Source organism: Apodemus sylvaticus, chromosome 7, assembly GCF_947179515.1.
Source record: "Apodemus sylvaticus chromosome 7, mApoSyl1.1, whole genome shotgun sequence".
Classification (NCBI taxonomy): domain Eukaryota; kingdom Metazoa; phylum Chordata; class Mammalia; order Rodentia; family Muridae; genus Apodemus; species Apodemus sylvaticus.
Genome location: NC_067478.1, coordinates 18,107,887 through 18,684,602, shown reverse-complemented (window position 1 = coordinate 18,684,602; position 576,716 = coordinate 18,107,887). Strand labels below are relative to the sequence as shown.

General features: G+C 42.5%; 7 protein-coding genes and 2 long non-coding RNA genes across 20 annotated transcripts in view; 4 read left to right on the top strand and 5 right to left on the bottom strand.

Annotated features, from left to right (window-relative positions):
* Cpne4 (copine 4) overlaps window positions 1–87,597 on the top strand; it is a 370,602-nt gene extending 283,005 nt beyond the window's left edge. The window contains exons 7-15 of the mRNA XM_052189283.1: window positions 38,034–38,132; window positions 41,719–41,805; window positions 42,415–42,474; window positions 60,148–60,281; window positions 71,649–71,703; window positions 72,935–72,986; window positions 75,337–75,470; window positions 79,558–79,794; window positions 87,463–87,597. Of these exons, the coding sequence (XP_052045243.1) occupies window positions 38,034–38,132; window positions 41,719–41,805; window positions 42,415–42,474; window positions 60,148–60,281; window positions 71,649–71,703; window positions 72,935–72,986; window positions 75,337–75,470; window positions 79,558–79,794; window positions 87,463–87,597 (993 nt within the window). The remainder of the gene's footprint in view (window positions 1–38,033; window positions 38,133–41,718; window positions 41,806–42,414; window positions 42,475–60,147; window positions 60,282–71,648; window positions 71,704–72,934; window positions 72,987–75,336; window positions 75,471–79,557; window positions 79,795–87,462) is intronic.
* Window positions 87,598–103,754: 16,157 nt separating this feature from the next.
* Mrpl3 (mitochondrial ribosomal protein L3) lies at window positions 103,755–125,406 on the top strand. The gene is made up of 10 exons (XM_052187465.1): window positions 103,755–104,011; window positions 104,947–105,131; window positions 106,118–106,209; window positions 107,660–107,758; window positions 113,441–113,540; window positions 115,421–115,481; window positions 120,693–120,801; window positions 121,745–121,822; window positions 123,203–123,280; window positions 124,926–125,406. Exons 1-10 carry the CDS (start codon window positions 103,920–103,922, stop codon window positions 125,076–125,078), a joined length of 1,047 nt encoding a protein of 348 aa, XP_052043425.1. The 5' UTR covers window positions 103,755–103,919; the 3' UTR covers window positions 125,079–125,406.
* Window positions 125,407–137,537: 12,131 nt separating this feature from the next.
* Window positions 137,538–167,362, bottom strand: LOC127688626 (uncharacterized). Its single transcript, XR_007978724.1, has 3 exons — window positions 167,239–167,362; window positions 141,565–141,679; window positions 137,538–138,064 (listed from the first exon to the last, which is right to left on the bottom strand). It is a non-coding gene; the product is annotated as an uncharacterized LOC127688626 (long non-coding RNA).
* On the top strand, window positions 163,249–170,190 carry LOC127688625 (uncharacterized). Its single transcript, XR_007978723.1, has 3 exons — window positions 163,249–163,349; window positions 164,261–164,387; window positions 170,119–170,190. It is a non-coding gene; the product is annotated as an uncharacterized LOC127688625 (long non-coding RNA).
* A 56-nt stretch (window positions 170,191–170,246) lies between these two features.
* On the bottom strand, window positions 170,247–172,724 carry LOC127688624 (U8 snoRNA-decapping enzyme). Its single transcript, XM_052187463.1, has 3 exons — window positions 172,553–172,724; window positions 172,204–172,473; window positions 170,247–171,393 (listed from the first exon to the last, which is right to left on the bottom strand). Exons 1-3 carry the CDS (start codon window positions 172,688–172,690, stop codon window positions 171,214–171,216), a joined length of 588 nt encoding a protein of 195 aa, XP_052043423.1. The 5' UTR covers window positions 172,691–172,724; the 3' UTR covers window positions 170,247–171,213.
* A 12,208-nt stretch (window positions 172,725–184,932) lies between these two features.
* Window positions 184,933–187,228, bottom strand: LOC127688623 (U8 snoRNA-decapping enzyme-like). The gene is made up of 3 exons (XM_052187462.1): window positions 186,944–187,228; window positions 186,587–186,856; window positions 184,933–185,777 (listed from the first exon to the last, which is right to left on the bottom strand). Exons 1-3 carry the CDS (start codon window positions 187,082–187,084, stop codon window positions 185,568–185,570), a joined length of 621 nt encoding a protein of 206 aa, XP_052043422.1. The 5' UTR covers window positions 187,085–187,228; the 3' UTR covers window positions 184,933–185,567.
* An 8,862-nt stretch (window positions 187,229–196,090) lies between these two features.
* Nek11 (NIMA related kinase 11) lies at window positions 196,091–442,982 on the bottom strand. Its single transcript, XM_052187461.1, has 16 exons — window positions 442,919–442,982; window positions 440,623–440,852; window positions 389,592–389,757; window positions 375,577–375,695; window positions 365,358–365,422; window positions 364,078–364,204; window positions 346,568–346,717; window positions 346,380–346,458; window positions 344,431–344,516; window positions 342,009–342,128; window positions 340,280–340,373; window positions 334,579–334,693; window positions 288,245–288,405; window positions 253,633–253,693; window positions 237,838–237,934; window positions 196,091–196,841 (listed from the first exon to the last, which is right to left on the bottom strand). Exons 2-16 carry the CDS (start codon window positions 440,790–440,792, stop codon window positions 196,568–196,570), a joined length of 1,884 nt encoding a protein of 627 aa, XP_052043421.1. The 5' UTR covers window positions 440,793–440,852; window positions 442,919–442,982; the 3' UTR covers window positions 196,091–196,567.
* A 50-nt stretch (window positions 442,983–443,032) lies between these two features.
* On the top strand, window positions 443,033–454,993 carry Aste1 (asteroid homolog 1). 7 transcript variants are annotated; one of them, XM_052187456.1, is made up of 6 exons: window positions 443,036–443,344; window positions 444,257–444,417; window positions 444,805–445,570; window positions 449,309–449,519; window positions 451,154–451,349; window positions 452,797–454,993. In XM_052187456.1, the coding sequence occupies exons 2-6, from the start codon at window positions 444,275–444,277 to the stop codon at window positions 453,110–453,112; spliced, it is 1,632 nt and encodes a 543-aa protein (XP_052043416.1). In that variant the 5' UTR covers window positions 443,036–443,344; window positions 444,257–444,274; the 3' UTR covers window positions 453,113–454,993. The 7 variants fall into 7 exon arrangements, with proteins under 7 accessions (XP_052043413.1, XP_052043416.1, XP_052043414.1 ...); XM_052187453.1 differs by having other exon boundaries at window positions 443,033–443,344; window positions 444,257–445,570; XM_052187454.1 differs by lacking the exon at window positions 443,036–443,344 and adding an exon at window positions 443,360–443,803 and having other exon boundaries at window positions 444,257–445,570.
* Window positions 454,994–459,521: 4,528 nt separating this feature from the next.
* On the bottom strand, window positions 459,522–564,697 carry Atp2c1 (ATPase secretory pathway Ca2+ transporting 1). 6 transcript variants are annotated; one of them, XM_052187448.1, is made up of 28 exons: window positions 540,152–540,420; window positions 539,678–539,863; window positions 514,697–514,807; window positions 512,393–512,509; window positions 511,373–511,462; window positions 509,452–509,487; window positions 505,537–505,598; window positions 504,171–504,279; window positions 498,677–498,832; window positions 497,901–497,969; window positions 496,931–497,006; window positions 493,974–494,040; window positions 491,303–491,427; window positions 490,146–490,243; window positions 487,937–488,032; window positions 487,755–487,844; window positions 485,394–485,498; window positions 482,451–482,607; window positions 479,826–479,996; window positions 478,540–478,637; window positions 473,114–473,164; window positions 471,856–472,022; window positions 470,504–470,572; window positions 469,138–469,254; window positions 467,258–467,405; window positions 466,789–466,884; window positions 462,714–462,855; window positions 459,522–461,320 (listed from the first exon to the last, which is right to left on the bottom strand). In XM_052187448.1, the coding sequence occupies exons 2-28, from the start codon at window positions 539,681–539,683 to the stop codon at window positions 461,190–461,192; spliced, it is 2,760 nt and encodes a 919-aa protein (XP_052043408.1). In that variant the 5' UTR covers window positions 539,684–539,863; window positions 540,152–540,420; the 3' UTR covers window positions 459,522–461,189. The 6 variants fall into 6 exon arrangements, with proteins under 6 accessions (XP_052043408.1, XP_052043409.1, XP_052043410.1 ...); XM_052187449.1 differs by having other exon boundaries at window positions 539,678–539,745; XM_052187450.1 differs by having other exon boundaries at window positions 539,678–539,745; window positions 540,095–540,158.
* Between the last annotated feature and the right edge of the window lie 12,019 nt (window positions 564,698–576,716).

The window sequence follows — 576,716 nt, the reverse complement described above, 5'->3', positions numbered from 1 at the left end:
AGCCTTTTACTCTAAGGTAGTTTTTGTCTTTGACATTGAGGTGTGTTTCCTGTATGCAGCAAAATGTAAGGTCCTGTTTACGTAACCAGTCTGTTAGTCTATGTCTTTTTATTGGGGAGTTGAGTCCACTGATGTTAAGAGATATTAAGGAGTAGTGGTTATTGCTTCCTATCATTTTTTATTTTAATTTTATGTGTGTGGTTATCTTCTTTGGGTTTGATGAAAAAAGCTTAATATCCTGCTTTTCCAGGGTATAGTTTCCCTCGTTGTAATGGTGTTTTCCCCCTATTATCCTTTGTAGGGCTGAGTTTGTGGAAAGATTGTGTAAATTTGGTTTTGTCATGGAATATCTTGGTTTCTCCATCTATAGTAATTGAGAGTTTCTCTGGGTATAGTAGTCTCGGCTGGCATTTGTGTTCTCTTAGAGTCTGCATGAGCTCTGCCCAGGATCTTCTAGCTTTCATGGTCTCTGGTGAGAAATCTGGTGTAATTCTGATAGGTCTTCCTTTATATGTTACTTGCTCTTTGTCTCTTACTGCCCTAAGTATTCTTTCTTTGTTTAGTACATTTGGGGTTTTGATTATTATGTGACGGGAGGTATTTCTGTTCTGGTCCATTCTGTTTGGAGTTCTGTAAACTTCTTGTATATTCATGGGCATCTGTCTCTTTAGGTTAGGGAAGTTTTCTTCCATAATTTTGTTGAAGATATTTGTTGGCCCTTTAAGTTGTAAATCTTCACTCTCATCAATGCCTATAATCCTTAGATTTGGCTTTCTCATTGTGTCCTGGATTTCCTGGATGTTTTGGGTTACAAGCTTTTTGCATTTTGCATTTTCTTTAACTGTTGAGTCCATGGTTTCTATGGTATCTTCGGCATCTGAGATTCTTTCTTCTATCTCTTGTATTCTGTTGTTGATATTTGCGTCTATGGTCCCTGATTTCTTCCCAAGGTTTTCTATCTCCAAAATTGTCTCCCTTTGTGCTTTCTTAGTTGTTTCTACTTCTGTTTTTAGATCCTGGAAGTTTTTGCTCAGTTCCGTCATTTGCTTGTTTGTGTTTTCCTCTAATACTTTAAGAGATTTTTGTGTTTCCTCTTTCATGACTTCTGCCTGATGATCAAACTTCTCCTGTATTTTTTTAAGTGATTTTTGCATTTCCTCCTTATTGGCTACTAACTTCTAACCCATATTCTCCTGAATTTCTTTAAATGATTTTTTGTGTTTCCCTTGTAAGGGCTTCTAGTTTTTGATTATTTTTCTCCTGAATTTCTTTAAGAGATTTATTTATGTCCTTCATGTGTTCCTCTAACATCATCCTTACCAGTGCTTTTACATCCAACTCTTGTTTTTCTGGTGTGTTGGGGTATCCAGGACTTGCTATTGTTGGAGAATTGGGTTCAGATGCTGCCATAATGCCTTGGTTTCTGTTAGTAACGTTCCTACGTTTACCTTTAGCCATCTAGTTCTCCCTGGTGTTAGATGGTCATATTGTCACTGGCTGGCGCTTCAACCTACTGTGGATCTTTAAGGTTATTTCTGCAACACTGGATGACTGTGTTTCCTCTGGCACAGATTACTGATATGCTGTCTTCCTCTTTTATGCCTTTGGAGCCCTGCTCAGTCTTGCCTTAAGCAATGTTATACTTAGGTTGTCAAGGTGAACCAGGTGTTCTCTGACTGCTCTGTTATGGAGTGATGATGGTGTGGTGGGGGTCACTCCCTCTGTTGATTCTCACGTAGGACACAGGTCCTGCGACCAACCAGCTTGCAGATGAACCGCCTATGTTCTCAGTTCCTGAGTGCAAGCAGACCCCTGGAGATTTGTACCCCCAGAGATTTAAAGCTCAGGGTGATCCAGTACCTAGTGACACTTTTCTGTCCTGGCAGGGAGTGAATATGGCCACTGGGAATCTCTTCCTCTACTGCTCTCTGGGCAGGGCACAGATCCCATGCCTGGCAGGCTGGCAGACAAACCACCTATGTGCTCAGTTCCTTGGCACAGGCAGACCCCTGGTGGTTTGGACCACCAAAGATCTAAAATTCAGGGTGATACAGTACCTAGTGACCCTTTTCTGTCCCAGCAGGCAGCGAATATGGCCGCGGGGCTTCTCTCCTTCTGCAGCTCTCTGGGCAGGACCCCCACATTTCTTTAGACAGGAAACATTCTGGGTCAAAAAACTTGAAGATAGATTGGTGACACCCATTCCTCTACTAGGGGCCCTGTCTATCTACTGGAGGTGGACTTTTCAAGTTCCACTGCCTCTTTGTTGGGCATTTGGGCTAAGGTCATCCCCAATGATTTCTGAGAGCCTCTCACATCCCAGATCTCTGGGACTTTCTAGAGGGTCCACTTATCCCCTACCCTAAGAAGCTGCATATTTCCATTCATTCTCTTGCCTCTCTGGGCTTCTCTCTTGTCTCCCCCACACCTCTTCCTCCCCCCCTTTATCCCTCCCCCTCTCCTCTCCCACCCAGGTGCCTCCCTCCCTCTGCCTCCCATGATTATTTTGTTCCCCCTTCTATGTGAGATTGAAGCATTCTCACTTGGGCCTTCCTTCTTGTTAAACTTCTTATGGTTTGTGGGTTGTATCATGGGTATTCTGTAAATTTTGGCTAATATCTACTTATCAGTTAAGTACATACCATGCATGTCCTTTTGGGTCTAGGTTACCTCACACAGGATGATATTTTCTAGTTACAAGATTCATGGTGTCCTTGTTTTTAATAGCTGAATATTATTCCATTGTATAAATGGCCATTTGAGATTCCTCAGTTGAGAATTCTCTGTTTAACTCTATACCCCAATTTATAATTTGATTATCTGAGGGTTTTTTTTTTAGTCTAACTTCTTGAGTTCTTTATATATTTTGAATATTAGCCCTCTATTGGATATAGGGTTACTGAAGATCTTTTCCTAATCTGTAGGCTGCCATTTTGTTCTATTGACAGTGTTCTTTGCCTTGCAGAAGCTTTTCAGTTTCATGAGGTCCCATTTATCAATTGTTGAAATTAAAGCCTGAGCCATAGACAGATTTTTTTAATTCTCACTACCGAAAACTGTTACACATATGCATCTCCCATACTCTGATCTCACTTCTCAACTCATGCTGGATAAAAGTTCTATGACAAATTATTTAGCACCATACCTGACAATAGTAGTTCCATGGGAAATGGTACATGTCTATATGAAAACATAAATGAGTAACTGAATGGTTTCATAGTTAGGAGCAATTGTTGGTGTCAAAGAGAAGTCTTTGGACATAGTCTGGTGGTCCATACCATTTATTTCAGCACTGAAGCAAAAGCAGGTGGATCTCTGTAAGTTTGATGCCAGATCAGTCTTCATAATGAGTTCTATGCCAGCCAGAGTTATATACATTTCTCTACAAAAAAGGAGGAGGAGGAGGAGGAGGAGGAGGAGGAGGAGGAGGAGGAGGAGGAGGAGGAAGAGATGGGGAGGGGAGAGGGGAGGGGGAGGTGGAAGAGGAAGAAGAGAAAGAGGAAGAGGAAGAAGAGAAGGAGGAAGAGGAAGAAGAGAAGGAGAAGGAGAAGAAGAAAGTAGTTCTGCCACCAGAATCTACTTCAAGGAAAGTAGCTACTGGATGCTGATAGCAGAGTTCAGGAGACAGACAGATGTGCAAATAAGTAAGAGTCAAACAGAGTGCAAATGTCCAAAATAGAAGGTTGTACCAAAGATTGTCTGGGAGTGCTCACTACAGACAGTCAGAGAAGGCATCATTCAAGAGCAAATAAGAAAATAGCACCTGGTCAGTGGCATATGCAAGTAAAGCACTTCTTTACTTTATTTACACAGAAGAGCAAATGACTAATATCAGACCCTCTCCTGAGTATAATGTGAGAACAGAGCAGGGAAGCTTCCACTATCTGGAGGTGAAGGCTAGATTATGCAAACATCCTTTCTCCTTGGTTTTATTTACATGCCATCCTGCAAAGAACTGGAATGTAATTTGTGCAGCTGAGTCCTTTGTCTTCAGATCTTGTACCTCAGAGATAGCTCATGGCCTTGAATCAGTCTCATCAGGACCCTGTGCTGTGCCACAGTGAATGTCTCAAAAGAAGAGGATGAAGATGCTGGGAATCAAAAGCAGACCTTGGGAATAGCAGACGCAGGTCCCTATGTGCATCAATGTTAGCTGGACAGGAGGCATTGATGAGGCAGGACCTCCCATCTCTCTTGGCCTCAGCCTTCATCTGCAACATGATAGATTTGCATTACAGGAAAAAAATTAAAATTTCTTCATCCTTAGATATTTAGAATGCCCAAAGAAGAGCTTGTGAAATTTCATATTTCTAGTCCCTGTCTCCAAAGACTTTTTTTAAGATTTATTTATTTATTATATGTAAGTACACTGTAGCTGTCTTCAGACACACCAGAAGAGGGCATCAGATTTCATTTACAGATGGTTGTGAGCCACCATGTGGTTGCTGGGATTTGAACTCAGGACCTTAGGAAGAACAGTCAGTGTTCTTAACCACTGAGCCATCTCACCAGCCCCTCCAAAGACTTTTATTCAGTGGAGTAAAGCACAAGAGTCACACTTGAAGTAAGCACATTGACAGTTTGGATACATGTGTTTCCTAGATGGAAGATGAAGGAGTTTATGGTATAAGATATGAAGAATAGAGTTATCATTATATTCTGGCTCACATTCACTAAGTTTTCTTCAATTTAATAAGAACACCAATCTTTGAGTCATGAGTGATCATTCAGTGGAACTGGGCAAATGATGTCCTAAAATATTTTAGCCATCAAAGCTAAACTAAGAGGTATCCAAGACCGAAGGGCTGTGGAGATATTGACTTTGTCAGGCTAGGTCATACACATGGTTTTGGGGGAGGGGGTTACAGGCATGTTCGGTGATATTTCACAATGAAGTGTGTCATGCTCAGAAGCTTTCTTGGAGATTTATGACCCTGGGAGGGTTAGCTAGTTCAGATACCAAGGGTCCAGAATGCGTGTTTAAACCTTTGCAACTTCATACATCAGTGCTCTTTGGGAAGATTGACACTCCTACAGCTTCATGGGCAGCGTGAGGAGGCAAGCTCTGTAGATCTTCATTACCAGTCACAACGCCTCAGACTGTGCCACTGTCTTCCACCAAGTTTATAGGAATAAGGCCTATCTGAGAACCTGGAATTTGATCTGCGACCTGACAGGTGGTTGGACTGAGAGAATGTCCCCATGTACATGTGACTCACTAGAGAACATGGGACAATCCAGTTGGTTGCTGGAGTGGAAGACAGACCATTTTCAGAATAAATACTGTTATTTTTCTCTATGCCACATGGCTTGTTGATTCACCACTGAGTATGTTTTGTTGAGGATCTGCTATGTTTTAGGCAACGTTGGGAGGCATGCCTGCGTGATAATTAAGGCAGTTTCTGGGAGCTGAACACCAGTCCTTGGTAAAAGCATAAAGCACTCTTAGTTGCTGAGACAGATCTTCATGCATTTTGCTTATATTTTTATTAAGTCAATCCAGCCAAGTATTTATCAAGTACCAGAGAATTCTGCAGAACCCTTGTTGGATTATCTATGTATAAACAATTTAGAGAGGAAAAGCATTAGAACTAGAGGAGTGCTATATTCAGATAACAAATTTAGAAATTTTATTCTTGCTAGTAAATGCAAAATGAAGAAGTGGTACAGGGAATAGAAGCCCAATGAGGACTTGAGGTAAATATATGACCCTGAAAAGATTATGAAAGGACCAAGGAGGTGAAATCAGGAGGTCTCAATCTCTGAGTAAATGCTGGGACAGAAGGAGAAGAAAAGAAGGAGGAAGAAATTGAAGATTTTCCTCAAACAACTAGGCTTGGATAACTGCGGGTACCACTCACAAAATGAGATTTCCACAGAGAGCAGTCTGAGGACCAAAGGGTAGTTTAGCATTTGGCCACAAAGAGCCAGCACTCTTGACCTCTAGTAAACACAATGATTTTCGGATCCCATGGCAGGTAATCATTGTTTCTTCTAGCAAAATGCCTGTGTCTCTGACACTAAGTGAGCCATGCTGTGGAAGGGTTATTGATTACTATAATTTGATGCCTGGAGACAACCTCCTGTTTGGTCTCTGAGGTGGAGGGGAAGGCACTTGAAGACCTGAGAAAGAACAGATGACTTCATTTGTATGGTTTAGAAACCATATAAACTATTTGTATGGTTTAGAAACCAGTATAGAAACCACAAGCTGGTGGTGTGGCATTAAAGTCTTGACATAGTCAGGCAACATGATGACTGTGTCCTTCTAAGATAAGCCCACTTATTCACTTCCCTTGTTTACTTATTTCCGATGCAACTACCATTGGTCTTTGAGAATTGGAGGATTTCAATAAAGGGAAAAATAATACTAAAAGCATGGGATTCAATCACAGAAAATAACCCACACAGACAAGTTGTACAAGGATCATATTCAAGTCAATAGTGAATGCCTAAGTAAGACTGATCACCTATCCATCAGAGGATACAAAGGAAACTCAGGCATTCCACTTAAATTCATAAAAATTGTTGTAGGCCTTATTTTATCAGTTATTGATTTTGATTCCTGACCAGGTCTAGTGTTTGTAATACTTCACTGACTTGATTGGAATACACATCTCTTTTATCATTGAAAACAATAGCATTAAACCCTTGTTGTTCAATAATTTGGGGAGCCCAGTCAACCTTTGTGCTTTGGGGGAGTAGCAATAATATCTAATCAAATCTGAATCCCTGGGTCTAATTGAGAACAACTGACTGGATCTTTGTATAGAGTTACTCCAGCAACTCTATAAATACTAGAAAACAAAGTCTAGAGTAATCTAGTAATACATTTCCAGAAGGACAGGTGCACATAGTATATGGATGAACTTGTGTACATGTATATGTGTGGAGGCCAAAAGTCAACCCCGGCTGCTGTTTCTCAGAAAGTGTCCATCAGAGTTTTATGTAGGGCTGCGGCGGCGGCGGCAGCGGCGGCGGCAGTGCAGCAGTGGCTGGTCCAGCTGAAGGGCCATCAGCAGTGGAACCAAGGCGACACAGGGTCCAGTTAGGCCCTGCGCCCACGACCACTGACCTTCGCTGACCAGCCGGGCGGTAAGCAGCTGCGGTTGTGCGGCGCCTTTCGCTGCACGGAAACCACTTCAGAACTCGGCCTCCCGCCAGTCAGGAGAGGCTCATCTCCATCTTGGTTTCGGACTCCAGAGACATTGGACAGACTGAGGTACATAAACATAATCCAAGGCCAACACCACGGGGGTCTGAGCCCGATGGGCGTTGGCCTGCACCCAGGCCCTGGGATGTTCGGGGGGCCATCGGGGTGCCAACCCAGCCAGGAGGTTTTTTGCCCGGGCTTGCACGCGCGCCGCCATTTTGCCTGCAGGACGACAGAGAGCTCTGGCGGACAGAGCTGTAACAGGCATAGCCTGAGGCTAACAAAGCGGGGGTCTAGGCCCCAAAAGGCACAGGACTGACCCCAAGAACTGGGCGGCTTGGTGGGCCATCTGTGAGTCAACCCGCCCAGGAGGTTGTTAGCACAGCAGACTCTCCCGGCGCTTTCAGGGAGCGCGGGCGTGCACGCCCGCCATCCTGGTCACCTGGCGGACCCAATTAACAGTCATAGCCCTAGGGGAACTTTGCTCGGACCTTGGCCTCCCAGGCTTTTGCCTGGACTCAGGGCCTGGGCGGCCAGGCTAACCTTGTGTGCGCCAGCCCGGTTGGGGGATCGACTGCCCAGCAGAGTGAGCAGAACACAGGGGAGGTCACAGCAGCATACACCTTCGGCGCTCCCTGGGGGTGCACACGGGCTCCATCTGGTCCACAGACACAATCTGGGGCAAGGCTTCAGGCGGAAGACCTCAGCTCAACTCTCTCCGCTTCCTGATTCTGGTTCAGCCTGGGCGGCTGCACCACATCTCCAGATCCTGCAAGAGGCTAGCGGGGCTTCAGGACGGCCAGCTGGGAGAAGTCGGTGTGCTCCAGTGAATCCAGCGGGCCCCAGCGGGAGCATTCGGGTGCCTGCTTCGGGATATGAACAGCCTGGGCAGCAGCACCCTGTCTACAGGCAGTGCAGGGGGTAAGCTGTGCACCAGAGGCCAACGGGGAAGGGGCAGCTTGCACTGGTGAGTCCAGCACTGACAAGACCAAGTAACACCAGTGAGAACTAGATGGCAAAAGGCAAACGCAGGAACGTCACTAACAGAAATCAAGGCAATATGGCAACATCTGAACCCAATTCTCCTCTACCAGCATGTCCTGGATACCCCATCACACCAGTAAAACAAGATTTGGATTTAAAATCATTGGTCATGATGCTGGTACAGGAACACATGAAGGACATACTTAAAGAAATTCAGGAGAAAATGGATCAAAAGTTAGAAGCCCTTGCAAGGGAAACACAAAAATCATTGAAAGAAATCCAGGAGAATACAAAAGCCAACAAGGAGGAAATGCAAAAAACACTTAAAGAAATACAGGAGAACTTTGGTCAACAGGCTGAGGTCATGAAAGAGGAAACACAAAAATCTCTTAAAGAATTACAGGAAAGCACAAACAAGCAAGTGAAGGAGCTAAGCAAAACCATCCAGGATCTAAAATCAGAAGTAGAAACAACTAAGAAAACTCAAAGGGAGACAACTTTGGAGATAGAAAGCCTTGGGAAGAAATCAGGGGACAGAGATGCAAATATCAACAACAGAATACAAGAGATAGAAGAAAGAATCTCAGATGCTGAAGATTCCATAGAAACCATGGACTCAACAGTTAAAGAAAATGCAAAATGCAAAAAGCTTGTAACCCAAAATATCCAGGAAATCCAGGACACAATGAGAAGACCAAACCTAAGGATTATAGGCATAGATGAGAGTGAAGATTTACAACTTAAAGGGCCAGCAAATATCTTCAATAAAATTATGGAAGAAAACTTCCCTAACCTAAAGAGAGAGATGCCCATGAGTATACAAGAAGCCTACAGAACTCCAAACAGACTGGACCAGAACAGAAATACTTCCCGCCACATAATAATCAAAACACAAAATGTTCTAAACAAAGAAAGAATATTAAAGGCAGTAAGAGAAAAAGGCCAAGTAACATATAAAGGAAGACCTATCAGAATCACAGCAGACTTTTCACCTGAGACTATGAAGGCTAGAAGGTCCTGGGCAGATCTCATGCAGACTCTACGAGAACACAAATGCCAACCAAAACTACTATATCCAGCAAAACTCTCAATCACCATAGATGGAGAAACTAAGATATTTCATGACAAAACCAAGTTTACCCAATATCTATCCACAAACCCGGCCCTAAAAAGGATAATAGGAGGACAACACCAATGCAAGGAGGGAAACTTCACCCTGGAAAAAGCAAGATAGTAACCTTTCATCAAACCCAAAAGAAGATAACCAATCAAATTTAAAAAATAACGTCAAAAATGATAGGAAGTAACAATCACTATTCCTTAATATCTCTTAACATCAATGGACTTAATGCCCCAATAAAAAGACACAGACTAACTGACTGGATACGTAAACAGGACCCTACATTTTGCTGCATACAGGAAACACACCTCAGGGTCAAAGACAAACACTACCTTAGAGTAAAAGGCTGGAAGACAATTTTACAAGCAAATGGTCTCAGGAAACAAGCTGGAGTAGCCATTTTAATATCAGATAAAATTGACTTTCAACCCAAAGTCATCAAAAGAGACTCTGAGGGACACTTCTTGCTGGTCAAAGGAAAAACACAACAAGAAGAACTCTCAATCCTGAACATCTATGCTCCAAATGCAAGGGCACCCTCTTTCGTAAAAGAAACTTTATTAAACTCAAAGCACACATTGCACCTAACACAATAATTGTGGGTGACTTCAACACTGCACTTTCCTCAATGGACCGATCAGGAAAACAGAAACTAAACAGGGACACAATGAAACTAATTGAAGCTTTGGACCAATTAGATTTAACAGATATATATAGAACATTCTATCCTAAAACAAAAGAATATACCTTTTTCTCAGCACCTCATGGTACCTTCTCCAAAATCGACTATATAATTGGTCACAAGACAGACCTCAACAAATATAAGAAGATCGAACTAATCCCATGCCTCCTATCTGATCACTATGGAGTAAAAGTGGTCTTCAATGGCAACAGAAACAACAGAAAACCCACATACATGTGGAAACTGAACAATACTCTACTCAATAATACCTTGGTCAAGGAAGAAATAAAGAAAGAAATTAAAGACTTTTTAGAACACAATGAAAATGAAAACACAACATACCCAAATCTATGGGACACAATGAAAGCAGTGCTAAGAGGAAAACTCATAGCGCTGAGTGCCTCCAAAAAGAAAATGGAGAGAGCATACATTACCAGCTTAATGACACACCTGAAAGCCCTAGAACAAAAAGAAGCTATTTCACCCAGGAGGAGTACAAGGCAGGAAATCATCAAACTCAGGGCCGAAATCAATCAAGTAGAAACAAGAAGAACCTTACAAAAAATCAACAAAAACAGGAGCTGGTTCTTTGAGAAAATCAACAAGATAGATAAACCCTTAGCCAGACTGACCAAAGGGCACAGAGAAAGTATCCAAATTAACAAACATAGAAATGAAAAGGGAGACATAACAACGGAAACTGAGGAAATCCAAAAAATCATCAGATCCTACTACAAGAGCCTGTACTCAACACAACTGGAGAATCTGGAGGAAATGGACAATTTCCTTGACAGATACCAAATACCAAAATTAAATCAGGACCAACGAGACCATCTAAACAGTCCCATAATGCCTAAAGAAATAAAAGGAGTCATAGAAAGTCTTCCAACCAAAAAAAGCACAGGACCAGATGGTTTCAGTGCAGAATTCTACCAGACCTTCAAAGAAGAGTTAACACCAATACTCTTCAAACTGTTCCACAAAATAGAAACAGAAGGAACACTACCCAATTCCTTCTACGAAGCCACAATTACGCTGATACCAAAGCCACACAAAGATCCAACAAAGAAAGAGAACTTCAGACCAATTTCCCTTATGAACATCGATGCAAAAATACTCAATAAAATTCTTGCCAACCGAATCCAAGAACACATCAAAACAATCATCCTCCATGATCAAGTAGGCTTTATCCCGGGAATGCAGGGTTGGTTCAATATACGGAAATCCATCAATACAATCCACTACATAAACAAACTCAAAGAACAAAACCACATGGTCATTTCATTGGATGCTGAAAAAGCATTTGACAAAATTCAGTATCCTTTCATGCTTAAAGTCTTGGAGAGAACAGGAATTCAAGGCCCATACCTAAACATAGTAAAAGCAATATACAGCAAACCGGTAGCCAGCATCAAACTAAATGGAGAGAAACTTGAAGCAATCCCACTGAAATCAGGGACCAGACAAGGCTGCCCCCTTTCTCCTTATCTTTTCAATATTGTACTTGAGGTACTAGCTCAGGCAATTCGACAACATAAGGAGGTCAAAGGGATACAAATTGGAAAGGAAGAAGTCAAACTATCATTATTTGCATACGACATGATAGTCTACCTAAGTGACCCAAACAAACTCCACTAGAGAGCTCCTACAGCTGATAAACAACTTCAGCAAAGTGGCAGGTTATAAAATCAACTCAAGCAAATCAGTGGCCTTCCTATACTCAAAGGATAAGCAGCCTGAGAAAGAAATTAGGGAAATGACCCCCTTCACAATAGCCACAAACAGTATAAAGTATCTTGGGGTGACTCTTACCAAACATGTGAAAGATCTTTATGACAAGAACTTCAAGGCTCTGAAGAAGGAAATGGAAGAAGACCTCAAAAAATGGGAAAACCTCCCATGCTCATGGATCGGTAGAATCAATATAGTTAAAATGGCCATTTTGCCTAAAGCACTATACAGATTCAATGCAATACCCATCAAAATCCCAACTCAATTCTTCACAGAGTTAGAAAGAGCAATTATCAAATTCATCTGGAACAACAAAAAACCCAGGATAGCTAAAACTATTCTCAGCAACAAAAGAAAATCTGGGGGAATCAGTATCCCTGACCTCAAGCAATACTACAGAGCAATAGTGTTAAAAACTGCATGGTATTGGTACAGTGACAGGCAGGAGGATCAATGGAACAGGATTGAAGATCCAGAAATGAACCCACACACCTATGTCCACTTGATCCTCGACAAAGAGGCTGAAAACATCCAATGGAAAAAAGATAGCCTTTTCAACAAATGGTGCTAGTTCAACTGGAGGTCAGCATGCAGAAGAATGCGAATTGATTCATCCTTGTCTCCTTGTACTAAGCTCAAATTCAAATGGATCAAGGACCTCCACATAAATCCAGACACTCTGAAGCTAATAGAAAAGAAACTGGGGAAGACCCTTGAGGACATCGGTACAGGGAGAAAGTTTCTGAACAGAACACCAATAGCGTATGCTCTAAGAGCAAGAATTGACAAATGGGACCTCATAAAATTACAAAGTTTCTGTAAGGCAAAGGACACCATCAAGAGGACAAATCGGCAACCAACAAATTGGGAAAATTTGATCTTCACCAACCCTACATCAGATAGAGGGCTAATATCCAATATATATAAAGAACTCAAGAAGTTAGACTCCAGAAAACCGAACAACCCTATTAAAAAATGGGGTACAGAGTTAAACAAAGAATTCTCACCTGAAGAACTTCGGATGGCAGAGAAGCATCTTAAAAAATGCTCAACTTCATTAGTCATTAGGGAAATGCAAATCAAAACAACCCTAAGATTTCATCTTACACCAGTCAGAATGGCTAAGATTAAAAATTCAGGAGACAGCAGGTGTTGGAGAGGGTGTGGAGAAAGAGGAACACTCCTCCACTGCTGGTGGGGTTGCAAATTGGTACAACCACTCTGGAAATCAGTCTGGCGGTTCCTCCGCAAACTGGGCACCTCACTTCCAGAAGATCCTGCTATACCACTGCTGGGCATATACCCAGAGGATTCCCCACCATGTAATAAGGATACATGCTCTACTATGTTCATAGCAGCCTTATTTATAATTGCCAGATGCTGGAAAGAACCCAGGTATCCCTTCAACAGAAGAGTGGATGCAAAAAATATGGTATATCTACACAATGGAGTACTATTCAGCCATTAGAAACAATGAATTCATGAAATTCTTAGGCAAATGGATAGAGCTAGAGAACATCATACTAAGTGAGGTAACCCAGACTCAAAAGGTGAATCATGGTATGCACTCACTAATAAGTGGTTATTAACCTAGAAAACTGGAATACCCAAAACATAATCCACACATCAAATGAGGTACAAGAAGAAAGGAGGAGTGGCCCCTGGTTCTGGAAAGACTCAAGTGAAACAGTATTTGGCAAAACCAGAACGGGGAAGTGGGAAGGAGTGGGTGGGAGGACAGGGGAAGAGAAGGGGGCTTACGGGACTTTCGGGGAGTGGGGGGGCTAGAAAAGGGGAAATCATTTGAATGTAAATAAAGTATATCAAATAAAAAAAATTAAAAAAAAAAAGAAAGTGTCCATCCTATGTTTTGGTCATAAGGAATATCAAGACAATGACTACAGTTCATTTGAGGGAGAAAAATTATTTCCTTATTAGTTTGAGATTCTTCTGTGAGGCCATTATGTAATATTCTCACATATCAGGTCCCTCTGTTTAGCAATGTGTGTGTGTGTGTGTGTGTGTGTGTGTGTGTGTATGTATGTACATGTATATACATGAATGTGTGGTATGCATTTGTATGTCTGTATATGAGTGTGTGTGCATATGCATGAAGCTCACCACGTAGGCTTGGCTGGGTGGTCATCAAGCCCCAGGGACCCACCTGTGTTGGTCTCCCCATTGCTAAGAGGAGTGCACAATGCCTCACTTGGCAGTTTTGTTTTGTTTTGTTTTGTTTCTCTTCAATGTGGATTCTGGAGGTCAAGCTCATGTTTTCACAATTGCCATGCAAGTACTTTTACCAACTTAACTATCTCCCTAGCCCCTACTAGTCTTTTTAAAGAATATTTATTTATGTATTGATTTAACTGACTGATGTGGGGTTGTTTAATCTCATAGCCTTCCTGTCTTAATTCAGCATTCATGGGCAACTTCACTGGATTTTCATGCTTCCTTTCTAGTGTGTGTAAGTTTTGAAAGTCCTAGATGACATGAGAAAACCAAAACTTTACACTCAATTGTTAAGCCTTAAATTTCTACCAGATGTTCTTTGTCAAAAAGAATCAATTCTCCTCTTATTATAGGCAGACTCCAAAGAATCCTTCCCTGTGAGATAGAAGGGTTTGATTCCATGAACAAGTCAGGAAGGCATCCCATCCCTTCCATACAGATAAAGTCAGACACATGTTTGTAAGATGGACACGTGGAGACCAAGCTTTTGACAGTGTTAAGTAGGGTCACAGACCTATCTCATCAGGCTATTACCCCAGTAATTGAACTTTTCTTCTCATTCCATTCCTATTACTGGACATGTGGATAGCTTTATTTGTCTTTGAGGGTATGGAACATATCTTGTTTGCCCAGAGGTGAAAACCCATCTGTTCACCAATGGAAATGGCCCTCCCTGTAACTGGTCCTCTGATAACGAGTTTGAGAAGCCACCAAAAAATATGGGAACCCAATTAGACAGTTCCCTGGCTGCCATGACATTCGGTATGTTCTCAAAGATAGTTTTGAGAAATGGACCGACATTTTCATCAAAATTTCACTCTCTGCATCAAGGCTACCATTTGCAAAGGAAAACCAAATCAAAACCTATTCACATATCCCGGCAATGCATTTTGAAAACTTTATTTCAATTCTATGGGAGGTTAATAAGTATTAACAATAACAACAACCAAAGGACTGTATCTTCAGCTCATTTGGGTTGCCTTGGGACAGAAGTCAAAACATTTGGATTTTGCAGGAACTCCGAGCTTTTGGCATGTTGATGCACAAAGCATTTTAATGGGATGAGAAATACCAGCTGCCAGATTAAGTAGCCAAGAATGTTCAGGGATGTAAGTATAGGAATGGCATCGCATGAAGCTGAGGGTGACTGTGTCCTCCAGGTCCTCATGCTGTCCATTGTCTACTTCCTTTACTCTGACCACGTCCCACTGACGCACACTGTGAATAATTTTCAAGTTTAGGGCATAATAATACAATAAACTTCCCCCCACATTATTAGGAACTTGTATGTGAATATTTGCATTTGGATACAACTGGCCATAAAACTGTCTTGTGAAAAGGATTTCGAGGAAGAACTTTTTTGTTTCCTTATTAAATCAATACTATTGAGTGTCTGCCATGTTGAAAAAATAATGACAGAGTATTGGGATATGAAAGTGAAGTGATCTCTTTCAACCAGATCAAATAAATCAAGGATACAATCTAGTACATGCTGTGCTGGAAGGTACATTTAATATGGGGTACTGTGGGGTTGAAATAGTTTGAGGAAAGATCCTGAGGTGTTTGTAAAAGAGCTGATTAGGAAATCTCAGTTTGGGATAAAGTTACAGGAAAGCCTGGCCTGAGAAAGGAAGATAAACCTTCAGGCACAGGGAACAATAAGTGTGTGCTTTATGCAAGAAGGTGTGGGATCCACGTGTCTGAGGACCTACATGGTATTGATCATGACTCCTGAGACAGTCAGAAGACACAAATATAAGCATCCCTGAGACCAACTATTAAACAGATCACGATTGAGGTTCAAAATAAAGGGGAACAGAGGCTGTGAATTGTATCAAGTTAGTACATGTTTGTCAATACCCTTGACAGATCAATAAGCACCCAATGGATACAGGATACAATAAGATATCTCTAGAGCTGCTTCAAGATTTCCTGATGAATTTTTATCTCCTTCAAAAATGTTAGCCACACGAGGCAGCAACTGTGTCCATTTCACCTACCATTTTACATATAGAAGCTAATTCAGAATTTTATGAATTTTTAGGTGCTAAATAATTTAAATTTTTTGTTTTAAGATATGGTCTCCTGTAGATCAGACTTGCCTTTAACTCACTGTATAGCTGAAAATACTTTTAACTCTTATTCTTTTCTCTACTTCCTGATAGATAATAAACACTTGTTGAATAGTAGAGTTGTTAGCTAGTCACTGACATATACTGTTCTTGTGAAGCAGACCTCAAATTCAATCATAGAACAGTTGGTTACCCCTATAAGAGCCAGGCTACTGTTGCCACGAGAGGCACATTTTTCCTGCTATATTAATATTATGGTTCATAGAGGTCATAGCTTAATAAAACCATTGATTGGTTTACTACCTCAGCAGCCTGAATGGCATCATCGAGCACTATGAAAATCAACCAGCAAAGCAGAACCTTTCAGCTGAGTACCAATTTCATTTCTCTATATATTTTGTATCCAAAGTGTAAGGAGTCTTCAGAATTAGGGTCTTATCAGCTAGTTCTTGCGGGCAACCAAGAAAAGACAGGAGCCTGTATTGTTCTCAAGTGTCTCCATAATCATCAGTTCCTACAGAGGTACCCCACATCTGGCACTAAGGTAACTTATTTTGTGTTTTCTTGTGACCCATTACTTTTAAGACTGGCATTGTCTAGTCTTGTAGAGAATCTGCCTTTGAACTCTCTATTCTGTTATTTTATTTTTTATTATTTTACTGAACAGTGGATTTTCAAGAGTTTATTTATATCCTGATCATTTGAATTAACTCCCCTGCCCCATCACACATACCCTTCACACACAAGCCCCATTCCTCTCCCTATTTGAATTTTCACAGATATTTTTGAAGACTGTGGAGACTAACCATGGGTCAGGTACTAGGTTTATCATTGACGATAAATGATGAACAAACCATGGCTTTCTGCCATGATGAGGCTTAAAATCCAGAAGAAAGAGACATAGTTCGCTTAGCAATTATAAAACAGCATGATAAATTCTCTCATAGAGCATCTTCAAATGTTATAGGACATTTTTCAGATTCAGTGAAGCAAACACTATCAATGCACACCACCCACATCACACTGGATTTCTTTAGTGTTTGCTGACACACCTGCCCCTACATTCTTTCTCCTTTAATGGTCAGTACCTGGATCTTAATGGGAGGACTCACCTAAGGCTGCCAAGACAGCTTCAGTGCATGGGTTGACCAGAAATGCTTGGAGCAGCTCTTTATCAGTGACTGTCAGACCAGGGTCTCAAGTGTCCAATCCTAAGTTAGAACTAGTGGCTCATACCTATAATCCTAGCATTTGAGTGGCTGAGCCAGGAGGATTGTGGTAAGTTTATGGCCATCCTGTGCTAAAGCGTAAGATCGTGTTTTGTTCTCTCCACAAAACATCAGTTCCAAGGGGTGAGTTCACAGTTTGCAGGCATACCTGAGAGATGGAGTCAAAATTCCGTTCATGGGGCACTACAATTGGGATATAAAGTTAGTTAGTTAGTTAGTTAGTTAGTTAGTTAGTTAGTTAGTTAGTTAGTCAGTTAGTTAATTAATTGATTAATGAAAATAAAAATGACACTCAAAAATAGAAAGGGTTGTCTGTGTCCTCTTCTGCTCTGACCTAGTTCTCTGTTCTCAAGTAAGTTGTTTTCAGAAATACCTTTACACATATCATTTTCTTGGGCTGTTTTCTGGAGGACACCAGCACAAGACAGGAACCTCACCAAGTCCAGTATTCAGGGAAGACTCCTCAGAAGTCACACTTTGACAGACGAACACTTACTTGGGTGCATTGAGGTGGTGGGAATGAGAGTCTTTTAGACTCTGGTATTAATTCTCTGGTATTCCTTTTGATAGACCACAGCTGGGTACACGTGACCTCCAACCTCCATCTTATCTTTCCATTTTTGGCAAATTTTATAGCGATCCCATGTTTCTTTTAGGCTGTATCTTAGTGCTACAAAATCCATATTGCTTCATGTTCAGCACTTATCAAGATTAAAGAAAAACAAATTCCATTTATTTCTCCTTTATGGACAGATTCATGGCCCTCACCCATGTGAATAATGAGATGGCAAGAAGGGGGATGGACAGGCAGTATGCTCAGTGACATAAATTACCCTTGATAGGGAAGGCCCATGCCCATCACTGCTGATGTGGGCATGTCATCAAATTAACAGCTGAATGCTAAGGACCATTACACTTGGCACTTTTTGCCATACCATTCTATATAATAATTCCAAAGAATAATGTATAATTAACTCTGTGGCTGACTGACAAGGCCAAATCAGGGTAATCAATCATATTGTATAAACACAAGTCCCTGGATACATGTGGGAGACAAAGGGTGACTTGAAATGTTTTGGTACTTTCTGCCTAGATCGTGGCTCTGAGCTTTTGTGAGGCCGGCAGTCATAGAGACTCTTATCTATAGATCTAAGCTGCCTATAGCATCTTGGTATCCAGTCTTCCTTGTTCTTTATCTTGATCTTTTACTTATGCTTTTTGTGGGGGTGATAAGGAAGAGATCCCCAGCTCCTCTTTGTCTTGAGCCGCTTTCTCTGTAGGTTTTTACAATTCATAAGCTTTTTCCTTCAGCCACCGGCCCCTGCTGTCACTTACTCTTCTTTCTGCAGATTGCTTTGAGCATTAGCCGTTTATAATCTCTGTGACAGCTTCCGCTCCTCTGACGATGTGTATTATTCTTCTCTTGTAGCTGATAAGGAATGATAAATGCTTCTTAATGATTTTCACCATGAGCAAGGGTAGATGGGACCGATTCAGACCTTTCCTCTTATGGGCTGTTTGGTAAAATTTACAGTGGCTTAGAAGGATCATCTGCTCTGCCCAGGAGAGCTATTTATATCTTCAAAATCTTCCAAGTTCTATGTGGTCACAAGGAAGATCAAAACAATGGCTTCAGTTCATTTGAGAGAGAAAAAATCATTTCCTTATTAGTTTGAGACTCTTCTGTGAGGCCATTATGCAATTCTCATATATCAGACCCCTTTGTTTAGGAGTGTGTGTGTGTGTGTGTGTGTATGCATTTGTATGTCTGTATATGAGTGTGTGTGCATATGTGTGCACACATGTGAATGCATGTGTGTGTGAGTTTGAATGTCAATGTATGTGTGTCTGTGTATGTGTATGTGTACAAATGTGCATGCATGTGTATGTAATATATTTGTATGTCTGTGTATAAGTGTATATGCATGTGTATGTGTGTTCTTTGAAGTGAAGAGGAATTATTTTATTTATCCATCATAGAAAAGAAGCCAAGTCCTCAGAACTGTGACAATGGCTGCACATTCTCTCTCTCTCTCTCTCTCTCTCTCTCTCTCTCTCTCTCTCTCTTAACATCGCAGAACTAGGTTTAGCTACAGTGTAAAATACCTTGTAAACGTATTGCCACCCTCTCCTTCCACACACTTCTTCCTGCCTATTCTCTTACCTTCTGCCCTGAAGATCCTGCCAATTAAGCACACCCTTCCCTCAATAATAAATGAACTATCCACCTCCTCGATTCAGAGTCCTAGTCAGACGTTATCTGTCAATCAGAATTGTAGTAAAAGATAAGGCAGCAAATAAGGATATGTGCATGCCACAGACACACTGCCAGTAGGATGGGTGTTGGGAAGGAGAGAGCCACCTGCGTGGCTTCACCTTATACACTGGTGCAGGACTGTAAGGATGGAGAATGAACCTCTCTTGAAAATCAGATCATTTTAGCTTTGTACTACTCTTGGGTTGATTTCGTCCTTGTTCTCTCTGATGGTTTAGTGGTTTGATTTTCCATGTCCAGCCTTGTTATAGCCATGTCACAAAGTACCAGCCGAGTCAACACTTGGGTCAGCTGGGTTGCTATGGAAATGAAACACCTGAGGCTGCTAATTAACAAGTCTATGTCCCACAGTTCAGCATCTTTCTCTCATTCTTAGATCCTTCCTCCTACTGACAGGTTAGTCACCATGAGTGTTCTTTTCTCAAGATGGCAGCTTTCCTTCTAATTGCCTTTCCAAGACTATCAAGAACATATAATGGAACATTAAGAAACTACTTTCTTTACAAAGTTGCCCTGTTGACTCTCTTCCTCTAGCCTCATGCCTCCTTTTTTCAAAGCCATGCATTTTCTATACCAAGTCCTTCTAGTTTTATATATTACTAAAGCCAGATGATTAGGAAGCAAATACCAAGGTGATGTAAGATCCTCAGACTCCACATCTCAGTTGCCTCAGTGTAAGTTCCTAAAAAGGCTTAGAGATCTTCCTGCCTTCCAGTTCTGTCTTTAACTAGAAGCATAGCTTTAAATTTTTTTTTTGATCTATGGGCTTCCTAAGTAGACCAAGCTGGCCTTGAACTCAAAATTCTCCTGCTTAAATTCCCAAATACTGGATTATAAGTCATATACCATCCTGCCTAGCTAGAAGTGTCACTGCTTTTAGGGTGTTCTCAGGGTCTGAGTGAGATGGCTTATTTCTGCATTTATAGCTCTTGGAAGCCTGAGGTAGGAGGATCATAATTTTGAGGCCACCCAGACTACATGGTAAATTCCACACTAGTCCAGGCTACAAAAAGGGAGAAAATGTTCTCTGACTCTTTGATCTATGGAAGGGAGAAAATTGAAAAGCATGGACTTTTCATAGTGTTGTGCATATTTGCAAAGTCACCTCTATGGGCAGAGATGTGCTCTGAGTATTGCTTTGATTGCTTTGACATGTGACTCACAAAGGAATTTGTAAGTAACTCTGGGTAGCTGCACTGGGAGAATGTATTATAATTTGGAATGTAACCTCGTTCAGCTGAAAGATTTGAAAACACAATCATTGCTCAACTGATTAGCACTTTCCTCTGGGTCTCTCTTGTCATGGACAAATCATTGGCTTGGCAGGTTCTTAGTAACCCAGTGAATTGAGGTTCTGAGTCAGCATTCCGGGAAATGTTTCTTAAAGGTCCAAACATCATCACAACCAAAGGCACTAAGATTTATCTTTAACTAGAAATCTAACTACCTGTAAATCTTCTCTGGACAACTAAAGAAAACCAATTTCAGTTGTTAAAGAGATACTTGCACCCATTTGTGGTTTTATTTATACATAAATTTTTGTTGCAGCACTGCCTACAGTCAACAAGATATGGAAGCAACCTAGGAGTCCATCAAAGATAGATGATAAAAAAACACACTACACACTATTCTAGGTTAGATCCTAGGTATATCCCCCTTCCAAAGATCATGTGTGTGTTGAAAACGCTTGGTACTCAGATGCTTGTGTCTTTGGGCGTCGGTACGTGAGACCCAGTTGAAGGAAGGAAGGAAGGAAGGAGGGCTTGCTTGTGAAGGGGATGTTAGGACCCCAGCTCCTTCCTCTTTTTCTTTCCTTTCTTTGCTTCCTGGGTGGCTTTTGACAAGCCGCTTCATTACCCCTTCCTGTATGCTTCTGCTGCAATGTCCTGCCTTCCCACAGCCAAGAAACCATGGACCGAAGCCATGCATCCAAATCAATCTTCCCTGGTTGTATGCTCATTTCCTGAAGTCTTTGCCATGATGTCAGATGTCATCAAAGATACTGATGCCAGGTAAAAAAACGAACCGTGCAATAAATATTTACTTATTCTCAATTTGTAAATGACAGCACTCTAGGTATTCCTCTTGTTAACAGTTACTTATACTCAGAATATTCTTTTTTCTTGATGCAATAATATTATGGTGAATAAAGTTTAAATCTCCAGTTTATTATACAAGCTCAGGCCCCTTGAAATATGCTCAAAGTTCTCAGTGCTGTAATCCATATTCACAGAAACATAATAGTACAGCAGTACTACTAGCTAAACAAAATACAATCTTGAAATGTTTTTATTCTGTCCAACTGACGATTCTTAGAATTGATGTAGCTTCTAAACTTTGGAAGATTTTGTTGTTAATTTGGTGAGCCATATTTTCCTGGTATCCTTCATCTCTTCTGATTCCTACAGTCTTTCCTCCCAGCATGGGCCACAAAAACGGAAAAAGCAAGCTCAAGGTGTGTGTCAGTCTGCTTCAGGTCCTCTGCATGTATGTTACAACTATTAGCTGGATGTTTCTGCGGGACTCCTAACAGTGGGAGCTGGTGTTTCTCTGAGTCAGGCTGGCTCTTGAGATTCTTTGCCCCTTATTGGGTTGCCTTGTCCAGCCTTAATGGTCATGGTGGGGTTGCCTTGTCTTGTTGCATCTTGCTTTTGTCCTGTTTGGCTATTGTCCCTTGGAGGCCTGCTCTTTTCTGAAGAGGAAATGAAGGGAGAGCAGATCTGGGGGAGAGGGAATGTGGAGAGCGCTGGGAGGGAAAATTGTGGTTGGGATGTAATATATGAAAGAAGAAATTATTATTAGTAAAAGTTAAAATTTTAATAAAGAAATATGTTTCTATCTTTTAACACATTAGAAACTCTAACAACTAAAACCCCTTCACCAAAGAACAGTAAAATAATATAGGATGAATTATGTAAGAAGAAATGGTCTATAAAGGAGCTCTTGAAACCTTAAGGATTTTGAAAATAGAATTTGTTTTCATTGATTGTAGGTTTTCTGATTCTGGTTTGATTTGTACTGGCCCCTCGGGCGCTGCTAAGCCATTAGCTCTACATCTTTTCCTGGACAGCTGGCACTTCCAAGTGTCCGTGACACAGCTCCCTTTCAAAGGGCTCTCTATTTGAAAGTTGCCATTAGCATCTCATACCCATGCTTCCTTGAGAACAGATAAAAGGACATGGCATGGCTACGTTTGCCCACACAAGACCTCCATTTAGATCAAGCCTATCAGAATCTCAGCATGTACAGAAGTTGGGGCTTCTGAGGCCCCACTTCGAGTAGAGAATCTATTGGCAGTTGATGGCTACTGAGGGAAAGAGAGTAAATTTTCTTTTTCTTTGCAGGTGCTGTCCCTGGTAGGGTACACATGCTGTAATGGATAAGCCCATATCCATGCACATGTCATCAGCACTAATTGTATTTAGGGATTAATAATAATAATAATTATTATAACAGCTATTATTTTTTGAACCTCATGAACTTGAAATGGTGATAGGCTAGAAGCTCTTGGGAAAAGTTATAGAGAAATACTAGGTAGTGCATATGATCAAAATACATTTCATACATGTATGGAAATTTCAAGGAATAAATATATATTGAATTTAATTTAAAAAATAAGAAGTTGATAACTTACATTAGGAGAACCAAGCTGAAGGTTGGCCAAGAGACTATGGAGTGACTTGGTATATAACATCAATCATCATAGATAATAGAGGATATCTGGGAAAATCAGAAATTGATGCAGGAGAAACAGACTAACCAGAGGGCACCAGAGATAGTATCCAAATTAACAAAATCAGAATTTTGGTTATCTTAAGCTAGGGAAAAATCACCTAGGGGAAAAATTGAAGATGGGAACTTTGACACACTGCCTGGGTTCCAGGAACAGTTGAATAAGTCAAGCATTAGTGGAACTTAAGTACTTAAGACTGCGAACCATTGGGTCACCTGGTGAATCTCCCATGCAGGAAGGACTCACAATCATTCTCCTGTTTTGGTATTATGCTAACTCAGCTAGTTACCCAGTGCTCAGTAGTTCTGACAATTATAACTAATTTATTTGTTTTTTATTACTTTATTTGTATATAAATTCATCACAATCTCAACAAAAATGGCTGATCTATTGTGGAAATAAAAAAAAAGATAGCCCAAATTCATTGGAATCAAAAATAACAGAACCAATATAATGCCCAAGAAGAGGCCCCAGCAGCAGATTAGCAGATCTAGCAGGTGATGGGCAGAGCTCAGAATCTTTCTTGTCCCATCCTCATGTCAGAACTCTATGCTTGGGTTTCTGATAGGCAGAAATGAGAGTGTTACTGCTGGCCCTTCTTTTTTTAATTCCATATATTCTTTATTTACATTTCAAATGATTTCCCCTTTCCTGTCTCCCCCTCTCAAAAGTCCCATAAGTCCTCTTCCCTCCCCCTGTTTCCCAATCCACCCCTTCCCGCTTCCCTGTCCCAGTATTCCCCGACACTGCTGCACTGAGCCTTTCTAGGACCAGGGGACTCTCCTTCCTTCTTCTTGGGAATCATTTGATATGTGCATTGTATCTTGAGTATTCCAAGCTTCTAGGCTAATAACCACTTCTCAGTGAGTACATAGCATGAGTGTTCTTTTGTGATTGGGTTACCTCACTTAGGATGATATTCTCCAGTTCCAGCCATTTGTCTAAGAATTTCATGAATTCATTGTTTTTAATGGCTGAATAATCCTCCATTGTGTAAATATACCACATTTTCTGTATCCATTCCTCCGTTGAGGGATATCTGTGCTCTTTCCAGCTTCTGGTTATTATAAATAAGGCTGCTATGACATAGTGGAGCATGTGTCCTTATTACATGCTGGGGAATCCTCTGGGTATATGCCCAGGAGTGATTTAGCCGGGTCTTCTGGTAGTATCATGCCCAGTTTTCTGAGGAATTGCCAGACTGATTTCCAGAGTGGTTGTACCAGCATACAACCACAGCAGCAGTGGAGGAGTGATTCTCTTTCTCCACATCCTCACCAGCACATGTTTTCTCCTGAGTTTTTGATCTTATCCATTCTGACTGGTGTGAGGTGAAATCTCAGGGTTGTTTTGATTTGCATTTCCCTGATGACTAAGGATGTTGGACATTTCTTTAGGTGCTTCTCCGCCATTCGATATTCCTCAAGTGAAAATTCTTTGTACCCCATTTTAATGGGGTTATTTGGCTCTCTGGAGTCTGCCTTCTTGGGTTCGTTGTATATCTTGGATATAAGCCCTCTGTCAGATGTAGGGTTGGTAAAGATCTTTGCCCAATTTATTGGTTGTCATTTTGTCCTTTTGATAATTTCCTTTGACTTACAGAAACTCAGTAATTTTATGAGGTCCCATTTGTCAATTCTTGATCTTAGAGCATAAGATATTGGTGTTCTGTTCAGGAACTTTTTCCCTGTGCTCATGTCCTCAAGGGTCTTCCCCAGTTTCTTTTCTATTAGTTTCATATCTGGTTTTATGTGGAAGTCCTTGATCCACTTGGACTTGATCTTAGTACAAGGAGATAAGAATGGATCAATTTGCAGTCTTCTACATGCTGACCTCCAGTTGAACCAGCACCATTTCTTGAAAAGGCTATCTTTTTTTCCACAGGATGGTTGTAGCTCCTTTGCCAAAGATCAAGTGACCATAGGTATGTGGGTTCATTTCCCGGTCTTCAATTCTATTCCGTTGATCTACTGTCACTGTACCAATACCATGCAGTTTTTAACACAATTGCTCTGTAGGACTGCTTGAGGTCTGGGATACTGATTGCCCCAGAAGTTCTTTTACTGTTGAGGATAGTTTTAGCTATCGTGGGTTTTTTGTTATTCCATATGAATTTGAGAATTGCTCTTTCTAACTCTATGAAGAATTGAGTTGAAATTTTGGTGGGGATTGCATTGAATCTGTATATTGCTTTTGGCCAGATGGCCATTTTTACTATATTAATCTTGCCAATCCAAGAGCATGGAAGATTTTTCCATCCTCTGAGGTCTTCTTCAATTTCTTTCTTCAAAGACTTGAAGTTCCTGTCATACAGATCTTTCACTTGTTTGGTTAGAGTCACGCCAAGATACTTTATATTGTTTGTAGCTATTGTGAAGGGTGTCATTTCCCTAATTTCTTTCTCATCCTGCTTATTCTTTGAGTATAGGAAGGCTACTGATTTGCTTGAGTTAATTTTATATCCAGCCACTTTGCTGAACTTGTTTATTGGCTGCAGGAGTTCTCTGGTGGAGTTTTTTGGGTCGCTTAAATATACCATCATATCATCTGCAAATAGTGATAATTTGACTTCTTCCTTTCCGATTTCTATCCCTACAACCTGCTCATGTTGTCTAATTGCTCTAACTAGAACTTCAAGAACTATATTGAATAAATATGGATAGAGACGGCTGCCTTGTATAGTCCCTGATTTTAGTGGAATTGCTTCAAGTGTCTCTCCATTTAATTTGATGTTGGCTACTGGTTTGCCCTATATTGATTTTACTATGTTTAGGTATGGGTCTTGAATTCCTGTTCTTTCCAAGACCTTTAATATGAAAAGATGTTAAATTTTGTCAACTGCTTTTTCAGCATCTAATGAAATGACCATGTGTTTTTTTTTCTTTCTTTGAGTTTGTTTATGTAGTAGATTACATTGATGGGTTTCCATATTTTGACCCATCCCTGTATCCCTGGGATGAAGCCTACTAGATCATGGTGAATGATCGTTTTGATGTGTTCTGGATTCGGTTGGCAAGAATTTTATTGGGTGTTTTTCCACCGATATTCATAAGGGAAATTAGTCTAATGTTCTCTTTTTTGTTGGATCTTTGTGTGGTTTTGGAATCAGTGAAGTTGTGGCTTCATAGCACGAGTTGGGTAATGCTCCTTCTATTTCTATTTTGTAGAATAGTTTGAAGAGTATTGGTATTAGGTCTCCTTTGAAGGTCTGATAGAATTCTGCAATAAAACCATCTGGTCCTGTAGGTTTTTTGCTTTGTTTTCTTTTGTTGTTGTTGTTTTGTTTTGTTTTTGTTTTTTTTTTATTGGGAGACTGTCAATGACCACTTCTATTTCTTTAGAGGTTGTGGGACCATTTAGATGGTCTATTTGATCATGATTAAATTTTGGTAGTTGGTATCTGTCTAGGAAATTATCCATTTCATCCAGATTTTCCAGTTGTGTTGAGTATAGGCTTTTGTAGTCGGATATGATAATTTTTTTAACTTTCCTCAGTTTCTGTTATTATTTCTCCCTTTTCATTTCTGATTTTGTTAATTTGGATACTGTCTATGTGCCCTATGGTTAGTCTGGCTAAAGGTTTATCTATCTTGTTGATTTTCTCAAAGAACCAGCTCTTGGTTTCGTTGATTCTTTGTATAGTTCTTTTTGTTTCAACTTGGTTGATTTCAGTCCTGAGTTTGATGATTTCCTGCCTTCTACTCCTCTTGGGTGTATTAACTTCTTTCTGTTCTAAAGCTTTCAGGTGTGCTGTTAAACTGCTAGTGTATGCTCTCTCCAGCTTCTTTTTGGAGGCACTCAGAGCTATGAGTTTTCCTCTTAGCACTGCTTTCATTGTGTCCCATAAATTTGGGTATGTTGTGCCTTCATTTTCATTTAAATTCTAAAAACGTTTTGATTTCTTTCCTTATTTCTTCCTTGTCCGAGGTATCATTGAGTAGAGCATTGTTCAGCTTCCATGTGTATGTGGGCTTTCTGTTGATTTTGTTGCTATTGCAGACCACCCTTACTCCATAGTGATCTGATTAGAAGGCATGGAATTAGTTTGATCTTCTTATATCTGTTGAGGTCTGTTTTGTGGCCAATTATATGGTCAATTTTGAAGAAGGCACCATGAGGTGCTGAGAAGAAGGTATATTCTTTTGATTTAGGATGAAATGTTCTATAGATATCTATTAAATCCATTTGGTCCAAAACTTTTGTTAGTTTCACTGTCTCTCTGTTTAGTTTGCATTTCCCTGATCTGTTCATTGAGGAGAGTGGGGTGTTGAAGTCACCCACAATTATTGTGTGGGATGTGATGTGTGCTTTAAGCTTTAGTAAAGTTTCCTTTACAAAAGAGGGCGCCCTTGTATTTGGGGCATAAATGTTCAAAATTAAGAGTTCTTCCTGGTAGATTTTTCCTTTGATGAGTATGAAGTGTCCTTCTGCGTCTTTTTTGATGACTTTTGGTTGAACGTCTATTTTATTGGATATTAGAATGGCTACTCCAGCTTTTTTCCTGGGACCATTTGCTTGGAAACTGTTTTCTAGCCTTTTACTCTGAGGTAGTGTTTGTCTTTTACACTGAGATGGGTTTCCTGTATGCAGCAAAATGTTAGATCTTGTTTACAGTCTGTTATTCTATGTCTTTTTATTGGGGAATTGAGACGATTGATGTTAAGAGATATTAAGGAATAATGATTGTTGCCCCCCTGCTATTTTTGATGTACTTTTTATGTTTGTGTGGTTATCTTCTTTTGGGTTTGTTGAAAGAAGATTAATTTCTTGCTTTTTCTAGTGTGTCGTTTCCCTCCTTTTGTTGGTGTTTTCCATTCATTATCCTTCGAAGGGCTGAATTTGTGGAAAGATAATGTGTAAATTTGTTTTTGTCATGAAATACCTTGGTTTCTCCATCTATGGTAATTGAGAGATTTGCTGGATATAGCAGTCTGGGTTGGCATTTGTGTTCCCTTAGGGTCTGTATGGCATCTGCCCAGGCTCTTCTGGCTTTCATAGTCTCTGGTGAGAAATCCGGTGTAATTCTGATAGGTCTACCTTTATATGTTACTTGACTTTTTTCCCTTACTGCTTTTAATATGCTTTCTTTGTTTAGTACATTTAGTGTTTTAATTATTATGTGATGGGAGGAATTTCTTTTCTGGTAAAATCTATTAGGAGATCTGTAGGCATCTTGTGTGTTCATGGGCATCTATTTCTTTAGGTTAGGGAAGTTTTCTTCTATAATCTTGTTGAAGACATTTACTGGTCCTTTAAGTTGGAAATCTTCACTCTCTTCTATACCTATAATCCTTAGGTTTGGTCTTCTCAATTTGTCCTGGATTTACTGGATGTTTGGGGTCAGGAGTTTTTTGCATTTTTCATTTTCTTTGACTATTGTTTTAATGCTTTCTATGATATCTTCTGCATCTGAGAGTCTCTCTTCTATCTCTTGTATTCTGTTGTTGATGCTTGGATCCATGACTCCTGACTACTTTCCTAGGTTTTCTATGTCTCGAGTTGTTTCCCTTTGTGATTTCATTATTGTTTCTACTTCTTTCTTTAGACCCTGGATGACTTTGTTTAATTCCTTTACCTGTTTTGTTGTGTTTTCCCTTAGTTCTTCAAGGGCTTCTCCCTGTTTACTTGTGTTCTCCTGTATTTCTTTAAGGGAGTTATTTATGTCCTTCTTGAAGCCCTCCATGAAGTCCTCCATCAGCATCATGACCTGTGATTTTTAAATCCAAATCTTGTTTTCCTGGTGTGTTGGGGTATCCATGACTTGCTGTTGTGGGAGAATTGGGTTTGGATGGTGCCATATTGCCTTCATTTCTGTTAGCAATGTTCCTATGCTTGCCTTTTGCCACCTGGTTATCTCTGGTGTTAGTTGGTCCTGTTGTCACTGGCTGGTGGTTGCCCCTCCTCTGTGCCTACAGACCTATCTCAGCAACTCTGGGTGACCTGCTTTCCCCTGGCACAAATTGCTGTGGTGCTGCTGAGTTCCTGGGTGCAGGGGGAGTCCTGGAGTGGTGTTTCCCAAGTGTTCTTCTATTCTGGTGATCCCTGCCTACCAATCTGTTACACAGTCACAGGAGCAAAGATGGTGGACGAGACCCACTCTCTTGTAGTTGTATTGGGGTATGTAGCTCTGTGGCCCCAATCAACTCTGGATGCAGGCTATGCTGTCTGTCTCCTCCATGCTGGCTGCTGGGTGGATATCTGGCTTCCTGCACCACTTGGAGATGGTGCACTATGGCAGGGGATATTCCCGATCCAGAGGCTAAATCAGAAGGCTCCCGACAGAGGCCTCCAGACAGGATCCTCTGATCTGCAGAGCAGTTGTCACCTGTGCAAACTGCCTCCTCTGCGCTGGCTGCTGGGTGGATATCTGTCTTCCTGCACCACTTGGAGATGGCACGCTGTGGCAGGGGATGTTCCTAATCACACTGCTGGCCCTCCTACCACCTCACTACTAATGGATCAGTCAAGTAAATTCTGTACAACTTTGAATTCATCAGAACTAAAATGCAAGGAATGAAGGAACAATGGGAGCATAAAAATGAAAGGAGAGAGGGAGTCTAAAAGATTAGCCCTAACCACGAAGCCTTTGATGAGCTATATCAATAAATAATTAGCCTGGCCAAGGTCTGCCAGACTGGCCAATTGTTTGGGCCTACCAGGCATAGGGAAGGCTCCTGAGATGCTGCCAACACACCCAGCTGTAACATAGGCCAGAGGTGACAGCTCCTGTTCTCGTAGGAACTGGGCCCTATTCATACAAGTGCCCTAAAGATTCTGGTATTCTTTGATTTATTAAGTGGCAACCATGCCTTACCCGACATTGGTCATAAAAATCTTAATATCTTAGGCTCAGTCACAATATGTGATTCATTTCACTCTGAATTTCTAATTTAAAAATAAGAGAATTAAAAATGTGTGAGGCAAACCACTTAGGCCAACATGACAAAAGAGAAGCATTGTTTCTTCACTGAGCTCTGACACATCTTACCGACCTATCCAGTAACTTCTTTCGTGGGTCATTTATAATCATTCCAGTGCTGCCACATATCCCATCTCGTTTTGATGAGACAATGATTCTGTCTGAACTGTCCAGGTAGATGGGCAGAAGCATTTGCTTTCCATGAAGAAGCTAAAGCCCAGAGAGGTGAAGCCACTGTTTGCAAAACCCCAGCTCTTCTTGAACGTTTTCCGATTTGTTGCTGTTTCATTTATTTCTTTGTCTATTGATGTGGATGAGTTCCTCTCTGAGGAAATGAACACTTAAGCGAGAAGTGGCTGGCGAGTGCTTGCTCCTATTCCAGAGGCCACTTTGTTCAGTTTATCCATCCCTTTGCCATACATTTCTTTACTTTGCTGTATTTCTGTCTGTCCACCTTGGCTTACCTTGCCGTACTCCTGGTGTCATACCTGAGAAGTCCTTGCCAGGACCAAGGTCATGTACTGTTTTCTTCCTGGAGTGCACAGTTTCAGGTGTCATGTTTAAGTCCTTGATCCAAAACTTGGCTTCTGTTCTTGCATAAAATAAGGGTCCAGCTTCATTCTTCAACACAGAGGTATAAGCCTAATAAGTATGATGTGCTCACAACAATGAATGACATGTAGTAACTGTTTCATGCTTTTTAAAAAACCTTTTTATTGGTTATTTGTGAATTTTACCTCATACACCCAGTCCTACTCCTCTCCCCATCCCTTTATAGTTACCCTCTGCTCTTGCAACCCCCTTCCAAAAGGAAAAAAATTCTCATTGAGCTAGCTGTAGTGTGTCACAGTGTGTCACACAGTATACCCCTTTGTCCAAACGCCATTACTTGCTAATGCTCATTGCAAGGTGCCATTGGTCTTCTTGGAGGCCTTGGCCTTCTGCTGCACTATCAATACTGGATCCTTACCAGGACTCTTCTTGGTTTTTTTTATTGTTGTTTTGTTGTTGTTGTTGTTTGTTTGTTTGTTTGTTTTTGTTTTGGATTTGGGTTTTTGAGATAGGGTTTCTCTGTGTAGCCCTGGGTGTCTTGGAACTCACTCTGTAGACCAGGCTGGCCTCAAACTCAGAAATCCACCTGCCTCTGCCTCCCAGAGCGCTGGGATTACAGGTGTGTGCCACCACCGCACAGCCCAGGACTCTTCTTGGATATCCTGTTGCTCTGAGTTGTCCTACCCCAACATCCATCCCATCCATTAACCGATGGAGGATGTGACGGGCCCTGACCTGCATAAGCTCCATGGTGCTGTGCCCTGAAAGGATATCCAGTCTATATTTTTTTAATCATGAAAATTTTGTGATTTGTGCAGTATTAATGAAATTAACGAGGTTCTAGAAAGAACCTGAGTTTGGATCCCTGACGTACTGAATAGATTTATTGATGCCATGTCTAGACCATTAGAATTGTTAGCTTTGTCAACTTGACACAAAACCTAGATTCACTCGAGGACTAGACTTCTGGGCATGCCTGTGGGCGTTATTATGATTGTGTTAACTGGGATGGGAAGACCCACTTCTCCAGTCCCTGCCTGGGGTCCTGGTCTGTACACATGAAGAAAGGGACCCAAGAAGCAGCATGTATCCTCTGCACTCCATTTCCTGATCATGGATGTGATGTGACTGATTATTTCAGATAGTTCCTCCCCTAGGACTTCTCACCTTGAATTATGAGCCAGAAGAAACCTTTTCTCCCATAAGTTGCTTTTCTCAGAGTATTTTATCACAGCAACAGGAAAAGAAACTAATCCAATCATCAATTTCCCTGCTGTAAGAATATCGACCGATCAAACCATCTGCAAAAGCTTACGGTTTCAGATTCTAGCCCCAAGTCCTTTGGGAGCTGTGAGAACATTCCAGCCTGCAGAAGGTTTTGCAAAGCTGAGCTCTCCCAGATGTGTCAAGGCTTCCTCACAGTCACACCAAGGCATACCACCGCTCTCAGGTTTGTTTTTCCTGAGGAGGGTTGATTTCTTTGCTTTTCACCAAGATGTACTTCTTTCTCAGCTGCATCAGAGCTCTGAGGTAGAGGGATGGACTACTTTATCTGTGTGCCTCGGTGCCTTTGATCCTTTCAGACCCCTTCTGAGAATGATTAAGACAATTCACAACTGCCACAAATAAGAGAAGCTTGCTACCTTAAGAAGCAGGGCTGAGCCAGTGATGGTGACGCACACTTTTGATTGTAACACTCAGGAGGCAGAGGCTGGCGGATTTCTGAGTTCCAGGCCAGTCTGTTTTATAATGAGTTCCAGAACAGCCAGGGTTACTCAGAGAAACACCACCTCAAAAAACCCAAACCAAATAAACAAAGAGGGTCCCACGAAAGTCTGAGGCTGTGTGCCTGCTCCTGGAAATCCTCACAGGAGGTCTCTCAAGCTCCACTCATCCTTCCTATGAGGCGCCAGGGGTCCTCACTTTTTTCACTAGATAGAGAGCTCTTTGCAGACATTTGGGATGTTGTGATTAGCAGATGAAGGAGGGGGAACATAACCTAAGTATGATGGGGAACCAGAGTAACATGTTTGTGCCACTTCTTCAAAAGAAGGGCACTCTGGTTCTCTTTGCCTGTGCAAGGCGAGGTTTAAAAGTCCATCTCCCCTTTCTTTCTCTTGTCTGTATCTGTCTTCTGTGCCTGTTGATAAAGACAGAGAGCAGATCTCCAAGTGTCAGTTACAGGCATTAGATAGAACACAGTTGTTATATAGACCTTGAGCAGGAGTCTCAGGGGCCTTTCTTCTTTTAGGTCTAGGTCCAGTAAGCTTTCTTCTGGTTCTTGCTTCATATAATAAGTGACTGTCACTAAGGAGGAACTAACATAGACAGACAGACAGACAGACAGACAGACAGATGGAAGAGGTTTAAAGGGAGTAAATAGGCTTCATATCCTAACAGATCAATCCACATTATTGTACAATATGATAATCCCAGTCCTTATCCTAAGCAATCTTTGTGAATGGCTGAATCATTGAGCTGTTCCCCACTGTCCATTGGAAGAACAAAAAGGAACTCTCACAATTCTTTTCAAAGTTGCATCACATTCCTTTGTGTCCTAGTTTGCTGTGATAAACACCATGACCAAAAGCAAACTGGAGAAAAAAAAGGTTTGTTTGACATACATGTCTGATCACAGTCTCTCAGGAAGGAAACTAGAACTCTGGCAGGCCTGGAAGCAGAGGCTATGGAGGAATGCTGCTTCCTGGCTTGCTCCCCAAGGCACACAGCCTGCTTTCCTATACAACTCATGGCCTCCTGTCCAGAAACCCATAGTGGCTGGGCTTCCTCACATCAATCATTAATCAAAAATGCCTCATAGACTTTGCTAGAGACCAATCTTATGTCACAAACTGTCCAGCACACTTAGCCTTTCAACCAAAAAAGAAAAGCTGTCCCTTGAGTTTCTTTTGCACCCTGCCACTAGAACTAACCTTGTCATGCCCAAGCTAGATGATAGCTCAAAGACATCCCACAGGTCCCTCATTGCTTCCCCCATTAGGCTTCTCCTACTGGGTTTTGTATGTGGAAGCACACACACACACACACACACACACACACACTTCTGTTTGGAAATGTATAGCAATAAAACAGAATCCCTCTGAACATATCATTTAGGTTTTGAAACAATTTCATTTTTAGTAAGTTATTTTTTATTTCCTTTTTTCAATCTTCTGGGTTTATATATATATATATATATATATATGGAGATACAATCAACAACAAGTCCACAAGTCCTTGTCCAATGGCCATGCCATAAGTGATTCTCAGCAGGACTGTACAGTAATCTTAGAGGTGCAGAGTGGTGGAGCTTTGTTTCCTATGTGCATGTGTTTGTGTCAATCATATATCATCAGGGAGCTATGCTATGATGCCTTCAGTTAGAACCTCAGATCAACACAAGAGCTACCATGTTGTTGGGCTCCAAGGCACAGGCGCGGGTAGGGGGGGTGGGGGGGGGTGGGGGGGGGAAGGGAGGGATTTTAACTATGAAAGCCCATCCTGGTCCTTCTGACAGTGCTCAGAGCATTTCCTTTCACTTCATCACCTAGAGCAGGTCCTACAGGCACGCCCAAACTTGATAAATGGGTCGTGGGATTTTTTTCTTTAATTAAGATGATTTTCAAGCCTCCCTGGGATCACAATTTACTTTAAGCATTTGTCAGTCGAGAAAACTGAAAGACCATCACATTGGTTGTGGTGGAGGTTTTTGTTGTGAAGCAAAATTGGGGTTTATTTAAAACTAGAGAGGAAACATACTTAAAGAAAGAATAAAGCACACAGCGTGAGTGTTTCTAATAGTTATGGATAGAATTCAGATGATTTTGAAATGTTATTTTATTAGCATTACTAATTATTAATAATTATGGGTCTTATTATAATATTTTTCATGCTCATAATATGTTTCAGCAATAAGGTCTAAGTAAAAGAAACAGAGGGTCTGGGAAAAAGACCGAGCCAATAAAGTGCTTGTCTGCCATGCAAGCCTGAAGACCCAAGGTTGATTCCCCGGCGCTAGGTGCGACAATGTGTGTTTATAATCCCAGTACTGGTGAGACTGAGACAGAAGGATTCCTGGGGCAAGTTGAACCAGATTGGCAATCCCCAAGTTCAGTTAAAGATCCTCCCTCAATTAAGGTAGAAAGTGAAAGGAAGACACCCAGTATTGATCTCTGGCCTACATACTTGCATGTACACCCCACCACATCTATGTAAAATATACATAAACATGTATACTCACAAACAAACACAGGATGTTGCACACAAAGAACTAGAATCCTCATCACTACAAAATTTAGTGACCGCTACAGTGCTCGTGTGGTGCCCACTCCTCAAACTCACCTGCCAGCCCCACCTCCCAATGCCTGCATGCCCCTCAGCTCTCCGTCACAGCTGTAGGCCATCTCATTCTGCTCTCTGGTCTGTTTCTAGAACAAGAGTATGATGCTCTTTATTCTACATGTAACCATCAGCACAATGCTGCCATGGGTACCATGCTGACAGCAGTGACAGGGTTAACAGGAGACAGACATTATGAGGGACACCAGGGAATCACACATCACTGCTTCCAGTGGTTTTTGTTTGTTTTGGTTTTGGTTTGGTTTGCTTACCTCCTCCTACCTCGTTTGCTGAATCTATATGTTAGTCAATAATCTGTCGCGATAACAAAAGTACCTGAGATAATCAACTAAGTTAAGAGCAAAGATTTGTTTGGGCTTACAGTTTTGGAATCTAGAGTACATGGTCAATAGGCCCATAGCATTTGAACCCAGGGCAAAGCAGAATAGCCTGGTGACAGCATATGACCAAAGAGACCTACTCATCTCAACATGCTGGGAAACAAAGAAAAAAAGAGGGGCTGAGGTTTTGTGCTTGTTCAAATGAAAAATGTCTCCTGTAGGCTCCCATATTTAAATTTTTGATCCCTGGTTTGGTGACACTGTTTGGGAAGGTTGTGTATGTTTTAGAAAGTGGAGTCTTGTCAGAGGAAGTGTGTCACTAGGGGAAGGCTTTAATAGGGTAAAGTCTTGTCACCGTTCCAGTTTGCTCAGTTTCTTGTGATCTCTCAGCTCCCTGCTCCAACAACCATGCCTATCTGCGGCCACATCTCTCCTCCATTAGAGATTCACCCTCTGGAACTATGAGCCAAGATAAAGTCTTTCACAGGTCACTTTGGTAATACTATTTCATCAAAGCCAAAAAAAAAAAAAAAAAAAAAAAACTCGCTAATACAGATCCAACAATCTACTTCCAGAGCACGCATTAATCACCTAACTTTCTTCTTTTCCTCATCTACTGAAAGTCTCACCATGTTCTAATATTGACACCGGATGGAGACCAAGCTTGGGTCTTCAATACATGGGTCTCTGAAGAACATTCAAGAGCTAATGTACAGCAATTCATCCTCTGCCTTTTGATGGAAACTGTCCAAATTGTTCTCAATCCTCTCCCCTGGGTCTCTGGTTATCAACTAGTGTTTTCCTTATTGTTTCAGCAAAGCACTTCCCTTTGTCCTCACCTCTTCTATTCTGGTGTGTGCTGATGCATTCTTTCTTCACAGAAAGTATTATTACTGTTTTCTAAGCAAAAGGATTATCTAACAAATCCTCCATGCTTAAGGTGAGCAAAGCTAAGAAATTCATTTATTTCCACGATGCCTTAGCAAAAAATAAGTCTTAGCAAAACAAATGTTTTACAATCCCAAAAACTCACTCTTTATTAGTAAAGAAATGTTTTTAAAATATTGTAGGCATGGATTATAAGGTGTAAATTTGGGGAAACTGATGGTGATCAAATTGTGAAAGATCTATTATTACTGTGAAGAACTATTATTACTCACTTTTATTCAAAGCAAGTAATTAGCATAATTAATGGATCATAAAGGTTGGGAAATACAAGGGAGGTCAGGAGCCCAACTGAGTGGCTATTGTAGTTACTGGTTAAGAAGAAGTAGAGAAGAGAAGAGGAGAGGAGAGGAGAGGAGAGGAGAGGAGAGGAGAGGAGAGGAGAGGAGAGGGAGGGGAGGGGAGGGGAGGGGAGGGGAGGGGAGGGGGGGAGGGGAGGGGAGGGGAATGGAGGAGAGGGAGAAGGGAGAGGAGGAAAAATAAGGGGAAGAGAGAGGAGGGAAGGAGAGGGGAGGAGAGGAGAAGGGAGGGAGGGGAGAAGGAACAGAGTTAAGCCATGTAGAGTAGACAGCATGGAAATGACCCATGTGACATGCGATGGTAAACGCAAACATTGGGAATGAATGGTTCCCGTTTCCATTTTGCAGTAACTACATGGATATAGGTACAATTTATTGTAACAAAAATTCAATGAGTAAGGGTTGGGAGTGAGACACATTTCTTTCTACATGTGTGGGGTGCTCCACCTAAGCCAGGAATAGGTCTGCAATTGAGCTTCTTGGGCAGACTGGACAGTAGGAATCTGAAGTCTAAAGGAAGACAGAGATACCTTTAAGACACTGCTTTCTAGAAATAAAAGTCTTTCTTGTTCTCTGACCTTTGTGGTGCTCCACTGCTTAAAATATGAATATGATGCTACTTTTAAAGACCATAGTCTAACATTCACTCTTAAAAAACACTCAGAACCTTCCTCTTCACCTAGTTATGTACCCAATCAGAGGGTTTGTTGCTGATTTAATCTAGTCACTGTAGGAATTGTTGCCAGGACACCCAGAATCTCATCTTAACAGCAGTAGATGAATCTCTCTGCTTAGACATAGACAACCCCAGCAGAGTGATGGATGTGGAATATTTTTCGCCATCATCCATCCATTTCTCCTGCAAGTACCATGAAAGCTTTCACTTTTTAGTGCTTTAATTTGCTTTTGTTGGTATTGTACTTTTATCATGAAGGAAACAGAAAAAATATGAGAATAATATCATTCAATTAGAATCACTAACAGGCTACTGTTCTGGAAGCTACAAATTCTTGAACTCAGACACATTCCCCAGCTGTAAACAAGAGCCAGTCTGTGAATTTTTTTTTATCAAAACTGAGGAGAAAAAGGCATTTGAATCACAGTAGGACAACTACCTTCATGACTCAGGCTATTATTCACTAGGTGGCCCTTCCAGAAAGTCATGCCTTTCTCCTCTGGGACCTACTGGTTTCTTCTGAGAACATGGATAAGCTGTCACAGTGACTGATGTGTCACAGGGATGTCTGGAGGTTGTGTCCAATATAGCCAAGGAAAGAGCTCTGGACACCAAAGGGATATTACATCATCACATCAAGCTTTTGTTTCAGACCAAGTGTCTGTCATATACTCTTGCTCATAAAGTCCTCATTGCCTGAAGCTGCTGGGATAAGAGCCTTGGGGGAAAACAACCATCCTTTTGTCTTGCAGTGCATAGTGTGGGACTGGGACTCCAACGGCAAGCATGACTTTATTGGAGAGTTCACTTCCACCTTCAAGGAGATGAGAGGAGCCATGGAAGGGAAACAGGTAGGTGATGTTGCCCCAGACATTGTCTAGGAGTCTAGGAATGTTAACAGCAAATCTTCCATATATGAATGAGTCTGATGAAAAGGGAGGATGGTGGGATTCGATTCTAGAACCTTCCCAACCCCAAGCCATTCTGTGATCCTGAAATAGCAATTTCTCCATGGGGAAAGCAGAATGATTCAATGGGTGCAGGTCTAATTTCCTTTAGCTAGGCAATCTTGGAAAAGTGGCATTACTTTTCCAAGGGCCACAATTAAAGTCAACTCTAAATTATAAGCCATCACTCCTTGGATAATAAGGAACACAGCTAGAGGAACTGCTGCCCCATTAAATGTACAGAACCAGGCCCTATCGAGCTAATAAGTCAATGCCAGATTACCAATACCACCCTCTGCAATTCTAAAGTGTCTCATAAAGTTGTATCTTGCCCTTCTCTGTAAACAGAAATAGGCAAATCAATAAATATGGGAAACATTGCATCTTGGGATTCCCAAGAGGCCATTAAAAGTAAGATTATAACATCTATCATAGCTGAAGACTACCATGGCTAGATGCTTCCAGATAAACAGAGATAAATCTGTAATTCCCATTGAGGCCATGAAGTGCAGGCCACTGGACTTTCTGTATCTCTAAGGTGCTAGTAAAATTGAGTTCCCCATCAGGTCCCTATGCACACTCATATATTTGGTGGGAACAATACTCTTCTTCAGTGATTTTACAACATCCAGTGTGCATGGCTCAAGATGTGCAATGGGCAATCCTGCCAATATTGTCTCTGTTCTCCTAAAGCTAACAGGCTGATGGAAGTCAAAGTAATTTCTAAGCATGAATGAAGTAAACAAAAAATCAAGAGGCAATTACAACCTGTGACAAATGTTATTTAAAAAGGGAAGATAAGACTGCAAAGATGGCTCTTCTGAGAAAGGTACCTGGTGCCAAGCGTGGTGGCTTGAGTTTGATCCCTGAGATCCAAAAAAAGTAGAAAGATAAAAACAACTGAAAGCTGTCTTCTTACTTCTACACATATGCATAGATCATTTACTCATGCACGCGCACACACACACATACACATATACACACACACATATACACACATGCACATACACCACCCACACATGCACTCACAAATGCATGCATTCATGTATACATACAAACATGCATGCACTCACACATGCACACACATATACTCAGATAAATAAATGCAAGTTTCTAAAATATAAGATAGAGACCAACTAATTACAAAGTGGGTTGCAGGTTATTAGCTAAAAAGGTCACATTTAACTTCAGACCCTTTAAGGTTGAAAGAAAGCAAGTCTGGCAATGAGTAAGGGAAAAACATTTCAGGTAGAGAGAGCATCCTCAGGTACGGATGCAGGAAGAAGCTTAGAGTGTTGGAGTACTTGGAAAGGGACCGGTATATTGAGTACAGAGAGTGTGGGGGTGACCTTGCATGGGAGGCAATCAAAGACAGAGCAGTGGGCAAGAAGAACTGACTCTAATACAGTCCTCTGAATAGTATGAGGATACAATTAAACTGTGCTCTCCAATAATATGGTGGCCACCAGCCACATGTGACTGTATCTTGATTAATTAAAATTAAATTAGAAAACACAATTACATCCATCTATCAGTAAAATCAGCTACATTCCAAGTGCTCAGTATCCTTAAGCAGCTGGTGGCTGTATTGGATGACGAGGACACAGAGTATCCCAACCACTGTAGAAAGCTTCACTAGGTGATGCTAAAGAGGATCAAACTGATTCAGATTTGCTAAAATATTGTGTCATCAGCTTGGGGCAATAGCTCAGTTGATAAAGTGCTTGCTGTATAAGCATAAAGATCTGTGTTTGATCCCCAGAGCCCATGTTAAAAAGCCAGGCCTGGTGGCATGCTCCTACCCTGGGGAGAAAAAGATAGGAGGGTAGCTGGGGATTATGGGCTAGCCAGCCTGGCCTATCTAGAAAGATCCATTAGGGTAGATCACTCCTGAGGATCAATACCTGAGGTGGATCTATGGCCAGCACATACACGTACACGTGTGTTCATGTAAAAGTACACACACATAAGTATGCACACATGTGTATTCAGAAAATGCTTTGGCTACTGTTTAAGTATCATTTAAAGAGAGAAGAGGAAAAGGCAGGTCAGTCTGATAGGGGAGAGGATGGGAACTTTGAACCTAAGGACCCCAGTATACTGTGTCGGGGGGGGGGGGGGAAGAGGAGACCCATCACTCCAGCTCCCTTTCCCTGCCTGGGTCTTGATGCTGACAGTATACCATGATTTCCTAACTAATTATTAATTCTTGGCCACCCCCATAAGTAGCTTTAGTTTGAGATGATCAGGGGGAAATTTTTGCAATACTAAATAGAAGGGCCGTCTCCAAGTCCTTTCTGGAAGGAGTCATTGTGTTTGGAAAGCCTGGATCTGCAGTGGTCCTGACTGTGTGAGGCTTAGAGTGACCAAGGAAGTGGTTCAGAGTCAATGATAGAGCCTCCTGGGTAGTGAGACACTACTGTTTCTGTAGCTGAATAATGAGTTGTCCACTAACTTCCTGCCCCTGGACGACCATCATTATTTGGCATTTTCTTGATTGGCAGTTTCATCTGGCCCACCCAGGATAGCTCCTCTCTGCCCGTAATGGAGCCATGGAGCACTCACACTTTTGTTCCCTAATCAGCAGAGATAGCTAGTGCATCTATGTGTGCATGTTTTGTTAGTGGTGGTGATGGTAGAGGTGGTGATAGTGTTGATGGTGGTAGTGTCTATGGTGATGGTGATGGTGGTGTTTGTGGTGATGATGATGGTTGTGGTGGTTTTATCCTCAGATGTATAATTTTTTTACAAGGTAGTAAAATAAAACTTAAAAGCAGGAAAAGGCAGCTTCAGAACACTTGTTTTTTCATCTTCCATTCTCACCACATGTTTAATGTCACATAACTAATACCTGGGCACCAAGGTCATTGGAGGTCATTGTGTCAGTCTATCCTGCCCACATCTGCCTCCAAATCTGCTTCTTCAGGCATCTTTGATAGTCAGGAATAAACCTTTGTCTCCTGAATGTAAGCCTGAGGTTCCAGCTCCTTCAGGATCAGCAAAAGAAATGTCCAGTGACTGTTGGGTTTTTGACCCACAGTTGCTTTTAGCTCAAAATTGTCTGTAGTCTGGAAGAGATGAAAATTGTTTTATCTAGCTACCAGTTAATCCATTGGTTCTCAATGTTTCTCAAGGCTTTTATTTTGTCCTTCAAAGAATATCCTCTGAAATGGGTGCCAAGGTAAGGATGGAGAACTAAGGAATCATAAGGTCAGCTTTGGAGAGGAGAAATCCAAGGCCTAGAGGAGTCAAGTAATCCATCAGAAAGCCCAAAGCTTGGAAATGAAGGCATAAGAATATCCACTGATATTGAGTCCATTGTCTGTTAATTGCTTCCCCTTGCCATTTTCATGGGTGCCAAAGGTACCACCTAGAGATCATTTTCCAGCCATCTAGGTCTGTGTATGTCCCAGAAGCATCTAGGAACTTGGACTCATTCAATGACTTGACTTCCTTTTGAAGATGCTCACGATTGACCCTTTTGGTGTAGGTACAGTGGGAATGCATCAACCCCAAGTACAAGGCCAAGAAGAAGAATTACAAAAACTCGGGCATGGTGATTCTGAATCTGTGCAAGGTAGGTACGATGCCCTCTCCACCAGGAGCAAAATGCTATACTTGCCTTGTGGGAGGAGTTCAAGTCATGCGATCAAAGGGGAAGTGTTTCTACAAGGGATGACCTTCTCATAGGAAAGAAAATTCATAAAATCAATATAGCACTGGAACAAAGGAAATCAAATATAATCATGAGTGGCCTAAAAGCTGTGACAGCCCAATGTCACCTTCCCTTTCCCAGGGACAGTCTTGCCCCAAAGGACAGGAAAGTGCAGGTCAAGCTCTTCTGTGCACAGGGCAGGCACATCTAGAGGAAGATACCCAGTGGTGTGGGAGATGTGACTGAGATATTCCTTATTCTAAAGTAGTAGTGACTCTTGAAAATAAGGTTTGGGTCTTGTCCCAAGTGCAGATGTCAATTAAAGCAATATATAAACTCAAGTATAGTGGAGCAAGGGGTGAGAATGTGCAGGTGCCCTGGGCCCATCTGAACTGTACTGACACTGAAAAGTGAACATAGATCTCTTCCTGCCCTTTGCCTTGGCTTAGCAGCCTATCCCTGCAGTTTAGGCCTTCAGTTTGCAGGAAAAGCAGATCATATTGTTACTAATCCAGGCTCTCTCTCGTGCAGATCCACAAGATGCATTCCTTCTTGGACTACATCATGGGTGGCTGCCAAATCCAGTTTACAGTAAGCTGTTTCTGTGTTTTTCCTTTTTTCAGAAATGAGGGGTGGGAATGGTGTTGGATTTGTGGGCATGCAGATACAAGAGATCTTAAAAATCTTGAACAAGCTTTTAAGTACTATTGCTGAAGTATAGTGTGGGGCCCTGTTTCTTAAATAAGTCCATATTCCATCTTCTTCTGAAGAGTATGATCCTTGCTCCTCAGCCTCAGAGGGTTTAAAAAGCCCTCCTAGGATTTCTCCCTTTTATAAAGTAACTATTGCATGTAACATGAGGTGCAGCACAGGCTATAGATTTCCAGACCCCATGACTGGGCAAAAAGGATGAAAAGAAAGTGAGCCACAATTCTCTATTACACTGAGCTCAGACAGATGCCTTAGTTGTCCTCATATAACCAGAACACAGGCATCAATGTCATACCCAATGATCAGTACCAAGGGAAAGCTATCCAAATGCTTTCTCAGGCAATGAATGAGAAGGGAATCTCAAAGACTGGAGGACCATGTTAAATCAGGATGAGAGAGAGAGAGAGAGAGAGAGAGAGAGAGAGAGAGAGAGAGAGAGAGAGAGAGAGAGAGAGAGAGAGTATCTAGTCTCAGCATGTGAGCCGAGGATCATCTCAACTCTCAGCACCTCATGGACTTGTGGGATTTGGACACTACTAATGTGTGTTTGGGTGAGATGGCTTGTTTTTCTTTCTTTTTTTTTTTTTTTTTGAAGTTTTTTTTTTTAATTTATTGATATATTTATTTACATTTCAAATGATTTCCCCTTTTCTGGACCCCCACTCCCCAAAAGTCCCATCAATCCCCTTCCCTCCCCCTGTTTTCCCACTCAACCCTTCCCACTTCCCCATTCTGGTTTTGCCAAATACTGCTTCGCTGAGTCTTTCCAGAACAAAGGGCCACTCCTCCGTTCTTCTTGTACCTCATTTGATGTGTGGATTATGTTTTGGGTATTCCAGTTTTCTAGGTTAATATCCACTTATTAGTGAGTGCATACCATGATTCATCTTTTGAGTCTGGGTTACCTCACTTAGTATGATGTTCTCCAGCTCCATCCATTTGCCTAAGAATTTCATGAATTCATTGTTTCTAATGGCTGAATAGTACTCTATTGTGTAGATATACCACATTTTTTGCATCCACTCTTCTGCTGAGGGATACTTGGGTTCTTTCCAGCTTCTAGCAATTATAAATATGGCTGCTACGAACATAGTAGAACATGTATCCTTGTTACATGCTGGGGAATCTTTTGGGTATATGCCCAGGAGTGGTATAGCAGGATCTTCTGGAAGTGAGGTGCCCAGTTTTCGGAGGAACCGCCAGACTGATTTCCAGAGTGGTTGTACCAATTTGCAACCCCACCAGCAGTGGAGCTTGTTTTTCTAAGTACCAATGAAGGAGACTGTTAGATGACTCTGTAGGTAAAGTAACTTGCCACCAAGACTGACAACTTGTTTGATCCCAAGGGACTCACACTGTGGAAAAAAGGAAACTGACTTAGACAAGTGGGCCTCTAACTTCTACATGATTGCCATGGAATACACATGTGCACACACACAAAATTGTATCCATCCCCCTTGGGGAAACTTGTGTTCATCCAATCAGTATTCAATGTTCTGAGATATAGGCCGATTTAACATTCAGAAAGAACATACTCAGATAACAAAATGTAGGTGTGCCGAAAACACAGGGAAGAGCTATGATTCTAATACAGAAGAGATGGAGTTTGTACAGTGCTCACCTCTCATCTTGCAGAACTGTACTTGTGAAGCTTGGCTCTCTTTAGTTCTCTCTGCCAAATCAGCCATGTAAGAAAGGCATGGAAAATGAGTTTAGATTTTGTATATGTGTGACATTTGTATATGTTTGTTAATTGTCCAACCCAATTGACAAAATCCATGTGTTCCCAGAACCAGGGATAATGCTGGTCTCAGTGCTAGAAAGGGTAACCAAGATAAATGGACATTTAATGGGCCAGTGTCTCCTTAGCAAAAGACTTGAGTGGTGATGTGAATGAAAATGGTCCCCATAGACTCATAGAAAGTGGTGTTATTAGAAAAGGTTAGGACATGAGTCCTGGTTGGAGTGTGTGTGACTTGGTGGAAGTGTGTCACTGGGATGAGGTTTGAGATTTCAGAAGTTCAAGCGAGGCCCAGAGAGTATCTCTTCCTTATGTCTGCTGATCCAGATGTAGAACTCCAGACTCCTTCTCCAGCACCATATCTGTTTCATGTTGCCATGATTCCCACCATGATACTAATGGACTAACTCTCTGAACTGTAAGCCATCCCCAATTAAATGAGGATGGCTTTATAAGAGGCGTGTGGCTGTGGTGTCTCTTCACAGCTATAGAACACTAAGATAACTCATTTCTGTTCTAATGTCAGAAAAGATAACCCATGTTTTGCCTAGACTCAGCATTGCTCACTTACTTTTGAATACGGGCAGGAGCCCATCACTGCTCTACAGTCTAAGACTCTACAGTGATGGAGCCACCTTCCCTCCTACATACACACTGGTACGTAAAGAAGATGTCTAGAACATATCCTATGGGCAAACCTATCAAACACTACCCAGGTAGCACACTTACTGCTGATCCAGGTCTATCTACAGGGCAGTAGTGAAGCAAGAAGTTTCCCAAGGAGAGCTACTGAAATAGTTTCCCAAGATATTAGGCAAAGGAGTGATGTCAGGATGCTATTTATAGGTTTTCAAGGGAAAGCTCTATTGATTTCAGTTTGTTTTGGATTCTGTAGATCCTAGGCTCTTGAACAACTCCTTATTCAACCTTCACAGACTTGCTTTGCCCTTGGGGCTGTGCTGAAGAACATTGGCCACCCCCACAGCATTCCTAGACCACATCCTGACTGATTTTGCTAGTTCTTTGAGAATTTCATACAATGTATTTTGATTATATTTACCCTCCTTCCTCAGTTCCTCCCTGATTCAACCCATTTCTCTTCCCATTCATCTTTGAGTGTCCCCATGAAGTCCCCCATAAAAGCCAATTTGTGCTACCAAGTTCTTCTGAACTGCTCTTTTCCTGCTCTGTTTTTCTCAATTTTCTCTTCTTATTAACCCTCCCTGAGGGTTAGCTGAGTAGAGACTACCTCACTGTCTGTCACAGCAGCACCCCAAGTCCTAACTCCCTCCATACTCATCCCCCACCCTCATCTCCTCCAGTGCCAACTGATAATAGACCTATCTCAGGCATGAGTAGGGATCATGGCAGTCAGGAGCAACAAATGAGAAGGAGAATGTAAAATAATCCCGATAAGGGGCATGGCCACTGAGGGTTCCATCCCATGGCCCTTCCTCCTAGAGATCTCAGGTTAGATGCTCAAAGGATAATAAGAGTTCTAGATGCTCTGTCCAAGAGAATGCACCAGTCACTCAGACCAATGGCATTTGCTTCCAAAATGAAGCTTTCTCATTACAATGTTCTTACTGCTTAAATAGTACAATGTAATGCAAATTTTAAGCTGTAGTGCAGTTAATTAAAAATAGTATGTGATTTAATTCTGCCTACTAGTGCTTTGTACTACCCAGTCACTTTATTGCAGCATGAAAATGAGTGGCAGAGAGCAAAGACATGGGGGGAGGGGCTTCCCTGTCATGGAGATGGCAGGGAAGAGAGAAGGAGGAGGGAAGTAATTGGACCTGTTCACCACCTAGAGGCAGAGTCTCTGCTTCATGATATGGCACATGGCTGCTGCACAAGACAGGTAGCTTTAGGCATAAGAAACTTGAATTCTAAAGAGTGATATTCAGGGGTCAGAAGTGACACCAAGTTCTGGATGTTCTCCATTTCATCCCACAGGCCTATACTTCCTTCCTCACCCCTGCCTGTGCCTCCAGAACCTGCACTAGCCAGGTCCTCCTGCTTTGAGCTGTTGCTTGGGCATGTCCATTGATGGGAATTAATCAGAGATCAAACAGGAAACCCAGTGCAGAAGACTTGTTCTTCTAGATTTCTGCTTGCAGGCTCCAACCATGATAACCTTGTTGCTCCATAGAAGGTCACCATTCCTACCAAATGCCCTGTTCTTTATATACTCTTGCTGAGTTCTAGAAATAGTTCTTTCTACCCTCTGTGATTGACTTCATATAATTTTTTCCAAACATTTGTGGTCTGTCCCTTTATTAGACACTCCACAGTCACCTCTTCTGAGTCTCTCCTAGAGAGAGACTGAGTATCTCACATGGCATTCAAGGATAGAGAGAAGCCTTTGTGTCCTCCATGGGGATTCTGGTTCAAAATAAGAGGGTTAAAGCTGGGGAGACCACTCTGCACACCAGACTACTTAAAATACTTTTATTTAGCCCCAAACTGTCTAGGAAAAACAGTTCAGATGGATTTTTAGATGGATTGACAGCATTCTAGAGATTTGGTTTGCAAAATATGCCCATGGGCTATGTATTTATGTACATAAATTCAAATGATAATAGCTGGAAGCTTACTTGTGTTAATATGAATAGCAGGTGTCTTTAGGGGTGTGTTGAGAGGTGTCTTTGGGTCAGAGGTTGAGATGACTTGAGTATTGAGATAATGTACATAGCAGACCAAGAACAGGATGGGAAGCAACAAGGGTGTGCTTTACAGGAGGAGATCTCTACTACCAAGCACTATTTATCAAAATCAAATGATGGCAGTGAAGGAGTGTGAAAACTGAAGCATGGGTGAAAGCAGAGGCAACAGGCCCAACAGTAAGAGCCACTACAACAGACCCAGTGGATGATGACAAGAAGGGAACCTAATGTGGTAGCAAGAGAAGGGGCATGGGAAAGGAAAGCAATGAGCCTGGGGCTGAGATACAAAAAAGAGATTTTGAGCGCAAATGAGTCTAGGATGACTTAGACCTGCTGTCTGTCTGGCAAAGCATAGCAGTGTTGTTCATAGAGAAATGCAAGTCAGGAGGGTTATAAACAAAAGAATTGGTTCCTGTCGTGGAGTGTTGGTGTATGTTTGAGTATCCTAGTGGATACCAAACCTTGGTTCTAAGAAACTTGTAGAACTGAATGTATCTCCCTCTGGAAGAGATGGAGAAAGAAAAGAATACAGAAAGACAAGGTTCCCAAAGACAAGAAATCATAGAAGACCCCCATAGGCAAGAGAAGAGATAGCAAGGAGGTCCAGAATCCCAAATGGCCAGATGGCCAGTGAGGGATCAGGAGGAGAAAGGTACAAGGCGACATCCTGATGTTTAAGGGAGCCTTCATCAATGATTTCTTTTTGGTCACCAGAACATCTGAGAGCCTGATACATGCCTCAGATTATCCCAGTAGAAAATGTGCACTTGATTTTGCACATAACCATAGAAACTTCAGAGCATCCCTACACATGAGCTTTGTATATACCTCATGAGAATCCTGGAGGGACAAGAACAAAGATCAACTGTGGTGTTTCAGCCTCAGAGGAGGTGACTAGAGGTGAAACAGATGACAGAGAGAGGCACATGGCTTGGCACATGGCTCTGCAGCTAAAAATAAAACCAGATACTAGAACTTCATAGACAAAATGTAATTATAGGCAATGCGGAAGAGGCAGATGCTGTAAGATGTCTGGAAGGGAGATGGTGGAAGAATTAAAGGCTTCCTTTGAAAGCTATGACTTTTATAGATGCAAGAAATGTTAATTGTGGCATGGATTTTTCACAGATAGGAACTTCTACAGCTTAAATGTCCAACAGTAAAACAACTGTGTAAATTACAGTACTTCATCTAAATGGGCTAAGATGAAGCCATTTTAAATTATAATTTCAAGGGCAAGGTCTATCATGTCTATGATAACACTGAGGATGAAGAAAAACAGAATGACTCTGTAAGTACAACTATGTACTAGATTTCACTATCATATGCCTCCATGTGTGGTATATTATATATATTATAGCTTGAGTGTGTCCCCATGAAGCATGTGTTGAATCCCCAAAACAACAGAATTGGGAAGTGAGAGATAGGATCTTTCTGGAGGTTTATAGGTCATGAGAGTTTTACTCTCTTGATGAATTATTTTATAATATGAATTATAAAAGGGAGTACATCTGTGTTCTCACACATTCTTTTCTGTCTTCCACAATGAAAGGCAACAATAGAATACTCCTAGAGAAATTCTAGGAGTGAGCCTGTTTTTCAGTGAGTATTCTAGTCTCCTTAACAGGCAACAGAGGCAGGCTTGAGTACTCTAGCCTCTACAGCTATGAACCAGTTCTATCTCTATTATCTGTAAATGACCCAGTCTATAGGATTCTGCTATAGCAGTGCAAAATGGATGGGGAAAATATAATATAAAACAGCTAGAAAGTAAAATAAGATTATTTACTAAGATATAGAATCCTGAGCAGTAATTTTATTAATATTTTTTGCATGGCTACTCATGATTTGTTGTTGTAAAATTTTAAAGGAGATGTTTTCTGCTTCCCTCTGATTTTATGTTTAGTAATATGGTATTATATACATGAATCTGAATATGGGTTCTGTCACCCTGACCATCAAATCTAAAATCTGGGTTATCTATTCAAGATCCTCCCAGAAAATATTTTCTCATTCTAGCACATTTAGCATGATTATAGCTACTGCATTTCCTAGCTTAAGTTTCTAAATCTCTATTTTAGCCACCTGATGAACTCTGAGACAGAAGAGTGATCTCTGCGTGCTGAACACCTACACATAGCCAGGGTACAGTGGGCTGAGGAGGCAAATGTTTTACCATTTCCAGGAAATTGAGTAAGCCGTTTCAGGGAAGTAGGAATTTATTTTTTATTTCATGACTACCCTGGGATTCTGTGGAAATTGAGTACAAGAGTTAAGCTTGTCACTTAAAGAAATGTGCAAAGTTTACATGTCTTACCAGGCTTATTACTTAAGTTCAAATTGTGTGGCTGCCTCAGGATGTGACAGTATCCGTGTGAGCTCCAGGTAACAAGAGATCCAGCAACTTGCTAGATTCTGCTTTGCAGTGGTTTGTGTCCAACAGAGTCCCTCTAATGGCCAGTTGGGATTGTTTGGTGTAAAAACTGAAAGTGTCGAAGACACATTCATTCTTCACAACTAGCCCTTTCCCAGAAGCACCTCCATGCACCAGAGACAGCATCCCTTGGCCTGCTTTCTTTAGGACACATGCCTGGCCTGCTTTCTATGCCTGGTTTTGCGGAGCCACTCCACACATCCTCAAAACATAAGCTGTTTCCCAGGAGCCTGCTCTCTGTTGCCCTCTGAGGAGGCTGGAACACTCACCAAAAGACCAGGTTTTCATAAAGGTTTCCCATCAGAAAACAAAAACTTGGTGATTCTGCTAGCTTGCTGGCACTTAGGAATCTGGGTGTCTGCAGCCACTACAAGGACTAGCATTTTCACTCCTTTTTTTCTTCTTTTTTATCACAACTTAATCCCATCATTCACTGCCCCTGCCCTTGTTGCTTTCTAAAATAAATCTAACCTTTTATTGCATTCTCTTCCCACCATGGCTAACTTTAAAGAGCACAGAACTCCTGGTAGAAGGCCACCTCCTGAAGGTGGGTATTTCATCTCCAGCTTCCAGAGGGATAGTTGGGAAACCATTTCACCATATAGCCCAGATTAGCCTATAGAATTCACAGTCCTTCTGCATCAGTCTTCCAAGCACCGAAATTATGAGCACATGTACCAATATATCATCACACCAAGATTTGAGTTCCCTACAGTTTTAAAATGATTTTCTCAGCAGAAAGGAAAGGAGTGATATCGTATTGGCCATCCTAGCTCTGATTTACCTTCCAAACACAACTGTATATGCAAGGCTTGGTCCTAGGATTTCCATTGCTGTGAAGAGACTCCATGGCCAAGGCAACTCTTATAAAAGACAACATTTAGTTGGGGCAGTTAAGTGCACCAAAGGACAGGGGTTCAATTCCCAGCACCCACAGTGGCATACTTCCTCCAACAAGGTAACACCTACTCCAACAAGGCCGCATCTCCTAATTGTGCCACTCCCTGGGCCAAGAGTATTCAAACCACCGCAGGTGTTATTATTTCTAAAATTCATCTGTTTAAAAGAAAATGGCTGAGAATGGTGGTCCTCTGAACTAAATTTAGTTAGTCCAGGGGTCTATCATAGTATGATAAATGCTATCTCCTGCCCTGTAGCCCAGGCTGACCTTACCTTGCAACCCTCACATATCTGCTTGCTTTCCCAAGTGCTGGAGTTAACAGCATGTACTAACACATGCAGAGTCTGAGCACCTCTTGGATGTTCCTCTTAGAAACATTTTTCTATAATTGCCTGCACATAGAGCCTTGTGAGTGGATCCAAGGGTGCTTCCTATCTCTTGATCAGAATTCATGGAGGTTTTAAGTATCACCACCTTGCATCTCAGTGCTCAACTGGAGGGAGCTCTATGCATTGCCTTCTCTTTCTTTGTGAAGATTGGCTCTCACTTTCAGGATGAACCCCATCTCAAAAGATAGCGGCATTAGAGTTCCTTTGGAGTCACCTCCATCCATCTCCAGTAAAACCTCTCCCCACTCCTACCCATCAGCCACATACATTTTTCTTGTCCGGAAAATGTCTCCGTTCTTCAACTGGTTAGTCACAGAGGAATAATTAGTTCAAGACCACTGCCCCTGAATTGTCACAGCTACATCCTACCTCCGGCCTCACAGTCTCTCTGCCTCCTGACCAGGCCCCTCCATTTTTTAATGGGAACTGCTACATTAGAGATTGGAGATTTGGAGATTGCTTATTATTGTCATGTATTTATTGAACCTAGTGGTAGGGTTCATAAAGACCTTTTCATTCACACATAGCATGAATTTGACAGAATCACTGCCAGACTTCCTCGCTCTCCTCCCTCAGTAATCATTTTCCTTTACAGAGTCAGACAATCTTACTTTAATTTCTATATCATGTGTGAATTTATCAATCCATCTAAAGTCTAGGATCCACAGAACAGAGAAAACATGCAATATGTTGCTTTCTGTGTCTGAGTTATTTTGCTTAATATGATGAACGGGATCCCAGTTCCATCCATTTTTTTTTTTTTTTTTGCAGGCAATGTAATTTCATTCTTCTTCATGGCTGGAAAAGACTCCATTGTATACATGTATACATATGCCATATTTTCTTTATCCATTCATCTACTGAAGGATTTTAAACAGAGACTTACATGTTTACAGTATAATAATGAAGCATTATCCTTGAAAGCATGTAGATGTACTCAACCCCACTATATAGTACTTCTGTGTCCTTCAATACCTTTGGTCATCATGGTTATTAATAAAAAGGAACAATAATTTCTACTTTACAGTTTCATGCAAGGTAATAATGCTAATATATCAGTCTGCATAAGGAAAAGTTTTTTTCTTTTTATTAAAATTTATTTGATATATTCTTTATTTACATTTTGAATGAGTTCCCCTTTCCAGAATCCCCCCTCCCTGAACGACGTCCCATAAGCCCTCTACCCTCCCCATGTTCCCCAATCCACCCCTTCCTGCTTCCCTGTCCTGGTATTCCCCTACGCTGCTGCACTGAGCCTTTCCAGGACCGGGGGCCTCTCCTTCCTTCTTCTTGGGCTTTATTTGATATGTGAATTGTGTCTAAGCTAATATCCACTTATCAGTGAGTGCATACCATGAGTGTTCTTTTGTGATTGGATTACCTCACTTAAAATGCTATTCTCCAGTTCCATCAATTTGTCTAAGAATTTTGTGAATTCTTTGTTTTAATGGCTGAATAGTAGTCCATTGTGTTTATATACCACATTTTCTGTATCAATTCTTCCGTTGAGGGACATTTGGGTTCCTACCAGCTTCTGGCTATTATAAATAGGGCTGCAATGACCATAGTGGAGCATGTATCCTTATTGCTTGCCAGGGAATCCTATGGGTATATGCCCAGAAGTAGTTTATCATGCTCAGTTTTCTGAGGAATCACCAGACTGATTTCCAGAGTGGTTGTACCAGCTTGCAACCCCACCAGCAGTGGAGGAATGTTCCTCCTTCTCCACATCCTCACCAGCACCCGTTTTCTCATAAGTTTTTGATCTTGGCCATTCTGACTGGTGTGAGGTGAAATCTCAGGGCTGTTTTGATTTGCACTTCCCTGATGACTAAGGATGTTGAACATTTCTTTGGGTGCTTCTCCGCCATTCGATATTCCTCAAGTGAAAATTCTTTGTGTAGTTCTGTACCCCATTTTTAATGAGGTTATTTGGCTCTCTGGAGTCTGCCTTCTTGAGTTCTTTGTATATTTTGGATATAAGCCCTCGGTCGGATGTAGTGTTGGTAAAGATCTCTTCCCAATTTGTTAGTTGTCATTTTGTTCTTTTGACAATGTCCTTTGCCTTACAGAAACTCAGTAATTTTATGAGGTCCCAATTGTTAATTCTTGATCTTAAAACATAAGCTATTGGTGTTTTGTTCAGGAAATTTTCCCCTGTGCCCATGTCCTCAAAGGTCTTCCCCAGTTTCTTTTCTATTAATTTCAGTGTGTCTGGTTTTATCTGGAAGTCCTTGATCCACTTGGAGTTGAGCTTAGAACAAAGAGATAAGAATGGATCAATTCTGCATGCTGATCTCCAGTTGAACCAGCATCATCTCTTGAAAAGACTATCTATATTTCCACTGGATCGTTGTAGCTCCTTTGTCAAAGATCAAGTGACTATGGGTGTGTGGGCTCATTTCTGGGTCTTCATTTCTATTCCATTGATCTACTTGACTGTCACTGTACCAATACCATGCAGTTTTTAACACAATTGCTCTGTAGTACTGCTTGAAGTCCAGGATACTGATTCCCCCAGAAATTCTTTTACTTTTGAGGATAGGTTTAGCTATCCTGGGTTTTTCTGTTGTTGTTGTTATTCCAGATGAACTTGAAAATTGTTCTTTCTAACTCTATGAAAAATTGAGTTGGGATTTTGATGGGGATTGCATTGAATCTGTATATTGCTTTTGGCAAGATGGCCATTTTTCTTTCTTTCTTTCTTTCTTTTTTTTTTTTTTTTTTTTTGAGCATGGAAGATTTTTTTCCATCTTCTAAGTTCTTCTTGGATTTCTTTCTTCAAAGACTTGAAGTGCCTGTCATACAGATCTTTCACTTGTTTGGTTAGAGTCACACCAAGATACTTTATATTGTTTGTGACTATTGTAAAGGGTGTCATTTCCCTAATTTCTTTCTCAGCCTGTTTATCCTTTGAGTATAGGAAGGCCACTGATTTTCTTGAGTTAATTTTATAACCTGCCACTTTGCTGAACTTGTTTATCAGCTGTAGGAGTTCTCTGGTGGAGTTTTTTGGGTCACTTAAGAATACTATCATATCATCTGCAAAAAGTGATAATTTGACTTCTTCCTTTCCAATTTGTATCCCTTCAACCCCTTATGTTGTCTGATTGCTCTATCTAGAACTTCAAGTACTATATTGAGTAAATTTGGATAGAGAGGGTAGCCTTGTCTAGTCCCTGATTTTAGTGGGATTGCTTCAAGTTTCTCTCCATTTAGTTTGTTGTTGGCTACTGCTTTTCTGTATATTGCTTTTATTATGTTTATGTATGGGCCTTGAATTCCTGTTCTTTCCAAGACCTTTAACATGGAAGGATGCTGAATTTTTTCAAATGCTTTTTCAGCATCTAATGAAATGACCATGTGGATTTTTTCTTTGAGTTTGTTTATGTAGTGGATTACATTGACGTAGTTCCTTATATTGAACCATTCCTTGCATCCCTGGGATGAAGCCTATTTGATCATGGCAAATGATCATTTTGATGTGTTCTTGGATTCGGTTGGCAAGAATTTTATTGAATATGTTTGCATCAATATTCATAAGTGAAATTGATCTAAGGTTCTCCTTTTTTTTGATCTTTGTATGGTTTTGGTATCAGCGAAATTGTGGCTGTATAGAATGAGTTGGGTAATGTTCCCTCTGTTTTTATTTTGTGCAATGGTTTGAAGAGTATTGGTATTAGGTCTCCTTTGAAGGTCTGATAGAATTCTGCACTAAAACCATCAGGTCCTGTGCTTTTTTGGGTTGGGATACTGTCAATGACCACTTCTATTTCTTTAGGGGTTATGGGACCATTTAGATGATCTATCTGATCCTGATTAAATTTTGGAAGATGGTATCTATCTAGGAAATTGTCCATTTCAACCAGATTTTCCAGTTGTGTTGAGTATAGGCTTTTGTAGTAGGATATGATAATTTTTTGAGTTTCCTCAGTTTCTGTTGTTATTTCTCCCTTTTCATTCTGATTTTGTTAATTTGGATACTGTCTCTGTGCCCTCTGGTTAGTTTGGCTAAAGGTTTATCTATCTTGTTGATTTTCTCAAAGAACCAGCTACTGGTTTTGTTGATTCTTTGTATAATTCTTTTTGTTTCAACTTGATTGATTTCACCCCTGAGTTTGATGATTTCCTGCCTTCTAAGCTGAGACCCACTTGCTTGTAGTTGATTTTGAGCATGTAGCTCTGTGGCCCCAATCAATTCTGTATGCAGGCTGTGCTGGGTATCTCCTCCGCTGTGGCAGAGGATGTTCCCAGTCTGGAGGTGGAAACTGGAAGGCTCCTGCCAGAGGCCTCCGGACAGGATACTCCTTTCTGCAGGGTTGGTCTCACCTGTGCATTCTGCCTCCTCTGTGCTTGCTGCTGTGTTGATATCTGTCCGAGAAAAGTTTTAACATAAGTTGTTCCTCTCTGTTCTTGACCATTCAGAGTCAGGATGCTTTTAAGTTTCCTTACAATGATTTTCCTTATCACATATTTTTATACTTTGTACTTTCTTTTTATCAGTAGATATTCCTTGTCAAAAATTAAGAGTTGAATCCTTCCTGAAATAATTTTTAACTAAGTCCTGTAAAGAGGTAAGGAAGAAGGAGGGTAACTTCGTGAAAAGAAGCAAAAGAATTTGTAAATAAGTTACAATTGGTTTATTTTTTCATTTTGATTGATTAGAGGACTACAGCCTCAGACAAAGACATATCTATATTTCCTCCACCAACATTCTCTTTAATTATAGCGCTTTTTTCCACTTCTTTGAAAGTCTGGGTTATAATAGAGTTTTCTAAATATAACACAAACAATGATTCCCATCTCATAATCCCCAAGATTATATGAGGAAAATAAAGATTTCTTGCTGTCAGGGAACCAATGGGCACATTCTAGTAGAGTGTGAACAGAAGGAAAATATGATGCAACATGAATATGTTACTTTCCCCCATGACTTCACGTTGTATCCTTCCCCACCCTAAGCTGTACAATTTTTGAGATGTCTTTGCCAGGTTGACTTTTCTTTCAGTGGTGGTGCTGTTATAAATCTGAGGCATTTCCTCTCATTTTAATATCTTTGACTTTAAGCAAATTTTGCCATCATTTGTTGTTAAGAAGTATTAGATAAAGAGCAGTATATAGCCTCCATCAAAATGTAGGCCCTCTCTTTTGGGGTTAAAGAGATGACTCAATGGTTAAGAGCCCTAGTTCTCCCAAAAGACCTAGGTTCAATTCCTAGCACCTACATGATGGCTCTCAACCACATGTAACTCCAGTTGTAGTAAATCCACAACAAGATGGAAGCATTAATGGAAAGATCTCTCAACAAAGAAAAGACCAGTGCCAGATTCTACCAAATTTTTAATATCATTACTTCTCAAATGGTTCTATGAAATAGGAAGGCAAAGGTCATTACCAACCTCAATCTAAAAAGCCAGTACTACCCTGATGACAAACTGGAAATGTTTACAAGTCAACTACAGTTAACTATCCTGATGACCATGCCTGTTAAAATTCTCAATAAATTGTTTGCAAATTGAACTCAAGAGCACATGGCCAAGTTGCTATTATCCCAGAGAGACCGTGTTGGTTCAATACTCACAAACCAGTAAGTATGATCAGCAAATGAATAAATAGACTTGTAGGATTCAAACCACATATTAACTCAAGTAATACCAAAAGCCCTGACAAACCCAGCATTTCTTTATGATAAAAGTACCAAGAAACTAAGAATAGAAAAAATACAAATCAACATAAGGAAGATTTATAAAACAAACCTATAACTAACATTATAGTAAATGGAAAAAACTAAGACCATTTCTTCTAACATGTAGAACAAGACAGGTGCCCACTCTTTTTTACCACAGTACTCAAAAACTTTAGCTAGAACAATAAGAGAAAACAAATCAAGGAAGTGAAGAAGTCAAATTTTTCTAATTTTAGATGAGATGATCCTGTACTTAGCTTTAGAGATCCTAAGTACTTTGCTAGAAAACTTAGACCTAATGAATACTTTCAGCAAGATAACAGGATAAAATATCAACACACAAAAATCAGTGGATATATATACATACATACATATATACATATGTATATATAACTTGACAACAGAGAATCAGAAGGTGGGTTGTGTGGGAAATGGATACCATTCACAGTAGGTTAAAATAACTAAAGAAAAATACTAACAAAAGATGTGTAATCATTCTCAGAAAAAAAAAATTGAAGAAGACAGTAGAATTTGGATAGACCTCCCATGCGAAGGGCTTGTCAGAATTAATGTTGTTAATTAGAAGGCGGCAGTAGGAAAAGGTCTGCATGCAGAATGTAATAAAAATCCCAATGGCCTTTTTTGAAAACTCTTAAAAATAATCTTTTTCTATATAGAAAAATACTTGCTTTAAATTCTGAGCAAGCCAGGAAGCCTTAGCTCGCTCATCCAGGGCGTCTCACACAGTAGGCAAGCACCCCCAATGCCACAATGCTCCCTAACTTATTAAGATACAGGATTCAGATCCCAGAATGTTAAATAGCCATGACTGTTTCTCCAAGACTGCAATGAATTTGGGGGGGGGGGGACCCACATTCTTAACCAATGTTTGCCTTGAGCTTTCGTGGCACCTTGGCTTCATGGAGTCCTTCAAAGCATCTTTGTGACACTGAGTCAGATATCTGACAGTGCCAACGCAGGCATAGTGATGCTCACCTTTAGTTACAGCACCTACAGAGGCAGAGGTGGGTGGATCTCTGAGTTCAGTGCCACCTTGGACTACTTAACGGCCCCAGAACATGCCAATTACAAAGTTAATGATTCCAGAGAAAAACCGCATGAGATCAGTGTTAACTATGATGGAGCTTTGGGAAATGGGATGACCAATGGCTTTTTCCTCACAGAAGTAGGAAAACAACATAAAGTTCATAAGGAAGTACAAAGCATCCCAAATGGTGATGCCCTTAACACAGAAAACAACTCTAGAAGTACTGTAACCACTGCCTTCAAATTACATTATAGAGCTATAGTAGGGAAACAGCAGCAACAGCATGATGCTGGCACAAAAACAAACAAGTAGGGAAGAGGATAGAGGACCCAGAAATAAGCCCCCTCTGTTACGGACACCAGAGTTTGACAATACTGGCAAAAGCACCCATCGGAAAGAGGACAGCCTCCCCAACAATGGCCGGAGATGATTTGATTTCCACATGCAGATGAATGAGACGTTCCCTACTCAAAAATGAATTCCAAATGAGCCAAAGACCTTAATTTGAGACCCTCAAACTTTGAAAGTGCTAGAGGAAACCACAGAGGAAACATTTCAAGATGATGTAGCCACAGCAGAAAACTTGCTAAAAAAAGACATCAGAGGCACAGGAAATATACTCAAGAACTGACAAATTCAGTAACATGAAATTAAAAGGCTTCTGCACAGCAGAGGAACCAATAACCAGAGGGAAGAGAAAACATAGAGAATGGGAAGACAGTCTTTCCCAACTATACATCAGAGAAGGGATTAATATCTAGAATATATAAAGAACTGCAAAGATAAAATGTCAAAGATCATATCATGTGATAGGTAAATAGGCTGATGTGTGACTTGATAGTTCTCAAAAGAAAAACTGCAAGAGCTGAAGGAATAGCTCTGAAGATCCTCACACCTGTGAGGACAAAGTTCAGATCCCCAAATCCATGGAAAAGTCAAATGAGTATAGCTGCAATTCTAGTGCATAGGACACAGATAGGGAATCCCTGGAATAGCAAGACAACAGCAACAAGCAAGACAACAGCAAGCTCTGGGTTTAGCAAAAGACACAGTGCCTCAATATATAAGGTGTAGAGTGATCAAGAAAGGCATCCAGCATTGACCTTGGGCCAACACATCCATACACACACACACACACACATCAAAAAAATTATAAATAGCCAATATTAAATACTTAAAAAGCTACCCAACATCTTTAGCCATCAAGAAAATGGAGATTTAAACTGCTCTGAGATTTCATCCCATCCCAGTCAGAATGGCCATCATCAAGAAAACAAGTAGCAAATATAGATGAGGGTGTGGGAGAGAGGGACCCTTATTCACTCCTGGTGGGGAATGTAGACTCATACAGTCACTATGGAAATCAGTATGGAGGTTCTTCGTACAACTGAAAACAGAACCGCCATGCAGCCAAGCTATACTGCTCTTGGCAATATACCTGAAGGACTCCAAGTCAACACCCCACAGAGGTGTCTTACCCCTGAGCTTATGGTTGTACCATTTACAATAACTGGGCAATAGAGTCAGATGCCCCCAACCAATAAAAAACATTGGGTACATATGGAGTTTGATTCAGCCAAAATGAAAAGTTGAATCATAACCCTAGCCGGATACAAGGTGGAAATGAGTATATGAAGTGAAATAACCAAACTCAGAGAGGCAAATATCATGTTTTCTTTTACACTTGGAACTAAGATTTAAAAGTCTCTCTCTGTGCGTGCGTGCGTGTGTGCGTGCGTGCGTGCGTGCGTGCGCGCATATGTGTGTGTGTGTGTGTGTGTATGTGTGTTACGAAACTCAAAAATGCACTAAGATAGGAGGAAGAAATCTTAAGAAATACAGGGAACAGAGGGTAATGGAATAAACGTGATAGGCAAGCAGAGGGGGTTGTCTGGTCAGGGCTGGGAATCGGCCAGAAGGGGCCGCAAAGCACAGAGAACAAAGAAGGCTAATTAAGATAAACCATGATGGTGTTTATGTATAAAACATCAGTAAAGAAACTCATTGCTTTTTATAACTTAAAATATAAATTCTTAAAAAATGAGTTGGGTGTCTGAATAATCTCAGAAAGCTAAAGGAGAAAGACGGTTTGATGGGCAGACAAAGGCTGTTCTTCTCTAGTTCCCACTTGCAATGACAGTCTACCCTCATGTGCTCTGTGTTACAGACAGGAGTCCTCACATGAATGGGCGAGTGCTTTACTGTGCTGCTTCTGGGAGACATTTTGTAACAACCCCAATGCACAGCTCTGCAACTGACTGCATAGAACTTAGACAGTGGCTTTCACGGGGAGTTGGGATTCACTAGATAGAATTTGGCCATAAAGGTTCTTGACTGTCCTCCACAGACAGAGCTTTTCTGCCCATGGAGCACAGCAGTCTTGTGAAATTGGAGATGGGTGCCCCGTCCTTACCCTTGATGCCCGGTGACATGAACCAATAGTGACTGGATTTTCTGAACTACCATCTTAGGTCCCATTTGGACAGGAAGAAGCAGGGGCTATGAAAGACAGCAAAACTGACTTCAGTCAAATTAATAACTAGGTTTTCAGGGAACCAGCTTCTCTTACTTTTCCTATCAGCCAGATATGTCATGGAATCTTATTTTTCTCTCTCTGAGGCTGTCTCTCTCTAGGCAGGTCATGGGTCCTAACAGTGCATTTATTCTTATGTTTTCCTCTTCCAGGTAGCTATAGATTTCACTGCCTCTAACGGAGACCCCAGGAACAGCTGCTCCCTGCACTATATCCACCCTTACCAGCCCAATGAGTACCTAAAGGCCTTGGTGGCTGTGGGAGAGATTTGCCAAGACTATGACAGGTAAAAGACTTCAAGCATCAGATGTGGTCTTCTCTCTGAGGTGAGGGTCCCATGGCCCTTGGCCGACTCATGGCCAAAGAGTAGCAATCAGGTCCAGCATCTCCTCATGCAGAAGCTCTTGAAAGAACGGGGTAAACCCTTGTGCCAAACATCTCATCCTCTGCACCTAGAGAAACTGAGTTGGTGCCCCACTCGCTCCAGTGAGCCAACAAATCTCTCTCTGCTTTTTGCTCTTATCAGGTTGGTGCAGTCAATAGAACACAAATATAAGTTCATTGCGTGGACTTAGTATGAAGGTCTCCTTGCTCCTCACTGTCTGTTCATAAACCAGCAGCACCCTGACCTGCTGAATTGGATTTCACAACATGAAGAGATTCTCAGATGTCTGGTGTACACGCCTGAGTTTTAGATGCACAGTTTTATTGGATGTTCCTGCGTCCATCCTCTATAGTCTATGCATCTTATATAATAGCCATCATTTTTCAAAGAATACGACTACAGGAAATATAAGTCATTTGTATACTGCCGCACAAACAGATGGAATTTGAACCACAATCTTTCAGGTTCAACATATGGAGTACAGAATCTGTGTTTTACTGATCTTGGAAGCTACTGATAACATTAATAGACAGATATGTCTGCCCAGATGCACATCTATGTGGACAGGAAAGTGTGTGTGTGTGTGTGTGTGTGTGTGTGTGTGTGTGTGTACTCACATGTATGCAGAGAAGATCTTAAGATTCAACCACTATTAATTATTTCTGTAATGATAGATATTGGCCTTTCCCACCATACTATTGTATTTTCTTTTAAGATGGAGGCCAGTCCCAAGATGGAGTAGGTTTGGCCTCTCAATATTTCCCCAGAGAAGTGATCAACATAAACTACAGTAAGCTGGATTTGATGTCACTCCTGTGTCACCAGATAAATGGAAGGAGCACAGATGTTTGCCTAAGACTTTTGGAGGTGGAACCAATGTAAACACAAACATAGACCTCTCAGAGGACTCCCCGGTGTGATTGTGAAGCAAGCTTAGTTAGTAATGAGCTGTGAGCAGCTGACCTTTTAATCCAAGAAGATAAACAAAGCATCTCTGTGCTCTAGTCATAGAGAAACTTGAGCACATATCATGATTTCTGTTCTTCCTGAGTTCATTACTGGTAACAACCACTCTAAAAACCTGTTCCTGCCATAGCACAGTAAAGGGCACACCCTTGTGAAACCTCCAGCATGGGTTATAAGAATGGTCTCATCAGTCTCCTTCCTGCTGAGATCTCTGTATTCAGTCTGGTCAGCAAAATATCCCAGTGAGGCATAGAGACCCTTAGAGATTGGATTGCCAGACCCTATGCAATCAATGGGCAATAAGCGCCTACAGACCTCGCCTGTGGCTCTTTCTGAACACCTAAAGCATACTTCAATAACCATTTTAAATCATTGAAATCTATGATGGCCATTCTTGGTCGTCAACTTGACTATATCTGTAATTAACTAAAACACAAGCAGCTGAGGATACCTGTGAGGGGAGTTTCTTCTTAATTTAAGTCATTTGAAGTAGGAAGACTGACCTTCAATCTGAATCTTTTGAAGTAGAAAAAATATATACCTTTATTTTGGCCCACATCCTCTGGTGGCAGCCTATATAAAGGTCATGGAAGAAGGAAGCTTTTTCCCTTTACCTGCTTGCTCTCACTAGCAACTCTATTCCTTCACTGACATTAGAGCCTACTTCTTCAGAATTCCAGTAGATACTGACAACTAGCTGAGTCATTCAGCCTCAAAAACTGAGCAACTAGTGGATTCTTGATCCTTATGCTGGTAGACAGTGATTAGATGGACAGCAGCCTGTAAGTCATTCTAATAAATCCCTATATAGAGAGAATTAGATACAGAGATAGACATAAAAATAAATATATAGATAGATACAGACAGAGATGATAGGTAATAGATACATAGATAGATAGTTGATATATCGATAATAGATACATGGATAGATGATAGACAGATAGATAGATAGGTAGATAGATAGATAGATAGATAGATAGATAGATGCATACATACATACATAGATGATAGGTAGGTATTCATTTTATAAGTTCTGTTACTCTAGACCATGACTAATACAAAGTAACACCTGGAATACTTGACCTTGAGGTACTGACTGTGACAATCTGTGACAATAATGAGTTTCAGCTTTGACTTCTTCAAGCTCTAATTCAGGGACAATTTCTAGAAAGGTTTGAAGCAGATGGGGTTTTTGCTAGGGAGGGCAGAGTTTGATACACTACATCTACAATGTGTCAGAGACTTCAAGACCCAAGAGTGGGAATCCTCTCTTTAATTCACTCACACAGGAGCATGTTAGCTAGTGATCTAGTGTAATCTTGTGTGTACATGTTTGGAGATAAGAAGGGATAGAGGAAATGTTTGCAGGATCCCCTAATATTTGGACCTTAAGATGCATAAAGTAGAAGGTACCTTGCCCAGTGCAATGCTATGTGCTGTGCTCAAGCCCGATTTAAGCAACATAGTAAGGCTCCCATGTAAAACAGAAGATAAATAAATAGATAAAAGAACTGAATGCACATGGAGTATATGATAAGAACCAAGGACCTGCAGAGAAGAAGGTGTCCAATATTGAATTCCACAGAGCAGAGACACCAGATTTCTAAAAACTGAGATGTTCAGAGTCTGCACCATGGCCCTGCATCACCTTCACTTGCTAGTCTGGACAATGATCCATTATCAGAAAGTATTTATTGGCTAATCCCTGAAGAGAGGTCCATTCCCTGGTGGCTTCACATGTAGAATACAGACACCTTGGTCAGAACCATTGGTCATCTCTTAAAGGTTTCATCCCTTTCAAATGCAAACCAGACAAAAGTTGGCAGATCTGTTGTATTCCCTCAAAAACACATATTGAAACATAGTTGATATGTCACCCTGGGAGTTATATGAGGTCATCAGAAATTATTCCTTTTAAAATTTTGATAGTGTAATTCTGAAGTCATCATTCCTAGATGAACAAGAAAATCAACTTTGGGCTGTTCAGCAGAGCCACATTTTATTTCTGTTTTAAAAGGCAGCTCAACATTAAAATGGGCAAATTCTAAAGAAGAAAGGGAGATTTGAAAAAACCCTCCATGCTCTTTTAAGAGACTCCCTGGGAGAGCTTGGAATGCAAGTCGCTCTGTGAAAGCTGACAAGGTTCAACTGTTTCTGTTTTGTGTGGGTGGACAGACAGGAGACAGGCAGAGTCAGAAAATTTCAAGTCAAGGTTCTGGAATTAATTTATTCTTGCATCAAAGTCAGGGAGGTTGGTGCTTAAAAAGAAACACTCGCATAAAAACTGACAGAAGCCACCATCCCCCTCCCGCAACCACACAGAGGTTTGCAGTCCCCATGAGCCTTAGCAATTTCTCTCTGCCTCTGACAGCCAAGCGTTTTTCTCTCTGCTGTGTACACTCATGAAACTAGGTCATTAGCAGGTGACCCATTGAGCAGAACAGCTTGAGGGTACATAAAGCTCTTCTCCTGATGGCCTTAAAGGGAGGCTCCCCCAACCACAAGATAACAGTTCCTAAATCCAGTGTTGCTGTCCCACACTATACTGCACCATCTGCAAAGGCATTACAGGCCTTTTGTGCGAATACACATAAACAAAGACATACATGCATGTAAGCACATGGTCACACACACACACACACACACACTTTTCTCTGCTGCAGCAGGCTTCCAGTAAGTGCTGTCAAAATTAAAACCACAGCTCTCATCTTAAAGGGAATAAGAGCTCACTCTGAGGCCCTTTTGAAGGACCATGACCTGGTCACACAGATTTAAGTTACCCTAAATGACTGGTTCCAATGTGAAAGCAGTTTCATAAAGCTTTATAGTTTTACAGAATGAAGAAAATTATAAATCAAGTCAAGATTAAAATACAGCGATGGGTACATCAGCAAGGTGGATATAGTAAGATGGTAAGGCTTTTCTGTAGGCCCTGGGGGCTATCTGATAACATTCTTAGCTTTGGGGTTGGTAAAAGCCTGCGGTTCTGCTAAGCCAATAGATTCCAAGTGTTTTTCTCTATTAGCCACAGAATGTTTGTTTCAGCTTAGAGGTAGGTAAAAAATGGCTATCATGGAAGCTAAAGACCTGAGATATGGCAATCAGCCTCTAGTTCTGAGCTTTCTAATATTTCCACAGTATTGAAATTCTGGCCAGTTAGTGTCTATGGAGACAGCTTCTTTTCAAGAGTTTTCATTCACAGCTCCCACAATCCTTGTACACTTCATTGTCAAAGCAGTAGCATGCTTTTCTTGGGTCCAATATGGTTACAGGTCTCTGACAACCTTAACTATCCTCTAATGGAAAGCCTGCTCTGGTCATGTTGGCACAGGCCTGCAATCTTTGTGACTTTGGCATGTGAGAAAGGAAGACAAGTTCAAAGTCAGCCTGGGCAGCTTAGTGATACCCTGTCTCATATTTTCTAAAAATAAAAACAGGGCTGGAGTTAGTTTGGTGGTAGAACACTTGCTTAGCTTTCGTGAGATCCTGAGTTCAGTCCCTAAAACCCTGAAGGAAAAGGGGAAAGAGGGAAGAGAAGGCAGCCTGTCTGTGATCTAATGAACAGAGACCAAATGCATTGCTCTGCAAATACAGAGTGTCGATTTAAAGAAGTGGCCACCCCAGAATGAATTTGGGACACCAGAAAGCAAGGCAGGAGTGAGCTAGGTCCTTTACTGGGAGACAACTTAGAGCTGAAATTCAAGCTGAGTTTAGATGTGTAGGGCACTGGGTTGGTCAGCAGATGATGTGTGCTTTCCCAATACAGCTCTGCCACACCCCACCTTATCCCATCAGGACTGTTACCTTGTCTGCATGCCAAAACCACTTGGGAAGTTTCAAAAATGTTGATTCTTGGGCCTCATTCCCATAGGCTGATTTCATTGTCATCTATGTACCTAGAAATCTGTTTTTGTATAATTGTTGTTGTTGTTATTGTTGTTGTTGTCGTCATTGTTGTCATTGTCATTGTTGTTGTTTTAGTGGTGGTGGTGATAGGTATAGAGAGTTGAAATCCACCATTAACTCATGAGTGCTGGGTCAGTTAAAATGCCTAGGTTCTGGAGCCTGGATACCACTCCTCTATATGGGAAAGCAAAGATTTAATGTGGCAGAATTTCCCCATGTTACTTGAAGTCTACTGGAACACAGAGGCATATCAATAAATCATGGTGATTCAGGTGTTTTGGCTCATTCCTGGACGCATAGCAAGACTGAGGCCAGAGGACCCCAGGAGTCCAAGGCCAGCCTGGGATACATGGAGAGACTATCTCTCAGAACAACAAAGCATGGCCTCAGCTCGGCATGGCCCAGAAACCTTTCCTGTGTGAGGATAAGAATGAAAAGTGTGTAGGGGAAGGAAGAGCTCCCTGCTGAAAAAAGGGTTGGAAAGAAGAAAATCTTGACAGTGGTCAATCAGAATTCTCTCTCTCTCTCTCTCTCTCTCTCTCTCTCTCTCTCTCTCTCACACACACACACACACACACACACACACACACACTATTAGAACATAAATGTGTTTGTTATTGGGGATCCTTAGACCAGAAAAGCCTCCTGCGGTTAAAGGAGTCTACCAGGGTGATTGAAAGAGTATGAGGTCCCAATGACAGGTGGATCTGGGTTCACATCCCAGCTCTACACCCCTAGTCTCATGAGATTTACTTCTTTGATTGCAAATCAGAGGCACATCTAATTTCCGTTGCAGAGCCCAGGCAGTTCTGCCTGTGGTAAATAATCAGTGGTTGAAGGTGTTATCTTTAAGATTCAAAATCCAATCTTTAAAAATAAACTGAACACCAAAAGAGAAAGGAATATAGTGTCAGATCTAAAGGTCATGTTGGACAAATGGCATCTGGGGGTCTTGTTCCTTTGTCTGTTTTGTTCATTTACCTTTAAAGGGATTCTGTAAAAATGCACAGCCCTCACACACTCTTCCATTGATAACATTTAACTTTCTTCATCATGAGTTTAAATAGTGATAAGGATTGAAAACACTGGAGTGTTATAAGTACTTAAATACACTTAAAAGTAAACTCTAATGTGACTCTCATAGCTGCCCATTAGAATCTCTATGTTAGGCTATGTAGACTAGCTTATTGGCCATCATCTTGTTTTGTTTTGTTTTTCTCACACACACACACAAAAAAATACCTGAACTAGCTCTTCAGTTTCAAATGAGAATTTTGTTTCTTCACCAACTCAGTTTCTGTTTCCCTCCTTCATAGAATTAGGTCCCAATATATTATTTTTAAAACCATTTGATATATTTTTGATGTAGTATCAGAGAGAATCAAACCCAAAGCCTTGTGCGTGTCAGACATTCTACCCTCTAAGTTCCTTCTCTAGCCTTTGATATATCTTTGTAAATTAATCTGGAAGTCATTTTTCTGGTTACTATATCATACATATCTATAAGGAAAACAAGAAGATTCTGTCATTTAATTTTTAATATCTAAAATGATTCATTATGAAGAGATTCAAACTACTTTAAAAAGATTTCTGGATTGAATTTTTATTATGGTTGTCAGTTAAATATTATTGATCTAAGAAGCATTCATAGGTTAAGAATTTCAGTGCTTAATTATTGTATGTAGGAAGTATAAAGATTTTGGAAATCAACTCTCAGTGAAACAGTTTGTGTGGAAGTGGGGGGAGAGGGTCTGGTTTGTATATGTATCTATGGATGAGGTCTACCTATTGCTCACAATGAAGACTTTAGCATCAATACTGACCTATTTGTGTCTTTGTCAATATAAATTATACATATACATATAAACAAATATGTGAACATAGATTTTTAACCTACAGTACTGCTCAATTCTTTCAATGATATAACCCACCCAACACCCCCAAAAATTACAGTCAATAATAAGAAAAACTACTTATAATATGAAGTCTAGAGAGATGGTTCAGCAATTAAGAGATAGATACCTCAGCAGTTAAGAGCACATGCTGCTCTTGCAGAGGACCTACGTTCAGTTCCCAGAACCCACAGCAGAAGGCTCACAGCACCTGTAACTCTAGCTCCAGGAGAGTGCCCTCTTCTGGCCTCCATGAGAACTGTACTCACATGCACATACTCACAGACAGAAACACACATATATTATTAAAAAGGGAAAACTCTTTTAAATTATTTTATTATGGATGTGGAGGTTGGAGGACAGCTGTCAGGAGTTGCTTATCTGCTTCTACCATGTGTGTCTCAAGAATAGATCAAATTCAGCTGGTCAAACTCAATGTCAAGCACATTTATCCACTGACCTATCTTACCAGTCCCCCAAAACATATTTTTAATAACTTACCAGCTGACAGTAATACATCCTAAGTTCTTTCTCTTATACAGTACTAGAGATTTAACCCAAAGTCTTCTACATGGTGGGTAGATGTTCTAGGACTGAGCTACACCACCAAGAAACTTTTAAAAGTGAAAATGGGCAATAATCTGGGTTGCAGAAGATTTGGTTGCTACTGAATTTTGTAGAATTTTTCTTTTATCCAATGTTTGAGTCTTGTGCTTGAGAGCTGGTTGTTGGTACTTGAATCCTGCAGAATAGTTACTTTACTTGATATTCAGTTTTTATTCTCTGAAGCAATACAGCATAGCAGCACAATGGCTAAAGCGCAGAAGAAGTAAAGAAAAAAGTAGTTGTGAAAGAGATGCGTGAATGAGACCAGGCACCACCAACACAGATGCTCCCAGAAGATCTGGGATGTGTTCAGCATATGATGTAGAAGTAGAAGAACTGAATACTGATTTCCCTTCTCCAGAAGAAAACAACACTCTCATATTCCCAGAAGAGTGTTACATTTCTATCCATGGAATTGTTTTAAGATGACTGTTAGGAAAAATATTTTCATCCAACACCCAGGTCCTATGAAAGTTGAGTTGACCTCCATTGACATATAGATTGGGAATTTCCCTTGATGTGTACTCACCCCTTGCTTTAGCTCAGTGTTTTCCTTAATGAGCGATTGGAAAATGTGCTTAAAATCAATTTCTCACATGGAGATATTTGGACATGGCCGCTTCCTGTGAAGCTAAGGGCAGCTGGCATGTCACTCTGGAAGGACGTGAGACCTTTTATTATGTTTACCGTGTTTTATTCTGACAATAAGAAATGTGACCTTGCCCAGTGAGGAAATATGCTTCTGAAATTTCCCAGTGTTTGCCCGTCTTTGTCTCCCAACAGGTGCTAATGGCTCTTTTGCTCGATGGCCCACAAATCCAGTTCTGACATCTTTGAAGTGATCTCATATTAAAGTTTTCTTTTGTTCAACTTCCTTCCATTAGTCCTTGCATAAGACTCCTCTCTGGCTCATTTTATTTTTAAACAAGAGGAAAGGACTTTAAATCTATTGTGCTAGGCTTGGAATTTTTGTCTTCAGTATATTTAATAGGTAGAAGCTTTCTAGTGGCTGACTTCAGAGAATTCAGCCTTCTGGCGCATTAATTATTCTCCTTGTAGGTGAGGAGGTTTTCCCTACCCTTACTCTGGAAACTCAATTACATAACAGTGCGTGAAGCTCGGCAAACTTCAAACCCCCAAGGGTGCTTTAGCAGGTTTAAAAAGAATATCATTAAAGCACAGGGTTGGTGATTGGAAGGAGATGCACCATTAGATCTACCCTCCCTGAGAGAGACAGAGAGAGAGAGACAGAGACAGAGACACACAGAGAGACAGAGAGACAGCGAGACAGAGAGACAGGGAGACAGGGAAGAGGAGGAGAGGAGGAGGAGGAGGAGGAGGAGGAGGAGGAGGAGAAGAAGAAGAAGAAGAAGAAGAAGAAGAAGAAGAAGAAGAAGAAGAAGAAGAAGAAGAAGAAGAAGAAGAAGAAGAAGAAGAAGCTATCAGAGGAAAGCAGAGGATGTGACTTCTCCCAGGCTCTTGGTCCTCACTCCTGAAGCATCCCTGCAGTGGAAGACCCATGACTCATGTTCCATCCTGGAAAGTCTTCTCACTCAGCCAGCAAGATCCTCCCTGGTCTACCATTCATTTTAGGCTAAGGAGGAAGTGCTGAGGCAGACTTCCAACATTTCCAAGGACCAGAATGTTTTGTGTCTCTTATTTATGAGCAGTAATACTTTCTCTAATAGGTGCTAGATACGAGCTACAACAGAGCCTGGCTTGACACAGCAATGGGGAGACGAGGGAGCGGGAGCGTGTGGTTTTATACAGGATTTAAACCTTTACTTTAGAGAACTCTAAATCTGTAAGCCCATCTGCATGGACCTGCCTGTGTTGGAAGGTTTTGTCAAGACTGTTATCAGTTGCTAAGGACTTGTAAGCCAATTAGGAAGGGCAGGGTGAGAACCTGGCTTTGTTGCTTTGATTTTCTCAAATTTGCTTGAGTTGGTACAGAAAGAGGGGTTAATGTCGTCCTATTTTCCTACAGAAGATATTCAGTGGTAAACCCTAACCAGACTTTTTTTTTTTTTGACTCTTGAGTAATTCTGTAAAGAACTGAAAATTGTAGAAACTGTTCCAAGAACAAACTTCAGTTGTGTTCTTAATAGGGGAGAGAAAAAACAAACAAACAAACAAACAAACAAACCAAATGTAAGTGACTCAAGAAGAGGATGGCATCTGGCAAGGTTCAACATTCCAGAGCACCACAGGAGCACATACGTTACTTAAAAATGGTCTTATTTGTTGCCCACTCAGGGACCTAGATTCTGCCATTGCCAGTAGATGTTTAATACTACATGTAGCTATTAAAGTATAATGGTAATTAGAAAAGCATGGGCTTGGGACTCCTATAATCCTCTCTGGTGATCACTTTTCCTCAGACTTTCTAAGAACAGAATAAGTAGAGCTCCCGGGATTGCGGATAGGTCTATCTAACACCTGGGGCAGTGGTATCAGCAATGGTTCTCTCCCCCATCCTCTTAACAACAGTGCAGTTTAGTTAGGGTTAAGGTACAGTACACATGACCACACAAATCAGGAGGTAAATTCTAAGGATCATCCAAGAGACCAAGATTAAATAAAGGGCAAGTGTGAGTCTCATGGCTCGTTGTCGGAGTTAAGTTGTGCATAGGCATTACGTATTGAGTCAAATGCATGGATTATCTGTCATTGGCTCCTTATTCCACAAAATGAAAAGTCCAAAGGTTAAGGTGAGGAGGGTACAGGGCGGTCAGGTCCGGGGACAGTGGGATGTGAGATGGTGACACAGCTAGGTCCTAGAGCGCCTGCCTGCAATGCTAAAGGACTGTCGAGTGTTAGGAGCTAGTCTAGTTTAAGGTGCAATTTCCAAACCAGTCTGGGCTACAGAGTGAGGCCCAGCCTAAGAAACCTAAGGACGACCACAACAAAAAATTAACACAAAAGACAGTGTTCCTTTGAGTTCAGGAAGTAAGACATGCAAATAATTTATTGTTACTTGTGTATAAGCTTAACATAGAGGATACAACGAGTCCTATAAAGGAGGCCATGCTTTGTTGGGTAGCAGCTATCAATGTTCCCTTGTCCCCTCTGCCTTCTGATGGCCTCTTAGATTCTGGACTATCTGTGTTTGAACCCTGACTTTAATCAGCAGCACGATCTTACATGATACTTCTCCTCAAGGCGTCTGCCTACACCAAGAAAGAGAGAGAGAGAGAGAGAGAGAGAGAGAGAGAGAGAGAGAGAGAGAGAGACAAGGAATACTAAGCTCTTTCTTTAGTTTTAAAAAATTATAAAAATGGGTGAATCATGGTATGCACTCACTAATAAGTGGTTATTAACCTAGAAAACTGGAATACCCAAAACATAATCCACACATCAAATGAGGTACAAGGAGAAAGGAGGAGTGGCCCCTGGTTCTGGAAAGACTCAGTGAAACAGTATTCGGCAAAACCAGAACAGGGAAGTGGGAAGGGGTGGGTGGGAGGACAGGGGAAGAGAAGGGGACTTACGGGACTTTCGGGGAGTGAGGGGCTAGAAAAGGGGAAATCATTTGAAATGTAAATAAATTATATCGAATAAAAAAAATGGAATATCCTAATTCATCCAATGATTACCAAATTCCTCATCACTATTTCAAGAAAACGGAAAATCAGAATTGCGGGGGCAGGGGGTGGAATCTGTGCAAATCTGGGGTGCATTTACTCTTGGCTATCAAGCTTAGTAAAAACCTTAAGGGAAGAGACTGTATATTAATCAGTAGTGAGCATTAATGATTGTTTCTTAATTTTGATTATCCTTGCTATTGCATGACTCAGCACTTGGCTTGGAGACATGCCCTGGTGAGGTTATGCAGGCTCCTATTTCTCTTCCTTCTTAGATGAATAAATGAAGCAACTTCTTTTTTATTTAATTCCAGTGACAAAATGTTCCCGGCTTTTGGGTTTGGTGCCAGGATACCCCCAGAATACACGGTGAGTGAGTGGACATAAGATCTTGTAACAGAACACGTTCTCATTCTCTATGCCTAGCCCAGAGTGCAGAGTGTTCTGGGTATGTTGTTCAAAGGCCCAATTACAGGGTCTCTTGGTTTAACTCACTATCAATATGATAAGAGACAGAGGAAACACCCCTAAAACGTTTAACTCTGGGAACTCAATATCTATTCAGATCTCCCTAGAGATTGTCAGTACCAGTGTGTTTAGTCTATAGCTTGGATAGGCAAGGGAAAACCTTACAAGCGCAAGAAAAACTTGAGGTAAATAAATCAAGTAGAGCAGCTGGAAGTCAGCTCACTGTCTGGAATCTGCAGAGGATAAAGGGACAGTGGGCACACAGCAGCTGCTCCACCTGTGGCCTCCCACTAAGAAGGGAGGTGTCTGCCTTTTAATGAGGTGACCTACATTTTTAGCACCCAAGAGACCCAACAATCAGAAATAGCCTTTGAAATGGAATTTTCCATGAAATTCCAAGTGATTTAATAAAACTGCCCAGATGCCAAAATATCCCATTTCTTTTATCAGATTTTAGGGGAACACACAAGCCGCTTGTCACCTAACCTTCCTCTTAGGCACGGCCAGGCAGGGAAGTCTGTGGTGGAAGATTACAGGGCATATGATTTTATACACTTACTTTTCAGAAGCAGAAGGCACTCTATTTCACCTGTGTGTACATGAATATCCCCAGGCACTGTAATTCTGTAGATCAGAACGATTCTTAAATGTCAACAGCTCAGCCAGGTCTCTGTAAGCAGCACTGTGTCTATCAGGCAGCTTGAATGGAGCTCTTCTTATTTTTTTTTTAATTTAATGGGTGCAAGTAAGCACCCATTCAACTTTAACCCTCCAGTCTGTATCCAGTTGAATCTAGAAACCATTTAAGGTTACTTTTCCTGAAACCTTTTCTTTTTTTTTCTTTCCTTTTTCTCCTTTCTTTTTTTTTCAATGTCTTCCTCCTCCCCCACCCTCCTGTGAACATTTATCTGATCCTAGAAAATCTTCCTGTCACCCCAGCTCCACGGGGAGCTGAGAATTCACCCTCCATCTCCAAATTGATTGTATAATGGCTTAAAATGGTACCCGCTGCTTAACTCATAATGAATGTAACAGCAATTTGTTTGCAAACCCTAAGCCCCTAGTGCCTCCTTAATGGATTCAAGTTGTAACTCTCCTTTCTTCCTCTTTTAAAATTTTCATCGCTCTCTAGGTCTCTCATGACTTTGCAATCAACTTTAACGAAGACAACCCCGAGTGTGCAGGTAAAGCCAGTGTCTGGAGCCTGTGACTCTGTGCACCTTCCACAACCACTTTCTCTCTACTAACGCAACAGATGGGTTGTTAATGCCAAAGCACAGAAATCAGCTCTGAACACCCAAATAAGCCACACCGCCCCACAGGGAACTGAGAAACGCATTGTAAAGTTGGCCCGTGCACCCTGGAAGAGACAGGAGGCTAGGAGAAATTGAGCTTTCAACAAGACCATGGATTCCTCTGACCAAAACAAAGTTAATCTACTAACTAACTAAAGTTAAATAATTCATTGATTAAAAATTCATTTTAGCTTTGTTGTTGTTGTTGTTGTTTGAATGGGAGAACGGCCCATGACGGACCAAGATGAGACCTTCCTCCTTCTGCTTCTCTGCTTTTTACCTGTGTGTCCCACAGTTTCCTCTCTGGGCAGGTTTAAGGAGGGGGGAAACATGGAAATTACTTGACACTTCCAGCACATTAACATTGCTAACTTTGAACAAAATACCTTCAAGGTTTTGTGTAAGAAAGAGAGCAAAGACTCAACATCTTGGTCTAGACCATTTGACTTTGTTTTCTCCTGGCTAGAAATTCCTGAACTTGACCTCACCAGGAGAACAATGATAATGATGATCCCGTCTGCTTTGAAGAAGTAACAAACTGAGCTAAGAGCCTTTTCTTCGGCTGCAACTTTGACATTTATAGGGTGCCAATGTCCATACTCCTCTCCTCCTCCTCCTGATTGAGGAAGAAGTGAGTTGCACTGTAGTTAGTTGAGATGTAGTGAAGGGTGCAGAACATTCTGCAGTTTCTTTCATGAACTTGGCACTTATTGTCTAAGACTATGACATCAGTGTCTTTGGCTCTGAACACAGTACCCTCAAAGCCAGAATCTGCACTATCCTAGTATTTCGTTCCCCATCACTCAAGCCCAGTTTATTCTGGCTTAGGTTCCTCTATTCTCCTGACATCCTCGCTCTAGCTGAAGCCCTGAGCTTCCAGATCAGGGAAAGACTCTGCCAAAGACACTAAGGTGATTTCCCACCAAAGAAGACTTTGGTACATACCCTAGTATTTACCATCTCACACTCTCAGAGTTCAATTCCCCGATAGTTTTGAAAAGGAAATCAAACTTTCTTCTCTTAGCCAAAAATTTGTGTGTGCCCCTCGCCCCCCCCCCAAATAAAACCCAGCTTCACTTTGCTTCTCTTCCACGTCGTAAAATAATTTGGTGTCTTCCTTTGGAATGACAGGCATCTGTGTTTCAGGCCGGCCTAGGTGGGTGGAGTGTTTTCAATAAGGTTAGAAACACTTATAAGGCAGAGCAGAAGAGAACTTGCTCATCAATGTTGTTCACAGGCTGGTTTGCCGTGTGTGATGGCTATGGAGAGCAATTTCAACAGTGACCCCGTGACTCCCTACAGTCAAAATCAAGAGTGGTGTGCTGCTTTGGTTCCCAGAAGGATAGAAGGAGGAGCTAAAGCAGGGGAAAGCAGAAGTATCAGGGCAAGAACAGCAACCACGTGAATAGAATGGATATATAACGGTAGTTTATTTATAATGCTCTTCCATGGGGCCAAACTGTAACAGCACAGGCAGATGTACCTCTCCCAGGCAGAATCCCGGGCTTTTCTGTTTCCTGAGCTCATGTGACCTCAGGGCGAACACCCTTCCTTAAATGAGCAATTGACATCACTCATCTTCTAACACCCAGCCTCTGAGCGTGCAGGCTGTGTGCAGGTTCATGGCACACGCATGTGTTCTTGGCACTGTCGCCAGCCCTTTGGCAGGAACACAGAAATGAATGAGTCATGATCCTTGCCCTTACTGGGTGTGATGTCTGGAGAGAGGGTCACCGGAGTCTGTGACAGTTGCAGGAGCAGTGTTTACTCTAAAATCAACAACAGGATAAACAAACAAACAAACAGACCACGAAAGCCAACTGGCTTAGTGGTTCTTTCAGCTCAAACACCTGTATTTAAACGCTGAGTCTTCAACTCACTTTCTCTGAGACCTGGGGCACTTTCTCTTTAACCTCTGCTTCTCCATCCATAAAATGGGAGCAGCTTCTGCCTCCTCAAACCATAGTGAGCTAATGAAAGCTTCTGTGGGGTGGAGTTTGTGGAAACAGTCGCTTTTGATGACCCATTGTGATCTGATTTCAGTGGGGAAGGGGAGGTAGAAAATACTGACCCAGTATTTCCTTTTGTCTTGAGATCCTACATGTGGTATGAATAAAGACTATCTGGAGAAAGTTAATGTGTTGCTTTTGTGTGTATACAAATATATTTGAAGGGGACCATGGAACTGTTTTTTGTTTGTTTTGTTATTTTTGTTTTCTTTTTTCAAATCTCACCTTAGGAATTCAAGGAGTCGTGGAAGCCTATCAGAGCTGTCTTCCCAAGCTCCAGCTTTATGGACCCACCAACATTGCGCCCATCATTCAGAAGGTTGCCAAGTCAGCCTCAGAAGAGACAAACACCAAGGAGGCATCGGTAAGGAGAGGGACAGGGGTTCACCCTGCCACTTTTGATTATTGGTCATAATGCCCATTTTAGTGAATTCTAGTTTTCCTAAATGGTTTAACTTCTCTATCTTCAGTATCTTCATCTGAAGAAAGATAAAGTTGATTCGACCCACATCTGCTGGGTTGGGAAGCTTGGGGTGGACACAAATATCTACCTCTTTGCCTGACCAGACACTCAATAGTGCAATCTACAACGTTCACTGTATTGTGTCATGCTCAACTCCTGGTCTCCCTGGTCTCTTCACTATCATCACACAACTAGCTGCTTAGGCTACAGCCCTGAACAAATCCAAGTTCCTTGACTTGTGTTGCATTTTCTCTTCATTTCTTCTTGCTGAATGACACACAGCCTTAAGCAACTTAAAACCACAATAAACATTCATTATCTCTAATTTTCTGTGGACCAGATACTCAAGTCCAGCCAGCATGTGTGACCTGGGCTTAGGTTTCCCAAGGTTTCAGCTGAGATCCTGGCCAGGGATGAGGGCCATTGAAGAGTGGCCCGAAGTTGAATGATCTGCTAATAGATGGCTTAGTCATATACCTACCAGGTAGTTGCTGCTTCCTGGTCAGAGACCTCATTTCCTCATGGCTTGGGAGAACGCCTAAAGAAAGTTTCCCATGGCATAGCAGCTGGCCCCGCCCAGGCAAGCCAAGAGAAGACAAAAGAGGAGAAACTGTGTCTCATAACATACCACAGAAGACTCACTCCATCATCTCATGATATCCCACTGATCCACACGGACTTCTCCAACTCAGTGTGAGAAAAGAACACACAAGGACATTAACTAGGAAGTAAGAGTGGCTGGCTGCCATCTTGAAATTCTGTTAACATCCCCTCCCCATCCAATTGATCAGCAAGTTATGATGCTAGTCTATCTTCAAACTGTATCCCATGCTTTACCTCCTCCTAATACCTTCTTGGCCACTGTTTGTTCAGGGCCAACAACTGTTTCATTTACATCAAAGCAAGGTCTTAGTAGAATCTGTACTTCATCCTTCTCCATGAAGTGTATCATGTTTCATGCAGAAGCCAGATCTTTTGGAAGCATAACTAAAGGGTTGGCAGTGTAACCCAGTGAGCAGAGTACTTACCTAGCATACACAAAACCCCGGACTTAATCCCTAGTACCACATAATGTAGATATGGTGGTGGACATGCATAATCTCAGCATTCAGGAAGTGAAGACAGGAGAATTAGAAACGTATACTCATCCTTGGCTATATAATCTGTTCAAGGCCATCATGAAATAGATATAGCTAAAACAGATTTAAAAATGAAACTAAAACCACATTCTTTAAAAAACCAGGCAAGGGGAAACTGAGAAAGCCTGTCCCTTTTCCTTTGTTCACAAGAGTATCTGCAATATCTTTGGACTTTCCTGCAGCTTAATTTTAAAAATAGATGCTTTCAATCTTTCTAGGATATCAGGGCTTATACAGGTATGGATTCTGTGCTAGCGCAAGCCAACATGAGGTGACAGCCATCACTAGCAACTCCAGGACCAGATAGATGAGTCTGCTCTTGAAGAGATTGCAATAGTCAAAAGGCAGAACCACGTGCAATAAACCAACTATAAACAAAATGCCAGATAAATAAGACCTCCTGGCAATGTGGGAAATTTACCTTTTCTCTAGCAGTTTCTCCCATTGTTGGACACTGTGAGCTAGGGTCCGTTGTGATCACTAGTAAGAGGCATGAGCCCCGTAGTCAAGCTATGTCAGAGGATCTTGCAATAGAATTTTTCTCTTGGATATTATAGAATTCTTCTAGGGGTATAAATGCCCCCATAGACCTGATCACACATGAGCACTTTCCTGAGCTGACTTTGGAATGAGCTGTTATTACTGCATTATTTGGAAATTTCCATCTGGTTTGATATAGACATCTTGGTCTATAGCTTATTAAAGTTAGTACACTAACCCTGGAAGAAACAGATCCTAGAATATTCACACTTCCTTGACTCCAAAGAGTTCTTAACCTTTGTTGTTGTTGTGAGTTAGCACGTTTATGTTCATTCTTACTCATGTTCTAGTCTCTGTAATGCTGAGTACCAAACCCAGGACTGCATGTGTGTGACAAGTGCTCCACCAGAGCAGTAATACCCAGAATGTCTTGGGCACCCACACTTACTTCCTGCATCGACCAGGCATATTTCTGGGACTGTGTGGAGAGTCCTCATGGGTTTGACCTGTGTTTACTCTCATGCCTATCTCAGCCCTGTGGCAGCCTCTCCACACACAGAGGGAACAGGAAGGCTGAAAACCAAGAGCCAAGATACTTTTCACATCCGTGCTAGAAAAACCATCATAATGGCCCTTAACCTGTCATCTCTAAGCAGGGATTTCCACCATCATAATCCAGAGAGAATACAGGAAAAGTCCTAGATACAATTTTAAATTCTGAGGTAATCAGATTTACAAAGTAAAAAGACACAAGAGACTCATTTTAATACCTTTTACTAACAATAAAATTCCAACTAGCAAACATATTGGCTTATTAGCATCTGATTCGTATAAAAATTATGAATGAGATATTTTGGGGACTTTTGCACTAAGACTTTAAAATATTTGTGTATTTTACATTTAACAGCATTTCAGTTTGGGTGCTGAGTTATGACAAACATTTGATCTTTATTTAGATATTATAACTGGATAGATGCAAATATCATATATTACTTTGATTTGTTCTAAATTTACTTTTAAAATGTTCAGTAACTGAATTGGGTCTATTTTTTTTTAATTTAAAATTCAGCTCCTCTTTTACTCCGGTTGCATTTAAAATGTTCAATATTTTCATGAGGTTACTATTACACAGAACAGCAGAGTTCCAGATTTTCAAAGGTCTGCAAACTGAAGGAGACCATATAATGATCTTATCCCTCTCAGCTTTTGAGAAATAAAGTATCTGAGACCAAGGCATAAAAGGATATTTCAGGTATCACAGAACAGAGCTTGGATTCCATTTCACCTGACTCCCAGTCTCCTGCTTTCTACCTATCTTGAGCTTTGTAATAGTGCGTAAGATTACTATTATAATTAAACTACAATTGTTGTGGCTCCATTCATCATGACCTTAAGGCTTTAGCGCCACCCTACATAGGCTTAACATGTGTCTGTTGTTGACATGAAGCCCAGATCAGACAGGGCAGAGCTGAGAACCCAAAAAGATACAGAGGCAACACAGATCTTGAAGTAGGTATTTCTAAAGTTAATGGAAAGACAGAGGGCAAACAAATAAGCTGGAAGGATGGGAGATTGTCTAGAAGGTAAATGCTGAAAGGCATAATGTACTAAGTGTACTAGTGATTATGACCAGCTTTGGTGAGGCTGTGAGCTACATAAAGCTGAGGTGAGGATTAGCAGAACTGGAGACGGATGGGCAGTGATGGTCTAGGGGTAGAGATACAGCAGTCATCCAGAGCGAAAGCCAACAGCCCATGGAGATAGCAACCAAATCAGGAGATAAGAATAAAGAAGCACTAAAGGAGCCAGAACTTTTGGGATTCGTGGAGTGTATCTACTTGGAGTCTACTTTGGAGACCATTTGTGGAAAACACCCTGTACTGTGGAATGTGAGTGTCCAGAGAATGTTTCTTGAGGACCATAGGTTTTAGTTTAAGGCAGAAATTGAAATCATATGGGGAAGCTTTGTATACAGCAAAGCACAAATGCCCCGTGGCTTTGTTTAGTGGGTTATAAAGTTTAGTTTCACATATAGAATATTGTTTATTAGTAAAATTTTCATCTTTGTGCATATTGCTTATGGAAATGCTGTGATACATGGAATGTGCTTCAAAAATAATACAAAGTAGGTAAGGTGAATAAATAAAGCAATATTGACCATATGTTGGTAATTGCTGATACACAGTAATGACCCCCACGGAGGTGCCTGGGCTATTTTGGTTTTGCACAGGAATTTTCTTAATAAAAAGTTGAAGAAATAAGCAAAAACATCCCTGGCCACTCTGCAAGGAGGCCACCTAGATATAGACATCTAACTGATACTGTATTGTCATGTTCTCTCCCACCTCTCATCTGACTCCTGACTCCAGCAATACTTCATCCTGCTGATCCTGACAGATGGTGTCATCACAGACATGGCTGACACCCGGGAGGCCATCGTCCATGCCTCCCACCTCCCCATGTCAGTCATCATCGTGGGAGTGGGGAATGCCGACTTCAGTGACATGCAGATGCTGGATGGTGATGATGGAATCCTAAGGTCACCCAAGGGAGAGCCTGTCCTTCGAGACATCGTCCAGTTTGTGCCCTTCCGGAACTTCAAACATGTATGTGTAGACTTCATGGGGGCATCCTCACGTCTCCCACATGTCCATTAGTGTTGATCGTGACCTGTTGTTCTTAAAGCAGCATCAGCAGACCCTATCTAGGCTGAACAAATCCTAGAGTAAGGATATACAAATCATAACATAACTATTTTGGGAAGAATGCATATATTGAGTTACCATGAATATAGTCACGGTAAATATAGTTACCAACATTTTTTAAATGTTTGCCTTTGCTCATGAAGTTTAGGATTTTTGTTTCTTTGGGGGTGTCATAAAGAGTTGGGGAGCTTACTGACTATGCAAGGATACTTGAGAAAGGAGCAAGGGTGAGCTGAAATTCAGCCCAGTCCTGCCAGCAGAAGATTATCTCTGCTTGGCAAACGTTGTGAGTAAAATGATAGACACTTAACCCATCTCAGTATCCTAAACAGCATTGGCAATTTAGTCTGCTCTCTCAGGAGCAAGATGATTGAGTTAGTGCGAATGAATATGAAAGTAGTTCAGTGTGGTCAGTGATGGGAGAAAACGCTAGAATAAGCTCATCAAAGCAAACCGGTCCATGACCAAGAACATACAAACCCATAATCCTCAAATCACTTCTCTGGTGGACAAGTCACCTGTGTTCTGTTGGTTGGCACAGTGGTGAGCCATTATCCAGAGTAAACAGTGAAGCAGAGTTGTGCTTCCCGGCTGGCTGTAGCAAACACTTTAGAGATAAATCCCTAGTATGATGTTGAGAAGGATCTCTTAACACTCTACCCATACTTCCAATTTGAGGATAACTACTAAGTCCATAAGTCAGAAGTAGATTGAAATTTCCACAAATCCCACCCCAAAATAAGTTGTGATAGCCTACATTAAGGCATTCTTGGGTTCATTCAAGGCCCCTTCAGAGATGCCCAGGATATGTCTGGGAGACCATTGAAGTACAGTAGGTAGGCACATAGAGGCTCCTGTAGCCTTTAGTTTGCATGCCCTTGTAAGTATCATCGAACAACAGAGCATAACTATAGCCCTTGCTCTCCATTAAAGCCCGGGATTCTCTGCTGCTGCTGCTGCTGCTGCTGCCACCACCGGGGGTAGGGAGGGGTGTCTAAACATGAGCTCCTAGTAGAAGGAAATACGCAAGCCCTCAGTGTCCTTTGCTGTGTCTCCTCAGTACAGGTTACCATGAATGTACATATACATGTGTCCCTTCTGGAAACAGCCCTGTTAGCTTCTATGGCAGCCCCTCCCTATGTGGGACTCCATTGCTCTTGAGATACAAGAGGGGGGGGGCATGGTACCATGCAATCCAATGCAGGCTTTCCCACCATGCTATGTAATCTGATGCAGGCTCTCTCCACTAGATACTTAGTTGGAAAAGTCATTCTGCTCCAAAGATTCTCCCGCCAATGAATTTCCAACATTCTTCACAGCCAACTTATCGGCTGTGTCCAAGCACATCAAATCCAATTTGGGCTTGCCTTGGGACCCCAGCCACACTAGTAATGGAAATCTCAGCACCAGAGCTATTCTCTGTTGTCCTATTTTCTGTATGTGCTCTCCAGGCATGGCTGCCTCCACCTCTGCCTTTCCATGACAGGCTTTGCAGTGTTATTCAGACCTAGCATCAGCCAAACAGCCGCAGCTGAACCCGAGATTCTATGACCTGTCCAACCTCTAAGGGAAGGGACCGAACACTCCAGGGCTCCCCAAATCTCTTCCTCACCATACTGCCATGTAATCACTATTCTCTTTTTAAAGAGGGTCTTGGTGTAATTAAAATCACTAAGCAAGCAGGAAATCAATCCCCTGCTGCAGCGCTGAGTGCAGAGGGCATTTTCAATTGGGAGAGGAAGCTGATCTCACCACGAGATCTAAGGTCAGTGCTGTAAGAAAAAATAACTGCCCAGCATCCCATCTTCCACTTTCCCATGGAGCAGGTTTCTAAAGAAAGGTATCTGAGGCTCATCCAAGGTTTCAAGTTTTCTGCTACGGACAGCCAAGTATGGCATCATAAAGGCCTAGCATTGTCCACAGGGAAGGGTCTCCTGGGGCTGGCTCAATCTGCTGCAGCTGTGTCACATGACATTCTGCTTCCTAACACCCCTGGGGAGAAGGAAGGCTATTCTCGCAGAATTACTGGTCTTCCGTCAACCAGGCCAAATAATAGTAGATGCATCACCACCAAGTTGACATTTAAAATTAGCTATCACACTCCCCAACATATACACACGTGAGAGCAATGCCATCGGGCCATGAAAGGTGCTAACCTCTGCTAAAACACCTTCTAAGCCTCAAATTCATGGAGTATTTACTGTGCAAGGCACGCACCACACACACTGGTTCCTCATCCAGAGTAGCTTCCAAAGACAGACACAAGAGAAGTTGTGGCGGGTTGGACTTGGCTTCTCTGGTGGAAACTACAGCACCCTGGGAGCGGCTGAACTAAGGAGACAGGTTTAGCTAATGGAGGTAGGAGCAGCCTATGTAGAGAGGCAGGTGTTTAGGCTATTAACATGGTGTCGGGAACTATGGCGGGCATTTTCTGTGCACACTATCAACATCTTCATTCACACCTGAGGAAGGCATTGGCGTCCCTCTGAGCCTTACTTGGGAAGGCTGTGCCAATCCCACGGGGCTGAAGCATCGGGATTCTTACATGGCCACACCCATGTCAACAATACACATTGACTCAGGACTTCACACACTCAGGTTCCTCCATTCCACACCCACTGGGACCCCAGTGAGCTAAGAAAGCATGAGTCTAGGCTTTGGAGAATTTTCTGGAGACTTACCAAAAATCCATATGCTGAGCAGACCATGGATGAATAATAACCTACATTTATTCCCAGCATGTGTGTGTGTGTGTGTGTGTGTGTGTGTGTGTGCATGTGTGTGCGTAGGTAGGTAGGTATGCATCTATAGAGGCCAGGCATTGACATTAGGAATCTTCCTCTCTCATTTTCCACCTTAATTTTTGAGAGAGTCTCTGACTGAACCCAAGCTCACTCACCAAGCTAGCCAGTGAGCCCCAAGGATCAGCATATCTCACTCCCTCCCACCACACCACAGCCCAGCATCACAATTACAAGGGCATAGGAATACACACCCCGCTGTTTACATGAGGGCGTGTGTGTGTGTGTGTGTGTGTGTGTGTGTGTGTGTGTGTGTCCAGATTCAGGTCCCCATGCTTGCCTGACAAGCACGTTGTTGACTGAGCCATTGGACTCTGTCCAACGTTCTGACATTCCAACATGTTATGGTGATCTATAGAGTTTATGTCTGAGAAGCCTGCAATGGAATTCCAAAACCTGCAAAGGAAACCCTCATGATTTGAAGTTTATTATTTTAGCTGGATCGCCTTCATCCCAGTCCTCAACGACATGCAGCTGCATGTAGCTGCTGTGGCCTGCAGCTCAGAGGCTCTTCACTCCTGAAATGACTTCAGAGTAGAGACAGACCCCCAGCCAATGCCTTCCAGTTTAACCTAGGCACTGACAAAATAATAATAATTAATAATAATAATAATAATAATTTTTTTAAAAAGGAAGATTGTTGACAGGAACTGAAGGGGGGACTGGAAACGAAAGAATTGTCACAAGGGAGAACTGTCCCAAACAGGACAAGGACGTGGTGTCCATCTCGGGCTGTTTTGTGCCTTTGCAGTCTCCCTGGGGTGGCACGGGCAGAGTGACAGGCGGATTCTCACCTACCTTCTCTTCACGGGTTTCAAATTAGATTTTGAAAAACATTTCATTATCCAAACTAATCTACTCAGAATTCAATAAGCCATAAATAAAAGGGAGGCGATGAGCTGATATTTCATACACGCCAGTAAGCCCTGAGTTGCCTTTCCTTTGTTGCTCGCTGTGGGAACACGGTGCATTAAAGTACACAGGGACAGGCTCTGAACTATGTGGCTCTGGCAGATTGCTTAACCTCTCAGTGACACAGACTTTTAGTAAGATGAGACAGATGCTACTGCATCTGCGTTGGATGGTGGAAGGTGGAGTTTCTGTACAATGTCCAGTCTGTGGGCGTGGTTAGTGTAAACTGCCCATAGTAATGCTATTACCAACTGATTTTGTGGTTTTGCCTTTTTTTTTCTATCAAACTCATGTTCCTGCACCAGCACAGATATGCAAGGGGCTCCCTTCTGACCGGAGATTTCCAATAAGCTAGCCACTAACCACGAGTGGATATTTGCATTCAGATTCATTCAAATTGGAGCTGGAGAAACGACAGTCTCTAAAGTGCTTGCTGTGTAAACATTAGGACCTGAGGTCAATCTCTAGCACTTACATACGTGTATTTTAGGGCAGGGCACACAGGATTGGGGAACTCATCCCTGGAGAAAACTGTCCCTCTCAACAGCCACTAATGTCCAGGAGTTCTCCATCTAGGGACAGGGCCTTCTGAGACTCCACCTGTCTGCATTGCCATGCCAACTGGTGTTGTTCCTCAGCTCTTGTTTAGGCGACCATATTGTTGAGATTTAATGAGTACAGCGCCCCCTCGCGTATATGAAAGATGCTATCTCAGCCGGACCCCTGGTCCTCGGGTTCTTATCATCCGTCCAACTCCTCTTCTGAGACATCTCCTGAGAGCTGGGTATAGGGATTGTGTTGTGATTACATCAACTGGGGCTGTCCATTGACTGTTCTTTGCATTTTGACCAGTTATGACTAGAAAGCAACTGTCACTGAAGGTTACAGGGGAAAAATGTCTTTGATGAGGAGTGAGCACACTTGTTCTTATGTAACTAAATGTTAGCAATGAGGGTGCAGACCATTCCTTTCTTGGTTGATTTCCGTGGTGTGGAAATCAGTACTCTATGGTCTCCTTTGATGGTTCTTCATGATGATAATAGGGTTGTCTGTTTCCAAGAATTATCATTCTCATTGAAGGGAAAAAACAAAAAGGAAGAGGAAAACAGAGACAAATAGCTCTGTTCCCTTTAAGCAGGAAGTAAGAAGTCCTAAAATTCATCTAGGAAATTTCCTCTTATATCTCATAGGGCAAATTAGATCATGTGGTGATCCCTAGATGTAGAAAAAGCTGGGAAACCAACTTGGCTTTTGGCCTTCTAACCTTTCTAGCCAAGGAGTGGTTGGAGATGAATTCTCTTCCTGCCTACATGCATACATGACCATTAGAAACCAACACTCTTCACGATGCTTCTGGGCTTCTTAGCCTCTGGGTTTATTTTTTCATACTCCATTAGACAAGCATGGCTTCTGTTTCCTCATTTTGCTTCTGCAATCAGGCTAGGTGTTGAAAAGTTTAAGAAAGAAGATTAGAAGCACAGTCCTTAGGCAAGCTCTCCTTTCCTGACAATCTCAAATATATGTTAAATGGTCACTCTGCCAACTTTCCAATTCCTTCAATAGCTAACATGCAGGCTCAGATGACTGAAGCAGATTGCCCAGGGGTTCTGAAGTCAACACTAAGAGTCAGACCCAAGAGTCAGGTCAGCTCTCTATGACCCCAGAGTCCACTCTGCACTTGACCCCAGCCATTCTCTGCTGCAGAATCAGTATTCCAGGGGCATTCAAGATCCTCACCCCGATCTCATTTTCTTTTTTTTTTTAATATATATTTTTATTTTCTATATTCTTTGTTTACAATTCAAAAGCTTTCCTCTTTCCCAGTCCCCCCCCCATATGTCCCATAAGTCCTCTTCTCTCCATCCATTCTCCTATCTTTCCCCCTCCCTTTTCTCTGTCCTGGTACTCCCCTACAATGCTGGATCAAACCTTTCCAGGATTAGGGCCCTCTTCTTCCTTCTTCATGGGAATTATTTGATATGCTAATTGTATCCTCAGTATTCACAGTTTCAGGGCTAATTAATATCCACTTATCAATGATTGCATTCCAGGTGTATTCTTTTGTGATTGTGTTACCTTGCTTAGGACGATATTTTCCAGTTCCATCCATTTGCCTAAAAAATTCATGAATTCATTGTTTTTAATTGCTGAATAGTACTCCATTGTGTACATATACCACATTTGCTGTATCCATTCCTCCATTGAGGGATAGCTGGGTTCTTTCCAGCTTCTGGCTATTATAAATAAGGCTGCTATGAACATAGTGGAGCATGTGTCCTTATTGCATGCTGGGGAATCCTCTGGGTATATGCCCAAGAGAGGTATAGCAGGGTCCTCTGGAAGTGTCATGTCCAGTTTTCTTAGGAACCGCCAGACTGATTTCCATAGTGGTTGTACCATCTTACAATCCCACCAGCAGTGAAGGAGTGTTCCTCTTTCTCCACATCCTCGCCAATACCTGCTGTCTCCTGAGTTTTTAACCTTCACCATTCTGACTGGTGGGAGGTGAAATCTCAGGGTTGTTTTGATTTGCATTTCCCTAATGGCTAATGATGTTGAGCATTTCTTAAGGTGCTTCTCAGCCATCCGAATTTCTTTAGGTGAAAATTCTTTGTTTAGGTCTGTACCCCATTTTTAATAGGGTTATTTGGTTCCCTGGGGTCTAACTTCTTGAGTTCTTTGTATATATTGGATATTAGCCCTCTACGGATGTAGAATTGGTAAAGATCTTTTCCCAATTTGTTGGTTGCCGTTTTGTCCTTTTGAAGGTGTCCTTTGCCTTACAGAAACTTTGTAATTTTATGAGATCCCATTTGTCAATTCTTGATCTTAGAGCATAAGCTATTGGTGTTCTGTTCAGGAACTTGTCCCCTGTGCCCATGTCCTCAAGGGTTTTCCCCATTTTCTTTTCTATTAGTTTCAATGTGACTGGTTTTATGTGGAGGTCCTTGATCCACTTGGAGTTGAGCTTAGTACAGGGAGATAAGAATGGATCAATTCGCATTCTCCTGCATGCTGACCTCCAGTTGAACCAGCACTATTGTTGAAAAGGCTATCTTTTTTCCACTGGATGTTTTCAGCTCCTTTGTCAAAGATCAAGTGACCATAGGTGTGTGGATTCATTTCTGAGTCTTCAATTCTATCTCATTTTCTAACTGAATGACTACCCAAGCCTACTACCACTACCACAACCAACAACCACCACCACCACAATCACCACCACAATCCACCCCACCTCCCACCATCACCCCTGACACAGGAACGTGCACTCTTTCTTCAGATGCATTTCTTCATCAGTTGCCTTGCTGTCTCTAGAATCCTCAAATCCCACTCCCCCTCCCCCAAATTTTAAATATGTGCCCAAGTTAAATATTGGAGGTGTGCTGTCATTTCTTCTGCGATGACTTGGTCTCATGGTGTTTGTGACTTTCTATAACAGCACATCTCAGATTTCAATAGGAATCACCAGCGCATCATGTTAGAAATACAGATTCCCATTCTGGAGCATGATATCGCTGGTGGGCAGCGTTTACAGCCTGGTACCTCATAGACTGGTTGAACTTGGCCAAGCTGAGTCGCCTTCACATGACTCTTACTCTTTCCAGAGTTCCACCACTCCTGGCATAGCGACCAGAACAAAAGTATCTAAAACTGAATGCAAATTTTAAAACAAAGCAAAACCCTGCAGGGCAGTTCATCCTCAGATGTGAGTTTACATTTGCAGACACAGAGCGAGAACTCTGAGTGGGCGATGACTAGATGACTGAGGGAATGAGGCTCGCCGCTCAGGGCAGGGCTCCGATCTTTGTCTGTGTCCAGTCCGCTTCAAGTGACAGTTCTTTCTTCTTCCCTGCAGGCATCGCCAGCTGCCCTCGCAAAGAGTGTGTTGGCTGAAGTCCCAAATCAAGTCGTGGACTATTACAATGGTAAAGGGATTAAACCAAAGTGTTCATCGGAAGTGTATGAATCGTCCCGGACACTGGCACCGTGAACTCCACACTTTTACACAATTCTGAAGCACTGTTTATTCTATTCCTGTACTTTAAAAAAACAACAAAACAAAAACAATAATATACATTTAAAGATAGCACGTTTTGGTGATTTTTAACTAACTGACATTTATTTATTTATTTATTTATTTATTTATTTATTTATTTATTTATTTTTGCATGTGTAGCTCCAAGGCCTGGATCTGTTAAGCCCTTGTATTGTTAAAGACTTTTTACAATGAAATACAGTTATAACATACTCTTTACAGCATGTCGCCTTGAAATTAAAATGGTATATGTATCCATTTTTATACCAGTTTGTTGAAATTTTGCTAAATTTCTTATTATCTTTACACTGTAAAGCATTTTGAAACATTTCGTGAATGTCGATAGCCAAAACGTATATTTGGCTTAATCTCCTATAGGATGAGAGACTTTTCAAAATGGCAGATGCATGGACTGTATTTTGCATGTTTAAAATAATTATAATAAAAATAACCTTACACTGTTTTTTTTTGCAGTTGTTATCTATAATCTCTCCCTGCTGAGAATGGTCTCTCTCTACTAAATAAATTTATGTACCTAGAGGTAGTCTTTTTTGAAGCAGGGCCTGGGTCATTTATCCCAGTGCCCATCTTTACATATTCCCATTGACACAAATTCCCAGACAATCTTGTTCTAATGAAGCTTTCTAATGCAGGACCTGTGGTTCTGCATGGCTCACAAGGTCCTCAGTGATGCTATTGCGTTCCTTGCATGGCATGAGGTCTAATGAGGTTCTGAACTTGAGGCTTTCGCCACAGAGATCATGCCAAACAGAACAGCCCCTAGCCTGCCTGCCCATGGCACCTCTTCTGCCCCTAGTAGCTTAGAGGGCTGGCCCTTCTCTGAGATGAGACTAGAAAGGAAGGAGACTGATTCCAGAAGCTGTCCACCCCACATCCCAGCCTCTCGCTGCTTTATAGCCCTGTCTCTTCCTCATCAGGACTGAGGAGCACTCCTTCTGGCTTGCTCCTGCTTGGCTAAAAGAGGCGCCACATCTCCCTGCATGGATGGTTCCATTTTTATGTCAATTCCTAGAAATTATTTCCCAAGATTCCTCCCTTGGATTTTGAGTGGAATCTCGTTCATGCCAAATAGCTGCCCGGGTTTCTGTTCTAATCGCATGGTCTTTGAGCTCACTGTGGGGGGTGGGGCAGCATCTTTTGGCCTCTTTTGTATCACTCCTGAGGACAATTTCCTTAAGCAAAAATGCCCTGGAATTGTGTAGAGTGGAGTTATTTCATCTGAATCTAAGGAAGTCTTAAACCAAAACAATGACTTCTCTTATGATCACTCATCTCTCAGAGAAATGGACAAATGTTTTATAAGGTATAAAAGGCACAAAATGTAACTTATTTTTGGTCAGAAAAATAGTGAAGTACATCCAAAGCAAATGAAATCTGTTTTTGGTTCTTTTTTTTTTAAGGGAAAAAATAAGAATTAATTAAGCAAATCAAATGTCTTGTATAACTCCCAGAGTTATAATTATAGATTACCTTGCAAATACATGTCAACCAAATGCATAACATTTTGGGAATGATGGTTTAAAAAATGTATGACAGAAAAAAAGCCACAAATGTTTAAATTGTATTGTTTTCTGAATAAATTGGGTACTTACAGAATCTTTTTCTAAGAGTTGTGGTCTTGTTCATTTTTTGAAGCAATTTCCTGCCAGTGAGGTGTGTATATCACATGCCTGAGGGAACATCATGGGACTTGTGATTCATCATTGCTTCTAACTTGAAATAATTAAGCTCTACATTACAGAAATATCTAATGATTGTTCCTAACCCTACGCCAGTGTATGAACATCTGTGTTTATGGACCTGTCATGTAGGAAGTACTCAGTAGATGTTTAGGCAATACAGAGGTGACCGATAGAATGAGTGAATAAACAATTAGACTTGTCAATGTGGCCTCTGATTTTTATCTGACCTGTGATAGATTTAATAGGTGGGATGAGTGTTTGTGACTGTCCTTAAATTTCATGACATGGTGTCCCATGCCATCCTCCAATATCTACTGAGATGTCTTCACTCAGTGTAGACTCCCTGGGATGTCGAATTAGTAAGGACAGAGTCCATTTTGCTAGGTAGACATTTAGGCAGATTATTTCCCTTTTCCTAGTCAGATTCAAGTTCAACTCTGGAAATAGTAAAAATAGTACCCAATGATCATTTAAGGGTATCTTATCTCAGATTTCTATAACAAAATAACACAGTAGCTTGAACAGCAGACTTTTATTCTTCATGGTTTAGGGGTCTAGGAAGATGAAACCCAAGGTGCCAGCCATTTGGATCCTAATGGGACCTCTCTTTCTAACTCACAATTAGACCTCTTTATCTAACTTTGCCTTAGCCTCCATGATACAGAAAAAAAGAGTTCTCTGTTTTTACAAGAACACTAATACCCCACAAGAATGTCTTCCTCATTACCCAGCCGTCTCACAGAGTGCACATCTGTTGACAGCGTCATAGTGAGCACAAGGTCCTCCATATGTGAACTGTGGAAGGGCACAAACGTCGTCAGTAACAAGAGGTGACGACAGAACAGACATCATTCTAAGTTCTTGTTGTGTATGATCTGACTTAATTTCTCCAGAGTCCCTGGGATCATAGTATCAAGCTCTCTATGATACTATGAAATTATATCTCTATGAAATTGGATTTTACCCACTCTGTCACCCAGGACAGGCTTCTCAGTACAAACCTAACTAGCGAACTCACAGGCACACACTCTATTGAAACTGGGTGGGACAGAGTCAGCTCTTCAGGCCCTTTTAGCAATTTGGCTAAATCTTGTCTTCTGGAGTGAGTAAACAGAGGAGTCTGGGGAGCTGAGCCCTCTGTCTTTTAAGCCAACTACAGTTCTCTTCCGTAAAAGAGCTCCAAAATCAGATATAAAAGCCGAACACCATTAATGTCTTTGGTTCTCTTCTTAAACCTTAAGTTATTGAAGGCTGTCTCCTTTTTTTATGACCAGTGGTAGTAGGCAAAAAGAAACCAAAAAATACATACATGTGTAGTTCATACAAGAAACATATGAACATATTTTATACACACATGTACATGCAAACGCACGAGTACTTGGGGATGGGGGGGAAGAGGGTATGCAAATCTAAAGAGTCATCACATGACCCCAAAGAAAGGTGGCATCCACAACATGTGTTCAGCCAGAATAATAAAGGCACCAATTTAATATTTGAATATTCCTTACTAATTTGTTTGGCAGGGGGGGAAGCTAGCCCCAGGTCTCTGCCCTTGTCAGATAAACAAGCTGACACCAATTAAAACAGTTTTTACTCTAAGTTGAGCCCCTCCCCCCTTTTAACTGAAACCACCTGGCTTCTGACTACCCAGAATAGAAGCTTCGGCTTTAAGGCAAATGTGGAAATAAAGGATTTCCATCAACAGTGTGAAATACATAGAGTCAAAAGGAAGAAAGATGGGAAAGATGTACTGCAGGCAAAACTGAGGCAGAACAGCTCCCTCTGAATTCAGTGCCCACGAGGTTTTCAGAAGAGCCTGCTCTAAAACAGTAAAACAAGGCAAAACCGTTCCCTTGATTGTCAGGCAGCAGCACATTGACCAAAAATTTTAGTAAAATGAGATAGATCAAAAAATAAGCAAGAACTCAGGAAAACAAGGTTTTGGGAAGAAATAGCTTAAATGGAGGAATGCTGTCACCAGACTGGAAATGGTCATGGCTTCCTTAGCCAAGCCAGAGTAAAAGTGCTCCAAAATCAGATTTAAAGCCAAACACCATTGATGTCTTTGGTTCTCTTCTTAAACCTTAAGTTATTGAAGGCTGTCTCCTTTTTTATGACCAGTTGTAGTAGGCAAAAAGAAACCAAAAAATACATATTTTTTTAATTTGAATGGATACTCTCGATCCTCAACCCAAATTCATATAGAAATCTCCACCTCTACCCTCTTGGCACTGTACTCATTCATGGTTATATTAGTAGCAGATCCTTAGGAAATCTGTAAAAAAAAAGTGGGTTAAATTGATCATTATGCATCAAAGCCCTGAGTTCAAATCCATACAACCTAATTAAAGTCAGACATGACAGCTTGTGTCTGTAATCAAGACACTTCTACTGTGATGTGGAGGTGCAGATGAGAGAATCCTGGGAGTTCACAGTCACCTATCATGTTGTACCATCAGCAAACCCTGGAAGACTGCCTCTGAGTAGAAGATGAAGAATAGCATCCAAAATTGTCACTGATGTTATGTGCACACACCTGCGTTCATAGATACAACCATACAAACATGCACACGCATACATCAAACATACACATAAAGACCTTGGCTCACAATTTTGGAACATCTCTCATCTGAGGATGCCATCTTCCTCTCATGGGCTCTTCTCTCTCCCCCAGCATGGGAGCAGTAGATCCTCAGGACACTCCCTGCTCTCCCACCATCTAGGCGCCAAGGATACCATCTAGACCAGGACCATCTCTCCAGGGGTGGCACTGTCCCCATGCTTGCTCATATCAGTCATCAACCAAGAAAATGCTCCCCAAAGATTGCCCAAAAGATAGGCCAACCTGGTGGAGGCAATTTTTCAGCTGATGCTTCTATTTTAATCTTTTGGTTGTAATCAATCACGTTATTTTTCCATCTCATTCAAAGTCAACCCAGCGAAGGGTTGTAAAAATGAAGAACATGAGATCATAGCAATAAAATTTACCTGGCATTTGTCAATAGCTTCTTTGCTTATAAAGGATTTTGTAATGTCATGCATTGGTTATTTAGAAAACTTTAGTTCGCTCAGATATAATCAGATAGTCTAAATGCTTACACAGTTGATTTAACAACATCAAAACATCGCATGACCCACTGCTGTAAATATCGCTTCATCTCATCAAGACAGTATTGAGAATCTGTCAAATATTGGCAGCACATTTAATTTTTTAAAATCCTAATCCTTGCTAGAAAGCTCAAATGCTATCGTTGGCAATGAACCCTGTCAGATGTTCTTCTTGGAATGACAAGCTCACTTCACTCAACTTCAAGAAAAATATCTTCAAACATTCATGTCTGGATAATTCTGTCAATCGTTTTTTTTTTTTTAAAAAAAATGTTTTTGAAGAATGATGTTCTGTAGGGGAAATCCACTATCCAAATCCCATTGTATCCAAATACAATGGTGGGTTTGCTTTTCCTTTGGAGACCATTTTAGGTAGAAATAAAATCCAAGTACTTATGGGTGTTTTGCAATTTATCACCAAGCATATGAAAAGGACATGGAGTTGGGAACATCAATACTTAGTGAAATTGTTGTGTGACAAGACATTCCCTGGGTAAATGCTTCACAAAACCCCTCATACCAGATAGAGAGCCTATGAGAGACCAAAGTGTAGATACCACACAAGTCCAACTTGGTGAACTATGAGTTTTACTGGAGTTACTTATGGGAATATGAGTAAGAGATTGCTTGCAGGAGCAGAAATGACTCAAAGACATCCATGCCATCAAAACCCACCCGAGCATGGGTCACAGACGCTGGGGACGTGGAGCACACTGCAAAACCTGCAGGCAGCTCAATAGGTTGGAAAGTGTCCTTTCCAAGCGACTCTTGAAACCTCTTCCAGGCAGCTCTTAGGCGTATGCCCCACCTACCCCTTGTGTGTGGTGGTCACCGCAAAGCATCACAGTCTGTAGGGAAACGATACACACAAGGTAAGTTGAAAACTAGGAAAATCTTAGTTGGGCTGGCTCAAGGTGCCACCAGATGGTTCATTTTAGACATATTAAAGTACATTATTACTTTGGGGGGGAAGTTTCCTGGTAATAATCGTCAATCTTATCTATGCAATAAAGCTTAAGTTCTGTGACCACATTGAAACTCTTACAAAATATTCGAGACCGTGAAGATGTGTTCTACAGTTTTACGGCCTAGGATCCGATGTGCTCTCTTACAGAGATAGTGTCATAGGAAGCAGGCTATGAAGTACACATGACATCTCCCCTAAGGATGCGTTATATTGACTATGAAACAAAGGTCTAGGGAGGGAGAGAGTCTGGGATACACATTCTGGGGCGTTTGGGCGACATCTGGTCCTACAGATTGCAAAGGTCACCAGGTTATTAAAAACATCCACTTCCACTTTCTGGGTGGAAAACAGCTATACATTTCCTCCATTGAGGAGATAGCCCTGATGATTAATGAACCGGTTTCTCCAGAACTTATCTGTGAACATCCTCTAAATTTGGGTGCTTGCCCCACCTACCCCTTGGGTATGTGGTGCTGTCATTTTCTTAGCAAACCCCAACTATGTAACCCTCCTGAAATTCTTTCCTATAGTACACTGTCCTTGCTACCCCTAAGTAAAGTCTCTGGGAGGGGGGATGTCTCCTCAGGATGTTTAATGATTAATGATAGAACCAAGTTCTGCTTCTCTAGCTGTCTGCGACAGATGCTTAACTGAATTTCCTTGAAAACCTGGGATAAATGAAGAAAATTAGGATACATCAATTAAACTTAAAAGTGGACACTGTGCCTATTGTAAAGAATTATGGTTCATCGAATGCACTGTCAATAAATCCTGGGAGAAAAGTAAAATCTTCACGAAACATTTACTCATTTATCTTATATTTTCTGATAACATACATTTATCCCCAAAATTCTATTCTCCTGTGTCAGTGTCAAAATGAACTGTATTAGTCAGGGTTCTCTAGAGTCACAGAACTTATGGAATGTCTCTGTATGTTAAGGGAATTTATTGTGATGACTTACAGTCTGTAGTCTAACTAACCTAACAATGGGCATTGTGGATGGGAAGTCCAAGAATCTAGCAATTGCTCAGTCCCACAAGGCTAGTAGTTTCAGCTGGTCTTCTGTAGAAATAGGTTCCAACAGATGTGCTGGCTCGTAAGTGCGAGCAGTCGAAGAAGAGTGAATCTCCCTTCTTCCAATGTCCTTATGTAGGTCTCCAGAATAAGACCTAATCAGGTGGCCCAGATTAATGTGTGTGCCAGCACACCTGAATCAGGGACTTGCTTTGTCCCAGGCTGACCTTGAACTCAGAGATCTCCTTGCCTCAGTCTCCTGGGATTAAAGGCATGTACTACCTTGCCTGGGCCTAAGCTTTTCATAGCCACTATACCTCAAGATCTCCATGTCAAGATCTAGGTCAGAAACTTGTGTCTTCCAGCCTCAAGATCTGGATCACAGGACAGCCCTCCAATTCTGGATTGTAATCCATTCTAGATATAGTCAAGTTGACAACCAGGAATAGCCACCACATGAACCAAAGTGGGTTTTGTAAAGAATATTTTCTCTTTCTTTCTTTCTTTCTTTCTTTCTTTCTTTCTTTCTTTCTTTCTTTCTTTCTTTCTTTCTTCCTTTTTTCTTTCTTTCTTTCTTTCTTTCTTTTGTTTCTTTTCTCTTCTTTTTTCTTTGTTTTTGCATAAGAGTATTTTGTTTGCATGTTTGTAAGTGTGTCATGTACCATGGTTTGTGCTTGCAGAATTCAGAAGAATGTGTTGGATCCCATGAAATTGGAGTTAGGGGTGGTTGTGAGCTGGGAATTGAACCTGCATCCTCTGAAAGAACGAGTGTTCTTAAATGCTGAGCCATCTCTCCACACCCCCTCCCAACCTCATAAGTATTCTTCCTACAGTCAATTTAAAGGTTCTGACGCAGAGGCACTTTTGGGATTCTTTTGGGATTCTTAGCCTCATAAATAAAAGCATTTAAACAGGGGCACGAATACAAACTCAAGGACAATTTTATTAGTGTTTAAAATAAATACCCCAGGGCAGGCAAGCTGTAAAACTCAGCAGCTACCTGGAGGAAAAGTAAAAAAGAGAGGTTCGAATACCCACCATTTTAACATGGAGTGGAGATGAGACACCAACACAGCTCAGTATCTCACTGAAGGACTGGTTATTCTGTCCACCTCTTGAGCGTGGTAAGTCCTCCCTCGGCCAAGTGAATGACCTAGCACAGCTGGAATGCTAGGTCTCCACTCAGCCCAGAGTCTGCTCTCTTGACCAGGAGATTTTTATTCATATTCTATAGCCTTCTGTCGCTAAACAGATCACCACGCAAAAAAAGGTTGAAATGTAGAACTATATTCCAAACCCTTTACTTGGGGGTGGGGATAGGGTGGTCTTTAGAATGGGCAATGTAATTCTGAACCTCACCCGGGTTCACTGAGATTTTGTGAGTGCAAGCTATTCAGATAAAACTATGGTGCTTTCTGATTTATTTTCTCTTTACTTGTATGTATATGTCTGTATGAACATATACTGTGTAGGTGAGGGTGGTGTCTTCAGAGGCCACTTGGGGTCACAGGCAGCTGTGAGCTACCTAAAGGAGATGCTGAGAACTGAACCCAGTTCCTCTGGAAAGGCAATAAACATGTTTACCCACTAAGCCATCTCCAGACCCCTTATAGATGGTTTGTAACTTTAAAATGACAGTATAAATTCATAGGCAAACAAGAGGCTATTTGATATCTGAGACCAGAGAAGAAAGCTTAAACTGTAACCTGTCTGGTGGAACAAAAGACAACATTTTTCCCAGAAAGGTGATATGGCTTCAAGTTCTGGAATCATCCCTAAAATCTTTCCTGGAATTTATGAAGGGAGGGAGACAGATGTTAAAAATACATTCATATGCAAGTTTCATCTAGTACATAATGTCCTTTTCTTATGTATACATGCACATATATTCATTGGTCTTCTCTTTTGTGAAGTTGAAAGCCAAATTGAATTTGAAATGGCTCCCCCTTAGATGGGCAGACACCAGCTCCCTAATACCCCTCCCCTCTAATGCTCAGGGTAAGGTTTCCAAAAAGGGGAATTTATCTCCCTGATGATTAAAAGACTTGGTACATTTCAAAGGGAAGATATTTTCTCCCCTCTCCTGTATTAAATGGCCCCCACCTCAAGTAACATAAAAATGCTAAAAAAAAAAAGGACTTCCTGCATTTATTAACAACACAAAGGTAGATCCTTGGCAACCCCAGGACCCCCGGGACCTCAAACCTTCCATCATGGAAAGCAATCAGAATGTCAAATGTCAAACGCAGGTGGACTGGAGTGTGGAGTATTAAAATTATGTATGCCCACAGGGACTGAATTAGGTTGAGAAAATAATTTCATAATCGCTCAGATTAGTTTATAATTAATTTACAGTTTAACATGAAGCAAATGAATTGAAAATGACTAAAAATATCATTAAATATAGCTGCAGCTCTGTCGGTCTCTTTGTTTAATATCTTTGGATCAACGTGAGCTTAGCTGAGCTGGCATATTGCAGATTCTATTTCATTCTCAGAAGTGTGTTGACTCATTCTAGAAGAATGGATAACAAGGAGGCTTGACCTTCCAAAAGAGCAGCATCTTTATGGTTACCAATGAGAGTTTTGAGGTCAGACAAACACCACCTCTACCACCACCACCACTACCTCCATCACCACCACCATCACCACGTCCACTTCTACCACCACCTCCACCACTTCACCTCCACCTCCACCACCTCCACCTCCACCACTCCACCTCCACCACTCCACCTCCACCTCCACCACCTCTACCACCTCCACCTCTACCACCACCACTTCCACCACCTCCACCACCTCTACCACCACCTCTGCCTTTACCACCACTATCTCCTATTTCCACCTCCACCACCTATACCACCACCTCTGCCTTTACCACCACCACCATCTCTACCACCATCACCACCACCATTACCACCTCCACTTCCACCACCACCTCTACCACCTCCACTTCCACCACCTCCACCACCTCTACAACCATCTCTGCCTTCACCACCTCCACTTCCTCCACCTCCATCTCCACCTCCACCTCCACCATCACCTCCACCACCTCCACCACCTCTGCCACCTCCACCACCACCTCCACCTACCTCCACTGCCACCACTACCTCCACCTCCACCTCTACCACCATCTCTACCCACTTCTACCACCACCACCACCACCACCACCACCACCACCACTCATCCTCACATTCCTCATCTGTGAAGTAGAGATATAACAGTAGGGCATTATAAATCATTATTTATAGCAACAGTATAGTTATAGAGATTAAAGGGCTTAGAGACCATTGAGGATAGATGGTCTTGTGGTCAACCTTGGATCCCACCTCATATTTCCCTGGAGAGATGTCTCAGTGGTTAAGAGAGCTTATTATTTTTACAAAGAACCCAGGTTCAGTTCCCAGGCCCCTGCTTGGGGGCTTACAATCATTTATAGCTCCAGTTCCAGGAAATATGATGCCCTCTTCTGACCACCTTGGGCACAGGCATGTGGATGATACACATACATGAAAGCAAAACACTCACACACATGAAAAAAATAAAACTGTAAAGAGGAGTTCATGTTTCCGTTACCAGGCATGGTCTCCCTCCTGCTGGGTGGGGCTTGTGTCCACCATTGCTCGCTACGGCTATGTCTGTGCCATTTCTTGCCCCTTTATGGGGCAAGGTGGTTGCCATGGGCACCTGGTGTTGCAGCAGGCCTGGGAACTTTAACTGCATTCTTTCTTTGAAAACTTAATTAGTATTTTCTGACCAAGAATGCTGAACTTCAGGAGAGAGGTTGTCAGTTCAGATCTAACTTGAGTCATGAGAGTTCTGTGTCCTATGTGTGTGGTGTCTTCAGCAACATGGGCATAGGCTCAACCCGCTGAGGCAGTTAAGGGCTACATCCATAATGTGTGTCATGTGGGGAGTCGCTTGGACGTCTGCTGAAAAATAGCTTCCTCTAGAGACTAGAAGTGGAGACTTAAGCAAAACTACAACAGCAAAATTAGTGAACACCACACGAACCTGGAAAGGGGGAGAATTTCCCAGTCTCCCATCCCCAGGCAAAGGACTTCAGGCAACTGCTAACTGCTAGAAGAACAGCCTCTTTAATGGATAAGCCCTCTTATTGGTTGTTAAGTGCTTTCTTAGTTAGGGTTTTCCTGCTGTGAACAGACACCATGACCAAGGCAACTCTTATAAGGACGACATATAATTGGGGCTGACTTACAGGTTCAGAGGTTCAGTCCTTTATCATCAAGTTGGGAGCATGGCAGCACTGGGCAGGCATGGTGCAGGCATGGTGCAGGCATGGTGCAGGCAGAGCTGGGAGTTCTACATATTCATCTGAAGGCTGCTAGGAGAATACTGACTTCCAGGCAGCTAGAATGAGAAACTTATAACCCACACCCACCGTGACACACATACTCCAACAGGGCCACACCTTCTAATCCTGCCACTCCCTGGGCCGAGCATATGCAAACCATCACAAGTGCAGAATGGTAAGCTATGATACTAAATACACATAAGCAAAAATGGACTCAGCAAGTTGCATTTGTACATATTTGAGCATACACGTGTGTGTGTGTGTGTGTGTAACACATATAATAAAAGAAAATGAGATTATCATCGAGAGAGACAGAGAGAGAGAGAGAGAGAGAGAGAGAGAGAGAGAGAGAGAGAGAGAGAGAGAGAGAGAGAGATGGACAGGCTCAAGTGAGGGTAACCAAGGGGGCTTGGAGGAGGAGAGGGAAGGAAGAAGTGTTGTAATTCTATTTCAATTTACACATTGTTTTTTAAGAAGGAAATAAAATACATTCTCCTCAATGGTGGACACCTGTATGGTAGTCCAGACCCCAGGACTTTTAACACATCAACTGTAACAGGTGTGTGCATATGGCAGGGAAAAATGACGGTGGAGGGTGAAGAGGCTGGGAACGCTGGCGGCCTTCCCAGTGAACTACAGTCTCTGTTTCTCTGGGGCCTGAGCCCGGTGCTGGATGCAGGCTAAGTGAGCATTAGCCTCTGAGCTACTGGTCACACCAGAAGCGTCTACAGTTTTATCAAGGAGAGATGGTTAGGAACATGCGTCTTCTCACTCGAGTGAGAAGATGATACAGCAATGGAAGGACATGCTTGTGAGCATGGTAGGCACTGAGAGGAGAAGAACCAATAACCAGGGTTGTCAGTCACGAGGAATGGCTCAGGCAGGAGACAGAGCCACAGCTGAGAGAAAATTGGAGGGGAGGCCTGAGCAAGGAAGGCCATCAGATGCAAGGAACTGTCTAGCAAAATGACCTAAGTGTTAAACTCTTGTTTGGCATAACTATTTCCCCTACAGAGAGACTGCTGGGACTTCAGCGGGATATAGAAAAGAGATTAGATGAAGCCCAGTGATTTCAGATGGAGACTGCCTGATCCATTTGGAGGCAATTTATGTAATAGTGACCAGAAACTCTAGGTGTGATATTCATTGGCTTCAGTGGAATGTATGCCTTGTGCAGTGGAGACAGCAAAATTCTTGCTTTAAAAGGCCATTTTGTTCCATTTTGATATAAAGTGAGAGTGAAAGCCAGGCCCCATGGTGCTTCATGGCTAATAAAACTGCAAAGGCATTTCTTTCTGGGCATAAAAGATTATTTTAAGCATCATCTCCCGGTTCCTCCGTTACTAAGGGAATCCTGTCTCAGCTCAGCAGTGCAGATGGGCAAGTTGCCATGACGATGCTTCTAGGCCTGATTGGAGTCTAAATGCCACAGACCGGAGAAACCACTGTCACCACATGACTCCGGAGCAGCCTGGCAGCCCTCTTCCCAACCTTTGTCATTGGCTCACTCCCCCGGGACCACCTCAGGTGCTTGCTACCGGAGCATGCAGGCACAGCTGGAAATGATCACGAGGTCACAGCCTGCCCTGTCTGATTGTTGTCCCAGTCAGTTGCTCACTCTTATGCCCATGGTCATTGTCCTCGTGCCCCTCAGACACATGTACCCTTTGTCCTTTCCTTTGCTTCTCTAAATGTAAGAGGTACTATACGTATATCTAGAAACTTCTCCAGTGAACAAAGAAAAACATGATACAAATCCCATTGTCTGGCTTGTAAACCATCCAGACTTAGTCTGAAACTTTCCACACGATCACTCTGTCATGGCAGTCAGCCCTCTGTCTGTCCCTACAACCTGAAGCCAATCCTCCTCATCTATCTGGACATGTGGTATCCGTGGCTCTGAAGATGCTCACAATGTCTTCCAGCCCGCGTGCTCTTTTTATAGCGTCGCTTTTCCATGTTCCCATTCGAGGTGACTCTTCCCCCTATAAGGACCAGCTTGTGGCAGAAGTCAAATCACACCACGTGTCTCACACAGCTAGGTCAGAATGAATTACACAACCTATGCATGTTCACTCACAAGGCTTGCACTTAGAAGCTAACCACCGTATTGTGAGGAAGCATAGCTGAGACTAAACATGGGTTTTAGCCACAAAGGCAACATCTGCCTGTCTACCATCACACACAGAGTAAATAACAAGCCTGAAAGTGGCCCCAAGCTGACATCAGCCGCCATCTTTGTTCCAACCAATGCCTGGAAACTACAGAAGATGCAAGCTGTCCTTACCATGTCCTTTCTATGACTCTGGCAAAGAGAATCCTTACAGCTAGTACAGCAATGGCCGTTCTGTGCCCAGAGTTTCAGGGCAGTGCCTTGTTTTTCAGTAGTTGTGTTCCTTTCTTTTATAATGTCTGTTCTCTACTCCACAAAAACCTTCCTCTTCCCTGGAGGGATAATTCCCATTTCCTCCTCTGTGAGAATCCTTTTCAAGTAGTTTGTACATCTCCCCTTGGACACACGCTGTTTTGTCTGTTTGCTTCTCGCGCCTTTCCTGCCATGAGCCCCTTGAGTGCTGATGGATGTCAGGGTAGGAGCCAAGTGGTAAAGCTACAATGGTTTGTTTGGTTTTGCTTGTTTGTTTTCTGCTAAGGGGGAAAGTTACCTATTCTTTGAGTCGCATGCAATTACAAACGTAAATGGCAAGCATTGCAATAATGGCCTGGCACCGGGAGGGAAGCCAGCCAGATGGCCTCGACTGGAGCCATGTGTTCCCCTGGTATGTGGTATTCTGGTTTCTGCTAACATTTTTATAACAATAAAAAATTAAAGAAATGCACATTGGTGTCATATTAAATCTCAACAACCACACTAAAAATAACAGAAGAGGACAAGATTCTGGAATGCTTTTTTAAATGTCAGACATAGTCACACTGGTGGTGGCTTCCTCTAGTTGTGCTATTCCTCTCCTCGGTCCCTCCTTCTCCTCCTCTGTCCTCCCCTTTTGGGTCCTTCTCCTGCTCCTCCCCCACTCCAATTCCTCTCACTCCCTCCTCCCTCACTTCTTCCTTTGATTTCTTCAAATTAAATAAATTTCCATTTGATAGTTTCCTGAAACCCTGAAGTCTGGGCCTGATCTAGGAAAACTGAAAGTCTATGGCAAAGCTCAAATGTGTCTTGATCTTGCATTGAAATGAAAATCATTTCCTTGTTGAATGAGCACCTGGGGCTTTTACACCACAACCTTTTAGGCTTTGGGTTCTAGTCAGCAATGTAATCTCCACATCCAAAATCTCTTATACTGCATTTTATTTCTCCCACCACAAGAGGCGTCCAGCTGCTTAAGGCATCTAACAATTTGTAAGTGTTGCAATTCTCCTCCACTGACATCCCCAGACACATAGCCCTTCCTGGGGCATTAAGCTGCTTAAATTTGCCTTTCTAGATTTAGTGTCTGTACTGGCTAGTTTTGTGTGTCAACTTGACACATGCTGGAGTTATCACAGAGAAAAGAACTTCAGTTGGGGAAGTGCCTCCATGAGATCCAGCTGTGGGGCACTTTCAGAATTAGTAATCAAGTAGGGAGGGCCCCTTGTGGGTGGTACCACCTTTGGTATCACCTTGGGTTCTATAAGAGAGCAGGCTGAGCAAGCCAGGGGAAGCAAGCCAGTAAGGAACATCTCTCCATGGCCTCTGCATCAGCTCCTGCTTCCTGACCTGCTTGAGTTCCAGTCCTGACTTCCTTTTGTGATGAACAGCAATGCAGAAGTGTAAGCTGAATAAACCCTTTCCTCCCCAACTTGCTTCTTGGTCATGATGTTTGTGCAGGATTAGAAACCCTGACTAAGACAGTGTCCTCCTGGATATCATTGATGATGGACAGATACAATACTGAACACAGATTAGCGTATACTATAGACGTACAAAATACTAGCTATTGGTGATAGTAGTTTTTTTTTCCTTATTCTCATTCATAGTAGATGTCAAGACTCAGTGAAAGTGCCGTCTTACGTATCTGTGAAGTCAGGTAGGGAGGACAGAGTGATGCATTCTTTTCTCCAAGTCTCGACATATTACTGAGAAGCTGCCAAGGCACCCACAACTGTGCCTAGTGGAAGATTTTGAGTCTACAAGTCCAACCAGTGACTGGATCCCTACCTGAACTTTCTAAAGCAGGTTACCCAGGTCTTTAACTGTTTTTTTTTTTTTTTTTTTTTTTTAAAGAGGAAGCTGAAAGGTCAAATTGTTGTTTCTGCTTTTCCAAAAACACTCATGTGACTGGGAAGGGATTTTTGGAGTACAGAAATGAACGTCTAGCACATACAAGATAAGGTAACTATTGTAGCTGTATCACGATCATTCTGAAACTTTGTGGTAACACTCATTCCTGCAGCCATTGCACCTAATCTCAACTCCATGAGCTGCCTCTCTAGACGATCGGGCTTAAAGACTTTTATGAGTTGAAAAACGGTCTGGGACTGTTTGTGCCCTAGCTCTGAAAGTTGCGTACTGTCAGGTTTTGCTTTTAGTTTTTACCCCACTCTTTTGTTAGCATACATCAGTCCTATTTCAGTGTTAACTCTGTTCATCTAGTTTTGGCATGTACATAAATTTTAAGTACTTGATCATATATATATATATATATATATATATATATATATATATATATATATATATATATGAATATATAATATATATTTATAATATAGAAATAACTTCTTTAAAGGGCTGCTCTTAGGATTACCCAATACAAAATTGCCAAAGTGCTACTTAGCATGGTGAGTTTTCCCACAGCGGGTATTATTGCAGGTGACTTCTCTTTCTTTAGTTTCCAAAGAAAGTTTCACTTTTTTCTTGTCTCGTTCTTCTAAAGTTTAAAGCCTAAAACTGTCTTTGCCACCGCTAGAATCAATTGGCCAATCCATTGGCAAAGCAGGGCCATCTGAAGACGGAACCGTAGTTACAGGTATTGAGTCTTTACCCGGAAGGCATTGAGAAACGGACCGGAAGTGGCTCGGCTGTGCTTTTCCTCCGCGGAGGGCATTGGCGGACATACGGTGTGACTGCTGTCCCAGGGCTACTAAGAACTCCTGGTGTTTGTGTCTGGGACTTGCTGAAAGCTCCGCGGCGGCGCGGCGGGAGGTGTCGCGAGCCAAGCCCTGCCCGGCCACTTCCATGCCGGGTTGGAGGCTGCTGGCGCAGGCTGGCGCCCCGGTGCTGCGCTATGGCGCCGGAGGCCTAGGTGCTGCCCCAGGCTTAGGGAGTCGGTGGGTATGGGTGAGAGAACGGGTGGCGGGGTGCGCCGGCCCCTTAACTGTGTCCTTGAGCAGAGACTTGGTTTAGCGTAGAGGGTTAGAAGTGGGGGTCGTGTGTTCAAGGGTGTAGCATAGAAGATTAAGAAAGCATCTTTTAAAGCATTGAAGGGTAGTGTTTTTTTTTTATGTTTTCATGTTCAAGGAATTAGGGGTTAGCTACGACTATTATCAGCAGGAAGAATGTCTTTCGACCAGCGAGTACTGTAGTAGACGTTGTGTTTGTATTGTGTCCTATTAGGCCTTGTGTCCTGTGAGCAGACCCATCACTGTTGTAACAGTTTTTTCAGATAAAACTGAAACTAAAGGGGCATAGGTTGTCCAAAGCCACGCCGCTAATAACCAGAAAATCACTTGCGATTCAAAGCTGGAACTTCCTGACTACCAACCAAAGTAGACTACGCAAAGGTTTATTTAGGTTCTGACCCACCCTGTGCAGAAATTAAACACACTTCCTTCCTTGCCTCACGCCTGCTAAGCTCGTTCTTTGTGCGTTAGCTGGACAGAGGTCGTGTGTTTTGTGCGTTTTGTTTTGGTTTTAAAGCTGCTTATTTAGTAGTTTCGTACTTAACATTGGTGATGCCATTGCTGGCAGGGGGTAGACTTAGAGAAAATTCAGTTGCCACTCCATTAGTTATAAAACTGTCAAATACAGATTCATTTGGGTTAGTAGCCTCTCATGTGTTTTTGTAGGCATGTTTATTGTAGATGAAAAGAGAAATTGAGCCTTCAGGGTAGCCACTCTTGGTTAAAGCAGAAGCCCCAGTGTTATTATAAGAAGTGTTAGGGATAATGGTCAATCCATACTATTCCCTGAGGCCTTGAGTGCATTATCTAACTATGGCCTCGCCTACATTAAATGGAAATAATGACTTTATTTTATTTTTCAGAAAGAACATCTTGTTCTTTGTTAGAAATCTCCACAGCAAGAGTAGCACTTGGTGGGATGAGCACCTTTCTGAAGAAAACGTCTCGTTCGTTAAGCAACTGGTCTCCGACGAAAATAAAGCCCAGCTGACGAGTAAACTAAATCCCTTGAAAGATGAGCCCTGGCCTTTACATCCTTGGGAACCAGGTGATGGGTAGGATTTGAGATGTGACCCCTTAATTACAGTATGGCTGGATGTATGAAAGTGGCGAAGGCTTTAGACATATGACATCTTGAATTTTCATTTCTTGATTGTGTCTGTTCCATTCTGCTTGGGGTCCACCAGCTTATTTGTTTCCAACCTGCTGCTAGTAAAAGACCTCAGGAAGGTGCTTTGTAAGTGAGAGGAGAAGCACTCTGCATATGTTGTCTTCCTTTAGATACAAAGAATATAAAATGAGAGGTAGAAACCAGGGAGAAGAGGCTGGAGGATACAGTGTAAAATGTGCAGCGTTAATACAGCTCCTTCCAGTTAGGATGCTTGTGTGCCGTTAGGGCAAGCGCAGTTCCAGCATCAGTTGTCTGTGGCGGGATGCTAAACCCATTTGTGGCCAGACCAAGCAGGATGGGGCTTTTCCTATAAACGCATGTTCTCTGGAGTTATTGAGACACCGTCTACTGACAGAAGTTCAAGTCTCGCCTGGCTTGAGCTCCTGAGTTTCCAGCTTCTGACTCCTGAGTGCTGATTGTAGGCATACACCCTCAGACCTGGCTTATGCGGTGCATGAGATCAGATTCAGGGCCTTGTCCATTCAAGGCAGGCACCCTGCCAACTGGACTACATTGCCAGCCCCAAAAGTTGTTATAGAGGACAGCTTAATAGAAGAGAACTTGTGGCATGTATGTAGTATAATACCATTTAATACCTTAGAATTTGAGTAGATGTTTTTTCATTGATAATGCTGGACAGGAATTGAAACTACAAAAGAATAATAATGGAATTATATATGTATAATAATACTATTATTATATTAATGCTGTTATTAATGCTGTTATTTTAAAACTGAAATGTTAGAATTATCTTACATTTGCTAATTTTACAAACATTTATTAACCACCAGTGTACTGTAGCTGATATAGTTGAAGATATTTCCATCTGTAAGTAGTCTTGAATGTATTGTATCTGTTGGCAGGTTCTTCCAGGGTTGGCCTTATTGCCCTGAAGCTAGGCATGATGCCTTTATGGACCAAGGATGGTCAAAAGCATGCAGTCACATTACTTCAGGTAAGAACACACATGTATAAGGGATTTGTGTGTCTTAGGATCTGTGTACATAACCTGTAATTGTTGAGATGTGTATCCCAGACAGAAAACTGTGTGGTAAAGAAGAACTGAACAGGTAATAGTAAAGAGCTTTGCTTCTGATGGTTCCAGGAACGTTGACTCTAGCCTAAACCAGTTTCTCATCCTGGGATTAGAATACATGGAGTTATATCTAGGCAGGGTAGGGTGGCACAGATCCTCACAGATTGTCCACTTAATTCATTCTTAATACCTCAAGCCCATCATGTTCACAATAATTCATCCAGGCCCTGACTGACATTGGGATCTCCTTGCTGACTATCATAATGCTTCCTCTGGGGAACCACATTTTATTCACCTAGATCAGTTATTCTGAGATGCTTAAGGGCTCAGGCTCTGAGTTTAAATCCTGGCTCTGCCACTTGCTATATTTCTGAGCGCTCTAGCCTCTTCTCTAAGTGATATAATCCTATAGGAAGAACAGTTAGGCTTCACTGCACACTGTTACTGTGAGGACCACAAGAGATGACAAATGTCAGCTCCTAGAGACAGTGCACAGCGTCTCGAAACTGTCAACTGCTTTCATTGTAGAAAGCGCAGATGACCTTAGACTACCCTAGATGACTCTAGATCATTCTGGACAGCTCAGTGTCCTGGGTCTAATCTCAGAGGTGTGATGCTTGCTAAGGTGCAGGCTGTGCACGCTTAGAGTGCTAACAAGGTGCAGCGCCTGTAACCCCTTCATGAACTATTATGGTCTGACTGTGGGTCAGTAATGGCAGACTGGTACAACCACACAGGAAGCAATTTATTATTGTATGTCACGTTTAGCCCTATGAACCATGTAGTCACTGTCTTGATGGGTTCTCTGGGAAGTCCCGGAAGGTGTACACCATGGTTGTTCTTCAACACTCTCAGGCAGCATCAGGTTTAATACCTAGAACTATAATTTCCTACACGCTCATCAGTGTGGAAATGAAGTAAGTCGTGACCCATTCATCCACACAGTGTAGGCAGTGGACAGAGTCACACATAGCAGCAAAGTGAGCTTCGCAAATACAGTGGTGAGTGAAGGGAGCTAGCTCTCCTTCCTTAGCCAGAGGCTAATGTCTGGGTGCGTCTGGACTGGGGCCTAGGTTCACTGTTACCTATCTCCAAGGGATGCTCGGGCTGACAGGTCACAGTTTGAGAAGCAAAGATTAGGGAGAGGCAGATAAAGGGATTATATCCCTTCTTTAAAAGGTCTTATTTTTGTTGTATACTTAAGTTTTTGTGTGTGCTATAGTTGACATTTCAAAGGTTTATGTACTTTAGGATTGCATCTGGTGTTAGAGGGATAATAAGTTAGTGACTCTGGAAATTCTAACTGTCCTGGGCACTCATTATGCCTGATGGACCATGATACAAGCTCAGGTTTTGTGTTTGTTTTCAGGTACAAGACTGTCATGTGTTAAAATACACTCCCAAGGAAGAACATAATGGAAAAACCGCGGCCCTGACAGTGGGCGGGAAAACTGTGTCACGCCTCTATGTAAGTCTACATTTTCATTCCTAAAATACTGCATGTTATTAGTTTCAACTCTGCATGCATTCATGTTCGCAGAATGTTCTGCAGTCACAGACTGACACTTACCCTGAGGACTGTGTCTGGGGAGAAGCAGGCTAGCAGAGATTTTGAGTTAAGTAGAATTCACTAAGCTGTAGTGTTTATACATCTGTGAAGAGGAGATTACTGGTACTGCCTTCCTATTGGGCTTATCACAGGGACTAAACAAGCTTCCTAGAATTGCCTGGACTGCTGTACAGGCTCAGTACATCGTGGGTTCATTTGTTTGATTTTGGTTTCTTAATTTGATGCAGGGTTTTCCTGTATAGAAAAACAGATGTTTTACCCTTTTCATAAATTATTGTAATGTATTTTAGAATTAACTTTCTGTGCTTGGCATACATATGAACCCACATCAGAGTTTCTTAACAGAGCATTGTTTCCAGCGTGCAGTGTTAACAGAATGCTGCCTCTGTGGCTTGTTAGAAAAATGCTCCCAATTATTATCTTCTGCCCAGTCGAGGGTGAGTGAACGCAGCACTCATCTCAGACAGAATTTAGTTTTTTGTTGTCATTTATGAAGTAAACATGGGCAAAAATTGAGATGTAACCATACTGTGTGTCACTGTAGCACGTATTTCTTGCTCACTCTTGTGTGACTTTTCCTATGGAGACAGGAGTGACCTCACCTCAGATAGGGAACCCACACAGAGCAAAGAAGCTAAGCAAAGGCCCAGTCTGTTAGCCCGTGAGGTATTGGGGTCGCGTGGAGCAATATGGGTGAGAGTTGCACACAGGAGCATGGACAGTTCAGCCCAGCCCAGGCTGGCTAACAGCTAAGCATCAGCGGGCCTGGAACTCTCTACATGAGGTGTGGACAGCTCCTGCAGGCAGCTGGGCTAACCAGGTGCCATAGTTGTCTGCTTTCTCCACCGCCTTCAAGAGGGCCTCGTGAGTCCTCATGAGTACAGTTCTGCTCTGAGGAAACTGGGAGGTTCATTCACTCCCGAATCTCATGGAAAGAATGTGTCACTCAGAGGAGCTTGGTCCATGGCATGTGTGCTTGTTACAGTTAACTTATTCATGCTTACTACATGCCAGGAGCATGGTGTGAAGGCTTTTGCATTCATTATCACATGTAATCACTTCAGCCTCTGGGCCAGAGGATGCTGTTCTGGTCAGGACTGACGGACCACTCACTGACAAGAGCAGACAGACTCCACGACCTTACATACCTAGTGTTTCTGGGTACTACCCCCTGGGAACCCTCAAGCTGTTGACAGGGATGGATGAAGTAGCCAGCCCATAAATCAGCATAAATCCAGCAGAACTGGGGGCAGCCAGTTTTGGGGAGAACCTGTGCAATACACAGGAGGAGACCAAAAAGGACAGTAGGTGTTAAAGGGACGCTGTGGGAGTCACTTCTTTTTTATACAAGTCATGTCGTTACCATTATCAATGTTGTAAATCCCTTATGGTCTTGACATCTATAAATTAACCATCGTATTTGGATAATTTATTCCAATCTAAAAGATCTATCAGTAAGTGATTCTTCAGACATAGAAGAAAATAGGACTGGAGAGACGGCCCAGTGGTTAAAATCACTAGCTGCTCTTGCAGAGGATCCGGGTTCAGTTCCCAGCCCTCCATGGCGGTTCAGTCATCTGAACCTCCAGCTCCAGGACATTCTAACATACTCTTCTGTCCTTTGCAAGCACTAGGCATGCACATGGTGCACATACATACATGCATGTGAGACATACATATATAAAAACGAATCTACATTATTTTTTAAAACTAAATAGGAGGTGATGGGGACATGGTGCGCGGTGGAGCTCTGACCCTGGGTTCCTCCCTTCCCTCCTCTTCACACCCTCTTTCAGCATCCTTCTTTTACTCATAAAGATAGGATTTGGAGAGCTCAATTTTCTTCCAGTTCTGAAATTTATATCAGTTCTGAATCCTTTAGCTCTTAAAGAAAATGTGCTTGGGAGCACAATTTAATATAGTCTCTTTTATGTAATGATGAAAATGTGTTATTGATTAAATACTAACAGTATTTACAAAATAGCATAGTGCTTACTAATAAATTTTTTTCAGAAGGGTTAGTATTCTACTTTTATATTCAAGATTGCTATCCCCCTCCCCTCTGTATATAACCATTACGTGATATCTGCAGTGAATGTGCAGCACAGTGGGGTTTTGGAGAGTCAAGGGCTTTGTCTTATGTTGTAGTAGATGCTAACCATTCAGCTACATAAACCTTAATAGCTTTCACTTCTCAAAGGTCTGTTAGAGAGAAGGGGGTTAGAGAGGGTAGCAAAGCGTAAGAGGTGGGTGTGAAGGGAGATATCAAAATGTGTGAAGTTGTCACGGTGAGACCTACTATGTGTCATTAACGTGTACTAATAAGAAAAAGAAAAAGTTACTTTGCCAGTGTGGGAAGCACTCATCATTTACAATTAAAGTGTTTTGTTTAAAAATAAGAAATTTTCCAAACTAAAAATGTACCAGCCACTACATGTTTCTCCCTCAAGGAAACTGCAACGAGACTGACTCTATAGAGGGTTTGTTTTTATCTTTTAGTTTGCTTTTTTTTTTCAAGACCTATGAATATCAAATATTGAATAGTTGGGTACTCAAAATAAGTTGATTAAAACAGTTTTATTTATAATAAGGCTAGAACTGTTTTTTTTAAATCTACAAGGAATTTACACCTCTAAAAAAGCTTGCACTTTGTTTTTGCTATTTTTGTATCTTATAAATAAAAATTGATGTGGTACATAGTGTCTCTTTGTAAGAACATTAAATAGCCCTAAAAGTTGATTAAATCAATTCATCTTGGGAGCAGAGCAGTACTTCCATTGTAGGAAGGATAATTGCTGAGGAATTCTGCAGGAGACTCAGCTTCATGGACGGGGCTACCCACGTGTGACAGTGCTGTCAGCCTCTAAATTGCTTTTTTGAATCATTTATTTAGAAGTTTAGAAAGGAAGGGGGCAGGGCCCAGCAGACTGTTGGAGCACCTCTGCTGTCAGCTGCAGTTGAGCATTGGCTTTGCTCATGACTAAGGCTTAGTTTTAGAATATTGTCATTTTAGTTGAAACAGTTATTCAATTTTCAGTGAAACTGAAAAGAAATTAAGATATATATGTTGTCTTAATTTTTTTTATGCTGGAGTCTAGTGTTAATGTAGGCTATGATGTTCATTTTATGTTATTTTTTTCCAAAACATAGGGTTTCTTCTCAGAAGTTTCTTGGAATACTCTGAGTCTAATGTTAACAAAATAACATTGTGCTTGATAAATCAAATGAACTACGTGAATGTTGAAAGCAAATTTGAAAAGCTGTAAATAAATTACATTTGAAATTGAAACACAAGGAAAGTAATTTCAGTGAACAGACTTGTATGGAAAGCCTGCTTACTCTTTTAGAAGTGAGTGGAAGGAAGGTGAGAAGGGGCATAGGAGTTTTCAGCAAGCTAGAAGGAGAAGGGCAAAGAATGATAGGATCAGTCTTTTGGAGGGAAGAGAGGGAACAATAGCTTGAGAGAAAAGTATTCACTGTGCAGGCCCCTCAGAGCAGTGGTGTTCACTACACAGGCCCCTCAGAGCAACGATGTTCACTGCACAGCCCCCTCAGAGCAGCAGTGTTCATTGCACAGCCCCCTCAGCGCAGCAGTGTTCACTGCACAGGCTCCTCAGAGCAGCAGTGTTCACTGCACAGGCCCCTCAGAGCAGTGGTGTTCACTGCACAGGCCCCTCAGAGCAGCGGTGTTCACTGCACAGCCCCTCAGAGCAGCGGTGTTCACTGCACAGGCCCCTCAGAACAGCAGTGTTCACTGTGCAGCCCCCCTCAGAGAAGCAATGTTCACTGCACAGGCCCCTCAGAACAGCAGTGTTCACTGTGCAGCCCCCTCAGAGCAGCAGTGTTCACTGTGCAGTCCCCTCAGAGCAGCAGTGTTCACTGCACAGGCCCCTCAGCGCAGCAATGTTCACTGCACAGGCCCCTCAGAACAGCAGTGTTCACTGTGCAGCCCCCCTCAGAGCAGCAATGTTCACTGCACAGGCCCCTCAGAACAGCAGTGTTCACTGTGCAGCCCCCTCAGAGCAGCAATGTTCACTGCACAGGCCCCTCAGAACAGCAGTGTTCACTGTGCAGCCCCCTCAGAGCAGCAGTGTTCACTGTGCAGTCCCCTCAGAGCAGCAGTGTTCACTGTGCAGTCCCCTCAGAGCAGCAGTGTTCACTGTGCAGTCCCCTCAGAGCAGCAGTGTTCACTGTGCAGCCCCCCTCAGAGCAGCAGTGTTCACTGTGCAGCCCCCCTCAGAGCAGCAGTGTTCACTGCACAGGCCCCTCAGCGCAGCAGTGTTCACTGTACAGGCCCCTCAGAGCAAGCGGTATTCACTGCACAGCCCCTCAGCGCAGCGGTGTTCACTGTGCAGCCCCCTCAGCGCAGCAGTGTTCACTGTGCAGCCCCCCTCAGAGCAGCAGTGTTCACTGCACAGGCCTCTCAGTGTAGCAGTGTTCACTGCACAGGCCCCTTAGAGCAGCAGTGTTCACTGCACAGGCCCCTCAGAGCAGCAGTGTTCACTGTGCAGCCCCCCTCAGAGCAGCAGTGTTCACTGTGCAGCCCCCTCAGAGCAGCAGTGTTCACTGTGCAGCCCCCCTCAGAGCAGCAGTGTTCACTGTGCAGCCCCCCTCAGAGCAGCAGTGTTCACTGCACAGGCCCCTCAGAGCAGCAGTGTTCACTGCACAGGCCCCTTAGAGCAGCAGTGTTCACTGCACAGCCCCCTCAGAGCAGCAGTGTTCACTGCACAGGCCCCTCAGAGCAGCAGTGGTGTTCACTGCACAGGCCCCTCAGAGCAGCAGTGTTCACTGCACAGGCCCCTCAGAGCAGCGGTGTTCACTGCACAGCCCCCTCAGAGCAGCGGTGTTCACTGCACAGGCCCCTCAGAGCAGCAGTGTTCACTGTGCAGTCCCCCTCAGAGCAGTGGTGTTCACTGCACAGCCCCCTCAGAGCAGTGGTATTCACTGCACAGCCCCATTAAAGCAGCAGTGTTCACTGCACAGGCCCCTCAGAGTAGTGGTGTTCACTGCGCAGCCCCCTCAGAACAACAATGGTCTCAGCATTCAGGATACAGTCCACTAAGCTGCAGGTATAGATGATTTAGCGATCAAGAAGACTGTGTAATGTGTATCACAATGGATGTAGATAAATGTTCTAAGGAATAAGACAAATAGGCTGACAAAATGGTTCTTTTGGACAGTAAATCAGGAGTCCTTAGTAGTTAGAGAGCGGGTCATCAAAAAATGTATTGGAAAAGCCCTGTGAAGAAGGTGACTAGTGTAGACAAAGGACTTGAGGCCAAAAGGACCTGAGGCCAGTGTGGATGTGCTTTCAAACCAGTAAGGGCAAGAGCGTACATGCCGAGACTTGTGCACTGGGTTGGATCTAAGCAAGAAGATGATTTGCTCTTAGATGTATAATTAGTTTAGATATAATCTCACCTCCCTTAAGCAGTGGGAATTAGATGTTGTTGGTTCAGTAGGGAACAGAGCTTGCTTTGATTTTTATTTTTCTGTATGTTTATAACTTGATTTGGGCTCTGCACTCAGGTCACATGTGCTGTTTTGTGCATTACTTACATGTGCTGCTTTTCCCTCTAGAAACCTGACTCTGTGTTGGAATTTTACCGAGATCTTGGATTGCCACCAAAACAGACAATTAAAATCTTTCATGTAACAGATAATGCTGTAATTAAGCCAGGTAATCTGAGGTCGGGAGAGGAGGGAGGTAAAAATACCCAATATGTGGTTTGTTTAATGTCAGCCCTTTTGATAAAGCTAAACAAAACACGAAGTCCCAAACATGTATTTTTAAATATAAAACCTATCTGATTTAATGACTAGGAACAAACAATCTTTGTCTCTGGTAAGTGGGGAAAGCTGTAGGATCCTCTTTGTTTTCCCCAGAGGGAGGAACTCTGGGGCAAGTGTGGGGAGGGACGCATTCATACAGAGCCTCTCCAAGTGAGCTCAGGCTGCAAAGTGCGTCCATGGCTGCAGGCTCGGCCTCTGCTGGAAACAGCCACACTCCTGAAGAGACAAGTGCAGCCTCAAAAAGAGCAGCACACAGCCCCGGGAGGGTCATCCCCGTCCCTGGAATGTCAAGTTAAGGATTGATGTGATTATACTGATTCCTGTGGTTAACATAGTATGACATTTTGATGTTTGACCTTCAAGAGAGCTCCATGCTATTTGAACTTGCATTGCAACAAAAAGACAGTGAAATTTTTTTTAAGTTTAAATTTCTAACTTGAAGGCAAAATAATTTTGAATTATAAAATTAGTATAAGTCTTGCATCATTTATTGGTGTGACTTGTAACAGTATTCCACTTTAAATATAATGGAATTGTTCTGAAATTCTTTGTTCTGAAGAAAAGTTAAGCATCCACTTTGATATTAGCAGATTTAATTTGTCCAAGCCCTCTGTTCATGTTTAGGATAGTATAAAAGTCAATTCCATTAATTTTTGCTGTAGTTTTAACCATATTAAATTACATTTCTCAGTCAGTGATGGTCACATTGCAGTTTGAGTTGTTCAGCCTTACAAAAATGAGGTTTCTGTAATCCCTTAATTTTTCTTTTTTTAATTAATCTTTTTGATGGACAAATTTATTTGTGTTTATTTTATAGAGTACAATGTGATATTTTGGCATACGTACAATAAAGTCCCTATTTAAGTCCACTTCCTTTACAAACCTAGATTAATCTTACCTTAAAGAATCTGCTCTCTTCAACACCACTGAACCCCATTCTTTGTACTAATTAAACAAACTGAAACTCGCTTTCCATTTCGGTCTCAGCTACATTGGTCCCTCAGTTTCTTCACCTTTTTTTTTTAAAGACTCTTAATTGGTGTTATAGTGTTGACTCTTGCCCAATATGACAATTTTTTGAGGTCAGGGCTAAGCCTTACACGAGTTGAGTATCTATAAGGACAGGTTTTATCTAATCCAAATACCTAAGCCTATGCTAAGTGAAAGAGACTTTATCAGTATTGTGTTTAGAGCAGAAGTAATCTGACAGGAGCAGGCACTTTATGAATATATACACCATAATCAATCCGTTCCCAGCAGAGGAGAGACCCAGTCAGGTTAGTGCATTTCCTCGTCCACTGATGATGAAAGACTGCATAAAGCCCCACCCAGCAGCACAGTTCTTTTCATGCTCTTTCTTTTCTCCTTATGTAAGTGGACGATACATTTTGATTCAGCATATGTATTCTCTGCAACAACCAGGAATCATTATACTTCGCTTGCCAGCAAGGGGACTGTCATTGCCATGGGACCCAACATCTAGACTAGCACCTCATAAGCCCCATGAAGGGGCTGGCCTGGCAGGAGTGACCAGTCTGGTGGCTCACTGGACCCGGGTTCCCTTGTTCTTCCTCCTTCTCATCATTAAGTGGAACCAAATAGCGGATGGCTTCGGTGTTTGGGTGTCTCTGATGTTCCTAATTGCTAAAGAAGATCTGTGAGCATTTGAAAGCACCGCTGGGAGCTCTGTGGGCCAAGTATCTGTGGATAAAAGTCCTTTCTGTTGCTGACAGATAACATCGATTTCTCATTCTCTTCTTCATACAGGGACCCCGCTTTATGCAGCTCACTTTCGCCCTGGACAGTTTGTGGATGTCACAGCCAAAACGTAGGTCCTTAGCTGTTCTCCTTTGCTTCGCTTTTCTCTACATGTTAAAGGACAGAGTGGGTGAAAGTGCAGTCTCTGAAGTCAGTTAATAAAGACAAACTGCTCTCGTAGGTCTGCCTGTAAAGTCACCGACTACTAGTTTCACATAAAGAGTGTACATTAGATGATCTGAGACGTATGCTTCCAGGTAATGGGGCTCAGAGGAAGATCACATGACTTGAGTGCTTTCCCAGTTGGGTCTGCTTTAAAGACCAGGATTTGACTGTGAACACATCTAAGTTGTGGTGGAGGACAGCTCGATGATTACTAGAGTTTGGTTCCAGGTTCTGTTTCTAATCACTGGGAGTTGTAAGATTTTATACTGTTTGTAAAAGTGGTTGTTGTGTTTAAATGTCTCTTAGTGTAACTGTAAAACATGTTTGCAGTTGCTTTATCTGAAACTAAGTGATCCTACACCGCAGGTCTCCTTAGGAGCATGGGGTCAGACTCTGTGTGAGGTAGTGAGACTGCTGCAAAGGGAGCCTCGTGTATTCAAGGGTCTGATACACAGGTGGTCGTTGACTGCACTGGCAGAATGCTGAGTGTGGTTCATGGTCTAGACTAGGATCCCGGATACTCTAACCACTTCTGCCACGAGGGGTAGCCGTGTCTCTGTGACTCAGGAGTTCTTTGGTCTTAGAAGTTACTGCTCCGTAGTGCGGAGTACTGGGTTCTGCCGGCTGTGGGAACTCACACAGTCTAGACCAGCCAGAAGTAAAGTGCCACCTGCTGTGTGCCGTTCTGTTCTCTCACAGTGGATCCTGACTTCAGTCCTCTGTGTTTGTTTTCTCCTGTAGTACATGACAGTGCCTACAAAGATAGGCTCTACTGAGAGCCTTTGACAAATAAAGGTGTCGACACGTGGACTCTGGAGGAGGGCAGTTTGTTTGCATTTACTTTGCCATGGTGACCAAACAGCAGCTTTCTTCCCAAGAACCTGATGAGTGTGGCCTCAGGTTCCTAACAAAGAACCTGATGGCAGTTGGGTTCCACACGTGACCACCTTGTGTCAGACACAGGCCACTGCCAAGGCTGCTAGCTGCCTTTCTCTTTGTCCCGCACTCTAGACATGAAGTGCGATAGACTGGCGGGCGGTCAGAAGAATCTTGAGGAGATTCTCAACCTGTCCTTTTGTTCTCCCCTGGTTACTGAAGCCAGTAAAATCGTGCTCATCTCTTAGATGTTCTTCGGCTTTTCTGAGCTTTGTTGGTTAGCAAGTGAAAACTGGGTTACATACATTATTTTATTTTTAAATTTATGAGTTATTACAAATCATAAGATGCCATGCATTAATCCTGTGAATTTATATACAGTGCTATGTGAATTCCATTCCATACCTTGCAGGACATCTGGGACGCTCTGAGAAGGCATGCAGAGCCGATGGATGCCTCAGGCGGCAATGCCTTGTGGCCGGGCTAGTGACTGGCTTGCTGTAGAGCTTAATTTTCCCAAGCCTGGGCTCAGCCAGTGCTTTCAGTTCACATGCTACCTGTGTGCTGGGGATAATTCCAATCTTGGATATAGAGTAATGGTGGGGGTGTTGTTTGTGTGTTTATTTTTTGTTTCATTTTGTTTTTGTAAGGTTCTACTTTTAGAAAACAATGATTTGAAGTTATATGACAACCTCCTGGATCAATAGCAAATAAGTACTCAGGGAACAGGTGCCCTTAGGAATTAAAGCAGTGATGGTCAGTCCAGAAGAAAGCAGGCCGCACTGAGAAAGTCCTTGCTGCATGGCTGCAGCACAGCGATTGGTTAACTTCGGTCTGAGAGGTGGGTTCCCCTGTGGAAGCTCACTGTGTGCTGGACTGTGTCTTCATGTAGGCTGACTTCCCTGACACCAGCTTAAATTGTATTTCATGTAATTTTGTGTTGAGTATTTCCAGGGACCATACCGCTTCTAGCTGCCGCGCGCACGCGCCGTCCCCCCTTTCCCCCCCAGGTTTTAAAGGCCTGTGGACTGATAGCTGTGCCCATGGAACTTGGTTGGAACTCCTGAGTGCCATGTTGGCTCCTTAGCTGTGCAGCTTTTTCCCTGCCGCTGACTTCCTGGGCTGTGGAGTGTCTGGACAAACCACATGCATTTGCTTGTTTTTCACGTTTCCTTGGAGTTCTTTAGTGTTTGTGCCTCGATGCTTCTCTTTTGGAGGGCACTTCCTGTTTTGCATTTAAGCTCTTTGGAGCCTATGAGAGAATTGTTTTCCCCATTAACTATGAATGGAGACATCGCCTTCTGGGTACAGGTTCTGTGTCCCTTCATTTTCTTTCTCCTATGACTGATGTGGGGACAGACTTTTCTACTTTGTCCTCCATTTCTAATCCTTTTAAAATTTAATTTACTTTCTATTCAGAGCAGTAAATTATGTAATAAAACAAGGAGTGGTTAGATTACAAAGAGATAATATCTCAAAATAATCCTTAAAGTGAATGGTTGTTTCTAGATGAAGGCTCTGGACTCACAGGGTGGAAACCACTGCTCTAAACCTTTCTTTCCCTTTTCCTTTTTCCAATAACATAGCAGTTGCAGTGACGGGCATTAGGCTCACTTCTTTAGGCCTGGCAGTGGGCTAAATAAGGTGTGGACTCTGCCCTGTATGTAGCCCATATGGAGAACATGCGCCAAGGAACAGCTGCAGAGGTCTCCTAAGTTAAGTGAGACCTTTAAACAGTCTAAACATTCTACATAAATTCATTTTTGTTGTCCCCGTTTTCAGATAAGCCTTGCTAATGTTGGAATGTCCAAATTGCATTCTCCCTGGCTTGAATTTTCATTTGATTTCTTACTACAGCCATTAGTTAAGCTACACTGTGTAGCTAGGAGGAGTGGCGCACACCTGCAAAGCCAGTTCTGTGGGAGACAGGAGGACTGTGTGGGTTCTAAGCCAGCCTGAGTAAGGCAGTACGCTGTAGGCCAGCCAGGGCAATCCCCTGTCTCAAACAGACAAGCAGGCAAGCAAAGCCCCACAGTGGGTGAAGGGTGAGGCCAGGCATCTGCACTGGGTGCAGTTTTGCTAAGTTCTCAAGTTGGAGAGCAGCTGGGAGAAGTGAGACACTGGCTACCTGTGCCTCCCGCGATCAACAGGTGCACCCTGGCCTCCGCATCCAGAATTAAGCGTATAATTGTCGTGTCTCTTGTGTTTTTGCCTTTTGTTTAAAGGTTATTTACTGAAGAGGTTCCTGTTGTACACAGTGGGACTCATGAAATGTTCCAGACCCAGACTAAAAAACAATCTGCAATTAGCTGACACATAATTAGCACTTTCAGGGTACCGCTTTCATCTTGTAATCATTTACTCTGAAATGAGCTCAATTATCTTCTGTAATTTACCTGCTTGCGATTTTTCTAGTGCATGCACTCACACTGACTTTTTAAGGCAGATGATCAGTTTGAGAACTCTGAAGGCAGCAGTGAACCTCTACAAAGACAGCCAGTGGGCGAAGGTGGTATCTTAAAGCATGTTCCTTCGAGATGGCAGTGCTGGGCCCTCCCTTCTGCCCTTAGGTGCCACTTGCTAATTGATGGAAAACTTTCAAATTACACTTCACTTATTTCTCTTCATTTTTAAATTGCTAAGCTTTTTACATTACTTTGCAGGTATGCCCTAAAATGCATTGTTAAGTGTAAATATTAACAATTTCTGAAGCATAGTTTTAGTATTTGATTCTTATAGCTTCTCTTTGGTATTCAACTCTCTATAGAATTATGCAGTGATTTTTTTCCATTGAATATATGTTACATTTCTATTTTAGCATTGTGATAAGAATGCTCAATGTTCTTAAGTTATTGAGGGATGAGAAGGTTTATGCCGGCAGGAAGGTGTGTGCTCCCTTTAACTTACTAACAAGTCAGTGTGTCATTTGGGAGGGCGTGCCTGATGGGTGCTGTTTATAACTTATGGTTGTTTTCATGTTAAGTTCTTGGTTTATCTAAAACTGTTATTCAGGGGCTTTCTCTGTCTATCCTGTCTGATAATTCTTTCCTAATAAACACATAGCAAAGTTCTGGGGGGATAGCATGGTTTTCATGCTATGCTGTAATTGATCTGAACAGTGCACATCTAATCATAACTAGCTTTGTTGAAACTACACAACATTACATTAGATTATATTGCTATTATCTAGTGAAAAATAAGAGAATCTGCACTTGTAGGGATGCACTTGACATTCAGAGATAGCCTTTAGTAATGTTTGAACTTGGTGGTATTAGTTTGTTTCTCTAGCTAACAGACTCTGCAGTAAAGTATATTCGTTTAAAAATAGTATTTAGGTTATTAAGAAACTGCCTTTTTTTACTTTTGCTTTTCCACTAGCTTCCTATTGAACACAGGTCAGGATCCATCTGGTACCATCAAGCTACTTGTCCAGCATCTAGAGGTTTATTTGTTCCGTGTTCTGATCTGTGCACTAGCTGTGGCTTTCTGACTGGTTGCCCTCACACGGTCCTGCAACCTCAGTGTCCGTGGTCAGAAACTGAGCACGCTTGCCTGACTGCATCTGGCTCAGGGTCTCTCCCAGGCCGTAATCACATTGGGTCCTGACTAGAGAAAAATCACCTCTAAGCTTACCAGCAGTTATTGGCAGCAGTGGGCCGTCAGCTGTTGACTGGAACGCCTCGTTACTTTGTGCTCCATAGGAGTGCTTGTCTACTAAAAGCTGCTTCTTGTGCTCTCAGGAAGCAAGGAAAGAAAGTGCCAGAGGCGGGTCTCTGATAAGCAGGCCTCACACTGGCATTGTCGCTTAGCATAGTGTATCCATGAAACCGAATCAGTCCCAGGCTTTGGAAAGAGGATTGAACACAGCATACATACGAGGGGATGGAGTCTTTAGGGTCCGTCCCAATGGCTGCCTGCCATGGTTGTTATGACACTAAAACTTCTAGAGCTTTGCTATTATATCACTAGATTATGAGGGTGAGCTTCTTAGGTAAATTCCCCAAACTTAGCTTACTGTTGTCTTACAGTCTTGACATAACATTTTATTCAGAGCTAGGCTCCAGCGGGAGGTACAAACCAAGACAGATAAAGAAACGTTCATTTGCAGTTTGACTGGTATGGCCTTTTCTGGTTATTTAGATAAGAAGTCTTGTTAGAACTCCAAGGTGCTGTCAAAAAAGTAGAGTCAAAAATATGTTATACTCCATTCATTATGTAAATTCTAACTTTTTTCCCCCAGTATTGGTAAAGGTTTTCAGGGCGTCATGAAAAGATGGGGATTTAAAGGCCAACCTGCTTCTCACGGTCAAACAAAGACCCACAGGAGACCTGGCGCCATCTCAACTGGGGTGAGTATAAATAGTGGTGCTCTCCGAGGGAGGTCGGAGTTGGGCTGGGTCTCGTTCTGTAGCCAGGTTAGCCCAGGTCTTGCAGGACTCATGCCTCAGCCTCTGGGCCTGGTAGCCGTCGGTCTTCTGTGGGCCTGGCCCCACCCACTTTTCTGGTGCACGTGTACTTGTGAGCAGCACTCTCTGCTCCTTCCTTCCCTGGCGTCCCATCTAAATCACTACGGCAACTGCGGGTGGCTGCATTTGCCACCTCACGTACTAGTTTTGCTCTAAAGGAAACAGTTGCTCCAGATTGTTAAGGACAGCATATAGGACAGGGGGAAAGCCATTGAGAAATAAGCAGTAGTGCATACGAAAGCCTTTGGGGCCTTAGGAAATGCAGAGTCAGCCTCTAATGGTTGGTGAGGTCACATGCTTCTTTCCTCTTACAAGAAAACACATCACAGCTTCCCCCAGGTGCTAAGTTCTCACCCACCAGATTGTGTTCCAAGTTGCTAAATTTTTGTCACACTATCTTCTAAGAGCTGAACAGGATCAAGGCTGACTGTCTATATAGCCTTCTCTCAGGAAGAAGCAATGACAACCCCCCCCCCCCCGCCTCCCGAGAAAGGGGTTCCTGCTGATATAAATGAATTGTATTCATGGGTATATAAGAAAGAGAAGAAAATGGAATGTCCTTCCTGACAGCACGCTAGTCCTTATAGACAGAGTGATGGTGTCCTGCTGCTTGGTGACCGTCACAGATGATGAGTTCCGCCAGCATTTTCAGTGGATACAAATCCAATGGTGGACGCTTGAGAGGAGCTGGATTTACATCTCTTTTCAAGTCAGATTACAAATTAACCACCAAGAGAGAGTACTAGCAGTAGAGTGGACTAATGTGCTTTATGCATCCTTGGAATCAAAAATAATGTAAATGTGAACTTTGTCTTTTGTTATTCAGGATATTGCCAGAGTCTGGCCTGGAACTAAAATGCCGGGACAAATGGGAAACCAAAACAGGACAGTGTATGGACTGAAAGTAAGTCTGTAAAGTGCTAATGTAAGTTTACATGCAAAGGCCAGCGTATGCACTGTGTGTGTGTGTGTCTGTGTGTGCGTCTGTGTGTGTCTGTGTGTGTCTGTGTCTGTCCTGAACAAGGGTGCTTTTTAACTGTTAAAGATGTAGGGTGTGGGCTTGACTTGTAGATGTGGAATTAGGATCATTCAAAAGAAATGAAATGAGTTGTACTATATGGGCATTCTATATGCTTATACTTTCATTAAAACAACAAATATGTATATATTTGTATGTATATAGCTCAAAGCATAGAAGAACAAAATAAGATACCATAGCAACTACACCTAGAAATGGTCCCTGATATTGTATGTGGTTTTTTTCCATTTTTATTCATATATTTTATATGTAGATTCTGTATAATGTTTTTTATAATTATATCAAGGTTCTGATGGGGGAACACTATTTAGATGAGTGGGTGGATGCTTGACTGAGTGGACATTCTGATGGATACACGGAAGGATAGTTCTAGGATTCCTTCTGTGGTTGTTATATGAAGGCTGAGAGATCCCACTGTGGGCTGCCTCCAGGCTGGAGTCCTGGAATGCCTGGAGCCCTGCCTCACTCCAAAACCTCAACCAGGAAGCCCAGCGATGGGAGCTCTCAGTCTGAAGCAAAATTCCTAAGACTGAAGTGACGCACGGACAGGCACTGGGTCCAAGGCGCAGGGAGCCCGGAGTTGAGATGGCTGGGACAGGTTTCCAGGGCAGAGAGGAAATACTTCTCTCAGCCACTTTCATTTATGCTGGGCTCCTGATGGGATGGGAGTCACTGAGTAAAGTCCACACTGAGGCTTCCTCACAGACACACGTACCAGCTCAGTACTCCTCAACCCAGGCAGTCAGCCTTGAAGTCAGTTGTCAGATAAATCGAAGTCTGTTTCCCACCATTTCTATTTTACCTTAGGAAAGTCCATCTGCTTATCACAGTGTTCTGTGTGGCATCTATTTTCTTACTGTATTTTATTTTATTTTTGACTATTACTTTCCAGTTCTGTGTTTATTTTGCTCCATATTAAGATGTTTTTAAAGGCAGTCTGCTTAGCCTGATTAATCTAGAGACTAGATCCAGTGAGTTACGGATTCCCAGTGGCTAGTTGTGGAAAAGTAATAGTAACCACAGTAGAGCTGACCATGCACATCTTCTCAGTCAGCAGGCTCCATGGAGCTGAGGGAGTTGGTAGCAGGCAGGCTCCTGAAGTAACACAGTAAGGCCCTTACAAGTCACCGCTGCAGGGCTGAGAGCTCGTCAGCCCTGCTTGGCCTTCTGTGCTGACACAGAGCGCTTCCATCACACAGGCTCCTGGTGCCGTCATCTCTCACAAGTTGTACACTTCTGTTACAGGTGTGGAGAGTGAACACCAAGCACAACATAATCTACGTCAACGGCTCTGTGCCTGGACATAAAAATTGCTTAGTAAAGGTATGTGCAGCTGTCTACTAAAGGTGTGCCCGGTTTCTACTCCTTGTTACTCTGAGACTTTTCCATAAACTCTGTTTGCTCTGTTATGTAGCTTCTAGGGAAGGGTCTTCTCCTGCCACGTGTTCTCTACACTGGCTTCCTTTGTAGTAGCATCTCAGTAAAAGCAAAAGATGCACCATAAATAATGAGCTGCACGATGGAGATCCAAGAGTCTGTAGGAAGGAAGGCACTGTCAAGTGTCACTCCTCCTCTGTCCTTCCAGAACTGTGGGCGAAGGAACAAGTGCTAAAGTAGGGGCCGGGGTCTCACAGACACACCACTCAGTCACACCTGCCTCCCCAACACCTACTGTCTTTGTCAAAACTAAAGGAAAAGGAAAAAGGAAATAGAACTAACTCGTGGGCCGGATAGACTGAGGTAAAGCCGGAGCGTCCGAGGATGCACTGTGTAAGCGTGCTCATGGCCGGAGTGAGCCATCGCTGATGCGCCAGCAAAGCCGAAAAGATTTCACAGTTTCAACTGCATGTTGCATTAGCTGTGCTCATTTACACCGGAACCGCCATCCGCAGCGTTGTTATGGGAACCCTCGGGTACAGTAGACACATAAAAGTGAGCAGACCGAGAACGCACTGCTTGGCTCCCTCCTGACAGTTTTTATCAAATTAACATGTAGTTTTCTTATAGGGTGCATTCCTAATTCAAGTTGAGCCTAAGGTTGGTGCATTGCAGAAAACTAAACATGGTGGCTTCCTTCTGGGCAACGCCCTGGTCACTTCCTGAAACAATCGTAATGAGGGGCCTTAAAATAGAACTCTTGTTATATACTTGTTGTTCCTAGCAGCTGCTAACTAATTTTGACTAAATTATTTATTTCTCATTGTTAAAATGTTCCTGACCTATTTTGTTGTGTATATAAGTATATTTTTCTGTCTGAATGAGTCTACAGAAGCTTTGAGGATCCCAATAATATTATCCAAAACTGAAGTACAGCTTCTTGGATCTTATCAGCACCTCTGCTCAGGGACATCTGCTGTGAATCCAGACATAAATCTAAATGTTTTCAGGCCATAAAATGTTCTCAGAGCTTCTGTAAACACTTGTGGGTTTCTTTCTCTTGTTTTTGCTGAATGTCATTCTGTCTTTTAACTTCTCAGAATGTTCCTTGCCAAATATAAGCTAATTTCTTTAATAAAAATGCTATTTCCCTTTTTGTGTTGGTAGACTTAAAACTAACAGAAATCCAGTAACTTCCGTGTTTTTAAGCCTCAACCTCCAAAAGTTTGTTCTAAATATAGAAAACAAAGTAACAAAGCAGGCAAGAAGAGTAAATAATAGAACGGAAAATTAAGTATTAATTGTATTTAGTATCAGACTTTTACATTTGAAAAATAAATATGCATATAAAGGATATTTGAGATGTAATTTTAAAATAACCATCCTATTGGACAGTTAAAGAATGCACACTTAGAAATCACAGTGAAATACACAGTATAATCAGTGGCTTTATTCTCGTATCTGGGAGAGCCCGTTCTCGCCTCCGTGTGGAACGACTACATGGTCAGCCGTGTAGAGCAGAGACTGTCGGTGGTCCCTTTACCAAGATTGGTAGCACATACGAGTGAGATTTCTTTCCTTATTCTCTCAGATCAAAGACTCTACGCTGCCCGCATACAGGGATTTCTGTAAGAGCCTGCCGTTCCCTACCTACTTTCCTGATGGAGACGATGAAGAACTTCCAGAAGATCTGTACGATGAGAGTGTGTGGCAGCCCAGCGAACCTTCCATTGCCTTCGCCTGATGCCCTGGTGCGCAGGACTCTGTGCTTCCTGCACTTTGAGGAACCAGATCAACAGTGGCCCCAGGGTTGGGAATCGGATTCCCTGTGCTGAGTCAGGAGAGTGTGCTCTTGTTTTTGTCAAAGGACACAAGTGAGTCACTTAGCCCTCACTTCAGTCTGGTGAGCAAGGTCACCGCATCGAACAGTCACACAGACTGTGTTTGTTAAAGTTGGCGGTTTGTGAAGAACAAGATGCCTGCCCTTTGTAGGTGCCACTCTGTAGACACACGTCCCAGTCTTGTTTCGCTTTTGTTTTTATAAACTTTTATTAAAGATTTATCTCTTTTAATGTCTGGTTGTGAAACAGAACCTGGTGGAACTACATTGCCGCCTGTTGGATAAAAGAAACTATTTCTTTAAAAACATAACATTCTTTTAGAGGTTAGAAACTTGATGGGAGGAAGAATTACTTTTTTACTCTAAATTACAGAAACCTGCATGTTAAAGTGAGGCCTGTGTGGATAGAGAGCCCCAGCACAGCCTGCGTCTGGGAGCAGCCATGGCTCTGCTCTGCCGCGAGCAGAGGGCGTGCTGCCAGGTCACTTCTCAGAGCTTGGCTCCTGACCCGAGCGTCAACCTGACACGCCGTTTCAGTTTTGTCTTGAAATCAGGGATCATATTGGTGACCAAACTGCATTCCAATTAGCCATTTGTACCGACACTTGTGCCGGTTATGGACTGTAAAATGGGGCTAATACCAAGCCTTGAGTGATCACGTAAGCCTCAGGAAGGCCAGCGAGTAGTCAGCATGGTGCACACCTTATCCCAGCTCTAGAGAAGCTGAGGAAGGCAGTGGATTCGAATTCAAGACAAGCTGGAGCTACACAACCAGACTGTCTAGTAATAAAACAGAAGGGACAACTGGTCTAGGACACTACTAGCTTAGTTAGACCAAGTATGAGCCACCACCTTTTAGATTTATAGGACCTCTTTCCTCCCTGTTAGGGCAGCCAAACCTGGGATCTAAGGTGGATCGGCCTGTCTCCATGATGGCTCTGGCTTGGGTGACTGGATGGTACCAGTTGTCATGGCCTGAACTATTTGAGAACATTTCTCACTGGACAGGGAAGGGGACTTAGATGTCAGTAGTAGTTGACTGTAAGACCTTTAAATACTGAGGTGCAGAGGAGGGGTAGGTTAGGTTGAGTGGACCATGTCACAGTATGTGGTGGGGATACAGATGCAGCTGTGGCCAGATGTTCTCTTTGGTGTCAGGAATGTTAAGATTTACAGTCTCACACAGAAACCAAGTCAGCACTGAGGGTCTCATCATCACAAACTCCACCAGTCTGGATGATCACAAGAGCCCCTCCGTGAAAAGGAATGTCAGTCACAGTGAGATCTCTTGATTCCACGATGTGCCTTCCTCTACAGCCCTGGTTGCAGAGGGAGGCACTGTCAGCAGAAGCCAGTGTGGGAGGAAAGGCTGAGCTGTACTGGGGTTACTGACTGCAGCATTGTCTGAGCCTCTGAAAGAATACTATGGAAGCAATCTTGGCACATGGCTCCCCACTGTCACAGTAGAAACCATCAGCCCAGTGTCATTGTCTCCTTGTCTGAAGCGTGATGCTCTTGTGCCACCTAATCAGCTTTCCCTCGGGAGGAGGATGTTAAAAATGTGTTTTGTCATCTGTTTTGCTGAAGTGTCCCTGCTTTAGAAGACTGCAGGGACAGGAAATGCATCAGCAAGAGTGGACTTGCGTTGCCTATCCTGTTTTGGTAATAGATCTATGGGAAAATATGTCTGTGAGGAGGTGGCTGTGTTGCTGATACCTGCTGAGCTAAACTTCTGAACTAAGAATTTGGAGATGCAAAAGTAGGCCCCACACTGTGAGGCTGAAATAAGCAGGCCATCTTGAGGGGCCCCATACTCATTTGTCTTCATTGCGACCTGTTCTCTATATAAGTCTCCCTCGTGAGAGAGCCTGACTAATAGTGGATTAGTTGCTTCTGCTCCGGGGAATCTCCACTCACTTTCCATCTGCCACAACCAACAAATGACAGTGGTCACTCGGTGTGTGCTGCCCCAGACAGCTGGCACATGCCATCCACAGTCTGCCTCATGTTTCTCGTTCTTTGTAGGTTAATGAGGGGGTCAGTTCAAGTTAGATAAGTCACTTTAATCATAATAAGTCTATACCATCATAAAAGGTAAGAAATGAACTCAGCTGGCTGGCCACAGTGCCCTGGCATGGGATGGCCATCTTGGCACCTGAAGAAGAGGATGAATTTGACGGTCGGAATCTCGATTTCTCTAGCTAAAGCAGACTTCCTCTGGGCATGAGGTATGTTTCAGCATTTAGACGGTTTGTTTTTTAAAGAAAAAAAGAGAGAATGCCATTCATCAGTTCTGCTATGACAATAACAAATCCATCAGTTCCGAGTGGCAGTCACTTTGCTTTGTCTGCAAGAGTCAACTAAACACTACGTCATAATCCTGGTAGAAACATGTGGTGGCTGTGTCAGAAATTGCCTTATCAAAGATAGTGTCCTGTTTACATGATGAAGCTAAGATGACATCAGGAGTTCTCGGTGACTGTTCATCAATTCTGCCAGCTGCAGAAGCGTTGAATCTGATGTGCTCCCAGCCCAGCTTGCTCACCTGCCTTAGTCAGGGTTTCTCATGACCAAGAAGCAAGTTGTGGAGGAAAGGGTTTATTGAGCTTACACTTCCACACTGCTGTTCATCACCAAAGGAAGTCAGGACTGGAACTCAAGCAGGTCAGGAAGCAGGAGCTGATGCAGAGGCCATGGAGGGGTGTTCCTTACTGGATTGCTTCCCCTGGCTTGCTCAGCCTGCTCTCTTATAGAACCCAGGAGCACCAGCCCAGGGATGGCACCACCCACAAGGGGCCCTCCCCACTTGATCACTAATTGAGAAAATGCCCCACAGCTGGATCTCATGGAGGCACTTCCCCAACTGAAGCTCCTTTCTCTGTGATAACTCCAGCCTGTGTCAAGTTGACACACAAAAGCAGCCAGTACATCACCCCCTCAGGAAGTGTGACAAGGTAGTAACAGCAGCCAGCCTGCTGCTAAAATACCATCTCCACCATCAGGCACAGGGCAAAGGTGGGCATACGAGCAGACAAAGGGATGTTTAGGAAATCAAACCAAAACTGAAGAAGTGGGCAAAGAAAAGATTCTATTCCAGAAAAGGAAAAGAGCTGTTGTTTAAGAACTTAAGACTTGCCACATGTAAGGTGGGCAGCACCTCCCTGCTTGTGTGGTTCATTTCACTAACTAGCCAACTATGGAGGGAGGGCGCCTCAGCCAGTACACCTTCTTTATATCTTTGCTTCCTGGTTCCCTGAGACACGAAGAAAAGTCTCATAGCAGCTTGTACCAAGTATGACAAGTTGGGGGCGGGGGGGACACTTACAAAAAATGGAATATAGACTTTTTTTTAATCTGTTATAATTTAGCTTTTTCTGCAAACTGGAATGGAGCATGGCTGCTGCTTCCTTTTTGTGGCCAAATACTCGAGAAGAGCTGTACAGGGGAGAATCACAGTGTGGACTGAAAATGGAGACTGAAGATGGAGTTGCAGTGTGGACTGAAAATGGACAGTCAATGGGCTGTCCCGCTCCCAATGCCAAAGAAACAAAGAGCTTGGTTTTCATTGAGCAGTCACTTCGTCAGATGATGTCCACAGTCTCATGCAGTCTTCCTCCATGCTGCCAAGCAGGTTTGAAGTAGAGTCTTGCTATACGTGGATCCCAGGTTCGCCTCAAACTCCCGGCAGTCCTTCCCTCTCACCATCTACAGTGCTGGGGGGTGGGGGAGGGGGGACGGGTCCCAGCCACGCATGCGCAGTCATCTCGGCTTCACAGGTAAGCACACTGAAGTGGTGGCTATGTAATGAGCGGCTACTCCACGAACTGCCTTGGAAACTACCCTCTACTCCAACTCATTCATCCTGCGCAGAGCCTGGCTTCTAGTCGCCGAACCACTGAAGACCTTCCTCTGGAGGAGATAGATGTTCTCTTCCCATTGCTGATCCTGTAAACACGGCTAAGCACCATTATCTGGGAGACAGGCTTTCCCAGAAGGAGGAAGGTGTGTGTGTGTCGGGTGAGTTTAACTCTAACCTCCTCTCAGCAAAGAGAGGGAAGGGACTCCTTTGCCAGATTCTGTTCACCAGCCAGAAGGGCGCAGGAGGGGCAGGTCCAGCATAGTTCATTCCCACAGTCACCACAAAGGCAGCTTATCCAACCATGAGGGGACTCTGCTCTAGCCACGGGTTAGACCCTCACAAAGAGCTGGAAAATCTCTAGTCTAATACTTCCAGAACCTTGCCAGGTAGGAAGGGCTCACACACACTCCAGGTGAGGCTGGGGGGAAGAACGGGAATTTCTGGGAGGTCAGTTCACCACTGGAATGTGAACTCTGGCTGACATGAAACCCTTGAGGATTCATTTGAGGAGTTGAGTACTGTGGATGGAAAATAGAAAAAAAAGATGAAAACATCTTGCTGGATGAAAGCACAGCAGATGAAGGTGGGCCTCTTGCCCTCTTAGCCAACCCCATCCTAGATGTTCCAGGGGCCTGTGTCTGACTAATAGAAATCGATTATACATATAAGCAATCCCAGGCAGTAAAACACTGTGTAATTTTCTTTAAGAAAACACATCCTGAGGTCCAAGAATATCAAAACAGTCCTAACAGCTAAAATTGCTAAGCCATCTTTCCTAAAGGTAAGGACTAAGTCATGACTACTTCAGTAGAGAACTCTTGAAGCTTTGTAGAAACAATGTCCCAATTTTATGTCCACCCAGTGAGGAACACTGGACAGGCAGACCCAGGAAGAACGGAATGGTCCTTTCTCCCATTTAGTTGGTGGACTGACCGAAACAGACTGAGCAGGGTTATGCGCTGGCATCAAATTCAAGTCTTCTGCCTCTCTCACCACCAGGCAACAAAGTGTCTTCACTTTTCAGGCACTCAGTGCTGAAGATAACTCCATTTCTTCACCACTGCTTTCTGTGGAACTATTGTCAGGCCAAAGCATACGTCATGTCTGTTATACCGTGGGCTTTTGAGTTACTTAGTCTATGCTGAAGCGAGGGTGTGTTGTCTCAGGGAACCCACTGAAGGAATAAAGAATCTTGAAAATAGCCAGGTGTGGTGGCACACGCCTCTCATCCAAGCCAATGGAAGGCAGAGGCAGGTGGATCTCTGAGTTTGAGATCAGCCTGGTCTACAGAGTGAGTTCTAGAACAGGACATGCTATGTAGAGAGATTCTGTCTAAAATAAAAATAAGAATTAAAAAAATGTTTAAAAAATCTTGAAAAAGTTATTATGGAGCAAGTATTCATTTTGATTTTTAAACATATTTTTTATTTTTAAAATTGATCAAAAACCCCCAGGTTGGAGAAAATAGTTCTCAACAATAATAATAAAAAAAAAAAAACACATCTGAGGGAAATCACCATCCCTAACCTCAAGCTGTACTACAGAGCAATAGATTAAAAATCACATTGTATTGGTATAGAGACAGACAGTCGCTCAGTGGAATTGAGCTGAAGACCCAGAGATGAAACTCACACACCTATGGACACTTGGTCCTTGACAAACAAGCCAAAATCATACAGTGGAACAAAAGAAAGCATCTTCAACAAATCGTGCTGGTTCAATTGGTAGTCTGCATGCAGAAGAATGCAAATTGATTCATTTTTGTCTCCTTGTACAAAGCTCAAGTCCAAGGGGGTTAAGGCCCTCAATATAAAACAAGAAACACTGAATCAAATAGAAGAGAAAGCGGGAAAGAGCCTTAAACACATTGGCATAGGGGAAATTTTCCTGAACAGAACAGGCTCAAAGATCAACAGTTGTCAAAGGGACCCCATGAAACTGAAAAGCTTCTGTAAGGCAAAGAACACTGTCAATAGGACAAAATGGCAACCTATAGATTGTGAAAAGATCTTCACTAACCCTACATCCAATAGAAGGCTAATATCCAAAATATGTAAAGAATTCAAGAAGTTAAACTCCAAAAAAATCCCAAATAGCCCAATTAAAAATGGGATACAGAGCTAAACAGAGAGTTCTCAACAGAGGAATCTCAAATGACTAAGAAACACTTAAAGAAATGTTCAACATTCTTAGACATCAGGGAAATGCAAATTAAAATGGCCCTGAGATTTCACCTTACACCAATAAGAATAGCTAAGATCAAAAACTCAAGTGACAGCATATGCTGGTGAGAATGTGGAGAAAGAGGAACACTCCTCCATTGCTGATAGGATTGCAAACTGGTACAACCACTCTGGAAATCAATCTAGTTTCCTCAGAAAATTGGAAATAGTTCTACCTGAAGACCCAGTTATACCACTCTTGGACATATACCCAAAATATGTTCCACCATACCACAGGGGCATGTGTGCTAATGTGTTTTAGTAGCTCTATTCTTAGTAGCCAGAATCTAGAAGCAACACAGATGTCTCTCTACTGAAGAATGGATACAGAAAATGTGGTACATTTACACAATGAAATATTATTCATCTATTAAAAGTGAGGACATCATGAATTTTGCAGGAAAATGGATATAACTAGAAAATATCATCCTGAGTGAAGTAGCCCAGACCCAAAAGGACATGCATGGTATGTACTCACTGATAAGAGGATATTAGCCAAAAAGTAAAGAATACTTAGAATAAAACCCACAGAGCATAAGAAGATCAAGAAGGAAGGCCCAAGTGAGGATGCTTCAATCCCACTTAGAAAAGGGAACAAAATAATCATGGGAAGCAGAAGAAGAGAGTCACTCAGGTAGAAGAGGGGAGGGGAAGTGTAAAAGGGTGGCAAGATCAGGTATGGGGGAGACAGGAGAGCAGCCCAGAGGCCCAGGAGAATGAATGGAAATATGCAGCTGCTGGGGAGGGGAAACCTCTAGAAAGTCCCAGAGACCTGGGATGTGAGAGTCTCCCAGGACTCAATGGGGATGACCTTAGCCAAAATGCCTAATAGTGGAAAGATGGAACCTGAAGAGATCAGCTCCAGTAGATAGATAGGGCTCTCAATGGAGGGATGGGGTCGCCGATTCAGCTTCAGAATTTCTGCCACAGAATTTTTACTGTCTAAAATAATACAGGGACAAAAATGTAACAGAGATTGAAGGAAAGGTCATGCAGTCACCAGTCCAACTTGGGATCCATCCCATATGCAAGCACTAAACTCTGACACTATTACTGATACGATGTTGTGTTTGCAGACAGGAGCCTTGCATGGTTGTCCTCTGAGAGGCTCTACCAGCAGCAGACTGAGACAGATGCAGATACTTACAGCCAACCATTGGACTGAGATTGGGGGTCCCTGTGGAAGAGTTAGGGGAAGGATTGAAGAAACTGAAGGGATGGCATCCTCATAGGAAGAACAACAGTGTCAGCTATCCTGGACCCGTGGGAGCTCCCAGAGGCTAAGCCACTATCCAAAGAGCATGCATGGGCTGGTCTGTAGCTCCTCTACTACATTTGTAATAGAGGGCGGCCTTGTCTGACTTCAGTGGGAGAGGATGTCCTGTAGAGACTTGATGCCCCAGGGAAGATGGCAGGAGGTTAGGGGAGGTGGTGTGTGTGTGGGGGGAGGGGGGAGGGACCACCATCTCAGAAGCAAACGTCTCAGGAGGGGGAAGGGGGTGAAAAACTCTTGGAGGGGTAGCTTCAAGGGGGACAATATTCGAAATGTAAATTTAAAAAGTTATCAAGAAAAGAATGCAAAATTGTGCCATGGGAAAATTAAACTCATGTTTTTATCGTGACACAAAGAAATACAATTGTTTTAGATTGAAAACGTTTATGAATACAATACTACAGACAATTAGAACATACAAGTTAAAAAGATAAACTTCATGATCACTTTTTACAGAGTGGCTAAGACTACTTACATCTCTTCAAACTTTTAAGACACCTGACATGGCCAAGTCATCACATTCTGTCCCTAACTACCACAGTGAATAAATGAAGAATGAATGAATGAATAAATGAATGAGTGAATGAATGAATGAAGAAATGAACACATGAATGAACTATGAGTACTAAGGTTGAAAAGTCCAGCTCTGTTACTGTGCTACTGCTTTGCAGCTATCATGGTAACAAACCATCCAGACCAAGAATTATCAATGGATATCAAATTAAGAGGAAGATCAATTTTGTTAGTGATTAGAGATTTTATTGTCTTAAAGATTCTCTTTACTGATTACTTATTAGTGGTAAATTCGAAAGACTTAAAGTAATACACCCTGCGAGGGGCAGATGGCCACCATACCTCACAGAATATAATACACTGAAGAAGACAGACCATGATTACTCATGTCCTAGCCCACCCTGGGAATCCCTAACTCAAATCTGGTTGCTAAGAAATGCAGTCCCCCAAGAGGAAAAGAAATATGACCTTCAAATATTTCAATTGACAAAAGGCATAAAAGTTTATGGCCTCTAGAAAAACAGACTAGCAGATGCTGAGAGAGATAAATAAAACTACGAATTTCATGCATCATGATGAGAAATTGCAAAATAAAACCAGCCAGAAAGGAAATGGAAATTGATTATTATAAGGAACTAAGGTAAATACTAGAAAAGTTAAATATCTACTTCAAACTTTCTATGACCATCTTAGTTTCTGTTTCTGCTGCTGTGATAAAATGCCTGGCTTTTGGCTCACCCTCCGTCATGACAGGGAAGTCATAGCAGCAGAAAATTGAGAGAACTGATCACCTTACATCGTAGACAAGAGCAGAGAGCAATGGATGAGCGTGTGCCGGCACGCAGCTTGTTCTAGTCACGTTCTACAGTCCAGAGCCCAAGATGGGTCTTCCCACCTCAGGTAAAGCAATCAAGTCAGTCCCTCGTGTTGAGGCTCAGGAATCACCACACAAACCACTCAGACTCTAATCTCAGTTAAACAGGGCTGATTTATTGAACACACACGCCAAGACTGACCTATCAGCGACACAGCCTAGACTCAGGAGTTAAGACTGGACCTCAAATATTTCTCAGGGCCAGTTCATAAAGGAAAAAAACCCCACAATGAGCTCATACACAGTATGGTAGGGTGGTTAGCCCTGGATCAAGCTATAGTCCTAAATGACCTTTATTCTGATTGGTCCTAAGTGAAGCTTATTGTTGTGAAATCTCTTAAGATTAAAAAACCTCAGAACCTAACAGGGTATGTGGTCAGCTTGACCTTGTTCTGAGTCAAGTTAACTTTCTGTCAGCAATATAAAATGTCAGGTAGGCATATTACAGCAACAATATGAAATAGCTGGCAGGCATGGAACAAATAGTTAAAATTATACTAGCAGGGTAGACCTCAACATCTCACACATTCTCAAAGATTAACTTTAATCTAAATAGTGTACCCAGAGGCTTGCCTACTAAGTGTTTCATTAATACTAACCTTCACAGTGACTGAAAGAATTAACAAAGCAGAAGACAGTGCTGAAAACACCATTCAGATTACATCAACTGGAGGTGGATTAGAATTACCTATAATATACAGAGATTGTGACATTAGATAAGAATCTAGTTACATGCTGTTGATGACAGATCTCTCAAACTTATAAAGGTTTGAAGTCTTTTGAACAGAAAAAAATATATACCAACAAAAAACTGTAACAAAAGAAAGCTATGTCAGGTGTGGTGGGCCATGCCTTTAATCTCTTGGGAGGCAGCACTTGGGAAGCAGAGGCAGGTGGATCTCTGTGAGTTTGAGGCCAGCCTGGTTTATAGAGCTAGTTTCAGGACAACCAGGGCTACACACACACACACACACACACACACACACACACACACAGAGAGAGAGAGAGAGAGAGAGAGAGAGAGAGAGAGAGAGAGAGAGAGAGAGAGAAACCCTGTCTCAAAAACTAAAAAAGAAAGGGGAAAAAGCTATACAACACCATCTATATTAGACAAATTAGAACTCAAAGAAATAAAACTGTTATTGAGATAAAAATAATCAGTAAGCAATGATAAAAGGAAAATCCATCACAAAGTGTTATGCGCAACAACACAACAACACAACTTTGAAACACATAAGGTGTACATACAGAATCACAGGAGAAAAAGCACAAGCCCATGAGAATGGTAAGAAAATTTAAAATTTTCATCACACTGGTTAAGCCAATGGAGGACTCAGCAGTCAATAAAAGAATTAATGAACACAATTAAAAGGTTGGATGGAGATTTATCGTTCAGCTATTTCCTTACAGCTCCACACTCCCGCTGGACTCCTCCAGAAATTAATTAGTATTGGACTCTGTTCTGGAAGATTCATTCCAATACCAACCTGGACGAGACTATTATCATTTCTTTCTTTATTGTACCAGTGACAGTAACAGTAGCTAAGATTTATTGAACCAGGACAACAGATAATTAACTATTGCCCAATTCAATCCCCAAAACACTTCTCTATGGTTGTTTTCCAATATGGCAGCTACTAGTCACGTGTTCTGCCTTGGTCTGATGGGTTTCTGCCCTTTTTCCTTTGCCAACTTGTTTGTTTCCAATGCTGATTCTCTAAGAATTGCACAAGGCCACTAGAAGATCTCTGTTTCTCTGTCTCTGTCTGTCTCTGACTCTGTCTCTGTCTCTCTCTTTCTATCTCTCTCTTCCCTATTGTCCTGCCTTGGTCTTGAGGGCACATGGTCCTGGATTGCCCGGGACCTTACATGCAATCCTGCTATAAGGAAGGCAGAAGGAAACACAAGCATGGCAGCAGAGGAAGATTGGAAGCTGGGGGAGGCAAGAGATAGATCACTCCCTCCTCAGCAACTGACAGAGGGAATTATCCTCTGCTAATACCTTGCTTAGGTTAGGCCTTCTGTGCCCCTGAAACTGAGAGAACAGATTTTTATTATTGATCCACCAAGTGTATCTATCATTTGTTGCTGCAGCCCTAAAAAAAATCAAGTTGGGGTAGGGGCAGGCAGCGATCCGATCTTTCTTTCCTCCCTAATGTCTACTTGATGGATCAAAAGGTTGAAGGGATCTGGTGAGCAGCCCCCTGGGAGTCCTGACACAGAAACACACACAAGGGTGTGGTGTGGGAAGACCCTGCAGCTACCCTGCTGCCCTTCCTGAACCGCCTAACCTTGGTGTTGAGGGTTTTCGACAGAAAGCAGAAAGTTTGGGGGACCTGGGATGGGCTCAGATCTTCAGCTACAAAGTAGCATCTCCTAGGAAGGGGGCGGGGCTCGCTCTCGAAGTCTGACAAGTTTCACAGGAATGCCTTGGGGTAACAACCTTTCCTGAAATGTCATGGCCTACTGCAAACTTCCTCAAGCAAACACCACAGCCTGGGACTGGAGAAGAAGGAGGAGGACAGGGTATTTAGCTCTGGAAGGATTGTTTGTTGAGGGCTCCTGGAACCACCAGGGCCTAAAACTTTTTCAGAAGCCATTTTTTTCTGAGATGATCTCTGGGTTCCCCCTAACTCCTAGTAGCCAGAAACCAAAGCTTTCAGTTGAATAAACACATAACTGGTCATTGAGAGTGGAAAAGAAACAATGAAACCAAACTAAAACCTTTCCTGAGTGTGGGAGCCACAATCTCAGCCAAGAAAGGTAACATTGGAGAAGATTAAACAAAGCGGTGCTGAAGGGGGCCGGAGCCTTGCCCTCTTCCCAGTGTGGCCACACTCAATAACCTCCCTTTCCTGCTTTTCACTTAAAAAAAAAAAGACTCATTACTTTTCTTTTAAGAACATATGAAAAATCATTTCAGACTATTGTTAAGTTTTTTTAAAGCAAAAGTTTAATATGAAAACATGACCTGATTCTAGCATCACCGTGAAGTGAACCTTCTATGGAGGGATGCATGTTCCCGGCTGAGAAGCTATTATTTAAACTCAGCACAGGGCCCCGAGTGTCACATGGTATTCGCTGCTGTGGCCAGCATTCCGACGCTATTCCGCTGCCCCAAGCTGACATTACACTCATCCATCAGTCATATGATTCATTAACCAATCAAGTCACCATTGGACGGATTGGCCATATCTGCCACCACTTAATCCCAGTGATAACTTCTTGTCCACCATTTCTTCTTCTACACAGGGCGGGCCTTGGTCATGTCATCTCGGTGGACTTTGATTCTAAGCCATTACTCCTAATTAAAATATATAAGAACATTATAGGGACCGGAGGCATGTTCAGTGGTTAAGAGCACTTGATGCTCTTGCAGAGGACCCGGATTCAGTTCCCAGTCCACACATAGCAGCTCACAGCTCTCAGGAACTCAAGTTCCAAGGGATCTAATGGAATTTTGGGGCTTCTGCTGACCACAAACACACACACAAACACACACACACACACACACACACACACACACAATGCATATATATATATATATATATATATATATATATATATATATACATCAGGCAAACAATCATATACATAAAACAAAATAATAGAGACTTTAATAGTAAGGAGAAAGTTATGGAGTCATCGCTTTAATGTAACTTCCCACTGTTAGGCCTTCAGTCTTGCTGTCACGCTGTCTCTTCTTGTTAGAAAGCTATGGTCAGAGAAGGCTGTGGCTCGTAGCCATCCCTCCCAAGGGCCTCCCACTCTAAGAGGACCCTCCTTTGTAGCTGCGTATTGCTGCAGCCGGTTTCCATTTTCACCGGCTTGCTTCTCACGTATGTGTTTGGATAATCTTTCCTTGTGAATGAAATGTCTCTTCACATCAGCTCCTGGAGAGATCCTGTGAAAGTCCTACTATGTGCTTTCAAGTTGGCAAGGCTACATCTCCTGCTGACAGCAAAATTTGGCAGCAGCATCCATAGTATTGGCTTAGATTTGGGAGAGATGCGAGAGTGAGGGCATCATGAAGACTCGATTCCTGCAGAGAGCCCCTAAAGACATATTTGTGAAGCTGTAAAGGTGAAGTCCAGTTGCAATGCAGATCCCAGGATGTTGCAGATGTCAGAGCCATAGGGCATTGATCCACTAAGGAAAACAACAGACAAGGAGTGTGACGTTGGAGCTAGAGAGTGTGAGGCTAACCCTAGTGCTTTGGAACCCAGATGATTCTGTCAGGAATCTCTCAGAAAGAGGGAGGATCAAACTCAGGAAAATGAGAGGGGTGAGCGAGGCATCACAACAGACACTGAGCAAATTCAGAGAAGCGTGAGGCTTACGGGGCAATTCGTGACCCTGAGGATAAGGAGATTTTGTTGAGACACTTGGAAGTGTGTGTGTGTGTGTGTGTGTGTGTGTGTGTGTGTGTGTGTAATAGGAAACTCTAAAACTTAATATGTTTAAGGACTAGAAAGAGTAGTGTCCCCTGGCATTTATTTTAAAACAGCCTAATCCCAGGGTGTAATCTTAAGTAAACTGTGTGAGTCTTTGATTTTACTTTTTTGACATATTTTTGTTCCTAACTCAGATCAACATTTTCCAGATTCAACTTCCTGAGTGATTTACATCTCTGATAGATAATAATCTCCCCTTTAGAAAATTACTGTGTGGAGCCGGGTGGTGGTGGTGCATGCCTGTAATCCCAGCACTCTGGGAGGATTCTGAGTTCGAGGCCAGCCTGGTCTACAGAGTGAGTTCCAGGACAGCCAGGGCTATACAGAGAAACCCTGTTTCGAAAAAAAAAAGACCACCCCCCCCAAAAAAAAGAAAGAAAGAAAGAAAGAAAAAAGGAAAAAAGAAAAGAAAAAGAAAATGACTGTGTGGATTAAAGTGAGAGGCACATGACTATACAATGCTATATGCTAATAATGCAATGACCATTCCTTTAGCAAAATATCTCATTGCCTGCTCTGTCTCACAATGTGAGCCACATAAAAGAACTACAACTATCTATCAAATGCGTATAAGCATCAAAAACTGGGAATTATGTATATTTTCCTATTCAATCTCCATGGGAGCCTGTAAGGAGGTTATCACTTCACATGGTGGCTGGGGTTCAAACCCAGGTCTCCTGCTTCGCAGCAAGCACTCTCTCACCCCACCCATCTCCCAGGTCCCGGTCTGCATTTTTCAAGTGTGAAAGTGAAAACTCAAAGGTTGAAGTCCAGGTCTCAGTGTCTGGGAGGCAAAGGCTTGACCGTGTTTCTGGGTAGCCTTCAGTGCTCTTTCCACAAAATTGGAGAAAGCAGGAGTGGAGAAACAAGAGTAACCTTCCTAACCCAAACTCCCAAATGTGGGCGGCCAGAGCCGGAGACAAATGCTGAGGCTAGAGCAGAGAGAATGGGTGGCCTCAGCTTTGTGCCCACCATCGCTGCACTGGCAGGACCAGGGCCCAAGACCCACAGGATCTGGGCTTCCTCTCACCCAGTCCTGCAAAGAATCTTATTGGAGGGAGAGCCCTGCCCCACGCTCGTTACTTAAATGGATGTGCATGCATGGGTGTGTGCATATGCGCATGTGTGTGTGCATGTGTGCATGGATGTGTGCATGGGTGTATGCATGTGTGCATGGATGTGTGCATGTGCGCATGTGTGTGTGCATGTGTGCATGGATGTGTGCATGTGCGCATGGGTGTATGCATGTGTGCATGGATGTGTGCATGTGCGCATGTGTGTGTGCATGTGTGCATGGATGTGTGCATGTGTGTGCATGTGTGCATGGATGTGTGCATGTGCGCATGTGTGTGCATGTGCCCATGGATGTGTGCATGTGTGCATGTGTGTGTGCATGTGCGCATGGGTGTGTGCATGTGCGCATGTGTGTGTGTGCATGTGCGCATGTGTGTGCATGCATGTGTTCTCTATGTGTCTCCAGGTGTCACATGACTGTCACAATCATCAAACAGAGCAATTGTAATGACCTCCAAGAGACCTTGTCTGGTAGTCATGGCAACAAAACAAACAAAACTAGACAGCAGGTACCAGGTCTGTGTTTTGGAGGTTGTTAGAATCCCCTTCTAAAGAAAGGGAGGGAGGTTCCTCTACCCTCTCCTAAGAGTCTACTGGCTTTTCTCTCCTGCCCTAGATGTAGAGAATCTTAGAAATGTGGAGTGAAAGGTCAGTTTTCTATTGAGGACAGAACTTTTCAGTGAACACCATGCTCCTGTAAGCAAACCCCAGGAAGTGCATTACTTCACCAGGGTGGGGATAACAGAATCTTTGTTTGGTGGGTCAGACCCTCTCCTGATTAAGTGTGGATAGATGTTTGACTTCATCCTCCCAAGAGTCATAAGTGTGTGTGTGTGTGTGTGTGTGTGTGTGGTGTGTGTGTGTGTGTGTAGGTGTGTATGTAGTATGTGTGTGAGTACTGTGAGGGTGTGTATAGTATGTGAGTATGTGTGTATATGTAGTACAAGTGTGGATATGAATAGCATATGTGTGTATGTGTGTGTGAGTGTATTGTGTGTATGTGGTGTGTATATGTGGCATAAGTATGTGTGTGTAATGTGAGTGTCTGTGTGTGTAGCATATGTGTGAGTACTGTGTGTATTTAGTGTGTATAAGTGTGTAGTATATGTGTATGTGTGTGTGAGTGATGTGACTGTGTGTGCATGTATGCTGTGAGTTTGTGAAGTGTGTAGTGTGTGTGAATGTATAATGTGTGTGAGTATGTGTGAGCGTGTGTATGTGAGTAGTGTGACTAAGTGTGTATGTGTATGCTGTGTGTGAGTGTATAGAATATGTGAGTGTATGTGTGTGTGTGAATGGTGTGACTGAGTGTGTATGTGGTGTGAGTAGAAGGCAGGAGACCACTGTTTAGGTAGGGGCTGCTCAGGCCCTTCTTCACTCCCCCTGAAGCCCCACCTCCCCCAGGACTGGAAAAGCCTCAGGAAGCCTTTCTGGGGCTGGGGAGTCATGTATATGAATGGCTCTGCAAGGAGCTAACCTTTTCCTTCCTCCAACTGCGGTAAAAATAAATTCTGCCAACATCAATTCTTAATGAGATTAGACCCTGCATGCTAATGAAAACCATCCGCTAAGGAGCCACCTGGAGGGAGAGAACTGTCAACTAGTGAGACATATCCCACCCCCCAAAGGCTTGTCAGCTGGAAAAGACCCTCACAGGAATGTGTGGAGGCAGGAGCATGACCAAACCAGAGCTGCTCTCCATCTCTTTCCCAGCAACCCTGTTGTTGGGAGAAAAGCGTCTTCTTCGAGGTCCCTTTCCTTTTGCCTCAGCTTCTCACACTGCACACTAGCCTAAGCCACCTTCTAATTAGTCCACTGAGGGGAAGGACGCGGCATCATGGAACCAGGCTGCAAGACAATGGAGCTCCAACCAAGTCCCCCCCCCGCCCCCGCCCTGGGCATTTACCTGCCCAGGGAGAGGGTCTGTGCGCATGCCTGCGTGTGCGCATGCGTGCATGCCTGGCTCTGCCTCCACGTGCAGGGATTAAAGGTGTGTGCCACCATGCCCGGCTAAGAGAGGCCTTTGACAGTTTCCTGATGCCTCTGTTTTCCCTAGTCCCATGCTCATTGGAGATTTTTCTAGAAGATCAGAAATGAATGTGTCTCAGACACAGTGGGTACTTAGCAGGTGAGCACGGCCAGGTGCTGTCCACAGCTCACAGCCAGTCCTGTCCGGAGTTCATCGCAGAAGCAGGGGAGGCTTTAAGTCACTCCTTTCCCAAAGCCATCGGTGGACCTTGAAGACAGGAAGTGTCATAGTGAAGGGTCAGCATCTATTACCAGGGTTGATTCTGTTCACCAAGATCTAGTAGAAGGAACTGATGTTTAAAGACTGATTTATTCAGCCCACTGCGATAGTCCTAAGTGAAGGGGGAATAAATGTGGCTTCCCAGGTTGGTTATGCACAGAGAGTTGAAATGAATAATGATCGAAGTCACTCCTTACCATTATCCTGAACCTAGGAAATGATGGGTTGACATTTTGAGGGCCTTGTTTTTCTAATGTGCTTTTTTTTTTTTAAATAGCAAGTTTAAAGCTCATCAATCCATTAGCTGAAAGTGCTGCTGTCCCAAACATGGCAATTTCCTAAATACCAAATCAATGATTTCCAGCATACACGAAGCAATCAGTGTGACAGAAATAGAAGGCTCCCAGCGAAATTCACATCGAAGGGACAAGGAAAGCATCCCAGCCTGAAAATGTGACTCAAAACAAGCTGCGAACAACCGGGAATGAGCGCCTCTCTCTGAGACGTCAGGTTTACTCGGCCGTTTCTCCTCGAGGTTGTAATGTGTGCTGCTGGGTAAATGAGAAACCCAGCCAAGAGAGCTGGAGCAGGGGTTTCTTGGATGGACTGAGGCTGGGCTAGGTGTGCAGAATGTGCCCATTTCATAACAATTGTAAAACTGCTACAAAATGGCCCACAAACAGCCTGTTCCTTTATGTATATACGCATGTGTATGTGCCTTTATGTATATATGCATATATATATATATATATATATATATATATATATATATATATATATATATATATATATGCCTTTTGTGTATGTATGCATGATGTATGTATGACTACCGAGCCTCTCTGCTCTTTAAATGTAAGCACCTACAGCTCACATAAACTTCAGTCTTCAAAATGCCCAGGTTGCTTCCAGAGGGTTTCACGTGCTTTGCGAATCCAGTCTCACTCTTTCGATTCTGGAAAGTTTTACATTTTCTGCTTGCTTTCTTCAGTCCCATCCAAGAATACACTTTTTTCGACCTCCAAGTATCTGCTGTCTCTGGAGTTTCTGATTTTGCTCTGCTGTGATCTGCTGAGATACAAGGAATCAGGCACATCCTCCTTCACCTGTTAAGGCCTGTTTGAGTCATGTAAAGCAATTCTTGTTAGAGAGACCCGCCACAGGCTGCTGAGAAGAATGTGTATTCCTTATCTGCTGCACAGAACATTACACGTCAAGTCACTGAAGTTTCCTCATTGATTTTCCCTTCAGGTGAACTATCTGTAGAGGAGAGTGGAGTATCAAAGACATTCACTGTAATGCCTGATCCTGTTTGTCAACTTGACTTCTCTTGGAAGCAACACAACACAAGCAACTGGACTTGCCTGTGAGGGATTTTCTTGATTGGGTCATTTGAGGTGAAAGACCCACCCTAAATCCAGGCCACACCGTCTGGTGGCAGCCCTTCTAGAAGGACATGGAAGAAGGAAGCTTTTGCAGTTTGGCTGCTTGTCCCAAGTCTTGTTGGCAAGGTCACCTATCCTGTTGTTAAGACAGATACTCCTTCACTGGTCTTAAAGTTTACTTCTTCAGGATTCCAAGATAGACTGAAGGCTGGCCTCTCTCTAGGAATCCTCCAGGACTCTAGCACTGGGAATGCTGAGGCACCCAGTCTCATGATCTGAACAAATACTGGATTCTTGGCCTTTTCACCAGAAGACAGCATTATTGACTACTTGGACCACAGCATAGAAACCACTTTAACCAATATATAAATATGTTATATATGTACATATTAAGATTATGCATACATATACATACACATACATATAAACATTCACATGCATATGTATATAAACACTGTAGCACAACTAATTCCATGATGAAATTGCCATTTAGGCTGTAAAACTCTGCCCATAGACAGTACCACCCACCTGCCAAAACTAAAACAAAGATCTAATCCATCAAAGTCTATACAGTTCTGGGAAAGTCTCAAAATGTGCTAACCTTGCTTTTTAACTCCTGAAGTTCTGCTTCTGGCTAACTTGTTAACTGAAGTATGTCAATCCAGAACATACACAGTATCTGAGCTTTAAAAGCTTATCCCAAGAAAGACTCTGGGTTGCACTGGGATTCCTAAAACCCAGTCTAGTTCCCAGCCAGCTAATAAAGACTTTATTGGCTTAAACCTGTGTCTGAGAAGTCTTCTCTACTGAACACTCCAATTTAAATTCTATATAAGTTATATATAATATATATGTGAATTAGAAACATGACATATATGAATTATATATATGAATATTATATATCTTTTAGGTATATGCATGTATGTATATACCTGTGTGTATATATATCACATACCTACTTCTATGAGTTCTGTTCCTTTCTCTGACAGACTCACTTTTTAAATCACAACTTGCCCAAATTTTCATTTTCTTTAGCATTTATTTATGAAACTAGAAGCCTGCAGTTTGACTGTTATAATACACTTACAGTGAGAAGTCACACAATAGTTACTTTTGAACATATCTCCCAAAGCTCCTAGCCCACTGTGTACCAAGTACATGGGCCGAGCACACCTCATGCTCTGACAAAACTCAAAGCCAAGGACAATGGAACTCACAGTAAGCAGCTAGCTGTAAGTTTGCCTCGGGAATGTGGGAAAGGCGCCTACAGCCTGTGCTACCATGGGCTGAAAAACTCCCAACCCAGTATCTCTTTGTATTCCCTCCCAAGAGAGAGATGTGCTCCCTCTTGTGCAGCCTCTGTAGGTGTCTGAAGCTGACTTTTTCCTGATCATCTTCTAAAGCCACAGGGTTCCATTATAATCTTGGATTTAATATTGTGATTTTGGAATATATTAAAGGGTTTCATGAGTCTGGGCTCAGTAATATTTAGCCATAAAGGAAACTAGATGTCTGCAAACTCTTAATAGGATTGTATAACATCTCAATTACAAGCAATAGGAGGCTGGCTGGGACTCCTGCCTGCTCTGACTCTGCTATTTCTCCATGCATTTAATGTGCTCCTTCAGGTTCTGTTTAGCATGAAGGTTAGTGTTCTAGAGAGCAGAGTCAGGGGGAAGGCGATTGATGGAAATCAGAAACGTTCTTGATATGATATCCTATAGATATCCTATATGCAAATGAGGGAGAAGCCCAAACTCCTCAGGACAGTGTGCTTGAACAGAGAGCAGAGTGGGATACAGTCTTGGGAGCCCAGTGAGTCATGACAAATTATAACCACTGGCAGACAGTAACCACCAGTGTGTTGAAATTGCTTCAGCCTAGTGTGCTGTATTATGAATTTCTCGGGACTGATGACACAGCCCTGGAAATAGAGAGCTGGGAAGCAGTAGAGCGAGAAGAATCTAGATTCTGCAGCCAGGCGACATTGGTCAAAACCCTGCCTCTGCCACAAGCTTGCTGGATGACTTTGGGAGGACGGGCACCAGCGATGTGTTGCAGCTGGCTTCTCTGGCTCCTGAGAGCCAGCATGCCTGGCTATTCCCTCTTTACTCAGCTACAGTTCCGTGAAAACCAGCTGAGATCTGGACTCTGGGCTCGCTCCACTCCACCCTTGCCTCAACCGCACCCCTCGGGATGCTCAATAAACACTTACTCGCGTGCTCCAGTTCTCCAGTAACATGTACAGTGCTCAGAGTAAGAATATAAACACCGACTCCTAATTTTAAAGTATTTAGATATGCATTACATAAAGTTACTGTCACATGAAGTGTTTCTTTCATAATGTCCTGGAATGCCACACTTGGACTCAGAATTCTGATGCTCTTCGGAGCTTCACACTAGGTGGTGGTGACAGAAGATTTTCTCTTTGTTCCCTTTCCACAAGGACTCCCTGTCTGCACAGTCAAGGTTCTCCACACTATATGGTTGAGAAGAGTAGCTTCTTGCCTGTGCTTCCGGCATACAGAAAATACCATGCTGGAGGCAATCCACCATGTGGAACTGACCCTAGAGAGGATGTCTCCACCAGACCTGGGCATAGTCTGGGGCTTAGGGGAGGCCTAGCTATCTGGCTGTGGTATAAAAGGTAGATCAGGAAGACAGGGCCTCAAAAGGCAGCCTGATACCACCAATTCCTCATCCTATAGAGGACAGGTCTAAAGAGATACAGAATGGGACCCAGACTCTAGGGACTCTCTCACCCTGACTGGCTTCAAGGTAGATAGGTGGCCAGTGAACAGGAAAAGCCAGCCTCTAACACAGGGAAATTCCAAGGAAAGCAAGACACTTGTCTTAAAGATGAAACTACCGTAGCTCAGTGGGGACATAGGATCTGCCAAGGGCTCATAAAAATCAGTTTTTGTTCCTCAGTCTTCTTACATGGATAACAGTGGTGTTCTGCAGCTAATCCATGTCCATGTGTGCCCACCAGAGCTTCACTCTTTGCATTCAGACCTTCAAGGAGGAGGAGGAGTTGTGGTTGTTTGGAGAGTTGGTCCAGTGGGTTGCAGATCTGACCAACTGGTTTCAGCTCTTTGGGTACACATAATAGTAACCCGTGATTATCTTACAAGGGGATGAGCAGCAAAGTCAGAGACTGTCTAGGAGGCCCACACAGCACCAGATAGCCCCACTGTAAGCTATACAGTGTCAGGTACAGGAAAGACACCTGCTTCAAACAAGGTGGAAAGTGAGAACAAAATCCTGAAAGGTGTACTTTGACCTCCACATGCGAACCACGACACATGTGCAAGCACATTTTACACACACATTATAAACATGTATAATGCATGCACATACACAATTAAAAATAAATTTAAAAGTGGTAAAAGTTAAGACACACAAGCCAGCTAATCCCAGATATAACCAGATGGTGAGAGGCAAGCACAAGATCATAAGCAAAAGAAGCCAATATATTTGACACCATCAGAACCCAGCTCCCCCACCAGAGCAAGCTGTGGATACCCTGACACACCTGAAAAGCATGTTGCATCTCATGAAGATAATAGATATCTTTAAGGAGGATATAAATAACTCATTTAAAGTAATACAGAAAATCACAGTTAAGAAGGTAGAAGCCCTTGAAGAGGAAACAAATAAATCCCTCAAAGATATACAGGAAAACACAATCAAACAGGTGAAAGAATTGAACAACATGGTTTAACAACTAAAACTGGAAATAAAAACAATATAGAAATCACAAATAGAAGCAACCCTGGAAATGGAAAACCTAGGAAAGAGGTCAGGAACTGCAAACACGAGCATCACCAATAGAATACAAGGGATAGAAGAGAGGATCTCAGGAGTAGAAGATACTGACACAATGGTCAAAGAAAATACAAAGTATAAAAAACTCCTGACCCAAAATATCTAAGAGATCCAGGATAGCATTGAAAGACCAAACCTAAGAATAATAGGAATAGAAGAGAGCAAAGATTCCCAGCTCAAAGGGCCAGAAAACATCTTCAACAAAAATCATAGAAAAAAACCTTTCCCAACCTAAAGAAATAGATGACCATAAAAGTACAAGAAGTCTACAGATCACCAAATAGATTGTACCAGAAAAGAAAACTCCTCCAATCACAAAATAATCAAAACACTAAAATGCACAGAACAAAGAAAGAATATTAAAAGCAGTAAAGAAAAAAGGCAAAGTAACATATATAGGCAGACCTATCAGGATTACACCATACTTCTCAACAGAGACTCTAAAAGCCAGAAAATCCTAGAAAGATGCAGACCTTAAGAGAACACAAATGCCATCCCAGCTAGCAAAACTGTCAATCCTCATAAATGAAGAAACCAAAATATTCCATGACAAAACCAAATTTAAAATATATATATATGTATATATATATTATATTATATATATATAAGTTACCTTCTAGAATCCTCTGTAGGGCTAGATTAATATATATACTAATCTATATACTATATATTATATACATATATATCTAATCTATATACTATATACTATTATATATATATATATATATATATATATATATATATATATATATATATATTAATCTAACCCTACAGAGGATTCTAGAAGGAAAACTCCAACACAAAAAGAGTATATACACCAAAGAAAAAAACAAGAAATTAATAATCTCACAAAAAAAAACCAAAAGGAGAGAATCACACACATATAATACCACCTCCAACAAACATGACAGGAACTAACAATCATCTATCTTTAATATCTCTCAATATCAAAGGACTCAATTCCCCAATAAAAAGACATAAACTAACAGACTGGATATTCAAGCAGGATCCAACATTTTGCTGCATGCAAGAAACACACCTCAGTGACAAAGACAGACACTACCTCAGAGAAAAAGACTGGAAAAAAGTTTTCCAAGCAAGTGGACCCAAGAAACAAGTGGGAACTGCTATTCTAATATCCAATAAAATAAATTTTCAACCAAAAGTTCTCAAATGAGATGGGGAAGGACACTTCATATTCATCAAAGGCATCACTCACCAAGATGAAATCTCAATTCTGAACATCTATGCCCCAAATGCAAGGACACCTATATTTATAAAAGAAACTTTACTAAAGCTCAAAACATACATTGATCCTCACACAATAATAGTGGGAGACTTCAACACCCCACTCTCATCAATGGACAGAACATAGAAACAGAAACTAAACAGAGACATAGTGAAACTAATAGAAGTTATGAACTAAATTTATTTAACAGAATATACAGATCATTTTTACCTTAAAACAGAAGAATATACCTTCTCAGCACCTCATGGAATCTTCTCCAATATTAATGATATAAATGGTCACAAAACAGGCCTCAACAGACAAGAAGACTGAAATAATCTCATGCCTCCTATCAGATCTCCATGAACTAAGGCTGGATTTCAATAACAACAAAAACAACAGAAAGCCCACATACTCATGGAAACAGAATAACTCTCTACTCCTTGATAACTTGTACAGGGAAGAAATAAAGAAAGAAATTAAGGACTTCCTAGAATTCAATGAAGAAGAAGACATAACATAACCCAAACTTATGGGACACAATGAAAGCAGTGCTAAGAGGAAAACTCATAGCATTAAGTGCCCTCATAAAGAAACTGGAGATATTCTACACTAGCAACTTAACAGTACACCTGAAAACCCTAGAACAAAAAGAAGCAAACACACCCAAGAGGAATAGAAGGCAGGAAATAACCAAACTCAGGACTGAAATCAACCAATTAGAAACAAAGAGAATAATACAAAGAATCAACAAAACTAAAAGCTGGTTGGTTCTTTGAAAAAGTCAACAAGATAGACAAACTCTTAGCCAAAATAACTGAAGAACACAGAGACAGCATCCAAATTAACAAAATCAGAAATGAAAAGGGAGACATAACAACAAAAACAGGAAATTTTAAAAAAATCATCAGATCTTACTACAAAAGCCTTTACTCAACAAAACTGGAAAATCTAGATGAAATGGATGACCTTTTAGAAAGATACCACATACCAAAGTCAAATCCAGAGCAGATAAACTATCTAAACAGTTTCATATCCCCTAAGGAAATATAAGTAATTAAATACCTCCCAACCAAAACCTCCCCAGGGCCAGATGGCTTTAGCGCAGAATTCTACCAGACCTTCAAACAAGAGCTAATACCAACACTCCTCAAACAATTCCACACAAACAGAATAAACAGTACCTAATTCGTTCTATGAAGCCACAATTACTCTGATACCTAAAACACAAAAATCCAAAAATGAGAAAGAACTTCAGACCAATTTCACTTATGAATATCAATGCAAAAATACTCAAAAATTCTCACAAACTGAATTGAAGAACACATCAAAACCATCATTCATCACAATCAAGTAGGCTTCATCCCAGGGATAAGGAATGATTCAATATATGAAAATCCATTAACATAATCCACTATATAATCAAATGCAAAGAAGAAAAACACATGAGCATCTCAGATGCCAAAAAATATATTTGATAAAATACAACACCCATTCATGTTAAAATCTCTCTTGTTGGAGAGATAAGGAATTCAATGTCATTACTTAAACATAATAAAGGCAATATATGGCAAACTATCAGGCAATATCAAATTAAATAGAGAGATACCTGAAGCAATCCACTAAAATCAGGGACAACACAAGGCTGCCCACTCCCTCTGTCTTTTTTCAATATAGTTCTTGAAGTTCTAGCTAGAACAATAAGGCAACAAAAGGAGATCAAGGGGATATGAATTGAAAAAGAGGAAGTCAAAGTATCCCTATTTGCAGCTGATGTGATAGTATACATATGTGAGCGCCCCAAAAAACTACCAGAGAACTTCTACAGATAATAAACAACTTCAGCAAAGTGGCTGAATATAAAATTAACTCAAACAAATTAACAGCCTTCCTTTATATAAATGATAAACAGACTAAGAAAGAAATTAGGGAAACAACACCTTTAACAATGGCCACAAACAGTGTAAAATATCTTGGTATAACCTTTACTAAGCAAGTGAAAGATCTGCAAAGAACTTCAAATCCCTAATAAAAGAAAAAAGACCTCAGAAGTTGGAACAATCTCCCGTGTTCATGGATTGGTAGGATTAACATAAAATCCTAAAATGGATTGTGGTGGTAAAAATGGCCACACTTCCAAAAGAAATCTACAGATTCAGTGCAATCCCCATCAAGATTCTAACACAGTCTTCAAAGACATGGAAAGAGCAACTCTCAATTTCATATGGGAAAAAAAAAACTCAGGATAGTAAAAATGATTTTTTACAATAAAAGAACTTCTGGAAGAGTCACATCCCTGACCACAAGCTGCACTACAGAGCAATAGTGACAAAAGCCATTGACAAGTTGATCAATGGAATAGAGTCGTAGACCTAGAAATAAGCCCATACACATATGGACACTTGATCTTTGACAAAAAAGTCAGAAATACACAATGAAAAAATAAAAGAAAGCATCTTAAATAAATGGTGCTGGTCTAACTGGTGGTCTGTATGTAGGAGAATGAAAACAGACCCATACTTATCACTCTGCACAAAGCTCCAGTCCAAGTGGATCAAAGACCTCAGCATAAATCAAGATACACTGAATGGAACAGAAAGTGGGAAAGAGCCTCGAACTCATTGGCAGAAATTTCCTAAACGGAACTCCAATGGCTCAGATTCTTAAGATCAACAATTGATAAATGGGACCTCATCAAACTGAAAAGCTTCTGCAAGGCAAAGGACATTGTCAATAGGACAAATTGGCAACCTACAGAATGGAAAAAAAAAACAAACTTCACTAACCCCACATCCAATAGAGGGCTAATTAAAGAAAAGAACTCCAGAAGCTAGCCTTCAAAAATCCAAATAACCCAATTAAAAAAATGGAGTATACAGCAAACAGAGAATTTACAACAGAGGAATCTTAAATGTTCAAGAAGCACTTAAAGAAATGTTCAAAGTCCTTAGTCATCAGGGAAATGCAAATCAAAATGACCCTGAGATTCCACTTTATACCAGTCAGGGTGGCTAAGATAAAAAACTCAGGTGATAGCAGATGCTGTCAAGGATGTGGAGAAAGATGAACACTCCTCCATTGCTGGTGGGAACGTGGAGATCTGGTAGTGGGGGAGCATCCTCTCAGAGACAGTGAGGAGGAATGGGATGAGGAACTGTGGGACAGGGCACAGAGAAGGGGGACAATGGCTGTATTGTAAATAAATAAAAATAAATAAAAACATATTTGAGTCTTTTCTATGGTTTTTATAATACTCTGCAAAATAAATTTATTTTTCTCACAGCAAAAGAATCAGTAATAATTATGAAATGAAAATAAAGCTAACTGGGGTCAGAAAAGAATTATAAATGCTGAATGCTTCTATTATTGTATTAGATGTAAAATTATGTGCAAATCATGGTAATACAATAAAGTTTGAAAACTAAACAAATGTTATCCCCCAATAAAAGGAAAGTAATATTTTAAAATTATACTAATACAAGTTCTAAAATAAGAGACAAAATGGCCTCATCTGGTCCTGGCGATGAAACATTATAGTCATTGTTTTGAACCTTAGTTTCTGCAAATGTTAACCATTTGCCAAAAATTTCAGTCATATTTAACAGAACAATTTGATTTGTCTTTGTATCTTTACCCACTATTCATTAAGGAATTGATTTTTGTTGGTTGCAATATTGAAAAGTATCCTTCACATGTTGTAGAGTCACTAAGAAAAGTCATAACAGGGTTAGTTTGCCAGAGATTTAAAGAAATGAATTTCTCAACAAGTCCCAAAAGTCGAACCACTTTTTATCTTGGTCTCCTTGGGATAAATCTCAATACTTTTCCACAAAATGCATCACATTACATTTGGTAAAGTTTCCAAAGGTTGTTTTATGCAAAAATGTCAGTGACTGTGTGTAGAAGTTTAACATACTTGGTTAATCAGAGAGAAGACAGAAAGGGAGTTAAAACAATGGGGGGGGGAGCTGCAGATAAAAACATAAAGAGTCCTACATGTGGCATATAAAATATTGTTCCACCTATACAAAAATAGATGTATGTGTTTATACATGGCCATGGTGTTATAGTAAAGGCCAGGTTGCCCAGTGGTTAGAGCTCTAGCTGTTCTTCCAGTAAACCTGAATTTGATTCTCAGCACTCACATGGTGGCTCACAAACATTTTTAACTCATTCCAGAGTACCTGCCTCCTTCTGCTGGCCTCCACAGGCACTGCACACATATGTTTACAGATATACATGTAAACAAAACACTGATGCACATAACATAAGAACAAATCTTAACATTTCAGAAAACAGTTAGACCCACATTCAGACAGCTTAGTTCAAATCCCATCTGTGATGGTTTGTATATGTCGTTCCAGGGAGTGGCACTATTAGGAGGTGTGGCCTTGTTGGAGGAAGTCACTGTGGCGGGTGAGCTTGGAGATCTTCTACCTAGATGCCTGAGCATGCCCAGTCTGCTCCTGGCTTCCTTTGGATAAAGATGTAGAACCCAGCTCCACCCGCACCATGCCTGCCTGGATGCTGCCATGCTCCTGCCTTGACAATGGACTGAACCTCTGAACCTGTGAGCCAGCCCCAATTAAATGTTGTCTTTTATAAGACTTGCCTTGATCATGGTGTCTGTTCACAGCAGTAAAACCCAAAGTAAGACAGCATCGTTACTACATCCTTGGTTATTTTAGAGTATATTCCTCCAGCTCAGATGTCTTTCCTCACCGGGCTGCAATTCTCTGACCTGAGGAGTGGTGTGAAGCCTATCTCATGGTATTATTGTGAAAATTAAATGAATTCTCGTATGTAACCTATTTAGTACAATTCCTAGCATGGAGTTCTTAGAGTGTTCAGTAAGAGTAGAAATATAAATATTATTAATTATATTTGTCAAGGGTTTGATTCAGAAGTAAGAGAAGAGTCTGGCTATGAAATAGACACTGATGCACTTACAAAAGTGATATCAGCCTTGAAGGAGACTCCAACCGACAGCTCATTGCTAAATCTGGAGAGGAACCTACTGGTGCTACATGTGCTATATGGGAACAATTATTTCTTTTCTGGGATAAAACCTGCCTAGGTCCATCAGAGTGGGAGAGTCTTGATCACGTTGGTGAACTAGCTGCAAGGGAGTCTGGATAAACACATCATCTCTGCCTAGCACTTTTAGCTTCTGAGGGGAAGGTGGGTATAAGTTGAGAGCCCCCCCCCCATTGTAAATGACTTCATGTACTATACAGCAATAATAATAATAAGCTGGAGTTGCAGGGAGTTGTGAGCTGGATGCTGGAAATTGAACTTGTGTCCTCTTCAAGAACAGTACTCACTCCTAACCACCGATATACTCTCCAGCCCATACCTATACATGTTTCTAGTTTACATACATACATATATATATATACATATATATATGTATATATATATGTGTGTGTGTGTGTGTGTGTGTGTGTGTATACATATGTGTGTGAGTGTGCTACCAACACTATTTAAACCAGGAGAAGGCAGAAGAGAGCAAGGGATGTTAAATAGACCTGTGTTCTTACTGGATACCATCCAGTGGTCACCAGAGCTCTCCAGATTCTGGTCTTCTTACTTGTGAAACAGAGTGAACTCAAGCTACGGAGATCTGGGAAATGCCACACTATCAGAGCATCTCTGTGGTTGGCATTGTTTGAAATGAAACTTCAGGAAGTAAAGACTCCCACCAGTTCCATACAATGACCATCCTAAAAATGAAATTTAGGACTAGGGGATGTATGGCAGTAGTGGTATGCTTGCCTAATCTGTGCCTATGTATTGAAGAGGGAAGGAAGAAGAGAAGAAGGAAGAGGAGGGAGGGAGATAGGGAGAGAGGGAAGAAGAGAGACACTATAAGTTTACTTCTGATCCTGAGATGACAGAAAGACATTCAGTCTTAGATTCTTTAATGCCAAGAACCAGAAGCACACTGAGTGGAAGTCAGTCATGAAGGTAACATTTATCTTTACAATTTGTAGAGTTTTGGAGGACCCCAAATCATCTTTAGTGATGGGGCCTGGTGGAAGAAGGAGGGGTTGACTAGAGAGGGCATGATGGAACTTTCTGGGGTGATTGCAACACTCGTTATCTTGATTGGGGTTTATCTTGTACTCATGTATGCAGTTCTTACTTTGGGAGTTTAGTGTGTTTCTCAGTACATAGCTTTATTTTTAAAAACAAATGAAGTCATAAGCTATTGATGAACTTCAGGTGCTCCATGCTGAAGTAATTAGAGATGATTGATTCTGGTATATGTGACTTACTTTGAAAATTATCAAAATACCACGGGATGAAGGAGGGGTGCAGGGATGGAGGGGTGGATATAACAGGTGGCAGGAAACAGACGTAAACCAATAGTACAACCTAGGAGAGGTATATAAAGAATATATAGACAGTATATAACCAGTATATAGACAGCATATAAACTATGTAAACATTATATAAACAACATATAAATGGTATATAGACATTATGTAATTTATATAAACAGTATAGAGACAGTATGTAATCTATATAAACAGTATAGAGACAGCATATAAATGGTAGATAGTATATAGACAGTCACTCAGAGAAGGTAAGTAAGGCACACACAGAGAAGCAGCTTGGCTGAGCTCACACAGCCAGGTTCAGAGAGGCAGGTGGAGAACACTCTCCGTTCTGTCATGGAGGAAAGGGTTTGGCATCTGGCAATCCTGAATATCAAATGCATTTAGAATCTTGGAATTTTCTATGCAACAATACATTTCTGCAAATTATAAACTCTGAGCTCTACCCAAGCAATTAGTTTAAGAACTAGTTTATAAGGTTCGTAGACACTGAGTTCAGAAAAGGGAACGAAACAGTACTTTATTTTAAGAAGCTTAATTAAAGTCTTTAGCTATTCATCTGCTTATTGCTGTATTCTAAAGTGGTTTTGTAATACCCAACCTCTTTGGCAGGGCATAGAGAAACGCAGTTATTAAGTACTATTAGAACCATCTCACCAAGCAGACTCTGCACAGATCTTCACCCATACTTCCTGGGAGCCAAAGTTTCACACCGACACTCTTCAAAGGAGAGTGACTTCAGAATAAGATATTCAAACGAATCATTAAGAGCTATTATTAAATCCTTCTCAGGGCATCTGAGTCATCTAAAAGAAGATTTAGATTTGGCTTAATTAGAGGAGAAAATAAAGGACTATGTAACATTAAATACATATATATTAACTTTCTACTGATGCTTTGTGAGTTTTACATCATGTACCCCAGTCCTGCTCATCTCCCTGTCCCCTCACATCCACCCTTCGCTCTTTCAACCTCCCCTCCAAAACACACACACACACACACACACACCAAAACAAAAACAAAGCATAAAAAAACATCTCATCATGGAAGCTGTTGTATGTCATGATGTGTCCTACAGTATATCCTGTCCACACATCTTCATTTGCAAATGTTCATTACAACAAGTCATTGGTCTGGTTCAAGGTCTCTGACTTCTGTGACCCCATCAATATTGATCCTCATCGGAACTCCACCCAGTTATCTTGCCACGTGTGACATAGAGATCCTGCAGCTTTTTAACAGCAGGACTGGTCCTTCCACATATCCCAAGCATCCACAGATGATATAGATTTTGGGTGAGTCAATGCAGATCCCTGGATCTGGGCCTGGATTGTAGCTGAACTGGTCAACACATCATCTCCCCCTTGTCAACACTACCAGCCCTGTTCCAGCTAGGCCACCCAATGCCAGCTTCTCCACCAGCAGGAGGCAGGGTCAACTCTCCTGCTCTCATACCTTGGGGGCAGTTCACCCACACCCATGCCTCAAGAGCCAGCTCCACTGTGAGACCCATTCAAGACACAGGGCCCTGCAGCTGTGAGGGGCTGGGCCAGCTCTCCTGTTCTCACAACGTGGTGACCTGTGGTTTCACCCTCAGGGTCAGCTCCACTGCGTTGCTCAGGCCAGGTGAAGGGCCTGCTTTCCTGAGTGCATCATCCAGTGAGGGTGCAGGGATAGCTCTCTCACCTACTGCAGGTGGTGAGAGGGGAGGAGACAGCACTCTTGCACCCCGTCTTTAATAGAGAGAGCCATGCATAGTGCTACATGCCTGTAAGCCTACTTGGAAAGTAGAAATAGAAGCAGGCGGATTAGGAATTTAAAGGTTATAATGAGTTTGAAGCTATCCTAGGCTGAAAAAAAAAAGAAGCCTGCATGAAGTCCTGGACTCTATTTCCATCACAAACAAAACAAAACAAAACAATCCAAAGAAATAAAAGGGAAGGGGTTAAAAAAAAAAGGCAAAAGTGTTATGGTGAAATTGAATAATACCAAGTAAAAGAAAGATTCTAAATACTTTGAAGAGTCAGAAAGAAATTTCACAAGGGACTAACAATCAATAAGAAACCAGATGTCCTAACAGCACTATTGGATTCCACAGACTCTTAATTATACAGAGAAGTACTTTGCAATCTAGATTTTTTTATAGCTGATTAAAATGTCTTTTAAGTGTGAGAATGCAATAAAAGTGTTCTTAGATAAACAGCTGCTCATATTTGCCATCCAAACGGGGGCTGTTTAAAATAAAAATCCAAAAGGTGCTGTGAGGATAAAGGAGCTAGCAACAGCTCAGATGCTGTAGTTAGCTCTACTGTGAAATCAATAAGGTAGATGGAGAGAGAGAGAGAGAGAGAGAATAAAACCAAGTTAATGTATTTGTCTCATTAGAAGAAGAATGATAATATGACAGAATCAAAATATATAGATACATTGATATAGATCAATAGATAATAAATAAGTAGATAGGTTGATAGAGGATAGGTAGGTAGACAGATTAATGTATAGGTGAAAAGAATATATAGACATACTATACATATATATGTGTGTGTATATATACATAATATATTTATATATTTATACACACAATATATATAAAATGGAATTTATTCCCATGCAGGCTTATGAATGTGAATGTGGCTTTAGCTTAATAACTGGAAATTAAGGTGAATAATATTTAACAAACACAATATAGATCATTCAATCATACACAAGCAAGAAAGTGAGATATGAGAAGAAAATAGAGTAGATGGGGAAAATTGTAAAATATAAGTATTTACAAATATAGTTATTCAAGATAGCTATCTGTACAGAGTAGACATTTGTCTCTTCATAGTGAGCACATATGTTAAGTGTGGCCAGACATACACATATGCACATATGTACATACATAGATATGTATGCACACACACACATATATATATATACACACACATTCTCATAGATATACACTCACACACACATGTACACATAAACATACACATTCATACATGCACATATATACACACATGCATAAAATATATAGATGTGCACACATATACATACATATACAGTGTCTTTGGATTCTAAAGTAAATGTGTTCATAAACATGCCTCCAGACCCCCAGGAGGAAGTGAAGCTTTCTCAGGTGTAGAAGTCTTGATGACTAGCTGTTTTTAAAGATGTTGCCAGTTGGTGCAAAAATGTCCAAGCCAAGCGTAACCAAGAGATAAATTCAAAGATCACACCAGACCGTTAATTTGATGCTAACCACATTACTAGTTTTATAGCCACTTAAGCAAATAAATGCTTCAAAACATCCTTGGAAAGTGGCCTAATCTGGTTTTTCAGCTGACCCTTTTAGATCTGGATTTGAAAGCTTGGATGCTGATCTCTGGCACAGAGCAAACACTGCAGGGTCAACAAAGAGGAGGCCATTTGTGGTTTGCAAAACAGCAATGGACGTGCTGTTAGCTGTGTGATCAGTTACCATGGTAGGCAACCGGGGAGTCCTTTCTGATTTCAGGCTCTTATTAAATACAGAAGTGGGAGGGGGCTGCCAAGGAGGACAGCAATTTTGAATAAATCCATTAATTCCGGGAAATCGTTTGAAATCAGGCAGAACAAGACAAGTTTCATTTTGTGATTTTTTTTACACTTCAATTGACAAGAAATAATCACCTTTAATTTCTGGGACAGTCTCTTGCTTTTCATGGTGCTGTTGCTGATAATTCGAATGCTGTAGTTTTCTGCCTCTCTCGGAACAGTGACCGTGAGAAACACACAGAATGACCCAGCCCAGCCCAGCTGACCCAGGGAGGCTGCAGGCTGCAGACACAGGCTTGAAATATACATTTCACGCCCACTGCTGTTCATACATGAAAATCCAGCTTTCACCTCAAAGAGGTGAAAACCAAGAGACAGTTCGTTCTGGAGGTAACAGTCTCGTGAAGTTGTACAGCAACAGCATAAAAGAAAGTCATAGGCCAAAGCGCCTTTCAAATACATTGGTGGGTTCCTCAGTTACAGCCTCTACTCCAGGCTTTGCATGTTGTATAACTACACATATGTAGAAGCCAGTTGTCTGTTGCACATTCCAGAAGAGTTTACCTGGTCCTCACCAAGATGTGAAGTCACAAATAGAGGTAGGCAGCAAGTGCTATTTAACAAGTAAAGTTAGCTGAAGATAGATTCTAATTAGGCTCTGGCCCTGCAACATTCCAGCTGTCCACAGTCACTGAAATTCTAATCCATCCACCGGCTTTGTAGAATGTTAATGTAAGCATTGCTTCTTTTGGGAGACTTGAGTACACGCTGCTGAGATAGCGAGTTTGTTACATAGTGTTATGTGATACTTCTTAATTAATTTGGAATTAGTGATACTTAATGCTGAGTCAATCTGCCCAGAGCCTTCCTCCCACTTTAGGGACTGGTCCAAAGATGACCTAATGATATCAGAGCAAAGGATACAATACGATGGGGAAATGCATTTGCAGCTCCAAAATGGTATCTGCCTGCCAACAATTCCTGAGATGAGGGAGGCCCACAGTGCTCCACTGAGGCGTGGATAGTAAGGGGAAATAACCTTAAATAAGCAAAATGGTTTTCCCTTCCTATTTGAAGCACAAACGCAACTCCCGCATTTGCAGCTAGGACATTTGAACTAAGATTTCAGTCATTGTGGCTGCTGGGAGCAAGAGAGGAGAGGGGAAAGAGGCAGTGGGAAAGCGAGGGGACCAGGAGAAAGGGGAGGAGGAGCAGTCAGCACCCCCGCATTGAGGCAGCAGCTGCAGTCCTGAGAGTCATGCAGAGTAAGGCATTGGGTTCGAGTCCCAGATCCGATGCAAGGTGAAACACGGTAGCATTTGCCTGTAATCCCAGGGCTTTTATTGAAAGATGGGAGGCAGCAACTGAAGAAATCCTGAAGCCAGTGCCCCTGCCAGCTTCAGGTCCGTAGCCATGAACAGGAGACCCTATCCTGAACTGCTCAGTCCAAGTGGGCTTCAGGGATGCAGATGTGTGAACTAAATAAATGTGTATGCTAAGAATCCAGTCCGTTTAAGTGCTAATGGAATCCAGGCTACCACTGTGCCTACTTGTAGGTAACTAAATGCGTTTCCTCTTCCCATCTTCCCTCTTCCTCCTCCTCGGTTTGTTCTAGCTCACTCCAGCTCCCGCTCCTGCTCCCGCCCCGCCCCGCCCCATCCCTTCCCCCTCCCTCTCCCTTTCCTGGATCTACTAATTTCAAAGTGGATACTGTGTTTTCCTTTCTCATAATTCCGACCCCTCGTGCAGTCTCTAGGAGCTGCCATGAGGAGCAGTCAGATGGGCCTGGGTCTAGTTCTTTTCTTCACTTCTTTTTCATTGAGGTGCTGGACAGAGCCTAAGTATGTTTTAAAGTCCTTGACCAAGACTTTGGACTCCCTTACTCTTTTTCTGATCTTTCCTCGGTACTGTGAGGTCACCTGTGCCAGGAGTCTGGCAGCTAGCCTCTCCCTGGGCAGAAGGACTTTTGTTTTTCTCCATTCTCCTCTCTTCCTGGCAACTTTTAACCTCTAATACTTTGTCCTTAAACTTCTATTTGAGTCCTGTTCTTGGTCCTGGAGTTTCTGTTTGTGACTATTCTTAAATTTGTAAATCATCAGAGAAAACAAAGCCATTCCCACATTGCTGATGGAATCAAGCAGCCTTATATAGAATGCGTTCTATCAGGCTCCACCTAGCTCCCATAAACAGAGTAAGATGAACTGCCTATGGCTGTCAGGATTAGGGGTCAGACCAGTGAACAACTGAGTCGATTATCTTAAAGTGATACCACCAAATGGAAGCAACCTGATCCTCTCAACTATAGGCAATGCAGAAAGATATTTAATGTTGGCATTAAGCATAATTGGAAATAAAAACACAGAGGCATTATTTTGTTAAGGGACATAAGGTTTTCATACCAAAAAATAAATGAATGATAGATTCTCAAGGACCAGCCACGCAGGGAGTCACCTCTGGGACCATTCGGAGAAAATCAAGTAAATGTTAGCCTGGTCTCCAGTTCAGAGCTCAGCATTCAGCATGTTCCTGTGTGCTGTGCCAGTCACGTGAGGATTAGGAAATGCCATGGTAACCAATTGCTAGGAAACCTCCAGGCAGCCTAGTGAGTTTATGTAAGATGTGTCCTGTAGATTTGAAAATGGTCAGAGTTGTGGTTGAATGATTTAGGGGGAAGTGGAGTCGGCTTTTGTGTTTTTGTTTTATCTCCATTAGAATCTTTGAGATGGTTTAGCTTCATTTCACTTTCAGATCGTATTTCAGACATGCACTTATGGAGAGAGTCCTAGGTTCCAGGCTGCTGTTGTTTGAGTGTAGAATATCCTGCCTAAGGCTTTCTTCCCACATGCTGATGCTGTTTGAGAAAGTTGTGGACCCTTAGGAGGCTGAGCCTCACTGGTGGAAGTGGATTCCTGAGGGTGGGTCTGGAGCTTTTAAAGCCCCATTGTCTCTCCACTGTCTGCTTCCTGACTGTGGATGCAATGTGACCAGCCACCGCTCATGCCTTCCACCAAACCTACCATGCTGCTGCATCCTGTGGTGATTTCAGGATATATGATAGTGGCACTATTAGGAGGTGTGGCCTCATTAGAGGACGTGTATCACTGTGGAGGTGGGGCTTTCAGGTCTCATATATATGCTCGAGTCTGGCCAGTGTGGTCCAGATCCTCCTCTTGGCTGCCCACAGGAGACAGTTTCCTCCTGTACTCAGCCTCTGCTCAGGGTGGATGATGGTCTCCTCCAGGCTGCTTACAGAGGTCAGTCCCCTTCAGATGCCTCCAGATCAAGATCAGAAGTCTCAGCTCTTCCAGCACCAAGTCTGCCTGTGTGCCGCCATGCTGCCTACCATGAGGATAACAACTAAACCCCTGACACTGTAAGCCAGCTCCAGTTCAATGTTTGCCTTAATAAGGGTTGCCTTGGTCATGGTGTCTCCTTACAGCAATAAAACTGTAGGTGCAAGATCTCTACGTTTAGGAAGTTTTGTTTGTTTCTTTGTTTGTTCTCCCTAAAATACTGTGAGAATCCCCATGTTTCCTGTCTGGATAATCAAAAATCAGCGGTTTTTACCGTGTTCTATGGACACTTGCCTCATTTTTATGCCTTTCCCTAGTATTCCAGGGCATTTGCCCTCCTATTTCATTGGAGGAAATTATTCCTGGCTTGAGGTGACTCTTTGTTCTTCTGGGGGCTCTGTGAAGCTTTAAAAAACAAACAAGCAAACAAATAAAAAGCATCAATTTCCCTTACCTCTTCCCTTGGAGTTGCCCATACAGTCACCTCTCCACCTCTGCCCAAACCCCATGCTTTCCTTAAATCCCCTGAGTAATTTCTGTGATGAGATAACCCAGTTCTTCGCCCTATCTGTGGCTCACAACCTTTTCCATGTTTCAGCATGGAACAGACATGATGTTGGCACATCCTGACCCCTGAACCTGACGGGAGGCAATTCTTCCTTCCACTCCATAGCTCTCAAACATGAGATCGCTCAGCAGTCCTTCTCCCCCAGGTCAATAGACCTGTGCCTCAGCCACACCCTGGAACTAGCGCTGGGAGTCAGGATGCTGTAAATTGATAAGGTGTGACCTTCAGGGGCCCAAGAGGGTAGAGACTGTGAGGATGGGAAGAGCAATCATGCCTGGGACCTCCCACTCCAGGAGAACCATATTGTGCAGAGTGAAGGGTTACATAGCCACACATGCCTGCAACATGCATCTTCCATATCCACCCTGCTGTTACTCTTCTACATGCCTCACCTCCTTCCCTCTTGCTTTGTCTTCTCTGGTATGCTCTGCTTTTACATCCAGGTCCCACCTCCCATTTCTACAAATGAGAGGAATTTGCTGTTATGGGTCTACAGATTTGCTGTTATGGGTCTGCAGGGTTTCACTTAATGGGTATGCTCTGGTGAAGATAACCAGTGGTTATGGCCAAGGAGAGGAAGAGAGCCAAGATGGAGTCCTCAGAGTCTGGATTTTCCAGTGTACTTGCTTCAGGGAGACCCAAGAACTTTGGAAAGGGGTCTAGAATGCAGTTCCCTCCAGCCAGGAGAAGTCATCAGTGAGGAGGCTCCTTGTGCCTTTCATGTTCACTGTTGTCACTTCGTTAGCATGACAGCAAGGAAGAGCTGAGAGGCTGTGCATGGTTCCTCTATGACTCTGGTGGTTTTTGCCAGTGTCCACTACACCAGAGGGATTGCCTCACTCAGTTGGGATGATGGGGCCCAGGGCCACTTCGAGGAAGGACACACACTGTCTCCTTCGGGGAGATGAGGTGTGAAGGGGTGAGGGTTGCCTCTTTTCCACCCCACTTCTTGTTTTCCTTCCTCTGGAGTGTCTTCTACATGACACCCACTCTAATGTCCCCTGCACATTTTATCACAGGTGACCTGTTCTCACACATCTCTTCTTTCCTATCCTCTAATTCCTGTGCGTTGGGGTACAGAATACTCTCTGTGCAATAAAACTCTCTTCCCACTAGCCATGTCTGTTTCACTTAGCCTCTCTCAGAGCTCAAGATCGCTGGCAGGAGACCATCCCCCTTCCCACCACGGTCCTAACAGGAAACCACAGCTTCCCCTCAAACCCTGCAACTCACAGGACCTGAGCTCAGGAGAGAATGGAATCCGAAAGTAATTTCTGTGAAGAGGGAACATGCAAGGTTGAGAAGCAGACACTTCTTGCTGATTCTGCTGAGAGAGGCATCAATGTGGGGGTGAGGGAGGGGGTGACGTGTCCCCTCTCCTCCCCAGGAAGGAGCAGCAGCAGCCTGTGCTGACACAGGGCTGGCTCACCTGCTCATAGTTAATGCCAAGTGCTCCCTCCATTAACCTTCTCCCCAGGACTCACAGCCCCAAGCCTGAGGTAAGGAAGGCAGAGCTCAGCTGGAGGTCCTGGCTGCTGGGAGCAGGGCTGCAGGTCAGATGGGCTTCAGCCTTCTTCCCTCCCCAGAGCACTGTGCTTATGGGGACACGGGGAGTCCTGTGCGGTTGTCATCCCAGCAGACCATCCCCCAGCAGGGTGGGAGTGGGTGAGAAGAGACATGCACAGTCTAGCCTGCCTCTCCCTCCTGTGAGGGAGGCACCATCAGGACCAGGCCAGGAAACTAAACCCAGAACACCCAGGAGCCCATTGCTTACAAGGGATGTTTCTTAAATAAAGCAGGGAGTTGTCTTAGTGCCCCCCCCCATAAAAGCAACTTAAGTGGGGCACAGTTTATTTTGGCTTATAGTTTTAGGCTACAGTTCATCAAGCTGTGGAAGTCAAGGCGCGAGGACCCTGAAGCAGCTGGCCACACTATTATCTGCAGTCAGAAGAGAGAAATGGTTGCATGCTAGTGTTCATCTAGCTTTCTGTTATTCAGTCCAAGACCCAGGACCCAGGAACTGGCACCGCCCACACAGGATGAGGGACAGGGATCTTCCACCATCAGTTAACCTGTTTCAGATAATCCCTCACAGACAGGTTCGGAAGCCCTTCTCCCAGGTGACTCTCGATTGTGTCAAGTTGACCGCTAAATCCGACTCTCAAACAGAAACTAGAGATGCAAAGGTGAGGGGTCAGGTCAGTAGAAAAGGCAGGGGTGGAATCCCGCCATGGACTATCATGTTGCCTAATGCAGGGATCACTATTTTAATAATAATTGCAGTAAATGACAGGAGATCCTCAACAAGTCCTGGCCTGCTGACTGATACTCCCTTACAGGAGGGAGAAGAAAGGGTCATTATATGCTCACTTGAGACTCCACTCACTTGTTCCCTCCAATGTACCCATAGCAACTGCATACGGTTCTGCCCTGGCTGTATGTGATCTCCGGAAGTCCTAGAGTATATAGGAGAGGAAAGATTGACTGACAGAGAGATTCCATCTATCCAGCTATGGAGAGGCAATCGCTTGTGCCAGGTAGGATATCTTTAAAAATTATAATAAATGTAGCTATTGGGTGGGCCAGATACTTGTCTCATTGTTTGATCTGACAAAGGAAATTTAAGGGGAGGGCATTTATCTGGGTTCACAGTTTGAGAGTGCAGTTCCTTATGTCATGAATGTCTCGGCATCAGGAACTTGCGTCGGCTGGTCACATTGAATTCATAATCAATGTTTATTCATAATAAAACCAACTAGCTTTATTCAGGCCAGGATTCAGCCCACTGAATGCTGGCACCCACAGTAAAGGTGAGTCTTCAGAACCTAATCTAAAAAATCCTTCATGGGTATTCCATAGGCTTGTATACAAAGTGATTCTATATTCAGTAAAGTTTACAGTACACACACACACACACACACACACACACACACACACACACACACACGCGAGAGCGCACACATATATGCACAATGCTGGTTCTCTCTCTCTCTCCCTTCCTCCCCCTCCCTCTTTCTCTCTCCCCTCCAAGTAATCCCATATATAGATATAGAGATAGAGATGATAGAGATAGAGATAGAGATAGAGATAGAGATAGAGATAGAGATAGAGATAGAGATAGAGATAGAGATAGATAGATACACACACACACACACACACTCCTATAGGTAAACACAATAAGTCTACTGGTTTGCTTAGCTAGACTCGGGTATAATTGGTACTTGGTTGGTGCCCAGTCTACAGTGAGCAGATGCTTGTTCATTTAGAATAGTATGATCTCTATGCCTCTACCTTCATCCCTTCCTGGCTGCTGGCATCCATGTGGCCTTGAATTGCTTTCCTCAGGGCTCTATCCAGCATCTCCATTTTAAGTGCCATTGACCTGGGAAACCATGTTTTGACATGTCCACTCTGTTCTTCTGTCATCTCTGGTCATATCTTTGTCACCAAGGCTGTTGGCTCCTGATTTCCACCCCTCTCTAACGTGTGTCCCCTCTGGCTCCATAACTTACTTGGCTGCTCACCCAGCTCTCTGCCTCACTAGCCCAGGATTTCATCCCCTTATAGCTCGACTCCCACCTCTGGCCAGCCATCCTGTGTCCTCACTTGGTCCTTAACTTTCCCTGAGATCACTTCAGCTCCCCAAATACAAGTGCTTCTCTCTGCCTGAGATCCACTTCCTGGTTCCTCCCTCCTTCAGAGGATGTGATGATTACTACCAAGTCCATTCTTCATATCTATTTCATGGAGTCTGTAGACCTTAGGCCTTGTAATCTGTCACTTCAACCTCTCCTGTGACTCTCTCCTGAAATGACCCCAGCTCTGTGGTGGGCATCTCCAGCTGAGTTTCTGAACACTGGTATGGCAACCAGCCTTTTGTCACCATTTGGAAACTTATACAAGAGCAAGGGTTAATCTCAACACAACTTTTCATACTTCATGTCGGGCTTCCTGCATTGAGTTGAGGCCTATCAAAAGGTAGAGACATTGTGGAAGCTGGGTACAGGAAACAAAGGGTGGTTGCCTCATAGCAACCAGGAAGCAAAAAATAATAATAAGATCAGGACAGGTCCAGGCTATATAACAACTCCAAAGACCCACTTCTCACAACTAGGCCACCCCTTTGTTGTGCCACTAACTTTCAATAGCCTATTCCAGTTTTGAATCCATCAACAAATCATTCCACTGAGTAGGTCAGAGCTATCACAATCTCTCTGGAGACAATCTCAGCGCTATACCTAGGCATACTTTACTAATGCTCAAGGCATCTCACAATCTAATCAAACTGGCAGTCAGAGACTCTTCATCACAAGAGAGAGGGGAAGGGGATGCATGTACAGCTCTCCCCCTCCCCAAAGAATGCCCAGCTTCCTGCCCTAGCACCCAACCATGGGAAGGAATTCTGAACCGAGTCTTTGGTTTCTCCTTGAAATTTCACCTCACAGCTCAACCCTGCCTTGGCAGACTGCTGTCCACCAGTCTTTTTGCCCTCCACCCTCATATTCCTGACACTGCTCCAAACAAAGCCAACAAAATGGCTGATGCTTAATCCAATGGACTTTTCTGACCTAACTCACCAAAGCTCTTAGAAGGATCTAGAATTGTTTGGTTTGTTAAAGCAGCTTTTCCCCAGGTTCCTGATCTGTTTTACTGTGTTCTGCCCATCTTCCCAAGTCTTGGGACTTGGATCTGATCATCTCCTCTCTATGGAGAATCTCCAAAAAGAACTTTCATGCTGTCTACTTATTAACTCACAGATTCATGTCTCTGTGTCTTCAAATCTTCTTACCTTATCCATTGAGTTTTGTCTTCATCCACAACACAAACACCTTGTAATTCAAATTAAAAGTCACTCTTGACTTCCCCACCTCCCTTCTCCACCAACCACCCTGTCAGATAACACCATAACCCCCCCCCCATGTCTGTCTCTATTCACTTTCACTACCCAACCCTTTTCTGGGTCACCACCCTCTCCCATAGAAACTAATGTGGCAGGTTCCTTCGCATTCCTCTGATTTCTGATCCACACCAGAAGTAACTTGCCTGAAATATGCACTGGGCCATCCCCATGGCCTGTAAAGATCTTGTTCCAAAAGAACTGCCACTTCCCGATCACAGCCTCCCATTGCTTACTGATGTCTTATTGGCCTTACTCTGCGTACTGGCTGGTTTTGTGTGTCAATGTGACACAGGCTAGAGTTTATCACAGAAAAAGGAACTTCAGTTGGGGAAGTGCCTCCATGAGATCCAACTGTAAGGCATTTTCTCAATTAGTGATCGAGGGAGGAGGGCCCATTATGGGTGGTATGATCTCTGGGCTGGTGGTCTTGGGTTCTATATGAAAGCAAGCTGAGCAAGCCAGGGGAAGCAAGCCAGTAAGTAACATACCTCTGTGGCCTCTGAATCAGCTCCTGCTTCCTGACCTGCTTGAGTTCCAGTCCAGATTTCCTTTGGTGATCAACAGCAATGTGGAAGGTGTGAGCTGAATAAACCCTTTCCTCCCCAACTTGCTTCTTGGTCACGATGTTTGTGCAGGAATAGAAACCCTGACTAAGACACTCTGTTCTATGAAAGGCTCTTGTCAATGTTGGTGGCAAGTCCTTTATTACTTCTCCCATTACACCACTAGCAAGCTAATCCCCACCCATTGAATACAGCATTAAATGACTTGGTTGGCTAATGGGGTATGGAAGTTACACTGTGTATTTACAGGGCCTGGATCAGTCATCTTGTAGCTTCTACCCTGACCTTTTGGTACCCTTCCCTGGGTACTGAGTCATGATGGAATCCCATCCAACTAAATCACAGACACAGGTGCTTTGCTCCCACCTGAGCCTAGCCGTTTATCCCTCTCTTTTAAGGTAATGAAGCTTCCTTGAATTCTTCTGACAGGCCCTATCTGCCAACTCAATACTATCTACACTTATGCTGTTTAAAAGGTGGAGATGGGGGGGGGGGGTTCTGGGGTGGCTCTCATGAATCCTAGGCTGGCCTTCAGCTATGTAGCCAAGGATGATCTTGAACTTCTGATTCTCCTGCCTGAGCACTGGGATTACAGATGTTTGTCACCATGCCATTTATGTAATGCCAGGGGTTAGACTCAGGCTCCCATTCATGCTAGACAAAGCTACATGAACTACATCCCCGGAATATGAAAATTTGATAATCTTCAAAAGATCCAACCAGTCACAGGGGCAGACTTTAAATAAAAAGTTACTTGACTATGAAATACATGCCAAGATTCTGACTAAGAAGTATGTCCTGTGAACCCATACACCTATGGCCACTTAATATTTGACAAAGGAGCTAAAAACATCCAGTGGGAAAAAGACAGCATTTTTAACAAATGGTACTGGATCAACAGGAGGTCAGCATGCAGAAAAATGCAAATCAACCCATTCTTATCTTCTTGTACAAAGCTCAAGTCCAAGTGGATCAAGAACCTACACATCAAACCAGACACACTGAAGCTTATAGAGGAGAAAGTGGGGAAGATCCTTGAACACATGGGCACAGGGGAAATTTTTCTGAATAGAACACCAATGGCTTATGCTTTAAGAACAAGAATCTACAAATGGGACCTCATAAAACTGCAAAGCTTCTGTAAGGCAAAGGACCCTGTCAATGGAACAAAACGGCAATCAATAGATTGGGAAAAGATCTTTACCAATCCTACATCCGATAGTTAATATCCAATGTATACTAAGAACTCAAGAAGTTAGACTCCAGAGAGTCAAATAACCCTATTAAAAATGGGGTACAGAGCTAAACAGGGAATTCTCAACTGAGGAAACTCAAATGGCTCTGAAGCACCTAAAGAAATGTTCAGCATCCTTAGTTATCAGAGAAATGCAAATCAAAACAACCCTGAGATTCCACTTCACACCAGTCATAATGGCTAAGATGAAAAACTCAGGGGACAGCAGATGCTGGAGAAGATATGGAGAAAGAGGAACACTTCTCCATTGCTGGTGGGATTGCAAGCTGGTAAAACCACTCTAGTAATCAGTTTGGCTGTTCCTCAGAAAATTAGACATAGTACTACCTGAGGACCCAGCTATACCATTCCCAGGCATATACCTAGAAGATGATCCTACATGTAACAAGGACACATGCTCCACTATATTCATAGCAGCCCTATTTATAATAGCCAGAAGCTGGAAAGAACCCAGATGTCCTTCAACAAAGGAATGGATACAGAAAATGTGGTATGTATACACAATGGAGTATTATTCAGCTATTAAAAACAATGAATTCATGAAATTCTTAGGCAAATGGGTAAAACTAGAAAGTGTCATCCTGAGTGAGGTATCCCATTCACAAAAGAACACAGATGGTATGCACTCACTGATAAGTGAATATTAGCCCCAAAGCTCAAAATAAACAAGTTACAATTCACAGACCACAGGAAGATCAAGAAGAAGGAAGAGCAAAGTGAGGGTGCTTTGGTTTTTCTGAGAAAGGGAACAAAATACTCACAGGAGCAATAAGGAAGACAATGTGTGGAGCAGAGACTGAAGCAAAGGCCACCCAGAGACTGCCCTACCTGGGGATTCATCCTATAAACAGTCATCAAACTCTGACACTATTATGGATGACAAGAAGTGTGTGCTGAAAGGAGTCTGTTATGGTTGTCTCTGGAGGGGCCCTGCCAGAGCCTTACACATACAGAGGCAGATGCTAGCAGCCAACCATTGGATTGAGTGCAGGGTCTCCAGTGGAGGAGTTGAAGGCTGGTCCGGAGGAGCTGAAGGGGGTTACATCCTCATGGGAAGAACAATGATGTCGGCCACCCAGACGCCCCAGGACTCCCAGGGACTAGACCATCAACCAAGGGGTACATATGGTTCCAGCAAAAAGTGTGGCAGAGGAATGCCTTGTCGGGCATCAGTGGGAGGAGAGGTCCTTGGTCCTGTGAAGGCTCAATAGATGCCCCAGCATGGGGAAATGTGGGGTGGGGGGAGGGCGGTGAGAGTGGGTTGGGTGGACAGGCATATTCTTGAAGGTGGGGGTAGGAGGATGGGTTGGGGGTTTTCTGGGAGGGGGCAAACTGGAAAGGGTATAACATTTGAAATGTAAATGAAGAATATATTCAATAAAAAATTTATTGAACCAACCTTACCTCTTAAAAAAAAAAAAAAAGAAGTATGTCCTAAGATGTTCTGACAAGATCCTTCCCTCCTTCGGGCCTTCTCAATGCCTTGTTAGAAAATTCTTTCCAAATCCCTGAGATTACTCCCTTCCTTTCCCTTCTTCTCTTTTTTCTAGGGCCTGTCCAGATGAACCCAAGTGAAAGATTGCCAGCAAAATACTTACAAACACAGGCATTGCAAACCTTAGCTTATCTTTCCCAGCTGAGCAGTCACTGATAAACAACAGTCCAGAAGCCAGACAGCTGCTTTTCCACTGGTGTTTTATTGGGACACAACAACCACAAATTTATACATTATGCAGGTAAGTGTCGTCATGGCAGAGTTAAAGGGTACCCAGGGACACCATGTGACTGATGAAGCTTATACTTTTTTACTGTGCAGTGCTGTTTATGATGCTGTGTGACTGCTCCCCACTCTGAAGTCTTAAAGACACGAGCAGTGGGTCTCTTATTTCTGTCACCATACCTACCACTGAGCAAGTATTAACCCGTACCTTTGGAAAGAGCTCAGGAACTTGCAGGCCTAGATACCAGCCTACTCTTCCAGATGCCTCTTATTTTGGCAGAGCAGGCTAGACAGAGACAAAGAAAGCTCAAAGATAAGTACTGGGAAAAACAGGCATCAGGACTGAGGTCTCAGGCCAAGAAGCCCTTGACACGTTCCAACCTTCAGTTGGAAAGCAGGGCTGGGTAGACTCTTAGGTCACTTTTTGAAACCCACTGCTTTGCTCAAGCCCCAGGTAACACAGGTTGATTCTCAGAGAGAAGCAACCTCCTTTGCTTCCCTAACAGGCCTGGGCTGGGTTGGACATTGGGCAGCAGCCTTACAGCAGATGGGGTTGAAACCCTCCCGTTTACCAGGATGGGGTGGGATATGCCAAATGCCACCTCATGGTTAAAGTGGGCAGATGACAGTGTGCCAGGCTGTGTGTGACCACACGCCACACACATACATACCTGGAGCTTCCAGGCTGCTTGCCCATGTATAAGGAAGGACTCTGGGATACTACAAAGGCCGTCATCCCTACCTAATGCCACCAGACAAGGTCCTCCGTTGAAAACACGCACATCCACCTCTATTGTTACTCTGGTATCGTCTACAACCCCTCAGACCCCAAAGAGAAAGCATTTGCTCTCCCCCCCCCCTTTTTCTCTCCCTCCCTCAAACCAAGGCCCTCAACTTGGGCTCCAGGAGTCCATCCTGGCCGATTCTACTTAGAATCTGGGATCTTGAGTTTTGCAATAGTGCCAGGATCCAGAAGTTCCAAGTCCCGAAGGGCTTCTAGTAGCTGCTCCCGGGCAGCACCAATGAAGGAATTCTCCAGAAAGGCGGGCAAGCCTCCCCCGCCATCACGCAGGATGTAGAGGGGTACCCGCACCAGGCCCAGCACCTACGAAAAGCAGACAGGGGACAAGTGGGACTTCAAGTACCTCAACACGTTACCTGATCTACCTTGGAACAGAACTCTCCAGAGCACAGCCAAGCAGAACCAGGCCCAATAATCACACCTCAGGAGAGCTTAGAGAGCCAAACCCTGTGGGTAAATGACCCACACTGAGTACCAAGCTCTGTCTTTGCTAATTCTCCATCCTTCTCCTCACCTTCGCCGGCTATTGCCACCTCGAGGAGGCATGCGTGGCTGTAGCAGTATTTCAAAACTCAGAATTTACACCACTGTAAAAGTATCACTTGGGTGCTCAAGAAAAAAATGCAAAGACCCAAGTATTCCTCTGACGGCCTTACCCAACTCAACTGATTCCAATAGACTGTTCAGTCTACACACTGCCAAAGTGCATGCACTAATCAGTTTGAATAGCGCCCTCACCCTCAGGTTCAGAGCCACCTCTACTACACACAGGCCTCTCTAGCATTAGACTCACTGTCATACTTTCTGCTTAAGGGAAATATGAACCCCAAATCAAGAGCTTAGGGTATCATGTACACTAGCATAGAGCAGCAGAGACCCTTGGATGTGTGTTCTAGAAAGCTCTCTGTAGAGGCCACTAAAGATGATGGAGTAGGTGGTTTTATCCAGCCTGGAGATGACCAAGATCCCAACCAGTTCGTGCCACTTCAAAGAATCCAAAGTTGGAGGGTCAAAATCTCCTCCACCCAGTGGTTTTTCTCAGTGAGGGACATGGGGGTTAGGGGATGGACAAAGGGAGATGGACAAAGGGGGTGGGTCCCAGGCTGGTCCCACCTCCAGCCCGTGGTCCTTGGCTTGGGGTGCCCTGGCTTCCACAGCCTGCAGCTGTTCCAGAGTCAGGCGTTTGGCATAGAAGTGGGCCACCACGCGCGGTCTGGCCGCGATGTGCGAGCTGCGGTAGTCGGAGCGTTCCACGCGGAAGGCAGACATCGCGTCGCCCAGCTCCTCGCGCAGTTCACGGTTTAGCCCGTCCTCCAGGCAGCTGTCCTGCGCGTCCACGAAGCCTCCAGGGAAGCCCAGGCGCCCGTCGAAGCGCATCTGCATCTGGGGGAGGAGGGTATGAAGGTTGGCCGGGACATGCAGGGCCCGGAGCGGGGAGCGGCCGCGCACGTCGCGTCCTCACCAGCACGGCGAAGCGCATCGGGATACGGCCGAACAGCTTGCGGGGGTCGGGCGCGTAGAGCAGTGCATGGCAGGCGTGGCGCCAGCCTGGCCCGAGCGCCAGCGCTTCGCTGAGCTCCACTTTCTGATCCCCCTCCATCTCGAGGCTCGCCCTTCCGGGTTCCTGCAGAGGACAACGCCTCAGGGCGGAGCTTCGCGAGACTGGGCATCAGCCAATCAGGATGGGTCAATCAGGAAGGCACACTGGATTAGCTCTTAGGCTAGGGCGGGGCCGAAGGTTGCAGCTGCTGTCTGGAAGGCTAGGCGTTTGGGAGCTTGAGTAGAATTTACTTACTTAGGAGTCCTGACAGAGCAAAGGACAATGCAATACTTGGGAAACTGTGTTGGGTTGCTCCATCAATAGCAAGGAGCCTAGGGATGGGAGGAAGATAGTCTGGCTTCAGAGCCCATGCCTATCGTAGGGGGAGAGGTGAATGTAAAAAGTCTTGAGTGGTGGAAATATGGGCATTGACTAAATATAGGGGGGCGCAGGGACCAGCGCCAGGACAGAGCTAACACTTTGGGGGAAGGGGAGTGGCCAATGGGTGTGGTTACAACAAGCAAATGCATTGGCTGTGGGCTCTGGGTAGAAAAGTGGAGCCTGGTACATGGAAAATGACATGGAAATGTTTCAGGTCACACCTAAAGGTTGGGGAGGAGTGGCTGGCTGAGGATGTTACTAAAGCACAGAAAAGAGTGGGGAGGAGTCAGATAGGGCACCCCCCACTCTCCACCACCACCACACTAGCAGTAAATTAAAATATTCTCATTCCAGCTAGGCGGGCCCCACCCGAAGTTGAGTCCGTCTATCAAGAACCTGTAGTATTTAAGGAAGGGAAGAGGTGACTCTCAAAGACAGTCAGACTTCAAGTCACAGCCTGGACTTGACAGTTATAGAGCTCAGAACTCACCCAGACACCGGCTTGTGACTTTAGTAGAAGCCACTCAACCTTCTCTGGTTCCCAGTTACGGACCTGTTAGTGGAGGTGGAACCAGCCTAGGGTGGGGGTAAAATTCTCCTCAGAGCCAGACACACATTCTTGGATTAGAGGGCAGAGGCTCCATGCTGTGTCTTATGTCAATGATTGAGGTCAGCATCCTAAGAGTAAGGGCACAATTGGGGATATCTTTCCTCAGTCCCCTGAGTAGCTGGGCAGAGATGCCATTGGTTGAGACAGTCACATCATGGTGAGGCCATAGGTGTGATACAATTGCCATTACCTGGCATCATCCAAGGGATGGGCAAATCGTCCTGGTCAAACATTAGTATCACATGGGGAAAAAAAAAAAAAAAAACCTATGATATCTTCCAATTCCAGAACCCCACCCCAGGCCAATTGCAAGAAAAATTTCCTGGTGGTAGTAAGAGGACATGGTGGTTCCTTGTTTTTGTTTTGTTTTGTGGATGTGTGTAGTGTATGTACGTGTACAAATGTATGTGTGTACGTAAGACATGCAGGTACATGTTCACATGCTCATGGAGGCCAGAGGTCAATTCTGGGTGTCTCTGGGTGCCTTCCTCTACTGCGGCCTCCCTTATTTTTTGAGAAAGTGACTAATGTTGAGTTCACTAACTATCTAGAATATCTGATCAGTAAACTCTGGGGATCCCCCAGCCTCCACTTCTCCCACACCAGTGCTGGAGTTACAGGCATGTCCATGACTCGGCTTCTTGGTGGGCGCTAGGGATCCAGACTCAGACTATCATGTTTGTAAGGTGGAGAGTTATAGACTAGGACACCTTCCCAACCTGGCTTTTAAAAACGCACCACCAAGGCTAAGAACCAACATTGTCACCCGTCACAGTGTCTTCTTGAGTTCCTGCCCTGACTTCTCTCAGCGATTCTCTCACTTCCGGTGGAACAAACTCTTCCCTGTCCTCCAGTCGGTTTTGACAAGGGTGTCTGTCACAGCAACAGAAAAGCACACTAGGATGCCATGTCTTTCAAACAACTCTTTGCATCTGCCCCGCCCTGCATTCTCATCCCCTACCCTGCCACACAGAAGCAGAGTCTGGAGTCAGGGCTGGAGGCAGACACAAGCCCAGAGCTGTCCTTTGCTGATAATGGTCCATAGAGACAGAAGGCAACTCCATGGCTGTCTTTGGGAGATGTTAGAGAGCCTAAATGATTTTTTTTTCTATTTTAGAAAACAAATTACACATTTCCCCCTTCATTTAAAAAGAAATCAGGCTTATCTCTGGGCTACAATACAGTACTGTAGAGTTAGTGTAGAGTCTCATGCAAGCAGAGTGCTAAGAATTATGGTGTTCAAGATTGCCCGTACATCGGGCCTATGATTATTACCACTCTTATAAAATAAACTGAATCTTGGTCCAATCTATAATAACTACCAAAAGCCACCTCCAAACGAAGAGACTATAATTCTTATACTTTCTGTAGTAACAAGTTACAGCTTAATATGACTTGATGAGTTCGTGTTTGGCCTATATAGACCTACAAGCATCTACATACAGAAGCTTTTGTAGGAATGCCTACATACCAGGATTCATACAAGGATTAATAAGCCCCTCATTTTTTTGTTCTTGTTGCTCTGTCAGTTGAGAGGACCACAGGGCCGATGATTCCAGATGTTAACAAGTCAGTTAGGGCCCAGAACTTGCTTATAACATCACATCCCAACAAAAGAAACCAAAGCTCCTTCAAAAACTTCCACTGAAAGGCCAGAGAAGATTCCCAGTGAGTATATAGTGAACATCGACCATCTTGCGATGTCAGGATGGAAGCTCAACCCCACTCGTACTTCCCCCCCCCCAAAAAAAAGCCTAAAAATGTAAAGAGAACCCCTGTGCTGTTGTTCTATCTGAGAGAGAAAGTCAGAGGCCACTGTTGAGTTTTCAAAATAGAAACAGTTTGAGTAAAATAAAATGGTTTTACTTTTGGTTACTTTTTATTATTTATTTATAGTAGAAAATAAATGTCCTTATACCTGTACTGATATGGAATGCAGATACATGTGGAATGAGCTGAGGATAGGCAGAGTCCTCCACGTGGAAGAATTAGAGATCAGTTCTGCAGCTACTCTGTCCTCCAGCAGAGCATAGCTCAATAGTGACTTCCTTCCATGAGTGGACAGTATGAAAAAAGAAAACCACGATGCAACTTTGTAGTTTTGGGGAGAAATTGACAAGCACTACCTTACCAGGATGAACACTGGTGTGTCACACTGACAGAGGGGACTAGATATGATACTAAGGAAAGCATCTGGTATTGGGTGTCACATTGGCAAAGGGTAATTGATAAGATGTGATGAAAACGCTTCCTTTGCCCGAGGCCTCCCTCCCCAAAGGAGAGAGTTCTGGTCTAAACTGTGAGGAAAGCAACAGGCCAGCTTCAGCCAAGGGACACATCATCGGGCAGTTGACAAGCAACCCTCAAAACTGCCCAGGCATTGTCTTAGTTCCTTGGGAGTTACCAGAACAAAATGCCTTAGACCTGAGGACTTACAGACAACTGAAGTTTATTTCACACAGTTCTGGAGACTTGGAAGTCTGATGAAGGGGCTGACACACTTGGTGTCTGCTGAGGTCCCAGTTCTTGATTCATAGGCTGCCTTGTAGCTGAAATCTCAGAAGGTTCTGGAGCGTTCTCTAGGTCTCCTGTAAGGTCACTGAAGGCTCTGTTATTGTGGTATAGTCCCCTCGCCAAAGGCCCCCATAACCAAATATCAATGCAGGATTAGGATTTCAGGATGTAAACTCAAGCACAGGTACAGAGGGCATAAATATTCAATCTATAGCAATCAAGGTAAAAAATGGAAATTTCCACAGGTACTGATGGAATGAAGGAGAGCCTCAAAAGAGGACGTACCTCACCTAAAATCTGAGCAAAGATGAAGACATTAGGTAACAACCAAGAGAATCTGAATAATACTTTGGTTAATATTAATCCTTTAAAACTGGCTCATTATTTTAAGAACTACACCATACTAAATTAAGATGTTAATGGGGAAATTAAATTGCATTCGTGGGACTTCCTTGCACTAGTCTCTCAATTTTATTATGAATATAAACTGCCTAAAATTATGTTTACTTTAGAAAACCCAGGCGGGCCCTTGCTAAAGGAAGTTTACAAGACAATTGACCTAGTTTTGGCCATAATTGAATTACAAGGAGGAATGAGACTGAGACTTGGCAGCAGATCTTACCATGAAAAGAGATTGGGTAGACATATCAGCTGAAGCCAGAATGGGGGAAATTATGGGATGCCCAAAATTTAATGACAATGCCTGAGGATAGACAGAGGTAGAGGTGAAAGGAACTAGACAGCGCACAGTCTTGGGCCAATACACAAATAGACTCTTTATTCCTAAACTTATGTTGAAATCCGTGACTCAGGCCTAGAATGATGATGATGATGATGAAGGCACCATAACTGTCTGCTTACACCCAAACTACCCGAGGAGCAGCAGGCGCCCTGCCAGAGAACCTGCTGTCCCCAAGCTTTCCTGGTGTCACAGGATCCTGCCTCCCTCAGTGGAGGCTTGGTGCAAACAGAGCTTTCTTTGTTGCTGTCCAATGACCCAAGTCCCGTGGCTTTGTTAAATCCAACCGCTCAGGACCAGGGAGTGTCTTGATAAAAGTGCTAGAAATTCTTTACAGCACACAAAAGCACAGGACTCGAGACTTCCCAGTCTCCAGGATGAGGGAAATAATTTTTATTTGTTCAGTTGTTGGGTGGGTTTGGGGGGGTGGTTAACTCATCTTCATCCTCAAGAGTCTCCTGCCAGGAGTTTTAGGTCTAGTTTGCCTTTCCAGCTGTTACCTGGTAGCCCTGCTGTTGGAAGTTCCGAGAACCCCTTCCAGGACCTGGTCTTTCTATGATTCATATTTATATGTCATACATCCAGTCCTTACTTATATGGACAAAATGCCAAAACCAACATTTCCAATTTTAACAACTGAACTGCGATCATTTGGAACCTTACCCTCAATGACCTATGAAACCTCACACAGATCTCTGAGGACTAACCACTAACAGATTCATGGAACCTTCCAGAAATGACTGGACTCAAGGAAAAAAAAAAAACATCTAACACAACTCGTTACCCGACAAGACAAGGAGAAGTCCCTTTGCCCACTGGGGACATAGGGTCCTGGCAGGAGGCCCTTGAGGATGAGGCTTAGTTAACTACTCCCAGCCCCTCAGAAACTGAACAAGTGAAAATCATTTCCCTCATTCTGGAGACTGGGAAGTCTCCAGTGCTGTGCTTTTGTGTGCTGTGAAGAATTTCTAGCCCTTTTATCAAGACACCCCCTGGTCCTGAGCGTTTGGATTTAATAAAGCCACGGAACTTAGACCAAGTTTGAGTTCAAACCTGAAAAAGCAAATAATTGGAGTCATGTGACTGCTACTTCTAGGAACAGCAGGTGGTCGGCTGGGGACATGGGTGGTAAGAATTCACCAAGACACTAACGGACAAAGTGAGAGATTATTGACGTACACTGTTAAAAAAAGGAAAAGCTGCGGGTGAGTACTTGGAAGGACCTGGGTTGCTGAGGGGAAGCAAGAGGTTTTTGGTTGTGTTTTTTAACAACAGTTGAGATAGTGTGTGTGTGTGTGTGTGTGTGTGTGTGTGTATGTGTGTGTGTGTGTATGGGGGAGGGGTACTCTGCCTTGTCCTCATGGGCCTTTGTGATGCCTGAAGTTATGTTTTAAGTTTAAATTGCTATGCTTAGGAGATCTATAAAACAAAATTGCCCCTAACATACTGCCTCTAACACTTCTTGCCTAAGATAACTTCCTGGGGTGCCAGGGGCAGTTCAGGGAAGATAACAAGCCATTTTTGCTTTAGCAAGTTTGGTTGCTCCAACTGCACAGGATGTGTGCTTGATCACACAAAGGCAGGAAGTACGTCAGGATGTATGCTTGCCTTGATTGGATGAAGATAGGAAGTATGTAGTTTGTGGCTTTTGCCTATAATTTGGTGCCATACTCTGGAAATCCTGGGTATGGAACTGGTCAGTATCTTTGGTCTTGGCCGGTATTTAATAAAGCTTGCTTCAATTTTGACTCAAAAATTGTGATAGTGGTCTCATTTTCACCCAGTTGGGAGTAACACCCTTCAGCCTAGAGCCATATTCCAAATGGGCAGGTGGATTTCCCATTAATCTTGTTGAGAAACAAAGTTTACATTATTAGTTGATTTTTCTTAAGACCAACTAATATACATGTGCATACTTCCGTGAGTTAGTAGGGGTTAGGCTCTAGATACCTGAGTGAGGCATCATAGGTCACTGGAAGTCAGGCTCAAAATGGCCATGGCCTGGTTGTTAAAATTACAAAATACTTCCTTTTGTGTCTATAAATGGGGATTGGATGCTTGAGGTATAAGAATAATGTAATTGAGGTAGGATAGTAATATGGTTACAGTTTTAAATGTTCTTTGCTCTTTACAGCTAAATACTAAAATATGTATAAAGCACACACTAAAAATAATCTTCCAAGAGACAGAGGCTGAGGGTGTGAATACAGCTTTAGAAGCTGGGTTTCTGGGGACCATTCAGGCTTGTTTTTTTTTTTTTTTTTTTTTTTTTTTTAATTTATATAGTTTGACGTTTCCTGTAGTAAAAAGTTAAAAGTAGGAAGATCTTTGGCTTCTCCTGAAGTTGAAGGTAAAGGTTATAATTTACATTTGAATGAGGCGTTTGCATTTCACAAAACCCTTTAGCCAACAAATGGCTCCTGTCTGGACAAGGAGCTGGAAGGGGAGATGAGGTTCCAGTCTCACCTCACAAGCTCCAAAACCAAGTCTAAGAAGATTGATGTTGCCTAAGTTGGCCAATGTCTGCCACCTGCCTTCGAATGCCAAACATGGTCCTCCCTGGATTTTCCATGTGATTTAAATGAAGAGTCAGTGTTGAGAACCACTGACTTACAAAACCTTGTGGTGACAGGACACAGGGATGCTGTCAAGAGAGTTACTAGAGGCTTATCAATAAGACTTCCTATAATGACAGTTCACCATGGACATTGTGAGTATGTGTGTGTGTGTGTGTGTGTGTGTGTGTGTGTGTGTGTGCATGCGTGCGCGCGCAGACATACATGCACATTTGTGTGTGTGAGAAGCCAGAGGACGTTCTTGGGTGTTATTCCTTAATCACTGCCCATTGTTTTTTATTCCTTAAGCACCGCCCATTGGTCTGAAACTTGCCAACTAGGTTGGTTATCCTGGTGGCCCCAGGGAGCCACCTGTCTCCATTGCCCCAAAGTTGTGATGACAGATATGTATCCAAGTTTTTTCACCCACCTTTTAGGGATGGAACTCAAGCCCTTTTGCCTACAAGGCAAGCACTACAACTGAACTAGCCCTCGACATTGAAAGGACACTGTGATTGTTTCTAGCTTGGCCATGGTGGCAGAGATGAAGGTTATTACTGGATGCAACAATGTGGACTTCCATTCACCAGGGCTGACCTGGCTACGGCTGCTACCGAGTGCCAGATTCAACCCTGAACTCCAGATAGAGCATTATTCCCCAGGGTGACCAGCCACCAACCTGATGGCAGGTTGACTACATTGGTTCACTTCCTTCACAGAAAGGGCAATGCTTTATTCTTCCTGTAATAGATATGTATTCTGATTATAGATTTGCCTTTCCTGCATGTAATGATTCTGCCAACATTACCATCCATGGTCTTACAAAATGTCTTATTCACCATCGTGGTATTCCACATGGCATTGCCTCTGACCAAGGAACTCACTTCATAGCTGAAGAAGTACAATGGTAGGCCCATAGTCGCGGAATCTTCTGAACTTATAATGTTCTTCAATTTCTGCCTTAGGTTTCTATTGCTGTGATGATGACACCATGTCAAAAACCCAACTTGGGAGGAAGGGTTTATTTGCCTTACATACCCTGAATCACAATTTATTGAGTAAAACCTGCACAGGAACTCAAATTGGGTAGGAACCTGGGGGCAGTGCTGCCTACTGCCTTGCTCCTCATGGCTTGATCAGCTTAACTTCTTACAGAGTCCATGACCACCAGCCCAGGGGTGGTACCACCCACAGCGTGCGTGCTGGTCCCTCCCACACCCATCAGTCGTTTGAAACCACACTACAGGCTTGCCTGCCGCCCAGTTTTACAAGGCAGTTTCTCAGCTCAGGTTCTCTCCTCTCAGATGATTCTACCTGGGTCAAGCTGACATAAAACTAGCCAGTGCAGGTCTGTTACAGAGGATACAAATGACCCAAGTCTCTCATGAACGCTAAAAGCAAGCAGATATTCCCTCTTTGTCCCTTTATGCCAGAATGAAGGCTAATGATGCGGGCATAGCTAATCGGAGCCTCCTACCATGGACATTTGTGGGCAGAAGTGGAATACATGCATGATGGAATTAGCAGCACATCTGCACCGGAGTGAGTTTCCCGTGGTTGGGATGCACTCCTTCTCTGACATCAGTCAGCTGGCCTTCTCTCCTGGTCTTTAGACCTTTGCCTCCATCCATACCCTGGATCTATTCCTGGGTGCCTGAAGGTTGTAAATCTACAAGGTGGGGCCTTCAGAAACCCCAGAGGGCCTTGAGGGTGGGAACAGCAAGCCAACCCGGAACTTCCCGTTTACCGCTATTTCCTACTTACATTTGGTCAGCTACCTGAAGAGCTTGCCATGCTGAGGCAAAGACAGGATCCTTGGCAGCTGTCCCTGCAGAGGGCTGAGGTTGGGTCTGGTGGCCCTGGCTTTGCTTGTGTGATCAAGGTGAACTGGACAGGTCATGGGAGAGTCTGGAATGTAGAGTTTCCCAGCAGAGGAGCTGGCAGTAGAGGGGCCTTCTAGCACCTTCCAAGGCCCCTGTGACTGGCACAGTACTGCTACCTTCCAATTCCAAAAGTGAGGCCATCCAGACCAGCATGGGCACAGTGGCATTTTAACCCTCCAGTGGTGTCTCTGACAGACTGTGCCCACTACTTGGGGGGTGGGGAGTGAATTGCTATATGAATTCAGTCAGAGAAATGGGACCTAGAAGTCATGGGGGGCAAGGGGAGACAGCTGGTATACTTCCTGTGGCCTGAAGGCCATCTTAGTCTCAGTTACCCTGCATGGCCCACACCCTTCTACCGCAGAGTGCTAAACAGAATAGCCCACCTTTTCTTCTCCTCTGAAGGAATGAGCCACACCCAGCATCTTCCACACAGCTCAAACTCTGATGCTCTTCCCAAATGTTATCAAGAGTGAAATGTTCATATTAAGTTTTGCTTTTCTACTTATCAGGTAACTAGAATATTTGGGGTTCAGATTTAAATATTTTCTGTGCAATACCCGCCCCCCCCATTCCCCTCTCACTAAATGCCTTAGTTAGGGTTTTATTGCTGTGAACAGACACCATGACCAAGGCAAGTCTTATAAATGACAACCTTTAATTGGGGCTGGCTTACTGGTTCAGAGGTTCAGTCCATTGTCATCAAGGTGAGAACATAGCAGCATCCAGGCAGGCATGGTGCAGGAGGAGCTGAGAGGTCTACATCTTCATCCGAAGGCTGCTAGCAGAATATTCACTTCCAGGCAGCTAGGACAAGGCCCACCTACTCCAACAAGGCCACACCTCCTAAGAGTGCCACTCCTTGGGCCGAGCACATACAAACCATCACACTACCCCTGTCTGTTTCACTTAGCTTTCCTCAGAGCCCAAGTTCAGTAGCAGGACACATTCCTCCTTTTCCAACATGGTCCTGCCAGGAGAAGGTATCTTTGCCTCAATCCCAGCAACTGACAAGGACTTGGGCTCAGGATAGGATGAAGTCTGAGAGTGATTTCTGTGAAGAGGGAACGTACAAGGTTGAGAAGCAGACACTTCTTGCTGATTCTGCTGAGAGAGGCATCAATGTGGGGGTGAGGGAGGGGTGATGTGTCCCCTCTCCTCCTCAGGAAGAAGCAGCAGCAGCCTGTGCTGACACATGGCTGGCTCACCTGCTCATAGTTAATGCCAAGCGCTCCCTCCATTAACCCTCTCCCCAGGACTCACAGCCCCAAACCTGAGGTAAGGAGGGCAGAGCTCAGCTGGAGGTCCTGGCTGCTGGGAGCAGGGCTGCAGGTCAGATGGGCTTCAGCCTTCTTCCCGTCCCAGAGCACTGTGCTTACGGGGACACAGACACGGGGAGTCCTGTGCAGTTGTCATCCCAGCAGACCATGCCCCAGCAGGGTGGGAGTAGGGGAGAAGAGACAAGCACAGTCTAGCCTGCCTCTCCCTCCTGTGAGGGAGGCACCATCAGGACCAGGCCAGGGAACTAAACCTAGAACATAGTAAATGCAATATACAGCAAACCGGTAGCCAGCATCAAACTAAATGGAGAGAAACTTGAAGCAATCCCACTAAAATCAGGGACTAGACAGGGCTGCCCCCTTTCTCCTTATCTTTTCAATATTGTACTTGAGGTACTAGCTCGGGCAATTAGACAACATAAGGACATCAAAGGGATACAAATTGGAAAGGAAGAAGTCAAACTATCATTATTTGCAGATGACATGATAGTCTACCTAAGTGACTCAAAAAACTGCACTAGAGAACTCCTACAGCTGATAAACAACTTCAGCAAAGTGGCAGGTTATAAAATCAACTCAAGCAAATCAGTGGCCTTCCTATACTCAAAGGATAAGCAGGCTGAGAAAGAAATTAGGGAAATGACCCCCTTCACAATAGCCACAAATAGTATAAAGTATCTTGGGGTGACTCTTACGAAACATGTGAAAGATCTATATGACAAGAACTTCAAGACTCTGAAGAAGGAAATGGAAGAAGACCTCAAAAAATGGGAAAACCTAAACCCAGAACAGCCAACCAGTGTGTGACGGCTGAACCCACTGCCTGGGAGGGATGCTTTTTAGGTAAGGCAGGGGAAGTAAAAAGTAAAAATGGAACCTTCCAAGGAGATTGGGAGGCATGGGCACTAGAACACTTGAGCCTACCTAAGTGGAGCAGTGTGGAAACTGAAAAAGTAATCACAGGCAGCATCAAGGGTGAGCTGCAGATGCTGTGTTCCTTGTAGAGTCAGTGCCAGGTGCACGCGCACGTGCACACGCACGAACACACACACACACACGCACACATGCACACGAGCGTGCAACCCTTAGATTCAGGTTAGATCAGGAGAAAAGACACAGCAATGAAACCTTCCCGGCATGGCCTCCAGAGCTGCTTCTGACCCATCTACTCCATATTTGAAAGGCCAAGAGCTGAGGCCGGCTGGAATCCACAGGGCCCCGCACTACTTTCCCAGCCTCCTTCCTTCGTGGGATCCTGTCCTGGGAGGGCACATGCTGACCTGGCCACTCTGCCCTTCTGCTGCTGTGTTGGCCCTGTGCCTCCTCCTCATCAGTGAGGCTCCTGGTTCACCTCTCAAGCATGTGTCAGTTTCTGGCCTGGTTCACTTCCCCTTCTGCCTCCCCATCCTGAAGCTTGCTTTCCCTTTTACAGCAATCCCCCATCCCTGGCTCAGCCACCCCATCTCCCCAGTTTTCCTTAACCAATCACCTCTCTCTGTTTCAGACCCACTTCCCACCACACACTCTCCACGCCCAACTGTCGTCAGCATCAAGATCTCTGATTTTCAAATTACTTCACATAGTTACCTGCTCTCTCCATCCCTATGTGAGTGACATTAGACTGGTGTCTCTGTTAGCCATCATTATAACCTCTCCATTCTTCAGCTGAGGGACATCTGGGTTGTTTTAGGTTGTTTTCAGTTTCTGGCTATTATAAATAAAGCTACATATATATGGTATATATGCATATGTATGTATGAATTTTATATATGTATATATGTGTGTATATATACATCTATATCTCTATATATCTATATGGTATTTAAAAAAAAAAGCATGCTAGCTAAAAACAAAGTTGGAGAAATGTGTCCTTTCAAAGCCTAAAAGTGTCATTGTTTGGCCCTTTAGGGAAAGTTTTCTGTCTACATTGTGGAGTCTACAGCAGCAAGGCCGAGTCTGCCTAAGGACATCAGGTCTCCAGCATCAGCTGAGAAAGCTAAAGAGCCTGAAGGCCCTGCTGACAGCATCTCCCCCTAGAAGGCTCTTTTTGCAGGGCAGACTAGACAGGCTGGGTTAACTCCCTTCTGAATCCTCCAGAGAGGACACACTCAGAGGTCTTGAGTCCAACCAAGGGCAGCCCAAGAGACCAGCACCCCCTTCTGACCCTTTATGTTCAGTTGTGGGTGAAGAAAGGGAGGCTGTGGAGCTGGTTAAGGTTTCCCCCAGCTTTCTGGAATCAGTGGATCTGGTTGAGTCTCAGGTGAGAGGCCATTTTCAAAGGGAAATCCCCTGCCGTCTTACAGTTTTCCTGCTGTGAAGAGACACCATGACCAATGCAAGTCTTATAAGGACAATATTTAATTGGGGCTGGCTTACAGGTCCAGAGGTTCAGTCCATTGTTATCAAGGCCAGAGCATGGCAGCATCCAGGCAGGCATGGTGCAGGAGGAGCTGAGAGTTCTACCTCTTCATCTGAAGGCTGCTAGGGGAAGACTGACTTCTAGGCAGCTAGGATGAGGGTCTTAAAGACCACCTCCACAGTGACACACCTACTCCAACAAGGCCACACCTCCAAATAGTGCCACTCCTTGGGCCAAGTATTTTCAGACTGCAACACCTGCCTCTGGCTCTCCAGCCAGCTGCGCACTAAAACGTGGCTTTACAAGAGAGGGGAAGACTCTCCCCTGCTTAGGAAGGAGCAGAGGGGATTACAGTTCCCAGTTAGAGTGACCATGAGGGGAAGTGTGCTAGACCACGTGTGGCACAGAGCGCACGTGTGCATGCCTGACAGGTACAGGGAGGGACCTTACATGTCGAAGACCCTGCAAAGGGCTATGGATTTCTGTCGCTGGTGCCATAGGGTGATGGGGTCATTTTGCATTACATTTCTACCTTTAATCTGGTATCAGCTGTCCTCTCCAAGGCCCAGAAAGCATTTCCCATCTCCCAGCCCTCCCCCTACCGAGTTCTCTCTGCTCAGGTCCCAATCAACCTTAAGGTCTGCTTAAGTTGAACAATTCGTCCCTTGAGGTCTGAGGCAGTTTCAGGAGCCAGAATTCCCAAGTCCTGGAGGGCATCCAGTAGCTGCTCCCTGGCGACACCAATGAAGGAATTCTCCAGGAATGCAGGCAGGCCTCCCCTACCATCCCGCAAGGTATACAGGGGTACCCGCACCAGGCCCAAGACCTTTGAAGGGAAGGAGAGAGAGGACAAGACACAGTTCTCACTACAAGCTATTTTGAGAGTAGATATCCATCCCCGCAGAGCAATTCCTAAGGCTTCATACTTCAGTGGGGCCCAGTGAGCCTAACCCTGGACAGGAGGTGGCCCCAAAGGCATTGTGGATTCACTTCCATGTTAATCCTTCCAACAGGCAGCCTGAATGCGGGCACAGCCCTATCCGCCAGCAGTTCTACACCAGGGAACCTACACCTGGTTCTACCCTACAGCCTTACAGCGGAACTCAAAAAAACTCCGAAGTTGCAGGCCTTCTTCCTACTCCTCCCTTATCGAGAGCTGTCCGAGGGAAGTCTAAAAGTTGCTTGCTCACTAGAAGTTGCCAGTGTGAATGTGGAAGTCACTTTTCTCCATCTTCCCCAACCCCATGAGTTTAGTACTTGGCAAAATTGGAGAATCCCTTCCATGCCTCCCTAAGTCAGGGGTCCAAAGGCAAAGCACTAGCAAGCTGTTGTGGTGTCATGCCTGACCATTACCACACTTGGCTGACTGTGTTCTAGAAAAATCACTGCAGAGACCAGTCAAGTGTATGTGTGTGTGTGTATGTGTGTGTGTGTGTGTGTGGTGTAAAACCTTCATAGGAGACCACACTGGCAGTATTATCCAGCATGGAGATAGATGTGCAGGGTTTCGACTAGTCCTGGACACTGCGGTGGGCGCAAGGTCTGATGACCAGGAATTCCTAAGGGGGCTTTCTTCGGAAAAGGGCCACAGAGAAGGGAGGCAGATAGAGGTAAGAGGTCCCAGGCTGGTCCCACCTCTAGCCCATAGTCCTTGGCTCGTGGTGCGCTGGCTTCCACGGTCTGGAGCTGCTCTAGCGTTAGGCACTTGACATAGAAATGGGCCACCACTTTGGATTTGGAGTCGGCGAGGGAGCTTCGGTAGTCGGTGGATAGTACGTTGAAAGTGGATACTCCCTCGCCCAGCTTTTTCAACAGTTCCTTATTCAGCCCTTCCTCCAGGCTGGGGCTCCGATCATCCACAAAACCACCAGGGAAGCCCAGTCGCCCATCAAAGCGCATGGACATCTGAGGACAGAAGGAGGGAAGGAGGATTAGCTAGGAGACAGAAAGATAGTCCCAGAAGGGCACAGGGCTAGGACAGCCCTTCCTCACCAGCACAGAATAGCTCAGCAAGACGCGGCCACCGAAGAGCGTCCCTGGATTGGGCGCATACAGCATCGCGTAACAAAGGTGCCGCCAGCTGGGTCCCAGGGCCAGGGCGTCCTCCAGTTCTATCTTACTGGTCGTGGCCATGAATCTTTCCTTTTGTCCGCTCACGTAGTTCACAGATTATCATTTCAGACCACCGATGCCTTCAGGGTCCATGAGCAGAACAGAGACGCCAGAGCAGGCTTTGCTAAAGGAACAGCATCCAGTCCAGCTGGGGCCTTTGGCCAGGCAGTGGGGAGGGCCGGGAAGCTGAAAGCTAACTCAGGATTGGGCCCCCAGTATCAGGGCGTGGCTAAAGGTGTGGCTAGTGTCCTAAGTCATAGTTAGGAGGCCTGTAAAGCTAAGAGGTTTTCTATCTTGGATAAGATCAGATTACCAAAAAGTCCTGAAAGTCCAAGGAATAGGGTATTGAGAGGGCCATTGGGACTCTCATTGATTTGGATAGAACCAGAAAACGTCGGTTGGAGTTGGATGTAGGAAAAGTGAGTAGGAATGTAAACTTTTTGTTTTATTTTTCCCATTCATTAATTTATTTATTCATTTTAAATCCCGAATGCAGCCCTCCTCCTCCTCCTATTTCCCCCTTACCTGACTCCTTCTCCATCCTCCTTCCCTTCACCTCTGAGAAGGGGGAGGTCCCGTACCTCAAGTCACTGAAGTACTAGGTACATCTTCTCCCACTGAGGCCAGACAAGGCTGCACAGTTAGGGGAACGCGATCCAAAGGGAGGCAACAGAGTCAGGGTAAGTTCCCGCTCCAGTTGGGATAACCGTGTGTGTGTGGGGGGGGGGGGGGGGAGGTGGTAGGTCCAGCCCTTGTATACTCTTTGCTTGGTGGCTCAGCCTCTAGGATTCCCCAAAGGTCCAACTTAGTTGAATTTGTTGAGTCTTCTTCTGGAGTCCCTTTGACCCCAGAGTTTCTCAATACTTCCCCAACTCTTCCACAAGACTTCTCCAGCTCCAGGTAATGTTTGGCTGTAGATCTCTGCATCTGTTTCCACTGGCTGCTGGGTGGAGCCTCTCAGAAGACAGTTATGCTGGATGTTATGCTAGATGCCTGTCTGCAAGCATAACTACCATTAATAATGTCAGGGATTGATGCTTGCCCGTGGGATGGGTCTCAAGTTGGGCCAGCCATTGGCTGGCCATTCCCTCAGTCTCTGTGACATCATTGTCCCTGAACTTCTTGTAGGCAGGAAAGACATTGGGTCAAAGGTTTTGTGGGTGGGTTGGTGTCCTTAATCCCTCCACTTGGAGTCCTGTCTGGCTACAGGAGGTGGCCACTTTAGGAACCATGTCCCCCATTGCTAGGAGTCTCAGCTAGAGTCACCCTCTCACTCTTGTAGACTGCTTGGAGCCTTCCTATCCCAGGTCTCTAGAGCTTACTATCTCCAACCTGTCACTCACTACACCAATTTCCATTCACTCTCCTGGCCCAGGAAATTGTCTCCTGAGCCAAGGTGTTCAAGGCTATTCCCCACTTTCTCTTCTATCAGATTTAGTGAATCTGCTTTTATGTTTAGGTCTTTGATCCACTTGGATTTGAGTTATGTGTAGGGTGATAAATATGGATCTACTTGAATTCTTTTACTTGCAGACATCCAGTTAGACCAACACTCTTTGTTGAAGATGCTTTCTTTTTTCCATTGTATGATTTTGGCTTCTTTGTACAAAACCAAGTGTTGCCAATTCCATTGATCAACCTGTCTGTTTCTATACCAATGCCACGCAATTTTTATTACTATTCCTCTGTGACTTAGATTAGGGATGGTGATAATACCCCCCAGAAGTTCTTTTGTTATACAGGATTGTTTTAGCTATCCTGAGTTTTTATTTTTCCACATGAAGTTGAGAATTGTCCTCTCAGGATCTATAAAGAATTGTGTTGGAATTTTGATGGGAATTTCATTGAATCCGTAGGCTATTTTTGGTAAGATGTCCATTTTTACTTTGTTACTCTTACTGATCCATGCATAGTTTTTCATCTTTGGATATCTTTGCCAATTTATTTCTTCCGGAACTTGAAATTCTTGTCACACATGTCTTTTACTTGCTTGGTGAAAGTTACACCAAGATATTTTATATTGTTTGTGACTATTGTTAAGGGTGTTCTTTCCCTGGTTTCTTTTCCCTGGTTTCAGCCCATTTATTGTTTGTATAAAGGCGAGCTATTGACTTTTTAAGTTAATTTTGTATTTAGCCACTTTGCTTAATGTGTTTATCATCTGTAGGAGTCCTCTGGTGTGATTTTTGTGGTCACTTATGTATACTATTATATTATCTACAAATAGCCATTTTGTATCCCCTTGATCTTTAGTTGTCTTATTTCTTTGGTTAGAATTTCAAGTACCATATTGAAGAGATAAGTAGAGAGTGAACAGCCTTGTTTTGTCCCTGATTTTAGTGGAATTGCTTTTTCTCTCCACTTAATTTGATGTTTATTGGCTTGTTGTATATTGCCTTTATTGTGTTTAGAAATGTGCATTGTATCCCTGAACTCTCCAAAACTTTTATCATGAAGAGGTGTTGGATTTTGTCAAAGGCTTTTTCAACATTTAATGTGATGATCATGTGAGTTTTTCCTTTCAGTTTGTTTATATAGTGGATTCTGATAGAATTTTGTATATTGAACCACCCCTGTATCCGTGAAATAAAGCTTACTTTGACCATGGTGGATGATGTCTTTGATGTGTTTTTGGATTTGGATTGTGAGTATTTTCTTGAGTATTTTTACATGAATATTTATAAAGGAAATTGGTCTAAAATTCTTTCTTTGTTGGATCTTTGTTGTGTGGTTTAGGGTGACTGTGGCCTCATAGCATGAGTTTGGCAATGTTTCCTCTCTTTTTCTTTTATGGAATAGTTTGAGGAGTATTGGTATTAGCTATTCTTTGACTGTCTGGTAGAATTCTGTGCTAAAATCATTTTGCTCTGTGCTTTTTTTTTTTTTTTTTTTTTTTTTTTTTGGTTGGGAGACCTTTAATGACTGCTTCTATTTCCTTAGAGATTATCAAACTGTTTAGATTGTTTACTTGATCTCCATTTAACTTTGGTAAGTGAAATCTATCAAGAAAATATTCTATTTCATTTAGATTTTCCAATTTTGTGAACTACAGGCTTTTGAAGTAAGACCTAATGATTCTTTGAATTTCCTCAGTGTTTACTCTAATATCTCCCTTTTCATTTCTGATTTTGTTACTTTGGATGATTTCTTTCTTCCTTTTAATTAGTTTGGCTAAGAGTTTATCTATCTTGCTGAAGCCTCTCACTGTTAATGTGTGGGGTTTGATGTATGATTTAAGCTTTAGCAATGTTTCTTTTACAAATGTGGGTGCCCTTGCATTTGAGGCATAGATGTCCAGAATAGAAATATGCTCTTGGTGTATTTTTCCTCTGATGGGTATGAAATGTGCTTTCTTATCTCTTTTTATTACTTTTTGTCATTGATAAGGTTTAAGGAGTTACAACAGAATTTTTACCTATCTTTCTATCTAGTCAGACTAGTATCTGACTAAACATTCATTATCTTCTAAATCCATGCTTGCTATAAGTTGAAAATAATAATTTTTGTGTCACAAGTTAGCATGATTTTGTTGAGAGACAAATCATCTGCCTTGTATCTTATTATTTTGAAGTTTTATATAGATAAACTAGTCAATATTTTATTTTCTGTCCTTGCACCTACAATAAATTGTCCATTCCAAGTTTATGACCTTTAGTTGCCAGATAATGGTCTCACATCTAATCCAGAATGAATGTTTGATTGTTAATTTGTTCCAAGCCTGCTTTCTTTTCCTAAAGCAGTTAGTCTGCAACACATGAAGGTTTCCAGAGCTCTAGTTGCAGCCTTTTATTCTATAGAGGGCTTGGAAATTATTTGTATCTATTTAGGAATTCTATAAAATCATGATCAGAAATGGTGTAATCATCAATTTGTCTACACAGCATTACTACATGAGAGTACATCTTCATATTGATCTGCAGGAAATCTGCCCAACAGGGTGGGCTAATGCCCAGGAATCATTGGGCTATGTAAGAGTGACAGGAAAGGCATAGCAGCAAGAAGCAATTCTGGGATGGAGCCTCTAAGGACTCTGCATCTTAGAGCTCATCCATTGCTGCCATGCAAAATGGCGGACCATCTCTCGAAAACTCGCTTGCTTGCCTTAACCTTTCCTAGATGGCTTCTGTCCAAAACACAGGGCTCATGCTTTGCCTCAGCTATTTTGAAAAAGTCTATTTTTTTCTAAAAATCCACAGTCTATTTGAGATGACGCCCCCCCATCCCAATTTGTAAAAATCAATGCCCCTGGTCCAAATGAATTCTGGGGATTTGAGTGTCAGGGAAAGGACAGAATGCCACATTAGTTTATCATTGTGATCAAGCACAAACCATAGATAACATATGAATCAGGTGAAACTCAAAATCAGAGCATTGAGAAACAGCCTTAAAGTGACAAGGCCACAGGGAGGATGTATAGCAAGTGGTGAAATGAGCCAGACATTTCCATTTATCAGAGCAATAAAAAAAATCACATTTTGGATCAACAAAAACCATTTCTAGCTGTTGAAGGATTACCACCCAGATTAATGTGGAGTCAAGTTGTCCATTCTGGATTGCTTGTCTGTCACCTGTTGCTATAACAGACATTAGTACCCACAGACTAGGTATAGTTGTTTGAAGGAAAATGGTCTCCCATAGGCCCACAGGGAGTGGCACTATTAGAAAGTGTGGTCCAGTTGGAATGGGTGTGGTCTTGTTGAAGCAGGTGTGACATTGTTGGAGATGGTGCATCGATAGGGGTAGGCTTTGAGGTTTTAGAAGTTCAAGATACTTCCTACTACCTGCTGATCTGTAGGTAGAACCCTAGGCTCCGTCTCCAGCACCATGTCTGCCCGTAAGCTGCCATGCTTCCCGCCATGATGATAACCTCTGAAATGGTTAGCCAGTCCTAATTAAATGCTTTCCTTTATAAGAGTTGCTGTGGTCATAGTGTCTCTTCACAACAATAGAAAGCCTAACTAAGACATAAGGTAACTTATAAAGAACAAAGAACCACTCCCATTATAGTTTTAGAGGCTAAAAATCAAAGATTAAGAGGCCACATCTATTGAAAACCCTCTTGCCGACAGAGACTCTTTGAAGAATTCTCAGGTTGCCCAGGTCACCACATGGCCAGAGGAGCCATGAACAGTTTTATAAGAGACAGACCTAGTTTCAAGATGCTCCCTGAATCATTGGCTCCATCATCCAGGCAGGCAGAGCCCCCTGACCCAATCACCTCTCAAAGGTCCCACCTAGTCTCACTTTTACTGTCTCACAACAAGGATTACATTTCAACAGGTTTGGCTGGGATAGTACTACATAAAATCTAATGTCCATTGTATTCCTAGTACTTATTTTTCCATATACTTGGTATTTGCAGAGCCATACTGATGAACTGTTTTCTGAAATTAGGGAAGAACTGAGGACCCCAGCGGTGGCTATTCTGAGGCTCTACTGGCAGCTTAGCAAGGTGAAATGGGTGGACACTTCTGGAAGGCAAAGCTGGTCCTACCAGCCTGCCACTCATTTGTATCTTTGGAGCAGCCATCAAGGGCTATTCAACATGTTCTGAAAGTGATTATCTTTTGGGATGTGTTTGCAACGGTGACGATAGAACCTTTGTGAGGGAAGTCCTCTGGGATGAAGATTTGATGACAGAGATTCAAGTAGCCTAACCATGAAGGGAATTATTCCTCCAACACCAAGAGTGTTTACAGCTATCTAAAGCACTGCTAAAATGAAGCTACACCACAATTGCAATTTCCCATGATTCCATCCTTTACCTTTACCTTTATCTGGCCTTAGCGATAGCCAGAAGAGGCACAGAACAGATTCAGAAAAATCAACTGTTGTAACCATGATGATGGCAGGAGGAGTAAATCTAGGAGCACACCGTTGGGGTTCAACCTCTTCTACATACAGATTATGGCAGAACTACTGTCAAACATTGCTTCTTTACTATTTATCTATTCCTGTTTTTACACACACACACACACACACACACACAGCACTCCTGTTCCTTTTCTTTGCTTCATTTCTGTCTTACTCTCCCCGTTGCTGAATCCTACTTTCCTTTAACATGTTAGTTGATGTCTCATCTTAAGAAGATTGCAGTGTTTTTGCCTGTGGGCGATAGTTGAACATGTCAGCCCCAGGGTGATGGCTTGACTCAGACCCAGAGCCTTTGCTCCAGCCAGAGCCTCAGAGCCATTACTTAACTTCCATAGCTCTCCCTGGTGAGCTTTAGCTCTGCAGCACCCAAAGTAGCTGGTGGCATTTCTTCTTTACAAATTGAAGGTAGAATATGTGCATGTATGTGTGTATGTATGTGTGTGTGTGAGAGAGAGAGCGACAGAGAGAGACAGAGAGAGACAGAGACAGAGAAACAGAGAGGCAGAGACACACAACCTCACACACAAATAGAGTATATGTGTGTGAGACACACACACACATACAGAGAGAGAGACAGAGAGAGACAGAGACAGAGACAGAGAGACACACAAACTCACAGAGTGTGTGTGTGTGTATATGAGAGAAAGGCAGACACACACACACTCACACACATAGGGAGACAGAGACAGAGAGAGATCAGCAAAGCACAAAGTCCCTTCATCTTCCATCTCTGTGAAGGTCTCATAATTGTCATCTTCTATTGGTAATATCCACGCAGAAATAGCTCCAAATTAAGACTGCATTGCTGAAGGAGAAAGATGTAATAGTAGATACTCCTTTTCACGTCAGGTCATTTCTTGCTCCTCACCAATGAACTCAATTCCAGTGAGCTTCTCTAAGAGGCTGTGTTCCCAAAAGCCATTCCTCCAGCTCTCCTTTCTTATGAGGCTGGGGTGGCACACAACACAAATCTCTGGAGGATAGACTACTACTCCTCTGCATCTATCTTCTTAAAAAACATAATAAATGCAAGCCATTGTTCTCTGGGCACATTATGAATTCTTCTACAGACACAGCAGCTCACACAAGCATTATTCTGTTCTATTATAAAAAAACCACCACCAAAGAGACTTGACACATTAACTTGACTTTTTCTAGCAACCCCCTCTTCTGACCAGTTTGCTATCTGGTTGGTCATCAAAGGGCCTGGGGTATCCAAAGGACTTTTCCTGATGTGAGGTCTCTTCCTTGCTACCTCCTCTGTATAAAAATTATCATCATCAACAATGACAAAGGAAGAAAGGCATGAAGTTGGGAGGGGGATGGGGTGGGACATACAAGGTTGGAAGAGTGGGGGATGGGTGCTGTCTTAGCTAACGTAAAACCAAAACCAACTTGGGGAGAGAATGAGTTTATTTCAGTGTATACTTCCATAGCACAGTCTGTCACCAATGGACACCAGAACAGGAACTCAGGAAGGGTAGGAACCTGATGGCAGGGGTTGATGCAGAGGCCATGGGAGAGTTCCTTACTGGCTTTGTCTTCCTGGATGTCTCACTTTAGTTTCTTATACATCCCAGGACTACCTGCCTAGAAACAGCATTGCCGGAAATGGGCTGGACCCTCTCAATAGTCAGGAAAATGCCCTATGGACTTGCCTACAGGCCAATCCTGTGGAGCTTTTCTTTCTTTTTTTTAAATTAAGTTTCCTTCCCTCCCACTGATCATCCTACTTTCTGTCAAGTTGACATAAAAATAGATTTTATAAATCCATGAAATTTTCAAAGAATAATTTTTTTTTAAAAAAAGAAATAATTGATGCCTGAGGGGATAGCATGTATGACTTAAGTATAATACAGGTACACACATATACACACACACACATTGCGCGGGTCCCAGGCTTATATACTGTACTAGCTAATTTTATGTTAACTTGACACAAACTAGATTCAACAGAGGAGGAAACCTCTATTGAGAAAATGAGTTCATAAGATTGGACTATAGGCAAGTCTGTATTTTCTTAATTAGTGATTGACAGTGTAGGGGCTCGGCCCACTGTGGGTGGTGCCACCCCTGACTTTGTGCTCCTGGGTTCTATAAGGCAGGCAGGCTGTGCAAGACACCATGAAGTGCAGGCCAGTAAGCAGCACTCTCTGTCCCATGGCCTGGATCAGCTCCTGCTTCCCAGTTCCAGTCTTGTTTGAGTTCCTACTGTGGCTTCCTTCAATGACGGACTACAATGTAGAAGTATAAGCTAAATAAACCCTTTCCTCTCCAACTTGTTCTTGGCAATGGTATTTTATCACAACAATAGAAACCCTAACTCAGACACACATGGTACACATTCATACATGCAGATAAAACACTCAAATATATAAAATAAATCTTTAAAACACTGATACCTCATTTGTGTACAATTTTTTTTGGTTTAGTAGTAACAAACAGCAAACAAAACAAAGCAGAAATTACCATTATATGGATGTGTTACAATTAACAATATATGATTATATAACAGTGATATTCAACTTTCCTAATGCTGTGACCCTTTAATACAGTTCCTATGTCATGGAGACCTCCAACCATAAAGTTATTTTATTGCTACTTCATAACTGTCATTTTGCTACTGTTATGAAAATATTTGATATAAATGATATCTGATATGCAACCCCAAGGGGGGTCATGACCCACATGTTGAGAAACACTGTAAGATAAGAAAAAGATAAAATTTGTCTTAAAACAATAAAATCTTTATTTATTCTTTTTTATTTTATTTATTTATTTATTTATTTATTTATTTATTTATTTATTTATTTATTTGCTTTTTGAGATAGAGTTTCTCTGTGGCTCTGGCAGTCCTGGAACTCACTTTGTAGACCAGGCTGGCCTTGAACTCAGAAATCCGCCTGCCTCTACCTCCCAAGTGCTGGGATTAAAGGCGTGGGACCACCGCCAGGCTATTTATTCTTTTTTTTTTCTATTGAAAGTAAAGTCTTTTTTTTAAAATTCGATATATTTTTTATTTACATTTCAAATGATTTCCCCTTTTCTGGTCCCCCACTCCCCGTAAGTCACATAAGCCCCCTTCCCTCCCCCTGTTCTCCCACCCACACCTTCCCACTTCCCTGTTCTGGTTTTGCCCAATACTGCTACTGCTACACTGAGTCTTTCCAGAACCGGGGGCCACTCCTCCATTCTTCTTGGGGATTTTCCATCCTGGTCCTTAGATTTGTGCACTGCTTGCATGTTAGACATAGAAAGAAAAAAAATGTTGATCAAAATTACATCATTGGAGCTGAACAGGCCATTGTCCAGGCTGGTGTCCAGCAGCCATCACTAGCATGCTGGCCATGGTTCCTGGAGCTCACACCGGTCAGGCACGGGGCTTGCCCCATGGACTTATAGCATAGAGCACCTAAGACTTCAGAGTGCTCCCTCCTTATCCTGAGGGCCATACACCCGAGGTAAAGCCTTTCAGGACACCAGACTTTGGTACCTTGACCTGTGACATCAAGCCCTGGCAGTCAGCTGAGAGCTTTCCTCTCCATAGATATCCTTACTGATCAGGAGCCGAAGGGAAGGGTGGTGGCTCCTACCGACAAGTTTCTCTTGCTACTGTCTAGAGTGTAAACTTCATGGATTTTCACAGAAATGTGTGTCCCTGGCAGGCTTCCCCGGGGTATCTTCCCGGTGCAGGCTCTGGAGAGTGGGCTCTTTGCCTTCTGTGGTCAGCAGCAACTCCTCAAAGTAGAGGAGCTGGTCAATTTCGAAGCAGTCACTGGCCCGGGGAGCTAGCGTCTCCAGATGCTCCCAGATCTCTGCTTCTCCGGCATTCTGATGCCTTGCTCTCCTCAGGTAATCGTAGACCTCCTCAAATGTTTCCATTCCTAGCTTCTGTACAGCTGATCTGCCAAGAAAGGGAGGAAAGATTACAAGCCTTACATACAGATCCCCTGTAAGGGAATGTATTTTAAAGTTGGCGGTTAAACAAATAACACTGTGACCCTGGCCTTTAGGAGGGAAAAGAGGAACCTAAGGTACAGACTCTCACCCAGCATTCACCAGTGGTCAGCAGGCAATGCGTGAGTGCTGTTGATCGCGTCCCAGACACTCTTTCAAATGCCGCGAACACAGCGGAAAATCCATGAGGTATATTCTTGCCTTCAACCATATTCTTGATCTGTTGGTGTTTCATTATGAAAATAACCCAAAAAAGAATACTTACAATGAAAAGAAAAAGACATCCAGCAAAAATACCCAGACACAACATTAAAATAAAAATTGAAAGCTAAATATTAGCAATGGCAGAGAAGGCCTGGAGAGCACATGCTCGAAACTCACAGCCCAGCTCTCGGTGTCACAGGGGACACAATTCTTCTCTGACATTGACAGGAACAAGTTATCTGGTAAACAACTCGGGTCTCAACAGCACTCAAGCAGGTAAGCACATTTAAATCATCTTCTAAATTATAGGTCAAAGAAATACATCAGCCATGCCGCAAACTCGAGAGGCCAAGAGGAAGTGGGCGGGCAGGCACTCCCACGCTGCAAGGCTGGTTGGTGGTCATGTGTGCTCAGACTCGGAGAACACATTGATCTTTCTAGTGTGGTGTACTGGAACACCCAAGAGTCTCACAATAGGAGCTCCCGCCTAGAGGGATTCTCTTGCTGCTCTCTGTGGCTTCAGAAAGCATCCTTGTACTTACAAGGATGTTAGAAATGACGGTGTCTCTTTGTAAGGGGGAGAAGTAAGGCACTGATGGAGGGGCCTATCCCTGCTGTTAGAGCCCTCAAATACAAAGACATTCTATTTTGATTTTCCCGCCCCTTCTTATATCCCGCTTCCCATTCCACTTATATCCCATTCCTTTCTAATACATGGAGTCAAAAGACTTCAAAGCTGCTTTAGGGACTCTTCGATATCAGTTTTACACCCCATCCTTCATTTACAGGTTGAAATGAACTACACTGAAGTGAACAGTTGACAGGTGCAGTTTACATCACAAGGCTGGGCAGGCAACGGGGACAACCGAGGACTAGATGCCCAGTTACCAGGCTTCTCAGGCAAGAATGCTGTGGGCCAGATAATGGCACCTGAACACGGCATCCAGTGCAAAGCTGCCCAGTGTCCAGAGCCTAAGCCGGGGCCACCCCCATGTGTGTGTGTGTGTGTGTGTGTGTGTGTGTGTGTGTTTGGCTGACTCGGACAGGAAGCTCCATCTCCCAGGGAGCTTCCTCTCTCCTTGCCCATCTTCTACATCTCGCCTCCCTTCCGCAGACCTCTTGGCTTTTGTTCTGCTTTTCTGACCCTCTTAAATATTAGCTATTATTTTTTATTCTTTATTTTTGTTTTGAAACAGAATCATATGTAGCCCAGGGTGACACTCTATGTAGTTGAGGGTGGCCTTGAACTCCTAATCCTCCTGCCTCTCTCCTGAGTCCTGTGATGACACGGCAACCCTGACTATCCCTTCTGTCCTTTCTCTCTCTCTGTCTCTCTCTGTCTCTGTCTCTCTGTCTCTTTCTCTCTCTCAGGGGCTATAAAGAAAAAGACCACAGGTGGATTTGGCTCCATAAGGGTAACATGAAATAGTCTTCCATTTTAAATCTTAGTTTAGGTTTGAAACAATCTCATAGTAGTGCAGACACCTCTTTTGCACTCTCAGCTTTTGAGAATGACTTGCTAACTCCATGCTTCCCCACAAATAACTTGGCGTTTCGTACATAAAACCTCACTCACAGAGGACACCAGAGCCCCAGTCAGGAAGCTGTCAAGTGTCACTTTCCACGGACCGTCCAAGGCATCACGGTATAACCCAGGCTGCAGAATGACCTTCATTTAGTCACAGTGATCACAACTCTCCAGAATGGCAGAAGCCAGTTAGTGAGGAGATTCCCTTAGCCAGGTCACCGGCACCCACAGGTCTGCCCTCTCTCTCTCTCTCTCTCTCTCTCTCTCTCTCTCTCTCTCTCTCTCTCTCTCTCTCTTATGGTCTCCTGCACATAACTTCAGGAGTCTAGCCTGCCATCATCTTGGGGTTTTCTTAAAGATCCCGGAATATGTTGTTTATTTACTTACTCTTTTTAGACTGTTTTTATTTTCTATTGTATATTGTCATCTTCAGTTTACAATGGGTTCTATCAATTCTCCAGCTCTCACCTTCCTCAGACCCATTCTTCCCTTGTGGGTTTCCCAGGCTCTGTCTTTTTCATGTCCCATGCGTCATCCACTCCCACCCATCCTTGTCACCTTTGGATGACATCTTTATCGTCCTTCTTTGGTCTCTTCTTCACTCATACTTACACCTGCTCACTCATTCCTCTCTCTATCTGTATATATCACTATATTTATGTATATGTGTGTATATGTATTTATAACTAGGGTTTGCATATGAGAGAGAATAGTTTTTATTTCTGAGCTTGGGCTATTTTGTTTAATATTATACGTTCCAGATCCTTGTATTTCACTGCAAATTTAATGATTCCATTTTTTACAGACATGGATAAAATTCCGTATATATATATATATATATATCATATTTCATTATCCACTCATCTCTTGATACGTATTCTGGCTCCATTTCCTCGAGATTGTAAAGAAGACAGCAATGAACACAGCCATGCAGGAATCTCTGTGCTGTATGGAGTCTTGTGTGTAGTTCAGGAGTTGCCTGTCTATCAGCTAGGCCATGTGATAATTTTTATTTCTAACTTTCTGAGGAACTTCTGCACTGATTTCCAGAATGGCAGTATTACTTTGCACTCTGAGCAGGAGTGAATAAGGGCCCCTCGTCCCCCACATGTCACCACCACTGATCGCTGACAGCCACTTTCATCTGGATGAGGTGCTATCTTGAGGTAGCCTTAGTGTGCATTTTCCAATTGACTAGGAATGTTGAACACTTTCTTAAATATTTATTTTTTCAGTCACTTCTCTTTCTTCCTTTGAGAACTGTATGTTCATTTCATTAGACCATTTATTAACTGGAAGGCATTTGGCGTTTAATTTACAGTTCTTTCTAAATTGTACCACAGACTATAATGACAAAGATACCGTGATACTGGCCAGTTAACAGAATAGAGGACCCAGAAATAATCTGGCATAGCTAAGGTTACCTAATTTTTTTACAAAGGTGCCAAAAAGCATGCAGCAGGAAAATGACAGTCTCTTCAACAAGCAGTGCTGGCAAAACTGCGTATCCACCTGCAGAGGGACAAAACTGGAGCTCCATCTTTTTTTTTTTTTAACCTTGTACAAAATTCAACTTGACATGTATAAAATACTTTGGATTTAAGACCTGAAATGCTGAAACTGCTAGAGGAAAACACGGGGAGATGTGCTTCAAGACGCAGGCACGGCAGGATCTTTCTGAACAGAACTCCAACTGCGTAGGCATTTGCCTCCGGGAGCAGCATATGGGCCGACATAAATTTCAAAAGTTTCTGTACAGCAAAAGGAACCATCAACAGAGCAAACAGACATCCCACAGAATGAGGCAGCATCTTTACCAGCTGCACATCAGACAGGGCAAATATACAGGATTTATAACGTTTGTGGCAGAGGTGCAGCTTGGTCTGCATGCGGGTCCCCTAACTACTCCGACTCTGTTGCTTCCATTGGATCTCCTCCCCCTAACTGGACTGCTTGAAGTGTGGGGGTCAGTAAGAGAGGAACCGCTGAGACTTGATATAGGAGGTGTGGTACCCAAGGGGGGCCTCCTCTTCTCCTCAGAGGAGGAGGGGAGGTAATGGGAGGAGGGACTTGTGAGGGTGGGACCCGTAGGAGAGGAGAAGGGGAGGTTGTGACTGGAATGAAAGTGAATAAATAAATAAATTAAAGAAAAGAACTGAAAAAATTAAACTCATATACCTTTTCAATAATGTTCTCCCTTGGGATGAAAACTAAAACAGGACTTGCCAGTGACAAGAGGAACACCCTGTATCTAGGTACCGCATTAGCGATGCTACCACACAGCTCTCCTGCTGCTGCACTGGGAAAAATAAGACTTCCCCTTAGAGAAAGGAAGCCTTTTCTCACACGAATCCCATCATTGGAGGGCATACCCAGAGCTGAGGGACAACTCCTCGAAGCAGCTATTAGCTTCCGAAGACAAGGCGGGGCTGTGGTCCTGAGCACCATGCAGGCACTGACACCCTTCCCAAAGCCCCGTGTGCTGGCTGATGGGCCCTGCCACCAGCCTCTTGCATGTCTCTGTGCACGACTCTCCACTCAGAGACTCAGTGACCTCATCTGCAATCATGATGCCTGGGGCGCTCCCTCTGACTGCGATGGTCAGACACTCAGAAAGACATTCTTTGCTTATTGGTGGCCAGTATACATTAGTTGAAAGAATAAAGAAATAAAGGATTCAAAGACCAGTAGAAAACTAGGTAGCAAGTCATGAATTTTAAACTTTATTACAACAGCTGAAGATGGAAAATATTAAGAGCCTTTGGTCAGATGAGTGGTTATTCCTTGGGAGGACGCGGAAAGGGAAGCCTGCAGGACGTGTGCTTGAGGTTTCTAGTACCAGGGACTGTCTCTTTCGCGTTCGCAATGGAGTTCTCAGTAAATACTTTATATACTTTTAGGAAACAACTACAGATGGTAAAATTTACCCTCTTCGGAGCATAGTTCTTAGTCCGATAAGCCACAGTGTATAATCAGCTGCTGAGACAGAGAATGTTTCTATAACTCCTGCACTCCAAATGCATCTCCTTGAATCCTTTTGTGACTTTTTGAATCCGTTCTTTACTTGTGGTGACCGGTGGTCTGTCTTTTCCAGGATGTCATATATGGAATCATTTGGAATACAGTTGTGTTATCTTTCTGTTACTATAAGACAGTGCCCAAGCCAAGTTACTTTTGAAGTAAAGGCAGGTTCTGGAGGTTCAAATCTAAGGTTAAGTTGGCCATATTGGTTGGGGCCTCAGGTGAGAGGGGCAGGGCATGTGGAGTGAGGGAGAGAGGATGCTGGGACCAGAGTTGTACAGTTTCCTTTATAGGCATTGTCTTAAATACTCAAAGACTTCCCTTAAGGCTACTTCTTAAAGGGCCACTACATTTCCCAATAACACTACACTGGTGACCTGGCCTTACACACAAATCACTGAGGACGCAGAGGAAAAGCTTCTTTCACCTGGCACGGTGCCCTGGATGTTGTCTAAGCTGTCGGATGCATCACGATTCCTCCCTCTGTATCACTGATCAGCACTTCTCTACTGTGCCCCATTTGTGCATCCATTCACTGCTGACCAACAATTGGATTCTTTCTAGATTTTGAACATTATAAATTAAACTACTATATGTATTTATATGTTTCAGGTGAGCATATAGTTTTATGTCTTTAGATAAATGCCTAAGGGTAGAGTTGATGAACTGTATGGTAATTGTATATTTAATGTTGTAAGAAATCATCGTCTTCCAATGGGGCTGTCCACTCTGCATCTCTACCCCTAGAGCTCCTGCTGGTCTATGTCCTTGCCAGTATTTACACCGTCTTTAATGCTTTGGTGCCAGGGCTGCACATCTCTATTTTCTATCATTTATGAGAGGGTAAGTATGCGGAAGGAGCCCTAGTTTACATGTGAAGAAACTGGTACACAGACGTCAGGGTTACGTGACGGTGAGTGAACATTGGTTCCCCCATGCTTTTCCTGCAGCTGGCTGTACACATAGCCAGGTCATGCTTCTCTCGGCCAGGCAGCACCTCCATTCATAAAGCAAGGCCACTCGTGTATGAAGCAGTCTCCAAGTCCATTGCTACTAGAGATATTGCTAATAACTTGTATACATATAGGTGACTTTTTAACTTAGTATCCCCTAATGGAGTCTCTAGTTTTCTAAGATCCTATAAGATAAATGAACAAGAAGATGGTTGTGGATTAGAGTATTCCACTCTAAAATGTGTTTTTCTGCTGAATGCCAGCTTCTCTTTCTCCCTAAGACACCAGGAATTCTACTTCTTGCCAGTCCTGTGAAGGGGTGAACACCATGCAGGTGCCGTGTGATTACTGTGATTACTTCATTATTAATAGTGGAACTTCATTTCCCCACAGTTCTGAAAGTCAGAAAGTCTAGGATGAAGGTGTAGGAAGGCTCGGTGGCTGTGGAGAGCTACTTTTCTGACCCTCCAGAGGGGGAGAATTTTGTCCTCATATGGTGAAGAAGTGCAAAACTCCAAACTCTCCTTGCAATTCTTCCTAAGGGCATTAGCTCATTCAGGAGTTAGTCATTCTCCTAAATGGTTTCACTCCCTCGTTTCTTTCTTCCTTCTCTGTATCCTCCCATCCCTTTTAACACTATCACATGAGTATCAAGTGTCAGTGTGGATTTTGGAGAGGTTACTGCCTGGCTACCCTAGGGGTACGGCTCAGAAGATGAGACCCAGGCTCCTGGATATGTGAGTCCTGCTGGCTCCATGCACCCCTTGCTCCAGGGGAAGGAAGGTATCTATAGCTGCTTACACACCACAGGGCCTGAAGCTTAGGGTCCTGATGCCTGGGGTAGGTGTCAGAGGTGGGCGGGTGCTTTCATGAGTTTAAGGGTGGAGGTGGGGGATGGTATCTGGAATGGAGACATGAATCTTGAGCATGAATTATCCTTGCTAGACTCTGAGAAGAGCAGCCGTGTGGGGGACAGGAAGGCTCTGAGTATGTATGTTCTGGAAGGACAAAGAGGGCCTGGGGAAGTATTAGTCAGGGTTCTTTAGAGACACAGAACATATGGGCAGTCTCTATATAGTTAGGGAATCTGTCGATGACTTACAGCCTGTGGTCCAACTCCCCAATAATGGTCAGTAGCAGTTGCTCAGTCCGAGGCAAGCAGACAAGAAAGAGTGAGTCAGTCTTCTTCCAATGTCCTTATATAGGTCTCCAGCAGAGGGTGTGGCCCAGATTAAAGGCTCCTGGGCCCAGATTAAAGGCACGTGCCAGGAGCCTTTAATCCCAGATGACCTTGAATTTGAGATCTCCTTGTCTTAATCTTCTGGAATTCATAGCCACTATACTCCAAGATCCAGGTCAGAAACTTGTATCTCTGAATCTCCAGATTAGGATATAGGTGAGCCTTCCAATTCTTGATTGTAGGTCATTTCCGATATAGTCAAGTTGACAACCAAGAAGAGCCACTACAGAAGTTAGGAAGTAAGTGGAGAAGAATGACAAGAGATGGGGTGAAGGGGCAAAACAAAGAACAGGGGCATCTCAATCGACACGGAAGGAAAAGGTGCTTGAAAGAGTTCAACGTCCCCTAATAAGATTATTCCTGGAGGAACTAGGAATATAAAGGACATGTCTCAACACAATTAAGGCATATTATAGCAAACCTCATTTGCTGTATAAAAATGGGGCGGAGGAGGCATTCTCTCTAAAATACAGGTGAGACAGGGGTGCCTAGCCTCTCTTGTACTAGACTCTTGTCTAGTACAGCACTTGAAGTCTTGGCTAGTGTTAGAAAACAGCAGAAAGAAATAAAAGAATATAAATAGGAAAAGAAGATGTGAAATTATCCATATTTGTAGATAATATGCTCCTATAGTTAGAACAGAAATTCTTCACCAGAAAATTCAGAGATGTAATAACTCACAACAAAGTAGCAGGATAGAAAAATCAATATACCAATAACAAATTTGGTGAGAGAGAAATTAGAAAAAAATCCCATTCAGAATAGATTCATATAAACAAACACCAAACAAAAATGTAGGACTACACCTAACCCAGGAGCTGCAAGGCCTCTGCGGGGGAAACCTCATGGGTTACACAGTCACATTTGTGTGCATGTTTGAGGGAAGGAGGCTGTGGGTGTGGGTGCTGAGTTCAGGGACAGCATGAAGAATGGGAGAGAACCTCTGTCTACTATAAATGTTTGACAGGGGACTAACACCTATAACTGCTAAAGAACTAACACTCCCCAATTCCCCTAAATCAAGGCATTCAGTCAACAGGTAAGGAGGTGAACTGAACAGATAATCGTGAAAAGAAGAACTATAAGTGGCCGATAAATACATTAGGAAATGTTCAGCCTCCTTAAGCATCAGGGAAATGCCCACCAGAGCTCCGCTGAGATTCCATCTCACTCCAGACCGAATGACCCCATCAAGAAAGCGCTGGTAAAACACAGGGGAAGGGCAGCATCCACACTCTGCTCCTGAGAGCAGAGCCAACTGCACCTGGGAATTAAGGTGGGGCTTCTTTAGAAACCTAAAGCAAAGCAAACCCTCCCAGTGGTCCATATACCTAAGTCAACATGCCACAAGGAATCTGCACATGTGCATTTGTGACAGCTCTATTTGGAACAGCTAAGAAAAAGAGCCAGCCCAGGTGCCCTCCAACAGTGGCTGGGTAGCGAAAATGTGACACATCTACAGGACAAGACTCTATTCAATTGTAAAGGATGAAGCCAGGCTGGGGAGATGATTGGTTCAGTTAATACAGTGCCTGCTGAGCAAACATGACCTGGGTTCATGTCCCCAGCACCCATGTAAAAGCCAGGCATAGATGGATGTGTGTGCCTGCAACTCCAGTGTTGGGGGCAGTAGGCGAGCACAGACAGACGGACCTTTGGAGCTCACTGGCCAGCAGGCCTAGAAAATCAACAAGCTCCAGGTTCTCCAGGTTTGAGACATTGTCTCAAGACAGGGTTGTAGGCTGGTGTGATGGTTAAGCGTGTAAACGTCCCCACCACACAACCTCAGTGACTGCGTTGGATCCTCTGAGCTTCATGGTGGAAATGGAGAACTCTCTCCTAAAGGCTGTCCTCTGAGCACCACATGTGTGTCCAGGGGCATGCAAATATTTTACACGATAACAATAAGAAAAGGAGGGAAGTGACCAAGGGAGACACCGGCTTCGATTTCTGGCCTCCGTTTGCAGTCATACATGCATGCACTAATCCACATGGAAGAGCCCAGACATCACACTACTTACACAGACACACACAACAGATTTGAAAAAAAAAACAGTGAAGTTATGACACTTGCAGAGAAAATGAATAGAACTGGAGACCATCATGTAAAGCAAAAGAAGCCAGTTTCATAAACATAAATGTGTGTTTTATTTGTGTACAGAATATAGATGGCCAAAAAAAAATTGTCCAGAGAGGAACACAAAGGACAAGAGAAGAGACTGAGGGGAGAGAAAGGCAAAGCAGTGCATGTTTCTGGCACGTGTGGGATTCACATATAGAATTATACACATTCATATGCACATAAATGCAGAAAGCGGAACTATTCTGCAGAAGTGGACCAGTGAGAGAGAGGGGGCAGGGGGGCATGGGACATAGCTGGCAGATAAATGTTAACAATGTAAAATTACACACACACACACACACACACACACACACACACACACACACGACAATGTCCTAATAAAATAACATTCCTAAAGAACCACAAAACATAGACATGAGGGGAATCAGCCAGGTAGGCTGGGGACCTTGGAGCCTCTGTGAGGGATGGTAACAATGCCAGGTGCATCGGAAGCCTCTGGCTGGCTACCATAGTCTGAGCAGTGTCCCAGCAAGACTCTGTTGTGTAGAATGGCCAGACAAGGAGCCACTGCCTATAAACGACCACAAATGCCTCAGTACAGACCCAATGACTACTTCCCCACCTGACTCTCACCCTGGGCTGGCGCCATTCTCCTGCTGGGCTGGGCTGGCCCCCGAACCTCAGAGCTGAGTCTGTGCTGACTTCTCGACCTGGCATCCAACCACAAGTGCACATCTAACGACCCATATGTTTTCATAAACTTTTCCCAAATTGTACAGGCTATTAAGAGCAATTCCGTGTCATACATCTGACACCTGAGTGGCAGCTCTTTAGGTAACTGCATGGTGGAAGCGTTCTTCCTTGCTGTGCTCTGAGGATTGGTGTTAGTGTAAGTCTGCTAAAGCTAGCCAGAGTTTAAGTCAACATTAGCCTTTGTCACTACAAGATTATGACACTTCATGGAGCCGGTGCTTCTAACTCGGCAGACCAAGGTGTGCACAATCTTTCCATGGCTATCCTGACTGTAGCACGAGGATGTCATATTTTAAGACATACGATAAAGTGTGGAGTATGACACAATGCATGCATATCTAAATCCCTTCAGAGACGAAGAAGCACTTTTAATAGAAGAGGCACAAGGACCATCCTTGGATGCAATTATCCTAAAACAAGAAAAATAAACACTCAGAAAAATCTCGCTTTTCAGACACAAGTTCCACATTAACTCATTATTTTTCCTATTGATTTGCTGTCATGGTCATCCGACTCTTCCTAATGATGTCCAGATGGACGTTTACAACAGCATGATTCAGAGTGGAACAGAGTGACTTTAAAACTCAGAATTATACACTTGGGATTTAGCTCAGTAGTAAAGCACATACCTAGTGAGGCCCTGGTCAATCCTCAGTACCCCAGAAGAAAATCAGGGCCTGGAAAGATGGCTTGGTGGGCAGTGTCTGTTGCACAAGCAGGAAGACCTGAGTTTGGCTCACCAATGCCCACATGAAAGCTGAGCACGGTGCTGTAGGTCTGTAATCCCAGACTTGGGGAGGCAGCAGAGATGGAAGGATTCCTTGAGCTCGGTGCCATCACCCTAGCTCAGTGGTTAGCTCCAGGTTCAGTGAGAGGGCCTGTCTCAAAAAATAAGTTGGAGAGTGACCGAAGAGAGTCTTTGACATCAACCTCTGGTCTCTGTACTCACCTACATGGGAAAGCAGCTCTCCACATGCCCACATTACAGCACACACACACATGCACACACATATACACACTTGCACATACAGATACACACACTTGCATACACACACACACACACACACACACACACAATTTTTTGAAAAGCCCAATAAAGTAAAGAACAATACCACCTAATGGAATACCTTCATTTATAGGTTACATGGACAAGCTATAGCCACGGGGTTGCTTAACATAGGCAAGGTGGTTCCCGGAAGAAAGCATCAAGGGTCAGAGGTCAGGGGATATTTCACAGTCGCCATGATGATGGGTGGCCACATGAACTATACTGACGGTCCCTATATCTCCTAGGCTCTAAAACTCACTAAGCAGTGAGCCAAGAATCAAGGGATACATGAAGTCCTTCTTGGTTGGATTATAATTATGCTTCCTTTTATCAATCAAACCTGTCAGCTTTCATTTTCTAAAACCAGTGCCATCCAGCTTTCCAGAACCAGAAACAAGTATCGGAAGATAAAACAAATTTCCTAATCAAACAAAATGAGGCTAATTGAGTTTGCAAAGCAAAGCTTAAAGAAACAAATCATACAAAGGTAAAAAAAAGTGGGACATGCTAGGTTTGGAAGACTTGTGGATTTGTTTGATTTGGGTTCTCTGCCTCCCTCCCTCCCTCTCTCCCTCTCTCTGTCCTTCTGTCCGTCCACCCGTCCGTCCGTCAGTCCGTGTGTGTGTGTGTGTGTCTCTCTCTCTCTCTCTCTCTCTCTCTCTCTCTCTCTCTCTCTCTCTCTCCTCCCAGGTGGGGCAGTCTCTGGATGGCCTTTCCTTCAGTCTCCATTCTTTGTCTCTATATTTCCTCCCATGAGCAGTTTGTTCCCCTTCTAAGAAAGGCCAAAGCATCCACACTTTGATCTTCCTTCTTCTTGAGCTTCATGTGGTCTGTGAATTGTGTCTTGGGTATTCCAAGCTTTTGGGCTAATATCCACTCATCAGTGAGTGCATACCATTTGTGTTCTTTTGTAATTGGGTTACCACACTCGGGATATTTTCTAGTTCCTTCCATTTGCCTAAGAATTTAATGAAGTCATTGTTTTTAATAGCTGAGTAGTATTCCATTGTGTAAATGTACCACATTTTCTGTATTCATTCCTCTGTTGAAGGACATCTGGGTTCTTTCCAGCTTCTGTGAACATAGTGGAGCATGTGTGATATATATCTTTTGGGTATAAGCCCAGGAGTGGTATAGCTGGGTCCTCAGGTAATACTATGCCCAATTATCTGAGGAACCACCAGACTGATTTCCAGAGTGGTTGTGCCAGCTTGCAATCCCACCAGCAATGAAAGAGTGTTCCTCTTTCTCCACATCCTCGCCAGCATCTGCTGTTACCTGTGCTTTTGATCTTCGCCATTCTGACAGGTGTGAGGTGAAATCTTGGGGTTGTTTTGATTTGCATTTCCCTGATGACTAAGGATGTTGAACATTCCTTCAGGTGCTTCTGAGTCATTCAGTATTCCTCAGTTGAGAATTCTTTGTTTAGCTCTGTACCTCCTTCTTAACAGGGCTATTTGATTATTTGGAATCTAACTTCTTGAGTTCTTTGTGTATATTGGATATTAGCCCCCCTATGGAAGATCTCAGAAGATGTAAAGATCTCCCAAGATCATGGATTGGCTGAATTAATATAGTAAAAATGACCATATTGCCAAAAGCAATCTACAGATTCAATGCGATCCTCATCAAACTTATAACTCAATTCTTCATAGAGTTAGAAAGAGCAATTTGCAAATTCATTTGGAATAACAAAAAACCCAGGATAGCAAAAACTATTCTCAACAATAAAATAACTTCTGATGGAATCACCATCCCTGACCTCAAGCTGTATTACAGAGAACTAGTGATAAAAACCACATGGTATTGGTACAGAGACAGGCAGGTAGATAAGTGGAATAGAATTGAAGACCCAGAAGTGAACCCATATACCTATGGTCACTTGATCTTTGACAAAGGAGCTAGAACTATCCAGTGGAAAAAAGACAGCATTTTCAACAAATGGTGCTGGTTCAACTGGTGGTCAGCATGTAGAAGAAAGCGAATTGATCTATTCTTATCTCCTTATACAAGACTCAAGTCCAAGTGGATCAAGGACCTCCACATAAAACCAGATACACTGAAACTAATAGAAAAGAAAGTAGGGAAGAGCTGTGAATGCATGGACATGGGAAAATTTCCTGAACAGAACACCAATGACTTATGCTCTAAGATCAACAACAGACAAATGGGACCTCATAAAATTCAAAGCTTCTGTAAGGCAAAGGACACTGTCAATAGGACAAAATGGCAACCAACAGTTTGGGAAAAGATCTGCACTGTGCTTTAAACCAATGATGGAAAGGGGACCACATGGGAGGACCCCTGCTACTTCACCTAAAGATGCCAGTTCTCTGATTCTCTTCTGCAGACAAAGGAGAGAGCTTTCTTGAAGGTGGGTTTTCCAGAGTGAATCTGAGAAACAGGATTTGTAGCTACTGTGGTGTATTGGTTCGCCACCCAACATTGACCTCTGGCTTCCAAACGTACTCTCTAGCATGTGCACGAGAACCCAGACATACTTGTATACACATGCATGCATGTACACATTCATGCTGTGGTTATGAATGAATGACAGCAAAGAAGGCTTTTATAGAGTTGTCGGGTTATAGGGCTTAGAGGCGCGGCTGCATGCCACCAGGTTCCTTGGCTGAGATGCTCAGCCACATTTTTATAACTACCAGATTCAGGCTGGTTCAATTGTCTCCACTGACTCCTCCTCCCCCTCCCCTTTCTCTGCTGTGTACACAGATTTATTTCACTAATAAGTTTAGGAAATGGGTCTGCCGATGGCCCAGATCAGGTCATTACACGTGTGCACATGTACTGAAATGACCAGGATCTGGTCATTACACATGTGCACAGGTACTGAAATGTCACCTTGTACTCTATAAGTATGCACTGTTACTAAGTACCAGGTATAAATAAAACAACAAAAAAAGGTAAAAAAAAATTAATGTTATTCGATCTATAACACATCAGGATCAATCAGGCTCCAGGCTGGTGTCTGGAGAGGAATGCAGCCTGGCCTGAGGTGGAGTAGGTTACAGCTTGTTTGATAGCTTTCCGGGTCTGCTAGCCACATGAGTTCCAGCATGTTAATGCTGTGTGGAGTAGACTCTCTGCACTGCTGACTGAGCAGGAAACCTTTCTCACATCAGGTCTGGAAATACTGCATTCTGATTTCATTTTCCAGCAGACCTGACTTGGAAGTGTCAGACAAATACAAGGCTGTGATAATGATGGGTTTCTTTTTCTGTTCAGGTCTGGGGCAAGCATTGCAGAAATCCTTTAGTGGGAAACAAAGTTTTGATTAAATATGTCATACAGACAGTCCTGGAAAGAGATAGGAAGAATGAAATCATGGGTTTTATACTGAGCCATATGGAATCTACTTTACAGGTTCAAAGAAGTAAAATATTGGAAGCTGAATGTAGTTTATGGGGTAGTATTTCCTGGAATATATATTTCACACACACACACACACACACACACACACACACACACACACACACACACACTATGGGAGTCAGGGTCGAGAAGGTAGTTCGGTAAAGTGCTTTCTTTGCAAGCAGGAGAACCTGAGGTCTATCCCAGAAACTGTGGGGTTTTGTTTGTTTTGCTTTGTTTTGTTTTGTTTTGTTTTGTTTTGTTTTGTTTTTAAAGCTACTCATGGTGGCTCATGCTTGTCATTTCAGTGGGAGGCAGAGATGGGAGGATGCCTGAGGCTCATTGGTCAGCTGGATACTGATGATCTTCAGGCTAGGGGGAGACTCTGTCCCAAAGGGCAGAATAGAGAGGGTATCCTGAGGTTAACCTCTGTGCTCCTCCTGCACACATACACATGCACACGCACATGTATACACACACACATGCACATATAAACACATGCATACATATACATACACACATATACACACATACACACATATATACACATACATACATATACACACATACACACATATATACACATACACACATACACACACATATACACACACGTATACACACATACACACATACACACACACACATACACACACACACACACACACACACACACACACATACACACACACAAAATGGGAGAGAGAGAGAGTGCCCAGAGAATGGGAAGGGAAAAGAAAGACAATATCTGTGGATGCTGTTTGTACTTTTCCTTGGAGATTTGCATTTCCAAGCTGGAGAAAATGCATTCAGCATCTTAGTGCCCACCTTCTAGTCTCGGCAGTGAAGGAGACAGGGGTGTGGGAAAGCCAGGTCTAGTTACAGATTCAGGATAAATGCATGTGTCCCTGGAAGGAAGCTTATTTTGGGGTCTGTGAAAGGAATACAGAAATGGTGCCAGGCCTTGACAACACACTAGGCAAATGGCTTCATTTATTTTCCTGTCACTGTATTAAAATATGCCGACAAAGGCAATTTAAGGGGAAAATGTTTCATTCTGGTTCATGGTTCAAAACTGCAGTCCACCATGGCAGGAAGTCAAAGAGGCATGGTCTTGAAGCAGCAGCTCACACTGCACCCTGAGTCAGGCAGAGGGGGATGAACCCATGCTGCTGGCCTCCTCTCCTCTGTCCCACCCCGGGAGCCACACTGCCAGCACTGGGCCAGTCTTCTCACCTCAAGGAATATAGGAAAGGGAATCCCCCCCAGGCACAGGCCCCTCGCATTCTAAAGAGCATCAAATCCATAGTTAATGGTAACCACTCTAGCCATTTCACATCTTTGTCTCTACGGGGACAGTTCATCCTTGGACACTGACTGACAAGATAAGAGGGAGCAGGCCCTTCCTCTGCAGACCTGCCCCAGGTTAACAGGACTGTCTGGAGGTGAGGACGAGTCAGGGAAGAGGTAACACGTTGCCTCTCTTTAATCACAATCATGCTGTCAGTGTGCTCAAGTCCCACGATGCTCTGTCAAACCCCTACCAGCTCACACTGTACTGCAGTCTGTCTGTAAATGCCTCTTTCTCCCATGTCAGTCTGAGATGTCACATTGGGCAGCAAGGTAGGAATCATGTCTCCCTGTAATGGCATGCTTGGAGCCTTTAAGGAGGCTGGGCATTAGTACCAGCAAGCATTAGTAACTTTTATTTTGAATCTAAAAGTTTGTTGAATAAATGATAATTTAGCAAAATCTGAAGGATCACATTATAAATCTTTGTGGATTATGGAAACCAATTTGGTAGAAGATATCAAGGGTTGTGCCCTATGAATCAGTAATTATAATAAAAGGTCACCTTTTATAAACCAGTAATTGTAAGACATTTATCAAAGGAAAAAGTCTGAAATCTGAAAATAATGCTAGGCTAAAAAAAAAAAGTTTATGTCAACATTATAGATGAGTTGAAAAAGCTGAAAACAACCCAGAAGGATATTATATTATAGAGAAATTAATTATATTTTTGAAACATTTAATAACTTTGGAAAATGCTCAAGAAAGGTAGGCAAGAAAACAATATCCTACTGTTTTTTAAAGTTCCCATTACATCGTAAGAATGCTTCATGCTACTCAAAGTACAACCACAATATCTTCACGAGGGCTATAGACTATTCCACTGGCTGTGTTGTAAATTACCACAGGTTTGAAAATACCATGGAAGGGGTCACACCTCAGCTGCCCTTCTGAAGCTTTGTTCTGTCAATGAGTAGCCTACAGAGCTCACCGGAGAAGCACACACAGGCTTCCCTCCCTCTCCTTGCCAGAGCATGCGTCTTTGCAGAGATCTATACTGCTTTTTTAAAAAAAAACAAAAAACAAAAAACTTATAGCATACTCAGAGCTTCTTGCTGTTGAAACGGTCCTATAGTTTGGGTGCAATGGTGTGTGCCTCTACTCGAGAGGCAGAGGCAGGGGAATCCTCTGAGCCCAGAAAAGAGTTCAAGGCCAGCCTGGGAGATAGTGAGACAATGCCTCAAACACCAAAATTAACAAACGGAATTGAGAGCTAGTCCCAATACTGTGGAGTCACTGCTGCCATGAGCTCACTGTATCACGGCAGTTAGCTGTGTAAGACATTTCCTCGCAGGCAGCGCAGTAAAAATGACACCCCTCCCTGAGCGTCTCTCAGCAGTTAATAGGTGCTGGGGGAGAGGGAGGGGAGCCATTTTAAGGGAGAGCAGCGGTGCAGCTGTGGACAAACTGCCATGCTCCCGAGAATAACCTTATCCACACCCATGTAAGCCACTCTAATTAAACTCAGGTGGTCACACATGATAAGAAAATATGAAGAAGTCAGATATCAGAGAGGAAGAGGAGAGGAGAGAGAAGAATGGGGGTGAAGATAACTAAAAGTTATCATATACATGGAAGAAACTGTCAGATAACAAAAATAAGCCTTAAAAAAAAAAGAAGGAGGAGGAAAGGAGGAGGAGGAGGAGGAAAGGAGGAGGAGGAGGAGGAGGAGGAGGAACCGGAGGTCAGCTCTCCAATGCAGGTGTAAATGAGGTCTCCTCACTTTCTTTTGCCCCTCCTCATCTATTCGTCCTTTCCACCTTCCTTTTCTCTTTCTTATTTTCTTTCCCTTTGTTCCTCTCTTCTCCTCTATTATTTTATTCAGTGGGAGAAGAAATCTATAGAGAGTGACTACTGCAGAAGCTCCACGGCCTCACTAGATGAGCTCATGCTGCCAAGCCTTAGCCTAAGCCTGGAGAACATGAGCATCACTCGTCAGGACCAAGGATGCAGTTTGCAAATGTAAGGATAAAAACATGGGCTAGTGCATCTTATGAGACTGCTCTTTCAGGGGTCCTGAGTTCAAGTCTCGGCAACCACATGGTGGCTCACCAACATCTGTAATAGGATTCGATGCCCTCTTCTGGTGTGTCTGAAGACAGCAACAGTGTACTCATAAATAAAATAAACCTTAAAAAAAAAAGAAAGAAAAAGAAAAAAGAAGTTTCTCAGCCAACGAAGATATTGAAGGTACCTTCTGACTATACCTAGAAAGGGTGTGCATTTGAGTGAACTGTGTCCAGTGTGAATGAGCTGATGTGATTCTCTGGAATCAAGGAGAAGGTGTGGGCCTGGCTTTGTGTGTGATACTGACAAATGAAGTATACATGCAAAAAAGATTTTAATATGCTTGTATTTGCGTTAAATTTTACTCTAATTAGGGAATCACTTGAAAATATGATGATTAGCAATTAGGTTGTTTTTAATGTTTGATTTGGGCTTTCATTTGCAGTAAGAAGTTTTATTAGAGTAGAAAATCAGAGGGGCATAATATTTCTTTTCCTTTTCAGGAAACCAGGCTGTCTGACTCATCTGTTTATAACAATCCTAGAATGGCTGTCTACGTGATTATGGGTCAAAGGACTGGGCCTTTTGAGAACTTCCTTTGTATATGAACACCCAGGTCCAAAGTCACCAATGTCTTCACACCTTTGTGTTGAAAACTAAAACAATTATAAGTATGACAAGCTACGGGACAAGCCAAGTGTTTATCATCATACATGTGAATAAAGAAACGGCAGTATATGCACATGTGTGTGTACAGACAGACTTAATAGAGGAGATCCTCCCATTTGCAGTGACAGATATCTAGAAGAATTATGCTAGGTGAAAGAAGCTCTCATTTACATAAACAAACAATATATGGAAATAGAGTGGCTGAGGGTGATAGGAAATTCAAAGAAAAGCCTGAATTACAGTTCTATAAAGAGATTAAGTCTTCTCTCAGATACAGGTCATAGCCCAGCCCAGGGAATGCACCACCTATACTGGGCTAGGTCAACTAACCATTAAGAACATCTCCCTCCCATGGCCATGCCCACAAGCCAAGCTGATCTAGTTACTTCCTCAGCTGAAGCTGCCTTCTCAGGTGACGCTAGGGTGTGATACATTGACACTTAAAATTAACCCACAGAATTCTAAAGCCTTCCTATGACTTGTCTGCCTCCTCTACTTCTACATCTTGGCTTTCTGGTTTTAATTACGCATATACTTATGGGCATGGCAGAGGTCCTGAGAGTTTGTTGAATTGTCCTTGTTCACTCCAGATTAGGAGGGCTCAACTTGAGTCTTTGCTGCTTGCTACAGGTAAACACAATGGTAATAAAAAGAGTTGGCCAAATGCTCACTCAATAAAAAATGTGTCTTCTCAAAACAAAAAACAAAAAACCAAACAAAAACCAAACAAAACAAAAAAAAAAACCAAGCCTGGTGGTGGTGGTGCACACCTGTAATCCCAGCACTCTGGAAGGCAGAGGCAGGCGGATTTCTGAGTTCGAGGCCAGCCTGGTCTACAGAGTGAGTTCCAGGACAGCCAGGGCTATACAGAGAAACCCTGTCTCGAAAAACCAAAAATAAAAACAAACAAACAAACAAACAAACAAAAAAGGTATCTTCTAATAAATATACACCACTGCTTATACACCAGCAGATACTTAGAAGGCTCTTTGGATTCTTGGCACCTTGCTATGTGACTTCCTGAGACTATAAAACAAACATATATTCACCCTAGATAGAGCAACAATGTCAGACCAGAGAAACCACTCCATGAAAATCTAGATTGGCGAGCCAGCAAATTTCCTGGGATTACTTACAGAGGCAGAGGTGAGGGACCACTTACGGGAGCACGGGCCACCCAAAAGCCTCCTGGAAACTGCATTCCGAGACACCCTTGTATACGTCAATCTCCTCCTGCTTCTATGATGTTGGAGAAGGTCCTGTGGATCTCATAACTTCCTGAGCTTCAGCTTCCCTAGTCTTGAGCCTCCTCCTTCCTCATGCTAGGAGAAAATGTTTCCATTTTAAGGAAATAGTCACACCTGAGACCCACTTAAACCTCACAAACTGCTAGGATTTATACTCAGGAGACTTGGCTTCTAAATGAGCTCTGTGCACGGTAAATGTCACACATCACCTATAACATGCACTCATATTCACACTGTGTGTACCCAGTGCCACAGGATCGGGGGCTAGGAAGATACGGCAGCATCTCCAAAGCCAAAGAACTATTACAGTGTGGGGGCACTGTATACTCACAGCCTGTCTATTTTGGTCAGATACTAGGGTTACAAATAATCAGTTGGGCCCAGTAAGCAGCCTATCAGCCAGTGACTCTGACCCACAGGAGGAAGATACCCTTGAGGGGTGTGGTAACAAAGTCATGGATGGTGACAGCTTTCTCCATGCTCCAGGCACTGTGTGCTCAATTGACCAATTGACACATGGGGATACTACAACCCTGGGAAATTGGCTCACTACCCAGAATTCCCAAACAAAATCCCAATGAGGAAAGGAAAACTTGTTCAAGACCACAGGGTTAACACACACACACACATGCACACGCACACGCGCACGCGCACACGCGCGCGCGCGCGCGCACACACACACACACACACACATCAGTACTGAAGTCAGGTCTCCATGACTCCAGGCTCCTGACATCTTGGTTGTCACACACCAACAGACCCCACCCTGCCTGCTTGGGTTTTGGGTGCTTTCTCTGTGGTGATTAAAATTTATTTAAGCAAAATCTGTGGCTTTCTGGCTATCACTCAGTTACCTTCTGAGATGTCTAATATCTAACTGGTTCTGCTATTTCTCTAAGGTATGTTCAATAGGCCAGTTCCTTTAAAACACTCAGGAGAAGAGATGTGGCCCAGTTGAGGTCACATACTTATCAATGTCCTTAGTTCTAATTCCCAGCACCAACAGAAAACAATCAGTGCCAATATCTGCAGCCTTTGTTGGCTTTGTTGGCTATTGTTCCCTGAAACAATAGCCAATGGCTTAAACTTCCACTTACTCTTCATACTCTCTGGGATGTTTTTCTCCAGATCTTAATGGATTTGTATCTACCCAGTCTTTACCAGGACTATACCCTCAGTGCTGGTCAGAAGGCTCACATTTGAGTGGCCAACATCGGGTGTCTCAGCAGGTCTGTCATATATTTCTGCTCCTCCACGGGCATCCACACTCCCACAATTTACCAACCAATCCTCAGTCACCACCATGGAATACGACAACGTGTATCTTCAATTGATACATTTTGCCATTTGACAGTTTTATGCATGTATATAATGTATTCTGAGTACTGTTCCATCCCACCCTCTCTCACATCCCCCACCCCTACCAGCCCACCCTCATCCCCACTTTATCCCTCCCAGATACCTTCCTGAACTCATACCTTTTGGTTTGGTTTTGTGATCCAGTTGGTTTGATCAATGTGTCTGACAATGGGTTTGTTAGATTTTGTAATTCAGCACCCATAACAAGCAGATGGGACAAGGAAACATCACTCCCAATTTATGGGGCAGATAAAGGGGGACTCAGAAAGTGTCCCCACCACCCTTCACCCCTGCTTCTCACCAAACTGACAAAGTCCTGGATGTGTGTAATTAAAGTGTGAGAGATTCTACAGAAGAGTTTGCAGCCAACAGGCCAAACATTATACTCCACACACATTCTAGCCTGTGATGTTGGTGCTAGAAGCCAGCAAGATCCTGTCCATGCCCACTGCTCCCATCCTGGGTGTGGCCAAAATGGAACATCTTCAATTTAGAGCCGAGTCTGGGGTCTGCAAACTATGGGAAGATAAAACAGTGTGCTGCTACACAGTGCCTGCCTGTCCCTGTGCTTGTCTTTCTTTTGCACAGATAGAGCCCGCACTTCTTCCTCCAGATGTTCAGAGACACTCCCAAGCACACCCACTGCAGCTGGCATTCAGGAAGTATGAATCCTAGCACCTCTGAAACCCAGAGTTTCACTTTTCACTTCGAGATATGTGCTATGTGCAAAGTAAGAGGAAATAGGGGAAAGGGAGAAATTGAGATTCAAGACTTTTAAAAATAAGGCCATCTGAAGATAATAGGCTGTCTACTGCTGAGGTTGTCTACAACTCTCTCCCTGTCTAGTTGAGAACTAGTCTAGCCCTTATTTAGAATCTATTTGGGATAGCCAAAGATCTGTCCCACTGTTACAGATAGCTGATCGACCTTTTGGAAAGCCACACACAAGTGCAGTAAAGAAGATAACTTGTTTTTATGGGATCCTAGTACTTCACACACACCTGTGCACTCACACATGGACCATTTACTAAGCATCTCCACTTTGTGCTGAAGAGTTGGTGAAAAACCAGAAGAGAAGTTTGCCTAAACTATACTAAGCATGTCTCTTGTCTCTTTGGAGAAATGCAACAAAGAAATTGTGTCATGTATGCCTTTCAAAATGCATTTCTGGACGAAAGGGGTGCTTTGTCTGTGCCATTCTTCAAGCCATCTGGTAACACTTAGTCTCTAACTTAACACCCACACCAGCTATCCTTCCGTGTAGACAATGGCGTAGGTGGTCTCCAGGCCCCGCCCCTTACTGAGGAGATAGTGACAGTGAGTAATTGCTAGTGCAGGGAAAATCATTTTTTGAGAATGTGGCCACTGGTAGGTTTCTCAGTCCCAGCACATGGCTCTATATCCATGCATATACACACATAGAACACTAACTGGAAAAAGAGTGTGTTGGGGGAATATGAGACATTAAGGTGGGGAATGGGGAGTAGACTTGATCTTATTTCAAGTCTACATGCAGGGGATTCTCAAAAATAAAGAAAGGGTTTTTAACAAAATTGGAAACCTTTTTTTTTCTTTTTGCCTTTTATGAGCATGTCTCAGACTATGAATATCTTGGTGTGATCTGGAAGCAGAGGGATCCAGACCTCACTGTCTGGAGGTTATAGTCCACAAGGGCACCCTCCTGAGCCCTTCAGACAGTGAGAGGAAGCTGCTTTACAAATCCTGGCTTCCGACAGTGAGCAACCCTTCTAAGCTCACACCATCCAACACATTATTTTTATGTCAATTATTTTTTAACAATCCAAATAATAACTTGGGAGTCAAACTGGTATAGAGTAGCATTTCCTCCCAAAGAATCAGTTAAGAAAGAATATATATGCCAATGAATTTCTCAGTATCTCGGTGGTCCAAATACTCACAGGGAGAACAGTCATTCTAACATTAGAGAAAACTACAGGCCAAGCAAAGACCAAGAACAATTCTCAAATTCATCTGGAATAACAAAAGACCCAGGATAGCTAAAACTATTCTCAATAGTAAAAGAACTTCTAGGGGAATCAGTATCCCCGCTTCAAGCAGTACTACAGAGCAATAGTGATAAAAACTGCATGGTTTTGGTACAGTGACAGGCAGGTAGATCAATAGAATAGAATTGAAGACCCAGAAATGAACTCAAACACCTATGGGCACTTGATCCTCGTCAAAGGAGCTGAAAACATCCAATGGAAAAAAGATAGCCTCTTCAACAAATGGTGCTGGCTCAACTGGCAGCTAGCATGAAGAAGAATGCAAATCAATCCATTCTTATCCTCTTGTACTAAGCTCAAGTCTAAGTGGAACAAGAACCTCCACATAAAACAAGACACACTGAAACTAATAGAAAAAAAACTGGGGAAGAGCCTTGAACACATAGGCACAGGGGAAAATTTCCTGAACAGAACCCCCAGTAGCCTATACCCTAACATCAAGAACTGACAAATGGGACCTCACAAAATTTCAAAGTTTCTGTAAAGCAAAGGTTACAGTCAATAGGACAAAATGGCAACCAATAAACTGGGAAAAGTTCTTAACCAATCCTACATCTGACAGAAGGCTAATATCTAGTATATACAAAGAACTCAAGAAGGTAGACTCCAGAAAACCAAATAATCCTATTAAAAATGGGGCACAAAGCTAAACAAAGAATTTTCACCTGAGGAATATCGAATGGCTGAGAAGCACCTAAAGAAATGTTCAAATCCTTAATCATCAGGGAAATGCATATCAAAACAACCCCGAGATTTCACCTCACACCAGTCAGATTGGCTAAGATAAAGAACTCAGGAGACAGCAAGTACTGGAGAGGTTGTAGAGAGAGAGGAACACTCCTCCACTGCTGGTCAAAGCTGATAAAATCACTCTGGAAATCAGTCTAGCAGTTCCTCAGAAAACTGGGCATAATACTATTGGAGGACTCTGCTATACCACTCCTGGGCATATACTCACAGGATTCTCTAGCATGCAATAAGGACACATGCATTCATAGCAGCCCTATTTATAATATCCAGAAGCTGGAAAGAACCCAGATGTCCCTCAAGGGGAGGAATGGATACCGAAAATGTGGTATATACACACAATGGAGTATTATAAAGCCATTAAAAACAATGAATTCATGAAATGCTTAGGCAAATGGATGGAACTGGAGAATATCATCCTGAGTGAGGTAACCCAATCACAAGAGAACACTCATGGTATAGTGGATATTAGCCTAGAAGCTTGGAATACCCAAGACACAATTCACATATCAAATGATGCCCAAGAAGGAGGAAGAACAAAGTATGGATACTCTAGTCCTCCTTAGAAGGAAGAACAAAATACCCACAGAAGGAGATACAGAGACAAAGTGTGGAGCAGAGTCTGAAAGCAAGACCACCCAGAGACTACCCTACCTAGGAATCTATCCCATACACAATTACAAAACCCAGACACTATTGTGGATGCCCACAAGTGCTTGCTGACAGGAGCCAGATATGGCTGTCACCTGGGAGGCTCTGCTAGTGCATGACAAATACAGGGGGAATTTATCAACCAGTCATTGAACTGAGCACAGGGTTCCCAATGGATGAGATAGAAAAAGGACCAAAGGAGTTGAAGGCGTTTGCAGCACAATAGGATGAATAACAATATGAGTCACCCAGTATTCCCAGAGCTCCCAGGGACAAAACCATCAACCAAAGAGTATACTTGGAGTTACCAATGGCCCCAGACACATCAGCAGCAGAGGATGATCTTGTTGGACACCAAATTGGGGAGAGGCCCTTGGTCCTGGAAAGATTTGATACTGTAGTGTAGAGGAATACCAGCACAGGGAAGCAGGGGTGGATTGGTTGGGGAAGGGGAGATGGCTTACTGGATTTTCAGGGGAGGGGGACCAGGAAAGGGGACAACATTTGAAGTGTAAATAAAGAATATACCTAATAAAAATAAAAAGAGAACATGAACTATATATAATTCATGCATGTTAACTGTCCCTTGAGACAGATCTCATCTTGGAGAAGCCCACAGTTTTCTGGGATCTAGTGCAAGCAATACTTTAGGGGAAATTTCATAGCATTGAACACACAAAAGAGCTAAACTCAGGTGGGTAGCTGTTTGGTATCAGTTGAAAGATTTACAGTGAGCAGATCCAATCCACAGGCCTCTATAGCTTGGTGGAAGAAACAGCACTCATTGGTTATTCTTTGTGTGCAAGACTCTCTCTCTCTCTCTCTCTCTCTCTCTCTCTCTCTCTCTCTCTCTGTGTGTGTGTGTGTGTGTGTGTGTGTGTTTGTGCACGTCCATGTGTTCATTTTCTTTTAGAATCCAAATGTCACCTTTAGCATCCTTCTTCAGGACCTGCCCACCTTGTTTTTAGATAGGGTCTCTCACTGGCTTTGAACCTGCCAAAGAGGCTATACTGCCTTGTATGGGAGCCTTAGTAAAATCTCACACCAGGATCACCAGTATTTAACCACACCCAACTGCTTTTGATAGGTTCAGGGGATGCAGCTCAAGTCCTCATCTTACATATCAAATATTTTACCAATTGAGCTATCTTTATCAACCCAGTCCATTTGATACTCTTGTGATTAAGGTATTGCTTAGGACTTTGCTTATTCATTTATTTTCATTTACTTTATGCTTGTGTGTATGTGCTTTCATGTGTATGGGTACATACATGTACAGACGTGCGTGCACATGTGTAGCTCAGAGCACAACTTTGGGTGGCATCCTCAGGAAATCTGTCCACATCTTTTGAAACACAGTCTCCACTAGTCTGGAGCTCACCAAGCAGGCTAGACTAGCTGTAGAGTTCCAGGGCTCCTCCCTTTCCCACCTCTGCAGCACTGGGATTACAAGTATTGGCCACCACATCTGGCATGTGTGTGCATGTGTCCAGTGTACGCGTGAGCGTGCGCGCGCGCGCGTGTGTGTGTGTGCATGTGTCCAGTGTGTGTGTGTCTGAGCCAGTCTCTTCCATCTAGCTTTCTCAGCATCTCAGCTGCATCCTCCTTCCACATCAGCAGACCCACATTTCACAAATCAAACTACCCATGGGCTGCCAGTTCTTATGGTCCCCAAATTACAGGGTAGAACAGACTCTTAACACTCAATTAATTTGCCAATTAGATTTATGAATATTTAAAACACAAATTCAATATGTCAATACAGTAATAACAGAGCCAATCAAGTATAGTAAAAGTTTTATCCTAATTTCTAACCTTTAGGCAAATTTACATCTGATTCCATTTCAGTACATGCATTCCTGTCCTCTCCTGTCTCCTCCTCTCTCTTTGGGCCTCTCCTCTGACCTCCCAACCCTTAGCTCCACCTCTTCTTTCCTATCCAATCACTGGCCTTGAAAGGATAGAAAATAATACAGCCTAACTCTAATGACCCCAAGAAGTCAGAAGTTTAAAATGCTATCTCGCTTTGTTAGAAACTAGGTAAAAGGTCACATTCCAGAGCCCACCCTTTGTTTAGACCTAGCAGAAAGGCCTTGAATAGGTGATCCTGGCCCCACAAGGTAACTGTAAATGGGCTAAGCTTATCTTGCTTCTGTAAACTGCTTACACCATTACCCCTATGCAGGAGTTCACGCAGCTATAGACATTCAAGAAAATAGGAAACTAATTGGTCCACTGAGTGTGGGCTCTGATAATTTAAACTGATTGGCCTAAAAACTATGGAGTGGTACAAATCAATTGGCTTGCATGTCGTGGGCTCTCCATGCTAAGAAATGATTGGTTTGTGATTCACAGGCTTTGTCATAAACTTATAAAAGCTGTTGCAATTCGGCACCCCATGGTCCACAGTCCTCTAGCCCTGTGTGGTGTATGGCTGTGGAACCCAGAATTCTGGAATAAAGAAACCCTCAAGTTATTGCATCGAGACTGTTTTTCTCGAGTGATTTGGGTGTCGCCTTCTGGAGCGTGGGATGCTGGGGCACCCTTGGGTTTTTGGGGTCTTACAGCCTCTCACTGCATCAATGTCATGGGATAGGAAACGTCTTGGAACAGAACAAGCCAGGGGGACACTTGGATGGCAGGCAGCCTCTGTCTATTAGCCATACACTCCCCATCTCTGTACCTCTGTCTTGAAGTTGACCATGACTAGATGGCCTTCTTGGGGATTTTCTGCTTGACTTCAAACTTAAATAGTTACTGAAAATTAATGAAAGAAGTATTTTTATAATCAGTTAGGGATCAACTTACGTAGAATGGCCACTGGAAAGGGCAAGCAGCAGGTGAGAGAAGAGGGCCTCCAGCCCTCTTTCTATTACACAGGGTACAGTTTAACAAGTGTTCCACAGTATCAAAGGAGAACACAATGCACCCAGGAATCTGTCTATGTCCACAGAGGGAAGAACCAGGCTGCAAACACCCACATTCTTCTCCAGCTATTTCTGTGAGGCTTCTTAGCACACACACACACACACACACACACACACACACACACACATACACAGTCTTGTTTCAAGCTGTTCAAAGCAACAACTGGCTGGCAGCCTTCAGGCCTCGCTTGCACTGGACTCACTCCTAACCTGTATGCTCCAGTCAGGGACTGGTACCTACTGTGTTCTAAACTCAGTCACATGTGCCAATGTGGGGCAACCCTACGCCTATATTCAGATATACCCTACACCAAGACTCAACATGATAATGGGAAGCCATGGAGAAGACGTGAGGATCTGAGCTGGGCAGAGATAGACCACCTTGCTTTTTGAGACACCCCAGATTCAGTGGCTTTTCTGCTAGGGACCAGGCCTTCTTGAGATTATACCACAGCCTAGCCATTCCTACTTCCTCCCTGCACCTATGAGTAAATCCAGAGAGACAGCATTCCCAGGAATGGATCTTTGTGTGAGCTATCTCAGCCCTTGCACTCCCTACTCCTGCCTACTACAGAGCTAGAAAATTATCCATTAAACAAGAGAGATCAGTCTGAACTAGCTTACACACAAGGCCATTGTCAGCAGCTTCCAGTCTAAAAAGATAACTGGCCTTACAAAGATTTGGGTGAACTGTAGTGGGGAAAATCGATATAGAGGTTAGATTTTCAACTTGTTCATTCCATAACAAGTCAATGTGCTATAGAATGGAAGCAAAACAGACAGAAGCCAGAGGATGAGATCTTCATAACACCCAGGAATCTAAGCTTTGAATGACCACAGGCATGGGCTAAGGGTCGGACTGAAGTTGCTTACACATGAAATAGTAGGGATCAGCTGTATGTGCAAAACCTTGCCTTCATAGGAAAGGTTGCCATTCCTGAGCAGGGGAAATAGACACAGCATGTATGTCAGGCAGCAGGGCATTAATGTGCCCATCCCCTTGGAATAGAGGGGCCTATGCTCTGAATTTCAGGGGTACTGGTACCACTCACAGGCATATGGCACCCATTTCTGATCTCTGCATGTGTGTGTGTGTGTGTGTGTGTTCACACTTGTGTTGTCCTTGGCTGCCATCTCTCAGGTGCATTCACCATTCTGTCAAAGACCATCTCTCCTGTAACTCATCAAATCTTCTTGGCTTGTTGGCCAATAAGCCCTGTGGATCCTCCCATGTTGGCTTCTCCAGCTCAGGGATTACAAGAATATGATACCATGCTCACCTTTTAAAGCAAAATAAAACAAGCAAACAAACAAAACAAAAAACCAAAACTGTGGGTTCCCTACCAAGTTGAACTCTCCAGCCTCCATTTTTTCCAGCCTTTTTAACCACATTTGCAATTGTTTAAGTTGTCTGTGGTATATCTATAACACACCGGCTCACACTCAACAAACTCAAGAAAATATTAATTAATCCATTCCAGCCCTTAATATAATGGACAAGGAGAGCTGAGAGGCTCTTGGAAGGGTCTCTTAAGCCACACATACATACTTTAACACTGCCTCTCTTTGAAGAAGGAGCCCTGGTTTGTCAGTTACCACGCCTTATATATACACTTTGCTGTTTCAATATTGAGGTGCTAGTTTCAATCACTTGTCTTCCTTCAGAGCTGCACCATGACACCTACCTGCCTTTTATTAAAGAACAGGAATGCTGAGGTGTATCTACCATCTTTCAAATCAGATTTGAAAACTCAATGAAAAGAACCACAGCTTCATCTGTTTCTCAACTGAAGTGTGATTTTAGCCAGGAAGACAGAATTGGTTCTACTCCTAAGGAAATGCTGAAATACCAAGTTCTTTACAGGGGGGCAGGGGGGGGGGCAAGAGAACGAGTACTTGGGGCCTGAACAAATGAGATATTACCAAAATCTGTACTGACACAGAGAAAGAAGCAGGTAGACAGGATGGAATTTAAGAGCAGAACAGTCAGTCCTAGCTGCCTATTTCACAATGACATAGTTCCACTAGCACTCTCCTGTATAGAGCCATTGGAGTGTCATGCCACCTGGTACGAACTTGACTTTGATCAAGGTGAACTTCCTCTCCCAGTCTTTGTTGAGTGGGGGAATTCCTGTTGCTGCCATGATCCTGCTCCACCTAGGGTAGAGCGCTCAGAGTGAAGGTGAAGTTCATTGTTCCTCTAGGTCTAAGAATTCCTGAATTAAGAATTCCTACCCAGATGCCTGAGTAGTGGAGCCAATGCCCAACGAACAGCCAGACCAATTTCCCGGAACACCTCCTGGAATTTGGGGAAGGGTCTTGCCCTGCTTATATATATATTGAGACCTCCATTAAACTTGGGGCCTTGATCAGCAATTGGGTTGTCCTGGCCTCCGTTCTTTTTGCCACCCCCCCCCCCATCTTCCCCAGCTTCTCTTCCAGGGACCCAGCTCACTGTAGCTTCGGGCAGTTACACTCTCTGTCCACCAGTTAAGTGGGGTTGCCATGCATCAATGATGACCAGGTTGGTGTGAACAGACTCTAGAAGGGGCTTCCAGGTACATAAAATTCCTGTGGAAATAACAAGGCTCCCTGGAATTCCTGAAGGACCTGGACTTCTGCCCCACCTAGCCTTGCTCCCATCTCCCCTTGGGCATGCTTACCAGCACTGGGTTTTAACCAGATTTAACCAGATTTTCAGGACATCTTACTATGTAGCCTGGCCACTCCTGAGACAGTGGGAAAGTTTTAGAATTTTTGAAAATACCACCTCATTATTGTCAAAACAAGGTGGCCTGCCCACTTCATATGTATGAGGCAAGAGCAGCATGAGATAGCAGGTGTCTGGCTTAGCGCACTCCCTGCACAGAGGAAAGTGTCCAGAGCTAGCCCTGCACAGAGGAAAGTGTCCAGAGCTAGTCCTGCACAGAGGAAAGTGTCCAGAGTTAGCCCTGCACAGAGGAAAGTGTCCAGAGCTAGCCCTCCTTCGCCTCCCGGTGCAGCAGCAGCCTTGGTATAGCTCAGAGCCTGAACTGACACCAGTACAAACCTCGTGTCCTTCTTGGGGAAAACATTCTCTTAACAAGTGTACTGCTCAACCATGATGCGTATAAGCTGTTGCCACTGTGCCACGAGCTATGCATCAAGCTACTGAGAAGGACAGTGAAGGCCATGGGCTTCTCACCTACAGTGCAACCTTCTTCTGTTAAGGTCTTCTTAAGATTGAAAGTGAAGGAACAATTTTTACCACACGCAAGTCAGCTACTGAAGACTGAGCCAATTACTGCATTTGACCTCAGTGTTGCTTCTGGAACCTTCTCGTGCCTTCTGCAGCCTCTAAAGAGTTGACTTCAGCCCTCTCTGCCAAAGCTGTTTCTGACCTTGGTAAGATATCTCAAATGGTTGACAGGCAAATTCAACAATGAAACATGCTGAAATTTATTCATAGTCTCTCCCTACCTCTCTCTCCTTTCTTCTCTCACAGGTGCACCCCCACCCATACAGCACTCAGCAGACATAAGACCTGCTGCCATCTGGCGACGACTCACAAGAGGAAGAGGGCCCAGCATGGGGCACTGGAAAGTGCACACATTATACCAGCTATGCTTGCATCCAGTCAACACACCAGAGCACCAGGCAGCCTCTCATCTTCAACAGAGATTATGTATGAGGGGCTGCGGAGATGGCCCAATCAGGGAAGTGCTTGCTCTGTAAACATGAAGAACTGGATTCCAATCCCAAGCTACTTGCAAACCCACTGTTGGGGGGGGGGTCAGAGACAAGATGATCCCCAGAGCTTGCTGGCCATCCAGTCAAGCCATACTGGTGAGCTCCAGATTCAGGAAGAGACCTTGTCTCAAAAAAAAAAAAAAAAAAAAAAAAAAAAAAGCAAGGAAGGTGGTCTGTCTCTGCCCAGCTCAGATCCTTCGGTCTTCCATGGCTTCCTATTATCAGGTTGAGTCTTGGTAGGGCAGATCTAATCCCCAGAAATCTCACTTGATTATGACAGTGGAAACTGCTTCTTTCATGCCTAGGCACTAAGCCCTCTTGGTGGTTTGAATAAGAACGGCCCCCATAGACTCAAGTGTTTGAATGCTTGGCCCACTGGGAATGGCTCTGTTAGGAGGTGTGCTCTTGTTAGAGGAAGTGTGTCACTATGGGAATGGGCTTTGAGGTCTTCTTATATGCTCAAGCTATGCCCAGTGTGGCACACAAGTCTCCTGCTGCCTGTGAATGGAGATGTAGAACTCACAACTCCTTTCCTAGAACCATGTCTGTCTGTGTGCCACCATGCTTCTCACCATGACAACAGTGGACTAAACCTCCAAAACTATAAGCCAGTACAAATGAAATGTTTTCCTTTGTAAGAGTTGCCATGGTGATGGTATCTCTTCACAACAATGAAACCCTAATGAAGATAGTTCTCTCAACAACCATAAGAATCTGGCAAATATCTAGCAGTAAAACCAGAAGTTTAGCCTCAGAATTCTCTAGGTGGCAAGTCCCTTCGACAGAACACTCTCGGGACTAGACACTTTAGTCATGAATGCTATCGAGAAGCCAGGGACTAATTCAAAACCTGCCTCTCCTTATGATTATTTAAAGGGGGGTGTGATAAAGGAACTCAGAAACACAGGATCTAACACAGCCAAATTCTTCAACTAGGTCCACATTCACAATCCTAGTCACACTCACAGTCTATGGTGTAATGGTACTTCTAGCTATGTGACATTTTAGAAAAGGAAATACAGACACAGAAGACAGATGGGGGCTTCCAGGCACAAGGTATGATGAGTGTAACCTGCACAGAGGCACCGTTAGAGAATTTAGGAGAAGGCCGAACTGTTTCGTAATCTTGATTGTGCTGTCAAAACTGATGAAGCCATGTACTTAGAAGTGTGAACGGCGCAGGGCATGGTGGCACACGCCTGTCCCAGCACTTGGGGGGCAGAAGCAGGCGGATTTCTGAGTTTGAGGCCAGCCTGGTCTACAGAGTGAGTTCCAGGACAGCCAGGACCACACAGAGAAACCCTGTCTCGAAAAACCAAAAAAAAAAAAAAAAAAAAAAAAAAGAAGTGTGAATGGCAATGAGATTCTATACTTCACATAAATAAAAGTGATGCTATTGCCAAACCTCAGAACCATATGTTAAAGGGGCGGTAGGTTTCACTGTATATCAATTATACATTTTTCGTATTAGAATAAATGCAAAACAAGTATACTTTTAAGTCCTAAATTTTCATATCACCATGAACATAATTTATGTGTCATTTGGCTTTTATTATGACTTGTCATTAGTGGTAAATGCCTCCTCAGGGTGAAGGTCTCAGGTCAATGTTTCTTCAACTTCGATGTGGCATGATTTTCCAGTTTGATACAAGGCAAGTTTTGATTCAGGAGTGGCAATGCCAGACGGCCTGAATTTGTCACAAGCTTCCAGCTGATTCTGCCTCTGTTATAAGGTCTGAGACACTAATGAGACTATTAGATGCGGAAGCTGCGTCTATGAGAACTGTCTGTTCAGATGGAATGGGTCTCACTTCTTGCCTTAGCCTGTGTGAGTCAAAGGAGCCTTCTGTTGGTGACAGTGACACTCTTCTTAGAGATGATCACTGACCAGCTGTCAATCTATAGGGTACACTTTCTCACTTCCAAACATAGCCTAGACCCAGGCTGGGACTGATACTAGCTTATGGCGATAAAAAGGGTCTTCTCAACAAACATTTAGAAACCTGCCTCTAGTACAGAGGGCTTAGGAGGCTCCTGAAGACCCAGAGGATCTCCCTCACCCATCCATCTAACCATCCACAGATGCATGCATCCATCCATAAATAGCAATATCCTTGGATATACTTGTTCAGCAAAATGACATCCATACTGGCTTCTTGTTATTCTCGAAACATTCCAATGTCTTTGTGGATATCAGTTAACAAATGTGGAAATCTAAGTACTGCCTATCCCAACACAGAACACTCATTTTGGATTGGTCTCTCCTACAGGAATAAGAAGTGCTCATGGTAGGAAGTGAGGTGTTGGAGGATGAAAAATGGTTGGGTTATATAGCCAATAACTTCCTGATTATATAATCAGGAATATATATCAGAATATATTTTATATATACATGCATATATATATATATCAGAACTAGCATTGATGCTTTTTTTAAGCTAAAGAAATAATAAAGCTATATGTGCCTTTACAAATAGCTTCTTCACCAACAGATACCCTCAGGTTAAAAACATCTCTCATCAGACTAAACCCTGACAACACTTCATGTACTGAGCTTGAGGTTTTCCAATAGGAAGCAAATGCACGTGTATCAGGAGCATAGAGGAAGCCAGGGTGAATAACACCCTGAGACAGTGTGCTGCTGATAGGGCACAGCCGTGCCAAGGACCCTATCTGACCGGTGGGCGGATGGCAAAGCTTCACTCTGAGGGTGAGGATCATGAAATGGCAGAACCTTCCTTGGAGACCCAGGATGGGTGTTTACAGTGTGTCTAGAAAATGTCCATTATAGCGGTCTCCTCTAGGATGTCTGTGGCCTGAAGACTGTTCCCTACTGTGACTGCTTCTACCTACATTACCTAAACCCATCTACTTGATCCAACTGTATACCATAAGCACTGACTCTTTTTTTTTTTTTAAATCTGAGTGTAAACCCAAGCCTTCTTGTTCAGCTCTATGCAGTAATCTGCCTCTCTGTTCAAAATTATATAAGAAACATGCCGGGCAGCTAAGGCACTGCAGTTTCTCCATCAGAGAGCCTGGACAACCAGATCATTATCATGTCTGTGTGTCTGTGTGTCTGTCTTTTCTTTATTCCCTTGGGCTTCTAGTCAGGTCCATCCCTGGAGCTGGGCCGAACATGGCAATAAGTGATGTTTAATGCATTTTCATCTTATTCTGAGGTACCTTAAAGACAAGTCTATGGAGAAATGGTCCTTTGCAGATGAGAAGTCTAAATCACAAAGATGTTGTGCAACTTTTCCAAGGAAAGGGGCTAGTCATTGCTGTTATAGTTTGATTTTGCTGTTGTGATTTAACACTCTGACCTAAGGCAGCTTAGGAGAGTAAATGGTTTATTTGGCTTAAATATCTAAGCCAAAGTCCATTATGGAGAAAGTCGGGATAGGAACTCAATATGAACTTGAAATAGAAACCATGGACAATGCTGCCTGCTGCTTTGCCCTGGCACTCCCCGCTCATGCTTAGCCAACTTTCTTAGACACTCCAGTTCTACCTGCTCTGGGAATGGCGCCGCCCATAGTGGGATGGGACTTCTTACTACATCAAATAACAAGGCAATGTCCTGCAGGCTAATCTGGTCCAGCCATCCTCAACTGGGACTCAAATAGACAACAAATCTAACTAGAAGAGGAGGTAAACAAGATTAGCAATCCAATCCACAGGTCCCCTCGCCTTTCCTGGACTACAGTGCTAGCGCTGACTCTGTGCTGAACGCTGAATATGCTGACTCACTCAGACCCAGGATCCCACTTCTGAGAAGACTTAAATGTTGACAGTGTCATCCTGTGTGTTCTGCTCCTCAGCTTCCTCAGAGAGCTTTGCATTCTCACAATAGATGATGACATCACCATGGGCCTTTAGAGGGACCAGTGATCCAGCGGGAAGCATGCTGTCTAGGTGTGAGCCTGGATCTTGCCTAGGACAGTGGCAGGGAAAGTCAGTTGAGTTTTGAACATCTAGAATTTGAGGTGTTTAATGAGCATAAAACAGAAAATGTTGAGGACCATGTTAGTTCATATAAATTCACTGAAAATGTTAATGGATAAATTTATAATAAATAAATAGAAGTTACAATAAATCTTCAAGGCAACAAGGAAGAATTGATGAAATGCAGAAAAAACAAAATTGGCCATGAGTTGATGATCACTGAGGTTGATAAGTCTTGGTAAAGGGATTATTTATACTGGATGCCTTTTATACAGTCTTCAATTTTCCAGAATTAAAATGTTTACATTTCACATGGGCACATGGAATTGAGTATATAGGATGCTGCCAAAATGTCTAGCCTGGGTCAAATAATAAGGAAACAAAAGACAAATGAGAAACATCTTACAAAACTGTCATATATTTTCAAAATAGCAGGGTCACAAGGACAAAGAATGACTGAAGAACAGCTCCGTCATAAATGTCAGGCATGACAGCTAAATGCCATGTGTGATCCTGGCCTGTGTCCAGATCAACAGCAAGCCATGAGCTGGAGGACAACGGCTCAGTGGATAAAGGCACTCGCTGTGTAGCCTGGTGGCCGGAGTTTGACTCCCCAGTACCAGGAATAAAGCTGGATGTGGTGGCACATCTGTAACCCCAGCACCCTATAGAGAGATAGGACGCAGAGATAGGAGAAACATCTGGAAGCTAGCAGGACAAAGCTTGAGTACAAAGCTTGGCAGAAACAAAAAGCTCCTATCTCAACAATGTGGAAGACAAGGACTGAATTCTGAACGTTGTCCCCTGACCTTCACAGACAAAGGTGGCACCTGTAGACCCGTGCTCACAAAGAATTTTTGTATGCACATGTGCACACGTGCACGTGCACACACCATATTTATATTACATATACTATATACATAATATATATACACACATGCATACACACACACACACATATATATATATATTTATGTATTTTTCCATTAACAGCCTACTTCTTTCTTTTAAGGAACATGTGTCTATCTCAAGAGCATACCCTCTGTCTTAGTCAGGGTTTCTATTCCTGTACAAACATCATGACCAAGAAGCAAGTTGGAGAGGAAAGGGTTTATTGAGCTTACACTTCCACATTGCAGTTCATCACTAAAGGAAGTCAGGACTGGAACTCAAGCAGGTCAGGAAGCAGGAGCTGATGCAGAGGTCATGGAGGGATGTTTCTTACTGGCTTGCTTCCCCTGGCTTGCTCAGCCTGCTCTCTTATAGAACCCAAGAATACCAGCCCAGAGGTAGTACCACCCACAAGGGGCCCTCCCCACTTGATCACTAATTGAGAAAATGCCCCACAGCTGGATCATGGAGGCACTTCCCCAACTGAAGCTCCTTTCTCTGTGATAACTCCAGCCTGTGTCAAGTTGACACACACAACCAGCCAGTATACCCTCCAAACCCTTCTGCACATTAATCTCCATCCTGAGTCAAGGGTTCAGTTTTGACTCTTAAAATAACTTCCTAGAGCCAGTATGGTGGCCCATGTCTATAATCTCATCACTAAGGAGATGGAAACAGGGGGATAGTGAGTTTCAGGCCAACCTGGGATATGAAGCGAGACCATGCCTCAACAACGATGATGATGATGATGATGACGATGACGATGACGACGACAACAACAACAACAACAAAAGCAAAGAAAGAAACCCACTCAGCAAAGGTCTTAGAAAACTCCCTATTTTAGTAAAACCAAGAACTTGACTGGATTGGCTGATGGCAGCCTCTCCTTGGTTCGCTTCACTTCTCCAAATCCCACTCCTCCGTGAAAGTCAGGGCACAGTTCCACTCCTCTCAGCCGCCTGCCTCCTTTCACCTTGGCCACTGAGGTATGGCTTTTACCCATTGCCTTGTGTCACATGACCCCCGTGTTGCCATCCAGCCTTTTACTTGCAGCCTGGAACTTTATAAACACTGTCTTCTCTCTGGGGACAGGTGACATTGCTTGCTCTTCTCTGAGTTCTCATAACTGACACCTGCACAGTGAGCGTGCACATCACTGTGCAGAGGACAGCAGGGCCCCCTCACAGCATCTGCAGAAGACACACAGCTCTGCAGCATCAGCTCTGTCTGTCTCTGTTTGTCTGTTTCTCTCTTTCCTTCCCTCCTTTTTTCTAGAATGGTATAGGGCTTTTTGGCATGGATTATAAGGGGACCATAGTTCTTTTTTCCTTATCCCAAAAGATCAACCCCATCTAAGAAAGAGAAAACTGACGTGTACTGGTTCTCATTAAAAAGCAAAAAAATTTGTCATATTTAGTCAAGAAATAAAGAAGACAAGGTCCCAGCACAGAGAAGGCAAAGTGTACACAAAGTCCCACCTTTAACCAAGAAGCTGTTTGCAATCAGTATCTGCTGGGAAAGGGAAAATCAGTGTCTCCAATGGATGTCACTGGGCATATGAACCACAATCCAGGGCAGGCCCCATGCCCAGGAGTAGCTGACCACCACAAAACAGATTCTCTCTATGTCTCTCTCTCTCCTTTTGATTTTATTTTGGTATTTTAGTTCCTTTTGACTTATTTTTATGTTTTCTGACAGAGAGAAAGAGAGAGAGAGAGAGAGAGAAAGAGAGAGAGAGAGCACTTGAAGTTGGGAGAAAAAAAGGACATAATCAAAATACACTGTAAACAACAACAGAAACTAAAGAAAAACAACTCACCAGTAATAAAATAACTAGAATGTTCTTAGGTCAGATCAATTTGGAAAAGCCTCTTTGACTTCAATAATTTAAAGCATTTTATATTGTTCTAGGTAATAGGATGTTGTGCACACTGCAAAAGTAATGAAGTCTTAAATAGAAACAAACAAACAAAAAAAAAAAAACCCCTCATGGCCACACCAATGTTCAGGAGGAAAACAAGCCAGTCACTGTTCTTCTCTTTAGAGCTCTTCAACTGAGAGATTATCAATCTTTCTGCTACTTCTTCCTCATCAGGAGAGATGGAGGAAGGAAGAGATGTGAAAATGAGCCCTGTGTCTTCCTCCTCCACTTCCAGGGACTCACCTGTTGTCATAGTAACTGTGTTACCCTGTGAGCATCCTGACATAGGCAGAACTCACAATGAGCATCTAAGCATTCCCACAGTGTTCCTTCTGGAAATAATCTTCAGTGATGTGTTTCTTTCAAACAATGGCCAGTGTATTGCAAGGACAATTCATAAGCAGTCCAACTGGGACACAATTCTCCCTCTCCTTCTCTAACTATCCATTTAGATGATAGGAACTGTCTGAGATGGAGTCAGAAGAACAGTCCACAGGCAACCTCTATAGCCTCTCACGTTTGTGCATCCTGTGAGTTAGGAATTGTCTTTATAATTTAGTGGTTGAAAAAAATAAACTCACTGGCAGAGCTCTTGCCCTAACATGCTCAGGCCCTGGATTTAATCATCAGTACCATAAAAAGGAAAAAGAAATCAAACAAAGAAAAGAATCTCTGAGGGGCCTGAAAATTATACAAAATTAACATTTCAGCCTCAAAATGATATTGTTTGGAATTACAGCCATGTATGGTTATTAACACACTGCCCATGTTGCTTTTGTGTTATACTACAAGGGCTGATGAATTGTAACAGAAACTGTAGGCATACAAAACCTCAAACATTTCCTACATGGCCCATGGGCTCTGACCACAGACATGGATATATTGGGGCAGCTAGACCAGGAGGTGGAACATTTCTTCCTTGTCACAGAATCTGTCCCAGATGCTTAGGATGGAGACCCAGGCCTTTCTGGTCAGCATTCTTGGCCCCATCTAAGACTATGTATACTTGTGCTGTGGAGGCCATTGAAATAGCATCTGTTTGAGTGCTGTGTTCCCCCAAAATACACAGTGAAAATTATTTCCAATGCCACCATTTGAAGAACTAGGGCTGTTTGGGATCCTATCAGGTTATAGAATTCAACTGTCATGCGGGCTGATAAAATGGTTGGAGGGAGCTGGCTAGGACCCCTCCCCCCTTTTCCCCATTCTGTCCCTTCTGCCACGTGAGTACACTGCCCTTGAGGGGCCACCTGGAAAGCAGAAGTGGACTCTTCACCAAACACTAAACATGCTAGTATCTATCCTTCATAATAAGTGATATGTTTATAAATTACTCAGTTTCAGGTACTTTTCTATAGAAACACCAAAAAAAAAAAAAAAAAAAAAAAAAAAAAAAAAAAGAGGTCTACAATAAAATTTGTTTCCTCGAAGTGTCTTGTAGCAAATACCTAAACATGTAGATGTGGCTTAGGGACCGCACAACAGGTAGAGGCTAGACTGTAAAGTGCTATTCTGATGAAGGACAAGAAGAATTAAGCCGGAGAGCGCCTCGGGCTGCTCAGAGCTTGTCTAAGTGGTCATGAACAAGAATACCAACCAATCCAGAAGGAAGCCAGCACTAGGATCTGGAGGAAAAGCTGTCCTCGCCATAAAATGGCAAAACGCTTGGCTGGATCCTGCCCATGTCCAAGCTCATTAGAAGGAAGAAATTTTGCTGATGATGAACAGACATATTTGGAAGAAGAAATCTCTAGACAAAGCGCACAGACGGTGGCATGCTTCCTCATGACTGCTTACAGGAAAATGTAAGAAAAGAAAAGTGAGTTTATAATGACATTTCTCAGCGTGATCGTGTAAACAACACAAAAGCATGTTTGGGAAAGAATACAAATTGTATATTCAAACAAGTGGTAAGGTTTGTTTGAATACAACAAAGCTGACTATTACTCACGACATGGAAGGTTAGTCCCCAAGGCACCATAGAGTTCCTCCAAGGTATGTCCCCACCACAGAGTCCAGGGCCTCGAGGGCCTAACAGTTTCCTAGGAGAAGCCCCAGAACTCATGCAACTTCAGGCTCACTGCCTAGTACTAACTCAAGTTTCTGATTCACGTATTTGGACACAGTGTTTCTTGACTCAGAAACCTAGCTGTAGCTTAGACCACTGCTCTGGTAGGAACACGGTGTAACCTCTGGCAGGGACTGTACAATGCTAACTCTTCAGGAAAACAGAGTATATAAGATCTGTGGAGAAGAGACATGGCTACCCCTACCTCGATTCAGCATGTACTGGAGAGCCTAGAAGCCCAGGCAGAGAATTGTCTCAGGGGTAGGATTACTATAGATGGCTCCTGATAAAGCAGTAGGTCATAGAACCGTGGGACTAAGGCTACTCCCATAGAGTTACCAGCATGTGAAGCCAGCCTGGGAAAGACGGACATGAGACCCAGCTTCTGAGAGTAGCATGGGGCTTGCCATCCCGCTGTGCCTTAAAGATGGGATATGGAGCTATAGATTATTCTTAAACCTCGAGACTTACTTTTATGGGACTGAGAAAACAGTTCAACTAGCGAGTAAGATTACCTTTGGAGCATGAAGACCTTAAAGCCCAGCACTGGGGAGGTGGAAACAGGGAGATTCTGGGACTCACTGACCAAGGAGCTTAACCCAAACAGTGAGCTGCAGGCCAGTGATACCCACCTCAAAAAAAAAAAAAATACAGTAGATGGGGCTTGAGGAACACACATATATATACACACACACACTATTACTTTTTAGTTTGTTGGGTATGAGGTTTACTTGGGGCCGGTCACCCTATGTTCTTTGGTGTTCCTTCTTTTGGGAAAGTCTATCCCAGGCCTGTTGCTCACTGCTTTGCAAGCACTTAACACCTCTGCTTTCCCAGTGCCACAGCTGGAGGGGATTGTGCCTTAGGAGTCCCTCCTGGTAAGTGAGATTAATAAGGTCTTTATAACGGTGTTCCTCATAGTGCCTCTGCCTTTCTGCCAATCACCGTGAGAGAATGAAGTGACCAGGTATCCTCTTGGAAGTAGAGATGTCCAGTTATCACCAGACAAGGAACTTCTGCCACCATGATCTTTGTCTTCCCAATCCCCACAGTTAGGAGAAACGGCTTTCTACTGTTTATAAATCACCCAGTTATCAGGCACTTAGTTATAACACCTAAGGGGACTAAGACAAGGTCTCGTGATCCATCAAAGGGCTGGTTGGTGCTCTAGCACCGCCTCGAGGCAGGCAGCAGGCTACTCACTCCTTCATGTGCTTCATCTTGGTCCTAGCCACTGCACTGTTGAAAACCGTTGGTCCATGAGACATATCCGCCACGGCATTGGTAATGGTCTTTGTGTCTGAAAAAAAAAAATCAATGCATATCCCTTATTGACTTCATCAGCCTTCCTATACACCCAAGGTGACATTCAAGGGCATCAGAGAAGAAAAGCTAATCCAACCTTGCCAAGGTGATGCTACATTAATTAGAGATGAATTCAATTATCACATGCACATTAACAAGATTTATTCCAAATGACATGCGTTGTTTTATGGTTTTGAGATGCACAAAGATTTCAACCATGAAACCTCTCTCAGAAAAGACTGTTTAAAACAGTATTGGTATTTTAAAGAGGAGTCTTTACATTAGAAAACCATACTGATCTATAGAATCAAAATTCTGGGGAGCTCTGGGCCAGTTTCTCCTGACAGGTGTGATATCCCATTAACTAACAGGGATATCTGCTGAGGAGAGCACCTCTCCCAGCATCTCAGGCCCACACTTGGTCCTTAGCTCATGTAAAGAAAAGCTGCGCGCTGGCGGGTGTGTCCAGCAGCATGGAGGAGAAGGTCAGAGCTGAGGTGACAAGCTACTGAGGAAAGGAGACCTAGCATGGACTCTGCTGGGACACTTCTTCCTCAGAGACCCCAGAGGCCCTTACAGAACACTTTGGAATTGGGAGACCCTGGGACAGTATGACTTCCCATTAAGAAACTGAACCCAGGAACTGGAGGGATGGCTTTGGGGTTAAAGATCACTAGCTGCTCTTACAGAGAACTAAGCTCAATTCCCAGCACCCACATGGCGACCTACAACAGTGTGTAACTCCAGTTCCAGGGAATCAAACACCCTCTTTTGGCTTCTGTGGGCACACAGGCATGAAAGTGGTGTACAAACATCCATGTAGGCAAAATGACCAGACACATTAATACATACATACATACATACATACATACATATATACATACAAGTTAAGAAGCTGAACCAGGGTCACTGGTGAGGGCTCTGTGCCTCCTCGGAGTGGGGCGCCACAGTCAGCGCCCCCCTTTCCCTTCATGGAGCTGGGGGAGAAGCACTTTCCTTGGGACCATCTCCATGATGCTGCTTACCCATTGGTAAAGCTATGTGTGTGCATACTCAGTTATCAGCTACATCCATGTAAAGACCCAAGCTGTGAGATTCCTGCACTTTCCTCGGAGAATCACATAAATATGGCTGATTCAGGGGCCACTAAAGGAAGCAAGAAACAACTGCTGCCTTATACAGTAGCAAAACTATTCTCCTTCATATTTTAAAATGTAAAAAGAAAATTAAATGCAAATTCTAGTTTCTTTCCACATACATCTTCTTTTTGGGGAGACCCTGGGGCATGGGCTCTGCTCTGAACGTCTTGTTTTTATAGATTTTTGTTGAGATGACATTTATCTAGCATAACTTCTTGAGGCTCTGCTCTTTCCTCAGGGTAGATCCTGGGTACGGAATTACTGGATCTCTAGGCATGAACTTTCGAAGGGGGCACATCCAAAGTAGTGAACCAGCCTCTCTGTCCTCCTGGTACCTGACCTTGTGGCTTCCTGTTACAGACACAAGTGATGACAGCTGACTGTTGCCCCTCTCTTCTTCCTATGCCCCAGCAGCTTCCTGTCTCCTCCCATCTTCCCACTAGCCCTAGACAGGACAGACTCTCCTCCCTAGGCAAAGCTTGGAATAAGAAAGACGAAGACTTGCGGGTGGGGTTCACTTCACACATGTACGTCTTACGTGAACCTGAAAAGTCAAACGTATCACAAGTATGTTCCAGGTGAGATTAAAAAAAATCACTTCTGCCAAGACTGAGAGGTAAGCCGCTTTCCCTCTCTGGGAGAAGGCTGGCAAGTCCTGAAGGCTTATGTAGCTAAAGGTCAAAGCAATCTCCAGCAGTGCTAGGGGTTATTTCAAGCTGACCACTCCTGGCATTGCTGGGAAAGATGTTAGCCCTCAAGTCCGGAGGGAGAGAAGAAGGTAAAGAGACTTCAGGCTACAGGGCTGGCAAAGCCTGTGCCCATGAATAACTCCTTCTCCGTGCTTCTCACTGGGCAGCCTTTCCAGCCTCTCCAAACCACTGACAGGAACAGTGGTGGCTTTATGTCAAATAGAAAGATGACACATTTAACAATCATGGCAGAAAGAATCTTCCAAGTAGTTACTGAATCCCAAATGCTAATTTGATGTGACTTGCCCCAGTGCTCCTGTTTAGAATTCAGATTTATATAAAAAATAGGTCTGGAAGAGGTTTGGGGGATTCATGTTTCTAGTAAGGATATTCTGGTCACAAGAGTGCAGTGAATAATAGCAAGGTTCTCAGACCAAGCTACAAGGTGTAGGTCTGGTGTGATGGGCAACAAAGACTCCATCAGAAAGCCAGCTAGAACAGATTTCTTCCTTCTCCAGCCCCCTCCCCTGGGCTGATTGTGGTACCCAACTTATTATGTTTCCTATTAAATTTTAATTCCTCTACTCCCTGACTTTGCCCTACCCATACCCAAGCCCTCTGAAGATGGTGACAGTGACCACAGGGCTGGGTTCAGGGAGTGGGTGGTGGCAGACCTATCTTCCTAGACGGTGAAATAGGAAGAGACGGCGCCTAAGCAAGACTTTGAAGACTCTGCCATGTTTCATGGCCCCATCATTTCTCACACACAAAACACACATCTCAAGAGAAAATGTCATTAAACCCTAAATATGTGACTCCCATGTAAACCTGGGATCCCATGTAGCTACATGATACACTAGGACACATGAGTGTATGGGCATATGTGCATACACACAGTCACACACACAGACACACAGACATACACAGACACACACACATACAGACACACACGAGAAAGAGAGAGAGAGAGAGAGAGAGAGAGAGAGAGAACCCCTAATCCTGAAGTTCTTTCTTAAAGGTTTTAAAAACTGGGTGAAACTTTATTTCTATGCTGTTAAATTAATTTTCACCTGACAGATTTCAAGAACAGTTTCGTGCATATAGAAAATAGCGCATGTGAAGGCATACACAAGTGTCAGATGCAGATGCAATGTCAATAACCTCTTAGGAGAGCTCTAACCTGAACCTCCTCCTTCCTTCAGACTTCCTTTGCTTTGGTTTTCCCTGCATCATTTTCCTGAAGTGTAAGGTTTGTGTAGGATACATATGATGCTGTGCGGCACCGGGGATGTGGAACAGCATAATGAAGGTCCTGGCAAACACCCCCACAGGGACGGCCCCTGCCCTTCCGGCTCCACCCACCAGTCACTTAGCCTCAGGTTACCTCCACATCCTCAGTTTCCTAATTTCAGATTTAAGTGACTCCACTAGCTGAGCGCCTCCCCTCAAGTCTGTGAACAGGTGTAGGACTTCAGTACCGGACACACGGAGATTATTACAGAAGGGACTGCATTAGGGCAGATAATGAGCTGTAGCTGGAACCAGGTGAATAGGGACAAATGGCCAGAGCTAACGAGTGCCCTGAGCATTACCTGATTGTAGGGGAAAGCACCAAGGAGACTCAATGCTTTCCTCTGGAAATACAAAATGTTGAGGCTTGTGACACCTGACACACCCTGTGGAGCTGTTTTGACAGTTAGCTGCAAACACAAAGATAGGGTGAGGCTGGAGCCTGCAGAGGCTGTGCTTGCAAAGCTCTGCTCCTAACAAGATTATCAGGATTCCTCCCACCCTGGAGTGGCTCTCCCACTGGGGCTATCTTCCCTGTAGAGGTGACAGCTTGCTGGCACTCATGGTTTACAGAAGAGAGATACTCCCTTCTTCCTTCTGAGATTTTTCCTTTACCCATTTGGGATCGAGGTACCAAAACAGAAGCCTGAGCTTGGAGGACTAAACATCTTGCCATGTGGGCAGCGAAGAGCTGATGTGGGCACTGCAGGCATGGGTATTTTGGAGGAGACCTTACGCAGGAATCCTTGCAGACACTGCCTTTGGTGTTCGGGTCTCTTAGGACACTTGCACAGACATTCCCTTAACCCTTTCTGATTTCTCTTAAGTTCCCAAGGCATATCTAGAAATTAGCAGTTGCTTGACAGGCATCAGCTCTGTCGAGATGACTGTAAATCCATGTCCTCCTCATGACCCTTATTTCTTTTTCTCTTTGGAATGGGAAATGATGGAATATTCATAGACTTTTTCCCCCTGGAGACAGGCAACCACCATTTCAGAATTTGTAGGCCGTACAATCTCTGTCATACTGATCCAACTCTCCTGTCCTCAGTCATAGGTACAGGCACTAGCTTAAACATGGCTATGTTCTAGGGAAATTTTACTTGCAAGAACAGGCAGTGAGCTCGGTTTGGCCTGCTGGCTACAGTGTGCTGACCCCTGACCACTGACCCCAGTGATAGAAGAATCACCATGGCTGTGTGCTGGTGGTGGCTGTAGAATGCTTCAGGACAAACTCTTCATGTTCCCAATGGGGAGACTGAGGTAAGGAGAAACTGTGAGACTTGCCCAAGTTGCAGAGTCAGAAGTGCAAAGAATCTGAGCTTGAACCACAACTGTCTGGTGTCTCAAGAGAGAACTCCTTCTAATACACCATATAAGAGATATGACAAATTAAACAAAATCAGATTATCTGACAAGGACCCACCTCCGAAGGCTGAAATGTGGGTGATATGTTTTTATCTCCCACCTCACTTCTGCCCTCCCTGGTCACAAGCCAATAACTTATTTCAAGACAGCCCATGTATCAGCAGGGGGCCCCACAAAAGCTGTTTCCCTCTGCTGAGAGGATTAGCTGACTCAACCTTTGGGAGTATTTTTTTTCCTTGAGCTTTTCCTTTGCTGGTGGTGAATTTAGGGAAGCAATCGAATTGCCTAAAGTTGGCAAAGTAGGCTACTGCCCGACTTTGCTATGTCACTCCAACACCCCAATGAGGGAATGCATTATTCAGATCTACGTTCAAGTAGAGAAGGATGTGCTACCTCAGTTGTAGACAGCACCCAATGGTGGTCCTTTCTAGAACAGCACAGAGCTGCCTCACTCACGCTGTGCCCTCCCAGGTGGCCCACGGTTAATGACTGGTCATGGTAGAAGCTGAGAGCTGGTCCTGAAGTTTTTGAGGACAAGTGGGGTTCTGGAGCTCCCCCTGAGTTTGGAGATGGCTTGTCAGGGTTGCAGCACTGCTAAGCTTCCCCTCTGCCTAATCCTGTGTCCCTTGCTCTTGCGGCACCAAGGATCAAGGACACTTACATAGAAATATCCATCCTAGTCCACCTTGTATAGAAGCCAGCCCCCTAAGCAATGCACGTTGGGTGAGGCAGGGGAGTCTCGGGGGATGGAGATGGCTGTCTTGGAACTCCTTGAATACATGGTAAAAGCAAGAGTGGGAAGGGTGGTGTGTCCATGCCCAGCGTCCTGCACCCATCCCAGCTCTCACGGAGATGATGCGGACTGACACAGAATAGATGTCATCTCATAAGGAAGTCAGGGGCAGCCCTGGGGCAGTAACTGTGTCAAAGCCAAGCCACAGTAGGAGCCTGGGAACAGAGCCAACAGAGGGGGAAGGGAAACGATGACCCAGGTGACAACCTCTGGTGCCTTCTACAAGCAGCACCTGGGATACGATGGATGAGTGTGTGAGTGGGGTCCTGACTCTGTGACTCGGTTTCTACATCTATGCAAATAAAGCTATCTATTAGAATTGAGCAGAGGTCTCTCTGTGTGCATACATGTGTGTACATCATTGTTGGTAAAGGCCAAAGAAAAATTTACACTGCCTCCCTCATCCCTAGGGCACCTGCACCTGGGATCGTCTCAAAAACAAATAGCACCCCTGTGTCTATAGCAACATCAAGTTGCTGGGAGGGAAAGTAGGTCAGCCTGGAAAAGTAAACTCCTCTCTTACCTCAGAGGGGTGATGGGAAGAACCAGAAGGCAGAAAATGGGTAAGCTGTCTAGTCCTTACGTAGCTGCTTCCCACTTCAAACTTTCAACTGAATCTTATAGAAGAGTACAGGACTAGGTTAGGGCTTTGGAAGTCTCCATTTCCCTTTCAATATGCTAGAAGTGACTTCTATGAGCAGCCTGCATCAATAAAAAGAGAAGGGGAGATATGTGGTTTTGGATGAATGCGCTGTAATCACCTGTGGGTAATACTCAGGGGGAGATGGGAGGAAGCCTACCGGTGACCTCTCCACCAGACAACGGCTAGTGGGGGGGGGGCTCAGTTTTCTATTCTGCCAACGTGGAGACACTTAGCCTTGGAAACAAACCCTGGTTTTTACTAAGCATTAAGTTTGGGTTAGACTGAAGACTAATACAAAAGCCATGACACTATCTCCCCCTCTGTCAGCTGAAAGGAATCACTCAAGTCCTTCATGTTCACTGAAGACGCAAGACGCAGAGGCAGCGAGAGGTTCAGAGAGAGAAATGAATGCTTGAATATTTTTATGGTGAGCATGTGCACCTGTATCAAAGACAGCATCACATACTTCACTGTTTTTATGACACACCTTTCTTTTTTTTTTTTGAATATTTTTTTTATTCGATATAATTTATTTACATTTCAAATGATTTCCCCTTTTCTAGCCCCCCCCCCACTCCCCGAAAGTCCCGTAAGCCCCCTTCTCTTCCCCTGTCCTCCCTCCCACCCCTTCCCAGTTCCCCGTTCTGGTTTTGCCAAATACTGTTTCACTGAGTCTTTCCAGAACCAGGGACCACTCCTGCTTTCTTCTTGTATCTCATTTGATGTGTGGATTATGTTTTGGGTATTCCAGTTTTCTAGGTTAATAACCACTTATTAGTGAGTGCATACCATGATTCACCTTTTGAGTCTGGGTTACCTCACTTAGTATGATGTTCTCTAGCTCCATCCATTTGCCTAAGAATTTCATGAATTCATTGTTTCTAATGGCTGAATAGTACTCCATTGTGTAGATATACCACATTTTTTGTATCCACTCTTCTGTTGAGGGATACCTGGGTTCTTTCCAGCATCTGGCAATTATAAATAGGGCTGCTATGAACATAGTAGAGCATGTATCCTTATTACATGGTGGGGAATCCTCTGGGTATATGCCCAGGAGTGGTATAGCAGGATCTTCTGGAAGTGAGGTGCCCAGTTTTCGGAGGAACCGCCAGACTGCTTTCCAGAGTGGTTGTACCAATTTGCAACCCCACCAGCAGTGGAGGAGTGTTCCTCTTTCTCCGCACCCTCTCCAACACCTGCTGTCTCCTGAATTTTTAATCTTAGCCATTCTGACTGGTGTAAGATGAAATCTTAGGGTTGTTTTGATTTGCATTTCCCTAATGACTAATGAAGTTGAGCATTTTTTAAGATGCTTCTCCGCCATCCGAAGTTCTTCAGGTGAGAATTCTTTGTTTAACTCTGTACCCCATTTTTTAATAGGGTTGTTCGGTTTTCTGGAGTCTAACTTCTTGAGTTCTTTATATATATTGGATATTAGCCCTCTATCTGATGTAGGATTGGTGAAGATCTTTTCCCAATTTGTTGGTTGCCGAACTGTCCTCTTGATGGTGTCCTTTGCCTTACAGAAACTCTGTAACCTTATGAGGTCCCATTTGTCAATTCTTGCTCTTAGAGCATACGCTATTGGTGTTCTGTTCAGAAACTTTCTCCCTGTAACGATGTCCTCAAGGGTCTTCCCCAGTTTCTTTTCTATTAGCTTCAGAGTGTCTGGCTTTATGTGGAGGTCCTTGATCCATTTGGATTTGAGCTTAGTACAAGGAGACAAGGATGGATCAATTCGCATTCTTCTGCATGCTGACCTCCAGTTGAACCAGCACCATTTGTTGAAAAGGCTATCTTTTTTCCATTGGATGTTTTCAGCCTCTTTGTCGAGGATCAAGTGGCCATAGGTGTGTGGGTTCATTTCTGGATCTTCAATCCTGTTCCATTGATCCTCCTGCCTGTCACTGTACCAATACCATGCAGTTTTTAACACTATTGCTCTGTAGTATTGCTTGAGGTCAGGGATACTGATTCCCCCAGATTTTCTTTTGTTGCTGAGAATAGTTTTAGCTATCCTGGGTTTTTTGTTGTTCCAGATGAATTTGATAATTGCTCTTTCTAACTCTGTGAAGAATTGAGTTGGGATTTTGATGGGTATTGCATTGAATCTGTATAGTGCTTTAGGCAAAATGGCCATTTTAACTATATTGATTCTACCGATCCATGAGCATGGGAGGTTTTCCCATTTTTTGAGGTCTTCTTCCATTTCCTTCTTCAGAGTCTTGAAGTTCTTGTCATACAGATCTTTCGCATGTTTGGTAAGAGTCACCCCAAGATACTTTATACTGTTTGTGGCTATTGTGAAGGAGGTCATTTCCCTAATTTCTTTCTCAGCCTGCTCATCCTTTGAGTATAGGAAGGCCACTGATTTGCTTGAGTTGATTTTATAACCTGCCACTTTGCTGAAGTTGTTTATCAGCTGTAGGAGCTCTCTAGTGGAGTTTTTTGGGTCACTTAGGTAGACTATCATGTCGTCTGCAAATAATGATAGTTTGACTTCCTCCTTTCCAATTTGTATCCCTTTGACCTCTTTATGTTGTCGAATTGCCCGAGCTAGTACCTCAAGTACAATATTGAAAAGATAAGGAGAAAGGGGGCAGCCCTGTCTGGTCCCTGATTTCAGTGGGATTGCTTCAAGTTTCTCTCCGTTTAGTTTGATGCTGGCTACCGGTTTGCTGTATATTGCTTTTACTATGTTTAGGTATGGGCCTTGAATTCCTGTTCTCTCCAAGACTTTAAGCATGAAAGGATGCTGAATTTTGTCAAATGCTTTTTCAGCATCCAATGAAATGACCATGTGGTTTTGTTCTTTGAGTTTGTTTATGTAGTGGATTGTATTGATGGATTTCCGTATATTGAACCAACCCTGCATTCCCGGGATAAAGCCTACTTGATCATGGTGGATGATCGTTTTGATGTGTTCTTGGATTCGGTTGGCAAGAATTTTATTGAGTATTTTTGCATCGATGTTCATAAGGGAAATTGGTCTGAAGTTCTCTTTCTTTGTTGGATCTTTGTGTGGCTTTGGTATCAGCGTAATTGTGGCTTCGTAGAAGGAATTGGGTAGTGTTCCTTCTGTTTCTATTTTGTGGAATAGTTTGAAGAGTATTGGTGTTAACTTTTCTTTGAAGGTCTGGTAGAATTCTGCACTGAAACCATCTGGTCCTGTGCTTTTTTTTGGTTGGAAGACTTTCTATGACTCCTTCTATTTCTTTAGGCTTTATGGGACTGTTCAGATGGTCTAGTTGGTCCTGATTTAATTTTGGTATTTGGTATCTGTCAAGGAAATTGTCCATTTCCTCCAGATTCTCCAGTTGTGTTGAGTACAGGCTCTTGTAGTAGGATCTGATGATTTTTTGGATTTCCTCAGTTTCCGTTGTTATGTCTCCCTTTTCATTTCTAAGTTTGTTAATTTGGATACTTTCTCTGTGCCCTTTGGTCAGTCTGGCTAAGGGTTTATCTATCTTGTTGATTTTCTCAAAGAACCAGCTCCTGGTTTTGTTGACTTTTTGTATGGTTCTCTTTGTTTCTACTTGATTGATTTCGGCCCTGAGTTTGATGATTTCCTGCCTTCTACTCCTCCTGGGTGAAATAGCTTCTTTTTGTTCTAGGGCTTTCAGGTGATGACACACCTTTCTTGCTGACGAAAATGCAGCTATAGCATCATTCTTCATAGAACTTTTGATTGGCCACTGTTAATAAACATTTATTGAACCTAGTTCTCCACTATTATATGTAACTCTGTAAGGGTACTGGTATGTGTTCATTTTTTAACATAACTCTGAGATAAATTTCTAAACAGAAGTTTCTGGGTCTAAGTATTTAATTCTTTTAATTTAGTATAATGTGTATATGAAATGAAAAATACCTTTCTAGGTTGTAAATATTAAAATTTGAATGTGTGTGGCACTTTAATAAAAAAACTGTGCTCAATTTACCAAAATATATCCAATATAAGCGTGTTTGAAGGTCTTACTAGCCATGACAGCATGTCTGTGCCTGGTTTTGAATTCTGGGGGGGTTCCCAAAGTGTGGTTCCTGGGCTAGAACCACCAAGACTAGTTAATAATATAGTCTCCTGGGCTCCCACTGACCTAGAACTTCTGGGGTGGGGATGGAATGTCTATCTAAAGGGTCTGCCACCCTCAGCAGTGTGAGAAGCACACTGGTACTTCCCACCACCCTCTCACTGTGCGTTCACAGCATCCTGTCTGGATGCACCAAATATCTACCCATCTGGAAGCTCCCTGAGAACATGGACATCAGCATACCTGACGCTCCCGTATATACCCTGGTGTTGGGTTATGGGGTGTCCTGTGTCTGCTGGGGGTTTCAGGCCACTGGTGGAAGCAGGACACGGGAGTTTTGACTGCTTACCCCACGCCAGCGCTAGGTGGGCATCGAGCTGTGGGAAGCCGCAGGAACCTGCTCCAGGGGTGAGGAGCGCAGTCTGAGGTCCCAGGGACTGCTGGAGTTAGCTTAGGGGTCCCCAGACCTGCATGGAGGCCGGGGACACCTAAGGTTCTTGACTCTTGGGCACTCAGACACCCCTGGAAATGGAGTGGGGGCCTGTGGGCTAGATTGAGCCCTGGGCCAAAGGGGAAAAGAGGGGAGCTCTGACTGGGTCCCACAGAGAGGAGAGTCCTTGGCTTGTCTGGCAGGTGGGTTGGCTTGGTGGAGGCCATGGCTGGGAGTGCTGAGAGGCCTTCTGTGACAGATTAGCGGCCCACTCTTTAGACGAAGGCCTGTTCCATGGCTCCCCACGGTGGATCGAGATAAAGACAGTCCATGGTTTAAGGCATTTATTGTCACGGCAGAGAGTGGTGATGAACAAACTGTACCCCACTTTCTCAGGGCAGGCCTGGGGTTCAATGCCTTTTGCAGTGTCTGGGAAGTGGAGTTTATTGGCTAAGCTTCCAGGCTTTTAGGTATCTCATTAAAATGGAGATCAATCTTGAGGCTACCTTGGTCCTGTCTACTCCCTGTGGAGGGGCTTTGGGCATTGCTGTTACATGACTCATGGCCACAGAATTATGGAGAGCTGAGGCTTCGTGTCAGGAACCTGGTGTCCATGAACATGGCAAAATGTCTACCATTCCTTGCAGGGTTATCTCCTGCCTGGTTACCGGGGATTCCAACCTAACTCAACCGAAACCGGGCTGCCTTTCCGGGTTCTACACCCTGGAATGGCTCTGTGCCAACAGATAGTCCAAACATGCTTCAAAATGATTTTTTAGTTGAGTGGAACTTTATGCACATTTCTAACTTTTCACACTAAATAACCCAACACTGTGATGCTTAATCTGAGTAGTCGATATGACTGAATCAAAAGAAGCTAAGAGCATACTTCTAGGTGTTGCCTGGCATCCCCAGAAAGGACCTATATCTGAGAGAACAAGGGGATGCAGGGAAAGGGACACCTCATCAGGGACACTCACTTCATTGTGTGAAAATCTGCTATTACTGTATGAAGCACCTGCTCCCTCTACAGCCCGAAGCACAGAAGGTAAATCAGAAGCAGCCTGTCATCATCTAACCCAGAGTTTCTGCAAAAGCAAGAAGAGGACAGTTGCCTCACAACACTGCAAGGTGTCTCAGAGTTTTCCTTCCCGAGTTCTTTGGTATTTTTAAGTTTTCTCTTGGCAATAACAGAAGTCTTTACTATAGCAAATGTTTGACATTTTGGCTTCACCGGGGAAAGAAACCATTATTTCTTAAGGGAAATAAAAAGAATTTAAGCCAGTAAGATGGCTCAAAGGATGAGGGCACTCACCTGCCTCACAAGCCTGGAGATTCAAGTTTGATCCCCAGAACTCACTCAATGGTGCAAAGAAAAAAAAATGTCACCACAAAATTGTCCTCAGACCTCCAAGTGTGCTTTGTGGCATATGCCTCAATGTCCAACACACACACACACACACACACACACATACACACTCAGTAGCAATAAATAGATTTTTTTGTTTTGTTTTGTTTTTTTTTGAGACAGGGTTTCTCTGTGTAGCCCTGGCTGTCCTGGAACTCACTCTGTAGACCAGGCTGGCCTCGAACTCAGAAATCCACCTACCTCTGCCTCCCAAGTGCTGGGATTACAGGCATGTGCTACCCCTGCCCGGCAAATTTTTTTTAAAAAGAGTAACAATTATCTACCTAGACATTTCCCATCATAACTGCAGGCTTGGTGATTCTCTCAAGAGAATCATTAGGTCCACAGTCTTTGGGACATGTGTGTTCAGCCCTGAAGCCCTCCAGCCTAGCTCAGTCTGCATGGATTGTTCTCCAGGCCCATTGCTTAGCTGCCACCCAGCCCCCATCCCTTCCTATCAGTCCCTGAAACCCGGTCTTCTTCTGCATTGGGCCCCCATCACCCGTAGATCTGTATTATTGCTTCCTGATCAACTGCTATATTTTCATATAATGTAATTTCTTGGAACTTCTTTTTTTTCATACAAACAAAAACTTTATTAAAATGCTCAAGCTAATTTTGTGTATTAACATATTTATACATAGTTCATGTAGCTTAATAGCTAAAGCAAAGCACTGAAAATGCCTAGGTAGATTCTTTCATTCCAAATACAAAAGGTGTGGTCTTGGCCTTATAATTAACTCAAAGTAAATTAATACATGCAAAACTCACTAAGCCAGTATCAGATCCCTTAACATTTGCATAATGAATTAAAAGGAGAGTGTGAGAGTACATCTCACATAGCTCAAGACACCCTGCCTAGCCACAGCCCCAGCAGTGATAAAAATTAAGCAACTATTAGTCTGACTAAATTATGCCTTTAAGGGTTGGTTAATATCATGCCAGCTACCAAGACTATACGACTAACCCAAACTAATTAATCTCGGCGTAAAATGTGTTATATGAATGACTCTTAAATAGAACTAAAATCCAACTTAAATGGGAAAATTCATTGTTAAACCTAAATTCAATATCCAAAGTAATTCTAGACTGGCCTTGAGCTCCCAGCGATCCACCTGCCTCCCAAAAGGTGGGATTTAAGGAGGGCATTGCTAACAAGTCATGAGGCTGCCCAAAGCTAAAACTCCAGAGTCGGCTTTCTTCTTCTTGGAACTTCTTAAGAAAAGCCATGAGACATAGATATTTCTGAGACATTATTTTCGAAGTCGTATGTTTGAGGGTTGCTCTGTTTCTCTTTTATGCATGGTGATAGTAGTTTAGAAAGATTTTTTTTTTTAAAAAAATCTATACTTGGTTATGGTTGAGAAGATAAAAATTCTAGGTTCAAGTTTTATTATCTTCTAGCTTCTGATATTATTGTAAAAATAAGGGACCATTATTTTTCCTAATATTTTATACATGATGTCTTATTCTTTCTACACCTATCAATTTCTTCCTTCCTGTTCTTCCCAAAATTTCTTTAATTAGATCTTAAATCACCTTGATTTTTTTTCTTATTGCTTATTTTATTCTGGAGATTATTCTTAATTCTACGGAATCTTCCTTCCTACTTTTGAATTATAATTTTAAGCATAAAGTCCCCATTACTGCAGAAAGAGAAGAGAAATAATAAATGGTATGCTGATGGGTATGTTTTTGCTTACTTGGTTTAATGGGTAATTTTCCTTTCTTCCTTGCATTGTTTGTTTCCTGAGGCTTTTGTATGTCTTTGTCTTGACTTTTCTCCTGTATGTTAGAGTTCTTTATATATAATGGCACCATCTGGCTATGTGTTCACATCTAAGTGTTAAACATCCCAAGCCATCTTAAGCTCTTTCCACAAATTTCCTATTATCAACTGGTAGGCCTGCTCTTAGTCATTCTGTTGGGGGGATAACCGCATTCACAGGAACTGTAGTCTGCTAAGTGTTCTCAGAGCAGCGTGGTCTAAATGGATCCACACTGTCCTTCCAGTATTTGGAAGTACTGGAGGTAGTTGAGGTAGCTCAAGTGGCCTATGGGTTTTTAGCGATCAACATTGAAGCCCACTTCTTTCTGTTTTTATCACATCAGTAATGTGGGTAAAATGATGAGTGTCTTTGGTATCCCCAAATCCAGAGCCTCTGCCACTTAATGACCTATCCAATAAAATCTAGTGGTTTGTGTCTTACCATCGGAAGGGTTTCATGGCGCTGTTAATTAGGGAGAGAAGGAGCTGAAGTCCACTGTTATTTATTCACAGAGTCAACCAACCCTTCCCTCTCACACCCTGCTCTCCGAGTAACAGAGTCTAAAATCCTGAGTCTTTCTGGAGTTCAGTGGGACCAGCGGGCTTTCTCCTCCACACTGAATGTGTGATCCCACTTCCTCCCCATGCACATCTTAGAAACGCAGCTTTCAGAGTTGGGTCCCCATCCATCCGTTCGATCTCCAACGTCTCCACTTCCTGATCAGCTGCTGTATGTACCCCTGAACCTTCCTCGCGCTTCCTTCTCCTGTAGGTTTCCTCAGCTTCATCTCTCGACTGTCATTTTAGCAGGGCTCCAGGCAGACATCAGTGTGCGCTTACACACATCTCATGTTCATTTTTATAAAAGTATACAACCTGGAATGGAGCATAGATGCCACCGACACACTCTATTTTTTTGCAGAGGAGTCTGACTTTTTCAAGATGCAATTTTAGGTAGAAAAGCCAATTTGTAAAACAGGCAAGAGGGCAACTATTTTAGTTGCACCTAGTAAATTAAAAAGATTTACATCTGATTGCTCCTAAGATAATTTAAAATGCTTGCTAGGGGTCTCTTCTTCACCAGGCACAGAACGCAGCTTCTGACCCATGCTACTCAGTGTAGACCTCTATCCCAAAACCTGCCTGAGAAGCTTTCTTTGAAATTTTCTCATCTAACTGAGATACAGAGAGGAAAATTGGCTTGGCCAAAGGAAGCCTTCCTTGACCTCTAGACCATCCCTAGGAGTGAGATGCCCTTAACAACTATTGCTGATATGCAGGAAGTTGGTTCCCAGGGTGATGGCCAGGAGGGAAAAGTCAAAGAGCTTTGCTGTAACCATGGCTTTGTGCAAACGCTAGAAAAAGGCACATTATGCAGAAAGCTCCTGACAGAGAGTAAGGACTGTTTCCCCCACATAAAAATGCCATCATTGATCTCTATATTCTTGCCATCTCTTTTGAAGATATCTTTTGTTTCCATAATTAAAATTTGTAAAACAGTCACTCAGAGTTTAAAAGAAAAAAAAACCAGTCATTTTCATCTCTGCTTTTTAAGAACTCTGTGTGAAAAATCTATTGTCTAATGCTGAAAGTTATCACAGCTGGGCTTTTTGGATTAGGAAAAAAAAAATAGTAGAAGCCAAAAAAATCGGGTTTTATCCTTGAAGCACAACAATCCCATTTATTGAGGCTGACAACGCTAAAGACATTTCAAGCTTTGTTTTTCAGACCAAATCTCTTCCAATAACTGACTGACCTTCAGAGTGACAGTCGTTTCGGCCTCACTGAATGCAATCTGCTTTGTGGGACCAGCTGGCAGGGAGAGTCCTCTTCCGGGGACTTTACATGTACTATGCACTGCCAGGCTACCACTTGGCCAAAGAAGACTACAAAATGTCATTCACTTCGTCCTTCAAGGCTGGGAGCCACTGGTAATAATAACAAGGGTTTCTTCCTTGAGTATCTTAGCTGTTTCCCCAGACCCTTCGATCTCCGTTGGCCTCAGCCTCCTCCTCTGTAGGATGCAGAATTTGATCAGAATATCTGTGAAGTTCCTCAAAAGCTTCCCACTTCTTAGATACTCTAACAGAATCAGCAAAGATCACCACAAAGGCTGAAGAAGCTGACTTACCCAGAGAGGTGTAACCCAGGACATGTTCCAAACACCCAACCAGCGCGTCAGTATCACTGTCCTGTCAACGCAAGAAGAGTATTTAGTGACAGGAACATATTTATGCTACATTTAGACACCCCACAGCCATAGAATTGTTTGCAAAGTTATTTTACAATGTGACTGTTTTTTTTTTTAAAGAAAGCCATGAATGTTTATATGTATACCTACATCTCTGTATCTGCATAAATGTGTGTGTACCCATCTATAGATCCCCTGATCTTTCTCCCTGATGGAAAAGGCAGAGGCTAACACTGTTAACAGTAGGTCTCAATGAATTTGGTTTTGGGGGTGTAAGGCTCTACACTGAGCAGTGGGTCTCAGTGACTTTGGTTTTGGGGGTTCACAGCTCTATACTGAGCTCACCCCAAGCCCTTTCAGGTGCTTCCAACCAAAAAGCAAGTGTGCATGAGAACTTTCATTTCATCTTTTGTTTTGAGCTTTCCAAAGTTTCCATAATAAACAAATATCATTTTAATCTTCAAATATAATGAATGCTATAATATTTTTTAAACCAAGATTTTATTACTTAATCGTACAGCAGGAATCAAGGAAAGAATTTTTTCTACATGTTTGGAAGTCTGTGACCTTGAAGGAGTTCTATATCACATAATTATGCTCCTCATTTACCTCAGGCCTCAAGGAAAGCCAGCCATCTCCCATGAGGCTTGGGAGGATTTCAGAGCCATCCTGGATAACAAATATTATCTTTGATGCAAAATAAATATCTGCTCTCCCACCCAGCGGGCTGCAAATAATCCAAAATAGCATCCTAATGATCTGGGGAAACGGAACCTCTTCATTATTCTCAGGTTCATGGCTGCACTGGGGGGGGGGGGGGTGGGGATTAACCGCTCATGGATTGCCGGCTCCATGTCCAGCCAAGCAAACATTTCACATTGCAACAACTGTCTGTGAGTCCCAGGGAATGCCCACAGGAGTGAGATGGGCTTCTCTAGTGCATTCCGTAAACACGCTGGATTTCCTTCTATAAACACAGTTCTCTGAACTGTGGGCAGCTGCTTTTCCGGTTTTACTTTGTAAAACTCAGCAGTATCTCATGCTGAGAAGATATAGAAAAGGCAGTGAGGAGGAGGAGGGCTCGCCTGGTTAATAGTGGTCAAATACCAAACAAAGACCCTCGGTGACTGTTCTAGGAATAGGGAGGTAGGTACCAGGCATAGAAATCAAAGAAGGCCAAACTGATGCTTCCTTCTTTACCCTTAAGGGACAACATTCCGTCACAGACTCCAGAGAGGCATCCTCTGCTAGAGGGAACACCATCTGCATATGCTGCTGCTGACACCAAGAGGGAGTGCAGGTTCTAAGCCTGGCCCCTCTACTAGGAACACTAGCCCTGGCCAGGGGCTTGACTTCCCAGTTCTTAGCTTATTTGTTTTAAATGTGTTTGAGTGGTTTGCATATATGATGCATATATGTCCGTGCACCACAGGTGTGCCTGGTACCTGTAGCGGCCAGAAGAGGGCATTTGATCCTGAAACTGGAGTTACCCATGGTTGTGAGCCACCACGTGGGTGTTGGGCTTGGGTCCTCTGAAAGAGTAACTAGTGCTCTTAACCACTGAGCCATCTCTCCAGAGCCACAGTTCTTAGTTTCTAACACCTGTGGAAATTAGAGGTTTCTACCTGGGATGCTATTAAAAATACATGGGAATGAAAACTTATGGATTTGGAAACCAGGAATCTCAAGATCATGACACTAGTGGATGTGGTTGCTACAGTACTCCCATATTCTGGTTCACAGACCAACACCTTGTATGTTTACATGAAGAGAGAATGCTTGCCTTAGGACGACTTTATAAGGCCATAATCCATTTATAAAGAATTGTGTCATGAGAGAATCCCCATGACATCATCAACCCCTAAGGCTAATTTCTAAGCCCTTCTCCTTGGTGACTATATCTGTGGGAGACTGAAACATGCAGACCACAGCCTGACTCAGATGACAGTAAAGGAGCCCCCAGCTCTAAACCCCTGCTCTTCTGACCAAAGATGGACGGTGAGAGTGATAGGCCACTTTATAAACGTGGCTACAACAGTCCTTCTGCCTCTGTGTTCCTACACCTTTCCTCATACCAACAGATGGGATCTGCCTCTTTCCCTGTCTCCGGATCTGAATTGGCCCTGTAACTTGCTTTTCCTCAGGGTACACAACAGAGGTTATGGCTGGCTTAGGTAGGACTAACCTTGAGAAACCATACTGCCTTCATTTTTTACTCCCTAGGAAGCAAGCAACCGTGCTCTCCTGCTGGAGAGACTTCATGGAAGAGGCTCTGGGCCATGAGAAGTCATGAGAGGAAACCATGGCCTCAGTCAGCAGCTATAACCAATAGCAAGGCGTGTTAAGTCATGCCGTCTTGGACAGCTAAATTCATAGCTGGCAGCAAGAACCTGGATGATCGAACAATAGCACAGGGAGCAGAACTATTCGGTGAGCACAGAAGAGTCAAAAATCATCTGCAGAGATACCTCTTGCTTGCTGTATAACTATGAAGACCTGAATTTTGAGCCCCAGTATCCACATAGAAAAGCCGGTTGCAGGAGTATTCACTGTTACTTCAGCGTTGGGGAGGCAGACAGAAGAGGAGACCTAGAGCTGCCATCCAAACATCTAATCTAGCTGAATTGGTGAGCTCCAGGTTCAGGGAGAAAGTCGGTCTCAAAAAAACAAGGTGGAGGTTGTGAAGAAGACATCCAATGTCAGTATCTGGCCTCCACAATTATGGGCTCTCTTTTCTCTTCTCTCCCCTCCTGTCCCCTCTCCTCTCTTCTCCCTTCCCTTCCCATCCCTTCCATTCCCTTCCTATCCCTTTCCCTCCCCATCCTTTTCCCTCCCTTCCCCTCCCCTCCCCTCCCTTCTCTCCCAAAAGAATGAATCATTGTTTTAATCTACTAACTTTTTGTTGCTGTTTTACACAGAAAAGGGTCGTTGATATGCTAAACAATTGAGGTTAGTTGACCAAGGGTTTTACATTTTTCAATCCTGGAACCTGATCACAAGCCCTGGCTCTGGAGAGCTCCTGACTGCACATCTGTGCACTTCTCTTCTAGCTTCTGTGATGCATAAGCAAGTGGACAGCACAAACTCCTTGGGTAGCTATCTATTTCCAGTTAGACAGCAAGGCTCCCCTGCCACTCAAACTCTACTGCTGCTGAGTAACAACAGACTGAGCCCACTGAATGTAGCTCTGTGTACATGCGTTTAGGACTTATTACTTGGGCTCAGACAACGTCTCAGGATGCTCATCCCTGGAGAAGACCGAGTCCTCTTCTCTCAGCAACCACTGATTGTATTTAAGACTTACAGAAGTCTGCATGAAAACATGCATGTACCCTTCATCTCAGAGTCAACATTTTCTTATGTGTACTTGATCATTCTCCCATCTATGTATTTACTATGACATTTTTCAACCTTAGCACTGTTGATATTTAGGACCAGATAATTCTAGTACAATGTATGCCATTCAGCAATACCTGTGGCCTCAAACCAATAGATGTCAGCAGGACTTTGTCATACTACCTCCCCAACCCAAGTTGTGAAGACCCAAAATAGTGTGAGACACTGTCAAACTTTCCCCATAGGGGACAAAAATCTGTCCTAGTTGAAGGCTACCAGCCAACCAAATAACCAACCAATCACTCATTCAATAGATCTACCTACCTATCATCTATATATTGACATACATACTTGGTTTTGTTTTGTTTTTTTCCTGCTGGACAAATCTTAAGTAATTTGAGGATCAGCAAAAACACAGCACTATCCTCCAAGCCAAGCTATCACCTTCTTCCCCAGTTCATCTGCACTAACTTGCAAAAAAGAGCATCATGGCTGGATTTCTCAACTGTTGACATCCCTCACAGGGGAGGGTCAGGAAGGAGATCCTCACCAGAGTAAACATCACAGGTAGGGTTCTGGTGCTGTTATAAACACCATGGACAAAAGCAGCTTAGGGAGAAAAAGAGTTTATTTCCGCTTACAATTTATAGACCACCACTGAAGCCAGGGCAGAAACCTGGAGGCAAGAGCAAAGGCAGAACCACTGAAGCACTGTTTATTGGCTTGCTCCCCGGGCCGGCTTGGCTGGCTTTATTGCACTACCCTAGACCACTTAGGGCCATCACTGTCTTCAGTGGGCTGGGCCTTCCCACATCAATTAATAAATAACAACCACAATAACAACAACAACAACAAATGACCTACTTGACTTGAGTATAGGCAATCTGGTGGAAGCACACCCCCAATTAAGTTCCCGTCTTTCCAAATGACTCTAGGTTGTGTCAACTTGACAAAAAAGCTAAGCAGCACACCACCCACTCCTCCCAATCAGCTGCATGCAATTCTGCCCTGACTGAACGTGGCTGCAGGATCTTGAGGCCGAGCTGGAGTGTATAGGCTGGGGATTACTAGGGGACAAAGGCTCTGTTATGCAACCATGAGGGCGTCATCATCTATGCCAGGTGTCTACCTTTGAGTGTGGCTGCTTTAGGGACAGACACCCATGCCCCTGCCCCAAATAACTCCTCACCCATGCTCCTTAAGTAAGCCCAGTAAGCTCAGTGGTTCCCTAGGGGTGGCTTTGGTGGAACCAAACTTCTGTTTGTTCTTTATACCTTAGGAGAGGGCTGACATTACCTTGTTTCCCTCTAAGTGAAAAAATCTCGCAATAGATGGCAAGTGTACTTTTTATAGTTAAGTCAAACCTTCTCTATTATGAAAAGAGACAATTCACAATATCAGCACCTATATTTTGTGATGAGTAAGAATCATGGGAAGGCAAACAGCTCCTCTGTGCAGTTCCATATTGCTTATTTGAGCCTGGTGTTAGTGAAGAAGTACACAGAAGTGGATGGCAAGGCGTTCCGTGACTGCTTCCTGACGTTCAGGGCCTTGTGGGCCCATAGCAGAGACGGGGTCACAGGAACCACCTGCCAGGCTCACGCCATGTGGAGATGCTGCTGAGGGAGATGCTTACATTTCCTTCCTGTTTCACAATGTATTGAACGTTGGTGGATTTCACTGGCCCGTGAAAACAACTGCATCTCAATAGATGACACATCAGACGGCCACTGTGTCATGTCGGTCAAGAGCTTGGAACCAATCGGCATTGTAAAATCATGTCACATGAATTTATTCATACCCTCTACCATTGGGCGCCTAAGGTGTTACCATTCACTTACTGTGTGATAAGCAGTAGTGTGGTGTCTATCACGGCCATCTTCACTTCATGTTTATTATTTATTTGGGTTAGCTACATGGGAATACCAGGTCAATGAGAATGAATGGTTGCCACAGCCCTCGCTTCACTCTGACCCTGTCCACATGCTCACATACCCCAATGGTGTGCTTTCTCACAGTGAACTGCAATGCAGCCATCCTTTACTTGTCCTGCTTTCTACTACATCCTACATCCTCTTAAGATGCAAGACGACCATTGTCTCCACCCACCTATGGTCCTGCCTGGTTTGTTTGTTTGTTTAATATACCAAGACTCCTCCTGTGGGAGCACCCCATCATTGACTGGGGATGTTCTTGTCTCAGTGTTGTGATCATCTTTCTAATCCTTTAGATCTGTCATGTTGCCTGCTCAGAGGTCCTCTGATCACTCGTCCTCATTAGACTTGTTACTGCTGAGGTCATGCTCCATCATGCATGTGGTTTGTTTCCCCACAGATGATGGCCATGCTTTGTTCTAATGAGTAGTGTGGATGGGTGCTTGACGATGCTTATTCTATGCACAGGAGCTCAGAGCTGGGCACATGGAGGTAATTGATACATTTTTAAGAAGCCAACAAAAAGAAAGCACACACAGCTGGGCAGTGGTGGTGCATGCCTTAAATCCCAGCACTTGGGAGGCAGAGACAGGCAGATTTGTGAGTTCGAGGCCAGCCTGGTCTACAGAGTGAGTTCCAGAACAGCCAGGACTATACAGAGAAACCCTGTTTTGAAAAAAAAAAAAGAAAGGAAGGAAGGAAGGAAGAACACAGAAATTCAAGGAACGGCTAACTTACCAGATGTATTTTATTAAGCATATAGTTTTGTCAACCTCTGAAAACTTAAGTGTTTTCTGGATTCCTTCAGAAGCTTTGATTGGTAGAGTACAGTCAGCTGATTATGCATCCATCTCTGCTCTGCCTGTCCCTCTTGGATGACAAGTATTATATCATGAGAGTATTTTCCAAGATTACCCCAGAAACACATATGGTATAACATGGTTACCCCAAGTCAATCTTCTTTTAATAGAACTGTTGTCATAAACCATCTGGGAAGTCTTTAGAGATACTCCTCTCTTCAAAAGCTGGCCCTCACATATGAGGTTTACATGTGAGCTTTAAGCTTCCATAGCAACAGTGGATTATAATGACTGTCAACCATGCAACTGTGGGAAGGAAGGTCAAACCTTGTGTTTTATATTGTAGTAGCAAATATAGTTTCTTACTTCAAGAAACCTGTGCTCTTTGTCCTTAACTTGCCCTGGTGATGACTTGCTGTTCTCAAGTTGAGCAGCACCTGAGGTTATTCCCTTAGATCCTGTGACCCTTCAGAACTTGGACCCTTTGCTGCATCAGCCATAGGTTTTGCTGTGGCCTCAAATAAAAATAATTTATCATTAATTCAATCTGCAAAACCCTCCCAACCACTACTTCCTGTTCAACAACATGATCCAGAATTTGCTGAGATCTTAAAAGAGAATATATCTAAGGGATTTTCTTTAAAGGATGTGTGAGAATGCCCTGGAGGTGCTGCATGCTATATCCAGAGCTGCATAAGGCTGACAGGTGTATTGGAAGCACCTAGACTTCTAGAAACTTAACTCTTTCCTGAATCTGTCTGGGAACCTCAACCACCACGTGGAAGTCCTGGAACACTGAGAAACTCTTGCATGGATAAACATATCAACAGAGCTTAGCTCATACTCTGTAGAATTCCCAGTTAACCCTCAATCGAAATAACTCGTCCTAAGAATTCTACAAGCTGTCAGGCTGCATTATGTACAAAGAGGGGAAGAAAGATCTTAGGAGATGATGGTAAGTCCCAAGATCCTTAAGGTGAGTCTAATATTAGAGACTAAATTGTGGACTTTGAGTGTGATACAGGAAAAAAAAAACTAGTTTAAAGGCAAAATTATTCTTTGTTATTCAATTTCATCTCTCAGCTAATTGTATAAGGTCTACCTTAGCTAGAGAGGGCAACAGGGTTGTTCAGACTGCTCAATTAAACACTAATCTCATCCAAAATACCTCTACAGAAACACCCACACTAATATTTGACCAACTAGCTGGATACTGTGTGGGTCAGTCAGGTTGACACATAAAATTAACATTCAGATATTTTTCTTTTTTATTAAATATAATTTAGGTGTATTTCAAAATTCTAATTATATTCACAGAGAATTTAATGTGGATCCTCACAAATGGTTTTTAATGATCAAGACTTGAGCATTGCATCTTCTCTGAGTCTGTAAGAACAAGCTTCCTTTGCTAAGCTTTACATTTAGAATAGTGGGGTGGGGGTGGGGGTTGGGGAGATGGCGAACTGGATAAATAGTTTGCCACACAACTGTAAGACCCTGTGTTGGGGGATGCTTTTGTGGACTGTATTCAGATGCTGTTTAGTGTGCCTAGAGATCTGACTGCAACCCATTGTCAAGCATCCTCTGTCTCAATGTTGTGTAAAAATGGTTTTCTATTTGGTTGGTTAATAAGGTGTGGATCAGCCAATACCTGGGCAAAAGAAGATATAGTGAGACTTCTGATCTCAGTGTGTGTGTGTGTGTGTGTGTGTGTGTGTGTGTGTGTGTGTGTGTGTGTGGCGGGGGTCTGGGGGCAGATCTCTAATGAGGACTACAGAGTGAGAGATTTGCCATAAGGTATTTGCCATTAGCAAGTGGCCAGGGAGTCACCATGAGGGCACAGATTAAGGAGGATGTCAGGACCAGACCAAGCTGCCAGGTAGCAAGACATGTGGCTGGAAAGTAGGCCAGGCCAGCACAGTCAGGTTAGAAAAACTCAGAACCTCCCCCAGTTAAAGTACTGAAGCTTGTATTAAATATACCAGGTTTCCATGTCAAGTATTTGGGAGACAAAGGGGGCAACAGAAAATCCCCCTGAATTATTTTACACTTGGTGCCCATCACAGTAGGCATGTAATCCATACCTAGACAGAAGACCAAGCTTAAAAAGAACCAGGCATAGTCTGAAAAGTCCTGGGTGGAAGGAGGGCTCTCTGATGGCAGACAGGCTGCTTTGTGAGCAGAGGGGCTGAAGTCTGGCTGGCCACCAGGGCCGAGGAAACAGCCACTGCCTGAGAAACACAAGGATGGGTTCCAGCAGAGGTCAGGAGCAGAGGCTTCTCCCAAGCACTTCCTGGTTCAGGAGAAGGGGTGGAGGCGCATGGGGGTAGAGAGTTGGTTGGGCCATGTACAAACTTAGGATGCATGCTTGGGGAGTGGATATGGGGAAGGCGTACTGGGTTCCTGCATGAGGTGCAACTACACACTTAAGCCAACTCAAGCCAACCCTCTCATAGGGGAGACTGTGCTTCTTCTTGTCACTGGGTTAAAAACACGTGGTGCTGGACTGCACATTAGTGGGGGCACAGCACCAAAAGTTGCCTGCTAGCATGAGGATCGGCGCTCACTAGAGGGCACAGTGTACCTAGCCTGATGCAGCCACTGGTACCACCTTGCCAGTCAGTGATCAGCTTACAGTGAGGGAGAACTGCCTCTTCTCTATGAGCAAAAGGGCAGGGACTGGATGAGGCTCGTCACAGCAGAGCTCTGAGCTGAACTGCAGAGGAAGGTAGAGCACATAGAAGAAATCTAAACATAGACAAACTTCTGATCAGGTGAAAATAAATGTCTGGAATTATGCTTAAGTGATAAAAAGAGAGAGATACTGGATATGAAAAAGCATAGACAGGTATGAATACTTTAAAAATACATTTAAAATAAAATTAAAGGGAATAAGACATGTAAATATGAAAAATCAATAACACAGAGCCTTTGGACCCTACCTAATGCCATCCTAGATGGTTTAAAGATGGAAACAGAAGGAGAAGCAAAAGATGACTTAACTGAAACTGACAAATACTAATTATTAGCATGCTGGTAATTCTTATTCTAGTCTCCATAGCCACAATGGCTTTTTGTGTCTTCTCAAAGAAAGGCGCTTTAGAGATACAAGAAAAGAAAAAAAATGGCAAATGGAAACAAGCTTAGAAGGAAAGTTAGAAAAACATAAGTAAGAATCAGAAAGATACTCAGAGATAGAGGAATAATAAACCCTGAGCCTACTATTATATAGCACCGCTATACAATGAAAACCAAGAACGTCATCCAAAGGTTGTTAGAAAACTAACCTTAGCCCATCCAGTTACTGTATAACAAACGCCAGCAAATGCTGAAAAACCCCAAGGTTATGAATAATTTAGGTGGCACTCATAGATATGCTAGATTTGAAAAAATGTAAAGAAAGTATCACCTCTCATGGTATGCATTCACCATTCATGAAGCAGATATTAACTCCTTGGGCAATTCAAAACAGAGTAATCCCCCCAGAACTAGAAAGATAGGACAAAAGCAGCATTAGAACCTGGTCCTCAGTTACCATGGTGACCATGATGGAAAGAAGACGCTAAAAAGATGGAGCTGAGCAACAGGGCCAGAAGTAGCAATAATTCCAAAGATCAGTTGCTAGGTGAGGTCTATATGCTGAGACAGAGATGGAGGCTGTAAATGACAAGACAACCTTGGCCTCATGTCACATGGCAGCTTTACATGCTTCGGACAAGGTTGAAGAACAGGAAAAAGACTTGAACCGTTTACTCAGATTATGTAAGGTTCAAAGGAAGCATTCACTGCCCTTTTACAAAGATTGCCTTTAGCTGTAGATAGAAGGGTGTCGGATCCACAAGCCAGGCAAGCACTGGGTGAATATTTACCTTCTAAAAATTCTAAAGTTAAATGCAAAAAGGTGATCCGGCCTCTAATGGCAAGATCATCACCAATAGATGGATGGATTAGAAATATGGTTGATATTGGATCTCATTCGTATGATGATGTGATCTCTAAAGGTTTTGAAAAAATCCAAAATGTCAATTGTCTTAATTGTGGTGAACAAGGTGATTTCAAAGAGAGTTGTAGACAGAGCCAAGCTAATTCTGAAAGAAGGCGTGGACTTTCTGGAATACTCAGAGGATGTGTGGCAAAGGCTTGCACTGGACTAATGAATGTAAATTGACCAGAGTGAGACAAGGTAACCCCTTGTTGGGAAACTCCCAGAGGGCCTCTAATAGGTCCCAATATTAAATTCAAAACAGCCATTTTAGGTCAGCAGCAGAGAAACTCAACTGCAGAACAATTAAGCAACACTGCTCTGAAGACAGACATTAAAAAACCCAGATATCAGAGTCAGAGCAGTTTCAACAGATCAAACAAAAAACCCAAAGGAACAAGTATTCTGGCAGACTTCTATAGAAACATAATCAGACGCCAAAACTAAAGGTTTTTATAAAGTGAAGACCTAGTAGACACTGAGATGGAATAATAATCTCATCAAAACCTTGGTCTGCAAACCTGATTTCAAATCCCAGGATCCACATAAGTCTGGACACAGAGTATGTGTCCATAATCCAAGTAGTTCAACAGTGAGGTGGCAGGCAGAGACATGAAAGTCCGTAGAAATTTGCAGGCCAGCTACCCTTCCATGTACAGCAGCAAACAACAAAAAAAGAGTTCCTGTCTCAAAAGAGTTGGGAGGTAAAGAGCAACACCCAGGTTAACTCTGACCTCCATATTGGAATTCTGGCACAAGTATACCTGCACTCACGCACACAAACATCCAAGTACACACACACACATTAATATATACATATATGTATGTGTGTGTGTGTCTGTGTGTGTGTGAGAGAGAGAGAGAGAGTGAGTTTTATATATAGTAGGTGTTTATGACTATATAATGTATATTGGCACCCTGTAAGTTAATATAGTATATAAATAATTTAAACATATTTTATATAATAGCAAAGCCCCCTCCCATAGTCCTGTAGTTATTCAAGAAGTATTTGAAATATTTGGCTTTATAGAAGGTGGTGTTAGAGGCATGTGGCAAATTAAAAAGTGACAAAATTCAGGAAAACAGACTATTTTTCCCTTGAAGCCCTCTGGGTCAATCACTGTGCCACCGTGACTCTTGTATACACAGGAGATGAGAAGTTCAGTTGGGACACTAGCTTTGAATCTTACTTCGCTAGTTCTCTGAATCCTCTCTTCAGGGATTTAAACCATGTGCCTTGCTGAGCACTTGATTATTTTCCTCATCGGCTTATTGTTAATACAATTAAAGAACTCAGAATCTGAAAAGCAGACTCCTCCTCAGTAGGGCTATCTTGCTGATGCACAAAGCCGTTTCTAAATCAGGAAGATCTCTCTCTGAGCATTACTTTTGGAAAACAGCCCTGTGGCAGACATGATAGGCCAACTCCAAGAATATTCACATGCGGATGCCAAAGAGCACGTGTGGGAATTAAGATGTAGTTACCAAACCAAATGCAGCTGTGTTCGGAGGGCTGCAGGTATCCTATAGTCCATCTTTTGCCCTGTTCATCCTCTTTGCTTGTCTGTTTGAAGCAGGGTCTCACTCTGCTGCCCAGGCTGCCCACACCTCACCAGGAAGACCAGACAAGTGCTCCGGTTACAGGGATAAGCCCAGAGCTTAGAGGCAAGCCACAAATGAGCACGTGTGTGTTTTCATGTGTTGTTTTAGTCAAATTTAGCACTGAACGCAGACAGGATGCTGCTCTGAAATGATGGTCTAAGAACCATGGCATCATACTCCACATCAGCATCCCTCCCAGAATACGTAACTTTTAGTTTGCTGGTCATATTAGATGCTTCTAGATACACATAGCCAGCAATCCACATACCAAGCTTGAGTGGGCATTTTTACCACATCACTTTCCAAGCATTCCCATAGTCTGTTCTTTCTCAAGAAATCAAGTCCTGTCACTTTCCGGCTAGTACTGGACATTATTCTTAAACCAACTCCTGGGAGGTGGGACGTGAGGGCCAGGCTGTAGAGAACAAATTTGTTTTCCTCCAAACCATAAGGGAAAGGTGCCACTGGCACAAAGCAGGGATTCAGATGAATCACATCAAGACTAGGGAGAGCACAGTCTGGGAAGCCAGCCTGCTTGAGGTTAAATCCCACCTTGTGTTCTGAGCACATTATTTCACATATTCATGCCTCCATCCCACATCAATAAAACAGGATATGAGAAGACTCAGATATAGTAGCAGTTATGAAGCCTACAGGCCATTGCTAGTATATATGGACTGTAACATGTGTTTGTTTAAAAATGTTCTCAAAAATGTCTGCTGGGTATACGATCACCATTACACATCTGGAAGAGAACCCAGTCAGGTATCCTGTTCAAACTGGTGGGATAGATAAGGGCAACTAAAGAAATGTCATTCCAAGGTAGCTTGCTTGCCAAGGGACTGTTGTTCACCTAAGAGACTCCAATCATGGTTGACTCATTCGAGCTACAACTGAGTCTCAGTGAAAAGGGAGAGATGATGAGGAAGCCTTACCACAGCTGCGTTAGAACAACCCAACAGGAAACGCAGGAGAACCCAGGACCAAAAGGTCTGTCTGCTCATGCCTAACACGGCCAGTGTGTCCATGAAGACGCAGAGGAAGGAACAAAGGAAGGTGGTGTGTGAGCCTTGATGTTCCGCCTCCCCTCCCATCTTCCCAAAAGATCTTCCTCCTCTTGATGAGTGAATAGAAAACTTGCCTGTAGACTGGCCAAAAGGCAGTGTGTGGTTAAGAAGAATGTTGAGCAAGTTTGAAACTTGAGAGTCAGAAATAACAGATTAAGGGAAGAGGCTTTGCTTTAAAAGTTAGGTAAATACATGCAATTAATCCATTTTTTAAAATATAAATATATGTGTGAATATAGGATGAGATCCAGACATTGCTTTCAGAAAAATAAAAACTATACACAACATTGCATCTTGTTCCAACTAAAAGGAAGATATTTGGGTGAATGAACGAGCAGAACCAGCTGCCATAAGAATTTAGCTTAGGATGTGGGTTGTGTGGGCAGACACCAGCAGTCCCTTAGAGGTTGTGTATCTATCTTTAGATGCTCTCAAGAGCCTCCTGGTGGGAGGGGATTACTGTGCTCACGGATCCTTTACCTGGAGGCAGTGAACACTCAACCATCTGTCTATGTGCAGCATCCTCTACGCTCATAGCTGGCGGGCTATGCCAGCTCCCAAAGGCACGCGTGAGCGTGCACACACACACACACACACACACACACACAGAGTTTCACAGTTATACAAGTGTCTTATGTCTTATATATTCCAGTGGCTAAAGGCTGCTCAGGGCTCTCCCAGAGTTGAAGCCATCCTGGAGGGTATATCTTCTTCATGCATAGATCTACAGGTAAGAGCTTACCAAGGGTTGTTCATCGAATGAAGGGCATGGTGCCATGCCTGGTGTCATACAGTCCTGGCATGGTGTTAGTGGGTATGAGGGATGTGAGGAGATGCTTTCTTTTTGCCTCTTGTCTGTCCCCACCAAGCCATCTCACCCAGAGTAACCAACATACAGGACCCGCTCCTACTAAGCCAAGGGCATTCTGGACCAACCTTTTCTGAAGAATCCATATCTGCCTAACTCTGCAACACTCTGACTGGGCAGCTGGAGCCGGGAAGCAGCAGAGGACAGATGTGGCTTATGTTTATGAACACTGCATAAACTGTTCCATTTCTAGATCCTCTCTTAAGGGCAGTACTGATTCAGAGCCGCTTTCAGGAGACAAGCTTGGCAGAGGTGGAGGCACATGGATCACAAGCTTGAGATACTATTTTAAAATGGAGCTCCCTGAACAGACACCAGCCGGCCAGAGCGCAGACGCCACTCGCCTCCACAGTCCTCCTGGCATCCTTTCGGCTCCTCCCCACACTCATGGTTTTTATCACCACAGCTTTGTCTCTGTCCCTCTCCCTCACCCTGCCTCTCTTTTCCCCCTTTCCTTCTTTTCCCCTTTCCCGTTTTACCTGCCACTTTTGTAGTGCCCAGACTCTAACACAGGGTCTCGAACATGCTAGGCAAGTGTTCTAACCCCAAGTTCGGTTCTGACTCACCTCTGGGCTTTCAGTCCCTCTTCCCTGAATTAGCCTCTCATGCAAACTCCGCTCTCCTCCCAGACGTCAGGAGCCCTTCATGATACAAGCTACAGTTGGTCTGGCATCTCTAGCTGCACATAGTTCCTCTTCCTCACTCTGTGTCCACTTAAAATTCCCCGGCCTCCTCATCACCTGGGGCTTCTCATATATGGGTTTCTCTCTCTGAAAACTCTCCCTCATCCTAAGGGGCAGCCATATTGCCATGTCTTGAAAGTTCTCGAAGACTCTTCTTAGCAGCCCTCTGTACAACCCCCAGTGTTCATTTTCCCTACAAGATGATTCTTTAAGTCACTTATTTTATTTATGTTTGTGTGTGTTGACTTTATGGCTACTTGCCTGATTATATTGTACTCTGCAGGTATTCATTCATTCATTCACCCACTCACTCATTCCTACATGTTTTCTTTTTTCATTTTTTATTGGTTACTTAATTTATTTACATTTCAAATGTTATCCCCCTTCCCAGTTTCTCCTCCATAAGCCCCCTATCTTCTCCCCCTCCCCTGCCTCTATGAAGATGCTTACCCACTTACCCACCCTCTCCTGCCTCACTGCCCTAGCATTCCCCTATGCTGGGGCATCAAACCTCCACATGACCAAGGGACTTCCCTCCCAGTGATGCCCAATAAGGCCATCCTCTGCTACATATCCAAGCTGGAGCCATGAGTCCTTCCATGTGTACTCTTTGGTTGGAGGTTAAGTCCCTGGGAGCTTTTGCAGGAGGGGGGGGGGGGATCTGCAAATATCTACTAAGAATTTACTCTGTAACAAATGTTAAAAGTCTTGTGGGTATGATGCTACATATGGGGACCCAAGCATCTTACTTCCTGTTTCCTTCTAGTATGGATGCAGACCTTACATAAAGAAATAGTAATAGAACTAGTAAATCGTACTAACTAGCACACTAAACAGAGTATTGAGAGAAATAAAGCAGGAAGGTCAAAGCACAAATTCTTTGGCTAGTGAGGAATATTTTATTTGATGTAGCAAAGTCCACTCCAGTAAGATGAAACCTAGAAAAGACTTGAAGACAGATGGACAGAATATTACTAGTGCATCTCATGTGAAGAGCATTCTCAGCTTCTAAAGACAGACAACATGTCTGGTGTTCTTCCAAAACAAGGAGGAGGCAAGTGTGACTGGGGCTTCTCATATATGGGTTTCTCTCTGGCAACTCTCCCTCATCCTAAGGGGCAGCCACATTACCATGTCTTGAAAGTTCTCGAAGACTCTTTGGACTGAGAGTGAGGATCTTCATGAAGGAAGAGGTTGGGGGACCTCAGTGAAGTGATGGTGACAGGGATAGAGGAGGTGACGGGCGCCTGTGCACAGACTTGAAATGAAATGTAAAGACAGAGTGTGTGCATGCGTGTGTGTGTGTGTGTGTGTGTGTGTGTGTGTGTGTACAGTTGGAAGCTCTTGTGAACTTCTCTAGATGAAGTGCTGGAGGCTTGGTTGCAACGGTGGAAACCCTAAGATACAATCATAGGTAGTATGATGAAAGAAAAGCCAGTGGATTTTGCTGATGGGCTGGATGTGAACACTAGCAAAAGGAGGGGAGTGAGACTGAACTCAGGAGGAGTCCTGAATGGGGCAAGGAGTTCACCTTCAGACACGCTGATTTCAGGATGTCTATGAGAGGGTACGTGACTCCGACCTTTATTTTTAGATATATGGCTAGGTACAGGAGTCCAGGCTTCTGGGAAGACAGAAGCGGTGAGTAGTGGACAAACCAAGGTACTACCCATCCCAGACAGTATCCAAATACAAGACTGAAATGCACACAAGGCAGGGCCATTTCTGTAGGTTCTCTACCGTCTATCAAGTACTTGTGCTACAGAGCATATATGTACATGGATGTACAGCTAATAAGTCACTACGTTTCTTTTCTGTCAGCTGCATTACTAAGCAATTATCTACCTTTCTGCAAACCATATCTACAATAGCCCTAAGTCACAGACACCTAAATGACATGGCGGCCCGCCCCCTCTTTCTGTGTATTCAGATGTGCCTTTTGTATCCTGGTTTGGTCTCGCTAGTGGCCAGGTCCTTGCTCGTGTACATTCATAACTCACAGGAAGGCAGAGGATGCTGCTACCCAGAGCCATAGGACAGAGCTGATGGTCCCTTCTGTGGGGCTTCCATGAAATTAGGAGGCTGAGACCTCAGTTCCCAGCTCCCGGTTGAGGTTGCTGAGCCAGGACAGTGCAGGAGGGGAAAGTGGGGGCATCCCTCCACTAAACAACACTCACTGAGGCTGTAGAGGGTGGTTAGCCTGCATGAAAGGCACATGCCTCTGGAAATACACGTCATGCTTTGGAGGGTATGGCCACTTCATAGCCTAAGACACACTGGTGGGGTTACTAGGTAAGAAATAGTTCAACCACTAGCAATAGCAGGACAGGCCACTTCTTAGAAACGGTGATGAATTAATTCTAAGATCAATGCAGGGAAAAAAGTGTTTCCTCCTGAGTGTGCAGTTGACTAAATTAGGTCATTATTGGCATGATTTTAAACTATAAGATAAAGCAGTAACACTATTGATGTTCAAAAGTTCTAGCATCTTCCATTTTAAAAGCACACTAGAAGATAATTGCAAATTCCTCAGCAGGAGAGAGTTGGGCTTCATTTACCTTACATAACTCTGCATTTCTCCCAGAAGGGGCATTATTGCATTTGCCTTGTATATAGCTCGGTAATTCTATATAATAAGCGGGTCTTGCCTGCCTTTGAATTCTCTTCTGCTTCCTGCCATTTCCTCCAGCCTGAGTGACAGACCAGGGGCGGCCACTCCTGTGTAGAGCACAGCCTGTGGAAACAGTGCCTACTTGCAGTAGGGCATCTTAGATGTCGCTCTTCAATACTGTTTCTTCACATGAAAAGCTGAAATATCACAATAGTCTCACCTTTCAAGGACCTGGGTGTTAAATGCAACACACACTGAAAAACTAGCATCCTTCACTGCTTTCTATTCAGAGCCATGAACAATGATTGACCTGCACTGGGAGACTACACCATGACAAAAATTGTATCTCTGAACACGCTATTCAGTGGCAGAAATTCGGTCAGTGAGAGATTTAGAATCAGAGAGATGCACAGGAACTAGAATGGAACAGAGAAATCTGGGTTCAGAGTCACAGCCCATTTTTATTCCAGGGTGCTAACCCTTTCATTGAAATCTGAGGGAGACTTGCCCCCTTCCTCTCCCCCACTGTCATGGTCTCCCTCACCTTTGTCTGCTCCCTTACTAAATCCAGCCAGCTGGATCTTAGTCTGATGCAGTTCTCACACGAGAGAGTGTTCCTACAAGAGTGAATAATTGACCTGTGGTGAGCACTGTGAGTTCACACCCTAGTTACAGGATTCATCATAGCCATCAGGATTCATCCCAGGAGTCAAAAGGCATGGAACTCTGAGCTTCTAGCCAATGAAGGCACAGATGGGGTGCCGGGGCCTGGCCATTCCCCTCCAGCACAGGACTCTTGCAACCATGCAAAAGCAGCCTTTGCCCTGTGTGCCCTGCCAGCCCGGCCGAGCCTTTCAAGCCTTTCCCAAAACTGTACAAATCAATGAATGCTTCCCGCCTTCTCTCTCTCTCTCTCTCTCTCTCTCTCTCTCTCTCTCTCTCTCCCTCCCTTCCCCCCTCTCCCTCCCCCTCTCTCTCCCTCCTTTCTTTCCTTTTCTATCTCTTCCCTCAGAGATGTCCCATATTCTGAGGCCCTTCTAACCTATTCCACAGGCATCTTTTTTGAATCACCGTAGTATTAATATTTTTATTGGATATTTTCTTTATTTACATTTCAAATGTTTCCCCCTTTCCAGACAGGGTCCCCAATGGAGGAGTTATAGAAGGGACTGAAGGAGTTGAGGGGGTTTGCAGCCCCATGGAGGGAGCAACAGTGTCAACAGGCCAGACCCCCGGAGCTCCCGGGGACTGGACCACCAACCAAAGGCATCTTTCTTCTTATCCCATCCTACCCTACCATCTTTCCCAGAAGGCTTGCATTAGCCCAGAATATAAAGTACTGACCGTAAAATCAGGATTCCAAGAACATTAGCGTAATCACTGTAATACGTATGAACTGATTAAACCACTTGGCTCTCCTTAGAGCGAAAGCCTGTAGTAGCAACCTTCATGACAGCCTGGACCCAGTGTCCCCAGAGGAGCTGCAGGCCTGCACCATTTGCACCAGGCACATGAGCTTGTCCTAGTGCTGTGCCATGCTGGGAGAATGCCAACTCCCCACCTCCAAACTGGGGAACTTCCGTATTAGCTAGGAAAAGCAGGCCCTATAACCCTTCATCTCAGGAAGAGAGAACATGAGTGTCCCAAGGAGACTTTTAAAGGAAGTCTTAGTGAATGAAAGCCTTCATTACACAGGACCTTTCCTGAGAGAGTTGGGGGCCAAGTCATTATCTTCCATCTAGTGTATGTCTACCAGTGTCCTGGGACATTTATTAGTCTTGGAGAAGAGATGATAGTCCAGGCAGTAAGGGGCAGGCAGAATTAATAACTCCTTGCATCAGCCTGCAGCCCTTGGGCATGTCTGTGAGAGCACATGGACCACCCCTCAGTGACAGGTCTCACAGCTGCCACAGAGAACCTATTGTAGTGACAGCTGTAAACTCCACTCTCCTGAGATCTAAGAGGACGTTCCAATTTGGTAACCACAGACTTCACAGAGGTGTCATCAGCAGGATAATGGCTTGTGATAGAGGCGTTATCAATGCCTTGCTTAGCACAGTAGAGAAACGACAGTAATTAGGTGTTTCGTAAAACTGCTTTGGAGGCAGTGCTGCTTAAAGAACAGCAGGGTTGACTCAAAGAACCCAGCAATAAATCACAAAAGAAGCCTGTGGCTGATTTTCTTTCAGAGAGCACTTCTTACATCAAAATATGAAAGAAGAATCAGCTTAGATCTGGCTATGCACACAGAGTCCATAGGTACGTTGCTACTTTAGCATGCTTAGAGTTCACTGTCTTAGGGTTTCATTGTGGTGAAGACACCATGACCAAGGCAACTCTTACCAAAAAAAAGCACTTAACTGGGGCTGGCTTACAGTATCAGAGGTTCAGTCCATTATCATCATGGCTGGAAACATGACAGTGTATAGACAGACATGGTGTTAGAGAAGGAGCTGAGCATTCTACATCTCAATCTGCAGGCAGCATAAGGAGACTGTGTGCCACACTGGGAGTGTCTTGATCGTATATGACTTCAAAGTCTCCCTCCAGTGACATACTTCCTTCAACAAGGCCATACCTCCTAATAATGCCACTCCCTATGGGCCAAACATTCAAACACATGAGTCTTTGAGGGCCATACCTATTCAAAGGACCATATTCCATTCCCTGGCCCCCATAGGCTTGTAGCCATAACATAATTCAAAACACATTTAGTCCAATTTCAAATTTTCCCAGTTTATCCGTCTCAACGATGTTTAAAAGTCCAGATGTCAAAGTCTCTTCTGAGATTTATATCCCTGTTCCAAAATATAAGGAAGAGAGCATAGAAAGGAGATACTGGACCAAAGCAAGTCTGAAAACCAGCTGCACAAACTCCAAACTCTGCATCTCCTGTCTGATGTCAAAAAGATCTTTGCATCTTCCACACATTTCAGCTTTGTTGGCTTTAACACACTTCTTTCTCTTGGGCTGGGTCCACTTCCTGTTAGCAGCTTCCTTGGCAAGCATCTCACAGCCTGGAATTTCTAGCCAGAACCACATGGCTGAAGCTACCAAGCTCTGCTTCTTGCTGGGGTTGTAACATGGCCCCTTTGTTCAATTCCATCTTCACCAGCTTTCTGTCTTTGATGGTTTCTTTTGCTACTTAAACTTGGCTGTCCTGGAACTTGCTCTGTAAACTAGGCTGGTCTTGAACTCAGAGATTCTTCTACCTCTGCCTCTGAAGTGCTGGGATTAAAGGGATATACCACCATGCCTGGACCTGAACTTTTCTTTAATTCATTTTCATAAACTATTCCCTTTATTTCATTTAACATCTGGCTTTTCTTTAATCTGATTAGCTCATTGAACACAGGATTTAGCTCCATTCCTCCTGGTGCCCCTTATCATTATAGACCTTTATAAGCATGACCACTAATGACAACAGGACATAGCCCACACTAGGCTATTTTTGAAATCTCCTCTGCAAATGTAATTAATCTAAAAACTCTTCAATTTAGCCTCAGGCAGATTTTTTCCCTTTGGACATAAAGCAGCCACATTCTTCATGAACAAGAAGGATGTCTAGGCAGCACACTAGAATTCTTGTCCTCTGAAACCTCTTAAACCCGATCCCCACCATTCAAATCACCCTGAGCACCACTGTCTTCCATGCCTCTCCCAGCACGGCCCATTATGCAGGGCTGAAAGCATTCCACTGATTTCTCAACACAAAATCCCAAAGTCTAAATCCTTTAAACAAAAACATGGTCAGGCCTATCACAGCAATACACCAAGCCCAAGCACCACTTCTGTCTTAGGGTTTTTTCCTGTGAAAAGACACCAGGAAAAAGACAACTCTTATAAAGGAAACCATTTAATTTGGGCTGGCTTACAGTTTCAGAGGTTCATGGCAGGAAGTGTGGCAGTGTCAGGCAGGCCTGGTGCTGGAGGAGCCAAGAGTTCTACATCTTGATCCTCAGGCAGCAGGAGGAGACTGTGCCACACTGAGGATAGCCTGAGCACAGGAGACCTCAAAGCTCCACCCCACAGTGACATACTTCCTCCAGCAAGGCTACACCTCCTAAGAGTGCCATTCCCTACGGCTAAGCATTCAAACCCTTGAATCTATGGGGGGTTTACCTATTCAAACCATTACAAGGGAAAGCCGGAAAGCCAAGAGGCAACTCTTCACCTGCTTCACAAAGTGAAGAGTGACTGGTGTACCAGCCCTGAGCTCTGAAGTACAATTTGGCTACTTCTGATACAAGATTCCTGCAGAATGGGAGGGTGCCCATCACAGCCACACCCACCATCCCTGAAGAAAGAAAAACTGTAGCAAACTAATACTAGATTAAAAGGCAGCTGTGATTATCTGTCACTATAACAGATTACAAAAGCATAACCCCCACTTCCATCTCTGTCATCCCATGTTGCTATGGCTTCCAGAGTAGGAATAGGCTGACTCTGGGTCACAGCTATGATGTCTCCCTCCATATCTTTGTCACTGTAGGTGAGCTACTTTTCTCTTAGAGACCCAGTGTCATTTGACTTTCAACCCAAAGTCATCAAAAGAGACTCTAAGGGACACTTCTTGCTGGTCAAAGGAAAAATACAACAAGAAGAACTCTCAATCCTGAACATCTATGCTCCAAATGCACGGGCACCCTCTTTTGTAAAAGAAACTTTATTAAAGCTCAAAGCACACATTGCACCTAACACAATAATTGTGGGTGACTTCAACACTGCACTTTCCTCAATGGACCGATCAGGAAAACAGAAACTAAACAGGGACACAATGAAACTAATTGAAGCTTTGGACCAATTAGATTTAACAGATATATATAGAACATTCTATCCTAAAACAAAAGAATATACCTTTTTCTCAGCACCTCATGGTACCTTCTCCAAAATCGACCATATAATTGGTCACAAGACAGACCTCAACAAATATAAGAAGATCGAACTAATTCCATGCCTCCTATCTGATCACTGTGGAGTAAAAGTGGTCTTCAATAGCAACAGAAACAACAGAAAACCCACATACACGTGGAAACTGAACAATACTCTACTCAATGATACCTTGGTCAAGGAAGAAATAAAGAAAGAAATTAAAGACTTTTTAGAACACAATGAAAATGAAAACACAACATACCCAAATCTATGGGACACAATGAAAGCAGTGCTAAGAGGAAAACTCATAGCCCTGAGTGCCTCCAAAAAGAAAATGGAGAGAGCATACATTACCAGCTTAATGACACACCTGAAAGCCCTGGAACAAAAAGAAGCTATTTCACCCAGGAGGAGTAGAAGGCAGGAAATCATCAAACTCAGGGCCGAAATCAATCAAGTAGAAACAAAGAGAACCATACAAAAAATCAACAAAACCAGGAGCTGGTTCTTTGAGAAAATCAACAAGATAGATAAACCCTTAGCCAGACTGACCAAAGGGCACAGAGAAAGTGTCCAAATTAACAAACTTAGAAATGAAAAGGGAGATATAACAACGGAAACTGAGGAAATCCAAAAAATCATCAGATCCTACTACAAGAGACTGTACTCAACACAACTGGAGAATCTGGAGGAAATGGACAATTTCCTTGACAGATACCAAATACCAAAATTAAATCAGGACCAACTCGACCATCTAAACAGTCCCATAATGCCTAAAGAAATAGAAGGAGTCATAGGAAGTCTTCCAACCAAAAAAAGTACAGGACCAGATGGTTTCAGTGCAGAATTCTATCAGACCTTCAAAGAAGAGTTAACACCAATACTCCTCAAACTATTCCACAAAATAAAAACAGAAGGAACACTACCCAATTCCTTCTACGAAGCCACAATTACGCTGATACCAAAGCCACACAAAGATCCAACAAAGAAAGAGAACTTCAGACCAATTTCCCTTATGAACATCGATGCAAAAATACTCAATAAAATTCTTGCCAACCGAATCCAAGAACACATCAAAACGATCATCCACCATGATCAAGTAGGCTTTATCCCGGGAATGCAGGGTTGGTTCAATATACAGAAATCTATCAATACAATCCACTACATAAACAAACTCAAAGAACAAAACCACATGGTCATCTCACTGGATGCTGAAAAAGCATTTGACAAAATTCAGCATCCTTTCATGCTTAACGTCTTGGAGAGAACAGGAATTCAAGGCCCATATCTAAACATAGTAAAAGCAATATACAGCACACCGGTAGCCAGCATCAAACTAAATGGAGAGAAACTTGAAGCAATCCCACTGAAATCAGGGACCAGACAAGGCTGCCCCCTTTCTCCTTATCTTTTCAATATTGTACTTGAGGTACTAGCTCGGGCATTTCGACAACATAAGGAGATCAAAGGGATACAAATTGGAAAGGAAGAAGTCAAACTATCATTATTTGCAGACGACATGATAGTCTACCTAAGTGACCCAAAAAACTCCACTAGAGAGCTCCTACAGCTGATAAACAACTTCAGCAAAGTGGCAGGTTATAAAATCAACTCAAGCAAATCAGTGGCCTTCCTATACTCAAAGGATAAGCAGGCTGAGAAAGAAATTAGGGAAATGACCCCCTTCATAATAGCCACAAACAGTATAAAGTATCTTGGGGTGACTCTTACCAAACATGTGAAAGATCTGTATGACAAGAACTTCAAGACTCTGAAGAAGGAAATGGAAGAAGACCTCAAAAAATGGGAAAACCTCCCATGCTCATGGATCGGTAGAATCAATATAGTTAAAATGGCCATTTTGCCAAAAGCAATATACAGATTCAATGCAATTCCCATCAAAATCCCAACTCAATTCTTCACAGAGTTAGAAAGAACAATTATCAAATTCATCTGGAACAACAAAAAACCCAGGATAGCTAAAACTATTCTCTGCAACAAAAGAAAATCTGGGGGAATCAGTATCCCTGACCTCAAGCAATACTACAGAGCAATAGTGTTAAAAACTGCGTGGTATTGGTACAGTGACAGGCAGGAGGATCAATGGAACAGGACTGAAGATCCAGAAATGAACCCACACAAATATGGCCACTTGATCCTCGACAAAGAGGCTGAAAACATCCAATGGAAAAAAGATAGCCTTTTCAAATGGTGCTGGTTCAACTGGAGGTCGGCATGCAGAAGAATGCGAATTGATCCATCCTTGTCTCCTTGTACTAAGCTCAAATCCAAATGGATCAAGGACCTCCACATAAAGCCAGACACTCTGAAGCTAATAGAAAAGAAACTGGGGAAGACCCTTGAGGACATCGGTACAGGGAGAAAGTTTCTGAACAGAACACCAATAGCGTATGCTCTAAGAGCAAGAATTGACAAATGGGACCTCATAAAATTACAAAGTTTCTGTAAGGCAAAAGACACCATCAAGAGGACAAATCGGCAACCAACAAATTGGGAAAAGATCTTCACCAATCCTACATCAGATAGAGGGCTAATATCCAATATATATAAAGAACTCAAGAAGTTAGACTCCAGAAAACCAAACAACCCTATTAAAAAATGGGGTACAGAGTTAAACAAAGAATTCTCACCTGAAGAACTTCGGATGGCGGAGAAACATCTTAAAAAATGCTCAACTTCATTAGTCATTAGGGAAATGCAAATCAAAACAACCCTAAGATTTCATCTTACACCAGTCAGAATGGCTAAGATTAAAAATTCAGGAGATAGCAGGTGTTGGAGAGGGTGTGGAGAAAGAGGAACACTCCTCCACTGCTGGTGGGGTTGCAAATTGGTACAACCACTCTGAAAAGCAGTCTGGCGGTTCCTCCGAAAACTGGGCACCTCACTTCCAGAAGATCCTGCTATACCACTCCTGGGCATATACCCAGAAGACTCCCCACCATGTAATAAGGATACATGTTCTACTATGTTCATAGCAGCCCTATTTGTAATTGCCAGATGCTGGAAAGAACCCAGGTATCCCTCAACAGAAGAGTGGATGCAAAAAATGTGGTATATCTACACAATGGAGTATTATTCAGCCATGAGAAACAATGAATTCATGAAATTCTTAGGCAAATGGATGGAACTAGAGAATATCATACTAAGTGAGGTAACCCAGACTCAAAAGGTGAATCATGGTATGAACTCACTAATAAGTGGATATTAACCTAGAAAACTGGAATACCCAAAACATAATCCACACATCAAATGAGGTACAAGAAGAAAGGAGGAGTGGCCCCTGGTTCTGGAAAGACTCAGTGAAACAGTATTCGGCAAAACCAGAACGGGGAAGTGGGAAGGGGTGGGTGGAAGGATAGGGGAAGAGAAGGGGGCTTACGGGACTTTCGGGGAGTGGGGGGGCTAGAAAAGGGAAATCATTTGAAATGTAAATAAATTATATCGAATAAAAAAAATGCTCAACTTCATTAATCATTAGGGAAATGCAAATCAAAACAACCCTAAGATTTCATCTTACACCAGTCAGAATGGCTAAGATTAAAAATTCAGGAGACAGCAGGTGTTGGAGAGGGTGTGGAGAAAGAGGAACACTCCTCCACTGCTGGTGGGGTTGCAAATTGGTACAACCACTCTGGAAAGCAGTCTGGAGGTTCCTCCAAAAACTGGGCACCTCACTTCCAGAAGATTTTGCTATACCACTCCTGGGCATATACCCAGAGGATTCCCCACCATGTAATAAGGATACATGCTCTACTATGTTCATAGCAGCCCTATTTATAATTGCCAGATGCTGGAAAGAACCCAGGTATCCCTCAACAGAAGAGTGGATGCAAAAAATGTGGTATATCTACACAATGGAGTACTATTCAGCCATTAGAAACAATGAATTCATGAAATTCTTAGGCAAATGGATGGAGCTAGAGAACATCATACTAAGTGAGGTAACCCAGACTCAAAAGGTGAATCATGGTATGCACTCACTAATAAGTGGTTATTAACCTAGAAAACTGGAATACCCAAAACATAATCCACACATCAAATGAGGTACAAGAAGAAAGGAGGAGTGGCCCCTGGTTCTGGAAAGACTCAGTGAAACAGTATTCGGCAAAACCAGAACGGGGAAGTGGGAAGGGGTGGGTGGGAGGACAGGGGAAGAGAAAGGGACTTAAGGGACTTTCGGGGAATCGGGGGCTAGAAAGGGGGAAATCATTTGAAATGTAAATAAATTATATCGAATATAAAAAAAAAAAAGACAACGTGAGTCTCAGGGACAGAATATTTTGCCACATCAGACTTAAAATCAATCACAATTGGTCATCTAGCATGTGGCATATAGAAGCTCAGAGAGCATCACTTATTTATCATCTGCATTGAGAAAGAATTTTTTAAAATATTGCAACCATGACATTTTGCTTTAATATTGAAGACGTTAGGCAGTACATTAGAATAAACAAGGCAACCAGGTAATTTTTATAATGGCTAAGTTACTGAGTATTTAAGTATGCAATTATGATCTGAAGTGCTTTAAACTGATGACTTCATTTACTCTGCTGTGATTAGGAAACATGTTTCTCTCATTTTATGGGTTAGGACATTGGAGGACAGTCAAGTTCGGTAATTTGGACAAGGTAACAACACCTCATATAAGTGGCAAGGCCTGGACTCATTTATAGGCAATCTGACTTCCTGAGATACATTAGAGTAACAACAAAGGAGTTCTGGGGCTGCCAAAGCTCTATTTCTTCACTTAGGTGGCATGTACAACAGATTTTATTTATATGTGTTTCTGGATTGGCTCCATTTTGTTTAAAATTATTTGAACTCGGCCTCCCAACAGTCAGGAGAGGTGCATCCATCTTGGTTCCAAACTCCGGGGATCTGACAGACTGAGGTACACAAACATAATCCGAGGCCAACACCGCGGTGGTCTGAGCCCGACGGGCGTTGGCCTGCACCCAGGCCCTGGGCGGGTCGGGGGGCCATCGGGGTGCCAACCCAGCCAGGAGGTTTTTTGCCCAGGCCTGCATGCGCACCGCCGCCATTTTGCCTGCAGGATGACAAAGAGCTCTGGCGGGCAGACCTGTAACAGGCATAGCCTAAGGCTAACAAAGCGGGGGTCCAGGCCCCAAAAGGCACAGGACTGACCCCAAGATCTGGGCGGCTTGGTGGGCCATCTGTGAGTCAACCTGCCCAGGTGATTGTTAGCAAAGCAGACTCTCCCGGCGCTTTCAGGGAGCGCGGGCGCGCACGCCCGCCATCCTACTCACCTGGCGGACCCAATTAACAGTCATAGCCCTAGGGGAACTTTGCTCGGACCTTGGCCTCCCAGGCTTTTGCCTGGACTCAGGGACTGGGCGGCCAGGCTAACCTTGTGTGCGACAGCCCGGTTGGCGGATCGGCTGCCCAGCGGAGTGAGCGGAACACAGGGGAGGTCACAGTAGCATACACCGTCGGCACTCCCTGGGGGTGCACACAGGCTCCATCTGGTCCACAGACACACCCTCTCCGCTTCCGGATCCAGATCAGTCTGGGCGGCAGCATCACATATCCAAGTCCTGCAAGTGGCTAGCTGGGCTTCCGGGCGGCCAGCTGGGAGAAGTCAGTGTGCTCCAGTGAATCCAGCGGGCCCCAGCGGGAGCCTTCGGGTGCCTGCTTTGGGATCGGAACAGCCTGGGCAGCAGCACACTGTCTACAAGCAATGCAGGAGGTAAGCTGTGCACCAGAGGCCAACTGGGAAGGGGCAGCTTGCACTGGTGAGTCCAGCACTGACAAGATAAACTAACACCAGTGAGAACTAGATGGCAAAAGGCAAACGCAGGAACGTCACTAACAGAAATCAAGGCAATATGGCAACATCTGAACCCAATTCTCCTCTACCAACATGTCCTGGATACCCCATCACACCAGTAAAACAAGATTTGGATTTAAAATCACTGGTCATGATGCTGGTACAGGAACACATGAAGGACATACATAAAGAAATTCAGGAGAAAATGGATCAAAAGTTAGAAGCCCTTGCAAGGGAAACACAAAAATCACTGAAAGAAATCCAGGAGAATACAAAAGCCAACAAGGAGGAAATGAAAAAAAACACTTAAAGAAATACAGGAGAACTTTGGTCAACAGGCTGAGGTCATGAAAGACGAAACACAAAAATCTCTTAAAGAAATACAGGAGAACTTTGGTCAACAGGCTGAGGTCATGAAAGGCGAAACACAAAAATCTCTTAAAGAATTACAGGAAAACACAAACATGCAAGTGAAGGAGCTAAGCAAAACCATCCAGGATCTAAAATCAGAAGTAGAAACAACTAAGAAAACTCAAAGGGAGACAACTTTGGAGATAGAAAGCCTTGGGAAGAAATCAGGGGACAGAGATGCAAATATCAACAACAGAATACAAGAGATAGAAGAAAGAATCTCAGATGCTGAAGATTCCATAGAAACCATGGACTCAACAGTTAAAGAAAATGCAAAATGCAAAAAGCTTCTAACCCAAAATATCCAGGAAATCCAGGACACAATGAGAAGACCAAACCTAAGGATTATAGGCATAGATGAGAGCGAAGATTTACAACTTAAAGGGCCAGCAAGCATCTTCAATAAAATTATGGAAGAAAACTTCCCTAACCTAAAGTGAGAGATGCCCGTGAATATACAAGAAGCCTACAGAACTCCAAACAGACTGGACCAGAACAGAAATACTTCCCGTCACATAATAATCAAAACACCAAATGTTCTAAACAAAGAAAGAATACTAAAGGCAGTAAGAGAAAAAGGTCAAGTAACATATAAAGGAAGACCGATCAGAATCACAGCAGACTTTTCACCTGAGACTATGAAGGCTAGAAGGTCCTGGGCAGATCTCATGCAGACTCTAAGAGAACACAAATGCCAACCAAAACTACTATATCCAGCAAAACTCTCAATCACCATAGATGGAGAAACTAAGATATTTCATGACAAAACCAAGTTTACCCAATATCTATCCACAAACCCAGCCCTAAAAAGGATAATAGGAGGACAACACCAATACAAGGAGGGAAACTTCACCCTGGAAAAAGCAAAATAGTAACCTTTCATCAAACCCAAAAGAAGTTAAGCATTCAAATTTAAAAAATAACGTCAAAAATGATAGGAAGTAACAATCACTATTCCTTAATATCTCTTAACATCAATGGACTTAATGGCCCAATAAAAAGACACAGACTAACTGAATGGATACGTAAACAGGACCCTACATTTTGCTGCTTACAGGAAACACACCTCAGGGTCAAAGACAAACACTACCTTAGAGTTAAAGGCTGGAAGACAATTTTACAAACAAATGGTCTCAGGAAACAAGCTGGAGTAGCCATTTTAATATCAGATAAAATTGACTTTCAACCCAAAGTCATCAAAAGAGACCCTGAAGGACACTTCTTGCTGGTCAAAGGAAAAATACAAAAAGAAGAACTGTCAATCCTGAACATCTATGCCCCAAATGCAAGGGCACCCTCTTTCATAAAAGAAACTTTATTAAAACTAAAAGCACACATTGCACCTAACACAATAATTGTGGGTGACTTCAACACTGCACTTTCCTCAATGGACCGATCAGGAAAACCGAAACTAAACAGGGACACAATGAAACTAATTGAAGCTTTGGACCAATTAGATTTAACAGATATATATAGAACATTCTATCCTAAAACAAAAGAATATACCTTTTTCTCAGCACCTCATGGTACCTTCTCCAAAATCGACCATATAATTGGTCACAAGACAGACCTCAACAAATATAAGAAGATCAAACTAATCCCATGCCTCCTATCTGATCACTATGGAGTAAAAGTGGTCTTCAATAGCAACAGAAACAACAGAAAGCCCACACACACATGGAAACTGAACAATACTCTACTCAATGATACCTTGGTCAAGGAAGAAATAAAGAAAGAAATTAAAGACTTTTTAGAACACAATGAAAATGAAAACACAACATACCCAAATCTATGGGACACAATGAAAGCAGTGCTAAGAGGAAAACTCATAGCCCTGAGTGCCTCCAAAAAGAAAATGGAGAGAGCATACATTACCAGCTTAATGACACACCTGAAAGCCCTAGAACAAAAAGAAGCTATTTCGCCCAGGAGGAGTAGAAGGCAGGAAATCATCAAACTCAGGGCCGAAATCAATCAAGTAGAAACAAAGAGAACCATACAAAAAATCAACAATACCAGGAGCTGGTTTTTTGAGAAAATCAACAAGATAGATAAACCCTTAGCCAGACTGACCAAAGGGCACAGAGAAAGTATCCAAATTAACAAACTTAGAAATGAAAAGGGAGATATAACAACGGAAACTGAGGAAATCCAAAAAATCATCAGATCCTACTACAAGAGCCTATACTCATCACAACTGGAGAATCTGGAGGAAATGGACAATTTCCTTGACAGATACGAAATACCAAAATTAAATCAGGACCAACTAGACCATCTAAACAGTCCCATAATGCCTAAAGAAATAGAAGGAGTCATAGAAAGTCTTCCAACCAAAAAAAGCACAGGACCAGATGGCTTCAGTGCAGAATTCTACCAGACCTTCAAAGAAGAGTTAACACCAATACTCTTCAAACTATTCCACAAAATAGAAACAGAAGGAACACTACCCAATTCCTTCTACGAAGCCACAATTACGCTGATACCAAAGCCACACAAAGATCCAACAAAGAAAGAGAACTTCAGACCAATTTCCCTTATGAACATCGATGCAAAAATACTCAATAAAATTCTTGCCAACCGAATCCAAGAACACATCAAAACGATCATCCACCATGATCAAGTAGGCTTTATCCCGGGAATGCAGGGTTGGTTCAATATACGGAAATCCATCAATACAATCCACTACATAAACAAACTCAAAGAACAAAACCACATGGTCATTTCATTGGATGGTGAAAAAGCATTTGACAAAATTCAGCATCCCTTCATGCTTAAAGTCTTGGAGAGAACAGGAATTCAAGGCCCATACCTAAACATAGTAAAAGCAATATACAGCAAACCGGTAGCCAGCATCAAACTAAATGGAGAGAAACTTGAAGCAATCCCACTGAAATCAGGGACCAGACAAGGCTGCCCCCTTTCTCCTTATCTTTTCAATATTGTACTTGAGGTACTAGCTCGGGCAATTCGACAACATAAGGAGGTCAAAGGGATACAAATTGGAAAGGAAGAAGTCAAACTATCATTATTTGCAGACGACATGATCGTCTACCTAAGTGACCCAAAGAACTCCACTAGAGAGCTCCTACAGCTGATAAACAACTTCAGCAAAGTGGCAGGTTATAAAATCAACTCAAGCAAATCAGTGGCCTTCCTATACTCAAAGGATAAGCAGGCTGAGAAAGAAATTAGGGAAATGACCCCCTTCACAATAGCCACAAACAGTATAAAGTATCTTGGGGTGACTCTTACCAAACATGTGAAAGATCTGTATGACAAGAACTTCAAGACTCTGAAGAAGGAAATGGAAGAAGACCTCAAAAAATGGGAAAACCTCCCATGCTCATGGATCGGTAGAATCAATATAGTTAAAATGGCCATTTTGCCTAAAGCACTATACAGATTCAATGCAATACCCATCAAAATCCCAACTCAATTCTTCACAGAGTTAGAAAGAGCAATTATCAAATTCATCTGGAACAACAAAAAACCCAGGATAGCTAAAACTATTCTCAGCAACAAAAGGAAATCTGGGGGAATCAGTATCCCTGACCTCAAGCAATACTACAGAGCAATAGTGTTAAAAACTGCATGGTATTGGTACAGCGACAGGCAGGAGGATCAATGGAACAGGATTGAAGATCCAGAAATGAACCCACACACCTATGGCCACTTGATCCTCGACAAAGCGGCTGAAAACATCCAATGGAAAAAAGATAGCCTTTTCAACAAATGGTGCTGGTTCAACTGGAGGTCAGCATGCAGAAGAATGCGAATTGATCCATCCTTGTCTCCTTGTACTAAGCTCAAATCCAAATGGATCAAGGACCTCCACATAAAGCCAGACACTCTGAAGCTAATAGAAAAGAAACTGGGGAAGACCCTTGAGGACATCGGTACAGGGAGAAAGTTTCTGAACAGAACACCAATAGCGTATGCTCTAAGAGCAAGAATTGACAAATGGGACCTCATAAGGTTACAGAGTTTCTGTAAGGCAAAGGACACCATCAAGAGGACAGATCGGCAACCAACAAATTGGGAAAAGATCTTCACCAATCCTACATCAGATAGAGGGCTAATATCCAATATATATAAAGAACTCAAGAAGTTAGACTCCAGAAAACCAAACAACCCTATTAAAAAATGGGGTACAGAGTTAAACAAAGAATTCTCACCTGAAGAACTTCGGATGGTGGAGAAGCATCTTAAAAAATGCTCAACTTCATTAGTCATTAGGGAAATGCAAATCAAAACAACCCTAAGATTTCATCTTACACCAGTCAGAATGGCTAAGATTAAAAATTCAGGAGACAACAAGTGTTGGAGAGGGTGTGGAGAAAGAGGAACACTCCTCCACTGCTGGTGGGGTTGCAAATTGGTACAACCACTCTGGAAATCAGTCTGGCGGTTCCTCCGAAAACTGGGCACCTTACTTCCAGAAGATCCTGCTATACCACTCTTGGGCATATACCCAGAAGACTCCCCACCATGTAATAAGGATACATGTTCTACTATGTTCATAGCAGCCCTATTTGTAATTGCCAGATACTGGAAAGAACCCAGGTATCCCTCGACAGAAGAGTGGATGCAAAAAATGTGGTATATCTACACAATGGAGTATTATTCAGCCATTAGAAACAATGAATTCATGAAATTCTTAGGCAAATGGATGGAGCTAGAGAATATCATACTAAGTGAGGTAACCCAGACTCAAAAGGTGAATCATGGTATGCACTCACTAATAAGTGGATATTAACCTAGAAAACTGGAATACCCAAAACATAATCCACACATCAAATGAGGTACAAGAAGAAAGGAGGAGTGGCCCCTGGTTCTGGAAAGACTCAGTGAAACAGTATTCAGCAAAACCAGAACGGGGAAGTGGGAAGGGGTGGGTGGGAGGACAGGGGAAGAGAAGGGGGCTTGCAAGACTTTTGGGGAGTGGGGGGCTAGAAAAGGGGAAATCATTTGAAATGTAAATAAATTATATCGAATAATAAAAAAAAATTAAAAAAAATTATTTAAAATTATATTATCAGTAAATCAAAGTTTTCCACTTGATGATCCGAGCAAAGACTGGGTACACATTTTTCTGTCATGTTTTCCAAATACAGACACAGGGTGAGATTAATGCAGTATTACGGCAGTATTTGTTTCAACTGTTTGGAGTAGTGATCCAGAAAGAAACAGAAATTCTACATTTGACTTGTAGTACTAGTCACCCTTTTCCCAGGGTCCCTTGGGAGAAAGAGGAACAGGCATAAGGAATATTTATATTGTAGCATTTGGGACCCCACTTCTCTTTTGTGCTGCATTTTTGCTAATTATTCTTAGACAGGAGGGCCCTCTCCTCCTGTGTAAGTCATTTACATTCTCCTATGCTGTCTCTCTTTCTCTTGGCTATTTCCTTTGCTTGATGCTAATCTTTTAAAAGTATTTACTTATTTTTTATTTTATACATCTGAGTTTTTGCCTGCATGTCTGTCTGTGCACTGCTAGCATGTCCGGTTCCGGCAGAGGACAGAAGGGAGCATCAGATTCATTAGAATTGGTATATAACTGTTACAACAGATACACATGTGAGCTGCCGTGTTGGTGCTGAGAACCACACCCGGTCCTCTGAAAGGGCAGCAAGCCCTTTCAACCACTAAGCTACTTCTCCAGTCTTGGCCTGGGTCTACCTTTACACATTCCTGGAGGCATTTCCCTTCCTCTCCTGGTCTATAGAACTTGGGAGATATTTCTTGTGAGTTTTATTTAACATTATGATGGATTGCTTAGTGTTTATTAAGAATGGCTCAGTGCCTGGCCTTGGGGATACATTCCTGAAATCCCAGCACTTAGGAGGTCAGCCAAATAGTTGAAAATTCAATACAACCCGAGCTACACAATGAGAAACTCTTTCAATAAAAACAGTTGAATTGCTTGTATTCAACTTTATTTCTACTCCAAAAAGGTGCAAGTCGGAGCCATTTCTTAGCTTATTAGATCTACATTAGCTCAGCCTTTCTAATTAAGAAGTTTTACTACTAGTGCATCTGTGCAGAGAGATCCAGGACTGTGTGCAATGAGGGCTCCTCAGAAGCTTACCAAAACTATAAAGAACATTTTCTAATTTCAGAATGTCCAAAGTTTAACTCCAGAATAGAATCAATCTATAAATCTGTACTTACATTCAAATTTTAAAACAGACCAAAAATGTGATTACAGGCAGGAAAGTGATTTTAAAAAATCCACTGTGCCTGTGAGAGAGATGCCTGCAGCACTTACTGGGTGGAGAGAGGCCTTCCTCAGTGTGTGCGACAGCCTGCCCTCCTGTACTGACTAGTCTAGCCCTTCCCCCTCTTAACAGGGTCCTGATCAGAGTCTAATAATTCTATGGGAGCCTACCTGCCCCTGTCCCTTGAAGGAAAAGATTCCATACATGGAGCTATTAGAAAGACCCTAGTTGTCCTGAGCAACCTGATCCCAGCTCCATGTTCAAGAGTCCCTCTGCTCTTTCTCAGACTGAGCCCAGAGTCTGTTCAGCACGACGGACAACTACATCTCTTCCGGCCAGAGCAGGAGAGGGTACCTGTTGGTTTGTTCTGTATGCAGGTAGGGATCCCTCCTCTCTCATGTCTCCCCCTGCTTCTGGGAACACCATTTCTTCCTTCTGCTCCTCACTGTCTTCAGAACAGGAATCAAATACATCAGCATAATATTGTTCAGCAACAAGTGGGTCTTCTGGGATCTCTAAAACAGAAAATAAGCGACAATCACAGTCAGGGAAGGTATAACAGGGTAAGCTAGGGCCTTTGCACAGCCTCAGAGACTGGCACTGGAAAAGCTTCCTTGGAGTATAGTGCTGACTCTTAGCTTTCTGAAATTGTCTGCTGAATATAGTTACCACTCAGCAAAATTAAACCAGTAGAAAGAGGGACAGTAATCTTTGAAGCTAGAAGAACAAAACCATGAGACAAGAGTAAATGATCTCCTTTGGAGCTTGTACATGAGTCCTTATTAAAAACAAAGGGAGTCAGGAGAAAGATAAAGCTGAGAAACCAGAGCAGGGCCCTCTTATGTAACTCGCAAAAGTTTGTCGCTGCGACGGTGGGAAGGAGAGTGTGTTGATATTCTTCTTTTAAAGAAGTTTCCTTTCAAAAAATGTCAGCAGTGAGATAAAACACCAGGGATAGCATATACAACAATGACATCTGGCCAAACTGGGGAAGACATCACAATTCTTTTCTAACAGGCTATGGATTTAGAGTTTTCAAATGGAGTTTGCTCTGGTGGGATATATTCATACCCTCTCAGAAAATTTATTTAAAAGCAAACAGAAAAGGAAGACTATCTGTGTAAGCTGGAATCTGGCACCAATTACCCAAGTTACTTGGCATAGTATCTCTACTGACTAAAACAGAGCTGGCGCACCTAACAATATCAAAAAAGAAAGGCCAAGGGTGGGCTGTGCGGGGCACAGGATTGGACACTCTAATTTACTAATGGAGACTGGCATAGAGAAATACCTCTGGCTGGGAGAGGAGGAAATTACATGACAGTACTATACTGCAGCCAGGTTAGGCTTTGCAGCATTTTGACCTATAAACAGAATTATTGTTCTTACTTGCAAAACAGGGTGCTATTATTTTTAACCCATTGCTTCTTTGTTCTCTCTGGTGAGGAAATATGTCATATAGGGTCAGAAAATCACAGTTTGACTCAACCTCTGCCTGCTTGTATATAAACTCCCGGGCAGGATGTTTACATTTAGAGCTGTGTTTTCCTCAGTAAAACTAATATAAGGGTACTCTAGTCATGTGACTTACAGACCACATAATAAGCTACTTATGAAAACATCTATCTGTATATAAGGAAATGTCACAGAACTTCCACTCAGTTTGCATGGCTATAAAAAAAAGGCTTTCCATTAACTGACGTAGAATCCTTTGAAATAGAACATGGGCTATAGACTTATCCAGCAAAAGAAGACAAAGTTTTAAGGCACATGGCTGTGCCCATGTGGGTGAGAGGACATCTTGTGGAAGTCAGCTCCTCCTTCCACCATGTGGGGCCTGGGGATCAGAGTCAGTTGGTCAGGCTCGCCCACTGGGCCATCATGCCAGCTCCTAGAAGGAACACTTTACAGTATTCTTCCTATCTATGCTTTTGTTGCAAAACACAAGAGGCTATACAGAATCAAAATGAGCTCAGTGACAAAAGTTACATATATTCCTAACAGCTTTTGACAGTTCTAGGGTGGGACTTACATGCTCTGTCATTTAATTCCAGCCTGTATCATATCATGTCATATCATGTCATATCCTATCTATCCATCTGTCTGTCTGTCTGTCTATAAGCTTGAAAGTGATGTCTGATTGAGCACACAAAGTGATGAATCAGAGAGAGATGTAACAGAATGAGTCAGATAAGATACGCCCAACTCTCAGGAAAGAGAGGCTGCTTACAAGAGCAGTGCAGAGAGGAGGGAGGTAGGGAGAAGAGAGGGAGAGAAAGAAGAAAGAGAGAGACAGGCATAGAGAGAGAGAGAGACAGACACAGAGAGAGACAGAGAGACAGACAGAGAGAGAGAATTTTACTGGGGGACAATTTTACAGAGACAGGTGGACAGGTTGCATGTGAAGACAGAATGAGCCAGAGGACGAAGAGCCAAAAGATTAGAACAGATGCCAGAGTTAGTTTGAGGCCAGAGCAATTCAGTCAGAGGCCAAGAGAAGCTGCTTTGGACTAGTCAGCTTGGTGAGGAGTTTTGGCCAGAACAGCTGAGTTGAGCTTGTCCAGAGGAGCTAGAAAGGGTGAGCTTATTCAGCAGTAAGCCTCTGAGATGACAATTACACCTGACAAATAAGCTACTTTATATGGAGCCACATGCCTCCCACATAACTTCCTCCTCTGCTCCTTCCCCACCCGACCTGGAACCTCCGTCTCTCAGAATTGTCTGGTCCCTCATTGGCACCTCTACTTCTCCTCCTTCTTCTGTCTCTCTGCCTCTTTTTACAGCCATTCACTCATTCACTTTTTCATTTCTTCTCCCTTCCGCCCTCCCCCTTTTCATCTCCCCTTCACCTCCTTTGCTTTCAAACTTGATTGTGACACAGTATAGCAGATTTCCATCATTGCCCAGTTTTCAGGAGTGTGTACATATTTGTGCAAACACCTAAAATCTCTAGGAATAAAACAAAAACTTCAGGAACAAAGACCTAGCCACTCTAACTACAAGTGGCACTTTGGTATTTACCATTCTAGTCGATATTTTAAAATGAAGTTTGCAACTCACAAAAAGTGACTTTTCAATCCATGGTTTGAAACACAATGGCTTAGAATGCTGGCTTCTGAATCAACAAGATTGCATGTTCATCAAGACTCGCAGTGGCTCTGCAACACTGGGTACCAATTCAACTTTGTGCACTTTTGTTTTCTCATCTATATAAGTCACAGATGATTATCTGCCTCTGGGATTATTGTGAGCAACCAATGGGATAACAGAAACAAGGAATTATGGACCATGTTATGGTATTTTACTCAATGAACATCAGCTGCTATCAGAAGCTGTACAGCATGGCAAACATTTTGATTTTGCCTGTTAATACCCAACATCAGGAAGAAATATATCAGACAATTATAGTTACATACCAAATGTGAAATTCTGTTTATTTTAAATATAAGCAGTCTATCTAGGTTTTCAGAACTGACTCAAAGGTGGAATGAAGCCCCATTGGCTTCCCTTGTGCTGGCTTCCACAGAGACCCACGGGCACTTTCTTCTCTCCCATCATTCCCTCTGCTCCACGAGGGCCTCTAAGTTCTCTTCAAACAGCTCAAGAGGACATGGGAGTGAAAGGCCTGCTAGCCAATCTGTAGGCTTCACAGGTTATATGGTCTTTGTTGCAGTTAACGACTGCTTTAAAGGTAAACAATACTCAAATGAAGAGCGTGGGTTTCTGTGAAGCAGGGCAGGTCATGCCTGTAAAACTCAGACAATTTTCTCTTGCAAACAATGCCATCTCCTTCCTCCCATGACAGGGTTCACTGCACAAAGAGCCTGAGTATCTTACCCTCTTGAACTAACAAGGAAAGAGTGATCAAGGGTCAGGATTTATGCTGCCCATATCAGACTCATGAGGCAGACTGGGATGGCTCCATCTAAGCACACCATATTACCTCGGAGCTGCTGAGAAACAGAATTGTTTTCAAACAGGAAAATCAAAACGAATGTAAGTCTGACTCAAGCGTGTTTGTCAAGCCGCATGTTTTTCTGTCGCGAGCCCAATTTGAAGCCTTGTTCCGCTAAGGCTCATTTCTCCTGTCACTGAGGGAAAAACAGACTGTGATAAATAGCTTTAATTTCCTCACACCCTGAAGTCAGCCTCGTAACAGACATATTCCAGATTTCTCCTGTGCTGGGTGGGCAGTGACAGGGCGTACTTAGAAAGGAATCCAATAATGGCTGTCCAAGCCTGGACACCAATGTCGCAAATCCATATTTGAAGGGAAGAGACGTTATTATCTAGTTCCACAGAAGGGTGGCCTTTGTCCGCTGCTTCAGTCCAGACCTAGACAGATCCCTTCTAAGATGACAGAGTACTAGGGTCACCTATAGGACTTGCTAATTAGTATACAGTGATAGGTTTCAACCCCCAAAATGCTGATTTGGTACTTCTGGGTGGAACATGAGATTATTTATTTATTTATTTATTTATTTATTTATTTATTTGTGTGTGTGTGTGTGTGTGTGTGTGTCTGCACACACACACTCACACACACACAGGTAACTTCCAAGGCCAAAAGCAGGTACTGGATACCTTGGAGTTGGAGTTATACTTGGTTTTGAGTCATACAACTTGGGTCCTAAGAACTCAATTTGAGTACTCTGCAAGACCAACAAGTACTCTTAATCACTAACCCATTTCTCCAGCCCCACAATTTCCATTTCTATAAGGTTCCAAGCTGATGTAGATGCTGTGGTCCAGGGGCCATGCCTGATAACAACTACTCAAGTAAAAGTATCCTAGGACATATGGAATCACTTTAATAAAGGACATGTGGTCCTATCCTAGCCCTGCATCTTCTACTCTTTGTAAGCTAAAGCAAACCATGAACAGAATCCATCTACTGTAGAGGAGCTGAAGCTGTGCTCTCTGTGGCCTTAAGTGCTTCTGATCTCTATGGTGCTGTAAACAATGAGACAGTCTCTACTTTGTGAACAGGAATATGGAGGCGACTGGTGAGCAGCCTCAGGTTATGCACAGCTTTGTGTGATTTAAAAGGCATGGTCACAACTATTATTCCATTGACAGTTGTACCAAGTCTTCAAGTTAGACCTGGATGATCTTTTTTTGACCATTGCTCAGATAAGGAAAGTGAAAGCTCAGAGGCTAATGCCAGAGAAAGGTCACCCAGATGTGTGCACCACGACCATGGAGCTAGAAAGCAAACAACCTGAACCCCAGATTCTGGGATAGTGCCATTTTATAGTGAATGTTCATCTTTGCTGCTAAAATCTCATCACCTTCCCCCAGAGGCTCTGAAATACAATAAGGTGTGGGGCTTTGGCTTGAAAGAAAATCTGACTCTTAGTTATGCTAGGAGGTTGTCTCACAGGAGCTGAGAGCACTGAGGGCCAGGGCCTCATCCAGACTCCTGCCATCTCTCACTTCTCTGTCTCAGATGGCTCAGATCTGCAGGTGTGTGAGAGCCATCAGTCATCCAGTTAAAACACGCCTCCTTCCAGCATTTCCAATTCTGGGCCTGTAATGATGTTGCCAGCACAGAGAAGTAAGACCATCACACTGGGCATTGGAAGAGAAACTGGCATAGAGGTGATGTGTAAGATAAAAGCCTCTGTTGTTTCATGTGTAGTTAGACCAGCTCTCTGTACTTCTAAAGTAATCAGATATATAGTATATAACTTTTCTTAAAGAGCTAGTTTTACTGTATGTTGTCTCAGACTAAATCAGGGAATAGCCTTCTGTAAGAGTGTGTGAGTGTGTGTGTGTGTGTGTGTATGTGTGTGTGTGTGTGTGTGTGTGTGTGTGTGTGTGTGTTGGACTCAGTTGTCTTTGTCAGTCACTCCCTGTTTCCTTTCACAAAAGACAGTCTTTTGCTGAACCTGGAGTTGACTAATTCAGCTAGCCTAGCTCTAGCTAGTTTGTCTCGGGGATCTTTCTGTTTCTACTTTTGGGACTCTGAGATTACGGGCAGATGCTATGCCTACTTGGCATTTATGTGGGTGCTGAAGATCCAAACTCCAATCCTTACATTGCAAAGCAAACACTTTACCCTCTGAGCCATCTCATTAGTCCAAGTATAGATATTTAGAAAGATAATCTCCATCTGTCCACCTATCATTATCCCATGTGATTCCAACCACTGGTATGCCCTGTACGAAGATAGCAGCACCTTGGATCTTTACAGAAATACAAGTTCTAAGCCTATTGCCACCTCTGACCTATTTAATTAGTACGATGTGTGCTGGGGATAGAGCTCGATGGTATTAATACTTACCTACCTCGCACGGGGCTCTCAGTTCAACCTCTACTACCATAAAACATGACGTGTTTCAACTATCTCTCCAGGTGAGTCTGATTCTCACTACTAATTCCATACAAAACTGTCATTTAATGTCTGTTTGAATGAAAATAATTTCCCTAATAACCTGTGAGCCCAGAAGGGCAGAACCCATGCTTGCCTTGATCACTACGGCACCTCTATGTTGGCTCATGGAAGATACAACTTTTTTAATAAAAGAGTTCAAAGATGTGTAAAAGGCATGGGCTTATGAACAGCATCGTAGAATCCCGTTCAAGGGCTCTCAGAAGGTTCCTGGGACGGTGAGGGAGGAGGAGGGTGCTATTGGAGCTCCACCCCCACTCCGACTTTTCTTTTGCATGCTTTGAATTTATCTGTCAGATATTGTAGTTTGAACATTAAATGTCCCTCAAAGGTCCATGCATTGGGGCTTGGTCCCAACCCATAAAGTTTATAGACAACAATGGATTTTAAGTATGCAGGATTCCACTGACAGGTCACTGAAGGCATATTCCCCAAGGACACAGTGGTTCTACAGTCTCTTCCTTACCCTTTCACGTTCTAGCCCTGTCATGTGTACCCAATATGATGCATTGATTCACCATGGGTCCCAAATCACAACAAAAACAACTGGCCATAGGCTGAACTTTCCCAAACTGTGAGACAAAATAGAGAAAAAAAAAGTCCTTGTGAGTTGACCCTCCCAAATGTTGGTGGCAAGAGTGTGGCAGTTTGAATAGTAATGGCCTCCACAGGCTCAAATACTTAAATGTGTGGTCATAAGGGAGAGATGCTACTTGACAAGAGATTAGGAGGTTTGGCCTTGTTGGAGCGGGCGTGGCCTTGTTAGAGGAAGTGCTGAGGGTTTAAATGCTCAAACCAGGCCCAGTGTCTTTGCTCCTCCTGCTGCCTGATGGCCTGAATGTAGAACTCAGCTACATCTCCAGCACCATTCCCGCCTATGTGATGCCATGCATTCTGCCACGACTAATGGACTAAACGTGTGGACCTGTGAACCAGCCCCAGTTAAATGTTTTCTTTTCTAAGAGTTGCCATGGTCCTGATGTCTCTTCACAGCAATAGAACAAACACTAAGGTAGACAGAGCTGCTGAGCCCATTTTCATAGTAAACTTTCTAGTCCCATCCTGCAGACTCATCGAGTTCAAGGCCTCAGCTAAAGTTACCCTAGAGTGTGAAGCAATTCATTAGCAGACTGTGGGGTTTTCTAGGTGCTTCTGCTGTCTGCTGGGGGCAGATATCTAACTCACAAGTGGGCTGAATCATTATCAGTAGATAAAGGCATTGACAGACAGAACAGCTAGAGACAAACACTCCCCAGAGAGAAATAGCCTGTCTGGTAGACTCCATCAAGGCTAAAATGTTTCCCAAACCGTCATCCTTCATTCTCTCCATAGCCAACGGGGCACTGGATGTCCTACCCTTGGATAGCACACAACTTCACCCACACAACCTGAAGGAAAAGACTCTAAAACTTTGCTGATTTAGAAAAAGTATTTTATCAATTTCTAAACTTCAAGCTAATGTTGGTTTATTTTTTTGTTTTCAGTTTTTTTAAACCATCTCTCTCTTGCTGTAAACCAGGAGATGGTGACTCATCAGCAGGGACTAAGACTATTCTCAGGGTGTCCCAGTTCCTGAGGGTGGCCATTAGAATTACTCACCAGGTTCAGAAGTCAAGGAGAATGAAGGACCTCCTGCAATAAAGGCAGATGACATTTCTTCTCTTGGTGAGCCTGCCTTTTACTGACACTGTGGGCCCATTGTGGAAGTCCCAGAGAGGCAGTTACTCCACACACCAAATGGCTGCTGCCTCTGTATTTCATTACAAAGAGCCCTTTTCTGGGCCTGTGGGAAGGGATTGCAAGTCTCAATCACTGTAACATTTAGTAGGACTGGTGCTCGCGGCAGCACATTTGCTAAGGAACAATTTAGACTGATGTAGGGTCCAGTGGTGGAGGTGGGGGCCTCCAGTGACAGGAACACACTCATAGGCTGAGGGAGAAATGCATGGTCCCTATAGTTTGTAGCAGCCAGCTCTGCAAAGCTTCCGTCTCACACCTCCATGGTCTTACACGGTGGGCTGCAAATCTTGCCGAAAACACCAACTCCTTCAGTGACCCCTCATCGCCACCAGAACTCAGTACAGAAATCTCAGTATGGCCTATCAGCAGGTTGTAACCTGCTTTCCCAGCCTGCTCTCCTAATAAATAATTTGATAGCTTTCCTTTACAGACACAGTCAAAAGGTACTTTGCCTGGGTGGCCCTGGGTCCAGGCAGAGACAGGTAGGTGTGTGTGTGTGTGTGTGTATGTGTGTGTGTGTGTGTGAGTGAGTGCACGTGCGCTGGGGCGCTGGGGGTGGGGGGCAGGTATTCTCTACCACTGAACTTCATCCCAGCCCTGGTTTATTGTTGTAGTGCCTTGCAGACACGTGACTTTGTAACCAGAACTCTGTGTTTTTTCTCTGCCCTCGTCTCCTGCTTTCCAACTTCATTTCTTAGTGTGCTACTCCTTCTAGAATTTTCTTATCAGCCACCATTACCAGTCCCCACCCCTGCAGAGGAATATGAAGCCCCAGACCCTGCATTAGACTTAGAGGGAGGCAGATGTCACTCCATCCCAAGCCAGCCCTGACCAGAGCCACACTGAAGAACTTTCCACATGGAACCATCAAGCCATGAAATGGCTTCTCTACCTCCTTTTGCGGACTATCTACACAAAGATCTTTGGGTTCAATGCCACCCTTTACTTCAGGGAAATCCCACCTAAGTCCCACTGGAAGCCGCCTGCCTCATGGCATAACAATGATCAAGAACATCCTGTCAAACTATCAGCAACTGCACACTGAACGGAACATCAAATAGAGATGATGCAGTTCAAGTTTTGGGGGTGGGAGCTGCTAACAGCTGCCTAGTTTTAAATCTCTTCTATTCTTTCCTCTCTGGGTGCTATAATGAGCTATAGGTGAGCACCCTGACCTTTTCTAAAATAAACCCTCAAAACTGGGGCTAAAATTAACCGCGCTGATTACCTTAGCCTACAGCATCACGCATGAGACTGTGAAAAGAAGAGATTTTCTTAGCCAGAATGCATATTCATGACCCTTTCAGTATGGAGGGCTAAATTAAGTATAGTACAGTGCCTTTTATATGTATATAGGACATCAGGTTCTACCATTTTATTCAAACGGACATCTCTATCTATATTTGATTGAGATCCCTAAGGGCCCTCTATTTTCCCTACACACAGGAAGATCCAGGAAGAGGAAGGGAAGGGAGGGAGGAGGGAGAAGGGAAGGGAGGGAAAGTGTGGAGAAGAGTGGAAATAGGTCTCCCTAAAGCTCCAGCGTGTGTGATTTTTATCTTATGTGTCAAACTGATTCTCCCTTAGGCAAAACTATAACATTTCTCTGAACATTTTTTTTCTTTTTTTCTTGTGGAGCAAAAGCCAAAACAACTGGGCAAAATTTGTCTTTTCTCCATCAGATTCAGAGAAGGGAACAAGGGCTGGTACGTCCACTCTCTGAGGGGCAATGGGGGAGATTACTCAGTGGCCTGAGAGCTGGCACGATGGCTATTGGCCATTTGCTAACACATGGCACTCTACTTTGGAGACTTGAAGCAACCTGGTGAAGTTCTCTGGGCCTTAGATGTCTCATCTCTAGCGTGGGGCTCAACCCAGAGTGTGGAGATGACCGAAGCACTCCCGTGCTCTCAGGTGCAACGACTCGTGGCTGGAGGAATGGGTGGATCGCCATTGCAGTCACTCTGGGCTTTTACGGTAGGACTGCACAGTACGTGGCCTAAATACAGAACTAACTGTCACAGTTCTGAAGCCCAGGGAGTTGAAGATTAAGGAGCTGGCAGATTGGTATCTGGTAAGGGTTCTTGTTATTTGTAGGCAGACTTCCCCTCTTATCTTCTCACATGACCAGGAACAAAGAGACAGAAGACAAGAGATTTTGTGTCTTTGTCTACAAAAAAAATAAGGTGTCTGCTTCCCTCTATTTCATGCTGGCTGTGTTTACTCACTAACAGCTTCTTTTACATACATGAAGTGTGTTTGGCAACTTGCTGAGAGACAGGGAGCGCCTTGTGAACCAGCCAGGATTTCCCCTTTGATGGAACACTCAGTCCATACTCTCTTTTTTTCCATCTGGTTTCCTGGAAACCTTGTCTCCCACTGGCAGCATCTCTGCTCACTCAGCAGTTGGAGGCAGAAAGAAGCAGCCGATGAGGCTAGCGGGTGTAGGTGAACTCTCTGTTCACCCATAAGAACACTTAACACATACAATGAGCAAGGATCACAATACACAGGGGAGGCCTGCTGCCCGGACAGCACGGGCAGGGTGCTCTGGAAGGTTCTTATCATACACATCAATTAAGGCACACAGCTCTGATTGAGCTTAGAACTTCCTGTCATAAAGTTGGCATTTGCTTCTTCGTAGCTTGGTGAAATATTGATGGGGTCGTAGGGGTCAAGGGAAAAGAAGTATTTCATGGCTCTGAAACCTGGAAACAGTTGGCTTCTCATATTCTCAGAGAATAAATAAGAATACGTTTATATTAGACATTTTATGAATCAATGACAGAATGATAGAAGAGTCAGGGAGGAGGAGGGAGGGAGAAGACAGACTCAAGTGTGTGAGTTAAGATAGAGTTTCAGGATTACCTTATATTGTCACAATTATGGAAATTGACAAGTCCCAAAGTCTGCAGGGTAGAGCATGGGGCAGGCAACAAGCAGCAATCTGGAGACTCAGGGAAGGGTTACTCCTGCACTCTTAAGTCTAATGGAAGCCTGGGCCTGAATTCTCTCTTTGATTGGGTAAGACACACTCATATTACGCTTTACTCAAATCTACTGATTTAAAAGTCATCCAATAAACACATTAATATCATCATATAGACCCATGCCTTAGTCAGGAATGCTATTCCTGCACAAACATCATGACCAAGAAGCAAGTTGAGGAGGAAAGGGTTTATTCCACTTACACTTGCACACTGCTGTTCATCACCAAAGGAAGTCAGGACTGGAACTCAAGCAGGTCAGAAAGCAGGAGCTGATGCAGAGGCCATGGAGGGATGTTCCTTACTGGCTTGCTTCCCCTGGCTTGTTCAGCCTGCTCTCTTATAGAACCCAAGAACACCAGCCCAAAGGTGGTACCACCCACAAGGGGCCCTCCCCACTTGATCACTAACTGAGAAAATGCCCCAGAGCTGGATCTCAGAAAGGCACTTCCCCAACTGAAGCTCCTTTCTCTGTGATAACCCCAGCCTGTGTCAAGTTGACACACAAAACCAGCCAGTACAATTGACCCCTTGTCAACTTCACACACAAACACATCACTATTAAGCCTCAACCCTTACTTTCTTATTCATCCCCAAAATCTAAATAACTTTACATATTAAAAGTTTAATCCCTTCAAAATGTCTAATATCTTTTAAAATTCAGTCTTTTAAAAATTCAATGTCTCTTAACTGTGGGCTCCACTAAAATACTTTCTTCCTTCAAGAGGGAAAATATCAGGGCACAATTACAATCAAAAGCAAAACACAAACTCGAATGGTTCAATGTGTGGGATCCAACTCATGATCTTCCGGGCTCCTCCCATGACTTGGGTCACTTCTCCAGCTCTGCCCTTTGTAGCACACACCTTGTCTTCTAGGCTCCAGCTGCCTGTACTCCGCTGCTGCTGCTGTTCTTGGTGGTCATCTCATGGCACTGGCATCTCCAAAACACTGCTGTTTTCTGCTGTAACTAGGCGTCACCAATAGCCTCTCATAGGCTCTTTGTATGGCGCCAAGCCTCAACTCCTATGCATGATCCCTTAAGTCCTGGGCCATCAATTACAACTGAGGTTACACCTTCACCAATGGCCTTCCATGGCCTCTCACAGTGCCGAGAGCCTCAGCTGCTCTTCATGACTCCTTTATGCCTTCAAAACCAGTACCACCTGGGTGACTCTTACACAGTACCAAGTCCAGCCACAGCACAAAGTACAACTGTGGCTATCTCTGGAACACAGCCTCTGTGCTCTCAGAAAACACTTCCAAGATTTCACCTCAGTGATGCTAGTCTCTTCTTTTTTTTTTATTTATTGATATATTTATTTACATTTCAAATGATTTCCCCTTTTCTGGACCCCCACTCCCCAAAAGTCCCATCAGTCCCCTTCCCTCCCCCTGTTTTCCCACCCAACCCTTCCCACTTCCCTGTTCTGATTTTGTTCTATACTGCTTCACTGAGTCTTTCCAGAACAAGGGGGCACTCCTCTGTTCTTCTTCTACCTCATTTGATGTGTGGATTATGTTTTGGGTATTCCAGTTTTCTAGGTTAATATCCACTTAGTAGTGAGCGCATACCATGATTCATCTTTTGAGTCTGGGTTACCTCACTTAGTATGATGGTCTCCAGCTCCATCCATTTGCCTAAGAATTTCATGAATTCATTGTTTCTAATGGCTGAATAGTACTCCATTGTGTATATATACCACATTTTTTGCATCCACTCTTCTGTTGAGGGATACCTGGGTTCTTTCCAGCTTCTGGCAATTATAAATAGGGCTGCTATGAACATAGTAGAACATGTATCCTTATTACATGCTGGGGAATCTTTTGGGAATATGCCCAGGAGTGGTATAGCAGGATCTTCTGGCAGTGAGGTGCCCAGTTTTCGCAGGAACCGCCAGACTGATTTCCAGAGTGGTTGTACCAATTTGCAACCCCACCAGCAGTGGAAGAGTGTTCCTCTTTCTCCTCATCCTCGCCAATAACTGCTGTCTCCTGAATTTTTAATCTTAGCCATTCTGACTGGTGTAAGGTGAAATCTCAGGGTTGTTTTGATTTGCATTTCCCTAATGACTACTGAAGTTGAACATTTTTTAAGATGTTTCTCCGCCATCCGATATTCTTCAGGTGAGAATTCTTTATTTAACTCTGTACCCCACTTTTTAATAGGGTTGTTTGGTTTTCTGGAGTCTAACTTCTTGAGATCTTTATATATATTGGATAGTAGCCCTCTAAATGATGTAGGATTGGTGAAGATCTTTTCCCAATTTGTTGGTTGCCGATCTGTCCTTTTGATGGTGTCCTTTGCCTTACAGAAACTTTGTAATTTTATGAGGTCCCATTTGTCAAATTCTTGATCTTAGAGCATATGCTATTGGTGTTCTGTTCATAAACTTTCTCCCTGTAACGATGTCCTCAAGGGTCTTCCCCAGTTTCTTTTCTATTAGCTTCAGAGTGTCTGGATTTATGTGGAGGTCCTTGATCCATTTGGATTTGAGCTTAGTACAAGGAGACAAGGATGGATCAATTCACATTCTTCTGCATGCTGACCTCCAGTTGAACCAGCACCATTTGTTGAAAAGGCTATCTTTTTTCCATTGGATGTTTTCAGCCCCTTTGTCGAGGATCAAGTGGCCATAGGTGTGTGGGTTCATTTCTGGATCTTCAATCCTGTTCCATTGATCCTCCTGCCTGTCGCTGTACCAATACCATGCAGTTTTTAACACTATTGCTCTGTAGTATTGCTTGAGGTCAGGGATACTGATTCCCCCAGAATTTCTTTTGTTGCTGACAATAGTTTTAGCTATCCTGGGTTTTTTGTTATTCCAGATGAATTTGATAATTGCTCTTTCTAACTCTGTGAAGAATTGAGTTGGGATTTTGATGGGTATTGCATTGAATCTGTATATTGCTTTTGGCAAAATGGCCATTTTAACTATATTGATTCTACTGATCCATGAGCATGGGAGGTTTTCCCATTTTTTTGAGGTCTTCTTCCATTTCCTTCTTCAGAGTCTTGAAGTTCTTGTCATACAGATCTTTCACATGTTTGGTAAGAGTCACCCCAAGATACTTTATACTGTTTGTGGCTATTGTGAAGGGGGTCATTTCCCTAATTTCTTTCTCAGCCTTCTTATCCTTTGAGTATAGGAAGGCCACTGATTTGCTTGAGTTGATTTTATAACCTGCCACTTTGCTGAAGTTGTTTATCAGCTGTAGGAGTTCTCTAGTGAAGTTTTTTGGGTTACTTAGGTAGACTATCATGTCATCTGCAAATAATGATAGTTTGACTTCTTCCTTTCCAATTTGTATCCCTTTGACCTCCTTATGTTGTCGAATTGCCCGAGCTAGTACCTCAAGTACAATATTGAAAAGATAAGGAGAAAGGGGGCAGCCCTGTCTAGTCCCTGATTTTAGAGGGATTGCTTCAAGTTTCTCTCCATTTAGTTTGATGCTGGCTACCAGTTTGCTGTATATTGCTTTAAGGATGTTTAGGTATGGGCCTTGAATTCCTGTTCTTTCCAAGACTTTAAGCATGAAAGGATGCTGAATTTTGTCAAATGCTTTTTCAGCATCCAATGAAATGACCATGTGGTTTTTTTCTTTGAGTTTGTTTATGTAGTGGATTGCATTGATGGATTTCCGTATATTGAACCAACCCTGCATCCCTGGGATAAAGCCTACTTGATCGTGGTGGATGATCATTTTGATGTGTTCTTGGATTCGGTTGGCAAGAATTTTATTGAGTATTTTTGCATTGATGTTCATAAGGGAGATTGGTCTGAGGTTTTCTTTCTTTGTTGGATCTTTGTGTGGTTTTGGTATCAGCGTAATCGTGGCTTCCTAGAAGGAATTGGGTAGTGTTCCTTCTGTTTCTATTTTGTGGAATAGTTTGAAGAGTATTGGTGTTAGGTCTTCTTTGAAGGTCTGATAGAATTCTGCACTGAAACCATCTGGTCCTGTGCTTTTTTTGGTTGGAAGATTTTCTATGACCCCTTCTATTTCTTTAGGGGTTATGGGACTGTTTAGATGATCTATTTGGTCCTGATTTAATTTTGGTATTTGGTATCTGTCAAGGAAATTGTCCATTTCCTCCAGATTCTCCAGTTGTGTTGAGTATAGGCTTTTGTAGTAGGATCTGACAATTTTTTGGATTTCCTCAGTTTCTGTTGTAATATCTCCCTTTTCATTTCTAATTTTGTTGATTTGGATACTTTCTCTGTGCCCTTTGGTCAGTCTGGCTAAGGGTTTATCTATCTTGTTGATTTTCTCAAAGAACCAGCTCCTGGACTCGTTGATTCTTTGTATGGTTCTCTTTGTTTCCACTTGATTGATTTCAGCCCTGAGTTTGATGATTTCCTGTCTTCTACTCCTCCTGTGTGAAATAGCTTCTTTTTGTTCCAGGGCTTTCAGGTGTGTCACTAAGCTGCTAGTGTAAGCTCTCTCCATTTTCTTTTTGGAGGCACTCAGGGCTATGAGTTTTCCTCTTAGCACTGCTTTCATTGTGTCCCAAAGATTTGGGTATGTTGTGCCTTCATTTTCATTAAATTCTAAAAAGTCTCTAATTTCTTTTTTTATTTCTTCTTTGGCCAAGGTGTCATTGAGTAGAGTATTGTTCAGCCTCCATGTGTATGTGGGCTTTCTGTTGTTTTTGTTGCTATTGAAAACCACTCTTACACCATAGTGATCTGATAGGAGGCATAGGATTAAGACATTCCATGACAAAACCAAATTTACACAATATCTTTCCACAAACCCAGCTCTACAAAGAATAATAGGAGGAAAACTCCAATACAAGGAGGGAAACTACACCCTGGAAAAAGTAAGGTAGTAACCTTCCTTCATCAAACCCAAAAGAAGATAATCACTCAAATATAAAAATAACATCAAAAATGACAGGAAGTAATAATCTCTATTCCTTAATATCTCTTAACATCAATGGACTCAATTCCCCAATAAAAAGACATAGACTAACAGACTGGATAAGGAAACAGAACCCTACATTTTGCTGCATACAGGAAACACACCTAAATGTCAAAGACAAAAACTACCTTAGAGTAAAAGGCTGGAAGACAATTTTACAAGCCAATGGTCTTGGGAAACGAGCCGGAGTAGCCATTCTAATATCAGATAAAATCAACTTTCAACCTAAAGTCATCAAAAGAGACACTGAGGGACACTTCTTCCTGGTCAAAGGAAAAATCCACCAAGAAGAACTTTCAGTTCTGAACATCTATGCTCCAAATACAAGGGCACCCTCATTCGTAAAAGAAACTTTACTAAAGCTCAAAGCACACATTGTACCTAACACAATAATTGTGGGGGACTTCAACACTCCACTCTCCTCAATGGACAGATCAGGAAAACAGAAACTAAACAGGGACACAGTAAAACTAATTGAAGCTTTAGACCAATTGGATTTGATGGATATTTATAGAACATTTTACCCTAAAGCAAAAGAATATACCCTTTTCTCAGCACCTCATGGTACCTTCTCCAAAATCGACCATATAATTGGTCACAAGAAAGACCTCAACAAATACAAGAAGATCGAGCTAGTCTCTTCTTAATCACCACTAATTTCTTAGTTCCAGCTAAGCATCAATAGTCCCAGTAACACAAAGGTTTGCTTTAGTGGTTCTGGTATCTTGTTAACCACAGCTGATTCTTCAGCCCCAGCTAACCAAAACCACAGAATCTTCACAATCAAAACATGGACCTGATAAGAGTCTAATCTTCCCTCCTCCATCTTCTGCACTGTTCTGAACATTATATTCCAAGCTCCTGCAGAACTTTCCACAGAACTCTTAACATTCTAATGGCTCTTCTAGCTCAAAGTTCCAAAGTTCTTCCACAGTCCTCCCAAAAACATGGTTAGGTTGTCACAGGAATACCCCACTTCTGGTACCAATTTGTCTTAGTCAGGGATTCTATTCCTGCACAAACATCATGACCAAGAAGCAAGTTGGGGAGGAAAGGGTTTATTGAGCTTACACTTCCACACAGCTGTGCATCACCAAAGGAAGTCAAGAGTAGAACTCAAGAGGTCAGGAAGCAGGAGCTGATGCAGAGGCCATGGGGAGGTGTTACTTACTGGCTTGAGTTCCACTCGTGACTAAGACAACTGGTGTGTGAGGAAATCTAATTACTACTAGTCTTGGCAGCTAAACCTGTAACAAACCATCCCAGGATCTACTGGAGAGTTCTCTTCAGCTTGCTGTCTGACCTAGAAAATGGGGTTGTCAGAGAGCTCAGGCCATCCTCTCGAGATGCAGATATTAGGTTACTTCCAGTACTGAGGGGCTCCTCGGAACTTACTGATCACATGTAGATAGGAGTGTTTATTCCATTCTTAACGAGCTTCTAAGTAATGTCAGAACCAATCTCCTGCCTCAAAAGCTTTTTCTGAAGAGTTTGTGGTGTCCTGCCTACAATCCTCTGGCAGATTTCTCTCCTGCATTTGTTTGTAGGAAATTCTTGTAACAGTCACTTTGCCTGGAGTTTTCACACCTCACTGGGGAGCATGTTCAGATGGAGACTCAATGTCTACCATAAGCAGAACAAGGTAAACAGGCTGCTCTCCAGGTGGCTGGAGCCCCATTCTGTCAGGCAGTATGACTTGTACTGTGTCATACCATGCAGAAAGTATTGGCACAAAAGCTTGGTAACCAAAATTACCTTTTGGAGGGGCTGGAGAGATGGCTCAGTGGTTAAGGAACACTGGCTTCTCTTGCAGAGGACCTGGGTTCAGCCTTCAGCATCTCACAACCATCTGTTACTTCACTTGCAAGGGATCAGATAACCTCTTCTGGTATCTGTGGGCTCCATGCCCACAGATGACACACAGATATACATGCGGGCAAAACACCCATAAGCACAAAGATAAAACTGAAAATTAACCTTAAAAATGACTTTTTACTGGTGACTGAAGTAACAATAGGTATCCCAAGGCAAACGGCACACCAATAAAACCAATAAAGACAAAACAAGAATCTCTACAAGGCTCCCTCCAGCAGACACCTTACAATAGCCAGAAACTACTTCCAACTTTTGGAAAAGCTACCTGCCGTGAATGAGGCTCTCAAGAAAATGTGTCTGAGATGATTTTTTGGAGGGCTCCTTAGCAGTCCCACAAACCTAAGCTTAGGATCTCTAAGGACAATGGCAGGGAATGGTGGAGGTGTTCACAGAGCGCCTCTGTGGGCTAGGGGCAAGGGATTTCTTTTTTAAACAGGCAGTTGCCTCTCTCCTTGGCATGCTCCTCCCACCGAGCCCATGCTAGGAGGCTGAACATAAGGAAATGGTCAGGATCCAACAGGGACGAGTGGCAGGGGGCATTTCCCTGGCATTCATCTGACTCTCGTTCAGCTTTGTTGGACTGTTGCCACCTGGCTTCTCAGCTCTGCCACCACCGCTGCACACCTCCACTGGGCACGGGGAGGAGACACAATGCACTTTGCCCTCCACCTTAAATGTGCCTCAACTTCTCATCCAGAACCACATCTCCATCTGCCTCCTGCTCCTGACTCCTGGGCATGCTCTCTCACGTTAATTTGCCCAGTGAATGTGAACCCAGGTCAAGTTCCAATCCTTGGCTCACTCCCGACAAGCCCACTCCTCCCAGTCTCAGTGAACTCAGCACAGAATATGTCCACCATCCCTCCTCCTGGTTTCCCCCCTCTTTCCTGACTTGGGCCGGGCCCAATCTTTTACATACTGGCACTGTTTGCTCAACCAATGTTTACTGAATCTTAGTTCATGCTTAGCTGATAAAGCTCCCCCAAGAAACTAGTGCCCACAGCTGAAAAAAATACATATTGACATCCTAGACTCTGGAGCCCTCCCCACTGGTATTCCAGTCCACACCCCCTAGGAGTGTTTGTGCGGTGCTCTCACTGTATGCCACAAACAACAAGAAAGCCTAGGGCATGCCTACTGGTTTGCATCAAATGCTGTCTGTAAACAGTGATGCTAAGTCATTCCACTAGAGAATTAAATTCCCCCTCATTAATAAGTAAGGGAAATAGATACAGCATATATTTGTATGCTAATGGTGCTAATGGTTTTACTTCAGTGAGGGCAAAGCCAGGTTTCAAAAGGGAGAAGGAGAGCATTTTAAGGTAAATTTCTTTCCTCATTGACATTTTCCAAATGTTCAGAACACAAAACCAGCAGGTGGACAAGTGGCTAAGGCTAGGGGTCAGAAACCCGCAGCCTGCAAGTCAATTCTATGCTGCCCACTTCTGCGCTGTGTGCCACATCTGAGGAAATCAGACATGTCGGTGCTATCTGCTACTGCGTTCTCTCTCTCACCATCCCAAGGGCAACAGCAGAGCTGAGCAACCACCCAGAGGGAGTCACAAGACTCCAAGGTTTCTTCTAATCACTACTTAAAGAACCTTGCGAAATCCTCATACAACAAAATAGCTCCTGATGTGGAATCCCTCTTTTATGGAAGCCATGGTCTTGGAAACAGCCTTCTGTTTGAAGCTCTGGCTATTTCCAGATCATCTACCCACAGCAGGGCTGGAGATATACATTCCAGCATTTTGTCAGCCACGGTTCTCTCCCAAAATGTCACACCCATATGAGGTAAACATTTCATAAGGCTGACTGGCTCATCAGAACTTCTGTAATTTAGAAAGCCAGGATACTGCAGATCTAAAACCCAATTATATTGGGCCATCTAAGCCACCTAAATAACTATTTATTGTCTGTCCCAATGTGTGACCTAACATCCTTGGAACTACTAGGTAAATCCTTTCAGAATTTACAAACAGATCCTTCAGCATCTACCAATGCTGAGGCTAAGAGGGTCACCAGATAACTTCTGAGCCCTATAGCACAAGTTCTCTGCACCTTCTAACTTGCCTAATGCCTCTGCTGAAGTGCTTTGAAGATGCCTTGACTCATACCTTTGTCCTGATACCGTTAAAAGCTTCATGAAATTGTTTCCATATTGGAACATGGTATGTGATAACTTAAAGCTGGCTTCTCGGGCTCTTGTTAACTCATATTCAGCTCCAGAATAACCATGTACTGTTTTGAGGGGAGAGATATGTTTCCATGTCAACAACGTCATGGCCAGCAATGTTCAGACTTCTCACTGTGAAGCAGAGGCCTTTCCAACTGAGAAAAGCTGAACTCGCTCTGGATCCAAAGAGCAAAAACTCAAGGAGAAGAAAAACACTTTCATTATCTGACATCAGCAAGGCAAGGCTTGCTCACATACTTCCCATCAACAGACATTCCTGAGGCTGTGCATGGACAGGGAACAAAATCCCAGGTGTGGCCTGTGACCAGGTGACCAGTCTCCCTCTACTGGCTCACAGGGACATAAGAGAGCTTTCTCTTCACCTAGGGTTTCAGAGTAGGAAAAGACAAAACTCCCAACTGTGACCTTGACTTAAAATTCTTTTTATAGCTCTTATGTCTACCCCTTACCACAGGATTTCATGAGAAATCAACCTTAAGTGGCTCTGGAACAGTTACACTGGATGCCAAACACAGCTGCAGTGGACACACAGGTGAATATCTGCACAGGTACGGCCATGCTGCTCTTGACGAGGCTGTAACCTGAGGGAAGCTTGGCCAGGGGATTGCACTGATTCCAGCACAAGAGTGAACATACACAGTCTAAGATGGATCGGTACAGTGTCATTTGATGACCGCCATCATGAACACGGTCTGTAGGTGGCAGAGGATGGTGTGTTTGGAGGAAAAGCTGCTACAACAGGTCTGGACACTTTGGTCTGAAGAACTCTTCTCCCGGATAAGTGCATACTCTGTGCTCTCCTTAAATCGCCACTGATGTGCCAACCCCTGAGCTAAGCCTGGTAGTCTGAGGTAATGGCTATAAAGCAAATGCTTGCAGAAGTAGTATTCATGACAAGACGCATACAAATGAAGCCCTGATCCAGAAATGATGCCCACATCCCGGGATCTCACATCTCTTTCCCGGTTCCATCCTTGCTTCTCACCCTAGACATGCACAGTTTTAACTTTCATGTCTTTTACTTTGCTTGCTGTGCTTCATTGTTCCAAGCCACGTCTGATTCCTAGAGGGCAGCCTGACCTGCTTGCCTTGAAAGACTACGGACAAAGCATCAGACCTTAGGGAGTTTGGGGCTTTGCTTCTCTTAATTTTATTTGTCACAGGGCAGAAGGGCATCCACTTCATTGCAACCAGGCCCCTTGTCCAGTCATTACTTTTGTGTTGCTGCGAGAAATGTCTGCCATAGACAAACTTGCTGGAGAAAGATTGGCTTCCCTCATGTTGTCAGTGCTCCATGATGGGGCAGCATGGTGACAAAGTAGACTAGATCTACATAAAGCCTATGAGGCGGAAAGGAAACATCTCTTTTCTTGCAGGCTTTCACATTTTTTTTCTTTTATTCCATCTTGACATCCAGCCTCTGAGGTGATGCCAGAAACTTCAGTGTGGTTCTCTCCTCCTTTATAGTCTTCTACAGAAACATCCACCCAGACATAGTCAGGGGTGGGTCTTACTGATGGGTTTGTTCAATGAAGGGGGCATAAAAAGAGAGAGAGAGGAGGAATTTAGGGAGTGTGGCACGGTGGTGTGGGGGAAGGGGGTGCTTAGGTGGGCCCATGCCCAGGCACCTCTTCCCCCTGAGTGACCACACGCACATAGACATGGTATAGAAGAGTTTATTCAGGGCAGAGGATGGGAGTTAATGGTATAGAGGAGGTAGATAAAGGCAGAGAGAGAGAGAGAGAGAGAGAGAGAGAGAGAGAGAGAGAGAGAGAGAGAGAGAGGAGAGTAGATAAGTGGAGGGAGGCCGGCCATGACCATGTGGAGAGAAGGGGGAGGGGAGGAGAGCCCAAGAGGGGCAGAGAGGTGAGAGTGTGATGAGAGAGATCGAGGAGGGACAAGTAGCTCCTTTTATAGTGGGACAGGTCTATGGGGCGGGGCATACCTGGCTGTTGCCAGGTAAGTACGGGGTGGAGCTTAGACAGAATACTAACACTAACCTTGTAGATTCTCCTTAGTCTAACTATACAGATGTGCAAGCTTGGCCATCACTAGTCCATCCCTTGTCAACCTGACACCCAAATGCATCTCCTTAAGCCTTAACATTCAGTCTCTGGCCTCCAAAGACTCTTGTTGCTTCATACTATGAGATATGTCCAGACCATGCCCAAGAGTGCCTGTGCTCTCCACAGCTCTGACAATGCTGGAAGCACAAGTTTACAATCTCCTTTGACACTTGAGCAGCCTCTTAGATGTGAGGAACTGCATAAGTAAAAATAAAGTTATATACCTACAGGGACAATTAGACAGAGTAAAATATCCCCATTCCAAATGGGAATGTGTGATTAAAAAAAATAGGGGCAGGTATGAGACCAAAGCAAGACAGAAACCAAACGGAAAATTCTGAACCCCATAGTTTCATGTCCAGAATTCGGGGTACATAGTGATGCAATGTGAGCTCCCAAGGGCCTGGGTGTCCCTTCCCTTGTCTTTGCTGCCTACAGCTCAGGTGACCTGCCCCTTGGGCTGGCTATGGTCACTACTTACAGTGTGTAGCAGACAGCCCACATCATCTCTGTCTCCATCTAATTGGGTCCCCGCTGCAGCCCTGGCTTCTCCATCGCACACAACCTTTCAGACACACTGCCTACCATGATCCTGGTACACATCCCTTGGCCTGCAGACACCTTCACGACCTCAGACACTTTGCATTCTGTATTCCTAAAAACCAGCTTGATGAGGACAACAGTAGGGTCTCCTGCCAGCTTGAGCAGTTGCCATACAATCTTAGATGACAGATGCTTTGGCTTCTGAGTGTCTGGGTGGATGACCATGGAGTAACAGACCCTAGGGAGACAGATCTCAGGCAGTCCTGTGCCAGCAAGGTGCCTTGGGGAGTCTCTTCTCTCAAGGGGAATGTTTCCCAGATAAGTTTGCTCCTGTGCATTATTGAGCCTGCTGTTGGTGGACTCCGACCCATCTTCTGACTAAGATATCCTGATGCATCTGGCTTCTGTTTAATGGCTCTAATCTCTCCAGCAGCTGGACCTTCTTTGGTGTCAGCTTTAAGTGTGTTCCCTCTCTGGCAAAATGTCCCAGTTTTCAAATTTTCTGCTCTGCTGTTTGCTCCAAATTCTCACTAGAAACCTAACTACAAGCGTCTTGCCATACCAATATGATAGCCTAAACAGCAGCTGCCTTGAATTCTCCTCTACCAGAGGAATTAGTCTGTCACGTTAAAAATCTAGCTTCCTACAGTCATGAGGCTTAGATAAAAATAGGCAAATTATTTGCCAGAACATAGCCTGCATGGCCCCAAGCTCCACTCCCAGCAGCCCACTTCTGTCTGCTCATGAGCACTCTGCTACTGCCTGCATCCCTGCATCTCTGCATCTCTGCATCCCTGCATCTCTGCATCCCTGCATCCCTGAATCCCTGCCTCACTCTGGCTCCTGAGCTTCAACGGAGTCAGTCATGAAGCTCTGCTCACAGCACTCCGGGGCTCCTCTGGTACACATCTCCAAACTCTTCCAAATTCCTGCCATGAATTAGTTCTAAAAGTCTCTGAGCCCCCTTATCAGGAATAGTCAGATCAATGACCCATGTTCCTAGGATCATCTTTCTGCAACAGCTTTTCCATCATGAGGACAAAACAAATAAACAACTTATGAAGAAGAATTTGGAGGTTTTATTGTTTCTAAGCTTTCAGTCATGGCGGGATGGCAGGCAGTACAGAAGTACAGCCACTGTGATGATGGCCAGGAAGGGGGAGGGAGGGGGAGGGGAAGGGAGGGACAGAGAGGGCAGAGGGAGAGGGAGGGAAGCAGAGGGAGGGGGAGAGAGGGAGATGAGCAGGGAGGGAGAGAGCAAAAGAAGAGAGAGGAAGTGAAGGGGAGAGAGGGAGAGAGGGAAAGAGGGGGAGGAAGGAGGAGAGGGGAGAGAGGGGAGAGAGAGGGAGAGCGGGAGAAAGGAGGGGGCAATATGCCAGTGCTCCGTCAGGCCTTTTCCTTTCCCTGATCATTCCATTTGAGCCCCACATGTATAGGATGGTACTGTACATACTAAGGGAGGTTTGCCTCTCCTTAGTTATTAGTTAAAATCCCCTAGAAATAATCCTGACATACCTCGATGTATCCTTCTCAATCCAATGAGTCAACAGTAGAGATTAAGCAACAATAATTCTAAAATTTTATCTGTTTAATAAGCACTCATTGTTTCTGGGGCCACCACAGCATTCTGTGTATAATTTCCTGGCACACTCATGCATACGTGCTTCCAAGGAATCTATTTTGGGGCTATGTTACATCATGCCAGGGGCTATTCACACAGACCACATACCAGTTTATACTCGGCCAGCCAAGCAAGCATTTGTTCGACAGTTCTGCAGCCCTGGAGAAGCTGGCACTCTCTGGCTTTTCAATTTTAACTCAGTCTTAGTGATCTGTCCTGGTGTCTTATGTGATTTTAATTTCAGCTCCTTGGTCCACTCCCTGTGGATTAAAGGTCAGAGGTCTCTTTCCACACACTGGAGATCCTGTGCTTTGCCACCATCAGGTGACGGAAGGCTTGGTTCTCCTCTGAAAATCATCTCTTGTTCTCTCTGGGCGCCTTTAGGAACACAGACATCTTTGCTTGTCTGAAGTTTAATATGATTATCGATCTATAGCCTGCTTGCTTTCCTTCCTTCCTTCCTTCCTTCCTTCCTTCCTTCCTTCCTTCCTTCCCTTCTTCCCTTCTTTCCTTCCTTCTTTCCTTTCTTTCCTTTCTTTTTCTTTCTTCCTTTCTGTATTTTGCTATGACTCTTGCAGATGTTTAATGTTATATATCATCAATTCTAGACATTTTTACCTTTTACCCGTGAAGCACTGTTTCTTCCTGAGACTCCATCAATCATTCAGATGTCATGCATCCTTCTCACATCTTGCCCTTTCCTTTGTAACGCATGCTGCATTGCGGCTTCATAGTCTCAGCCTCCTGCTCATTCTTCCTGCTTCCACCATATTTAAACTGCTATTAACCTCATCAGCAAGGTTGTAGATTTCACTGCACTGTGCTTTCATGTCTATAAGCTTTACTGTTTTAATATGTGATATTTTAACAGTCTTTTGCTTTCAAAAAATGCACTCCAATGCTTGCGTCTTTAAACAAAGGAAGCATTATTGCTTTATTGGTTGTGTTAGTTTCAGTAAGTCAAGTCTTTGAGTGATCTGCATTTTAACTGGTTGTGGCATAGTCCAGTCCTGTTGAAACCTGCTGCATCTCTCTACATTATCAGGAGTCCACTGTGTTTTGTAAGACACCATCTTTAATTTAAACTTAGTTTTTCTTTTTAACCATTGCACCCATGTTCTAGAACACTGCATTCCATAAGGCACAGGGCGTTTTAAAATTGCTGCATCAGGAATCATTAGGTCAAGAAGGAAGCGGCCACTGCTCCATATACAAGGAAAGCACTCCCCGGGCTACCCAGGCATTTATAACAGAACGGCAACACAGTGACCCCACACAAAAGAAAGGACTTTAACACAAATATTAACTTTTTAAAATGTTGATATTTCCTTAAAATTGTCACTTTAGCAGCAGTGTATACACAATCCTGTTTTCCTCCACACTCCAGCTGACACTGTATAGCCTCAGTCTTAAAAATATTTGTTGTTTTATAAAATGTGACATATCACAGTATAAAATTTCTATTTATTCAATATTTAGTAAGATCAAACCACTTTTAGTCATTTGTAGTAGTTTTTCATGAAATTGGTAATTTTCTTTGCCCTTATTTTTTGTTGGGTTGTTCTCAATTTTCTAATTATTTAAAGAAATATATATGTATATATATATATAATGTTACATTTTATATAATGCAAAATTTATTAATTACAAAAACTGAAAGTATTTTTTTAACTTGATATATCTCATTTTACTATACCTTTTACTCTGTAGATATAATAAAGAAATCTTGTATCCATAACACAATTCTGTATGTCTTTTATATTTTGTGGGTTTGTGTCAGATAAACATGCATAAATAAAACTACATATAAATATTTTTACAAATAAAGGAAATGTGATATATATATAAACACATGGAATGTACAAAACATGTTATGTGAAATTTACCAGTCACAGAGAGAGAAGAACCATATGTTCTGTTCCATTTACAGAAATGAAAAACTCCTGGCCTGAAAGTAGACGTACAAAGATTGAAAAAGGGTGCAGAGGGGGTGGGTGGAGGAAGAAGCACGGTTGGCTATGAACATTTCATGGTATGTGAATCCACTATGGAGATACACTGAAAAATCACATGTATGAATAACATCAGCTTAAAAGTAAAAAATAAATAAATCTACTTAAAATTAAAAAAAATAAAAACTTGAAAATAAATAAACATATCACATACCAATATTAAGTGGACCCAAAGCATATGCAACTCAATGAACTTCTATACAGGTAGAATAGAAGTCTCGAGTGGACAATCTGGAGCCTCACATTAGATTTTACATCGCCAACCTCCCCGCAAAAAATCCATGACAGAATTAGAACTAGAAGAACAATTAATGTCTCGCTAATACACAGCGAGCGTCTGTAACCCACACCCAGTCCTTCCTCATCCCTGTGCCTGCCTCCCTTGTTCTCTCTCGTCATGCTATGCTGCACCCACATGTACACTTGTTTACACACAAACACATGCTATCAGCTAGATCCCACACGTGAGGAAAACATGCAATACTATACATTCTGAAATGCATCCAGATTCCACACACGAAGGAGAACATTCAATATTACACATTCTGAATGAGTCTAGATCCCACACAGGAAGGAGAACATTCAATATTACACATTCTGAATGAGTCTAGATCCCACACAGGAAGGAGAACATTCAATATTACACATTCTGAATACATCTAGATCCCACACATGAAGAACTTCCAATATTAAGCATTCTGATTGTGTCTATATTCCACAGATGATGAAAAATAACCAATATTATACAATCTGAATAACTGTAGATTCCACACTTGATGGAGAACATCAATATCACACATTTTGAATCTGTCCACTTCCCGGCAGATTTAGAACTCTCACTTCTGCTCTGTGCTCACCAGCACTCATATGTGCTTTTTCATATCCATTCATCTGTTGATGAATAACCAGGTTAATTCTAGTATTTTTCTAGAGTAAATAAAAGTGGGGTGAGGTGCACATATCTCTATAATATGGTGTGGAGTTTTCTGGGTATATGTGAAAAAATAAATAGTGTGGTCTCATGGTCATTCTATCTTTAATCTCCTTAGAAACACATAAATTGAACAGTCCTCCACTACTGGTGCAGTTGCAAGCTGGTACAACCACTCTGGAAATCAGTCTGGTGGTTCCTCAGGAAACTGGGCATAATACTACTGGAGGACCCCTGCTATACCACTCCAGGGCATATACCCAGAGGATTCCCCAGCATGTAATAAGGATACATGCTCCACTATGTTCATAGCAGTCCTATTTATAATAGTCAGAAGCTGGAAAGAACCCAGATGTCCCTCAATGGAGGAACAGATACAGAAAATGTGGTATATTTACACAATGGAATACTACTCAGCTATTAAAAATGATGAATTCATGAAATTCTTAGGCAACTGGGTGGAACTGGAGAATGTCATCCTGAGTGAGGTGACTCAATTACAAAACAACACACATGGTATGCACTCACTGATAAGTGGATATTAGCCCAGAAGTTTGGAATATACAGGAAACAATTCACGTATCAAATGATGCTCTAGAAGAAGGAAGGAGAGGACCTTGGTCCTAGAAAAGCTCAGTGCAGCAGTGTCGGGGAATACCAGGATAGGGAAGCAGGAAGGGGTGGATTGGGGAACAGGAGGAGGGAAGAGGGCTTATGGGACTTTCGGGGAGGGGGGATCCTGGAAAGGGGAAATCATTTGAAATAAAGAATATATCGAATAAAAAATTAAAAAAATCAAATAAAAAAAGGAAATATATAAACCTATTTCCACAATAGCTGTATTAATTTTCACCCCCACAAACAGTGAGCAAGTCTATCTTTCTACATCCTCTCCAACACCTGTCCTCAGATAACTTCCATTTGGACTGGGCAGAGGTGGTATCTTAAAGCACTTTAAATTTACATTCCCATGGTATCTGGGGATACTGACCCATTTGAAATGGGTTATTGTTCATTTGATTTCTTTTATTTTTGAAAATTGTCTGTTCATTTGCTCATTTGTTGGTTGGAAGTTTTATTCTTTTAGCATTTATTTTCTGTGTCATAATTATAAAGAAATTTCATATTCTAAGATTAAAACATTATTCTCTAATAATTTCATTATTAACAAATAATGAAATTTTTTATGTGTGTGTGAGTGTGTGTAATTATATACAGTATATTTTAATTACATGTAATAGGTACTATCTGTATACCAACAGTTGTTCTCTAAAGGAAAAGAATGGAGTTCCAGCATCACGTAGCCATCCTACTCCAGGGAGCACATTATAATGCTCTCACAATGCTACCTGTACTGATGTGGTACACAACAGGTATAACTGTGTGCAGGGCTTTGGGGGGGGGGCTGTACAAACAAGAACAACATGCAGGATCTTGTTTACATCTGGAGTTCAAGGGAGAATAAGCTGACATTTAAACTGGGGGGGTGGGGTGGGGAGCTCAGTTGACAGTGCTTTGTCTAGCCCCTAAAGGTTCTGGATTTTATCCCCAGTACCACATAAAGCTGTGCTTTGTAGTTAATAGAATACCCGTGATCCCAGCACTTGGGAGATGGAGGCAGGAGGATCATCTTTTGCTACATAATAAATTTGAGGCCACCTTGGCCTACATAAGGCCCTATCTCAAAAATAATCCCATTGAAAGAGCACGATGGTAGCAGACAGAGTGAGCATGTCGTTGTGGCTGCACTGGCTGTCAGTAAGGGCGGTTCTGCAGTGAGCCAGCGATGCATTGGCAGACCTGCACAACTGGAGGGCTGTACGTTTGCAAGGCAGCACAGCTGCAAGGCCCATCTTACAGCTGACAGTGCTGGGACCTGATCTACAATCCTCGGCTGCTCCTGGGATGGCTGGATTCAATCTCTGAGCCCCTGCCTGTGTCATGCGTCTCACTATACTACATAGCTTTCTTTACTTGATGTTTATCATATTGAAAAAGAAACATAAACAGCAACCCCCCTGACAGCAGGCAGATACACGCAACTACATGATAGGGAAGATGAAAGATTCTTAAGGAAATAAAAGAGAAAGGTTTTGACAAATACTGTGGGTTCTTCTACTTAAATTGTTTTGAAATTCTACCTAAAAAATAAACAAAAATCAGTTTAAAATGGTGTGATAGTTGCTTACTAGTACTAGAAAAGGTAAATGCTGGGGCCAGGGATTTGGCTCAGTCAGTAAAGTGCAGGCCTGTGAGCACAAAGGCTCAGTCTTCAGAATACTCATTTAAAAAACTTTGACTAGGGAGGCAGAGAGAAGCAGACCTCCTGGGCTCACTGGCTACAGCCAGCTCTCATTCGAGGGTTACAGGCTGTGAGAGATCTTGTCCAGAGGAAGGACCTCTCAGGTACATGTACATACATATGCATACATGCAATGCTGTTACACACAGAAGGTAAATATATAAAACTCGATGCAAATTACATTAAGATAATGAAATTAAGATAAAAGAAAATGGGAGCAGACTTGAATCCATTGTAGGCCTGACCTGCTTAAGGCCCTGGGTTCAATCCCAAGCACAGCACATACAAGCATGTAAACAAATCATAATACATATATAAGGAAATAACTATTAGGGGTAATGAGGAAGAGACATTTTAGAGACAGTATAGTATGCTGTGAGTCATTTTAGTGCCCAGTGTCTGGATTAGCCGGGTTCTAGCAAGAAGTCCTAGGAGACTCTGTAGGAATAAATACATACAAGAGTGGAGGAGACAGAGATGAATAACAAGAAATATAAATTCCAGATCACTGGTATTTTTATTGTGCACTCAAGTAGAATTGTGTTTATTCCATCTGCATATTAAATGCATTTGCCCAAACGCACCTAATTTTTCATACGCCATTTGGCTAAAAGTAATTTCATATCTTCCCAAGAGAGAATCAAACAAAACAGGAATGCATTCATTTAAGACTATTACTGGAAAAGCCGAAATGGAGATAGTTGTGCGTTCAATTCATCAATGCTGACATACAACAATGTATCTAAAGATACTTTCTGAAATTCCACCAGGGACACATGTCAGTATCGCCATCCCCCCCACTGTTTCCTAAAAGCTGAAAATGAACCTGCTATAATGTATGGGCTGCACTGGCCGATGCTCTGTCTCTTCAAGGGGTGTTTACTTGAGAAGTGAAGAGTGATACAAAATACATTATCAGATAATTTGCATCTTACATGGGATTCTTCAATGATGAGAACGTGCTGTGCCTAACAGATGCTGGAGCCAGGCATTTGGATAGTTGATTTAGAAACTCCCAAACTCTTTGACAGAGATAGATAAGCCAGAGAACTATTTCACCACATAAGCATCTCTGTAGGAGACCTCCTCAGGCAATTTCAATTTCAATCTCTCAGCCACCTACTTAGCACATACAATGCTGTCGATGAGAGCATAAAGTGTGCCCTCACAGTAAGCCTGCACATTCTTATGACCCTTAAAATAATATCAGCAACATTAATTCTGCTTATTAATGATTTCACACCCATGAAATTTAAATAAGAAGAGCTTTTACCTTAGAGCACCCTGGTCACCAAATGGGCTCCTACTGTCCCATTATCCTTCTCTGGATTATTAAAAATTGTTTAACAGAGCAGTATGACTAGAGAAATTATTCATGATCTCCTGGAATATTTAACACCCCCTCTTTTAGTGTCTCTTCTTTGCGCCTAGAGCAGCAGTTCTCAAAAGAGTGGTCCAGGGCCCCCTGGGAGTTCCTGAGTTGCTTCGAGCAGGGAGTTCAAACCTTTAATATTTCATGGCATTTGCCCTTTTCAAGCTTCTGGGGTGAGTGGAGCTTCCAAGAGATTATACACCATGTAATATGACAAAGGCCCAAACACAGAACAGCTGCCTTCTATTCGAGGAGCTATGAGAAGCTGCAAAAGTACAGAACAACAATTCTCAATTCATTTTTAATTTTGGGAAACTTCATTTTAATGAGAAATATGCTATCTTTGTTAACATGAGCTAGGCGCTTTTCTCTTTCTTTAAATGACTGTTCGTGTGTGTGGTACTTGTAGGGGGATGCGTGTTGCACATGTGCATGTGTGTGTATCCACACATGGAGGCTAGAGGACTGTATCAGATCACTGTATCTCGATCACTCTCTATTTTTTGAGACAGGATCTCTCTCTCACTGAACCTCGAAGCTCACAGATTAAGCTAGTCTGGCTAGTTAGCAAGCTAGCTAGGGGATCTTCCTGCCTCCATTCTCCCAGTATACTACTCCCTGTCCCAGCCTCAGTGCTGGGTTACAGATGCCTGCCACCATGCCCAGTATTGTACTCAGATGCTGGAGATCTGAATTCAGGTCTGACGCAAGCAATTTACCAACTAAACCATCTTCCTAGCCCTACCTAAACAACTGCTTCATTTTTTGTTTTGTTTTTCGAGGTCTCAGTTTCCCTATCTGACATAGCACATATCTATATTAGTGGTTTTTTAAGAGAAGGAGAAGCTCTGTCGTGCTCTGAATGGATTTTCAAGAGTGTAAAGGTGCCCTGGGATCAAAATGCTTGAAAAATGCTAAGCCAGAGATCATTCAATAGCCAGGGACAGTGGGTATCACCATGTTCAAAGCATCCAGGTTAGCACCAGTAGCAAACACGCGCATGAACATCAAGTGCCCCCACAGGACACTCGGAAGGACACAGTGTCAGATGCATGGTCATCTTGGTCAGAAGATATAACCTCAGTCTAATTATGAGCAAATGCCATGCAGACAGTCTACAAAATACCCAGTGAGGTCAGACTAAAATGCCAAGGTCACAGAAGACAATGAGGGAACTCAAGGGTTAGAAGGGAGCATGGAGATACAGGTAAGAACAATGTGAACTCCTCGACTGGACCCTAGAACAGCAGACCTGGGCATGGAAGCTCTAACTACCATTGTACGTGTTGTCAGTATCATCCTGGTGTTACTGACATACATAATACAGATATTGTATTATGTATATCAGCTAGGGTTATCACCAGAGGAAGCTGAGAGAATACAGAAATATGCTGTTTCTTTCTCTTTTTTTAAGTGTAAAATTTCAAAGTGAAAAAGTGCATCTATCAACCCTAATTTGAGAAGTTTCTTTTTTAGTAGATGGCAGTTAACACAGAGACCAACAACCAGTCATGCAAAGAATACGAAATATTAATTAGAAGTCTTAAACCACATGTAGATAGTGACTGCTGAGGTACACAGGATTATTCTAGACAAATTTCTTCTAGAGTATACTCCCTCTGTCTGCATCAACAGCATGCCCTGGTATGATGATTTATCCCAAATGTCAACTTGATGAAATCTAAAGTCGCTTTAGAACAGGCCTCTGGGTATACCTACAGGGATTATCTTGAACAGGTGAATTAAGATGGGAAGACCTGCCCACTGTAGGCAGCATCCGAGACTAGTCCTGAACGGTATAAACAGGAGAATGGAGCTGAAAAGCAACATCCATCACTCTCTGTTCCAGCCTGTGGATGGGGCGTGACAAGCTGCCACATCTAGCCTAAAGTCCCTTTGAGCAGCCATTTCACACCTTCCATCTTGATAAGATGACTAACGTCACAGGCCTAACCCACTCCATGGGCCAATCCAAACTACAAGCAACACCAGCATTCTAGCCACAATTCTGCCTCTTTCCCACTTAAGGAGTGGGGTTTCTATTGTTACAGTTGGAATAATCTAGAGTTGGCTACAGTTATTCTTGTGTCTAGTCAACATTCCATCATGGATGGAGGGCACAGGAGCTCCCACCCCTAACTGAGGAGCTATTGACAGTTGGAAATAGATGGGAGAAGTCAATTTTCTTTAGGGGCGTGGGCCCTGGCACCTTGACCTTGCTTCAGTGGGTCGCTCAATATCCATGTGCACATAGGCAGCACTTAACAGATTCAGTGAGTTACTCTTTTTAAAGAGGGTATTAAATTGGGAGGAGGATGTGGGGGAAATCCGGAGGAGTACTGATAGGTAATAGGAGATGTATTTGATCAAAATACATTGGATGCTCAAAGAATAAATTTTCGTACAAACTATAGAGTATCTAAATAACTATATACTGTATAATTTTGTGATACACAATTACAAAAAGTATCATTTTGAACAAGTTTCATTGGTTCTAGGGCATGCCCTCCTGTACTGTGTGATTTGTCTATCTGGATAGATTTGTGATATGAATCAAATGTGAAAGCTATGCATATGAAATCATTTCTAAAATATTCAAACACAAGGTACATTCCCAAAGAGAGCAAAAAAAATCCCATCCTCATTTGAATTTCCCCTATCTTAGAAATCTACGCTGTGGGGAAGGAGATTGATGAAGTCTCTTCACACTCTAAGTAAAGGAGAAACTAATAGAAGTGACTCAGAGAAGCCTGCCTGGAGGCAGGAGGTCACTTGTGCACATGGCCACTGAGTTGGAGAATATGTATCAAGGTATCAGGTAAATCACCTGATTTCATTATAAACCCACAGCAGAGAGTTCCACTAAAACAACCGCAGGAATTGGTTGAATATTTCCATTGTAAAATCCTACCAAGCTCTGCATTTTAATCTGACGGATTCGCCCTAAATCCCAAATGAGACTCCAGGGGAAAGCGGTGTACATTCTTGCTCTTATTATACTCCTTAGCACAAAATCCATTTGCATTTGTAATGCACTTAGAGAAAGTAGCTGAACTTTTATCTGCCAGTACACGGACTCCAGATGGCCAGCAATGGCACTTCCTTCCAAGAGCTCTGTTCCAAGTTTTGCACTGGGCATAGCAAGGGCCTTGCTGACTGGGAGCAAAAGCACACTTGGTAGATAGGCTCTCCTGCCCTGGCTCATGGAACACACCTGCAGGGACTTGACAGGAGTCCTGGGTGCTGTCCAAGGTTCTGACAAGGAAAATCATTTTTCATGGTGCTAAACTAATTGGCCCAAATGGACATCATTACGGTCACAATTTGACAAGTGGAACTAACCAGGCTGAGTGAGTTTATATCTTTCAGAAGTGAAAAAAATATTTTTGTGACAGAGTATACTTAACTCACATTGTGAAGATCTTAATAAATTACAATCAGTTTCTGGGTGATTAAAAGCATCTCTGATAATGTCAAAAGTTTTATGTGGATCCTGAGAAAGCACTGAGCCTTGCTTCAGCACTGGTTATACTTCTTTTTTTTTTTAATTTTTTTATTCGGTATATTTTTTATTTACATTTCAAATGATTTCCCCTTTCCTAGCCCCCCGACTCCCAAAAAGTCCCGTAAGCCCCCTTCTCTCCCCCTGTCCTCCCACCCACCCCTTTCCACTTCCCTGTTCTGGTTTTGCTGAATACTGCTTCATTGAGTCTTTCCAGAACAAGGGGCCACTCTGGTTATACTTCTTTCATGGAAGGTTCCTGAGCGCTCTCGCCGACTCAAGTCCTGTGCTAAGCTTGATATCCTCCTTAATCCCCTACAACTTGGCACTGTTAAAATTTCCACTATACAGATGAAATCACTTAGCCTAGAAACATTTTACCCATGTTCTACATACCTAAGTAAGTAGTAAAAATTAACAACAACAAGAAAGATAAAATGAGAAAAATTATATAGCTTCCAACCTCTTAAGAATATTAACAGCTTTTGGGTTGAGGGCTGATTTATAAAATCTTTGTTGATAGTCTAGATTTTAGCAATTTTGCTTTGAACGTATTGAAGGTAATTTGGAACAAAAAACCTGAATTGATCTAGACTGGAGTTTTTATCAGAACACCACCCTATTCATCTCAAGCACAAGAAATAATTCAGATGGACTACGGAGATGTCTATCAGATGTCCTTCCTACAATTTGCTAGTTAGCTCAAGACATGTAACAAGTCAGAATGCTCCAATGTAGTGCATGGAGGACCAACTGGGCAACTGAGCTTCTACTGGAGAACAGGGCAGAGCATTTGAGCCCCGTAGAGCATTATTTTAGGGAACCGCCGGGCAGCAGATGGCTGAGGCTGGCTGGAACTCCCAGGTGGCCTGCGACTGTTCCCAGCCCTCCTCTCCTTCCACTCTCCACTCAGTGTTAGGTTGGCTTCAAAGTCTGCACACCACAGATGCTACAGTTTTTCTTTCAGCTGACAATACTCTCGGTGCCTCACTTGGCTTCTAACTCTGTCTTACATGCTCACAAAATCACACTAAGAAGTATTTTCAGAGTCGTACTCATAAATCTATTATTAAAAAAAATATGAGTACTTCACCAAACTATATTTGCTTATATCCTGACATGGAAGTGCTATTTATTATGGATTCCACTGATACAAACACACCATTTCCAAAATCCCTTTAACACCTTTAATTCTTGGAGGCAAATACACTTAAAAAAATACATCAGGGAGAATGACTGTGATGTGGCCACTTCTAGGAAACAGTTGGGTGTGGTCATTCTAACAAAAGCACATGTTCATTCTGTTGCTGGCCTGTAAGGTATTATTTGGATGCAGAGGTGTCTGTACGGAGAGAAGCACTGACCAGGAAACTCAGAAAGATGCGCAAGGGTCATGTCACCACGTCTCAGACACTCAGTACTTTCCACATTTCTGGAATATACCTTAGACATCTATAAATCAGGCGATGATCTTCCTCAAGAAAAAAGAGAAATATATTTAAGGAGAATACTGAGCACACATGTTCTGCCAACTTGTCTAAATGCTTGTCTCAACAAATTAATCCTCACAAGAAAGGCATGCTGACATATCATTTATAACAAAAAGTAGTACTCCTGTAGCACCCAGATTTATCTTTGTACTCAGTAAATACTAAGCAGGAATCATCACAAAACTAGTCATTGGGAAGGGGGTATGAGGAACAAGGCAGAAGCCATAGCAGGGCTTAGAGTCCAGCTTTGTGCTTTCCAAAGCCTTTAATATGAACACAATTCACTGGATTTGTTTTAAATGCATCTTCTGATCCTCCTTTCTAACAAGCTCTCAGGACGCCAGCAAAGCTCTTCCAGAGGTGACACATGAGCAACAAAGGCCTCGCTGACAGTCGTCAGCTGAAGTGCCATGCCAGGCTCCTGTCTCTAAGCCCTGCTCGGGAGCACCACCCCCGAGAATCAAAACCAACAGATCCTGCCAGCATGAAAATCATCAGATAGCTCTGATATAGTGGGAGACAGGATTTTACCATGGTGGCTGGCTAATGGGAGTTTGAACTTAGAACACAGTGGCTGCAGGAGTGTGAAGCCCACAGTGGCATCAGGGCAGCTTCAAGGGCTAATAAGGTTCAGGGACAGAGGAGAATGTGACACATAAACATGCCAGCGCTCAGGATAATGGCTTATTCTCCTCACTGGATACAGAATTAATGGGGCCTCCCTCCCCTTCTTCTCTCCCTTCCTCTGTCCCTCCATCTCTCCGTCCCTCCTTCCATTCCAGTGTCTCACTATGTATCTTAGCCTGGCCTTGAACTCCCAATCCTCCTGCTCCCACCCCTAACATGCTGAGATTTCCACTGAGTGCCACCACTCCCAGCCAAATAAAGCACTTAAAAGCCATGTTCAGTCCCATCAAGGATGCCTCTAAATTTTCTCATTCAAAGTGCTGTGAACACACAAAGGGTGCTCTTTTCCCCAAACTGTAATCTCGGAAATAAAAGGATGCTAAATACACAGCTAAAGACCATATGTTCATAAGCAACTGCTTGTATAAGTTGTCAAATTATATCTGAAAATGACACCGTGGGGAGCTTGAGGGCAGAGGGTGCGGATTCGATGCTATTTGGAACAAGAAAAACAGATCGTGTTGGATGCGGCTGGCACGGGGCGGGGGTGTGGGGGTGGGGGTGGTAGCTTTGCTCCTTTTTCCTAAACAGGAGAAAATTTATTCTGAATACAAAAAAGGGAAAACCATTTTGATCTCTGCAACCCCAGACATCCAGGCAGAGAAACGTAAATCAAGATTGTAGGCATCTTAAACTCATCTGAAATATTTGCTTTGCTGGCCAATCTTTAATAGTAATAACCTTCACTAAAAGTTTAAAGGAACCAGATGGGAGAAAGAAATATTAGATGAGCCAAATGGGGTTAGCGGGAAGGAACGACGAAGGCTGCTACAGCGCTGGCCGAGCTGAGCCCACTGCTACATGCAGATCCCAATACCTAGAACAAGATGGGGTTCTGAAGGTTGAAACTCGCAAGCTCAAGGATCGGGCCATGGCTGAGCTATGGAGGCGGGCAACCTCACAGACATACTTCCCTGTAGCTCACAGAGGAAAACCTGACAGACTTTAGAATAACTGAGTTCATGAATGTGTTCACACATAGACTGCTCCTATAACACTTGACAATTATTTTGGATCCTTTTGAAGGCTTCCAACTTTTATGTTCTGAGAGTTATTTTGGTTAAGAAATAGGAGAAGTTGGTGGGAAGTGGTGTCAGTTCTATGTGACAAACTCGTTAGATGCTCCTCCCGTGGTGCCCTGCCAAAATGTTTTGTTTCCCTTTTGTAAAATCTTTATTTTTCCTTTTGTAAAAACTGTTATGTTTTACTTCCAAAAACCATGAGCTTGACAGGTGATCAATAAAGGAAGCACTCCTACCTCCAACAATCACTATGTGGTATGGCGGGCCCTCAATTCATTTCGTAAAACAAATCACTTTATAGGAGTTAAAAGGCAAAGTTTTTTGAATGCCTAATGGAATCATGTAAATTAACATCCAACCTAAAAACAAAGCAAAATACACACACACACACACAGACATACACACACACACACACAGAGGTGGGAGGGAATACAAATAAATATGGTGGTGCCCTGGCTCTTTGGATGGAGCAGCTATATTCTAGTACAGCTATATTATATTAGTTTCTATACATGTTAGTCTTATTGACTTACAGAATAATACAAAGCTATTTACCTCACAGCTATACAGACCTGTGGATCTCTGAATCTGAAGTGGATCTCTGGAGAACTGCTTCCTCGAGGGAGGATCCACATGAGACTTGCTTTCCTTGTCAGTTTCCATGACAAGTTTTATTTTGTTTTTTGTTTTTGTTTTTGTTTTTGCTTTTGTTTTTTGTTTTGTTTTTTGTGGGTCTGTGTTCAGCCGCTGGGGAGGTGATACTCAGGGAGTGCTTGACTCTGTCTCCCTGCACTGCTGCCTTGTGTACTGGGCTTTAGGGAAGCAGGAAGTGCCAAGACGCCACTCGGGGAGATGGGGGAGGCCGAAGCTGGGGTCCCCTGACTCCTGGACACCCAGTTGCTGCTGGGGTGCAGCAGAGAGGAGTATTGAGGGTCCATGGACCTGCAAGGAGGCAGGACCCTGTGCTCCCAAACTCAAGGACATCCAGGGCAGTCTGAGGAGCTGAGAGAGGAGTGGGGCGGGGCACAGGCTGAGGTCAGCAACTAGCCTGGGGCAGGGGAAATGGGGAACTCCTGCTTAACTCAGTTGTGATGGTCCTCAGCTTAGCAGCCTGGGAGCTCAGAGGCCTTCTACAGGAGACTTATTGTGGTTCTCCACCGCTGTTCTCAAAACAGACGTGAAAGAGACAGTCCATGTTTATCCATACCATTTATTGACTGTTCATCGTGAAAAATGGATGCATACCAACTCTTATTCAGGGCCCCCCATCCCTTACTGGGGAGCAACTGGCAATTGATGGCACTTTATATAAATATGTGTCCACCAGTGTCTCACGTGCTCTAGTGGATGGCCTGAGCTCATACACATATTGAAGTACTAATTAGACTTAAAGGAGACGAAGGGGCGTGGGAGTAGATATGATGCCGTTTCATTGTGTACAAGTGTCATACACAAAAACAAAGAAAATTTAATACAAAACATTAATAAAACATAATTAAATTTACATCTCTAAGAAGTGATTTTCAAAAGGTTTATTAGTAAAGCTATCTCAGCGTTGGAACTCAAGTTAGGGCATGACTCAGGTACAGATTCGTGGTACTCTGAAGCAGCAGAGAAAAGCAAGTTCTAAGGAGAACACAATCTCGGAAAGCAGTCGAGGAGTCCGAGTTGTAGGTATCAGGACAGGCTAAAGCAAGGATGCCTTTGAGCCAGGATTAAAGGATAGGTTGGAGTCCAGCAGGCATCAAGAGGAGTGAAAGCAGCCCTAGTCACCCCTGCCAGGCGCTGTCCATGCCCGTTACTGCATCCCCTCTCATTAAAAGCTCACAGCACTTATGAGGTTGGCATTACCAATTCCATGGCAATTGTAAAAACAAAACAAAAAACTACATCAGATGTTGCCTGAACCTACTTGCCCTTCCCGGTTAGAGGTGAGGTGGTGTAGAATCACCAGCAGACTCCAGGAGCAGGTGACAAACGCTGCAGCAAGCTCAAATGAACGCTGCTGTACGCTTGATACCCTCTACCCGCACTGCGCCCCAATGGTCCTAAGGAAGCATCTCTTCTAAACAGCAGTTCCTGATTGGCTGGCATTGGCTGCCATCAGCAATCCTTGGTCTCTCAGGCAGTCCTCAATTAGGTCCTCCGGCAGGAGATGCCGTTGCTGCGTGACCCCCAGCATTTATGCAGGGGTGGTCACACTGTTCCTCCTACAATCAGAATAACTGTCTTATTCAAAACCAGAGTGCTGGCAAACAGGAAAATCACAACCCAAGCACAAGTCTCTTTTCTGAGTTCCACAGTAACCCAGGAACTGGAGGGCACCATGATGTATTTTCCAGGTAGGAAGTACTGAACCCAGGGCACAGCTGTGGACTCTGCAGCGGGGAATGAATGCCTTCACTGCAGGAGAATGCTGCGCGGTCTGCACAACCACTGGAAGGAATGTCGCATGCGACCTTCCCATCCAACATAAGCTCTGCCCAACCTAAAAGCTGCGATGGAGGTGGTTTAATTTTCTGTTTAACTGGTTCATTCCAGATTTGAGCAGTGAGGGGCCAGGCAAGGTAACTAAGTGTGTTCTCTTCTCTTTTCTAGCAGTCTGGCCCTTAGTTTAATGACGTTTACTCTTATTTTGCTAAGGGGAAGATCACAGCCTTCTCAGCTGAGAAACTTACTCAGAGATTCACAGGTGCTGCTTTCCTATGAATGCTTATATTCTGGGACTCTAATGTCCTAATTTCTGTGTCTCTTTCTTAGCATAACACATCAAAGTGGCTGGCTAGGGAAGTGTCAGTCTGTACCGACTCTAACTTTTCAAAGTAGATATAATTCTAAAATTTTGGTTAGAGACTGATTATGCAGAAGAAACACTCTTAAGTTATTAAATATGCTCCAGGGTGGAGAATCCGCATGTTTTTAAAAGTTCAATATTAGATTCAGTGAATGACTGCAGGGGCCTTTATTTCTGGGAATCAATTATTACAGTAGGAAGAAACGCTGTAATAAAACATACACATAATTCAATGAAATGGGGGATAAATATTAATAAAGCTACCATCAATGTTCCTTAGTCACGCTTGAGGAGAGAAAGCTCTGGAATAACGATGAGGACCTGGGACTGTCTAAGTAACACTTGCTGTTCTTTTCTGAGCCAGGATCTCACTGGCTTCTCTATAGGGCACGGTTTGCAATCTTGTCTTTCTTTTTACTATTCTTTTCTCTTTTTAACTTTTAGAAACAGGGTCTCATGTAGCACAGTCTACCCTCAGACTCCATGCATACTCCAGACTGACTTTTCAACTCCTCATCCCTATGCACACGTGTCTGCTGAGATTACAGGCCTGCCCCACCACACCCTGGACTGGGCTATCTTCCCCTCCACCCAACCCCCCTCTCTCTTATGCCTCGTGTCTTAGTTAGGGTTTCTATTGCTGTGATCAAGAACTATGACCAAACACAACATGTGGAGGAAAGGGATTGTCGGGATTAACCCTATATATTCTATATCACTGTTCATCATTGGAGGAACTCAGGACAGGAAGGCAGACAGGGCAGGGTCCTGGAGCAGGAGCTGCAGCACAGACATGGAAGGGTGCTGCTACTGCCTGGCTTGCTCCTCGGGGCTTCCTCAGCCTGGCTTTGTTTCTTTTGTTTTTTTGTTTCTCTCTTTTCTTTCTTTTCTTTCTGTCTGTCTTTCTTTTTTCTTCCTTCTTTCCTTTCTTTTTTCTCTTTCCCTGTTTCTTTTTTCTTTCCTCCTTTCTTTCCTTATTTCTTTCTCCCTTTCCTTCTTTCTTCCTTTCTTTCTTTCTTTCTTTCTTTCTCCCCCCCCCTCTCTTTCTCTCACCAGCAGTTTTATTTCCACAGAAAGCATATACAATGCCATACTTTACCTCCATGTTCCAGAGCACAACTTACTGCACAATCACACCAAGGAAGCTTCTCTCTTTCTCTAAGTTTCTTGCTTGTTTTTCTTTGTACAAAGTGTGTGGTGCAATCAAGTACATTATTATAGCATGTTTTTAAAGCTAACATCATCCATTTAAAAATCTATTTGAGATGTTGGATAAAAATACATTTTCCCCTTATAAACTCAAAAGGATACAGGGGTAGTCATTTCTCTTTTAAAAAGTAAATCATGGATAGCTAATTGTTGGATGGCAGGGTATTTTTTTTAATGTGCTAACATTTAGACAGCATTCACTTACTGTCAAGCAGCTACTATTAACAGCTTGAGTACTGTGTCATCAGGCTGAAGTGGGCCTTTCTGTGTTTGATATTACTAAGTGGGTAAACTAAAGTTAACATGTTCTTGTTTTTCTTGCTAATACTACTTCATAAAATGCCTACCAATGGCCTACAAAGATATTTTAGTATTTGTAGCATTAATGTAATATTAATTTAGTTAGAGATAGAACTAGATATATCACAATTTCTACATAGGTCTGAAAAGTTTTCAATACTTAGTTTACACCAGAAATTTCCCAGAAAATTTTCACATATTAGGTTGCAAAAATAATCTCCAGTCCTGAATACAGCTTAAAAGTCCATAGCTTTTAGGTGTCTGTGGAAGTCCAGGCATTTTTCTTTAAGTAACCAAGTTCCACAAGTATTCTCATACTGTTATTCTAACTCACTCTGTTGGTGTAAAACTAAAGCAGCCATTACCAGTGTGTACAGAGTGTGGAGGTTTAGGTCCCACTTTAGTGTGAGTCTTGGGGCTCAACCCAAATGTCCCACATTAAAGGCATTATCTGAATTGCTATTACTGTATTTGTAAACTAAGGAAAATTTAGGTCATCACTGGATCTCTTAGAAACTAAAAGGATGAGCCATTGTTACTAAATAATTCCCAATAGTTGTTTTTAGTCCAGGAAGTCAACTCACATTTTCAGGCTTAATTATGAATTGAAGTATATTTTAATTTTTAACACACTAGGGCAGTGTAGACTCAGATGTGGAAAAGTCATTACACAATCTGTCTCTACATCTTTATGAATCCTTCAGATCTTATATATGTCTTAAAACAGCAGAGTCAACCAGCTTTCTTAATGATTCCAGCACCACCAGCCCAGGGATGGCACTACCCAAAATGTACTGGGCTGCCCTCCATTAATTGCTAAATAAGAAATGCCCTTCAGGCCGAATCTTCTGGAGGCATTTTCTCAAACTGAAGCTCCCTCCTCTCAGGTAACTTTAGCTTGTGTCAGGGTGACTTAAAACCATCCAACATGCCTGGGCTGCTAGCGGGCACTAGATCCTTCTGTATCTGCCTACAGGATTGACTATAACTCCAATATAATCCCCCCGCCCCCAACAGCAGAGACTAAAGGCAGAAACACCAAGGGATCTCCACCTCCTGTCTAAGTAGCCATTTTCCTCCTAAGACCTCAACTCTGAGGACCTTCCTTGTGGATGAGAGCATAACTCCGCAGACACTAGAATTAACACGGTGATTTCTCTCTTCCTCTGTTTTTCTGTGCAAGTCCTTTTGTCCCATTAATCTTACTGAGATATAGCTTATTGGCAACAATGCGCACTCATTTCAAGTATAAAGGTTGGTGGGTTTCTGTCAAAGAATATGCTTTTATTACCATAAAAGGTTCTTTGGGGAGCATCTAAAATTCATTTAAAGTTATTTGAAAGAATCCATGGCAGGGAAGGGATAGCAGCAGGGACCGGAAATGGCTGGTCACATTGCATCTTCAGTCACAGAGCAATGAGTGAGAATTGAAGCTGGGCTTTTCATAGAACCCCATGACCTGCCTGTCCCCAGTGGCACACTTTATCCAGCAAGCTTCGACCCCCATGGGCTCCACAACCTTCCAACACAGTACTACCAGCTACTAGCTAGAGACCAAGTATCCAAATACAGGAGCCTATGGGAACATTTGATATCCAATGGAGGCCTCTCAGAAGAAGAAAGGGCAGGAAGATTTCCCACAAAGAATAGAACCCCATGAGGCCAGAGAGAAGGCTTGGGACTTGCTGAGGAGTCCTTGGGATTGCAAAGGAGATGAATGGGCTGCATTTGCTTAGATTACAGAGGGGCAGCCTCCATATCTCAAAGGTTGGCTTAAGGAAGCGGTTCTCAACCTTCCTAATGCTGTGATCCTTTAATACAGTTCTTCATGGTGCACGCGTGCACGCGCACGCACACACACACACACACACACACACATACACACACTTATGTAAAAACTATTAAAGAAAAAGAGGCCATGAGTTTGAAAGAGAACAAGGGGGTGAGGTGTGTGTGTGTGTATGTGTGTGAAGATTTAGAGGGAAGAAAGAATAGAGAGAAATATAATTGTAATCTCAAAATGTAAAAAAAAAAAAAACAAAAAAACAAAACAAAAAAACAAAAACAAAAAAACAAACGAATGTTCAAGAAATCGTGAGTACCACACATGAGGAATTAAGTAGGAATGAAGTCCTTAATATTCATTTCTCATTTGATTATGATGGTAATCCATGACTAGCTAGATTAAATCAGCTCTATCCAAATAAATGCATATCAAATATAACTAATATTTTACCCTGTCTTCCTCCTCCACAGCTAACTCCTCACTTCCCAGAGGAATTTTCTAGTTCATTATCAAAAACGGATTAAATGATTGGGGTAGGAGCTTTAAACATGTGACTGCATAATTTCTATGTACATGCCAGACAGTAATAAATAACAGTTCTTCCAGGTGCTGCTGCAAGCATGGCGTTGAATTAAACAACAGAAGTCGAAGAACACTGAGTGCCCACTCTAAGGCTCATCAACAACCTAAAGTGCCCTACTTCAGAATTTTACTGTTACCCAGAAATGTTTGCCAATAATCCCAGTTGCTTACTTACCCCTCTAATGGGCTATCAACCCCAAACATTACATATATCGAAGTTTCTGTTTTCAAGTTAATGTTTGAGAGAAAATAATTCTAAAAATACAAATTTACAAAAAAATAAGGGAAATGGTCACAGTATTTTATAAAGTATGTGAATCGTTTACACTACTCTGTGCTTGTTCTAGTTTGAATTCTATAGTTTATGGTAGAGACTAAGCGTGGAGGAGGAGCGTGGGGGAGTGGGGTTGCCTATCTGCAACTGACTGATAATCAGCATCTTGTTCACCACAGTGAAACAAACCAACTTGGGAGGGAAGGGAGGCAGGAGCGCCCCTCTCCTGTGGCTGAGGTTCTGTGGTCAGAGGCAGCTGAGGAATGAGTTAGCTCCTCAACCCCACTGTGTTTGGAGTAGCTTAGCCTTAGCAGAGGCCACAGCAAAGGCCCTGCCTTAGAAGGCTGCCTTCACCCACCACACTTGACTAAGTTTTGTAAATGTATCACAGCCTGGGAGAGACTGGGGAGAGGTTACTCTAGAAAGAAGTTGGGTGATCCTTGAGCAAATGCTTTCGTGTCTGGTTTCTCTTCTGAGAAACACATTTAATGATACCTTTTCCTCTTTGAAGCTGGGGAACAGACTCCCATTCTCTATCTCAGACAGTTTATCACCCTGTTCTGGGCTCCTTTTCCTAGGAATGGCTCTCATGCGGATCTATGCCCTCCAGCCTAGCTTTACCTAAAGCAGTTGCTATGCAAGACCCAACTTTCCCAGCTTCCTGCTCCAGGAACAAAACCCTGGAACAGTTGATTGCCCCCACTTCTCCTCAAATGGAAACAATAATAGAGTCAAAAGAAATGAGGGGAAATCCGTCTGACCGCAACATGACCTTGTCACCACCATTGTGCTGTAAGACGGCCTCCAGCCTCACACTGAACTCAGCAATGGGCAGCTTAGGGAGCTTCAGGTGCTCCTCTCCATTTGGCTGAAGGAGGAGAGCCATGCTCTATTAGTTCAGGAAGACCTCGAGGGCCGGGCTAAGATGAAGACACAAGCCAAGTTTCCCTTCCTTAATGTTCAATTAGTGAACACGGTTTACAGGCAGCGCCTCCAGGACCTACTACCCATGAGGGCTTCTCCCAGAGGCAATCACCCCTACAGGCAAGTGTTGCTAAAATCCAGCAGCATGGGGGGTGGGGGTAGAGGCAGCGTGCCAGCCCCCAGCAGGTGACCTGGGAACTTCCTGAGTAGAACACATTCCCACTGTGGCCCCTCTTCTGTGCAGCAAGATTTGGATGGTGGTCTGCCGGCTCTCCTAGCTTCTCTTAGCTTTTTCAATTCATGCAAGTAGTAAAAAAAAAAACCAACCAAACAACAACAACAAAAAAAACCTGTCATGCATTTTAGTCTTGCCTTAGCATTTGTTTCTTAAGGGTCTAAACTAATATATCACTAATATATCATTCATTCACTTCTTCATCTATTCATTAATTAATACATTCATTTATTCAAGAAATAATTACTGAGTATTTTTAAGATACCTGGTGTGTTAGTCTGGGCGCTAGGAACACAGGCAAACAAGACCAAGAAGACTCCTGCATTCACAAGCGTCCCTGCCAGTGCAGAGACTGCTTCTTTCTTCAGCTCTTTCTATGTGGGCACTAAACTAAGAGAACTTCCATGCCCAATTTTGTTTTCTTTGGCAAGAGAAATCATTATTCCTGTTTCATGGATAAGGTAGCAGCAAAGACACAGAAAGCCTGGGTGGCCATGGACTTCCTCCATAGGTGACATGTGGCACCTCCAGCTGGGTGACAACTCTGAACACTCTTACTCTCTGACAATGATGTCTGCACATCTGGATTGTGAATCTAGCAAAGTCTGGTTTGTGTTTTCACTTTAAATGTACCCGAGGGACAGGGGAGCCAATCATGAAAGAGAGGAGTAGAGCTTTGGGGAACTCTTACTCAGCAAGGGCAATACTGTTTATCATACTGTTTATCGTACTCAGAAGACATCTCTCAACACATGTGAGGTTCAGACTCATCTTTACTCTTGCAATGGAGACAGAGAGGACAAAGGCCCTTTGCATCACAGCCCAGCCCTGAGCAGCGATGGCCGGTAGACACACATACATCAAGGGCTTCATTCAGAGAGCAGGCAAGCAGCCTGCTGAGAGGTGACGCAGACACATACCGTAATGTCCAAGGTCAGCAATGGTGCCCTCTAAACTCGGCTCTAGTTCATCGAGGTCCAGGCGCGGAAGGGACTGAGGCTCAGGCAGGCTCTGCGAAGTCTGTTCATCTAATTCCTTGGGGGAAGGGAATCAACAACTCATGAGGGCTGCCAGGAGACAGTGGCCCTGCCACAAAAGAATCAGCGCTCTTCTCTCCTAAGCTTGACAGCATTTTCAAACTTCGAGGTGGTAACTTGGGATAAGAGAAATGGTCTTGAACAGGAAAGTAACCTTGGGCAAAGCATTTAACCTCTGTAGGAATCAGCTTCTAGCCACAGTTAGGTGAGCCAATCAGGATACCCAAGGAGTCAAGTCAAGGGCACAGCAGTTGGAAGCAAGCATCTCTCTCCAGGGTGTGCCCACAGCTTCTCACCTAGCTTAGCCTCATCCCAGCCCCGCTCAGGCTCATTTCAACACTAAACGTCTTGAGTTGAATGACTTCAAAGTCTTGTCTGGATTTAAGACAAGTTTAAAAATTTCAAATTTCTAAAACACAAATACCTAAGAAATGATGAAGTAATTCGGCTTCAAAAATATAAAAGGTAAGGTTGGAAATGTGTCTTAGTTGGTAGACTGTTTCCCTGGCATGAAAGAAGTCATATGTTCAGTCCCCAGCACTGTATAAACTGCATAGCTATGGTGACACATGCCTACAATTTCAGCCAGGGAAGTTGGATTAATTACCGTTCTATTACTGTGAAGAGAAACCATGACCAAGGCAAGTCTTATTTTAGAAGGAATGCAGGGGCTTGCTTACAGTTTTAGAGGGATTGGCAGGAAGCAGACAGGAGTGGCAATGGAGCAGTAGCTGAGGGATTTGCAAGAAGGAGGGGGAGGGAAAGAGGGAGAGCGAGAGAGGGAGACTGAGACTGAGACTTGGCCTGACCTGGACTCTTGAAAAGTCAAAGCCCAGTGACAAAGTTCCTCCAATAAGATCACTCCTGCTCCAACAAGGCCACACCTCCTAATCCTTCTAATCTTTCCTGAACTGTTCCACTCTACAGTGACTAACCATTCAAATATATGAGATTGTGGGTGCGTTCCCATACAAAATACCACAGAAAGTGGAGGCAGGGGCATTAAACAATCCTGGACTAAATGGTGTGTTTGAAGAGAGCCTGTACAATATGAGATTCTACCTCAACAAAACAAAACCAAAACTAAGTGAATGAATGAATGAATGAATGGTAAAGTGCCAAAATACATTAAACATATTAATAGGAATTTCAATACATCATTTGCCTATTATTATTATTATTATTATTATTATTATTATTATTATTATTATTATTATTATGTGTGTGCTCACAAACTAAATCTAATACTGAATTGTCCTATTTTCTCTGATAAGTGTCTTTTATGGAAAGCCTTTTATTAAGAAATACATTACAAGGAAAGTGCATAGTAATATTAATTCAAATCAAATGAAGCCATGCCCCCCCACCCATAAAACAAGGCATTTGTGAGAATGCACTCATGAAGTACAGTTAACAAGTCTGCTTTCCCCACTGGAGGTCCAGCTGGGTCCAGCTTGCAAAGGCTCACTCACTGATAGCACACGGAGGACCCAAAGAGCAGGGAGATGGCAGACTATTATCACTGGATGCACTTTAAAAGGCATTTGAAAATAAGCACTCAATTGCCTGACTTGCTGGGATTCTCTTTGAAGAGGACACAATTGCTCTCTCTGCCTCTCTCAGGATGAGGATCACTGATCTACTCTGTGACCCTGCTCCCAGCACACATATGGACTTCTGGTCTGCTAGGTACTTCTCCAGAAGCCCAGACTTAGCACATGTATGACTGGAGATGCCATTGGAGAAAAGGAGGCCAGGGCTTGCTTTGCAAATTGTAGGTTTTTTTAAACTACTCTCCTCTTAAGAAATGGAGTCAAACATGATTCCACTCTCAACTGTGCTTCAAGGCTTTAAAACCCAAATTCAGCCAAGCAGAAAACGCCTGCCAAAATAAAGACATTGTCAGTTAAAGTCTGAAAACAAATCAAGCCACTCTTCTAAATGCCTCAGAGAATTTTCATAACATATGGCATACTGGACCCATTCACTCCCAAAACTCTCCCCCTCCAGCTGCTTCTGAAATATTCAGAGGGTTCTGGAGGCAGGGCTCAGTTGGTAAAGTGCTTGCTATGTGAGCGTGAGGACCTGCACTTAGATTCCCAGCATCTTAAAAGACAGATGTTAATCCCGAAGCTGGAGAGGGGGAAGATAGGAAAATCCCTAGGGCTTGCTGGCCAGCTGCATTAGCGTAATCAATGAGCTCTCAGTTCAGTGAGACATTACTTCCCAGAACAAGGGAGAGAGGAACTGAGAAGGACCCCACTGCTCACCTCTGGTCTGTGGATGCATCCACAGACACAAACATCCCCACACCTGCCACAGAGACTCCCCACAATGAACCACACGGGAGTTTGCTGCAGCCAGGCATGAGAGAAAGGAAAAAGGAACTGAGGGCAGAGCCTCAGTGAGATGGGGAAGAAATGAAGCCATCAGAATGTGGAGAAGACAGTGCGAGGAAATACAGTCATCAGAATGTGAAGACAGGGCGAGGAGATGCAGTCAAAGACAGCTGCATTTTCCCTTTATTACATCTTCCTTCAGCTTCTTGCATCTGATTAATTCAGCCTCTGTCATATTTTATTTCATCTTCTTCAGTTCTACAATGCCTTTCCCTGAGATGATGAAAACCCTTCAGGCCTCTGCAAAGTGTTTAGCTTCTTGCATTGTTCTGTGAATATCATTAAACCCATCTCCCTCTTGTGTCTGTGAGTATGATTCAACCTGCCTCTTCCCTGCCTGCTTGTCTGTCACCCCAAGATTCTCCTGGGGTGAACAAGAAAGCCACCCTCAGGTTGCACCTCCTTTTCTTCTACTCCCATTAAATGAATTTTTCCCCCTCTAAAGAGATAAGAGATCTACTCTTTGTTGTCTTTTTCAGTTCCTTCTTCTAGAGGGGATGGTCATGTTCAGGAGCCCCACTTTCTGCCCTTGGATAATGAGATGTAATCCTTGGTCATCAATATCAGAATCAAAGGGAGCCTATCAGAAATCTGATAAGCCCAGGTCTTACACACATACACACACACACACTTGCTTAGAGAGAAGTGTGATTGCTGGCCAATCTTACTTGTCCCTTTGACTAGATTTAGGATCACTATGGAAACATGTTTTGTGTATCTGAGAGTGTTTGCAGAAAGGTTGAACTGGAAAAGGAATAGTTACTTTTCTTGATGCTGAGACAGAACACACCTGACACAAGCAATTTAAGGAGGGGTTTTGCTTTGGGGTGAGTTTTGGGGGACTCATGATTTGAAATTACCATCCATAATGGCAAAGAAGTTGTCATGTTGCATCTGCAGTTAGGAAGGAGACAGAGAGGGGGGGGGGGCGGTCATTGCCTAGCTGTCTCAGCATCAAGAAAAGTAACTAATGCAGGAAGTCACCAGGGGCCAGGAATTACAGGATCTCTAAGCAACCTTTGTTTGAGCTGGGTCAAAATAAAGATGTTTTTTTCTGGCTCCATGTTCTGTGTGATAACATATGGATAACAAAATCTCCCGCGGTTCTGCCTACCGTGCAGTCTTGGGTTATTAGAATCTAACACCCAAATTAGCAGAGGTTGCAAACAAGCCTTGGCTTTCGTAGTTGTTCAGCATCTCCGTACGTCACAGTACGTTCCTACTGCTGGTGATAACTGTATCAGACACAAAGATGATTCTCTTAAGGGGTTAAAGGAGAAAATGAAACAGATGAAGTAGATTATTGGTCCCTAACTTGTAAGATCTTACTTTTCTTTGCCATGTGATAACTTCAAAATAAACTCAGAGCTTGGTGTCACTTCACATCCCTGTAATCTCGGCACTTGAGAGGCTGATGCAGGAGGCTCATGAATTTAAGGCCAGTCTGGGCCACATAGGAAGGATGAGCAAGAGAGAGGGAGGGAGGGAGGGAGAGAGGGAGGGAGGAAGGGAAGAGGAGGAGAGGGGTGGGGGAGGAGAAAATGGAGGGAAGAGGTCACTTAGGCTTCATGGAAAAAAAAAAAAAAAGACCATATCTGGTTCCCAAGCTCCAGTCCTAGCAAAGAAATCTCTCAGATCTCAAAGCATTCCAGAAATAAGCACTCCAGTTTATCTTGATGATTGAGCCAGTAGTTTTCATGCATTAATTAACACAGAATCTCCATGAACCCATCAGTTTCCTTGTCTAGATCTTTGGGAATGGCTGGTTTTCAGTCTTGTATGGACAAAGTAGACAGTTTCAGGGGCAAAGACCTACTACTAGAAGCCATCAACAGTTACAGTGCCTAGGGGTGTCTGGGGCCCTGAAGCTCGGCACTCAGTTTTCTTGAGGCATGGCTTCTTCAATGCTATGGTGGCATCCAGACCTTTCTTTTGGTTGAGACCTGGTCCTGTTGCTGACCCCATCTCCTCTTAGACAGAAATTTCTCTATTTGCCAGTATCCATGAACAGGAAATTTCCCAGGTCTCTGAGACCAGTGACAGATTCCACAAATGGGTTCACGAAAAATGGGGTACCAGAAAGGTGGGACACAGGGTAGAATTGAGCGCTATTGTGGTACCAGAAAGGTGGCGCACAGGGTGAGATCGAGCACGTATCACCAGCACTTTTATGGCCTCTGCTGTTCAATAAGAAAACCTGTAGTTAAATAGAGAAGACTAAATTGTCTGTGTGATCCAACTCTGGACTATCTGATCCTCTAAATAACTGAGGAAGATAGATAACTTCAAAATAAACTCTTGCCTAGAGTGGGACAGAAATCAAGTGTTCCCAGACCTCACTTGTCAAAAAGAAAGATTTGCTTGGGCGCGTCAGCCAGACCCAGGGGTTGGGGGCCTGTGGTGACTAAGCTAAGCTACAGAGTTTATAGCAATGAGATTCAGGCTGTTCAACAGTCTCAAAGTTGGTTCTTTCTGCTCAAGGAAAGCATCTCAGATATGGAAGTCTCTGGGTGAACATCTTAAAGCTTTTCCACTCCATCAGAAGAGCTATGAGGTTGCTGTTGATGTCAACTGCCCCAGATGACCCCACACACAGGCTACCTTAGTATCAGATCCTACCACCAAGGCCCAGAGAGATAGTCTCAACCATGAGTGAAAATAGTATTTACCACTCAGAGATTTTGAATACAGAAGACTTGAATGGGGGTTGAGGGGAATCCTGAAACTCCATTTGTTCATTATAAGATATCTGTGGTCCCTCAGCTTGAGCCAAGTTATTATCACGGTGTGTGATGATATGGATGAGAAACGGGAAATAAGAGGTTAAAGAATAAAAATGAGACGAAAGGACTTGATGGACTGGAGAGGCAAGGCACAAAGAATAGAAGTGGAAATCCGTCTGTGCACATCTGTGCACAGCCCGTCAGTTAGTCATCTTCGGTTGTCCTGGAGACGGTGGCCACTTGATGTGTGAGGGCTGAATCAACTGGTCCACGTCTAGATCCAAGCTGCTCTGAACTGGAGTTGTCATCAACTGTCAGGTTACTTTTTAAAGTCCTCCCTAAAGTTGGGCCAGGTCGGTCTGGGTGCTTTATTTTCTACCCGTTTCCTACACATTTAGTCTGATGAACCTAAAGGACCAAAAGGAAATATCCCACTTAAACATGAAACGAGGGGGGGCTTACATGGAGTACCTCGGCGCTCACGGACCCAAAGTCCTGGGATCTCAGTTCTTGCATCCATTTGTTATTTTCTTTATCTTTTTCTTCAGCAATCTTTCTGTAAAGTTGATACAAATGTATAAAAAATCAGTACAAACTGCTTATACCATATCTATAGTATAAATAAGCACGGTGCCTGTTTTTAACAGGAGACTGGTTAGCAGGAAGCCAGATCATCAGGTCTGTCCTTCATGGTACAGCCCCACAAATGATTATATCTCTTTTAACTTCTTACGTGATTCTCTTTTAAAGAACATACAAGGAAGTTATGGCCCGTAGTCAAGTCTGGGAACCCCTGGGATATCAGGAGAAGATAGCATTTACCCCTGAGCATCCTGACTATGAAGATGCTATACCCCAGTGTCTCTGAGATTCCTTCTACCTCATGATGATCAAGCCCATAAGGACTGGCAATGGAAATATGTGTGGAGGAATGCGTGGGCATTATGGTTGAGGAGAAGTGGTAAGAGGTCTACGAAGCAACTGTCAACTATTCGGCACCATACTATTGGCCACCATAATGTATGACAGACAGACTTCCAGGACTTGGGATTCCTTTGGTCTAACATGCCCGCCCCTCCCCATCAGCCGCCTGTCTACTTTTGACTTCCACAAGCTTCATTTTTACACTACATATTAATGAGATTATGCACAGTGTTGGCATTTCTCAATGACATTAGCTAAAATACATGGCCTCTCTTGAATCCTAGAAACAATGATCAAAATTCTAATCCAATTAATTTATAAAATCAAGGCCAAATAGAAAGAATAATATTATATCACATGGAATATTCATGCTATTCTTTTGCCTATAAATAGGTTTAATCTGAATAATAATTTTTAATATGCATGGGAAGTATTACATTTGCCTTTTTAATACATTCCTTTCAGATTTAACTCTCCATTTATATTCAACCAAATAACAGGAATTGTGCTACCTTGGAGATATTTGCATCACTTAGACAAAGGTTTGGAGCTATGAGTAGATGTCATGACTTGAGAAATTCAAGTGCATGTACAGCTCCAGTTAGACCCACAGTCAGTGGTTTACAGGAACCAGCATGCTTTGGCTCCTGAGAACAGACTACACATACATTTTCCCAACTGAACAATCCGTACCATCACCTGGTAGCCTGAAACTGATGTGGTAGGAACATTTGTGCCACACAGATCAGCAAACAAATGACCTGCCTCTGAACCCAAAGATGTTCATTAACCATTCTTGAACAACCCCATGCCTATGACTTCTCTGCTGTGTTGAACTATACTCCAAAACAGTGAACCAAAATACACCCTTTATCCCATAAGTTGCTGCTGTCAGAGTGCTTTATGGGAAAGTAACTAATACAGCAGTGGGAAAGTAACTAATACAGAGGAAAGTATTGAAGCGCTCTGTTGGTCTCCTGATGGGTCAGGTGGCAGCAGGATGGGGTTTCATAGAGCCTGACCATACAGCCATCACCCACAACCTCCCTACCTCTCAACCTCTGCCTTCACACGGAACTGAAAGCCTGATATAATTAGTACCTGACATCTAATCTATTGCTCAGTCATCATATTTGGGGGTTGGGGAGATTAACAAGTGATCATGTGTGCTTTGGACTCTTGTTTTGGCTTTTGCTTTCCTCGCACAAGTTCTTTGACAGCACTGTTGGGGTGCAGGGCGTGGGGCACCCCAAGGCAAGGAGCTTACTTCAGCCTCCTGGCTCTCTCATCAGCTGCCTGCAGCTTCCTCAAGCACATCCGTTCTCTGGGAGTCGTTTTCTGCACGTCAGACAAGGCTTGCAGAGTCGGCAGGTGAATCTTTCCCTGCCTATAAGTAATGAACAGTCCACAACATGCAACTCCTACCAAACTCATGCTCAGAAAAAAAAATTAAACAAATATTTTACACAAGGATCATTGCTCTATAGAGAGAGCAGCATCTTGGGGCAGGAAAATCTAATAAACTCCGGAGTGGGTAATGAGCCAACAAGGACTGGAGTTAATCAGCATTATTCTTCAAATTGGATTTCTGTTTAAAAGCAAATTGTGTACTTTCCAAATTTCTGCTCATTTTATGGCCTATGGCTGGTTTTGATAATGTGAGACAAATTCGGATCCTGGCGATCAGAGAGTAAATAGGCCACTGGATTAACTAATCTATGTGTAAAAAGGTCATGGTCTTTGGTAAGGCAGTGAATCCCACCTTCACCACCCACTCTCTCTGTAGCCAAGGGTGCTAGACAGTGAACTCCAGTTTCCTTGTCTGTAAAGACTGGGCTACAGTAAGTGTCAGGAGATAATTATGCACACTGTCTAATGGCAGCATTATAACAGCTGTGTTATCCTGAATGGCTTATACCCTGAGCTTTCTCCAGGAGATAGTTTATGGCAGTATGGTCCAGTGGTTAACTTTGAAGGTCAGTAACAACCCAGGGGCTCAGAGCCTAACTCCCAGATCACACTCTTCAGGTTCTTTGGAGGCTATGAAATCTCTGTGTACGTATAAAAGAGAACACCACCACCCACATCACAGAGCTGTCCTTCACTGATTGAAGAAACTCCCTTTGTTCAGTCAAAGAAGGTCCTCATGCAAAACAGGGATTGCAAGGCGGGTGGCCACGTTCCCAGTGACCTCTCCTTCCATCCTTGTTTTGGGAAAAGTATCTCAGACGGCTCGTTACTCTCAACTTCTCCTTTCAGAAACACCATTAGAAACTGCTCTCAGCCACTCTCAGGCTTCTAGAACACCCCCCAGAACAGAGCCCCAGGAAGGGACAACTTATCTGTAACATGCTCCCTCTTATTTTATGAGACCTAATGGACTTCCCTGAAACATAGCCACAGATCTTGAAAATAAAGGGACTGACTGAAATCAACAGTTTGCAGTGTGGAAGGCCTCCCAGGCAATGGAATACCAGCATGGCATTGATTGTAACTGGCCCACAACTGTGATGCCATGTGGCAGCTAAAGTTAACCTCCTATCTCAAAAGCAGGGGAACATCTACTCTCACACCTGTGGTTAATAAACAAAAAGTAAACTTAAACTTTCTTGAAAGAATGGATAGCAATGCGAGAAGTGTATTAGAAACATGTCTATAAAGTCACCCCAAGGGATCTCTTTCAGGTGTCCATTTGCTTAGGTTGAATGTGAGGCTGGGAAACCAAATATCCACTGGAGAACCCACAGGGTGTGTGTCAGGGGAAGAGTGTCTGTAATGGGATGTGCCAGGGGAGAGTTTCTACACAGGACTGTATGTCAGAGGACAGTACCTGGAGATTTGGTCTTGAAAGTCCCCCAGGGACTCCTGTTCCCAGACCACAGCCTTGCATACCACTGGGGAGGAAGCTCTAGTGCCCTTGGGTTCTTAGAAAATTAAATAGAGTTCCATTAATAAAATTGTAGCTTTAATCTTTAAGAAGCAGGGTCCTTGGTATCTGCACCTCAATTGTCTGCATAGGTATGCACCCATGATCTGAAGCCACCTACCATTCTGTGCTTTCACAAGTTAAAGAAAAAAAATTTTTGAATGAGAAAAAAGAGAAGTCAGGCCCAGAAATCATTTTGGTTTTTTTGGAGATATATGCTTTCTCTTTCTTTCTTCCTCTCCATCTCCCTCTCCTTTTCCCTCTCCCTCCACCTCCTCCTCCACCCCCTCCCTCTCTGTGTGAGAAAGAGAGGATGTATGCTATGTGAAGAAAGTGAATTTGGCTTTTTTAAATGTATTTATTTCAAATGCCTCAGGAACCTACAATACTTTCCTTCAGCAGATAGAGACTCTGTCAGTTAAACAAACACCATGTGATATCATCTAGGTTTCTAATGGAAGGCACATTTGCATAAACATTCCTAAATGTCTGATAAAGGAGTTATTCTCTATACACTCACAGGCAACTCTGATGCCACCCCGCAGACCTGGGAGCTGTGCGGTGGTTTAGGGAGGCAGGATGTCAGCCGACTATCACCCAAGGCAAACAGCTTTGGCAGGCCACATTACTGAAGCTTCTTAATTTCTTGGCAAGACTTAAGTGAAATCTAGGATGCTCCATGAAGCCATCTTAGCACTAATAGATTTTTAAAGACTTATCATTTACATGAGATGGGGTTTTAAAAACCAGAGCAATTACTTACATGGCATTAACTGTATGACCGGCCTCCTTCTGACAAACTGAGTTCTTGTCTCCTAGTGTCATCTCTGGATATTTACACATCAGGTGCTGAAATAAAGGAAAACCACACAGACTTTCTTTTTTTAAGTATTTATTTATTTATTTATTTATTTATTTATTTATTTATTTATTTTTATGTAAGTGAGCACACTGTCACTGTCTTCAGACACACTGGAAGAGGCATCAGATGTCATTACAGATGGTTGTGAGCCACCATATGGTTGCTGGGATTTGAACTCAGGACCTTTGGAAGAGCAGTCAGTGTTCTTAACTGCTGAGCCATCTCTCCAGCCCCCATGCAGACTTTAAACATGCCTTTCAGCAGTGAAAGGGCACAAAGGTACACATGCCTCTTCTGTTTGAGCCCTTTGCAGACTGTAGCAGGACACTTGAAGATAAAGCTCACAGCAGCTGTTTTTCTCTCTTTGAAGGGTTAAATAATACTTTGTATGGCAGGTTGTGTGGGAAGGGGTCGCTCCTGCCTGCCTTGCTCTTGGCCCCCCTCCTCAATCCTTCCTTTGCCCACCACCACCAGGCCTTCCCTCAGCTCTAGGAGTACCCACCTCTCAGCCTTTAATAGACTACGCCAACCCTCGCCATGACAAGACAGGCACGAGGCAAATGAGACACTTAGCGAAGGTACAACACCCAAGGCTGTGATACCGACCTCAGCAACCAGAAGAGGGACTTACTTAAAACACACTGTCATTTTTACGATCAAAAATAATGTCCAAACCTATGAAGAATAGAATCCCAAATGTTTATACACAGGCTCCAACCCTGAGCTAGAGCAACTACAACTCACTTGCTTCTAGCTCATCTTGGCCTTGTTGGAGTTGGCCTTTAAGGCTTTATATTTTGCTATTAGGGTTCACTGGTGTTAATTTTGAAAGACTGCAGAAGTAGAGAGATGCCTCAGCAGTTCAGAGCACTGGCTGCCCTTCCAGAGGACCCTGCCTCACTTTTCGGTGCCCGCATGGTGATTCACACCGGTCTGACACCATCTGCAGGCCTCCTTTTAAACTGTTTTCCTGACTAACCCTTCCCAGTGTTAAGATGGCGGCCACCGCAGCCCCTCCCTCTCCTTGTTCCTTTTTCTTTTGTTTATAAAGCTTAGTCTCCTTTCTTCTTGTTATCCTTTTCATTTTTGCTACTTTTCCTTGGCTGCTGACTCTCGCAGTCAAAGGTCAGAAGAATCTAAGGCCACACCTGCTCCTCTCTTCTCACTCTCCCCAGGGTCAGCCCTGAGCATCGAGGCTGAGCACCCTCACCTGTATCCTTGCTTCCTTCCGATTTAGATCTTGGCCTACTGGTGAAAAGCTGGCACCCATTACCAGGTAGGCTACCTGGAGGCTCCTCTTAGAGCTATTCATAACCCAGGGAATGTGCCTGAAGAGTTAGAATAGCAAAAGTTGGGGAACCCCGTAAAAGATAAAAAGTCTTAGAGAAGACAGTTTGCTTCTTGTGCCCGAGGCAGGTCCTCTGTCTCACCAAGTGCTCTAATGTGAAGGAAAACAAAGAAATTAACCAATAACCTAACCAATGAAAGATGAAGCCTTGTCACCAAGGAGGGAGTAAGAACAGCCCAATGGAAATCCCAGATTTCCATATTATTAGCAGTACATTCTTGGCCTAAAGGGATGGATTTCAAAGTAAAATCTGTCAACATCAGAGCCAGTGGGTAGATAATGGTTTTAGGTAGAAAATTACAGCCTCGACTTTCCATGTCTGGTGGCATCAGGGAGCCGGGGTCTGTGTGGCCCCCTTTGCAAACAGGTTTCCCTGGTATTCCTCTTAGCTCCATTAAACCTGCTCTCCTCCCTCACTGACTGACTCTCCACCGCCTCTGAGCCTGCAGCGTGGCCTAAGGTCACAGACTGTTCGCCCCCTCACCACTCTCATTGCCAATACCTGAAGCTGCTCTTCCACGTAAGGGGCTTTTAAAATTTCTGCAGCTGACGGTCTCAGTGAAGGACTCTTGTTCAACATGCTGTAATGTTCAAAGAGAAAATAGTTTTTCAAATGAACAAAAAACTAAGTTCTTTGCAAACACAGTAACAGAACTTCAAATGGTTTATGCTTCAGATTTGCTTCCATACCGTTCCATGATGCTGTTTAGTTCTTGTGGATATCCGGCAGGGAGTGAAGGTGTGTTGCCTTCAACGATTTTCAAAATCACAGAGAAGAAACTGGAGCCAGCAAACGCATGATCCATGCAACACATCTCATATAAAATGCATGCCAGTGACCTGCAGACAAAAGTCAAAAAATGTAAGTAAAGAACAAAGATCCCATTTAAAACTTGCCCATCATGAAAAGCCTCAGAGATAATAGGGCATTTGCCACAATGTACCAACATCTATTTGAGTTTGTTTACAGATGACGTATTTACATAAAACAAACAAAATAACCCAAACAAACAAAAAACCTGAACCCAAAAGAAAAACAGACAGACAAACAGACAAGGACATACACATATACACTATATGTGTAAACACACATGCATGCACATACATGCATGCAGGCACACAGCACACAAATCCAAGAAATATCAAAAAGAAATATGAATATTACATTTTCCAAAGAAAAAAATAAACAATCCAATAGCAAGATGTCTGTTTCTGAGTGAAGAGTCTAAAATCTGATTAATGTAGTTGGGTATTTTAAAATGAGCTTTTATGAAAGGAACACAAAACAAGGTTACATGTTACTTTCCTAAGGTAGATTTTAAAAGTTATGTATGCAGAATGAATTTTTAATTTGTTAGCCTGCCCTCCCCTCTGCTGTGTACAGTGTATGCTGAAAGGGAAGCCGGCATTATTTATTAGTTTTCTGAATAGAATCCATTTGCAAGTAGAGCAGAAGAGAAACTACTCAGAACTCACATTAAAATGTATAATTCTCCTTGGGGATCATGAAACAGGAGATCAAACCAGAGAGCAGCCCAATGCTGAGGTGCATAAACCATGCCAAGTGGTACCCTTTGAGCTGTCAGGAACATGATCTGAATGTTCCCACATTATACAGAAAATGAAAGTTAAAGTCTTCCCTGAGCCCAGTATTTAAAAAAAGGGGGGGGGCCTTTTTTCTTAAATCTCATGGGTATTGTGAATTATGTAACAGCTAGACTCCCTTTTCATAGTGGTTACGTAAAAGATGAAAAACATGAGTTTATGATGAACTGTTTAAAAGCTATATGTTATGTAACTTTTAACACAGTGCTTAGAAAGGGGAGAATATATATGAATAAACACACAGAATTTGTTCTGTTGTTTCTCATGGAAGTTCATGCAAGTTAGAGAATTCTGAATATGTACACTGAAAATGTTTCTGTTCCAATAACCGTTTAATAACACTAAAGATTTTTTGGCTGCTTACAAAGCACTTTCATGCCTATCACAACACAACAGGAGCTCAAACTTCCCCAATGAAACTGAGCCAATATCAGATTTCTTTTTCAACTCATAGACACGGAAATTGGCTGGGAGAAGCTAGGTGACTCGCTCAAGGTCACATAGTAGCAAATGGGAGAACAGACTCTTGAATGAATACATTTTTCTTCCAAACACTCTATTATTTCAATTAGAAAAAAAGGACAGTGTTAGGGGGGCTTACACAGAACTGACAGAGCCCCAAGATCAACATGAAACTCAAATGTTGTACCCATATACATGAGTATCAAATGGCATCTTGTATAGGAATTTTAATATACTGAGATTTTACCATCTAAGAAGATAAATTTTTTCACATAGAAAATGACATTTTTAGAAAAATAAAAATAGAGTGTTCCTTACCAGCAGGAAATCACTAAACATGATCTAGAAGAGTGATCCCAGGCAGAAACAAGCAGCACCAGAACTGACAAATAGCATCAAATGGAATATTTTGTGGATATGTATGATATATAAATGAACACTCATGCTGCACAACAATGCTGATAATATCCTGTGGGTCTAAACATTGTGTGGAATCAGGTTTATGTCAAGAATAAGACAAAAGACAGAAGAGAACCAGAGACATAAAGGGTTTCCAGTTTTTCATGCTAGTGAAAAGAAGTCATAATGATATATTTACTGCGCAGTAATAAGAATGCATATTGTATTTTCTTGAGTTATCATTGAAGGATAATATAGAAGTAAAGCAAGCTGGGACAAAGAAAACTCAACTACAAAATTTTAAACTAAAAGGAAAGAAAGAGATAATAATAAAAATGAAACAAATGGGGCGTAGAGGGCATAAACATAAGATAAAATACAAACATAGCTACTCTATGTAAACTGTAGGAGGACTGAGTCAGAATGTTCTGCCTGGTGGCCAACAGTAGCCCACACATGTGCAAGAGTAGCTTCCACATTTACTGACCCTGAAACCTGCCTGACGCCTGGAGATAAATGACGGAAGAGAGCATGACTAGAACAACCAATCAGATGGTTCCAACTACGTGGAGCTAGCAGTGATGGACCAAGGGGGCATGGGTGGAGGGTATGAAGGCTCTCCGCAATTCAGCAATAATCAAGTCTGCTTCTGCTTTTCATCTGGTTCCCAGAGTCTGTGTCCTTGGTTCTGAGCCTTCTTAGCCACTACCCTGAAGAACAGTCTTAGGGGGCCAAAGGTTAGGGCAACAGTAAATAGTTCAACTTTAAAAAGCTTATCAGACTGGATTTAATAAAAAAAAAAAAAAAACAAACAACAACGACAACAACAAATACTGCTCTCAAAATAACTTTGAGAATCTATCTGCACATGAGAAAGTTCATGGAGCTATCGCATGCAGAGCCACTGAGAGGTCTTAGCAGGTGAAGGGGTTGCTGGCAAGCCTGGTGGCAGCAGTGCGACTGTCCTGACTATGGTAGAGGGTAAGCCACTCCTGAAGGCTGCCCTCTGATGTAGGTTATGGGAATTGAAGGGAAAATAAATGCTCAGTCATGAGGTTCATAACTGTCTCAATAACTAACAGAACACAAAGAAAGCCAACAAGAAACAAGAAAATAAACACAATTACCAAATAGACAAATTGCCATAATGACAAAAGTCATATTATTTTCAAGAACTAATGAAGCATTTATTAAAACTGGCAATACAATGCAACGAGTTCCAGTGAGTTCAAGAATCAAAATCATAAACGCATATGCTCTGGTTACAGCAAGTACGCTAGACATTAAAACAGAAAAAGAAGGACAGGAGAAGGGGAGAAGAAATCCCCAACTACTTAAGAACTATACATCTAAAAGGCCCTTAAACTGTAAAGCTTATTGAATGAAACAAATGAAATCAAAAGCACCAGATATATAAAAAATAAATAGAGGTTTCAGTCTATGATCAAGCTGGATATTTAAATATATATTTCCAAATATATAGTTGGAGGAGCAAGAGAGAGCATCAATGAAACAAAATTTTTGAAAATGTTTTTTATTAGATATTTTCTTTACTTATATTTCAAATATTATCCCTTTCCTGGTTTCCCCTCTGAAAACCCCCTATTCCATCTCTCCTCCCCCTGTTCACCAACCCACCCACTCCAGCTTCCCTATCCTGACATTCCCCTATACCGGGGCATCAAGCCTTCACAGGACCAAGGGTCTCTCCTCCCACTGCTGTCCAACAAGGCCATCCTCTGCTACATATGTAGCTGGAGCCATGGGTCCCTCCATGTGTACTCTGTGGTTGGTGGCTTAGTGCCTGGGAGCTCTGGGGGCACTGGTTGGTTCATATTGTTCCTCCTCCTATGGGTCTTTGGGTCTCTTTCTCTAGATCCTCCATTGGGGACTCTGTGCTCAGTCCAATGGTTGGCTGAGATCATCCACCTTTGTATTTGTCAGGTACTAGCAGAGCCCTCAGGAGACAGGTATATTAGGTTCCTGTCAGCAAGCACTTCTTGGCATCCACAATAGTGTCTGGATTTGGTGACTATATATGGGATGGATCTCCAGGTGGGGCAGTCTCTGAGTGGCCTTTCCTTGAGTCTCTGCTCCACACTTTGTCTCTGTATCTCCTCCCATGGGTATTTTATTCCTCCTCCTAAGAAGGACCAAAGTATCCATACTTTGGTCTTCCTTCTTCTTGAGCTTCATGTGGTATCTTGAGTATTCTGAGCTTCTGGGCTAATATCCACTCATCAGCGAGTGCATACCATATGTGTTCTTTTGTAATTGGGTTCCCTCACTCAGGATGATATTTTGTAGTTCCATCCATTTGTCTAGGAATTTTATGAATTTGTTGTTTTTTAATAGCTGAGTAGTACTCCATTGTGTAAATGTACCACACTTTCTGTATCCATTCCTCTGTTGAGGGACATCTGGGCTCTTTCCAGCTTCTGGCTATTATAAATAAGGCTGCTATGGAGCATGTGTTCTTATTACAAGTAGGAGCATCTTCTGAGTATACCCCCAGGAGAGGTATAGATGGGTCCTCAGATAGTATTATGCCAAATTTTCTGAGGAACTGCCAAACTGATTACCAGAGTGGTTGTACCAGCTTGCAATCCCACCAGCAATGGAGGAGTGTTCCTCTTTCTCCACATCCTCTTCAGCATCTGCAGTCACCTGAGTTTTTGATCTTAGCCATTCTGACTGGTGTGAGGTGGAATCTCAGGGTTGTTTTGATTTGCATTTCCCTGATGACTAAGGATGTTGAACATTTCTTTAGGTGCTTCTCAGCCATTCGGTAATCCTCAGTTGAGAAACCTTTGTTTAGCTCTGTACCCCATTTTTAATAGGGTTATTTGGCTCTCTGGAGTCTAACTTCTTGAGTTCTTTGTATTCGTTTAATATTAGCTCTCTATCAGATGTAGGGTTGGTAAAGATCTTTTCCCAGTCTGTTGGTTGACATTTTGTCCTATTGGCAGTGTCCTTTGCCTTACAGAAGCTTTGAAATTTTATGATGTCCCATTTGTCTTTGTTTGTTTGTTTGTTTGTTTCTCAAGACAGGGTTTCTCTGTGTAGCTCTGGCTGTCCTGGAACTTACTCTGTAGACCAGGCTGGCCTTGAACTCAGAAATCCGCCTGCCTCTGTCTTCCAAGTGCTGAGATTAAAGGTGTGCACCACCACTGCCCGGCCCATTTGTCAATTCTTGATCTTAGTACATAAGCTATTGGTGTCCTTCAGGAAAATTTCCCCTGTGGGCATGTGCCCAAGGCTCTTCCTCCACTTTCTTTTCTATTAGTTTTAGTGTACCTGGTTTTATATAGAGGTTCTTGATCCACTTGGACTTAAGCTTTGTATAAGGGGATAAGAATGGATTGATTTGTATTCTTCTACATTCTAACTGCCAGTTGAACCAGCACCATTTGTTGAACATGCCACCTTTTTTCCACTGGATGGTTTTAGCTTCTTTGTCAAAGATCAAATGATCTTTGATCTGTGTGAGTTCATTTCTGGGTCTTCAGTTCTATTCTATTGATCTACCTGCCTGTCTTTGTACCAATACCATGCAGTTTTTAATCACTATTGCTCTGTAGTACAGCTTGATTTCAGGGATGGTGATTGCCCCAGAAGTTGTTTTATTGTTAAGAATAGTTTTTGCTATTCTGGTTTATTTTTGTTATCCCAGATGAATTTGCAAGTTACTTTTCCTAACTCTATGAAGAATTGAGTTGGAATTTTGATGTGGATTGCATTGAATCTATAGATTGCTTCCGGCAGGATGGTCATTTTCACTGTATTAATCCTGCCAATTCATGAGCATGAGAGATCTGCACCCGGGAGCTAAGGCTGTTTCACAGTCGTCTGTACACAGGTCCTGCCAGGAGAGAGCTGTTCTCCCAGGAGTACTTGCAACCTCGGGCTCAGAGGTGAGATAACTGTCCAAAGCAGGACCAGCCAGGAGCGCACAGGGCACAGAACAATGGAGCAACTGGGACCGGATCCTTCTGGTCACCATCTGCACCCAGGAGCTAAGGCTGTCCCACAGTCCTCTGTGCACAGGTTCTACCAGAAGTGCTCTCATCCCCGGGCTCAGAGGAGAAAATGTTATAATGAAACTTAATGCTTTATATGTAAAAATAAAAGAAAATCACATGAAATGAAGTTTAAAGAACTTCAACAGCAGGGGGGAAAAGACAATAACTTGCTAAATAGACCTAAACAGATATGTTGTCAAATATATTGTTAATTTTTTCTTTTTTTATTGAATATTTTCTTTATTTATATTTCAAATGTTTTCCCCTTTCCAGGTCTCCCCTTCAGAAACTCCCTATCTCATCCTCCTTCCCCCTGCCTCTATGAGGGTGCTCCCCACACCCACCCACCCACCTACTCCCCTCTTCCTGCCCTGGTATTCCCCTACACTGGGGCATCCAACACTCTCAGGCCCAAGAGCCTCTCCTCCCACTGATGTCCAACAAGGCCATCCTCTGCCACGTATGCGGCCAGAGCCATGGGTCCCTCCAAGTGTACTCTTTGGTTGGTGGTCCAGTTCCCCGGAGTTCCGGGGGGCGGGGGGGGGGGGTAGGTCTGGCCTGTTGACACTGTTGCTCCCTCTATGGGGCTGCAAACCCCTTCAGCTCCTTCAGTCCCTTCTCCATTCTCAAGCTCCTCCACTGGGGACCCCCATGCTCAGTCCAATGGTTGGCTGCGAGCATCTGCCTCTGTCTTTGTCAGGCTCTGGCAGAGCCTCTCAGGAGACAGCCATATCAGGCTTCCATCTGTGAGCACTTCCCAGAATCCCCAGTAGTGTCCCGGTTTTGGTGGTTGTGTATGGGATAGATCCCCAGGTGGGACAGTCTCTGGGTGGCCTTTCCTTCAGTCTCTGCTCCACACTTTGTCTCTATGTTTCCTCCTGTGAGCATTTTGTTCACCCTTCTAAGAAGCACTGACGCATCCACACTTTGATCTCCTTCTTCTTAGGCTTCATAGGGTCGGTGAATTGAATCTTGGGTATTCTGAACTTTGGGCTACTATCCACTTATCAGTGAGTAAATACTGTGGGTGTTCTTTTGTGACTGTTACCTTATTCAGGATGATATTTTCAAGTTCTATCCATTTGCCTGTGAATTTCATGAAGTCATTGTTTTAATAGCTGAGTAGTATTCCATTGTGTAAATATACACATTTTCTGTAGCTATTCCTCTGTTGAGGGACATCTGGGTTGTTTCCAGCTTCTATTATAAATATGGCTGCTATGAACATAGTAGAGCAGCGAGGAAGATACATTGTTTACATGTATGGAACAGTCAAAGGGTAAATAAAAGATTCTATTTTAAAAATAGATAATATAAACGGAATGTATAAAAATCCAGGAAAGTTAATAAATTTCTAACAAGAGTAATCAAGAAAACAAGGAGGAAAAACACCTCAGTATCATAGGAATGGGGAAAGGTATAGTAATGCTAGAATTTATCCATTTCAGAAAGAGACATAGGAAGATGTCTCAGTGAGTGAAGTGTTTGCAGTGCAAGCCTGAGGCTATGTGCTTGCACCACCAGTGCCCGTGTAAAAGGCAGGCACAGTGTCTTGCATCTGTAACTCCACTGTTGTGGAGGTGAGGACAAGAAGAATGTCTGAGGCTTGCTGTTGCCAGTCAGGTCAGAACAGCAAGCTCCAGAGTCAGTGCAGGGCCCTGTACTGCATCAGAAGGTGGCAGACAGAGAGGAGCACACCTCAAGTCAGTCTCTCCCTTCAACACGTGTCTGTGTGCTCACATGTGCAAATACTAGGAAGTGGTAGAACAGCTTTATAAACATGTCTTTATGTTTCATTTCAATTTATTGCATAAAGTGGCCATATGGGTGAAACTGTTTTAAATATATAGTATATCAAACTACACAAGAAAACATAGAAAACACTCCCTTTCCTATTTAATTGCTACCTATTACTTAAAATAATAAAACTGAAATTGAGCTTTAATTAAAGAAAAATTTGGTGGTCTTACTATCAAATTCTGCTAAACATTTGTAAAAAATCACATACTACTCTGTCTCAAACTACTCATGTTATAAAGTCAGAAAAATATAGATAGTAAAATATAACAAGTACATTATGGGAAAGGAGAATTATACATTTTATTGCTATTATGGATTTCAAAATCTCTAGCAAAATGGCGTGTGCATGCACATGGGCATGTGTGTGTATGCATGCATGCATGTGTATGCATACACACACATATCACAAATAGAACTTTATGATATATTTTAAAGGTTCATATTAACAAGAGATTTTATTTCAGAAATATGGTATTGATCTAGCATTTAAATAGTCAATTAATAAAATTTGCCTCATTATAGGACACAAAAGATAAACTATGACATCACCTTAGCAGACGGGGAGGAAGTGTCTCATTCATAACTGTCAAATGCATCTGTAGTTTGTAAAGAAGAAAACACAACAGGAACAGGGGGAAATGTCCTTAGTCCTGTTTTTACAGCTTTATAATATATAGTAAAAAAAAATACTTATTGGTGAAATGCTGAAATTTTACAATTTCCTACTGTGACTGGGATCAAGATAAAAATCAGTATGCTGTATCTATACTACAGGAAATGAATGTGTTACCTAAGACAATAAGGCTAGAAAAAACAACTTAAAAATCAGCTAAGAACATTAACTCATCATTAATCATGTCAAAATGACTCAGTACGTAAAAATCTCAAAGACTCTAAAAGCCTCTGGAGGCAAGTGGACTTAGCAAGCCTGCTAGATACAAAGGCCATTCTTGTCTCTAAGTCTGCAACAAGAGCTTCTGAAAATGAAATTCACTGTGCCACTTACACTAACATCACAAATGTCAAATATCTATAAATAAACCTAGAAAGAGGTGCGCCAGATCCTTCAGTATTGGCCACAATATAGTGGTGAGGAAAATTAATGAAGACCAAAGAACTAGAGGTAGAGGAGAAGATGGATTCAGTCAGCCAGGAAGATTCAGTTAAGAGGAAGATGCTGATTTCTCCTAAAATGATTTATAGACATGCTGCAATAGTGGTTAGAATCTTACTTGGTTTTTCTTCTTATGTAGGAAGTGTCAAGATGATTCTAACTTTAAATGGAAGGGCTACAAAAACAGTTTAGCTTAACAATGTATTCCTTATAAGAGTGTGGTATTGAAAAAGATGAAAGATTCTGGTGGAACAGAAAAGAACTGTTTTCAAATACAGACATATGCAAATTCCATTGCTGATTAAAGCAAAGGTAACCTACACTTTATATGGGTAGAGGGGGGGGGAGGGAAGGAGGGAGGGAGGGGGAGAGGGAGAGAGAGAGGAGAGAGGGATCTTCAACATATACTAAATGATCAAAACTCATGAGCTGTTCAACACTGTTAGATATCAGAGAAATGCAAATAAGCACTCAAATAAGTAGTAATTCTGCATGCTCCTAGAATAGCAAAAACCAACAAAAATCAGTACTTGTTACACTACACATAAAAGGTTTTAAGAAAAAAATTAAAAAGACAGAGACTGAACAAAAAACCCAGGATAGCTAAAACTATTCTCAACAACAAAAGAAATTCTGGGGGAATCAGTATCCCTGACTTCAAGCAATACTACAGAGCAATAGTGTTAAAAGCTGCATGGTGTTGGCACAGTGACAGACAAGTGGACCCATGGAATAGAATTGAAGATCCAGAAATGAACCCACACACCTATGGTCACTTGATCTTCAACAAAGGAGCCAAAAACATCCAGTGGAAAAATGATAGCCTTTTCAACAAATGGTGCTGGTTCAATTGGAGGTCAGCATGCAGAAGAATGCGAATTGATCCATTCTTATCTCCATGTACTAAACTTCACTCCAAGTGGATCAAGGACCTCCATGTAAAACCAGACACACTGAAACTAATAGAAAAGAAACTGGGGAAGACCCTAGAGGACATGGGCACGGGGGAAAAGTTCCTGAACAGATCACCAATAGCTTATGCTCTAAGATCAAGAATTGACAAATGGGACCTCATAAAATTACAAAGTTTCTGTAAGGCAAGGGACACTGTTAAAAGGACAAAAAACAGCAACCATCAAATTGGGAAAGGATATTCACCAACCCCACATCTGATAGAGGGCTAATATCCAATATATACAAAGAACTCAAGAAGTTAGACCCCAGGGAACCAAATAACCCTATTAAAAATGGGGTACAGATCTAAACAAAGAATTTTCACCTGAAGAAATTTGGATGGCTGATAGGCACCTTAAGAAGTGCTCAACATCATTAGTCATTAGGGAAATGCAGATCAAAACAACCCTGAGATTTCACCTTACACCAGTCAGAATGGCTAAGGTCAAAAACTCAGGAGACAGCAGGTGTTGGCGAGGATGTGGAGAAAGAGGAACACTCCTCCACTGCTGGTAGGGCTGTAAGATGGTACAACCACTGTGGAAATCAGTCTGGAGGTTCCTCAGAAAACTGGACATGAGACTTCCAGAGGACCCTACTATACCTCTCCTGGGCATATACCCAAAGGATTCCCCGGCATGCAATAAAGACACATGCTCCATTATGTTCATAGCAGCCTTATTTATAATAGCCAGAAGCTGGAAAGAACCCAGATGCCCCTCAAAGGAGGAATGGATACAGAAAATGTGGTATATTTACACAATGGAATACTACTCAGCAATTAGAAACAATGAATTCACAAAATTTTTAGGCAAATGGTTTGATCTGGAAAATATCATCCTAAGTGAGGTAACCCAATCACAAAAGAATACACATGGAATGCAATCTCTGATAAGTGGATATTAATTAGCCCAGAAGCCCTGAATACCCAAGGCACAAATGGCATAACAAATGACTCCCACGAAGAAGTATGGAGAGGGTCCTGATTCTGGAAAGGATTGATCTAGCATTGGAGGGGAATATAAGGACAGAGAAAAAGGAGGGAGGTGATTGGAGAATGGATGGAGAGAAGAAGGTTTATGGGACATATGGGGAGGGGGGATCTGGGAAAGGGGAAATCATTTGGAATGTAAACAAAGAATATAGAAAATAAAAATATTTTAAAAAAAAAAAAAAAGAACAAAGCCAAACACATCCCACCTCACTCGAAGGGGTTGGAAGGGCTGGGTGGGTACAACAATCTCTTATCTTGGTCAATGTTATATTCCTGTGAAGAGACACCATTATAAATGAAAACATTTAACTGGCGCTGACGTACACCTCAGCGGTTTAGTCAACTGTCATGGTGGGAGGCAGGGCTGCACACAGGCAGACACGGTGCTAAAGAGTAGTTGAGAGTTCTACATCCAGATCCACAGGCAGCAGGCAGGGAGGGACTCTGGGCCTGGCTTGAGCATTGAAACCCCAAAGCCAACCCCCAGTGACACATTTCCTCCAACAAAAGTACATAAAATAAGTAGATACTGGCAAAAGCAATACAAGACAATGTGATTGAACAAGCTTCTACAACATTTGGAGTCAAAGATGTCTTGACTGTGCAGTCATAAAATTTAAAATCTATTACCTAGATACATTACTTATTCTGATAACTGTAATTGCATATATCTATGCTTTTATTTTCTCCAACTTCTAAGCAAATATTGTTATGTGAAAATTATTACATCATCTCCTCACTTCTATCCTGTTGAAGATAGAAAGCACCAGTATTGGAGTATTAGGAAGCAGAAGTAGAAACAGAGGGAGAGAGGGAGAGAAAGAAAGAGACACACAGAGAGAGACAGAGAGAGAGACAGAGAGACAGAGACAGAGAAAGACAGAGACAGAGAGAGAATTTTATTTAGAAGTTTGTGTCTTACATTCCTTTCTTTCCCCTAAATACCTCTAACTTTGAAGAGTTAAACAAATCTGTCCTCAAGGGATCACACTACACAGTGAAGAAGGCAGGATCGGGTACGCGTGAGACAGAGTCAACCTTAAATCCCTATGGCTGCCATCTGCCCAAGTTGCTAGACCTATGGGAGGATTCTGAAGCACGGCCTGCTGCTGAGCTGCAGATGAAATGGCAGCTGCCTGCTCTGTGGAGCTAAACTGGCCTCTTTAGAGCTCTGCCAGACCTTCAAGCAGAAACCTGCACCCGCAGTACTGGAAAATTCTATTATCTGTTAGGTAATATTTTCTTCATGTGATTGAGAGGCACTCTGATGTTTTCAGTAAACACACATACACACACACACACACACATACACATACACACACACTCACACACACACTCGTTAACATTAATAATTATAAAAGAAGAGATCATGAACTTGGGAGTAGGGCTACAAGGGAAGAGTAGTTGGAGAGGGTGCGGGAAGGAAGGAAATGATGTAACAAAGTGCTCATGGATAAAATTGTCAAAAAGAAAATTAAAACTTATAAAGTATGTATGACCAGAGTTAAATGTATAAAGAAATATAAAGTTAATACAAGCACAGTGGATTTGCCTTTGGTGCATAATAACCTAGACACCTTTTTTTTTTTTTTTACTTAGAATTGAATATTAGCATAAATTGTCCAAGTACAAACAAACTTAAAAAGACAAAGCAGGTGACACTGGCTACTTGAGAAGCTTAAGACATATATTATGTGGCAGGAGATTACCATGGGTCAGAGGGCACTACAGCTCCTGTCAAAGCTTCTCAACTTCCCCCCAACCCCGTCACCCACACAGAGCACCAGAGAGGTGTGGTCAGTGCTCATCCCAAGCACCTGGGAAGGGATGCAGCTTGGCAGGAAGTGTAGCTTCTAGATTGTCACTGAGTTTCCGCCTAAAACAGGGTGAAACCAGGTAGCAAAAGCAAAAATCTCATTCCTCTCATTTTCTGCAGTTAAGTAAAAACGTGGAACCTTGAGCTTTAAATTACAAGTAGATGAAGACAAACAATATAGCTAATACCCCGAGGAGTTTGTCATCTATGTGAGGAGAGACTCAGGGAAGAATGTGAGGGACTTACCATAGGAGCTAAAACCTAAGAAGCGTAGCCCACAGATGTACCAGATGTGCACCAGAGTCCAATAGGCTACTTAAGAGCAGCAGCAGGACCGGGGAAAAACAGTCAGTAAAAATTCTGTTTCATCAACACAAGGACCTGGCCAGTTCAATTCTTCTGGGACCCACATCTAAATAACAAAAACAAAACCAACAACCAAAAAACAAACAGCAACTGTGGTGAAAAGCCTGCTGGGGAAACAGAGATGTGCACATCCCAGGGCTGGCGTCACCTACTCTAAAAATATAAAGCGGATGACATTTGAGGAATGATAGCCAAGGTACTTTATTGGTGTATGCAGAGAGAGAGAGAGAGAGGGAGAGAGAGAGGCAGGGAGGGAGAGGGAGAGGGGGAGAGAGAGAGAGAGAGAAAGAGAAAGGGAGAGAGAGAGGGGACAGATGACAGGGAGAGTTAAGGGGAGAGAGAGACTGACTGACTAGCAGCTGAAACCAGCGAAGCTCTTCTCAGGCCCAAGGCAGGATGACGGTAAAGCCTGAAGTAGCTGAGTGGGTAGCAGCTCAGAACAACCCAATCGGAGTCCCTGTACTGATGAAATGCTCTATATGCCTGCAAACAAGGGCCACATGGGGGTACTGAGCACTTGAAGCTGCGCACGAGCATGGTGTGTGTGTGTTCATTCATTCATATATATATACACATATATATAATTGTTTATATATAAACAATTATAAAAAATGGGATCTAGATGAATTGTCTTCTTGTAAAAGCCCTGAATACTCTCTTCCATAATTTCTAGAGTCTGATGATGACATGACCCTTCTAGACACCGCCCCCCATGGTACTATCATGTCATCTACAGAATTTGGCCAACGGAAGATAAAGGCCCATAGAGAGGGGAAAGGGAAACAATAAAGAAAAACTGGCTAGAAGAGAAAGAAATTATTTTTCACCTTCAGATATTCTTGAGGCCAGACCTAAGCATTCAATATAAACAGGAATTCTGGGAAGGACTGTGGACAGCGCTTGCTCGACTATGGTGGAGAGGAGGCTGGTAACAAATAGCAAGTCATCCTTCCATTCCCAACTGCTATCCACTCCACTGGATTTGGCAAGAGCCCCACTGCTAATGGATGCAAACTGCTTCACACGGAGATCATGGCTCTAGCTCCAGCTGTCTTACTCGTTTTTATGCAGTCTCCCAGGGCTTGTTAAGATAGAATAAACATCACAAGTAGAAGACTGCCAGGTTAAAGAAAAATCTACCTCTCTTTCATCTGTCCCAGGCTCCCCCCTCCAGCACATTTGCTACAGCCCAGCCTGGTGTCCTTACAAGAGGGACCCTCTGGGAGGGTGACTTCTCTCCAAGCGGTCCTTTTCCCTTCACCTATGGGTGGGCACGTCCTTCCCTGGTGATATTGGCTTTGCCATGTGACTTGCTTCAGCCAATGTAACATGGGTGGTTCTAAAGACCGAGAGTGAAATCTTTCATACAGTGAGGTGCTCAGAACAGCGTTTGATTGTTCCCTGGCTTTAGATGATGCCCGTTTGCACTGGGCACAGTCTACACCCTGAAACTAGTGGAGTAGCTCAGAGCAGAGAGTAGTTTAACCTGAAGCCCCCTCTGACTGACAACAGGCCAGGAAGGCATCCATAGTTTCCTGGTGAAGAAAAGAGAAGTAGAGTCATCCCCAAATCGGCAGGGGCTCCTGTGCCAGCAACTGACACCCCTGGCCTTCTGAGTTGCTGCTGAAGAAACTGCTGGTACAAAAGGCCTATTTTATTTACCCTTAACCATAACAGTTCCTGTATAGGTTAGACATCAGGCTGTTGGGTTTGTGATGCCTCACGGGCATAGGAACAACTATTGCTCTGCAGTGAGTCTACATCCTTTGGCCAGGCAGAGCAGACGGGTCCTGGCCCCTCTATGTTCTAGTACACCTGTAGCTAAGCTTGCCTTCTGAGACCAGCAAACCTGGGTCTATTGCTAAGCATGAACTGAACTCCACCAGTGTGATTCCCACCACCTTTCTCCGCATTTAAAGCACCCAACAGACACACGGACCCCAATCAGAGAGCAGCCGAGCTGACTCTCACAAAGGGAATAAGAGCAACAGTAAGATATTGCTTCATTTCTGCTTAACCAAAGCACCGTCACTCCAACAGCACTGTCCTTTTTCTTCTGAAAAGTATGTGCTAACTATTCATTGTTTAGATCAACTTGAAGAACACAAGTCATATTTATTTTTCTCCTGTGGAGAAAACATTTTTTTTTTTTTTTTTTTTTTTAGCAAACACTATACACCGCAGCTGAGTTCAAAGCATTGTCCTTGGTGGCCCTTATTACTGTAACTCTCCAAATAAGTGTTTATCAACTTTTAGAACCAAGTCACCCTTTGAGAGGAACTTCCTGTACTTGAATGCTATAAATAATGAAATCCGGGTAGGTCTCCTAGATTACAGAAGGAAGGTAGGTTGCATACGGGCAAGTGTTAACAGATGAAAATGTAATCAGTATTAGACTACTTCTTTTTAAGCATCATAAATATGGCAAGTTCCACTATTAACACTCAAGCAAAGCATCTATAAATTATTCATATGAACTCCCAGTCCCCAGAAGACATTCCTCAGGACATAGACGGCACCCACTCCGAGGCACAGATGGGTTCTCAGCCTCACGCAATCTCATTTTCCTGAGTGTCTCCCTAAGATCACTTGCCACACTTCTCTATGTGCCACGATAATTAATAGTTCTCCCATGTCCGCTCCACTCTAGGTTTGGCAGCTGAAATTTCATTACCAGATAAGCCTGTTTTGATTTAGATACAAGCAAAGTAATTACTAAATTCATAATAAAGTGGTTATTTGGGGTCAAGATGATGATATATTCTCAGCTCATACTTGCTGAGTAGCTTATAATCACAGCAGGGGAGCTGGTCTAAAGCTGGGAGAGATTTTCTATGTGTCAGGAACTTCTGTAGCTGCAGAACACCACAGGAGCACTACTTGATAGTCTTACAATGTCTTATGTAATATTTGTAAACAAGTGGACTGGGCACAGAAGAAGTGAAGAAGTTGCTTTGCCTCCCCTGGGGTTCCACTGCCTCAGTTATGGCCTAGGAGTCATCCTACTGAGCTGGGGAATAGGTGCGGATGCACTGTGAAGGCGCCAGGCACTGCCATCAGGTTGCTGAAACTTACACAATAGCTTCCTGAACTGATATGCCCTTAATCGAATAGCACACTGCAAGAACTTTAGATAACATCATCATAAGTCACAGAGACATTATATATTTGAATCTATTTTATAATCCATAATATTTTTTAAATTAAGTGTGAAGAAAAGTAGGTGGGTTGGTAGATAGGTAGGTAGGTAGATAGGTAGGTAGGCAGGTAGATAGGTAGGTAGGTAGGTAGGTAGGTAGGTAGGTAGGTAGGTAGGTAGGTAGGTAAGTAGGTAGGCAGGCAGGTAAGTAGGTAGGTAAGTAGGAAGATAGGTAGGAAGGTAGGTAGGCAGGTAGGAAAGTAGGTATCTAATAGCCATGGCAAAGCCCAGAACTGCTACAGTTGAGCTGGAGAAGGATCACCAAAGGAACAGGTTCTTCACAAGAAGCAAGAGGCAAGTGTTTCTGCCTTTATATCTAGGTTACTGCACAGTGCTGGGGGGGGGGGGTGGTGGTGGTGTAAGTGTTCAATTAAACAATGCACAGAAAGTTGCTCCTCGTGGCATGCCTTTGTCCTCTTTTATTTCTGCTTTTTATTCGAGTTTTCTTTTTGACTTTGGTGTGCACATGGGAAAGGATTAGAGAAAGTGATAGGTGAACTGGATTATTCCTCTAGCACAAGAGACTCTGGCGAGAACAAGAGTCAACAGAGAGTCTCCAGACAATCACGGCACTGAAATGAGGGATGTGATTTCTGTGGAAGGTCGGAGCTAGAACAAGTCTTGGCAGCGTCTCTGCCATGGGAGGCGCTAAAGTCAACAGAAAACTAACAAGGACCCTAAGCCAACTGCACTGGGGTGGCTCATCTTCCTCTGACCACACAAAAGGTCATTTTCTACCTCCTCAACTTTAAAAAACAAACGTGGACATGCTTGTGCATTGCTTGTCTTTGAAGGCTCAGAACTACTTAACGTTGATTTGCATATAATAATTATTTACTTAATTAACAAGCTCTCAACTAGATTGTCCTTCAACTCCTGAATGCTGAAAATTATGTAAGGTCCTTTCAAAGTACACCAGCATTCCCTGAGTATGGCCTGCTGCTTACGGCAGGCCAGACTGAGGCGTCTTCCCACCTAGCTCTTCCTGGATATAAGAGCACCATGGAAGTGAAAAAAGTCACAGATGTCTCCATTACTGAAAACCCAGGAAATGGTAAATGTAGGTTACCCCTGAATCCAGTATCTTTAGTAAAAGTCTTTTAAGATGCAGAAAAGCAGCATATTCCCCACAGAGCTGGGAGTTAACCTTAATATAAAGCAAAGCACGGTCTTTAGGATTACAAATGCTTTATTTAATGGGCTAGCCGAAGCACATCAAACTTTAATGTCTCGGCCACATTAAGAACGTTCCCCTGTGGTTCAGGAATGGCGGAATCTACACCAGTCAACTCGTTTATGAACAGAGAGAATCTCTGAAATGCATTTCACAGAGTACAACAAGCTGCAAGCACTCCTGTCCCTCTGGCCACAAGAACAACTCAAATGCCAAAAGGGACAGAGTGAGTGCATGGAGTAAGAGGATGAACCTCAGAACAGAGCAGACACTGGGGCCGGCTCGGCCTACTCACCAGATGTCAGACTTGGCATCGTAGCCTTGGTGCTTCAGGGCCTCGGGACTCATATAATGGGGGGTCCCGGTTAGAGTTGTAGCCAGTTCACACGAACCCATTAGCAGCCGAGAAACTCCAAAATCCCCTGGGAATTGTGGTTAATAGGTATAAATATTTTAAGCAACAAAAACATCACTGGAAACTAACAACAAAAACTGATTTAACTTCATCATTTATTATGCAGTGCCCTGTGTCATTTTAAAGGGAAAGGCAAGGGATATTTTAAATTACATAATGGTGATCAATAGCTTTAAATATATGTGCATCAGAGTAGAAAGAAGACTTAATGAGGAAAGTGAATTATCTAACCTCAGAGTCTTTATTTCTAGGATTATAGAAACCCAGAATAACCTGTTATTAGACCACTGATGTCTGGTAATCACCAACAAAAATTTTGGAAGGACTGGATGTGAAGACATGAAAATTCCCCTGCAGGGAGAAGAGTCTGATCTCATTTTATAATAAAGAGAACTTTTCTAAAAATTTAAACTATTCATGAATATACGTACAGAAATTTGAATCCACTGGCTTCTCTATAATTAGTCACATACCTGTATTCTCTTCCTCCCCATGAATATCCCATGTGAAGCTCAGACAACTGAGTAACTATTTGAGCTCAAGCATAGTTCTAAAGAATTAAATATTAATGAAGCCATTATAGCACCATTTAAATTATGAATGGCCTCTACTTATTGATGAAGTAAATGAGGGGGCTGGAGAGATGGCTCAGTAGTTAAGAGCACTCACTGGCTGCTCTTCCAGAGGACCCAGGCTCAATCCACAGCACCCACAATTCACAAACAAGCTGTAACACCAATTCCAGGGGATCGGATGCTCCCTTCTGGCCTCCATGGGTACTGCGTGCATGTGGTGCACAAACATATATGCAAGCACAATGCCCACACACACACAAATCATAAAAACTGTTAAATACCTGAGGAACCTACAGCTTACAAAGTGCCTGGCAGAGCCCAGGATTGAAAGTGTGCCTGTTAAATCAACCAGTCAAGCAGCAAGTATCTTATATTTCAATTTATATTAGATAATCATAATTTGTTGGTCTCATCTAGGTAAGAGCAAATATTTGCAAAGGCTAAAGAAGCCAGGGCTGGATTACTTTCAAAGAAGCCAGGGCTGGATAACTTCCATGCTAGCTTGAACCGCACACTTCTGCTGCTGTAGCAGCACTGAAGACAAACTTGCTTAGAGCTTTAGAGCAGACATTTAAAACATCTTACCGATTTTCAGTAGATTATTTTTCAGAAATATATTCTTTGATTTCAAGTCTCGGTGAAGTATTCTCCTGCAAAAGGCAAAAACCAAAAAAGATGATAATGTGTCATGTAAAATAGAAAACTAAATCCAATGAAAAGTCAAGTGTGGTTGTATATGGAAGGGTGTGTGTGTGTGTGTGTGTGTGTCTTTTCACATATCCAGCATACACAGCTTAAAGGCTGCAAAGCCATGGACATTTCTCCTTTCTCCAAGGAAAGAAGAGTTCATAAATGGAGGTTTTAGAGAGAAGGGAACACTTAGTTTTGCTTTTTAAATCTGCTTCAAAAAGTCAAAAACTGGATGGAGTGTTTTGTTTGGCTGGTTTTGCTCTATGGCTGTTGGAATAAAGTGAGATAAGGTCTTATAACTCAGGTTGGTCTGGAACTCTCTGTGTAGCCCAGGCTGTACAGTTTTGTTTTGTTTTGTTTTGTTTTGTTTTGTTTTGTTTTGTTTTGTTTTGTTTTGTACTGTGGCTTACATAGCACTACATTCAGTAACCATACCTTCAGTTGATGGGCAAGTTATCACAAAACATTTCTATAGTATTACCAAACTGTTTACCCTTTGTAAAGGCAACGACACTGATAATGCTAATCAGGGAATAATTACTGAATCTTGGTATATAACAGAGGTATGGGAAATGCCCATTAAGACTTCTATTTCTGAATTTGAGAGAACCAGACAATGTGAAAATGTTTTCCTATAGGGGACCTCAAAATGCAAACAAAGTTCACATCATGAGCTGAGCTCATGATGTAGCAAATCCCCTGGTGGGGAGGGTTATATGAAAAGAATTTGAAAATCAGAGTAGACAGAGCTGGCACCTCAATGCCTTTGGGAACACAATGGTCTCAGAAAGCTGTGGAGTGGCTATAATGGTCACAGCAGAAGACATAAGGTCTGTGTAACAGGGACAGAGGGTGCAAGTGCATACCCTTAAGTGCAGACTGTGCGTTTCCTACAGACAGTGAAGGGATGACCTAGGAACCCTGCCTATGCTGGCTCAGAAAGGAAGCTTATAACCTGGGAGGACAACACTCACTCAGAGCAGGTATGCAGACACGCAATAGCTGTGTGAGCGCAGAGACCCTGAGCCAAGAGAATAAAGCTCAACGGCTATCTCCCTCTCTGCTCATCCTGCAGAAGCCAAGGTAGGCTAAGAATCAGCAGAGAATGTGCAGTGATATCAGACCCTCGAATGTTTCAGACAACCAAGTAAGATGCAGGCTCTAAGTACATCTTATATGCTAAAATCACAAAGGGTATAAGAGAAAACTTGAAGTAGAAACACCAAAGAGGTGGTGTTGACAAAGGAGATTGCCAAACAGATCTTCTAAGGGAAAATGCAAACACTGAATTAGAAGCTCAGAAATAAAATATGTCTTGAGTTAACCCACTGAACATATTGTTATTAGATCCGTATCTAATCCTTCATTTTATATATATATATATATATATATGTATATATATATATATATTCACCATGGCTCAGGTATGGAGGCAAACAAAATGTCCTTCAGTAAATAAACAGTAAAGTCTACTGACACACCTGGGCAACAAGGGGTTGGGGGGGGGGGGTGTCACTCAGTACTAACAAGAAATGAGCTACCAAGCCAGGAAAGGGCCTGGTAGAAATGAATTGCATACTGCAAAGCAAAAGAAACCAGCCTGAGCAGCCTCAAGAGATTCCTCAAGGTTGCAAAACACAGTGTGCAAATGCAGGAGAGGGACTCCGTCCAGTGCAGCTGCTGCATGTTGTGCAGGGAGCTCCAGGGGCACAGCCTCTGTGAGTCAGCCGCCACGTTGGGGTGGGCTTTTGAGTGAAGAAGCTGCCTTTCGGTCACCCACATCTGATCAGTAACCTTAATAAACTCCCTGGCTCACTACTTCTCATTGGTACTCTAACTGGGATAAACATTGGTTCCTACCTCCCCGAGAAAAGTTACACAACAAGAGTCTGTAGAAGATATTTCTCTGTTCTTACAAAAGACAAAGAGTGCCGTGTATGTGGGGCAGAGAGCAATTTTATACTGGACCTTGATTGCTGTTTTAAGAAGGATGGTACATGGAAGTGTTTCTGCTAACCTGACAACTGCAAGAGAATAATCCGAATACCTTGGCCAGGCTAGAGGCAGAAAGAACTCGAACCCCAGAGGACACTGCTGAGTCAGTTCAAATAACTAACTCCTGAACTGTCCTCCCGGAAAGCAAAAGGAGAATCCTTTCCATTGATTGAGATGCTTCTGTTACTTGCAAATAAAGGAGTTTTCAGCCAGGCTTCTTTATGCTGACCCTATTGATTCTAGATCCTAGGAGGTAGAGTCAGATCTCTTGGATCCGTAAGCATGTGAGAAGCCAGAGAGTCTAAGGGTTTGGCTTGGTGATGAACACCATGCAGGTGCAAAAGCACCTACAAGAAAGTGATCTCGAAATTAGCACTGTGTGCGTTTCAAGACTAAGGCACAGAATCTGATGGGACACAGACTCCAACATGGACTGTCCCTATTGGTTGTCTCTCGTGATGGAGCAAGAACTTTAATGGTCAGCTGTCAAGCTACAGGGGGGGAGGTGGATATAAAATTGTGATTTACTGACGTCTTGGTTACAGTAAGCAAAATGGATCCTGTAATAAAATGTCTTAGCATATACTGGGCTAATAGTAATCCCTCTAAAATATTTATTTAAAAAACCCAGGAAATAACAAGGTAACAAACCATTCAGACTGCTCAGTTTCTTTCTCTAGAAATCCCAAAGTATCTCTAATAGTTCTCCATCCACTAACCCCCACATATAATCTACAGGAAGTGGACACCCCTAATGTTCTGGACCATGGCACTCAAGTGCTGTGTAAAGATTTGGCAATGGCCTGTTTGTGGCTGAATTCATGTTTGGGTTCCTATCTCCATCTCCCCATATCCCCCAGCCTCCAGAACTCCTGGGGTGAAGAACACTGCAGAGGCAGAGTGCCAGCATAAGGCTGGATTACACACCAGCTTTCTCCTCACCTCAAGCCCTATGTAAATAGTCTCTGACTCCTTAGTTCCTTCACCTTCAGGTCCATCTACCTGACCAGGCAGGGTCTCACTGTGCATCTTCTTCCCTGAGGCCCCACCCACCCACTGACTCCTCAATGATGCTCAGCTTGGAAAGCCCCAGTTCCTTCCTCTGCCATGGGACCCTATCCTGAGCTCCAAGGCCCCTGTTTGACTTTCCTTACTTGTGTCTTTATTGTGAGCCCCATGTTGGGAGTCAAAAGGTAGAGGGTAGGTCCTTCTAAGCTTCCCAGCTATGGCCAACACATAAGAAGTCTGCTTGACTTGGTGTGGCCATGCACTGACAGGAACTGACCACAAGACATCCTCAAGAAGAGGACATGGAGGTGGGGGGGGGGGGGGAAGGGGGGCAGGCTCAAGAGATACCAGATACCATAGTCAGCTTAGCATTTCCATCTCCCAAAGTTGGGAAGTTACCTACTTCCTCAGCCAAATATACTACATGGATTCCAAAGCAGGTGCCCTCCCCAGGAAATGAATTCTCCATGTAATTTTTTTAAAGACACTCATCTAGATACCTTACCACGTTGCTGCAAGCTGGCTGAGAAATGTAGCTAGGTAGTGACAAAGCCACCTCCAGGAAATGTGTGGGTAGCTAGGTGATGACAAAGCTACCACAGGGACTGTGCACCAGCCTGTCTGTCTCTCTCACCCTGGGGAAGCACTAACATGGACATCGGCGACATTTCAAGACCACCAAGTGTGTGCACACTGTGAGGGCTGCTCCACTTTCCCTGGAGAAACAGGGCTAATAAAGCTCGCCACCCCACAGGAAGGAGTGCTTTCTGCACCGCGTCCCACAGACGGCTGAGTGAACTGTGCACGTTCTCACACTTTAACATCCTCAGTCACGTACCTGCCGTATGCTACAGACTCCGAGGATTCCAAATTTAAAACAACCTAAATTAAAACACACTACATGAACCTTCCCAAGGAGAAAGCCAAGTTTCCTTTCTTCTGTCCCCTGCCCATCTTACTTTCTCTACCATTGTCTTTATCTTCTCTAGAATACTCTGTTTCTCAAGGTTCTCCACCCAAACAGAACTGAGAACTGACTTGTGCCCTAGAAGACCTGTCACCTGCATCAATAGGCTAACGCCAGGAAAGCCTGGGTGTGAGTCTGCACCTGAAGGCCTGAGCCCCGGGGAACCAGCATGTAAATCCCTGTCCAAGGTCAGAATCAGGGAAGGGGGCACTTCCTTCCTTCCTTCAGTGGGCGGCACGATACCCACTCACATGGAAAGGAACTTATTTTACTACTTCAAGGGCCAGTCTCTCACACACAGATTCTCACAGACTTACCCAGAAGCAGCATTTTAAACTGGGCGTCCAGTTGCTTACTCCAGTGGTCTTAAAATTTGCACTGAGGCATTGGCTATGAAGGTAGCAACTCTAACCTCTTGCGTGCATGTATGTTTCCAATGTAATCCTCCAGATTAACATGTAAGCAAGCTCTGTACTTTTCAAAATACACCAAGAGATAAAACAGAACACAGAGGAACCATAAATAATGTCCACAGACCCTTTCTAATTGGTGATCATTGGAAATAGTTCAAAGCAGAGAAAAATACTGTGTGTGCACGTGCTGTGTTCTTACTCCTAAATATTCAAGTATTTTCTGCCTTGCAACGAATACTTCTTTGGGGAGGTAAGGGCATCCCCACCTCTCTGCCACTGCTCTTGCCCATGTGACTTGCTGTGGCCACTGGACATGAGCAGGCAGGGTAGTCACTGTGTCTGAGGAGTGATGAATGGCACTCTATCTCGCCCTTGCTCTCCTTCAGTCAGGAGCAAAGTCTTGACTGGGGTGGATCCTCGGGCTTGGGACTAGGATGAACAGATGCGTGGAGTGGACGTGCAGGATCTCCCATATCCCTCAGCTACTGATACGGAACCTGAGCATCCTGACCCCCTCCAGCAGGAATAAGCCGGAGCACCACGGCCTCAGGCAGCTTTACTGAACTATGAATAGTCAGTCTTCTGGCTTCTAACATCACAATGTTTAGTTGTTCACATAACAATCTTTTAAAAATTCCTTTGGGATTTTACCCATTTTTAAAGCAGTCAAGTTTATTTTCTAAAAGAAATGTGTCTTGGGCCTACAATTAACTAAATATTGAAAACTGATTTTAAAAGTGTATAATATATTAATGAACTGGAAAAATTACCCAGCATTGCTTCACTTAAAAGCCAGCCTGGAGCCAGGTGCAAGGATACATGCCTATAGGCCCAGCACGTGGGAAATGGAGGTTTGAGGCCAGGACTTCCTACAGGGGAAACCCTGTCTCTGACAAACAAAAGTTAAGAACATAGCTGAGTTATAGAGGACTTGTCTAGCAAGACCCTGTATTCAGTTCACTAGAACAACCAAACAAACAAACAAAAACAAAGTCCTCTGAGATTGGATTAAGGTGGAACTATGCGTCTTTCCCATTCGAACCAAAATTTCCAAAACTATAAAATAATTCAATATGAAACTCATAAATAATGTTAAAAATAAGAGTTACATGAAGTCAGGAATTTATGATCAATTTCCAGAAAGAGGCACTAGGTGGTCTAAGACCTAAGGCACGAGTGGAAGAGTCCTGCCTCAGGCCCTCCACGGCTGCTTTCCTCCTCCCTCTCCTTTCTTATGCACTGGGTTCTGCTTCCTGAGCTCCTCTCGGAGTAGAGTTACTTTCTAATTGTGGTTGCAATAAGAAACCATGACCAAGACAACTTGTAAAAGGAAGCATCTGATTGGGAATCACAGTTCCAGAGAGCTAGAGTACATGACCATCAGAATGGAGAGCAGGCTAGCAGGCAGGTTGAGCATGGTGTTGGACCAGTAGCTGACATCTCACACCTTAAAATACAATCATAAGGCAGAGAGTTGACTGAGAGTGGCATGAGCCATGAAACCTCAAAACACACTCCCAGTGGCACACCTCCTCCAAGGCCACACCTCCCAATCCTTCCCAAACAGCTCCACCAACTAGGGACAAGCATTCAAACATATGAGCTTGAAAGGACCCTTCTCATTAAACCACCACAGCTATACCCCAGTCTTGGTTTCAGGACTTTAATACAATAGGAATCCAAACAAATGCAAGCCCAAGTGCTTCTCCAAGACTCACTTCAAACTCCTTTCTCTCACTACCTCCCTCCATATTCTGGCTTCCATACTCACAATTACTGCACGACTGTTTCCAGCCTCTCATCCTCCCAGACCCAAACCTCAAGTTCGTCTTTGATACCCACCGCCAGTGGCCCTGGGGAATCCTTAAGAATAGTACATAAGTATTGCACCAGTGCTCTACAGCCCAAGACCCTGCCTTTGACTTTCTTTCTATCATATCATACATACTTAAGTTAATTTCAAGTTCAGTCATTGCAGCTCACCAAGCTCAGTATAATCCTCCTCAGATATTCCCGGCTGCCGCCATCTTGCCCCAGCTCTCATAACCTCACACATGGCAGTGTGAAAGGTTTCTGATCAATAACTCAGCTCGCCATCTCTGTCTCTCCCTGGTTTTGTATCACTCTGTGCATCTCTGTGTCTCTGTCTAGTCGCTGCCTCTCTGCCTCTGTCTCTCTGTCTCTCTGTCTCTTTCTCTCCACCCCGACCCCGTCTCTCTCCCAACCCTTTTCTCTTCCATAAGTTATCATCTGATTTTCCTGAAGCAAGCTCTGGTCACAACTTCACAAGGCTCCTACCTTATTGATTATCCATGTTACAAAGCAAGGCCCCTGCTGGCCCCAACTCCTCTCTGGTCACATCTCTAATCAAGCCTTCCCAACAGAAGCACTCACCATTCACTCTAAACGGATTGTTGTCCAGCCTCTCGCTCTGGTCACTTTCTTCCTTAAACTTGGGAAGTGCTTGACCCATCTTTAACTACACTCGAAACCTTCCCTGGGTCAAATTAAATGCCACTCCTTTCAAGAAGCCTTATTGTCTAGAGTGGAATGATACCTCTGTGTAGATGCCTACACAGTACACATCTACTGTTCTTGACACTCATCATTTTCTGCAATTCACCCTGCAATGCATAACTCTTAAGCTTAACACAGTTGTACATATGTGTCACCCACATAGACCTCAAACCTAATTTACATGCAGAGCTATCCCAGGACCCAGGTCGTTTTTCTTTAGCCTCCTATAGTAAAGCTTCCTCCCATGAGTAAGTGCTACGGTGGCTCACCATCAGTTAGAGGCACCTTGGTTTGAACTTGGATTTGAATAACCATACAACAGTGTGTGTCCATCTATACCTGCCTACATAGCATATGTGTGAGTCATTTAGATCATACATTATTGCTTATGTGTTATTTTCTATTATAGGCTCATATTTTACCATCTAATAATACCACGCAACTTATCCAGTCATTCCATTGTAGATAAAGACCTTATAGTGCATTAGCCATTATATTTAAAAAACAAAAAACAAAAGGTTGCTGTGGCCATGTTTGTATACCTGTTAGTGATCAGCCCTCATTTCTCCTTTTTTGATTTTTTTCGTTAGTCTATATCATTTTTACAAAAGAATGCATTCCATTGAGACAATTTCACACCTGCATTTAGTGTAATTTGTCATTCTTATCCCTTTTCTTCCCTTTTCCCTCCCCACTGACCCTCAGTTGCCTCCCTCCACTTTCATGTCCTTTTATAAAATCTAGATTCTGCATGTGAGAGAAAATGTGTGGTATTTATCTAAGTGTGGTCTCACTTGATTTGATTATCGCTGAGCTCACCCAGTTTCCTGCAAATGGCACTTGGTTCTCCACTGCGTCTGAATAAGCCCCACTGTGTATATTGATACCATGGTTTCTTTACCCTTCCGCCCCATTGATGTGATTGCATAACGTGGTCACTGTGTTAGTGCCAGAGAGAAGATGAGTGCAGGTGTGCAACAGCATACTGAATATACTCGTGTGGTCTACATCACAAAGGTCATCACTGAGCTTCGCCCGCCCCCAGGGAATGTAACCACTATTTGCATGTTTAGTCTAGAAAATTTCATCACACATTTCCCCAAAGTGTCTCTACACATGGCTATCCCACAAATAATGTGACAAATGCTCTGGATCCTCGTCAACCACACATCCATGTGTGATGGCAGGTTAAAACCACCTGCTGGCAGTGCCTTATGTCTATATCTAATCATTAGCATAAACAGTAATGTTCCAGAAGCCGCTTAAGCACATAAGATTGCAGTGTGGACTCCCTAACATCCTATAAAGCAAGCAGTGACAGCGCCATCCTTGCTACTGTTTTACAGATGAGGAAACAAGGCCCAGAACTGCTGAGCAGTTTGCTCAGGGTCGTGACCTCTCTAGCAGTGGAGACGGTGATTCTGGACAGCCTCCTGCCCTGCAGCCATGGCACTGAGTTTTTACCACTTACTCTAAACAGTTTTCTAAGCTAGGGCTTATTTTTAATTTATTGCTATTTGATGAATAAAGAGAATTAAAACATAAAATTGGCTCTATACATAAGAAGCTTATAATGATTGGCTACAATATCATGATTAAGAGACACCGTCATTTTTCATCTGAATCACAAAGACTAGAATTTCAGATCCACGGATTCAGTAGCATCCACATGTGAAGGCGTGTTGAATATAAATACTGACAGCCTGAAGATGGCACTACTCCCTTTGGAGGTTGTTTTTAAACTCGATTATTTTTAACTATCACTAAGTAATCTAAAGCACATCAAAAATATTGGAGGAATGTGCTCAGAGTGTATTCTATACTGGCATGGGGCTAACCTTATGTAACCCTGTAGAATATAAACTAAAATAATAAAATTGAAAAACAAGAGTAAAAGGAGCAAATTTGGAATCTCAAGTCAACCAGATAATTACGTCCTTTATGCAGTAAGCCAACAATCTGCTAATGAGCAGTGGGAAGGGAAAGGCAGGCAGAAGGGGTGAGGGAGAGAGGAAGGGATAAGGGCAGCACAAGTGCGCATGCACACAAGTCGACACTCAGCAGCTCCGGGCTGTTTATTAAAGATTATGTGATAGTCCATCATCATCTCAGGACATCACTACAGAGACTGTTGGGAGTCACACTGAATTAGTCACTATCTGTGTCATCGAGCATGTGTTTCAGGAGATACATGGCCAAGTGCAAGGGAATCTGATTACTTTTTATGTTATCAGAAGCCACAGATGACACACTTAAGCACTGACTCCCCCAACTGCCAGGCCTTGGTATGTCCTAGGAATATCACTGTCACTGAAGACACAGTCCCCAGGTGTCCTGCTCACTCCTACAGCAAGAGTGGCTTGGCCACCCCCTTTGGGAGGGTACATTTGTGTCATTTGATGGGTCTAAGAATATTTAACATCTTAACATCTGAAAAGATGTTTTAAATGTATTGTTAAAACATTCGCCATGTTTTAACCAGTATTGTTGAGGCAAGTTCGGTAAGCAAAAATTACAGACAACTGAAACTCAGAGGATACACTTGGACTGTTAGCTAATATTTTTTATATAAATATCCATCTGTCATGGTCTGGTGAAGATGTCTAAGTATCAGCTTCAATTCACAGGAGATAGTTACATAGGGTACCAAGGTTACTACAGTTTCTGCTACACTGAAGCTCTCCTTGGTTTCTAGAACAAAAACAAAAGGTGGGGAGCTGCAGTCACGACTCAGTGGGTAGTGATGACTGGGCAAACATGAGGACTGTATTCAAATCCAAGTACCATGAAAAAAAGCTGAAAAGCTGAATATGGAAACTCCTGTTGTAACCTGAGCAGTCCTCTGGCAGGATGAGAGATGAGACAGGAGGCTTTTCAGAGGCCAGCTGCCCTGGCATGATGGGCAGAGGACAATGAGATACCCAGGCTCAGCCAAGGTAAAGGCAAAGGCCAGCCCCACACCCAAACTGCGGCATGTACACAACCACACTCACATACACACAACTGACTACCTAAATACTCTGTGGGCAAATAATTATTCTACAGTTTCCTCAAGAAAAAAAATATCTTATTATAAAATATTGCAGATGTTTGACTGTGGCCATTTATCACCAGGACGTGTTTGCTTTCAAATCAATCAAAAATATTCACCTTTCAAGTTCAGACATGAGAGTTAAAAAATATATACCCTGCCCCCAGAAGCAAATCTACGTACCTCTCATGCATATAATCAACTCCAAGCAACAACTGAATAAACCATTCTACTATCTGATTTTCAGGAAAGCTTTTCCCAGCTTCTTTATATTCTTGAATTTTATAGTCCAGATCTCGGCCCTGAAACAAAATAACATAATCTTTTATAACTTTTACATGTAAAATGTTAATACCAAGTTTTCTCAACAGTAATTAAAATTAAGTCCAGAAACTGACAACCATGAATGTCTCGATTTGCCTGGCAGTGTCTCCTGTGACTCTGATGATGATATCTTTTTTTTTTTTTTAACATTTTTGTCAAAACTGTATTTATTTTGAGATGACAGTTTTTTGATTGCACATATGAATCTATTTATAAACAAAAGTTCTCAAAAGGAATAAAGTCCCTTGCCCCCAAACAAATCACAAAAGGACACAAGATGGTTTACTAGGACCTATAAACCCCAAATGCCAACCAGTCAGACATGTTGGAGGGCATTTCTTAGTATAAACAGGTTCTTGGAGAACTCTACATGGTTTTTGAACAAGTCCTGGCTTGGGCATAGCTCACCCTGCAGCAGTGTACACATACAGCAGCTTCTAATGACACACCATCAGTAAAAGTAGTAATTTTTGTATTGCTTACTGAAGAAGTTTCTAATAAAAATGGCACCAGAGGATCTGTGGCCTTGACATGTACAAACTCAGTATGAAACTCTAACAAGCAGCACGGAGTATGGCTTGGTAAAGTCATGAGCAGTGTGAGCACACCTCACTGACTCCCTTGTCTCTAATGGAGCTGTCAGCTTGCTTTTGGGAGGGCATTCTGGTGCTGCTCAGTGTTTTGCATTCAGTAGGGCTGAACTGTTATTAGTATTATGGGTTGGAGTTTTCTTTCTGTTCACAGAGCTGAGAGGTTTTAGCCCAAAGCTAAGTACTTTTCCCAGTTCTGCTGCAGGCTATGCTTCCTGTTTCCTCCTGATGACAAGGATAGGCACCATCTGTGGCTAGTTTTTCAGAAGACCATTCATGTTTGTAAAAATTGCCAAGGCTCAGACTCGAGCCATTCACTCCACTGAAGGCATATGAAGACATAGTGGTTTCTAAGACAGAAGCAGTATTTAAGGAAAGCATGTGCTCTATCTGGTTCCCACTGGCTAACTTAACTCCTCACCTGGTTGAAGTCCCAGGTGGGTTTCAGTTTCTCAGTCATTGAAGACACACACACTTTCTCTCACTGTTGTTAGAATTAATTTACTCATCACCCCTAAAACCTCATCAATTTTACTTTTTTGAGGCTGAGTATTACTACATAGTCCAGGCAGGCCAGCCTCAAATTCATGATCCAATGTTACCACTGAAAACACTGTCCAATTTATATCAACATAACTAAAAAAATATAGCAGGAAGGCAGACAGTATTTGTTCTATGTACATATATATATATTTAACTTATTAAATACCTATAGTGAACTAAGAATATATACATATATAAACTCAAAGCTTACAATATGGCCCCAGGTTGCAGTCCCTACAGCAGCAGGAATATGCAAAGTCATACCTCACCAAATTCTGCCTTGAAGCTCAGCTAAGCAGCAAAATCCCCCGCAGCAAGGGAGACACCAAGCTGGAGATATCCCAGGTAAAGACCGTGGTGAAGGGACACAGAAGAGCCATCGTCAACAGCTGGAGGCATGAAGCCACAGCTGGTCTCACCTGAGCATTAAGGCATGAGAGCACCTCTAGAACCTTCCGGATCTCAGTATATTTTAACTTAACTTCATTTAAACTTAACTCCTATCTTTTCCCAGTGAAACAGTAAAACAAAATTTACCGGAATGTGTGTTTATTCTTCAACAAATTATATTTACTGTTTAAATCAAGTCTCTAGTTAAGAAACTGTGGCTTTCTTCATCCTTCAACAATGACAAGGAACTCTTTACTAGAGGCTGCACTGAGATAGCATTCCCCAACAGCATCCAGTGTTACCTGTTGAACACCAAACTAAGTAGCAAACAAGTCACAGTCACTATGATTTATCAACACTGCTATCAGATTTGTTTTATCTCCTTTTTCTTTTGGCAACCTGAGAACAACCCAGAAAACAAAAGTAAGTCTTCATTATGTATAGAAAAATTAAATGAGCCTATACTTACATGCCTAGTAATTCAGACTAAACAGTACAACTGAAATCCTTTTAATATACTTTAATTACCATAGAAAACAAAATGCTAAGTGTCAAATTCTCGGAGAGAACCCTTACACCTCACCTTTTTACATTAAAACACTGAAGGACTGGAGATCGTTTGATATGTGTTCTTGGCAGAAAAGGAGCAAGAAAAAAATGTTCTTTGCAGAATGTGGCAAACAGGATCAATGAAGCACATGGCAAGAGGGACCTGCCACGCCCATGGTGGCACAGGAGGAGAAGAAAGCCACACACAGACTGTGGCGGGTCCTCCTCAGTGCAGAGCAAAGGTATTTCCAGGCAATGAGACAACCAGGAGAGATAACTTGTAATCAAAACAACATGTGGTCAATAGTCTAACTGCTCATCATGCAGTTTTTAATTTCCTTTCAGTGCAATGTGCAAATATTTGCTTAGCATTTTGTCTTTCCAAATCGACAAATAACAAGTCAAAAGCACATCAAGCATTCGCACGCAGCCTTGATGAAACTTCCTTCCTTGTTGGATTTTCTAGGCCAAGGAGATCAAAGAGTCTTGGAATTAAAAATACAGTGAATTAGTATTTAACTCTTGGCAAGAACAAGAAAGAGAGACTAGGTCCCTTCTCCTTCTCCAAGTGTGCCTGTCCAATGCTCCCTTTCTAACCCTGGCATGTCCCAGGGTTCTACCATGGTCTGAGAACTGTGTTGTCATGGTATTTCTGTAAGTTGTACACCGTGGTTTTGATAGTAACTCATTGTGACATCCTAAGGATGTAAGAAGCCCATTTAAAACATAACCCATATCTACTATGCTGTCCCTGTTATCAGTCTTATATTCCCATCCAAAGGGCTATATATACTGTTGAGGAATAAATTAGTAAAACAAGCCCTAAAACAGGAGGCTGAAAGCGAAGTCTCAGGAGCTACACACGATTCCCTGTGTTCTCTGGATAGAATCGTAAGAAGTATCAGTTCTTACTATAGAATTAAACAAGAAACTATTCAGTCAGCATGAAGATAAGACACCAAAAACTAAACCCAAGATCTTTGTCATAAGTTACCCTCCATATCTTTTAATTCTCGTTTTTAAATTTCCCTCTGAGGGGGAAAGTCCTGCTGTTTCTCAGCGACCATGGATCCATATTCTTTACTAAGTCCTCCGGGGATGATGGCCTGAGGATGTGGCTGAGGTGGGCGAGTCACCCACAGATTATGACAGGCATTGTGCTTTGGTCTCACAAAGAAAGAAAGCAACTCCTGCGGCAGCCTGATTTTAACTCAGCGGTGTGGGGAGCATTTCTTTCTTTTTCACAACTTATCATCTAAGCACAATCCAATGTGTTTCGTAAAATGTCATATGTTATTATATACGCTAAGTTTTTTTTTTGTTTTCTCAACTTTGTCTTCGAGAAATAATTAATGATGATTTTTCCTCACTAAAACAAACCAATGAAAGGCAAAGGGCTTGAACTTGAGCCAATATTAATTGTCCTTCCTTGGTCCATTTCCTTCACTAATGTCACCTCTCAAAAGTTACACAAGTAGCCTTGATGTGAACTTCTAAGGTTTCAAAAATTTACAGCTCATACTATCCCTTGGTAGATTAATGGTGTCCCTTCACACCACATCCCAATTAGCCAACATTAGACAGGCTTTGAAACACTGAGGCCTTGAAGAACTGAAAAACACTCATCTATAGTGTTCCAAACACCACCTTTGATTGCCAGGGACAAGCTTAAATCCCCAAATGATTTGATTTTTTTTTAAAATTAATCCATTTTCAAGGCTGTCAACCAAAGCACTTATAACTACTTTGAAAGACCAAAGGGAATTTTCTTGGAAGCCCTCACATAGTAAAGTGGAAGTGTCCAAAGGCTGGACAGACAAAAGGACCCCGTCAAGGCCACAAGAAGCATGAAGTATCTGTCTGCCCTACTTCTCTACTTTAGAATGAAAAGAAAGACTGTCCCTTATCAGCTCACTAAGTTGATATCTCATAATACTGCTTCTTCAGACCTGACACATCTTCAACAAAGAAACTCGTCCTTGCCCTTTCTAGTTAGGAGCACACACAGGGAAGGACTTGGTTTTCTTCAAAGGGCTGGCCACCAGGAGCTTCATTATGCCCCAGTGAGGATAAGGTGTGGGTCGCAGCAGAGGGGAGGGGTGGGCCTGGAAGGACCGGGAAGTGAGGGCACTCAGGATTCATAATGTGACATTCTCAAATAATCGATGCACATATTATGAAATTAAAAAAAAGAAGCATTTGCCTGATGCACTTCCAAGTTTAGCAAGTAACAGAATCACTGAAGTGCCTTCCTTAAAATGCACAATTTGATTCTGCATGTCAGAATAAGACCAAAGAATATGTGTTTAGTTTTCCTATTTGTGCATGTGTATGCATTTATAAGTATATGCATGTGTATAAGCATATTATGTGGACACACGTTGGGGATATGAGCACACAGATGTGTGTCCATGAGGTTGACATCGGGAGCCTTCCTTTACTGCTTGCCATTTTGCTCACTGAGGGCAACTTAACTCAAGGCTCACACTAGTCTGCCCACAAGCTTGGTCCAGGGATCTGATTTCTGGGCACTGAAATTCCTGGGAGGCCACAGCAGCCACCTAGCATTTACATAGTGTCGAAGATACAAGTCCTCACCCTGACATGCCCAGTGTTTTAGCATGTGATCTTAACCATGCATCCCAGGTACCTCTGGAGCTGTTCCGTGACAACAGTTTGAGAAGCAGTATTAGGAAGTACCACCCACAGGCTTAAAACCTTCTCCATCATGGAAGCATTCCACCCAAAAGTTAAATATTCCAAAGGCAGAAGGTCCAAGGGGAAAGCATGGTTGAATAGGAATTATTTAATAATGACTTTTTTAAAAGCCTAGGACAGATGTAGGGAGCAAGGAAGGCTGTCCTCTGTCGCTGCACGGTGGCATTCTGCGAGCTCACTGCAGTAGAGTGCATTAAACATGGGGAAATGCCAAGCCACACTGTGCTTTTCAAGGCAAAATAAGGCACTTGCATTTTAAATAGCTACTGAAAAAATGCCCTCCAGCTTTAGGATGTGTTAATGACTGATAATACAAATGACATCCCAGGACTTCATCAGGAATCTCTTTTGTCTATAATGTCTGATAAAGTTAGTGCCGAGAAAATAAAGCAGCAGAACTTGTTTTTGTTTTTTCATCTAAATATAAAATAATGCTTATAATCCAAAAAGTTTTTAAATAAACTATTGATAAAGTGTTAATTATTTTGATGTTTTAACTTTTATATTTATATAAGTCATAGGCTAACTAACACCATGCTCAAATGTTAAGTTTTGTGCTAAGTTTATGAATTATTGGATATGAATTAGTTTTTTAACTAAAATTCATTTCAATTGTCAATCATTATAGTTTTAAATGAAAACTGGTAGTCGTACTTTATTTTTGAGACACAATCTTCTTTCTTCTTTTCCTGTATACAGATTTCTCAAATCCCTTAAGGAAAGCTAGTGACATTTTATGGTGACCAAACACCAGCAGAGGTACTTTACAATTTTCATGTTAAAGAGTCAAAGTATATCTCATACTTTAAACAAGGTAAAGAAGGAGAGACAAAAAGCAACAATGTTCATGGTCTGTCTCGGGACAGTCTCACCTTGTAGCCCAAGCTGACTTCAAACTTGAGATTCCCTGCCTCAGCTTCCCAAGGGATGGGATTACAAATTTGTATTAATTTTTGATACTATAAATACCATGAATGTATTGATTGGGTATATAAAAATATAAGACATATTACTTATCTTCTTAAACTGAATGGACCAGATTCTAGACTCACAAAAGGCATGGGGTGAATTAAGAGAGGACCATTTATTTCTGAATGGAGAGGTCAGGCACATACACAAACACACACACACACACACATACATACACACATGTATGTCTACAAACACATCAATAAATAGACACACATAAATAAGCCTTTCAAAAATTCACTTCTAATTAGAAATGACAAAAATTTGGTGGTGGAGGTAGAGCACTAGAAATTGGACACTGATGACAAACAAGCACAAGGACGTTGTGAGGGACAGGGACAAGAAGCTATGGAGGGACAGAGGTACAAATGGGGCTCAGAGGGACAGGGAAAAGAATCAATAAAAATAAATTTTATCTGAAAACGCCAAGATGAATCCTAATGCCTTGTGTGCTAAATTAATTTTTTTATTTAAAAAAAATTCACTTCTAGGCCAGACACAGTGGTACAAGACTGTATCATGACTGTAATCCCAGAACTTGGGAGCTGAGGCAGGAAGACACAAGTTCTAGACCAGCCTGGACTACAGAGTAGACCCTATCTCAGAAGGAATTTCGCTCACTCTCATAAAAGGAGAAATGCTAAAAGATACAGTCGCACCCAATAGCCAAAGTTAGAACAATCTGAACTACAGAATTGATAACACTAGCCTTGGGCTATAACCCATAGAATACAATAAATATCTCTGAGTCTGTACTGACACAAAGAAACAACTGACCAAGTCCACGAATGGGGAGAGCGAACAGCTCTTCCTGACAGGACAATCCTGGCTAACAAAGAAAGCTCATGGCAGTAAGCAGGCAACAGCAAAGAAATGTCGCTGGGTGGCTTCCCTGAAAGGTGCAAAACTCAAGAGGGTGAGGGCTTGAGAAGACACCGAGCGTGGCATAACCTCAACGTACCTTCCCCAGGATGCTCTTCAGTTATGGAGGGAAAATAGTAACATCACAACAGAGAACCCAGGAAACAGAATCTCCGCTAAGATGCACAGTAGCATCACCAGATTGAGGCAGGCTGGCATCCTGCAGCCCTTGATGACATGCACCAGTAGCACATCTCTTCGGTGCGGGGTGTTAAGACTAGGGGGCCTTGGGCTGGAGAGATGGCTCAGTCATCAAAGGCTAGGCTCACAACCAAAGATCAGGGGACCTCAGCCAGCTCATAAGGAAACAGCAGACCAGAGCATTCTGAGGCCTCTCAACAGCAGCAAAAGAACTTTTTAACGCTCATCAAAAGCATTATGAAGAATTCGTGTGTGTGTGTGTGTGTGTGTGTGTGTGTGTGTGTGTGTCTGCCTGCCTGCCTGCCTGTTGGTATACACGCATAGCAAAAGGAAATTGTCATAGATATAGGTGCCTCCAAGAAAACACAATTCAATAAAAATAATATCCATGTCTCCACCACTGTGTCGCAACACCTCAGTGGCCAACGCTAGGAGATGTGCTCAGCTGCAAACACGCTGAGCTCAAAGGTGAAGTATTTGGTTCCTAAATCACGTCTCCCACTTTTCTATCTCTGCGTCATTTTCCTTTAACTTTAATGTCCCAACTCTACTTGACAGATTCCTTCCCACATTTTGAGTTCAAATATAATAAGCTGGCCCCTCCAGAGTTCCCACAGTCCCAAACTATTCATAACCATCCTTCTTGTGACACAATCTATTTTAGCCACTGATAGAAATGTCTCATTTAACTTGCCAGACAAATTCATTGAAGGAAGTGGGCATTCGACCGAGGATTTTGCTCAGGAGTAGAGCGCCTCCCTGCATGTGTTAAGGTCTTGGGCTCAGTCCCCGGCAATGGAAAAACACAGCAAACGATCCTCATTACCCCCAACTATATCTGAGAACTACACTGACACAGAGGCGAGGCTCAGGAGTGGCTCGTGGCAAGCTCAGAAAAAGCCGATAAATAATACAAAACACCAGTTTATCCATAAGCCGCGAGAACTGGAGTTGCCAAGGCGACAGGAAGCTCACAGGGGTTAGGGACCATATTTTTCTTTTCATAAAGATGTGGCCCATATTTTTCTTTCCACAGAGATGTGGGGAGCAGGATAGAAGCAGCTGCTCAGGGAATGAGGAGGAGGAAGTGGCTGATCTTTATGACACAGGAAGCCTGGTCATCAGCTACACCCACAGGCTGGCCCAGACTCCCCTGCTCCCAGGTCTGAGCCACACCCTGGCTCATGAGTTCCTTAAACATTGACCTTTTTCCCCCCACCTCTTCTATTTTGACAATAAACATCCTCCTCACCCCCAACCCCAGCGCTAACCCTGGCTGCCCATTAAAAACACTGAGAATTTTCAAAATCCTGTTGCAATGCCCTGGTCAAATAAGTAAGATTTCCAGAGGTGGATCTCAGGCTCAGGCAGTTTTGAAAGTTCTCCAGGTGAGCTCAATGTGCAGCCGGGGGCTGGAATTCTACCACTACGCTGATGTAGACATTGTAGCCGTTCCTGTCGCCAAACAAGAACAAAACAGTGCGACTGGTGCAGCTCTTTCTGAGCATGCATGCTCCCCACCACTGCCCCTCTCCCTTAGAGCTTTACAGACACAAACCCCACCGCATCTATTAGCAGAATGCCCAGATTTCTGGGACACTTGTCCTCATTCACATGGAAGACCTGAAGGCAGCACTGCACAGGTCTCTGGTGCAGGACAGACAGATGTGCTCCTACAGTAGGACAAATTCATGTGACGGATGTGCCAGGTGAATGCATCAGCGTTCTTCTATTATCAGTGTCTGACGGCATGAGGTGGGAGTTCAGAGAAGATGGGTGAGAATCAGCTAAGGAGCAGCACCTTTGACAGCTGAAGGGAACTGGTGGGAAAGGGGAAAGAGTCCATTCTAAGTGTTTCTGAGAATGAAACCCGCAGTGTTGTAGGACTAATACAAGCTAATAGAAATGTTTCAAAAAGAAATATCTTGGATGCTAGCTTTATAGTTCAACCTAAGATGTGATTGAAAAAAATGAATGAGGAAGTTGCTTGCACATTGGAATCTGAAGCAATGCATATGATGTTATGTTAACTTTCGTGCAAAATAAAAATGTTTCAGCAGCTAGGGACATGGGGGCAGGAATGACTTCCTCCCGGTGACTTCCCGATGTTTCATTGCATTTCCACTATACATGGGAGAGGACAGCCTTCCTAATAAGAGTAAGCCTTTTGATTGGGAGAGAAGAGGGAACAGTGAGGGGCCAGGAATCTGGGTAGAACCTGAAGGTGTGGGGCGAGGAAGAAAAAGCATTAGAATAAGTTGGCCTGAGCAAAGATGAGACAGATGGGACTGTGGAGGAAGGACAGAGAGGGCATAGAGGGTACACACTCTTCCTTGTGTGGAGTACAGGAGACACCCACTGCTGAAACGCTCTGCTGCTTCAGTAGCTTTGGAACTATCAGACAACACCTTGTCCTGCAGCTCAGACTGGCTTGTGATCTTGAACTTGTGATCTTCCTGTCTTTGCTTTCTTCATCCTGGGATTATAGTGCTACAATACCAATTGGTGGATTCTTTGTTTATGTATTTATTATGTGCATATATAGTGTGTATATATTTACATGTATGTGGGTACATATGTACATGTGTGTGTCCATACATGTGTGTATTAGTCAGGGTTCTCTAGAGTCACAGAACATATAGAATGTCTTTCTATATTGAGGGAATTTATTATGATGACTTACAGTCTGTAGTCCAACTCCCCAACAATGGTCAGTTGTAAATTGGAAGTCCAAGAATCTAGTAGTTGCTCAGTCCCATGAGGCTAAGTTGTTTCAACTGATCTTCTGCAGAAGTAGGTTCCAACAGATGTGCTGGCAAGTTAGTGCAAGCGTCAAAGAAGAGTGAATCTTCCTTCTTCTAATGTCCTTATGATGTAAGTCTTCAGCAGAAGGTGTGGCCCAGATTAAAGGTCTGTGCCACCACACCTGGATCTCGGACTTGCTTTGTCTCAGGCTGACCATGAACTCAGAGATCTCCTTGCCTCAGCCTCCTTGGATTAGAGGTAAGTACTACCTTGCTTGGGCCTAAGATTTTCATGGCTGCTATACCTCAAGATCTCCATGCCAAGATCAAGGTCAGAAACTTGTGTCTTCCAGCCTCAAGATCTGGATCACAGGAGACCCCTCCAATTCTGGATTGTAGTTCATTCCAGATAGAGTCAAGGTGACAACCAGGAAAAGCCACTATAGTGTATATGTACCAGGTATTTGTCCTTTATCATCCCACCTCATGTTTTGAGACAGAGGCTGTCACTGAGACCAGAGTTCACTGATTAACTAGACGGGCCAGCTTTGGGTCTCCACTGTATCCACCTGTCCCCATCTCCCCATGCACCATACCTAGATTTTGACATGGGTTCTGGGGGTGCAGACTGTGATTCTCCTGTAGCAGCCTCTTTACCAAGTGAGCCATCTCCTCAGCCCCTAGTTACTCACTTTTCACACATAATCTGAGATGCCCAGTGGGTTGAGCAGCAGACAGAGACATATCAGGGATGCATGAATATATTACAGACAACAAAGGTCCCAAAGTAAATTCCCAAAGGGGAACATGGAGATGAAAGGACGAGCTACTGCAGTGGTGACAACTTTCTCAGGAGATCACAGGTTGGTTACATGTATTTCCTATATCAGTAATTTTACCCTAGTAAGGAAAGGATAGCATCAGACCCGAGTGAGTTAAGAGTGAATTTGCATCTGAAGATGAGAAACATCTCTGTTAACAAGGACAGAGCAATGCGCACACATCATTTCTCAGGAGCCTGGGAAGAGGCAGTCTGACAGCTCAGGACCCATAGACCCTGGAAGGCCAGCAGCTGTGCAGTGCAGCTGGCAACCATCACCATGGCAACACCCCCTCCCAGGAGAGCCACTTGGTCTATGGAAACCATCATTTAAAAATTAAGGCGGATGATCCCGCACTGGATCCTGCCTGACAAAAGCCATTTTTATAGAAATGCCCTTTCTCAGGACATAATTTGAACAAATGAGCAAATTTGACCAGAGATTGTGAATTAGATGGGTGGTTCTCAAACTTCAGCTTGGTTCAGACTCACCTGGTAAGCTTGTCAAAACACAGATGGCTGGACCTCACTCCCACAACATCTGATTCAGCGCGGCTGGGCTTCAGGCCAGGACTCTGCATTTCTACCAAGTTACCAAGCTGCAGATGTCAGATTCCGCTTGAGAATCAGTGGCCTACATATTCCCATGGTTTTGGTGCTAACTTCCTGACTTTTTATCACTTCACTGTGGTTAGGAAAGAGAGGGTCCTTGGTCTTAGAGGATACAGCAGTTGTTTGGGACAAGGGAGTGTTTGATCTGGAGCTTGGTGTTAGCTTTCTGTCCTTGTGACAAATCGCTGAGAAAATCGACTTAAAAGCGGGAAAGAAAAAAAAAAAGAAAAAAAAGGGGGAAAAAAAGCAGGAAAAATTCATTTTAACTCACGGTTTCAGAGATTCCTGTCAGTAGTCAGCTGCCTCTATTGCTTTTGGGGCTGTGGTGAGGCAGATCGTTTTGCTGGGAAGCACATGGCTGAGAGAAGTTCCTCATACCCTGGGAGGGTGGGCAGCAGGGGGAGGACAGAGGGAGGAGGCCAGCATCCAGATGCCACCCTCAAAGCAATGATGCCAAAGTCCTAAGGCCCCACTTTCTAGAGTTTCCACCACTTTCCAGTAAATAAGCTGGCATCTAAGCTTCTGTGTCAGGAAGGCCTCCGAGAGACATTCATGGAGTTCAAGACGCAAACCACAACAGGTTTATTCTTAAGATGTTCAGAAAAAAAGCTGGATAGAGTGTACAGAAATGGCCAAAGGAAATAGCAAAGGAAATGTGGGGTGTGGCTAGCAATAAACCTGCAAAGTCTATGGGAAGGAGATGGAGAAGACCTCTGTCTTAGTCTTGCAAATGGCCAGGAAGCTCAAAATTACAGCAAAATTAAAAAAAAAAACAAAAAACAAAAAACAAAAAACAAAAAACAAAAATGAACCCAGGAAGAGAAAGCTAGAGCGTGATGCCCATGCCTGCAGTCCAGACAGCCACTCGCTGCACTGCCACTTCATTTTAAATCAATTAAAACTAAGTTTCCTTAATTTCACTAACTGAACTTCAAAGACCAAGGCCATAGGAAGTAGAGAGGGTGGCAGCGGAAGGCGGGGTACAGGCCAGTTCATTTTCCTGGCGCCCCCTACTGAGCGATGCCAACCTCCATCTAGGATGTTTTAAGATGAGGAAAGCATCTTTAAGAATGTGTCCCAGGTGTGGAAGCCAACACCTGCAATCTTATCAGCTCTTGGGAGATGGAGGCGGGAGATCAGGAGTTCTGGCTACACTGTGAATTTAGGAGCAGTATGAATTGCATAAGACAATATATCAACATTTTATAAATAAATAAGTGAGCCAAAATCATCAGTGGGGGAAAATAAATCATCATATGCAGTAACTGTCAATTATTTTTTAGAAGCAAAGGCTTATCAAATAAATGAGCTAAAGAAGAAAAAGTATTAAATGATAACAGGTAGATTAGAGCGTAGCTACATATCCAAATAGCTGAAGCTTTGCATGAACTGGAGACACATTGTCTAAAGTGGCTTGGAATGTGCCCACCCCAATCATCTTACTGAGTTTTCTAATAACCCATTAGGTAAAGAAGTTTCATATCTAAGCAACTGGTTTTCATCACTACCAACCCTCCCCCTCCCCCTCTCTCATACGTGAGTGTGTGTGTGTCTGTCTGTCTGTCCATCTGTCTGTCTGTGTCTGTGTGTTTGTCTGTCTGCTTGCCTGCCTGCCTGTCTGTCTGAATCTCTGCCTCTCTGTCTCTCCCTCCCTCTCCTCCAAGAGAAGGAGCAACCCAAGAGAGTGATTTAAAGAAACAAGGTCAAGTTTAGAATACTCCACGTTCATTTGGATGAATTTGACTAGCGGTTTCTTAGTGGGAACAGCAAATATTTTAAGCTGTAATGGTGGTTTTTCTCTCTCTTTCTTTTTCTTTCTTTCTTTCTTTCTTTCTTTCTAGATTTGTTTGTTTGTTTGTTTGTTTGTTTGGTATGTATACAGAGTTCTGCCTGCACATATGCCTGAAGGCCAAAAGAGGGTACCAGATCTCATTACAGATGGTTGTGAGCCAACATGTGGTTGCTGGGAATTGAACTTAGAATCTCTGGGAGAGCGGACAGTGCTCTTTTAACCCCCCGCCACCTCTCCAGCCCCTGCGATGGTGTTCTGGGAACAATGTCTACTCTCCCTCCTGCCTCCCTATCATATGGCACCCTCAGCTCCCATCTGGCTGTCCAAACTCTCTTAGCCAAACAAGCATGCTTTCTGCTCAAAAAAAAAAAAAAAAAAACTTCTTTCTTTCCAACATAATTTCTCTGGATTTTCACTCTCACAGCTTCTAACCCCTCTAAGAAGTGTTTGGGTAGCCTAGCTCCCAGATCACCTAGGCATAACCTTAATCATGTCATCTTCTATTATACTCTGCCTAATATAGAGATTCTGCTCACCCACCCTATGCCTAACCTCTGAGCTGAGGAGACACAGATCCAGACCACAGTTTCCTGTTGTCCATCTTCTCTCTCAGCTTTCTAAGCTTCATGCTTCTTTCCGGCTCAGTAAAGCACAAAGCTATTACTTCGAGTGAACAGAGAGTAACCGAGAAAACTGCACGTACTTGAAGCCATAATTCACAGCCACTAAGTAGGAGAGACTTTGCCTCCACTGTACCTAGATTAAGAGTCTAGACAGATGTCTAAGCATTCATTATGTTATCATAGGAGGTTTGGGCATAGATGGTCCCCCATATATGCACTCCCTTACAGACATTACTTCTTAAAATATATTCACTCTGACTGATTTGCCAAAAGGAAAGAAATAATCATTAGGAATGAGTTTTGTCAGTTAAAGAAGATTACTCTTAGCTACAAGACATGAGACCCCAGGCCTTTAGAATTCAACTTGCTGTTTCATAACAGGACTTTTAAGATGTCTCTGTATATAAAATTTTTATCATGCAACAGCTTTTTACAAATATTTCTGAGAGAGGAGAGTCTCACCTCACAGTATTCCGTGATAATACAAAAAGTACCCTGCTCCACAAAGCTTGCGTGGAATCTGACAATGGTCGGATGGTTTAGCTTGGAGAGGAGCTGAGCTTCAGCACTGGCCTGCACAGTTTCATTTGGATTTAATTCTCCAACAGAGATTTCCTTCAGTACCTTTCTGTGATAAAAAAAAAAAAGGAAAAAAGAAAAGAAAAGAAAGAAAAGAAGAAAGAAAGACATCAAGAGTCGAGAAATCTGTTTCATGGTGTAAATAAGTGGTTCAGAACCCCTCGCCATGCCCAGGTATTCAGCTGCTCCAGGGTCTAGTTCTGCCTGCTATGGTTCTGAGTCCCTGGGCTCCTTCCTGACCCTCCCAGTACTATGGTGTTCCACAGCCTCTGAACACCACGCTGTGCTGTGCCCTCTATGAATTATAGGGGAGACATGGAGCCTGGAGCACTACAGCAGGGTGCTCCCCTCCATCCTATAAGACATTCGGTTTCTTTCACAGTACCTGTTTCCAGCTCCGTGTGATCCATTTTGTCTGCCCTGCCCATCTACACTCATCACGACTTTTCTAGTTCTGCCTGTCTTGTATGGCCTCCTCCTTCATCCACTCAAGTTCTGCATCTCACTCTGTAGAGTACGGAGTCTGTATCTGTGTCTGTCTGTCTCTGTCTGTGTCTCTGTCTCTCTGCCTCTGTCTGTGTCTCTGTCTCTCTGTCTCTCTGTGTCTCTGTCTCTCTGTCTCTCTCTCTCTCTCTCTCTCATTCGCTAGCTCTCCCTCCCTCTGCTCTAAAATGGTCCCAAACCTATCAATTGAATGTCAGTCCATATGCACAATATCTTTCTCCTCTCTCCTAACTGTCCTTGGCATGCCATGCTGTTGCTGGCAGGATTTAAGAAGACAAAAGTTTTAACTGAAAACATTGAATTGATAGAGATAGTTAGAATATCTGTCATGGATAAATGGAGGAGCTCATTAACTCTCTAAATCATTAATTTAAAAAAGTGTGATAGCCTCATGAAGAATGGACCAAATCACTACTTCTCCCCATCCAAGGAAAAAAAAAAAAGTCTGATGAGCAAACCAATTATAGTGCCACACTGTAAACTGGATCGCCTGGGGACAGCACTTTAGCACACCAATTACACTGTGCAGACACATGCCTCTGATTGCCAGGGGTCCTGGCTGCTCATTAAGACAAGTTCTGTGGGACTCCTGCTAGAAAACACTTTGCAAAAACTGTTAAGAGTCACTGCATTGGCATCTTAGTAGAGACTCTTTAATTAAAGCCTGTATAGCATCCTAGACTGCAGGCAGAGTCCAGTCATGTCTCACAGGTGTTCACTCCGTCCTGGCCATATGGAGTGCGCAGGCTGCAGACTCTCTGCTGTGCCCATGCTCTCCTGGCCTTCTGCTTGGGAGACATGCTTACCCAAGTCACTGGATCTAGTCCCAGATCTGTTTGTGCCATTGTGTCCACCATTATGAATTTATATATGATGTAAGCTGATGGAAGATGACTATCAGTTTACCCTTGCTAGAAAAAAATAAACCAAAGGCTTACCAAAAAAGCTGACAATGAGGAGCGGCAAAAATACTCTTCCTGTCTTAACAGGGTAAGCTTGTAAAACTTTACTGTAAACTCAAGATTTCTAAGTATCTTAGTAGAAGATAAACCTGGAAAAGTGTGTGTGTGTGTATGTGTGTGTGCGTGTGTGTGTGTGTGTGTGTGTGTGTGTTCTCTATAAAAAAGATGAAGGGGAATCTATCCAAAGGATTTTAGATTTTGACAAGATATAATAAAGTTGGAGATGCTAAATGTTTTTTCTCTCTCAATGAAGGTCCTTCCAATTTACTAATTGTTTATTCCATACAACTAGCTACCAACCTCAACTATACTAAACAGGGAGGCTCTGACCACTCTTTAAAATGTGTGCTACAAGCCTTTCATTCACTAGGACAAACCTTTCTCTCCAGCTGAATAACTGAAAGAGCAGAAGTCGCCTCCGGTAATGTTAAACCTGGCTACTCAGTCAGACTTGAGGTTCAGTCAGACTTGAGGCGTGGGACCTTTGAGAGCACAGTCAGCACACTAGCCTGTGCTCTCGGGTAGCAATCTATGGTTTAAATGTTTGCAGTAGCTTCAGAAATTAGGGGTGTGTAGGAGACAGTTTAGTATCAGCTGCACAGACATGAAGAACTGAGTTTGGATCCTTAAATGTTGGGGATAATCTGAGTATGGTGGACAAAGGATCCACAGGGGCTCACTAGCCAGCCAGTCTAGCTAATCGGTAAATTCTAAATCCAGTGAGAAATCATATCTCAAAGGAATCAGACATTCTGCCCTGCAAGTTGAAAGCATAAATATGAAAATGAGAAAATGCCCTCACCCTCTGGTATTAGGAGATTAAACTTGACTTCTCTCCTGGACCAACACAAACACACATGTACGTGCACACTCACAGGCACGCACACACACACACACAGTCACTTGTTTCTTTTCCAAACTCTAAGAATGAAACCCTTCTAAGACCAACATCATTGAGAATACAATCTTCTTACAATGCAAGCATTGTAGCATGTTCATTTTAAAGGTGTTCCATAGTCCATGATTTTAAGCTCATCTCATCTCCAAATGAGGGCCTAGAGGGACTGTCAGCTCCCACAAAGCACACATAGATGGTGGCAGGCGTGGGGCACTTTCCAAGACCCGTACCGGCTTTGGGCTCTATGCTCTACTTACAGGAGTCTTTCAATGTGTTGTAATTTTAAAAATCATTTATAAACATTTAGTTCTCATCCCTAACAAGCATGCTCACATTGGCTTCATTGGATGCTAAAGAGCCTGTTAGACTCCTTCCTTGAGAAGGAAGTAGATTCTACAGAAATGCATGGTGGGTAACAATCTGGAGAAAAACTATTTTATTGAGAATTTTTTAAGGGGGGAGCAGGGACAGGCCTGTTTTCATAAGTGATACCCTCAGACTGTTAATATGCCCAAAATTAAAAAAAAGAATGGCATATAAAGACACGTTTTCTTCTCTAACCTCTGAAGGGGGTACAGCAGCAGGCAGTTTAATGACATCTTCATAGTGCTTTTGGTAATTTACCATGCTCCGGCTGGCATGCAGCTGTAAAAGTCACAGTGGTTAAGCGTAATCGCATAAAAGCCTTACTCAGACTTGCACTGCTTCTCTTGCTGTGAAGGAACGTGTGCTATAAAAAGCTCGAACATGCTTATTTTCCAGGCAAGCATCAGCTACTACACAGTACAGTATGAAATTTTCCAGTGTTGTGCTCAGTCCCTGTCTGACCACCCAGTGATAAATGGTAAGACTGACTATTCCCACAGCTTATCCAATGAAGCTGGGACTATTCAGATAGTTGGTGTATGTTAGAGTGTCTGAAGGGGACACAGACACACACTGCCTTGCTTGCCTAAAAGCACATTACTGGACCAAAAGTAGGAGCTCTGGTGGCATGGACTATAGCCTCTGAAGACAGCCTTGCCAAGGCAAGGACAGCTTATAACACACTCGGTGGCTTTCAGCCCGTCACCCCTTCCTCTATAGCATGACAGATACTTATTTTATCAAAGCCTTGACTGTCTGGGGGAAACTATGACAGCAGAAAGGAAAGCTGTCCCTGAAGACGCAGCTTTTTTTTTTTTTGCAAACCCCCTCTTCTCCTGCCTGAGTGGCATGTTGTTTTCCAGAGTTTGTAGTAAACTGACAAACTTTGGAAAGGGATTCTTTTTTCTTTTTTCTTTTTTACTTTTTTTTAACTCGATAAATTTTTTATTTACATTTGAAATGATTTCCCCTTTTCTAGACTCCCACTTCCCGAAAGTCCCATCAGCCCCCTTCCCTCCCCCTGTTTTCCCACCCACCCCTTCCCACTTCCCCGTTCTGGTTTTGCCGAATACTGCTTCACTGAGTCTTTCCAGAACCAGGGGCCACTCCTCCACTCTTCTTGTACCTCATTTGATGTGTGGATTATGTTTTGGGTATTCCAGTTTTCTAGGTTAATATCCACTTATTAGTGAGTGCATACCATGATTCATCTTTTGAGTCTGGGTTACCTCACTTAGTATGATGTTCTCCAGTTCCATCCATTTGCCTAAGAATTCATTATTTCTAAATGGATCAAGGACCTCCACATAAAGCCAGACACTCTGAAGCTAATAGAAAAGAAATTGGGGAAGACCCTTGAGGACATCGGTACAGGGGGAAAGTTCCTGAACAGAACACCAATAGCTTATGCTCTAAGATCAAGAATTGACAAATGGGACCTCATAAAATTACAAAGTTTCTGTAAGGCAAAGGACACCATCAAAAGAGCAAATCGCCAACCAACAAATTGGGAAAAGATCTTCACCAACCCTACATCAGATAGAGGGCTAATATCCAATATATATAAAGAACTCAAGAAGTTAGACTACAGAAAACCAAATAACCCTATTAAAAAATGGAGTACAGAGTTAAACAAAGAATTTTCACCTGAAGAACTTTGGATGGCGGAGAAGCATCTTAAAAAAATGCTCAACTTCATTAGTCATTAGGGAAATGCAAATCAAAACAACCCTGAGATTTCACCTTACACCAGTCAGAATGGCTAAGATTAAAAATTCAGGAGACAGCAGATGTTGGCGAGGATGTGGAGAAAGAGGAACATTCCTCCACTGCTGGTGGGGTTGCAAATTGGTACAACCACTCTGGAAATCAGTCTGGCGGTTCCTCCGAAAGCTGGGCACCTCACTTCCAGAAGATCCTGCTATACCACTCCTGGGCATATACCCGGAAGATTCCCCAGCATGTAATAAGGATACATGTTCCACTATGTTCATAGCAGCCCTATTTATAATTGCCAGAAGCTGGAAAGAACCCAGGTATCCCTCAACAGAAGAGTGGATGCAAAAAATGTGTTATATATACACAAGGGATTTTTTTTTTTAATTTGGGATAACTGTCACCAATTCATTTCCCTTAAAAATCAGCCTACTGTTTGTATAAATGAGGCAGATCTATGGCATATTTGAGAGACTAATCATGCATTACCCCTCCCCTAATTATCTGTGTATTCTTCTGCAATCTCCCTGTTCAGCCCGATGCAGACACTCTTCATGTCCAAGAGAGAGCCACTACAAAAACTGAACTCAGATCTCTGGCCCCCGGGTGTCCAGGAGATGAGACAAGCCTAGAACACAAGAATCTGGAGGAACTCTTGGCCAGTGGGTGAGCGTCTCCACCCTCAGAAAAGAAAGACCAGGGAGATGGGACAGGGTCAGGAATGAAAAGGGAAATGGAGGACTTCTGGAGTCTTTGGAAGCAGCTGAGATGCTGGAAGCCAGGCCCAGGGAGGAAGCCACATTTGGAATTCCAAGGCGTACAGGAGAGCTCAGAGCAGGTCTGTGCACTCTTTCTAAGACAGAACAAAGTGCAGAACCCTGCCTCTGTGCCCAGCTATAAAAGGGCCTTCAAGTCGTATGTAAACACATGTACCCCAGAGAGCTCTAGACTATCCAGGCTCCTGTGTGAGCCTCACCTAAACTCCAATGTCTCAAGAGAGGCCTGCAGGACAGCGGATGCAATCCAACAAACTTTCCAGCAAACTCAGAACTAAGGACTGCTTCCTTTGTGAGTTACCAGCCAACATCCACCTGCACACAGCGGTAAACGCTCACCAACTGTGCCAGCACATGAGCACTGTGTAGCCCTGGTTCCTTCCATGTGGGAGATGGGGAAGGCAGATACTAAACCATAAAGATATGTGTGCATAGATGCAGTATAAATATATGCTTTTAAGCCTTGAATTGAAATGGATTCTATCTCAGTTAGGGTTTTCATTGCTGTGAAGAGACACTATGACCAAAGCAGCTCTTGTAAAAGACACCATTTAATTGAGGTTAGCTTACAGGTTGAGTGGTTCAGTCCATTAACATCATGGCGGAAAGCATGGCAGCATCCAGGCAGGCACGGGGCTAGAGGAGCTGAGAGTTCTATATCTTCATCCAAAGGAAGCCAGGAACAACGGGCAGCTAGGAGGAGGGTCTCAAAGCCCACCCCCACAGTGACACACCTCCAATAAGGCCACACCTAATTCAACAAGGCCACACCTCCTAACAGTTCCACTCCCTATGGGCCAAGCATATTCAAACCACCACAAATGCTTTGATGTTAGAATAGAGTATCTGAAGTCTTCTGGCATCTAGGAACTAGGAAGGCACTGTATTAGGACAAAATCACAGGAAATAGGTTATAAACTTAACTAAGCAAGAAGTTTGGGGGTTTGTTTACATATTTAAAATTTAGCATTTAAGTGTTTAGCAAAGAAGAGTTTTAAGATAGCCTTCTTAAATACTTTAAGGCATTTTTTATATGTCTTTCTTAAATAGAAGGACCTCCCTTTGCTTCCTCTGGTTGCGCGCACCATCATGGCTGCACATACCCTGCATCTCGAGACAGCTTCCTTACATTGAAGCAGTTCCCTGGGCTGTGAATCCAGCCTTCGCCAGGTGACAAACACAGACAGACAGCCCCCTCCACCCAAACCCCTCACAGTCTCTCCTAAGTCAGACACTGGTGAGTGGTGCGCATTCTGCTAAATTAGCTGTGCTAAACTGAGATTTCAATGTGGGGCTGCGCCACATGAAAAACTTACATATGTGGTGGGTAGGGCTTTCCTCTTGTTGAAGCCAGTGTTCAGCAGTATCAGTGGTGCTGCTGCTCCCCATCCCTCCACAACTGCTGAGAGCTACCTGTTACCATTTACTTCTGAGGTGCTGAGAACTGAGCCAGCAGAGGCTTAACTCACTTTCTTCTTTTTTCTTGAAACTTAAACTCTTCTAAAGGAAGTTTAAGGCCACAGTATTGCTTTTCTACTTAGTAGGAGTATAACAATAGTATTAATCTCCTGCTTTAATAATATCTCATCTCCTTTAAGATGACATATAACTTAAGTAAGTGTAGAGGTATAAACAAGGGCAGAGATGATTTTAGCTGGTACACTGATTTTTTTTTTAATGAAAAATCAAAATGTCAATGATACTTAAATCTGGAGGGAAAATTCCAGAATGGGGAAAAATCAAATAGACATAATTTTATTGCTGATGCTTTTCTTCCTTTGACAAGTTAAAAACCAGTGTATTTCATGCCCTCGGTTAGATAAAAAGACAAAATCCCTTACCGGGTCATCATCGCATGATGGAAACATGAGCTGACTTTTGCTTTTTAACAATTTAATCTTGGTCTCCACTCCTTTGAGGAGTGGACACTCCTTTCGTCACAAGCTTGCAGCAGGATTCTTAGACTGCCAGGGGCTCCAGTGACATTATGGTGTAAAGCAAGGACAGCAGACAGAGCTGAGGCACGGGCTGCTGACAGCAGACTCCAGGGCCTTGCAAGGTCCCAGAGTGTCACTAGCAGAGAGACCTTAAGGTAGGACATTTCACACCTCCGTTACCTCACTGTCTACAGACTGCTCTCCGTGTGGCGGACACCGTGCTGTGTGTTGGGGACACAAATGTGGAAAAGGTGAAGCTTCTTCCTTCCGAGCGCACAGTAAGCAAGTGTAAAACCCTTGTCAACCTCATGATAAACCTACAGAAGAACCAGCAGTGACACTGAGAACCCTCCCTATCATGGAGAAAAGAAAAGTAAAAATCTTTAGACTCAAGTGCCAGGACCCTGACTTTTGTGCAAAGTTCTAAACAGGTAAATCCTACAAACCAAAGAATAAAATGATCACTCTTTGCTATTTTCCCAGTACAAATCAATATCAGTAGAGGAATGGCTGTAACTTTAGTCTTTGAACAGGATACGAGAGTTAATGGCAAATAGCTTTTAAAACAGAACTACTTAATACATTAAATAATATGAAAATGTTGTGGACAAGGGCTTTTTGCTGAGAGGAGATATTATACTATTTCTTTTTAAAAATATTTTTAATTCTGTAATAATTTCATATAGTGTATTTTGATCATATTTACTCTTCCTCCTCTACCACCACCCAGACCTACCACCACCCAGACCTACCACCACCCTAGACCTACCACCACCCAGACCTACCACCACCCCAGACCCACTACCCTTCTAGACCTACCACCACCCTAGGCCTACCACTACCCTAGATATACTGCCACCCATATCTATCACCACCCAGACCTACCACTACCCCAGACCTACCACCATCCCAGACCTACCACCATCCCAGACCTACCATTACCCCCAGACCTATCCAAGTTTTTGCCCTCACATTTTAAAACCCATTGAGTCTGATTTGTGTGGCCCACATACTCTTGGGTATGTAGTCAACCTACTAGGGAACATATCGTTAGAAAAAAAAATTTCCCCATTCCTGGCAACTGTCAGTTACCAATGATCCTCAGCTAGAGGTGGGACTTTGTGCCAACTTCCTCTGTCCAGGCTGGGATTTTTGTCTGGCTTAAGTTTACACAGACATTGTATACATTGTCTCAACTGCTGTGAGTTTATATGTGCAGCTGGCCCACTGCACCCAGAAAGCACTGTTTTGTTGAAATTGTGCACTCCTTATAGCTCTTATGGTCCTCTGAGTTCGGGGAAGAGGGAGTTTGATAAAGGTGTACCCATCAAGAACTCTCAAGTGACAAAAACCTCTTAATAGACACATCAAGCCATCAGATACACTAACTAGTCCTTCCTTTTTCCTTACACGTCTACCACCAACTTCTATTCATAAGAACCTTGAAACTCCAGCATGTTTTAAAAATAAGAGTGAGGTAACGCCCCAGTAAGCGCTACTCTGCTCTGAGGGCTCTTCACATGAGCAATCATGAAAGCAGGTCCTGAGACAAAGGGTTTGATTGCCAGTAGTAAATGCAAGAGAGTGACAGAAATACAAAAGGGGGAGCTTTAGAAAGGGTGGAGGCCATTACAGGGTTCATTATCAAGATAGTTATCAAGATGAACACCGGTGCCTTGGCTTTGTGATGTTATGCTGACAGTCAGTGACAACCATGAAACTTAGAGTTCTGCTTCACAGAACAGAGCTGGAGAGCTGCTCTTAACCCATCACCTCCCATCACTCCTTGGATATCCGTATTCCAACTTTTCCTTCAAGTTGGATCACTCCCTTCTGAGAGAGGAGGGAGGCTTACCAGACTCAAGTAGCTGATGAGACACCCAGCACGGCTCAGCAAGCTACTAAACTCCTAAGGTCCCTCCCCAAGGTCAAATCAGCAGTGGACCATTGCTGGGGATACATGTTCACTCAAGGGGGGCCTTCTGCAAGCTGTTCAGGGAGCTCTAGGGATAGAGCTCTCATGAGTGCACCATTACCCATGTCAAGGTAGGGTTTCTCTGATGCATCTGACTTTGAGTCACCCCCAAAAACCCACTGACTCACCCAACTAGAGCTAAGTAAAACCACTTTTTTGGTCCGTCATTATTGCCCTATCTGAGGTGAACACACTTGCTCATATCTCTCTAGGGCCATTTCACACAACAGGACTGCTTCAGGGAGTATAAATGTCCCCTACCCTTCTATCCTGACACAACAACGGAGACCCAGAACTGCAGGTATTGCCAGTACAGGCTGTGTATATGCACAGAGTGTGCTATATTCTCTGAAGACACAGTCAGGGTGCCAACTCCACCTGTCACAGGATAAAAATGAAGGAACTGTCCCTGTTTTACATTCTGCTCTACTGTATCCATATTCTTAAAGGTGGTGGGTATTTCAGTTAACTGTGTACTGCTGTGTTCTTGCTGACAGAAACAACTTAAAGGAGGGAGAGGAGGGTTCCTTCTGTCTCATAGTTTCAGAAGGATTCAGTCTGTGGTGGTGGGGATGGATGAATGGCTCTCTCCCACTGTTCACAAAGAACAGAGAACAGGTCAGAATGAGACATAAGGGTTTCAAAGGCACCTACTTCTACCAGCCAAGGCCCACCACCTCTCAAAGGCCCAACAGCCTTCAAACTAGTGCTACAAGCTGGGGGGGGGGGGCGCATATTCAAGGCCTCAAACTGCAGGGAACATTTCAGATTCAAACTGTGTAGTATTTATGAGAATGGCCCCTCTAGGTTCTTACATTTGAATACCTGGTTCCTAGTTGGTGGAGCTGTTTGTGGAAGGATTAGGAGGTGTGTCACTAAGGATAGGTTTTGAGGTGTGAAAAGCCCATGGGAGTTCCAGGCTCCTCTCTCTGTCTCTGTCTCTCTCTGTCTCTCTGTCTCTCTGTCTCTCTCTCTCTCTCTCTCTCTCTCTCTCTCTCTCTCTCTCTCTGTCTCTCTCTCTCTCTCTCCTCTCTCTTTGCTGCCTGTGGACTAGGATGTAAATTCTCAGCTATTGCTTCAGCACCATGCCTGCCTGCCTGCTGCTGCCACACTCCACATCAAGATGGTTATGGACTCATTCTTTGAAACTGTGAACAAGCCCCCAATTAAATGCTTCTTTTCTAAGTTGCCAACTGGCAAATAATAGGACATACTGATTCCCAGACAAGTGAAATCAAGTGTCACAAAGATAGATAATAGACAGATGACTGATAGATAGATAGATAGATAGATAGATAGATGATAGATGGATGGATAGGTAGACAAACAGACAGACAGATAGGTGATAGCTAGAGAGGGGGAGATGATAGATTATGGATAGTTAGTAGAATGACAAATGGATAGACAGAGATAGGTAGATGATTAGCTAGATGGACAGATAGATATTGATAGACAGACAGACAGATGAACAGATAACACAAATAACAAGTATGAAGCAAGAAAGAACTACTGCAGACATTTTCCTGTGGCAATTTCACTATTTTTGAGTATGGTCTAGATTACATTTCCAAGACTGGCACTACAACACATTTTACAGCTTGTTTTTCATTTTTAAGGAGCACAGAGTAAAGAGAACTTTTAGGAGTAGGAAGTTTGAGGATATGCATTGCCTAATAAAAAATCACGACTCATAAATTCAGTACCTTTTTTCAGTCTTTACAGATAAGAAAAATAAAAACAAAACACATCCCAGCTAGAGCCGGGCTGACGCTCAGCGATGTCTCTCCTTCGCTCACTGTGGGCATCCCTGATGGAGACGCTACATTTATTTGTATTGAAGCACTGAGGAAGGCTTTCATATCAAAGGCTTTCTCAACTCTTGTAAGTGTAAGCTAGGGTCCTCTCCTGTCTGTGACCACCTCATACACCCCAATGTTTGTGACAATGTCTACTGGCATCCTTGGTTAGCACAGAGACTTTTCTAGCTATGACTGGCTCAAAGGCCAGGGTCCTACTTTCTTGCCACAGAATTCTCCATTCCTGGAAGCACCCAGTGTGCTTGAATAAAACTGGACTTATACATTCCCCACCTTTCACTTCACATAACCATCAAACTCTAGCATCATCTATGTCCACATGTATTTCTTTGTCTTTGTCTGGTTGAGGACTGTCGTGTTTTGTGCCTGCCAACTATCCCTCACACACACTGGCTGCTCCAACAGCATCTGCTGACGGCTGAATGATCAAAATGAACAGGACCCCAAGCACTGGGATCAAAGGTCCTACAAGTCACTGGTCTTCCACAAGTCCCCAATGGCCCTTGGAGCAGGGGATCAATCAGAAAATGGGAATTTATTTTACAAATGTGGTTTTTAATACATGTACTGGAATAGCGCTTTCCTCACAGCAGATATAACCATGGGACTTGACAATAACATTAACACAAACAAAGAAAACCAGAGGCGAGTGGCAGTGGGCACAGCTTTGCTCGGCCATTTCACCACATGGCAGAGATGGCGATGCCCACTGAAGTCTTCTTGCCCAAAGTGCAAGGTTGCCCAGTTTCCCTTTTTCCATCTCTTTTCCAATTTGGGGGTGGATGGGTATGGTTTTGCTTCGTTTTAAATGTAAGCATGTCACTGGGAGATCAGGCACGAAGGTCCTGACCTGTTAAACGCGTCACCTACAGTCTTAAGGCTCATCTCAGCAGAGGCTGCAGACGCTCTTACAACCAGTCACTGACTCTAAAGAAGATATTTTTGACCCTATAGGTAAGAATGCTTTTCCCTGTTTTAGTCATAGTGCTCTCCAGTGTCTGATGACTAAGATATCTAAAACATGCTTTAAAGAACAAACTCTTACCACCCACTTTCTTCCCCTTAGCATTAAAGAGAAAAACAAAAACAAAAACCACATCTAGTGATTGGCATACAGGCCTCCTTCTGACGAGGTGCTAATGAGGCCGCGTCGCCTCTTCATTAATTATTATCTGGTGAGACTTAGAGAAAATCTCATTGCTAAATTGAGGCAAGCCCAGTGTCACATTCCTGTAGTCCCAGTACTTAGAAGCTTGACACAGGCTTTAAAGTTCAAGGTCATGGTCCACAGCAGATTACAGTCTGAACACCCAAACTGTGAGACAAAACGAACTGTTCCTCCCTGGAAGTGGCTTTTGTAGGGATTTTTAATTTTAGCAAAGCAACAGTAACTACTGCACACACTTTAAAAAGCACCGCGTTTCAAGCAAACAGATTCTGTTTATGTTGGCGAGGAGCTTACGGAGCGTAACAATGTCAGCAAGGATATGAAAAAATAATTTACTGTGGATAATTGGGTTATCTTTTGATATGATTGTTATAGGATGCAAATTCATAATTAATATTAGGTTAATATGTAAAATGCAATATTGGGATGAATAATTCATGCCATACTTTTATTTTTCATATTACAGGAAAACATTAGAATTGTGTACTTTAATGAGATGATCAGATGTGGCTCAAAGACTGCCAGGAAGCCAGGAGACAGCGGCAAAACTTCTGAGTTTTAAGAAGCAGCAAAAAAGCTTCATTTTCTTGACGTGATCATGCAGAAGTACTACTTAAGGTAATATTAAATTATGCTGGAGGCAAGATTTTGGTTTTTCAAATACAAACTGAGGGAAAATATCAGAATTTGGGGTCTTGGGATATGGTTCAATGATAAGAACACTTGTCCAGCATGCACAAGATCCTGAGACCCATCCCCACTGTGGAAAACCACTACCATCATGCAGAGTTTTAATAAAATACATTCCCATCGTTGTATCTGTAACAGATCTCATTACAAAAGGTAAACAGTTTTAAAGTTTGTAATTCTAAATTTTAGTCTCTACATCATCATGATGGTGGTGAATTTGAACATAAAGCAGATTGTCCCTTATGTTTTTAATACATTTGAGCTTTTATATATTTGCTTGTGATTTGTATTCGTTGATGTGTCCACATGTGGAGGCATCGACTTCACACGACTTCCTCTATCATTCCTCCATCTGAATTCTTGAGACAGAATCTCTTCACTGAGTCTGGAGCGCCAAAGCTCACAGCCATGAATGGGTTTCTGCATGGCATGTCCCCAGTCCCATCTTCATTTTGATGAGAAGGGGAGGAAAATCAGGCCAGCTATACTAAGTGCTTTATTCAACTACAAGCTCAAGGCCTCATCTACTAATAGAGCTCACACTAGAATCTACAACTAGGAAATATCTAGTTTCCCATGACGGCAGTTCATTTGCTTGCAGGACATTTAGAAACCATTGTGGCCTGTCAGAGGACTTGAGGCTGGGGAGGAGCATGACTAAGCTGTACCACTAACTTACACAACCTCTGGTTCATACGCCTTCATTGCTGAGGGGGGCCTAGCTGAAGACGGGGCTCTGCCTCTGAGCACTCACTCCATGGGCCTCACAGGCAGGGCTGTGTACTTCACACTGCACACCCACACTGTGCAGAGGAACCACACACAAGACCATGGCCCTGTGTGTAACTCTGAGGGCAGGACACTAAAAAAGGAGTCTCTGTGAAAGTGTTGACCAGTTCTGTTTCTAGCATCCCTGGAGTTCATTTGAGGATAAGTCTAAGTGTTTCCATGTTCAGATGCCAGCAGGAAGAAAGTGTTGGAACCCTAAGGTGTGATACCCAGTTAGGGCTTTAACAAGAGACTCAGATTGTAAAGCAGTCTTTACGTTACACTGCATACTAATCGCCACGGAGCTGTTAAAATGCTGCTTCTGAACGTGGAATTGTGTGTGCCAGAGCTGGGGACGGTGAAGAGAGGAAGGAAGGATGGAGGGAAGATGGCTAACAGGTTCAGGTCTACAGCTGTGGGGATGTAAAGTCTAATGTTCTATGGTACAGAAGCATAGCTACTAATGACTAAATTAATTGTATATTTCATAACAGCTGGCACAGGGAGTTTTGGATTTGTCTAACACAAAGAAATGAAAAATGCCTGAGGTGATAACTATGTCAGTTACCCCTGGTGATCTTCATGTACAAGAACACACTGTATCTCATTACAAAGTACAGAAACTGTAGATCATTAAAAGTGTTTTTAAATGCCGCCTCTGGTGTAGCTGGCCTAGGAAACCGGCCTTCCTAACAAGGGCCTGGGGCCTGGCCAGGGCTGCTTCTTCAGGAACCACACTTTAAGTAGCAAAGCTCTAAGTTATTAGGGATCCAGGAGCCTGCCAGGGATAAGGGTGTCAAAGAGCCCTGAACTCCGAGGCAGTAGGGAAGAGGGCTGATTTGAAGAGCAGGCCAAGTTAGAGGACACGCGGCCCCTTGAACGCCAGTAAAGCATGCAGCCTCGTTTGATAGTGGAAGACAGCTGCTCAGCACACAGCCCAGGATGCTGTAACCACGGGTCCCAGCTACCGTGTCTGGCAACCCAGGAACTTTAAATTAATGGTAAGGAAGTCCGTACAGTTTGGTCAAGCTCTCTTGACTGTAGTTTAGACTGGCTTCCTCTCATTCTGCTCCCAGAAGTGCTTCCCGCTGACCCTGCAAACATTACTTACTGCACAATTTATAATTTTAATGTATTTTATACTCAGCCTTATTCCTCGGGTAATTTGACATAGTTTATATACTACAGCAGAGAATTACGACCAACGAGAACAGGTGAAAAGGGAACGAGGAAAAGAACACAGATGTGTTGGCCAACAATTGTTGCTCATTAAAGACTTTTATTTTTACTTTACACGTGTAGGCATTCTACCTGCACATGTTTGTGTACCATGGCAGCACCAGCGGAGACCAGAAGGCTTCAGATCTGCTGAAGCTGTAGTTACAGGTGGTCGGTGGCTTCTGTGTGGGTGCTGGGACTCGAACCCTGGCTCTTTCTAAGTGTAGCTGGTGCTCTAAAGGCTGGGAATATCTTTAGACACTGTTACTATTTTTGATGCTCAAAGGCAATCCTTTCATTAACTATAACCAATCAAATTTCATTAACTACATTACTCTCATCATTACTACTAACCATACTGTGGCTGCCATTGGCAGGAACCTGCCCGTGCAATTCTTGTCGATTATAGGAGGTCATGTCAACCTCTGGTTCCTTATGACATAAGCCAGCTTCAATTTTAGTCACAGAATGATGGGGGGCATTAATCATCTGTCTAGCCAGGCGCAGTGGTGCACATGCCTATAATCTTAGCACTAACGGAGTTAAGACAGGAGGATCAAATTCCAGGCAACCTAGCCCACAGGGCAATATTCTCTATCCCTTAATTTAAAAACAAAGACAGAACAAAAAAACAAAGAAGCTTACAAGTACCTAAAATAGATTAATTTTTGAGAAAAATAAAGAGCTGAGGTAATTATAAGAGAGCATCAGCTCACAAGCATGGCGTCAATGATGGCAAACAGCAAACACCACACATGGAGTGGGGACGTGGCACCTGAGCTGTGCTCACACATTAGAATTAAGTTGCCTCCCTCCCTTCCCTTTCCTTCTTCATCCTCTCCAGTGTCTTCTTCCTACCTTCACTCTGACACCCTCTTTTTCCTTATGACTGTTTCATATAGAGTCACAAATACACAAATACAAAGCACTGAGTCAATTTTTATCATTGTGTGTATATGAATTCTGGGATGACCACTTTCTATTGTGACCAGTCAGGGGGCTCATCCTCAGGAGAGGCCAATCCTCGCCCTCAGCAGTTCTTGGTTGCCTGGAGTTGTCTAGGGGTTGGATCCTGTGAGAAGGAGGAAAACACTCCCATTTTTAACAAAACCTGGAAAAACAGAGGTTAAAAGCCTCATACAGTAGAACATGCCTCACACCCCAGCAGTTGTAAGGTGGAGGTAGGAGGATCAGGAATTCAAAGACAGCCTCAGGAACACAGCAATTTTAAGCCAATCTGAATGATTATTTTCTCAAAAAAATTATATAACTCACTAATAAGTGGATATTAGCCCCCCCAAAAAAGTACAGACTATCCAGGATACAATCCATAGAACTCAAAAAGGTTACCAAGCCGAAGAGCCCAAGTCAGGATGCCTCAATCACACTTGGGAGGAAAAAGAATCACAGGAGGTGGGAGAGAAGGGAGGAGCTGGGTGGGAAAGGGGACAGGGAGGGGAAGAGGGGAGCATGATCAGGTTTGGGTGCAGGGAACAGGACTGAAGCCCTAAGGGCCAGCAGAAAGAATGGAAACAGGCAACCTTGGGAGGTAGGAGATGGGGGAACCCTCCACAATGTACCAGAGAGAGACCTGAGAGGTGGGAGACTCTCAGGACTCAAAGGGAGGGACCTTAGATGAAATGCTGGATAGTAGGGAGAGGGAACTTGTAGAGCCCACCTCCAGCAGAGAGGCATCAAGTGAGGGAGGGGGTTGCCATCCCACAGTCAACTCTGACCCATAATTGTTCTTGTCTGAAAGAACTGTAGTGACAAAAATGGAGAAGAGCCTGAGGAAAAGGAGGTCCAGTGACAGGCCTAAAGTGGGATCCAGCTCAAGGGGAGGCCCCAAGATCTGACACTATTACTGAGGCTATGGTGCGCTCACAAAAAGGGACCTAGCATGATTGCCTTACAAAAGACCCAACAAGCAGCTGAAAGAGTCAGATGCAGATATTTGCACCCAAACAATGGACAGAAGCTGCTGACCCCTGTAGCTGAATTAGGGAAACACTGGAAGAAGCTGAGAAGGGCGACCCTGTAGGAAGACTAGCAGTTTCAAAAGTGTTTTTAAATGCCGCCTCTGGTGTAGCTGGCCTAGGAAACCGGCCTTCCTAACAAGGGCCTGGACCCCCGAGATCTCTCAGACACTGGGCCACCAACCAGGCAGCATCCGCCAACTGATATAAGGCCCCCAACACATATACTGCAGAGGGCTGACATGTTTGGACTCAGTCAGAGAAGATGCACCTAACCCTCAAGAGACTGGAGGCCCCAGGGAGTGGGGAGGTCTGGTGGGGAGTAGGGGAGCAGGGACATCCTCATGGAGATGGGGTGGGGGGTGGGGGGAGGTATGGGATACGGAAGAGTCAGAAAGTAGACTGGGAGGGAGATAAAATCTGGACTGTAAAAAAAAAAAAATCTTAAAAAATAAATTATACAAATAAGAACATTAAGGTTAAAGCCCTCCACCAAAGACAAAGAGTTGGTCAAGTGTCTATTTAGGACAGGATCTCAGTAGGTTGCTTTCAATTCTCCTGCCTCAGCCTCCTAGGCAGACAGGACACATATCCTTACTGTGTCAGGCTAAAACGTTACCTCTTGAATCTCGGCACCTCACCAATTTGGAAAGCGATCTTCTAAGTTTATGGTGTTGGAGTCCAATGAGCAACACATGGTGAGCTCAGCTTGAAAATCCATTCTCTGAGCAGAGCTGATAATCTGAATAACTGGAAGGGAGGGAGGTACTGTTCCCTCCAAAGCACGTGTCCCAATGTTCGTCTAAATTATGCTTCAAACCTCATACAGCACTAGTCCTGCACAGTCTCTGGCAAAACTGAAGGCTGGTGATTAAACAGATGGCTCTGGGCTCTCAAACATGCAGCGGCAGCCAGCGGGGCTCACATGGGCTTATGAGGAACATGCCAAATTAACCTAATTTCTTTTTGTAAGAGCGTTACTTGGTTGGAAGACTGGAGAGAAGCAATTAGTCATGCTATATCATGATTTAAGATCATCTGATGACACCCTATTAAAAGATGTCAAAGAGACAATTCTTTTTTCTTTTTTTTCTTTTTTCTTTTCTTTTCTTTTTTTTTTTTTTTGTTTGTTTGTTTGGTTGGTTTTTTGGTTTTTTGGATTTAGTTTTTTGGAGACAGGGTTTCTCTGTATAGCCCTTGCTGTCCTGGAGCTCACTCTGTAGACCAGGCTGGCCTCAAAGTCAGAAATCCACCTGCCTCTGCCTCCCAGAGTGCTGGGATTACAGGCGTGTGCCACCACTGCCCGGATCAGAGAGACAATTCTTATGACAGACCTTTTTAATGTACGAGAGATACAACCTTGGTGTGACTTGCAGCTGGTCAAACAAGCAGAGTAAGCATGCTAGCATCTCAGGTCATTAGCAAAGCACAAGCTCCCACAATGCCATGTGCATCTGTCCCTAACAATGAGTCCCGCCACCTGCTGTATATGTGTTGATGAGCAGGTGTACCTCTGTCTGTACTAGATGGAAGAGATAGAGGCCAGAGCTCAGTTCCACAATGCTTTCCTCAATTTCTTCTTTGTCTTGCCTTTAACTTTTGGAGTCAGGGTCTCCCACTGGGTCTAGCACTCGCTGTTTATCTAGGCAGGCCGACCAATGAGCCCCCAGGATCTTGGTGTCTCCACTCTCGAGAGCTAGAGTTACTGGCACAAGCTGCCTTGCCTAGTTTTACATGGGAGATGGGGATCCAAACTCAGGCCCCCGGGGCTAAGTCAGCAGGTACTCTACCCGCCCCCCAGCCTTCTTAATATAATAATAATGTCTTTACCAATATTTTATTAATGATTTGGATGAGACATAAGAAGATACATGTCTATGGCCTCAGGTGCTTCTCCAATACTGGGCACACAGTATAGGCTCAATAAAAAGAAGTCATAAACCACTTGTTACACAACTACCACAGCTTCTGAATCCCAGCTGTTAATTACAGGGTTGACTTTCCTAGGCTTAAAAGTCTCTGTCTATTTCAAAAAGGACCTGGGGTATCTCACTCACTGTAATGGTTTGAATGAGAGAGATTCCCACACAGGCTCATGTAACTGAACTGGTCCCCAGATCGTGGTGCTGTTAGGAGGATTACAGAAGCATCAGGAGCTGGGACCTCGCTGGAGAAAGCACATCACAGGTGGCAGACCTTGAGAGTCTGTAGTCTTGCGGCGTGTAGGACCCCACTTCCTACCGGTCCTCTCTGCTTCCTGCATAAAGATGAAAATATTATCATCCAGCTTCCTGCTCCTGCCTCCTTGGTGTCCCTCTATGATAAACTTTCTCTGGAACTATAAACCAAAACAAACCCTTGCTCCCCTAAATTGCTTTTTGTTAGTATTCTATCACAGCAACAAAAAGTAACAAACACACACTGCATCAGTCCTTTCGTGGACCGAAGATCCTTTAGATGCCCTGGGAGCCAGGATGACTCAGAGGTGAATGTGATCTAAGAGCTTCTAGAGCCCAGCAGTAGGACTAGTGGGCAACAGAACTTGTGTGTAACTGCAGTGTTGTGGGGTTCACAAGTAGATAAGGATTGTATGTACTTGATAGCCCATAAGCCCTGGAGCTACGCGCGCGTGTGCACGTGCACGCACACACACACACACGCGCGCGCGCGCACACACACACACTGAACCAGAAGATTTCTAAGTTAAAAACCCACTCTTTCCTCTGCTCCATTTTCATTACCATAGCCTGCCTTTTTAAAAATTAATTTGTGTGTGTGTGTTTGAGTGTGTGTGTGTGTGTGTGTGTGTGTGTGCTTGACTGAGTTCATACATGCATGAGTCTAAGTGCCCACAGAGACCAGAGTATATGGATCTGCTGGAATGGGGTTACAGACACTTGTGAGTCACCATGTAGGCACTGGGAACACAACCTGGGTCCTCTGTAAGAGCTGTCAGCTCTTTTGACTGCTGACCCATCTCTCCAACCCCCACAGTCTTGCTCTTAAACTAACTTCATAGCATTATAATGAATGTACAATGAAAGGCACCCACTTTAAGTGTGCAGTTCTAATAATATTAACGTTTTATATGCTGTGTTAACTAAGCTATGGATAGAACAGAGCATTCTACTCCCACGCAAAAGTTCCCATGATCCTTCAAGTCCTGTGCTATCCCTGGGCAAGTTTCTCCTAGAGATTTAAAGAAACAGCCACCGTCTGTACTCAAGTACCCCTTCTTTCACTGAGTATTGGGTTTAGAGACTTAGCACCGAAGCTGGATTAAGTAGTTCATGATGTGTGATGATGGAAATGTGACTTTCCACATCTCCAGTTGTCAGTGAAGGAGAAGAATCCTATCTTCATTTCACTCGGCGTCAGGACTCACCTTCACCCCATGGATGAGTTGGAAACTCTGGAATGTCCTACAGCCAACTACTGACAGAAATAGAATACAGAGTCCCTCAGGACAGGGTGGACCAGCCTTCAGGATCTGGGTGGCACCTACCAGAGAAAAGGATTCTTGCCATTGGATTGTCTCAGTCCTACAGTCTAGATAGTCTGGAAGAGATTCCTCTCCAGGCTCTGAAAGTCCGAGTAAAAAGGAAATGGGCAAAAGGTCAAAGCCAGAGAGGCAGGTGTTACGGGCGCCTGCTTTCAGGTCAGAAGGAAAACCAAGGTGAACAGCTCCTTCAAATCTTCTCATACTCATGGATGGAGGGGACCACACTGACTTCTGTCACTATTGCTGTGTGTGGCATCTTTTAGTCAGCACAGTGTTATAACCTGGAGTCCCCAGAAAAAAAAAGAAAAAGAAAAAGAAAATCCTCACCTGGGCTAAAGGTTCTCCAAGGCCAAATGAGTGAGTGACCTTCGTGACTATGGAGAGTTAGAATGTTGCAGAGCAGACCCAAATTACCCGGGGCTGTTTTCAATCCCTTTAAAAGCCGATCATGGCCCACCTCTGTGTCTTGCCTAACATTGTATAGATTATCAAAATGTTTAAAATGTGTGCTCAACAGGCCATTTTCTTCCAGCAGAGCAGGAGTTACAAATACCATCAGCTAGCATCTGAAGCCTGCAACATGGTTTCCCCCCGCTTTGCTCTAACCTGCCTCTGAGTCCTGCCTTAATTTATGACTTTACTTAATTTTTAATTAATTTAATAAGTAATGAAATCTCATGCAGCCCCTTCCACAGTGGAACATGTGTTTCACAGATTCCTGTTCTCAGGCCAAAGGCACTCTTACTTGGCTCAATGTTAAACTATCCCAGGTTCTCTTTTTAAGAACTGTGTTATCACATTGACAATATTTTAGAGGGTCCTGCATCTGTGAAGATATTTTTCCAGACAAACACAGATCCCCCTAATCATCAGAACCTGGATAAACTGCCCCAAGGAGGAAAAAAACCAAAGCCTACAGTTCATAGTGACAGTTTTACTACTTTATGGCTAAGAATCTGTGGGAAATCCACTCTGATGAGATCATTTCATCCTTAAAAACAAAATAGCGCAGTTTCATTAATATACTAATCTCCACAAAACACCTCTCATCGGGCACACTGTCCTCCTCTCCACTCATGGCAATGCCAGCCACACTGTGTCTTAGGCTGAGACCACACTGGTTTCTTAGGCATGGAACACAGATAGTCATGAGAAGGCCAGTGGTCCAGAGGACTCTGCTTTGGGGTGAATCATACCACTGGCTTATGGTTCTTAAAGAGGGACTATGCATTCTCACTTGCATTGGGTCCCACACGCTGTGTATCTTAGCTGGTTGATATTATTCAGGCATAAAGGCTATTTCTTATTCACTCTCACTAAACCAACGAACCTGACTCTTGGTCACAGGATCATTTGCTATTATTTGTTTAAGAAAGTGGGGTGCATGCCTTAGCTCTATCCATTCCCTGTGTCTTTCAAAGCTACCAACATCCTTCACATGTAAGTGGTATAAGACTATGGTGCAGGTTGGAAAGTCAAGAAGACCATAAGAGCACTGGGAGGAAGAAAAATACAGTTTTTATGCCTATGCAAATCAGGTGCTTAAAGGAATACTGTCGCCAAGGGAGCCACTTTAAAATTAACTTTTGGAGTCTGTAGAAAAGTCTCATCAAATGACAATAAACTATATGCATACTTTGATACATAGGCCATTAGACACATGTACCTCACACCCTGTTAATGGATTTTAATTTGATTCATTTCTTGAAAGAACTATAAAAAGGAATTAATTCACACAGCTGCAAATTGACAGAGCTTTGATGAGTGACACACATGGTCACAAGACATCAGGATTTCCTTTGGCTTGCTATTTTAATTTTTGAAGTTGGTTGTATGTGTGTGTCGGTGGGTATCTATGTACTTTACTCAGTGGGTAAAGGCACTTACTGCCAAGGCTGGTGGCCTGGGTTCAACCTCAGGAATCAATGTGGCAGCAAAGGGTCAGCTCCTGCAGGTGACCCACTGATCTGGACTGTGGCTTGTATTTCCAAAGCTCTAACCAAGTATGAAAAAGACCATAACAACATTGCAATATATATACACACATATATCACGAAATTAATGTATATATTTAACAACTTTACTGAGGTTTACTTCATACAGAAAACTGCACTTAAATGTGTACAGTTTGACAAGTTAACCCACGCATGAACCCATGATAGATTTTCCTCTTGTAGCCTAGATAGATGGTTCAAAGGATAAATATCCATCCCTATTTTCTTCCTCTAATCTTCCTGTGTCTCCTAATTACCCCCTCCCAACTTCCTCCCTCCCCTCTCCCTCCCCTCCCCCTCTCCAGCTCCTCTCTCTCCAATCTCCACCATATCTATTTTCCTCTTGTAGCCTAGATAGATGGTTCAAAGGATAAAGGACACTGCTGCCAAGAGTCATGACATGAATTTAATACCAAAATCTTACAGAGCAGAAGGAGAGAACCAGCTTCCAAATGACATCCTCTGACCACCACATAAGCACCAGGCCCCACACACAAGTGTATGTTCATATACACAATAAATAATAAAACATTAAGTAAAATTCTCCTGTATTGAACCACCAGTTCCAGAGGGGAAAAATTACTTGAAATAAAATTAAGAGTAATTGTTTAATGAGCTAAAATATATTTTCATGAAAACCAAGAAAAATAACACCTTAAGGTAAGGAGATAACTCTCCAGACAAGTCCCCCATGAGGAGTATTGGCAGCTGACAGCTAGCTATGAGGGGAGGGAGCAGATTCTCTTTTGAGGGTGCTCTCACTGAAGGTTTCCAGTGCTCCAGCAGAGGCCCACGGTCATGCACACATGGGCCACACTACTTAGGCTTAGTAAGTCATCAGAGAGAGGTAGAGGGACAGGGACAGGGAGAAAGACAGAGACAGGGAGAGGGAGAAGGAAAGAGGAAAGGGAAGGGGGAGGAAGAGACAGAAAGAGGAGGGGAAGATGGAGAGGGGGTGGGGGGAAGGATGAAGGGAGAAGGGAATTGGAAAGGGAGCAGCTGGAGAGGAGGAGGGGAGGGAGAGGGGAGGGAGGAAGTTGGGGTGGTAATTGGGAGACACAGGAAGATTAGAGGAAGAAAACAGGGATGGATTATTTCATTGTATACATACTTGAGATTCTCAAAAAAGAAAGAATTATAAATAAAACCAACAACAGTAATTTTATATGGTGGTTTTTCACCATATAAAAACCACATTTTCTAATAGTAAAAACCTGAGCTGTTTAATTGTGCTTCACATTTTACATTCAACACACTGGACAATTTTCATCATCTCCTTTGGTGGTGGCTACATGTAACCATGTTGCCTTGAGCAGTTATATATTGGGGTGTGTGTGAGTGTGTGTGTGTGTGTGTGTGTGTGTTTAAACAGACAGTAGAATTTCCACTTATACTATTACAATTTCAAATGTCTTTGGTTCATTCTCGCATCTGACCATGAATTTGGCTGCTGACCAGGTGCTCTGAGGTCAGTGTGCTGACCATGAGTTTGTCTGCTGTGCTCTGTCTGGGGCTTACTACTGTCAATTTGTGATGCTGGGCATTTAGTCCTGAGACTTGTACATGCTAACAACCACTGGGCAGTATCCCGAGTACTGGATATTAAGAAAAAAATTAACTTAGAATTTCTATTAAAACAAAATGCTGCTATTAGAGTGGCTTTTTTGTCTTGTTTTTTGTGGGGGGTTTTGGGAGTCAAAGAAAAAGTTATACTATTTTTAATACAGAACAATGTAAAAAGACATAAAAGTGTAAGTTTTGTGACATGTTAGTTTATGCATCCCATGTTGTAAGAAAATGGATAAAATTCAGTCATTAAAAAAAAAATAAGAAAAAGAAATTAACCCTCCATCCTTAGATGCAGGTTTTATTTTTTTTATTCGATATAATTTATTTACATTTCAAATGATTTCCCCTTTTCTAGCCCCCCCCCCACTCCCGGAAAGTCCCGTAAGCCCCCTTCTCTTCCCCTGTCCTCCCTCCCACCCCTTCCCAGTTCCCCGTTCTGGTTTTGCCGAATACTGTTTCACTGAGTCTTTCCAGAACCAGGGACCACTCCTCCTTTCTTCTTGTATCTCATTTGATGTGTGGATTATGTTTTGGGTATTCCAGTTTTCTAGGTTAATAACCACTTATTAGTGAGTGCATACCATGATTCACCTTTTGAGTCTGGGTTACCTCACTTAGTATGATGTTCTCTAGCTCCATCCATTTGCCTAAGAATTTCATGAATTCATTGTTTCTAATGGCTGAATAGTACTCCATTGTGTAGATATACCACATTTTTTGCATCCACTCTTCTGTTGAGGGATACCTGGGTTCTTTCCAGCATCTGGCAATTATAAATAGGGCTGCTATGAACATAGTAGAGCATGTATCCTTATTACATGGTGGGGAATCCTCTGGGTATATGCCCAGGAGTGGTATAGCAGGATCTTCTGGAAGTGAGGTGCCCAGTTTTCGGAGGAACCGCCAGACTGCTTTCCAGAGTGGTTGTACCAATTTGCAACCCCACCAGCAGTGGAGGAGTGTTCCTCTTTCTCCACACCCTCTCCAACACCTGCTGTCTCCTGAATTTTTAATCTTAGCCATTCTGACTGGTGTAAGATGAAATCTTAGGGTTGTTTTGATTTGCATTTCCCTAATGACTAATGAAGTTGAGCATTTTTTAAGATGCTTCTCCGCCATCCGAAGTTCTTCAGGTGAGAATTCTTTGTTTAACTCTGTACCCCATTTTTTAATAGGGTTGTTTGGTTTTCTGGAGTCTAACTTCTTGAGTTCTTTATATATATTGGATATTAGCCCTCTATCTGATGTAGGATTGGTGAAGATCTTTTCCCAATTTGTTAGTTGCCGATCTGTCCTCTTGATGGTGTCCTTTGCCTTACAGAAACTCTGTAACCTTATGAGGTCCCATTTCACTGAGTCTTTCCAGAACCAGAGACCACTCCTCCTTTCTTCTTGTATCTCATTTGATGTGTGGATTATGTTTTGGGTATTCCAGTTTTCTAGGTTAATAACCACTTATTAGTGAGTGCATACCATGATTCACCTTTTGAGTCTGGGTTACCTCACTTAGTATGATGTTCTCTAGCTCCATCCATTTGCCTAAGAACTTCATGAATTCATTGTTTCTAATGGCTGAATAGTACTCCATTGTGTAGATATACCACATTTTTTGCATCCACTCTTCTGTTGAGGGATACCTGGGTTCTTTCCAGCATCTGGCAATTATAAATAGGGCTGCTATGAACATAGTAGAGCATGTATCCTTATGACATGGTGGGGAATCCTCTGGGTATATGCCCAGGAGTGGTATAGCAGGATCTTCTGGAAGTGAGGTGCTCAATTTTCGGAGGAACTGCCAGACTGATTTCCAAAGCTGGGTGGTGGTGGAGTAGGTTTTATTTTTGACATTTAAAAACCCACAACACACATGGGCCGTACTACTTAGACTTAGTGAGTTATCAGAGAGAGGGAGAGGGACAGGAACAGGGAGAAAGACAGGGACAGGGAGAGGAGCAGGGGGAGGGGGAGAGAAGAGGGGGAGGGGCCATTCATCAAGCCCACAATTAAGATGCAGGAAGTGTCAGTTTAGGGATGAACCTCAGGATGTGTGTGCCTGCATGTGTGGACCTGGGACCATCCAAGCATGGTGGGGGGTGGGGGGGATGCAAGAGGGAAGGGGGGGAGGGAGAGCAGAGGGGAACAGGTGTCAGTTTCCCAGCACACTCTCTGTGAGCCCACTGCCTCTCATACTGTGTGGTTCTCTGTGGTACCCCTCTGCCTCTCATTGCCCTTGAAGACTGGTGAACAAACAGGGTCCATCTTAGGATCTTAAGCTAGGACTGATCTCCCTCTCTCGTGTAAACTGTTGTTCGAGTCTTAGGGGCTGTGGTGGAGGCTTTGAGACCTCATACAGGGGAGCCAATGGGTCTCACTAATGTAAAAACTAACAAACAACAAAACCTGTCATGGACCTGATGGGGGCGGGGGTTCTTCACTGTCCAAACAGGCTGGAGCTGGGTTTGCTAAGCCTCCGATAACAGGACTCTATGTTTGGGTAGCATGGGCTTTGCTCCAGTCTCTTCCAGAACCACGGACACAGGCTGACATGGGTTCTCACCAATGGGACTTGGCTCTCAGAGCAATTCAAACACTTTCTCTCACTATCTATGCCACCCAGACTGTCTTCTGAGAGGAGGCACATGGACTGGGGGTCACACAGTGACACACAAAAGTCACCAGGGCTGCTGTTACTTGGTGATCTGCTCTCCGGCACTGCGGGAGCACCAATTCATCCAACCACAACATTTCCTAGGTCTCCACCTGTCTGGAGATGGTGAAGTAACTTAAGGTCCTCTAAGGAAAGCCCAGGGGCCATGACCACTCCCAGTTTTACTATATTCCAGCTCTCCAGTAAGGGGAAGTGACAGACACCTCGTACATGTGGGCCTCTGCACACGTGCGCTTGCACAGAGATAGAACCATATGGAAACATGGTTCCTTCTGCTACTGGAAAACAGGAGCCGAAGCAATGGAGTTTGCTTCAAAATCCCGCAGTAGGCTTTCATTTGGGTATTCCGTCAGAGTTAATATTTACTGCTTTCATGATCTGCTAAGACTATCCCGCCTTTATTTTTATCTATAGCATTAAATAACATTTTAGTATTACATAATCCTGTTTAGTGCCCATCACTTTGTTCTAATGTCCACTAGAACATCCTCTCCTGCAAAATCGACGTAGCTGCCCAGAGCAGTAGCGGCCACCGCCATCAGTCCATTTACGGATCAGGACAGTATGATGATATTCACACACGAACCACTTCTTGCAGTAAGTGCTGTCTCCTCACAATGTACTGTCTCCACTGCATTAAGCAGGTGGCTGATATAAACTCTTTGTATCTCTGTGTTTTTTTTTAAATGGGCAACCTGGAGTGATTCCCTTTCACAGAGGATTAGCAAGACATCAGGACTCTCCAAAGACATGAGGTGGTATGGGCAGTCTATGAAGACGTCAGATATCAGGGAGATAGCACAGTGGGCAGAGGTACTGCCACCAAACCCAACAACCTGACCTCAATCTCAGGACCTACATGGTGGAAAAGACAGAATTATTCCTGTCTGCTGGACTCCATACAAACACCATGGCACACATGTGCATACACACACACACACACACAAGCACATGCTCGATCGTGTGTACAGGTTTACACATGTGCAGTCCATCAATCCATAGATAGACGATGCACCTATGAGGAGACATTATCCCTGTCTGGAGCTATCCTGCTACCTCTAGCAGGTAGGGTTAAGCAGGCTCACTCATGGATCAAGGAGCAGGGGACAGGCTGAAAAACATGTACCTTCAAAGGGGAGTTCAGAGGGACATCCATTTATATAAGTCCTAATCCTCCCAGGCCATTTCTAGCAATTTCATGTCTGTTGGTGGCTCCAGAAGCCTTTGCTGGGAGAACCTTCACCCTGTGGCTCTCTAGGCTCATCAATCCACATCACGATTCCAAGATTCACCACAGAAGTAGCCAAGAGTCTTTCACTTAGGGATACAGACTTATGATTTCAACTGCTTGTGTGTGTGTGTGTGTGTGTGTGTGTGTGTGTATACATGCACATCATATGGAAAGGCAAATCTTAACATCAGGAGTCTTCCTCAATCGTTCTCCACCTATTTTCTGAGACAGAACCCCTCACTAAAACTGGAAATCCCTCACGAAATTTGGCTAAACTGGTTGGCCAGGGAGCCCTAAGAATCCCCCAATCTCTATCTCCCCATTGCTGGGATTAAAAGTGCACATCACCACCCCTGGCTTCTCAGGGCATGGGTTCTAGGAACTGGTACTCGCACTGCAAGCATTTTACCCACTGAGACATCTATATCCCCAGCCCCAACGCTAACTGTCTTTTATTACTACACTTACTAATGCACAGCATGCTTGCCAGGGTACATGGGGATTCAGCAAGGTGCCCATGAGGTGGCCAGAGAACAACCTGCAGGACTTGGTTCTCTCCTTCCACATGTAGGTTCTGGAGGCTGAACGAGATAGTCGGGTTTGTAGAAAGCGCCTTTACCTTCTGAGTCATTTCACTATGCCCCAGGTGCTCATTCCTAACAAGACCTAATACCCCGGAAGTACCCTCTGTCATAGACACACACTGACAATCTGAAAGCCCTTCACCGCACACATTCAAGTGGATGCCCCATTTCTAGACTACTCTCAATATAATAACACTGTGAATTAAAATTTATAGTAATCTTACAATTCTCTTATTAATAGTATATTTAAAATTTGTTATGCTTTGTCTTGTTTATTAAATGTGAACATTTAACATATATTACACTTTTCACTGCCCTGTGTTAGATTTTCTTGACAAAGACCAGCTTTGGCACCAGAGGGTACACTGAGGCAGGCAGCTGTTGGGGGGTCAGTGCTTAGAGCTGCTACTGAGGGTGAATTCAGATACCTACTGCCAAAGGCAGCCAGTGATTAGAGAAGTTACTCTGCCAAGTTTTTCTGAGGAACAGAGCTTAATTTACTGGAGCTGGCACCCGGTAGCCAGCAGAAAAACTACGAACTCATTTAATTCCTTGGGGCCAGAGAGAAAGAGAAGGAAAGAGAGAAAATTCACACTCACACGTGTACACACACACACACACATATGCTGTATGGATGAAACAAAAGCAGAGTTCAATAACTTCATACACACAAATATACATGCATGCCATACATACATGCATACATGCATATAGACCTACAGACAGACATACACACATTTACACAGAGAACGATTAGAGCAAAGCTCCTGCAAGCAGGCTCCAAGCATGTTACACATACATACATGAATACACACCATTGGTGCATGGAGCAAGCTCCAATACACACTCAGACAAGCTTTACAGGTATACATGCATGCACATAGTTGATGGATAGAGGGAACAATGTTCCAACCCACAGGACACACAAACCTTGCACATACACATAGTCAATGGATGCCCCAACCCTCATCCACACAAATTTTACACATATACATACATACACACAGTTGATGGATGGAAGGAACAATGTTTTAAACCCCGTTCGCACAAACTTTACACACACACACACACACACACACACACACAAACAAACACAAACACACACACACACACACAGTTGGTGGATGGGAGAAACAGGTTCCAGCCAGACTGTACTTTATTCTTTCTTCCATAGCTTATATATCCCAGCAAAATCTTTAAAGCAGTATACAATTACAATGTGATTATGTTTTAGTTTTCTTTTAGGGAAGGATTTTGAAAAACCACTGTGTTCCCCATTACCTTTACAAGAAATAACATTTCATAGTACAGGTAAAGAAAACAAATTATTCCCCCAAACCCACATACACTCCTCCCCAGGCAGCTTGCCATAGACTGACCATGTGTAAGCGAGCACGGTGGCTTTCTCAGCCAGTTTCCCTTACTGGCAGGCAGCAATTTACAGTTAAAAAGAAAGAAGTAATTATATTATTTATCTTTAAAACTAATCTTGTAAGACTCATAAAAGAATCACAAATCTATGCTTTTATATAAAAAATCAGTCATATCTCCCTTACATCCTCAAAGTGCACATCTACTCAGCAACTCTTAATAAATCATATCAGGAAGCTGAGGGCAAAAAATGGGCATAAAAATCCATCATTGTCAGTCCAGCCCCAGTGAGTCACATCAGCCAGTGCTGCCACTGTTCTTGGCCCCTGACCATAAAGGGTCCCCAGCCTACCTAATGAGAGCGTGCCTTTCTGAACTTCAAATTGTTCCTTAAAATTTTTTTCTACATCAGAGCCAGTAGTTTTAAAAACATCTCAACCTAACTTCACTAACAACTTCATTTTCCAAATGTTTTCTAAGGGAGGGGGTCACTGCCGACAACCTAAATCTCTAAGTTCTTCCCTAGGGTGGTGATAGAATCATAATCCGCTCCAGAAGCAAGGCTGAAAAAGATCAAGCATTCGTACTGTGAGTGTCAGAGGTTCTGCCCAGTGAGGGACTGGATGCCCCTTACAGTTTTCATAGAACTCTTAGATTAAGGGGGATGTGAGGGCCGCAAACAGCAGAAGTCCATGACAGCATAAAGTCCTCAGGACACATGGACCTCAGGGCTGTGCCACACTGGGACCCACCCATGCGGCTGTGTAACCCGTGGGCTGCATTCCCCTGAGTTCTAAAGCCATCTGTCCTTCCTCCTGCATGGCCCTCGGCATTTTCTTGCATAAAGGGAATGGAAGTGGGGCATATCCTCTGTGAGATCTTGGTGTGTCTCACCCCACTGACCACTGCATTTTCTCTCTGTATCTTTTTAACTAACATGATTGCTTCATCACTGGGATCCCAGAGCATCAATTAGGAGCTTGCTATAGGACGGCAGCTGCTCTCTGTCCTTCCTGTGGACAGTGAGTGGAGGCTATAGTTTTTCTTTCACGAATGAGAACACACATGTATCAGTGCATACACGTCAAGTAGGAACATCCACCTAAGACCCTGAGGGCGTGACCACACAAGTCTACCCCACCCAGGGAAAATGGTCCATGAAGATAAAAGACTTCACCAAGCTTACTTCTCAGCTCATCTGTGCTTTCCCTAGAAAGAAATTAAGAGTATGTTAATGACCCACGGTTAGCCTTTCATTCATTTAGTCAGTAAAACTAAATAAAGTATTGGTAAACCTTAATTAAATAAAGACATTTTGGACCTTGAATTAATGTTGCCGTTAGAAATCCTGCCAGGTCATGATAGTTGATCTGCGCGTCGCTTTACCACCCTCTGCTGTTCATCGTGGCCACTTTTAAAACAGGACTTGCATTCTTTTTCTCCCACTCCATCTTTAGCAACACTGCGTGTGCCTGTGACCTCTGATTTCACCATGATGTCTAGCGCTGTCAGGACCCCCCAGCAAAGCTCCTCAGTTTACCAGCATTCATAATGGGTTGGAGAATGGGGTTGGAGAGGGGACAGCTAACGGGCCAAACAAGTCTGGGAACTGCTGTGGGATCCCTGAAGGTCTTTGAGCCATAACTTGCCTCAGAAGATCTGAGTATATGAAGAGTCCCTCAGAGGGAAAATCTGCTTTAACTTTCGAACCCAGGGTTTTATAGCTGTGTTTCACCATGGATATTTTTAAAATAGGAACTATACTAGTGATTTCCACACTACGGTGTTTGGTGCTCTGGAGTCTAAGGTCATAGGACACTGAGGTGGTTCTGAAAACTTACTGCTCTAAATGTCACAGTGTATCAAATATCTGCAAGAAACTGAGACAATTTTCTATGATCTCTGTTTATAAATAATGTGCTGCCAGATTTATGCCTTTTCTTATATAACCAGGAAAGCAGAAGATGGCAAAATAGCTGCTGTCACCCTCACTTCAAAGCGGAGCCATTTCAGAGAGTAAAATTGATGCTGTCGCCAGGCCCTGTAGTGGTTCCTAGCAGGGCTTCTCCTGGTTAGCACCACTAACAGCAGAGGATTAGCTCGTCCCCCTGGAATAGGACTAGCGGGGCATGTCCCCAAAATCTCATGTTTTACCTTAAAAATCCATGCAAGAAACTGTGACATATTTATGAAATGACAAATTTCCAGGCTTATTCATTGTGACAGCATTTGAAATAACAAAAGATTTAAAACAATCCAAAATGAACAGCAGAAGGAATCTTCAATCTTACTATTGAACATACTATTGAGTGACTCAACGAAAAGAATGGGAGAATGGGGCGTACAAGCATGGACGGACGTCCTAGGTGTTTCGACATATGAAAAGAACCACATGCAAATATGTAATATGCTAGAAATTATCATAAAGGAGAAATGGAAAATAAGACTCCCTATTCTGAAGCTGCTTGTGCATGTATGGATCAGTTCAGGGAGCATCCATATTCACAAATTCCTGTGGAATTTGTGAATATTATTAGATTTGGTTTGAGTTTTGTTTTGTTTTGAGACAGGCTATTACATAGCTCAGGCTGACCTGCAATCTACCTGCCCCAGCCTCCAAAGCACTACAGTTACAGATGTGCAGTGTATGTGTGTGTGTATATGAATGTGTGTATTGTGAGTGTTTGTGTGTGTACATATAAAATAGATGGACAGAGACAGCCAGATAAACAGAGACAGAAAGATAGGCAGACAGAGACAGACACAGAGACGGGAGAGGGGCGAGTTCAGGTCGTCAGTGTGAGATCTGGTCTAGCCACAGCCGTGAGCCAGGCCTGCTCAGAAGCTTCCAGTGGAGTTACAGACTCGACTCGACTGAATCTGGGGATCCAAACTCCAGTCCTCTTACTTCCTTGCTTAAAGCACGTATCCACTGAGCCATCTATAGCCCAGGAAATTCCCAATAACAGCCCTGTGGTAGTGGGTGGGTGTGAGAATTTGAGAAACGGAGGACAAGAATGAGGTGAGGTTCTTTGGGTTTTTTTGTTTGTGTTTTTTACAATCTACTTTTTTATATGATCCATACAGCTGTATAACCTATTAAAAATTATATTTAAAAATCATACTAACTTTTACTCTGCTTCATGGCATTTTCATAACTGCTTTAAAATCTTGTAAAAAGTAAATCGCTGAGGTCATAAGGCCTGCGCTCCGGAACACTGCATACGGTCTGGGATGGAAGACACACACTCGGGCCACTTTAGAGTGGTCTAGCACTCTCTAACACGCTAGCCGTGATTACCTGCTCAAGGACTGCACAGACCGGCTTAGGAGGACATACTGCCGCAGAGTGCAGGGGCTCAGTGGGTCCCCACCCCCTGAGATCTCTATCAGTCAGCAGTCATTATAGAACGGAGAGGCACTTTCTTCAGAGGTGTCGCCACTGCTGAGTCGCTCACTGTGCTCTTAAAATAATCTCTTAAAAAGATGCTTATAAGAACTCTAATAAAATTTATTGGACTGTTCAAAAGAACAAAAGATATGAACACAGAAGGAGAACTGGAGAAGGCGGGAAACCATGGGACTAGGAGGAGGGGAGAGAGAGTAAAGAGGGTTCGATGTGATCCCAATACATTGTATACGTGGATGAAATGTTATAATGAAACCCGTTATTATTTTACCTCAGAAATGACAGTCTGTACGCAACTTTTATATCTCTGTGGAGTTCCTAAAAATGATTTCATAAACCAAAACAGCTATAAATGTCTGCTATATTCCCTCAGACTGAGCCTTTATTTGTAGGTGTAATGAGGCCAGAATCCAAAAGACAGACAGCATGAGGACCAGCGGGGAGGTGACTGTCACTTTCATGAATCCTGATTCCTTCCCACAGGCTGTTCTCTGTGGAATCCCTTCAGAGAAATAAACAGGCAGAGGGGCTGGCAAGGCCGTCAACTCCACCGCGGTATCCTGATGATCTCTTGGATATTCATAAGTGGCAGACCGATTCCACCTTTAGGTTTTAGTTCAGTTGTAATAATGAGTTATGAATAATTGATTGTCACATGATAAATTATTCAGGCAGGCACACAGTTTCCAAGGAATCCTGGAGGGAGTCTGGTTAATGGCTTAAGAGGACAGAGGCAGCTGCTGAGGGGACACCCCTGCATCAGCCTCAGCCCTTGCTGCTGAGGTGTGGGCAGTTAATTAATGCCTCTCTCTCAGGTGAGCCTCTCAAGGAGGAGCCAAATGGACACATTTTCATGAAGTGCACATTCCCCCTGGGCACTTCTAGTGTGAGGAAACGGTAGCCCCAACCCCTTCCTCCATCAGAACCCTGGATTTGGTAGGAGCTAAGTACAGCTTTGCCAATGGAACTAGAAGTAAACTGAAAAACTATAGATTCAAGAATGCAAGCACAGGCTCACATAGGTACAAACATGAAAAGTCATGTGTACACATGTGCATGCATGCAAAAACAGACAGATAGATAGATAGACACTCATATTCACATGGGCCAAGGAAAACAGTGCCAAAGTAAACATTACTGGAGGAAATATCTATTGCTATCAGTTTTCAGAACTCTTTCAGTATTTATTTATTCTTTTTAAATAAACTTAGTATTCGACTGTTTTAAAGACAGAAAGACCCTACTTAAAATTCAGTAGGTTAAATTCAATCCATATTGAAGGATCAAATGCTTTAATCCGTAAGTAATGTTGCATGTCTGTCACTAACCCATCTTCTAGTCTCTTCTCTGTCTGTCTGTCTCTCTCGCGTGCTCTCTCTCTCTTTCTCTCTCTCTCTCTCTCTCTCTCTCTCTCTGTGTGTGTGTGTGTGTGTGTGTGCGCGCGAGCATTCACATGTGCATTTATATCTGTGTGTACATACACATGTGGGTACACTGGCCTGTGCCTACACACATGTAGAACCCAACGGCAGCATTGGTGTCTTCCCTCATTGCCCTCCATCTTGTTTTTGAGACAGAGTCTCTAACTGAACCTGGAGCTCAGCACTTGGCCAGTGACACCCCTCTCCAATCCCTTGGCTTCTGCCTACAGATTTCAAGCACATGCTGCAATACCCAGCTTTGACCTGGATATTGGGGACCCAAACTCAGATCCTTACATCTGCATAGTGAGCACTTCATCTACTGAGCCATCTCCCCAGCAGTATTTCACAATTCTCTTTCCTAAAACAACTCTGAAAATGCACTTACATCTATGAAGAGCCATACAAAGTAAAAGCAGTTGATCACTAAGTAGCAAATCAAATATTCTGTAAGGCAAAGGATACTGTCAATAGGACAAAAGGGAAATCAACAGTCTGGGAAAAGATCTTTACCAACCCTACATCCAACAGAGGGCTAATATCCAATATATAAAAAGAACTAAAAAAGTTAGACTCCAGAGAATCAAATAACCCTATTAAAAATGGGGTTCAGAGCTAAACAAAGAATTCTCAACTGAGGATTACCGAATGGCTGAGAAGCACCTAAAGAAATGTTCAACATCCTTAATCTCAGGGAAAAGCAAATTAAAACAACCCTGAGATTCCACCTCACACCAGTCAGAATGGTTAAGATCAAAAACTCAGAAGACAGCAGATGCTGGAGAGGATGTAGAGAAAGAGGAACACTCCTCCACTGCCAGTGGGATTGTAAGCTGGTACAACCACTCTGGAAATCAGTTTGGCAGTTCCTCAGAAAATTGGACATAGTACTGCTGGAGGACCCAGCTATCCTGGGCATATACCCAGAAGATTCTCCAACAAGTAATAAGAACATATGCTCTATTATGTTCATAGAAGCCTTATTTATAACAGCCAGAAGCTGGAAAGAACCCAAATGTCCCTCAACAGAAGAACAGGTACAGAAAATGTGGTACATTTACAAAATAGACTACTACTCAGCTATTAAAAACAATGAATTCATGAAATTCTTAGGCAAATGGAACTAGAAAATATCATCCTGAGTGAAGTAACCCAATCACAAAAGAACACACATGGTATGTACTCACTGATAAGTAGATATTAGACCAGAAGCTTGTAATATCCAAGATATAATTCACAGACCAAATGAAGCTCAAGAAGAAGGAAGACCAAAGTATGGATACTTTGGTCCTTCTTAGAAGGGGGAAAAAATACACATAAGAGGAGATACAGAGACAAAGTGTGGAGCAGAGACTGAAGGAAAGACCATCCAGAGACTGCCCCTCCCCCAGAGAATCATCCCATATACTGTCACCAAATCCAGACAGGAATGTGAATGCCAACAAGTGCTTGCTGACAGGAGCCTGATAGAGCTGTCTCCTGAGAGGCTCTGCCACATCCTGACAAATACAGAGGTGGGAGGAGCTAGAGAATGGAGGATCTAGAGAAAGGAGCCAAGGAGCTGAAGGAGCTTGCAGCCCTAAGGGAGGAACATTAATATGAACCAACCAGTACCCCAGAGCTCCCAGGGACTAAACCACCAACCAAAGAGTACACATGGAGGGACCCATGGCTCCAGCTGCATATGTAGCAGAGGATGGCCTTGTTGGACATCAAAGGGAGGAGAGGCCCTTGGTTCTGAGAAGGCTCAGTGCCCCAGTGTAGGGGAATGCTGGGATAGGGAAGAGGGAGTGGGTGGGCTGGTGGGCAGGGGTGTATAGGGGGATATGGGATGGGGTGTTTTCAGAGGGGAAAGTAGGAAAGGGGATAACATTTTAAATGTAAATAAAGACAATATCTAATAATGATGATATAATAATAATAATAATAGCAATAAAGCAGTACTGCAGTGCTAAAAAAAAAGTAGGCCTAGCTTTTGAAATTCACAGCATGTGCATTTGTAGTAGCCCCATGAGGTGGAACACAGTGAAGGAAAAGAATGAAGGGATGCAGAGCCACAGATCTGCGGAGGTGGGGATAACTAAGTGATCAGGTTTTAAAAGGTTTTTACAAATAAAACTAATGAGGAAGAAGAAACGCGGGCCAAAGTTTAATTGAAATGCTAAGTGACTAGCTCCTGTGGGCAAGGCTAAGAGAACCTGCTCCGAAGACATTCTGATAAGAGACTCAGATCCCGAAGCCGCCACTCCTCAAGACTCAGAGAAGTCCGTATGGTCAAATGATAACAGTAACTGCATCTCAGCCTCCCCCTTCCAGTGTGCTCATAAAGGTCATATAGAACAAATCCTATCATCTCTCACTAAACTAAAAGCAATAAGGTTAATTAGAATGATCTTGAGGCTAAAAAAAAAAAATAAAATAAAAAGAAACATCTAAATTAAATGATGATCCCCATTAGCAACTATCCAAGTGAATTCGACCAGCCGCACATTCTTGGGTGTTGAAAGTTTGGATTTTCAAGTGGTAATTATTAAGGTAGAGCTGGTACAGTCCATACCCGTGTTAAGTGTGTAATTAGAGTTTGATGTATACACTCATGTGCCATCTCCACAGTCATGGCAACGGCACATCCATCATCCTCAAAGTTCCCTTAGATTTAACTCACTTTTTTAAAGATGGGTCATGTTCCCAAGCTGACCTCAAACTGATTAATAGCTGAGGATGACCTCGAACCCCCATATTCCGACCTCAACTTCCCGTGTACTGTGCACTGTCACGTCTAGTTTATGCAGTGCTAGGATTTAAACCCAGTGCTTCATGTATGTACCACTTAAACTCAACTTCACTCCATGGTTTGCTTTAGCGATTGAAAACTTTAGCTGAGTTTTTCACATAACCACCTAACTACAGTTCTCAGTATGTTCTACAGCACATCAAAGGCTCCAAATCATTTGTTCATACTTGTAAGAACTCGGTAACAGGGCTTGAAAGGGCAGCTGAGGAATAAGAAGCCATTGTGTTCTTAGTGGGCTATGAACAGATAATTTCCTAGTATTTTAAAGCAGTGAAGGACACATAACATTAAGTGCTTATTTTTAATACTGTGAGATTATTTATTCAGTGGAGAGTAAGTAGAGGACACTGACTACTTTAAAAATTTTTGATATTAACGATGTTTACTTACCATGTAAATAAACATTTACAAACCACTCTTTAAAAAAAATAGCAAGCTTAGGGAAAACTAAACAAGAAGCTATTAGTAACATGCTGGATCCTTGACTGATTGTTTGCAGAAATGAGGGTTGAGCCAAGTAAGACCTTGCTCACGGGAAGCAACTGTTCTACTATACCCAGCCCTGTTTTTATGTTCTAGACAGGGAAGGTCTCTCTCACTAAGTTGTCTCTTTTGGCCTTCAACTCAGTCTGTAGGCCAGGCAGGCCTCGAGTCTCCGGCTGTCTCACGTGAGTCTCTAGACAGCAGTGGTGGCATGGCAACTGAACCTTCCCTATTTCCCACCTCTTCCCCAGAAGCCAAGTCAGTTGAAGAGGGACAGATTGAACCAGGTACAAACTTTAATGTGAGACCGCTCTCCTGGTTCTTCCTCTGAAGTTCAGGTCATGTGTGCAGGTCAACTGGAGTTACCCAAGGTGGGTGCCACAACTACTCAACTTTTCAGTTCAAAAGAGTTAAAACCTGGGTGCTAATCCAACTGCCCCAGCTTCTCTCCAACTGGATGCCTGGGTGGGAAAGGAAGTAGTTCAGTCTGCAAGTACAGAGTGACCATGTGTGTCTTGGGTGGCTCTCAGCTCGAGGAGAGCTAAGGCGCAGCTAGGAGAGCTGCCTGCTGGGTACCAGGCAGCAGCTAGGCTTCCAGAGGTGGCTGCAGACAAACCCGAGCAAGGACACCTGAATACAACAGCAAAAGCCGGGGCGGGGTCCGCTGTCCTGACAGCATCAGGCTTGTGTGGCACCCAGGAGATGGAGCATCCCCAGCGTCATCAGCCAGGGGAACCTTAGACTTGGCCCTTGGGGAACTTCTTGACCATATTTAAAAGTCTGTTGCTGCTATGCATATATTTCTTTGATTGAATATTTTGCTTTTATCCTAAAATATTCATAACTGAGTGAGACAACAAGAAAAATAAATAAATAATAGGCTTTACATGCAATCCTCACTTTAAAAAAAAAAATCTGGCTCATTAAAAAGGACAATAAAAAGGACCTAGTACATCCTAAAGATCAGTCTGTCTTGCTTTTCCCGTGCTGCAGTGACAGGGACAGAGAAGCCATCATGCGCAGCATACTTTGAGGGTTTGGGAGAATCAAACCGAGTTTCTTATGCTTGCAAGACCAGTATTTTACTGACTGAGCCATCCACCCAGCCCCACCCCCATTTCATAGATTTCAGTGAATATTTCTGATTTCCTTCAGGGGTAGTATTATTGAGTGTTGGCAGAACCATTAACTTCCCTACTCAAAACTTCACAAAACAAGCACACCGGGAGGTCGAATGGCAGAAAGAACTGAAAGTCTGAAACTCTAAATAAATAGGAGGGGAGCTGAGAGGACAGAGAAAGGCAGAGCAAGCAGAGTGAAGAGAACAGAGGAGCAGAGGCCCGCCCTGGGCAGGTGGGGGAGGGGGGGAATGGAGGGAGGGAGCAGGGGAGAGAGGGGGAAGGGAAAAAGGGGGAAGGGGAAAGAGGGGGAAGGGGAGAGAGGGAGAAAAGGCTAGGGGGCAAGAGCGAAAGCAAGAAGGCAAGAGAGAGGGAAGGGGGCGAGCAGCCCCTTTATAGTGAGTCAGGCTCACCTGGCTGTTGCCAGGTAACTGTGGGGCGGGGCCTAGACAAAATGCTAACATTAGTCTCCTGAAGGTGCTCTTTTGCCATCAACAGTGGTAAGAATGTAGCGTTTAGCCTGTAATCCCAGCACTCTGGGAGGCAGAGGCAGGTGGATTTCTGAGGCCAGCCTGGTCTACTGAGTGAGTTCCAGGACAGCCAAGGCTATACAGAGAAACCCTGTCTCAAAAAAATCAAATCCAAAAAAAAAAAAAAAAAAAAAAAATGTAGCGTTTAAAGCAATAAGGTTTGTTTTCCTTTCACAATAGTAACATTATTTTTAAGAAAAGGATGCTTGAGTATCGTCTCCAAAGCAAGCTTCTCTGCTCCTGCCACAGGCAAAAGAAACTACGGGCTCCCCTACACCCTGTTCACCCTAAAATCTTTTCTTGACTAGCCATCTCTGGTCTATAAACGCACAAGGAACGCATGGGTTTCTTCTATCTAAGCTATGCAGGAGAGTGGCTGAGGGAAGTCCTCCACCTTGCAAGACTGGCTTCTTTACCACACTTGAAATAAAGGAAAATAACGGTCTGACAGTGCTTTCGTCTCTTGTTCATTCCATCCCAAACCCTGCATATAGCGAAAGATGGCCACACCTTATTCTGAGCCTTCCATGGGCAGGGAACTGGCAAAGGGCACTGTTGATGCCAAGTTCAAGTCTATCCTTACTAGATTTACCAAGGATGGAATTGCCCAATACTTTCATTCAGCATTTTAAAAATAATTTTAGTACATTTTCATACCATAATTTTTATAGAAGATTGACATCTTTGAAAAAGATCATTATAAAATAAAACAGAAGAAAACTGTTTTGATAGCTGGCAAGGCAATATGTGAAGAAATCCTGGATTCCCTCTAACTCGATTTCATGATTCTCCACTCCATAAACCACTATTAAATTAACTCATCACCCCCAGTCTTCCCTCACAGATCCCAGCTGCAGAGGACTGGCCATACCATAAAAATGATAGCTTTAATAGGCACATGGAAGGAGCTCGCTGAAAGGGGAGCCATTAACCCCGCTGATGAGTTCTTAGAACGACTCAAAAACAGTGAGCATGTATCAAAATGACTAATCTAACAGAAAAATGCACTAAGTTCTATTAGTAGGCACAATATATAAATGCTGGCTTTGCTGATGGCTGCTAGTGATTAAATAGCTCGGTACTTAGTTGCTAAAAACTGACTTGTTATTCCCTCTCTCTCTCAGCCCCTCCTGTGCCCCACCCTCCCATTCCTCCCCCCACTTAAACCTCCCTTCCACTGGTCCACCTTCCCCCTTCACATCATGTGTTCTAGTCCTGCCTTATGTTTTACCCCCTCCTTACCAATGGGGGGGGCGGGGCTGTCTAGCTTCCTAAATGCTAAGTTAAACATACAAATCTAAAGGTGTCATGCTAAGTCATGAGTGAGAATGTGGTGCTTCTCTTTCTGGATCTGGGTTACGTCATAACCAGATAATAATGTTTTCCAGTTGTATCCAGTTACTCAAAATTTTCATAAATTCATTCTTCTTCACAGATGAATAAAATTCCACTGTATGTAGATACTATATTTTCCTTATCCGCTCAACAGTTAGGCTGTTTCTATATCCTAGTAATGTGAATGGAGCAAGAATAAAGTGGATGAACATGCGCACTAGGAAATGGACTGCTGGCTATATACCCAGGAGCAATAGAGCTGGCTCATGTGCTAGCTGCTTTTCCTAAGGTGGTTTTCTGTTTGCTTGTTTGGTTTTTTATTTTTATTTTTTTTTTTTTGAGGAAATGAACACTGATTTGCATAGTGGCATTTTATAAGCTTCATACATGCTGCGTGTGTGTATGTTTGTGTGTGTGTATGTGTGTGAGGGAGAGGAGGAAGGGAGGAAGAGAGGAAGAGAGGAAGAGAGGAAGAGAGGAAGAGAGTGAGAGAGTGAGAGAGAGAGAGAGAGAGAGAGATTTAATTGGCGTTACCATAACAGAAAATTATGTCCCTCTTGAAAACCAAATGTTGCCAAATAAAAAGCCCAGTGTCAGGGGTGCAATGCTCCCTTGCTGGTCAGAAATGTTCTCTAAATACCCAAACAATGAGGGCCACTGCCATTGTTTTTGGCTAGCCAACAAACTTGGTGGCAAGACCATATTGCTGAAGACACAACGCACTTTGGTCACAAGGCATGGAGAAACCAAGTTGGTACTGATCAGGAAGCTTCTTCCCTTAGAAAGACCCTTGAGTCGTGCAGGCTCATGGGAAATGTCACCCACAGTCTTACGAGCTGTGAACATGAGGAAGGACAATAAAGACCTAGCAAGATATGCCCATGAACACAATTGTGGTACAAAGTTTTAATGATAGAGCTGCTTTCTGACTGGATTGAAGACCTGCCTTGCACTAAGTCTGACCAAGAACCGATGGTTGGAACAATTCTCTATATTTTTACCTTAATACCTATAGGAGAGTACTGCACTCAGAGCCCATGAGAGATTCACTGTGCAAGGGTCAGTGGTTAACACAGAGACTCACACATGGCCAAAGTACAGAGAACAACTGTCAGAGCAGTGTTGGGACATGTATATCATACCCTGGACAAAGGTTCAGGAACCATCAGGGAGGGGGCTTGCGGAAGATTTTTAAAGCCATAGGTTGAGGAGGACCAGAATGAAGTGGTATCTTCTGGACATGACAGGAAAGCTGTACCCACTCGAGAACCCACAGCAGCTGTGGCTGTCTGCAGAAGATTGTACTAGATCAATTCAGTCTATTTCCATCATGAAGTTCTAGCCCTGCCCCTACATCTAACTGTTAAGCTGACCACACTGCAGTGGGCAGGCTCTATCTCCATGAATATCTGAGCAGCACAAACTGGACTCTCAGTGGGTCATTCTTAAACTAAGAGGGAATAAGAAGGAGAGGGTGGGCCTGGGAGGACTCAGGAAGAGGAACGTGGGCAAATATGATCAAAATACATTTATGGAATTCTTAAATAATCAATAAGACACACTTTAAAAGAAAATTGACTTATAAAATTATGCATTCTGGAACAAATATACACTTAAAATTGGCTTTGGCAATACTGAGCTACTGACATCAATGTACTAATCCTTTGAGAAGAAATAATGTCCTTTTTATGCACAGTGAAACATTAGAGAAGGAAGGGTACTTCCGTTCACTCCTTACAGAATAAACATGTTTCCTCCATCTCTTACTGCATCATACATAAATTCAAAAACATTAAGTCCCTTCTAATTATCGCTGAGCCTCTTGGCAAATATAATCCTAATTTATGTCTGAGTCTCAAATATGTCCACTGAATGCTGCAGAGTGCTGGGACTTCTCAGTGACTGCAGCAGACAGACTTCTTCATTAGCTTACACAGTTATGCCACTGCAGAGAGGGTGTCTTTACACTAGTAAAGACAAGATAAACCCTTGCGAAGAACTCTAACAGATACAACTAACAATCTTGTATAAGAAAAGGACCCTCAAAGCTGGGTGGTGGTGGCACACACCTGTAATCCCAGCACTCTGGGAAACAGAGGCAGGCAGATTTCTGAGTTCGAGGCCAGCCTGGCCTACAGAGTGAGTTCCAGGACAGCCAGGGCAATACAGAGAAACCCTGTCTCAAAAAAAAAAACAAACAAAACAAAACAAACAAACAAACAAAAAAGAAAAGAACCTCAATACCCAGCCAGAGGGACTCATGTGATATTAAATCAGCCCAGTGAGTTACTATGCAGTAATTTCAAATAGGGTGCTTTGCCTGCATGTATATGTACACGTGTGAGCCTGGTACCCTCAGATACCAGGAGGGGGCATCAGATACCCTGGAACTGGAGTTACAGACATCTATGAGCCACCATGTGGGTGCTGGGTATCAAGGCCAGGTCCCCTGGAAGAGTAGCTAGTGCTCTTGACTGCTGAGCCAACTATCCAGCCTCTTAAAATAATACTTTAATTCAGTATTTAGTAACCTGGGAAAATACTTAAATCTTAGTGCTTTACAAACTGACACAGAATTCTTATATACACACTGAAGTACTACGCTACTTTAGGGTCTTGTGGGTGGAACACAGTAGTTGCTACACAGTGGCAGAGTTCAGCATGCCTTAAAGTATTATCTTCTCCAAAACAGGTACAGACCCTGCACGGCACTGTAAGTTCTTGAGCCCCTCCCACCAGTGCTACTCAGTCAAAAACACAGAAGAGGAGGAAGAGGAGAAGGAAGAAGAGGCGGCGGCAGAGGAGGAGCCTTCCTCAATTCTTATACACAACAAGGTCTGAAAACAACTACCTCTAACAAATACTTCAGGCTTCATATGAAATAATCCTTCACAGGAAACCCTGCCTATTTTGGAACTGGGAAGGGCTTAGACAGCTCTGAGTTATGTTACAGTAACCAAGAGTCTTTAATTCCCCAGCATGGCACATATACCAACTTCATCCTCATGGCTATGAAATCAGCATCCTTGGCTCCCCTAGACTAGATTCTTTCAATACTGGATGCACACTCAGACTTCCTGTAGATGCTCAAGAATTTAGAGACCCATGCCAGGCCCCAGGCCACACAGGATCTACTGGCATGACTCAAGCATCTATACTTTGGAAGTGTGAGTCTTCTGTTGGTCCAGAGTTAAGGACCACTACTATGTGCCCCAGGGTCCTGAGGATTCAGTAAGCAGTAAACAGTGACCATTAGGTATCAACTGGGTTTTTGTTTGTTTTGAATTTGTTTTCCTTTTAATTTTTTTAAAGATTTATTTATGTACATGAGTATACTGTTGCTGTCTTCAGACACATCAGAAGAGGTATTGGGTTCCATTACAGACGGTTGTGAGCCACCATGTTGTTGCTGGGAATTGAACTCAGGACCTGGACAAGCAAGCCAGTGCTCTCAACCACTGAGCCATCTTTCTCCAGCCCACCCCCCCCTTTTAAATTTTTCTGTGTCTTCACATTCCCAAATATTGGACTGCCAAAGCACAGTGAGTCTCCATTGCCCACTGCCTCACATCTCTAAGGCAAGAGTGTGGTTCTTTTTCGACTTGCCTGTCCAAACAGAGAAAGATGCACAGCTTGTTCTGCTGCTTTTGTCGGCTCATCTGCACGCCTCAGAAAAATGCTTGCACATTACTCTCAGGATGGGGAAGGAAGAGTGCTGAAGACATTGCCTAGAGCCGTTCACAAGATCAGCCTAGAGCCGTTCACAAGACAGAGACACTGAGAAGTTCCACAAAAAGAGTTGCCTTGAATGAAATGTCATGTGATAACAAAGACACTACCTATCTGACATAGGGAATAACTATCAAATTATTCCACTGACTTTGTTCAGAATTATTTTTACTTCTGAGTGAATATTCAGGGTTTCCCAGAACAGTCACCAGAAGAGGCGGCACTGCTTGGTGTAAACTTTGATCTCAATTAACATCAAGGTTGCAGAGTTCCCTTGTTTAACCAGAAGTGCTTCACTAACGTGGGCTGTCTCGGAATACTAAGGGAGCTGAGGTGTGGACTCCAGAAGACTAATTTAAACATGTTGTGTTCTTCAAAGACCTAGGTTCCCTTATGTCGTGCAAGAAGGTGATTCTACCTCACAGCCACACTGCACAAGCCTGAGACATCTTCTGGAGAAATAGCTGATGGCAAAGCCTGGCTTTGCTGGGTCTGCTTTTCTCTCTCTCCTGCTCTCCAGCTCTCCCACCACTTCTCTCTACAGTGTTCTCCAGTTCATTCCAGCAGCCGCTCCTGCCTCTGTCTTCTCCTCCATATTGTGTGCCTGACTGAGAGGAAAATCAGCTTGTAATGATTTTGAAAAACATCCAATACAGAGCCAAGCATTCCCCATGGAGGGACGGGCCCTTGAGGCTGAAGCATGGACTCAAGGACATTTCTTTGAGGATTTGGAAGTTTTTCATCTTTAACACAACAAGACATAGAGACAGCTCTCAAAAGAATACAAGCCAATTGCCAACAGATACATGATATGGTACTCAACATCATTAATCATTAGGAAAATATATCTTAAAGTCACAATAAGATACTACTCCTTTATACTTAGTGTGATGATGATGATCAAAAACACAGAAGAAAATAAGTGCTGGTGTGGAGACAGAGAAAAAGAAACACACTCTGCAGGTGGGAATGTAAGTCAGTCCAGCTATTATGAATGACAACGGGAAGTTCCTCAGAAAATGTAAAACAGAACTATTCTATGATCCAGTGATCCCACCAATAAGCACAAACCAGAGGAAGGTCATTGACATGTGACATCTGCACTCCCATGTTTATTACAGTAGTATTCCTAAGAACCAAAAAACTGACTCAAGTCAAGTATCTACCAACTGATAAGGTAGGAAGTAGGACACAAACATGCAAGGAAATCCCTCACAGTCTTAAAGGGATAAAGTCACATCATTACAGCATCAGGAGTAAACTGGAAGGCATTATGCTGAGTCTAAGTCCCACACAGAAAGACAAATACCACAGGATCTGGGCAAATGTGGAATCCACACATTTAGTTCATAGAGGTAGAGAAGAAAGCAAAGAAGGTAAGAGGAACATACTACGCTTAGCAGAGATGGGGAGACCACGACAGGCTGGTAGTGACTATGAAAACTAGGAGAAATAAGTCCCATCTCATGGTAAGATGACGGTACACTAATGACAATGTACAGTATGTACAGAATTTTAATGTCTTTTCCACAAAGAAACGATATTTGAGGAAAGATGAATATTTATCCTAATCTGAACATTATATAATGTATACATAAACTGAAATATCACATAGTATCCCATAAATGCACCTAATTTTATGTATCAAAAGAGCCTCGGGATTTTCTTTTAAAATGCTTTGGGAGCTTAATGAAAATATAAACTGAAATTATGAACTATAATATTCTTTTAGAACATAATTACAACCATTAGACCAGAGTGTTTATAATTATGAAAGAAAATATCCCCCAAAATAGATTTCTAAATTTCATGATGCATAATGTCATAATGGAAGAGACAAACAGCTTGCTCATTCACTACTTAAAGTAACAGCTTAAGCTTATTATTATTGCAGTAACTAAAAAAGGAATGTCAGATATCTGTGCCCAAAGAACATTCTCTCCAAACACACACCAATCAAGTGTAATGCCTGCAGTTTTTATTTTTATCCCACTGCCAGTCGTCGGAGAGCAATACAAATTTAAAGGAATGTGCTATTTACACTTACAATATAATTAAAGTTCCCAGTATACACAAAATGTCAATGATGGTGTGGTGCCCCCAAGTGGCAAAATGATTAACTGCAGAACTCTGTTGGGAGGGTCAAAAACTGTAGTCCATTTTGTTAAGTTGATTGTATATTACCTATATCACTGGAGCCAGTCATAAGAGTCTTCATCCCAGTTCAGCCCAGGGGCTATTAAAGTCAATTCTTTTAATATTTTACATTAGGGAGATCTGGCCTTCTCCACTAAGGAAACAGCAGTCATACCGTTACAGAAATCTTCTTAGTAAGCCTTCCCCTTTGTCTAGTTATGACATCACTTCCTTCTATCTGTGGTCTGGTGCAGGAAGCAGATGTCAAAGGCTTACCTAACAACCAAACTGTTGGATAATGAGGGATGCTCATGAACCAAAGGCTCGAGTGTCGGCAATGTGGTGGTAAGAGGAGGTTGTTCTAAAACATAACATAAACTAAAATTATGAGCTAAAATATTCTCTTGGGGGAATCAGTATCCCTGACTTCAAGCAATACTACAGAGCAATAGTGTTAAAAACTGCATGGTATTGGCACAGTGACAGACAAGTGGACCAATGGAATAGAATTGAAGATCCAGAAATGAACCCACACACCTATGGTCACTTGATCTTCGACAAAGGAGCCAAAAACATCCAGTGGGAAAAAAATAGCCTTTTCAACAAATGGTGCTGGTTCAATTGGAGGTCAGCATGCAGAAGAATGCGAATTGATCCATTCTTATCTCCATGTACTAAACTTCACTCCAAGTGGATCAAGGACCTCCATGTAAAACCAGACACACTGAAACTAATAGAAAAGAAACTGGGGAAGACCCTAGAGGACATGGACACGGGGGAAAAGTTCTTGAACAGATCACCAATAGCTTATGCTTTAAGATCAAGAATTGACAAATGGGACCTCATAAAATTACAAAGTTTCTGTAAGGCAAAGGACACTGTTAAAAGGACAAAACGGCAACCATCAAATTGGGAAAGGATATTCACCAACCCCACATCTGCTAGAGGTCTAATATCCAATATATACAAAGAACTCAAGAAGTTAGACCCCAGGGAACCAAATAACCCTATTAAAAAATGGGGTACAGATCTAAACAAAGAATTTTCACCTGAAGAAATTCGGATGGCCGAGAGGCACTTTAAGAAGTGTTCAACGACATTAGTCATTAAGGAAATGCAGATCAAAACAACCCTGAGATTTCACCTTACACCAGTCAGAATGGCTAAGGTCAAAAACTCAGGAGACATCAGGTGTTGGCAAGGATGTGGAGAAAGAGGAACACTCCTCCACTGCTGGTGGGGCTGTAAAATTGTACAAACACTGTAGAAAACAGTCTGGAGGTTCCTCAGAAAACTGGACATGAGACTTCCAGAGGACCCTACTATACTTCTCCTGGGCATATACCCAAAGGATTCCCCGGCATGCAATAAAGACACATGCTCCATTATGTTCATAGCAGCCTTATTTATAATAGCCAGAAGCTGGAAAGAACCCAGATGCCCCTCAAAGGAGGAATGGATACAGAAAATGTGGTATATTTACACAATGGAATACTACTCAGCAATTAGAAACAATGAATTCACAAAATTTTTAGGCAAATGGTTTGATCTGGAAAATATCATCCTAAGTGAGGTAACCCAATCACAAAAGAATACACATGGAATGCAATCTCTGATAAGTGGATATTAATTAGCCCAGAAGCCCTGAATACCCAAGGCACAAATTGCATAACAAATGACTCCCATGAAGAAGTATGGAGAGGGTCCTGATCCTAGAAAGGATTGATCTAGCATTGGAAGGGAATATAAGGACAGAGAAAAAGGAGGGAGGTGATTGGAGAATGGATGGAGAGAAGAAGGTTTATGGGACATATGGGGAGGTGGGATCCGGGAAAGGGGAAATCATTTGAAATGTAAACAAAGAATACAGTATATATATATATATATATATATATATATATATATATATATATATATATATATATATATATATAGAGAGAGAGAGAGAGAGAGAGAGAGAGAGAGAGAGAGAACATAATTACATCTAGTAGTTATCAGAAACTTAGCGTTCACTCTGCATGGCTAGACGAACACCATTAGGACTGAAGGGGAAAGTCCTTTGCAGAACGAGCATATAGTACTTGGTCTTCATTATCAGCCTGGCAGGATTTAGAATTTACCTAGGAGATGTATCACTGCGCATGTCTGTGAAGGCCTGTCTAGAGAGGTGTATCTGAGGAGGGAAGTCCCCCTGAATGCGGATAGTGTTGTTTTATAGGCTATGATCCTGGGCTGATTAAAGAGAGGATGGAGAGACTGGAGTGCCACATCCACACTGCTCAGCTCCCTGACTGTGGATACAGCGTGACCAGTAACTTCACACGGCACTGCCACACCTCACTAGGATGGACTGCATGTCCTCACACTTGGGGTCAAAACGAACCTTCTTTTCTAAAATTGCTTTGTAAGTATGCTATCCTGGCATTAAGAAGACAAACAAATACAGAGTGTAACTCATGTTCTAGGAATCCCAGGAAAATGCCAGCTTTTGCCCTTCTCCACGCTGGAACGGCCTGGAAATGGTAAGTCCTAGATCACTCCAACTTCTTCAAGTGAGCCGATCTTTAAAATAAAACATTGCTGACAGCTTTATCATTCGTGCAACATAGCAAGACATGGAAAGTCATTTGTCACGCTGATTTTCAACCATACTTGAATATCCAAGAAGAAAACTAGGAAGAACATACAGGAGCCAAATGCTGCTGAAGAAAAAAGACACTGGGACAGAAGTTTGATCTTCCAGGGGCAACGGGATTCTTGAGGGCATTGTCCTATCCTTGTGTGTGTGTGTGTGTGTGTGTGTGTGTGTGTGTGTGTGTGTGTGTGTGATGCATGCATGCATGCTTTAATGGGTGTGAGACAGACAGACAGACCAAGAGTCAACCTTGTGTCTGAGGAAGGATTTCTCAGGGAACCAGGAATTTGTCAGTTTTGCTTGGCTGCCAGGCAGTGAGCCCCAGGGACCCATCAATGCCCAGCTCCCCAGCACAGAGCTTATCAGCATGCAGCACCACACACAGCTTGTTCTATGTGAGTTCTGGAATCAAACTCAGGTCCTCCCTCCCTCCACCAGCTGAACACATCCCAGCCTAACTTCAGTTCCAATGAACTTTTAACTACAAATAGAAAACAGACTAATCTAAAATGGACACTCACATGTAAGAGAGGACCTATGGTATTAGGAGTTTTCCCTACTATGAGAGTTTATAGGGTTTGACCAAAATTAAAGGTGACAAGGGTACCATTAATGTGAACTAGTTTTAAATGAAGCGATCATTTGCTTTAAATTTCTGGCTTCTAACTACCTATTCTGAAGCTCTCTTCCAGAGAAGCCAAAGAAAATGCAATCTCTCCTTCAGTATACCCCATTTATCTTGCATGTGGATTACTGTTTATTTGCATTTTGTAGCATTTCTAAAAATAGTCATCATGAATGTAGTGGCTATCCCTGGTTGTCAATTGACTATATCTGAAATGAACTACATCCCAGAATTAGAAGGTTCACCTGTGATCTTAATCTTGAGGCTGGGAGATACAAATTTCTGACCTGGATCTTGGCATGGAAATCTTGAGGCATAATGGTTATGAATCCCATGCAAGGAGATCTCTGAGTTCAAGGTCATCTGGGACAAATCAAGTCCCAGATCCAGGTAAGGTGGCACACACCTTTAATCTGGGCCACAGCTTCTGCTGAAGGCCTACATTGGAAGAAGGAAGAGTCTCTCTTGGCCTGCTTGCCTTGTGGGACTGAGCAACTGCTAGATCCTTGGAATTCCATTCACAGCTGCTGCTGACCATTGTTGGGAAATTGGACTACATACTGTAAGTCATCAACAAATTCCCTTAATATATAGAGACTACCCATAAGTTCTGTGATTCTAGAGAACCCTAATACAATGAACAATTCAGCTTTTCCCACTGAGGAAGTCTCAAACACTGTCAGTAGGAATATTTTGCCATTGAGACTAGGGTATGCATTAAAAAAAATCATTTTTACATAATCTACCCTATTTGCTTTCTCTGGTCATTTGAATACTTTATGTGCATCATATTTTTATAATCTTATCTGGGGCTTGGAGTGTAGCTCACTTTTTAGAGAAAAACCCTGTGACTTCAAGTAAAATGTGGGGGGTGGGCATCTATACAGAAACCAGTGAAGGACGTCTTCTGTTCGTAAGTTTCTTGTTTGATATAGAGGACAGACCAGATGTGACTCAATGTTCTAAACCAACCCGTGGCTACGCACACATTGCACATTTTATTACTTACAGTTCCTCTCCATCCTTGGCTTTCTTGTCTGACACCAGATAGACAGTTCCAAAACTTCCACTGCCAAGTTTCCGCTGAAGAACATATCTTCTTGCAATCAACGTGGCTGGGCTCATGGAAAGGGCTGTGGGTCTACTCACACACTTAGCAGTCTCTTGGAATTTCAGCATTGCTCCAAACAAGATAAAACTGGCTTGTTCATTCACAGAAGCAAGAGTTGGGCATCCAAGCTGATGTGTGAAAAGTCAAAGGAGAAGTTGTCGATTGATGACAGAAATATGGAAACCACAGATCACGTCTAAAAGCAGCTCTAAGATTCCCACACACAAAAAAAGTATAAGCTTTTGGCAATGATACCTACACTGTTCCTGTGTTATCACACCAGCTAATGCTCGTGTTCTCTCTCTCTCTCTCTCTCTCTCTCTCTCTCTCTCTCTCTCTCTCTCTGTGTGTGTGTGTGTGTGTGTGTGTGTGTGTGTGTGTGTTGTATGGTGAAAGAAAATACTGCAAATTCCAGAAGGCACTCTCTCATAGAAAGAGAGCCTCCCTTATACTGGCGATTTTATCACAACGGTTTACAGCCACATTTTTACTGACTCCTGAAATGTGAGTTTGTTTTATGATTCATAATTTGTTAGATATTTATACTCCCCATCAACTTAAACACGGGGCCATGGCTTCCTCTAATGCACACACACACCAACTTCTTGGTGACGCTCTCCTCCCTCTTAGCTCTGACTCATCAGCAGAGCGAACTGGGATTAAACCATGAATTAGCATATGCTGCTTTCCTTTGCTTTTTCCCATGTAGACTTTGAATCATAGTTTTTGGGGTGTCTGTTTGTTAGACTAGCTATGTGGAGGGATATTAATTCAGTGCCCCCCCCCATCTTAAGCAAGATTTGAGTCCATGTCTATTATATACACTGGGTACAGAGCAATCTCCTGGATTAGAAATAACAATATGCACCTCAAACCTAAGAGTGCTTTTTAAAGTGTAGTACAGGTAAAACCACAGTTCCTGGCGGAGCTATGAAATGTCATGAATGGCAAAACTGTTCCATGAGTAGGTATTCTACAAAACACACTTTTACTCCTTCCATCAAAGTGTTAAATGTTTTATTGAAAATCATGCTTTTGTTTAAAATCTACATGAAAATAAGACTTTACGCTTAATACTGTATGCACCTTAACATCAGGTTTTCATATTCAGCAATTCCAAAACAAGAAAAAATAGTGTTAGAATGATGACCTGTAGGCTTGACGTTTACCACAAAACCTACCAGGGCAATCAAACGGGAAAAATTACAAAGCATAAGACCTATTTGTAACATTGTCTTCTTTAAATAATGTACTGATCTGTTGTTTTCTCTAGTCCCAGTGAGAGCAATACCCCTCCTCAGGGAAACGTTACTAAAATCTGTAGCATCTAAAGAATAGGCCCCTAGAAAGTACCTTCTGTTTGCTTCTTTGACTGGCATAAAAGTGGTGATTTCTAGATAAACTAGGCTGTTTGAGAAAAATGTATGGCTTCTCCACAGTCTTTCAGATCACTAATAATAATTCTCAATGTGGAGAGGCAATTAAAATCCCCATTTAGTGAAGGGGGCTGAACTCAAGAAGGAGGGCCCGAAGCTTCTATTTGCAGTGGAGTGATAAACCCAGCAGTACGTGAGCACCCTCTCCAGGCTAATCTCACAGACTCAGCTCTGTCCCCCCCAGACAGAATTGGCATCCATGGAATGTACTTACACTACAGCCTGGATCTGGATCCAGGACAGTGGATGAACTTAGGTGCTGGGAACATAGGTTATATTTATATCCCTCGGGCCTAGCTAACAGCTGACATACAGTAAGTGTACCAGTAAACGTTTGGAGAGCAAAGAAAGGTCCGGCATACCAAATGTGACCCGAAGGCAAGTAAAGGGAAGAAAACAGAATAGGAACGTGAAGAAAGCAGAGATAACCATCCCTGCGGTAAACGATCCAAACAGCTGAGGGCAAAGAGAAAGCCAAGTGTTTATCGCGGGTGGGAACTGACTAGTCTATATCCATGTTAAAAAACAAACAAAACAAACAAAAACTATTAAGCTGTTTTGACCTGGGGTTCTGCTAATTCTAACCTGAGAAGTAAACTCTAACCCTGAGGAAAAACGAAAAAATGCTTGTCTCTTCAACAAATAAACCTTAAATTTTTGGCAGAGCGGGTGAACGTATATCGAGGAGCAGGGCGCTTAGTCTCCCGAAGGGGAATGGGGTCGGGAGGACTGCCCGGGATCCACTTTCATTTATTTACCTTTTACACTCCTGGCTAAGCTCGCTGCCTCTGCGGGAGTGGTTGTTTAACATCGTCGCCACGGCGACGGCGCGGGGGCTGCTGGGAAGTCGACGTTTGGCGTCCAATCCAGCGGAAGCGCGCCGGACCCTGTGAAGCGGGATGAAGAGAACCGGGCGGGCGGGGCAGAACGAGCTTTCCTGAGGAGGCGGCCGCAAGTGTGAACCGAATGGCTCAAGCTTCTACACCAAGTTACCACCACCCGGCCCGAAAGCACTTTCCCCTCCAGGAAGAGCCCTCAGCTTCTCGGAGCCAGGCTTCCCAGTGACGTCGTTGCCAGCACTTCCTGTTTCCGCTCGCGATCTTCCACGCACCTGCGGGTGTGTGGTTGCCCCCCGGGCTCCTACCTGCTGCTGATGAAGTGAGCCGGCCAGAAGGAAGCAGCAGGTGGGTCCGGAGGGCAGGGGCAGGTTGGGATAGGATGATCTGTGGTTGAGGAATTAGATACTACCTTTTGCTCACCTTTGCCGGCCCTTTGCTTGCATCCGCTGAGCTACTTTGTTCAAGGTCAAGTCATTAATTTACCAAGAGTTCGCAGAAACCACTGGACAGAGAAAGAAATGACTACTCAGAATTCAAAGTGTTGAGATGTTGACGGAGGTGAATCTGATGTGAGATAAAAATCAAGTGCAATAATGTAAACTGATACCAACACCAAAATATTGAGGATGCATTTTTGTGTAGTATACCCCCAAAAATAAAAATGCAAAAATTCCAAGATTGACAAAACCTTCACGATTTTTAACAAAGGCAAGGCTGGCAGTAGCATCGTGCTAAGCTGTCTATATTTGAAGCCTGAGGAGAGAAGGAACACCAGCAATACCAATCCTATGAGTTATTAACCAGGTAGGCCATTAGTAAGGGGGTGTAAAGAATCCTAATTGAGGTTGAAATTGCATCCTTGGGATCCTAGAAACATAAAGATGAGTTTTTCCTTAGCCCAAACTACTATCTAATGCATTCTACACTCAAGACCTGTAACAAGGGTCTAGCCATAAGAAAGAAAAATTGGCTCATTGTGTGTCCTATGCTGGGTTATCGTTTTTTTATAGCTTAGGACTTTTGGCCTTGACCCTCACCAAACAGATCTCTTTCTTTATCTCTGTATAGGCTGCCACAAGAAGGTGTAGCCTAAATTTAAGGTGTGTATCCCACCCCCAATAATCCAAAAAAGAAAAGTCCCTCAGTGGTGTATCCAGCAGTTTGGGTCCTGATTGATTCTAGATATATTCAAATTGACAACCAAGAACAGCCATCAAAAGGAGCATCAATTGAACTTGGTTTTTATTGTTTCAACAGGGAGTTCTGTCGGTCATCATGGGTATCCGGGGACTAATGAGCTTTGTGGAAGAGTATAGTCATGAATTCTTCGTTGACCTGAAATTGCGGAACACAAAGATTATCATTGATGGCTATTCTCTTTTCCACCGACTTTGCTTCAACTCTGACTTGGAGCTCAGGTATGGTGGGGACTATGACTCATTTGCAGATGTTGTACAGAAGTTCTTTGAATCACTGTTTGCTTGTCATATTTGTCCATATGTTGTATTAGATGGAGGGTGTGACATTTCAGATAAAAAGCTGACAACTTTGAAGGATCGAGCTAGAGAGAAGATCCAAGCGGCCCGTTCCCTTTCCCTTGGTGGGGGTGGGAATGTGTGTCCCTTACTCATCCGAGAAGTGTTCATACAGGTTTTGATCAGGCTTAAGGTATGTTTTGTCCAGAGCTTTTCAGAAGCAGATCGGGACATTATGACACTTGCCAATCATTGGAATTGTCCAGTGCTATCATCAGATAGTGACTTTTGCATTTTTGACCTGAAAAATGGATTTTGCTCACTGAATAGCTTTCAGTGGAGAAATCTGAACACTATTAAGGACACACAAGATTACTATATTCCTGCCAGAAGCTTTTCCCTTGATGCATTCTGCCATTACTTCAACAATATGAACAAAGCTCTACTACCTCTCTTTGCGGTTCTATGCGGAAACGACCATGTTAATCTGCCCATCGTGGAGACATTTGTAAGTAAAGTACGTCTCCCCCTTAGTTCTAAGGGGAGGAGATATCACCGAGTTCTAGGACTTCTGAACTGGTTGTCTCATTTCGAGGACCCCACTGAAGCGCTAGAAAACGTTCTGAAGTCTCTCCCCAAAAAGAATCGAGAAAATGTTAAGGAACTTCTCTGCTGCTCCATGGAGGAATATCAGCAGTCCCGGGTAAAGCTGCAGGATTTCTTCCAGCATGGTACTTACGTGTGTACGGACGCTTTGGGTCTGGGTTTACCAGAGTGGGTACTAGCAGCTCTGGCCAAAGGCCAGCTACCACCTTTCATCAGTGATGCTTTGGTGCTCCGAAGGACCTTTCTTCACACACAGGTAGAAAATATGCAGCAACCAAATGCCCACAGAGTATCTCAGTCCATCCGGCAAATCATCTATGGACTCCTTTTGAATGCCCCATCATGCTCACAAGATATATCCCAGAATACATTGCCTTCCCAGCTTCTGGCTTTCAATGAAGTGGAAAGAATTAATACAAATATCAAAACATCAACTGTTTATGCAAAACAACTGCTCAAGGATCATTGTGACTTGAGCAAATTGGCTGAGGTAAGTTTGTAAGACTACTAAAATTCTTAGAAATTTCTTTATAGGTTATAATTTGCCTTAATATGTGCTGTCTCTCTTAATATAACACATTGGTTGCCATCTTGCCTTCATGTTGTGTGTGAAGGCTAGACCTCCAGTGAACTGGGTTAATCACTCAGCTAGTGTCAAACTACTAACTCAAACCTAGCACTTAGTACTAAATATGCAATTTCCAGGGTTCTTCACTAACCTGTTTTCTTTGCAGTTATTCTATTATATTGATTCCAAATAGGAGTCTGTAATTTAAAAGTGGGGGAGAAGGGAATTGAACTGTTAAAGAAGTGTGCACATAGGCACTTGATGTGGGCATAACAGCATCTTAGATCAGAGTTCAGTTAAGATTAGTACTGATGTGTCCATCCATCGAAAGGTTTTGTTTTCATCAATGCAAACCTCTTTTTAGGCTTTGGGCTTAAAGCTCAGAGAGAGAGCAAGCTGACAGAGCAAGAGCTTCCTTTATCTCTATATGGGCTGCCATGAGAAGGTGTGGCCTAGATTTAAGGTGTGTCTTCTACCTCCAATAATCCAATTACGAAAAGTCCCTCGGTGGCATATCCAGCCACTGAGCATCATGTTGACTTGTAAGCCGATCCGTTAGAGCTTAGCCTACCTTGGTGTTGCTTAAGCCTGAATAACAATAATCAGTTGTCATGTCAAGGAAGAAAATGAGCCAAGTGGTGGCACACGCCTGTAATCCCAGCACTTGGGAGGCAGAGGCAGGTGGATTTCTAATTCAAGGCCAGCCTGGTCTACGGAGTGAGTTCCTGGACAGCCAGGGCTACACAGAGAAACCCTGCCAGGGGGTGGGGGTGGGGCAATGGTGTGGGGGGAGAACATATGAAACTATTATTGAGAATACAATTAAACATACAAATTAAATTAAATGTTAATGAATTTATAAAGTCAGTTGAAATGCCCATTGGGTGTTTGTCTGTCTGTTTAGTTCCAACTGAATGTTTACTCTTAGGCTCATAGGGTCTTTGGTGCCAGCAGCCAGTTTTCCTGTGGAGATGATCAGACCTTACTTGCCTTTAGTTTATTCCCCAAGGAAACATGACAGTTTCCTATGGAGTAGGAAAAGTGGAGTTGCTACTGGGATCTAGTAGGTAAGGCAAGGATGCCACTAAGCTTCTTAGAATGCACAAATTGGCACCCCACAGTAGAGAACTATGTGACCCAAGATGCCAGTGTGCCACTGTTAGCCTACTAGTGACAGCATAAGCGAAAGGTAAGGAGATTACTAAGTGGGTGTCAAAAGCATCCTTGGTATTAGGAAGTAACTACTAATAAGAATAGTTCTTCAGGGGATGATGAGAATGTTCCGGAATTAAAAATGGCTGTGGAAGCTTATAAATATATTAAAACCACTGAATTGTGTACTTCAAAGGGGTGAATTTTTTGACATGGTTTATATTTCAAAGAAGGAGTTTCAGTTAAAAAAATTATGCAGTGTATTTGTGAGACTCATGTAACTCATTCTTTTCTCTCTGGTGTAAACCCATTGCATTGTGGGAATGAATACACCACAGATGACTTTCTGCAGGGTTGTTTTCAGTTGTGCTGTTTCATCTACTTTCATGATCATCATGGTGCACATTGTCTTGTAACATATTTCTGTTGCACACATTATGGAATTGCTGGGCTGGATGAGAGGGACATTGTGCCCAGCTCTTAAGTCTTGCTAGAACGTCTTGACAGTGGACACACGAACACTCCCACCAGCAATGCAGGAGAGTGCTTGTTTCTTCCTGTACCATTGTCAATACTAGGTGTTTGGAGCCCAGGGAACATTCTGGCTGTCCCAGTGTGCAGAGTACCATCTCAGTCGTTTGGGTAGGCAACTTTCCAGTTCTCTGATGCCTGGCTTATTATGCTCATTAACCATTGGGATATTCTGTGTGAAGTCTTTATTCAGTATTTTGCCTGTTCTGGGCTTTTTGCCTACTGATCATTTGTCAATTAACACTGTGCCCAGGACCTCCTATTCTAATTTTCAGTGTAGTATATTTTAGTAAACAATTTTAATGTAGTCATTTAATTCTTTATTACTTACGGTCACCTTTTTATGATCTTTTTATGAAATTACTACCTCCTCCCAAGATCATGAAAATAATTACATTTTTCTTTCACATTACATCTACAATCTGACCAGAAAAAGCAGGGTGTGAAATAGGGATCAGGCTATTTTTTCCCTATTCAATCCAGTGTAATCAATGAGATGTAGCATGCTGGTTGTATGCCTTGATGAGTGATAACAGGTTCTCAGCATTTAGCTGTATTCAGAGTAAGAGGACATTTCCATACCCTTTGCGCCACAGTGGATCGTTTGGCTGGCCTTTGGCATGTGTTAATCAGTTCTTAGCTCAGTGCTTTCAAGCTCTAATTAGCCCGTAATTCAAAGTGATGCCAGGTGCAGATATACTTCCAGACACAAATGCAGGTTCAAGTACAGAAACCTTGTGATCACTCCTGATTTTAACATGCAGTAATAATACTTCAGCTATGTGACTTACAAACTGGCTCATTAAGTTCCCACCCATCCCAAATGGGCCTGGGAGAGCAGATGGGACTGCAAGCTGAGTAGTTCCCTCTTTAGAAGGCACTGAGGACTGATGGGAAAACATCCTGTGCTACTCCAACACATAAGGCTCATTTTACAGATAATCAGACTAGGAAAACCCTCAGGAACTAGCCCAGAGCCACAGGTACTGAGGGCAGAACCTCTAGTATCAAATCTTAGACCACTTTGTTCATAAAAGTTGTAACTTGGAGTTTAGGTGTGTTCACTTAAGATGTGAGGCCTACTTCTAGTAGGGGTTGTTGCTATACTATGAAGAACTTTGCTTGCTTCCTAACAATATTAAATTTCAGAAACTTTGTTTAATGTACTATTCAAAGGCCTCAGGCATTAGTGATGTAACTATTTCATCAATTACAATGTTTTGGTTCAGGTTAACTTTTCTCTTCATCAGTCAGTCACCCTATCCTAACCCCTAAGTGGTAAGAATGTAGCCCACTGTCTCATCCTCTGGAGGGGAGGGTATTTCTCTAACTTAGAAACACTAGGAATATACTCTTTTCTTAAACGTTTATGAAAGTGTAACCTGTAAGGTACATCTTGAGATTCATTCAAGTAAAATTCAACAAGCAGCTCAAAGCTCTCAAGGCTGTTTACGTCTCAGCTTCCAAGTCCCTTCTAATGTGAAGCGTAAGGGGAAAGAGTACTGCGTACTACAAGCAAAGTATGGGAAGTCATTAAGATACTGCCTGCCTTGAATGTATTCCTGACTCTTTAAGCAGCCATGTGCAACAGAGGGATTTGTAATTTATTTTGTGGAGGTGATGATCAGTTAGTGCATCTGAGAGAAAGTGGAACCTAGTCTACACTAGCAAGTAAGGGCGGGGGTTCATGTAGATCTTTATGAAGTGGGCTCTAGGTAAAGTGCAAGTTCTCAGGCTCCCGTCAGAATACTGAATGGAAATGAAGGGGTCAAGCTGAATTTCTAGCAAGTTTCCTAAGGGGTGTATATACTGAATGTGCTCACTGCCCTACAGAGGGAGGAAGCAGAAACACGAGATGTTTAGAGTGTATAGAGGGTACATTCCTTCAAAGATCCAAACATTATTAACTTCCACAGCTGAATTAAATCTCATGTTACTAAAAATTACCCTAATTTGCAGAATATTTGATGTTTTCAGCTCCCCTTGGCTAGACGGCAGATGCTTCTCTTAGAAGCCCTGAAGGTCAAACTGGTCGTCCTGGAGTCCATCCCTACTTTTCTGAAGTTGCCCATTGCTGTGACTTGTTACTGGTTGCAGTCCACAGAGGCCAAGGCAAAGCTCCAACATCTGCAGGCCCTACTGCTGGGGATGCTGAGGGAGCCCTTGCATGCCATCATCAACAACCCTGGTAGGTTCTTGAAATCCAAGAATGTTTTGTCAATTTGTATATAAACTGTACATCCTCAAGAATTCACACAAACAAAAAACAATTGACCCCCATGACAGCAGAACTTCTAAGTGAAGGTGCCAAAATGCCCTTCATTGATATTCTTAATAGTTCCATGTGTTGAACTTAGTGCCAGGAGCTTGGCTTCAGATACAGAGTTGGGATGTGCCAGTGCTGCCTAACTCAGGCTGCTCTGAGGCCCCTGGTGCTTCAGTGTGAGGCATGACAATGCTTTGCCAGTTGTAATTCTTTCATTGTGCTACCCCAGCACAATAAACTTACTTGCACTTTTCCAGACATGAACCCTCTCAACATTTCCAAACATAGCATTCTTGCTCGTTGGTTTCTATCTTTCTTTAAGGCTATTAAGTTTCAATATGTAATAGAAAAAAATAACGTTTCCACTAGAGAAATAATCTGTGCAAATTATGTTTGAATTTAAATATTGGGTAAAATAAATGAAACATTGGAACATGTTCTTTGTTACAACTTTCTCCTTAAAAGACTGTGAAGGCCATAAAGCTGGCACTGTATAACAGTTCTAACCTGATAGCTGTTAGCCACAGCTATATGTGGCTATTTAAAGTTAAAATCAAATAGAAATCTGAGCTTTTTGTAGTAGTCACATTTCAAGCACTTGCACTTGGCAACCTCGTGTGGACATGTGATACAGTATAGAACAAAACATTCTCACCATGGCAAGAGTCCTATAGTTAGCCCTAGCCTGGTGTATATGTGAGTTTAAGAATAAAGTAGCATAGATTCAAAACATTCCTAGTACTCAGGCTTATGTGAGTAGCTATCAGATAAGTAGCTATCAGATGGACCATTGGTAGATGACAATTAACACAAGGCTCAGGCCCTTGACTTTAAGAACAGTTTGAAGCTATGTTGTTTTAAGAAATTCCCATAGCGTGAGCCCATTAAGATTTTACACAGTCCTATAGAAGGGGCATGTCTGTCTGTTTTCTTTTAGGAAATGTGGACCCCGCACCCAGGCAGGCTCAGTGTCTTGCTTCCCGCTATTTGTGAAAGGTGGGCCTCCTTTTTATTACTTTGGAGTTGGTCCCAGTGCCATTTTGTGCACTTCTGCTCAAATAAACCTTCAGAAACTGCATCTCCTCAGGTTGTTGCTTCTGCCCCTTCTATCTCATAAAGCAATGCATTTGTCAAATGATTCATACTTTAGTTTTCCTGCTGGAAAACAGGCAAAATGTGCTGTGAATCTATGAGCTGTCTTTAAACAAGTGTGCCACCCCATGGGGGCTTTGGTGAAAGTAATGAGCAGTAAAAACAGTAAGGAGAATGGTGTTTAGTGTCATTTTCATAGACACAGATCCTAGAGAATTTACATACAGACGTGTTTAAGGTCAGCTAGCATCCTGTGGGAGAGATCTTATTTCAAGGAAAAAGCAGTAACTTTGGGTTGAATAAAGAAAAGGGACCTTCGGTGTACATAAGCCATTTATGAAACCACAAGAAAAAAGCAACCAGTTTTCAAACTAATTTGTCTTTGTGGGTTTGATGCTGGTATGTGGGGAAGGGCCAAACGGATGCAATATTTGGAAATGCTGCCTTGGGGTTGTTTTATCTAGGCAATGAAGATCAACAGAGAGGTGGTGCCAAGATGTTGTATGAAGAATTACAAGAGGTGAAGGCACCCATGAGGCCGGGTCCAAGAGTGGATTTAGACACAGCACACGTCTTCTGTCAGTGGCAGTCCTGTCTCCAGATGGGGCTGTATCTCAACCAGCTGCTGTCCACTCCTCTGCCAGAGCCAAACCTAACTTGGTAAGCACCATGGGAAACATTAGAACAAAGTTTAAGGGTTAAAACAAGTTGCTTTGAAAACAATGTTACTATTCTTGATCTCTGAATACTTTTTAACTAAAACTCTGGAAACAAGGAAAATATTTCCAGTTTCAATTTTTCTTTTAAAATCACTTATTAGTATATATTACTTTATATATACTATATAAGGGACTTTTTCTCTTACTCTACCCCTAAGTACATCTTGTTATTGGTCTGTGTGTGTGTGTGTGTGTTACCATTTGGTGTTAGCTCATATAGTTGTCAAACGCCTACTCCACGCAAGGGTGCAGTAAACAAAAACAAAATATTTTCTTGGAGCTTTATTGTCTTGCCAGACTGTGTAAGAAGGAGGGAGCTAAGGTCTACGTCAGAGTTTAACTCAGGAGCTAACTCTGGGGGAATAGACGTGGTGCCATGGAAAAGTGAACAATGGACTATTCATCTTGGTAGTTGTCTGTCCAGGAAGTACTGGAAGGAAAGAGAAGGCAATGGCTAGCGAATGGGATTTAACATTGTGCATATGCCCCATTGGCATCCCATGTATGCTCTTCAAGGACAAGCTCCAGAGCCTGGCATAGTTTTAATGAGTAAAAACATATGGCACCATAAAATGTAGCAATAAGAGGGCTGCCTGCTTGTTTGTATGTTTGCTTTTGTGGCGATAGGAACTGAAGCAGGGCTTTCTGCACGTGAGGGAAACACTCCACCACTGAGCCATAAACCCAGCCTTATGTTTGTTAATGTATCTCTGGACCTCATATCTGAGATAACACAAAACCCTCCACCAAGAATGATAAAATGGCCTTTGATCTTTGGGCTGTTTTCTCCCTTTCCTTTGATAATTTTGGTCATTTTTAACAAACTCCTCTCTGGGTACAGCAGGCCACAGTTCCTTCACAACAAAACAGGAGTTTCATATCACTTGTGTTTTTTTCTAATGTTTTAAGATTATTGTTACATCTCAGCATTCTCAAATGTCCAAATGCTGATTTTATATTCATTAAATTAAGCCCAATGATAGCCCAAGTTTTCCAGGTTGATCAGCTCTGGTCATGAGTCATACTGAATTTAGGGGTTCTAGTTAATCTCATTTTACATTTTTGAGTGGGAATTTTATTCCAAATAAATGACCACACAAATGATGCCATTACAACTTTCTGATATTAAACTGCCTTTTTGGTTTGCCATGTCCATTTTCTTAAATCACTTTTCTTGGAGGTCTTAGAGAAGCCTCTTCAGCCCCAGGCTAGCATCATCACAAGGTTTTTGTCACCAGCAAAAGTAATCACTTTACTCAGTTCCAGTAATGGGGTTTATATAGGAGCAGCAAGCTAAGTGTTTAGATACTTGTTATGTTACAGTGTTCATCTTCGTTGTCCCACTACACCGATCTGATGCTTTCAAATCATGTTCTCCCACTGAGCAGGTTGTACAATGGAAGCTTGGTCCACGGACTGTGCCAGCGACTGCTAATATCCAGTTCTGCAGAAAGTCTCCTGAGTCTATGTCCTGAGGCAAAGCAGCTTTATGAACATCTGTTCAATGCCACAAGATCATATGCCCCAGCTGAATTGTTCTTACCAAAAACTAAATCAAAGTCAAAAAAAAGGAAGCAGAAGAAAAAGGTTTCCAGCCCTGGAAACACTGCAGACAGCAGGCACTGGTGTGCCAGAAGCAACCGGTTTGGTCTGTTAATGCTTGAAAGCTTGGAGGAGCATGTAGAGAACTCAGAGCTTGAATAAAGTCTGTAGTACACAGGATTTATAGTTCTAACTTTTAAAATGTCTCTTACCTCTCTTGAAGCTATTTTTTCTTTAGGACTAACCTATTTTGAGATAAACTTTATAAGAGATCATCTAAATTCTAAGATATTTTGTACTGTACTTTTAATACAGCCCGATTTAAGAAATGTCTGTATTTGTGTGTTGGGGATGGACAGCCATGTACTTGTGTGGAAGTCAGAGAACAACTTGTGAGAGTTGGTTCTGATCCCACCATGTGGGCTCCAGGGGTCACCCTCAGGTTGTCAGGCTTAGAAGCAAGTTACCTTCACCTCCCGAGCCATCTCACTGGCTCTGAATCATCTGTAGTTCTTCAGCGTACTTTCACTCCTCATGGTCCTTTTCAGAAAACAATAGTATTTTATAACCTTAATGTTACAGCAACCACCGACTATAGTCATAATTTTCCATAAAATCCAGTAGTAGTCATTTTATTTAAAAAGATTTCGGGTTTTTGGTAGGTTTTGTGGGGTTTTTTGTTTGTCTGTTTGTTTTTGAGTTTGAAAAGTATAGGTCATAAAAAAGTTAGGGGTCTGAGAGAAAGTTAGAAATGTGGTAAATTGGGCCGAGAGATGGCTCAGCCATTAAAGGCTAGGCTCACAGCCAAAAGTCTAAGAAATGTGGTAAATTAGACTACATATAGTTGAAAAACTCATAGGTACACTACAGGTCAACTGTTAACAGCCCCGAACACACACAGCATTCTGAGCTGATACACACAGAGCAGAAGAGAAATAAAATCTCAGATCAATACTAGACTCAAGTTTTCCACATGCTGGGTTTTGTGAAGGACTCCAACACTTCATTTTGATTTTTGCTGTGCTACAGTTCCAATCCAGACCATGTGCATGCTAAACAAGCATTACGAGGTAAACCCCAAGCTACTAGCCAGCATTTCATAAACCAATTAGAAAATAATTAGATAAAGCACCTCCTGTTTAGTGGTTGTAAAAACGTGTATCTCCCTACAGTCAAAACTATAGGGTGTGATGATACATCCCTATAATCTGGAAATCAGGAGGCTGAGACAGGAAGGTTGAAGGTTTGAGTTCCTTGGGCAACACTTTAAGCTTTGTCTTAAGAATCCAAATGTTCAAGAGATGCTATTTTAAAAGTACTAATACCAGCTGGTTTATGAACGTGCTGCCTTGTTATGAGTCTCAGACATGTTAAGAATGAGAAAGTGGGGTAACCACAGTGGGTCAGTCTCAAAGTGCAGTCTAACCTGCACAGCAGTAGTCCCACCTGCTGTGAACCAGGGTATATTCCATCAGTCATCTTGATGGCTGAAAAGTTGCCAACTGGGGGCCAGCCCATTGGTAGTTCTTAATAGTAATTTTCTTGTTGTGGGTTGGTCTGGTGATGCTATGTATTCAAATGCTAACCCCTCTACCCCAAGATCTGGTAGTCCCAAGTCTACTAACTTCTTTTATATACCAGTTCATTGTGCAAACCTTGTTCCCCAATTTAAAACTATTAGTTAAATAAAAAATGGCTACAACCAATTACTGGAGGGAAGAGAGGTAGGTGTATTTTCGGTTACCTGCCTGAGGGTTGCCACAGGTACCCCACAGGTTATCTAGCCGGCTTCACCAGATAGTAAGAACATAGTACTCGACTCCCAAGAGTCATACTTGCTTAAGCTGCTTGGGAAAGGCACACAATGAAATAATGAAAACATTTATCCACACTCTGCCAAGTACAAAGCCCACTCTTTTCTACTGAGACAAAGTCACTGCATGTGACTTTTGGCCTGGCCTTTCTTTTCATCTTTCTAATTTCCTTTGTCTGACTAGCCTTTTAAAATAAAAATAAAAAATTAAAAAAAAAAAAAAAAAAAAACAGGTCTAAGAGGTGATGAAAAACCTCAGATAAGCAGAATGTAGTGTGTTCTACATTTCCAAAATCTATTTTCCTATGTTTTCAATCAAGATGAGCTCTTTCTGATTCCATTCTAGCAAATAAAATCTCACCTGAGGCTTTGGACACATCAATCTTCAATTAGCAGTTCAAGTTACAAAAGGAGTCTGGACAGCTAAGATGACTAAATCTTGGGGTAAAATTGGAGAGAGAAAATCATTTAATGTAATAGAATCGTGCTTGGTGTTTGGTGATGGTAGAATTATACTGAATATGTATTTTTGCACATTATTTTCAATAACCAAGACTCTGAAAGCTTATTATCTTTAAATATAATCTCTGATCTTTTCTGGGCCAGTTGGTCATGAAGGACTCAAGTGAACCTTAGTATTTCAACTTGAATTCCTAATTAAATTATACTTTTAGAAGACAAAGACTTTTACTGCCTGAATGGCCTTACCTACCCTTTTTTGTTCATAAAAGCGAACGACTCCGTCTCAGTTAAGCTACCTGTGAAATAGAGTTGCTATACACCAGACCACTGAATGAAGTCAAAATAATGTGTTTACAGGTGTTTAGTACCCATCCTAAAGCATGGTAAGCCTTGCCTGGCACGAAGATGTGATTACTGTCACATCTGTCCATGAAAAGCAAGAGCAAGGCAAGGATCGAAAGGTGAGGGAGGGTCAAGCAGTGGAAAGGGGTCGTGAGTGTCAGGGTTGGGAAAGCTAAGGGCAGAACTCTGCAAAGCCAGTCAAGATCCTCAGAGATGGCGGAGAAGGCCAAGAATTAAAATTGTTACAGGTATTTAAGAGTTGTCATGTTGATGTCATTATAGAAATAATGGTTAGAGACATGTAATTTGGATTACCTTCAATGTTAGCAGATGAATTTGCTATTAAAAAAAATGTGGATGCTTGGTTGCGGAAACAGCTCAACTGAAAGCCCAAGAATCTGTTCAATTCCCAGATCCCTGTGGGTGTTTTTGTTTGCTTTTAAAAAAACAAAACAACACTGGAATTCTTATAATATCCTCTTGTCTGGTCTTCAAAACGCAGACATTACAAAGGAGCTGAAATCTAGGAACAGGAGCATCCCCAAACCAAGGTTTCTAGGCTTTCTAGCATCTAGACTCCCACATGTTTTCAGTAGACAAATCCAGGCTGGGACGATGGCTCATGAGAAAAGTCCATGGTGCCATGTGTAGGGACGTAAGTTTAGATCTCCAGAACCCATATGAAGGTTGAGCATGGCTGTATAAAGTTGTAACCCGAGTTGTCAGAAGGAGAAGGTAAGGAAATCCTGGCTCTGGGGCTTAGCCAGTGAACGCTAAGCTCAAAGAACCTGTCCAGAAAAAAAAAAAAGCATGATAGACACCCAATGTCAACCCCTGGGCTCAACAAAAATTCATAGGCAGTCACATACACACTTAAAATGCATATACATACACAAATCCAGCCATACTCTGTACACTTATAATTTCAGGCGTGGGAAGGTGCAGAGAGGCAGAACCCTGGGTTCACTAGCTGGCCAGTCTAGCCTCCTTAGTGAACTCTAAGTCAATGAGGGACCTGTCAGATCCAGTGAGGAGTGACAGCAGAAGATAATCCCTGGCCTCCACACCAACACAGGCCGTGTGAGACGCAATTCCTCCCGTCGTCCCTTACATACACTATTTACTGCACAATCAGCTGTGGAATAGTAACTTGTCCCATACGCTTCCGAGATAATGTTCTATAGGCCTTGCTCTCTAGCCTCATCCACAGTATGACTAGAAGATGGAGACTTAGCGGGAGCTAACTGGACAAGGCATAGCATTTTTTTATGACCATAAGATGTCACCAAAATGCCACTTCTCAACTAATATGCTTCCAACAGGAAAGCATTAGATTGTATTTTTAAAGTATTTCTAAAACAAACATTTTGTCAGAGTTCTAATGCTAGAAATAAACAACCTAATAAAAGTTCTTTTGCCTAATTTCTGGCTAGGATTATCAAGAAAGTGACTTGGACTTGAATTTCTAACATTTTCTAGAAGATGAAACTTAAAATTTTCCCCCTCAATTTAATAGCAACGTTTTCCCTTGAAAACAGAACCATCATCAACATACCCCTTCCCCTTTCCAGCCATCTAGAGCCATCTTAAGCTGTCTCTGCTGGGCTTTATAAATACAGGCGAAATCTAATTTTCAAAACTAAGGTTAATGAACACTATCCCAAAGACTGGATATAGTGCTGCAGCACTGTGTGAGAGGAGGCAAAGGGGCCTTGACTTTAACAAGAAACAAAGCTCTACTTTCCTACTACAACTCACTATCAAACCATATTGGTATTTTCTAGTGTTAGTCCCATTTGATCATCACACCACCAACCACATAGTGCTCTCTGATTCATAGGCATTCATTCATTCATTCTCTCCCCTCACCTACTAAGAGAATCTAACTACTTATACTTAAAAAAAGGTACTTAGACCAGTGTTTCTTTTTTTCCATTTATGCCTTACAAAAGACTCCATTTGAAAGCTCTGTAGCAAAGGACATTACAAGGTTCCTAGTACTGCCTTTTTAATGTATGTTTCTGTTTGCTGGTTGTTTGCTATGTCAAACATCCTAGACTCCTGTTCTGTCAAATTGAGATTTATTACATGTGTTGATTATTTGTACATGGGTGTGCATTGTGAGCACAGGTGCTATGATGCATGCAAAGAGGTCCGGAGGCATCTGTGGAAGTCGGTCCTCTTTCCGCCGTGTGGATTCTTCAGGATTAGGGGCAAGCTCCTTTACCCACTGAGCCTTCTCACCAGCCCACTCACTATCGTTTTTGTAAGCCCCAAAGATTCCATGAGCTTGTCCGTGTCTCACTAAGGCCATCTCAGCCTGTTTTACTTCTCAATAGCTCCAAATCATTATCTTCCAGCATACCAGTTAAACACTTCTGCCCTGACCACCATCTCCAGCCCAAGTACCTAGGTATTCATAATACACCTAGAGTCTTAATTCCAGAAACTCTATGGGTTTCAATGTTCCTTCTACTTCCCACAACTCCTCTGTGAACACTCTACTGTTCAGCTGCAAAGGCCCACTGCCTTCTGACTAGAACTTCCTCATTGAAGGATTTGTATGTTACTAGTCCTAGGAAGGTTCTCTGGCAACTTTCTCCCATGAAGTAATTTATCTCCTTCATTCACTGTAGTATTTTAGATGGTGTATTTCAAACTGGCCTCCAGTGTAAGAACTAAAAGCTTCCTAGATAGGTTATGTATTTATAAATCAAACACTATAACAATGTTTACAGAAATTGCTAAATCAGCATATTATCTATTATCAGCAATAACTAACTCTGACAACTACAAACCGAAGTCAGACCATCAAACCTGGGTCTAACTGAACTCAACAGTCATGTCAACCAACTGAACTCATCAGGATAATCTGTTGTTCGACCACAGACCAAATGGGATTAATAGTTTATATCCTAATGTTAATGTGTATGCACCACTTGCTATTTAGATCACAAAGGTTAGTCTAAAAAGCTACTTCAAAGATTTTCAAATGCCAAAGTGAACTGTGTGCTGTATTTATTTTAATATATATATATATACTTTTTGGGTAAATATACAAAGATCACTATTTACATTGATAAAATAGCTTTGTAACAGTTTCACCATCTACTTTTCCTGTCAAAGAAGTATGTAAGGGTGAGAAGGTCACTGTATTCGCAGTACACTCAGGGACTAAATAAAATTTAAATGAAAATATAATCAACTCATCTCACTTCTTGGATGAGTCATTGGAGCCAAACAAGCTGCACAAAAATTGCTAGGCATCAGAGGCAGAAAAGCAGTGTAATGTTAATTAATTCACAAATGGGATAGTTACTGTTGTTACCAATTCATTTCTGTGAGAAACTATTTTAAGTCTACACAAAACTCAATCTGCTTACATACTACACCAGAGAGATCCAAGTGTAAAGCACTTAGAAGGATTCCCACTGTGTCAGATGTGTGCTGAGTGGGTGTACAATGTGGAAAGCAGCCTGTCCTGTTCTCATGCCAACAGTTAAGGAGGCTGGAAAACTCCACAGCCTAAGGGAGGCTGCTTGGGCTGTAGAATTTCCCAGTGACTGCCCTCAGGATGGCTCAGTGCCCAGCACAGCTGGGTTCAGCCTTTAGCATTTGAGAGTTATCTACCTGACTGGTACTTATTTCAAGGTTATCTCTTTTCTTTCATGTTTAGCTCCTATGCAATCAAATAACTTAAAGAAGTCCTAATGGGAGGGAAAAAAATCAAAGTGAGCAGCCAGCATAGAATCCCTAGGACAAGGAGACCGAGTGAGACCTGACACTTAGATGCCAGCAGTTAACTGATCCATCCTAATTTGGACTAATACAATTTGAAAAACTGAAATCTGGATCTGTATTACATACTTTTTTTCAAAACTACAAGACTTTCTATATCTTTCGGCATCTACAGTTATAATTTATTATTAACAATACTAACTGGGAAGTCATTAGTGAACTTATGAAAAACTCCTTTTATTTTTATAGTTCAATACCAAGTGAAAAGAGAGGCACATTCATTTCATGAGTCATATTCTCAACCTCAATGTAAAACAAACAAGACTGAATATGCACTTAATATGTAGTTTTCAAGTCTGGAACAGAATATAAAAAACCATTATAAAATTTTGCTATGAGACATCAAACCTCTAAGAGTTGGTTAGACAATGATTTCCCATCCCACCTAATCAGACAGAACAACGTACACTCAACAGTTGAGCCTGAAAGAGAAGACACAGTGCAGACATCCGGCTCCGTATGCTCATGCTTCAGTAGTACGACTCAAAACAACACAATTCTCCTATCGATGACAGCATCAGTGTTAACATTCACCAGTAATATTGAACAAGCTTAGGAACAGTTAATTCTGACAGGTTATAAAATACAAAACTCAACACTTACCTTTACTTTGTCAAGCTTTTATAAAAGCTGATGGTGCTACACAAAGGCAACCCATCTGTCCCCAAGCACACTGAGTGACACAGAAGACAGCACGGCATGTGGCAGAAGGGACAGACTCAGGGCTGTGCTACGATCTAGGCCACAGCAGCTGCCGAGGGGATCTGGAGGAGCAAGGCCAGCCAGGGTCTTCCGATGTGCACCCTGGATCATATGGTCTCTCTCTGAGTTTGGGACTTTCTAATTTATAAGTATACTAGTCTATACTCTCTAAGAAACAGACTTAAAAATACAAATATGAAATAGTAATAAAGATTATTCAGCTGAAGTGTTTGATTTATAAAGAAGAAATGACAATGATTCTGACAAAGCAGAACTGTATTAAACTAAACATGGACACGCTAATATAATCTGTTTTAAATTCCAACCAAGCCTTAATTGTTTTTGAATCGATGACTGTGTGTTAAGTACAATCACTCTAACTGTAATGCCAATAACAGCCCTGAACTAATTCGCTAGGTCAAAGCCATACCTCTATGAAAAACAAAACAACTACAAAAATCCAGCAACAACCATTTACACTTACTAAGAGCAAACATTTACTTCAATTGTAGTATATGCTTTTCAGTCACAAAAAGAAAGAAAAGAACAGTGATTAGACAGTGGTCACATCCTGTGCAAAAAGAAAAACCAACTTGAACTATAAAATGGCAGCACAATGCTTACACTGCGGGAATAAGGAAGCCTGGGAGCTGAAGTACGGCACTCCTGGCTATTTCTAGACCAAAGAGAATGCCTTTAAATGATTGAGTTTATTTGTGTATTAGTAAGAAAGCCCCACAACCATAAATAGTACAATATTTAAAAATAAAAAAAATATTTATATCCATCTAAGACAGATAGTGTATTTGTACATTAGAATTCTTTAAGTGCAGAAGGTGGTTCAGGTTTTGCCTTTTGTATTTTTTAATTCAGTACTTGCCCATATGAAGTTCCACTCGATTGCAAAGCCAATTCAAATCAAGGAACGTGTTATTCAAAGTTGCATAATTTCATTTGGGACTACCAACAGGGTTCAAATCAAGTCTTTAACATTAATGGTCATTTTTAGTCAATGGAAAGTTAAAAAGTCCTTAAATCTTCATTATCATCTTGAACTTGCCCTTCTAAATGATTCTCGGACTGCAATTCCTAGGTTGCAAATTAAAAAAAATGCAATATGCATCATACTTCAAGAAACGACGATGATGTTGAACTAGCATTCTTCTGGGTCTTCTCCCTGCTCCTTTCAACCTTCTTTATAATTTCAGACACAATGCACACTGATGAGGTAAGGCCCAAAAGAAACAACAGATCTGTAAGAGAAAATAAACTGAGTTTTACAAGACTTTGAAATGTATAGCAAGACCTAAGACCTTAGTATACACTGTTTCACAAATATCTCAGGAGGTAAGTTAAAAATGTTGAAATGGGGGAAAGGCAAGGTGGCTCCGAGATGAAAGCCTCGATGGGCAAGTTGGACTATCCAAGCCCACCCCGGAACCTATGGTAGAAGATTAAAGGCAACTGTAACAGTTGTCCAGACCTCTGTATATAAACTGTGGCACAAGAGCCTATACACACAAACACACATACACTGAAAACAACACTTTAAAATGCATATGAAATCTCAAGTAAGGTCAAAGTCACAGAGCCGAGAGAAGTCAGAACTAAAACCCCAATTCTGTGGCAACCTTCCCTGAATTCTAGGATTCACATAACTAACTTTTACAGTAATGTTCAGGATTTCCTCTTGGCTACCTCTCAATGCTTTTGCAAAGCACTACTAGAGACGTAGTGAAGTCCCCTGTGGTAGTATCCCAGTCTAGAAGCCTGTCTTCTATTGGAGTCACACTTTCTACCCTTGCTTTATTGCCTAAAAAACTCAAGCTTTTTTTTTTCAATTTTGCTTTTTGAAAAGTGAAAGCAATGTGGATATAGAATTAAAATATTAAAATTAAACTAGTTCAAATTTTAAGGTGAACTTCAACTTAAACCAAAACCACTAAACTTGTACCAAAAAACACAGACTATAAAACTTACTTCATAAATACACAAACTAACTTTAAAAAAAAAAAAGTAATGAAGGACCCATTTTCCAAATATGTTCTTCCACACACTTAAGAAAATGAATTTTGAATGTATTTTGTTGGTGGGGATTGTTTGTAGTGCTGGGTCAAAGCAAGAGCCTTAGCTTGCCAATACAACATTCCCAGCATGTTCCATACCTCCCCTTGGACCATATATTTAATGCAAGCCATATAAAAGAATAATAATTTCCTCAGAAACACTTTAAAAGCTAGTGTCTCCTGAGTCAAATGGAGATTTCATGAAATAAGAATAGTGGAATACTAAGTTTATTTTAAAATGATTAAGTTTTAAGAACAATTTAATTTTCAGTGAGCTAAAGTAAAGTTCTCTCATTTCATGATAGAAATCTTCATGTTTTTTAAATATAATACTGTAAATTATTCCACAACAGGTTTGGTGAATTGCTGTATTTCAGAATCACTAAACATGACTTTCTAACAACTGATAAGATGTGGGCAGGTCAAGTAAATGTCAGACACCCCTGAGTGTCTGACATGCAAGCATAAAAGACCTTGTTACAAGTCCCACCAGTTATTTTTCTCTATTTAAAAAGAGTGTTTTACTATGACAGACACACTTTAAGGATACAGCAATAACGGCACACAACATTTTCTTTACCCAGTATACTTAGGCTCTCGGTCTGAAAAACCTTCTGAAGAGGAGGGAAATAAATAACAAGCAACTGTCCCATGATGGATCCCAGCACTGCATAGCAGAACATCTTATTACTGCAGAGTCCAATCTCAAACACAGATTTGGTCTGTTGGCAAAACAGAGTTCCAATTATTCCACCCTGATCATAGAAATGGTACCATGATTGCTCTTGGTTCAATTGTAATCAGACTCACTGAACTCTATCATGCCAAACCACAAAATGTCTTAACTTTATTAGTTTTGTAAAAATCCATATACACTAAAACCATATACACTAATCCAACTTTTTAATTTATCAAAGGTGGGAGGAGATTATGAGAGCCAAAAGTAGTGGACGCCTGCAGCAGAACTGCACTTGCTGATATGATGGAGTTGCTGCACACATCAGGGATAGTGAACATATGCACTTATAAGCAACTGAATGCATGCACAGACCTGTCTGAGAAGCAGCCAGCTAAACCTCACTGGACAGAATGGGTCACGGGGTCCCAAGCCTAGATGGGAAGCCACTGGCAACAGATGGCTAGGGGGTGGGGGGAGGAGGAATACTGTTCTCTCCTCATAGGTATGGGGCCTGAGAAACTAGCCAAACTCAAGTAAGACTGTCCTATGGCCATGGATATATGGACAACACTATGTAGACTCAGAGAGTTACAAAAAAAAAAAAAAAAAAAAAAAAAAAAAAAAAAAAAAGAAGTGTGGAAAGGGGACAATAAGGGAGGATTTGGAGAAAAAGATTTTACCAAAACAAATACACACACACCCACACACACCCACACACACCCACACACACACACACTCTCTCTCTCTCTCTCTCTCTCTCTCTCTCTCTCTCCTCAAACAACAGAAAATTAAACATAACAGGTAATATTTATATATTTCTATGTTTATATATGTACATAACAATGAATAACTAAGAGGCCATCAATTTGAAAGGGAGTGGTGGGATGTGAAGGACTGGAGGAAGAGCACATGGCAGGGTCTAGAGGAAGGAACAGAAAGAGGGAAATGATGAAATCATATTTTAATGAAGATTAAAGGAAAATAATTGCAGGCTGGGGAGTTTAGATCCCACACCAACAGGAAAAGCCAAGAGTGGCAGGGCTGGCCAGCCCTGTAGGTGGAAACAGAAAAGATTCAGGGGCTCACTGCCCAGCCAATCTTGCTAATCCATGACCTCTAGGGTCAATGAAAGACTCAAAAAATAGGCTCCTATGAACAGAGTAGAGCATGTATCCTTATTACATGGTGGGGAATCCTCTGGGTATATGCCCAGGAGTGGTATAGCCGGATCTTCTGGAAGTGAGGTGCCCAGTTTTCGGAGGAACCGCCAGACTGCTTTCCAGAGTGGTTGTACCAATTTGCAACCCCACCAGCAGTGGAGGAGTGTTCCTCTTTCTCCGCACCCTCTCCAACACCTGCTGTCTCCTGAATTTTTAATCTTAGCCATTCTGACTGGTGTAAGATGAAATCTTAGGGTTGTTTTGATTTGCATTTCCCTAATGACTAATGAAGTTGAGCATTTTTTAAGATGCTTCTCCGCCATCCAAAGTTCTTCAGGTGAGAATTCTTTGTTTAACTCTGTACCCCATTTTTTAATAGGGTTGTTTGGTTTTCTGGAGTCTAACTTCTTGAGTTCTTTATATATATTGGATATTAGCCCTCTATCTGATGTAGGATTGGTGAAGATCTTTTCCCAATTTGTTGGTTGCCGATTTGTCCTCTTGATGGTGTCCTTTGCCTTACAGAAACTTTGTAATTTTATGAGGTCCCATTTGTCAATTCTTGATCTTAGAGCATACGCTATTGGTGTTCTGTTCAGAAACTTTCTCCCTGTACCAATGTCCTCAAGGGTCTTCCCCAGTTTTTTTTCTATTAGCTTCAGAGTGTCTGGCTTTATGTGGAGGTCCTTGATCCATTTGGATTTGAGCTTAGTACAAGGAGTCAAGGATGGATCAATTCGCATTCTTCTGCATGCTGACCTCCAGTTGAACCAGCACCATTTGTTGAAAAGGATACATGCTCTACTATGTTCATAGCAGCCCTATTTATAACTGCCAGATGCTGGAAAGAACCCAGGTATCCCTCAACAGAAGAGTGGATACAAAAAATGTGGTATATCTACACAATGGAGTACTATTCAGCCATTAGAAACAATGAATTCATGAAATTCTTAGGCAAATGGATGGAGCTAGAGAACATCATACTAAGTGAGGTAACCCAGACTCAAAAGGTGAATCATGGTATGCACTCACTAATAAGTGGTTATTAACCTAGAAAACTGGAATACCCAAAACATAATCCACACATCAAATGGGATACAAGAAGAAAGCAGGAGTGGTCCCTGGTTCTGGAAAGACTCAGTGAAACAGTATTTGGCAAAACCAGAACGGGGAACTGGGAAGGGGTGGGAGGGAGGACAGGGGAAGAGAAGGGGGCTTACGGGACTTTCGGGGAGTGGGGGGGCTAGAAAAGGGGAAATCATTTGAAATGTAAATAAATTATATCGAATAAAAAAAAAAAAGAGAGAAAAAAAATAGGCTCAAACTTAGTACAGTAAGACAGATATCTGAGCCTCCAGGAGTGCATGCACAGGCACGCATACCCTTCCACACATGCGCCATTCATACACTACACTACACTACACTACACTACACTACACTACACTACACTACACACACACACACACACACACACAGTGTAAGAAATGGGCTGCTCAGTGTACCATAGTGGTGCTTGCTTGCGATCTCAGTTCTCAGAGCTATATGGGAGGATCTTCCATAAGTTCAAAGCTGGCTTAAGGTATTCTGAGAGGCCATCTCACAAAACAAAAGCAAAAGAAAACGGGCACTTTCCGAAGAGGAATGAATTGTAACAAGGAACCCATGAGAAGAAACCCTGCTCTGGTGCCTGTGGTAGTTTAAGAATGCCCTAAAGCCCCATCCATCTGAATGCTCAGCCACCATTTCTGGGGTGGCACTATGTGAGAGGAAATAGGAGGTGGGGCCTTGTTGGAAGAATCCCGTCACTGGGCGGGTCCTTTCTCCCTCCCTCCCTCTCTCTCTCTGATTGTAGATTAGGAGATAACCTCAGCTAGTTCTCCAACATTATGCCTGCCTTCCACCATGTTCTCTGTCATGATGATAATGCACTAAGACTGAAACTATGCACAGTCCCCAACTGCTGAGTTGCCTTAGTCATGGTATCACAGAAACAGAACATTAACTAAGACAGTACCTGCAAAGTATTAATACATTTCACTGATATATTGTGAAATCTTATCTATCCATTCACAACCCAAAACTCTTACTCAACAAATACACATAATTATGTGTGTATAAAAAAAGTAAAACTACCTTTCATAAAAAAACAAAAAAAAAAAAACAAAACAAAACAAAAAAAAAAAACAAAAACAACACAAGTACTAGCTTCTAAAGTAGTCTAGTGATAAACTACTGCACTTGGAAAGCTGTAATATGAAAATGCTAACCATTAAGGATGCACAGAGGCCTTCAAAGGATAAAAGACCTCCAGGTGCCCAAGAGAAAGCAGAGTGCATAAAGCGCTGAAACTGCCCTAAAAGGCCACACGAGTGAAGCCGACTCCCACCATGCTCTCAGAGAGCGTCCAGGCTGACACCAACACGTCACTTTCTAACAAGAAAATGGCTTAATGTACAGAATGGGGAAAAAAAAGTTAAGACTCATAAACTTTGATACCATGACAGATGTGACAAGGAACACACTGTCCTTTTCACAAGGAATTTTAAAATGAGACTAATATCTTATTTACAGACCCAAGAGGTTTGTCCTATGTTAATCTAAATATATCCTATAGTTAATAATTGAAGATTGGACACCATCTGAGATCAAATGTCCCATCTTCATTGTTGACCATAGCACATCTTTATAGAAAAATTTATGGCACTGTAATCTGTGGCTACAAAATTCAAAGCTAAAATATCCATAATTTCCATCTGCTTCCTATGGAAGGCTACTCTTCTCAAAGCAGTGAATTAAACAAGACCATCTGAGCATACCTGAGACCTGGAACTCAGTGCATTGAACATGTCAAAAAACACAAAGCAAGTGAAAGTCATGGTTGTGTCTCGGGGCGTTATCACATTGTCTCGAAGCTGCCAAGAAGAAAGACAAAATGACTTTTTGTTTGTTTGTTTCTTGGCGGCTGAATAAGATGAATAAATAGTGCATGCTTTTAAAATGAAATAGCTTCATTCTAAACGTGAACCTATCTGACTTTTCTACCGACCACCTAGTGAATAGAGTCCACATGAAAGTTAAAAAAAAAAAAAAAGACTTAGATTTTCTTATTCTGCCCAAATATCCATGCACATGATCCTTTACTAAATACTTAGTGACCTTACATTAAATTCTCTTAACCTGTGCTTTTCACTCAGAGAGTTCAATCATCTGAAGAATACACCAAAATTACTAGGAATCTGACTACATAGGTGCATGGTAACACAGCAGTTTATCCAGTGAATTTACCTCTCGCCAGAAGACAAACAAAGTCCCACAAACAATGATTATTGATGAAACAAGTATTTTAAGTATCAAGTTTTTTGTCAAAATGCTGTCCTTCCAGTTCCGAGGAGGTTTTCGAATGACATCTTTATCCACGGGCTCTACTCCAAGGCTTAAAACAAGGAGAACAAGGTACTTTACAACCTTCTTTACACTTCACTTTTACAACCTTACTAGCATCAGTTATCTAGGAAACTAAATGCTTTCTTTTAAAAACAAGATGTTGAATCTTAAAGAAATCACTGCCTAGGACTACTTGAAAATGACCACTGCTGGACATGATGGCAGATGTCTCTAGTACCAGCTAGCAGGAGGAATGGAAAGGGGAGGCAAGGGGAGAAGTGAGAGCAAGGGAGACTACTGATCTGTTGCTTTCTGAATGCTTACACATATGTACTTGTCAAGGTAACACAAGCACTTGCTAGCCAACTTTCAAAAAAATCCAATTTCATTCACATATAAATTGATTTTTAAAATCCATAACCTACCAAGAAAAAATATATTTCATGCAAGAAAGTCTTTGATTAGGAGATATCATTCAACTGCCACAGTACTAAAATAATAAAAGAGACACTGAAATCTTTGAACACATATTTTTACCAAGGCTCTTTATCAGAACTCAGATATGAACCTGAACTTGGAGATGGTGTTGATGCAGTGTTGTGAACATGTCTCCTACATACTAAGAGACGGGAACTCTTGCGAGACCTCAGTTGATGACTTACAACTGCATCCTACTACATATTCAGCCTATGAAACCTGTATTCAAGAGAGTAGTAACAAAGCCAATCAATCCTGCCTTGGGTTCCCCAAGTAATCAACTTTCATAGCATAAGCAAATGCACAGCTGTAACCTTAAGTTGCATACTTTCCCATGCCCCTGACATTATATATATATTACATATATGTCTTCATCCACGGTCCATTATAATCTCTTGCTGGAAACACATGAAAGGGGCCTTATGAAATGGCTATCCATATATAAGTGCCGGGCTGTTTGTTTACTGTCTGGATCAGCTGCGTCAGGAGCTTAATTCCAGTTGAAGTTCTGGTTAAGATTATTCTAAAGTTAGAACTGGGGTGGTGTGGATAAGGCTGGAAAAATGGCAGGTAGTGGAGTTTTGGGGTGTTCAAGGGAAGACGAAAAATTGGCCATTCTCTTCATCCACTGTGTCTGAATTCAAAGGAAGCTTTATTCTGTTCCCAGTGAACTTTCTAGGTAATTGTTTTGTAAACAATTTTTATATTAAAAAAAAATACTATCCAAAAGTATCCCTCATTCCTTCTATGTGCAATGTTTTCTGTGCTGTTCAATAAAAGATCCCTTTACTGGGGACTGACACAGAAACAGACACACAGAGACACTAGACAGCCTTCAGGTAGGCATACATCACAGAAAAACAGAAGACACAAAAAGAATGAAGATGACAAGTTAAATGTTGGCTCGCTCTTGGGTAAATAACAATAACTGGGCAGGGAAAGGGGGCTGCCTTTCATTTCTTCCCTCAGTGCAACACCAATTCATTAGTGGTGACTGAGTTTATTATCAGTATGTTCAAACTGACTGCAGAAAATTTTTCCATTACATCCAGTTCTTAGAACAGATCTCGTGTCCTAAACATAAGAACTGCAATTATTCCCTCTCTGTTCTTATCCAAAAGCTGACATGTCACATAGTATGAAGGATCGGGGCTTCAATGGTGAATGGACAACCAAAAAGAATAAATGATATACACACATGACAATGTCTAAGAAGCACATCATTGGAAAGTCATGAGGAAGGTTTGATATATCTTACTCACACCTGCCTTGTCTTTTCAGTTTGTGAATATACACTTAATTACCTCTGAGCTGGGGGTCCATCCATTATAATATTGATCCACAAAATCTGCATTGCATTGAGAGGGTTAGGAAAGTTCATTAACGTAGCCAGTGAGATTAAAGTTAATGCTGCTATACTCCTGTTGAAAAAGAGTCATTTAAAAATTAGCACAATAAACTGTATACATTTACTAGCACTTAAGTCTCATGTTCCTGGGGCTGGGAGCCAGCTCAGTTGGAGAAATACTTGCTGAGGAAGTGTGCAGACCTAACTTTAGATTCTCAGAAATCAAGTGAAAGTTAGGGCAGCAGTGCATGCCTGTAACCCCAGTGCTGGGCACAGAGACAGAAGGGCCCTGCAGCTTACTGGGCAGCCAGTCGGGCTAATCAATGAGCCCAGGTTCAGTGAAGACATGCTATCAAGACTTAAGGTAGGAGATGACTGAGAAAAACATCCAGTGTCAGCACCTGAGCTCTGCATGCAAGCACATACATGTGCACAGCTACAAACACATTCACTAATCACATACACACACACACACACACACACACACCAGAAAAAATAATGTTCTACATATTTTAAAGTAATCCTATTATTTCAACTGACCTATATACCTCAGTCATATGAATATTTTGTTCAGAAGCTAACAATTTTTTTCTTTTGAAAGTGAGTCTTATACTACAGTCCAGGGTCTCCCTAATGTAGACTGGGTTGGCTCAACAATCTACTCGTCCCAGGTGTTGGGATCAAAAAGTGAAAGTCACCTTGATTGGCAAGCTAAAGGAAGTTTTTTTTTAATGCTTAAGCAACAACAGCAGAAGTAGCTGAAACCTTCTAATTCTGACAGAAGCTTTAAGTGAGACAGACTGGGCCTCTGCAATTCTTCTGCTTTAGCCTTCTACAACATTGGGATTACAGATGTGTGCCACCAAGCACAGATGAAAGATTTTTAAACCCACAAAACAACACTTTCAAAAATATGTACCCACTTTTTGGCTATAGAATATCTATCCTATTTGAAAAAAAGAAACCAAGAAACAACACGTCCCCTTTTAATTTCAGGTGCAATTAAATAAATCCCAAAAGTTTATGCAGGTATCCCTCAGTAAACAATCCTGAGAATTGTTTGCAGGATCCCTCCAAATGTCAAAATCCTAGTCACTTATGTAGAATAGCAAAGTATCTACCTATTGTTTATACATTTATTATATATTTTAAATCATTCCTACATGATTATAATATCTAGTATGACCTAAATAGTATGTTAATAGCTTTTTGCTTTTTAGAAAACTACTAATAAGCAATTTTCAAGAATACAGGTCATAATTTTATTTTTCAAATAATTTCTCTGTTAGACCCATGGGTAAAAAAAGTTCTTGCAAACTTACGTGCTCAATTGAAATCTAACGAAATTTTTAATGTTATTATAAATGCCTTTACCCTCTTCTATTGCAGACCTGAAATTTAAAAATAAAGAAATAAGAAAATATTACATAAAATATGCCTATACATTTGAAACTAAGTTACAAATAACAATTAGCACTTACAGATTAAGAAACATTAAAATATTTTAATTTACCAAAGAGTTGAGCTCTACTTAAACTATTTTCATTATACAATATTCAAATTCTCTTTAACAACAAAAACCCCTGAGGGGGCTGAAATGATGGTTCAGTACTCAGAAGGCACACTGCTCCTGCAGAAGACCTGAATTCTAATCCCAGCACCCATGTCAAGTGGCTCACAACCATCTATAACTCCAGCTTGAGGGGAACTACCAACTCTGGCCTTCACAGGCACTTGCACCAGTATGTACACTCATAAAAGTAATTAAAAATAAAACTTTTAAAATACTCAACATAAAATCCATGTATTATCTCTCTCCACACAAAATAACATTACACATTTCTGATAGTAAAACAATGACATTCTATATCTTTCATAGTTCCCATTTCTTAGTAGGTCAAATTAACACATCAAAAATTAAATGGCAATGAGTTATTTAAGAATTATGGAGTTTATTGTCCTACGTAACTATTACATTAATATACTGTGAAGAATTAAAAACTGTGCTTACAAAAATTTACAAGAATTCTTGCATTAACCTGAGTAAATCTAGGAAAAGGTACATTTACAAAATAACTACATCCTCTGGGATTTTTATATAACTTCAAGAATGGAACAAAAAATACTTTGCTCCTTGCAAAAAGTTGGCAAATATGAAGTCTTGCATTCTCCATGTGAGTAACACAGCATGGCAGGACTTGTGATTACAACTTATCACCACAAGGAGTGACGCTCAGGGCACAGGTTACGGAAAGTGGGAAGCTCAGAGCTCCACCACTGACGTTACACTTGAGTAATTCAGAGCTAAAAGGTTGTATCACGAAATGAGGGCAACAAGAACACTTACTAATAAGAAAATATCATGGAATGTGAACTCAACTTTGAACGCTACATAACGTCTCCTGTAACTTCAATTTAACTACAATAAAGACTCTGGAACAAGAGCCGCTGTTGAACCATCCTTCTATGCCCAGAAAAATGTGACAACTGGCCGGCACTCCCTAAATATGTCATCATTTATTATGTCTGTTCCATTTATACAAATACTTTTCTCTTGAATTACGTAAGATTATCCCCCCAAAAAATGTTTTAATCTTCCATATACTGCCAATTCTTTTTGAGATGCATTGTCTGAAGGCAAGATGCATGAAGAAGAGAGAAACAAATGCCTTACATTATGGTCTGGAAGTCATCATCCACCAAGATCATGTCTGCAGCCTCTTTGCAAACATCTGTGCCAGTCTGGCCCATCGCAACGCCAATGTCTGCAGCCTTCAGAGCAACTGCGTCATTTACCCCATCTCCTGTCATGGCTACAACTGACCCATTCTTCTGTAGAGACTACAGAGAAGAAGAAAAAAAAAGAAAAAAAAGAAAAGTAAAGCAGATAGAAATATTCTGAATTTTTAAAAATCAGATAAAGAGATATCAACCATCTTTCACAAAATTAAATTAAAAATGTATATAACCTCATTTTTCAGTCAACCTGAATACATGAAAATCTTTATAAAATAAAGCTTACAAAATATGGCTACTAGTATTTCCTTCCAAGAGAACTGCATATCTGAAATGTGATAATCACCTACACAATGATTTATAACTAGGAGCACTTTGTTTTCCAGAGAATGACAATAACAATGTTTGGGGGCATTTTAACTGTCTTGAGTTCTAAGATGGCACTGGCGTTTACTACATAGGATATAAGGATGAATCTAAACATTCTAATTTACCCAGGAGAACCCTATCACCCCTAGCTACAAATAACCCACACTAAAATGTCAATAACCTCTAACTTCAGAAGCTCTAAACTTTACAATGACTAGCTACTATAATCAAGCCTGCTTATCAACATAGGATACAATTTAAGCTGCTTTATACATCAATCAAATGGTACAGACCAACATCCTGGTCAATGAGGCATTATGTAAGACAGCAGCCAAAACTGAAACCTTCCTAATGCCTATTGGCATGGAAGTGGCGTTGGTGTGTAACACACAGCTCAGTTATTGTTGGAACATTCCTCCTAATGAAAAGTTACTTAATATACGCTTCTAACATACAGCTTTGTTAAGGAACTTGTACAAATAATAAGCCTTCTTTACACTGTTCACTCTCATAAAGACCTGTCTGACCTTTGTTTACACAGGGTGTAACTATGAGTATTCACATTGGGATGAGTTAGCTTTGGATCCCTACCAGATACACTTCTACACTCTGTTTAAAGAGGCTTTACTGGCAATACTTTATAGTGTCGTTCTAAGACTTCCTATGCAAAATAAACTGTTTCTGTGTCAAGCTCTTCCAGAATTCTAAGTTTTGTCTCACAATACTTTGAACTTGGATATTTTATCAATACTCTTTGCAATGAACAAAAGAAAGGTTAAAATATTTTGTACAGTAAATTTAAGATAATTTGGTTTTCAGACACCCACCTTAATAATTTTCATCTTGTGTCTTGGGCTTGCTCTGTAAAATACTGCAACCTGTTAAAAACACAGATACATTAAAAATCCCCAGTGTTAACAAGTAGCAGTATTTCTAAGTAATGACATCTTTTAACAACTTAATTTGGCACAAAGACTGCAATTAATCAATGTCATACACGTGCTAGCCTTCACCTCATGCAGGAATCTGACCTCTACAAAGAGAAGGGTAGGTTAACCATAGGAAAACAATCTAAGTAAGTCATGACCTTATTTGTAGAATTTGGGTACGACTACAAAGAAAACAGCTTTATTCTTGGAGTATTTTAGAAATGAAAAAGGGGGAAATTTTTTCTTTATCTGTGTGCTCACAACTGGTGTACAACAGGCTTTTCTCTATGGTCAGTCTCAGGTAAGAGTGTCTGCTTCCCACTGTCTAGGCAGTCACGTTACAGGGTCATGTAGGCTTTCTTGATTTGGAATAATTCACAAGCCTCTCTTCAACTGTAATTGAAAGCTTTGTAATAATCAAATTTCTCTACCAGAATTAATCTCTTTTCATAATCATCTACGTAGTCCTTCACTGTGCCCCAATGCCAGCCACAAAAGTGTGTCTGTGTCCTTAAGGTACGCCTTGTTTTACCCGACGTTGTCGAGCCAACACTGCCAGCCCTTACAGCTCTCTAACACAGTACCAGCAGGGGAGTGAAGAAGTGATTGGCATGATCCTTGTCTCCTTTACAGAATCACAGTTGTAAATGTCACGAGTTCCTCCTTCTCACTCTTTGTAAGCAACCTTCCAACCTCTCATTTCCCAAACATCTGAGTTTCGGCACCATGGTCAATCTTTCCAGTACCTAAAGGCCATTTTGTTTCTTATACCCACACAACACCCTCTTCTCTGAAGTCCTGGAGGACTATTCCATGTTAGATTTCTCCCCTCTCTCCTCCAGTACAACCCTTCTTCCAGTCTTGCTCTCAGTAGATAACTTTATTTTCTCCTCCAAAGCACACTACAATCCCTGCCACCCACCTGTGTCTAGAACCAACCCTAATATTTTAATACAGACGAGCTGATGATACCCACTCATCTGCTTGAGTTTACCACCCCAGAAATTAAAGTTCTTCCCTCTCATTGATCAAATTTTTTCTGACATTTAAACAAAAGTGAGAGCTCGCATCCCAGGCCCTCCCATCTTAGCTCTCCTCTCTTTACCTTCATCTTCACTTTTTAAGTCATGCTACTGACGATGGCAAAGGTTCCCCTGCACCTTCAATGCTCTTGAGATTTATGCCAATAAATAAACAATGGAGTGAACCTCAGTGCTGTCATATACACTACTCCTGCTTCTTGCTTTTAAAGTCTAAAACCAATCTTTTCTTAGAGAAAAGATTCAGTTGAACTCTAGCATTCATTACTGATTATGTCCTATGGACTCAGGAATCACATGACACATATTTGGAGACTATTCAATAAAGTTCAACCTCTATTCAGATAGTGCATAAGGTTCCTCCATCTTGTATTCTGACTAAGGCCATTTTGGGATTCACTAAAATGTGGCCCCTTGATGGAGAATTCCATGAAAATTATCCAACTCTTTTCTAGAATGCCGAGGTCAAGATGCTAAATCATCTTAGCTTCTGCTGAACTGCCTGCTTCTGCAAAACCTTTCCCTGCGGCTGCCAAGCAAGATGCCAAAACATGGTTTTTGCCTTTAAAATCCCCTTGCCCTAAACACTTGATGCTACACTTAGGAAACAAATGCCTGAGTACAGCTTCCCCTCCTCCCCCCGCCCGGCTGGCTGGAATAGACTTTTAACTAGTATCTGAGTGGTCATGCCTGCTGGGCTCCCTTTAACATTTAAATGTATCTTTAAAAAAACTAAGCTACATATATTTAAAACATCCTTGTACCTGACTATGTGGAAATCTAAGTATTCAGAAATTAATCATGAAGAACGCGCTGTACTGAAATGTCAGCCTAAGTATTTGGCAACCCCATTCCATTCTTAAAGCAAAAAACAGCTAGTGAAACAGCAAGGGTATCGTAAAGCAACAGGATAGGTCTGCACAGAGCTAATGGTGGCAACGGGAACCCCACTTGCCAAAACTCTAGAAGTAACAGACCTGGAACAGGTGTCATTTCCTCACTTACTCTGAAAATCAAAACTTGGACTAAATCAGTCATCCTCTAGAAAGTGACTATAAATAGGACATGTATAATATATATACTCCTGGTTACTACTGTTATCATTAAAATATTATTCACAATAGAAATACATATGCTAAAACATAAGAAAATGGTTATATAAACACATACATAGCATACATTCATGCACAGTAGACAGCCACACAAAATATAGTATGTCCATTAAATGCAATATATTCTCTAGTTGTAACTTATGATTTCAGAAATGGAGAAGTTATATAAAATGACTCATATACTTGTGAATATATAAAGTACAAACTATGTTTTTGTTAAAAATGTATTGTAAAATTACAGTGGGTTAACTTACCATGTTAATGTGCTATGTGGGAACATAACTTCTGAGTGTCTGGATTAGATTACTAATAGCATAAATTGTAACTTATTGTTCAATTTTACAATAAGCATTATTGTAGAAAATTAATCATAAAAATATTATGAAGATATATACAATATATGCATATATATTGTATATATAAAAAGCTGTAAGTTACGATGTTGATATGATTTAAGGAAATCCTGTATTCTGAAAAGGCAGCTTTTAAGTATAAACTGAGAGAAAAGAGAAAGGACATTTGTTGCTTACTGGCAACAAAGAGTTACAACAGCTAACCAAATAAATGCCACATAAGTACTTATGCTGAAGGACATATCAACACACACACACACACACACACACACACACATTAACAACATGGAAGAAATAATGCTGCCCAATTTCTTTGAAGCCAACTTCATATGTGCCTTGTGTATATGACAACCAGGTTCTATAAAGCCTACATGATGCATAGTCAGATAATAAAAGTAATTTCATGTAAGGAAATCTGTCTTTAAAGAAGTTACTATGTGTTATTAAACAGGAATGCCTTTTTTTTTTTTGAAAAATAACTTGCTACAAAAGCATCAGAATCAAAGAATAAAAAGCATTTCAATACCGAATAAGCAATCTTTTAACAGATGGTACTGAATAAAATACTACACAAAACAAAACAAATTCTCACCTCTGCAATATATGTAAGAATTAAAATTCAAAGGGATCACTGACTAAAATTAAAAGCCCTAAAACTATGAACTTCTAAGAGAAAGCCCTCTGTAATTCTAGTAGATTTATTTCTTAAATAAAATCACAGCATGATCCATGAATGTAAACACTGATAAGCCAGGCTTTATCAAATTAAATACCTCTGTAACCACACCAAGAAGAAAAACAAAAAGCAAAACAAAACAAAAAACCTGAAAAGAACCAAATGTTTTAAAATCTCAGAATCTAAAAAAATAATGTAATTTTTAAAAAATATTCAGACCATGTAAATAAAGACCATAATATGGCAAACAAGTACATGAAAAGGTATTCATAATTATAAGTTTTTGAGGGAAATGCAAATGAAAAGCACAATAAAGTCTTCCTATATGACCTGAGAAGGCAGTGAGGGAAATGACCTCTCAGTAGTGGAATCACTGAAGAACAACGGGAGCATTCCAGTGTGGAGTTCCTTTTGTAGTTAGGAAGTCATCAGCCATATGACCTAGAAACTACTCAGGTGTGACTTTACCTTTTTCAAACCCTGTATTTAATGATGGTTCTTAAACACTGTAACCTCCCTTCTAACCTACCAACCACCAGACATAGTGGAAAAAAGGATACAGGGGAAGTGGACCTGTTTAGAAATGGGCTTTATCCCATCTGTGTTGTCTGGAAATCAGTTTAGTTCACAGGTTAGCAGCGGCAGCTCAATGCACTTGCAAACACTTCACGATACACCAGCAGTCCAGGTCAGTAGAGTTGGGAGAGCAAACAGAGTCAGCAGCAGTGGCACTACCTAGCAGAGACAGCCGGCCTCAGCCTCAGCACAGTCAGCTGGAGGGACCAAGGCCAACAGGAACACCAGGAAAAGTTCTCCGCTCTGCCTCTCAGGGAAATGAAGATCAGTGAAGACTCGAGACCAAGAAGCTCTCAGCAATGTAAGAAGCTAAAGCTCCGCCCCCGTGTGACAGACAGTCCACTGGGCTGACTTAGACTTCCCTCAAACATGAGGTGTCTCCGTGAGTCTTGTCTCAGCACATGCATCCTAGCAGCCCGAGTCCATGGAAGCAGTAAGAAACTGCAGCGCACCACCCCAAGTTTTTTGGTGCCATTCTCTCTATGGAGTCACGAGACCTGCAGCTCAACTACACAATGTAAAGCAGACCAATACATGCACCATTAGCAAAGAGAACTTCCTCACGTGTCCTTTCACGTGCTTGCTTTAGCAGAACATCTTCTGTATTTGCTTCAGTGAAATGAGTTTTAGTCCTTCAACCTGTGTGCACTTCAGTGAAACATTCCTTCACACATTCGCCTTAGCAAAACACCATCCAACACAACGAACTTTCCAAAGAACCCTTAAGTTTCCATTTCACTCAGGTATTTACGCAAGGAAAACTGACTTTCACAAAGAAACGTAGACACACAGCTTCATTCACTATCAGCAAACACTGAAAAGAGCCAACTGTCCTTGAGCCAAAGAGACACAGTGCACCCTGCAGCCCGGCACTGCTCAGCAGGTTAAGGGGCTGGGAGAGAGGACTCAGACACAGCAACACAGTGAAGTGACATCTCCAAAGCACTACATGTCAAAGAATCAAGAATCAAATTCAGAAGTCTCAGGCTATAGGGTCTTACTGTTACAGAACTGAGTAAGGGATGAAACTACACAAATAAAGGACTTACTACTGCTAGGCTCTAGACCTAGGAGAACAGCTGAATACACGAGGTCGTGAGAGAACTAACTGAGGGATAAGAAGAAACTATTCTGTATCCTATTTGTGACAATGTAAGATATCTTGAATCTGTCCAAACTCAGAGCTGCACTCTAGAATAGTATGTTTTACTGTCTGTAAACCCCTCCTCAATTTCATCAAAAGTATAAACAAACTTAAGCAAAAATAAAAACAGAACTAAAGTGTAAGTAGTATCAACTAAGTGTTCTCTCTCCATCTTCTAACATACAAGTCCTCAATTACTACAGTACTTTCCTCACAGGAAATGTAGTTCTTACTAGAGGTAATGATTTTACAATACTTTTCTAATGATTGTATCATAATATGGTTTATTTCCAAGAAATTTCAGATCAGAATCTGGAGCAGCAAATTTGGTGAGCATGTCTCCTTGCAAGTAACCATATTCTCAGAGACAAGAACAATGGCCGGAGCTTAGGACCACTCTCAGTGTTCCTCATGCAGACGTACCTTTGGCACTATCTGGGAAAGGTGCTGGACCTCCATTGTATCCACCTCCTCTCCAGACACGGACTGCGATGTTTTAGAATATAATCCCAGACGGCTTGCTGAAGTAAAACAAGACAAAAAATATAAATTTCTTTGCTTGAAGAGTTAGTAAAATGACGCTCATTTACTCTCATCTTGTTTTCTTCTTTTTACATGTGAAAATGTATCTAGGAATCATAAGAGAAAACAACTGGTAAACACAAACTGGCTGAAATTCATAGTGGGGTCTGAAGTTTTCTACTTGAATATTTGGTTTTTGTTTAAATTTAAGAATACAGAATTATGCCAGGCGATGGTGGCGCAAGCCTTAAATCCCAGCACTTGAGAGGCAGAGGCAGGCGGATTTCTGCTTTCGAGGCCAGCCTGGTCTACAAAGTGAGTTCCAGGACAGCCAGGGCTACACAGAGAAACCCTGTCTCGAAAAAACCAAACAAACAAACAAAGAATACAGAATTGACCCTAAGCCAACAAACCCTAAAAATTAAAACTAGGCTAATCCATGTCTGCTCAGCAGTTCAATTCTATTGACAATCAGAATGTACTATAAGCAAAGTAACTAAAGCCAGAAAAGCTGATGGCATATTTAGCTGCACACAACCATGTAATTCCATTTAGAGCAAAGTGCACATTGAAAAGTCACCCTTCCGACACATCTGTGACCCTTCTTAAGATAACAATGTGCAAAACCTTTAGCCCAGACCCATCACAAATTAATAAAATCAGAATTAATGAAGCTTGGCAAATGTGAAGTTTATACTTTACAGATGTCAAGAAATTAGCACTTACACTTCTCTCTACCTTACGTTCCTAAAAGTAACTCACTAACTTTCAAACCACAAGCACATCCCTGATGGGTAACAAAACGTATAGAACAAGCTATCCTCTTAGTATTTATATTCAAGTCTGCTTCAAAGGTTATACCTAAACTACAAAGAAAAACCTCAATTTGTCTTTCCTTTACCATCCCTGAGCTAGTGTTTACACCTGTCAGCAAGTGGATAATAAAGCTAAAAAGGTCAACTACCTTTCTGTGAATCAGTACACAAATGATTTCATGGGTTAATCATGTGTTTTCAATATTCTTTTTTAACTAAAATTTAGTTTACCAATGATCTTTTATAAGTTTGAGCAAAAATGAGTAAACTGTTTTATAATCTCAATTGCATATGAACATATTTCCTAATGTTTACAAAACTAGGTGTTTTCTGAAAACGTATTGAAAGCAAAATGTAACAGCACAGTTATACCGATTGCAATTGCAGTCTCCTGAGAATCTCCGGTGATCATTTTGATGGAGACTCCGGAGGCAATGAGTGTTGTGACAGCTTCTTTCACACCAGTTCTAGGCGGGTCAATGATTCCCACCAGGCCCAGGAAGGTCAGCTGCCCCAGGTCCGGACCAGACGCCAAGGCAAGAACTTGAAAAATAAAATCAAAACTTCAAATTACTGGTTGTGAAATCGTTAAACTTAGCTGATAATAAAACACATAAGGTTACAATATTATTTGTAGTAGGAAGGTCAGCTGCCCCAGGTCCAGACCAGACGCCAAGGCAAGAACTTGAAAAATAAAATCAAAACTTCAAATTACTGGTTGTGAAATCATTAAACTTAGTTGATAATAAAACACATAAGGTTACAATATTATTTGTAGTTGCAGCATATTATTTATAATTCAAATTTATCATATACCAACACATTGTAGTTATATGGCTCTGGATATAAAGTTGCTTTTAGGCTACTAAAAATTAAAAGGAATAAAACCAACAAACTGTTAAGCAGAGAAGACAAATGAGAAAGAATTAGGACCGTTCTTTCACAGCAACCACATGCAGCTACAATCCAAAGAACTACAACCTCTTTAGAAAATACAATTCATTATTTAGAGAAAAATATGGGTTTGTCAAACCTTAAAACTCAAATTTAAGCAAACAGGCCCCATTGAAGGTTGTTTCTAATATATACTTTCATCAGAGAAAGCTGTATCAATTGTATACAGCCTATATATACACAATTTCATACATGCTAAACACTAGAAAGAAAAAAGTTCATCTATAAAGTGGTCTTAAGATCATTAATACCAAAAAAGTCTGTTTTCACTGCCTCCAGACATTAACAAGCATTTCTTCTCAAACTCTTAGCTCTCTAAAAGCTCATAACTATCATAACATTATATTTATAGTGTCCTGTCATCACTGGGCAACAAGAGTAAACACAAAGTCAGTCATGCACATTTCCCAACATCTCTCAGCTTACTCTCAGAAGTCTGTAAGCTCTGGTCACTACCATTGTAAATCAAAAGAATATACTTGTAACAGGGAGATTTTTATGAGACCAAACACTAATAAGTATCTACAAAAGCATACTAAACTTCAGTGTCTCAAGGGGAGCCAGCAAAGTCCCAAAGGAGACCAAAGTAGTACTTATTCCTATTCAAGCAGAATTCATACATGGATGGAGAACTGAAAGACCAAACCTGAAGGCAAACCGCTTCTGTTTAAGTGTGTAGATATGCCCCACGAAGGTGCTCGCTCTGAAGGAAAGAGCTGCCTGGCAATCCCTGGTGGTAGGGCAGAGGCAGGTGGCAATAAAAGCAGATGAATGCTAGCATATCCTCAGTAAGGGAGATCACGGCTGCGTCCTCCCAATGGAGAGGAGGAAGGCACTAGCCCTGGGGTTGTTAATCTGTATTTACGCACTCTATAACACTAATAAAGACCTACTGAAGATATTCTTTAGACCAAGAATATATATGCAATGTCTATAAAGGAAGTCCTCTGATGGAAAAGTTATTCTAGTTTGAATATGATATATTTTCTATACCCTCATGTGTCTGAATACTTGGTTTCCCAGCTAGTAATGTTTTTGAGAGGTTATGGAAGCTTCAGGATATGGGACCTACTTGGAGGAAGTGGGTCACTTCAGAACAGAACTTAAGCTCACCATCCCAGACTGTCTACTCCCCTGAGATGTAAGGTAGCAACCTCTCTCCTGTTGCCACCGTTAAGTCACCCCTACCACCATGCCTTCCCCACCGGATGGTTACTACCGTCACGAAGGTTAGTTCACTCAACTATGCATCAAAATAAATTCTTCTTCACTTAAGTCTCCTCTTGTCAGATAGGCGGTCATAATCGTAAAACAAAACCACCACCAACAAAAACAAAACAAAACCACAAACCCTAAAATATATTGTAGTTTCATAACTTAGGACCACAAGCATTTTTAAGAAACAAACTTTGTAAGATAAAGTATAACCACACATCAATTAATATTTTAATGTATACACATTCATATTTAATTCCTACATTATGGTAATAACAAGGAGGGGAAGATGGAAAAAAAAAGACATGAGACAAAGATGACAGTATTTCCTAAATTCTATGAAACAAATGGCTCCTCTAATATTAAACTCTAGTCCACCGCACAACGCTGCAGCGTAAACCACATACAAAACCTCAGCACTCCTTCAGGAAATGGCCCAGCACTTAAAGGTACTTGCTTCCGGGAACTCACACGGTAGAAATACAAAGCTGATTTTCATGTTTTATCTACCATGCCCCCACCTCCACACATACAGACAAAATAAATCTAACAGAAATTTGTAGAAGATAAAGTTAAGATCTCTGTCCTACACAGAGGACACTGCCCATCTATAGAAACCCAAGAATTCAGACTTTGCTGTACTCTTGACTTTCCATTATTTGAGGACCAACTCCCCAACTATTATAAAACACACCACCTCAGAAATTGCAATAGTTCTGATGTCTGGGGTAGAGTCGGACACTTCAGATGTGAAGTAGGGATTCAGCTACAATTATAAGAAAGCTTTTGTTCCCAGAACAGGATCTATGCTCAAACAGCCTTCCTTACCTCTGAGTCCCGCGGAGCCCATCCGTGCCTTCTCTTGTTGATACAAGTCTCGCTGCTGCTGGGTAAGTGCCAAAGTCTGCCCTTTGCTGTTGTATGTGGTGCAATACTTAATCACCTGCTCATAAGCACCCTTCATAAAACAAATCTCTGGTCTGTCCTAAAAAGAAAAACATACCAAGTTTACATTCAAATTATGTCCAATCTTTCATAACCCTTAGCAAAGTTATTCAGGTCCAATGCTTTGAGTCACACCTAAACTTTAAAGACCGGTGTTGGAGTTAGTTGTATATCTACAAACGCAGCCGTCCTACCAGACCTTACACTAGTAGCAATACTTTACTAAATCTCGAGTTGGGCACTGTAAGATTTGGAACATGGTTCCTTTTCACCAAGCAGCAGGGAATGAAGAGATCTAGTTTCAGCCCCGGGTGATGGTGCAGGCTCTTCATGAATGGCTATGGACTCGTATCTAGGCCTACTTACCTATGATGCTCTCTGACTCTCACAATAACAGATCTCTTCCACTTATCAGAGCAGGAGTAATAGTTAACCTACCACATACAAGGTCCTAAACTGAATCCCCAGCATGGAAAAACAAATACAAAATTCTCCCTAGTAGCTTCTAATGAAGACCTACAGTCCATACTTGTCCTTCCCATTCTAGGCCCTACCCCTCCATACTCCTGAGGTTTTGATGCATTTACAGTGTGACACCCTCTGTTAACAATTTACCCATTTTACACTATGATGTTAGTTTGGCCAGGTACATCTCTATCTATGCTCGCTCTCCAATCTTTACAATATAAAGCACACATTGTCAGAACTTACACTATGATTCTTCCCTACTGAGCCAAGCAAAATAATGAGTACAGTGCTCTCTAACATCCTGGCTCTTTAGTCAGACACGGATGTATTTCTTTGATGCACCCCTTAAGTCCAGAGTCAGATGTGATTTGTTTCAGCCTGTAAGTAAAACAAGCACTCTGTCCTTTCTAGATGGAAACCTCAGGGTCATTCCAGTTTGCCTCCTCTACCCACGGCTGTGGCTGTGACGCTGTATGGCCACTCCCAGCCTCCCTCCAGCCACCAGGACGATCAGCAACTACAGTATTAGGCACTACCTTTGTTTCTCAGAGCCTATGTCTGCTGGTTCAGTCTGTGCCTTTATTCTAACACTTCCACCAGTCCCCAGTAACTCTGTCAATTTAGGCCCACAACTAAAGACCCAGCAGTTCCCTGGGCACTGGTTACAGTGGTCAGCTGGGATCTGCTGCAGGGGAGTAAGGAAAGTCCAAGAGCAGGAATGTTTTTGTCCTTGCTATTGAAAAGACCAGGGAGCTGTTCCTGAGTTCCCCAATATCCTAAGGCAGGGCCAGGAGCACAAACTCAGGAGAGCAGTCAGCTTCCAGAGTTGAGCCTGCCAGTGCTCTACTGCTGTCCTCTGGTCATACTCCTCCACTCCACAGCATAAAGGAACAATGACTTAAGAGACAGAGAGGCCCTGGGAGGAAGTTACTGCTCATCTCTCACTCAGACTCTCAAGCCTCCCTCCCATTTTTGCCAGTCTTAGCACCTTTAAAGTCTTTTAAGGGTTTTTATCTTTTATTCCAAAGATTAAGAAAGTTAAGTATTTAAACTGTCATGTTCAAAAGACCCCTTTTTAAAAAAAAAAAAGTGCTAATTGAGCCATTCCAGTTGTTTTTAAACTGGCTAGTCTGCCCAATCTGTCAGGCTGACCTCCTCTCCATAGCCAGAATCTCATTTGTGTGCTTAAGTTTAGTCTATTACTTCCATTGGTTGCTTTCATCTTGCAGAAAGTCTTCAGGTTGGAAAATTCAGAGAAAAATCCCACAGTTAACATGATCTTATTTATCCTAAGGATAAGACATTCCTTCAGTGAAAAGCAGTCCAAAACCATAAAATCAACAGCAACCTATAAAGAACTCTCAGTGAGAAGAGAATCGTACCAAGAAAAACTGATGTCAAAAGCTCTCCATACCTAAGGCCATGTTATAACCCTCTAAAAGCTGTTGGGTCACAAGCAAAACTCAATACTTTAGTATACGAATTCAATAAAGAGTCGTAATGCAGACTTAAGTCCACTGTGACTATCATGCTCTAACCCAGAGGTTCTCAACCTTCCTAATGCTATGACCCTCATGTTGTGGTCAACCCAGCCACAAAATAATTTTCATGGATTCTTCATAACTGTAATCTTACTGTTATGAATTGTAATGTAAATATTTTATATTGGATATATGATATGTGAGCCCCCTAAGGGGTCACAACCCACTGGTGGAGAAGCACTGCTTTAAGGCAACAGGTTCTATTAGATACAGTAATTCATTAATCTATGGTAGATTGCCACAGGATATGTGATCACACTGTAACCCCCAAGATTGTATTATTTACTGGAAAACCCCTTGTGGTGTGGCTCAACCCAAGCACATACCTTTCATCCAAGAGATAAATAAAGTCAGCCCGAGGTCAAGAGGCAGAGCAAGAAATCAGCCATGGGGAGTAAACAGAGTAAATGAAAGGGGGAGTCTTTGAGTTGAAGGATATTTAAGACAGTGTGGGAAAGGAGAGAGCTTTTTCCTTCTGGGACATCAGTAGAATAAGGAGGTCAGCTGGGTGCCTTCTCTGCCTCTCTGAGCTAGCAGGTTTTCACCTCAGCATCTGGCTTCTAAGTCTTCATGGGTAAAATCAAATGCCTGGGCTTTTGTTTGTTTGTTTGTTTGTTTAAACAATAGTAGATTAAAAAATAAAATTGTCACCTAAGTTGACATTAGATATATTAGATGTATTCTTTTATTATTTTGAAGTAGGTATGAGATAGAGCCTCAGCCCTATAGCCAAGGCTAGCCTGGAATGCAGTGTATAGCGACCCTGGCTCCAGCCCTCCCAATGCTAGAATTACGTGTAACTATTTTTGAAGACTACCTGCTGTGTTCGGTGCACACACTTAACAGCCATCCACTTTTGCTCAGAACTAAAAGGGTATTCAGCTTTTCTGATATAGTCTTGCTGCAGTCCATCAAGACCCATCTGTAAGACCAAAATAAAAATAAAATTAATTCTAACCAACATGTGTTTTTTTTTTCCCCTTTAACAATTTTTCCCTTTAACAATGAAGGTAAATCACAACTTACAACATGTTAAGACAACTGGGTCCTTTTCCTAGTATTAGTGAAAAAACAGCAATGTTGTATCTATAAAGACAGCATTTCTTTCCCCCTAAGAACAGCATCCAATTTGAATATGAAAGCCTGGCTACCCAGATAGAACACTAGACTATATATTCAAACTTTCATGAAGGCTGTATTAATCTCTCTACCAGCTCAAATTCTGGAACAACACAAATAAATAAAAGTGCCTGGCCAATACTGAAGATGAACTTTCCTAATCAAGAAAAGTCTCCTATTTAACCCTTCACTTATTAACACCTGGAGTCTTCCTTGTCTATTGCTATCATCTCCATCCTAATCATTTAGTTCACTGTTATGTGACACTTTTTAACAGACTGAAACATCCCATCCTTCAGGGAAGGTAAACAAATCAGAATAGCCTCAGCAGGTCCCTGAAGCTGACCAGACAGATACACTAAGGCCCTCCTCACAGATTAAGCAATAAAGCCTGCTCAGAGCCACTCTCACACAAGCCAAGCTACAAAGATGATTGAGACCAGGCAGTGGTCTAGAAGAAACAGAAACCAAGGAGCTGCCCAGGAGAGATCAGAGCCCCTGTCAAGGCAACTCACTCTCCAGCCCGTTTATCTGCCTCCAGGCTTGCATGGTGCTCAAGGGTTCCCAGCTCTTGTGCTGTGTCATGCATGCTGGGGTGGCCTTGGTGATGCAGCTGTCTTTGGGTCACTTCTGCATCTGTAAGTAATTCCTCTCTAGTATCTCTATAAGTAACCCCAATAAAGCTCATTGGTTCACCAAGCTGGACTTTGGTAGTATCTGTAGTTTGGTCTGTCATGTGTCCCCTGACTCAGATGAGTAGATTGCACTTGTGTGCACATGTACATGTGTTGTGTGTTTTCCTAGGTCCTAGAAAATTATTACATAACATCCACTACACTACAAATCATAACTACTAATGCCATATAGTTGTTCTCACTCCAATCCTTTGATCCCTTTGCCTCTTATTCCAAATATTCAAATATATTTTAGGACTATTAAAAAGTCCATGTTATTAGTATCTGTTTTCCTCAGAAATATGTTCAGAGTTCTCTTGGCACTTACATATCCATTGAATACAGTTTATTTAACAACTCCCTCTTTACCCAAACACCGCCCATCCCTTCCACGGTAGCAGATATCAGTCTCCACTCAGTCCACAGCTAGCTGCCCCCTGCTCTCAGTCTAGCTCCTTCCTATGCTCACTGAGCCCTTTCTGTCCTTGTTCTGCCTTTCCACTGTTCCAAGGACAGCAGTATTAATGCCTCTAGGAAGAAGCTAGTAGCTTGTTAAACACAAACATAGGAAATATCTCATACCTGATCCATATTTTCATTACTCTTATAAAAACTGTACGTTTTTTTAGTTATAAGACCAGATGATAGAGAAATGTAGCTTTCTATAGAGAAAGCATATATAGTCTGAAACTAGTGGGCAGTGGTTTATCTCTGTTACTGCTTGTCTGGCATAGGGAAGGCCCTAGGTTCAATCTATTATATACATGAAAAGAACGAGTGAGTGGCTGAGTACCCAGTGCTCATCATCTTCTGAGTTCAATGCTCCAGTAACCTGCAACTGCACGCTGGCTCTCAATTCCAGTATCGCATACAGAAGAATCCTGCTTCATTCAAATCTCAGTGCCTTATCAAGCTATTTCTAAAAGTTGGAGATTTCTGCTGTATAAATAGCAGGTTTCTCACTGTAAATGTAAAACTTAGGATGTGGGCTCAATCTGAACAGATTATAGGAATAGTATTTCCTCTCTCCCAAATACAGATTTAATAACATTGACTTTGAGAAATGGGTAATTTCCTACAATACAATAAGATTTGTTCATGAAGTTACTAGAGAATCTTATCTTTTACTAATATAAAGATACCAAAGTGTTTCAGAATGTTATCTTTTACTTATTTACAAGATTTTAACAGCAGTATACCTTGCAGTAGAGTAAGCTACACTAAAACTGTTCTATTCTGTATAGTGAACTGAGCTCCAATACCAGGTAAAAATAATGGAAAAATGAGTCTCACTGAATACCCTACATCACAGTAATGATGAATGTGAAAGGCCTTAGAGTCTGCTGGCAGGAAGATATCCCACGTGTGAAGACACTAAATCATACCTTCATTGCCAGAGCGATCAGCGCTCCCTCAGTGGGCTTTCCCATCAGAGTGTTGTTCCTGATTACAGCATCATTGCACACACAGCCCGCCTGAAAGAAACGCAAAGGAACTATGAAAACCCAGCACTCTGCTTAAGTTATCATGATGCAGCAAGTTAACTTTTTGAACAATATAATTTTACCTCAACAATTCTGCTAACAGCTGGGTTATAGAATCCATGAACAACATCACCATCAACAATCACTTCGCCAAACTGATTATAGCCAACTCCAGTGACCTGAGGAACATGAAGTGGAATTGTAACAAACAGTACATAAGACCTGATGGCAATCAACCAGTGCCCTAAGCTATATTCGTGCCATTTTCTAGTCATGCCGTTGGTAATACAATCGCTCAACAATAAAGCATATCTAAAATGGGTAATTTTTATTAGAGGACCAGAAATTTTATTTAGGATATTAATTAACCTAAAATGGTATTTTTTTGTCTGTTCAAAAAAATACATTATAAAAATACAAGAAAACCATAAAGATCTCTCTACATAAGTGAGCTCTACATAAGTGAGCTTAACTTCATATAACAGTATACTCAGCTTGAAAAAAAACCCTGAAGCCTACTACTACCACTGCTCTAACAGCACAGTACATGACCATCCCCCCCCCCAAAAAAATCATACATGAAACAAGCCAAAAATACCAAGTGGCTAGAATATAGCTAAACAACTAAATCAATTAAAATAATAAAGTTTAGAAGAAGGAAAAAATAAGTCATTAATGGCTAACATAAAATGACGAGACTCCGAAGAGAAACTTCTCTCCTATTCGCCACACCAACAAGCACAGGTAGCTCCAACCACCCTTCCGCAAAAAGATCACATAATGGCATTAGGGATCGTGATCAAACCTAATTACCTAGATTCAATAATCTCACTTAAGGACTTTGTAAAACAGACCCCAGGATAAACTTCTGTCAATTGTTTTATGTTTGTCTTCTTTGCTGAATTATCTAAAATTTTTAAATTCAGTGCCCTTCATAACTAATATTAAGAATATTCTAATCAGAAAGACTGCAAAGATTGGGAGGACCTAGAACTAGCCTCCTTCACCTTCTTAAACAGCACAACCCAGAGACTGTCAATAGTAAGCGTATACAGTCATCTGTCAGGTGTTCACTATGGCGTGGAAAACCCTGGGATGATCAACACAGGCCCTGCTCTTAACAACTCATCATCTCAGAGGAAAGAGGGAAAAAACAGTTAGCTGGGATAAAGACTGGAAAGCAAACAAACAAACAAACCCACATATAAACATGTATCATAGGACCAGTTCTCAGAAAGACTTCCCTGAAGAGGTAGGGAGGCATTCAGCTATTTTACACAGTAGGCCAGCAACACAGGTCATAGGAATATTTGTGTCACACAGAGAGAACTATGAAGCTAGTATGTTTCATGTACCATAACCAGGGGAGGGGAGAATAGCTAAGGCTGGAGAAGGAAGGAAGAAGCCGCACAGAGCCTTAAGAGCCACAGTTCACTCTTCTCAGCACAACAGAGAACAACTGAATCATCTTAACTTAGGGGTGACTGCTCGTGGCATTTCTATGACAGGTTCTCAGAGTACAGCGAGTGTGGGAACCCGTGGGGTATGGAGATAAGCCTGGTGGAGGAAGAAGTAGGACAGAGAGGGAGGTACCACAGGCTCCTGCAACTCCTTGAAGAGCCCTGATTCACTGTACACAGTAGATCTGAAGTGGATCCCAGAATCCCGCTGAGAGAGCACAAAGGACCCAAGGCCAGGCCTGTGGCTGCTTCCCCTCTCTTCACAGAAGTTTCCTTGGGAGTTCAGCCCCTCCTGGACAGGCCAGTCAGAGTCTGCTAAACAACACCTAGCGCACCCCTATTTGCCCTTGAATATGTAACCACACCCTAACTGGCTAAAAGGCTAACTATAAGCTTTTGTAATAATGGCAACGTTAGGGCTGTGCACTTAGGCTGCTCTCTGGAACCCCAGGCATCTTCACAGGCTCTATCTCCACTCCTCCCCCTCCCCTGTCCATGTTCCCATAGGAAACAAAGTGAATGCAGAAAGACCAACCCAAAGGCTGTATCAGAAGGCCAGGTGACAGACATGTCACATGGATCAGAGAGGCTGGCGATAAACAGCCGTCCAGGCAGGTTTAGTAGGTCAGAACCTGACAGGACTAGGTGATGAGTGATCAAGGGCTGGTTTAAAGATCTACTACCAAGGGGTCTAAGCTTCTAAATTATACACACAATGTGAACCTAGTAACAAAATCACACAGAACGAAAAGAGTTTGAAGGTAAGCACTGGACTTGTCAACATTTTAAACACTCAAGGGAAGACGACCTCAGAAAGAGGAAAGCACCGCACCTCAGCATGCAGGCCGTCTGACGTGAGGATGTGAGTGACAGTCATCTCGTTCTTCGTCAGGGTTCCAGTTTTATCTGAGCAAATCACATTACAGCAGCCTAAAAATAAATCACTGGGCGTCACCACAGCCTCCGAGGAAGACAGGTTACTTAGAAAGTAAGTCGACCTCCTGGAGACAATGCTCAGCACTCTGCGCTTTCAAGTCCCTGGTAATCATTTCTTACATTATGCCTGCTTCTTCATAAAAGTTTCTGAAGTCAGAAAGTGTTTACTTTTTCTTAGTTTCTACAACTAAGAATACATTTTCTAGGAAGTCTGGAAGATCCTGACATGTATACCCACAGAATTTCTTCAGTTAGGGCTTTCCAAGGTATAACAAACAAGAAACTGAATTTAAAGCATTTCTGGATAGCTAAATTCCTTTTAAAAGAAGTTTTGTGGTATTTTAAGAATAAAATTGTTATATCAATATAACCAGGACATACTTATTATTCTTAATATAAACAAAGTCAACCTAAACAGGAAATTTTGAGCTCTGTAATTATTAACTGTCAAAATTTTTTTAATAATTTTGCTCCAATACTTCATTCATAGTATGCAAACCAAAACATATCTAAGAATTAAAATACTTCACTGTTGTATAAAGATTGCTCCTGGGAAATGAATTTGTAATTGCCTATTTTGATTGCTTGGGTCCAGCATCACTATTATGTCAATACCGAAAAACAAAGAAAACAGTAAAGTACATTGGCTCTCTGTCTCTGTGGCTCTCTGCCTCAGTGGCTCTGTGGCTCTCTGCCTCAGTGGCTCTGTGGCTCTCTGCCTCAGTGGCTCTGTGGCTCTCTGCCTCAGTGGCTCTCTGCCTCAGTGGCTCTCTGCCTCAGTGGCTCTCTGCCTCAGTGGCTCTCTGTCCCTGTGGCTCTCTGTCCCTGTGGCTCTCTGTCCCTGTGGCTCTCTGTCCCTGTGGCTCTCTGTCCCTGTGGCTCTCTGTCCCTGTGGCTCTCTGTCCCTGTGGCTCTCTGTCCCTGTGGCTCTCTGCCTCAGTGGCTCTCTGCCTCAGTGGCTCTCTGCCTCAGTGGCTCTCTGCCTCAGTGGCTCTCTGCCTCAGTGGCTCTCTGCCTCAGTGGCTCTCTGTCTCAGTGGCTTTCCACACTTACCCAGTGTTTCAACAATAGGCAATTTCTTTACAATAGCCCTTTTCTTCACCATTCTCATAACACCGAGGGCTAGAGTCACTGTGACCACAATAGGCAGACCTTCAGGAATTGCAGCTACAGCCAAACTGTAAGCAATAGATACACAGTATTAAAAAGTAAGTTTACTAAAGTTGTCACACAATAATTTCTATTCTTACTTCTTAACACTAATATTCTGCTCTACTTCTGTAACCATCATTTACTTTTTTTCATTTTTTTGTTTAAAGACCAATAAAGGCTAAAAACAAGCAACATTTAAAATGATGTGGGCCACTGGGCCTCCTGAAAGGTTAATACATGCACCCTTCTGTCTCATTTGAGCAGCGTGGAAACAAGATCTCTGCTCTCATGCTGTCCCTAGCCCTTAATAAAAAAAAAAAAAAAAGCACATTGTCATTTATAATCCACACCTAACAAGCCTTTACAATCTCTCACTCTCAAGTCATTTTGACAGTGTATACCTGATGTGGGTAACATGCTCTGGTACTCCGGAACTCCAATTAATGAAGCATAAAAAGATTTCAAAAACATTCCTAACAAGTCTTACAATCCTGGCTTGACTTTGATAGTCTTGGGGTTTTGTTTGTTTGCTTGGGTTTTTAGGTTGCTTTTTACTTTGTGTGTTAGAATCTCATTGCCCTGGACTAGTTACAAAGTCAAGATCCTCCTGTCTCAACTGGGTGGCAGGCATGAGTCACCATACACAATCAGCCACTTCTGCAGTTGTTTGATTAGCAAGCAAGACTTGAGAAAACTTAGTGGAAAAGGACAGTCATATTTTACATTACTGTGAAATATTTCTGTTCTTAGAATTTTGAAACATCAATTACAGTGGTAATTTTCCCGTTTATGCATAACATTTCTTTGAATCACTTTTATACTCAGACATTTCTCTACTTACGTATAAACAGTGTAAGTGAACAAAACTGAGCATCACTAAAATGAGACAACACCATCGTATATTGCTTTAGAAAAATTAACAGTAGCATTGTTGGCGACATTCTGTGGTAAAGTCCTTGCTGCAGAGGTACCTGGAGAAAGGCCCTTTCCATGTTGTCCTTGGAAGCACACAGCTCACTCACCAACTCTGGAGTTTATAGCCCTGATGCTTCAATTACATGGCTAACTTCACCCATTTTAAAGCCCAAAGAATTTCTATCTGGTTTTCTGCATTCTCTTTTGTCTGGTAATTGTTTAGTCAATTTTCTGTCTTTTTCCTCTTTGCCGTTATGGTGCAAAACTCAGGAATTCTCACCTTTATTCAATGAATGCCTCAGAAATTACGTGAAAAACAAAACACCCTACAAAGATCATCTCTAAGATTTCTCTTATACTTCGTCACATGGTAAGGGGATATATTGGTCAAAATCAAACATAAGATACTGATGGTTCACTCCACCTTCCACTTCCAGGCAATCCATTCCAACTACTTTTTTAGTCATTAACTTTTGGTACATACAGAAATAACTGTTAATTCTTAAAATAGTAAAAGAAATTTCAAGAAATGAGAAAAATTATATCACTAAGAATTCCTTCATGAATCAATTAATAATAATAAATGAATTCATAAATCAATATACCATAGTATATTGTGGATCCAATAGCCCACAATTTTTATTCTATTTTTTTTTTTGGAATGTTGACATATCCTAGAGAAAATAATACAACGCTGAGAATGCTTATAAACAGAATGAGTTTTAAAAAGGAGTGGGGCACTGGAGAACTGCATTTGGCCTTATATGCTGGCAGCAACTCAAACGCATTCCCCATTTTGATTCCCTAGGCCACCTCAGTGCTCCTAGCACACACACACTTGTTTTAGCAGAGTCTCGGCTCCCACTTCCATCTTTCACTGCATCACAGGTGCCTGAGAGAAGGCATCTCTTTTCTTCCTATACAGTTCTTCTAATCTACTCAATTTGTCCTTTAGTAATAAACACTGACTGTTCCACCCTGGTCCACTGCAGAGCGATGCTGCTCAGGAGCTCTGTCTGCCCCTGGGCTGCCTAGCTGAGTGACCTGGCTTACAGGCCCATACATCATCTTTGCCCTTTTCTCTTCCCTTCACAAATATCCTGAGCATGATATTTCCTGAAACTATTCTTGTTACTTTTACTTCATTCGAATTTTTTGTTTTCTCAAACTTCATATTCAATTTTTAATTTCAACAATCAGGGTGGTTCATTTCTAGAAATTCTTTGTTCTCTAATGCTTTTCTACCTCAGCCTTTCCCTGTTACATGGATGACAAAAGATACTTCATGTTTAGAGATTTTCTCTTTCTTTGGAGACTGATTATCAAATTAATACTGTGTGGCTTTCTATTTCATAGTATGAACTTTTAAGCATACAAAGTTTGCCTTCTTACATAGGAAGTGCAATAATGAGTTAACAGTCCAGTCATCTAGTCTGCTTCTTCTCCAGTGACAAAGAGGTTGTCATTTTCCTTTGACATTACTTCAATACATGTCTTTTGTGAGGCAAATATTATAACTATATGTACACTCTATATACATAGAAAAAGGATATGGCTTTTGAACTACTGAGGTAGAAACACTATATTCTCATGAGCTCCATATAAAAACTGATGTCCATAATGAAATGAGCATGACTGTACAGACATTAGAACTTACCTGACACTAATAGTGAACATTTCCAGAATGTCTTTTCCTAGTAGCCAGCCGACCAACATGATGATCCCTACAACAAAATCCAATACTCATTTTCTTTTTTCTATATAATCACCTACAAAAGCTATAAAAGGCAGATTAACAAGCTCAGGATACATAAATAAAGTCTCTTGACAGAGAAGAAAAGTGTATCAGATCACAATGGAGGTTTATAGAAATCAGTAAGCAAGAGGATTCAAGTGACTACTAGTAGCCGAAATACTCCTACTGTCCCACTCATCTCTCAAAACAAAACTGACAGTTCACAGCACTGACAGCCTTTTCATACGATGAAATTGGAGGCAGATCTATAAAACAGATAGGTACTATCAACATATATTTATCAACTTTGCAAACTTAATACTGAATTAAACTATATAAACCAATACACAGACATCACACATAGAGTGTGTACTTCATATGAAAGTATATTTAGGACTACCTCAAAGAGACTAAAATCCTCTTCAACTTATCAAATTCACTTAAAAAACACCGATAAATAACAACAACTGAATAAAACTGAATAAACTGAGTAAAAGGAACATCAGCTAAAAGCAAGACCATTAGCTCCCCTAACTTCCAAGGTGACAAGTGATTACCAAAAAAACAGGTATTTTAGGGATTGTTTCACCAAAACTTTGCAGGGGAATGATTCCTATAAAAATGTATTAATGACTTGAAAAAACTAAAAATTATAATAAAAACAGTGAGAGAAGTAGGAAAATTCTACATTAAAATTATAAATTAATATATATATATATATATATATATATATATATATATATACACATTATTATGATAAAGATTGTCATTTCAAAACATCAAATGATGGGTTAAAAAATTAATATTACTGGGATAACTTTGTGTAAGAAAGGTCTAACTCTAACTTAAGCTATATAATTTTAAGAATATTTTGTTTAAATTTAAAGGTGCTTTTACACAGTTCCATGCAATTTTTGACACCATCTCTATACTACACAATGTTTAAAGCATACAGCTTTCTCCTTAAACAATTACCATTTCATTCTGATATTTTTGTTTAAGAATTTCACACATATATACAATGGAGCCATTTTCCAACACACATATTTCCCCCGTAAGTCTTCATTTCTTTTATAACCCACTGAGCCCAATTAGTGTTGTTCCTATCTATGGTGTAGAGCCATCCACTAGAGCATGGACAACCGACCAGGGGCCACACGTGTGATGAGAACTGACGCTACAGAGCAATCAAGACTGCCCACAGCTCCTCAGTTCAGGGTGAAGCTTCGTGAGCCCCTTGCCCTAGTCATACCAGAACGACGACAACTGGCTTCATCTTGTGTAGGCCTCGTTCAGGCAACTACTGCTGCTCGGAATTAATGACTGCAATGACCCTGCCACCTGCTGAAGACACTATTTCAGACTCTCATAAGATTTCTGCCCTCTCTTCTGCAATAGTCCCTAAACCCTAGTGGTAGTATGCCATAAATGTCTCATTTAGGGCCGAGCAGTTCAATGGCTTCCTCTGCACTTTGACCAGTTGAGTCTCTCTACTAAACACAGCCTCCCTATCTCAGAAGAAGTGCGAGCTGCACCCATCTACAGGCATTAAGTATTCAGAAGGCAGCCAGATAAAGTGTCCACTTAGCACAAGAACAATAGGTTCTCCTCCAAGCCTAGGACCTCCATAGCCTCAGGATCTTGGCTAGATTCACAGTCCCAAACATATGCATCTTGCTATTAAGCAAATAATCTTTAAAGGAAAGAGTTAAAGTAAGCAAGGCAGGGTGTTACGCAATCCTAACCTTTGGGAGGTATAGAAAGACCTAGAATTCAAGGACATCGCTGACTACACAATAAGTTTGAAGACACCATGGTCTACAAGTCTCCATGGTTAAAAAAAAAAAAAAAAGAAGAAGAACATCATTATGTGGAAGTGTATTCTACAATAAGCATTTGACTAGCAAGTGTAAGACCCGTGATTCAATCACCAGTACCAAAACAAAAGCAAAGCAAAAGTTTAAACAAGAAATATTAATTGATAGTATTCTTAAACATCTTTATAAATGTGAACACAGGAGATTCCTAGGATGATCAAAACCTATAATTACTGAGACAACTGTTACCTTAATAATTTTACTTCTAAAAATGTATCTGAATGAAATGAACAATGGTTACAATGTGCTATTAATGATCTGCACTGGAAGAATATGTCTATGACTTAAAAACAATCAGAAAATCTAAGTAAAAACCTGAAAAGATGCCTGATTAGAAAACAGATTACTATACTGTCTTAAATCTGCTTTAGGTAATTATCATCATAATGACAAGATGTTTATGATAGAATATCTGAAACAGTAAGAAAGAAGGCAGGCAGAAGGAAAGAAGAAAAGAAGGAAGAAAGGAAGCGAAGAAAGAAGGAAAGAAGCAAGGAAGGAGGACGGGGGAAGGAGCAAGAGAGGAGAGGAATGGGAAAGGAAAGGACGACGACGATGACAGAAGAAGGGAGAGAAAACAAAGAAGAGCCGCGGAGAGTAGCATAGCTAGGAAGACAGATGCTAAATGTCTAGGGAAATGCTCACTGACTGAACATAGGAAGTACACAATTCTGGATTTTTCTGTCTCCAGAGTGGTTTTATATTTTAAAAAAATAAGTACTAGGCAAAAAGGAAACATGGGAGCAAGATAATTCTTCCCTCCACATTCAAAACAGAAATCCCCAAAGCCAATGAAATGGCTCAGTGGGCATGGGAGCTTGTCAGCGTGTCAGACAATGTGAGTTCAATCCCTCAAAGCCACGTGGGAATGGAGAACTGGCTTCCACAAGCTGGCCCCTGGCCTCCAGACATGTACACGTACATTTGTAAGATCAATAAATATAGAAGCACACACAAAGAAAGCCCAAGTAAAAAATGTATACATACTCACTCTTCTCTTACCTATTATACCAAAGGAGTAAAAAGACAGCTGTTTGCCTAAGAGGTCCATGCTCTTCTGCAGAGGGGTTTTTGGTGCCTTGACAAATTGAAGAAGATTGTCACAATAAGTTGAATTGAACACATCTTCCAGGTGCTGGGAACTCTGCAAAGTACTTGAAGTGCATGCACACTCCTGAGTTAAGCATACAACTCTCCTAGAGGTTAACACTTGCACTTTCACTGAGGAAACGGAGTTTCACTATGCTCACACAGTGCAGGCCATGCATCCCACTGAGTTAAAAATATCTCCTGCACTTCCCATGACTTCATTACACTCAGCTGTTCCCGCCATTTCCAAGCATGCTAGTGACGGGTTAATGTTTTATTCTGTGCCTTCCTGAGCTGCCTTCTCAGTCATCTTTCACTGACAAGCTTCTTAGTCCACATTACATCATAAACTGGAATCTTGGGAGGTTAGCTAAGAAACCCAGGTGATTTTGGAAGGTCATAGCTGTTACAGGATGCAATTTTTGCATACACAAACACATACACACACATAGTTGTGTTAAAAAAACTTGGGTAGAAGAAGTGATCTGAGTTTTTCAAAAAAGCACAGCAACACCAATCCTGGGGTAAGTGTCCACAGTGACAGAACACGTGCTCAGTACATCCTAGACATCATGTCAAATATCCGCCCAAGTAATAACAGAACCAATCCTGATAAGGAATAAGACCTATCTAAAAATTGGCTATAAACCTCTCTTTAACATAAACCATGAGTAAAAATAAACAGCACTTAGAATAATCACAATGTAATCTGAGACCCTTTCAATTACAGGATTCAAGCCGTGTTTGTAAGCGAACATGAAGGGCAGTATCCTGAAGAAGACATAATTCTCAAAATCTATCCATGCATCTATAAATGCCTTTCTACTACTTAAGATAGAAAATCACAGATTTCAAACAAGCCATCGACATAGTAAATACTCACTTCTTCTGCCTGCATCATCTTAAAGACCTCTCCAAATTCAGAATTTTCTCCTGTTCCAATGACAATACCCTAGAGGGGAAAATGGGGAGATTCATTTCTATTTAGATGGAATCTCTCTAACTAAAGAAAGAAAAAGGGAAGGGGTGGGGAAGAGGTGGAGAACAAAACAAAGGTCTTTTCCCTTCCACTCTTTACTCTTACCTCCAGACCTGATATAATTTTTCTTGAATCCCTTTACGAATTTACATGTTCGTGTTACTCTTATTAATATTTACTCCTTTAAAATACAGACCCTAGAAACAAACTGACCTGGATGTGAGGCTCAAATTTTAATATGTAAATGTCTTATACTCAATAAACACTTAATGCTGCACCTTGCAGTCCCCTACTCCACTCCCGCTCCTATAAATGACAGTGACTTGTGTGTTGGTAAAATATTAGAAACCAGAAAACAAAATAGTTGAAATACATCATTGGGTAAAAAATATGTGACCAGAACATAGTATTATATTACAAAAAATAAAAATAACAAAGCAAGGAAGTTGGTCGGAAGGGTAGCTCAGCAAATCAAGGCTCTTGCTGCCAAGATGGATACCTTGCATTTGAACCCTTGCAGCTACACAGGTAGAGACAAGTGACCCCACAAAGTTGTCCTCTGACACCATGCACACCCATGGTGCCCACATGTCCATACATACACACAGATATCTTTAAAAACAATTTTTAAAAATTTTTATTTAGCAAAGAAACTGCTTTTTTCAAGAGAAAATGATCACCTTTGCTTTGCCACATCGAACCAGTGTCCCCATGAAGGCGATGTTACTCCTCGATGCAAGATCTCCATTAGTAGCAGCTGGCTGAGGAGCCGTCACCTTAGAACACGGAGCTGTCTCTCCCGTCAGGCTAGACTCATCAATGGAAAGATCCACAGCCTTGAAAAAAAGTGTTCCACAGTCTAAATTTACAGTACATTTCGTATCTCAAGAGTCAGTGACTGCCACTTCTTCTAATGTTCACATTCTGGCCATTAGCTACACCTTGTTTTGTAGTCATTACCGTAAGACAAAAGATCAGCTCAGTATAACCATATGTGTTAAATGAAATCAACAAAATCTGATACACAAGACAAAGAATGCTTACCATAGGAGCAGGTTTGTCTAAAATTCAAAACACAACTGAGCAGCTGAGACCACAGCTGTGAACCCAAGTCTTCCTTATAACATGTCTGTTTACTTTTGTCATGTCTTAAAGTGCTCCCCTTTCTAAAGCACAGAAATGACCATTTTAGGTAGGAAAATGTTATTTATATGACCTAGATGTTTCTGACAGCTGAATCCACACAAGACTATACTCCAAGCAGAGAAAGCCCTCAGAGAGTGTAGTACCAGACGGCTGTGCTGCTGACAGGGACAGTCAGGCCAAAGACCAGAGTCTCAGCCTCCTGGGAATGACAACACCTCCTCCAGCACCTGCACCCTGGGACAAGCTCAATCTGAACCCCAGAAACCTCATACAAAGTCAGGCCTGCGGGCATGGAGCCTCGGGCTCGCTGGCTGGCAACCAGGGACTAATCTGATGCCTCAGGGTCCAGTGAGATGACCTGGCTCAAAACAACAAGGAGGACAGCACCTGAAGAATGATGACCTCTACAGTGGATGTGCTCCAAAGACACAAACATGGGCATCACACATATATAACACATAAAAATATTTTAAGATCATTTAAAGTTGATTTTATCCTTTAATAATTGCTAGAAATGGCTGACTTTCTGACTTGAGTGCTTGATGAAGAGAAGGTTCCTGCAATTTTGATAAGTAGATTTTTTTTTTAAACATGCCTACTTATCTGCCGTCCCCCAGACAGACTCTTATACTACCTACCAAAACCATAGTTAAGAAACACAGCCTTGGGGGCGGGAGAGATCACTGAGAAGAGCACTTCTTGCTCTTCCAAAGACCCAGGTTGGTCCTCAGTACGGCAGCTCACAAGGTTCTTTGACTCCAACTCCAAGGAATCTAGCAATCTCTTTCAGCCTCTCCAGGCACCAGGCACACAAGTGTTACACCAATGAAAACAAGCACCAATATCCATAAAATAAAATAATAAACTTAATTTGTTTTAAAAAATCTTAATTTAAAAAAAAAAATCTTAATTAAAAAAAAAAATGGCTGATCTTACCAGAAAGAAATTAAGTGGCAAAAACATTCTGTGAGGAAGCTTAGACATCAACCTGAGACTAGAAAAGGATAACATACTCAAAGAAGAGAAACAAGAAATATAATTTATAGAAAATATCAACAGAAATTGCATAAGGAAAATAAGTAGAAACCTAGCAGCTGAAGCTGGATCTACAGCAGAATGGGAGAATACCTACCTATGCTGCATGAGGGCTTTGGATTATAAAAGACATGATACAGGTCAACCAATCAATATTTATTATATCAGCCAGACACTGAAAATAAAAACTTAATAAAAAGTTGCCCAAAGGAGGGTCAACATTAAAATTTCAAAAATAAAAGAAAAGCAATCAACAACCTGAAAGATGAAACAATTAAAAATCATCAGACTAGAGGCTAGAGAGATGGTTCAGAGGTTAAGAGCACTGGCTATTCTGCCAGAGAACCCAGGCTCAATCTTAATTCCTAGCATCCATTTGAAGGCTCTGTAACTCCAGGACCAGAAGATCAGATGTCCTCTTCTGATCTCCGTGGGCAGCAGGTATGGACCTGGTGTCCAGGTATGCACAAACAAAAAAAAATATCCATAATAAAACACTTTTTGAATAAAAATTAAGTAAGAAATCACTAGTCTAAAGAACAGAATGAAAAATATAATAAGAAAAGGAATGGAGTTAAAGGATCTATGTGTGAGTCACTCATCTACGTGTAAGACACTAACAAGCAAACAACATGTTTCAAGCATTCCAGAAGAGAAGAAATGCAGACAGGTAGAGAAACTATCTGCATATATAACGGTTTGCAACTTCCCAAATTTGATGAAAAACCCAAATCTAAATAATCAGGAAGTTCAACCAACCCCCAGTGAGACACACTATTAAGAAGAAAAAAATGTTCTGACCAGGTAGATGACAAAAAAATCTTAAAAACAGCAAGAAAATCAAGTCTTATCATTTATAATGGAATCACAAAAAATTAACAAGTAATTCTTATCAAAATCCGCCCCCCAAAAAAAGAGGTTTAGAGAACTGGCTCAGAAGCTGAGTACTTGTTACTCTCCCAGAGGACTGGAGGTTGCTTCTCAGAAATCCACTAGGCACATTTCCTTGTGAGGGGATAGAATGTACTCTCCACACCATTTTTGAGGTAAAGTTTCTTACTAAACTAAAAGCTCACTGTGATGATTAGTGTCCTCAACTTGACTGAATCTAGAATCTCTCAAGAGATGGGCTTCTAAGCATATCTATAGGGCAGCAGCTCTCAACCTGTAGGTCATGACTCCTTTGGGGGTGGTCGCATATCAGATACCTTACATCAAATATTTCCATTATGATTCAAAACAGCAATGAAATAACTTTATGATTGGGGTAAACAACATAAGGAACTATATTAAAAGATCACAGCATGAGGAAGGTTGAGAACCACTGCTGTACGGTAGGAGCTTGATTACATTAACTGAGATGGGAGAACTACCCACTCCGGGTGGCACAATTCCCTAGACAGAGGACTCAGAGCTGCAGGAGAGTACAGAAATCAGAACAAGCTGAGTGCTAGCGTGCATACACCCACTGCTCTCCTGCCGCTGCTGCTCCAGGCTCCTGACAGCTTGTCTCCCTGCCATGATGGACTATAACCTTGAACTGTGACTTAAATTGTTTTTGTCAGAGTATTTTATCATAACAACAGGAAAAGAAACTAACATATGGCTCTGCTAGCTGGCCAGCAAGCGCCCAGATCTGCCCATTTCCACTGTAACTATGTGACTCCAGACATATGCAATCATAGCTTTAACTTGGCTTTGGGAAACTTCTAGCTTACAGTACCCCAACCCACACAACTATCTCCAACTATTCCTAGAGAGCATACTTCTTAAACTATGGGTCATAATCCATGTTGAGATGATATTAATTTTAAGGGGTCATGAAAAATCCCAGAACATCCAATAACCAGAAATATGTTCCACATCAAATGCATAGTGAATCCTAGATGTTTCTGATAGGACTCATCCATGTTGAGTTGTGCACTATCACTGCTACCTGGCTCTAAACACACATGAACTTTGTACTGTCTATACAATCATACCAAATATCATCTCTAGACATGGTCTCAGCATTTATGAATTAGAATGCCTTTATTGTACATAGAACGTTTTCTGCTGTTACATAAACACAATGGTTTACTAATGAAGAAAACTACTCTCATTCCTTAATAAGTAGGTATCAAATCAGTACAGGTTTGGATTGAAGTTATGTTAGATGCTTAATTTTGAACATTACTATGGGAACTGTTGAGTTTTACAAAAATTTGTTTCATGAATTTTGGCTTGGGCTTGGGACAAAATGTTCAATAGTTTCAGAAATAACCCTAAACATACTCCTGCCATTTTGTGCTATGTGTTTTTGCAAAGTGGCATTCTCAGCATTAAATATTATAAAATGAAAATAATGAACCATTCTGGAAAATGTTCAAGATGTTCTGTGTCTTGCAAGATCAACTGCTCAGGCAGAATTTAACTCTCTTTTTTAAAAGATTTATTTATTTTTATCTTATTAGTGTAACACCTACACTGGAGCACTACCTCCATGGAGTCCATCCTGGAGTACTTATTCTGGCTACAAATTCCTAAACATCTTGCCAAAACCGTAATACATGGACTACAATAACTACTGACCTCCACCCTGTACTGCTCACTTCTCAGCCAGAGAAATACGAGAGTGGACCCGTGATCATGGAATCTACCTGTCTGTTTCCTACCATCCTAAAGCAGCTAGCTTCAAAGACAGAGGGGAGGGGACCACAAACACATTCCCACAGAGAGCAGGACTGCCATGACATAAGTTACAAATCAGAAGAAGCCCGTCTCTTCCCTACAAGCAACCTTTCAAATATAAGTGGACTGCACTTACTATGCACAGATTCATAAAACAAAAAATTATGTGGCAATAAAAAGTAATAAAGTACTAGATAATGTGCCTGAGACAATGTTAGGTGAGAGACAGGGAAAAGCCTGTATATTATATGGTAGTATTTAGATTGATGAAATATTGAGAATAAGCAAACATACTTTAGTGTTGAAAAAAAAAAAAGGACACAATGAGTGCTGGAAGAGAAGGAATTGTCTCTGGAAAGTGGTGACTATGGCAAGGGTTACACACCTCAGAATAGAATAAAAACCACTAAATATTACCCTTCAACTGTGCATTTCATATGTGAATTATATCTCTGAACGTATGGTGGCTTCAAGCCTATGATATGCTGACAAAGGAAGGGGCAGCTTGACCTATACTTTAAAAGCCAGCCTGATCTATATTTAAAGAACTCATTTAGAAGAACCTGCCTCAAAAATATAAACAATGGATTTTGAATGACTACAATGAGGTGGTTGAAGCAGCACTTTGGGCAGGAACTGGTCACATGTACAGAATCTCAAACCATCACATCCCAGATGATTTCTATGCATCTCCAGAGGAAGCATGCACTGTTGGGCAACTCTGCCTCTTACTGAGAAAATAAAATACACATTCAATAGAAACCAGACTTCCATTTTTCACTTTGCTCTAAGGTAGCCATGGGATATTCTCAGGTGAAGCTGGGCAGCGTAGTACCCAAGAGCTGAGTCAGACATGACTCATGACGCCACCGTGAGGCAAGGGCACCTCCACCGGAATGCTCCCCGAGGGTAGCCCTCTTCCCTTTCCTGCTCCACACTGTTCTCCATCACTGTTGCTGTTGTATGAGGCACTGTTTGCAGCTATGTCAGAAGTCGTGTCTCTGCTCTCAGTTTCTATACTCTTTACCTCCTCTGACCTGACTCTTCAGATCATCTTGGTCCGTGCCTAATAGAGTCCCAAATCAACAAAATTCTATCATCTCTTTCTGTCGGTACAGTAACTAACTCAGATTTTCATAAAAGTATGCTAACTGACCAAGTGGATACATCTAAAGACTTTGCAGCAGAAGCAGCTATCTTCTAAGGAGGGAAACACACTTATGCTTGTCACTATTTCAGGCAGAGTACTAAACATTTCAAACAAACTACATGTTAATCATTAAAGATGCTAAATTCATTAATATCCACGTACCCTAAACTTACCTCAAATAAGCGTAAGTCTGCAGGAACTCTGTCCCCCACAGAGAGACAAACTGTGTCACCTGGAACCAAGTCTCGGGCAAGTGTATGCTCCAATTTTCCTTCACGCACACTGCAGCATGAAACAGACACCATCATGGTAAGAAAACCATACCGTTTCTCTTTAAAATTACATTTAATTTCAGTGACTCTGTCTGTGGCTAGAAAGATGGATGGCTCAGTGTTTAGAAATTCTAGCACAGGCTGCTCTTACCGAGGAGCCATGCGTGGTTCCCAAGCACATGTCAGACAACTTACAACTACCTGTAACAACCACCAGAAAATCCAACACTTCTGTCCTCCTCAGACACCTGCACTCATATACACATCATGTAAATCTCTCTCTCTCTCTCTCTCTCTCTCTCTCTCTCTCTCTCTCTCACACACACACACACACACACACACACACACACGTGATTTTAAATAAGTTTAAAAATTAATCTTTAAAAACAAAATAAAAACACTAAGCATCATGATATATTCTGTTAATCCCGGCATTTGGGAGGCAGAGGTAGGCAGATCTTTGAGTTTGAAGATGGCCTGGTCTACATAGCAAGTTTCAGTCCAACCAATGCCATGTACTAAGACCTGTCTTTAAAAAATCAATCAAATAAAGAATCAATCAAAAACATTAACAAACCCTAAACCATAGGCACTTGATTAACCGTCACGGTGGGGGAGGGGAGCTGGCAGAAATAGCCGGCCACTGGCTAGCTATTCAGAACCGCGCACGCGCAGAGACTGTGTTGAGATGTGTTTCATTATGATGCTTCATCATCGCTGAGAGGAAGGCTCACCACGCACTCATTCCTGCACATAAGCAAGTACCTAGGGTGAAGCACTCAATCACAAGGGAACCCAACTGCACTCAGTACTACATCCCTGCCCTCCTACAGGAAGATACGAGGCAGAAATACAGAGAATCCTCAGACATTCCCAGAAGGACCAAATATATAGGGGTAGAGAAGAGCCTGCCTCAGACCCTGTGGAAAGTGAGCGCCAACGTCTGAAACATTTCTCTGACCCGCCCAGGTTGTGTCATGCCCTATGCCTTAACTCATGCACACACACACACACTCACACACACACATACACACACACACACAAATTAAAAAAGAAAAAACCTATTGAATAAAGCTATCTCAAACATCAATAGCAAAATGTTTCTACACTGACCAGAGCAATTTTTTCTTGTCATTTTCAACAGTTTCTCTCTCTCTCTACACACACACACACACACACACACACACACACATGCTTATTGTACAACAATGTTACAATTCAATTTCTATTTTTTAAGATGTAAAACTTTCAAATAAAAGGAGCGTACCAATGGCATTCTGGTGGCACAAGTTTACTCAATTCTTCTAGAGATTTTTCTGAACGATATTCCTATTTAGACAAAAAGTAGAACTTAATATTAACAAAATCACTTATAAAGAAATTCAAATATGTATGGTCCTTTTAGACTAAAATATTATTCTAAAATTGTTGCTTAAAATTTTCTCCCAATTCATATCTTGATTTATTTATCCTTATATTCCTAACCCATAAAAATTTGTCCCTAAATTATAGTAATTAAATAATTATGAAAACTAAATATTCCCAATTACATATTTTAAAAGTCTAAGATTGGGTAGAAGAAAATGAAAGCCAATTATTGCATCCCAAGAGTACACAAAAAGTCAAGTGAGCCTTGTTTTTAAGATAATTTTACATTTGGTATTTAGTGACCAAAGAAACCAAAATCTTAATCTGTATGTAATGTTTGCTGTGAGGACTTAAGCCCACACTAGCTAACTAGTTCAAAAAGAACAATGACTGAACCGTTCTGACCCTGACTTTTCCTGGCAGCCTGAACTATAGGGAAGGGAAGTCTCTGCGAGGCCCAGGTGCTGTCTGCAGCCACGTGATCTTCCACACACAGCAATGGCTCAGACACTCTCTCCCTCAGCAGGCGGCTTAGGCCGGGGCTCATCAACAGCTGTGCTGCAGGCTGCAGCTCCTAGGCTACCCTCACCTCGTGTTTGTACTGTGCACGCTAATGTTTGGGTCTAAAGTTGAAAGGATAAGGGAGGGACAAAAGCAGAAATGAAAATAGATAGAGTTGTGAAATGTCTGCCATGCTACCCATCACCAACCGCCTCAAATGAGAACGCGAAGCTACACAAGAGCATCTCAAAGCTGCGTCAGTCACTCCCAAGACAGGCCGCCGAACAGAAGCAAGAACGTAAGACACTCAAAGTTATTAGATAGTCCTCTAAGTACACCAACCAGAGTGAAGAATTTGCAAGTTTTACACAAAAATTCTGTATAGGTAGAAAATACTGAGATTACAATGGAGTCTCTAGTAACTAATCAAACAGAAGCAACCAGTCTTTATCTCTGCTAAGCTATTTCAAGAGGTACCATTCATATGACAGTACAGAACAGCCAGAGTGTTGAAGGGCTGGGCAGAAGGGAAAGTGGTTTGAAGAATGGTTTCTAACTTGTTTGTAAAATAGTTTGTTGCTAAAAATTTTAGACATATTTGAGGAAAGGGATCAAATCTGCATAAAATAATTAATTTAAAAATGAAGCTTTTCAGCCGGGCGGTGGTGGCACACGCCTGTAATCCCAGCACTCTGGGAGGCAGAGGCAGGCGGATTTCTGAGTTCGAGGCCAGCCTGGTCTACAGAGTGAGTTCCAGGACAGCCAGGGCTACACAGAGAAACCCTGTCTCGAGAAAAAAAAAAAAATGAAGCTTTTCATAATTTTTGAGGCTTTTTTTAATTTCCCATCTGCTGTGCTTTGAAGGTAAAATGTCCCAGAGGTATAGCTGGCATTTGCTATTCAATAGGTTCTTCTTTTTCCCACTCTTTATCTCCGCACCCCCCACTCCATTTCACCCCTTAACACTAGATAAGAGAGAAACAAGGACAAAGGGGAGAGGGAGGGAGGGGGATCCCTGAATCTAATTTATTTCTTCTTGCTTCTTCTTTGAGCATGACTACTAACAAACTGCAACCAACCTCTCTGAACAATCACCAACCACCAACCCCACTTACTGGGGCTCTAGCATTTATATACCTTCTAAAAAGGTCCTAGAACACCAATGGCCATACAACTGCAGAATCAGTCTGCATCTGCCAAAACCATGCCTATGCTAGAGCATGAGGCAAATCACAGTTGGCAGATGCAGACTGGCAGAAGCAGCCCTCATCTGGTATTAAAACAAAAACACAATCTTGTAAATTTCTGTGTGTTTTGTTTGTTTTTTATTAATCCTTTTATTTGTTTGCCCCTACATACGGGCTCACGTGTGTGGATACTTGGTCATCAGATGATGGTGCTATTTGATAACTGTAAATCTTTAGAAAGCAGAGCATCATTGGAGGAAGTTGATCACTAAAGCTGACCTTGAAGTTTTATACTCTAACCCACTTGCTGCCAGCTCTCAACTCCCTACCTGCAGACTTAAATGCAAGTGGCCACCTCAAGCTCCTGCCTCCTGCCACCACAACTTCCCTAAACACTTTCTCCCTAAAGTTACTTTTTATGTCAAGTATTGGATCACAGCAGTGAAAAAGTAGCTGATACAGCATCAAATAAAACTACCATTGATATTTCAGCAACAGATCCCAGGTCCATTTAAAATACATATCACACTCTGTGTAAATCTCCATATTGGCTCCATATTAAACTCAAACTCTGTTGGGTATGTTGAGGATAGGAACTCTTTATTTTCCAAAGAGGGCAAGTTGCTGGGGTTTTCATACAGTGGCAATACCTACATGGACTTTCTCACACATCTAACACATTGACTAAGATCCAAGGGGAGTCAGGAGCCATAATGTAGGGCTGGGGCTATGAGCCGATTCCAGCATAATCACACCACTCCCTTTGGTGCAGAGAGTAGCTCCCTAGATGATGTTAGAAGATGACTCACCCTTGACCCTTCAACCTCAAGAAGAACACTGGTGGGTTACTAGAGGAGCAGAGACTGAGCTGGCTCTCTACACTCAGTTATTACAGAACAAATAACTTGCTTTGTCAGGAACTACTTCAAGACACCAGGGCAGGGGCAAAAGGAAATAAATTATACATGATTTAAGGATAATTACAATCACCGTCTTAAGAATCAAAGCACAGGGGATAGAGAGATGGCTCAGTGGTTAAGAGCATTGACTGCTCTTCCAGAGGTCCTGAGTTCAATTCCCAGCAACCACACGGTAGCTCACAACCATCTGTAATGGGGTCTGGTGTCCTCTTCTAGTATGTCTGCAGACAGCTATACTGTATTCATATACATAAAATAATAAATAAATCTTTAAAAAAAATCAAAGCATGGATCTCAGGATATTCAGCATTATTACATTTCTCCCTACACTACATTATTCCTTCTACTCTTATTAACAATATTCAAAGTGAGACCTGATAATATTTAGAAGCTTCTAAAACATACATAAGTTTCAAACATTTAAATGAACATAAAACAACCTTCTAAAACTAAGCCTGCATATTTCTTAACCCCACACTTGTTAACCTGACACACGGCGGAGTGTTTTCACGCTTCTCTTCTCTGTCCCTCCTGTTTTCCTTTTCCCCTCTTCTTTGTTCAATAGTTAACATGTGGCCCATATTGGCCTTGAATTGACAATCCTCCTGCCTCACCTGAGTGCTGAGAAAGAAGAAATCATAAGACAATCTCCAGATTATTCAGAATAATCTTCACCCCTTCTGAGCTAAATAAGAAATTTTAGAAGGGGCATAAAGGATTACCAATAATGAAAAAAGTAACTTTTAATCACCAAACAAGACTAATAAAGTTAGGAATTAACACAGTGAAAAGAACACTTCTAACTAAGAGAACTCCCTCGCAGTCATCCAGGAGGTTTTCTTCAGACTAGTCAACTGCCTATTCAATTCCACACTCACTTTTTGTTTCTTCACTAGACTTAGCCCTAATAGGTACCTGCCCAACTTTATAACTAGAAAAAATTTAAAATGTAATGGTGTATTATACTATGGGTTTTTGTTCCCATATGTTTCAGTCCAAAAAATGTAGGCTCTGTTCATCTCACTAAATAATCAAAGCAGTGCCTTCTCACACATCTCACAGTTGGCTATTAGCTGAAATTATTTTAAAAATAATAATTAGGATACACACTACCATCCATGTTATTTTACATAAGTCACTTTAAATTGTTTTTAAATAATCAACTAATATACACACCACTTTGACCTTAGGAAACAGACCTCTCACCTGAACAAAGGCCACAGTGACGACAATGAGGATCGCCTGGAAAACAGACAGACAGCCTTTAAACCAGACATTAGCAGGAAATGACCTCCAGCCACACTGTGTTTCCCTGGCTCTGCAGTCCCAGGAGAATGAAATCTAGCACTAAGACTAGCAAGAGAAGAAATCAATCTGCCTTAGGGCCTGAGGGAGAATATGAGTTTAAATAGCTAACCATCCTCATGACAGCTTCCAAATCTTTCTGAATCCACCCAAGTTGTCCCAAATTAAGGACTAGCTTTTTGTTTATATGGATAACATCTGCTACAGGTGACACATTAATTACTTGTTTAATTCCTACATACTAATTTGTGGAAAGAATTTAAAAATCAAATACATATTAACACAAATATATATAAATAAAAAAAAATAAAACTGGGGCCGGGCAGTGGTGGTGCATGCCTTTAATCCCAGCACTTGGAAGGCAGAGACAGGTGAATTTCTGAGTTCGAGGCCAGTCTGGTCTGCAGAGTGAGTTCCAGGATGGCCAGGGCTATACACAGACACCCTGTCTCAAGGGGAAAAAAAAAAAAAAAAAAAAAAACTGCTGGAAAAGCTGTCATCTCTCTCCCCCTAATGCTAATTTGTCAACACCTGGTAAGCAAGGGCTGTCTCTTCTGCTGAGCTAAACCTAGACCCTACTTTTCTACAGAAAGCTAGAATCTAACCAATGTGCTAAGCAGAAGCAGCATATAATATGGGAATTTTCTAATAAACTATAAGCTTACAATCTGCCACATTAAAATCTATTATCTACCTATCTTCTTTTCAACTGAATCCATTGACCTATCTTTTATCTACTGAAATTTGATAATCTCAAACACCAATCATTTGGGAAATATTGGTTCATCTAGTTATTCAAGCACAAATGCTGGCATACTTACTAAATTTAAATTTGTTAAAAATCATTACTAAAGCCATTAGGGTTTTAAAAACCGGGAAACTATCATTGTATTGTATAAAAACTTATAGTAACTTGAATAGCTACTTCAAAGATTATTCTTATCATTAACGACATCATTCTTTTAAGTAAAAGGCTTGTTTACCTCACAACTGCTCTTCCTTGCAACAACTAGTCTCTTCAGTTTACACACGCTTCCCAGTCCTTGTAGACTATTAAAAAGGTTCTTCTCAAGAGCAAAATGTTTTCCCACTAATTATTTATTTGCTCACTTTACATCCTGACTGTTACACCCCCTCCTCCTGGTGCTCCCCTCATTCAGTCCCTCCCCCAATACTCTCCTCCCCTTCCCCTCTGAGAGGGTAGGGGCCCTCCTGGGTATCCTAACACCCTAGCACATCACATTTCATAAGATTAATGTTATTCCTGTCAAGAACATTCCAGACACTCGAGAAAGGGCTTCCTTCACTATGCTGCCCACAATGCCCTGGGGCTTGCTCTCCCCTCCCCCACCTCCCAAGTGGCATGGCTGGCTTTAATGCTGTGCGCTCCCATTCTGAGAGCAACAAAGAAAACATGACTACTGATACAACTTAAAGCTACTTCCAATTGTGCTAAAGCTCAAACAGTTTTATGTATCATAATTTTTGTCAGTATTATTAAAATAGTTTTGACATCACAGATTCCCTGATTAGTCAAAATATTTTCAACTGAAAAGCAACAGACATTTTAACTTAACTAGAACATTATAAAATAGTTCCTGCCTGTGAGACTGACTGCATACCAGTAAGCACATCTACCTGGCAAATGGGCACAACAGCACAGCTGAGCCCAGGAGGGCAAGACCAGCCTGCGCAACAGAAGGAGACTCCACCACCTCAAACCAGAACAAAAGGCAACCACCACAACTCAAAGTAAAACCCAAACTCAATTTATAAAAATAACCAACAGGTTAAAACTTTAAAAATGAAAGACTTTTCTTACCACAGTGATACTGACGGCATCGTCAAACTGGCGCATTAAAACGCTGATGACTGCGGATGCCAGGAGTAGCATGATAAGTGGGTTTTTAAACTGGAGGGTAAATGCAGACAAGTCAACACTCTCACATGAATAAATTCTGCTTTATCTCAATCTAGGCTTTGTTCTTAAAAAAAGGACATCTCTATAAAATTACCAGAGTCTATAGGTGGTTTATTTTCAAGCAACGAAAAAGTTATTCCTTAAAAGCTACGTAGCAGTTCTGAAAAAGAAAATTAAGTATCAATCTAGAAAACAAGGCACGCGCACCAGTACACGCACATATTCCCGCCTTCCTAAGGCTTCGGCTCTGCTGCCTGGTTAGCCAAGCGCAGGGACACAGCCTGCTCATTCCCTGACAATGCTGTCACATGAAGGTGGAGAGCCACTGCTCACAAGGGTCTGTTTGTTTAGCACACCAAACCTTCCGAGTTAAAACTAGTCACAGAATTATCCAATTTTTTATACTAATGTAATTATTACTAGAATTTTTTAAAGCTACAGTAAGCCTTTGCTAAAACTTAAGAGAAAGGTACTTAGGAACAGCCGTAATCTACTGTGAGCCTGCTATTCCTGAAGTCACCACCAATGGAAGCAATGGAAATTATAGTTGATAAAAAAGAAAATACAGCTTATGCCCTGGCACTTGGGATGTAATTACACATTTAATAAGTCTTCACATCAGCCTGTATGGGGAGGCCCAAGCCCCGCATCCACACAGAAGCCACTGTCTAGTGCTGCTGCCACAGCGCAGCCCTGAGGAAACGCTGCCCTGCAAGTTATACTCACTCTCCTCAGCCTTTTGCCTAAAATCAGATGAAGAGTCAGAACTACAGAAAATCTAACTTTACTGTGTAAATTTTCAAAGGAAAAAAAAACAGTTGTAAAAAAGTAATTTCCTTTCTCTGTAAGTAAATCTGAGGAGATTTATAACTATATAGCTGCTGTACGCTACACAGCAGTGATGGAGGGGACGTGTCTCACCTGGGAAATGTACTTCTTCCATAAAGGTTCGTCTTCACTGATGTCAAACTCATTCCAACCATGGAAGGCTCGCCTGTGACTAACTTCAGATTGATTTAAGCCATTCTGAAGATCAGCCTAGTAAATTTTACATTAAAAGTCATTTAAAATGTTAGAGAGAAAACAATGAAAACACAAAAGAATACATAGATATGATCACATTAAGAGAAGCTTTTTTAAAAGTGTACCAATACTCTGCCTGCACCTATCACATGCTTGCATTGCCTACAGAGACCAGAAGAGGGCACTAGATCTGCTGTACTGGAATAACAGATATTTTGAGCCACCAAGTGGGTATTGGGTCCTCTGCAAGAACCTTAACCACTGAGCCATCTCTCCAGCCTCGAATCATCACAGAAAGTTTCCCAGAGGTTTTATATGGGACCCACAGTCATACTCAGACAAAATTAACTATAAAGGGACAAGAAAAAGCTTTCTGGAACAATAAAAATGTTCTATATTTTAACAGGGATGTTAGCTCACACACAATACCAGCACACAGGAGGCTAAGGAAGAGAATTATCTTATACTGGAAGCCAATCTGAGATGCATAGTCAGTTCTAAGCTATAGGGTAAGATCTTGATTAGTCATATTTGTCAAAATACTTAAAACTACTCTAAAGTTAAATCAGTTTTATTGTGTTGAATGGACATGTCAAACTGTCTCCTAAATTCCTATTTATATCCACAGACTCTCTTTACCATGAATGGCAGTGAGGATTTTCATGTATAGTCAAGGACCTGAGCATAACTAACTTCTGAGTGCTTAGATCAACCAGGGCATCCAAAGCCACCTCTGCCGAGGCCTAGGAAACACTGCAGGAGGGGAAGGGAAGGACGTAAGACCGAACCAAGAGGAGAGCCAAGAAACCATCTTACAGGAAGGCACAGCTACTGTCTTAGCGCATGGCATGCCAAGGTACTCAGGAAGTCACAACAGCCGCAGTTGCCTGCACAGGGCCTGAGCAACACTGGGTCAACGAAGATATAGCAGCAAATAAGGGAGGGAAGGGGGCACTCGTGGAGCCCTACCCTACCAGGGAAGCTAATGACTGGGAGGAGTTGCTAGAAAAGTCATTGTCCTCAGCAACCACTGTGTCCCATGCAGGCCCACCCACCTAGTCCCAGCTAAGCCCTGTGGGCCACAGAAGTGGGATGGAGACTTGGGAGGAAGGCCAGGGCTGGTGAGTAAGAGGGCAGAGGAATACTGCAGCCAGAGTATACATTGTACCCGTGTGTATAATTATCAGGGTACGCTGGTATTTTATAGGAATTTTACTGAGCAACAAATTAGTTTTTCTTTTTCTATGGAGAAAAGGATTAATAAAAGTAGGCCATAACTCATATTTTAATTAGTTTTAAATTACTTTTTTCTAAAGTTAATGTCTCGAAAAGAATATTCAGTGGGCTACAAATCCCCTTCTTGTTCTCTGAGCTTATTAAACCTAAGGCTGAGGGTTTTTTTGTTTTTTGGGTTTTTTTTTTTTTTTTTTTTGCTTTGCTCCTAGATTATGTTATTATATCAGAATAATTAAGTTAACATGAACTTGTTCTTAGGACATGGCAATATCATCTAAGTCCTTCAGGTGCTATCATGGTTTTAACAGTCATGAAAAAAAATGAAATTACAACATCCCAGAAATGGCTAATTTTAGTGGCCAGCAAGTTGGTAAGAGTTAGTAATCAAGTGTTCTAAACTTAAATATATAAGCTTTCTAAACTTAATTTTATTTAAAATAAGTGGTTTTAAAACTAAGTATAAAATACAATTTTCTCAAAATTGGATACCAATGTTTTTGAAGCAATAATTAAAATGGCTGAAAATTAAAAATACTCTTTTCTTCATGTTTGACTAGACTGCACTTTTTTAACTAGAAAGAGAATAAAATTACCTAATTAACACTTATTTACAACCCTGAACTTGTACTTAGCTTTGACTTTACCTTAGAGAAAAATCTATTTAAATTAAAAAAGAAATCCTGCCACCACTTATATTCTGATTAAATTAATTACTTTCCTAACCCAAGTGATACAAAGCAGACAGAGGCTGGTGTGCTGCTCATCATGGGCCCAGCTAGCACACACAGCTGTTTACATGTGTTTAAATGCTCCGACCACATTTCCTGTCACATCATCATGCTTAAGTGGGGAGGCTGCCCAGCTGGACAGCACAGAGCAGTGTTCCTAGCACTGAAGAGGACAAAATGTGCCAGCACTGACTTAGCCCACCCGCCCCAACACACACACACACCCCAGGGCACTCACCTGGAGAAGGCCTGCGACCTCACTGACTGCTAACTCACTTGCTCTCTTTGACGTCAGTACAGGGATCATTGTCTCATTTTCAACATTAGGGATCTTTTGAAATCGTGCAACCTAGGAACAAAAACAAAGAAACTTACTTGAATATACTAGTAGAATTGAGTCTAGAATAAATGAAAATCTAAAATATTCACAGCAATTTATTTTCCACTTAAGGAAGTACATTGAGATCAATTCTAAGTATCTAACACATCTCAATACTGACATTTTTCTTGAAAGCAAATTTCAAAACCATGTACACCTGTCAACACCAGATTTAATACAAACTCTCCACATCACATATTTTAAAGATGCGCTTTCTTTCATTTCTCCAGCAACTAAGACTCAAAAACAGATGCTTTTCTCTCAGATCCTGATGAGTATGCACAATCATAATCCTATGAAGTCATTATGTTAATTCCAGGAACAAGAGCTCCCTCTAAGCTCCCTCCACTTAGCTGTTCCCCTGCTCACTTCTCTTTTCCAGACACCTGGCTACACTTCCAAACACCTCGACAGCAAGCAAGACTAAGAAGTAATTCTCACACCAGGAGAAAACGGAGAAGCTCAAAAGACCAGCCAAGCAGAGGTAAGAGATGGCACAGGTTAGCTGGCGGGTTAGGAACATGCAGAGTAAATCACAGAAATGGTAGCAATGCTGACAGTGATTTCATCCGGCTTTATAAACATGTATCAATAGTGCTCATCACAACTCTAGAAACGAATGTCCATTCCAGCCTTGCCTTGCCGCAGTGCTGGCTGGGTCCTTACAGACATAGACCTGAGGAGCGCACAGCTGCAGGCGCCTCACCACTCTAACTGACAACTTGTGTCAACCATCCAAGCCACCTGGTGAAATAATACTGAAACTAACACATCCCTGCTCCTGCTAAGACGTGGATTTCAAGGCTGGAATTAGCAACATTTTCAGGACAAAATAATTTCCTACAATTTTTAACAAACTATTCTTTAAAACAACAAATAATTCACAATTCTATTACTACTAGTGTCTATACACTAAACTACTATGTTGATTTAGTACAAACAAAACCAAAAAGCAAGTAAACTGCCAAGGGGGGGGGGGCAGGAGTATTCCATCAGCATGATCATGTTTCATGAGCAGAAAGAATATTAATTTCCAAATGTCAGTTATTAGAAAGGCATTACTGAGCCTTTACATAGTATAAAGTAAACAACAGTGATACATCACATTTCTAATAAAGAATGTTAGTGGCACACTTAGATCACTCTTGTGCAAAGCCTTGACATTATTTTGTAGCATAATACTTTCATGTAAGTAGAAATTTAAAAGACTATACTTGAGAATTTCCTAGAACCACTAAAATGTCCTGCTTTCAAATTCATAAAACTTAACACAGAGGCCTTTACTGAACCATCTCAAGTATGTGAGTACTAAATTTACTTATCAAAACAGGTTAGACTTAAAATAATGTTTCAGTTAACATATATTTTCTATCATTAACCAACTAACCAGAAATATAGCTCAGTATTAGAGTGTAATACTTCACATGCTCAAGATTCTGGGTTAAGACCCCAGCATGAAAACAAAGGTAGTGAAAATTGCTAACTCTGGCACTCAATACACTCAATAAGAGCCTTATTCAAAATTTTCAAGTTATCTTTTGGCAACTGGTGCTTATAAAGGGTCTACATTTGAGCACATTTTACATAAAGCCCTTCAAGGGTATTCTATTGGCTCAAAAGACCAGAAACCCTCAAGAACTAAAACTTCAAATGATAAAGGATAAGACAAAGGAGTTTGGTGACAACTCTCTAAGCACACATATCAAGGACTGCTCTGAGATCCTCTCCAACTGTAACCACAGCTCCTATCTCAAGTATTTTCTCAAGTGGAGGAAGAACTAATGGTGAGAAAGCAAAACCACCCAAGTCCTGCCCAGAATGCTGGGTGGAGTTTACAGTCATTACTTAGTGAGTCCTCAGTGAGGCAGAAGCTTATCTGGAAATGAGACAATTAGCAACAAGGCATGTAGGGGCCTCCATACATGAATGGAAACTGACTGCCCATTGGAGAGAACTGTCTCTAGAAGCCTGCTTACCCTAACTGCTGAACAGAGACAGCAATCAGATGCTAGCCCCAAATAGGAAGCATTTGAGGTAATTCACAAAGGAAAGACAGTAGCAGCACCTTTGATGCCTGAGAAGAGGCCTCATCCTGAGGGGCAGAGGCACTGACTAGACAGGTGGAGAAGGCAGCACTGGGCTTCTGAGGAATGAGACCCAAGTCAGGAAGAACTGAAAGAGCTTTATGCTTTGGTTTTACAACAGCACGGCATGAAGCAGGAAGCTGTGTGTCTCAGATGATACTGTGTGCCTCAGAGCACCTCTGGCTGTGAGTGCCCAGTTCTCTCTGGACAGGCCGAGCGAGCTTATTAAATTTCAGGTGCAATCACAGTAATTTCTACTCAGGTCCCACTTTCCCTAAGAGAATGCTTTTTCTGTTTAAAAAGGTTTCAAAAGTAAACCTTAAAGACAATTTTCTTACAACCTGAAATTTGCTGTCGATGTAAGGTTACTCCATCTGTTTCCATGCAAGTTCACACTGTTCTAGGACTACAGTACAGGTATAAAAGTAAAACTGCTGACCTTTCTTTAGGGATCAAGACTAAGGGTGATGGGCAGGACAATGTGATCTGAAGCAGCCTTTAAGAAGTAGAACCGATTTGAGTGACATGTCTGAGTATGGTGTAAAGAATGTCTTAGGAAGGTACAGGCTGGCCTTAAGGAAATCTTGGGGATACTGAGACTAGATATGGCAATAGCTGAAGCCCAAAACTGGATCAACAAGGGTGGAGAGAAGCTGGAAGGGGCAGTAGGACTTGGGTCACAGAGAACACCCTCTGTCTTGGGGAGGAGGAGGTGGGGCACAGGGGGCAGAAGGCAGCAGATGAAGAGAGCCTATGCACTCTGAGCAAGGAAGAGGAAGATTGATAGATCTGGGGTGAAGTAGTGCGTGTACTCCCTCAGAATAAAAATTAAAAAGAAAAAAAAAGAAAAAAGAAGTAGAACCGAGGTTCTGGTGAAATCTGTGCACACTTGTGGGTTTATACCCACCATCCCCACCTGTTTAATGGTTTCAGTCTCTATTCCATTGACACAAGAAATACCCAGGAGTCAGACGCAGGGACAAGTGCATCCCAGTATTTATTAGGTTTTACAAGATAAGAAACTTGTAAGAAATAAAATAAATTTGGGTTAGAGGTTAAGTAGCCTGAAAGTTGGTAGTGGGAAGTGGATTTCCAAGGGAGATGAAGAGGCCACAGCTCTGTTAGCCTTTCTACAGGCTGATAGAATAGTTAGAATTACTGTTTCTATTAACTGTAGAAAGACTGTTGCAGACACAGGCCCAAGTTATCTTATTAGCCATCTTAATACCTATTTATTGTCCACCTCTATTTCTGACTTAACATCTTATGACTACCAGGGAAATCCATTTAGAATGAACTGACAAGGCACTAATTTTCACCAACCCAATGGCTAGAACTCTCATCAAACAGGACTAACAAGATAGACTAATAATGTAGGTAAGAGATGGTAAGTACAAATTAATATCACAATAAGATACCACTATGAAATACCAGAATCTACTAGAATAGTTAAAGTCAAAAGGACAGGAGAAAAATACAGTGCTGGTGAAAACAGAAGGGTGTGGAGCATTCACATTCTTGGGTGGCTGCTAAATGCACAGCTACTACAGGCACAGTTAACAGCTGTTGCATACTATTCTTATGTTATTAAGCAAGAACTGGGTGTTTCTTAGTTAAATGAAAAGTTATTTCATCTTTTAAAGTTTAAATGGTTTAGTTAGGAGTTTAATTTTAAGAAATACAAAATATAAAAAGATCAAGTTCATCTAAAGGTAAATGCATCTCAAGAGATACTGTGGCTGCCACACATCTTGTTTGAAGAAGTCCACATGCTGTCAAACATGCTTAGCTCCTATTTGGTCTTGAGCATCCTGAAGGCTAAAGGACAGAGCTGCCCTCTAGTGGTCGAACCTGCTTTGCAACTGAAGCTCTGGTTTTAATCTCCAGTGGGAGGTGAGGAAGGAACCTAAGCTATAAAGTAAATTCCCTCCTCCAGAGCCTCCCATTTTTAAAACTACTACACTGTGGACCACTAACTCATGCAACAAACTAGCCTTTTACAAACAAGAGCCCAAGGCACACCCACTATCCCCATGAGCTATATCCTTCAAAGGTGAATTAATTCAAGTCAAGAAATACCAAAACACAAAACACACACAAGCACATATACTGCAGAACCTTTCAAATAATTAAAGTGTTTAAGTAATTAATTTAAATGTTGGTCTTTATTCATTAGATGCCTTCATAGTTCCACTGAAGACATTTTATTTTACAGAGTCCAAGATTTAATATCTATTTTTTATAGTAAGCACAACTACACACCAGTTTCTAATGTGACACATATCCAAATTGCATAGAAGCTGCTATGGACTGAACTGTGACCCTAGAATTCACACTGAAGTCCCAATCCCTTAAAGTGATGTAATTCAGAGAGTCCCTTTAGGAAGTTAAGTAGGTTCTGATATCAATGCCTTCAAGATAGGTTAACTGCCTAACAAAGAAACACAAGGATAGCTTCTTCTCGCTTACCCAGCATGTAAGGAGTTGAGCAGGAGAGCCCTCCTGGAACTGTGTCACACAGCATCCCTGAGCAGGCTCAGCACATCCTCCAGAGCGCAGGGAAATAAATGTCTGCCACTTAAGCATAAGCAGTACATAGTATTCTATTACAACAGAAACGGGCTAAGATATAGGTCTTTTGTGTTTTCTATAAACGTAAATCTGCAGCCTCTACCTCCAGAGAACATAAATCATTAGGTCTGGAGTGGAGCCAAAACAGTCTTATTTTTTTTAAAATTCCCCATGTTAAATCTAACATGCAGCTAAAGTTAACAATCACTGAATTGAATGTGAAGAAGGCATAGTATAGACAGAAAAAACTATTTTAAAAGAGTCAAATGAGAGCAGGTCCAAACAAGATCTGGAGATGTAGCTAACTGGTAGGAAGCCCAGGACCAATCTCTAGAACCACATGCTGATGCACTTTTGTAATCCTAGCACTCCTGAGATGGAGTAAGAAGCCATTCTTAACTACATAGAAATTACATATAAAATTTAAAAAAAAATTCTTGTAGATTAAAGCCAAAAGTGAAGGACACGATAAATAATTCAATCTAGAAGTAACAGCATAATCCAGGGAGAAGGTGCACTTTTGATACATAGATTAAGCAATGTATTCAGAAAGACCCACACATTATCATTAATAGTGAAATTTTGATCCCCAAAATATCCAAACAACTCCCCAGCCCCAACCCCACCCCCACATATTTCTTCCACTACTGTTCTGGTTGAGGAGGCAGCCAGGAATTCCCTGTAACACTGTGGCCCACTCAGCCCACGCTGTATCACATTCTGTGGTATAACAAGCGGCAAACCAAACAGCTTCAGAGCTTAGGACGGGACAAGACAGCAGGCTCATCCAATTTCAAATACAGAGGCTCTGGTTTCAGCATATTGCTAAATTTAAGCAAGGAGTTCTACAGCTTTGAAAGAAGAAATGAAAATGCTTTAGCTCATAGTCCTCCCAGCTTCCTAGTAAGCAACAGCAGGCCTTGTAAAGCATGGGTTACTGTGTTGAGTCCTCAGTACTTGGGATCCAGCAGGTCTGAATAAGAAGATGCATTTCTAAGTAGTGATACTTGTGGACCAGGGACTACATCTGAGAGCCACCATACAGTCAAGGTCAGACCTGATCACTTCAAGTCACAATTGCAGTGATTTCAAATTGTCTGTGTTTTCCCAGCTATGTGACCAAAAACACCATGCTTATCTTCTGAGTTCCTTTCCTCAGAGGAAAATACCTATTTGGTGTCAACAAGAATAAGAGACAAACATCACAGAAAGTGTTTATCAGAGTATATGACAAGCATTCAGATTCTATAGAACACTAATATATATATCATTGCATTCTAGATCTTCAGAAGTATCTTAATGTTTTTGAAATCTTGGTTTCTTTTGAAAATGTCTTACTAACATCAAAATTAGTAATAGGAAAAAATCAGTAGGCTTTTCTGTCTTAATGGGGTAATTATGTAGCAAACAGAAAGGGAAGGTACCCTTAATGTTATCCCCGACCGACTTTTAAAATGATCTTCCACTGGAAGCACAAAAGATAAACTGATCTGAAAAATAACCCTCCATCTGTGATCAGAGAACAGGCAAAGCTATGAATTCCACTGAAAGTGCTGAGATTGAGACTTGTGTCCACCAGAAGCTATTTTTCTGGCAAATGAAGCTGTGCACACAGAAAGTCAAGTCTATTCTGAGAGGTTCTTCAAGGATTACACCCTAGCAAAGGACTAACAGAGGCCAACAAGCATCTCAGAATGGCCAGGCCACTTATATTAGAATCTGTTCAGCCCTACCAATGAGAAAATGCTTGAAAGGCATAGCTAAGGAAATGTGAACACACTCTTATGAAATAATGCACAGGCGAAAGAGGCTGAAAGGCCACTTCTGTCTAGAGACATGCAGATACCAAAATATACAGGAACATCCACAAACGCTTCTGTAATATTCAAGCTGACAGATGGCCTGCCAACTGTACTTGCCAAAATTACCAACATAAAAATTCTGTCTTGCAGTCTAAAGGGCAGGCAATGTGTTGATTCTCAAACTAGATATAGATTAATGCTTCTTAACCTCGCTGCACATTAAAAAAAAAAAAAAAATCAGAAGGGAAGGGTTGCTGTTTCCATTTCTACGTTCAGAAGCCCAGACCAACTGGATCAGAATCCATATGCCATCCTGAGGATGAGGATCCCAGTGAAGAGCACTTCTTTATTCTCTCCAATGTACAAGTACAAGAGCTGAGGAATAAATAAAACTTTCCAAAGGATGTGTTCAGCAAAGCACAGGCTGTGGGAAATTCTACAGAATAATAAACATGCTCAGTCAATAACCAACCTGCAAGAAAAGAAAGGGAAGCAGTCTCAAACTATAGAAAGGGGCTGCTACTTAGATCTTGGTTTAAACAGCTGTTTTCCAACCTCAACCAAGGATCTCACTTTTCATATGCTTGTCTCCAATTTTTTAAAAGAAGCAGATTATTTTTATAAATAGTCCCATTTTACAAATCATGACTGAGATGTTTTTCACTGGTTCAGATAATGTACCATTGAAGGAATGGTATACCCTTCTCAGCACATACCAAAAGGTGCAGATGCTTTCTACAGAATAAACTTTGCCCCTTTGCCACTCTAAAATTCCTCTGTTGAAACCATAATTTCCAGTGTGACTGTTGACTGTATTTCAATGTCACTGCATTAGAAACGGGGTCATTACAAAGGTAATGGTGGCTCTACAAAAAGAGGAAGCAGGGGATTAGCACACAGAAGACAAAGCCATGCCAGACACAGCAAGGAGGAGGCTGTCTTTGACAAAGAGAGGCCTCTCCAGAAGTCAGTGCTGTAACCATAAAAGACTGGACTTACAGCTAACCTTACATATGTAGAAAGTAATTTCTGTTTAAAGTACACAGCAACTCAGGCATATTATTACAGGGCGACTGTCCTGTGAATAGTGGTGTGAATTTTGATCACTTTACTAAAATGGTTACCTATGAGGCTGGATTTTTTTTGGTTACAGTTTGAGGATTTATAATTAATACATTTCATACACTTAATTATTTTGAAACCATGTAAAATATCAGGTATTTTATCATACTTTCCTCAATATATTCTTCTTTCCAGTAGTTCTGTTATCAAATTGTCCTGTCTACATAAATGACTGAGCTCTTGGGCTCTTTCCTATTTCTGTGTGGGCTTTACATCCCCGTAGCCACACTGTATGTCATGGGCCTTCTATGAGTCTCTGGATTATAATATATCATACAATCATTCTATGGCTCATGGTGTCCCAGATGTGGCCCACACAGAGCACTGAATAGGCAGGCTGGCTTATACGTCCTTCTGACCTTCTGCCCACCGACTTTTGAGCATTTCCTCATTTTCTAGCATAAGATATTCCAAGATTATTTTTCTATTTTCTTAGTCACAGCACTAAAATTAACCATTTCTCAAGCAAGCTTTGGTTCCTTTTATTGAAAGTAATATTCAGAAGTGTTATAGATTCTAGAGTACGGCAGCAGAGAATTAAGGAATATTCATACATACACGCCATCTTAGATAATCTTGGATACATGAAAATGTAACTTAATTCTGTCAAAATTAAAATCAGGTAAACGGAGTTGTAGCTGGCCTCCATCCTTCCCTCTCTATAACCAATCCATTTCTGATACATCCTGTCCCGCCTCTGTTTCCTTCTGCACAGATAAGGTACATGGTTTCTTATTTCCTCTCTGATGTAAGGTACCTTCTTTTTACGTAACAATATATACCCACTATCACTCAGCTATTCAGAAAGCTCCCTTATTCTTACTGCTTGAGTCTGTAAATAACCATAGATTTTCAGGAGTTGCAAACAATGAACCATAAAACATGCGTTTCATGTTGGAGGTATAGCCTAAGAAAATGTCCTGAACAAAAGACAAAACACAAAGGCAAAGACTGTGGAGTCTGTGGAGTAGTACCAGACTCCCTGCATGGGGTGCACACATACCAGCACATGTGTGGAGACAGAGGACACTACTGTCACCAGTTCTCTCCTTCTGACATGTCGCTGAGGTGGGCTACTAGACTAGCAGTGAGAGCTAATACAAGGCATCTCTGTGTTCTGACCTGCATTTCTCTGAATAAATCTGAATTATATCTCTTACTTACAGAGTTGATTTTTACAGGAATTATCTTTTATGTACTTTGAACGTTTATCAGGTTTTTCAATTGTTAGAGCTCTTTACATAATAGCTATCTTAGCCTTTATCTGTTATCTAATGCAGAGTTTCTCCTGACAGCTCTACTACCTTTTTTACAATATAGAATTTCCATTTTTAAACAATAAAATTTAGCAACCTTTTTACATGCTCCATATTTTGAGTCGTTCTTAAGAAAGGGCTATATTTTAAGGAAGAACTGTAATACCTAATTCTATTAACTTTATGGTACTCAAAATTAATTAAGCATAATTCTATTAACTTCATGATTTTCAGTACTTAAGCACATGATAACAAAATTGCACAATGTTTCACTTATGTCCAGAGTTCTAGACCAGTCTGGCCAACAGAGATGATACCTTGTGTCAAAAACAAACAAACAAACGAAAGGCTGAACAGACTGACCACATGCCAGTAGTTCTGCTTCTAAGGGCACAGCCAATACAGTTAAAAGGTCCCCCAGATCCTTAGGCTCGAAGGTTCAGGTCAGCATTTCTTTAACTGCCAAAACCTGGAAATAACGCTGTCTGTCCAAAGGTGAGTCAAGAGATAAAAGGTGGTATATGATAGTCTGCAGTTCATAAAATAGAAGTTTTGACACATAGCATAACATGAGTGAACTTAGAAAGCATACCAGGGGAGCTGAAATAAGAGAGACACAAAGAAAACATAATTACACTTCTGTTAACTAGGAAATACATTAATAGTAAAAGAGGCAATGAATGATAAAAAGTTAGGCACATATAATTTTCTCTCTTATTCATTCCAGTTTATCTGCCAATTCTTCCTTGCCAAAATGTTAAGCAGTTTTTTCAAATTAAAAAAAAAAAAAAAGGTAAAAATCAGTAAATTTTTTTTACTGCTAAAATCCTACCAACCCTCCTTTCTACACATCCAGCCCATTACAAAAGTCAAAGTTTTATATCATGGTAACCCTTTTTTTCTAAATTCAGTCTCTTTAACCCTAGAGTTAAAATTGACAATTTCACTACATTGATATATAGAACTATTCTTTGTTCTCTTTAACAAACACATTTCTTACCCTGTTATGAAATACAGTAGACAAAAATCACTGATCCTTTATAAAATTTAGCTCATTTGTTGTGATACCTTTAACTAAAACAAAAATTTCAACTTTGACCCTTTAATGATAGTTCTTCCTAGTATACTTTAAAATTAAGTTTGAACATTTTTCTTCAACAATGCAATAAGAAATCAATTACAAACATTCTCCTTCCAGAGGTCTTCCACTTAATACCAGAAATTACGGGATGCAGCAAGTGTGGTACTAAGGGGGAGTTGCTGGCCATAAACACCTACATTAAAAAAATAGTCTCAAACAATCTTACCCTAGACTTCAAGAATACGGAAAAGCAACCTTGGGAATACAGCTTGGCCGGGGAGCACTTGTCCAGCGTGCATGAACTCGAGGCTGAAGCTAAACCACATTCAAGGCCATTCTCACTGTACAGAAAAGTCAAGACTAGCCTGGGTAGCAGCCCAGGAAGAATAAGACCAAGAACTAAGACAAGGAGAAGAGGAAGGGGAAGAGGAGAAAGGAGGGCAAGGGACAGGGAGGCGGAGGGAATAAAAGGGAAGGAAAGGAGGGGCAGAAAGGAGGGCAGGAAGGAAAGAGCGCCCAAAGCTAGGCTCGAGGATTAGAACAGAAGCAAAAGAAACAACAATGGGTGGGCTCAACTACGAGCTGGTTTCTTGAAAAGATAAAACTGAGACCCCTTTACTAGACTAACAGGAAAAAAAAAAAAACAACAAAACTAAAAGTCCAAAAGGAAAAAAAAACATTCTAACCTTGAATACATAAATACAACTCATAGAGCACTACTATCAATAACCGTCCCTAATAAACTGAATAACTCAGAACAAATGGGTAAACTGAAACAGACCAGAACCCAGAAACAAGTCTATGCATATACTATAAATGGATTTTCAACAAGGATCCCAAAAATATACCATAGAAAGGGTGATAGGAAATCCGTGTGCAAAAGAATATAAATTCATTCCTTATCTTTCAACATACCAATATTACAGAAACGGAATCCTAACCCAAACTTAAGATCTGAAATTGTACAAGTCAGTACACTATTATGTCTTCAACCAAGCCGCATCCTGTATCCATTACTGACAACTCTGATAATCAGTACTTATCCAAGATGACATCAGCACAGGCTTCACTGTGGAAATAAAATAAAGGAGCTTATCAGGCACCAATCCATAGAAACAAAATATCTCCACTTCCTCTTTGCAAAAGTAAATTCCTACAGACAAATGTAAAAACCAACTACTAAGTAGCAGATGGTAAGGCTCTGGAACAGTAATTCAGAGAAACATGAAGGTAACATGAAGGTAAGTTGCCTTATCTTCCACTTAAAATTAGGGCTGTGAAAGTCTCTCCTCAGTGTGACTTCAGTGCTAAAAAGACTAACTCTTCGTTGTGTTACAAAAAAAAAAAAAAAAAAAAAAAAAAAAAAAAAAAAAGACAGCTTTCCCACCATGGGAGTAACAAGCTCTGAACACTTAATAATGATCTAAGAACACCTTAAGGAGTCTACAAGCATTGTAGGGCATTACTGGGGCCTACTTGAAAACATGTCATACCATAGTAATAATTTTGGAAATAATTTTAAGAAGAGTTGAAGGGAAAACAAACTTTTAAAGAATATTAGTGAAAAGAAGTATGGCCTGAAAAAGACACTTAAATGTGGGCAGTGTCATAAACCATTGTATAAACCATTACCCGGATTCCAATAAAGTTTGCATGAAAAAAAGAACATGGCATAAATAGTCAAATACTTCAGGATGGGAATCATGACGTGTCTAAGAACAAAATGAATACAACCAAATCCAACAGTTGCCAGAAACATCTTAAGAGAGCGCTGGAACCATTTCATGTGGGATAGGAAGTTGCCCCCCCTTCTGATCCTGATAATTCTAGGAAGAATCTGCCAAGTGCAGGGATTTTTCTGTCACTGTGAAGGTTAGTACTGTTAGGTGCACACACAAGTTTCCAGCAGAGAGGGTAGGCTCTCTGAGGAGATGCTATGAAATGTTTCCCTCCGTCCTGAGCCCTAACTTCCAAAGCCTCTCTGGGGCTCACATTCCGGCTAGTTCTTAAATGTTCTTCACGGTGAAAGGACACCCGGCACATCAGGACAGCTAGTGCGCAGCGACAGAGCACTTGCTCAGCATTCATGAAGCTCTGGACTGGCGCCCCAGGACCCCAGAAACAAAACCCTGGCAAAATCACGCTAGAAAGTCATAGTTTCTCCCAGGCTTATAATACTTAAGAATGAAATTAAAGGTTCTATAGGCTACAAAGAGTTGTAGCTAAATGTCCATTCTAATCCACTGCAGTAGAACAAATATAAAAAAACAACAAAAAAATGCACTTATCTCTGGAGTCAAGCAGGGATTGTACACAAGGAAAAAATTCTTATTCCAAAAGTATAATATTATTTTAATGATGTTTTTATAAAAATAAAAACTTGCACATCAAAAAAGGGATGGGGGAGCCGAGTCATAAGAAAATGTTTGAGATAAATGTGGCGGCAATTTATATCCCAATCCTCACATGCCCAGAGGTAAGCTGTCAAGCCACACAGTCCCACCACTTTCTGTGTAGACATGCTTAAATACTTTTGGTTTCTTTTTTATCATTATCGCAAACAAGAACCAAATAACTACAATTACTTCTTTTTAACTCAATTTCATCTTGGACCCTGACACCACATCTGCTACAGTAAACACCCAGCCCAGAACTCCACTGTGCAAGCCTAAGCTGCACTTTCAGAGGAGACAGTCTTGATGTGTTTATTATTCTGGTAGTCACTGCTACAGGCCTCCAAAGAGCGGGTCAGGCCTCTCTCACAACGCTCAGGAGCTTGTACTGTGCTCGGAATCTGGCCAGGGCCTGGCATCACCAGAGTTCTAACTGCTACCAGTCAGATGAGGGGGAAATCATTATTAATATGTAGGTTTGTCTTTCTGCTTTTGGCAGGGAAAAGGTTCAGACAGGATCTTGCTACACCAGCTCAGGCTGACGCTGACCCTTCTTTGCTGTAAACGTGTGCCAGTGCCCAGCTGGTCCTGGTCCTGGTCCTGGTCTACTAAGCTTATTTCATCACTGGCACTGCAAAGCTGTCCACTCTTCCTGTGGCCACCACAGTCTCTCTCTGTGAACTACATCTTGTACCTTTTAACTTTTTCTCCACAAGTTACTTAAAAAAATCTTCTGAGGAATGTACCCTCTCTCACTATTTCAAGTATGTATATAATTGATTTTGAGATTTGATATCATGGGGGTCTTTTAAGGGTTTCCTATACCAACTTCCCATTTCCTCCCTAAGGTCACCTAACCATCCTTATAACCCTGACTGAATAATTCATCTTTTCTCCAAGTTATTCTTTGTGGAAGCAAGCAAAGAGAAGAGAAATAAGCAGGTTGAATTAAAGCTCTTACACAGCCTCTTTATACAGTTACCTAGAATAAGGTCATATTCCAAAGTAAATAGCCCAAAGGTCCTTATTTGTGGGGCTGGAGAAATGACTCAACATTTTAGAGTATTTGCTGCTCCTGCAAAGGACCACAGACTGGTTCTCAACACTTACATCAGGAGGCTCACAACTGTCTGTAACTCCAGCTCCAGTTCCAGAGAATCTGACACCCTCTTCTGGCCTCCTAGGAATCCAGGCATATGTGTGGTACACAGGTATCAATGTAGGTACTCACACATACACATAAAACAAAAATAAGCAGGTTCCTTCTTTAAAACCCATATTTTTTTACCCATGTAAGAATACCTCCTCAGTAAAGAACAAACAGAAACAGACAAGCAGATTCCAAAAACCACACAGAAATGCAAGGAGTCCAAAGCAAAACAAGCAGTCTGAGAAAAGCTGGCCTCCTATTTCAGTTTCAGAATTACTACAAAGCCATGCAGCAGTCACACAGCATGATGCTGGCATCAGCCAGACACAGACATCGGAACAGAGCCATTGGGCCAGGAGAAAAACTTCACTTATGGAAAACCAAGGGCACAAAGACAACTCAGCGAAGACAATCTCCTAAATGGATGGTACTGGATAGTAGCAATCCCTGCAAAACATTACAGCTGGATTTTATCTCAAGATTGATCAAGTAAAAAAGCTAAATTAAAATGCCTAAAATAAAACATAAATCTTTATCACATTTAATCCTCCTGGTCTACAATCAAAGCAAACAAAACCATAAATAATCACACTTTTAAAGCTTATGATAAACACAAGGAAAACTACAACATCAAGAAACAATAGTGACAGCCCAAAGAACAGAGGAAACACTTGAAAACCATATCTCTGATAAAGGTCTAATAAATAACTGTGCAATTGGCTCTTATGTAAGTACCAGTAAAGAATATATTTCTATGCAATATCCAACTCTTATGGATGGATATCCAACTCTTAGCTAAGGAACAAAAAGCAAATAACCAAATGATGAAGCTGTTTGAGACCTGAACTTGTGCAAAGATGCACAAATGGTACTAAGCATGTGAAAGGTGCCGGGCATCGTCAGTCGCCGGGGAAACACACACCAAAACTAGAATGTACAACGGCTCCACACTACTGGGGGCGATGTAAAAACAGAAGAGTAAAGTGCAGGAGAGGATGTCGGGAATTATTTTGACACCTGCACTGATCACATACTGCTGCAGTTCCTCAATTAAATACAGTTAAATAACCATATGGCTCAGCACCACACTCCCACATATATACCCAAAGAATGGGAAAATACACTCATGCAAATTATCTATAGATGAACATTCACAGCAGTATTACTTATAACTGCCCAACAGTAGAAACAGTTCAATGTCCCATCGAATGGTCAATTAATAAATCTGATTCACATACACCTTAGAATATTACTCAGCCATGAAAAGGAATAAAGTAGTAATACACACCAAAGCATGAATAAGCTGAGAGAAGCCAAACATAAAGTCTCACATTGTTCAATTACATTTATACAAAACGCCCAGAATAGAAAAATCCAAACACAGAAACTAGATTAGTGGTTGCTAGGAGCTGGGGAAGGGAAGAATAGGAAGTGAATGCTAATAAGGTAAAGATTTCTTTGGGGAAGTAACATAAAAGCTCGGCAATCAGACTACACAGACATTGTCAATGTGCCTACCCTACGATGCACGCTGCTTTACACTTCCAAACGGGATTTTATGGCTTGTGGATTTTTTTTTAAAAGTAATGGTCAGGTTTACAAAACAAATCATCATTTACTACAGCAACAGAGAATCAACACCTAGCCAGGTGACTCTAGGTCTAAAGCAAGGCATCCAGCTAAGAAGACTCGTCTGGGGGATACATCCAATGCTCACAGTCATAAAACTCTAGCTGGTGCCAATTCCCCCGTGTGGAGGGAGACGAAGGCTGAGAGGTGTAACTAGGGACCCCCGCCAGCCAGCCCAGGGGAATGACTACCTGCCACACACAGCACAGCTGCCTGCCCTCCATTTGCAGTCAGGCACAGCAGCAGCTCTGCCAACTGTAAGCAAATCCAGCTCCCTCAGGAGCAGCTCTCTACAACGAAGCAGGAGAGATGGCCTACTCCAAATAAATAGAAAAGAGATGAGGTCATTGTTCACTTCAAACATATTTAAAATTACTGAAAATCATACAGGATGGAGGAGCGGCTAGATCAGGGCACAAACGGTAAGAAGCTAAACTGAATCTGCACTGCACATAAAAACCCAAGTAGGCAGGGATGAAACCAAGCAAAGGATCTCTGGAAAGGAGAATCTGCCTACGGACAGTAAAGCTACTGAAAAATAGTGTGTTCTACTTTAAACTTTATTTCCTGGACCAGAGAGATAGCTCAACAGATAAAGACACTTGCCACACAAGCCTGGTGACCTGAGTTCCATTCCCAGAACCCACATAAAGGTTGATGGAGCACAAACCCCACATATTTGTCATCTAACTTCCACATGCATAACATGGCGTGTACAACCAGACATTTGCATCATTCATACACACAAATAACATGTTTAATGTATTTATTAGGAGGAAATAGTTATGAACAAGTCAATTGCTGCGGATGAGAATGTTGAAGACAGACATAGAAGAAAGGTGTGAGGCAGAGGAAGCCTGTGTTGTTGATATGAGACCAGGCAAATCCAGATGCCTAAGACCCAGGGGAAAATGACAGACACGCCCATACACATCCCAAATCAGGTGCAGACATATAGCAAAGCCTGCCTTTGGTCCAACTGTATGCAAACTCCAGCAACCACTGCTTCCTCCTCCCCGATGTTTACAGCCTCAGACTGCTTACCTATAGACGCTGGCTAGCTCACCTCACCATAACCCCTTGGTGCTATACATAATTAACACTGAGGTTGCAGGTTGCTGTGAACTTGGGGAGGCGTCTCACACACACACACATACACACACACACACACACACACACACACAGAGCCCTCCTCACCCCAGCTTTTCTGTACATGTGTCTCTGTGTCTGTCCTGTCCACATTCCTTCACTGCCCCTATTCAGGATTCCAGGACCAGGACCACGCAGCACAGAATGTAGTAGAAAAGAGACTTTGGCAAGTATTAGACTAGAATGAAACGAATTGGAGCACTCATCAGTGTCCGCCTACGGAATGAAGACATGGAGATGTGCACGTTACTGCCCATGACCTGCTAACCCAATCCCACAAGGCACAGGAGCACTGAGCTCAGCCACCACCCACAGGCTGGCTTCTACATACTGCTCTCTATATACTCGCAGCTCCTTTAGGAAGATGATATGAATCTACAGTTGGTGCAAACAAACAACAGAACCACCAAGATGCACCAAACATCACGTAGCACCAGAAAGCATATTAATACTGTCAAAATAAGACTGCATTATAGAAAGGACACAGGAATAATTTCAACAACAAAACTATGCTCAATGTTAACCCATAAAATAAATATTCAAAATCCACATAAATAATAAACAGGAATAGAGAACAGTACATTCTTAAGAAGCACGGGCATGGCGCTGGAAAGATGGCTCCATGGTAAAGTTTTAATTCCCAGAACCCATGTGGTGGCTCACAACTACAGTGCCATGGGATCTAAGGCCCTCTTCTACTGTGCAGATATACATGAAGACAAAGTATCCATCTGAGTAAAATACATAAGTAAATACATCTTTAAGAAAAGAAGCACAGGAATGAGGAAAGTGGCAAATACCATAGAAGTAACTGTTACCTCCAAGAAACAGTACAGACAGAGAAGGAGCCCACGAAAATGGAGGTGAAGCACACTGGACGGACACTCAGGTGTAAAGTGCTTCCCCGCTAGACGTGCTCATGACAAAGAGATTATTAACTATTCTAGCACAAAGGTAAAATAATATGGATTAATAACTGTAAAAAGGGAAACCGACTTCAAATGGAGAAACCTGGCAGACAGTACGTTAATCAAAGGATCAACATAACTTCACCAGTCATAAGGCATACAATCACCTAATCAACTAAATCAAGGGACAATTAGGAAGAAAAGCTGACCATCACTTTTCAAGTGTCCAGCTCACATACAGTGAGAAGACTGGAAAGCATGACATACAGAAGGACACAAGGGCAGTGACACCTAGGAAGGGAGATGGAGCCTACAGTAGGCTAGAAAGAGCATTTTATAACTGTGGACTTCCTGGGCTTGTTCATTACACCATGTGTGTATACAATGCAACCATAAGGGAATCCAGGAGGCAGACACCTTGGAATTCTGGGAACTAGTACTGTACCTTTTATGTAAATCTAACATTAACACAACAGAAAAAAGTTTAACTCAATTTTACAAAAGAAAAATTTAACAAATAGATTTATATCCATCAGATAAATAATCACACCTGAATTAAATTATTCTATGCAAAGAATCTGGCATTGGTTTTTGCTATTGTTGTTGTTGTTTTAGTCAAGTTGCAAAGTAGGCATACTTCATTAACATCACTTCATACTAGTTACTGAAGACATCTGGCCAGGGGATAAGCCATGTTACCTAGACCTTTTTCAGATCTGCTACTTTGTGACTACCCCAGAGTAAGCACTTGAAGGCTCTGCTGCCGCTCTCTCATCAACTGCAGTAGCAAAGGTTAAATTCCATCACAGTCTCTAGTAGTCTTTTTATACAACAGTCACTTCGTTAAGCAATTAGCTGGTAATCATAACTTTGCATGGTACTGCAAACTAAACCTTATGAAATCAGTCATTGTTGTGACACCCTTGTGCTTGCTTGTCAGTGTGTGCAGTTACAGGTGCAGTGGGGAGTTACTAAGTCCTTAAAAGTAGATTACTAGCAAAAGCTAAAACATTTAATATAGCTTTCAATATATTTGTCTACTACTAAGTTATAAAATACTAAAATCCCAAGCCAAAGAAGCAGCATACTTAATAAAACAAGAAAAGCACTCATGTAGTACTGATACACACACACACAATTACCACAGACTTCCTTTTCATCCAACTTAGAATTTGGACAAATACTTAAAGCCTTTGAATTCTAAACTAAAACATCAGTGACCTAAATTTCCCTAACTCTTCCCTTCTACTAAGTTAAAGAAAATTTTGCTGGGCCAGGCAGTGGTGGCGCACATCTTTAATCCCAGCACTTGGGAGGCAGAAGCAGTCAGATTTCTGAGTTCGAGGCCAGCCTGGTCTACAGAGTGAGTTCCAGGACAGCCAGAGCTACACAGAGAAACCCTGTCTTGAAAAAACAAAAACAAAAAAAAAGAAAATTTTGCTTTGCAACTTTGGACTGCAGGGCACCTGTACACATGTGACCCTTTTAACCCTGACAAGCCTAAGTGTAGTCACCACCTCTTTACAATGGAGGAAACTAAGGCTCAGATGTAATTTTCTTGCCTTTGGTTAGAAAAGTGTTTCTCAATAGGTACCATGATTGGGAGCTAACTAATGCCTTAAGGGAAGAGGGGTGAGGGAGGTGGTAACTTGTGTACAGGACAATGTTTATCAGCATCCTTGGTGTCTACCAACTAGATGACACAAGCACACTGCAGCAGTGACAACCAATAATGTCTCTAGACACAGCCAAATGTTCTCTGGAGCGTGAAATTACCCCCACGTGAGCAGAACAAAAGCCAACATTTCATTCAATCAACACTACATATGTGCCAGACCCTGCTCAGACTGAGTAAGAGACTACCCGAGAGTCTCTACCCACAAGAATTTACTGTGAGCCTTCTAACAAATCTTCTAACTGAATTGGTGTTTGATTTACAACTTCCCTCCATACACAGTTCTGTAAGATACATCTAAAAACAAAAAACAAAGACAAACAAAAACCAGTCAGCAATGGTTATATCTTTTTCTGGGGTAGAAAGGACACTGGAGTTTGTATAGGATCACAGGTTCTAGATTCACAAGCCAGATATCAACTCTGGATAATAGCAGCCCCCACAAGCACTAAGAAAAACCATAGAAGAGATTACTTAACATGTCTTTACAAAGTGTGCCTCATGCTATTTCTGGCACTCAGGACATGAAAGGCTTTTGCATCCCCTGGGATAAATCTAGCAATGACATTTCACAGAATAAGGAAGTTTGAACTCCCAAAGGCCTGGTCCAAATATATCTACGCCCATCAACATAGAAATTCAGATGAAAAGCTAATACTCTACTAAAGAAACACTAAGGGCTGGAGAGATGGCTCAGCAGTTAAGAACACTGACTGCTCTACCCAAGGTCCTGAGTTCAAATCCCAGCAACCACATGGTGGCTTCCAACCATTTGTAATGAGACCCAGTGCCCTCTCCTGGAGTGTCTGAAGACAGCTACAGTGTACTCATATAATAATAAATAAATCTTTAAAAAGGAAGGAAGGAAGGAAGGAAGGAAGGAAGGAAGGAAGGAAGGAAGGAAGGAAGGAAGGAAGGAAGGAAGGAAGGAAGACTACAACAGCCAAACAATGCTTACTAGAACCACTGTCAGGGAAGGACTGGATGGGCACAATATAACATGTCTGAATGAAATGACAACATCAAGGCTGAGTTTGAGGGTACAAGTGAAGGTCCTAGGATGAGGAAATCCAGAATACGTTAAGTTATTCCCTTTGCTCTAAAACATTGCTGCAATGCTCCTTCCTGAGTGCATGCTGCTGGGGGGTCTGACCCAGGGTTTCGCCCAGGGCCAAAGGCAATGAGCTGCTGAAGCCAGCACAGACAATGTTCAGAACCGTTCATGTTCACTTCAGCTGTCCTGTTTTCCTGTGAAGGGCTGAACAAGCAGCCCTTCTGCTAACAGCTGCTGCAGTCTAATTCTACGTGAGTAAATAAAAATAATGTTTTACAACGATGCTGCCAAGCCCTTCTAAGGACGTCATGTTGGATTACTGCATGAATCCTGGGAGCAGGGACACACAATGTTAGGTCAGCACATTTACAAAATGACCACATGTCAAAACCTAAGGCTTCCCTTATACAATTCTAATTAACAGGTGTATTACATAAATCCAACCCCTAAATTCTCTAATACTTGTAGCAGAAAAAGAAAGCAAACAGAAACATATTAAGGTCCAGTTTCAGCCATTCTGAAACAATGTCCCTGACCCATTTAATCACTGTCTAAGTCTCTAACCTTTTCACATTTCAAACTTTTTCTAAATGCATCACAAGTTGATCCCAAGGAACCTAATTCAACAAAATCTGTAATCTACTTATATACTACAGCTAACAATAACTCTTGCAACAACGACTAGAAGTCAGAAGACAATGGACAGTAACAAATGCATATAAATTAATAAGTGAATATAAACTCTGGCCATTAAAAGTCATAAAGAAATGTGTCAACTTAGCCAGAAATGTTAGAGAACTTTTTTCTTGTGTGAAACTACAGCACTAGTCTGAGCGCTCACTAACCAGCTTGACTTCCTGTTACCACTTGACCTCAGGAAAAGCGGAAAGAGCTTTGTCATAACAGATGTCGCCTTTAGGTCATTACAAAAAGCACGATCTTTTAGCAAGGTAAAATCAGGACTCTCTTGAGCTAATGGTAAGCTATCTATCACTACCTCACCACCACACCATCACCATCCCAGACAAGGTTTCTCTGTGTAGCCTTAACTATTTGGCTGTCCTGGAACTTGTTCTGTAGACTAGGCTGGCCTGGACCTCATAGAGATACAACGGCTCTGCCTCCAGAGTACTGGGATTAAAGGCATGCCCTACCAACCCCCCTGGACAAAAAGCTATCTTTTTACCTGTAACAAAGAGGCAATTTCAAATACACCTCCAACTTACTTAACTACCAAGATACAGTATTCTTGCCACCTTTAAAACAAAATTCAACTTGTAAAACACATCCTGGTTAAGGAAAATCTCCAAAGAGAACCAGCTTTGGGCCTCATGAGTATGTTCCCCAGACAACTATTTTGTTTCATAATGTTTCAATTAAAAAAAAAAAAAAAACTAGATTCTGTCGACATAAATTGCTAAGAATATTAAGACAATCCAGCATGTCCTGGCTTTAGTTCATGGAGTGCCTGTTTCAAAAGCAAGAGAGCCTGAGGTCAGATCCCAGTAATCACATAAAATCTTGGTACAGGGACAGACATGTCTGTAACCCCAGCTGGGGATAGAAAGAGAGAGGCAGGAGGATCTCTGCAGCTTACTGGCCAACTAGCCTGGCTAAATCTGTGTCTCCAGGTTCAGTAAGAGACCCTGCCTCAAAAAATAAGGCTATCTAAGCTGACAGCAGAAAGTAACCTCTGCCCTCTACACTCATGTACATCCATGTGCACGCATGTAATACAGGAGCATAAACACACACACACACTAAGTTAACTTACAAAAAAAGATAAGGTGTTGTTTTCCTAGCTGGATGGAGCATTTCCTAAAATCCTGAAGTTTATTACATTTCTACTCAAGAATGAGACATTCAAACAGGATTTAAAAAAAAAATGATTAAACTCTTAGAAAAGGCCAGATTTGTTGCAAAGACTAAACCAGTTAACAGAATGGAAAAATAATTATCTATAAAACTCTCCAGATACAAATGTCTTTTCTAATAAGCCATCTTTTAAACTATCAACAACTTTTAAAAAATAAAAATAAAAAAGCTGTACATAGGTGTATCTCAGATTACTGTTATCTTGTTAGTTTAGACTTATAATAAGCATTTTAAAAGAACTTCCAAAGGATTTAGACAAAATCCCAACAACTGGTTTTCTAGGACTAAATCCTTAATTCCTGGAAATTAATTAATTTAAGTGTTCCCACTAACCTGTAGGAGTAGACATGAAGTATCCAGAAGACTGTGGCTAAAACCAGTCAAGCTTTCCTGAGAAAAAAAGTGGCGGGGGGGGGGGGGGGGGGGGGCCGCGTAGGGGAGTCTAGAAGAATCAAAATCTAGTGCCACAGTAAACACCTCTCCAGGTGAAGTTTGAAATAAACAGATAAAGCCATTTCCTCCCCAGGACTGAACCACTCTAACCATGACTGCTAAGAGCTCTTTCCACGAAGATGCTCCAGAGAGCCACTATCAGATAACCTATACAGTTCACACCTAATCATCTCACTTATCTGTTGACCTACCAGAAAACTCTTTCTGGACAACAGTAACTTGGCTTAATCACTTATTAAAGCTGTATCAACCATTCCTCTGGCTTCACTTACTATACCAACCCTCAGAGATGGTAATAGCCCATGCTCAGAAGCGCAGAGTCAGATTTTGGGGATGGGGGAAAATTACCACTCTCCTAATATGGATTGGTGGAACACTAACTTTGATTTAAAGCACTAACTCTACAGAAAATTCCTTAATTTTCATGACTTTAGTGCCAGGTCGCATAATAGTATGCAGTAAACAGTAGACTACGCGATTAACAGTTAACATTTATTGAGAACTTATTGTATGCCAAGAAGTACATTTCGAGTGCTTATGACAACCTTTATTTTTACATATTAAGAAAACAGAGCACAAAAAGCCTCAACAGTGTGGACAAGGGTGAATGTGGAGATACAGCATTCGGTGAGCTGCCTAGCTGCACAAGCCATGCTCTTACCCAGCATTCCCTTCCCAGAACAAAGTCTGTGGTGTTTCTCACTCAGCACAACAACTTTGTGAGCTACACATTTTCAATCCCAATTTATAGGTGAAACTCAGCAATGGCAAAATATTTTGCCTAAAAGCTATATGGGTTTGCATTGGGACAAGATTTTAACATTTTGGCTCCACACTTTCCAACCCATTAAAAATTCAAATCTATCTTATGATAGTCAATTGCTTTTGAAGATTCCAGACTACCTGCAAGTTCTTCTAAAAAACATTTAAACAGTTTAGAAAAAAATTTAATATAGTCAAAGATTAGCAAATATAGTCTCTTGATAGTCAAAAATAATGGAGCAGACCCCCCCAGAACTGCCCCTCCCCCCCATTTTTAAGATGTTTCTACTCTTACTATGAGGCCACATCACTCACTCTTGAAGGCCATAAAACACAGGCACACTGCTACCAACCACCCTTCTACTCAGCAGATGAGTGCTAGCTCGTTACTCATGCTCTGATCCCTAAGACAACCAGAAAGAAAGCCAACTGCCAAGTGAGTGCCCACCCACCACCCACGACAGGCTACGCTCCTAAATCTGGAGATACTCTGAAAATAGCTCCCAGACGTACAAGAACGCTGAGATTTTACTTACAGAGATTTCTAAATAGAAACCACTATATGAATGGACTTAACATTGTCTTATAAAAAACAAATCTTTCTTAAATCTATGAAAGAGAAAAACAATTTTCCATACCATCAGGAAAAACACAACTGCTTTCCTTAAGACCCAATTAGCCTAACTCCTCTGCAGTTACACACTTCAGCCTGTCAGAAAATGCAGTCCACCAATTATCCCTCTAGAATGAAACTGGGCAAGTTAACCATGCCTCTCATATTTCCTACATATGCCACGGTTCTCCAATAGCATAACAGATTACGACATCCACAAGAAACACCTATTTTAACATTTAAAGTCCTACTTAGCCAACCGAGCTTACATTCTCAACAATGGGAAAACATTCGGCTTAACTGCAGCTCCTGTGTATGAGATAGAGATTTTAAATGCAAACAGTTGGGGGGAGGGGAGATTAAAGAAATTATTTGTCAAGTACCTTTTCTAGCATCTTGCAGTCCAGTCAAAAAAGGAAGGGGAGGAAAAAGAAAGATAATTACACACAAGCCAGAAGTCAGTATAAACAATAAACATAGTTCAAGAAGGAAGAAAAATCAGTTATTCAGTTATTCAGTACTTTTTAAAACCTAAGTGCTATAAATGAGAAGCACAAATGAGGCCAAAGTGGTCCAGTAACAAGACAGACGAATGAGTCCAAACACAATGTGTAATGGGGACAAACAGGTTCCACTGTCAACCTCCCAAAAACGTTTTGAAATAGGGAGGGACTTTATAACAGGAAACTCTCAGAAAATTGCATTAAACTCAAGGATTAGGGTTTTGGTTTTGGTTTTTTTTGCTTTTTGCTTTTTTGCTTTTTGTTTTCTTAATCTGAGTTCAAAAACGCTTTTTCCCAAATCTAGAATTTATTTTAAAAATCTTTTTATAATTCAGTCCCACACCCTAACAAAGCCTGCTATGAAAATATACAGAGATTCGATCCATTGCCTTCTCTTTCCCTTTCCACTTCACATCCACAGATTCCTTTCAAAGAGCTATAAGGATGTGCACAGATGCTATCTCAAATGAAAACTTCCGTTCCATTCCCTATGCTAAAGAAAATAACAATTTCCCAGGAAAGCAGAATCAAGCTGTCACCCGCAGAACCTTAATCCCCGCAATGCCCATGTTACCAAAATAAAAGCTACATGCCCTTAGGGAAGCAAATCCTCAGACATTTCACATGCAAAGAGGGCGGGGAAAAAATCAATTACATTAAATAAGAAAAATAAAAAGGTGGGAAAAGACAGACAACTTAAAAAGCAAACCACCACACCCTCAACTCTTGTGTTACAAACCCATCTGCCAGGGGCCTTTACCTTCATTTTCCATCGAAACTGCACTCTGGTTGATGGCTACAAAGTCTTTAGTGTCAGCCACGGCCACACTGGGAATAGAGAGGAGAGGAGGAGGACAAGGAAGAGAAGACCCCGGAATCCCAGGCTGTCACCCCCGCTCCCGGCCACGCGTCCCACGGCTGCTCCCACCACCCCTAGCAGCAGCATCTGCAAGAGAAACCAGGAGAAGCGGAGCTGAGGAGAGGGGAGAGGAGCGGGGCGACCCCCGCCCAGCCGCCACCACCCTAGCCCGCCCCCTGCGCCGCCCGCAGCGCCGGTGACACACGCCAGCCGGGCGGCGCCCGAGAGGCGCCCTACGGGCAAGAGACGGTCCCCCGGACGCCCCCATCCCTCCGGACCTGGAAGTTTCTGGAAATAGGGGCAGGAGTAGACAGATACCCGGAATCTTCCGCGACACCCCAGACGGCCCCCTCCCTCCAGGCTGCGAGGACTCACTCGCGGGGCTGCGGGGGCGCCCCACGCGCCTCGGGAGAACGGGCGCTGCTGGCGGCACGGTGGCGCCACACGGAGGCCAGCCGCGTCCCGAGGAGAAGGAGCAGGACAGCGGCAGGGAGGGGAGAGGAAGCAGTGAGGGGCCCGTCAAGCTCGGCCCGCTGGCTCCGCGAGTCTCCGCGCACGGCTGAGCAGCTCTGCTCCCGCCTCCGCCTCCTGCGCTCCGCCCCTCCCCGCCGTCCGCGGCTCAGCGCTCCCTGCACTACCCGGCCCGCCGCCCACCGAGCTTTGTCGCTACCACTTCCGCCGGGAGAGGCGCGCGCGCAGGCGCACTCCGGCTCTCTGCGCGGGTGAGCGGAAGTGCAGTGAGGCCGAGCCGGCGGGCCCTGATGGACGTAGTCCGCGGAGGCAGAGGGTTTGTAGGAGAACGCGCGGGGCCCACGGCTCCTCTCGGGCCTTCGGGACGGTGCCTGCCGGCTTTCTACACACCCGCCGGCGCATGGGCCGGAAGCACACCCGTCCCCGTCTCCAGCCATTCATTCGGTGGAGGCGGCGGCGGGAACGAGACAGGCACAGCCATAGCCATGTCACAGAGTCGCCTGGGCGCTCTCTGCACAGCTCTAGAAGTCTCTCCAGTCTCGCGGCCGTCACAATCTCCTCGGACGACGCAGAGAGAAGCTGGTGTTCCTGTCAGCGGCCTCCCACGCGTCGCACTCTCACTTGCAAACACCAGCTCTGGCTACTGCTCTGCTGTTGCAAGGGGCTAAGTCATCATGGAGCCAGTTTCCAAAAGTCCTGCTCAGGAGTGTGCCCCGAAGCCCCGTGTGTCATCAAAGGGCAAGGTTCAAGGCTCGAGGCAGGACTCCTGACCTTTTTCATCGAGTGTACGCAACCAGAGTAACTGGGATAGAATCTAGAAATCGGTCGCCCTGCCATCAAAGCCGAAGAACCAATATTACCTTGGCCGCTCTCGTTTTCCAAGTCAGCTTTCACTTAGCACCTCACACAAGCCCCTAGTGATTTTTAATGAATAGTTGCTACTCTTAAAAGCACAGGTAACCAATGAACCACTCTCTCACCTATAGCCAGTAGAGGGCAGAACTACACCTGTGGCCAGAGCTGGAGCATCCTCTGAAGACCTCCCCTCCCTCCCAATCTCCTCCGAAGAAAAAGCCTCTATGGGTATTTTTCCTCCTTGACCAAATAACCATAACAAAATTGCTCTTTTATATCGGGTTCTATAACATGCTTTCAACCACACGTTCAACATAATGTGTAGGATGCCTGTTAAGCTCATTTAACTTAAATGAGATCAAAACTTTGGGACAGCTTCTGGGTTGACGCGCACATTTCTTCTATTTTGAAAAATGGGCTTTTTGCCAGGCATAGTGGTTCATGCCACTCATAGGAGACAGAAGCAGAGGATGGCCACAATTTCCAGGCCGGGCTAATGCAGAAATCTATAATTCAGCTTCACTTTGGTATATATGCTTAATGACGTTTTATAAGCCTCTGGCTTCTTATAATAAAATTGCTATCTCGTGCTCAGTTTTAAAATTAGTCTGTAACAGTTATTACTTAAAGAATATTAATGTTACAACAAGCATAATTTAAAACTCAAAGCTTATAAGGTAGGTTACATTATATAAACACTTAGAATACATATATAGACTTCTGGAAAACAATTTTATTGTTGTGCTGGGCTTTCTCTTATCCCCTTAACACAGCTAGTGTCATCTGGGAAAATGGAATCTCAACTGAGAAAATGTTTCCATCACGTAGACCTACCTACAGGCAAGTCCGTGGGGAATTTTCTTAAGTGATTGATGTGGGAGTGCCCGGATCACTATGGGCAGGGCTATCCATGGGCAGGTGGGTTATACACAATGGCAAGTTGAGGAACTCTGGAGAAGCAAGCCAGTGAGCAGTGTTCCTCCATGGACTCTACTTCAGTTTCTGCCTCCAGGTTCCAGCTTTGGATTGCCTCAGTGATGGAAAGTATAAGCCAAATAAACCCTTTCCTTCCCAAGCTGCTTCTGTGTCTTAGGACAGCAAAAGAAAAGAAACTTAGGAACATCAGTATTGTTAGTTGTTGGGCTAGTTAGCTGAAACTCTGCGTGTGTTACCTGAGATGGTTTTTCTATTCTGTAGCAGATCACGGTCCCATACTAGCCAACATCAGTAACACAAACTTCTATTTCCCGTGATTGAAAGTTAGCGTTTATTCTGTATGAGTGTATCATTTACATGTTAAAGCCTTAATCAATACTATTAAAGCCAGAGCAGCATGCTCTCCTCTTTCATTTCCTCCTCTGAGCAGGCTGGAACCATCTGTGAGGTGTTGTGTGCCATTCCCACCTCAGTGTGTGATAAAGGGACTAAAATACAATGACGGTAAATGCAGAGTACGTGAACATGTGGAAGGACTCCTTCTTTCCTCTTGCATAGTGAAACTGTTGGAAGGGACAGAAAAGGCAGGCAAAGGCAAGAAAACAGAAGCCCTGCCAAGGCAAACACTTGGTGTGGGAAGAAACAAGCAGGAGACCAGCTCCAGGGAGGCTGGTGGCCACGAGATACGGTAAATCCAAGTGGCTGTCCAGCCAACCCCAAACGTTCCCTTAGAAACCAGCCTCCTAAAGATTGGGTCTTACTCATTTTGTGTCCAATACTTAACCTACAAAATTAAATGCATCTTGGGCAAAATGTGGCTTACAGGAGCTGAGAGTGTTCCTTGGTGGTCGGGAATCCTTAGATGATTCAAACTTGAGCACCACCAAGGAAGTGGGGTGAAGAGAAGAGTGGTCACCATGACTGAGAAGGTTCCAGGCTCCTTTTCCAGGGGAAAGTGTGGGGAAGAACGGTCATGATGCTCCAATTTTATTCATACTGTGCTTTATTCTAAGAGGATATGAGCTACCCTGATTTTTATAATAAAATTTGAACCTTCAAAAGTATATGAAGAAAAAATATTTGATATAAATTTACCTAATGCAACTATTTAAATACAGATGATAAAGGAATATGTATTTTAAAATAAAACTAGATGAGCTACGTTTAAATCTTTCCCTAGTTTCTGTCTTCTTTTAAACCTTTAGTATCACCTAAAGGACCAGAATCGTTTACCTACTTCCTAGGAAAAGTCAGGCAAATGTATATGCCCTGAAGTTCACTATCCCATATAGTTGGTATAAAAAAAAAAAAAAAGGACTGAGCATATTTATGCACGTGTATGTATGTTCATGAGTGTGAGAGTGTGTGTGTGTGTGTGTGTGTGTGTAGAAGACAGCCTTGAGTACCATCCATAGAATACCCTTCATCTCCTTTGAACCAGGTCTATAATTGGCCTAGACAGACTGCAAGCAAGCCCCAGGGAGCCTCCCATCTCTGCCTCCTCAGTAATGGAATTATAGACACACGCCACCATGCTCAGTTGGAGATGGAATTCAGTAAGTTTTCATACCTTCAAGACAAGCTTATTACTGACAGCTATCTTCCCAGACTCTAAAAAACTGAACATTTTTCTAAAAGAAAGACATGACCCTTTTTGTAAGTTAGCCTACTCCAACTATACAACAGAATGTTTCTTATACAATAAAGGGCATGTGAAGTGTCAAGCACAAGGAAATGGGGTCACTGCAAAGAATGTCATAGGAAATTAATGTCCGAGAACTGCCTGCCAGAAGTGCTATACATCTGCTTGATCCCATTTCTGCAGTGCTACAGTAAAAGTTGAAAGCAAGAGTTTGGAAATTGAAGGAATCCAATACAAGTTACCAGTGTTTGGTTAGTTTAATTTCATACAGGTCCATAAGTACTGTGCAAAGATTTTTTTCTCCCACAGAATTCCATAGGCTTGCACACACTTAATAGCATCATAAAATGTGAACTACTTGATGGAGACTAAGATGACGACACTGGGGAATTTTAAAGTAGACTCTTAATCTCTATTCTTAAAGTTTGCACTGAGTATAAATCCCCATTCTATAGATTCAGAACTGAGTGTTGTTTGGAATTGTTACTATATATTTCTGGCCTTCTAGGTTGAAAGTGAACCAAGAGTTGAAGTTGAGAATAAGAAAAAAAAAAAAAAAAAACAGGCGGTGAGAGAACCTCTGGACTCAAAGGGAGGGACCTTAGATGAAATGTTCTACAGTGGGGAGAGGGAACTTGTAGTGTTCATCTCCAGAAGAAAGACAGGACACCAAGTAGGGGGATGGCGTTGCCATCCCACAGTCAAAAACTCTGACCCAGAATTGTCTGAAAGAACTGCAGGGACAAAACTGGAGATGAGCCTGAGGGAAAGGAGGTCCAGCGACAGGCCCAATTTGGGATCCAGCTCAATATGATATCCCAAGACCTGACACTATTACTGATGCTCTGGTGTGCTTACTGACAGGAGCCTAGCGTGGCTACCTGCCTGTAAGTCCAACAAGCAGTTGAAAGAGTCCGATGAAGATACTTGAACCCAACCAATGGACAGAAGCCTGGGACCCCTGTGGTTGAATTAGGGAAAAGCTGAAAGAAGCTGAGGAGAAGGGTGACCCCATAGGAAGACCAGCAGTTTCAACTAATCTGGCCCCCAAAGATCTCTTAGACACTGAGCTACCAACCAGGCAGCATACACCAGCTGATATGAAGCCCCCAGCACATATACAGCAGAGGGCTGTCTGGCCTGGATGCAGTCAGAGAAGACGCACCTAAGAGACTTGAGGCCCCAGGGAGTGGAGAGATCTAGCAGGGTGAGGACCTCCTCTTGGAGAATGGGGGCAAGGTATGAGATGAGGACAGTCAAAGGGCAGACTAGGAGGGGAAGAAAGACTGGACTGTAAAAAAAGATTAAAGAATAAAGAGGAAAAAACAAGATGAATGATCAGCTCAAGACTTCATTATTTCCACATAAAGTCTCCCAAATTCTGCAAATCTTAAGACACTGTAAAATGTAAATGCATCCATTTTAAAAGATACCATCCCAAGAGCTGGTGTTGTAACTCACTGGCAGGAAGACTAGAGTATAGCATGCACCAAGCTCTAGTTCAATCCCTAGTCCCATCCTTTCTATCTGATTTTCATATATATATATATATATATATATATATATATATATATATATGAGATTTTCCCTGGGCAGTGGAAAGCCTGTGATTGGACAGGAAATGGAGGTGGAGTAGGAGTTGGGGAGATGGAGAGGTTGCAGGAGGAGAAGAGAACTGACATGGCTTCAGGTATGGACCTGTGTGACATTTCCTAGCCACAAATAGCTATGTTTTTATAAGGTTAGAAATATTTGGATAAAGCTTTTATCCTTATCAATTGACTCTAAAATTGTTGTATTGACATCTTGTAAATTGTGATATTATCTATACATAAATCTGATTGGTTAATTAAGCTTGACTTGGTTACTGGAATGTGGTCCCACTGCTCTCTAGTCTGGAAGAGCCTTGGGAAAGCTTGTATTTCCTCATACCTTCAAAGCAGCATAGTTTATACTTCAAAGTTTTCTACTCCAACTAGAAGTCAATATGTTTATATATTTTTCTTTTTGCCTAAACTTGTCCTGTATCCTTCCATGGCCCCTGCAAAAATCATTTCTCTCTGCAGTGTTTCCTATTGTGCAAATAAATGAGAAAAGAAGGCCATTATAATAAAGTAGAGAGGGAAATACTCAAGACAGAAAGCAGCCCAAGGCTTATGAGAATTCCGAAGTTTAGCCCAGATCACTCAAGCACACAGACTGCCACAGCCAGCAAGCGTGCTGCACAGAATATGGACATCAAAGAGATGATTAGTGAGATAGTTGATTTAGAAGGAGGAATTACAATTTGCCAACATGACTTCGGAGAAAGAGGAGAGAAACACAGACTCAAAATCAGCAGCAAGGAGTTTGTGAAACAGGAGCAAATTGCTAAAAAGGCTAGAAAGTTCTTTGCTACAAATAAAGATTATATAGAAAACAAGAAGCCTGTACAATATGCCTTCAGGTAACTTTGTTTTTGTTTTTGTTTGGGTTTAAGAGGCAATGCCTGAATACCTACACCCTATATTAGGAGATATTAAACGTAATTGAATGTTGCCAAATATTCTCTATTATGGTAAAATGGGGAACCAGAGAAGGCAGGGTAGTAGAGATATTTCTATAGTCTGGGAAGAAGTTGAATTTGGGACTTGATCTGGCCCTACTTCAAGTATCCAGACAGAAAACTTTTCAAAGAACTTGGTACATCAAGCACTGGGATTATTGAAAGTGTTCCTGTTCAGGGTTGAGAGATGGTTCAGAGGTTAAGAGCACTGACTGCTCTTCCAGAGGTCCTGAGGTCAATTCCCAGCAACCACATGGTGGCTCACAACCATCTGTTAAGGGATCTGATGCCCTCCTCTGGTGTATGTGAAGACAGCTACAGTGTACTCATATAAATAAAATAAATAAATAATTTAAGAAAGGAAGGAAGAAAGAAAGAACAAAAGAAAGAAAAGAAAGGAAGGGAGAAAAGAAAGAAAAGAAAAGAAAAGAAAAGAAAAGAAAAGAAAAGAAAAGAAAAGAAAAGAAAAAGAAAGTGTTCCTATCTAGAAGAGTTTCACAAACGAGAATGGCATCAGGGGCTGGAGAGATGGCTCAGAGGTTAGAAGCACTGGCTGCTCTCTCGGAGGATCCAGGTTCAATTCCCAGCTCTCTTCGGGCAGCTAATGGCTGTCACCTCAGGATCGGTGGATTCGACACCCTCTTCTGGCTGCTCTGGGCACCAGGCACACACATTGCACCCATACACATAAAAGTAAATTATAAAAAATTCAAGTGAGGAGAATGGCATCGGGCCCTTTGGAGGGCGGGGAGGGCAGCAAAGAGATCTCAGCGTTGTACTACAAATGATAAAGTACGCTTGAACATGATGAGTGCCCCTCAAATACCAGCACCCTTCCGGGTCTCTCGGGGCGGCTCCGCTACCAGCAGCCTCGGCACCACCTGAGAACTTGGCAGAACGCACGTTCTCAGGTTCTTATTTGAACCAACTTTCGGTTCACCAGAAAGTCTGAGGGTAGATTCAACAGCCTATGATTGGACATGACATCCTAATGATGCTGAACCCTCAAGAGGGCTACGACGATCTCAGTATCCCTCTTCCCACTCAACTCTGGATGAAAAGCAGTGACAGGAAGAAGCCCGTTCCCTAACTGTGTGGCTAAGCTACCAACTGACCTAGAGCCCGGCATGCCCTGCACGTCCAGTAATACGAGATAGCACATGGCATTTTCTGCTGCTTGTAACTAGAAGCATCCAAATTGGTAGGCTGAATGAGAAGAAACAATTAGGTTAAAAGGTTAAAATGTAGCTGTTTTTTCCTATAATATCGTAAAGAGCTTAATGTAGTATGGCCTGTGACATAATCAAATGATATAATCAAGTGGCAAAGTACCATGGCAGCCATTTAAAATGCTTAAGGCAATGTTGACAGGAGGAGACAGAGTAAGACACAAATCAGACTGAACTAAGGTTACGGTTCTTAAGGCCTATATTAGGAAGTAAAGCAAAAGCTTAGCTCTTGACCTCAAGAGTTCTATGCAGAAGTTTCTGTCAATTCTAATTAGTGGTGTTTTAAAATCATACAACTGTACCTCATTCTTGAAAAATGAAGTGACATTTAGGCCTTTTTTTTTTCATGTGATTGTGTACCCTGAAACTTTATTCTTTTTCTGAGTCAAGGCTCAAACTCCATGCCACTTACATGTCGTGGAAGGAATTCCACAATTACACTGAACCTCTAGCCCAGGTTGTTGGTATTTTTTCTTTTCTTTTTCTTAGTAACTTCGGTGGCAGATTCTTCAACAAAATTGAAAACTGACATTGAGTGTGTACCTTCTTATTGCTTTACATGAGTTCTCTTCCAACAAACATAAAGATAGTTGATTGTGTGGGGTTCACACATCTACTGAGGCAGGTAAAACCTATAGTACTTAGGTCTCTTGTACGCCTACATAATGATTCATTGTTTCCTAGCTTAAACAATCATGCCTGGCTTTGTTTTGTTTGTTTGTTTGTTTGTTTAAGAGAGAGTACTTGAGATGGAAATCAAGGCCTCATACATGCTAAATAGATGCTCTACCACTGAGCTATCCCACCAAAATAACTCATTTACACCATGAGAAAAAATACAAATAATCTGGGAATGGAAAAAAAAATGCCAAGACTGAACATTTGATGAAAGCATTTAAGTTTAGAAAAATTAAAAATCATTTTTTTACGGAACAACCCAAAGCAGACATGTGTTTGGTGCGTTTTTGATAGAGGCAATGCAATTCTATGAGGTGATTAGACTCAGTTGTCAGAAACCTGCGAGGCAAACAGCTCAATTGCTCTTTAGAGCTCCTAAAGCTCACATGGGTGATGCGCCTTACACAGGGCTTCTTCCCGCCCAGTGTAGAACGCCCATCTTTGATTTCCTGCGTATTTCCACGGTGCCCTGCTGGGGAGCATACAAGATGCTCCCAGCTTACTGAATTCCCCCTCTGCTCACTATCTTGCTTTACTCATGTCTGGCCTTATTCATTTCATTATGGATTTGTACAACCTTGAGAGGGACTAATTCCCGAGTCTAGGACATTTGTCCTAAAGCTCCCTCGATGACAGTCAAGACAAGATTATTTAATTATATAGTCATTGTCTTTCTCGGCTGGGCTTGGTTATTGTCTACAATCTACTTGTTTGTTTTTATTTAACCTTCAAATACCATTACTGGGGAACTCATTCTCCATGTAGAAGCTTTTCAAAAATCTCTTGGGTTTATCTTCTCAGAGTTGGAAAGGGTTGCTGAAATGAGAGTGTAATCTTATGAATAAATTAGCAGAGGCAAGTATTTTAGAGAGATTATTCAGTAGGTAATTGAGACATGTTCATTAACATGCCCTATTGAAAAAAATCAACAAAATACATATTCAACATATGTCTAGGATCTAAAAGTCACTCAGCAGCATCAGGAATACTGATTTCATCTTTCCAGCTAAATGACTGTTCTGTGTCCTTAATATCCTTTTTGTATAAGAAGTAGAGTAAGGATAAGGGAAATTTATTTTGTTAATATTGAGACTTCGTGGTGGCTTTAGTTTGGATCATCTAGAGGGCAAGACAACTATTCTACCCTTCTGATGTCGCACAATTTAAATCCACAACTAAAATTCCCAGTCACTCCTTCAGTTTAATCAGTAAACATCCATAACAGAAAGAAGTAAATAGATATGAATATGTATGTTAGAGTCTTAGCGCAAAGAAACTGCTTAATCATTTCTTGCATTAGTAAGTATTATGTAATGCTTGGCTTGGGACTGCTGTAGTAGAAAATGGTCAATTAAGAACTTTCCAAGCTGTAAGTCCTCATTACCGTTCCCCTGGCATTAACAATGATGCTACATCTTTCTAAGTGACGCCTGGGCTGTTCTTGAGAAGGTATGACAATCCCTATCAGTTCTGCTTCTAAAAGAATATGCATTATCAACTGGCCTGGGTCAGTAGTTCTCAAAGTGGGGTCCCTGCCACGGGGAACTTGTTAGAAAGGCAAATTCTTGAGCTTCCTCCAGTCCTGCTGAATTAGTAACTCTGGGGCTGGGGTCGAGTAGCTGGTTTCAATTACTCCCTCAGGTGATTCCAATGCCTGCTTAGGTTTGAACACTGATGTGCAAGAAGCCCAAAGCATTCGTCTAAAGCCTATTTTGATCACAGTAAGTAGTCTTTAATTCTAAAGGACACAGTGAGGGTGTATATCAGTATTCAAAACTCTCTCCATCATCCTTAAGTCATGTAAGAGTCAAAACTCTCTCAAGTAGTTGCCTATTGGCCTAAAACCAATTATCAAAAGCAGTGCTCAGAAAGAGCATTAGGATTCTAAAGAGATCATGCCTCTGTCATGTAAGCACCTCTCTGCACATCACAGCAGCCATGCTTTGGCCAAGAGAGAGAGAGAGAGAGAGAGAGAGAGAGAGAGAGAGAGAGAGAGAGAGAGACTAGCGCCTCGTACTAGCCAGAGTTGTAATGCCAGCTATGCTATGAAGCCAGCCTTTGTTTTCTGATTCCAGGCCTGACCTTCGGAACAATGCCTCATTGACTGACGTTATCAGGATTTTTAGCCAGACCAGTAAGAAGAAAGAGAGATTTTTTTTTCCCCTACAAATTAAATAGAAAATACCATTCTCTTGAAACTGAATCCTCCCCATGGAAATAGTTTCATTAAAATAAAAATAAAAATAAAAAGGTTTGGTCATGTAACAATTCAGAGTCTATAACTATTTTTAAGTCATTTTATGTTAAGTTTTGTATTGAAGACAGAGAAAGGGAAAGGTTTCACACTATTGGATGTTTTTTTGGAAATTTTTATTTTACATATATGAGTTTTGTTTTTTGTTTTTTGTCTGCATGCCTGTCTATGTACCACTTATTTGTCTGGTGCCCTGTGAGGCCAGAACAGAGTATTGGATCCCCTAAAAATAGAATTACAGATGGCTATGAGCCACCAGAACAGTACTGGAAATTGAACCCAGGTCTTCTGGAAGAGCAGCCAGTGTTCCTAACCACTGAACCTTCTCTCCAGCCCCCTATTTAAACATTTTAAATTTTTTCATGAGCTAGAAAGATGTTCAGTAGTTAATAGAACATACCACTGCTCCAGAGGACGTGGGTTTGATTCCCATCACCTACATCAGGTGGCTCATAACCATCTCTAACTTTAGCGCTCAGGACAGGAGAGTTGCTGGTGATCTAATATGTAATTTTAAAAAGAGCAATACACTGCTTTGCAGATAAAATGGGTACAGATAAGATGTAACTCCAATTCTAGAGGATGTGACTCATCTGGCCTCTGCTGGCACCTGCACTCAACTATCGTACACACACACACACACACACACACACAGAGAGAGAGAGAGAGAGAGAGAGAGAGAGAATTTAAAAATAGTTGTAAACAAGTATATTTGCTATATAAAGTTAATGCATTCCTATTACAAATTCACTTTGTTTTCTGAGCTGTTTTTATTTATAAAACCATGGTCTAGCTAAGTGGTAAACATTGTAACACAGATGACAGTACAGACAGAATCGGAAGTGCCACTAACATTTCAAAGCAGTTATCCACGGATGCAATACAGGTAGAAAATTCAAGAGCTTCTGCTAGGAAGAGGACCCATGGAGACGCTGGGCCTCGGAAGGTGCCATCTATGAGCACAGCAAGAAAGGCAAAGGTAAAGGTGACTTTTTACAGGGTATCTATGGGCAAGTTACAGTAACTGTGTTATAATTGCACGTGACAGATGGGGTTGCAAAAGCTTGATTACCTCTTAATGAATTTTTAAAGACTTCTTCTCACGCAGTTGTAATTTTTCTACTATGTGGTCTTTAACAGCAATAACATGCTCTTACCCTCTACGTGTTCACTTGCCCGGTTAGAAGAATAGTAAGCGGTGCGTTTAATATTAATTAAGCTAACATAGGAGTTTGAGACCTATTTGCAAACAATCCCTTCACAAATAAAAACCCAAACATATATAGGGGCGGAGAGATGAGGACCGTTGAGATTTGTCAGCACTTGAACATGTCCAGTTGACATCACTCTATTTACAAAACACCCTGGAAAAGGAGAAGAAAAACAAATCCCTCTGCTTCACTCAGTGAGGCTGGGTACTACTGCTACTCAGCACAGACCTTGCAGACCATCTTTTTGATGCATCTGTGACATAGAGTCTTGTGTATTACAGTGCAAGACCATTTTTAAATTCTGTAGCCCCCCCCCAATCCAGGGCAGTTTTTGTTTGTTTGTTGTTGTTGTTTTGAAAACACAGAAGTTAGACTTTTGGGAACCGCACTGGCAAAATGTCCAGTTTTTTTTATATATATATATATTTCAAGTATAAACTCTAGCATGTTCCCGCAGTCTTGCATTTTGGTAAAAAAAAAAAAATGTAGGTTATTTGAGTTGCAAATGATGTTGGAGCACTGGTTTTGTTAATGTTTCTCGATCCCGTGCCATATACCACCAATGTCTTCTGGGTCTGACTCAAAGGATCTTGAGTCAGGGAAAGCATTTGGAATGTGTTAGGTTTAGTGGCATATACAGGCAATGTTTATATAGTTACATTATTGCTAACTGCTCTGGTGGAGAAATGACAACCAGGAATATTCTAAGTAACTGAACTAAATGGGAGTCCAGAAATGTCACAACATATGGGTTTCATGGTAGCCAACACCTAAAGAATGTGCATAGTGCCTGAGAAACAGAGCCAGAAGCTAGCCTATGGCTCTTTCCAGACTTACTTTATAAATAAATATAAATTAACCAGGACCAGGGAATGTAGTGAGAAGTCTGGAATTTGTTTCTTAAAAAAAAAACAGAAATATTATAAGAATGTGCTTTCATTTTAATCCCAGGTGTAGAGATGTGGGGCTGCTTCGGCCTGTCCACAGCAGTTGACTGTGATTTGCCCAGTGCTCTAGCAGAACCATGGTTTTGCCAGCTGCAGATGTTTCTGTGATTGTGTACATTTGGAATTCTGGGACCTTTTCAGAGGATACAGTACAAGGGGCAAGTGGGTGGTTGGTGGTCATTCACAGGGATTGGTTGTGGTCTGATAGTCCTCATGCTCAAAGAAGAAACACAAGACAAGAAATTAGGTTCAGAGATTTTCCTAATTCCTTTCCTCTCCCCTCTACTTTTGTTTCTCTAGTATCTGGTATTGTAGGGGTGAAATGGGGGGGCGGAGGGGGGGGAAAGAAGAACCCACAAAGTAGCAAAGATCAGCTACAAGGAGTGTTTGCATTCTCTCCTGCTGTCATATGAGGGAGTGATTAAAGATCTAAGACTCCCCCCAAGGTAGGAACAAATCATTTAAGGATACCTCAGCTAATTAAAAAAATGCTATCCTCTACATGTTGTGGTATTTATAATATTTGTCATTCAACTTTGTAATTGTTGACACATTTTAAATATTTAACTTCTATCATCATCATATTTAATGGCTTCTGATGTTTAATGTGTCAATGTCAGTGGGCTAATGATGACTACTTGGATTGCAGTTGGTAAGACATTATTTCTGAGCATATCTGTGAGGGTGATCTGAGAGTAGATGAGCATTTGAATCAGTAGGCTTGTGTGTGCAGCAACATGGTACATCTTCATGCGACCCACAAAGAAGCACACAGAACTGAAAACTGTAGAAAAGGCATGTTTGCTCCTTCTGTGTGGAGACCTTCATCTCCTGCCTCCAGTGTTCCATATTCTTGGGCCTTCTTCCTTAGATCAAATTAAATCACTGATTCTCTTGGTCCTTCAACTAGCAAAGGAAAGAATATGGGAGTTCTAAGCCTCCATAATCATATAAGATATGCATCATAAATACTCATAGTAAATATAAATGTCTTGATTTTAAAAAAAAAATGTTCCTAACAAAAGTTACCATGGTTCTATTTCTAACCATTATAATTTTAAATTTCTATTTGTTTATTTTATGAGTATCGGTGTTTTGCCTGCATATATATTTTGTACACCACATGAGATTTACATGTGGGTGCTGGTAATTGTACCTGGGTCATCTGGAAGGGCAGCTAGCATATCTAACCACTAAGCTACCTCCCTAGTCCTGTTATCTTTAGTAAATGTAAGAACATTTCATTGCAAGGGAAACGTGAAAGAAGGTCAAGAGGAAGGAGAGAAAGCGGCCATCGTGGTGGGGGAAGGGCTTCCGCCTCACACGGAGAGCATTGTCAACAGATCCAAATCACAATCTCACCTCCACCATTTATGTATGACCTGTGTACCTAGGTATTTTACTTCCCTAAACGTCACTCCTCTTTGTCACAGATGAGGTCGCCATGACCCACCTTGCAGTGTCCTGAGGAATAACCAAGGGTGGATGTAAAGGACCTTGCCAAGTGCTTGGCACAGGTAAGGCATTCGATTAAAAGAAAAAAAGAACTTAAAAAGCTTCCTTCTTCTAAAATGTGTACTTTCATTGTTTTTCCCAAGCCCCGCTTCCCATTAGGACGAACAAGCTAATAATAATTCCATCATTTTTTTCACAGCAAAATTTGAGCAGTACAACATATGTAGGAAATTCATTTCTTTTTCTGTCAAGACATAGAACTGTCTGTACAAGGTGTGAGATTATGCCATCTTCTGTTCTGAACAGAAGCTGGCAAAGTGTCATGCCTGAGCTGTCAAAGGAGTGAAACTGGGTAGCAAGCCTCTATATTTGGGATCCTAAAGGTCTCCCAGAGAGTCCTGTATCAAAAAGCACAAACCCCTTGGTGCTCTTGAGAGATGGTGGGACCCCTGGAAGAAGAGTCTAGTGGAAGAAAGGTCACTGGGGGCATTCCCGCAGAAGTGCCTCAGACCACAGCCCCTCTTCCTCTGTTTTCCAGACAACGAAGTGAATGATTTCCTTTGCCTACTGTTCCACCGTGGTCTCCCCTGCCTTTCCTTCCTCCCCCCACCACCCAGATAAGTGAACTAACTGAAGACTGAAGTCCATGGAGTTTTATCACCAAGTCTGATAAACACAGAACTTTGGGGTCCACATAAATGTACAAGGGTTTGCTGTTGTGTTCCTATATTTCAGAGACACAATAACAGTCCAGGCACTCATCTATTTATCTTGTATTGTGAAGGCAGCTGGGTACAGTCAATGGGGAAAATTCACAAGTAAATGACAGGAACGCTAAGAGCTCAGATGTCAGCCTAGGGTCCAGGTGTCTCCTATGTAGAGCTTCGTGACTGGGATAATAGGATCAGGACATGATCTTTAGGAGTTTCCATTGAAAAACTGAAAGCTGGCAGTGTTAAATTCAAGAAACAGATTAAAAGTAATAAGAGGCTTTACATTGCCGGGAGCCTAATGTTTAAACTGTCACAAAAGAACCTGAAATTCCTCAATGCTCCTACCTACCCTATGTAACTATGTAACTATGTAACTACATATTTATCCTTAGACTGGAGGGGGCCATAAAAGCTACAGAGCTGTGGAGAGAGGTCTTCAGTGGCCAGTTGGTTCAGGAAAGCTAGGCCTTGGTACATAAGCCTTTCACCCGAGGTAGTTACTAGGCATAGTTATCTCTCCTTTCTGGCTGGAGGATTTTCGAGCTGCCAGGACCTCTCAAGTCATCTCAAGCCATTTGATGCTGGTTTTCTTGGTCTTAGACCACAGAGCAGCACTGCTCATTCTACAGAATTTTTACAACTAGTTAAATGAAATTTAAAAAACAAAACAAAACCAAAAACCTAATCCATGTGTGCTTTCTATCTTCCCATTACCCACTCTCTAGAGTCTTATGGCAAGAACGGGCCAAGTAAGCCATTCAGTATTCTCAAAATTTCCCAGTCAGAAACCGTTGTTAAAATGATCTTGAAAGAGGCACATGTAACTGTGTATTCTGCAAATGGCAACTCGGGTACTTTCTCTTTTGTTTGACTTTACTATTACATCACAACCCTTCCCTACAATCCTGCCCATGAGCCATGCTGAATTTTTTCTGTAACCTTCAAAATACACCCCCAGCTTACTTCACAAATTAGCCCTATGAATCTTTTAAAGCACACAAACAGACAAAAGCAGTCACATCCCGCTTCTTCCTCACTGGGCCAAACAACCAGGATTCTTAAGCACTTCTGTCTCGGGATGGAATTCATGACATCCCTTAGCCCACCCCCACCCCGCCCGTCATTCATTTCTATCATCCTGGGCATTTCCCACATCTGACAGGTGCGTTGCTAATTGTCTAGGACCTGCTGGTATTAAATAGCTCCATAAATGGAAGGAATTGCTCAGGACAGGTAGGTACAGCAAAGAATTGCAAGGTTTCTTTAGAGCTTATATTAGACAGGGCTGAGGTGCAGGAACCTGTCTAGGGGCCAGAAATACAGCGCAGTATAGAGCACTTGCCCTGCAGGGAAAGCTGCCCAGAAGGGGATACATAATGGAGACTTAAAGGGAGAGTGGATGTTAACAAGAGGAAGGCAGAGAGGGAGCCAGTGGAAAGAAGACTCTCGCCAGGAAGTAACAGGGAAACTGTGGTACTGTAGGGCAGGAGGAGGCAAAACCAGCATGTAGTGAGAGAGGGTGTCAGAGGCAGGCCAATCAAGGCCCTCCATGACAGGGAACTTCACACTTAGCCCCAAAGCAAGTAGAAGCCACTGAAAGGTGACAAGCAGAGTCCTGGGAGGTTTGTCTTTGAAAGACTGTCTCTGGTGAAATCCTAGGAGGCTATTCCCTGCCTCGGGCAAGTAATGACCTCTCTGGGGGAGAGAAGACAGGTATCTAGGTAAAGGATTGAAAGGCCGTGCAGGTAGCATGGATACCAACTGAGGAAACATGAAGGGCCTGGGTGGGTTACAGGATGCATGGGTTTGTGAGGAAAGCAATCGTGACACTGGGTGATGGTGACTCAGGAGCCATTAAGCTTCCTGCCCCCTGTCAGTGACAGACTATGGGGTGTTGATAACTTATTTTCCTTTTCTATAAATGCAGCATTTCCCTCCTCCCATCAACTGGAGGAATTTTGTAATTACCATGATAAAACAGTTCCACTTTTAATGTCATATTTAATAGTCAGGAATACCAAGGTGAAGCTTCATGTTAGCGCAGCATTTGACTTCCAGTGCTACCTACATAAAGTCACACAAATTCCTACATGAGGGCGGTGTGACATCTCTGCCCTCTGTTTTAAATTCTACACAGATAATCTTTTACCCCTGTACCCAAACCATTAAAGCTTTCTCTTCTCAAACCAATCTTAAGGACACTGGGTACTTTCTAGTTCCCTCAGATCTCACTCACACACACACACACACACACACACATACACACACACACACATATGCATGCACACATGCACACACACACACACATATGTATGCACACACGCACACACACACACTTGCGCACACACACACATGCATACACACAATCATGCACCCAGGCATATAAGCACACACATGCATGCATGCATGTAACATGCACACACACACACTCATACATGCCCATATACAAGCACATACATGCAAGCATTCACACATGCACACATATATTTACACACACACACACACATATACAAACATACACCCATACAGGCATGCATGCACACATGCACTCACATATGCATACATGCACACACAAATACTCACACATGCCCACATACAAGCACATACATGCATGCATGCACACACACACACTCATGTACACACGCACACAAGCCAGATAAAGCCCAGAGCTTCAGGTGCTAATTGAATACTCTGCCGCCAAACCATCAGCTCAGATAACTTCCTTTTTACAGTCTTACTTATTCTGTGTGTCTGTCTATGTGTACTTGTTTAAGTATACAAGCTCCCATTCTTTTCTTCCATCATGCGCATCTCAGAGATCAAACTCGGATCACCAGGCTTGGCAGCAAGTGCTTTCGCCAGCTGAACTGCCTCACCAACACGACTTAAATAATAGCAAACGAACACACAAAACCTCACAACCTTTAAAAATAGATAACTTTGGTATCACCTCAAGCTAACCAATTTAAATGGAAAAGAATGTTACACTATGTGTCAGGCTAGAGATGTAGCTCAGAGGTAGATCACTTGCTTTGTATGTGCAAGGGTCTGGGTTCAAGTCCCAGAAGTATTATTTTTAAAAGGCAAATAAATAAGGAGGGATAGAAATTGCTTTAAAAAGAGAAACAGAAACAAAAACCACAGATCCTGTTTGACTGAGGCATTCTCTTAAACCATTGTGGGGAAGCGTTAGACCAGCCTCCAAAACAAAATGTGATTGTAACCTATAATTAAAATGTTGTTTTGATTATCTCTCAGCTCCAAAGAGGACTGACTTCAAGTAGATTCAGATTTGCTGTTAAACAGATACAACCTATCTGGTCTGTTCTCAATGCTATTTCTTAATAAGCAGAAAAAAAAATGTTTTCTGGGCAAGAGAGCCAGGCTCTGTTAGCTGAGATCATCTTGTCAACCCTTGTCTGTGAAGTTAGTCAGCCTGTGCTTTCTGATCCCTCCTCTATCTTCTCCTACTAAGGCTCTGTAGAAGGAGAGATAGGAACTAATGGCCGATTCTCAGAACTCCGCTCTCTCTGCCTCAGCCTTGGGTCACTATTGCTTCCATCTTCCGCTCTGAATGCCAGCATCCTACCCGTGATGTACCCGCCCCTACGGCGATGATTCCGACAGTGATGAAGTGCCCTTTGCTCATTCACCCACATAATGTGTCTCATTTGTGCCAGATATGTCTGGTACTGGTGCTATACAACAGCTGCAAAGCATCGCGTCCCTTTGTTGGGGTGAAGGAAGGTTTCATGTAGAGAAGGAAATTCTGGGTGCTGCAGAGTGAGGATTACAGCAGCAAATGGATATGGGACCCAACCTGGAAGGCTCTTACTGCAATGATCCAGTGAGGAGAGGTAAGTAGCAAATTGAATAATTATTCGAGAACTGGCTAGTGTGTTAGTTACTTATCGCCTTGGAAACCTTCTGAAGTGTAACACAGGTATCCAGAGATCTGAAGAAAAGCAGTATTGCCTGCCTGCCTGCCTCTGCTTCTGTGTATTCAGTACTGCTGTGACTGTGTATTACTGCTATTACCATCAGACTCCAAAGTCTTTTGTCTTCCAAAATGGACTCAAGATGACTAACTAGAAATCTTCCAGGCCTTCCAGCTCCAGGATGGGAATACTTGAAGCATTCAGCTCTGTGGGCTGAACGGTTTTGAGGTTGGTAGCATCTAGCATGTAAACGCCCATTGTTGTATTCCCCAGGGTTCCTTGGAAGCCACTTCAATAAGTGTGTCCGTGTGTTTACATTTCATCAGTTCTTCTCTCTAAAGAGCGAGAGTTCTTTTGAAATGCTTGGGAAATGGGGATAAGGAGGAAGAAGGCGGGTACCAAGATGATGCCAAGGTTTCATGGTCTGAGCTTTTAGATTGACTGATGGGGAAACTGGAAAAGAAATCAGTTTAGTGGGTGGAGTTGGAGAGTTCTCCCTGAACACAATCAATTTGCCATGTTTGCAAGACATCCAGATAGAGGCATTGAGCAGGAAAACTGGATGCACAGGGCTGCAGCGGACTCCCAGTAGCATTTGAGAGTCATTGTCTTAAAGGTCGTAACTGAAGCTATGAGACTAGCAGACCTCTCCCAGCAAAAAGAGAACAGACTTTGCAAACGAGCTCACACGCTGGCCCCTTACATCCTTACAGAATGTCTCTGCCAAGTCTGCCACCCTGGAGAGCAGTGAAGAGCTCTAGGTCCCCATAGGCCACTCTAGACTAAAGCCCAGAAACAGCCTACCAAGAGGTAGAACACAGTCTCCCTTCCCTACTCAGTGTCCCACTTGGTCACCTGAGCCACCAAGCAGCTGGTCTCTAGTATTCAGAAGAGCATTGTCTGCAAGTGACATTCATTTCCCACTAGCTGGATGCTGACGTCTGAATCACACCTTGACTGTTGCTCTAAGGCCAAAAGAAAGGAACTGAGACCGTGTGGTCTCACCTATGTCTGGGCAGACTTCAAATTCACCAGAGGTTCAGTGAGGCTTGGGCTACCTGTTCATACAGCATCATCTCATGAATTATAATAATCATGAGTCTTTCTAATCTAGCTTCTTCATGCACTCATGACTTTAACCTTCTACCTATGTAGAGACCCAGATTTGTGTAGTGTTTGCCACCAGAGATCTGGGAGTGTGAAGGATAAGAAGCAGATGGTGTGTCTGTGAAACTACATCCCTGTTGGTACTTAAGAGTGAAGACAACAGACACATCACCACCGATGACAAGAACTACCACACAAACCAAGTCCTGTGTCAAATCCTGTCTCTATAGCACCAAAGACAAGGGGAAGAACATGGAGGAGACACTTCAAAGAAGCATCTGTGGATAAGAGTAACAATGACCAGGACATGGCAGGAGGGGGGTGGGTCCCTTTGGCCTACTCAAGACATGGGTAGAAGTGATGTGTGTCACAGACACTCTAGTACGTATGTCTGTCTGTAGTACAGGTGTCTCTCACACAGCCTTTGCCATGTCTCAAAGTGAGCCTGAGAGAGTAAAGAGCTTATGAGGCAAGGTCACATATGCACATGTATGTTGACATGGAACCAAATAGTCACTATGCTGAATGTGGTAGCAACATGCAGTGATCAAAGCACAGACTATTCCAGAAAAGTGAGGGCTGTGCTGCATCTCCCAGCAGAACTGGAAGAAAGTTCTCTTCTCAGTCCATGCAACCTAAGGATGCAGGGTCTCAGTCCATGCAACCTAAGGAGATGCCTGGGGCATCTCCAGGCAGGCTATAATAAGTAGAGAGGGAATTCTCAGAGAGGAGTGTGTTTGAATGCACAGAGGAGCAGAAACAGATGGTGTTGCTGGGATACCACAGCCCTGTTGGTATTTAAGATCGAAGACATAGGTGTGCAGACATTACATCCAATAACAATGAATCATTCAGAATTGAGAGACTTGTCTCACCTTTTAATTCCCACCCCACCTTCCTTTTTCATTCAGGAGATGCCTCATCTGGCTTTCAAGGAGGCTGGCAATGCTTCCCCTTTGGTTGGCTGGGGACACTGAGTGTCATCCCTAGGGCTTTGCCCATGCTAAGTGTATACCACTGAGCCACACTCCCAGCCCTGCACACCTCTGTTGCAAGCCAATTTTCCTTCTTAAAATTCAGGTTTCAGAATCAGGGTGGTGGGTGCCTTTAATCCCAACACTCGGAGTCAGAGGCAGATATATCTCTATAAATTCAAGGCCAGCTTGATCTACAAAGCAAGTCCCAGGACAGTCAAGACTGCACAGTAAAACCCTGTCTCAAAAATCCAAACCAAACAGACAAACAAAATAGCTTTCAGGCTTAGAAGGTTCCTTTGATGTTCCTTTTTCTTTTTGTCACTTTTTGATTTTTTTTTTTTTTTTTGAACAGAGTCTCACTAGGTAGCCCAGGCTGGACCCCATTTCTTGGTCCTCCTATCTCAGCTTTCCAAGAACAAGCAGTCCAGGTATATACACAGGATTTGCTTTGAATATATTTAGTTTTCTAGCTATAGTGTACAGAGCCATATTGGGGCAGTCATGCACTTGGTCAGAGTTTGACTTTGGTCAAGGTTAACTTCTCCCAGATAGCCAGGATCCTGCTCCACCTAGGGCCGAGTGCTCGAAGTAAAGGTTAAGTTCATTGTTCCTCCAGGTCTAGGAATTCCTGAATTAAGCAGGTGACCCACCCAGCTGCAGGAGCAGTCAAGACGAGGACCTCCAAGAGAAGCTAGACAACTTCCACCGGAACTCAGCCTGGAGTCTGGGGGGAAGGGTTTGCCCAAACTGTTAAAAGGTCTGGCGCCATTAAAGTTTCTGGCTTTGATCAGTGAATATTGTCTTAGCCATACTTCTTTTCGCCCCTCTTCCCTATTTATTCCTCAGCTTCTGTTCCAGAAACCCACTTCGTAATAGCTGCAGGCAGCTATGGAACCCTACACTATAGCAAAATGGCATTGGATTGTTTTCAATTATAGTAGCACTATGAATTTTTTCCCTAAGCAAATTTGCTAATGGGTGATTTAAGTAATAAGTACAGAAAAATAGTTAATTGTATATATTATATAAATATCACACACACACACACAGAAATGGCAGTCAGAATGGTAGTGGTCTGAGCTTTGGGGACACCACCCAGACGACAGGTCAGTAGCCTGTTTAAAAACTCAGGCTTTTACATTTTAGCCCTCCCTTTATATTTTCTGGCTGGAGGGCTTCCAGGAGATGCTTATACCCTGGATGTCACTGTCCCCTTGGCTTTCTGCTGCAGATCTGGCTTACAGGGATGAAAGGAATGGGGCAGTAGCTGTTTGAGCATGGACATCATTAGCCTTCTCTGTAACCTTTCTCCATGCTTTCCAGGTTTAGCCAGATTGACCCAGTTTCTCTAATTTTGTTAGACTGCATGTCTGAACAGCTGTAATTGGCTTTAGAAAGGAATCAAATGCAGTATTTTTCCATTAACATATAAAGGAAGTTAATAACATAGAATAATGTTTTTAGCTGTCCCCAACCACTCTACATGGTTGTAAACTGGGGAGGTGACCACCTACCCAGCCCAAGTCTCATGTTCCCATACTGGATCTTACTGCTCTTCTGAAGTCATGACTTTGTATTACTTTCAGAATAAACTTTTAGCATCTGGGTGTGGTGCTACATACCAATAATCCCAGCACTTGGGATGTAGAGGCAGGGGGACGAGGAATTCAAAGACAGGTTTGGCCAGCCTGGGCTATGTTGAGACCATGTCTTAAAAAACAAAAAGGAGATGGCTCAGTGGGAATATAACCTCGCTGTCTATGTTAGAAGAACTGATGCCCAGGACCCACATGAAAAGCTGTGGCCGACAGCACACACCCATGACGCCTGCACTGGGATGCAGAGAGAGGGGTCCCAAGGGCTTGCTGCCCAGCCAACCTGGTCACCACATCTACGTTCAGTTTCAGCAAGACCATCTCAAAAAAATAATATGGAGAAAAACCTAAGACAACTTGCTCTCAACCTGTAGCCTCCACGTCTATCCCATGGGCACTCACATACGACACAGTATATGCTTATATGAGCCTATGCCACACACTCTTCATGCACACATACATACATACACACAAACATATATGTAATGCAGACACACACACACACAAAGATGACTTAATAAATAAGTAAACAATAAAAACAAGCTTTAAAAAAAAACACCCACAGGATTTTTTAAGCAACCCAGCCACCTCTCTCCACACATATTGCTCAGAAGGGGGAAGAAATCCATGCCCATCCCCCACAGTCATGCTGCCGGTTGCTCTTTCCCTCTCCCCTGTGGAAAAAGCCTGTGACATTGCTACTGGGGTAAACAAAGACTCTGGATACCACCATGTGGTTCTCCCATTTTCTACTTCAAAACCAAGGCGTGCTGAGAGGAGACACAGAAATGCTTCTCACTGAGAGAGAGGTAAATGGGGTAGCCTAGCTCCCTTAATGCAGAGAGCCTGAGTCTCTAGCACTCGTCAAAATCACTTAAGTGGATCGCTAGAAGCAGTTTACTTCATAATCCTAATAATGACGGATCTGTTGGGACTTTTTTTTTTCCAAGTGAGGTATGAGCTTTGGGGCAAGGGGTCACCAAAGGGTTTTTTCTTCTGCTGCCCTCTGCTTCCATTTCTGGGAAGCGTCTTACTAACTGGGTCATTTTCTACCACAGAGGAAAACAAACAGGACACTGGCAATATCTGCTGCCTGGCTCTGCCGTTCTAGTGACAGCACAGTGAACGGCACTTGTGGCTGCTCAGCTTCTGTGTGGTGACAGACCTGTCTTTTATATTTCTAGTCCATTGCCATGTTTCTAAATGAACTCCTGAATTTAAATGGGCCACACATTGTTATTTCTCTAATCCAGTGCAATTATGAAAGCAGTTTTTAGATATCAGTGTATAATGTAATCAGTATAACAAGCACACATGTTTTTAAATGAAAATAACCAGACATTTTAAACAGGTTTTTTAGTGCTCGCTTTGGCAGCACATATACTAAACAGGTTTTTTAAAATGCTTACCCACTCACAGGCTGGAATTTCCTGTTGGAAACTGTAGCTTTCAATTGGCTAAAAGGATTAATAATTATTGTGCTCTGTCCCCTACACACCTCAGATAAGAATTACCTATTATATCTAAATGATCTCATCAGCCTACTAATGATCTGATTATGGCCATGCAGATAATCTTCATTTTGCAAATCCTGGTGACATTTAACAATCACAGAAACATGCAGGAAAGAATGGTTTCAAAATTTATCTTTAAAACACTGAAAAAATTATCAAAGTGACAAAGAGTCACCTCCCCTCCACAGTATGGTAGGTTCATCTAGATAAGGAAAGAAAGCAAAATAAGTGCCCTCCCCCCTCCAAGAATGTTTGCTTCCGCTCAGGATTCAAGTGTTCCCCAGTCAAGTAAACCTTCACAAGCCGCAGGCTCCTCTGATTGCCAAGCAAGAGTAACTACAAGCCGGATCCAACCGGTGCCTATGAACAGCAGTAAGCCAACAGAGAAACATTCCCCAGGCTTCGACAAGCCACACCCAGAAACAAGCACCAGTTATTTTTAAAGTCAGCACATAAGTAATACCTGCTCTTCGGCCCTTTGGTTTCTCAGCGTTGATAAGTATTTCCGAATAGAGTGGAGAGGATACTTTTTCAAGTAAGAAAATCCCGATGGAGGCAGTAAGTTCTCCATACTGAGGGTCCTCGCTGCCCCTCCCTGACAGCAACCAAACAGCAACCTAGAAAACTTGGCCTCAGCCTCCTAGCTGCTCCTTTGAAACGCCGCTGCTGCTGCTGCCACCACCACCTGGCTACAAACAGAGCAGGTGTCTTCTAGCTCCCTCTTTGAGTGAAAGTTCCTGGAGACAGCTGAGAGGGGCCGATCCTTTAGAAACCTCGAGAAATGCAATGCCCAGGGGCCAGAGGCAGGAAGAAGTTCTGGGCTGGCCCGAAGAATGTAAACAGCCCAGCGATAGCGATATGACTGACAGACTGACTGACTGACTGTCCTATTTTGAGCTACAAAGCTCCCTGGCAAGCTATGTTAATACTAGCTGGTCACTTTCGGTACCCACAAACTCTCGTGAGGTTTAATTTTAATTCTTCCAACAGTATTTCTTGTTTTTTTGTTTTTTTTTTTTTTAAGAGGGCATGACATGAGGTTTTCCCAGTTTCCTTTGAGCTTTCTTGTCATTACCAGCACACTCTAACATAGCCTTCAACTGTGCCTCAGCTCAGAAGTGTCAATTCATTCAGCCTTGAGAAACACTGCCTTAGGAGAATTCTTACTTTATTATTTTTATTCTCTCATCTATTACATCCTGACCACAGTTTCCCCTCCCTCTCCTTCCCTAGCCTCTCCCCTACTCCCCTCTCCTCCTCCCCACCCCCCAGTAGGAGGCAAAGGGTCCCATACATAGGCTAAAGAGTCAGGGATAGCCCCCACCCAACTCGCACTGCTAGGGTTTCCACAAGAACCCAGAGCTACACAGCCATAACAGGCACGCAGAGGACGTAGGGCAGGGCCCTGCTCCCTGCTCCCTGCAAGCTCCCATGAGTCCTTTGATTCTGTGGACACTGTTAGACTGAACAAATCACACACACACACACACACACACACACACACACCTTCATGGGCATCGTGGAGTTGGCCAGCTCTGTGGACACTCAGTGAGCTCTGTGGTACATTGTGCTACTGCCAGTGACCAGATATTCTGCATTTATTGGACAATGGCTGCAAACAGATTCTTTTCTGAATTAAAAGGCTTTTTGCCTTGAATCTTTATCGCAAATCCACAGGCCAAACTCAGAAGCATTCAATTTCCCCAGGCTTTCTCCCGAGTATTTGGGAGAGGAACTGTTACAAGCACACTTCTAACAACTATAAAAAGGATCCACGCTTTCAAGAGAGGAAAAGGGGTGGGGGGAGGTTGAGAGGAACACAACAAGAGATCTGTTGTGTTAGAGAATATGGAATTACACATTTGAAAGTTCATTTTCTTTCTCATCTATAGAGGTCACAGGGTTTGTCATCTAAGTCCTGAGCCCCACCCCTACACCTACTCCCACCCCTCAGCCCTCACAACCACCTTGTGTGTGGTGTGTGTGTGTGTGTGTGTATGTGTGTGTCCCCGTGTGTACACACACACATTCACACATGTATATTTGTACAAGTGTTCATACCCATGCTGTCCCATAAGGCTAGGGGACTAATGCCCTGCTCGAATGCTTTCTGCCTTATTTCCTGGCAAAGGGGCCTCTCAGTGAACCTGGAGCTGACCTGGGCAAGGCAGCAAGTCCCAGCCATCTTGAATCTGCTCTCCACAGGGCTATAGTTATGGGAATATCCAGCCATGCCGGGATCTTCATGCAGGTGCTAGGGACTCCAATTCTGATCCCTGTTCTGGTACTGCAAGTGCTCTAACCTACTGAACCATTTCCCACCTTTGTTCCTTTCTGGCCTTTTAAGCCTTTCAGTAGCTGAGACCATTTCAACAAGGAACCATCATGTGGAACATCCATCGACAACCATGTAGCTCAGAGGTGTGCTTCAAGGAGAAAAGTTAGTTTCTTTTTCCCCCTTCAGTAAGAGCAGAGGTTGAGAGGATAAGGGTAGGCAAACTCCTGTCACAGACTGAACTATCCCCAGGACAGCCTCTTAGCACTCCTGGGTGGGGCACTTGCCTTCAGGGAACACACGTGATGGTCTGAAGTTACGTGTGCCACCTCCAGGGAGACCATCTGTCAGGCTGGCATGGGGCCCATGAGCAAGGTGATTTTCCAGACTCACCAAGGTCTGGAGGCAATTCCAAGAAGTACTTTCTCTATTGCTGCTGGGAGCGAGTCCCCAGAGGCCCTACCCTCCTGCCTCCTCTCTAGAAGTTCTGAGTGTCTTCCTCTATGTGCTGGAGACTAGAAGGCAGGCTCTAATGAGGGCAGGAGAGAAGCAGCACGCTCTTTGCCAGTTCATGACCCAGAAAAGCAATCAGTTTGCCAGCCCAGACGCCCAGACCATCCTAAAGCCCTAGAAAGAGAAAAGGCCCCAGGGATAATAGGGACACATTCTGTTCACCTTCATTCCGGGATCCACAGGCTGCCTCCTTTGCAGCTGCTCTGAGACTCTTTGAACTTTTCTGCTTTGATTGTGGGCAGAAGCCCACACGCTGCCCAGCACGGCTTCTGATCAAAACCTTCCCCCAGTGATGGACACAAAGCACACTTCGTTTTAGACCAGGTGGTTTGTTTTGTGATCACCTCTTCCAGGCCTCCAGTAAGGAGGGTGATGAAAAAAAGAGAAGGGAGGCAAAACAGGGGGGCTAAAAAAAAGAACAGCACCAAACAGATGTCCGTCCTATTATAACACAAAGCAGAAAACATAAAATAGACGTTGGGGAGCTGGCGATGTGGCTCAGTGGTAAAGCAGGGCCCTGGGCACAGTTCCCAGTGCTGGGGGTGGGGGAAGGAAAGAAACAAATACATGGGTGAAACAAATGTAACCAAGAGTCCTTTAGGTATTTAAGTAATAACAAGTATAAATCGTGGGGAACAATGTATTTGGCCTTCGTACTTAACACTAAATTATTTGTTCGATGTCAGTGTAATTCTCTGGACCCAAAATGAAGGTCCAGAGAAGATTTAAGAAAAAAAAAAAAAAGTCTTAAGTTCACATAGCCACAAAGCAAAGGGGAAGGGTTTTAACCAGATTGGAGGGCTGGAGAGATGGCTCAGCAGTTAAGAACACTGACTACTCTTCTGAAGGTCCTGAGTTCAAATCCCAGCAACCACATGGTGGCTCACAACCATCCAAAATGAGATCTGATACCCTCTACTAGAGTGTCTGAAGACAGCTACAGTGTACTCACATATAAAAAAATAAATCTTAAAAAAAATAAAAGTAAAAAAAGAACACCCAGATCGGAGTCTCCCTCCAGAGTCTCCCTGCCCAACCAGTACATCGTATGGCCTCTTAACCCACACCCAGAAATATACTAAAAACCAAAACCTATGGAGTTGTTAAAGAGAAAAACACATGTAGACTAGTAGGGAATTTACACATGAGGATAATTAGATTTAAGACCAGATGTATATTTACGGAAAAAAATCATACCATTTTTTTATCCCGAGTCTTCTATAAATAAAATATTTTCATTGCCTCTGTTTTTCTCTTCTTTGTCTCGGCGGGAATCAAGCGCAGAGATTCACGCAGGTTAGGTAAATGTTTGCCTGCCCCTGAGGCGCTTTCCCTGCCCTTCTTAAAAAGTCTACTTTGATGTGGCATCTTGGAAAATGGTCCGGGTTGGTCTTGACCTCCTGATTCTCCTGCCTCAGCCTCCGGAGAAGCTAAAATCACACGTGTGTGCCACCACGCCCGGTTTACCTAGCTCTTAAAGAGTTCTTCAGGCTAAGATTCTGGTGATGTCACAGAGAGCTTGTGCCCACAGAGAGAATGTGGGCACAGGCATTCTGCTCCCAGGTTTAAAAGCCTCAGCACTTTCTGTTTCTGTTGACTTGGGTTGTAACAGCGCATCTCATGCTAACACAAACACAAGCGAGGATGTTTACATGCCCCTTCTCTCAGATGGGAATCATAACCCGCACCTGCTTCTGGTGTGGACTTCTCTGTGGTTGTGGCCTTCACGGGTGCCAGTTTTGATTGCGACTGAACTCAGTTGTATTGGTGAAAGGCAGCTGACCGGAGTCCTCGTGACTACAACATACATCTGCAAGGACCAAAAGGCCCCTGCCTCTTGCCCACTAGCACAATAGCGGATAAGGGCAGTTAGCCGCTACCGTGTGCTGCTCACCCCCACTGCTGTTGTCTAGTCTGTAGGAACCAAATAACTAGGAAAGCCATGGACTAAAGCTGTGGCCCCGTGAGAGGACAATCGGATGCTCTCTAATTTCTAAGAATTGACAACTTTTTAATAAATAGATTAAATGCCCAGTTTATTCTTTTTTTTTTTTTTTCACTAGAAAAGAGACACTGAAAGGCCAAACAGCGGCAAAGTGCTCAGGCAAGATCTATTTTACTTTTCTCCTTTTCCAGTGTTAGAGACGATGGAATGAAAATGTGAGTTTGTGAAGCATCTACCATGTGTTCTGCACAGCTAGGTCCTCTGTCCATGCACCAGACTGCATATTTACTAAAAGAGAGAGGAAAAGGGAGAAGAATAGAACCCAAAGGTTAAATCCAGGGTGGGGATCAGAAAAGGACAACAGAAAATATATCTCCAGGATACTTTGAATTTTTTTTTTCCAAACGACATCAGGACAAAACCTAAAACCCCACTAATCTCTTTTTCCTTCCACTCGTTGCTGGGAGTTTCCATCAGGAAAATGACTGCACTCTCTGGGAATTAATCCAATCTAGAAATAGAGTGACAAGCAGGCAGAATGATGGAGAAGCTGCTAGCCCAGAACACAGAAGCCATTTTTCATTATAAATTCTACTGTGAAATCTCTCTCATCCCCACCCCCCACCCCCACCCCCACCCCCACCCTCCTGATCTGCAGAGACTCGTTTGGCCTGGCCTCTCTCTCTCTTCAAGGACAGTGTTAAATGAGATCAACAGAGGTGAATGGGAGACATTTAACCCTGTTCATCAAGACAAGTTAATACAGTGTCAGATTCTACCTTACAGCAAGATTAAAGTCCATTGGAAACTGCACAGGACATTTTCCTAGAGTCCACTCTTTACAGGGAATGATTACCTATAGCTGAATATGGGACATTTTTACTTTTCCAAAAGCCACAGAGAGAAGCCCTGGACGTTCCTCATTTTAGCCACAACTCAGAAAATTCCACACATCCAATTGTTCTCTAGGCTGAATAACCTTTGATGCTTTAGCTTTCTAGCTTTGTCTGTTAATGTCCTGGATTTAACAATACTCAGTACCAATGAGACCACTGTCCTGCGTTTAAGAAAAAAAATTTTTTCCTGTAAAATATAAATATAGTAGTTATCAGCCTGTGGGTTTTGATTCCTCTGGCAAACCTATATCTCCAAAAATACTTACATTACAGTCCATAACAATAACCAAATTACAGTTATGAAGTAACAACAAAAACAATTTTATGGTTGGGGGCCACCATCACATGCACAACTGTAATAATGGGTCACAGCACTAGGAAGGTTGAGAACTGGTTTGGAGCCAAAGATGAACATATATGAGAATCACCTGTATGGCTTGTTGACACATCTGTGAGGGCTTTGCCCTCTGAGTTTCTAATCCGGTTAAGCCTGGGGTGGGCAGCAAGCTTTGCCCTCTGTTATGTTTCTAGAGGTGCTGATGCTGCTAGGCGGGGACCTTCCCCTTGAGCTGCAAGTAGGGATGGCTCCCGCACAGATGCCGCTCTTTGAGAGCTTCCATCTAACACACATTTGTAAATGCATTTCCAAATGTTGGTGTGTTCCCCCAAACCAAACCCCATCTCTTAACAGCCGTTTCTCCATGAGAAGGCTCCTGAAGTTATCAGGTTTCGCATGGGCATCCCATTAACGCCTGTCCTTTCTAGTGTGTCTTGACTTGATATCAGATTGCTCTCAAACGCTCACTCAGTTCCTCTTATCATGTTGCTGTGACGCTATCAGCTCAGGCGCAAACACAGAGAGATTAACCATCAGTCGCTGCGCCAGAAACACAGCTCCGCATTCATTCCTTCTACCACGGGTCCTCGCCTTCCCAAGTTAGGGAAGGAAGTCTGATCCAGGGCTTCTCAGATCCCCAGCCCTCTATAAGTTGTCCCCAGACATAGTCTGCCTACCTCTGTCTTTAGCTTGGTTGCTCTTAGGTGGACACTCTGCCACCTGTACATCAGTGAGTTAACCGCAAGCAAATGCGTTAGAAGAAGCCACTAGGAAGCTTACGGTTTGCGAAGGACTGCGGAGCACATTCGTGGAGCTGCACAGCCTTCGTCTCATCTCCTCCTCCGTGCTCGGCTCTTTCACGAGGCTCAGCACCAGCCCAGAGGAAGAGGAAAGCCCTTCTGGTCAAAGGAAATGACTCAACTCCATGACCATCTTCAAACTAGGTGTCCACACTACCTGCCATCCTGGATGAAAACCAGTACTGTGCTTTTAGAAATAATAGTTAAAAACTGAAGTTAAATCCTTTTGTCTCCTGCGGATGATGCCGTGAATTGCTCGGTGAGGGCAGAGGATGTCCCCATCTGCTGCCTTTGGTTTGAAAGCTAAGGCTATTTATTATAAATGAAAGTCGCTGTGTGATCAGGCTGGGCCTGCTTCGGCAGGTGAGAATCATCGGGATTAAAACCACGATACCTCCACTCCCGTTTTCTCTGATTCCACTGCCCAGGTGGAAGTTAAGTCATCAGAGAACACGGTCCTTCAAAATGATCCTCAACAACCTGCCTTGGAGCTGCGGAAAAGACCAGGCCTCAAGTCAATGTCTTCAACCAAAGTTGGAGGCAAGGCTACCAGAGCCTGGAGGAAGCAGCAGGTGGTTTCATCGAAAAGATAGCATGTGTGAAATATGAAATAGAGAAGTTGTTACAGCAGATCTTATATGGTTGTGTTCCGACACACACACACATATACACACACCACACACAACACACAAACAACTTTGCTAGGAATTTTTTTTTTTTTTTACTCCAAAAAGAAATCTTCTTACCTACCTCTGTGAGGGGCCTCCTTGGACTGGAACACCAGCAGCATTGACACTGGCGCGCAGACCGCGCAGTTCGACAGCCTGAGCAATACTCACCACCGTGCCAGTCTTTCTTGCTGAAATCTTGAGTATAAACAATAGGAACGTGTGGGTGTGCTCATTTATTAGTTTCCCTGTAACCCTAAGACTTAGAAGGTTAAGGAATGGGGACCTTCATAGTGAGTTCCAGGTTAGCCTGAGCTATATAGTAAGAGCCTTTCTCAAAATAAATAAACCAATCAATCAAGATAGGGCTAGAAAGATGGCTCAGTGGTTACGAGCATTGGTTGCTTTTCCAGGTTACGAGGCCCAAGGTTCTGTTCTCTGCATCCACATGGGGGCTCACAACTGTAACCCTAATTCTAAGGGATCCAAAGGGCTCTTCTGGTCTCCACAGCAGGCAAACACTTACTGTGGTGGTTTGAAAGGAATGCCCCCCCCCCATAGACTTGAGTATTTGAATGCTTGGCGATGGGGAGTAGTGCTATTACAAGGTGTGGCCTTGTTGGAGGAAGCACGTCACTGTAAATGAGGGCTTTGAGGTCTCCTATGCTCAAGCTATGCCAAGTGTGGCACACAGTCTCCGGCTGCTGCCTAGGGGTCAAGATGTAGAACCCTCGGCTCCCTCTCCAGCACCATCTCTTCCCAGGTGCTGCCTTGATTCCCACCATGACTAAACCCCTGAAAATGTAAGTCAGCTTCAATTAAGTGTCCTCCTTTATAAGAGTTGCCTTGGTCAGGGTGTCTCTTCATAGCAATAGAAATCCTAAGACACTCATACACATAAGATTTTAAAATAATAATAATATATGTGTATGTACACACACACACACACACGGATATTAATTTCCCCACAAAGACATGTTTTGTGTTTCCTAAAGCCTTGCTACTCCAAAGGCCCCTGGACCAACAGCATTAGTGTCCCCTGATCCTGGAACTTTGGGCCCTACTCCTGTTCTACAAAATCAGACTTCACAGCTTTCCAAGTCTCTCAGGTGACTCACAGACATGAGAAGATGAGACTCTGCCTGGTCGCAAAGATGCCATATGACTTAATCCTACTTATCAGCTTCGTATGAAGACCTGTTTTACTGGTCCTCAGCCTCCTGGAGGCTGGAGACCTCTTCCCAACCTGCCTTGGGGCCAGTGACCGTGTCTTGTCTGTTGTTCATCAGACTTCCTTCATAATCAACAGACTTGTTAGAGGATCATGTGACTAATGGCACATGATGATTATATGATGATTGTAAAGTTTTCATGTGATCACCTTGAGTTTTCTCGTATCCTACTGGTTCTGGAATCCAGACTGGTTATAATCACGATAACCCAAATTTATGCCACTTTGTGTCTTCGTTTATGCATACAGGTCTTTCTTCTGTAAACTGCAAGCCCAGTACTTCTAGGAGCCGTGGGCTATGTCTGTATAGTTTCAAGCAAATGCTTGCCAGTTGCTAGGCAGTGCCTACTATTCCCTTTCCTGTTCAAACCCTGGTGTCCCACCACTGTACCTGTCATGGCTGTTATTCCCCAGTAAGACTCCCTCTCCCTAGGGAGGCCTCAAGAGTCTCAAGGTCCAAAGCTTCTCCCAAACTTCTGCTGTCTGATTCCCTCTTCTCTCTATCCATCTGTACAGTCATAAGCTGCTCTCCCAGAGACACGCCCACTCATAAATTCTTAGGAAGCTCTTCAACTACAACTCCCAGGATCCTCTTTCCATCCTGAATTCTCAGCACAGCCCAAAGACTTTACACTGAGTTTCTTACCTGGCATACTGCCCCTCACACAGAATCCTTTGGACAACGATGTCTGAACAGTTTTTCTAGCCCAGATCCCCCACTTGGGTCCTAGAGTTTAATGTCTTTTAAGGGCACACACCTGCAAGCCCAGAGCTTGGGAGTCCGAGAAAGGAAGAACCAGGCTAAAGCCTAGCTTGGACTGTGAAGATCTCACTCAGAAAATGATTTCCTTGTTTCTCTATTCATTTCATTCCCTGACCTCCGGCTGACAATATGTCTATCCGAGGTCAGGTTACTCTGAGGCCTTTATTTTTGTTTGTTTGTTTGTTTTTTACTAGACCCCCCCAACTACAGGCTCTCTCCTTGGCCTGCTTAGTCCACGTTTACTAAGAATTCTGCTGGGTCATTTCAGCAAAAACCATGTCTCTCCTTTGATACCTTATTAAATTCCTTATCCTTTGCCCTCAATATCACCCATACCGCCTCCTGCAAAAATCCAATTGAGTCTGTCTAACAAAGAACCTCTGGACGCGATGCTTCCTCTCGGCGATTTTCCACTCACTGATATTGGCCCTGCCCCTTGACTGCATCTCTATGGATCCTTATTGTATCTGGACTTGAGCCAAGCCTCTCTCCCCGATTACAATGGCCTATTACAATAGTCCCTTCATTAAGTGTTCTTCACTATCTATAACTCATACCAGGAATGTTATTTTCTTTCACAGTACTGGAGATGGAACCAGGACCTTGCACATGCCTGGCAAACACTCCACAACTAAGCCTCATTCCCAGCCCAATAATTAGTTTTTTTAAACAGATGAGATAAGAGATTCAAGAGTTGTAAAATGTGTTATCAGTCAAAGCCTTTGGAACTGTACAGGATTCTAGTATACTACATCCTAGCCTCTCATATGCACTCTTTTACCTGGTAGGTCTCAAGGTAGAGCCTAAGAGTCTTCATTTATAACATGTTCTGTAGTGGTGTGGGTGCCCCACGCACCTCACTTCAATTATCAAGAGCCTCATTTCTTTCTTTCTTAATGCAAAATCAATTATATATCTCCTTTGAAGCTTCCATTTTAAAGCCCTGGCTACATGAGTTTCCCCAATAACACACACTAGAAGTTTTTTTTTTAATTTTTTTATTGTGTCTGTTATTTTTCTAATGCTTAACCACTAAATTAATTAGCTTACTTATTTATCTTTGATCTATCTCCACTGGTGCATGTATCCCAGGAACTACATTCACCTCCATTTTATTTATTTTATGCTCTATTTTATAAGTATGTGAATGTGTGTATGTATGTGTGTGTGTGTGTGTGATATGTGCACGCACACGCGTGCACGTGCCAGAGGCTTTGAAAGTCAGCAGAGGGTGTTGGATACCCTGGATCTGGAGTTATAGGCAGTTATGAGCCACTATATGGGTGCTGGGAACAGAACCCAAGTCTTCTGCAAGAGCAGTGAGTGCTCTTGACTGCTGAGCTATCTCTCAGTTGGCATTTTCCCCCAGGACTGACCACAAATAGTAACAAAATGTGGCTGCCAGGGAACACACTAGCAGAAGAAATGAGGTGAAGCCTAAGACAGCGTTTAAAGGAAACTGTTGGCTTGGAGAGCGGAACCCGCCCTCCCACACACGGGGATCGGCATGTCAGTGATGCCGGAAGGAGGTGCAGAAGCAGGGAGCTTGGCTGAGAGCCTTTAAGAAACCCTTGCAGCAGGGGCTAGAGCTCCCAAAAGCTGTTGCCTATCTGAAGAATACATTCCCCTAACTGGGCTGCCTTGTCTGGCTTCGGCAGGGAGGATGTGCCTAGTCCTACAGGGACCTCCACCCTCTCAGAGGAGAAGAGGAGGAGGGATGGACTTTGTAGGGAGGGTAGGGATCAGGGTGTAAAGTGAATTTTTAAAAATACTAAAAATGCTGACGAAGAAGAAGAAGAAGAAGAAGAAGAAGAAGAACAACAACAACAACAACAACAACAACAACAACTTGGGTCATACCCCTTCTTATTCCATCAAAAAAGGGACTGAAATTTCCTTGCAGAAGAATGGAGTATATCTTTTCTCATATTTTCTTGGTTCTTAGGGTGTGCATTTGTTTAATTTCTGCTTGTGTGCAATTGCCTTTGCTTTTATTCAATTGGCCTCAGTATAAATAATGCTTCCTTGGAGAGGTTTTCTAAACTCTGAATTTGAATTATGATCCCTTGGTTTCTTCCTGCTATGGAGCTATGTCTCTTCTTTATGAAGCCACGCCATTGAACATGGAGTGACATTATTACTCAGGTTTGGTGGTTATATCTGACATTCCAGCTACTGGGAAAGCTGACTCAGGAGGATTGCTATGAGTCGAAGCTAAACTGGGCTACTGGGCTAAACTGTCTCAAATGTCCTTCTCTCAAATAACCAAAATCACTAAGGATGTAGCTCAATAGGTAGTTAGGGTGTTGGCTTGCCATTAAGCTCTGGGTTCCAACCCCACTAGTGCAGAAATGGGTGTGGTGGCCTATGCCTGCAGTCCCTTGGGAAGCAGAAGTAGGGTCAGAAGTTTGAGATCATCCCTAGCTACATAGTAAGTTTGAGTCCAGCCTAGCATGCATAATACTCTACACACATGCACATTTGAACACATGCTTATGCACATGCACAGCACGTTTAAAGAGGTGGCAGAAGCAGAGAATCCCTTCCTCAGTGACACACCCACCCACCCTTCCTTCCTCCCTTCTTTCCTTCCTCTCTCCCACCCTTCCTTCCAGTCCTTCCTTCTTTCTTCCTCTACTCCTTCCTTCCTCCCCTTCCTTCCTCCTTCCCTCTCCCTCCCTTCTTCCTTTTCTTCCTCCCTCCTGTTGTCTCTGTCTACACCCACCTCTCTTCCCAGTACTTAGGAGGCGAAAGCAGTGGGGTTATGTATTCCAGACATCCTGGGCTACATAATGAGGCCCTATCTCTCAAAAGCTCATAATGAAGACGTTTTGGTTTAAGATGTGTATCTTAGTTAGGGTTTCCATTGCTAAATTCATTTCCATTCCACGACCAAGGCAGCTCTTATAAAAGAAAACATTTAATTGGGACTGGCTTACAGGTTCAGAGGTTTAGTCCATTGTCGTCAAAGTGGGAGCATGGCAGCATCCAGGCAGACATGACACAGAAGGAGCTGAAAGTTCTGCATCACGTTCTAGTGGCAAACAGGAGAAGACTGTCTTCCAGGCAGCTAGGAGGAGGGTATCAAAGCCCACACCCACGGTGACACACTTCATCCAACAAGGCCACACCTTCTAATAGTGCCACTCCCTGGGCCAAGGATATTCAAACCACCACAATGTGAATATTTAATGTAATGTAATGCTCGTGACTATAATCCCAATACTCAGGAGGTTGAGGCAGGAAAACATCCATGAGTTTAAGGCCAATTTGAGCTCCGTAGTGAATTTCAGAACATCCTGGGCTGCAAAGTTGAGACCCTGTCTCAAAAACCAACCAACATAGATGAATAACTAAAGGTTTACATGAAAAGATAGATAGCAAATAAATTAACAGTGTGGAAGAAGAGATTGACTAGGACGAAAGAGATGCCTGGGCATTTGTT

Excerpts from the sequence above, each read along its gene's own strand:
- Mrpl3 (XM_052187465.1), top strand. The coding sequence starts at position 103,920 with ATGCCGGGTTGGAGGCTGCTGGCGCAGGCTGGCGCCCCGGTGCTGCGC. Across the intron at positions 121,823-123,202 it reads GGACAGTGTATGGACTGAAA|GTGTGGAGAGTGAACACCAA; the intron begins GTAAGTCTGTAA and ends CTTCTGTTACAG. Across the intron at positions 123,281-124,925 it reads ATAAAAATTGCTTAGTAAAG|ATCAAAGACTCTACGCTGCC; the intron begins GTATGTGCAGCT and ends TTATTCTCTCAG.
- LOC127688624 (XM_052187463.1), bottom strand. The coding sequence starts at position 172,690 with ATGGAGGGGGATCAGAAAGTGGAGCTCAGCGAAGCGCTGGCGCTCGGG. Across the intron at positions 172,474-172,552 it reads CGATGCGCTTCGCCGTGCTG|ATGCAGATGCGCTTCGACGG; the intron begins GTGAGGACGCGA and ends CTCCTCCCCCAG. Across the intron at positions 171,394-172,203 it reads CCAAGGACCACGGGCTGGAG|GTGCTGGGCCTGGTGCGGGT; the intron begins GTGGGACCAGCC and ends TGCTTTTCGTAG.
- LOC127688623 (XM_052187462.1), bottom strand. The coding sequence starts at position 187,084 with ATGGCCACGACCAGTAAGATAGAACTGGAGGACGCCCTGGCCCTGGGA. Across the intron at positions 186,857-186,943 it reads TGCTGAGCTATTCTGTGCTG|ATGTCCATGCGCTTTGATGG; the intron begins GTGAGGAAGGGC and ends TTCTGTCCTCAG. Across the intron at positions 185,778-186,586 it reads CCAAGGACTATGGGCTAGAG|GTCTTGGGCCTGGTGCGGGT; the intron begins GTGGGACCAGCC and ends TTCCCTTCAAAG.
- Nek11 (XM_052187461.1), bottom strand. The coding sequence starts at position 440,792 with ATGCTGAAATTCCAAGAGACTGCTAAGTGTGTGAGTAGACCCACAGCC. Across the intron at positions 288,406-334,578 it reads TGCTGACCTTGGACATTACG|AGATCCCAGAAGACCCACTT; the intron begins GTATGTGTCTGC and ends TTTCTGTTTTAG. Across the intron at positions 237,935-253,632 it reads CCTGGGTTACACCTCTCTGG|ACACAAAGACCATTACCAAT; the intron begins GTAAGTCAGCTT and ends TTTTTTTTTCAG.
- Aste1 (XM_052187453.1), top strand. The coding sequence starts at position 444,275 with ATGGGTATCCGGGGACTAATGAGCTTTGTGGAAGAGTATAGTCATGAA. Across the intron at positions 449,520-451,153 it reads TGCCATCATCAACAACCCTG|GCAATGAAGATCAACAGAGA; the intron begins GTAGGTTCTTGA and ends TGTTTTATCTAG. Across the intron at positions 451,350-452,796 it reads CCAGAGCCAAACCTAACTTG|GTTGTACAATGGAAGCTTGG; the intron begins GTAAGCACCATG and ends CCCACTGAGCAG.
- Atp2c1 (XM_052187447.1), bottom strand. The coding sequence starts at position 564,414 with ATGGAGAACTTACTGCCTCCATCGGGATTTTCTTACTTGAAAAAGTAT. Across the intron at positions 498,833-504,170 it reads CAGACTTACGCTTATTTGAG|GCTGTGGATCTTTCCATTGA; the intron begins GTAAGTTTAGGG and ends CTTTTTTTCAAG. Across the intron at positions 497,007-497,900 it reads AGATGATGCAGGCAGAAGAA|GCACCAAAAACCCCTCTGCA; the intron begins GTGAGTATTTAC and ends CAATTTGTCAAG.